The sequence below is a fragment of the Lycorma delicatula genome, chromosome 5, assembly GCF_047948215.1.
Source record: "Lycorma delicatula isolate Av1 chromosome 5, ASM4794821v1, whole genome shotgun sequence".
In the NCBI taxonomy this organism is placed as follows: Eukaryota; Metazoa; Arthropoda; class Insecta; order Hemiptera; family Fulgoridae; genus Lycorma; species Lycorma delicatula.
Window position 1 is genome coordinate 31,283,846 of NC_134459.1, and position 487,587 is coordinate 31,771,432.

Consider the following 487,587-nt stretch of genomic DNA (forward strand, 5'->3'; position numbering starts at 1 on the left):
AATAATATGAATAATTATCAGAAGTTATTAATCAAATAAAATTTTATGTACTTTTTATTTTTAAATAAATGTGTATATGTAATTTAATAGGCGTACAAAAATGTCATGTGACCCCCATATCAGATTTTTAAAATTTACGGAATAATTCAAAAAACCGTTCTACTAATTTATTTAACCTACAATTAAAAGATTTTATTTTAGAGATTCAATATACTCTGTTGATGAATTTTTAAATAATAATAATTATAAAAAGTAAAAACAACTCTGAATTTATGTGCTCAAATAAGTCGCATTAGCTTCTAAATTGTGATTTATTTTTCATATATCATATCATCATGTATGATGATAAGTAATTACTTCATGTGTTTATTATGTATTTATATTTTAAATAATTAACATGATCACTAATTAGAGATGATTATTATTTTATATTTAAGTCTATGTTTTCTGATGCTGCTCTGAACAAACTTTTACATTTTTTTCTCGTGATCCATTAAGGTAAATGGTGGGACTGTACCTTTTTATTTTTATGAAATAGTCTAAATCACTCCTAAAATTATCTAAACAATTTATTTTTATGCACTGATCAGAATGAAAAATTTATTTCTAAATTTGATTAAAATCTAATGCCGTTGTTATTGAACTTGCACGGAATTTTCATTAAGCTTAAAATTTAACTCTCCTCCAATAATAAAATAAAAACTTGCAACTACCCATATGCCCATACACTCATTTACTTATTATTTATTTCCTAAAAATAAAAATAAAATGTAGACTGTGTTGTTAAATAAAAAAAAAAAATTGTACAATTTTAATCCTATCTTAAATGTTTAATTTACTTTGTTTTATGGCACTGCAGAACAACAGAAATGATAAGTTGGAATATTTGAACAGAAAATTAATTTTAATATATTTATGTAACATCAAGCTTTAAGACGAATGACTAAAATTATGTTCACCTTTAACAATTTCTATTAGCAAAAAAGATTTGAGTTAAAAAAATTAAAATTTAATAAATTTTCTAAAAATACAATATTTAAGGAAAAATTTAGAACACTTAATTAAATATTTTTATATAAATCCAAGAGGATCTAAACATTCTCATATCTCTACGTTTTTAAATAGATAATGAAAAATAAAGAAATTCGCATGAAAATTTTAATCAGGAAAGAAGAGAGAAAGTTTGATTATTTTGGTGCATTCTCCATTCCTTTCTATTCCATGCCGATCTTTTAGTTCTTACAAATTTATTCCTCAACTATTTGTTAATTATTTTAATCTTTGCCTCACACTGTTTTACTTTCCAAACTTCATTCTAGAAGCAAAATCTGTAACAGTGGTTATATTTACACATGTTTCATTAACTTTTACCTCCCTTTTAAAAGATTCCGCATTTAAATTCTCTCTTCTCTAATTCGGCTTAAAACCTCTTCTTCATTTTCTTCTCCAACACCTGTATAATTTTTAAAATTTCTACTAAAATTGTGCTGTATACAGTAAGGTCTTTATTCTTTTCCTTTCTACTTATAAATCATTTGTTATACGCTAACAAATAACACATAAAAAAGCAATTTTACAATGCATAAATCTATGATATCCAAATATTAATTTTTAACAATATTTTAATTCATTTTATGCACACAAAAAACACGCACATATAACATATATATATATATATATATATATAAGTACCAGCATTCCCCGTCGCGACTTCGCCCTCTCTATATGATTACTTGCGTTTCCCAACGCGGTCAATTTTTTTTTAATTTTATATTTTTAGCCAAGTAAGTGGAGACAGGTGTAACCAGTCGCGTTGCATATACAGTTACAATGACAGTGGTTGTGTTGTTTCAGCCGTCGCGCTGTACACACTCACACCTCTTGAAAAATCGGTATTCAAAAAACCCAAAATGTTTTTCGAAAGTTTATCTGAAGAGTATTTGCATGTCCAAATCTACTGAATCTATCTCATTTAGTGTAGTCGAGAATGTTTTCAATTATTGTTCATAATATTTTACCTTTCTTCACCTCTTTCAAGGTGGAATTTCAAAAAATCTAAAAATTGCTTTTTAGATATTCACATGAAGATTACATGTACCAAAAATCAAGCTGATATCTACATTTGTTACCGAGAAATTAAAAAAAAAAACAAAAAAAAAACCTAAAACCTATAGTATTTTGTTGAACCCTTTAAACTCGGAAATTCAAAAAATCCTTTCTTACTATGCACTTTTTCTTTTTTTTATTATCTCCATCCCCTGGGCCGGTCCCACAGCAAAGTATAATTCAGCTCAGGGGAGTGTCCTTTGACTCCAACGGACCTTCCCGCCCATCAGCTGTACGTCAGGCAAGACAGGTCGCCCCGCCGGTTGGATCTTGTTTACTATGCCTACTTCTAACTCTCAGCGAGGAGACTCCGGATCCAGCATTGCTGCAACCTTCATCCTCCCCTCGAAGGCTGGTCTCCGTCTTGTTTGCGTCTTATGCCTCAAATGACGGGTCTCCCAAGACTATCTCACACAGAGACTCTGATCTTAACTCCTTCTTATTGGATGTTGGCTTCTGAATATTGTCATCACGACTCCGTACACGTCATATACGGAATCCCCAACTGATCATCGGGGCTGGCACACAAAGGCGTACCAGTCCTCACAGCTAAGAATGTCCAACGCCACCCTCTGCTCCTCATCATCTTTAGCTCGAAGCGCCGTCCGGGAAAAGGTGCTCAACGCATCCCAACGGGCTGCAGAATCAATTATATAAGTCGATAAGGACGCAGTTGTCAAGCCGGGAAACCCTGCAAGAATTCTATGTTCCTCCCATTCAGGGCACTGTAACAAGGTGTAGCCGACAGTGTCGTGCTCTGTGCAGAACATACAGTTGTGGGTGTCACGCCTCCCAATGCGGTGTAGATAGCTTCTAATGTTCCCATGGCCTGCGAACATTTGTGTAGTAGTCGAGGTCACCAAACTTCCTAAAACACCACAGTTGCAGGTTCGGTATCAGATGCCTCTTCATTGCTGTCTGTCTTACGTGCACCATATCGGAAATTCTCGCGGTTTCACGAGAAATTCCGATTTGTCTCGAACATTCTGGAACGGGTCTGCGCGACCGTCTGCGCAAACGTGTATAAATGCTGCATCTCGCTCAAATTCCAGCAGTCTCAGTCGAGTTGTTCCTTCTATCGCTATAGAATCTGTCGTGAATATGTATGTTGTAATTTTCGTGTTAATTGAAATTCACGGTATAAAATATTGACGGCAGTAGATTTATAAAGAATCATGTATAAATTTTTAAGAGAGATAAGCGAGCATTACACGATAGTGAAGCATCAACAAGTTTACAGACGAGCGTGGATCCAAAAATAAAATCAAGAAAATAATCTCAAGAATACTTAAATATTAGGTTTTAGTACTGAAGTAAAGGAAGAAGATAGGCTCCTGTGTGTTATTTGCTCAAATGTTTTGGCAGCAGATAGCATGAAACCTAATAAACTTAATCGAGATTTGGAAACGCTTCATAGTAAGTTAACAAACCCTGAGAATTCTTCGAATTAAAATTAAAATAATATGAAAAGCAAACATCATTTGTAAAAAAAAACTTTGTGAATGAAAAAAGTTTTACTTGCCTCTAACAAAGTTTCATATAAAATAGCCAGATGTAAAAATCCTCACACCATTGATAAAGAGCTTATTTTTCCAACTGCAGTTGAAATTATAGAAACTATGTTTGAGATAATTTTGATAAATAATTCAATCTATACCTCTATCAAATGATACTGTTGCCTATCAAATTGGTGATATAGCTGCAGATGTATAGCATCAGCTTTCTGGGAAATTGCGGGACAAATTGTTTTCAATTCAGCTTGATTGGAATTTGCACTGATGGAACTCGTTCTGTGTCTGGAAGATTCCAAAGTATATAAGCACTTATGAAACAAAAATCCCCACAGTGTGTCACACTGCATGATCCACAGAGAAGCTCTGGCTTTTAAAGAAATGAGTCCTGGTCTGAATATTGTGCTAACTACGGTTGCAACTGTAGTAGATTATATAAAAATGAGACCCCTAAAATCAAGAATCTTTTCTGCACTTTGTAAGACATAGGTGCAGTACATTCAGCGTTACTATTTTATTGCCAAGTAAGATGGTTATCACGTGGGAAATTTTTGTAATACGTTTATGAATTTAGAAATGAAATTGTCATTTTTTTAGATGTGGAAAACCGACCAGAGAAGTTTCGATATGGTTTATTTGTGTTGGAATTGAGCTACTTGGTCAACGTATTTGATAAATTAAATATCCTGAATTTTCAATTCTAAGGAGCAAATGCACATATGTTGGAAACGAGTGATAAAGTTAATGCTTTTTGTAGAAAATTGGAATTTTGGAGCAGAAATTTAACGCAAAAAGATCTAAAAATTTTTACAAATGGGAATGAAGGTGTTAAAACTTACAAGACTGAAGAATAACATGTGAAAGTTGTTTTTGTAACCATTGAAAATCATTTAGCCATGCTGGTAAAGAATTTTAAAAAGTATTTTTTTCCTTACGGCAACTTGGTATCAAGTTAGGGGTTTGGGATCCGTTTTAAGATACTCCCAAAGGGCTCTCAACAGCCGAAGAAGAAATCTCCACGGAATTCACGGGAAATCAAAAGATAATTTACTAATAAATCACTCTTTAAATTTTGGGCAGGGATGGATGATGAGTTTTTTGCACTGAAAACAAGAGAATTTCGTATCTATTACCATTTTTAATACCCTACCTCTGCGAAACCGGATTTTCTGCTATGGGTGCTTTGAAGATAAAATATACATCTCAGCTAAATATAGAAAAAGAACTGAGAGTGTCTAATATTAAACCTTTCTTCGAAAAACTTTGCTGTGTGCAAATTTAATTAACTAATTAGTCACTGCAAGACAGGACCAGAGACTAATAATTCTTAAACTTGTTTTAAATTTAGAATTGATAAGTTAATTATTTATTAACACATTGAGCAGTACTAATAAAATCTTATTTATAACTGTATTATATCGGTGTAAACTTGTATTTTATTATTTATTATGACAAAATGTATTTTGTTTTCCTTTCCTTTCAGTAATTAATACATTTTTTAAAATATTTTTTTCTTTACGATGTGCTCGCGCCCCACATTTAGTGTTTTTTACCGCCCCCCAGGGGGCTGCGCTCCAAAGTTTGAGAAACACGAACCTATACCAAAAGAATACCGTGTATACAAATTTTCATCACTTATCTTCAGTAGGTTTGCTGAGCGTTGATTATGAATGACTCACGTCATGTTATTTTATGTATATATACATATTCGTACCTATATATTTTAATAAAAGTTTCGTGACTTGTGCTTGTTTACATGTAATGTCTTCTTTACTTTACTTCACAGGTAACAAATGTAATGAAATAAAACCACAAAACGGAACATAATGCAAGGATAATGATGAGAAAAATAGCCCCATTATTTATTTATCTTGTCACATTATATATATATATATATATATATATATATATATATATAATGTTCCTTTATGTCGCACATTAATTTAATATGTGGTATAATAACATTTGTTTTATTCCTGTTTACTTCTATATTTAATTTCTAGCTTTCACAATGAATCCAGGCCATACATTAGTTCTTCTCTGTTATTCCTTATGCTAAAATAACAAATATTTAAAGAACAAATATGTTTATTTTGTTGCAGTTTGATTACACGCTAAAAAAAATATTTATGTAACTTTCCTTCAAAATTGTAAACTTTCAAGTAACGATGTAATTGTAACTAAGATGTACCTGTTTTATAATACTACTCAATATACATATTAACTTTTCAATCAGTTTCTCTTTTTTCATCTAGAAAGGTCTATTCAGAAATGAAAAATGATAAAAAAAATATTATTTAGTTGATTAGTGTAAATTCAATGCGGGTGTGGAGTACGTGTACAAGTGCGTGCGTGCGTGTGTATTGTTTTTGTTGTGTGTTCTGTGTGAGTACTCTATAAGCCATTCTTGTTTGAATAAAAATATTCAAGTACAATCAAACGATCAGTGATTTGATAATTTCCTATAAAAAAAGAGAAAAAAACACGCACAATAAAAATACTCTGAAGCAATAACGAACAAAACTCAATAGAAAACAAAAATAAATATTATGAAACATAGATATAAATCTAACTTGTAAAAAAAAAATATATATATATACACACACATATGTATATACTTGAAATTTTCATGAAAATTTGAAACTACATTCATCTCTTATTAATAGAATGTGTATATTTTCAACGCCACAATTTAAATTTAAATTCTCAACTGCATAATAAATTTTGAGAGATACATTTTTGATTTTAAGGTGCTATTTTTTTATTTTATATTTATTTAGTGTAATTATGAATATTAGAATGTAAATTATATTGTAAACTAGTTGGTAAAATTTTTAAATATTATATAATATTAAAACTAATTTCACGTTTTAATCAATACTTAATATCTACCAGTTTTATTCTAATATTATTATAGATTAACCATGCTTTAAATGGCTAAATATATACTGTAAATAATTACTATTGGTTTCTTGTTTTGTTACGCGATGTCAAAGCTATCTGTTTTTAGATTCAAATAACACGACTTTCATTTTTTATACCTGCAGTATTAAAATATGGAAACTTATTTTTCAAAATTAAGGTGTTCTAGGAGACAGAAACAAGTTCGGATCTACATACTCATAAAATACTATTTTTTAATGTTTCCAACATATTAACATTTAGAATTCAAACATTATTTCAACATTTACTGATTAAAGTTTGTTACTAAATATTGTAAAGGTAATAAGAAATAAAAATGTTACTACGGGGAATACGAAAGCATTTATCGAGAAACAGTTTTCCACAATGTTTTTATCGTAATATTTTACATTAAAATCATGTACCACAAGTCTAAAGTTGTATCTAAAAAAAAATTTATTCAACTTTGCGGAGCCAAGATGGCAGATAAAAATTTCAAACACACCGTCAAGTAGTAATTTTATAACTATGTAGATTCGCCCTTGTTTCTACCTTCTAGTAACCCTCAGATTTGAAATATGAAGCTATTTCCATAACTTAATATCACTCTTTTTATTAACCCGTTCATCGTTGAGTGACATTTTGCGAACATTAATGTCAAAGAATATGTCAACCAGCAATTTTCTAAAACATATCTTTATGTAGCAAACTTGTCTTATTTTATATCAGAAAAAAATTTAATTATATTTTTTCTATGTTTGATTTGCAAAATTTAAAACATTTTATGCTTGGTTGTTAGATATTATAACCAAAATTTCGTTATAATAAGTACTTTTTTAATTCACTCTCATATTTTTATAATTAATTATAAATATCAAATTTTTTTACAACGACAAAGTCATTTTTTATACAACTTATTTTGATAATACAGAATTTAATTAGTTAATATACAAAAGAAAAAGCTTTTCTTCTACTACAAATAAAAAATCCATTCTTTAAATAAATTCATGCCTTAATTTATCCATATATGTGGTCATTCGGCTTCAAATAAAATAAAAACAATTATATAAATATTAACAAATATTCCGTTTGAATTTTGAAAATCGGACGATAGTTTGCAGAGATATTATAAGAGCACCCCATTGCATTTCCCAAAATGCGCCCCAAGGACATCCCGTTTTTTACCAGATGAAGGTGATGATTGGTCTAGCTTTGCACGAGGTGCTGGCATTACCTCACCACTCTAGCCTCAAACGGAAATAGCCTCCACGGGAGGCTATTTAATAGCCTCCACGGGAATTCTATTAAATTTTTTAAACAGAAATTTTCATTGGACAGAAAATGTTTTAATTTATTTAATATTATTTTATCTTCTTTAACGTAAATTTAATTCTATTGTTTTTGTAATATTATTCATTCGATTGAATCGAATCATTGCAGTTCAAAACCAGATAAAACAGTGATAGACCTCCGCACAGTTCATTAAAGTTTGTGCTTCAACCGGAAAATCTCCATTACTACACATACATAATTATATATATATAGCTCGGTATATCGGGATCATACAATTAATCGGTTCGTCCGTTGAGCTGTTACGGTGGAACAAACATACATACATAGATACATACACCCTAAATACATTACACTCCTTTTTGGGCAGTCGCGTAAAAAGCCATAAAGCCCACATATGTGGATAAATTATATTTTCAAACGTTAGCAAATAAAGCTTGTGCTAGTACAACACATGACCTTAAAAACTGCATTGGTGTACAGATAAAAATACTACATATCGAGTCGTGTAGAATACTTCGCGAGTTCATTGTAGGGCTAAGTTGTACCGACTGAAAAATGTTTTCCCTGTCATCACCATGTATCGGTTGACGTTTAGATGAAACATGAGCGCTGGGAAGTGTAAATTTCTCAAAGTTCTACAACGGTTTGGAACTACTCGTCTAGGATACCTGCCTCAACCCACCGGGTTGGTCTAGTGGTTAACGCGTCTTCCCAAATCAGTTGATTTGGAAGTCGAGAGTTACAGCGTTCAAGTCCTAGTAAAGCCAGATATATTTACATGGATTTGAATACTAGATCGTGGATGCCGGTGTTCTTTGGTGGTTGGATTTCAATTAACCACACATCTCAGGAATGGTCGAACTGAGAATGTACAAGACTACACTTCATTTACACTCATACATATCATCCTCATTTATCCTCTGAAGAATTATCTAAACGGTAGTTACCGGAGGCTAAACAGGAAAAAGAAAAAGAGGATACCTGCCTCGATAATCTTCCACCGCAGCTGGAGCGCTTCACAATGACATAAGCCGTACGTAATTAGAATATCAGCATATTTTATACGAGTGAAGAGACGCAGCATTTTTTTAAACAAAGAATTAAAAAAAAAAGAATTTCTCTTTTAAATTAGATTAACTTGGGAAATAAAGATTAAATAATTAATATATATTTTTCTCAGAAGATATAATGAAAACGATTTAAAATATGTCGGATGTTGTTTTAATGTTAGCTGGAAAGCAGATAACTTATACTGGTCATGCTATATCTTAACCAATGAGTTTGAAGCTCCTCTCTTTTCAATAAGAGTATATGATATGTTTAAGCGATTACATCGCTACTAAAGAGAGGAAATGACTAACAATCTGATTGTGGACATCAATTCGATTGTGAACAATTGCTCATATAAGACGATGTGTTTCCTAATCATCTGGCCAAAAAAAAATAATATAAATATCACATTCTCATTTTCTAACTTGGATAATTAAAGTTTTTCTTCAGTTTTGCAAAAAAAAAAATTCAGTAAGTTGCATTAATTAAAATAAATTTGATTATTAAATAATATAGTCATCCATTTGGTTTTTATGAAATAGTATGTTGGTAAATGTGTATCTTTGTGAGATGAGTAGTTATTCAATTTTAGGGCATGTAGTTTCACTTTAATTTTATTGTCTGTTATAATTACAATTCAAAATATATTATTATATATCTTAAATATTTTTTACGCATAAAAACTTTTTTCCTTAAGCAAAATGGAAATTCTGTTAATAAGATCACTATTGCTGCTCTATCATTTTCATTTGGAATGTGTAAATAAAAAACCAATATTAACTATTAAACGAACTAATATTTCATTGATTAGACAAGGTTAACGAGCGAAGCGAACATTAGGTTATGTTGATATATCTAAATCAGGTTAGGTTATCTTGGCTAAAATAAATTTTACGCGCACTAAAATATCGACTGTTCATTGATGATTTCTTTTAATTTCTTTAGATGTATGTTTAAATATATTTTGTTTTGTATCCTAGGTAGCGAGAGTGGTAGCATCTCGGCCTTTCATCCAGAGATCCCGAGTTTAAATCCCAGTCGTGGTATTTTTACACGCTAAAAAATTGCCATTTCATCCTATCCATCATATAATGGTGATCCCGAAGCCTAAAAAAGAAGTAGAGTTGTGTTTTATTTTTATTACTGAATTCAATATTTTGCCTAGCAACAAAACGTAAACCAAAAAAATAGAGTATAACAAATAATTTTTTATGAATTTTTATCCTTAACATTAAAATGGAATTCTGCCAATAGGGGCACCTAATTATTACAATTATATATATTAGGTATTAATTAGTTTTACTGTAAAATAATTACAATAAAAACTAATTAATATTAATTATTATACGAACCAATATTTTATTAATCAGACTAGGTTAGCGACGAAGCAAACAATAGTTTATGTTGATATATCTAATTTAGGTTAGGCCTATGTTTGTTATATATTACGTAAACTAAAATATTGAAAAAAAATGATCCTGTGATTGAGTTATATATGTTATTCTAGTTAAGTACTCGTAAGGAAATTACTATTTTTTCCCCTACATCTCTGTGCCGGACATCCAATTAAGTATACTCGGCCCAGAGACGTGTCTTTTGACTCTAAGGCGGTCTTCCCGCCCACCGGTTTTACACCCGGCACGGCAGGTCAGCCGCCCCGGTACTAGATCTTTTCTTGCCTGCCCTCTAATTCCCGCCGACAAGGGCAAAGCCCGGCTATGCCGTTCCCCACCTCCCGTCGACAAAAACCGGGTCTCGGTCTTTATGCCATTTGCCTCAAACTAGCGCGACTAGCACAAGGAGGGCGCGCACCCCCAAAACCAGCCACACCGGCCGGGTGTAGGTCTTTTAATTTTATTCCCGCGAAATCTCCCCGGAATCCCCGTCCCCTCACCAAAACCTGCACGCCAGGGTATACAGGCTCTGAGAGACGGGGCTGTCCACCTATCCCTATTTACGATTGAACCTAACGATTCCTTCGTCGCGCCTCCTCTTCCTTAGTGGGAAGAACCGTACCGGCGAAATTGTTAAAAACGTTCCAGTTCTGCTCCCTCCTTAGCGAACACTCTACTATGTCATTCGCGTTCAGGTTATTGAGTGCTATGAATTGTCTGTATTGTGCCCATCTCCGGCATTCGAACATCGTATACTCTGCGTCGTCCATCTCCTGGCAGTAGTCGCAGTTGGGTGTGTTTCTCTTGCCGAATCTTTTTAAATAGTAACCAAAACATCCATGACCCGACATCATCTGTGTTATGTAAAAGTTCACCTCGCCATGTTGGCGATCCAACCATGCGTCAAAATCACTTATTAACCTTCTGGTCCAGGCCGCAGCGTTAGTCTCTGCCCGTACTTCCTTCCACCACTGTCGGGTCATCGCCTCGGTCTCAGCTCTACTACACCCTTCCGCTCTCACTTTCCTGCTCTTGATCTGAAGTTCTGTCGGCGGGACCGACGCAAGCACACATATAGCTTCATATGACAGGGTACGATACCCTGCCACCACTCCCAACAATGCCGTTCTGTGCATTCTTTGCAGTTTATCCTTGTTTATTTGTATCCTGATGGCTTTTATGGTGAGCCCTTCTTTTTTGCACAGATTTTCTATATGCCCACCAAACTTGAGATTTTTATCTATTGTCACCCCCTATTGTATCCTTGACCTCAGTTATAACCTCTCCAAGGATCACGACCCGAACGCCGCGCAGTCTTCTCCTACCCGTGAAGAGGATACACTTGCTTTTTGCCGGGGACACCTCCATGTAGTTGTTTATTAGCCAGTTGTCTATGAGTTGGAGGGAGCGATTTTCTTTATCCTCTGCATCACCAATTTCCTTTACTTCCACCAATAGTGCAATGTTGTCAGCGTAAGTGACTACGTTGATAAGGCAACCGGAGCACCCGGTCGTAAAGATGTTCCATAGCAAGGGGCCTAACACAGACCCCTGCGGAACTCCACCGAAGACCGGAAATCTCACCACCCCCTCCAAAGTGCGAACCTCCGTCCATCTATCAGACAGTAATTACCATTACTGTAATGGTAATTACCAATAATAATTACCATTACTAATTACTATATTCTATTGTATTATACTAACATATATAGTACATTACCATTAGTATATTAATGGAAATCACATCCATTTAATGGATGAGAGCACCCTGTCGTGAGATATTAGCTTCCCTATAAATGGTATAGTCAACCGAAAGAATAATATATACGCTATGCCAGGGAAAGTAAAAAATGACTTTTTCCTTTTCCTTATTTCCATTTACTGGAAACTATTTCCTTATTTTCAACTTTTTCCTATTTCCTAATTTACTGAGCGGTATATTGCTGTTTTTGAGCAAGCAAAGCCAATCAAAATGCAGGTGTTAATCAACCCTACCAGAGCTAATTTAATTCTTTTAGTTTCAAGGACTTGATATTTTTTAATCACCATTTTTATCAAAGAAAGAAATTCCCATTGGTGTTTTTTGTGTCTCAGGTGCTTACATGCGTTAAAATAATCAAAATAAGATTAACACGATAATAAAAGAACAAACTAATGACATCCAGTCATTCATGAAACAATAGCCCATCAGTATATTGACTTCCATAACAAAATCAGGAAATTGAATAGTAAAAATGAAAAAAATAACATTAGGAATATATTATTACACCATATACTATAAGATTGAGGATTATTTACAAAGGTCAAAAGGTTACAAATTATAAGAGGAGGTAAACTGATCGAATTTGAAACTTATGAGTAGAATAGGAAGGAACAGAAAAATTATTCGACCTAGTGAAGTTACTAAAAAAGAAAAAATTGACATTATGTTAATACACTTTACCTTTAACTATTATAATTATCTAAAAAAAAAAAAAACATTTAATTTTAAAGTCACGTATATATTTAGGAACCATAATAACATCAGTAAAATATGCAACGTTTACAAAGTGTTCAGTTCAGATTTATGATGACAGAGACTATTTCAGTGAAACCGATGAAGATATTTATTTCTTTTTTGTTTTTGTGGAAAACTGTTAAGAAAACTGTGACAAATAGAGAAGGAGATTAGAGTAGAGGGAATTTATTGGATAGTTGCCTTCATTATAAAACTTCAGATGAGATTTTCCCTGCTCCCCAACCAAACATTTCATCAGCTTACCATTCTTACCGACCTCACAGAACAACTTTGCTTCTAGCCTTAATTACGAACCGTACCAGTCTACTTTTATCTCAGTAACTGATTCTTAATTCAATTTAAATAAATTAAACGATCACTTGAAATTAATGCAAATATATTTAAATTTTTAATTATTTTCTGTAATATGTATTTAAGAAAAGTTAGATAATATTACTAACATAAAACTGGTCTGAATATGTTTTATATCCTTACTTTAATTTATCTAAATAACTATGACATTTTTATTTAATATATGTATATATATATATGCATACATACATACGAAGTACTCGTTAAGTCTAATATAACATCATTAAGCTAGAAAGCATAACCCTATTTCTGTATATTTTATATCTTGTCCCCTCTTTCATTTTAAAAATCTTCAATATAGATATTAAATTATGTGCGAAGAAAAATAAAACTAATAAAAATATATAATATATAAATATTTTCATTACTTTTAATTTTTAAATTTAATAATTATTAAAATATTTATTTTTTATTTCTTGGTTATTTATTAGATATTTATATAATTTATTTTTTACTTTTCAGTGCATTTTTATATTAGTTAATATGTTATATTTTTTTGTTTAAAATTCTCATTTGTTTTAATTCTTATTATTTACTTTTTAGAGGGTTTTTCTAATTTGTTTCCTTTTTCTATTAATGTTAATATTAGTTAAATAAAATCTTTTTTAAAAAATAATTTTTTATATGTAATCAAATATATTTTTGTATTTTTTTTTTGTTTTGTATTTTTTACACTTTAAATATTATTCATTTATTTAATTATACTGCTCACCTGTGACGTCACAACGTAACAGTCGACTACAACAGCTGTACATCAGTATCAGAAGGAGCGCTCCTTTTGGTGAGGGGAGTTCTATTGGAGCAGTATACCCGCTTAGCCGCTAGCTTATTTAGATCATTTTTTGGAGTGGGGGTCCAGTTTTGCAATTATTATTTTTTAATTGTTAACAAATGTGCATAAGAAAAGTAAGACCTTAATTAGGCAAAATCTCGAGACACTGAGAGTGACCTTGCTGTATAGCAAGGTCACCCCAGCCTCACCTCCTTAACATTTTATGTTGAAAATTTAATGTCGTAATCTGACCAAGTTTGGTAAAAATTTGTCCAGCAGTTCTGAATATATAAGGAATGCAAGACCGAACACACACGTAGATTCGAAGATCTGGAAAATTTCCATCCGGTTTTTTGGATTCCTTAATTATCAAAACTTCAAAGTCCGGGAAAAACTGCCCAAACTGGACCGATTACAATACTTTCCCTTCTAAAGCTGTAGCTTTGCTATGGCGCTAGTCTGAAAAGTAAAAATATCAACGAAATTGTTCGGTTTGAAAATTAAAATTATATCTATAAATGTGTCATCGCTTAATTTTAGTATAGAATTTATTAATATATTTTATTTAAATTCTTTTAACAGATTTTTAATTATTGTTATTTTTATTTTGATTGTATTACATTTGATTATTCCTTTATCGAATACAGGCAGTGTATATAATGCATTATTTAACATCAGAAAGATAAAGTTAATTTGTTATCTCTTTTGGATTTATACTACAGAAATTTGAGGAACAACAGACACAACGTTTTTTCCTCCAGAGTAATGATGTTTGCTCTACAGGCTGTGCTTATGTTGAAGATACACATTTAGAGCTTAATATTACTAGCACTTTGGTATGATTAACTTGATAAGGAACTGTATATTTTGGTCATTGAAGAAGGAATTGAGTTTTTACCTTATTTTCACTCATTAAGACCTGGGATGGGATCTTTCCAGTTCTGAAAATGGTTTTCTTTTTTTCATACGTAATTTGTGAATATCTTAAGGCTATATTTTTTCAATATTTCAAATTTTTAATTTTAAAATTAATTTAGAAATATTGCAATGACCGTCATTCAAGGATTTGTTTTTAATTTATAAACTAAAATTTACGGATATCAAATAACAAAATTTAAATATATCTTTACTTAAATTTTTTTCTTAAACCTCGCTCTCAATACTTTTACTAATAAAAAAAGACTTAAATTACCCTCCTATATTGTTTTACAAAGAACGTAAAATGAATTTCGGAAGAAAAAAGTACAAGTAAACTTTATTAAAATATTTATGTTGCATCAACAGAAGATAAAAATCTGAAGAAAGTAAAGAAGTTGTTTTTGAGAACACCCCTCTGTTGACTCTTCAATTTAGATAAATATATTAGATAACAATAATTCTACTCTTATCGGCAACATTTTGTTGGGAATGAAGGGGATCAAAGTATCTTTCTAAACTTAGGAGGGATTCTAATGTTTGTTGCAAAGTATTCACGTAAATTCATTTGAATTACTTGACACAAAACTTATTTTAGTATAATAAATGTTAGAAATAAAACACATTTTAGTATATGTTTTTGCTACTCAAATTTTTCTCAATTTTTAAAGCGTTCCAAAAATTATTGTTACCCAAAATAAATAAATAAAATATACACATTTCGAATTCATTTAGTAATCTGATTAATGACATTGATTTTTGAACGAAAAGTATAGCAATTGAATATTTAAAACCCTCCCAGATTAACTTCAAATGTCACTTAATGAATCTTATATTATAACAACAATCATCCAACCTCCATGGCTAAATAAGTAGCGTCTCGATATTTCGTGTGGAGGTCCGGGGTTTGAATACCGGTTAGTCCTGGCATTTTTTCATACTCTATCAATTTTCACCGGACTAATAATAAAAAAATCACTTAGGTTTAAATTTAAATTTTATTACGTAATTTCTTTTTCTGCTTAAAACAATTATGTAAGAAGCGACTTTTATTCAACTTCAGTATGTTAAATTGATATAGCTTATTCATGAGGTTCGGTAATAACCGATTTTTAAGATAAATATAAAATAAAGAACGTACTTTTATTCAAGCTACTTGAAAACCCCTATAAACTAAAAATTAAAATCGTCATATTAGTTGTATTTGAAGTTAATTTTTTGTTTCGTACATCTATTATTATTCTTTTTTTTATGAAATATACCGCAAATTTATAATAACCAGAAAATGTAAAAGATGTAAGAATAAATCAACCAATTTATATAATTAAATTAATGTAATTTAAATTAGCTTGTAAAGGTCAACAAAACATTTAAGAAGATCCCTATTACTGAATTAAATACTGTCAATCACAATACCCACTCCTGACAATTAAATAGACATTTTCAAAAATATTATGGATATTCTACTAAGCTTACCGGGAAGAGTGAGGACTGAATTGGTTTCTCCTTGTCTTCTTCACAGGATCAAATATATAGTTATGTATTAGCATGCTAAGCTCAGCGATATGTTGAGGTGATATTAAGCCCTACAACGGTTACCTTTCATTTTCTTCAATCCAGATAAACATCATTATTCTCAGAGAAAACAACTCTCGACTGGTGCCTCTTGCACTTCAACTGTACAGAAGGTAAAAGAGGTACAACTCCACAAGAAGTTTGTGTCACAGCCATAAGAAAAACAAAGACAAGTAGTGTAAAGTGATAAATTAAAGTATCTTTTTCTTGAGAAACTATAATTTTTCGCTGCTTTAATTTAGTAGAGGAAATATAAACACTAAATTAATTATAATAAATATTTTTACTGAAAATTATTTACGATCATAATTTTGACAATATCTAAAATAACCTTAAACCTTAACCCTAAGCTTAATTAACCTTAACTAAACTAAATATTCGTAATACATTCTTCTAACTATTGTACTTATTTTTAACTTCTCTCACGTTAAAAAATTGCAATTTAATTTTTATAATTATGTAAAATATATTAATGATACAAGAATTTGTATCGTATAATATTTTTTCACGAAAAATATTTGTGAAAAAAATTACATTAATTAATAAGATTGTAGTCGTATGAAAAAGAAATCATCTTTATTAGAGAATTAAAGTAAAAAGTTGTGAAAAAAATTAAAAATGAGAAAAAAATTCAATGTTCAAAAAGGAGGGATTATAAATAGTATAGAGATAAAAAAAAAATTGTAACAGTTGGTCCCGAACAGTTTTAACAATTTGTGTCGATTGCTAGACAAACAAAATACTGAAATGTAGACGTATGTAAGACGAATTTTTGAAATCGAGCAGGGGAAGATAAAAAATTCAAGATTGTAATATAACTGTCAAGAGTATTTTATGATTGTTCTTTCAGGTACCAATTTTAATTACAAGAAGTTACTAGGAAAAAGATATTGTCTAACATAGCAACAAGAATTGCTTCTAGAGAAAAATTAACTTTGGAAGTTAAGATATTTTAATCTCAAAACTACTATTATTTCTGGTAAAATTTGAAAATACGTAACATAGAAAAGAAAGAATAGTAAGATACAATTATTTACAGAAATCCATCTGAACAAAGCCAATCAGAAAGCCCCTGGAAAACAAGAAATTTTACAAACCCCTTCTTGCAGAACGGACCCTAACCGCTTAAGCCGTAAGGGTTATTCTGATCCTCCAAAAATTTTATTAATAACATTAATAAAATGTTATTAATATGAGTATGAAAACCTGCGCACTACCGACTAAACCGTCAGCCCTGGCTACCACCCTTCCTGTTACCGCTAACGAAGCATTCCTTCTGGAAAAGGGGTTACACGCCCACTCACACACTCATACGTCATAGTACAATCGCAACATAATAGGAATATCAAAAAAAAAAAAACACATCAATCACAGCAAAACAAATATTATTTTCATTGGTTCAAGAGTTATAGCCAAATTAAATTTTAATTAATGAAATATTTGGATCTTACAAGCTACATCGGTTCGAATCAGACTTCATCTCCTTTTTTTAAATTTAAATATATTGATTTATTAATAATTATTAACCTCTGGTTATAAAAAGCATTTTACAATAAATAATTATTCAATAATAACAATAAAAAAAAATATGAAAAAATATCAAAATCTATTAATGAAATAAAATTGTATATAATTTTCATTTTAAAAAATGTGTATATGTAATTTAATAGGCGTACAAGGAAGTCTTGTTGTGTCTACATCAGATTTTTTCCAAGTTTTATTCTTAATTTATAGTTTGGGGAAAAATTGCATTCTTATTTATACGTTTTTTTAACCTATTAAATTTCTCAACAAAATATAAACGTACTATAGAAAAATCAATTAAAAAATAAATTTTGAAGACTTTTTTTAGGGATAATTAATATGTAGAACTGATTATGTATTAAAGAAAAAAAGAAAGCCTTTACATCTATTAGATTAATTAAGTGGATGCAAAACACAAAGCAATAAAAATTTTACCTACGTAAAATTACAAATAAGGACAAATTATTCATCACACTTCTAATGTAGTCTTAAATACAACACTCTTATTTATATAACCTATACTATTTTATAACATAATTATTTTACATTTACATTTATAAAAAGCGGTACTATTTAAAATACAGGCTTAGGCAGGCTACTCTGTACTATGCAAATGCTTGCAGTAACGCGTAGATGTTTACGTATAACTTCCTATTAAAATCGACCGTTTATTTTGTGTTACATAAAAGAAATTATTTCATTTTTTATTTTTATATAGATGTTGCGTTTAATTTTAAATTTTACAGAACTGAAGATAATTTTCAAAAGAACGAACTCTTCTGCTGTTTATACCAAAGAAATCCTTTTAAAAAATTTAAAAGGACGAAGTATCTGCATATATCTGTTATATAATATTCTAAAAAAAAAATGAAAAACAAAAAAGCATGCTCTCTGAAATTCACTGTTCTTTTTAAAATCTTCTTATGCTTTTAAAAACCCTCTTTACGCACCAGTGGAGCATTTTCCTATAGAAACTAGCTTAAAAATGTTTCTTTTTCTTCTTTATATATCAGGTAGGCGACCGTATTTTTAATTATATCTTTTATAGCAAACATTTTTTAAAATAATTATTAAAAACCATAATAATGTTATTAAATTTAAAATAATTTCTCTTCATATTAATTAAATTAAAATATCTTTGTTGTTACTTTCTTTGATAGTAAAAGCTGCAAAATATATATATATAATTATAAGTGTACTAGAGTTTTCAGCGTAATGCAGGAATCCCATTTCTTTCTGTAATCTTCCCATTTCTAATTCAAGATAACAATACACCGGAATAAAAATTTGTAGGCTCAACTTAATATTAAGGAAAGGTCAAATATTTTGCAAAAGGAAAGTAAATAAAGAAAATCGATAAAAGAAAAATTGTTTTTTAATCAATAATTAAAAGCCTTTCTAAAACATATACATGTTTACTAAATGAAAAACCTTGCCTTAACAAAATTTGGGCGCCGAAATGCACAAATTACCCGTAAATTGTTTAACTTGCATAGCTGAACAATGCAGTGAATTTTTCATAAATAATTCACAAATGAATTTACCGTAAAAATGAATACAGCTTAAAAAATCAAAAATATAAATAAAATTAAAGTTATAGGGGAAAAATAATGGAAATAAAAAGAAAGAAGTGAGGAGAAAAAGCTAAAATAGTTTTAAAAGGTGTAAAAATGAGAAAGAGAACGAAATACAGCCGTAAACGCATAAGGATACAGTAGTACTATGAGGTAGAACCTAGGTTAATATGAGTTGTTTTAAAGAAGATCCATGTTAAAAGTTAAAGAATAAAGTTCATGTGATGAAGATTAAATGATAACATCAAAAAAGCATTTTATCAAACGAAAACAGTGGAAAAAATTTGTCAACGTCATCGTAAAAGATATTTATCTGGATAAGAGAAATTAAGGAAGCAAAAAGGTGAAAAAAGAGTAAAAATGAAATGAATATTGGGGTAAATTAGTAGCTTGTGTATTATTAATAGATTAGAGGTAAAAATCTTAGAGTAAATATTTTATGGTTATACACTATATCCACTATATTTTTAGTAAACATCATAAATTTTATATAATAAAATCATAAAAATTGCAGCCATTACCTGAAAAATCGATAGTGATGTGTAAAAATACATAAACTCTTTTTTAAAAACTCACCGTGTTTCGAATATTATTTTGTTGGACTTGACCAAAATATTCATTTATTATTTTTTTCTTTTTGGACGTACACATTTTATTATAATTTTTTTTTTCTTTTTATTTGAAACTTAATTCACATTACGAATAAAATTATTATTTAAATTTTGCAGTTTAAATATATTCCACAATAAGGTTCACATCCCTTTAATTAAAAGTATTAAAAATTTCAAACGATCAGTTTAGAAGTACCTTAATTTATTTTATAAAACATATTTCTGCTGAAATGAAACTTTTTTTATACAATTTATAAAAAGGAGATGGAACAAGACAAAAAATATTTGAGTAAAAACTAAGATATTTAAATAATTCACATTATTGTTTTACGTAAAGACTGATTAAATAATTATTATGTAGCTTGGGAGAACGTTATTTAAAATGTAAAACTTAATATTCTACTTTTAAATATTTTTTTCTTTATACTAAAAGTTTCATGACCAGGACTTATATGTAAATATATTAAATAACGTAGAATTAAATACTCATTCATTGAGAAAGTTTTAAATTTCATACTATATTAAATTCGATAACAATAAAAGGAATTTGTTTCCATAAATTTTAGAAAGATTATCAAAAATTTTATTATTCTTAAATCGGTAAAGAAATTTTGAAGTAAAACATATCTTATTTTATATTTTGCCGAAGAGATAGTAAGATTACTTTAGATAGTATTATCTTTATTGTAAAACTAAAAGAAAAGTCTTAATCTAATTCAGGTCACAGTTTTCCAATATGAAAGCCAAACTTATTGAACAATTTTTATTCCGACCAACTTAATGTTAGTTCTTTCCAATCAAGGAACAATTCTAAAAAGTTTAATGGGAATCCTTTTTTCCTTTCCAAAGTTATCGCCCCACACACGTATAAACACGGTAAATGACAGTGTAAAGAATATTGTCAAAGAAAATTCACTAAAGTTATCAACTATTATTTGTTTCATATAAAAACTATTATTATTATTAAGAATTCAGATGAATTATTTTGAATTTTATGCAGAATATGTTTTATTTAAAATGATTTATGAAGAAACTATAATTTTGTTTCTGTTAAAATTATTACACACTGTTTTATATATATATATATATATATATATATATATATATATATATATACAGTTATAGTTATTCTGTGTAGTTATAATACTAATTTTGACCATAATTCATACTCATTTGTTAAAAGACATAAATTGAGTGAACGCTGAAAAGAGATTCTAGGTTAGATTTATGTTTTTTCAACAGACAAGCCTGTTAAAAATATTTTCAAATGAGAATTACTAAAATTAATTATCTACAATTTGCTAAATTGTATCATTCTGCAACTGGACACGCATATTCGTAGTCAACTGCAATGTACGTACGTGTCGCCACAGTGTTGAATATTTCAGGCAAGCATTTATTTCGTCTGCTGGTGTCGATCTAGAAATTACAGGCAATGTTTGCTTAAAATCTCCTGCGAGCAATATCAAAGCATTCCCGAACGGTTGAACGTTTCCACGCAAATCTCGTAACGATCGATAAAGAGCTTTTTTTTTATGTGCCATCGTGCATTCATGCCAAACAATGAGTTTACATTTTTGTAATACTTTTCCCATACAGGATGCTTTGAAAATATTGCACGTGGGAGTCTCGATGATTGCACGTTTAATGGCAACTTCAGAGCTGAATGCGCAGTCCTTCCACCTGGTAACAATGTCGTAGCTATTCCAGACGAAGCAAGAGCTAAGGCAATGTCATTTTTTGATCGAACCGTTGCTAGAATCAATCTAATGAGGAATGTTTTCCCAGTTCCTCCTGGCACATCCAAGACGAAGGTCCCCCCCAATTCCGTCATTTATCATTTGCATTATGCGATCATAAATGCCTTTCTGTTCATGCGTTAATTTAGGAATGTTTGATTGGACATAAGACTGAAGATTACCAATGTTGTAACTCTGTTCACGGCGTAAGTCCACATCAAATGAAGCAATCGCAGCTCGGGTGGGTGCTGGCATTCCCAAATGACTAAGAACTTTATTTGCATTAGCTAAGCACTTATCTTCAATATTTATCAATGCTTCGTTGTAAATGCCTTCTGTAAATTCAGACAAAAGTGAATATTTAACCTAACAAATTATTTTTTGGTCATTATGTAGGGATATTATTTTCTGTGTATTTGGTTATTTTGACTTTTTTTGTTTGCATAGTCTTAAGTCTATCTGGGCTATAAGAAAGTTTGGTGCTTTAATTTATTTACTGTAAGTCATCCTTCTTGGTGGCTTTTCTTTTGGTTTTGGTGTTTTTTTGTTTTTTTTTTTAATAAAATACAGATGTTTTAGCTGTTAAGTATATTTCAAAGAAATTTGTTACTTAATCAGTTGTAATTTTGTTTACATTGGCAACGGCCACACGGGCTCTTTGTGATTGGTCGTTGTGTTTGACAGCGGCCATCTTGCATTGATCTGATTGGTTTTCCTTTGTTTACATTTCCATCTGATTTATTAGCCTCTTATTTATTAAAAAACTGTACAAATTAAAAATAAATAGATAGATTTATTAAAAATAGATGAAAACAATCTTTGATGCGGGTTATATATCGTGCTAAAATTTTTTTATCGTGTTTTTTTAAAAATAAAATACAGATGTTTTAGCTGTTAAATAGTATAATTCAAAGAAATTTGGTCGTTGTGTTTGACAGCGGCCATCTTGCATTGATCTGATTGGTTTTCCTTTGTTTACATTTCCAAATTAAAAATAGATAGATTTATTAAAAATAGATGAAAACAATCTTTGATGCGGGTTATATATATTGCTAAAATTTGAGCTCAATCGGTGCAGAACGTTTTGAGTTTTTGAAGCGTATACAAATGAACTTAACATTTTTATATAAATATATATATATATATATATATATATAGATACATAAAAAAATTATATTATGATTTATCTTTTTTTCTGCTATGAACGTTATAATTTTGTACTGAGTACAATTATCTACCTTTAAAACACACTCTACACGGGGTACAGTAAGTTTTGAAAATGGAGTATATCCGAAACGCATCAACACATGATTTAATTATGACGGAGCAAAAAAGGTAGAAAATCAATACAAAAAAAAAGAAAATTAGTTTTTAAGAAAACACATTCAGAAATCATAAAATATGTTAATACAACAATCTGCATTTCAGTATTTAACATAATATAATGTGATACATTATAAATAGATAACTTGTCAAAAGATATGTTTTATAATGCAATGTACTACGGAATATCTGAACTAAATACATAAGTGAAAGTTGAAAGTGAAATATCTTTTGAGATAAAAGTGTATTAGTCACTATTATAAATAATAATTTAAATTTCCAAATTCTTAAATATAAATTATATTTTAACTGCTAACAAACGACGGAACATTATTCCAAAAAAAAATTAAAATCAATAGGCCTACCGTCTCCATATACAATCATCTTATTAAACTTTGCATTTTATATATATTTTTTATTTTGACATCAGAATAAAGTGTCTATGGATGACAATATTAAAGTTAATTTGATATTAATTATTTAATATTAAATTAATATTAATTAATTATTCAATTAGTTACAAAATTATATCAGTGATTCTGGAGCAGGAAATATTCCATTATCACTACGGAGAAATTCCATATACATTTTCAATATTTCAACTTCGTTAAAGTTCAACAAATTATGTTTTTATGCACTCGTATTGTAGTTTTAAAATAAACATATCTCTTTTTTCTTAAGTAACATTAATTCGGGAAATTTTTTCAAAATTTATCATTTTTCCTGTAGTTTGTTTAATAGTAATTTAGCTTAAAAGAAATTAGTAATTTGTAAATTGAACAAGAATTTCTTCTTTTCTTGTAGTACACTTAATCGTGTTAAAAACACAGAGGTATAAAGAAGAACAAAGTAGTTAAAGAAATAATGTTTCTGGTGGACTATTAAAACCAAAATTATCAAAACTTTTCTTATGTTAATAAAGATGAGTGTGTATTTTTTTAATGATTGTTATTATTATTATTAAATTCTACAACAAATGAATTCGCATGTACTGATAGCATGAATTCAAATAATTAGGAAAGAAATATTTTGAAAAAATCAAAACGTACTACATAATTATTAGTAAAATAAACAGAAGAAAAACATTCTTTAAGTGAAGCGAACAACTGTGTAAAGTAAAAAATAACTTTTAATTATATGTCTGAATACTATTAAAATGTTGAAGTTCAAATTTAAAGTTTTTTAACATTAAATACGAGTAGTTGTAATTTACGAAACGTAATGGTATTATATACCCTATTTGTATACACGGCCAAGATTCGCTGAATAATGTTATGATATTTGTACAACAGGCTTAATATTTTCTATTATCTTCCAGCTTATCTCCTAAAATGTAGTCTGTTGTTAAAAGGGGGATCGACCCTAAAACGATCCTGGGGTAGACAGTCCGATGTTGGCTGCGGTAAAAACTGAACTAACATAAGAGTGTCCCTGGTGGATACTCTACCGACGTCAAATTTAGGGATATTTTACCAAAATATATGAATCCATTTTGAAAGTTTTTTATATATATATATATATATATATATATATGTATATTTTTGCAAGGGAAAGTAGTCTACTTGAATTTAAATAAAATAACTATGGTTTAATATATATATATATATATATATATATAAAATTACATATTTACTTATATGTTGATTTCTTTGAAAAAAGATTGATTAAAATTAATGCAATTTATTATGATAACTGCTAAAATTTAATACTAAATAAATGTTTCGATTTTTAAGTAATCATCATCAGTAGATATAAATAAGATATATATATATATCAAAATACAAATTAAAAAAGTGAAGAAAGAAATAATACTGAACAATAATAATAAATAATTAATTGAAAAGATATTCCTGTTTACGAAAAATTATAAAATGCTAATTCAATTTTTCGTATTTGTCAATTAATATTATTTTATTATTATTAATTTGTCAATTAATATTATTAATAAATTTTAAGAAACATTTCTGTAAACCATTTGAATTAATTCCTCTTTTCTAGTTAAGGTACCAGTATATATTTATATCTCACACACACATAAATAAAGATATTCTTTAACACCTCCCTAGACAAACACACACACACACACACACACACACACACACACACACACACACACACACACACACACACACACACACACACACATATATATATATATCTCTTAACATTATAATTTTAAATCGTTGAACTTTGGTAATAAAATTTGCATGTTGAAGTATTTCACGTTTATAGTTCGAATATTTAGTTTTAAGTGTCGGCACTACGTACGTATCAACATGTAAATATCTATTAGGATTTTAAAGTATTTGTTGAAAGTTTACAGTTACAAATGGTATTTTCATCTTATGATTTTTTTATTTTTATTAAACTATAAAATTATCAAAGAACTGTAATTAACTTAGATTTTTAAAAAATGGATATCAATAGAAACCTAATGATTTAATTAACGATTGGTACGAAGATATTATAATTTATGTCCTTTGCAACAACCTAAACAAAATTAAAGAAAAAAAATCATCATTTAAATAAAACTAGAGCAATATCTATAGAAGTAATATGTTACAGAGAGAGAGAAAGTGAGTGAGAGAATAGAAAAGACAAATCTACTTGAAGACTAAATCCTATTCTCAGAAAATATACATACAAAAATACACATTGTACTTACGTATGAAATGGAAGAGAAAGTATACAAATGTTTTATTATTCTGTTCAATGCACGATAAAATATTTAATAGATCTTTTCAAGAATTGGTAAGTATACTATTTACGCAGCAAAAATAACAACCGATGATGTTGAAAGTGACGTGAAGTTTAATTTGATGACCAAACGAACCGAGAAAATCAAATATTAAAACACATTCTTGTAAAAAATTGAAGTATAGGTAGGTTCGTGAATTCAATTCTTGATTTCATTATCAGTAATTAGTTGTGACATTATTTTATTATATAATAATGAGTAATTACGAGTATTTTCATAATGATGAAAGTAATATTTCTGTTGTCCATAGTGAAAACGTTTTTGACATCTTACTAGGTTTTCGAGGTTTTCTTACCCGACTGATTTCGTTTTCAGTAAGAAAAAATCGTACTCATGTAAAAATATCAATTATAAGTTTGAATATTCAGATCTAAAGTATTATTTCTTGCATTTATTAAAAAACGTCGAAAATTACCTGTAAATAAGATTAATATACATAGATTTTTGATAGTTGAAAGATTATTTTCATGTGCTTACAAATGCCTGAAAAGAGTCGTAGTTATTTATTTTCGAAAAATAACAAACTTATTTGTTTCATACTAGATAACGTTATTTAATTTCTATTTTTAATGAATTCCGATGAAAAATGTCTTCATATCGATCTATGTATTTAAAAATAAATTAAAATAAAATTCCTTTAATAAAAACAATATAAATGACTCAGTTGTTAGCTTTTACCAAAAAATTGTATAAACCTGAATGCCTTGCCCACGTCGTTTAACGTATACATAGATAAGATATGTACCTAAATATTTAACAATTAATGTCCGAAATAATTTTGTTTAGAATTTAGAAATAAACATAAGCTAATACATTAAATATAACATATGAAAACAGTGGCTTATTAAATGATATTTTAACGTCAATAAGATTATAAAAATATTGCAGATTCATACAGGGATTTTTTTTTTTTATTCCCCGTTGAACAGGAAGGTAACATCACATTAGCACTATACGTGAGTAAACAAGAAAAAATAAATCAATATTATATTATCATTATCTAACAAATTATTTTGAATTAACGATACAATGAATTAAATGCGTCTAATGTCGTGTAAAGATTTTATTTTTTATAATATAGACATTCATATATCAGATAAATAGCTGCAAAAGTCACCGAAAAAGAATATGGTTGTTGTTTACAATAAATAAGTACTTTTTTAAAAATGTAGTGGTGTAATGTTTCTAAATAACATTCGATTTTTTTCAAACACGTAAGTTTTCGAATTATCTTATACCATTTTTTTCTGAATTCAATTTTCTACAATTTTTATTTAAAAGTTTTATGTGTTTATTATTCATTTAACGAAGTTATTATACGTCAAACATAAAAATAAGGGATTTTTAACTCGATTTATTGTTTTCACTCCATATTTCTCAAAGGCTACTGTAGACTGGGTTATGAAACCTGTTTTATTCGATTTTTCAGTTCAAAAACTATAAGAAATCACTAATTCTGCCCCTTGATTAACATTCTAAAAATTTCAGTACGATCTCATTTCACCGGCGTTGAAATCTTGGCAAAATCAATCACTAGCTGTAATTCGCAAACGAATCGTTTTAAGACATATGTTCATATGATCTTTTTCTAATATTTTCACGAGTAGAACAGATTATGAGAGTTCTGGGAGAACTTCATGATACATTCTATATACAGAGTGATTCAGGAGGAAAGAGTTCCCAAATTCATGATTGATTCTAGAGCTTCAAGTAATGAAAAAAGTTCAGAAAAACATATGTCAGAAAACGCTTTCTTACTGAGTTACGGCTAGCAAACAATTTCGCCGGATAAAAAGAAGTCATAGGCTTTATATAATTGGTAAATTTGATGATATCTAATATTTTTTTACTTGAAAAATCGAATAAAATAGGTCCCGGAACTGTATCACCATAGTTTTCATAATATTAATTTAAAACAGAAAAATTCGGTAATGAAAAACACGTTTTTTTTAGGTCTGGAATAAAATAAATTTGTTAAATGACTAATAAAAGCATATATTTTATTGCTGAAATTTGTAGATAAATTATATGAAAACAAAAAAAAATGATTATTAAAAACAAAACACAACAATACTTAAAAATGTTATGAATCCTTAAAAAACTGTTGTAGTGCAATAAATTTAGAAGTTTGAAAAATTAAATTACTTAAATAAATACTCACTGCGGTTTATACTGTATTAATTTATAATAAATGTTCGAAAATTCCACCATTGTCATCGACACACTTTTTTACATCTTTTTAATTTCGGCTCGCGAAATGATGTTTTAGTTTATATTAAAGTTATTTTTAATTTTTACAAATTTATAACATTTTTCTGTTAAATGTTGTTTTAGTAATAAATGTTGATATTTTTTTTTTGTCTTTCATAGACTATCACATCAATTTTTGTCAGAAATAAATTCTCTAACGTTTTAATACAACTTATGCATTTATTGGTAATTTGTATCTATACTAAAACAACCTGTTCCTCATCACGGGATTTTTCTGTTTTACGTTGGATATCAAGGCTGTAGACCAAGATCACCTCAGTATCTCGAGATTTCGCCAAATTAAGAGCATATTTTTTTTTTATGCATATATGTTAAAAATTAAAAAATAACAATAGCTGCAACAAAACAAAAACACTGAAAAATCGCACCCCCACTCCCAAAAAATGCCCTAATACTAACTGGGCATACTGCGTCAATAGTACCACCTATCACCACAAGGAACACTAGTGTTCCTGTTCGCCAGCTTCGAATTTTTCTATTTCTCCGTGGGAAATTCCCTTTTCCCTCGTCGTCATGGACCGAGAAATTTGAAACTCCACAGGGCTGACAACTAAATTATTTTTTTTATATTATAAATATTATAGCCAGCCTCCGTGATAGGCGTACGAGTGGTAGCGTCTCCGCCTTTCACTCGGAGATCCTGGGTTCGAATCCCGGTCAGCCATTGCATTTTTCATTCGCTATAAACTTCTGTTTGGGCTAAATGATCATAGCAGTCAATTCCCGCACATCTCATTAATAAAAAATTAATAAAAAAAAGAATTATTTATTTTATTTAATTTACTTAATATTTAAAACGTTGATAGCACGCACTGTTACAGTGTAAAAAAGTAACTCGGTCTGGTTGGGTCTCGAACCCGATCGTCCGCTTGATTCAATACCAAGTGCGTTAAGCCTCGCGGCTACACCAGGTGCCGACCATACAAGCGTAATCTGTTCTATGTAAGTTGTGAAATTACATTAGTTTAGTTATTGCCGACCGTGGCCGCTAATACCGCCACAATCAAATACGGTATGCGCGCGCGCCTGGGTAGAATCATTGAATTAAATAAACAAGAAAATATTATATTTAAATAAAATGAAGTACTTTAAATTATTTTGTGTATTAAGTTGTGCCGGCCTCCATAGCGCGAGTGATAGCATCTCGGCCTTTAATCTGGAGGTCCCGGGTTCGAATTCCGGTCAGACATGGCATTTTCACAGACAATCATCTACAAATCATTCATCTCATCCTCTAAAGCAATACCTACCGGTGGTCCCAGAGGTTAAAAAAAAAACCAAAAAAATTTGTGTATCTAAGTCATGCATCACAAACAACCCACAGTTGTAAAATGGAGTGACGGAATAGTCCTACAACTGTGTTGTCAGTTTTTTGTTTGTTTTTTTTTTAATTAAATAAATAAATACAATTTTTTAAAGAAAAATATTTTTGGAAAAATCAAAATCAACTTAAAATTTCACCTTTTTTCCACAGAGTCAAGAAAATTTCGACTGTTTAGTCTGTGAAAATGAATTTATGGAGGAGAGTCTTATCAAATAAAGAAAAGTGACGGAAGGGAAAGGCAAGGCTCAACATCCAAGGAACGAGTTTTGAAAGAAAACTGCAACAGTAGAAACAGGTCACTCATTCTTGAACTGAATAACGACGTAATTAACTACGTACGAGTATAAACGATGAATTTCTCGGAATTCATAACCTTTCAAAACAATTTAAATTTGTCTAGAACTGTATAAAGGCAGGAGAAGGTCATATCCAGCGTAATTTATAAATGATTTATTCATTATATTTAACTCTTAGCTTATCTGTAAATCTAGTTAAATTGCTATAGTATATTGTTACAATAATTGTTCATTATATATATACATCAATTATTTTTGTAATTATTAGTTTGCAAAATCAAATGTAAAATAACTTTTAAGTGTATGTTTTAGTCGGCCATCGTGGCGCGAGTGATATCGTCTCGGCCTTTCTCCCGGAGGTCCCGGGTTCGAATTCCGGTCAGACTTGGCATTTTCACAGACGCTACAAATCAATCATTTCATCCTCTGAAGCAGAACTTAACTGTAAACCCGGAAGTTATGTTTTATTTATCCCGTTAATTTTGTTCATTAAGGATTATACATTACGATTTTAAAAATAAATTAATTCTGTAATTTCTGATTTAATTCATATTTTTAATTTAATTTAAACATTTTTAAATCTTGAATAACAATTTTATTTGGAAATTGAGAATATTTATTAAATAACTGAAACTAAATTATACTAGTTCATTTAGCCATGTGTAATTGGAAATCATTTTGACAAAAAGTATTTATGAAACGATGTATTTTGAACTTGGTTTAAGTCAAAATACATAAAAAATAATTCTAATACCTAAAAAAAGCATTCTTTTTTGTACATATTTAACCATCTACAGTTTATATACACGTATAGAACGTAATATATTCAAAGTTCTGTTTAAAAAAAAGATTAAAATTTTTTTAAATTTATTTAAAAAAATACTAAATTGTAATTTATTGTAAAACTAAATTTTTAAAAATTAATTTAAAAAAAAATAAATTCAGTTATAGCTAAAATTAAAAACTAATTTTTCAATTCTCATTTTTGATAAACCTAACCGAGTTTTACATCTTGTACACATGTTTATCACTGTTACGTAGGAGTACTCAACAAATTGCTGAAGTTCTTAACTACATCATCTTATACTTGGAGGATACATCTTACTCGGTGAATCGCATTACAATTTAAAATTGAAAGTGAATAGCTTTGTATCTAATCTTTTTGAAATCAACTAGCTTTGATGTTTTTTTAATTAATGCGATCATGCGATTAGAATCTCAAAATTATAAATATCTTCTACTCTAGTATAAATTTTCTTCCTTCCCTTACTTAATTCAGGTGTTTGATTAAAATGTACCAAATAGAAATTTTGATACATGCAATATTTTAGATTTTACCTTTGCACTTGAATCAATGCGGCCATAATATTACGTAGAAAATTACTAATGCAGAAAATATGAAACCTGAAATATTGGAAACAGAAATGTACCAATATAAACATGTAAATAAAGAAAATACATTCGTGAGAAATGTAACATTTCGACAAAATATATCAATGATAAGATAAGAATACCTAAAACACCATAATCCGAGACAGAGATTAAACCTGATTTTAATCTCTAAATGATGTACTAACAGATTAAATGTGAATTAGTTTTTTGATCTCAGCTAAGTTTAAGAATTCTGTCGGTTCTTAGAGTTTGAAAACGGTTTCATGTGTTTCAATATGCCTGTAAATTTTCTAATACCACAGTAAAATAAATTATTGAGAGAAATGATTTCATTTTTTAATTTCTAGTAACATAATATACCACCACGCCACCGAAAGAAATCCTAGATTTTTCCCATACCCTTACATAAATAGGTAGATTAACTTCTTAACCATTTAGTCATTTAAACTAACTAAGTTGGCCACCTTCATGGTAAGCTACTCTAAAGATTTGACCCCAACTGACTTTTTGATGGATCTTAAATATACTTTAGGCCTTATCAGTCTCACTGAGTACAAAGATTGAATTATCACCATAACTACGGTAGTGACGCCGTATATGGTAAATTCAGCATTGCAATGTGTCAATTTCAAATTTAATTTCTGCGTATCCAATCAAAATTACTTTTTTTAAGGTAAATGTGTTCTTTTTTTGGTAGAAATTTTATCACGAACGATCCTTAAATTCAAATTTTTAAATCATGATTTTTGTTAAAACCGTTCAGAAATAAAATCCCTTAGTCTTTTTAATTTCGTTTAGATGACAAGCAATTGTATTGAAGGACAAATGTTAGTTAAAATTTTAAAACTTTATGCTGTAAATGTTCTTATTTTGGGTTGATTTTATTCAATATTATTTAATATCGATATAAATAGTAATTGAGGTATTGATATGATATATATATATATTATACAGATATACGTACCCGAGAAGGCATGCATCTACACGCACGCGCGCGTACCTAACAGACATATTAGTATAGGTAAAATTTATGTTGGGTCCATCTGGTTCTAACTTCTACTTAACCAAAGATTACACAAGGGATTATACAAAGTTATATTGTATAAATACTGTATTATGTTTATACTACCCAGATTATATGAAACAATCCTAAGACTAACAAACTGACATGCATTAATACTATTGTGATGGTTATAAGTGCACTTTAACCAAGTTTTGATATCGATAAACTAATCTAAAAATTAATAACAAACTCAGATACTGTGCATTTATAAACTAGTGTTGTAAAGGTTGAACAATAATAATTGATTTATTAAGCGGTTAATTTTAAAGGTATAATATTGCTGTTGAAAGATTTATCTCAAAACAAAAATTAGTTGATTTTCTTTGACAGATCATGCACCACCATCAGAAATTCCATTGAATGATAATGCCAAAGCATTTTTTTTTTTCACTTTAACTGGGTTCCAGAAACTAATTATTTTGTATTTACTGATAATATTTAAAAAAATGTCATTTAAATGAATACTCTAACTACTCGTTTAACATTTTAACTATTAACGTTAACATAAAAACGACCAATATGTATTGACTAAAGGAAAAAAAAATCATAGATAAAAGTAACACTAAAATTCAATCGGTTATCAAGCAGTAAATTAATCAGTAGTGCAATTATATATTGAAGAAATTAATTAATTATTATTTATTAACCACACAGAACATCAATAATATGCTTAATATTACTGTACCAATACAGGCCCTACAATATATATATATGTGTATTGTACTATTATACATACATTATTACCCAATATTAATTTGATCCTTTATGCCAATGTAAAATATTCGTGTGCATATATGTATATACGCATGTATATATATATATATATATATATAAGTGTAATATTATATTTAATTGGAATGTGTGTGAGAGAATGCGTGAAAAAGGGAGATACTGAACAAGCAACGTATATACTGCCCACAAATGTAAAATTATGTATTCGTAATATATATTCGCAAGCGTAAAAAATATTTCGTTAACGTACTTCAATCTGAAAAGTTTTCTCAAAGATTTGAAAAACAGAAGAATAAGTAACCCAAAAAAAGTCCATGAAAATAAAGAATGTATAAATTCAGTTGTTTGGTCTAGGAAGAAGAGTAACTTATAGATACAGTCTATTCCTACAGGATATTTAAAAAATAATTAGAAAACACTTTTAAAGGAATATTTCATAAAATTAATATTAGGAAAACAAAATTTATGAAAATAGAAAATAACAAGTACACAAATGTCTACAACAAAAGGAGGAATTGTAGAAGCAAAGCAGTTCAAGAAGATAACATGTTAAGATAGCAAAAGTTAAAACGAAATTAAAATACATTTTGCAACCGGTAAACAATAATTAAATATAGAAACAGTTACAACAAAATTCACATTGTTTTAAAGAAATTACTTATAAAGCTAGTTGTATACTACTTACCGACGTGGAAAGTGGAGAATAAGAACAAACTAAAAAACAAAACAAAATAAAACATAAAAATATGGAAATGGAAGAGGAAGAAATTGAAAAAATAAATCGGTCATGCGATACGAATAATAAAAGAATAGAATTTTTTTTAGAATATTTAACATACGCAAACCAATTTGCTAGGACATTTCATAAGAAGATAAGAGTTGATATAAACAATATAAGAAGATCAGAAGAAAGTAAAAACAGGAAGTTGTAAAAGAGTAGAAATTATAGACTGTATAAAACGAAATAACAGCTATCAGAAATAAACTTAAAAATGTAAGACGAAGTAGGGGAAAATGGAAACGGCATGGTGCAAGAGATCTGCCTAAAGGTAAATAAACATATGATGATGACGTGGTTTCACCAAATCACATGATTTATAAAACTTATAATGTTAGTTATTTTTTTAAGTTTATTTACTTTAGGTCACAAAGATATTAATGAATTGTAAGTTATTTAATTACAAACAAAGTTTTGCTTTCCTGATCTTATATGGCATTCAGGAAACTCCTTGAATAACTAAATGAGGTACAAAAGAAGAAATCCATTAGCTGATATCTAGTGTTAAATAATAGTAACGGACCCAGAAATGGTTCGCTATTGCCGAAATATTTACAACAGTTCAAACCTTACCAATCTTATTGCTATATAAGTCATAAAAAAAACGTATAAATAAACAACCTATAAGTTCTTTTACTAAATAGAATGCTTTATATATTTCGAGAAATATCGTCTATACGATGTTTATATCGATCGTTGATCATGTCAAAATCAAACTTCCTCACACAGTTAGTATATCGATTAAATATTACGTTATTAAATTATAATATTACTAAATATTATGGATTTAATGACCTCTGTTCCGGGACAATCAATAATAAATTGTGAAATTTTCAGCGAAATCAGTGAAGTAGTTTTGGAATTTTTAGGGCACACACACACACACACACACACACACACACACACACACAAAACGAAGATTGTCTTTTATTTATATACTAGCAGACCCAGCAATGCTTCGCTATTGCTAGATTTGAATATATATATATATATATATATATGGTGGGTGATCAAACACTTCCCAACGAAAAAGCTGCAAGAGCTTCTTTGATACAGCTGCAGTGTGCGGCCGACGATTGTCATGGAGAAAGACAATGCATGATGACAACATTCCTCTCCGCTTATTCTTATTCACCCACCATACAGCCCGGAATTGCCTCCATCAGACTTTCAACTCTTTGCTCATATGAAACGCTGGCTAGAAGGACAATATTTTGGCACATACATCGAGTTGCAGACCAGCGTAGAAACATGGCTGAAAACACAGGCGGCTCCGTTCTATGACGAGGGTATTGGAAAGTTGGTACCACCCTACGACAAATGTCTAAATCGGAGTGGCACTATGTAGAGAAATAGCGTAAATATGAAAGTACTTGTTACAAATAAAAAAATTTTTATTTTCATTGTGGTTTTAATTTTTTCTGATAATGATAACAAAAACTCTCGCCTTATGATTGGGTAAAACTCAAAGAATACTTTTGGTTAAAATTTTGTGTCCGATAATGATAAGAATTTCTTTCAACTTATGATTGGTTAAAAAACAAAGAATACGATTGGTTGGGATTTTGTGCCTGATAATGATAAAAATTAATCTCACCTTATGATTGGTCAAAAAACAAAGAATACGATTGCTTGGAATTTCGTGCCTGATAATGATCAGAATTTCTTTCAACTTATGATTGGTTAAAAAACAAAGAATACGATTGGTTGGGATTTTGTGCCTGATAATGATAAAAATTACTCTCACCTTATGATTGGTCAAAAAACAACGAATACGATTGCTTGGAATTTCGTGTCCGATAATGATAAGAATTTCTTTCAACTTATGATTGGTTAAAAAACAAAGAATACGATTGGTTGGAATTTTGTGCCCGATAATGATAAGAATTATGCGGGTTATTTTTTTCAAGGTCCAATCGGTGACGAAATTAAAACCACAGTGAAAATAATTTATTTTATTTGTAACAAGTACTTACATAGTTACGCTATTTCTCTACGTAGTCCCCACTCCGATTTAGACATTTGTTGTAGCGTGGTACCAACTTTCCAATACCCTCGTCATAGAATGAAGCCGCCTGTGTTTTCAGCCATGTTTCTACGCTGGTCTGCAGCTTGATATCTGTGCAAAAATGTTGTTCTAGCCAGTGTTTCATGTGAGTAAACAGGTGAAAATCGGATGGAACCAAGTCCGGGCTGTATGGTGGGTGAATAAGAATAATCGGAGTGGAATGTTGTCATCAGGCATTGTGTTTCTCCATGAAAATCGTCGGCCGCACAATGCAGCTGTAACAAAGGAGCTCCTGCAGCGTTTTCGTTGGGAAGTGTTGTTCACCCACTATACAGCCCGCACTTGGCTCCATCCGATTTTCACCTTTTTGATCACATGAAATGCTGGCTAGGAGGACAACATTTTGGCACAGACATCGAGTTGCAGATCAGCGTAGAAACATGGCTGAAAACACAGGCGGCTCCGTTCTATGACGAGGGTATTGGAAAGTTGGTACTACGCTACAAATGTCTAAATCGGAGTGGCGACTATGTAGAGAAATAGCATAACTATGTAAGTACTACTTGTTACAAATAAAAAATCTTTTATTTTTATTTTCACTGTGGTTTTAATTTCGTGACCGACCGGACCTTGAAAAAATAACCCTCGTATATTAAATGAACACAATTGAAAATTTGATTAAAAATTAACAAAATTAACATTACGGAACCTCATAAAATTTAAACTTTCCCTTTTTCCCTTTCTCCTTTTCCCTCCTTTCCCCATGTTCATTTCTACCATATTCCACTCCCTTTCTTTAATCCACTTCCCTTCCGCCATTTCCCTCTTTCCCTTTTCATTTTCAATCCCCTTTTTTATTCTATTATTTCCTTTTCCCCTTCCTCTTTCCATTTTTCTCCTTTCCCCTTTCCCCTTTCCATTTCCTTTTCCCGTTTTTCCTTTTTCCTAATTTCCTCTTTTTTCTATTTTTCATTTTCCCTTCTTCCCTTTTTCGATTCTTTCTTTTTCCGTTTTTCTCTTTCTCCCTTTTTCTCCGCGCGTAAATCGGTCCAGAAGTTTTTTTTAGTTTATAACGGCACATGTATCGGAAACATTGAAATAGTATCGCAAAATATTTAATATAACATGTGTTGCTTTTACGTCCAACAAAGAGCGCTGTTTTTTTTTTTTAAATCATGTTTTTACCTGTCACAGGTGTGACACCTCAGGTATATATATAGTAAGTATATAAAAGCACGTGCGTATTCGAATGCAACGTTGTGTCAAAATTTCAATGCAATCGGTGAAGAACTTTCAGAGATTTAAGATTTTGAACAAACGAACATTTGAATTTTTTTTTTTTTTTTTTAAGTAGATATTAGACGTTTATAGAAGGAAATTTTTCAACACATTTTTTACGGGGAACGAATAATTAACGCGGTAGAAGACACATTTTATATATTTTGATGATTAAATTTTCTTTAAAGAATATAAATTTATTTACAATATAATTTTAATTAATAATATATAATTTTATTGGAAAATTAATGTCATATATATTTTATTTTAAAATAAGAGAAATAAACATAACAATGACTTAAAAATAAAATCAGAATGAAATAAAGTATTACACTGATGTGTATGCTCATTAGTGGAAGGGTCAAGAATACCAGAATTTCAATAAACTATTTCCTTATCTTTTATTTTTAAAGTAATAGGAAAACACGATTTTAAATTAAAAATGCTTCATAGTTTTAATTAAATAGCTACGAATCACATCCTCTTTATTAACTTTTGTAATGGTAAGAAATAGATTGATTTTTGAAAAAACTGAGGTTTTCCGTCTAGGATTCATTTGCTTTACTATATATAAACCTAAATAACTGTGACTGAATGTAAAGAACTACTAAAATTATAATTTTTTCCTTATGTATACGTTGGAATCTGTTAAATTAGTGAATAATAAGCAACCCTTCCCTTACGAACCAGTGAGATGAGGGTATATATGACACGTAAATGTGGTGACCTATAAAATTAACGAGAACATTTTGTATAGTAGGACTCGTAAAAATGACTAATAATCCATAGTTTAAACATTTGTAGAAACCCAAAAAATGGTAGGAATAAAATCCGGTATCTAACTAATTCAACTTCTAATAATTGGTTAAACCCGTCATCGCAAAATCAGCTGATTTTCGAAGTCGAGAGTTCTAAGGTTTAAGTCCTTGTAAAGGCAGTTACTTTTATATGCACTTAAATGCTACATTGTGGGTACCGGTGTTCTTTGGTGGTTGATTTCCAATTATCCACACGTCTCAGGAGTGATTGGCCTGAGTCTGCTCAAGACTACACATTTATCGGTACATTTACAATTACGCCCCAGACTGTGCAAAGATGCCTTTGTATCTCTGCAGAGTACTGGTTAGATCATGTCATTGTGCTGTTACTCTTTAATCTGGTATACATAAATAAATACATTTTAGAGATAACTTAGCAGAATACTGAAATTAGAACTCTGTAAAGAATAATATTCAAAATAATCTGAATAATAATAATAATCAAAAGAAAGGAAATAAGAATTTATGGAATAGAATGAAGATACATGATTTTAATCATCGTTAAATGATGAGAAAATGGTTAAATTGGATATTTCAATATTTGAAATTACTATACCTTGATCTCCTCTCTAAAGTGCATAAAAAAAGCCTAAAACTGGTGATCCTTTTTATTGGACAAACTATATAAAGAAACGTTTTTAAAGCTATAGTTCTTCTTCGTGAAGACTCAATATATAGTTTGTACAAGTAGTCTGATGTGAGAAGTAGTGGGAATTTACTACTGGAAAATGAAATTGTTTTATTTTTAAATTATAAAAATATATTTTTTCAAACAATTTTTTATTTGTTAAGCCAAGCAATGGGTAAAGATATCAAAAATAACAAAAAAAAAGTAATTCAAAAAGCCTTTCAGAATGGGTTGAGTATAACGACCCGATGTACGTGTAATTAAAAATCTATTCAAACAGTTAGATCGAAACATGTGAGATCTTAGATGAGTTAAGTAACTGATAACTAATACACGTAGGGTAACTTAAATATTAATACAAAATTTTCTTATCGGTAGAACATTTTTTGTACATATTAAATAACATTAAAAATATATTAATGTGAAAAATTGCAAGCGTAACACGAATAAACTAACATTTCGGAAAGAGTGTGTGAGATAAAAGTCTATGGAGAGTCACAAAATAAATAAACAAAAAGTATATAAGTGGTTTTTGTATTATTATGTAATATGTAACACATATTATGTAATGTAAGCCAGAAAACTTCTGTCTTTCTTAACATCCGCATCCTTTAAACTTCATATACATTTATATTTGTGTGCATGTATGTTTTGTTTCTTTTAGAGGGAGACAAAGCGGGTAAGAAAACTAAGAGATGGTGGGATCGGTAGAAAAAGGGAAGAGTGAGTTAAGTGAACACTTTCTGACGCTTAAATGTATGATATTGGATTCCGCACCACATGTTTGCCATACGTTATCATCTTACCCCTGCATAAGCGTACAGCAACATACCACATTATTTTATGCATGAGACGGTTTTTTTTTACATTTGCTATTTTAACTTATTTCGATTATGAATGTTATCAATCAGCTTTTATTTTCAGACTATAATGCAAACACACACACACACACACACACACACACACACACACACACACACACACACACACACACACACACACACACACACACACACACACACACACACACACACATATATATATATATATATATATATATATATATACACACACACACACACACACACACACACACACACACACACACACACACACACACAGACACACACACCGTGAGAGGGGGAGAGAGAAAGAAAAATCTTTCATCATTATCAACAGAATCTATTTCCCATTGGTTTTCTCTACACACTTATATTTTAAATCTGTAAATGACTATACTAGGTGCAGATGTAATGAATTAGAATAGAGCAATTCTACATTAAAATAAATAAAAAATCTTATGAGTCACAAAAACCTACTGTGCAGTTCTTTGCAAGAAGAAGACTTTCGTTAATCTAATTTGGTTTTAATATATTTTTTTTTTTTAATTTGGTTTAATATTGCTAACAATAGATTATGCAGATAAAGAAACTATAACATTTAAATTTGCAGAACCATAACAAGTCACGCTTCTAGCTCTCCTCGCTCAAATTTTTTCGATTTTAAACTCAAGAACGACTCAACCAAACTTCATCCAATTTTCACATCCACACTATAGTATAAGTTTCAAAGAAACTGCCCTAGTAATCCGTAGATTTTCGGGCCACAAAATTCTATACATAGGCCTATATATACCAGTAGCTGGGATTTAACTTAGATTCCCCCTAACCATTTTTTATAATTGATATAACTGAGTGTGGTTTGCGGTATTCTTCCTTGAACCGAGAGGCTACTCCAATAAATAAGTATTTTCCGCTTTTTTGATTTTTGACGGCGGTACCAATTTAGAGTGCTTGGCCTTCTATGAAGCGGTGGGCAGGGGCAGCTCGGAAATGTTAATACATGATCATGTGATAGCTTTTTTTAAAGATCTTTACGAGACAAGAAAAATGGTACAATCAAATTAAATTCTGACTATTTAAATCAAAATGGCAACCACAAATGTCATGACGATAATTAAAAAATTATTTATTCGAATTTTTCCAATACTTTTTCTAAAATGAGAATATACTTATATATAATACTTCTTCTATAAAGGAAAGAGAGAATGTTATCAGTTTTCTTTTTTTTTAAATAGATTAGTAAACGTATTATCTGTATGAATTAAAAAATAAAAAATTCTATAAAATATTTGTTGGTATTTATGAAGCTCTCTGTAGCCAATTCTATTCTAAAGAATTCAGAACCGACTGATAAAGTGGCTGTGTCGATAACTAAGCTTTTTTACATATTTATGGATAATTATAGCGTTTGCAGAACTTACATCAAAGTGTCGATACTATAGCAGCATTGCCATAATTAAGTATTGTCGTAATTTTCTAATACGCATGTGCGAACGTAGTCAATAACAAAATGGAAGATATAATTTATGAATTTTAGTGGTGTTCGCTCTTTCTGCCTGCACAATGTACCCTTGGCTACATACCAACATTATTATATTCAACGATATTTTGTATGTATAGTACATTATTTCTTTACAGCTCTAGTCACTGAATAAATCAAATGGTAGAGAGGGAAATAACGCGGGAGTGAAAAATCAAAGTAAGTTAATTTTAGTAAGAGTGGCCGTAAGGCATCGCATTTTTCTATAATGTCTTTGTTAAGCTTTGGAAATATTGATTTATGTTTTCTGTCAAAATAAAGGTTAATATTTTCTTAAATTTTTGCCTTTCAATTATTATTCAGTGACATCAATCAATTTTTAAAATACAAATCGCTCAATATTTAATTTTCAGAAACACAACTTATTAATTTCCACCACACAGTAACGAATCATTAAATGGATTTTAAATTTAAAAACAAACCATTGCAATATTTTTGGTAGGTTTTGGTGTTTAATAATACGAAATTATACATATGTAAAAAGCAATCGTTTTCTATCAACTGGATAAACGGATGGCTTTTTATCTTTATTAAATGCAATTTCTCTGAGAAAGGGGTAAATTAATTTGTTGTTTTACACTACTTTTTTATTTCTTTTGGTTTGGATATTTAACGCATCTGACATATAAGCGACAAAGCAAAAGTAATTATAATTGCTTTTCTGAGATTATAACTTTTTATAGCTGATATTACTAGGAAACAGAGTGAAGGTGATAGACATTTGTGTATAAAATATAATTCGATTGTATGCTGATAGGCAATAATACATTCTGTTCGGTAAAATAAACCATAAGAAACTACTTCACTCCTCAATGTTTTTCAATATTTCTAAGAACAGGTTTTAACAGGTTTTACTCCTATAAATGGAACGATTTGGTTATTAGATTTAATATTTGAGTGCGAGATTTTGTTACTCTTTCCCTTTCCGGAATGATTGATTTTCTTTATGGGTAAATGAGTTTTCTTAAATTAATACTGGGCGATTAAAATTTGGAGCTTATCGTTCTCGAATTTTTAAATTAACTTTAACATGTTATTTGATCACTAATCATTTAACTTGTGTAATCCCACCGTTCTTATTTTAAAAATGTGAGTATAATACTATTTGATTGTATAACCAACGTTTGTAAGATTATAAAAAACCAATATTACAAAACTGTATTATAGAAAATGTTTTTATGGGATTATCTATTAGTTGACTGGTTTGATGGTAATCCCTATTCCTTACTGATCAATGCTAATATTTATATATTTAATATACTTAATATTTTTTCTGTTTGAGTAACTAAAACATTTTAGCTACAGAACAGTTTGTGTCTTTAATTATTATTAAATGACCCTCGTAATATCATTAATATTATCGTAATATCTTTATAGTATATACGTGTTTGAAGTAAAACGATATAAATACGGCACTTGTGATTCAGCATAATTGATAAGACTTCTGAATCATAAATATATATACACATATATATTTTGAATATAAAGTCACATATCTCTAGCGTAAGCTGAAAAAGTGACGAATATTTTTTGCAAAGAGGAAATAACGGGTAAAAACAAAATTATTTATTTTTTTATTTTTATTTTTTTTACCTTGCTCTGAATTTTCCTCTATAAATATAATGTATTTACCAGTAAAAAATATGCTTCTTAATTTTTTTTTATTAAACACGATGTTTTATTTTTTATTTTTTAATGAACTTCTGATAGTGTAGAGAGTAGACTGGAATACATTTATTATTTATCTTATTTATTAAACGGATGTACGAAACAGTTAATTATAAAATAAAAAAAATAAATACAAATTAAAACCAGATACTAGCAAGCCTGTTAAACCAAAGAACTCTCTTCCTATTTACATAATATTAATATTTAAAGTCGATTAAAAAATGTCTATAGATGTCTTAATCTAGCAGTCAGTTAGATTATGCGGGCCGTGTCACGCATTTCTCATGGCCAGATCAGTATTTTCTTCACTAAAATAACTTACAAGAAAGATTGTTTTCATAGATGAATCTTTATAGATGAGAATAAACCTTTATTCTCATACACCTAAAATAATTCAACAATCATAATACATTGTGCATGAAGAAGATTTCTTTGCTATTCATTTTTAACAATAAGGTTTTATATTTGGTTAAGATTATTCGATAACTAATCTGTTGCATTCCTATATGGATTGTAACATAGTTATTAAGTGCTATTCATTATTATAGTATTAAATTGTTTAAAAAATTCCCACGCACAGACACGATTTAGTTTCAGTGAATTAAATAGAATTGAAAATTATAATAATTTACAATTATATATTAAAAAAAGGCTTAAAATAGATTTATGGTTTCTACTTTTTCATGCAAAATTCCATTAAAATAATAATATTTAATATTTTTCCCTGCATCTTATTAACTTAAATAGTTCACAACTTTTTTTCATAACAAAGAGGTAAATCTGTTTTCGTAATGAAATTTTATCTGAATTTATTACTGTTAGAGTTGTAGAACACTTCTAATTTTACTGCAAACTACGAAGTGTTAATAAAATAATATAATTTACGAGGATATTTTTACAAAAATAAGGACAAATAATTAGGAAGGTGGAGCTAACCTTCATTGAATAATGTCAAATAATGGATAGATTATAGTACAGTAATAGTGGTTAAAATAAAATAAAATTACTATTTTTCCATGTAATCAGGTTTCGAAAAAATGAAAAAAGTATCTCGTATACGCACAGTATTGCTTTTTATGTTAATTCATCAAACAAACTCGAAACTCGTAAGAGCGGATATATGAATGAAAATTTTTTAAATATGAAAAATACAACGCCTGACTGGGATTCCAACCCGAGACCATCCGGATGAAATACTAAGACGCTACTATTTGCCCACAGAGATCGGCAAATAAATTTATATGGAATAAATTTATAACGTGTTATATCCTGAAAGCATATTTTCTTCCGAAAAAAAAATTCTTCTATCGATTCAATGCTCGGAACTGTATAAAAAATTGTAAAAATAGCAATTAAAAAAATTTTACGGTAAGGTTTTGTCATAATATAATTTATAAGTTTAATCAAATAATCAAAATTTTCCTGTAAAACTAAATTTATAAAATTTAAATAAATAAATTTGTAGAAAATGCTTTTTTAAAAAAGTTTTCCTACGATTCATATTTCGCGACCATGTTTAAAACTTTTTACTTTTAACTTCTAATTCATAATTGGTACTGTTAGCTTTTTCGTGTCTATTAGTGTTACTATTACATGAGAATGATACTCAATGACGGTAGTAATATCGTCATTATTAATTAAATACATACGCTAAAATTTTGTAATTTTTTTTTTTAAGATAGCCTTCCTTAAATTCAGATATACTACATTGTGCTATCTTTGTTTTTGATTTATTTTCTAGAATATTTTATTGCTTAAATTCTGATATATCTGTTTTACTTACGTGTATTTAATCTATTTTTACAAGCTATTTTTTATCATAATTATCTTACAACTACAACTATATTCCAATAAACATCTTACAACTTTAAATGTAATGGTATAAAACATAAATAAAATTATTTTTTTGTATAAGTAAATTTAAGTTTTAAATACAGTATAATAAGTATTTTCTCTGTATATATTAAAAAAATTACAATTATGAATATTTTATTTAATTTTAAAATTCGTTATGTTTGATGTAAAGAATGTAGAGTAGCACATAAACAATAAATAACACCTTTAATCTTATCACGCACATAAATTACGCAATATAGTTCATCAATAATATTAAGTCTGAAATCTTGAGATAAAAATATATCTTTTGATATAAACAATTTCAGTATTAAATTTAATAAAAGAAACGTCAACATGTAATTATAAATACAAGACAATATATTACATCTAAAACAATAAAGTTGACATAAATCATAAGAAAGAACAAAAATTATTATTACACAATAACAAATACTATCCGCAACTAGGCCTACAACAGTGTTAACTTATTTTAAGTTTCTAGGTGAAATATTCTTACAGGTATTGAAAGTTCAATTATACTACGCCACGAAAAGCATACAGACAAAAATACGAGATGTAGACTTTCTTAGCAGATATATTTTTACACAAACCTAACTAAAAGAATTTCATAAATTCTTCTAATATAACAATAAACTTATTACTAATTTAATTTTACTGCCAAATATTAAATAAATAAAACAGTTAGCTTTCTAGACCTCTCAATTCGTGGAATAAATAATAAAATTAATTTTAAATGACATTGTAACAAGACCGGTAAAACGGACCTGAGTAACGGATTCCTACCAATTAAGAAGAAAGTAGTAGAAAATATAATAACGGGAGAAATCCAGAAAGGGGCTAAAAGGAACCCTTTTGATAAAGGTAACAGGCTCGTTTAACAATCGTATTTTGCAATACTGCCCACTGTATTACAAGCATACTTGCAAGTGGGTTGGGCTCGGACGATTATTCTCACTCTTCGAGTTGGGTCTGGTCCGGCAGGTAAAGAGGATAAGAGTATAAATACTCCGAAGGAGTGAATTTCTATTGCGTAAGACGCGATTAAGGTGACGTCACAAGTAATTCTAGTAACGAAAACAAGAAATGTTCGGTGAGTTACTATAAGATTATAACCTAAAGAGATAGTTTGATTTTTTTTCTTATCTAAACTTTCATTAAAATCTTCCCAAATATAAAATAAATTATTTGGCTTTTAAAATATATCCGTTTTTTTTTTTGTAAACTTTTTTAGTTTCGTAATTCCGAATGAGACTAGTATTATATTAATTCCAGTAATTGAATAAATACACAACAATCTGTTAAGGAAATAATAGGGCACTTAATAAACGTGTTTTTCGCAATGTTTTACACAGAACATACTAATAGTTTTAAACAACAATATTATAGTTGAGAGAGTGCGCAGAAATTTATCATTCATTCATTATTACGTGTTAATTAATAACTATTGTTGTATAATGGGTCTACCAATGATGTAGGAACGATAATTTAATTACGTTTAGTCAATTATGTGATTTAATTAATTAATATGAACATAAAACATATTTTCTAATTAAAGAATACTATAGATATATATGTTACACACACAACACGTGCGCACACGCACGCGCGCACACACACATCACATACAGAGAGTATATATTTGTTTATATATGAAACATAAAGCGATAAATTAATGATTAGTTGAAAACTGATTAATGACTAGTTCATTTAATTTTGATAACTGGCACTATCAATAGAGATCATCTTGTAAACAGGGCAATTCAGTAATAGATATGATTTGATAAATTAGTTTTGTAATTGGATGGTACGATGTTTGTCAATTTGCTTTGATAATAATAGATATATCAGAGATTATACAGATTAATTGAATAGAACTATTAAATCACTATTACGGAGATATATTCCATATTTTCTACTAGAATATCAAAAGACAACCGATCGTAATTTTTTCTGTTGCTTTAAATTAGAAAAATTATGTATCGACAATTTTCTCGTTAAATTTTTATAAACAGATGATGGTAAGTACTACTTATATTAAAACTAAGTAAGTAAATGCTTCTTTAATACATAAATCATGTAAATTCTGTAATTCAGCTTTCCGAAAATCTTACATACAACGGTTTTTGTTTGTTTTTATTCCATCTTCTAATTAATTATTCTATCCGGAATATAAGTCAGAATTAAAAAAGTTAAAAAGGTGATTCAATTTCAAGTAAAAAAAGCTTTCTCTACATAAATCAACATTTGATATTCCATTATAAATATATCAAAATGGCAGTATGAGTAGTCCATCAATTTTATTCCTTTTTTTTTTATATATCATTCACTTTGCTTGTTCTGGTAAATAAAGGTTCAGAATTTCATGATTAACATCTAATTAGAGTGTTTCAATATTATTACTAATTAATTTCATTATTATTTTAATAATTACAATAATATTATTATTTCAATATTATTTTTGAACAAATGGGAGTGAACAACAAATATTACTGTACACCCGATAGTATAAAGATGAGAATTTATACATGTGATATATAAAAACTGTAAAGGAAGTCTTAAACAAACGTTTCAACAACCATAGAAAAATTTAATTTAGCAAGTGCTTTTAACTCATACGGTATGAGACCATTGCCCCAGATTTGAAGCAACCAGTGGGCTCTAACCAAGAAAAATTACTCAAAAATTTTAAATTAAATTCAGGCGGATTTAACCGAAATCATTAAATCTGGTACAGTAACTTGCATAGCAGGAGAATTAATTATAGGATTTTTTTGTTTAAATCGAGATAAAATTGATTGAAATCATACAACCATACGCGTTTTTTTTTCAAGTTTATCAAAAAAATAAGTATTATAATGTTATAAATCACACCAACAAAAACTGTTGAAAAGAATTTTAAACGTTTTTATTTTTGAAAACTGGATTAAAATAATTATTTTTAACTTTGAATTGTTGAAACAGTCCAAACAGTTATTAATCATTTTCGGAAGTTATTAGTTATTTGATTAGATTAATACCTTTTCCATACCTTTCTTTTCCGTGGTATCCTTCTAACCTAATATGTTGATTTACTATATACTCGATTACCTGCCTTATCACCAGTCTTTATCTACTTTTTACAGGTTTTTTTTTACATATATCTTTCTAATAATAATTCAATTATGTAAACCTGATGTCTTAGCATATATTCAACCACATACCTCGTCGTCTCATCACAAATCAATGAGCCCGACTAAAGTGAACTTTTAGTTTTTACCATAATGATGGAATGCGCATTTTGAAAGCGTTTTAAATATTACTTTTTTTTTGTTTTTTTAATATACTCCAAATATTATCAATTAGATTGTTATGCTACCAATATGGTAACATAAATTGAACAAGATTTCAAATGAATAAGTGAAATATTTACTGATGCAGAAATTAATTTGCCCAAAACTTTTATAAGGTTTTACAGATTACAAAAAAAAAAAATCATTCTATAATTTTATTTTTTATTAATCAAAAAAATAAGCTAAGTTCTGACTTAATTCTTGATTTAAGCTTTAGGAAAATTCCGGGGAAATTTACCAACATCATAGTTTACTTTTTAAACAAGATAATATATCAGTGTACGTAATATAAAATGATAATTAAAAAGAAATTAAATTATTCGTATTAGGTTTTAACAGTTGAAATATAATAATCCTTCTGTAATAAAAATTTAATTTGATCCTTTTATCAAGATTAATTAATGTGGGCTTAATTGTATAAGCTACAAATATTTTAAATTACAAATCATATTAATTTATTAAAATATCCTATATTAAAACAGTTCTTTGTATACACCAAATACCAAAATAATTATTACGTAATTAAAATATTAATTTACTATGATTTAAATGTAGAGATAGTATTCGTATAGCAGTTATGAAATAAATGTAATTAAAAATTAATGTGTACAATCATTAAATTAACATTAACTTAGGCAAAATTTAATAGCCAGCCTAATTCAAATAGTAAGGTTTTCATAAATTCAAATTATTTAAAAAATATTAATAATAATTAAACAAGATTAAATAAAGCATTAGCGGTTTTATTACAGGGACTTAATAGTTATAAAAAATATTTCTTATTGTAATAAGTTTGAAAAATAATACTAATAATACTTTACGTAGTAACATCCGCACGCACTACTCGCCGTACTAAAAACATCAAGTAAAATAACCAATCATTACTAGTAAAAACCGCAATGTAACTCGGGAGACAACGATATCTTCGTTGGGGGAACAACGAGCTGAATTAGATTTAAATATTCAACCTTAATATCTGAATAGCTTAACACATTTATAGCTGAATAAAATCTATTATTTATTAAAAACTATAAAAACAACACATTCTATGGATTTATATTAAAATGTATCGATAACGTTTAGTAAATGAAGAATATTTAAAACAGATAGAAAAACAAATGTCTTTTATAACAAAAAAGTAATTGTAGATAATCAATGTTTAGTTTGTGGAATAAGAAAAAATTGTCGAATCATGATCAGTAATAAAGGGAAGTAATAATTTATTTTTGTTTTTTTAATTTTTCGGTTTTTAATTAAACGCTGAAACTTGCTATTAAAATTAATCTTCAGCCGTAACTGTTGAACAGATTGTGTTCGATTGGATGATTTCAAATGTAACACATTTCTGAATATAAGAGAATAGCTTCGTGCATATAAGCCTGAATTTAGACTTTCTACAACAAAGCTACTTATTAGGCTTTCTCAACTAGCTACTTAATAACCAGAGGAAAACAAGTGGTTTGGTGCGATATACATATCTGCACCTGGTGACACTTGAAACACTCCTAGGGCCAGGTTTATTTCTTTATTTTCGTTGTTCATCTCCGATTACTTTTTAACTACTTTTTAAACTGTCCTTTTAATTATCTTTGATCTACTCTTTTCAAGAGATTTGTTTGAGTTTTGACGAGTTTCCCCTGCCTTACCCGTGCTTAGTACGAGAGTTCCTGCAAAGATACTGATATTTTTGTTGCTTTATATGAACGGCTTTGCCAATAAAATGTTCAGTCTCTATTGTGTTCAGCGTAAGAGCTATCCTAGCTGTTTTTTTAGTAGTAATATTTTACTGCCAGGTGTACGATTTTTTTTTGTGCATTACCGCCAGCACATGTGACTCTCTCCGGAAAGGAAAGCCATTAAATCCTCAAAACAATACAGCCTCCAAAAGTAGCATTGCCTTAGAGCCTTCCTGCTAGGCCGGAAGTTTCTAACCACCGAAAGGACTTCAGGAGACGGACTGTAGAGAAATCCTGCCGGTAGAGCAAAACTCATACGCGGCTAGTCTTCCAAGATCAACCCCGGTCAAATAATTTCTACCCGGTCTAAAGGATCAGAACGCAACAAATAATCCCGTCAATAAATAAAACGAAATATAACCGCCATTAAATATAAATACCCGTCTGATAAAAGAATGATATAGCAGCACGGGACTTTTTTCGAGGTTTCTCGGGTGTTTCAATTTTTTAGTCCTCTTCGGTATTTTTATAAAATTTTATCGTCTATCTTGTTTTTGTCAAAGGTAATATAACTTTAAATATAGCTATCAGGTAATTAATTCGTAAATAACTCTATTCAGTCGGCACCGAATTAAAACATCAAACATAAATCAGATCATAAATCAAACCTAAAACATCAAAACAAACAATTTGTACGCGTCGAAACAGTCTAATGTAACGCTACGCGGTTTGTTTGCAACTGGATTGCTCTTAAAGTAAATCGGATATACGACTACTAACCTGATGGTTGTACTAAATCCGACGTGTTGCGGATGTACTCCAAGATAATGGAATCGCGTAACTCAGAATACGTGCCTTAACCGCTAACATTATAGTAACAATCAACAATGTATAACTAAATGCAACATCTTCGCAGTTTATTATTATTTTTTATTTATTTATTAGGATTTGTAACAATCTGTTAATAAATATCATCATCAGTACTTTGTTAAGTTAGTTTGTTTTCTCTCGCCAGTTTTCCAGCAACTTTCGGGTCTGGGTGTTTGAGTATAGATCAGCAATTGTTTTCAACGCTACCGGCTTGCCAGGTCTGACGTAGCTACAGACGTAGTGCAATGTACAGCAAGTGTAAATACACCGGTAAACATGTAATTTTGAACAGACTCAGATCGATCACTCATGATACTTGTTTAATTGAAACTCAACACCAACGAATACCGGTATCTAAGGTTTAGAATTCAAAATCATATAAAAGCAACTGCCTTTACGAACACTGGAAGAACTTTAGAACTTTCAAATCAGTTGAATTTTTGATGACGAGTTTCACCATTAGACTAACCCGGCGGGTATACTTTGGTAAGTAATATTGTATAATATTAAAAGAAACAAGTATTTATTACTCTCGGCTGGATATCTTTAAAAACAAAGAAATAACACTGAATTTTTAAAAAATTCAACAAAAAACATAATTGAAGTTAAAACAGAAAACGGCAAATCACTAAACATATATCTATCTACTTGTAGTCTTCATATTATTACCTGAAAATATTTATTCAGAAATGTTTACAAAGAAAAGCAAAAATTGTTTATAAAGCAAAAATAAATGATTGTATACGTCACATCATAACTGAAAACTCTATTAAATATCTATATGGAATAAGCAGGTCACGTTACTACTATTAGATGATATTCTGTTAACCGAGATAGAAATTTTACAACAAAAAGACAATTAAATCATCTTTTTTTTTTTAATAATACTTTGGCAATAAAAAATATAATTTGAAGTTATATTAGAATGATATATTCATTTTCGTATTTGTGTTTTTTTCAAGACTTATAAAAACCTTTAAAACAAATTTTTCATTATTTTAAATCCATATCGATATTTTAAAATACTAATTCTTTAAACACCAAGGTAGTAGTATGTATGATATCTGTTTAAACAGACTCTTATCATGTCCAGTATTTGAATAGAAAGTTAATTACAGTTAATTCATTGATAAGTTTTTAATTTTTAACAACACGTAAATATTAGTAATGTTTAATTTTTATTATGTAAAAAAATACATGAACTTTGTTTCTAATTGTTAAATCGTAACAGATTTAACTATATTTATATTTTACATTTAGAAAAATGATTTTTCGGTATACGTAGAAATAAATTCAATACTCATAAAATTTCAGTAAAAAATTATTCGGTTAATAACTATCTTCATTTTTTTCTGTTTAGCCTCCGGAACCACTGCAAAGTATTACTTCAGAGGATGATATGTATGAAAGTAAATGAAGCGTAGTCTTGTACAGCCTCAGGTCGACCATTCCTGATATATGTGGTTAATTGGAGTCCAACCCACAAAGAACACCGGTATCCACCCACCTAGTACTCAAATCCCTACAAAATCCCTGCCTTTATTTGTATTTGAACCTTAGAACTCTCGAGTTTGAAATCAGCTAATTCGCGATGCCGAATTCACTACTAGACCAAACCGGTGGGTTATTCCGTTAATAACTGTAGAACAAAAAGTATGAATAGATTTAAAATCGATGATATTATTCCACTAATTTTAGGAATATTTTTTTTTAAATATTCTAGATAATTTTTTTGTTTAGATTTTCTATAGGTGGAAAATTAAGTAAAACTGTAGAAATAGCATGAGATTGACCAATAGTTTACATTGATATTTTTTTTGAAAAAAATTAATTAAAACATCATTCATATAGAAATATACGTAGATGGAAGATGTCGATATATATATATATATATCATATATATATATATATATATATATCGACTCACTCGAGAGATACACAGAGCATTATTATTAATTGTAATAGAGTGAATCATGTAAAAAAAAAGTTCAAAATAATTTAATTTATATTTCTAATCATAAAAACTTATCATTGCGCTATAAAATGAGCAAATATAACAGTAATTTCTTCCATAAATGTCAACAAGTAATGACTTCTCTTATTATCGTTAATTATGAATCTCTATTTTCACATACAAGACTTAAAAGACCAAACAAATTTATTACATTTTAAATATCATCTTCTAAAAATAAATTTAAAGTAATAACATATCTTATTTGCTTAAATATTTTAACGATCTGTAATATCTAAATTTTTAATCGTCGATTATTATTTATTCAGTAACATTTCTATATTCTGTCACTACATCATCATCGACTCATTTAATATTCATTTCACGCATGAATCGAGATGACTTTAATAACTGACGTGCGAATGAATGGGTTGAAACTTAATGTACAGTAAATTAATTGACAGATCTATTGGTTTGTCAACACCAAGGTAGTAATTAGCCTTAATAACTAACTATCTAGAAACTTCATTGATTGTACCTTATTTGGTATAAACCACTTTCTGCTTCACCGGTCCGCACACGCTTATATTTACTAATGAAAACTGTCTTATATGGTATTTACAAAGCGTAAACAATATTTAAAAAAATAACTACCTGTCAAACTAACAACAATAACAATGTTGTTTAAAACATGTTGGCACCAATTATTAATTAAAATAATTCATTAATTGAAACAATAATTCAAGAATAAATTAAAGATAAAGCAGGATGCTTAAGATTAAGAAAACATCTGACAATATGAAAAATCTCCTCGTAGTAGTCATTGTTACAAAATTACAACACATTTATTTTAAATGGAAAAAATTATGAAATAAAAACAACCCAAATTAATTATAATGCGAGGATTCTCTCTAGCTATAAAGTGGCTGCATGAAATTTATAAAGGCTATGGAATATTTAAGGAACTATTTACTGGTATATAATCATGTTCTCAAAAATTATTAGGTAATGGTTTAATTATTAAAAAAAAGAAAAGAAATCAACATATTTTAAATATCCTAAAATCAATATACTTGAGTTACAAAATCTATTCTCACCTTCAGAAAAAAGAGAAAATCTGATGTGGACAACACATGACTTCCTTTTACGTCTATTAAATTTGTTTTAAATTAAAAGTACATAAAATTCTATTTCATTAAAAACTTCTGATATTTTTTCATATTTTCTTTTGTTGTTATTATTGAATTATTATTCATCGTAATATTTTTTTTTTTTTTTACAATGAGACGTTAATAAATTATTAATAAATCAATATATTTAAATTACAAAAAAACATTTAAAAAAAGGAGATGAAGTCTGATTCGAACCGATGTGCCTTCCCCTATGATCATATTTCTTTAATTAAAATTTTATTTGGCTATAACTCTGGAAACAATGAAAATAAGTACCACTTTTGAAATATTTTTGAAAACCTTTCAATGAGGGCTTATTACTGCAGTTAACAAAAAGTCCAAAATCAATTTTTTTTTTGATTTTGGGCATTTATGGACACTTTTGGTTCAGACGATTGAAATAAAAGGGGAGATGCACAACTAGATGTTACACAGTCCTACATTTAAAATTTCAACACCCTACGGCTAATCGTTTTGGACTTATGCGAGATACATACGTACATACATACATATATACTACGTACATACGTACGTACAGACGTCACGCTGAAACTAGTCAAAATGAATTCAGCGATTGTCAACATTTTGGTTCCGTTGAAATCTCGTAACCGAAATTTTACACGATCACAATACTTCCTTTACTTCATACAAGGAAGTTAAAAACAAAGTTTTTAGGTCAATTAGATGTAAAGAAAAAAATGAAATTCTTTTGCATTAAATTTTTTTATTACATCGTGTTACTCATAATTTATGTTTATTACATGAATTTTTTTATCACAATTCGTTTATTTATAATCGGTTCCAAGTAGAAACAAAAAATAAATAAAATTACAATATGCACTTAATAAAGGGTTTTCAAGGAATCTATTCAATAAAACATACATATACAAGTATAAAGCAATAGTTCATATGTATATAAATGCACATACATAGATCTACTCCATTAAAGTACCTAAGTTCGTAAAACTGTAACAAATAACCAAATAACATTACTAGACAAAAGAAAAGAAAAAAAAAACAGTAACGTAATTAGTTTACGAAAGCGAATTAGCCTCCTCATCAACGCATAAGGAAGATACTCACCACTTAATAGATGTCTCCCCAGCCAAAGAGCCATTCAGATTTCCCAGGTCCAGCGCGTGAAGGCATCTAATTCACCAGCTATTCCACTATTGTCTAGGAGAATCAGCGCTAGATAGTTCACGTGGTTATCTAGCCGTTGTTTGTAATGTAAACTGAACCGTGCCATTTCCTCGCGGCATAAGGCAATTCCAGATAGTTATGATTCTCGCCAACTTCTTTTGGAAACGTTGTAAAACCTTAAAATTGCTGCTCTTGCTCGTTGTAAATCAGAGCTAAGTACCATCCGTACAAAATGGGTTTCAGAATGACCTTGTATAACAGAGGTTTTTTTGAGCGACAAATATGAACTCCTGCTTAGCAAGCAATCAGGTTCCTTAAACATGATGTTTAGCTGTTTTCTCTTCTCTTTTATGTAGTTCTTCCATCGACAATCAAGGTGGAGAAGCCCGAGATACCGTACACGGTAAGAGTGCGTGATGAAAACGCCGTCTATGTCAACCTGGGAACAGTCACCCCCTCCTTAACGTAAAAGTGACGTGACTTGATTTATTATAATTTACTTTTGCTAGCCACTCGCCGATAAGGTTTACGGCCGATTAACGTTTCCCCGACGCCAGACAAGGTTCTTCAACAGCCAGGATCACTACGTCATCAGAAAACGTGGCGTTGGTGACATCTTCAGAAGCCGGAAGATCCGCTGTGAGAATTGCGTCCACGACTGGTACCCCGATCTAATGTCAAACAATCCAGATAACTTGTGGTAGCAACTGACCTAGGAAAACGCCCCTCGAGATAGTAGATAAGAAACGTCAATTTTTTTTTATAATTACGTTCACAAATACATCTCTTTAAGTGTTCTAAATTAATGATTTATTTTTCCTGTTTTCGTGTTATACTCAGGCGTTTATTTTTATATATTTTTATTTTTATTCATTCCTTTGTACCTAATGATGATGCTTAACAATCAAAATAAAATAAAATTGAAAGGGCACTCTCAGTTTTATTTTTATTTTTTATTTATTAATTTTTTAAACGATTTATTAACAATTCTTTGATTTAATTTTACATAATTTATAACTTTATTAAATAAAGATATAAATTTTGTTTTTATTGAGCAAATATCTAAACCGAGCTTGATATACCAAAGCATGAGATACACCAAAGCAGTAGTTTTACCTGTGAAAAAGCTTGAATTCAACATATCATATCTCCTTTCAAGAAAAAATCTAACTACGTAATAACACAACATTTTATGGTACTTTTATAATTTTTTCCCCGATATCATTCTGGTTCGTAATAAAGGAATACATGTATTTTATTCTTCATACATATGCGTTACGAATTAATTACTTGAAGAATAGTTACTTCTTTTCCTGCCTATTTTTTTTTTCATTACTAACTCCCTAGTTGCTCTCGCATAAAACTTTTTCGGAATCTTTGTTATTTTTTCAACATAATGAGAAAGATAGGCCTAGTATTGTTTACGAAGAGGTTACGGTATTTTAACTTTCAATCGTTCTTTGCTTTGAAAATAATACTGTTTTTCTATAGCTTAATTTAGTAGATGTATGCATATATTTTTTGAAGTAGAAATAAACCATATTAAAATAAATCTTTCTCGCTAAAGAGAGAGGTAACAAATTTCTGAAAGGGAAATGTTTTTCAATTATAAAGGCAAGTTTTTATTACTTTTATCTACTGCATGGTAAGACCTAAAAGTGATTAAGTAAAAAATATTTATAAAAATAATTTACTTTAAATAGTTCACTTACAGAAAAAGGTATAATAATTAAACTAATATTTCAAAATTTTTTTTTGAATATTATTTACGATAACATTTACAAAAGTAGAATCTTATAATCCTTAAAGTTTGATTTAAATGTTAATAAATATTGAAGTAAGAAATTGTATAATAATAAAAATGATATTTTATTAAAAAGTTTAAAGAACACGGACAGTTTATTACCAAATGACAATTTATAATATACTGTAATATCTTTATATTCTCACAGAGTACGTTAAATTATGTAAGATATTATATTACACTATATTATTCTTTCTTACACACATTTTAATGCAGGTGGTGGTAAGTGCATTTGATATTACATACAGTTCACTATTTCAGAACAGTTGAACACAATCCAACACGAAAAAGCAATAAAGTTGATTTATGGTCTACCGGATATATAAAATACTATACGGCGTTCCATCAAGGGACTCTATAGAAGTGATATATACAATCCCGTACTAGTCTAGTTTGCGGGTTTTCCTATGTGTGAATTCTCTGTTTATGTTCAATTGTAGAGAACCCATCAGGTTTGCTAATATATTGTTTAGTCTGCTGAATACAATGAATAAAAAAACAAATAAATTATAGAATCATATTTTAAATCAATATTCTGGATGCTATGGGATAGATTCGTAAGTAAGAGTATTTGCATAATTCTAATGATAATATTGTCTGAACATTACAGCTTTACCTAAAGAACTATACTTTATTAATTTTAGCTAAAATCCAAATAATCTTCATTGATTTTAAGATATTTAACACAAAGCTATTTCTTACTTTTCATTAATACATAAAATTCATGACAATATATTTTTTTGATTCTGTGCAATTATTTGGTATTTAGGTTATTCTCTACTATTACTACTTACAAACGCATACACAGAAATGTATTTTATTTCACAGAAGGGCGTTTTTGAATAAGGAAGAAAAGATAGATTATTTATATTAATAAATAATTATGTGCCTGTTATGATGACGACGACACAAATATTGTTTAGGCCTAATAAAGAATTAGACTAAGAGATAATTCTTCATTAGTAATTATAAATTAAAATTAATCGTTTGTTTTATTTGAATTTATTTTTGTATAAATACATATTTAGCGTTGAAATGAATTTCAATTCGATATTTTTTTATAGAAAACAACGAAGTCATATTAAAAAAAAAATCACAGATAGAAAGGTAGCAAGCAATACGGTTAAAATTTTCAAAACAGATTAGACAAAAGTTGTTGAAAAAGTGAATTATTTTTGTATGGAACAAAAATCAATCAAGAAAACAACTATAAACTATTTTATAACTCTGATTGTAGGAAAAATTCCGGACTTAAGATTTAAAAAAAATACCGTTAGACAAGAGTTTATCACCATCAACTCTTGTCTAATGGTTTTTTAATATGATTATATAAAATATATTTGATAAAACATAAAATGAGCAAAATAAATGGGGTACACTGTTCCAGCTATACTTATGGAAGGCTTATCATTTATCTAATAATGATAAGTTATAAGTTTCATTTAAGTTAGAATAGTGTATCGTAAATTATATAGTTAGTTACAAATATACAGAACTAAAAGAGAGAGAAAACTTTCATATGTTGTAAAAAAAAATTCGATTGTTGTTGAAAAACTGTAAATGAAAATCTCTAAAACTAGAACATTTCAACGGACACAATCACTTTAATTTTATTAATATAAATATATATATAACTCACCGTAACTTTTTTTTTACGTTATTTGGCTAAACATTATTTTAGTGAGAAAAAGCAAATAGATGAAATGAAATAGAAGAAAAATACTAGAATCTTGCCAGGATTTATGTCCAATTATCGAGTATACTAATAAAAATCTTACCTTATAAAAACATACAATAAAATTCTCAATAAAGATTTTGTATTCTTATCCAGCCTACGGGCACCATCCAGAAGAAATAATATTTCACTTAAGCATTATAAAGGTTTTTTTTTGTAACCGCAGATACAATAAATTAATACAACGGTCGTAAAAACTACACATTTAATAATCCATCACTAAAGAATATCGCACATGTTAGGTACTTTGATATTAATAAATATAAAATCGTGACAAATTTGTTTTACTTTTAATGAAAGAAGAGAATAATATATATCAACACTGGAAGCTGAAGCTGCAGTATAAATATTGTGCATAAATTAAAACGTAACAATTCTTTTTATTTTTAATATCTTTACAACGCAATTATTTGCCGTTAATTACTATTGATGAAATTTGTATTCGTATAGTTAAGAAAATTACTAAGGCGTTAACGTCTCACGAAACCGTAAAAATTACTTCAGTAACTTTTAGTATAACTCAAAATTTAACTTTTTAAAAAAATAGAAATTCATCCATTCTTATTAATCTTTTTTACCATAAGATAAGAAAAAGTCCTTTCAGTAATCATCTAGCGGATACAGCGATAACCAATTTATTACAAAATTGTTAAAAGTATTAACCAGATGTAATATATATAACGAATGGAGTCAAAATATTTGAATGATAAAGTACTGACTATTTAATCCAAAGGTTGTTTGTTGGAATTTGATTAATATAATAATACTGGTTAAGGTTTTTACTTATTGAATAATATCCAGTTAAACCACCAAACGTGTTCCTTTGTATATTAAGACGCGCGCGTGCACACAAACACCAACACACCAGCTAAGTCTTAATAATACGCTACGTCCTAATAATACGTTGTCTTAATAATAATAATAATAATACGCTAAGTCTTAATAATGCACTTAGTGTTAATAATATACTATGTCTAGTAGTACGCTAATAAATAGATATACTGAGTATTAAATATATATATATAAAAAATATATATATTAATTATATTATCTACTAATCTTATCCTATAAAAATCCTGAAGTCATAATCGGCAGGGTCATAATCGGCGAGGTCATTATTGGTCATGATCGGCGAAGTCAAAATCGGCGAGATCATATTTGGCGAGGTCACAATCGGTGAGGTCAGAATCAGTGAATTGTAATCGGTATTATATATAATACCTATTGACCGGAATACAGCCTGAATCGGTGAAGTCATATCTGGGACATAAAATCTTAAGAATAAATTTTCATATTTTATTAACGATATATAATATTATAGAAATATATACTTATTTATCGGACTGTTTGTCCGAGTAAAATGTAAATAAAATACTTTTGTAATTATACTAAATTATTATATAAAATTTCCATTATATAACATTTCCGGATAAAAAACTTTTTTTTCAAATAATTCTATTTATTAAATACTAGCTGACCCGACAATGCTTCGCTATTGCTAGATTTGAGTATATATGAGTATATATTAAATTACACAAATGACGTTTGATAAAACATTAAAAATTACGGAACAATTATTAAAAATTACATGAACATTACGGGACTTCACAAAATTTAAACTTTCACTTTTACCCGAGAACCCTTTTTTCCTATTCCCTATTTCTCTGTTTCCCAGTTCCCTATTTCCCCATTCCCCTCCCTTATTTCCATTAAAAATTTTCTCTTTCCCTTTCCATGACCCCTTTACTATATATATTCCCCTCCCCTTTTATCTTTCATCTATTCCCCTTCCCCCTTTTCCAATTTTCCCGCGCGTAAATCAGTCCAGAAGTTGTCTGGTCTACAGCGGACACACGTTCCAACATTGCCTTTTATATATATAGAAGAAGAAATTCTGTACGTACATTTGTTTGTTTCTTAAATATCTCGACACAGGCGCCACCTACCAGGTATAGTGTTGCAAAACTTTTTCTTTTCACGTAATTAATATATATATATATATATATATATATATATATATCGAATATGAGTCAAATTGGACCATAAATGCAATTTTTCCAAACATCTCAACCCCAGCGCCATCTAGCGGGTCCATTTTTTACAGAGGTTTTTTTTTCCATGTAAATAATACATATTCTAAATATGAGCCAAATCGGACTATAAATACAATTTTTCGTAATAACTCGACCCCAGCACCATCTAGCAGATTCATCTTTTGCAAAATTATACCTTTTCACGTAAAAAATATTTATATACAAATTACTGCAGATAAGAAAAAGTCCAAAATCCAATTTTTTTTTTTTTGATTCTGGGCTTTTTTGGACACTTTTGGTTCAGTCGACTGCATCATTTTACCAAGTTTAAGAAATAAAACATTTTCGGTAAAAAAAACATAAAAGAATACTAATAATTATTACAGGAAAAAATCCTGCATAATATGCTATCTGGGAAATTTTAAAAAGACATTTTTTTATATTTTTACTATTAATATAAATTTTAGCAAACGTATATTTATTCAAGTTTACACAGCATATAAATATAAACATCTGAAGAAACCTGTTTTTAGCATTTATAGTAATATTTTTACATGTAAAATTATTTCATTTTTGTTGTTTCTAGAAGCCTCTTTTTTAGAAATTTCTACAATTTATTTTCATGCAGGTAACAAATTTAAACGGTAGTGAACGTAAATTATAATGATAATCAGTAATCTAATATGTAAACTGCTTTGATTTTATATTATTAAATAGCACAGATGTAAGAAATATAGTACACGTTATTTTTTAGACTTCAATAATTTTGTATAATTTTATTAAACAAATTGAGATTTTATTAAATATGACTATCATCAGTAGTAGCCCGGATGATGTTATTAACTCGATGTTAATGGGTCGATTATTTGTGCCGTAGAACATAGAATAGATATCATAATTTTAAGGACATATATTATAAAAAGTGACAGCTGAAAGAGTTGAAGTAAATTGAATGTGTACAAATGGAAAATCGAACGTCAAAGTTTATACCATAATAAATAACAGTGGCATTGCATTGTTACGAGTGATCTGGTTCACTAGCATGAAAAGACGATTCAAAAAGTGTAATGCCAAATGGTCAGTGTTGCAGAAAAAGAAATGCTTCTAAGGAAACAAGCGTCCACCAAAATAAAATAGTTGTTTCAAAGAAATATCCAGTAGTTTTCTTGATTCTAACGATTTAAATCCTAGAGAAAATTACGATTACAGTTTTAGTAAGTAAAATTATCCTAGTAATGCAAATAAAGATGGAATTTCAAGTCAGTATTCAAATTAATAAAGGATTCAAACAGAAATGCAACTTACCGTCTAATAATGGAAAAAAATACGCAGATATAAAAAATGGCAGTTACATAACACAGACTATATTAATATAGAATTTTAATATTTGTTTGAACAACGTCCCCCTTGGTTTACTATCTCGGTTTGGATTAATTAATCTAAACGATTATTCGCCGATTCAATAAAATAAATAAAATTTGTAATTAGTTTATATTTCATAATATTTTATTATAATCTTTAAATTTCAATTTATACATATGACATTGTTGCATGTTAATTAGTTATACAATGATATTACGTTGAGTCTCTGATGGCTAGTAATAGACTGAACAATAGAGAATTAGATGCATTGTTACAGTATTCATATAAAATATCAGCTGTTAACAGAGCCAACATAGACAAATTCAATTAATTTATAATGAGTAAGAACTAGACAGTTATAGTTTTATTTTATTTGTACAACAAAAAAGGAGGAAAATAGATGTACGAATCTTAACAATATTATTAATTGACGTAATTGATTTTTAGTGTAAAGTCGATGACAAATGAAAAAATGACAATGGAAACTACGATAATTGTTTTCACGGCAGTTTACAAGGTAAGTTATGTATTGCTAATATCGTTTCAATGCAATTCGGTACTATCGAATCAAATTTACTACTGCTCTTAGACACTGATTATACACAGTATGTAATAAACTACTTAAATTCTCTCTCATTAAAACGAAAATTCATACGTATTTAAATAATAATCATCTTATTTATTTGAATAAATGGAATAAATACTAATTAGAATAGACATATACTCATGTGTTACATTATATGACAACGGAGTATTGATTTCATTTAATCTATCGCGGAATTAACCCTCGATATCGAACATACGTAACGTCAAAGGGTAACTAGCGACTGGAACATATATTATCAATTACGTAAAATGTAACTCGCGATCAAACACCAATAACTAATATCAGAAACAAGAACGCATGCAATCACACATACACACATACAAACATTTCAATACCGAATAAATCGATTTCATTTCGAAGTTGTTTAATTATCTGAAGGCACGATTATTAACAAGTGCATGGAGCTTAGCTTTAACAATACCGGCAGTTATTTAGATAGTCGGTTAACTCGCTCTTAATAATAACAGTAATAATAATAATAATAACAATAACCGGAGAAATAATTAATGAAACGAAGCGTCACGGTGCACATTTGCAGCGCATTCAACTCTCAAATATTTTATTTTATTTCAGGTAGGTACCACTAGCAGCTAACAGTTAGCCCTCTTTGTTATTTTATGGTTTCAAACCTTATCACGGCTTCTCCGTTCATTGTAATGTACGGTAGTGTATCACACGCATGGTAACTGAAAACCGCCGAGAGCTTTGTTACTTTCCCCTTTCTATTCTCGTACTTCTATACGCATATACACGCAGAAAAACACACACATACAAAGATTCATTTCACATACGAAATCTCTCTCTCTCTTTTTCTCTTTAACTCTTCACCATTATTCTCCATTACACCGCAATCTGACATTTAATACAATCTGAATCACGCAACTGAAATTAAATAAATGTGAAGTAAGCGAACTCGTTTTCAGAACACATTATATTTTAATATATATTACTATAATAAAAATGAAAATACATACTGTTGTAAAAAAAAAAAAAAAGGTGAAATAATTATTACTAAGTATTTTTACGCTCTAATAAAGGTTCATTATATATATATATATATATATATATATATATATATATATATATATATAAATTTCCTACTAAACAGACAATAAACATAGACTGAAATATTTCAAAATATGTTTTTTTTATTTATTTTTTACTACATTCATGTTATAAGTTTCAAAACAATTTCCTGCCATTTTGATTAATTTTAATAAATATAGAAAGAATATTTAAATACAAATTATTGTGTAATTATAAGTACTTATACGTAATTAAGTACTTAAATATATTATTCATACAATTCATTTACACATATATATATAGCTATGTTTAAACAATATACATTAAAATAAATAATATTTTACCTGCTAAATAAATAGTATCTTGATGCACGTAATATTTTTATGCCTTGTACAGATCATATTCTGTTACATATAACATTTGTTTTAATTAAAGGTTTAAAGAATCATCAAACTTCAAAGAACTTACATGAAATTTTAAACATAATTCAATTCAAATGGCTGAAAAAATATTCAATCTATACATAAAAATAGAATATATAAAATATAAGAGTATATTTACACTATATTTATAATGTACATGTCTTTATTCACATTCATTCAGGCTGCTCTTTAAAAGATTTCTATTTAAATGAAAAAATATATATATATTTAATGAAGAATTTTCAATAATCAATATTAAAAAAAATCATATTTTTACCATGTTGAGATTAAAAAGGTGTAAAAATTAAAGGTTACTTTTTGGATATTTATTCTTATATATATGTACAGGTGAGCGCAGGAAAGCTCACGAATATATGAATAGATATTGCAGGTATACATGGCATTTATTGTCCATAAATTATTATTTGAGGCTAACAAGAAATGATGGTTGTAATAGTTATGAGTATTGTGATGAAGACGTACAAATTTCCGGTATTAAAACATTAAAAGAGAAAAATTAAAATGTTTTATTACTAACTGGATTAAATTTTAATAATGAAATAAAAATTAGCAGACCTTGCTAACTATGATGGTTACGGAAAACTATACTGTAGGCGCATCTGCGCGCACCTACGAATGCACTTACGGCATCATCTGCCTTGTAACTTTTAGAAATCTTTTTAAAACGTTTTTGTTAGTGCAATGAATTATAGTAGTAACGACGAGTAGGCAACGGAAAAAACCCCATAAGAAAATTATGTTATTATATAAAATCTAAAAATTAAACGGTTTGTTAATGCTTTAAATGAAGAGATCTTAAAAGAAATGGAGATTCTTAGGGGTGAAATCTTATGAATTGAGAACTATTTTAACGGAAAAACTAGTAAAAACATCCGGTTTTAGTTGATAACAGAGTAGTTTCTAGAGAGAGTAAAAAATTAAAAGTTCAACGTTTGGAATACCATAAACGGATAATTGAGAATACAGAATATTACATATCGTAAAATTGAAAAAATTAGTACGAAACAAAAAGGAATCGAAATAATACTATCAAATTGTTGAATGGATAATAACTGAAAACATACAATAAACGATTTAAAGGAAAAAAAAATTGTATACAATCGAAAACCTTTTGTATCTTCCAATTATAACATTAAGTGAATTTCTAGATATCCAGAAATTTTAAAATAAAATATGTGGAGGAACATGAAGAACGATTCAAGATTGCAATCCAGAAAAGGAAGATTTCCAAAAACAATTCTTCAAAATAAATTTACTTGAAGTAAAATGATTTAATGCACATAGAGTGTATATATATATATATATATATATATTTATATTGTAATTTAAAAAGTATTTAGCCTTTTGCGTTTGAGATAGCCTAGCGTATTCTGGCTAAAGTCAAGGAAGACCGGTATGTAAGCAGTTTATGACATTGCTAGTGACCTTAACACCCGTCACCAAATAGTGTTAAACTATCTGGAAAAAGCTGGCTGCAAAAAGAAACTCGACATTTGGTTGCCACGTAACCTGACTCAGAAAAATTTACTCGATCGTATTTCTATCTACGAATCTCTACTGTAACGTAACTAAATCGAGTCGCTTCTGAACCGGTTGATCACAAGCGATAAAAAGTGGATAAACTACGACAAAAATATGCGAAAAGGAATCGTGGTTGAAGCGAAGAGAAGCTTCACAATCTGTGGCAAAGCCCACACTGACGCCCAAGAAAGGTTATAATGTGCGTTTGATTGGATTGAAAGGGCATCGTGCATCACGAGCTGCCATTGCCAGGCAGAACGATGGACTCAAACCTGTACTGTCGACAATTAGGTTGCACCTAGTAATTAAAAAGAAACGGCCTGAAACGGTACACAGAAAGGGTGTTGTATACCAAGCTGACAACCCAGACCGAATATCTTTAATAACCCCTCAGAAATTAAGAGAACTTGACTGGGAGATTTTAATGCACTAACCGTGTAGCCCAGACCTGGCACCTTCAAACTATCGTTTATTTTGGTCTCTGCAACTCCCTGAATGGTGTTAGGTTAGTTCCATAAGAGGTCTTTAAAAACGTAATTTTTTTTAAACTGTCTGTTTTTTGATCAGAAACCACAAAAGTTCTACAGCGATGGAATTATAAGTGTTGCCGGAAAAATGGCAGAAGGTCATCGAAGAAAATAGTGCACATATGGGCTCTATTTTTTTATGTAATGTTATTTTTCAATAACAATAAATTTATTTCCAATTTTGCCCTTCAAATGCTTAACACTTTTTACACAATTTATTTTATTGATATAGCCTATATTTTTGTTTTTGATTAAAGAATAGTGTCAAAAAGATAATTCAGCTTTGTTTGTAATCATTCTTAAAAGAATTAAGAATTATACTTTTCGATGTACTTTTGTTATTTATTACTTTATAGTCTTTGTTATTCTTACATTTAGAGAAAAATATTGGTAGAAATAATAAGTACGTAAATTTTGGAAAGGATGGTAAATGGGATCCAAAAATGTGTAATTTGATTTTTTTTTTTAAATTCTTCCACCGATTAAAACAGGTGTAATTAAAAAATTTACGAAACGTGAAGTTTATACAAGTAAATTACGAGTAATAAACACATAATTAAATTTGAGTAAAAAAATACAACGAGCTTAAAATGTTAATATTTATCAGCTTTCTACCATAACTGAACTCTTTTTATAAAATTTAAATATAAAAATAATTCTATAAAAAAAAAAGAAGGTTTAAACTAATGTAAGCTACTTGAAAAGTAAAGCTGTATTTTATTAGATCTTCTTTTAACACACTTAAGGTGTCTTCACTCCTACCAGTAAGCCAAGTTATAATAGTTAGACTTCTTCAGAACTATAACACCCGAGGGCAATATACAATCAAACACAAACCGAGCACGGATTGAAAGACCAAAAGATATCACTGCTGTGAACATCAATAATGTATTCAAGTCGCATTCTTTGCTTTCTAAATGTTACGCCTTAAGAAAGAAACATTTACATAATTCAAGGACCGTTCGAAATTAAGACTAAGTTGAACCTCGGGACTAATTTCCCCTTGAAATTGTGCAAAGTAACCTACAATTAACGTGAAACTTTCAACTTTCAGTTTAGGAAGGGACTCTTTAATTGGCAATTAGCCACTGATTTAAAATGTAAAGTCGCTTACCAATGTGATATAAAGTAGCAAGATACTCCGAATCCGACTTATTTAAGTCATTTAATAAAAGGGGATCAACATTGAAATGAAGGGTTAAAATTTGATTCTATTCAAATTTTATCTTTATATACTAAAGTTTATTTTAATTTATAGTCAAACTTTACAATTTGTAAATAAAAGCACTTCATTACAAGAAAAAACACAGCACAATGAATTAAAAATAAGAAGCCAAGTGAATAATTTTTAATCAAAATCTAAAGTGGAAAGACTTAAAATATATATATATGTGTACTTTAATTTTTAAACAAACCAACCATAAAAAACAGTTAAATTAACTTCAAACATTTAAAAAAAGTATTAATTAATAAATTGACACAAAGAAAAATTAAATATTAAACAAATACTTTATTTAATATGCTCTATATTTTGTTGTTATTCGTTTAATGGAATTAAGAAATTATGTTCTGTATTCTAAACTAGATATAATATATGTACATCCAACATACCCAATTATTTATTTTTTCAAACCTTTTTTTTCCTTTTATAATGAAGCGTAAGACAAAAGGCCTAAGACAGAAATATAATAAACTTATAACAAAAAATTTACCGATATCCACACGAAGTAATTTTTATTTTTATTTTATTTCATTATCATTAATTTCTATTTTTTATTATAAATTATATGACGTAAAAATAATAATCTATGAACCACACAGTATATAGATGTATATGCATATTTTTTGGTTACCAAAATTGAAGGATTGATTCGGGACAAAAGGTTAAATATTCTGTTCTATATTTTATTTATCATATGTACGACATTATATGGTTTCCCGATAAAAAATTATATCTTATAAACGGACTGAAATATTTAAATATAATTAAACGTTTTTTATGCAGCAACACATTTTACAAAATAATAAAACTGGAAAAGTTTACCCACTAAGTTTTCAAAATGGGTTCCATTTGATATATTATAATTATGATATATTATTGATTTAATATAATTAAGATCCGTAAATAGTTTTCCTGCAATTACGCTTTGTTACGTAAAATGTAAGATGTTTTTGTGAAGATAATGACACATTTTCGTTTGTTAAAATGAGTGATAAACAGCCGATATATGGCAGAAGTTGTTAAATTGGAACATCAGTGCGCTTATGAAACTATAATGAGTATGAAAATTATGTCCATGTTTTCAGAAATAATTTTTATTTCAGTTACTGAAGGAAATAAAGCCAGGCACAATATTTAATCATAATAATTTTAGTACTTATTAATTAATAATTTTTAATTATAATTATATATAAATAAGCTAGTAAATTAAATACAATAATTTATAACGGTTTTGTAATTCAATTATACTTTATTTTTCTCAAATATTATGGATTATAGGATGCTGCAAATACATGCAAGAAATTCCCCTATCCACCATCATACGAATGGAACAATATTGGTATAATATGTAATACTTAAAAAAAATGTTAAGACTAAATATTATTTAATGAAACTACTAATTCAATTAATAATCTTAATCATACAATGTCATAGAAAAAAATTTACATAAACATATAAATTAAAAGCTACATAATAAAAATTATAATAATAAAATTACGACATTATTTTTACAAAGGTTAATAAATTAACTAAATGTTTCCAAGGTGCCCAAAATAAAATGAAAGCAAACGAAATTACAAATTACATATAGTCTAAAAAAAAAAATTAACTTAGCTGTTTACGAATTAATAGACGCAAGGGTATAAATTTTGAATAAAATCAATCAAACCAAACTACATTTTCTATATATGTTCTTCAAAACTTTTTTTTACTTCCCTATTATTATTTTTATTACTTAAATTATAATTATTCTGTGAATGTATTTCTTTATAAAGAAATTACAATTTATGGTTTAAATAAATATCACTTACGAAATATAAAAAAAAGTTTAAAAGTCCCTTTTAATCCGCAAAATGATGAAAAACAAGCTAGGATTGTGAAAAGGAAACATCGAAGGGTAATTTAAAAATAAAAGAAAGAGATGAATGGGGGACGCTAAAGCTAAACGTTCTTCGTAGGTGACCGTGAGTCTGCAAAGAAAAACTGCTACACTTTCAAATTTTTACTCTGCAATTCTTTTTCAATCAGATTATAAAAAAAATCAAAATAATTTCAATGTTAAGCTTTAAAATTAAGCTACCCGAACAGAAAAAAAATTATATCCTAAGAATATTTAAAGTATACTCTTTGTTCTACAATACGTGGTAGAACAATCTCATACTTTAATTTTACAAAATTCTAGCAAAAAGTCAGTCATTTTAATATTGTTGAACTTCTTACCAAATCAAAATAAAAAAAATTTAACATTTTTCTACGACATGAAATTTAAAAAGCTTTAATCTGTTTATTTTTATAATCAACCATGATTATTTTCCATAAAATTATTTGTTTAATAAATACGAGTATATTTCCAAGAATTTCTCTTTGATTTGTAAATCATTGTTTACTACTAAAGTTTTTACTGAATGAAAACTCTTGTCTTGTGCAAGGCTGCGTTTGATGTTTATCTTACTCATTCATTCTTTGTCATTTTTTAAGATAACCAGATTGTAAAATTTCTGTAATATTATGTACAGCAACGTTAAAATTTAACTCCACATTTTCCTCCTTTTCTTGTATTTCATTACCAAAAGTTTTATTTTTATTTTTGCTCTCAAATTGAATTCTTCTCACAGCAATGAATCTATAACATTAATTGCTTTATCTAACTAACTTTTAGTTTCAATAGAAATAATATCATCGACCTATGTTTACACGTTTACCTTTTGTCTTTGAATTATTACTACATTTCTTTCTTTTACATCCTTTACTACTAGTTTTTTTTTTTTTTTTTTTTTTTTTTTTTTAAATGCAAGTGGCTAGGTTACACTCTCATCAGATTCATTGTGTGTATTGTGGTTTCCCTTTTTTTGACTTTCTATTGTTATTACAACCTTATTATTTCAATTTAGTTTTCTTAAAATCTTTAAAATTTCGTTACTTTCTATTACATCAAGTGTGTCGTAATTTATGTACTTTGAATACGTCAAAATACACAAACTGGTAATTCTGTGTTACTTAAGCTACTTTCTAAAGATTAATTTGAGATTAAATTTTCTTAAATCACTATCAGTTGATGTAGACACTAAGTATAAATTACTTATTACTACATTAATAGCCCCGTTAATGACTTGTGGATTTAACTGGCGGGACGGTCAGACGTTATGAAAAAAAAGACGTTATAAAAATTTATTATATAAAAAATATAAATATAAATTATAAATCCGCTTACCAACAAATATTTGTGTAAATTTACATCCTACTGCTTTCGTAAGATTATTTCCATCTTCAAGGCGGTATCTTAACTAATTATACATATAATAATAATTCAGATAAATGAGTTAGATAAATAAATAAATATTTGTATAAGTGTAACAATTGTTCGTCAATTGATGTAAAGACGTAATAGCATCTTGTCACTGTGGTAGTCGCAGTTGTTGTTTATTATAAGGAAATCCGTTTAGCCAAAATAAGAATTAATAATTATCGTTGAAAACTTGCCTGAATAAAATATCAAACTTGGTTTGCTCATTTACCAGTTTTTTGTTATTTAATTATATGTGAAATTTTTCTAAAATATTTGTTTTATATATATTGTTGAAGTAATGAAGGATATTAATAAAATTGTTAGGTTCATAATTATGATTTAGATCCACGATGTGTTTAGCAAAGTTAGATTTTTCTATGTATTTTTTTTTATACAACTTATGTGTTCTTTAATTATGATTGAGATGAATCGATTAGTCATAACGAAGTATTTCAAATCGCAGCTTGTACATTCCAAACTGTATGCACCCAGTTTGTCTAGATTAAATTTATGATTGTTTTTGAAGGATTTCTATTATTAATGTAGTGTATTATTTTATTAGTTATGTAAGCAGTTTTTAATCCGAATGATTTAAAAATTTTCTACAATTTATATTATATTCGATATTAACATATTTATTTCCGTTATTATTTTTTAGCTTTATGTTATCTTTTACGTATATTTTATTTCTTATTTTAGTATATAATTTATTTATTAAATTTTCATTATATACATTAGTTGTAGCGATATATTTAATATAATTTAATCCATTGTTTAATTTTATATTATTTTTTTAGATATTTTATTGATCTATAGAAAGTATTAAATGTTGCTATTTCATGATTCCAAGAATGAAAAGATGCGGATTTTTATAAGGATATTTTTATAATTTTTTTTTATTTATCTAACTCATTTAATATCTGAAGTATTATTATTACACGTATAATTAGTTACGATACAACCCTGAAGATGAAAATAATTCTCTGAAAGCGCTAGAGTGTAGATTATACAATTATTTGTTGGTAAGCGAATTTATAATTTATATTTATAATTTTTTATATAATATGTATACCAACGAGCCATGTTGAATAAAATTAATATACTATAAATATACATACATACCTTATTACTGATGTAAGTTAATAACCCCCCCCCCAAAAAAAAAAACATTATCTTCCAGGATTTTCCAAAATTTTATAGAAGAGGATTTATGTAATATAAGTAAATCATATTATTTAAGAATTTCTATAAACAACAAAACAAAACTTAAATAGTAATTAAGTAAATCCAAAAACCAGAATTAATTTAAAAAGTAAAAGGAATAACTTATCTCTAACATTAGTGATATTTTTTAGATGATTTCTTCAGTAAATAAGAATGAACCTTTTCGTTAAAGAGATCCTTTATTAGAGTATTTATAACATAAGAAAAAGTATAAAACCGACCCCATTTTGCACTCAAAACTTTCTCTAATATCAGATAAGATATAAAAACCAATGAACTGAACAACTATAATAAATCTTATAACAACACTACATTATAACTCTTGCATTAAAACATATAATCCATTTTTTATAAAAATATGATCAAATAAAAATATCTTATTAAAATTTCGATAAAAAAACAAAAAAATATATGAGCTGTGTCTATTTATGAGGGATATTGAGATTCAAATAAATCAATCAGCACCAGTGAATGACAGATGAAGAGGAGAAACGATTATGTCAGTGTTCATTAAACCGTTTTATATGATTTCAATCTTTGAAATGTAGGCCTATTGTTTTTATTTATTTCAAGACTATATATGAGGTCTTTTTGTAAAAGAGTGACATTTTAAACCCCGTTTTTTTTATCAGATTAAAAAAAAATTATTGTTTCCATTAATAAGTAGGGATAATAACTAAATATAAATTCATGGAGTAAGTTTTTTACGTCGTAATTTTGATTGTTCGCCGCCTTCGTGGCGCGAGTGGTAGCGTCTCGGCCTTTCATCCGGAATTACCGGGTTCGAATCCCAGTCAGGTATGGCATTTTCATACACGCTACAATCCATTCATCTCATACTCTGAAGCAATATCTAACGGTGGACACGGAGGTTAAAATAAATAAAAAAATTTGATTGTTCAATTCCCTTTAAATCTATATGAAAGTTCTATCCTTTTCGTTTAATACTATTTATTTATATTCCCAAATGAAAGCTTGGAGGTGTAGTTGTCTTTATGTTGAAAAATAAATCGTTTTAAAGTAGGAACATTTGCTAAATTTCATTTTTATGCTGAGCGGCTGAAAAGTTAAGGATTCTCATACTGTATTACAACGGGTAAACAAAACCAGCTCATATACGAGTTTATATATACATATCCTCTTTAAGAATTACAAAATTGTTTACTGAAAGCAAAATAATTTGGTAATTGATTCTAGAGCTTGAAATGAAGTTAAAGAACAATCTGTTATATTATTTAAAAATTTTCTACGGTATAACAACCTACTTATTATTTTGTCTTTATTAATTGATATCTTTGGTAGACGAACTACTATAAAAAGTTTAATTAATTTCATACGTTGTAAAGGTTTTTATGTTTTTAATACTTTTTTTTTTATTTTCACTTAGGCTAAAAGTTGTTTAATAATAATAATTATAATTATTATATCGATAATAAAATAATAGTAAATCATTCCTATGAATGTATTTGCATTAAAAATATATTTATTAACTGAATTCATTAGTATTATTAAAACATTATAAGAACTAAACCACTAGTTAATAATAGGTTAATTATTTTTCATTTAAATACCAGTAAATAAAAAATACAGGTGACAGCTAGTTTTCTTTTTATCAACAAATAAATTTGGTGCAACATCAATCTTATTTTGAACTACACTCTTAATCTTCTTGGGTAACATTTATCTGTACTTTTCCCTCATTAACATTTTCTTTTTACCCTTTTAACCATCTCCTCTTCTATATATATATATATATTTTACACATTATTTCCGTGAAAAGAATATACTGATTTTATTTTAGCTTCAAACGTATTCGATTGTATATACTCATATATAAAATAAAAAGTTAAGAATAGATGATAAAAATTTGGCCTCGTGTAGAAAGAGGATTTCTAGGTGGAAATCTAGAGCGGAATAGATGTCTACAGTTATTAAGTAAATTGCTAGGAAGAGGAAAAGACACATTACATATTACGATCGTAATACTGGAAGCCGAGAGGAATGGAAGATGGGGAACGGTTGTGTGAGGGATGAGACGTTTGAGGGAAGTTTACTTAGAAGTGGGATAGTAGAAAGGAAGGTGTGGGTAGATTCAGATGCATTAAATTTGTTGTGACTGCTTGCGAGTGAGCGACTTTTCTTCTTGTCTGCTCTACTAGTAAAGTATCACTTCCCTTAACTTCCTTTACACGCTTCCTTCCTATTCTGTTGGATGGTAAAATCTGGACGCTTTCCTTATTCTTTACGTTAAAATACCCAGCACGGACGTATAAAATGTTACTTTTTTAAAATACATATTTAAAGGAGAAAAAAAGAAATATATATATATATATATATATATAAAACGGTGGCAGATTTTACAATAAAATTAGTCTGATTCATTAACATTTTCAAAGTTTCCTTTATTATTTGTAATTATTTTTATCACAATCTATCAACAAGGATAAAAACAACTAATCGTTTAATTATACCAATCGAAGAATATTTCTTGGTTATCGTGCTTTATTCAACAGAAACAGTTCCTTAAAATTTCATTTGACTGATTCTTAAACTAATCCTTTCTGAAGTAGTTAACCATTGAAAAGTATTAGTATACGCTCAAATTTAAAACTGTTAAAATATGTTTAATCCTCTATTCAATTAAGTACATTTAACCACGTGTTCAAAATTAATAATATACTAGAAGAATAATTAATACAATTATTCTAATTCAATTATATTGATGTTTCAATAATTACCGAAAATATATTATAATTAATATCAAAAGATATTATACTAATGATTTGTCAACAAATTTAATTGTTGCAGTGCGTCTTATAAAGGAATCATTTATTATTATGATTTCACGATTTCTTTAATCTTTTTCTTTTTAGTCTCCAAGTTCATAATTTAATTGATAACATAACAGCAACAAATTTACTTCTTTTTTTGAGCTTGCAATGAAATTCTTGTGTTATGAGTAAAGTAGAACACTGACGTTACTACTAATCTGTTTTTTTAACATTTTAGAAGGAATTACAAGCTTGCTAATAAGAATTCTCCTAATATTTTAACATTATTGATGTTTACGTTTCTCTGGAAAAGATATTTACAGAAAAAATCGTTGTAAATTTCTACAGTATATACAAAAATTATCTCCTTTTTCATTCCTTACGAAGAAAAATAAACATAAATAAAATGAGTTTACCGTTTCTTGCAAAAAAATTTTTTTTTTTTTAATACTTTCTGAAGAATTGATTGGTTGTTCATGAGAAAGAAAGAAATTAACAAATTTTTGTTGCTTCTGTAGTTCTCCAGTGGGGATCTGCTTTAGAGTTCGTTAACATGATACTTCAATACATAACACAATTTCAAGGATGGGAAAGAGTTTAACACATAGAAGGCTACGTTCCCAGGCGTTGTTTAGTGTCAGTAGAAAGGGTAATTAGTTGTAATATGTATTTAAATTAAGTAATGCGTACTACACCGATTTCCCGATGAATTGTGAGCGGGACAGATGCCTGTCAATTAGAAAAAGATTTTAAGAACTATTTTAGTTTGAGCTATTTTTTCATCACATGTTCTCTCGTAAATAGATGGCATCTTCTCATTAACTAACCGTATTCTGTAACCTAGATCATCTCCTTATCGAGGATGTTCTTCGGTTTGTAGCTGGGAGCCTATTGATTTCGTGATAAAAATGTTGAGACCTGCTGGAATAACAGTGTCCTTCATATTTTTAAGATTAATGCGGATGGCTGTACGTGCCTATCGTCGAGTTTATTTTCTATACTGTGAGCATCCTAATGTTTTCTAATATATTTAGTACTTATACATTCACCTTAGCTTCGGAAAACCCCTAAATACTGATAATTGTAACGTAAAATACCCTACTACTTATGGAATAAGCAAACAAAATTCATTAAGTAGCTATTATTACTTAAACTATTGCACCGGCCTTGAGTGATTCTAAGTGACAGAATAGTTTATTTTTAAATGTAATAATTAAATAAAGTTATGAATATGTAGACACCGGCTTCTATATATGGATCATTGATGCCATTAAATTTTCAACTTAAAAGGTGAAGGATGTCAAGCTGTAGAGCAAGATATCTCTCAGTATCTCTAGATTTCGCCTAATTAAAGTCTGAGTTTTCTTAGGCACATTTGTTAACAATTAAAAAATAATTTTTGCAAAAAAATAACTTTTGCAATATTGTGTCCGCACCCCAAAAAAAAAACCAAGTGGGTATACTGCACGCGGCCGACTGTCGCCTTACACCAATCGGCTACACCAGCATTTTAAATGTGGGTATACTGCGTCAATATTATCATCTGTCAACACAAGAAGCGCTAGTGTGGCACTGACGCGCTAAATTAAGCTGTGCGTGTGTAAGCCGCGTGACGGGAAATTACAACTACAACTACTGTCAATTTTTTTTTTTAATTAATGAATTCATCCTCCTAATATGAAAGTTATCGTATTCAATTTTATGATTGTTGGTTCTATTATTTCTGATATATAAACCGATAATAGAAGTCAACACACACACATACACAAACACGCGCACATACACCCACACAGTAACACACTCGCATTCAAAGATATAGAATTGTAATCTAGATTTTAGTATTTATACCCAAAAGAACGTTGGATTTATGTCTTAAAACGTCGGAAATGCGAAAATCCCTTGGAAGTTCCATTTCGTTTGAAAAAATTGATAAAGTAAGTTATAATTTATCGGAGAATATTTTAAAACTTATTAAAATTCAATATATCAGACAATTTTTTTTCGGACCATTTTTTAAACTCACACGATGAGGAAGGCGTTACCTCAGCCGCACCTATGAGACGTGGCGGTAACAAAAAACCCGCCCTTGGTTATAGCACTTACAGCCCCTCCCCCTCAACGGGATCCCTCTTTGATCACCGGAACATCCTGACCGTCCGCTTTTGGAAGACCCGAAAGTCCTTCCCCAAGAAGGCTATCTTAGATAATCTGATTGTACTTAACCCTTTTACCAACATTACGATAGTTTTTAAATAACTTAATGAAGCAAAAGTCAAAACATTTTTAATTTTACATTATTTCGTCTATAATTTGAATAATTCTTAACATAAAAAAAAATAAATAAATAATAATAATAATTAAATAGATTTTGAACTTTACATTTATTTTGCTAAAGATAAATACATAATTATAAAAAAATTCCAGTAAATTTTCTACGTAATTAGATATGTAATTAGCATTAACTGCAACTCTAGGTTTAAGCTTAGAATAGTCCTTCGTATGCTCGGAAGCTTTATAATATTGAACGAATAAATTAAAGATTAAAGTAAAAAATAAAAATAAAATAAAATATATTTGGGTACAAGGAATCAATATTTACATTATTTGTACTAAATTAGAGTGATTTAACGAAAACTTAATATAAAAATCAATTTCTCTTAATGTTTATATCTGAAAACGTTTACATAAGAAATAAAATAATTTGTAAAACGTTATATGTATTGGAATAATGATGAAATTGATGATTTTTTTCGTTTTCTACTCCAAACGAAAAAAATACAGAAAACTGGTGGTAGTGAAGAAGCGATTTCAAAGAAATCAAACAACCTGATAATGAAATCAAAGACATTTCACCGATTTAAAGTTGAAGAAGATCAAGAATTCAAAAACATGGAAGATGAATTTCTAAATTAATTAAAAGATAATAAAAATGTTAGAAAATAAGATACGAGGAAGTAAGGAAGAAACTATGATATTGCTACAAAATCACATTTTGTAATAAATGAGCGGAATGAAAGCAGGTAAACCGTTAGCACTTCTGAAAAGAGAGATTTGCAGGACCGGTAGATAGGTAGGTAGGTTAGATTTAAAATGAATTTAGAAGTGGTGGATGAAATTGTAATTTTAATTTCTAATTAAAAGAATGTATCTTTAAAGTTTGGACACTGACAAGATAATTTAAAGCTATGGATATATGATCACAATTACCATTATTACAGTAATCTGAATTTAATATTAACTGAAACAATGTTTATGATATACCAACAACAATTCTTTTTTTATCGATATGAAAATAATGGGAGATAAACAGCACATCACTTATACTACCACGGACACTACTAATTCTTTTACGAAATCGTAATCAAATGCATACTATGACAAAAGAATTGAAGAAAATTGTTATGTAATGTCGGATTTAATCTGAGAGAGCAAAATGCGCATATCTCTTGTGCGTCCGCGCGCGTGTGTGCATATGTATATTTTTAAATCACTATATTTGTTCTTCAGTGATGAACTACTACTACGAGTAAAAGCAACTATTAAAATCAGATGTAAAATGTATTAACTATTCTCCATCTTGGTTAAGATTGTTGTGGAGTAATTATTTTATAAATATGAGACTGCGATAAATCTAGTTATTGAATACCCTTTCAATTTATATGCGACAGTTCTATGCTTTCCGTTTAAAATTTTTTACTTATCTCCAAATGGGAGCTTTGAGAGTGGTAGTCTTGAATAAAAAATAAATCATGTTAAAGTAGGAACATTTGCTAAATATCATTTTTATGTTGAACGGTTGAAAAGTTAAAGATGCCCAATTGGCAATTACCGTATAACAATTGGTAAATAATACTAGCTCATATATTTTTATATCCTCTAAGAGGAAATAATTTTTTAACTGATGAAACGCTTTATTATTGAGTTACAGCTAGCAAAAACCTTTCGCAGGATTTCAGTTCCCCCGGTGAAATGAGGTTATACTGAAATTTTTAAGGCGTTATATAAGTGGGGTAAACTTTATAAGTTCTTATGTTTTTTGATCTGAAAAATCGAATAAAATCGGTGCCAGAATTCTATCTCCGTTTTCATGATATATAAGATAAAATACAAATAGTTACAAAATCACATTTTTTTTTAGACACTATTAAAAAACAAGACACCAAATTTAGTGCTTAAATACAGTTGTTTTTAATCCTTAAAAATTATTCTGTTAAGTTTTGTTTTTAATGGCAAAGGTTAATTTTTTTATTTTTCATAAACTTCATTACATAAATTTTCTCAGAATTGAATTCTCTTACTAGTTTTGATAATAAAATTAAGCATTTATTAAACATTATTTAAGTTTTTGTACTTAAAAAAAAAAAGTATTTTATATATATATATAAAAGCACTTTTTTTAAAATATATATACATATAAATTAGTAAGTAATACAAATAAATTACAATTTCAAACAAGCAAATGTTTTATATTAAAATTAATAGGAATCGGTAATTTAAAATAAATTTTAATTGAAGTATGAAAAATTCTTTATGGATTTGAGTTTTCTGTTAAAATTAAATAATAATAATTAATACAGTGGTGAGAATGCTAATTACAAATGAAATAAGAATTTAGATTTGAATATCTATCTTTTTACTATAAAAGATTATGATTTTTTTTTAATTAGATATAAAAATCTTCTTTATCACATCATTTCAATAATTTGAAGAAAAAAAATTTAATAACTATAAATCGTAATTTTATCAATTAAAGTATTTACAAATTCCCTTTGTAGCTATAATTTACTAGATAAATTCACCACATGACTTTCTTATTCCTTTATATAAATATATATATATATATAATAAAAATAATCTATTAACTGTAGGTAAACTTTTCGACATAATTAGTAATAATTAACTGTACGCGGTTTATTCTAGTCGGAATTAATACCAAACAACAATATTATAATTATTAATAAAAAATTTAATTGCATTTTAATGATTTTATTTTATTTTTTAAATAATAATAAAATAAAAGAAGTGCAATAAAAAAAGAATAATTAAATAAATACTTCCTGTATGTCTATTGTCACGCTACATTTAAATTATTCCTACAATTATCTTATGAATGATATTTATGCCTTGAAATAATCAATCGCCATAAAAAAGTCGATAATAACAATAAGTTTTTTATAAATAAAAAAAAAACTTAATTGAGTAAAGTAATGCTAGGTTTTAGGTTTTGAAAATCTTAATAGTAAAATCCTATACTACAATATATGTGATAATTCACAGATCGTGAGGAAGTTCGTAAAGCAGTATAATAAAGTGGAACAACTGTCGTTAAAACAACCCCATAATAGTCCTTACTATATCCCATACACTTATAATAATGTCGCCAAGAATTAAACGATCCTTAGTTAAACGATTCACACAAAATATTATCACTGTAATATTATCTTGTATAAGTCCTAGTCTAAAATATTTACTCTATGCATACAAGCATATAATATAAGGGGCTTCAATATCATTTCGTACGAATAACTAAAATACAGGTCAAAGTGATTATGGAAGTACTTCCCTAGCGACTTGATATGACTATGATAATTCTTAACACATGGAACGTAATTTGTTAAAATTTATAGAAGGTTTTCCAGTTAATAATTTTTCATAATTCTACTAATTTTATGTATGAACAGAATTTTATAAATACCATTATCAGTCTAAGTATTTACTACTATTTTTACAATACAACTGATAGGATTGTGAATTCTACGTCAATTAACAACAACAAATCTAAGAACAATACTTAATTTGACTCAGTAACGGTCCTAGTAGCAACAGTTTATTTTTTCTTCAATATCATAAAACCAAATTCTCAAAACAATAAACCAACGTTATTTAGTTAAAGACATATAATAAAATATAATAAATATTCGAACCTTATCTGATATTGACTTCCTGAACTGGTACGAATTTTTTTATTTTGCTTAATGATATCACCAGATAGGTTTGAAGCTTGTTCATGGAATATGGAAATGGAATTTTGTAGCGTATGGAAAACGCCATGCCTGACAGAGATCCGAATCCGAGACGTTTGGATGAAAGGTCGAGACGCTACCAGTCTACCACAAAAATCAATTTTCAACACTAATGTTTGAAACTTCTTTATATTTAAATTGCCATAATTAACAATCCCATTTAATTAAAAATATATTAAAACTTTTACCTAAACTTTTTTTATATCATTTGTGAATAGAGAAATTATTTTCAGTCGAAAATTTTCACACAATCTCATTTGTAAGTAAAAGTATGAAAATTACTAGGCAAAAAAGCTTATTTATTAATTCCATTAAATTTTCTTAAGTAAAAGAGATGGATTTATGAAATATCTATAAATTTTTGATATCAGTTACAGCTCTAATCACAAAAAGCATACAAAAATTCATGCAATTTTAACAATAAATAAATAAAAAAAGATTTTCCATAATTTTTCAATCATTATATCGTATTAAATTTCTACAGCACAATATTATTTTCAGTAAGAATTTTAAGGTAATTTGAAAGACAAAACCTGTTAATAAATATGGCTGAAAGGAGTGATTTTTCCCCTCTCTGTTAACATAAAATTTTCCATATACAATGGTACAAGTTTAATATTTAAAAAAAAATATATGGCAATATAGTTAGGTAAACTTTCCCCGTCTTTGCCTTAAACTTAAGTTTACCTCTTCATCTTATGATAAAAGGCAAAAACGTTATTTATACTCTCAGGATAAAGAAAGGAAAAATATGATGGATTCATACCGATTACGGTATAAAGATTTATATAGAAAAAAGAAAACACTACTACCTTTAACTACATTATATAAGAAACCTTATTTAATTATAATCCAGCGAATTTGTAAGGTGGTAAATTTGTAATTCAGCTGATTTCGAAGTAGAAGTTCTGAGGTTCAAATCCTGATAAATGTAGTTACTTTTAGTCGGAATTGAATCTTCGATAGTGGATATCGGTGTTTTTTGGTGGTTAGGTTTCAATTAATCACACATCTCAGGATTGATCGACCTGAGTTTTTTCAAAACCGGTACAGTTACATTACTCTGATAAGTCTCTAATGACTTTTAATTGTTGATGCGGCTATAAATAAAAGTTTTTAATAAAGTTTAATAAAAATACATTTAAAATAAAAATATTTTTATTAAACGTTGTTTACCATTAAAAATTTTAAATAGTGTAGAGAGAAATTTAAATACAACCTTAAAAAACGAAAAACTAAAAAAAATATATAATGATTCAGTAAATTATATACCGTAAAATGAAAAATTCATTTACACAAACCCACAGATATAAATAAATACTAATAAAATAAGTAAATAATAAAATGTCGTATTAAGAACTAACTTATGTTAAATAACATAGACATAAAAAAAAGAATAGAAGCGTTACAAAGCTTAGGAAATAAACCTAATTTATCTAACATTGCGAATCGTTTAATTAATAATTAAAAAAATAGTGTAGATAAAACCAGATAAAAAATTCTATAACGAAATTAAAATATATAATTAAAGTAAGATAGGAAAAACAGTTGAGAATAAATTGTTATGTTAAAAAATAAAATTGCTGGAAAATTAATTCACGTAATAATCCAATCTTATGATTATAAGTTTATTATTCAACTGGCAGACTATTAGTTTATTCAAATTGATGTTCAAATAATAAAAAGATAAAAAATTAAACATTTATTTTATTTAATATTATAAATTTTAATAATCAGAATAATCTGTAGGAACTGATTTCATATTTTGTTATTCTGATACATAAATTATTTTATTAATAGACGTGCAACGTTTTATTAAATTTTAAAACCTTTTATTATATACTATACTTTATATATTTCTCATGTAATATTGATAATTAATAAATATGACTGAGAATGTACAATCTTTTTTCCTATCATGAATAACTATGTAAATATGCTCGGCCTTATTAATTGAAATGAACATTTTGATGGCACTGGTATGTAAAAGGCGTATCTAATTGGAATTCCAACAAGATACCTTACAGATGAAACGCTAAGATGTTTACTATTTCAATACTTGGGTAAAATAATGAATGTATTTTCGTATATTTTTAACTTTTTTTTTGAGGTGGAAATGTATTTGCGCACGGAGTGTTGGACTTCTACTGATGATCTTATCCGACCGCCACCAGCAGACTACCGACTTAAACCAACCCGTTTGGAGTAATCCTGCAAACCACGTAACCACCATTAGGCATAACGTCAAGGTACGCAGGCTCCAGACCGGTTCACTCTAGCTTCAACAGAGTTCGAACTAACAACACGACACAACGTCTTAACAAAACGTCACAAAGATACAGCAGTCAAAGATACTGTACTCGGCGGTGTCCACCACCATCGAGCGGTACACACGCTCACGGGTGTCTCTCCTCCCCCTCAAGTAGAGATAAGAATTGAAACACCCGCGTCCGCTGAAGAATTGGGAGAGAAAGTAATCAAGGTCGCCGCAATTCAGGAATTGCGGCGACCCAACCCTTCACGTCGGGCAATAGTCTCATGGTCTAGCCCCGGGGTCGGCAACCTGCGGCTTGCGAGCCACATACGGCTCTTTGGATGTGAAGCTGCGGCTCTTTAGTTCCATACGCAAATATTATTTATTTTATCAAAAAAAAAAACGTTTAAAAATCGATCTGAATCGATTAACGAGGATTAGGCACCGATTCTATCTCTTTGCCACTTGTACTCGCTTTTCACCGCACCCCGCCCCCGCGGTTTTAATTCGCTTTCGACGCAAGACAATTTGACGTTTTCACCAATGCTTTGGCTGTGACGTATAGTTTGTTGTTTCAAGTAAAAGAGTTAGAAGCGAATTATCTTCTCAAAGTTATGTATGTACATATATATAATAACAATAAAAAAACCGAAGTAAAGATAGGTAACATAATAAGTATTATATTTTTAAAATACATATTATACATATTTTTTTCCAAATAAGATACCAAACTACTATTTTGAAGTCAATAAGAATTGTCAAAAAAGAAACAAAGTACTACTGTTCGATATCATCGCGAAAGTGTTTTTATTAAAATATATATTTAATAAATTACCTATTTTATTATTTATCTATTTTATAGCTTTTATTATTTAAACATTATCGTTAAAATAATAATAAGTGTAAGTACCTATAGATTGTTATTTAATAAACCTATTTTCTAAAAAAATTTGTGGCTCTTTCAAAACTTTGAAATAAAATTTTGTGGCTCTTTAAAAACTTTGAAATTTTGTAAATTGTAATTTTCCGACTCAAAAGGTTGCCGATCCTTGGTCTAGCCCCTTTGTTGGAAGTGTCCTACCTCCTCTGCCACCGCCTACGAAGGTTCTCCCTGGCCACACTGTAGGCTAAACCCTCCACTTCCTCTCTCACCGTTCCTTGGCCAACAGATTCCCGCCAAGACCATAACGATCTCGTATGAAACAGTTTTGCAGGAGGAAATGACCCTTAAGGCTCTCCTCCTACGTAACCTCTCCAGAATCCCTTTACCTGGACTATGTATGTTTTAAACTTAGTTTTTCTTTAACGGTTTTGGTTTTTATATTACCTTCCAGAACGAAATTTATTAAACCTGGATGCCTTTTATGATCCAGTAACTTTTTCGGTGATTCAGTCATGAAAATAAAATTAATATACAAATCTTTTCTTCAAGACTCTTCGTTTAGGATTCGAGTGAATGTCCACCAAAAACTCAAACACAAGAGAAAAAATCATGAAATCGACGAACGGAGAGTATTTACAGAAATTTTTAAGCTTGTTTTGAAAACTTGTGACTTTTCATTCACTAAAAGAAACATACAATAACACGATTACCGGTAATATCGCTTTGTTATGCACTTTTTTTTTGTTTACAATCCCGTCTAAATAGCGGTATAGCTATAGAAGGGAAAGTATTGTAATAGGTTCAATTTGGGCATATGCGGTTTTCTCCCGATCTTGAAGTTTTGACACCTAAGGAACCCCAAAAAAAACCGGATGGAAATTTTCCGGATGTTAATTTTCGTTAAGTACGTGTGTATATTCGGTGTTGGCCTCTAAATCACCTTATATATCTCCAGAACTACTAGACCGAGTTTGATCAAACAGGGTCATATTACTTCTATTTATGGGTCATTGAAGCCATTAGATTTTCAACTTAAAAGGTCAAGGAGGTGAGGCTGTAAAACAAGGTCACCCTCAGTATCTCGAGATTTCGTATCCCCCTCCACCAAAACAAAGTGCTGTTGTAATCGACTACTATGTTGTGACGCCATAGGTGAGTGGTAGAATAAAGTAAATGAGTAATATTTAAAGTCTAAAAAAGTAACTCAGTCTTGCTGGGTCTCGAACTCGATCTCCGATTGACTCGGTATCTGGTACGTTAAGTCTCGCAGATACATCAGTCTGCCGCCCATAAAAGCGAAATTTGTTCTATTTAAGTTTTAAAATTACATTAGTTTAGTTAGGTCCAACCGTCGCCGCTAGTACCGCTACACCCGCGCGAATTAAATGCGATATGCGTGCGCACTTACTTAGAATCACTGAATTAAATAAACGAAAAAATATTTAAATAAAATTATAAATATTTTACGTTAAGTTATGTATTTGTAATTTGTTTATTAAAAACAACCCATAGTTTTAGGAATTCTTTGATTCAAACGCAGAGAAAATAATATTTAATAAATTAAGAGTATGTCGTGAAAACTTGAAAAACATTACAAAAAAAAATCCCTTTCGGCACGCTGGAAAGCGGAGGTAGATTTCACCGGTGCTAAGTAGGAGATACAAAATATTTCAACCTTAAAGTTAAGAAAAACTTGAAATTTATTCAATACGACAACGGCTGCATGTGAAAAATTTCATATGTTTAGCATAAGACAAGACCCATCTTCTTACAATTCCATCAATATTTTGGTCATCCCTTACCGTAAGGGTTGATCATATCAAAAATTGTTTTAAACAAAGGTTTTAGGTAATGTTTAGAGAACAAATTACCACTTTAAACCGATTCGATATTGTGCCTATTAAGGGAGATATGATTTATTTTGTCTTCGCAAGCCCATTTTTTCCATCACTCAGCCGATGATTGGCGATATCAAAAAACATTACTTAGGTAAGTTTTAAGCCCTTATTCAAACAATAGTAAGTACTTTAAACGAATTCGATATTTTAATAAATAAGAAAGTTGTAGCGATATCCTTTTTTCGAAAAAGTCTCCCCCATTTCCAGCCCCATGGTACGATTTTGCCTATTAACAAACTCAACCGAGATTTTGGGTCGTTTTATATTATGTATCGATTTGAAAATGTTGGCGCAAAATTACGGCTGTTAACGTGTTCCCAAGAAAGTGATATATATATATATAAATTTTTGAACTGACGGTGGTTTTGGGGTCTGGGGGATATGAAACGCGAAGATATGACGAAATTTTCTGAAGTCGAATCATGGTAACCATTACAATAGGTAGCTTTCCTTTGAAATCTACCTAAAATTCACTGAGCACGAGGCTGTTTCAAAAAAAAAAACAAAAACAACAAACAATTGGTTTAGAAAAAACACAAAGAAAAACAGGCAAGCTACTCAATCGATAAGAGCAACATCTATTTAGAGTAACATTGTTTTTCAGTTTTATTATTTTGTAACTGAAAGATTTATTTATTATTTTCAAATAAGGGGAAAAGGTAAACACTAGCACTTAAGTATTTATAGGAGAATACAAAACAATATTAGTAATGCATCTAACTAAACAAAAGTTCTTTAATTAGCATATACTTTATCCTTCACAGGACAAAGACGAAGGTATCGAGACCTAATGAATATTCAGTAATTTTCTAGTTTTTAATAAAAAAAATCAATATTCAATACATATTTATTACATAGCCGTACGTTATAAATAACTTCTATATTTTCAATAAAGTAAAATCACGATCTCTAAAAATGTCCAGTAGTTCAAATGAAATTCATTGCCATTGCTTCCATGGTATTCCTGAAAAATTATAGTTATTGAAGAAAAAAATTAACTATTTTTACGCACAGGATTACTTTGAAAAAAAAAGAAGTATAACCTACATTAATATATTTGTTTTTCCATCTTAATTAAAACGTTTTTTTTTTCAAATTGTCATTTACTCAAAGTCACTGGTATATTGGAGAGGATTCATATTTTTGTAAGAATATAGTTTTTTAAAATCAGCATTTTTGGAATTACAGTGAGAAAAATAAACATATCATCGCCCAAACAGTTATTCTCCAAACTAAAACTAAAATTTTGATAATAGTATAAGTAAACACTAATTTGAATTAAAATATTAAATATGGTTTTAAATAATAGTATACATTAATTTCACAAAGTCTTTTTTCATTCAGCAAGTAGTAATAAACATTAACCTGATGGAATCGTTTTTTGTTTGTTTTTTTTAAATGAATTACCGGCAGAAAAAGCATTTCTATATACTTTATGCTAATTTTTATTAAAAAAAATTAATTCGTTAAAAAATATTATCGTCTATTGATTTGTCCCGCATTCAATTTAATTCCTGATTGTCTTATACATTTTTCACAGGAAGAGACTGAAATTATTTTTTTCTTACTTTCTCAGCTATGTTAACAGAAGTGAAGTACAGATATGTTTAAAAAATTACCAATCTTGAATAATTTATTATTTGATGTTTCTAAATTCCTTAAAAAAATAACTAAATCCTCAGTTAAAAGTTTTCCCTTTAAACCTTTGTGTGTGTGTGTGTGTGTGTGTGTGTGTTCGCGAGAAAACGTTTGTGTATATATACATATGTGTCTATGCTCACCTTCCTCTGATTTGTCTGGATACTGGCAGGATATATTTGGCATCATATATTACCTGTGGTAAAATACTTTTTATTAAATGAAAAGTCAGTCATACATTTATTTACTTACTTTTTACTTTTTATATTTAGGCCGTAAATCCGGTTCCAGTTTCCTATAATTTTGCGGTTTGGCTGTTTTGTAACTAAAACCTTTCGAAGACTTCTGAAGATTAAGAGACTCAATAATAGAAACATTAGATAATAATTCCTACTAAACAAAAATAGTACTTTCTACTTTAAACCTCACGTTTGAATTCTCTTTGGGATAGTGAAATATAGTTAGTGAAACATTGAATTTCCTACGTCTGAAAAACGTCGTTTTTTAAGTGAAAAATAAAAGTGAGAAAATTATATGACTTAGTGAAGATATTATCGCAAATTTTCGTAAGGTCAATCCTTTCACTCCATTAACCAAGTCAAGGGTTGACTCCCTAGACTAACGCTACCAATCCATGAACTGTCAAAAATTTTCAACTATGATAATTTTTTTTCCTAACAATATGTAACATTTTAAATTTAATGAGAAAATTATATTATCAACTCAGAAATTACATCAAACATTTCATGATTTCAGATTAACACTTCAAAAACTACTACCATTTTGGATCTACTCAAGATATTGCACTAAAATAATTCCAGAATTAGATTTTGATTTTAAAAAAAGGTTAGTTTACAAACTGATGGGGCAAAAAATCAAGTGGATTCTAATTTCAAAATACACTCATAAAAAAACCATCAGTTATGAATATGAAATTGTAACTTTATAAAAAATGTAGGTATGAGACTTGGCATTTTTTCTATGCTATTCAGTTCTCTAAATGAAACTTAGCTGAGAAAAATTACAAAACATTATTTCAAACTACAAAAACGTGGTAGGAGGAGATAAACTACAAAAACGTGACATCCCACTGGTCCCGCAGTGGGATGAATACCGTCTAGCTTATTCGGCGATTACCGGACCGCTCAGCGTGGAGAACATCATCGCCACCATGTTCCGGAGCCCCAAGAGTATTGATACCGTTTCAGGGTTTTTGGCGAGGGTTCTTCAGGAGAAAGATCGGGGGACTCGGGGATGAGAGACAGCCCTCTGCGGAGCTGCCGTTTTTTGCAAGTACGTTCATGCAAGTACGTGCTTGCATGAGTGGACGGTAGCGATGAGGCACAGGGACTCTCGCACCCACGAGCGAAAAAGACCGAGTCCCGGCGGGGATGCACCACTCGAGGTGTCCCCGTTAGAGGCATTGACGTAAAGACCAAGTCCCGGCTCCAAGAGTGGAGACACAGGGACGGCATAGCCGGGTCTGATGGATCCTAGTCTGGTGGTTTGAAAGGGGCGCAAAGTAAGATCCGACCAGCGGGCCAAGACGTGGAGGCCCGTTAGAGTAAAGGACACTCCCCTGGGCTGTGTAATACTTATCTGCAGGATCCGACCCGGGAGAGAAGAAAAAACTACAAAAACAATTTCCCCCTCCAAAATACTGATTGAATTAAACGATTAAATAAAGTACATTATTAAGGACTTCGTGTTAAGTATCTTTCCTTCAAAAATGATTTTTTTTTAATGCATATTCTAATACACGTTTGTCTAATTTTTGTCCTTCACCACACAAACGGGTAATCATATAGAGTATTTATGTTTAAATCTAAAAATATGCATGATTTAACACGAATTAAAAAAAAAAAAAACATGTTATAAACATACATTTAAAAACTCTTAATTTTTCATCTGCCTGTATAAAGATGTGTTTATGTTTAAACAGATGTTTATAACTCGAAAATGGGTCGAAATACTACAATACATATCGATAAATTTAATTTAAAGAATTATTTTTTTATTTTTTTGGTTTTCCAATTATATTTACAATCGGTTTCGTAGATTAGAAACTGTAAATTTTATGACAGTAATAAAGTTATAAAAGAATTTCCTCTGAAACACCTTAATTACATTCTAAACAACATTAAATCAAAGGTAGCATAAGTATTGATGAAGTCCAGCCTGTAATGAACTAGAAAACATAATAATGTCCAGTATTGCGAATAAATCCACAACATAAAAAGAATAATAATAATATAGGAACAAATAACAATAGAAACACAAATCATATTATCATATTAGTATCATATATTAGTATCATATTAAGTTGTTAAGTTCCTAGGTCCAATATATGTATCCGTTTAAATCGCCTTACATTTTCCCCATTTTCTAAGAGATTAGTAGCAAGATAGTTTACGTGGTCGTTAAGTCTTATTTTGTACTTAGTTGCAAATCGACCAACTTCCTCTCGAACACACATAACCCTAAATACTCGTGAATTTTGTTGTTCCGTATGAACCATGGCACCTGTGTAATGAATCTCACAAATTTATTCTGGAAACGTTGAATAATCTCTACCTGGCTGGTACTCACCGTAACCCAGAGTTGGAATTCGTATATCCAGGCCGGTTTTAGAATTACTTTATACTGAAGTAGTTTGTTAGATGGGGATATTTGCGATTTCCTATCTAATGTGCAATATAGCATTTTAAATTTGACATCCATCTGTTTCCTTAATGTGAGACTTCCCTGTCAGATGACAATCTTGGTTAATACCGTAATTTTCAGATCGCGGGATATAACCTTCATCAAAATGGATTTGTGGGCAGTCACTTCTGATTGTAAATGTCATGTGAATCGATTTCGCTTGATTCACCTTTATTTTCCATTTCTTCAACCACGCGGCTAGAAGGTCTAACTCTAGCCGCAGCAACTTAACTAACAAACTTAAACTTAAAACTTTAAACTTAACTTAACTAACTCTTGCAACTTAGTCGCAGCTTGAGTCGGATCATCATCGAACAGCCACGATTGCCATATTGATAGCAAACGATGCAATAGTCGTGTTGTCTGTAACTGGAAGGCCCGCAGTGAAAATGAAGTAGATGATAGGCCCCCGACACTAAGGTACTCATATGAGGAACGCCCGAGTAAGTATCAAGAATGCAGATAACTCCTGCTTTTATTTAATCAGGGAAAAGCGACCGTCCAAATAACTACGTAATATTAAATAAAAACTTTGAGCTACATTAATTTTTAGTTTGTATAGGAGACCAGGAAGCCAAACCTTATTGATTGCTTACTGTATATCCAGAAAGGCAGTTAAACAGAACATTTTCATTGGGTGAAAAATATAATTTTCATTGAAATAAATAAACTTCGAGTTTTTACGTATTAAAATTATAAAATTGACTGCAATTATATTTTTTAATCAATAATAGTAGCTATTAGATTAATCAAATTATCCTATAATAGAAAATCTAAGCGCTCTATTAAAAATAATTATATCAATAATCGTAATTTACTTTTTCACTTAGTAAGATTTAAAAAAAAACAATTTTTTATCAAAATTTGTTATTGTTTGAAATTCCAAAACGAGTAAAAAATTAACCAAAATTTTGAAACAATTTTGTTTCCACGACTTCGAAAAATAAAATAAAATTGATAAAGTAATTTTATTGCACATCGATAAATTTTATTAGAACATTTTATCCATTCTTGAAATAAAAGTTTCTATTAAAAACTAAGAAAACTTATAATGGTAGACAAACATAAAATAATGAGGTATTGAACACGTGTTATATATAATACGTTTTCCTAAATCAGTTTACGAAGTTTATGTAATTTCATGTACAGAATGTATTTTAAGTTGAATTATGCAGCTGATGCATAAAATATGTTCATAAACTAATAAACTACAATAACAATTTTAAGTAGAACTTAGTTTATTATATTTATACGCTTATCCAATTATTTGCAGTTTAAACTTGCGACATAGTTAAAATTGTTATTAAAGTATATAAGATAATCTTAGAAGTTGTAAATTTAATTTGGGGTAGTGGTAACGAAGAGAGTGGTGGTTGCTTAAGGGATTGGGTTGTAAGTGTAGCGGTTGCAATAAGCACTACCAGTGATTTCGGCCGGCGTCCTCTGCCGATTTGCCGGTCAGTTAAGCTGCCTCTGCTATGAACCTAATAGAAAGCTCTCTCTTCTCCACAGAACGGATATTGCCTTCTAACCGAGTCAAAATCTTATATCTATCACGAACCTAAATGTCGTATTTATTGTGTTACACAATTTTCTGTCGAAGGTTACAGAAGCTATTTCTAAAATTCATTACTATAAATATTAAACTTTCTAAATTTTTGTAACTTTATTACAAAATAATAGCCACTAAAAAATTACTATTTTTTAATTATAAAAATAAACTATTTGTTACGTCAATGCTGTCGAAATAATTTCATTGCTGTTACATGTTTTTTGAAATATAAATTAAAATTACTTTGAACTTTTCTCTGATTAGAAATAAGATTGAACTGAAATAAGAAATCTGATGTAGACAACATATGATTTCCTTGTACGCATATTACATTACATTTACACATTTTTTTTTTTTTTTTTTTTTTTTTTAATGAAAAGTAATAAAATTTTATTTCATTAAAAACTTCTGATATATTTTATCTTTATTTTTGTTATTATTGAATTATTATTCATCGTAAAAATTATTTTACGATGAGAGGTTAATAATTATTAATAAATCTTTATATTTAAATTAAAAAAAGGAGATGAAGTCTGATTCGAACCGATGTTCGCCTTGTTAGTTCCAAATATTTCATTAATTAAAATTTTATTTGGCTATAAATCTGGAACCAGTGAAAATAAGTACCACTTACATCGCTGAAAAGCTCTCAATGAGAGCTTATTAATGCAGTTAGGAAAATGTCCCAACATCCAAATTCTTTGGGATTTTGGGTTTTTCTAGACACTTTTGGTTCAGTTGATTACAGTCAAAAGGGAAGGTGCATAACTATATGTTACAATAGTCCTAAATCCAAACTTTCAACATCATACAGCTAATCGTTTTTGAGTTATGCGAAATACATACATACATACGTACGTACAGATGTCACGACGAAACTAGTTAAAATGGGTTCAGTGATGGTCAAAATGGATATTTCCGTTGAAATCTGGAAAGCGAATTATTTGCTTTGATGATGGAAATTTTTCGATTTGATGTGGGAGTGATTTCTTTAAAGCACGTTATAAAAAAAATATTCATTAAAAAACAAAATTTAATTGTTCATGCTTCTATATTTATCGCTAATCTAAAGATTACGAATGGAATTTTAGAAATGATAATTTCGAAGGCATTGTCTCCAAAACTGAAAACAAACCAAGTCAGGATTCTCTGTGTATGTATGTGTGGAGAATGGAATTTAGATAATTCAATATCTCTGAACTCAGTAAACCTATAAAGATGAAATTTTAAAAAGTGACTCGTGTATGTTTACGTACTGAGAAAGCATTTAATTTTTGAAAAAAAAAAGATACATGAAGAAATAATGTCTACCACTCTGCCGATCACCTTGGCGGAATGGTAAAGTCTTGGCCTAATATCCGGAGGTCTCTGGTTTGAATCGCGGTCAGACATATTTTTCTTACGGTAAAAAAATTTCATTTCTATATCCCACGCACAATTTTCAAGCTTATTTGGCGATATTATCAAGAAAAAAAATTGAAATAATATAAATTTTTTGAGAATTTATATCAGTATATTTTTTAACTTATTAGAAATATCATTAATTATTATTTGGAATAATGAATACTGTAGTTTTTTCTTGAAAACAATTGCCATAAAATCAGCTTACCCCTTAATAAATGAATTACTTATAAATTCTTCTTAATTTGTTCTATTACTACCTCGAATTAAAAAACTGACTTGATTTTTACAAAAAAAACTTTATAATAAGAATAGGGATTATCCCTATAGTTTTTTTTTTTGTTGTAAGTAATTATGTTTTTAATGGTGTTAAGTTAGTTTAAATTTTATTCAAAAACTTGTAGAAGGTGGATGCCAGAGTATAACCTCTTATAAAGAAAATAAAAAATCAGTATAACACAAATTATATATAAATTTTAACAGAATATTACTGTGTATCTTACAGTTACATTTTAGGTAACTAACATACAATTTTGAACAAGTGAAAAAAAATGGCTGATCCTTAAGACTGCACCGCCAATATGGATGACAATAAAATATTATTATTTAATATTATAATTGGATGACAATAATTATTATTTAAGTTTTTTATTTAATATTAAAATACTATGTGTGTATGTGTGTGTGTGTGTGTGTGTGTGTGTGTGTGTGTGTGTGTGTGTGTGTGTGTGTGTGTGTATGTGTGTGTGTGTGTATGTGTGTGTGTGTGTGTGTGTGTGTGTGTGTGTGTGTGTGTGTGTGTGTGTGTGTGTGTGTGTGTGTGTGTGTGTGTGTACGGAGTGCAGGAATTAGCTATTTGCATAATTGTATGCTTTGAAATATTATTCTATCGTACTCCATATATATATATATATATATATATATGTATATGTCGTATATATATATATATATATGTATACACGTATATAAGAAATATATAAATTGACTTACACAAGGCGAGCGTTCAGCAGACAATTTTAAGGTACAGTATAACAGCCGAGTTATAGAAATATAGTACAGTCTAGAGCATTTTTGTTGTAGTCTCTGCTACTACACTGTACCTTAAACTTTCTGCTGAGCGCACGCCATTAGTGAATTACTGTTTAACAATATTTTTCAGTATTAGAACGATGATGCACTAAACTTATAACTGAAACATAGGTTAAGCAGTGATACGAGAATTATATATGTATATATATATATATATATATATATATATATATATATATATATATAAAGTGTAAAGAGTACACAAAATTAGCTACTCGCGTAATAAAAAGTATGCTTTAAAACGTTATACTGTTATACTGTTATATATATATATATATATATATATATATATGAAAGTTGAATAAATTTACTTACATACACAATGACTGAACTACTCTTCAATAATATTTTTCAGTATTAGAATGATGTTGGACTAAACTGCACACATTGAAAGATACGTATAATAGTTACAAGAATAATTACACGCACACCAATCAACACTAAACGTATTTAATGTAAGACGAAGCACAGCCAAGGATAGGAAGCCACGCATCAACTGACCTATTCTCCCTCGCTCTGACAACCTCGGCTCTACCGAATATACCCGAACGATCACATACATCATAACAAACCTATTCACTACGCAACAGACTGTCTCCCGCGCTCGGCTACACTCGATTAATCCGTTTCACCACGAAAGAACGTTTCACTGCTGAGTCAGACGGATCAGGTGTCTTAACATACATAAATAATTTAATAAGAAAAGCAAATATATAATTTTAACTAATATCCAGCCTACTGAAAAATTCCTGATTCTTAATGCCAGACTTCTTTTACGAAATGTGAATGTTATTAAATGTAATTTCTTCTTACGTATCGAATTTTATTTAAAATAAAGTTTAGGAAGGACCTCTTTAAAATCGGACCCTGATTAAACTTTATTCCATTTTTCATACATGACACTCCCAATGAGGAACAGAAGCTAAAAATGTCACTTTGAAAAATTACATTTGAATTAAAAAGCAGACAATCTACGACCCAAAAAATATTACAAAAAATAAAAAATGGCAGTTATAACAATGAAATTCTCTTATATTTGACTTCGTGTAATTATTAAATAGTTATGAACTTATTAAAATTTGAAAATAATTACAGTGAGGAGCTTCACCCTTTAAAAGAAATTTAGTCTATTAAGCAGAAGATAGAAAATAATCTTATAGTTAGACTAATATCCATTATTCATTTATCACGTTCTTGACTGACAAGGATAAAGGTTATTTAAATAAATAGGTTTTACAAATATAAATAGTTAGAATGTCATCTATTTCAATACATTTATTTCATGTAACTGTATAAAATGAGGTTATTTTTTTAAGTAATTGTATACTTTTATATAAAAAATATAACAAACTGGTGGTTAGTGAACAGAATTAAATTCCATAGAACTAAAAGGTATGGTACACTTAATATAGTGAGAATTTTACCTGTGTTTAGGAAAGAGTATGATTTTTAGTAGAAAAAAAAATTGAAGAAATACAAAATATGTTAAAAAAAGGAATACATGTGATGTTGAGGTAGAATAGATACAAGACGAAAAAACACAAGCAATTTATATCTATCAGTAGCCAATATAGATATACGATAAAATTAAATATATTGATACAAGTTTATAAAATAAGGATAAAACATTAATTCTAATCAATTTTTTATGTAGTACTTTATATTTTTTCTTATTACTAGCCTTACATTTTTCAGTTGTTTAAGTGAAGCAATAAAAGTTTTATTTTTTTGTTTTATTAGGAGAAAAAAAAATTATTATTATTTCCGATTGTTCCTCTTTAGGAGAGCGGGTGAACTTGAGCCAATTATGGTTTTACCTCCTTTTTTCTTTTCTTTCCAAAACCTCTTCATCCGTTCACTATGTTTCGTCTTCCTCTCCTCCGTCCATCTTCTTCCTATCGTTTATCTTTTTTGTTGTTTTTCAACTTTCTTATTTTCAGTTTCATGCCTAAATTTCCTTTTGCGAAATGAATTTCACAGTTATTTTGCGTGTAGTTTCCAGGGACCCGTCGGGTCGTTGAAAGCACAGGCTAGGAGGTTGTTAGTCAGCAAGATTTTCTCTGAACATCTTGTAGAAATTCCGTGTGTCGTTCTTGGTAAAATTCTGTACTATTTTTTCAACCGATTATTGTCGTAATTGTGTTTTACTCGTCGAATAATTTTGGTTGACTTTTTAGTTATTTCTACGAATTCCTGCCACTATCCTGTTGTGTTACGACTACCCTGTTGAAATTATTCCAGGCCCTAATCCTATCCTCGACAGCTGATGTTCCACCACCTGTGTTTTCTCTTTCTCAACGATTGGCCTAATTTTATGGTTTCTTTCAGTTTCTCTACGAGTTCTGACCAATTCGTGGCCCACCTCATGGAGTTCATCAGTAATCTTCTCCTTGTTGAGGTTTAGTTATTCGGGGTCAGTACGAAAAGTCTGGGTTATTCTTATCCGTTTTCTATTGAGCTAAAATTTAACCTTGATTTGGAGTAGGTGATGGTCAGACTCGAAGAGTCCTTTCCTTGTTTTTACATTGAGCACTTCTTTGATATTTTCCTGGAGATGGCAATGTGGTCAATCTGGAATTCTCCAAGCGTTTTTTATTGGCGAATTTCCACGTCTTTAGTTTATATGGGGGCTTCAGGAATTGTTTCGACACAACTTTAAGACTGAAGTTATAACAGAAGTATAAGATGTTCACCATTTTTAGTGGTTCTGCTGTGGGCAGTGTATGATCCTGTGATTTCCTGTATTTCTTCTCTTTCTCTAATTGCCCGTTAAAAGTCATCAAGGAAACGTCACGTGATGGTTGGGAATTTTGTTCGTGGTTTCTTTCAAACGTTCAAAGAAGTCTTCTATCACCTGTGTGTTTTTCCTATTATAGTCGTTTGTTGGTGCGTGCTCATTAATCAGTGTGTACACCTTGTTTCCTGATTTTAAAGGTGAGATAAAGTCAATGACAGGATCTGTGATTGACTTGTGAACCACAAAACCTGTATCAAATTGTTTGGGTCCTGTGTTTATATGCACTGCCGGTTTTAAACCCTGTAGTTTTCTGATATATATATTTATTTTAACCAACTTCAAGAGTATTGAGAGGCAAAAGTATGAACGTATGTCAGGTTTACTATAGCATTACTCCTAAGAGTTCTATAGTTTAATTTATTATAAGGGTCAAAATTTATACAAATATTCAACAAAAAAATATAATCAAAAACTATTCAATCTAAACAGAAATTTAGTCAGCTCAAAAATTACATTTTCATCTACTCCCCCTTTTCTTGTTATTATTCCACATTTAAATGATATTGTTAATGTATGTTTGGCCTTTTTTTGTTAAAAATACTACAAGAATTTTTTTTTTATTGACTAAAATTGACAACCCATTCGTAACTGAACTCAGTATCATAAATACCTGCTAGAAATCTTAAATAATATTAGCAGCCATAGGTGGGATACAGTTATAAAATTATATTAGATTACTGTAGTAGATCTTTCTATTCCTAAAAATAAAGGCTTGATAATTTTTTTACAGTTTCAACGTATCTTCTTCTAGGGATTTTTATCAGATTTTATAAATGAGATGTTATCAGGATTAAAATAATCGTTTGTGCAAATATTCCATTACTACTTTTATTATTTTATTTTAGAGGGTTCAGCTACGTTTATGAGAATAAGATAGAGTATGTCTACTAAAGATTTTTTTTAATTGGTCTAAAAAATTATGTTATAATTTATTTTTAACATTTCTATTAATTTTCTGTTGATAATGTAATAAATAAATACATTAATAATAAAATAATTAAAGTCACGAAGACTACTACAGTTTTAAAATTTATGAAGGATAGTTATACATGTATAAAAAATAGTTTCCAAATTTATGTTAAGGACTGGTAAAATTGTTTGAAAATGTCTGAAAGAAATGCTACTGGAAATTCATTGCGCGCTGATTGTTTTCGGTATTGTTTATAAACGTAAACCATTTATGCAACCTTTCTATTTTAAAATTTCTTCTTTCCTTAGATTATAGATAAGATATATTTTTGTTTCATTTATAGTGATCTGACTTTAGGGCAGGACACGGCTTCTGCTCTCCACCTTCTTCTATCTTTTGCTAATCTTTTTATTTCCGTATATTTTTCCTTTTCTATAATCCCCTCCATCATTTGAAATCTCTTCTTTTTCTTCCATTCACGAAGCCTTTAGTCGTGTCCACTAATAAACAGTTTGTTCTCATACAATGTCCTAACCGGTTTCTTTTCCTATATTAATCGCATTTAGCCTTTTCTTGTTCCTTCCTTTCTACTTAATATTTCATTTGTTACATGGTCTTGCCATCTGACATTCATCATTCTGTGTCACACCTACATCTCAAAAAACTCGATTCGTTTTCTGCCTGCCTTTCTCATCATCCATTTTTCAACTCCACAGAGCATCGCACTCCATAATATTACATTTTTGCAATGTTTAATAAAAGATGCAAAATAATTAAATAAATCGTGACAACGTTTCGGTAAAAACATCGTCGAATAGTAAGTTACACTGCGTCAGAATAAAATTTTAATGGTTTTATATCTTAAGATAATCTATCTCTAAAAGTGATGTTTCTGTACTTTCCTAAAATTCAGGAACGGAATACTATGAACTCAGGAATAAAAACAAATCGAAAAAATAATGAGCCCTTTATTTTCTGTTTGTTTTTGCGGATATTAACTGACAACTACTGAATCCGGTTTTAATGAAATTTACAGGATAAACCTTATTGTGAATTCGTATTGAATAAATAACTATTTTTTTAACTTTGAATTATTCATAAGATTCGGTTTTCAGTTAAAATATATTTTTTTGTATTTATTCATAAAAGCTACATTTAACCTAAAAATTTAGTAAGTCGTAAATACAGAACAAAAAATTAAAAAAAATCCTTTTCCCTGAAAACATTATTTCTGATATCAAAATGACTGATGTGTATTCTCTTTATATCTGGAATAACCACATCCCCTCATATAAAAAAAATATACATAAGAACAGAACACAAAAAATCAGAATAAAACTTTGCTATTACCTCATAATAACTGAAAACACATATTCATCTTAAAACACATATTCAACGCAAAACATCTTTCGAATTAACACTTTTGAATAACATAAAATCAAAAAAATATATTAAATTTTATAAAACTAATGTATGTTAGTATATATCAATGTTTTGATATATACTACATATATATCAAGTTATATGGAGTTATGCAACTCCATGGATAAAAAAGTAACTAATACCTGCATTTACCTGAACGGATTGAAAGAAACCAAGTTAAAAGATGACCTTCATCAGAAAAGCGTCATAAAATAAGCGGTTAAAATTCCTATTAATTGATAAACATGTTAAATAATAAAAAAATATGTGAAAGAAGCCAAGCTTTTTTTTAGATGCTTACACAGAAGTTTTAACCTTCTAGATAGCTCTATAGCAGAGCTAAAGATCTAGAAGGGAAAGTATTCTAATCGGTTTAATTTGGGCATATGCAATTTTCTCAGGATCTTGACGTTTTGACACCTAAGAACCCAAAATCGGAAAGGAAATTTTCGGGATGTTAATGTTCATATGTACACGCGCGCGCGCGTATGTGTTTGGTGTTGACTTCTAAATCAGCTTACACCTCCCGAACTACTGTACCGATTTTCGGAAAACTTGGTCAGATTACACGTGGGGCATTAATGCCATTAAATTTTCAACTTAAAAGGTCAAGGGTGTGAGGTTGTAGATCACGGTCACCTCAGCATCTCGAGATTTCACCTAATTAAGATCGTATTTTTATTAAGAATATTCGTTAAAAATAAAAAGTAATATCTGCAACAATAAAAAAAATTTCAAAATTGCACCCTCACCCCAAAACATTCTCTACACTAGCGGCTAAGTGGGCATACTGCGTCCATATTACTCCCTGACACCACAAGGAGCATTAGTGTCGCAGTCCGCCATCTTCGAATTTCCCTTTTTCTCTACGGGAAATTCCCTTTTCCTTCATCCTCTTGGACAGGGAAATATGAAATTCCACAGGGTTACCAACCAAATTATTATTTACACTATAAATTGTAATTATTTATTTTATTTAGTCAATATTTCGAAAGTTGATAGCGCTGTTAAAGTCTAAAAAAGTAACAAGGTCTGGCTGGGTCTCAAACCTGATCGCGCGGTTGAGTCGGCAGCTGGTGCGTTAAGCCTCGCGGCTACACCAGTCTTCCGACGTACAAGCGAAATTTGTTCCATGTAAATTGTAAAATTACATTAGTTTAGTTAGTGCCGACCGTTGCCGCTAGTACCGCCACATCCGCTCGAATTAAATACGGTATGCGCGCACGCTTTAGTAAGATCATCGAATTAAATAATCGAAAAAATATTATATTTAAATAAAATGACAAATATTTTAAATTACGTTGTGTGTGTAAGCCGTGTATCAGAAACAAACCGCAGTTGTAGGACTTTCCCGGAATGCGGATATAAATATTTATATTCGCTGATATAAATATATTACGTTTTAAATTAAATTTCTCCCAACTCATCAAAGAGTTATGTTTTTAAATCTGCTTTGGGTTAAAATCTATTCGCTCAGACGAAAAAACACAGAAAATAATTAGACCAGTAGTAAAATCTTTAGAAGATATTTTACACTTTAGTATACTTTTAACTGTATAGAATACTTATCAATGTCAAATTCAGGTCAATAGTTTCGAATTCTATGAAATTCCAACAGACAGATTCACTATAATATGTAGATTTTATCGTATAAATTTCGTGTGTATAGGTGTATATAATTTATACAAGCAGTTAGTTGGAGGAAAATATGATTGAATATTCTAATACTGAAACAGGTAGTTAATATTAATAATATTATCACGTGTTAGATCAGTTAAAATACAAACAATAATAATACGATTACAATAAAGAAGTTTTTTTTTTTTTAAGTGGGTAGGTGCCGAAAAGAATAGTTTTCAAAGGGTCCACCGTGTATAATTTTACCACCTAACATAACACAACCTGACCTCATCTAATGGACGAGAAGATTGTTAAAAAGTTCATAATTGTACTGGTCTACCATTAAAATATTAAATCGGGTGATAACTTTTCAATATGCTAATACAACAAATGATTATTACATAACTCTATTTTTATATTCATGAATTCAAACAAATATTTAGTAGCCCATCTATAAAAGATTGTTTTATTAGTACGAGGGTTAAAGATGCGTGTATAGAGACTTTATCTATATGAAGTCTGTTAAAAAGATTAACATCTTATCTTGCCACCACCTTTAAGAACACAACTCAACCGCTTTCATTTCAACCTGCAATTTTATAACACCAATATATTATATGCGCGTCGATATGCGTGCTTGTATTTCCACGTGTATATGAGAATTGATTACGTCCATGTTAGTCGTAAATAAGTTTATCGATTGAGATGTACTTTTTATTCGTTTAAAACTTTTGATAACAATCTTGAATAATAAATTTAAAGGTACAAATAACTTAATCATTTATCGGTTTTCATCCCCTTTTTTATCTATGCTAATGTGAACAATTATTAGTCTTCATTCCTTTTATTTTTTTAGGGAAGTTTTAAATTTCGGTTACAACACTTTATAACGTATCAAAAGTATTTCTTATGATAATAAATAACTCATCCGGATTATTATATTTCTTATGCTTTAAAGTCCGTTATTTTAAAAACAATTACTACAGAATGTTCTATATTAATTTTGCTCCATATATTTGAACCGGTTTCATACAGATGTAGAAGCAATAAAATTATTGATATACCAGATAGGGATTGCTTCTTTTTTTTTGAGAAATTTATAATACAGGGGAGACCGGGGTATGTTGATGATGGGAGCAAGATAACAAATTGATACTACTAACCTTCCACACTGCTAGACACCAAAAACTCACACAATGAAACCGCTGCCGCCATTTCGCCGCTTGTTACATGATGTTCGTGTATTTTGTTTGACGTGTTGTAATTTTCTAAACCTTCAACTTATGATCTCGTAGACTAACAAGTAAGATATTTGGTTATTCTTTGCCATAATTTAGACAATATGCTTTTCACAATCATAATCTATTTAAATGTTATTTTTGATAATCCTACTACAAAAATCAAAGATTCTTTACACTGCCGATCGGGCCAAGTTGACAGCCTCGTCATCATCTTGCCCCAATTGCTTTTTTTTTCTTGAGCTACATGATTCGTAAACTATTCCATAACATTTTGTAAGGCGTATAAACCTACAGAAAATAATTCAAATTTTAAATATCATCAAAATAATTAAAAATTTAATTTAATTTAAAATTATAATTATCGTAAAATATAATTGAAACTAATTGAAATCTAATACTTTTCTAATCCTTTTAAATTATTTTATTAGTTTCTGGCATATTATGTTTCAGGTTATTTTATCCAAGGAACTAAGAGTGTTTCCTTCCAATATCGTATCAGCACATAGATGAAGAAATGTTACTATTATTTGTTGCATTAATGCTACTAGATATCACCTGCCCCTGTTTTTTTGGTTTTTATAAGAAAATGGATGCCACCTGAACTTGTGGAAAGATGTGTGTGTATTCGCGCGCGGTACACACTATCATAATTTTATAATTATATATATCTTATATATAAATTCAAAAGTTGGTCTATTTCTTTGCAATAGAATCAACCGACTGATTGCTTTCAAATTTTCAGGATGCATTTGAGTTATCCCAAGAAAGGTTTTAAGTTATAAATCGAGGCTCTAGCACCCTTGGGGGTAAAGTGTTGTGAATTAAAGTTATCCGTTAAAGAAACACAAATTAACCCTTTTACTCCATTATATTTCTGTTACCATAACAACAGAAATATAATGAATTAACATGTAAAATTAACTTTTCTTTAATGAATATTAGTAAAATACTTAAAATTCACATTATTATAGTTACTACTCTTCCGTCTTTTGTAATTTAGTTTAAGTAAAGCCTGTATACTTCCTTTTTGACTTTCTTTTCACTTTTGTTCATAACGTCCCCTTTCATTAATCTTTTTTCTTCTTCATCCTTCCACGTAGCTTTTTCAATATTTTTCATTATGTCTTCTAAGAAGAGGTCGAATCTAGGACGATCATAAAGTCCCGCTACGCGAAGCCGGGTTTCACGAGAACAAGAAAACAAAGAGGAAAATTTCCAGTTATAAAGGAAACGAAAATAATGAATTTACTATTTCATTTTAACAGTATTTACCACAGAATAGTTATATATTGATTTTTTCTTGATATCATTTATTAATTTCATTATTTGAGATTCTTTTAATTATCCTTTTATAATGTGACTAATGATAGTAATTTATCACATTTTTTCAATTCACATTATCCATTTTTTTTTTTCAATTGTAGTGACGAAGTCACGGAAATGAAATATTTCAAGTAGAAAAAAAAATTGTAATTATTATAAGGGGATCAATAAAACTTTAATTTAGGATTTTTGTTGATTTGATTTATTTTGTATAATTTAATTTGAATTCAAAGACATTAATGATTTTATTTTATTCAAATGAAGTAATTAAAATAAATGTAAAATATGCAATCAAAATGATCGATAATTAAATTCAGTTTTATAAAAGTAAACTTTAGATATTAATTTTTTTTAAATTAAAATATAAAATTTATTAGTTCATTTTGGTTATAAAATTGAGTTACTTCAAAACAATAATAGCGTAAATATTTTTATTCGTTAATGTTAAAAACAAAAATTGTACATTAAAAATATTTATTGTTATTTCATTCTTATTAATAGCCACTGAGAATTCCGTATTCATTATTTTTGTTCTAAACGAAGATGTATAAAAAATATTATTTTGATTTATTAATTTTTTTTTTTATAGTATCAATTCTAAACTGAAAACAACTGTTTGTTAAATTTATATGTAATAAAATTTTGATATTATTAAATTTATAAAAAAGTAAATCAGAATATTTATATTTTTTGAGGGTGAGTTCCCTTTAAACTCAAAATTCGCTGTTTCCATCTGATTGATTCTGAACCACAATTCTAAGAAATATGCCAATAATAAATTCTAATAAGTTAGCCGAAATAAATCCATTTTTATAGAGTAATATGTTTTGTGCTGAAATGTTTCATATTTTACATTAAAATTTTTAGAATTATAATATCCAAAGATAATGATTAAATCATGTTATTTTGGAGGTTTTGAGTATCTCGTTATAAAATGGAAGTATTTTATAAGCAATTTAACTTAATTTAAACTAAAGACGTACAGCTTATTAGAAGTAAAAACTTCTGAACAGTTATTTATTGTCACTAAATATTTTTTACTAAAACCTTTTTAATAGTCACTAAATAGTTACAGAAATTTTTTGTTGATGAAAAAATAATGTTATTCATTTGAACAACATGTTCTAAATTAATACAGCGTGTTGAAATATTTTGTGTAACAGAATTTTGTGCTGCTGAGTAGGACCTTTTCTATTATACATCACTTGCAATATGGTTTAGCAAGTGAGTTTTCTTTGAGTTTTCCATTCATAAAAATCACCCACTATGTTTGGTTGATATCATAAGATTTAAATAGGAAAATTTTACATTTTCTATATTGAGTCCTGCTTACCATTATAAGCTTCATCCTTTTATCGCTTGTTGACGCGTTTCGGAACCACTCCATTATCAAAACTTAATGGGGTACTTTTAAAACGCGTTAACAAGTGAAAAAAGAATGAAGCCAAGAAAGGTAAGCAGTACTCAACATGGAAACTATAGTGATCTTAGCAGAAAAGATAACAGTAATTATTATCTTAACAACAAACATTTTACATTTGTTATAAGTTAACGAATTTTTAGTACCAATACTGTATGTACGAGTATGTAAATACGCACACAATTTACAGAAACAGTATTATCCTGTAGATGAATTTTTAATTAATGCTATTCAAAACACCCTGAATTTATTTTGTATTCAATGTGCACATATTCTCAAATAGTTTCTATTAACGCATTTTAAACAATGAAATATTTAATAGTAATATTTTTAATTTAGTCTCTTCATTTTATTATTTACCTTAAAATTATTTCACGTGTTTATATTTTAAATAATTAATTTTGATTTTAACTACATCTATTTTTATTTTTTTTAAATTCATTTTGTATTCTTTTTTGAAGCTCCGATCAAGATTTATCTACGCTATTCCTTGATCCTTGTAAATATTGGGGCAGTCCCTTTCTTTATCCGTTGAATAGAACTTCTATCCATTCCTGACTTAATTTGTATGATGTTTTATTATTTATCCATCAGAATAAAATATTTATTTTATTTCGCTTTTTATAAATATATATTTTAATATTATACAAACTGTGAGTTTTCATGTTAGGTTTCATGCAATAGTAAAGAAAACCCTTTTTTGGGGATTTTTCCATCATCATTTAAAAAATCAAAACCGATCTTCTTTTGGTGAATATGTTTTGACTTTAATGCTGAGCATGAATTTACAGAAACAATCTCAAATCATGTAAATAAAATTTAAATAATTTTCCTTCGAAGTTTGATTTTTTTTACTTCTGTAGGACAATTTTTTCCACATTTCCTTAGAAAAAAGTCATTGTTACTATGTTCAATCTGAGATAACGCAATTTATTGGAGCATTAAAGTAATGAAAATTAAATTGAAAAAAAATTTCAAGAAAACCTTTTTTAAAACTTTTCTTTCCCTTTTGTTGTGGAACAAGTTTTCATAAGCTGCTTACTGGAGATAAATTTTTGAAAATGATTTTAAAACAAAATTCCTAAAAATGTTTTCGGGTTTTAGATCAAAACTATCGGAAGGACAAGGTAATTAAGTTCATCACTATAGTTAAATTTCCTGAAATTTCAGCCTGTACATTCAAATTATTAATAATACAATAAATCTTGTATATATGAAACGCCAAACGAGTTTCACCAATAACGCTTGTATATATGAATCGTGTATACATGCTTGTAATTCCTTCCGGAACTTTGTTTTAAAATTTTTTTTTAATTTTTTGCTTGTAAAAATAGCATCAGCAACGAATAAATTAAAAAAGCGTGTTTGCAAAAGATAAAGATTCCTCTGAAATTTTAAAAAGTTTGCTTAAAATAACAAAAGTTTTTAATTTATCCATTGAAATTTTTAATTAAATATATTTCAATCGAGTAAATAATAAAATATCATCTACGATATTGTGAACCCTATGATCTCAACCGCGGTTGGACCCAGTAATGGGTTTGAGAACGCTGGTCCAAAACGGATATGGAACGCTAATCACAAATCCGTCCATAAAATATAACAAAACTTATAAACTTATAAACCCTTGAAACACGCCCGTTTACAGAATCATACAGCAGCAAGGGACACTGTCCAGGCTCTGCGATTCGAAGGGAGAATTTGTGATACTCCCGCCACTTTTGCGTTCCGTTCCGTATGATCTCAAGCTAACAAAAACCGTAAGAAAACGTTTTAAAAGTTTACTGTAATTCGTTTTTATTCATTTAGTTAGTCCTAAGAGCATAAATTAAGAAAAAAACATTGAAAAAACAAATCAAATTCACATTTAAAAATAAATTGCTTTTTACTTCTATTTTACTATGAAATACCTTCATTAATCAAATTTGAAAGTGATTGTTAGTAAAAATAAACTCCAGTAGCATCAGAAAAAAATTCTTTACAAACTGATTCGATAACTTGTTTATTTCGTTAACTTTCTAAATACATATATACATTTTTTGTTTTTCAAAATAATAAAGTAAAATAAATAGTAAAAACAAATTTATTTTTATGCAGTACATCTCCTAACATAAAAAAGAGCATATAAAACAAGTTACGGGGTAAAATGCAGTAGTCGAGTATAACCAAAACCAAACGGACTGTAGTTAAATTCCAGAAGCATCTATTAGGCATTTGGGCGTTCGATGTGTAGGATATCTCATTTATTATTCAATGTGATCATACAATATTAAACGTTTAAGCTTTACACAACACGTAGAGAAGCTGCCTTCTCAATCAAATATGTAGATAACTAAACTACATATGACGTTTATAACAGTCTCCCGTACCAACGTTTCTCATACACTGCTTAAAATAAAATCGAATATTTATAACAACCTTCGGTTTTACAACCCAATTACGTCATTGAATAAATAATATTGTAAAAAAAAAAAATGAATAACTACAAATTTTTTGTTATCAAATATAAAAATGACCGTTCCTAATTATTAATTGAGTTTTATACAACTTCCAGAATAATATTTTACGTATTCTTATTCTATTAACGTTGTTATTATTATTTTAATACAGAAATTACTATTTTCATTTTTAATTTGTAATTTAGAAACTTGTACTGCGATAATATGCCTACGGCTAACAACGTTTTTTGAGCTCTTTAAGATCATTTAAATAAGTAATCATCTGGTAATCGGTTTTATTAAGCTATTTCAAAAGCCGGCATATAACATACGCTTGTGCAGATCATAGTTATTTATAATACGTGTCCTACGCGTTACTTTTTTTTTTTATTAACTGCTGTTTAGTGGAACAGTTATTTTTGAGTGTTGACATCATAAAAAAATGTTGGATAGGAAATTTACCGTTTACAACTTTTATCAGATCTGGACCACTTTTTTTTAAAAATTAATTAAAAATAAAAAAATCATTAATAATAAAAATAAAAGTATAAACTAACGGTAATGTAATTGTAAACGATAAATTCTGAACATCAATTCAGCGTTGTATTTCATAATTATAGTAAGTAAATTAATTAAGTTATTATTTTAAATAATTAAATGAATTTAGACATAACAGATCTTATTTAAATTTAATTTAAATAGTTAGAATGATGAAAATATAAGAGAGATTTAATGTTTTACTGTTGAGATTATCCTGTTTGGTTAGCAGTTTGTATTTTCTAATTTAATTTTCGTTGCTTTGCTTCACTTTGAGAATAAATCCTTCTACTGACTGGTATTAAGTAGAGTCGAGACACACTGGTTGAATTGAAACAGGGATTTCACAAGAAAATACTACGAATCATGAAAAGGGGGTAAGAAAGACGTACGGGGACGGTTCAAAATGATGAAGGTTATTTCACGGCTGCAGAAAGAGCGAGGGGAGTTGCGTAATCATGGAAGTGTCAAAGAGGCAGGAGATAAGAGGATGATGCTTTAATTTGTCAACCGATCTAGTATTACCTTGCACTCTCGACTAATGTAACATACACGCGCACACGTAAACAGAAAATTGTACAGTAGACCTACTATACTGATGTTCTGTTCGGTGTGTTCTAAGACGATGAAGATGAATTTGAGGTTGCCGATGAGAAATGTAGAGATTTTCAACGAGAATGATTACGTAGAGATTCGGTCTCAGATGTACGCTGTTTATTAACATTTGAATTTCTCTTTAATAGAACGATGAAAAACGCCTTTTAGATTTACAAATCATCTTTTGTTATAGAAAAAAATTAAGGTTTTATAATAAATTTTCTACTTTTACGATAATATCTTTGTGTAAGACTAAGTAACTTAATTTAAAGCATAAATGTAGAGTATTAATTTTATAATCTGGAAAATCTATATTAAAATATTATGTAAACAGGGAGTGTATTTCTTGTATTTTTTTTTATAATTGAGACTTTAGTTTAACCCTCTACGTTTAATTTATAACATTAATCCTTACTTCTATATTTCAGGCTTCTAAAACAATTTCAAAATTAAAAAAGAAGACCGAACCTTTGATTTACTTTCGTTTGATAAACTTAGATAAATAAGAAAATGTATAATCACTCCATATTTTATTGCTTTATAACTTCGAGAGGTATAAGCCTGGGTAATCTTGAGTTGCTACAATCTTTAACTCCAGGAGAAGTTGTGTAGTATTATTTTAACTTAATTACAATCTGTTTGATACTACAAAAAAAATTCATTTAACTTAAGATCAACCCTTCCACCCCCCACCACAACCAACGGGCCGGACATACAATTAAGTAAAACTGAGCCCAGGGGAGTGTCCTTTACTTTAAGGGACCTCCCCCCCTACCGTTAGTAAGTCCAGCATGGCAGGACGCCCCCCCCCGTTGGGGGGGGGGGGGCGTCTTGCCATGCTGTCCATAAAGAATGAACTTTTCATTCTTTATTGCCCAATCTAATGGGGGTACTCCATTACTGGATTCCTCCCACCGTCTTTTCGTTTGTATCCTCTAACCTAGTCTCCCTTGGAGTCCTCAATCGATCATCGGAACCGGCACACCTCGGCATGCCGGCTCTCCCGATTGGGGCTGTCCACCCAACCTTACACTAAAACCCTTTTCTTCAACCTTCCGTATCTTTGCGTTGAAGTACCTCCCTCGAATATACCTCCACTTTCTTCCAGTTACTTTGCAACGTCAGCATATATGGGACTATGTCCTCCAGCTCCAGATTTGCAATACCAGCCCGACTACATTGTTTCATCCATTCCTCACACTTTAATATTCGTAGAATATTTAAAAAATACATTTGTTTATGAAGAAATTCCCTCTTTCTGACCAACGGGTTCCAGTCCATTGATTAATGTTTTAATAATTATTACATAATTTAGATGAAAAATACATAAATATTATGTACTTTTAATGTAAAAAAAATAAATCAATCAGTAAATCAATAAATCAATAAATAAATCAGTAATCTTTTACCTCTAAATGATCTCAACTTAACTGAGTATCTGCAACAATCGAACAAATTACTTTTTGAGCGCTTCAGAGATCAATAAACATAAAAAGAATATTTTTTGTACAAATCTATAATACAATAAACAATTAATTTTAAATTAACTAACATATTCTGCTCATGTCTTGAACTGGATTTAGAAATTATTAATGTTAGATGAGTCTTTCAGCAATTACCATGCAATTGATAGAGTAAAATGAAATACATAACCATGTTCTGCAATTTATTCAATGTTTTTTTTTTTTTTTATACTTTAAAGTTCAGTTTAAATCTTTGAAATTCAATAAAATAAAAAAAGTGTAAATGTAACAGGCTTGCTTCAATGGACATAATGCGCTTTATTACTAAACTTCTGATGAATCTAATATGAATCAATATTATGGGACTCATAGCAAGAAACAGATAAATCTATTTATTTCAGAAATATTTTGAAGTGGCAGTTGTTAGTAAGTCCTTGCTTCCCCATGCACAAGGTTGTTAGATTGAGATTGGACCAGACCAATTACATTTTTAATGGTAATGGTTCCTCAAAATCATCAAAGTTATCACTTATTCCTTAAATAATCATCAGCACACCCTAGTTTGGAAATCCACTGATGTAACAAGCTAAAAATACATTCAATGAACAAACAAGAAATGCAACTGCCTATAGGACTTGAATCAACAAAACTGCATCTACATCATATGAATCAATTTATGAGCTAAAAACAGAATAATTTGTTAATTCAAATAATTTTTTTTTTGTATACAATATAGTTTTTATAATTTGTAGTTTTTTTTATAATCAGTTAACTTATCTATTTAGCCATTGAATAATATCATGGAATAGTCCATGATATATCTACAATATCATGGACAGCAAAGGATTTTGAGTCAAATCTTGAACTACACTTGATAATTTATATATTCACCCCACCAGTTAACTGCCATCATTATATTTTATTTACCCTAGCAGTTTAAGTGGGCTATTGTATGCAACAATATACAAGTATCTTGATTAATTTTTGAAATACTAATAATTATTAAAAATTCAATACACTATTCTTAATTAAATATTATTTATTTCTAGTAAGAATACAGGCTAATTTTATTCAAGAATAATAAAATAATATTATTTCTATTGTAGGGAAAAAAGTGAAATCTGATAATTTAAATCATATGTGGAGTAAAAAAAATCACAGTTAAAACAAAAGCTTATGAAATAAAATTATTATTATTTAATATGGATACCTAAGAAGAATGTTGAAATAAATTAAACTTAAATGAAAATTTCTAGACAATATTTTCTTAGTCAATGTTTGGGCCCTACCAGTTTGCATTGTTTAATATTGAATCCACATATTTAAATATACACAGAAAAACCATATGTAAACTAATGTAAATAATAATAATAATTTATTTTTTCCATGAAAACAGGAAAAATATATACTTAATATATATATATATATATATATATTTACAGGTTTATAAAATACAATTGATCAGTTGAGACTATTACTAGAAAATACCAAATTTTGAATAATAATAATTGAATGAAGCTATATAATAATATTAGAAAGCCGATTAAACCAAAGAAAAGTGTTAAAATTTATCTAAATCCTACCTGAAAAAATTTAACATTGCACTCTATCAAATATTAGATCATAATGTACCATGTGATTAAAAATTTAATCTAGAGAACAGGTGATATTATGGAAACATTTTACTTTAAGTAAATTACTTTTTAAATTACCTTTTTTTGTATTCTGAGAAGCAGGGAAGTCTGAAGTTTAAACCGAATAAAAACGGATGAGACTTTAGACCTGTGAGAGATTCCTTCACAATCACTTGAGATCAGAATTATTCATTCATAAGATTGAATCTCCCTTCCTAAAACATTTTTAAATAAGGTAAGTTTACTGTGCATAGTATTCTTATTTGAACTTAAAACATACTATTATTTGAACAAAAAAAAATATTTTTAATTATTTTATAAGTATCATCTCTTAGATGTTGATGGTGGAGACTTGAATGTTTTGCTGATTCTGAGAACTATGTCATTAGTAGCTAAGCTACTTCAAAATTGAGCTGGTTTAAAGGTAAGACCCAAGCTAAAAAATACTTTTGAGTACCCATGCTAGAACCATCTTTAAAATAGAGTTTGTTCTCTATGTTAAGAATAGCTGAGATCAGTGTCTGTTTCTCTCGTCAGCGCTAACTGTTCTATAAGTTGAAAGCAATGAAATGTATTTTTACTCATTGATTCTCCAATTTTTACCGTTATGGTACAGTTTTCTTCTATTAATGCTCATTGATAAAACTCTATGTATTCAGATCTCCAGGGAAAGTAACACAATAAATTATGACAATCAATTGCTAAATGAGGCATCAGAACAAGACTGAAAAATGGTATGAATAGACGAATTGAATTTAAGAACACTTCTGCAAGGAAGCAAATTACAAAATTTAAAAACATGGATGTAAATTTGAATAGACAGAAGTATTACTCAGTACAATGTGTTATTCAGGAAATAAAAATCAGAAAAAGTGGTGAAGAAATCATCCTAATCAAAGAAATAACAAAATTTTTACAAAGAATGATTGTTATTAATGATAGGATAATTGCTATAAGAGTAGGAGAACAAACCCAAGATTTTTTTTTAATGTATGTGTTCATGCCAATTACTCAATTCGAAAATGGTAGAGCTGAAGAAATGTGTGAATAGATTGAAAGAATTATGGAAGAAAAAGATAAAAATTGTAAAAAATAATAATTTGGAGTAGGAATGTTGTGAAATTTGGACGGAATGAAAAATTAATGTAAAGTATAAACTGAGTTCATGCAATAAAAGGGGAGAAGGCTTTCAAAATTTTGGAAGAACAAAAATTTATAAAAAATACATGGTTAGAAATTATAAAAGAAGATGGTACATAAGGAAAGATTAAAACAAATATCAAATAGACTATAATTCGAAAAAAAAAATTAAAAATGTGATAAAAATAGGCTCAAGGGTTGCCAGGAACCAACACTGATTTATGGACAAAGCAAACTTTGTACAAAGGTAGATGACTGAAGAAATTAACTAAATAGTTAATTTCATTGCCAGAAGGCAATAGTGCAAATGATTGAACATGAAAAATACCATAAAAAAGCAGAATACCAGAGAAATTATTGGAAAAATGGAAGACAGAAGAAATTACAACAATAGGAAGGACGACGAAGATAACAGGTATTTCATACTGTGGTGTTTCTCAACCTGTGGAGTGCACCTCTCAAGTAGGCATAAGCATATCAAAAATAAAATATTATAAAAAAAAGAAAATTATTAATTTATTGAAAGGGAAGCAAAACAAAATACATTCTGGCACAATGAATAATAAAATACACATTTACACTGATATAATACACTTATAAATAGGATTGTATCAGTACTGTACAATGTATTTTAATAATTAAATTATCAATATTAAATTACAAATAAGTTTAATAATTATTAGTGATTCCTTTGGGCCTGTCTTTCAGAGCAAAATTTTTTGAAGGAAGGTTTAATATTATAAACAGACACTCTAAGTTCTTTTTCTATATTTACTTGAGATCTATATTTTATCTTCAAAGCAGCCACTGTAGAAAATATGGTTTCACAAAGGTAGGATGTTGAAAACGATAATAGTACAAGAAATGCTCTTGTTTTCAGTGCAGAAAACTCATCAACCACCACTACTGAAAATTCAAAGAGTGATTTATACAAAATTGGCTTTAGATTTCGCCACTTGCTGTGAAATCTATGACGATTCCTTCTTTGGCAGTTGAGAGCCCTTCGGGAATACCTTGAAATGGATCCCTAATCCACTCAACTTCTACAAGTTGTCGTCAGCAAGAAAATACTTTTAAAAATTCTTTGCCAGCATGGCTAAATGATTTTCAATGTCTACAAAAACAAATTTCACATGTTATTCTTCAGCTTTGTGTTTTAACACATTCATTCCCATTTGCAAACATTTCTATGTGTTTTTTTTAAATTTGTGATCCACAATTCAAATTTTCTATAAAAAGCATTAACTTTAACATTGATATCCAACATATGTGTATTTGCTTCTTGGAGTTGAACATTCAAGGTTTCTTGAATTTCTTGAATATGCAACGAAGAAGCTCAATTCCATCACACATAAAGTATCTGAAAACTTCTTGGTTTCCAGTCGCGTTTCCTCTTCTAGAGAAATGGTGATTTTATTTCTAAATTCATAAACGCGTTACAAAAATTTCCCATGTGATAACCATCTTGCCTCGCAATAAAATAGTAACGCTCAATGTACTGCACCCTTTTTTTTTTTTTGTCTTCAGTCATTTGACTGGTTTGATGCAGCTCTCCAAGATTCCCTATCTAGTGCTAGTCGTTTCATTTCAGTATACCCTCTACATCCTACATCCCCAACAATTTGTTTTACATACTCCAAACGTGGCCTGCCTACACAATTTTTCCCTTCTACCTGTCCTTCCAATATTAAAGCGACTATTCCAGGATGCCTTAGTATGTGGCCTATAAGTCTGTCTTTTCTTTTAACTATATTTTTCCAAATGCTTCTTTCTTCATCTATTTGCCGCAATACCTCTTCATTTGTCACTTTATCCACCCATCTGATTTTTAACATTCTCCTATAGCACCACATTTCAAAAGCTTCTAATCTTTTCTTCTCAGATACTCCGATTGTCCAAGTTTCACTTCCATATAAAGCGACACTCCAAACATACACTTTCAAAAATCTTTTCCTGACATTTAAATTAATTTTTGATGTAAACAAATTATATTTCTTACTGAAGGCTCGTTTAGCTTGTGCTATTCGGCATTTTATATCGCTCCTGCTTCGTCCATCTTTAGTAATTTTACTTCCAAAATAACAAAATTCTTCTACCTCCATAATCTTTTCTCCTCCTATTTTCACATTCAGCGGTCCATCTTTGTTATTTCTACTACATTTCATTACTTTTGTTTTGTTCTTGTTTATTTTCATGCGATAGTTCTTGCGTAGGACTTCATCTATGCCATTCATTGTTTCTTCTAAATCCTTTTTACTCTCGGCTAGAATTACTATATCATCAGCAAATCTTAGCATCTTTATCTTTTCACCTTGTACTGTTACTCTGAATCTAAATTGTTCTTTAACATCATTAACTGCTAGTTCCATGTAAAGATTAAAAAGTAATGGAGATAGGGAACATCCTTGTCGGACTCCCTTTCTTATTAGGGCTTCTTTATTATGTTCTTCAATTGTTATTGTTGCTGTTTGGTTCCTGTACATGTTAGCAATTGTTCTTCTATCTCTGTATTTGAACCCTAATTTTTTTAAAATGCTGAACATTTTATTCCAGTCTATGTTATGGAAAGCCTTTTCTAGGTCTATAAACGCCAAGTATGTTGGTTTGTTTTTCTTTAATCTTCCTTCTACTATTAATCTGAGGCCTAAAATTGCTTCCCTTGTCCCTATACTTTTCCTGAAACCAAATTGGTCTTCTCCTAACACTTCTTCCACTATCCTCTCAATTCTTCTGTATAAAATTCTAGTTAAGATTTTTGATGCATGACTAGTTAAACTAATTGTTCTGTATTCTTCACATTTATCTTGCCCCTGCTTTCTTTGGTATCATAACTATAACACTTTTTTTGAAGTCTGATGGAAATTCCCCATTTTCATAAATATTACACACCAGTTTGTATAATCTATCAATTGCTTCCTCACCTGCACTGCGCAGTAATTCTACAGGTATTCCGTCTATTCCAGGAGCCTTTCTGCCATTTAAATCTTTTAATGCTCTCTTAAATTCAGATCTCAGTATTGTTTCTCCCATTTCATCCTGCTCAACTTCCTCTTCTTCCTCTATAACACCATTTTCTAATTCATTTCCTCCGTATAACTCTTCAATATATTCCACCCATCTATCGACTTTACCTTTCGTATTATATATTGGTGTACCATCTTTGTTTAACACATTATTAGATTTTAATTTATGTACCCCAAAATTTTCCTTAACTTTCCTGTATGCTCCGTCTATTTTACCAATGTTCATTTCTCTTTCCACTTCTGAACACTTTTCTTTAATCCACTCTTCTTTCACCAGTTTGCACTTCCTGTTTATAGCATTTCTTAATTTCTGATAGTTCCTTTTACTTTCTTCATCACTAGCATTCTTATATTTTCTACGTTCATCCATCAGCTGCAATATATCGTCTGAAACCCAAGGTTTTCTACCGGTTCTCTTTATTCCGCCTAAGTTTGCTTCTGCTGATTTAAGAATTTCCTTTTTAACATTCTCCCATTCTTCTTCTACATTTTCTACCTTATCTTTTTTACTCAGACCTCTTGCGATGTCCTCCTCAAAAATCTTCTTTACCTCCTCTTCCTCAAGCTTCTCTAAATTCCACCGATTCATCTGACACCTTTTCTTCAGGTTTTTAAACCCCAATCTACATTTCATTATCACCAAATTATGGTCGCTATCAATGTCTGCTCCAGGGTAAGTTTTGCAGTCAACGAGTTGATTTCTAAATCTTTGCTTAACCATGATATAATCTATCTGATACCTTCCAGTATCGCCTGGCTTTTTCCAAGTGTATATTCTTCTATTATGATTTTTAAATTGGGTGTTGGCAATTACTAAATTATACTTCGTGCAAAATTCTATAAGTCGGTCCCCTCTTTCATTCCTTTTGCCCAGCCCGTATTCACCCACTATATTTCCTTCCTTGCCTTTTCCAATGCTTGCATTCCAATCTCCAACTATTATTAAATTTTCATCTCCTTTTACGTGTTTAATTGCTTCATCAATCTCTTCGTATACACACTCTACCTCATCATCATCATGGGCGCTTGTAGGCATATAGACGTTAACAATCGTTGTCGGTTTAGGTTTTGATTTTATCCTTATTACAATGATTCTATCGCTATGCGTTTTGAAATACTCCACTCTCCTCCCTATCTTCTTGTTCATCACGAAACCTACTCCTGCCTGCCCATTATTTGACGCTGAGTTAATTACTCTAAAATCACCTGACCAAAAGTCGCCTTCCTCTTCCCACCGAACCTCACTAATTCCTACTATATCCACATTTGTCCTACCCATTTCCCTTTTTAAATTTTCTAGCCTACCAACCTTTTTCAAGCTTCTAACATTCCACGCTCCGACTCGTAGAATGTTATTTTTTAATTTTCTGGTGACCCCTTCCTTAGTAGTCCCCACCCGGAGATCCGAACGGGGGACTATTTTACCTCCGGAATATTTTACCAAGGAAGGCGCCTCCATTATTGCTATGTGAAAATGCAGAGAGCCACATTTTCTTGGAAAAAAAAGCAGCTGTAGTTTTCCATTGCTTTCAGCTGCGCAGTACTCAGAGGACTGAGTGATGTTGATACGGCCGTTTAAGTCGTCCTGACTCACGCCCCTAACAACTACTGAAAGAGCTGCTGCCCTCTTTCAGGAATCATTCCTTAGTCTGGCTCCCAACAGATACCTCTCCGATATGGTTGCACCTTCGGTCCAGCTACTCTGTATCCCTGAGCACTCAAGCCCCCTCACCAACGGCAAGATCTCATGATTCATAGAGGAGGGTACTGCACCCATGACTTTACAAAGTGCCAATAACATTCTTGATTTCATGAGTCTTATTTTTATATAATTTACTACAGTTATAACCATCCTTAGTGAAATATTCAGACCAGGACTCAATTCTTTAGAAGCCAGAGTTTCTCTGTGGATCATGCATGTGTTCAGATGCACTGTGGAGATTTTTGTTTCACAAGCAGTTGTGTACTTTGGAATCTTTCAGACATTGAACGAGCATTATCAATGCATATTCCGACACAATTTTCCTACTCTGTGTTTGCATCATTTATAAAATCATTAAAGAAAGCAAATAATGCGAGTGCTGTTGCTTTGAGTTGTATTTGTTTGCAGAAAAGTAGTTCTTCTAATGCTGACAAAACAACACAAAATCAAACATAGGAAATGAAATTAGCATCTTTATTGCTATCTGTTGCCTAATGAAGCTGAATTGAAAACAATTTATTATGCAATTTCCTAAAAAGCGATGCTGTACATCTTCAGCAATTTGACAGGCAATTGGATCATTTGAATAATATGGACTCCAATTTTTTGGCAAAATTACCTTCAAGCATAGTTTCTAGAATCTCATTTCAAGCTGACAAAATAAGCTCTTCACTAATGATGTGAGGCCTTTTACATCTGCCTATTTTATATGAAATTTTGTAGGAGGCAAGTAAAACATATCTTTCATCCACTAACAAAGTTTTTTTTAAAAATGATGTTTGCTTTTCATATAATTTTAATTTTAATTCAAAGAATTCTCAGGGTTTGTTAACGTACTATGAAGTATTTCCAAATGTTGTTTAAGTTTATTAATTCATGCTATCTGCTGCCAAAATATTTGAGCAAATGACATACAGGGGCTTTTCTTCTTCATTTACTTCAGTACTGGTAAACCCAAAATTTAAGTATTTTTGAAAATATTTTCTTGATTCTATTTTCGGAACCATGCATCTCTGTACACTTGTTGATACTTCACTATTGTCTAATGCTTGCTTATGCTCACTTAAATATTTATCCATGATTCTTTATAAATTTACTACTGTGAATATCTAATACCATGAACTGAAATCAATTAACACTCAAATTACAACATACACATTCATCATATATTTGATAGCGATAGAAGGATCAACTCAATTGCAACTGGCTGGAATTGAACGGCTGGCATTTAAACACGTTTGCGCAGATAATAGTGCAGACATTCCAGAATGTTTGATGAAGCTATGAGAATGTCCAACGTGGTGGACATAAAACAGAGAGCAATAGAGAGGTATCAATTCTAGTTTTGTCAATGCAGTGGATGGATGTTGCCAAATATCAATAAATTTACTTATTGTTGGTAATTTGTAAGGTTTATAATTAAGGTCATAGTGTAGGGTTAGCATAAAAATAGTCAAAATACATTATTATTGAATACATTGTTATTTTATGAGAGAGGGCATGATGAAAATTATGATTGAAAATTGGGTTGCAAATACTGAAAGGTTGAGAAACGCTGTCATACTGAATTACATGACAAAAAAACAAAAGCAAAATGACTTGCTGATAATTGCTCATACACACACAGGGTTTAAAAACAAAGAAAAATATGAACTAATGTATAGAAAAGCAAAACCAGTAATATGGATAAGTAGAGGAATGTTATAAACCCAAGAAATTATCACTAGAATTGGCAGTGTGTATAAAGAGGAAGATTTTTTAAAAGGGGAAGACACTATAAACCAGTAGGAAAAAATAAATATACCAATAGAATAAAATCCAAATGATCTTCCTGTAGAACATCAGGTTGAAGTAAGTAGAAGATGCTAAAGGTATAATTAGAAATTATTCAAGCAATCAGAACTACAAGTAGAAGTAATTATAAGAAAAATACCTTCTTATAAAAGAAGATATTTTTTAAGATAAGAATCTTTTTTATTGTCTTATGCAGAATATTTACAAGAGACAATGAAACTGTGTAATAAATATACAATAGTGGAATGTTATCAGAAGATTTGGTTATCAGAACAACCATGCTATCAAACTAATCCATGCAATCAAACTAATTGTCATACCAATTAGTTTGATTTAGCATACATGAGGTGAGGAGATTTATTATAGAGAGCTTCAATGGGCGGTTACTTGCATCAGTGTCGATAAAAGCCCCAGCCCAGATGGGGTTCTGAGAAGATTAAATAAAGGGTTGATGATGGCGCACCTGTGGCTTGTTTTAGACGCCATTAATAAAATGTTGGAGAGAGGGAGTTTCCCTGTAAAATGGAAACAGGGAAGACTCATTTTGATACCTAAGCCTATTATGACCTCCCAAGCTCATATCTACAGACCAATAAGTCTGTTACCTTCGATAGACAAATTATATGAAAGACTTATTGTGGTACGAATCTTGATGGAATTGGAGAATTTGGGAGGACTTTCACCTTCACAATAAGAATTCATTAAAGGAAAATCTACAGTTGATGCCTTATGTAAAGTGAAGAAATGGGTGGGCAGGTCTAGGGCAGGCGACCCACCGGGTTGGTCTAGTGGTGAACGCGTCTTCCCAAATCAGCTGATTTGGAAGCCGAGAGTTCCAGCGTTCAAGTCTTAGTAAAGCCAGTTATTTTTACATGGATTTGAATGCTAGATCGTGGATACCGGTGTTCTTTGGTGGTTGGGTTTCAATTAACCACACATCTCAGGATTGATCGAACTGAGAATGTACAAGACTACACTTCATTTACACTCATACATATCATCCTCATTCATCCTCTGAAGTATTATCTAAACAGTAGTTACAGGAGGCTAAACAGGAAAAACAAAGGTCTAGTGCAGGCACCCAGATGAACAGGAAGATTCCCTTACTGGTTCTCCTAGACATACACAATGTTTTTAATAGCATTCCAAGAGTGGTTATAATGGAGGAAACACAAGGATCCATCTTGAGCTCCCTGCTCTGGAATATCACATTTGATAGGATTCTGAGGATAGGTGTAACAGGAAATGAGTCCCTAATGACATATGCAGATGATCTGGCAGTATTGGTTTCAGGGAATTCAGAAGAAGAACTTGAGTCTGATGCAAATACAGTGGTTATCCTGGCTTAGGATAAGAGGATTAGAACTGGCTCCCCAGACGACACAACTTGTGGTGGTAGGCCACAGGAAAATTTGCCAAATAAGTATAAACATTGATGGAGTACGTATTAAGATGATGCCCCACATAAAATATCTGGGAGTATGGAATGCGCAGTCAGGACTGTTCAACAAACATTTGGGAGAAATCTCAGCAAAGGCAGAATGAGCCATTAATTCACTGGGATGCCTCATGGGGTCCAAATGAGGACTGAAGGCTGCAAAGCATAAGCCTCTGACGGCAGCCGCTATGGCTATCATTTTATATGCTATACCAATGTGGTGCAGTGCATTAGTAAAGAAAATGAATGTGAAGTGATTGACCTCACTGCAAAGGAGAACCACATTAATGATAATGACATTATATAGAAGTGTGGTGGCAGCAACGACGAGTGTGTTGGCAGGAGTGCCTCCCATTCATCTTATAGTCCAACACAGGAAAAGAATATACAAGAGTATGATAAGAGAGGACGCTAAAACCCTTATGGCAAGAGTAGCAGGGGGCTTGGGATGCGTCATACACTGGAACATGGACACAGAGAATGATACTGTGATTAGAACCGTGACTGGGGAAAAGTCACAGTGATGTGAGTTATTATGTTGCACAGCTTCTCGCCGGTCAAGGAGAATTTGGTGAATATTTACACTGATTTGGATAGCGAGAGATGTCCAACTGTATATACTGTGGCTTGCTAGATTCACCTTACCATACATTTCATCAATGTGATAGACAGATCGGATGTAAAGAAAGAGCAGGCCTTGGATGGGTAATACCCGTAAACACTGTAAGCTATATAATAAAGAGGTGGTAGACTGGAATGCTATAGATGGTTTGGCCAAGAAAATTCTTCAGAGGAAAGAAATAAAGTTTCGTGACTGGAACAGGGAACAGCCGGTATAAAAAAAAGGAAGAGAAAGACTGAGACCCGGCTACTAGGGAGATCTGGGAATGACATAGCTGGACTTGGTTTCCCTCCTGCCTCAGTGATTTGAGGCAGGTGAATGAAGTGAATAAAAGATCCACCCACCTGGGTTGAGTATTACTTGAATGCCGATCCAACTCGGGGAAGCAAAAAAAAAAAGAAGCATGCATGAATGGTTTTTCTGAAAATTCTGAAAAGAAGACTGAGTAAACTACAGTAATTCTAAAGAACAATATGGATAGTGGAATGAGAGAGGGACAAGAGGTGCAAAAGAGATGCAACTGAGTTAATAAGAACTACTGGTGAGAGATATGTAAATGGATATATAGATAATTTTATTTACTTTAGTGTCACAAAATAAACAAACATCCATCCATTTAATATATTCAAAAAAATTTACCTTGTATTCTATAAAATTCAATCTATCTTTTCTACTCTTTCTTCAATTTGTAATTTAATTATAATATATAATTTATTTATATTAAATTATTATAACTGCTTAATTATACATTTATCAAAAAGGATCTAAGTTTTAGCACTTCAACTATGTAAAAATAAATATCATTTATATTTTCAATAATAACAATATTAAGAAGATATGCAAAATTTTCATCAACATCGTCTAAACATAAATAATTTTATAGGTAAAGATTTCTAAGAGCACTGTAAATTGGGCATTACAATGTAAAATGTTTTAAAACATCTGTTAACAAAATTTGTTGGAATCCAAGGAAATTAAATTACACTTGAATCCATGTCTGAAACAGAGGCTGAATTCCAAATTTGTTCTATATCCATTATGTATCAACATATGCAAATGTTCTAACATTGCTGGCTGGTCACAGCCGACTAACAACTCTGATTTTTCACATGATATTCAACAGACAATTTCAAATTAGATGAAACTTTGACAGATTATGGAAAAAAATTATTGTTATGAAAATTAAAGTAATGAGGATAGGAGGAGAGGATAATGAATATCTGAAAAAAAGGATTGAACAGTAGAACAATGCATGTAGTTATAATGTATAAGATTTACAAATTTCCTGAGTAGAAACAAAATAAAAACAATAACATCAGTGGGTAAGAAAGAATTTAACAGAAAAGATAAACAACTGTTATGCAGGAAATGGAATTAGAGCTAAAGAACTATCTTGTTAAGTTTTATGTGCGTGGATTAGAAGCATTATGGATATGAAGCATAGACACTAAGAAAAAGAGAAGTTAAAGGTTGGAACATTTGAAGTCTGGGTGTGGATGAACTTAGTTAGAGACGTGTAAATAGACAAAATGAAAAATAAAGAAGTAAGAAGGAGTGTGAACAAGGGTAGAAGCTTAATTAGAACAATTCAGAGTATAAAGCTAATTGGCTGGGTCATATAGGAGGAGAAGAACTAATTAAAATATTGCTAAAAGGGTTAGAAGAAAGTGCAAAAAGAGGGTATACAAGACAGTAAAAATTATTGCTGTCTAAGGAACTGGAGGCTATCAGAATCTTAAAAGTTTAGCTGGGAATAAAATGGAGAAACAGTCATGGTGTAAGGGTCCTGCTCAGAGTAAATAAGTGATGATTTTATATACTAGCATACATGTATATACATTGTTATATAAGTAATTAAAACAAACACAGGAGAACAATGAAATAGTTGGTGTGACAGTTTTAAGTACCCTGATAATAAACAATCAGTACAGTTTTTTATTACTAATGAACTATGCTTTCATAAATTTAAATAAAAATTTTAAAAAGCTTGTCTCATCTATTTTTAATTTAATAATATTTATTAATAACTAGCATTCCCCTAGCACAGCTTCACCCGCATTTTTTTTTTATAGGAAACTTATTTATTTATTAATAAATAAAAATTATTCTTTATCAAGAATATTGTTTTTAGGATTTCATTAAATCCTGATAAAAAAGTAATATTTTTATTAAAAATATAAAAGGAATATACAATACACAATGAACTGTTACCCAACAGTTAAATATGTATGGCCCTGACAAGAACTAATTTGCTCTGAGATTTTTTATTTCCAGACTTTCTTATAAACTACAATGGCGGTTTTTTTTGTGGTGCTAAAATGAATAAGCTGCTTTTTCGCGTAATGTCTGTGTATCTCGCTCAACATTTTCTAGAAATTGCCTTGGTAACAGATGACGCTGTCTAATGTTGGTGGTCAGTTACCAGTAGGTCATATGCCTAAAAATGACCAGTGGATAAATTTCTGTTTAGTCTCCAGAACCACCTTATGGTACTACTTCAGGGGATGAATGAGGATGATATATATGAATAAAAATGAAGTGTAGTCTTGTAGGGTCTCAGGTCGACCATTCCTGAGATACGTAGTTAATTGAAACCCAACCACCAAAGAACACCGGTATCCTTGATCTAGTATTCAGATCCATATAAAAGTAACTGCCTTTACTAGGATTTGAATCTAGAACTCTCAACTTTGAAATCAGCTGGTTTGCAATGACAAGTTCACCACTAGACCAACCCGATGGGTTAGGGTGGTCGTAACAAAAGCAGTTTAAAGTTCACCACTGCAATAAACCTTGAATGCAGACGAAAATAATCTACCAGCCACTACCAGCTCACACAATCCACCATAAGGCGAACCTTTACATATCTGAACAAAATATTAATTGCAGCTGGAAGAGTTTTGACCCCAGTTATTTTATAGCATAGTTGAGAATTTCTTCCAATTCTCCAACACATGTGACATAATTATTTCCCACACTTCGGTTGCTAATAGCTGTGTATTGTAAAAGAGATGAAAGGAAGGCAGAAAAAGACACGCACAATCTCCTACAACAGGTATAATTGTATGAGGCAACAATTCTGCATTATAACAAAAAATTCACCTGTTATGTTTAATGCAAGAATCTTTTGCGACTGAATGACAGTTATCTCAACTTAAAGATCGTTTAAATTTTTCTGAATTTCCTTTACAGGGCCTCCAAAGCAATTAATTATTTTATGAGCAGTAAAAAAGGGGCTTTGCCTTATGAAATTACCATTTTGCTTCATGATCACAAGGTAATTAGATCTCAACTCTTCTTGAAGACAGCTTTGTAGGCTTCTTACCGCATGTCAAATTCTTCCTTTAATTCATGACTCTTCTTTTGTTCAACTTCTGGCATCATCGCTGGTTCTATACAAGGGTGTTTGTGAACCCTCTGCCATGGTAAATTGTTCAACCTGAATGATGAGCCTATTCCTTCTGTAGCAAAGCTAGCAGCCGGGATATATCCCACAACAGGGCTATTAACCCTTGACGTCCAGTTCAGAAATTTGGTTGAACCAACAATGTCCTGGTAGAGAGTGGATAGGCAATCTCTGCACCAAATTAAGCCCCCTACTCCCCAAAGTTTACAAGGCTCCATGCACTGACATACATGGAACCTTACTACATACCTGCCATTGCAGAGGAATGTGAACAACAGAATTGTCTTTGTTACATCTGTTATTACCCCGAACTTAGCCATCAAATCACCAGCTGTAGAAATAATGTTAAGTCTACTTCTAAAATCAATTTCAAATGTAGGTAATCTGCAGGTGGTCGAAAATTCAAATCCATTTAGTAACCTGCAGATGTAAATCAGGTCAAAAGAAAGTTAACATATCTGAAGAAAACACTCGAACCCCCATTAATCAGCTACATGTATGTATTATTATAGTTATTCACAGCTTTTACCACTCTCGATATAGAATGTAGATGGTATGTTCAGGATGTGGGGATTATATACATCAGGGAATCAATTTTGTATAAATTTTTTTGTATCTAAAATAAAGCTACTTGAATTACAAAGTTATATGGTGACTCTTGTGAATTTCCTGGAAAGATTTGATGGTGCTGGATTACTACAATTATTAATATCAATTTACTAATTAATTAAGCAGTTTACTATACCCATTCATATTTTTCATTTGTAAAACAAACTGATTTAAATAAGTATAATAAATAATTATAAACATTGTTAATCCTAAATTGGGATATGTTTAAGCAACCTTTTTATGTGTTTTAAACTGCCATTCTAATAAGTGCGTTTTGTGCATTATTATTTTTTTGTTCAATTAAAGCCCTCTTTTTAATTTGTATACTTACTATCCACTGGTCTTTCCATTTCTGCAATAAGTACTTTGGAAATCAGACCAAAGACTACCCTTCCTTTTTAGTTGCTGTTGCACAATAGTACAATTTTTTCATGCTATGTTGCACTGATATATATATATATATATATATATATATATATATCAGTGCAAATAATAACTTAGAATTTAAATGAAAAAGTGACATGGCAAAACAGGACAAATAAAATGATTAAATCCCAAAAATTAACTTGGTCAACATATAACAAAAAATGCCTTTCAACTAAAACAAAACTTAAACATTATAAAACTGTAGTTCAGCCAGAAGTCACCTACGAAAGCGAGACCCTTTTCAAAATCACTCAGAAAAACCGAATTGATAAAATTCTGAAAATAGTGAGGAAAATTGTCAGAACGTGTATCAATAAAAAACACCAAAAAGAAGGCCGATGGTGGATTGTGCCAAATGAGTGATGTATCGAGAAATAGAGCCTGTTACTGATACTATGCAGAAAAAAAGAATCTCTTCCTTTGATCATCTCATAAGGACACTGGAAACAAGACTGTCAAGAAATATGATTGAAAAGCTCTGGTTCCAGAAACTAGAAGTAGGATGGGTCAAAGAAATTAGAGAAGATATGAAAGAATTGGGAATTTCCCTGACTGACCTACAGAATAAAACTGGAAAAATTACAAAGCTAAAAGACAAAAACATTAGATTTAAACAAAAGACAGACAAATTACAAAATACAACGAAGAGGGTGTTTACAGATGAAGAAAGGAAAGCAAGATCTGAATGGATGAAGATATACTAGGCAGCTCAGAAGAGTAAACTAACATGCTTTTCTCAGAAAAGATCTAACTAAAATTGACTTAAGTGGTCCCATATTGGCTGTAAAAGCATAAAATAATATATATACATATGAATTAAACTGTAATTTTTAAAGAAACTTCTATAACAATTAATTAATACAATTTATGCATACTATATCTGTATTAAACAAGATCGTAAGTTTTTTGTAGAACATATTATTTGTTTTTAGAATACAGTTTTCTATTAATTCTATATCTACCTACATGGTTGATGTCAATAATTTCAGTGAATAGAACCAAAACATCATGTCTTGTAACTCGGATGGAAGCAGGAGCAAGGTACATTTGAAGGGAAAACTTCTTAATAACAAAAATGTTAAGGATTAATTGACAACTTAATAGATATATCTAACCTTAAAGCAACCCAGAACAGTATTCCTTGTATTCAGTATGACTTCTCTTTTCATTTCTCTTTTATTTATCTTTACTTTATTTATACTCTATTTACCTTTGCCCATTATTTTCATCAAACTTTTCTTTTTTCTAGACTCGTCTCAACTAATTTCTGTTTAATTCTACTTTTTATTATCAATATTTCTTCAAGAATTAAAAGATCTAACTCCGTGTTATAATTAAAAATAACTCCTAATTTTTCTTCTTTTGTACCTCATTATTTTCCAAAACAATAATTGGAGTCAACGTTTGCTGGAATCACTCTATTGACTCCAGCAAACATTGATTTTCCAACATGACATTATCATAATTTCTCTAAGATGAATAAGAATATGAATTTATTTACTGAATCATCTTTAGTAAATATTTCTATTTTTTGTAAAGGAAAAAATTTAGATTTATATTCAGTGCATTAATATAACAGACAATGGAATCTTTATGAGTGTATTTATTTCTTGTTACATGATCTATATAATTTTTCTTTATGATTGCAGAGTAATTTTTCCATTTAAAAGGCAACATAGAAAAGTAACATTTAAATCATCATAATGATAAAATTTATCCTTGCTTGAATATTTAATACACCAATTTATAGAGAAAAGTTTTTACATCATTTTAATAATAATTAATTTTATTATGATGATAATTCAGTTTTATTAAAAAAAAATACAGAAAATAAATTTGAAAAAAAACTTTTTTTTTAATTTTTACTGCTACTACAAAAACTAAAAATTTGATTAAAATTTGTAGTTTCAGTCAAATTGGAGAATGGATAAATTTACAAAAATACTATGTATTAATTTTTCATGTCCTTTAACCACTTTTTGTAACATTTGAAAATGTTATTTTTAGAAGCATTAATATATAAAATCTAAACTAGATTCTTCTAAAACACTTTTATTATTTACAAAAATTTTAATATTAAGCTCTTACTGGAAAATATCATCTTAGTTTACTTAATCCCAACATTTTTTAATGAAATTGTCTTTTATGAATAGACATAAGAAAAATAAACTGGAAATTTATGTATAAGATTATAGAGTGAAATATCCTAACTTTAATTATTTAAAGTTTTGAAAGAATAGTTCTAAAGTATTTTCTTTTTAAGAGTAAACAAAATAATCATAAACCAATCTTGACTAAAAAGTATTATAATTAAAAAGTATTGATTTATTTCTTAGTAAAAAACTTTTCAACGATATTATATTCTGAGAAACATATTTTGTCTAAAAAGACAGTAAAATTAAAGGCCAATATTTGGCTAGCGGAATATTAAAAACCTAATAAATGCGAGTGATAGGGAAGAATAGGGTAAAAAGTATTGGATGAGCAGAATAGTGTGTAAGAAGTGATTAAATAAAATATTGGAAGTTGAACTGAGTTTATTAGAAGGGAACCCTTGAGATCGAGACCAAACCAATATCTTTTTCCAGTGACCCAGATATTTTAACTTCTTTTATTTGTTAATAATCATATACTTAAATCGGCGCGACAAGAAATAATTGTGAATATCTGATCTAACTTTTATGTAAAAATTTTAATAAAAAATAAACTCAACAAGCTGAAAAAACACACGGATGTATGCGAGTATTCTGTCTCCACTTTCTATCTCGATCATTCTCAAATTAGAGATTCTTAAGGTGCTAAATTCAAAATATTTAACAAAAAATAAATAAAATAGTTATGTACACATATTAATAAAAACAAATTTAATAAGATTTACTATGTAATAAAAATAATGAAAGAGACTTTCATTCATAAAAAGGAATTAAAAGCGCTAAATCTTTCAAACATTTTGTTATTTGACTCGTGCTATTTTAATTGAAAGAATAATAAATTAATATTTATGATTACTTCAATTTATATACTTTGACCAATTCGATTATTTTTACAGAAACACGTGTAGCTGGTGTAATGTGACCCACTAATGTATTTATTTTAACAATAAAAAAGATCATATTTTAGCAAAGTAGAGAGTACTGTCAAAAAGTTTTGTTTGTATGGAAGAAGAAACACCAATGAAGAGCACATTTAATAAATTTGGGTTTATAATATTTATAAAAATCATTAACCTCTTTCCTGTTGGTTAAGTTTACTTTATTACCAAGACATTTATATCCTGTCAGAAATCAAACGATTTGGGGAAAAATTCTAAAAAATATTAAAGACGAATAATTCGTAATTTTCGTAATTTTATTGGTTTTTAAAATCGATGTTTTTCGGGTTCATGGCGAGGGTTCTTCAGGAGAAGGATCGGGGGCTCGGGGATGAGGGTCAGCCCTCTGCGGATCTGCCGTTCACACGTGCTTGCACGAGTGGGCGGTAGCGATGAAGTATTGGGACTCTCGTACCCTCGAGCGAAAAAGACCGAGTCCCGGCGGGGATGCTCCAATTGAGGTGTCCCCGTTAGAGGAATTGGCATAAAGACCGGGAGTAAGGACCCAGGGACGGCATAGCCGGGCCCCTGGTGGATCCTACTCTGGGGTTTTGAGGCGGGCGCAAAGTGAGATCCGACCTACGGGCCGAGACGTGGAAGCCCGTTAAGAGTAAAGGACACTCCGCTGGGCCGTGTAATACTTAACTGCAGGATCAAGCCCGGGGCTGAAGAAAAAAAAACCGTTGTTAAAAAAAAAAAAATTATTACTAGATTTTTATCAGTGAAGATTGTCTGTAAAAAATTTAAAAAAATATAATATATTTCTATAGTAATTTTGAGAGAATGAAAAAATTGATAAAACTCATTCATTGTTTTACTCCTTCAAAAAAATATCTGATGTGGATACCACATGACTTCCTTGTGCACCTATTAAATTACATATATGCAGTGTTTTCTGCACTTCCTATAAACTTATCTCATTTGGAAGTGAGATACGATCCTCCAATTCTTTAATAAAGTGAACAGTTACACAATAACATTGTGGTGGACACTATATTGCATCAGATTTTTTGTGGTGTCTGTATTATCAGCATTTTATATTAGATTATATATTTTGTTTCAAGTCGCTAAAGTAATATGTAGTGTCAGTGAAAACGTGTCGAATCTTGTAAAAAATGTTGGATTAAAATGAAAAGTATATAAAAATCTTGTTTCATTAATAACTTCGATTTTATCTTTTTTTTTGTATTATTATTATTGAATATTATTTATTGTTAATTTACTTTTATAATCAGAGGTTAAGAATTATTAATAAATCAATATATTTAAATTAAACAAAAAATTTTAAAATATATATATATATGTATATAAAGTCGGATTTGAATCGATGTGTCTTCCCCGTACGATCCAAATATTTCATTAATTAAACTTTTATTTGGCTAACTCTGTTGGAACCAATGAAAATAAGTAAAACATTATATATATATATATATATATATATCGGGCTTATTACAGCAGTTAAGTAAAAGTCCAAAATCCAAATTTATTTACAGGTCTGCCTGTATACAAATTTTTGGCCAATTCTATTGCAATCAAAGTGGGAGGAGCACAACTAGATGTTACAACAGATCTAAATACAAAATTTCAACATTCTACGGCTAATCATTTTTGAGTTATGCGAGTTATATAGGTACATAATTAGTACGAACGTGCGTACAGATAGATATCACGCCGAAAGTAGTCAAAACGGATTCAGGGATGATCAAAAAGGATATTTCTGTTGAAAACTGAAAACCGAAATTTTTGCAATTACAATACTTCCTTTACTTCGGACAAGGAAGTAAAAATGACACTTTCTAACAATATTTCTATTCGTTCTTAATTCAAATTTAATATTAATAACTTTTTAATAATTTTTTCCTTAATCAGTTAAAGTTTTTACTGTGACAAATACTATTGTGTTGTTGTAAACCAAACCAGTCTTGATTAATCCCTCCAGAAGTGAAAAAGGGCTCTAAAAATTATTTTTTAATAATGTGATTTTTACACGTCTGTATGATGAGTTACCGTTTTAAATTATATATATTTATGTAATAGTTTTCCAGCTACTACCGGGTTTGGGTATAAGTATATTTAGGCAAACGCAATATTACCGTTACCGGCTTACCAGGTCTGATATAGTTGCAGACATAGTGCAATGTAAGTGTAACTGTACCGGTAAATATGCAGTCTTGAACAGACTCAGGTCGACTAATTCTGAGACGTATAGTTAATTGAAACCCAACAACTAAAGAACATCGATATCCACAATCAGGCCTTCAAAACCACATAAAAGCAACCTTAGAACTTTCGACTTCGAAAAATCAGCTGATTTTGCGATAGTTTAAACCACTTGGCTAACCCGGCGATTTATCTTTTTAAATTATGATTTTTTTCTTTAAAATCAAATTAGAAATGCTTGTTAATTTATTCCACTGTCATCACAGTGGTTTTCGGGGTTCTGACTTCCATTTGTGATTTTGAGTGATCACTAATTACATCAAGATTTTGTTGGTAACTGTGTGAATTAAATAAAAATAAAAAAATGGCCAAATTTTCTTTTAATAGATTGAGACGTATTATCGGCTACAGAAAAGGACTCTTTTCATTCTTATTAAATATAAAGTTTATAACTTTGTTTTATGCAATTAAAAATCAAAATTTAAAAGAGACATTTTTTGCACAGTTCAGAATATAATTTTAAATGTGCTACGTAAATATAATGTAATATTAAAAATAAAATTAGTTGTTTAATATTTTTAATTTTTTCCTCTTTATATAATTAAAATAATTCTATTACAACTTTCAGTATTTTCTCTTTTAATGTAAATTTTACTAGTAGACTTCCTATTAAGAAAAAAATTTAACCTATAACTTTTATATCACAGAGCTAAATGAATTATAATTATTGCACAAAACGTAAAATGAGGAATGGTGGATTATAATATTACGTTAACTTTTATTTTACAAAATTTAATTTTTCTCCTTAAAATGTTTAGAAACATGACAATAAATAGATAAATATCTATTTACTCGTGTAATTAACGCATTTTTTTAACCAAAATTGTTATCTAAAAGTAAATTTTCAGGTGCGTAAATTACGCAAGTAAGTACGAAATATGTTATTTTATTTATGATCTTTTTATTTTACTGACTAGTAGTCCCTAGCTGCTCCACAATGTTATTATTACAAAGTAATGATACATATTTAAAGAAGATAAAAAAGAAATGTTGTTTGATTTTCACAAAACTAATTTAAAATTGACGACAGATGCTTCAGTACACAGTACCTTCCTCAGATGTTACGAACAGAATACTTCTCTTTGTTTTTCCTGTTTACCCTCCGGGAATTTACCGTTCATGTATTACTTCAGAGGATGAATGAAGAAGATATGCATGAATGTAAATGAAGTGTAGTCTTGCACAGTCTCAGTTCGACCAATCCTGAGATGTGTGGTTAATTGAAACCCAACTATCAAAGAACAACGATATCCACGATCTAGTATTCAAATCCTTATAAAAGTAACTGCCATTACTAGGACTTGAACACTGCAATTCTCGACTTCCAAATCAGCTGATTTGGGAAGACGCGTGCACCGCTAGACCAACCCGGTGGATACGAACAGATACTAAAAAAATGTATGGGTTATATATTTTTCATTTTTAAATAAATTTTGCAAAAGTCAAATAATATACTTCGTTTATTTTTTTTTTGTTATGGTGGATTTCTCATAGTTATTTTAAAGGCTAATTATAATAGTTAAAATTAAATTAGTAAATTGTAAAAAAAAAATTGAGGAACTTTTAAACAAAGAAAAGCTCTCATTCAGACACTTGAAATCAAATTACTTAAACTGTTTATTTTTTTTTGAATTTTATTTAAAATTATTTTTTTTTATCATGTTTTGTAGTACTAATCAAAAACAAAATCTGATGTGGACACCACGTAACTTCCTTGTACGCTTATTAAATTAAATACACACAATTTTTTTTTTTTTTAATGAAAAGAAAATAAAATTTCATTTCATTAATAAATTCTGATAATTTTTTTTAATTTTTTATTTTTTTGTTATAATTGAGATATTATTATTCGTCGTAAATTTTTTTTACAATGAGAAGTTAATAATTATTAAAAAATTAATATATTTAAATTTAAAAAAAGGAGAGTCTGATTCGAACCGATGTGCCTTCCCCTTCTAAGATCCAAATATTTCATTAATTAATATTTCATTTGATTATAACTCTGGAACCAATGAAAATAAGTACCACTTATGATATATCGTTGAATAGCACTCAATGAGGACTTATTAGTGCAGTTAGGAAAAAGTCCAAAATCCAAATTTTTATGAGTTTTTTTTACTTTTTTTTGACACTTTTGGTTCAGTCGATTACAATCAAAAAGGGAGGTGCAAAACTAGATGTTACAGCACTACTAAATCCAAAATTTCAACATCCTACGGCTAATCGTTTTTAAGTTATGCGAGATACACACATACGTACTACTGACGTCACGCCGAAACTTTACAAAATGGATTCAGGAATGGTTAAAATGGATATTTCCGTTGATATTTGAAAACAAAAATTTTTCGCGATGACAATACTTCCTTTACTTCGTATAAGGAAGTAAAAATTATCATTTAAACATTTTTATCTATTAAAAGAAAATCTAAAAAAAAAAAATGATATAACATAATAGAATACTACGTAAATACAATTTTGTATTATATTAATAATTAATAAAATTATAAAAATTGAACTTCAAAATATTGTATATACATTGTAAATATTCCTAACGTAAAACACTGTAACGCATAATAAATATTAATACAGTTGATGCTTCACGGATATTTAATTATTTCTCACTTTACCTAACTTCCTATAATGTGAATCATAAGTTTTAATTTTGTTACAGGGTTGTCGAGAGTGTTTTATTTAACTTATATTATTTTAATTTATTTATTACAGTTTTTAAATTGTTATTGTGTTTCCTAGAGCGCATCTGACTGGAAGAGAACCATCTGGTAGCGGATACCTTGCGGTTACTACAGTAGGGTCAGTAATAGTGCGATGGAAACGGGGAGAGTCGTGGTATCGAGCATCGGGGCTGAGAGAGATATGAATCCGACGAACGGATACGAGGAGGTAAAGGGGGAAGCAATATGCTTCAATTCTAAGATGAAATTAACGGACATTGAAGGCAGGCGCAAGCAGGAGGCAGGCAGGCTAATGGTTGGTTGCGTCCATTTCTCTTGCACTACAGCGAAGCTCTAGTCAAGACCCGAGGGAAATTGATATCCACGACCCTTTGTCCTCATCAGTCTTACTTTCCTTCTCTAAACCTCGCTACGTTACTCACTCTCTCTCTCTCTCTCTTTCTCTTTCCCTCTTCTATTATTCATCTCTCTGATTATGCAAAACGGTTCTGATGTTTCGCCCACCCTTTATACGAGAAGAGGAAAAGTTTGTATCGTTTCCAATTGTATTTCGTTGGAAACGGGCAAAGTTAACATCTATACCTCTCATCCCTCATTCTATATTTCCCTCCACTTCGTTCCATCGCTCTGTCTTTTTCCGATACGACCGAATCCATTAATCTATTTTTAATATCGTACCGGATTAAAATTAACATTCATATTTATTCAAAAGTTCAAGAGTTTCTTTAATTATTCCGGCGGAAATATAACTTTGTTAACTTATGCATTAATTAGTGTATAAATTAAACGTTTAAAAAACTGCATATGCAATAACTTATTAATCCGCCGTTTCTTAATCTATAATACGAACTTATTCGCAGATGTAAAACACGCATACATACACTTTCACATCCAAATAAATATTGTTAGCGTAAAGTCTAGAGTTAGTTGCCGAGTTAAAGAATTATATGTTTTTCAGTTAACTAATTTCAGACGATTAAGAAATATATAGAAATAAATCAACCGTATAAAATTATATACTCTCAAAAGAATTTGAACATTAAAACTTATTTAAAAGTATATTTACAGTAAATCTTTCTTTAATATATTTATCGAAAAAAATACACAAACCGAAAGAATTTGTACTAAAACTAGTAATTATTTTTATCAGAAACTTAATAAGGAATAAAATAAAATAGAGGTATAAATAGTATCTTTATTTTTTTGTATTATTATAGGTAAATATACTTTTAAAATATATTTAATGATATTTAGATAACATGATTTTGAATACATGTGGACGTACTCAAAATCAGTTCAGTGGGGAACTGTTGTTTATTGATGAATGTAACTGTTAGCCAATCATAATTATACATTATTAATAATAATAGTTATTTACAAAGTTACACGTGTTAAGACATTGAAACGATATGTAGTGTTATTAATTCCCAGTCTTAGGTAATATAACTCATCGGGTTGCTCTAGTGGTGAATTCGTCATCGCAAATTAGCTGATTTTGAAGTCGACAGTTCTAAGGTTGAAATCCTAAAATAAAGGCATTTACTTTTATACGGATTTGAATACTAGATCGTGGATATCAGTGGTTCTCTGGTGGTTGGGATTCAATTAACCACATATCTCAGGAACGGTCGACCCGAGCACTATACTTCATTTACATTCATACATATCATCAATGATCATTTACATATCATCGTCATTCATTCTATGAAGTAATACCTTATTTCCGGAAGCTAAACAGAAATTGAGGTATAGGTTAATTTAAGAAAAAATTTGTTGCTTTAACTGACTTAAGTAAAACTTTTATTGTTTTAAAATATAGCGGTTTGTTGTGTGTGACAGAAATTATTTTGTTTATGGAAAAGGAGATATGTAGGAACTCAGTCTTTATTAAGATCACAAGATAACGTTCGATGTACGAATGTCAGTTGTAGAAACGAACGGCAGTTCTTCAAATGAAGTAGCCTATAATTTAGACAAGATAATTCACGGTCATCCTAATGGATATACACTGTGGCACTAGAATATGAATTACAACTCAGATTAAAATTCATACACCGAATTTAATACAATTTTCTTTATTAAAAAGAAGACACAACTGTCTACTACCAGAGAACGGTTATTGCAAGCAAGCATTTTTTGGTATTGATTGAAAATTCCTAATCCGTTCAATATAAATACAGTGAATAATTAAATGATGTGATTAAATAAAAAGATTACTTTTACGCACGGCTTTCGTTACCGCACGAAAACACCGCGTTATAAACAAACGTCCGAGCGTTCTGAAAACTGTCGCTCATTAATTTAGCTGAGAGGCTTACTTGTGCCAGTCACAAGCATTCTCCAATTTATGATGAATTAATGCGTTATTTACTTTGTTATCTTTCCAAAACTTTATACATATATAAAATTTCACATCACAGACACAATGATTAATTGAACGAACAGTAAAAACAACTCAAATAATACAAGAACCACTGAAAATACCGCACGTTACAAAAATTGCGTTAAAAAATATAAAAATAAAAACGAACGTAACTTTCTCAAAACCGGAAATTATGATCCACGTTTACATTAGAAGGTAGGAAAACGGTACTAACAACGAATGATAACGAATTGAGATTGAGTTAACGAAACACACTGGTCTTTTTTAGTTAGATTTCATACGAAAGCTACCTATTGTAATGGGTACCATAATCCAACTTCTGGAAAATTTCAACGTATCTTCGCGTTTCATCTCCCTCAGACCCCAAAACTATCGTCAGTTCAAAAGTTTATATATATACATACACACGAGTATATACACATATTTCAGTTTATTGTGGACATAATAACTGCCATAATTTTTCGTCAATCACTTTCAAATTAATACATAAAATATAACGACCAAAAATCTCGCTCGAGTTCGTTAATGGGCAAAATCTGACCATTGGGGTGGAAATGGGGGGGACTTTTTCGAAAAAAGATATCATTATAACTTTCTTATTTAGTAAAAATATCGAATTCGTTTAAAGTTCTTACTATTGTTTGGATAAGGATCTAAAAATTATCTAAGTAATGTTTTTTGATATCACCAACCATTGGCTGAAGGGGTGGAAAAAATGGGGTTTCGAACACAAAAAACATCATACCTCCCTTAATATCGAATCAGTTTAAAATGGTTGTCAGTCCTCTAAACATTACCTGAAGCATTTATCTGAAACAACTTTTGATATGACTAACCCTTACGGCAAGGGATGACCAAACATTTGCTGGAATTGTAAGAAGGTAGGGCTTGTATGCTAAACATATGAATCTTTTTTTCACATATCGTATTGAATAAATTTCAATATTTTCTTAACTTTAAGTTTGAAATCTTTTTTATCTTCTACTTAGCACCTGTGAAATCTACCTCCGCCTTCCGACGTGCCGAAAGGGATTTATTTAGCTGGAGCACAAAACGCCGCGTCTGCGTAAGTAACATGGAATGTAGTTATTACCGTACGAAACTTTGGGAGTCTGGTATTCTCTAGACCACGAAGTTCTTCTTTCATAACACTATCGACGTAATCTTCCTGTACATCGACGTTTTCATATCATCCGGCGTAAGGGTATCCTAACGCCCCATAAAAGAATTTTAAATTATAACAATATTCATTTATAACGCAGTAAAATTATTATGCGTGTTACACGGCATACTGTTCTTAGATCTACGAGAGAGGAGCTTTAACATCTAATTTTAATAAACTACCAAGGATTTAATAAGGATCTCTAAAATCATTCCACTAATTTAAAATCTCTAATTATAAGATTCTGTTTTTCAAAAGAATCTTAAAGGAAATTTTTTTCTTGACGAATCTTTAAATATGACAGTTATCAAATAACCCTGAATTTTCTGGTCATTTGTTTAAAATATACTTCAAACCTTATCAGCATTAAAAAATACATATATAAATCTGTTCACAATCTTATTCATTACTATCAATTGAATCACAATTATTTTTTACGAATTATATAAATTCCATTTTTTTTTTTTTTTAATAAATGGTTGAATCAAGAGTTTTGTGTGGATCTGACATGTCAGTTAATTCTTCAAACTGAGAGCATAATTGAAACTGTAAATTTTTTTTTTACGTTCAGTTGATATATAAAATTTGCAGAACAAGTTAGTAGCTTATGTACGTAGTATGGCAGTGTTAGGAGAATGAAGAATAATATTTGGCTTAAAAAATTATCGCAATATTATTCTGGAAGGCACTGAAAAAAAGGCCATCCTTTGAAAACAGATACAAAGAGTTTTAGACATCCTGGAAGAAAGCCATCTGCAGGACTGTGACTGGAGATAGATATAAAAAACTTTGAATCTTGTTCTAGAATGTTCAAAATTAGCAACTGGTCGTCAGCGACTAGGATTGATTCCAAATAAGGAGTTCCTTAGTCAGGAGTACGGTATCAAGACCATGTTAAAGTTTTTATATAAAAATTAAGTATTCAATTTAGTATCCTTTGTGTTTACATAACACAAAATAACGTTGAAATTATATTTAAATCTGTAGAATAATGTTTAAATCTAAAAATTTTACCATTAACTTGATCTGTTCCAGCTTAAATCTTTCTAACGTGTTTTTTATGACTCTCTTAATAACGATTGTTTAATCTGTATTGCTTATTGATGTTAAACGCATCGTATATCATACTGTGCACGTGTAAACACTGTAACTGTATTAGCCTTTAATGGTTATAAGGGTTTATATTGTTTAAAAATTATATTTAAATATTTTTTTAAAGTAATATTTACTTTAAATGCTACCAATATATACGAATAAAATCGTTCCGATACGAGTATATATAAACAAATAAATAAATAAATACATATATATATATACTAAAATTAAATATGAAAGAGAATTTATTCTAACTTTATTGATTCAATTTTTCTGTGGTTATTTGTTGATGGGAAATCCATTTTTTAGGGTTTTATTAAGCTAAATTACTATATATATTTTTATAGGTTACTATATAATTTATTATATCTTTTGTTCATATATATATATATATATATATATATATATATATATATATATATACACCCAGGCGCGCCCGCGCACACCTATATAAAAAAACTTTAATAAAAATCTGATTACGTTTTAAAGTAAAACTAAAAAAACACGAATATATACATGTAGGCCTATATATTACAATGCGCCATGATACAATAAATACCATCTATTGACACAAGGATTACAAATTACAGATAATTCAAATTTCATAATTTCAGGCAATTAGTAGATGTGCGTATATATGTATAAATTAATTAGGAATGAAAATGACACATAGTTTGTACAAGAAAAAGATATTTTGAAATACATTTTACTTTAATAAAGCTTTACAAAATGCATTTATAAAGAAAAGGTAAACAGAAGGGCGTTGTACTAAAAAAAAGGATAATTAAAAAGCATTAATGATGATATTTAGATTTAAAAAGGATGAGGGCAGATATAAATTGAATAATTATTTGAAAGAGTTTTCAGTTATTCTTTGAGAATAATCTCCGATATTTACCAAATGCGAAGCGGTAACCTTTTGAAAATTTTAGAATTTATATTAACTAGAATATTTTTCAGTTACGCTTACAGTAGAAAAATCAACAAACCGCATTATATAACGTCTTTATTATTTTTTTTCGTAGCCGGGTGAATCCTAATTCCGGTGAAAGTAAATTGAATAAATTATTATTATTATTATTATTATTATTTTTTTTTTTTTATGGAATAGATGTAAAAGGCAGAAAGAGACATTATTTTATATTCTTTAAGAATATCTTAGAGCAACTTCTATCAATATTTTTCGACTGGGATTATTTTGTTACCTATATTTATTCCTAAGACCCTAACTTGATCAACAGAATTTACTTCGTTTCGCAACACTTATTTTTTAATGTCGATTGGAATTAATACTTACATTAAGCTTAAACGATTGTCTATTAAAGTATTAATTTGAATTTAACATATCTTCCTGCATTTTGTTTTTTTTTAAATAATTAAGGTACGTTCACAAATATTACAAAGGTGTCATAAGTGTAGGAGATAATTTTAATATTATATTATTTTTATATATAATTTATATCTAAAGTAAAAAAAAAAGATAAATCAGACTATTTTTCCTCTGACACATTCTGTTTACAAGAATCAAATGCAAACTGAATCCCTAAAAATTATTCAAAAAAAAAAAAAAATATATATATATATATAATTGTACTGAGATTAATATTTTAGATTTTTTAATGTTTCTACATATGTTAAAGTATGTATAATTTTGATAATTATAATACCTCACGTCTAAATTCACTTATTCTATATAATGTATTCCACTAGAGATAAGGGTACATTAAATTAATTTAATGTACCCCTTATCACGTTAGACTTTGACAGTAAAAAACATCAGAAACGATATTTTTGTTCTGCGCAATAAAATTCTATCTTGCACGTAAGATATATCATTAAGTTAATGATTTTTTTTTTTTGTAAATTACAATTATATATTAGTTATTTTTGGGAAAAAAAGATTTTCATTTTTTAAAACAATATATGCTTTCATTAAATATGAAATGATATAAATTATATAAAAAAAAAAATTAAATATAAGTTTCTACATTTACAACCTCGAACAAGAAAAATGAAAACTTTTATCAATGAAAATAGAAAAATAATTATAAATTATTAATAATAATAAATAGCTTTATTTTGATCAATTATGACTTAAAATTTTTAAAACGGTAATCATTATCGTACATAAAGTATTGCAGGATATTTCGTGTCAGAATAAATTTTACTTTTAAAGATACGTATAATTATTTTCTGTTGTATAAAACGTGAGTAATCGTTGGATCGCAGAAAATATTGTAAACGCTATAAATAACTGATAGAGAGCAGTGAATTTGTTAGTGGTGGATGTCGGTAGGGGCTATAAGTAAACGCATCCACTAATGTAAATAGTGCATCGGGTAATAATTCACGTAAATATTAGCCTGGTACAGCATATCCCTGCTGTTGCCTCGGTTGCTAGCAGCTATCTACGGAATATTTAAACGACTGAACCACGAAAATTTGCAACTAAATTTGTCCCTTCTCGTATTCTCCAGATCTTTTTTTTCCAGTAATGCTTTTAGAAAACAGCAGGATATAATCATAACATCTCTTAACAGCTTTCAGAGCCCTTCTTTTAAAAGTACTTTTTTAAATTTAATAAAAAATTTGTTCCACTTCTATAATGTAAGTTACACGGCTTAAATGTTAAAATAAAAAAAGGTTACTAAAATATTTATATTAAGATAAAAGTCCATTTTAAAAACTAAATGAGATAATGAAATTCAGTTATATAAAATGTGCTATTAAAGGAAAATTAATTTATTACTGTTACATTAATTGAAAATAATCCTACCGAAAAATAAGAAAATTTAATATGTATAAAGTCAAAGAAAATAGAGACAGAACTACTTTTATTATTCATACAAATAAATATAAGTTATTACTTAATAAAAACGCATTCATCTCCCTCCTTCTTATAAATGTAACTAAAAAAAAGGTATGAATAAGTGCAATTGCATTAATACTTCAAAGAAAGGAAAATATGATTAGTCTTAAAATCAAATTTCTTTCTAATGTTCTGTGTGTGGATACCATAAAGATCCTTTCTTGATTAAACTACATCCCCATTACATCTTTCTCCAAAAACCAAACCACATAAAAAGATGTAGGTATAAAATATATATATGTATATATATATATATATATATATATATATATATATATATATATGTATATATATATATATATATATATATATATCGCCATGCCTGACCGGGATTCAAACCGGAGAAACTCCGGATGAAAGGCCGAGACGCTACCACTCGCGCCACGGAGGCCGGCATAATATATATTTACCAGTTTACGTGTATATAAATATTAAACAGATTATCCTATGTTTATATATTTGCTTAAAACTTAGGAACTGCTGAGCCGATAAAAACTATTTTATTATCACTCTATTTAATGAACTCTGAGGAAAGTTTTAGTTATAAATACTTAAATGTAAAGATAAATTAAATTACTGGGTAATCAGTAAGGCTTAAAAATATTTTACACATTCATATTTCGTATGGATAAAGGTCTTCATAAAAGAACGGTGAGGTTTCTTTAATTCAGATAAAGGCAGTAGGATAATTTTGAGAAGTTAAGTTGGTAGCCCTGATAGCCTCCAACCAAAATGTTTGTGTAACAGCAGCCAAAACACCTAGATCGTGGATACCGCTGTTCTTTGGTGGTAAGGTTTCAATTAATCACACGTTTCAGAAATCGCCAACCCTGAGACTGTACAAGACTAACTCATCCTCAAGACTATCACCCTCATTCATCCTCTGAAGTAATACCTCTCGGTGGTTCCGGAAGCTAAACAGAAAAATAAAAAGAAAGGCAAACCACCACACCAGTTTTTGTATCGTTGCTGAGGTGTGTTTAGTTCGTTATCTCGTTCACTGTTCAAGAAAAAGCAAAGTGTGTTTTGTGGCAGGCTGAATTAAAGTCTGTAATTTTATTTCAACGTGCATTTCGACATAAATATGGAAAAGAGCCAACTCGTGAAAATAATATACGACGTTGGTTCAATCAGTTTGAAGAAAGTGGATCTGTTCTCATGGAAAAATCAATTGGCAGACTACGAGTTTAAGACGAAACTGTTGGACAAATTAGACAATATGCTATTAGAATCCTAACAAATCAATCTCTCGTCGAAGCCTTGAGTTAGACTTTGTGAAAGTTTTATTGTGTATATTTGGCGAAAAAAAGGATCGCTGAAGAGGTGTGATTTTCCACTTGGACTTTCCTTCTTTGTGTTTATGTTTGGTTTTATTGTTATTTTGTCTTATGGTTTGCTAAACTGTTGCTGTTTGGTTATAGATTTGTTTATTTTTCGTTAGTTATGCTTTAAGTTACTGTTATGTTACATTATTTATTATTATTGTTATGTTTTGTTACTGTTTTTGTGTTGCGTTTTATGATTCGATGTGTGTTGAACTCATTTTTACCTTTCGAATAGTTAAAGTCATTCAGTCTTGTTTGAGACTTGGCTAGATATGTTTTGTTTGGGGTTTATGTTAGTAGTACACCGATGGGAATGCCGCTTCTTGTATTCTCATAGCGATATTCCCATCGGTGGCATCCTGGCCGAGGCTTGACAAAAATATGTCATTACCGAGATACTGATGATGACTTCCGGTAAATCCATTAAGGTCTAGGTACGGAGGGAATGACGTAGCGAACGAAACCCTCACATGGAGGGTGTCTTCCCCTATGGGGTCAAGACGAACTCTTTTAAAGATGTATTTAAATATTTTATTGTTTCACAATTGTTTTTTGATAAATGAAGGCATCATTTTTCATGACGCATTCAGGGTGATGTACATTTAAAACACATTTATACTTAAAAGAAAAGATACTTTTCAAGAATTATGTTGAATAAAACCTTTTTTTTTTAATTATTTCAAAGGTAACTGGTAAAAATTGGAGTTTGAATTAAGAGTGTTTTGTATTTTTGTCAGATTTTAGTTTTTATTAATAAAAACATTGAAATCTGTTCCCTAAATGTCAGAGATTTAATAGAAAATTAAATGTTTTTTTTTTTTTTTCAGTATAACGAAGTATTTCGTAGCGATTGCTACCGATATATTCGATACGGTACTAAACTTTACTCAGTAAATTGCATTTCGTTTTCATGGTCTTTGCCTTTTAAACAAAACTGGAGCAAAAGCACATGATTTAATTTTGTAGCCATTTTTATATTACCCAATTTTTACGAATTACATTTTTTTCTCTATTAATTGTAAACAGTAAAACCTCCGTTAACGAAAGTTTATGAATGAACTTAATAGAATAGACGTCGCAATTTATATGATTGAAATCAACAATATAAGGAAATATATATATATATATATATATATATATATATATATATATATATATAATTCACTTAGAATGCACTTTACAATAAAAAAAAGAAGTAATTATACAAAAACTTTCTCCTGTTTTAGTAAAAAATTTTAATTTAATTTACACACTCAAGATGAGTTCAACAAAAAATGTCAACCTGCTAAAATAACATTTTAAATAATTAATAAAATTTCAAGATATGTCATTTCTTATTTCGAATTTGGGAACTGGGTTCTATTCCTCATCCTGTTGGCAAAACTTCGGGGTTTTTAAAAGTATTATTTATAAATCGAAGATGCATTTATATTATACAAACCATTAAAGTAACCTCTAGAATTTTAAATAGAATTAATTTTTATTTTAATTTGGAATATAAAGGGGGATCCATCCTCTCACTTATTTTGAATACTATAGAAAGAATTATTTAAATCTCAGCGTGAAAATACTTAATTCAGCTAAACATAACTTTTATTGTATTAATTTTTATCAGTTCTATTATATTTTTAATCTTTAATTTTTATTTTTTCTATGTATTTATATATAAACGAATACAATTCATTTTCTTCGATTATACTAATTAAAAAATCTGATATGGACACCACATTACTTGCTTGTACGCCTATTAAATTACATATACACATTTTTTGCTGCACTTCATTTAAACTTATTTCATTTGAAAGTGAGATACGATCCTCCAATTCTTTAATAAAGTGGACAGTTTCACAATTGTATTGTGGTGGACATCGTATTATATCACATTTTTTGTGGTGTCCGTATCAGCGTTTTATATTAATTTATATATTAATATTGTTTCACGTCGCTCAAGTAGTTATGTGGTGTAGGTCAGAACGTGTCGGATCTGTATCCATGGACACATCGGTTCGAATCTGACTTCATATACATATATATTTTTTAAATTTATATATATATTTATTTATTAATAACAATTATTAACCTCTGTAAAAATTCTTGAATTAAAATGAAAAGTACATAAAATTTCACTAATAACTTCGGATTTTTTTTCATATTTCTTTTTTATTGTTATTATAAAATTATTTATTGTATTTTTTTTTTTACAATTAGAGATTAATAATTATTAATAAATCAATATATTTAAATAAAAAAGTTAAAAAATATATATATATGAATATGAAGTCGGATTCAAACCGATATACCTTCTCCCGAGTAAGATCCAAATATTTTATTAATTAAAATTTTATTTGGCTATAACTCTGGAACCAATGAAAATATGTACTACTTATATCATTGAAAAGCTCTCAATGAGGGTTTATTACTGCAGTTAAGAAAAAGTCCAAAATCCAAATGTATTGAATTTTGGGCTTTTTTGGACACTTTGGTCTAGTCGAAAAGAAAAGCTGTACAATTAAATGTTGCAACAGTCCTAAATCCAAAATTTTAACGTTCTACGGCTAATCGTTTTTTAGTAATGCGAGATACATACATACGTAAGTACGTACGTACAGACGTCACGGCGATATTAGTCAAAATGGATTCAGGGATGGTCAAAATGGGCATTTCCGTTGAAATCAGAAAAGCGAAATTTCTCGCGCTCATAATACTTCCTTTACTTTGTACTAGGAAAAAAACAAACGTTTTACTAACAAGACATAACAGTTTTATGGTTTATATTTATTTAATCTCTATGAAAATGTGACAGGAATGTATGACTGTTAATCGATTATGTACAAAGACGCAAAGTTCTATAATCTTACAGCTTTTTTATTTTTTACACCAATGTGAGTTTTTACAAGTGAGTTTTATGTGATTTTTTACATATATTTTTAAAAAAAAAACCTGATGATTTATTTTCAAAATACAGTGAATTCCGGATAATTTGACCACTCTAGATCGGGACCAAATGGCTTTATTAAACGGCTGGCCCTATTAAGATATATTAGCGAAAAATGAGGAGATATACTTAAATACAGACTAATTATTAAATATGATTTAACACCTTATTATTTAGAATTTTATTTCTTATACAGAATTAAACTTACATGAAAAAATTAGTAGATTATAAAACAATTAAATTATTTTTATAGTCTTACGTCATTAATAAAAAAATAAAAAGTTGAAATAATAAAAAAAGAGGTTCGAATCCAAACACTGAATGCTTTTTATAGTCAGTAAAATATAAATATGTAATTTAATGTCCCTTACTTGGTTAAAAAATTCTTCTACTTTGCTTTATCGTCTTTGCCTTTTACCTTTTATCTTTTTTGTCTTTTACCTTTCATTACCTGGCTTTCTAAAATTTTGGCATAGACTCGCAGTTTTGTTAGCGGGTTTCCTTCAGTACTGACTCACATAAAATACTGCCGTCAACGAATTTTTTTGCATCTTGAATAAATACGCGTTTGACTTCGGGTTTTACTTCGACTTCATCCAATTTTTAAGTAATTTTTTCGATTATTCTGTCATCACTACCAGACAACTTAAAAGAATTACGTCTGTGCAGACTAGTACGTACAAAGGTTTCTCCTAGTTTTTAAGTAGAAATAACCTCTCTCTATATAACGTCGAAACAACTTCCATCACTAATAAAATTGTGTTAACTTAACGAATAAAGAGTAAAGAAACACACGAATAATGAGCGGCATTCTGGGACGTTAAACCGGAATAACTTTACATGAATTATAACAATATGTTTCTGTCTTTACAAAGTTACCCCAAAAAAAGTCTACTCCGAATAACCACTGTATAATACTTTAAATAATAAGAACAATGTAGTCACAGTAAATTAATACGGATCAGTTTTATTAATAATAATATTGTAATCATTTATTTTCACGCAAATGAGTTAAGACTAAATAAATATTAATCGTGGTGTTTACATTAAATTGCAGTGTTCACTCAAAGGAAACTCTCAAAACTGGTTGCCTACATCAACCGACTACCTAACTGTATTTACCCTCTGTTTGAAAATACGAGTAGCTTAAATATATGAAAAGGTAAAAAACCTTGTAAACTGATATAGTTTTTTCGAGATATTTAAAAATAAAATAAAATAAATATATCAGGAAACAGTACATTCTATAAATATAATTTAATACGCTGAGATCAAAAGTGTTATAACTGGTTTTTAAAAAAGATTTGATTTTTCATAAGAAGGCAGCTAATTTTTAATAACCGTAATATATATATAAGGTATAAAGTGAGGACGAATTAAGGAAAGAGATATTATAAAAATTAGCAAAGAAACGACAGACAGGCTAATAAAGAATCTACACCTTTTTCTTGTTCTTAAAGTGTATTTCCCTTGATGTTGTTGCCAGAAGAATTAAAGTTAAGCAACTCTATTTTCATCCAGTCTGGAAACTAACTTAAACTTTTCACCCTTCCTTTTATTTTTTAAACAGGTCCTATGCAGCCGACAAACTTTACCTTATATTATTAACAATAAAGTTGCTATTTCTGTGTATGTATCTACAAAGTATGCTGTATTTTTCCTCTTTACGGTGGTGAATTTTTTAGAGGTCTTCTTCATTATCTTTGAAGCTTTCTCATCTTATCTTTGCCTAATTTATAACCTATGATATACTTAAAGCATTCCTGTAATCCTGAAATTTAGTTTTGCTTTTTTATTGGAACTCATAAAAAATGTTTGAATAATAGAACGAAGTACAAAAATCTTCAAGATTTTTCAGTCTATTTAAATTAACGTAGATTATTAAAAAAAAAAAAATACTTTACGTATCCACAGATAACATTTGGAACCCTTCAGAACTCTAAAAAGTGAGTACATGAACTGAGACGAAACAGGCGTAAAAATATTTTGCTGTATAGCTAAAAATGATACTAAAAAAAATATGTTTGTGTGTGTGCGAGCGTGCGCGCGTGTGTGAAAAATATATATATATGGCTACTAAATAACGGCCAGCCCCTTGAAATATAAACAACTCTTACAACGGATAGTCTAAAAAACGAACGACTAAAATAAGTTTGTAAAAATATCCTACAACAAATATTTACAAATAAAATGTGTTGCAATCAAATCGATTAAATTTCTTGTTGATAGTTATTTATGCGGTGGCATTTTTCATTTTTTATCTCCAGTTGACTAAGTATATTTTGTATTGCTGTGAGTCATTATAGTACAGGCAATTTGTCATCAAAATAGGCTTTATTTGAAAATCCTTATCTACCGATTGATCTTTTGTCCATGCGTTAGCGGTGATGAGGGAAGCTTAACTCCAGATTTTTAACATCCCCCTCCCATAGATTTTTGAAAAACTCAAAACGTTTTTGAAATGCGTTTTTCTCTGAATCTATGCATTTTAGAGAAAGGTTTTTCAAACAAAAAATGTAGAGGACATTCTCTTCTACAATTAATGCCTGTAAAGTTATGCCGTATAATTTGAAATTGAAATACTAGGTGACGGTGAAGTTGTAAAAAACGTGTTCTTTCGGTTTTCACCGGAAAAAATTGTTTTTCGTCTGTATTGCAATTGAAAAAGTTGTTAATCTCAAAAAAACAGACAACTTTTATTGAGACAATTTTCTTGTACGAATTAGAATTCCAGAGTTATAGCGGTACAATGGCAACGCAGCGGTCCTGTTGTTACTGTAGCCGGGGAGATCGGCATTGTTCAACACTACCAGACCGTTTCGAACACGTGCCCAATTCACAACATTTTCACACTTTCACAAGCTACAGCTCCAAAACGGTAAGTCGTACAAGAAAATTGTTTAAATAAACGTTGTCTGTTTTTTGAGGTTAACAACTTTTTCAAATGCAATACAGACGAAAAACAATTTTTTCCGGTGAAAACCCGAAAAACACGTTTTTTTACAACTTCAGCGCCACCTAGCACTTCAATTTCAAATTATACGGCATAACATCAAAAGACATTAATTGTAGAGGAGTCCTCTACATTTTTTGTTTGAAAAACTTTTCTCTAAAATGCATAGATTCAGAGAAAAACGCATTTCAAAAACTTTTTGAGTTTTACAAAAATCTATGGGAGGAGGATGTTAAAAATCTGGAGTTAAGCTTCCCTCATCACCCCTAACATATGGAAAAAATATCAATCGGTAGGTAAGGATTTTCAAATAAAAATACAAATTGACTGTACTATTAAACGAATTTACAATTAATTAATTGATTGTTTATTCCACCACAAATGTTCCATTGGCGCTAATTCAATGTTCAGTACTTTTGAATTGCATAAACATAACATGTTTGTTTTTATTAAATTAGTTCATAACATCATCAACTAATTTAAAATTTAAATGTTTTCATGAACAGGTTTTCTTAAAGGCGACGTAATTTCTGATGTAAACATGGTAAAAGACATCTAAATTTATGAATGCAGTATGCTAATATTGATCAATATGCTAATTAAGTTACAACGTAGAAGTTTGTTAACACTGTTGATAAAAAAAATGTTCAATTGTTTCAAATTTTATAATCGACTCTACAAAAAGATGATTTTTCTGGCCACACTATTGCACGGTATTTGGAATTGGTAAGTTTCTATGTATGTAAATTTACCCGTTATTGTTTTTTCTTATTTTGACATCTAGAAGAATAATGTTGGACTTCAACAATTATTTTTAATATTAATAAAAATGCGTTTCTAGCGCTAAAATTATCATTGCATTTATTAAATTTAAAAAAAAGAGAGAAAATATTCATTAAAGTTTATATAACTTATAACCTTTTATTCGTCAGTTAATAAAAATGATTAAAATAATTCGTTATATTAAATATTAAAATTGCTATAATCGTAATATTCTGATTACTTTATAAGATAACATAAATGATAAACATTATCACTTATTTATTATTTTCAAATTATCTTATCAATATATGGGGAGAAACATTGGATAATAATGTATATTTTAATTAATATGATAATATTTAATTGGATACATTTACAAGAAATTAGTGTACGAAACAAAATTATTTTATCAGAGACCGGAGCGTAATAAAAAAAAGTAGTAGTCGTAATTCAGTAATTAATTAATTACGTAATTAAATGAATTACGTAATTCAGAATTATTTGAATAATTTCAACTTTGTTTACTTTATTCTACAAATGTAATCATAGAATTGCCGTTAATTATTCTTAAAATCACATATAATGAAGCTTTTAGAAATAAATTCAATATGTATCTGACAAACAATGAACAGTGACCGAGAAAATATAGGTAGGGTAAATACAATGTAAGGGTGATTCAGGGTTTTGGGGGAATGATGGTGGCAATTTTAGGATGGTCAGTTAAGGGTAGAATTCCCAAGAGAAGCGGCATGACTCATGTTTGCATTGAGATAGCACACAACACTAATGCCGGGAGCCAAAGGATTTTATTGCCGCAGTAGAGCAGAATAGTTGCCGTTAGCGCCCCGTCGCGCTAACATAGATTGCCTCGTTGTATGTTTGCACTATCCTTTGGGGAAAATGTAACCGATGTGATACGAGAATCTCATTTCTCTCAACGTTCTTCATTTTATTAACAATTTTATCTGCTTATTATAATTAATCTCACCATTTAATTATTGAAAGATATTCAAATATTAACAAAGATTTAAAATTTAAATTAAGCAGTTTTGTGTATGTAAATGTTAAAAAACTTAGAGAAAATTTTTAATTAAGAACAACTCTTCTTAATCTTAAAATTAACTTTCCATAGCAGTTGATAATATTATAATTTTGTTAATTATAATGATGAAATTTTGGTAATTAAAAAAATTAACTTATTTTTTAATTTTATAAACATTGCTTGATTATCCTAAATTTATGAAAAATAATTTTACATTTTGGGAAATTCATTTTTGAAACCTAAAAAATAATAACGGTTGTCTTTATCACACAAAAGTAGTAACTACATTTTTAATTAAATATTTGTCTTATATGTAGAATAATGAATAGTGATAAATAAGTTTTACGAGCTGCACAAAACTTTAAGGAAGGCATAATTTAATCGTTTTATTACGATAAAGATAATACGTTAAGTTTACGATCCTATACAGCAAAGATTCAAAGCACATGCGATGACGTGCTCAGATCAACGACACAAAAGCTTATGTCCATCTGAATACATATGTAAATTAGTATAGAACCACATTTTGGAGTTCATAAAATATCCACCACGCTTGTACTAAGTTGCCAACTTACAACAACCGCAGTAGGTACCGGTAACAATGTTTAAACTTACCCTAAAGTTTGTTCTTTGTGTTTAAAAGTTTATGTTGCTAAAGCATTGTGGGTTAAGTTGTGAGCCAGAGAACTAATTTTACAAGTTTTGGTCAAGTCTGAAATCTGATATATTTTCTACAATTCTGTCATTATGTAAATATAGAAATTCTCCCGCTTCGTAATCAATCAAGTATTCACAATTTTTTTTTATTTAATTTTTAAAAATTACATTCATTTGCTTTATTTTTTTCATTGATAAAACAAAAAAGATTTGTTTAAAATTTACCAACTAAATGACTAAAAATCAGAAGTTTTCTCTTCCTAATGAAAAAAAAAAAAACGACAATTCATCTTTCACATACTCATAAACGTTTTTAAATTAACGAAAAATATAAAATATTTCAATACAAAAGAATTTAATGTGCGTAACTCACAAACGTACATATATATTAGTCATGTAGTACCTCACAAAGGCTAAAGTTGTCTTTCGCTAAACGTTTCAAGTCTGGCATATATTTTTTCTTTCCACGGAGGAAGAAAAATCTGCTGTCAGACGCCCAGCAGCCCGTACTACTGGGTGTGTGAAGATTCCCGCCAAAAACTCACTAAGCTGAAACTCACTGAAAATCTTCCTCCTAAAATCAACATGTCCCAGTCCCCGCCATAAAGGCATTACCCGGGAAATGCTGCTTGTCATTACGGGATACAGTAATGGGCCCGCAGAATGGCCAGGTAAGCTCAGACCTTAAAGAGTCCTACACGCCTAATCACCGAATGAACAACCCGCAAGTTCGGGTTATAATAACACTGTCTGTGTAACTTCAAAGCTATTACGCTGATTATTATATACTAGATTTCAGACGATTTGTCTGAAATACTTAAGTAACTCTGAATAAATGACTATCTGAAGGAAAATATAATAGTTAACAGTACATATAAGTTTCTACAAGCCAATATAATTATTTAAAACTATTCATTAAGTAGGCTATGAAATAAACAAAGTTTAAAATCGAATTACATTAAGTTTATAAATAATATAACTACATTTTATAGCATTTCGAATTCCATTAGCAACATTATGTATGTGAATGAGTGTTAAAAGAACATTTTAAAAACAATTTTAATTAAAAATATATTTTATTTGAATTATTGAATCTTTTACCAAAATATTTTCAGACTAGTAATGGAAAAGCAAACAAAAAAACTAAACTTTATAAATTAAATTAATAAAAAATATTTACTTCACATGATTTTTACAAAACAAATTGAAATTATATAGCAATATAGACATTTTAATCTAAACTAATGAAATTTATGAAAAATATTTTTGCGATTGACCTTAATTGCACAAATTAATTTTTCTCAAAATTATTTTTATCTAAAAATTGTATTACAGTGTTTAAAAGAATATTTGTTTACATAGATGCCATTTTTTTATTTAGTTTTGTAGTAATTTTCTAGAAAACAAACTACAGAAAAAAGGCTAGAGAGACAGTTCTAGAAAATAATAGAGATACAATTCTGGACTTTTTATTTTATTTTTCAGATTTTCAAAAAATATATAAAACAACCAAATTTGCTGTTCATTTGGGTTCCAAGAATTTTAATTTGGTTTATTTTATCCTTGGAGCAGGCTGAAATATTTTATTAGCCGTAATTAAAAAACAAAAAATTTCCGGATATATATTTAAAGGAAAACATTTGTTTACATTAATATCCAAAATCAGCGACCAAAATATTAAAATGAAATTTTAAATCACCTATACACATCATATAAGTATGAACAATACAAATTGTAATGAAACTTATATTCCTCTTAATGTTTACTTAAATTACAATTAATGGTATTATTAAAGGACATTACAAAAGTACACTTGAACGAATCATTTTGAATGATTCTAATCCCAATCCTTAAATAAATTGTTAAGCACAATCAAAATTGGGAAAAATATCTCCATTTATGTGGAATCATAACACTTACTTTTTGAATCGTTATCAGCCTTTTTAACGGACTGCATTAACTACGCGGAAGTGGTAATCTTGGGAGCCTGCTTACAGAATCGCTCGGCTCAAACTTGGAGTCAGAAAGAGCTTCTTCCCACTGCTCTCTCTACTCGTTTATGAAACAAAAGCCAAAGAGCCAGAAATCATGGACATCTGCCAATATGAGAAAAATCCTTTCCTAAAATTGTTCACATCATGATAAAATGCTAATACTGGTCTTTTTTTTTTAATGTTGTTTGATATCCTTCTGAGGGTATCCGATCTTCTCAAAGTACAGTTGAGCGATATTCCATAATGCTCGAAGTATTATTTTTATACGTTCAACTTATCCACTGAGTACAGTTATTTTTTAAAAATAATTGAACAAGGAAAATATCACAAACTATAATTCAATAAATTTCGAAGCATGGAATATAATTTGATTTTGAAAATCTTGAAACTTTCTTTGATTACTTCCTTAAAGTATTCTTTAACCTCACCTACTTGTCTTCATGATTTACTTCTTAAGTAATGTTGAATTATCTAGAAAGTTGATAAATGTAACTTCTGACGTGAGTGAAGGTAAAAAAAACTTTTATTAAAGCAATTCAGTAACTTTATATCCGTTGACTTCCGTGACAAAGTACTAGTGTTTTTTAACTTTAATTCTTAAGGTTCTAAGTTCAAATACCAGTCTCACGTTTGGCATTTTTCTTAAGTAACAGATTTCCTAACTTATTATAAAAAAAATCCAAACGTGTAGATATCTGTGATAAGCAGTAAATAAGTTTTTAGATAACAAAATGTGTTATTGTATTAAGTAAACGCAAATATTTTTTCGGAATTAAATTTTCTGATTTATGATTACGGATTATTTAAAATTTTCTGCATGAATATTAATCAATTTCACAGTAGAAGAAAAAAATATATATATGTATATATCAATCAGGTTATAAAGTTCGTTGTCGTTTACTATGATATGAAACGTAGGTGAATATAAAATATTTTATTGCTATCCCAAAAATAAAAATAAAATATCCTGACTGCTCTTTAACATGCACAGATAACTTATTAAAAAAATGCTATTTTGAATATTAAAATAACGAGAAAAGATATACATTTTATTATATCAACAAAAAATTCATAGAACATTGCGCATTAATTAGATAGATATTAATGATTTTTTGTGAAATTCAATATCTATATTACACTCAGCTAAAATCTGAATGAAAATTAATTATGTAATATTTTTATCGATTCCAATCTTATAATGGAAAAAAGATCATTAAACGTATTTTGTAAATAACATGTAACAATTATTTAAATATGTTTTTGTTGCGCATAATTATGGAAAGTGAGTTTCTCTTCTTTGTCTATTTCTTAGCTTTTTTAAATAATTTATAAAAAAATACTTTTATCTAATTATTTGGGTTTCAAAATTGTTTGATAATAATTTTGAACTTGCAACAGATAAGCTCGAAGCTCCATAAACCAAAAAATTCTTATAAATGATGTTTCAAAAAAAAACTCAGTTTTAACTTCTGCAAAAGATTAGTGATGATCAGCATAAATCGTTTATAATTAGACAAGGAAGTTATTTAAAAACCGTGCATTACTCATGCTTTCACTGGATTTTCACAACTTACTGTATCAGTATACCAGAATATGAATAATATTCTGATGTTTTGTAATATGAACATATGAATCATATTTTCATGTTTTATAACTGACGTAACTCGAAGAATATAAAATATTCGTCACGAGAACATTGATTTTGTTTTTCCTTTTTTCTGATCCCCATCCCCAAAAACATCTCTCAAGAAAATCTTTTGATTTTGAGAGAGGTCTGTTTGCAATACTAAACAGAAGAAATCAGATAAAATTTCACTGAAAAATATACAACCAGTAAAAGGTTATCTAAAATTTATATTTTTTTTTGAAATGGGATGAATTATGACGAAATTTAACTGTAATATTATTATTAAAAGTTTAAATAAAATAAAAAAGAAGTTAAAAAAAATCGATAGTTTTAAACTTCGATCGTCTCCCTTATCACCAATATTATACCCGAAGTACTTTTTGTGGGTCGTTTGAACTACTACTATGCCTAGAAATAAATAAAAAAGATTTCGTTGAAAATAAACAATAAATAAAAATATAGCTTTTTTCAATTTTTAGGGATTGGGGAAAATTTGGAGGGAAAATTTAAAAGAAAAATGATAAGGTAAGCTAAACATAAAGTACGGTTATGTTTATAAAATTTTGAAAAACTTGACTCCAAATAAACTATCTACTTCATCTCCGGGAGATAATGGTCTCAAACGTTTACCAAAGATTGTTCCATATTACATGAGTCTGTGTGCAAATTTCATTAAAATTGGCTAATCCTGTCAAAAGTCACTAAGCTTCAAACACGCCAGCACAGTTACGTATGAGTATATATATATACATACGAATGTTACCATCCACTTTTGGGGTCTCTGGGTTATGAAACGTCGAAAAATGAAAAACAAAACCTATACCCCATGTTTTGATTGATTACCTACCATACTACCCCAGCAGAGCTCTAGAGCTTCGATACCAGGAAAGTAAAAAAATTTAACACGTTCGTTTAATTATTCAATTTGGCAATCGATGCAGTTATCTTGTTTTTATGCACAGCATGTGAAGATAAAGAAAGTTTATATTCGTTTAATTAGATTATTAGAAACAAATTTTTGGATACTGTGAAAATAATTATGTTAATACTCGTACAAGGACGAGAATTGTCTTCCTTAAGTTAAGTAAGAAGAATCGTTTCCCTATTATTCTGTTTAAGAGGAAGACAATTATCTTTTTGTCTTCCTTGTTAGCAGACATATAACAGTAAAATGTGTTTTTTTTATGTAAAATTTGTCAAATGTCAATAAATTTCCCAAATATGAAAAAAATAAAAAGTTAGAAATTTTAGAATTCCAACCAGAATGAAACTGAAAAAGGAAGAAGCATTAAAATTCATAACTAAAAAAAATTAATATTTTCGTTTGTTAGGATCTATTGCTGATTATAACTACAGTAAATAATTTAAATACGCAACAAAACCATCCACAAGCCGGGAATATATGTAACAAAAAAACAATATGGTAATCAAGTGACGAAAAACTACGGGAAAGAGATGTTATCTAAATTGATTTACAGCACTTAGATACAACAATTGCAAAGATAAATTGAATTTTAATGCGGTATAATTCCATAAATAACCGGTGATAATAATAAAAAAAAAACTGTCCTACCAAAGTGTCATCAATCATGTTGACTAAATAACAAAATAAATTTTCGTAAATCTTTTTAAATAATGACAACTTTATGCAGCAATAATTGAATCACTTAACTCTGGGATTTAACACAATATTTTATGGCTGAACTAGGCAATTCTACTTGCAAGAAATTCAGGAGAAGAGTATTTTTTTTAAAGATTCCTGGTTTTGTTTTAAAACTGTTCTTAAATTTTTAGAGAAAAATCAATTATTGTGATGGCCTACATAAAATTCAGTGAAAATACGTTGATCAAGAAGGTGTAATTTTGGTCCGGCTTCAAAATATTCTGATCTTCATAGGATGCCTATTTCTTCCGCAGGAATAATAGGGTGCCTATTTCTATGCCTTCCACAGGGGAAGAAAACGTAGGGGGCCGGAGACTCAACCGTAGACCTACCAACACAGCGGTTGGACAGGTCTGCGGCTGAGTGCCTCGGGAGTCTCTGCGAGCGTGTGGAGATCGCCTTGGCGCGGTAAGGCCGTGAACACTCCGCTCCCGGTGCCTCAGGATGTGCTTTCTTCTTCGAACAACGTCAGATGGCCGCTTTGGGTAAGTATGCGAATTGTGTGCATTTCCGCTGGGCGAGTGCGTGTGTATGCGTGTGTGATGTGGTTATTAAGCGTGTCTGAGAGTGCCTTTTGGGCTTGGTCTGTTATATCTCTTTTAGTTTTTATGCGATGTGCTGTCTTTGTATTGGCATGGTTTGTTCTTGAGTATGTACTTACATACGTATGTTTGTAAGAGGTATCTTTGTGCCTGTCCGGTATGGTTGTGCTTGGAATGGTATCTGTTGATATTTTGATCTGTTTTGTTGTGTTTTTTTGTGATCCGCGCGTGATGGTTGGATTTTTATGTTTGCTTGTGGTGACCGATTGTGTGTGTGAGCGTTTACCCCCTCCTGAAATAATTCTCTATTAGTGTTTTCCAGGAGGAGTGGGTTGCCAGGGGTAGAGGTTTAGTCGGTAGTGCGCAGGAATACATATGCAATTAATAACATCTTGAGAAACCTGTTAGCGAGTCCGATACTGCTTCGGCGCCCGTAAATGGGGTACCTCCACCTCGTCAAAAAAAAAAAGCCTATTACCTAATACGAACTTTTAGGTGAATTTTTCTGTAGTTCCTATGACAATGGATTGTCTTTTCACATATTAATTTCTTTTTTTATTCCTGTTTCATTAGATGAAGATCAAACACCTATAGAATAGTTCAGTATTTGGTATAGATAGGAATTGTAGAGCCATATGTCACTAGTGATCAAGAAGAGGACGGCTACCTGTCCAAAGCTTCCGGTTTCTATCGGGTGGCTAGCAGTAGTAATTCTGTTTGTATTCCTGGGATCTGAAATGGCTATTGAATAAAGATTCCTAGCAATTTCTCTTAGAAAACCTAACACAGTACTGATTATAAATAAAAATGCTATGTCTAATGTTAACTGAATAAACTGTTAATTATATGATTTCTTTTGACATATTATCACTAAAAGCAAAACGAAAATTATTACTTTTATGTTCGACAATACGTAGAAGTAAACACTAACATTAATTTTTATATGCTATAAAATCGCTATATTTTTACAGTTATTGTTAGTCATAGATGTTTCCTATGTTATAAGCAATAATATAGAACATTTTTGTAATCGTAAGTCATATTAAATTCATACAAGAATATTTTAATCCTTTTTATCTAGTAGACAACAGATACATATACCCACGCGCATTTGGGTGGTAAACTGTGTGTGTGTTTGTGTGTACTTGCGCGCGAGCGCGAACACACATACAGAGAGAGAGAGAGAGAGAGAGAGAGTGAGAGAGAGATAGAGTGAGAGACGGAGATTTTCAGGATTTTCATTGTGAATAATGAGGCGAATGATTTTGCAGTTATTCTATTCCTAAATTCTTGAAATAATTATAAAACGAACAGAATAAGGACATTCTCCATTTAACCAATATGAAAAAAAATTCATTTTTTTTTTAGGCAAAAAAAATCAAATATAACCTACGATAGGTTAAAAATATGTACACGTATGTGTTGTTCGAAGTTTAATTCATAACTTTATGTCGGGATAGCAGACATTACGACCACAATATAGTACTGTCTGAAACAAACGTTAAATTTTATGTTGATATCTACTCATCTTTCTCTTTCTACTTCATTATCTCTCTCTCTCGCTGTATCTTGCATTTAATATTTTCTGCTCCCCTCACATTCATTCTGTCATCCGCTCAACCCCTCTCTTTTCAGTTTTACTGACACTATAGACTTGAGCAATTTGCTGTACAATCAATAGAAGACTGGCCATTTGCGAAGTCATTTGACCCGGAAAACTGCGAACTGTTCACTTGAGTGGTTAAAATGCTTTTCATACGACCTAACATTGACGTAACTTCCGTACTTCTCTCTATATTAACTGACCAATACGGGTTTATGATCACGAAAATATTTTTTTTTTTATATATATTAAACACACAGGACACACTCCCAATAAACTGACATATTCAGAAGTCAAAAAATTTACAATAGTGTTTAAACAGATATAATTTATAAGTAGATGTTTATAATTAGATTGAATTCAGATTAAGTTAGTGTTTTAATAATATAAAAGCTCCCCCTTTGCAATTAAAACAATTTTAAAAAACCTTTTTTATATTTTACTTCGAATTATGAATCTTCGGATTGGAACATTTCAGGCGGTAGTAAAAATATCAACTTGATTTTTTTCTAATAAATTTACGGTAAAAACAAGATTATAACTAGAATTAATATTTATTTAATCAATATTATTAATATATTATTAACAACGCAGTATTATTTAAAGCAATTTATTAGAGAGGAGATTTTTAAAAATAGTCGATTACTTTTTTAAAATTATCTTACACCTTATAAAATCGATATGCGTTCAGTAGAATTCAATTTTACCGTCAAAATACGTATTTATTTTACTGACAAAAAATCAATGTCTTTATATCTATATCAATATCACTTTATTTTATATACATACCTTCTCTTCCTTTAAAATAAGATAATAATAATTTTTCTGATATTGCTTTGTTCTCGTCTATTACTTTTATATACAGAGACCACAAAAAATTCCACGCCGTGAAAATTCAAAATCTTTAATGGGAATTGAAAACGGGGTCTTCAGCTTAGTAGATAAAATGCTACTGACTGAACGTAAGCAATTACTCTTGCTGCTGCGTGAAGATAATACCTTCACTTGCATTATTATACAATATAGCTCAAAGTAAAATGAAATCGGTGCAAATCAGATGAATTAAGTAAAATTAATTCATATGTTATCATTTTCGTACGTTAAACTATGGATTTGCAGAAGAAAAAAAAAGCCGCTCAGTTCATTAGGTTAAAATTAAATTCTGTTATTAATATCAAAATATTGTAAAGCATAAATAAATAAAAAATGTACATTCTCTATATTCACATCCATTTATCTACTCATTAAATTTTAAATGAGTAGTTTTATGTTACTCACATTTAAATTTAGCCCACCGGGCTGGTCTAGTGGTAACACTTGTCGCAAATCAACCGTTTAAAAGCTGATTTTAGAAGTCGAAAGTGCTCAAGTTCAAATCCTAGTAAAAGGTGGTTTATTTTATAAAGATTTGAATACTAGTTAGTGAATACCGGTTTACTTTGGTAGTCGGGGTTCAATTAACCAGATACCTCAATAATCATCGACCTGAGTCTGTACAAGACTACGCTTCATTTACGTGTCATACTTGTCTTATTGGACCGGGGAGGGGGTGGCTTATTGTTCACTGGTTAAACAGATTGCAACATACACAGGGAAAAAAATTCAAAAAAATATTTTCTATTGAATAGAATCTCTTATATAATCTCTAATATTGATTTCGATTTCCGTCACGGAGTCGTAGCGTCACACCCTTTCTTTCGGAAGGGCCCGAAATTAAACTCGGTCAGCCGTGACATTTATAATATGTTAAAAAATTTCCATTCCATTTGCCCGTATCGTGCCAGAAGTACAAATTTCCAGCTTATGTAGTTAGTGCATCAATCATCAGCCACAAAAAACAAAAAATTGTTTCCTCGTATTTAATTCATGCTGCATATTAACAAAAGATCTCATATTTAGATTCAGTTTTGTTAAGTAAAATTTTCAAATACTTTTTTAACTTTAATTCTATAATTTTAATTCTGTAGACTGTTTTAATATATTTACAAAACGATAAAAATATTTATAACAATAATTATGTCGATCCCATTTATTATTCATACAAATCTCAGTTACTTTGCTGTTGAATGGAGGCAGTGCTTACGTAGCGTTCTTTCTTAAAAAAAGAAATATTATTTTATTGTTTTACTTATCTAATCCTAGTATTTACTTCAAATAGGATTCATGTAACGCATCTGAAGCAAATTCGGAACTTAAAAAATTTTCTTTTACTCAACGTAATGTTATTAATTACAAGGCTACTTTCTACGGTGAAATGAAACGAGTTTTTGTATCACTAGGACTATATTACCTGCATTTTGGCGTTCTTGGTAACGTGATATACAAAAGTATATTTTAATTATTATAGAAAGTAAATTACTTTAAAAATTTCTTAATTTTTCCTTTAAGTTTGGAATAATTTGCTTATTCTACTTGAGGAAAGCTATGTTGTTATTAAGAGTAACTCGCTCTTATCTCAAGTCACGTTTCTTGAAACAGTATCCGTTAAAATTCCAAGTTAAATATCTAAGCTTCTAAAATAAATTTCAGACAAATCACCAATGATAAAGTTTTATTTTAAAGGTTAGTTAAACGGTTTTTACAGATATTTTATAATTTCTTACCAACGTATAATGTATTTTTGAGTTTTATTAGTATTATGGATGTGTCCTACGAAGTATATGCGAGGTATAAACTTCTGATTAATTTTCACTCAACCGTTCCCCCACCGACTCTAATAAAACTTTACAGACCTTACAACGAAGTTTTTAAAAATGTGTGAAAATTTCAACCTTCTAGGATTTAGAGACAATCAAAATGGCGGCTTTCAAAAAACATTTCAAATAAACCAAATTTTTATTTATTACAAAATAGATGATAGGAATCATTAAAACCAGATGATGTATTGTAAAAGAACTGTTCAAATTGAATAAAAAAAGGTAATAATTAGTCATAAACTTGTAAAAAGAATTAGCTGTAAAAATGGGATTTACAACTGAACAAAAAACTTAAATATTGTGCATGGGCCATTGCATTTGACAATCTAGCTGAATTTGAAAACCGCCATTTTCTTTTTATAGATCCTAGATCCCGCTTTATATGGAAGTGAAACTTGGACGATCGGAGTATCCTAGAAGAAAAAATTAGAAGCTTTTGAAATGCGGTGCTATAGGAGAATGTTAAAAATCAGATGGGTGGATAAAGTGACAAATGAAGAGGTATTGCGGCAAATAGATGAAGAAAGAAGCATTTGGAAAAATATAGTTAAAAGAAGAGACAGACTTATAGGCCACATACTAAGGCATCCTGGAATAGTCGCTTTAATATTGGAAGGACAGGTAGAAGGAAAAAATTGTGTAGGCAGGCCACGTTTGGAATATGTAAAACAAATTGTTAGGGATGTAGGATGTAGAGGGTATACCGAAATGAAACGACTAGCACTAGATAGGAAATTTTGGAGAGCTGCATCAAACCAGTCAAATGACTGAAGACAAAAAAAAAGATCCTAGAAGGTTGAAATTTTCACAGAATATTTTTTTAAAACCTTCGTTAAAAGGTCTGTAAAGTTTCAATAGAATTGGTAGGAGAATGGGCAAGTAATACTAAATCAAAAGCGTATACATCGTAGGACATACGGGTTTTATATTTCTCCAATCAGTTTTTTAGCTACTGCTGGGTCTGAGTATGTGTGTGTGTGGGTGTGTGTAGGCATATGCAATTATTATTATCGGCTTGCCAGGCCAGACGTAGCTGCAGATGTAATACAATGTAAGTGTAAATGTACCGGTAAATATGTAGCCTGGAACAGATTCAGGCCGACCACTTCTGAGACGTGTGGTTAATTGAAACCCAACCACCAATTCAAAGTTGCATATAAAAGCAACTGCCTTAACATGAACTGGAACCTTAGAACTCTTGACTTCTAAAATCAGCTGATTTTGCGATGACGAATTTAACCACTAGACTAACGCAGCGGGTTTTATATATATATATATATATATATATATATATATACAATTTAAATTTATGGTTCCAAATGTATTTATGTTCAATTATTAATTATAATATGTATTTTTCTTGACACTTCGTTTTTAAATTAACAAAATTGTTTTAATACTTTGAAAACTTTCAATATTAAACCGGATTATAATTTTGTACTACACATGATCTTAATAATCAAAGTGCATAGATCGCAAGGCAATATACACGGTATTAAAAATACAATACGTTTAGCTTTATAGTTTTACATTTTTTATAGTAAAATTAAAATGAACCTGAAAGTGATTTTAAAAATACAATAAGTTTAGCTTTATAGTTTTACATTTTTTATAGTAAAATTAAAATGAACCTGAAAGTGATTTTAAAAATACAATAAGTTTAGCTTTATAGTTTTACATTTTTTATAGTAAAATTAAAATGAACCTGAAAGTGATTTTAAAAATACAATAAGTTTAGCTTTATAGTTTTACATTTTTTATAGTAAAATTAAAATGAACCTGAAAGTGATTTTAAAAATACAATAAGTTTAGCTTTATAGTTCTACATTTTTTATAGTAAAATTAAAATGAAGCTGAAAGTGATTTTAAAAATACAGAAAACTTAAAAACTAATCCAAATGAAGTTTTTATTTATTAAAATGTGATATTTATGTTTAAAATGTTTCTTTTGTTGAAGAAATGTAAAATTTCCTATACATTAGTTAATACATAAAAGATTGGAAAATCAAAAATATTATTAAATCTTATTACATATTGTTATTAATAATATGTAGAATTTCTCAGCTAATGTAAATTTAAATTTATAATCGCGTATTCTGATAAACGTTTATCTGATAAACATATATAAAATGATAACTTTAATAAGAAATAATGACGTGAACTTAAAAAATAAAGATTCGGTTGTTTTTTAACGTTAGTTTATTTTCGATTTACTCCGTTCAATGTTTCTAGTAAAGATAAGAAATCAATCGGTTAAGTTAATGAGTTAAAATGAGTTTTTACGTACAACAACCGGGTCCATGTTAAAAGTAAGCAAGCCGGGTTACCCTCGAACAGCCAGTTTTAATGGAAGCGTGAGACGTGATAGTAAATTAAGGTGAAGAAAAGTTCAACAGTTCAAAGGGGTTGTAAATCACGTTGAGCCCAACTACCCTATAATTAAACACTATTACCAACACCTTAGACACCAAACATCTGATTCAATTTACACTCTAATACATTCACCGTAATAATTCCCTTTATATAGCACGGTTATATACCGTGTATTTATGTCTTCAGTAACTACTGGTATGATTAGAAACTGAATATATAACCGGTATCATACGACTTGTGCATTCGTGATCGTGAATAATTTATCATTGAAATAGGCCTATATTATACATCCGCGTGTCCATTACACGTGTCTCTTATATCCGATATAAGTTATACGATTGTGTTGCTAGAAAACTGCACTCGTATAAGATCGCGTGCTATTCATATATCCTTCCTTTCAGTGAATTAATTAAAAAGCCGCGGTAGATTTTTATTTCGTGACCGTATCGGTTATTTTTTCTTACTTTTATAAAATTAGTTCTGAGAAATTGTTAGAAGGGACGGTTGAAGTAAGAGAAATACAAGAGAAAGGAAGGCTGTAGGATTTGCATCAGCATGTTAATAACGGCATGCAAATTAGCGTTAACGTTATACTCATTCCCCATCGAGAGAGAGAGAGAGAGCTGTATTTCGCTGTAAGCTACATAGCTCGCTGGATGTACAGTAGAGTTGCGTACTGCGTAGTTCAACGCATTAAACTTGTTCGTTAAACGAAATACTTTGCAAGTAAATCGCTCGCTCCTTTATTAACCAAATTAAGGGCTGCGGCTCTACGGCCGCTGCACTTATCTTGAGTTCGCCGTAGTAACCCCCATTCTTCACGATTTCATGAGTAAACGTATCTTTCGCCAGATCAGTTTCGTCAAAAATTTTATAAAATTCATTTGAAAGTAGAATTCCAAACTGTGAAGCTAAATATAACATTCACGTACATTTGTGATTGAATACGATGCATAAGTTAAAAAATATATATCTTTTGATCTAGGTTTCTTACAGTATAACTAATTTGTTAACTATTAACGTATAACTAACTCTATAATAACATCCAGAGATTATCGTACGTTTTTTTATATCATACAATATAGATTACACACAGCAAAAATATTAAAAGTTAGTTTTTAATCCAAATGAATTAATCAGTCGTAAAACTCCTACTGAAACAACTTTTCTTGTAAAAAATCTATTATAAAAACATAAACATTCCAATAAATTCGAATTACTACACGATTAGTTTAAGTTTTTCCAATATAATTTATAATAGGCAATCTATATAAATAAAAATGTAAATGTTAGTGTGTTCAAAACCTTAAATCTCCGAAAGTTCTTCACCGATTGCTTTGAAATTTTGAGACAACGTTGCATTCGAATACGCGCGTGTTTTTATATACCTAAGATGTCACATCTGTAACAGGTAAAAATATGATTTTTTGAGAAAAAAATAACAGCGCTATATGTTGGACGTAAAAGCAACACACGCTATACTAAATATTTTACGGTTTCATTTCAATATTTCCAATATGTGTGTCCGCTATAGAGTAAAAAGGTACTGGACCGATTTACGTGCGGAGAAAAAGGGATAAAAGGAAAAATCAGGAAAGGGAAAGCGGGAAAAATCGAAAAAGGTAAAATGGAAGAAGAGGAAAATGAAAAATAAAAAGGGGAAAACGGTGGAAAGGAAATGGAAAGGGGGAATGAGAAAGGGGAAAAGGAAATAAAGGAAAGAGAAATGGGAGAGGAAAGGGGAAAGGGAAAGGTAATATGGTAAAAAGGAAAGTGGGAAAAGAAAAGGAAGAAAGGGTAACAGGGAAAGGAAAACAGAAAGGGAAAAGAGAAAAGGGAAAACAGAAAAGGGAAAGGGTAACAGGGAAAATATATATATATATATATATATATATATATATATATATATATATATACACTCAAATCTAGCAATAGCGAAGCATTGCCGGGTCTGCTAGTATTCAAATAATTTCACAATTTGATGCGAGTCACTTTATTTTTTCGTTAATCATACGTATATTCATCTAATCAACAGACTATTCTTGCTACTACTTCAGTTAGTATACTTAAACTTTTTTTCAGCCTCGGAGACCACCGTTAGGTATTTCTTCAGAGGATGAGATGAAATTAAAATTTTGTGGTTTGTGAAAATGCCATGCTTGTTCGGGATTCCAACCCGGGACCTCCTGATGAAAAGCCGAGACGCTATTACTCGCGCCACGATCGCCGGCTCAATTAGCATACTTAATCAGTTTCCGCTCCTTCCAAATCTAATACCAAAACCAGTAGAATAATTACACTGAAACGCCGTTCTGGAAATAAAAACTCATTAAAAAGAACTATTAATAAATATTCTGCAAATCAGTTATAAAATAGATCTAAATAAATGCACAAATACAAATCTGAAAAAGTCATGCTGGGACGTTTAAGTGAATTAGTATCGAGCTTCTGTGAGGAAGTGTTGGTAGCAGTGATAAAATTTTTCATATGACAAGCTTGGCGAGTTGCTTGCCAAGTACATCTTACAATATTTGATGAACAAGTATGTAAATATTATTGGTATTTCCCGGCATGGACAAGCGGCTAAGTTAAAAAAAACAGCATTTTTAACAAAGAAATCTGAAAACGTAAGTAAAAATTCGAACGTAAAACCAATGGAACGGGCTTCCGAGAATACGAAAGGTTCTATCTGAAGTAAATTCAAATATCAATGAAGTTGGTAATTATACTATTGTAAGTGATTGAAGGGAAATTATAGGCTATGATTCTACCCCGTGTACTATCAGTTCTTATGAAATTACAGGGCGCAGTCCCAAAAGCAACTAATACCAAATGAATTTTGTAGAAGTATTTTTTTTTTTTTTTAGAAACAGTCGGTTATTTTCAGAAGAAAAATTTCAGGACACATATTTATAATAAAAGAAGTGAGAAAAGAAAAGAAAAAAAATTTGAACATAAAAATTCAGAATTAAACAAGAACATCAATGAAATCAGAATTTAATAAAAAATATATTCAAATACTTTGTATCTTAGAAAAAAAATGAGTATATCTTGGAAAAAGAGTTAAAATACTTCGAAAAGTATCCAAAGTTAAAAAAAATAAAAAAATAGAACTCTCTGCATTCACAGGCTGGTATAGAAATTCAGAATTAAGTAATTTTGAAATGTTGAATTAAATGGATTTTAATTATTAAGTAAACAAAAAAATTGCAGTAAAATGTTTAAAAAAATGTTTAAAACCAACACCCAAATTTTAAAACAATTTCTTAAAAATTATCGTTTGAAGACTGGATTTTTATTATGCAAGTAATTAGGTACAGAAAATAACATTTCCATTCGTTTATTGTCAAGATATAACTTGTATAACTGCCCTAAAAAATCGAAGGAAATTGAACATTTATGTTACCTCTTTTGAAACAAAAATAAAAAATATTGGGAAAAAATTTACAATAAGATAGATAGCATTAAGTCAAACAAAAGCAGTCTGGAAAAAAATACATTAATTTGTATTGAATTGAATTAATTTGTATTAAACAAACATTTTAATAATGAAACTGAATAACAAAAACCAAATCGATTCAAGCCAAACTTTCGGATCTCGATTTCTTTCAATGTCAAGGAATTAATAAAATTATTAAAACAACGAACTCTTTATAAATTATTTCTGATTTTACTCCATTTTTCTGATCTTAAATTTATTCCTACTACATTTATAATTTCAGATCTTCCGTTATAAATATAATGATGAACTACACATCAGATCGTGATTAACAACAAACACGACTTGAGAACCACATTATAAAGACGGGAGGAAATAGAACATGCTATTGACTAATTGACTATTTTACATTCGAAGTTCAACACCTATCCTGAACTACCAGTACCCAAATCCAAACTGTTACCACTGGCCTTCCAACCTGTAAGTTATTGTTTATGACTTGTACAAAGAAAAAGAAAAATGCGGTGCACATGATAACGCTACAAACTTTATCACTAAAGAGAAAATAACGAAAATTAAATAATGAATTTTTAAAAATGTATAACATTTAAAATACTAACTTAAAAATAAAATAAAAAATTATGACAGTTTTTCCTCTGAATTAACTGAAAGTGATGGCAGTTTATGGAGAGCCACTCGAATAACACTCAAATATATGTTTTTAGGATCTAAATGTAAATAATAACCGACAAATCTTGGGGTCGAACTGACAATCAAAGAGCAGAACCTTTTGCTGGTTGGTTATTTTTCTCTGTTCAAATCACATACAAACAAATCTGATTACAAATTGCCTTATCGATAAACAGCTTAGACTTTCATCTTCATACTTCCTTCCTATCAAATATTTCACAGGACCAGATTTATGTAATAAATAAAATTATACCAATTTATTACTCCTTATTTGGAAATTTTAAACTAATCACTCCAATATAAGGTCTCAACATTAATTGTTTATCCAAAATCTAATGAACCACCAAATAAAACGAATTGGAACAGAACAAATTTTATTCTTTTACTATGCTATGGTAATATCGAAAACGATACCAGACAACATAGTCTGCAACTGTCATTTATGAATCAAATATCATTCAATTTCAGATCCTACCAGTAAACTATTCAAAATTAAAAATAACAGTAAATTACATCGCATCCGGTTTGAAGTATAATTTACAAACGGGAACCTTTGTAATACCTCTTTTGGTATGAATAACTCTTGACTAAATTAAAATAAACGCTTCCGTTCACTTATTTACTTATTTTGAAATCCCTTCTTTTAGCTGAATTGTAATTAATGAAAAGTCTACATGCTCCTCAAATTTCCTAACTGGTGTTCCATTAGGATAAGTAACATTCCTGCCAAGTCACAAATATCTGTTCAAGAGATATATTTGGATAGCATTTTACATTTTACAGTAGTTGTCTAAGACTTTCTAAAAAATGCTTTTGCAAATGATGCAACCCATATTCTAGATGATTATAAAACCTAAATCACTGAAAGGCAAAAAAAAAAAAACTGGAAAAGCCTACTCGATAAAATCTTCATACGTGAATTTTATCTTTTATATGATCCTTGTCTCCTTATTTATTTAATAATATCTCAGTCCCACAATCAGTCATTAAAAAATGTTGGCACTACATCTGAACGGAAACTAACATGGGAACAGCATGTAATTAACACACAAAAATACCGTATCAGAAAAACTTATTTATAAACGTATACGTAGTCCACATTCTTTAACCATATTTAGAAAACTTAATTTTTGAGACCAATCCGAATAAACGGATCAAATCAATGAATCAGTAAAATTTAGACGGATAGTATTAGCCACATTCAGTAATTTCGATCTAAGATTCTAAGAATTATAAAACAGTACAATTATACATACAAAATTACATCATCATCGTTATTATTTATCATTACTTAAAGTACAATAAAACAATTACCCAGTTTTGGTAAAGATTTTTATATAAATTTCCAAAAATATTTCCCGACAAAAAGAAATGTAGACCCTAAAATTGTTCGGTGATGCTTCACGTAGATTGAAACTGCGTTGAAAAAGAAATTCACTGGAATATTTTATGTAAATATATTTCACAAAAATATGCAATAGAGATTTTATTTATTTATTTTTTTAACAAAAAATCACATTTTTGCTATTACGGAAACACTGCTAGAAACTCTGCTTAATGCTGTATACTTGTTTACAGATAAATAATTAACAAATAAATAAATAATAACAACTATAAACTAATAATTTATATATCTTTTACGTTTTGTATAGTACTCAGGAATAAATTAAGAAATTTTTTGTTAAAAAAAATGTTTTAAAACTATGTTAAAATACACCATAAAAAATCCACCTTTTAAATAGCGGTTATTTACAGAATCATTACAACATAAGTTTTTTTAAATAATTGAATTTTATAAGAAAAATTTTAACTATCATAGAAAGTCATAAAATGAAATGTTTTAAAAAATCTGTTTACATTTCTTTAAAATGTTAAAATAAATTATTTAGAATATTAAAATGTATCAGTACACATTTATAACTAATATTAAAGTATTTAAATAAGAATTTAGGAAATATTAGTAGTTTCTTTTTAGAAACACGTAACTTATCGGTAAGAATTCATTAAAAAAAAGTAATTGACGAATAGCTCTTAAAAAAATAGACATTCATCAAATTTTTTACAATTTGATTTGACAGTTCAGTTGATGAATGACTCTTAGTAAGAGCCAATGATTATACTTTTACAGCTATTAATAAAGGATAAAAGATGAAGGATACAGAAGCTGTTTTTCAAACATATTAAATTTCATTGCAAATCAGTAAAATTTAAAATGATATTAAGTATAATCAATGTTTACTTCCAATAATTTGTTTTTTTATAAAATACATCTTGATCATTGAATTCACCTTTAGTAAACACGCTATACTTTCGAAGTAATTCATAATTTCAACAAAAGTACATCATTATTTAAGAGTATGAGACATAAAATTATAATCCTATATACGTACTACCATTTCTTCCTCTTCGTCAAGTCCCTGCTGAATCGGATGTTGGAGGACAAACTTCCTACTCGTCTATCCTTCCACCAGTGTTCTCCAGTAATTTTTACTTCTACACCACTAATAAACGCATGTACATATGTATATTTTTTAAGAACGCTTTTCTATAATAAAATAAAAAATTACTGTGAAGTGAGAATTAGTTGATTATTTTTTTTCATTAAACATGCCCACTAGATTACTGTTTTCCTATATTCGTCGTGTATTAAATTTATGTTTTTTTTCTACATACGCTTATTAAAAAAGTAGGTTAATTCATCATTAAATGATAAAATTATTTTAGTTCATATTATGTTAACAAGGGCAGTTATGTTGTTATATATTACATAGTTTTACTTAAAGTATAATACCGTAAGCTGAATAACGATTATGTAGTCTCTCGTAGTGCATATTGTTAATCGCACTGAAGAATTAATATATTTATTAAATAATTCCCGAAACAAAGTTTATCTGCATCATCTGAATAACTTTTCATCAATTAAAAAATATAACTTATTACAAAATTCATTCACTGGAAAGAATTGTTTTTAAAGTTACATTTTTACGAATGAATTTCTTAGGTTGTAAAGAGTTTATACATTATTTGATCCGCTTCTAATAATTACACAATATGAAAAAATGAGATAAATTTTAGGTTTGGGTAAATTTAAAAATATCTTTCTCGTATTTTGAAATACTTTGTGATTGTTCTCCGTAAAACATATACTTTCTTATCAATGAGTAATTAAGATTTATTTGCTTATTGCTAATGAGATGAATGGTAACTATAGATAGTCAGGTTTGGAATCATGACCGACCGAACAGGTTTAGTGGTTAACTAGACGTCACAAATTAGCTAATTTCGAAGTCGAGAGTTATAAGGTTCAAATCCTAGTAAGGACAGTTACTTTTATATGGATTTGAATACTAGATCGTGGATACCGGTGTTCTTTGGTGGTTGGGTTTCAATTAACCACACATCTCAGGAACGGTTGACCTGAGACTGTACAAACCTACACTTCACTTACACTCATACATATCAACCGCATTCATCCTATGAAGTAATACCTGATGATGGTTCCGGAGGCTAAACGGAAAAAAGAAAGAGAGGTTTGGAATGAAACAAATCACTTTCCTTTACTTAGTAAATTAATTTAAATATACTATGAAAACCTCCGTATCATCTGGATTGTGTCTCCGTTAATATGCCTATCCTGAATTCAGAAAAGCTACAGTGATTATATGGATATATGGGGAGTAGTATAAACATAAAAATTTAATAAGAAAATTTTAGTACCGTAGTTTTAATCTAATCATCTGAATCTAGATAGTCAAATCTCAAAACTTATTTCACCTAAAATAAATTCAATATTTTTATTACATTCAATGTGGAGTACATATATATATATATATATATAAATTATTTATGGTCAAAAATTAATGGTATTTTGGATTAATATTTTCTTCACATTACCTGAAATATTATTTAAAATAATATATCAGTCCTAAAGTCTATTTTCTAGGCTTCTTGCATCAAGAATATATACATGAAGTGTAATATAATCGGTTTAATAGTCATAAATAATTAAACATTCTCGTTTTTTTTTTGCAATGTTTTTTAAATAAATTCTTAAGCGACTTATTTGCAGTAAGAATAAATTAAAAAATTATTTTGCAAAAAAAGATGTAGTCCATTACTTACAATAAGATTAGAAAATTTTAAGTAATCTTAAGATAATTTTAAAGAAAGGATGTTAATTAAAATGGTAATACAAGCCCGGTTATTCGCTCCTTCTTTTGAAGACTTTTACAAAAGAATAACATATCCGTGTAAAAAAATTTTTAAATATAGGTCAGTTTACAATAAAGCTTACACTATCTGTGTAGACACTACTTTTGACCGCAGCGAGTTAATGGAGAGATTGGTAGGTAATTTTAGCAGTGAGAAGCAAGGAGGTACGTTCGTTCCTTGTGTTTACTAGGTGCGCCAGCTGCCATGAAATAATGGAGTTTTTATCTCGGTAAAGCGCCCCGCAAGATTTACGGCTAGGTACTGCATGGTTAAAAGTAGAATGGGAACGAGGAGTAATAGGCGATCTATTGACCGCAGAGGAGTCGTGTTTTTCATTTTGCGCTTATTACAGAGACTAAAGTTACGCGTTCTTTCTCTCTAAAATCTCACTCCCAAATATATATTCCTACTTCACTCTCTCACTTTTCCCCCTCACTCTTTCATTCCATTTAAGAATATTTATTAAATGGTAATAAAATAATTATGAAGACTATTTATTACATATTGTGAATTCTATTATTTTAATTCCATTTTTCTCATATTTTTATTTTGTTTCAGATTCCCACAATTTCTGTTTTTTTACGGAGTTCTGCTTAAAGTATGAAATTCAAAAATAACTACAAAAATTTTAATAATTATTACTATAAAGCATTTAAACTACAAATAATTAACGGCAGAGTGAAAACAGCAGCACTAATCAGTCAATAAGGATAATCACAAAAAAGACTGGAAAAGGTTTTTAAATTAGTTTTATAAAAACATTTTTGATTCTGTCACTGTAAAAGTTAGGTACCAGCATGGATGAAAAAGTACCAAATTAAAAAAAAAAAATTATTTCGTTTATATATCCATTATTTCTGTTTTTAAGTAATATTTATTTTAGGTTGAATCCTAATTTCTACTTGAAATTTTACTACTTTTATTCAAATTTTGGATAATGTATTTATTATGTAAAATTTGAACTGGACTAGAACAGAAAGAACACTGCATTTTATAGAGTAATTGATATTAAAATCCATAAATATAGTTTTTATGAAATTTTTGCAAGACGATCCTTATTATAGAAGGAGAATAAATGTGCAACCGGATAAAATTTATTATAATTTTAAGTAAGGAAAATATTTTATTTTACTTAATGTATTAGAAAATTTCATTTTTGATTGTATTAATGAGAAACATTATACAAATATTCCATGTGCGATTCCATCCCTTTAAGAAATAACTGTAAATTTGTAAAATTGAAGAATCTAAATTCAGGATTAAAAAAAAAATTAACCTAAAAATTTACGACTTGTATACATCGATTAAGAATATAATGTTTTTTCAAACTTCTTAGTATTTCTTTTTTATTTGAATTCATCCACATACTGTTCATTTAAAATCCTTCACTAACTAGATCTTTCAAAAATGATTTTGAAAAGTTTATTTATCGAAACAATTATTTATATATACAATTTCACACTTCTTTTTATTACAAAAAAAGCCCAATTTTATACATATATATATTTTTTTCATCAATTATACGGAAAATTTTATTACGTGCGCAAAATGGTAAATATAATGCAATTAAAAGTAAGAAAATTATAGATTAATAGCGAAGACGCTACTACTGCGTCACCTTTGAGTCCAATGGATTGATCCAGAAGGACAAGCTAAACTTTTAAATAAAATTTTATATCCTTAAATATTGAAATAAAAATCTAACATAACCCACCGGGTTGGTGTAGTAGTAAATTCGTTGTAAATCAGTTGATTTCGAAGTCGTAAGTTTTCAGGTACAAATCCTAATAATCCTAATATTTGCTCTTATTCGGATTTCAATACTAGATCGTGGATACCGGTTTTCTTTGGTGGTTGGGTTTCAATAAACCATACATCTCAGGAATGGTCGGCCTGAGTTTGTTAAAGACTGCACATTTACCGACGATACAGTTAAAGTTCACTGATAAATAACTAATGACTTTAATTGCTGATGCGACTATAAATAAAACTATAAAAAAAAAAAAAATCTAACAAACTGAATAATTTTTACTATGGTTGGTTAGAACTCTAATAAAAAATTGAAAAAATATTTCCATCAACAAATAATGAAATTATATGGGCACAACAGAAGTACGTAGATTGAAAGTTATACAGTTAGATGGAAATTGAGGGCAATTAACATTGTCCTGCTGGAAGTATCAAAAACAGTTCCGATCAAATGTCATAGCCAATTTTATGGGTTTCAATTATTGTTCTCATTTTGGTGAATTTTACGATATGATGAAAATTGCACTACTGAATATTCTGTACCTTTTAACCGCCTAGTTGGTGTAGAGAGGGTTCCTTAACAGGTTTAAAAAATATTACTTGATTTATTTATTAGATTCTATTCACCGAGAATTTTAATTTACATTATTGTTATATGAGTATAATTTATATATTTACATAATATTAGTATCTTTTTGTAACTTCTTTTTATTACACTTGTATAATTTTTATTCTACGAAAATGAATTATCGAGCCAGATCAAATCTTTCTTTTATATGTGAATACTAAACCTGATGTCTGGAGAATCATTGTATAACAAACATTTACTCTGAAATAAATTCAGAGCAAAATGTAAAACCGAATAATTCACACACACCCAATTGAACAAGTTGACACTAAATTTTAGACAAACTAAATTTAGTCTTAATTTAATGATTCTCGATTTTCATTTACAAGTTTGGAAGGCTTTTCTAAAAATGTATAGAATTACAAAAGATGAAAAAAATCGTTAATAACAATACGATATATAACATTTCTAGATAACGACCTCCTCTTTAATTATGGCTTAGGTAAAATGATAAAAATATTTTACTGAAATAAGTGCTGTTGTTTTCATACATAAAAAAAGAGAAGCAAACAGACAAAAGAAACTAAAATTAAATTAAATTAAATTACATTTACATCATGAGAAAACCTAGAAATTCGAAATAAAAACAAAAAAATATATATATATATATTCATTGTACAAACAGATAATATATTTTTTATAAAAATATTATTGATACATCTGCTGTAAATATTTTATTGTAAAAATAATAAAAATAAGATTAAAAAAAAAGTTTAAAATGGAAATCATAAAATTCATATTCCCTGTAGGCTTACATTTAGTATAATGTTTGGCTTATATTTTTCCATTAACATGTAAAAATCAAAACATTTGAAACAGTTTTTTTTAACCGTAACATGGGTTTGGTAATTTTCATAAAAAAATAGGATATATAAACATTGAGCCTATACATACGATGATGCATTTTCCATCTAAAGTATTCAGGTTCATTTCATATGCCTCTTGTATGTTACAATAATAAAAATGAATAAATAAATACATAAATAATACATTTTAATACTGTATATGGTCAGAGTAAAAATCATGTAAAGCCAAGATATGAAGAAAAAAAATAGTATCATTGTTCGAAAATAATACGTATATCTGAAAAAATTTAATTCACACATTTTTACTTTTCCGAATGTTATAGTTGGTAAAATAAAGTATTGCTAGGAGGAAAACATTAAACCCAGTCCGATTGTTGGAATTTTCCATGTACTGGAACAACCTAAGTTTAATCTTGATTAATAACAAAATTGTGTTTATGGAAGTATATTTATCCTTAGGGAAAATTTAATTTCAATTAAGACAATATTTTTAGTAGCTGATGTATTAGAGAAATTGAATATTTTAAAAACATGTTATGGAAATGATAGAGCTCATACACAAAGGAAAGTTGGATTTGAATGAAGATTCACTTTTTTAAGCTCACAGAAATGTAATATCATTTTATATAAAATTTCAGAAACACAACTACTGTATTTTTAAAAACCTTTCTAAAGACCTCTTCCTCATTTAAAAATTAAAATTTTTATTAATTTTTCAACTTATTTTCTAGAATTTTTAAAATTATTTTTATCTTAGAATATGTTATTAGGGTGTGAACAAATCTTAAACCATTTCAAAGGATAGTTAGTAACAACACTTTCCTTCTTCTAAAAGTAGAATTTCTATAAATTTCTCTAAGATTCTTCTTAACTGTTTTTAGTTAAACTTAATTCATTATTATTTTTCTATATGAACAATATCAAGGTGGAACTAATTTTCAACTTTTATCATAAAACTGGAGCATACATTTAAAAACCTTTATAAAAAACAATATTTTTTTCTTTTTCATAATTCTTTAAAGGTAAATAAACATCTTTATTATTATGTTATCTTATGATGCGTATTACTACAGAAGTAAATTGGTAATAATTTTTGAAATTTTTTATTAGTTTATCAAAAGTTTATAAATTTTATAAATATATATATAAACTAGTCGGCCCGTCTAGCCAGTCTAGCCGTCTAGTCTGGGCCTGAACTGCCCAGAGGGCTACATTCCCTGGACACACCGCATTGCATGTTATCCTCAAGGTTCTGAGAATAATTCTGATAAACAATAACTATAGTATTCGGGATTTATAGAAACCTGAAAAATGCTTTAATTGCTACGGTAAATAAAGTACACACACACACACACACACACACACACACACACACACACACACACACACACACACACACACACACACACACGCACGCACACGCACGCACGCACACACACACACACACACACACACATACACCTTTGACGATGACAAATTCATAACTTATTTCTTTTCCATGGTGTGGAAGAAAAATAATAATGATGTAAAAGGATTAATCTATTTTTTCTTAATAAATAACTTTAATTCACAACTTTATCTTCCTTGGGGGCGAAGGAATAATGAATATTTTTAATATCTTAACCTTCAAGAGAGCTAGGGTGGCTTAAAACCTTCCCTGGGATAACACGGATGTATCATGCAAACTTGAAAGCAGTCGGTCGGACGGTTCTTGCATGATGCAATAACAAACTTTTTAAAATAGTTTAGATATATTATTTTGTTTTTATAATAAAATATGTAAAGAAGTTAAAATAATATTACTGTCTCATCTTTTGACGTACATTTCCTACAAGTGTGCATACGAGATGATCAAATCTTCTTTTCTTTTTTATAACTCAGACCGTTCTGTAGATTAAAATAAATGTGCTAGTAGCCAAATGTATTTGTAACCGTTATTATTTATACATATTCAGATATAATTATTACTAGAATACGGGTTTGGAGGTATGAGAATAAGTAGCAGTACTCAAACATCCTTAGCAGGCTAAAAACTAATATCTAAATTACGTGGTATTAATATAATATTCTTAATTACTTTAAGTTATGAAATAGGGTTAATTCCCTTTGTATTAAACAAATAAAATAGGTTAAATTAAACATTTTAAAGTATACAATTAAAATCGGTAATTTTAATGGTTCCAGAAACTTCGCGGTTTCATTTCATATGCGCTAATCTTTAACCGCTAGATATTTTCTCTATCTATATTATTCTCAAATAGTTTTGTTAACATATGTTTATTCTAACCTCTATCTTCTTTGTTTTTTCTTCTACAATTATTGTATTTTTAACAATTATTTAATCTCATCTTACAACGATCTTTGTCAACAACTTGGTTCCTACCTTTACAAGATTTTCCCAAAAGTGTTTTCTAATCCCTCTACAAACCTTTCCATTTTTAAATTTATCATTTAACAATTTGACTGCCATGAGATTCCATTGGGATCTCATTTAGTTTTCATCAGGCCGTCGGAGAGAATATTCCCAATCGTGATAATCATTTTTTAGAACAAAGATTGATATTTTAACACAAAACATTTAACAATTTATCCAGTAAACTACGTAATATCTAGGGTTTAACGACTTAAGACCTCTAATAGGATTTCGTAGATTCATAATGAAAAACAATTTTCAAGTATAACTTTTTTAATTTTAAGAAAACGTATGGGATTTCAAACAAATTAAAAAATAAATAGATTTTAATATGATATAAAACTCTGTAATAATTTGTTTTATTAAACTAATTTTAAAATAAAATTTAAGTTATAGTAAAATATTTATTATAAAATATAAAAAATTGATAATGAGATCAATAATTTTATTCTTTCACTTCATGCTTACTGAAAAACATCTTTGCAATAATAAAATAGCTTGAAAATCTTCTACAAGTATACTATGAACGATTGTTTTACATATAATTGTGCTCGCTACTTAAAAAAAATTGTGGAAAAATTTCAAAAAATCAGTGGACCTTTTGAAGCTTAAACCAAAATCTTTACAGTTAATGCCAGGTTACCCATCAAACGATCATAAAAAATTTGTTTTTTTTGAATGAATCATCAAATAAAACATGTAGTATGTTACGTTAAATAGAACCATATTAAACATTGAAAATAGGCAAATAATAATATCTTGAAAAAGACGCCAAATGAAATCTAGTGCAGAGTAATGCTACCTTTTCAATTTGTCTGAGTGACATTGTAAAAGGGATTTCGTGGTGCCAGTTATTGTAGTTTTATGAACCATAAATAGAATTCATGACCTGAACCGATATACTGAAAAAAAAATCACCATGATAGTCAAGTTAACTTTTAATTTACATCAAACATGACCCTTTACTATTTATCAATAGATTTATTTGCGGTTTTCCTTTAGCCCATATCATTCCGCAAGAAACACTCCACTCAATGCAAATATTTACTTAAAATTAACTTCGTTATGTTTAATATCAGCATAAATTTATCGTTTGCACAAATTTTCTTCAAAACACAAAAAAATACCGTTTTAATCCTCGTTTGATATATTCCTAACTTTGCATTTTCTTTGTAATTTTATTGCTTAAAGAGCAAAATTTTTCTTCTCTGGCATCATAGCTATACAGCTATGCTGTAGGAAGGAAAGTAAGGTAATCAGTCAAAAAAGGGCTATTTTTGCATTTCTCTACGTTTCATGACCAACAGTCTCCGTAAAAAAAAAGTGGAGGGAGGAAGGACATACATGTGTTATTGTGTTGGCGATTTTAAAGCTTGATAACGTTTGATTGGATTAACCGATTTTAATGAAATTTGGCGCAGAGATTCTTGTGTATGAGGCAATTTATGGATAAAAGTTTGGGGTCAATATCTTCAAGGGTGAAGTAGAGATAGTTTCTTTGGGGTCAATTTTCGCAAAATTTTGCAAACTTAACCCCACTTTATATTAAGCTCAGTTCATACGTACATGCCTATCTTACCATTTAAAAAAAAACCTCTAATTCTTCTCTTCCACCAAAAAACCTATATTATATAAAAAAAAGCTATGTTTTTATTTCTTGCACATTTTTTAATCGAATTTTTTTTAATGTTTTCCTAAGCATAGTAGTAGTGGTGCAAGTAGCCCAAAAAAATTCGTGCTGACAATATTAGGGATGTGAGAACCAATCAAAGTTTTAGAATATTGATTTTTTGGATTTTAAAGAATTTTTTTTAAATTGATAAACAATGCTAGGAAAGTATACTTACGTTGTTGTCAGTATTTTTAAACTTCTAACGAAAGTAAAAAGACGAGTACTTCATCAGACGAATTTTAACTTTATTATAATTTATTGTCACATCTTCCTTTCCGACACATTTTATTATTTTCTACGTTTAGTACTGTTACCTCTCTTAGCTTCATTATTTTCTTTTATAATAAAAGAATGAAGCTAAGAAAGGTAAACAATACTCAAAATTGAAAATATAGTGATGTTAGCAAAAAATATAATAGTAATAATTGTATTAACAACATTTTATTATGTTTGTTTGTTATATTTACGTGTTTTCTAAAACAAATTTCCCCTTATCAATTTATTTAAAGTCAATCTTAGTATCTAACAAAAAAAAGAAAGAAATTATTTTATTTCCAACCCTTTTTCTTTTAGGATTTAAATTTTATTATTTTTTTTAATTTAAACTTTATTAATAATAGTAGTACTACTAGTACTACTACTACTACTACTACTACTACTACTAATAATAATAATAATAATAATAATATACTTTAAAATGTTAAAAAACCGTATAATGATACAATAAAACTGGCTAAAATTAATTTCAAAAGTGAAAATATTATCTCCTGCCTCATTAACAAGTTCATTATTGTTATTTTTAAATTATTAATGAGACTCTTAATACATTATAATTATTATGTTACTAATTTATATTTTATGGGAAAAAAATAACAATTTAACTTTTATTTATTTATTTTTTTCACAAAAAATAATAATTATAATTATCATTAATTAACAGTTCATGTTAATAATTGCTGCGGAAAAACAATAACGAATGTTTTTCCTCTAATAGAAAAAAATCTGATCTGAACACCACATGACTTCATTGTACGCCTGTTAAATTACATATACACATGTTTTTTAAATGAAATTTACATCAAATTTTATTTCTTTAATAACTTTTCATATTTTTTTTATTGTTATTATTAAATTATTATTTATTGTAATTTTTTTTACCATCAGAAGTTAATAATTATTAATAAATCAATATAAAAAAATTAAAAAAAGAAAAAGGAAATGAAGTCGGATTCGAACCGATGTGCCTTCCCCCTTATAAGGTTCAAATATTTCATTAATTAAAATTTCATTCGGCTAAAACTCTGGAACCAATTAAAATAAGTACCACTTATCATTTATGGTTGAAAAGCTCTCAAGGAGGGCTTATTACTGCAGTTAAGAAAAAGTCCAAAATCCAATTTTTTGGATTTTGCGCTATTTTGGACACATTTGATCCAGTCGATTGCAATCAAATGGAAGGTGCACAACTAGATATTACAATAGTCATAATTCCAAAATTTCAATATCTTACGGCCTATCGCATTGTGTTATGCGAGATACATAGGTACGTACAGACTTCACACCGAAACTAGTCAAAATGGATATTTCCGTTGAAATCTGAAAACCGTAATTTATCGTGATCACAGTGCTTCCTTTACTTCGTACAAGAAAGTAAAATCTTGTTGACAATTTAATGGCCCAGATTTTTTTTTTTGACGTAATATTTTTTTCGATTGAAAAAGCAATATGCATAAAGCATTGATTATTGTTTTATAAGAAAATAAATTAACTGATCTTTCTACAATATATATATATATATATATATATATATATATATATATATATTTGTTTTAAGTATAATTTATGTATGCATCTAAGATAAAAGAAGCACCAGTTGCTTTTGCTTAATATAATAACTTTTATTATATAGTAAGTCCCACTGTAAACAGAATGAAAAACGTCGCTTAAAATTTAATATCAACTTTATTCAGTAGATTTAATGTGCTGATGTGGACTTTGCGAAGAAGGCAAGGAGATCCACTTGACTATAATAAGCCGGGTATGGAATACTTGCTGTTCTTAAGAATGGATTCACTAATTTTCAGAGTAAAACAAAGCTATTATCAGTAACACATTTTAAACCAAGTGAAGAACCGAACCATCACGATGAAATTTTTTGATGAAAGTTACAACTAATATTTTCAACGTTGAAAATAAAATGCATTTTATTTTCGTCGTAAATGCACTTTTTAAGAGAATTAAAAGAGTATTCTAACGTTTTATACATTTCTACACCAACCAGGTTTCCCAATCATTAACAATTTTAATTTAAAATATAAATAAGATATTTTTATTTTGTCAACTAAATCATTAAATAAACCATTGTCTGATAAAAATACTTCTTTTTTATTATTTATTAAAAAAATTATTTTATTTGTCAAAGAATAATTACAGAATCATTGAACTATTCACGATGAAATTTTTTGCGTATGATATAAGATTCTTCAGAGAATAATATAGGTACTAGTTTGAACTAAATTAATTTTAGCTAAAATGTTTATGTTAAATACACAATTTTTTCTGCCTATGGCAGAAAAAAGAAACGAAGAAGAAAATAAAGAACGAAAAAAAATTTACACACAAGGTAGAAAAAATTTTGTTTCCAATTTAGAATAATTTTTTTACCGAATGCCAAACATAATAGTTTAATATGTTAAATTATCTGTGAGATAGTTTCTAGTCATATGGAATCTTAACCTAACAATTGAACTGATTTTCAGCAATTTTTTATCAATTGTTACGCATAAAGAACATAGATGGCTGTGGCATTGATAATTAAGATTTACCGTCTAATTAAACATATAGAGTGTATCAAAGCGAATGACCTGATTTAAAACAGATATATTTCATAATAAAAGTATTAAAGTTATAACACAAATTACATACTATTAAAAGTTTGTTTAAAATTTTACTTACAAAGATATAAATGATCAATATGGCCTACATCTGCTGTACGGACAGCATCAAGAAGATAGATGAATTTTTCCGCAAAAGGTTGCAAGCAGTCTTCACAAGATTTGGGGTTCTAGAGAGCAAAGTGTTGGGCTCCTGTATTCTGGATAGAGCGTTGAAGCAATGTTTTATTTAGAAACCGACGAACTTGTTTTTTCCAATGTAGTGGGGCCCAATATTGCTGAAAAATGAATTATTAGTCATCATTTATTGTGGAAAAAACCAGTCCTGTAACAACTCAAGAATACCCTGTCATTGTGTTTCCTTCAAGAAAGAAAGAGCCACAATTTTGTAAACGAAATAAAAAAAACATTAACGTTTGGTGGTACACTCTCGTACGGATTCTCAAATCCACATATGCAAACTTTGTAAAGTGAAACTTTACCGATTTAATTAAAGGTTGCTTCATCGCTAAGAATTAACTGCGATAAGAACCTATCGTCTTCCATATCTACTAAATGCATATCACGGAAAGCTTTACGCTTTCTTTTTCACTTACACTAAGAGTTGGTACCATTTGTAATTAGTACAGTTTTTTTGTTTTTGTTTGCGAAAAATGCTTTTGAGTTATCATTGCCCGGAAACGATTAAAAAACTGTTAAAAGTTCACAATTACAAAAATTAATTAAAATCAAATTCATCTATAAAAGCAATGAAAATATATCTTAAAATGAAAAAACCTTCAAACCTATAAAATAAATTATATATTACTCTACGTCTGATAAGATTAAAAAAACATTACCATCTGCTTTACAATAAATGGCATAAATAGCTGAAACACAGGAATTCAAATATAACGGATAATCCTAAGAAATCGTAAAAGTTCGTTTAATCGATAACTTCGTTTTGTTATCCCCTAAAATGGTTCATATGTTAGCCCCTAGGATAAACTTGCGACGCAATGCCGCGTAACAGATACAATCCAGAAGGATGTGGTACACTGTTAGTTGGCAGTCGCAGCGAACTCAAAGGGGGGTGCATCCGTTTGCCTCATCAGATATCCATGAGTAAGCCTAGTGTGCCCTATTCGTAATCGGAACATAATAACCTCCTCTCGACCTGCAATGCCGTACCGTAATCGGTACGGCCTGAAATGCAAGTGTCGTCTTAACGTACGCCAAAGAATCATGGATGGGATATCGTAAGTTCTCGGCTAGCGTGACGAGTGGATATTTAAGGGTTTTCTGAAAGACCTTTTTAATTCGTTGAACATTTTCCTCTGAAATGCGTAGTCGTAAAATAAAAATCCCAATTCTTCAACTGTTTATACCAGCAACGAATGTTCTTAGCCGATGGTAGATCAATCCTGAAACGGACGGCGAATCGTTATTATGAACTATTTCTTGCTATGTTGTACAACAGAAAAGTCTTCTGTTGCATAGATGTTATGTTATCTACCACTGAGATGACTGACTAGGTTTGTATTTAATTTTGGTGCCCGGTATTTGAAACTTGGACGCATACTTTCAAATAGTGAAAATTTAATTCACTGACCGTGCACGGTTGTACAGATGCATGGTTTTGAATTCGGATCATTATCTTTGATAAACGCTGTATATGTAGTTTTGAGAATACTTTTACAAAAATGAATTAAAGTTGTTTTTAAATATACATTTTCAAACCGTGAACTGATTGATCTCCGTAAAATTATAAGTATTATATTTTACTAATTGTTTGAAATATATAATGTTTTTAGTACATAAAGTAATTTTCTGAAATTTTTTTTTGCCGTCCATTGGTCTAACTTCCATTAAAAAAAAATCTGTTGAAGAAACTACCATGTTTTTAAGGTTCCAAGACAAAAGAAGACTTGTTTCTATAGATAGTGGTATCACCTAAAATATCTATACGTCGTTTAAAAATAAAAATTTACTATTTTCTCTCATCTACGAAAATATTTAATGTATTAGATTCTGCTTGATCTTGTTATTTAATATTTTAAGATGAACTGAATTAATTTTACGTAAATGTTTTCCCTCTTGCTACAGTATAAAACTGAGAGAATATAGTGTTATCTATAAAACATGACTCCCTTACCTGTTCCGGTATTTATTAACGCTCTGTAATTCTCTACGTTAAAAAAAAAGAAATAGGAGAATATTATTCTCATAGTTGTTCATATATATAACTCAAAAAATGACCACTGGGATTGAACTTTATGAATCTTTTATCTCTGAATACCTTTTTAGATCATAAAAAACGGTATTTGAAATTCTAACAGAAATAACGAATTTACTTAAAAAAATTAAACCCTTTCTTTTAAATTCAACAGTTTTAATCTTTTATTGTTTACTGTTATGTTGATTGATTCGATATAATTTTATAATCTGTCTGTCGATTCACAAGTGGTTATTAGGAAAATTTTCTATCAAATGGTTAAGGGATAACTGCCACAAATTAAAGTAGGTAAAATGTTTATTTCTCCAACCGATTCGATTGAAAATTAAAAAAAAAAAACTGTATGTTGTAATGATATTTTTTCGCTTTTATTTATTGTATTAATAAATAAAACTATCAAATTAATTGACTTCATAATCGCTTTTTAAATATTTGAAATTTTATTTAATTAATAAATGAATATATAAAAATAAATTTAAAAAATTGTTTACCGTTTAAATGATTAAATATGAGGTGAAAATAGATTTTTAACTTTTTGTCATTTAAATTAATATTTTATAAAAATGTATTCAAAATATTTGCCGAAGTTTTTCATATTTTATACCTTTAAAAAGGGTTTGGATTCAGAGCGGGTTTTAGTGTGTGGTTATTTACAACAAGCTTACAAAACTATCAAGAACTGTTTTAAATTGATCTCTTTCGATACACAAATAAGTAAATCGATAAATAAAATATCTTTTGTAATATTTATATTCAACTTAATAACTAGGAGAAGAATTACACTTTTTAAGCCCTTTGAAATGATGAGAAAATTTAACAAAATATTGGTAAATTTTTTTACAGTTTAGCTAATAATATTATGAAATTTTTTTTAAGCATGCTAAAAATGTTTAATGATCTTCTATATTTGTTTGTGCGAAATAATATACTTAAAACTGAATGGACATAGTTTGGATTCCATAACCTTACAGTTACAAGTGATAAGTGATAAGACACACGAATCATCCATGAAAGTAGCATAAGAATTCCTAGTAATAATAGGCGACCCTGCTGAGCTTACTAGGGAACAAGAGGTATGAAATGATTTCCCATTGCCTTCGCACTAAGCCCGAAAATAATACACAATTACAAATCAGTAAGCCTTGCTTTCTTTTTCCTGTTTAGCCTCCGGGAATTACCGTTCAGGTATTACTTCAGAGAAGAATGAGGATATGTATGAGTGTAAATGAAGTGTAGTCTTGTACAGTCTCAGTTCGATCGCTCCTGAGATGTGTGGTTGATTGAAACCCAACCACCAAAGAACACCGGTATCCATGATCTAGTATTCAAATCCGTATAAAAGTAACTGCCTTTACTAGGACTTGATCGCTGGAACACTCGACTTCCAAATCAGCTGATTTGGAAAGACGCGTTCACCATTAGACCAACCCGGTGGGTCAAATCAGTAAGCCAAGGCCCTCGAAATTCACGTGATATCCACTACTACCGGTGACGTCTTCACTCTGACACAGGAACTTGCTGTTTAATAAACACCGTGATTTTGCTTCCACCTTTTTTTATCCTAAAAATTTAAACGCCATTAAAAGAATTTGCGAAAACAATGCAAAGCAAGAAATTAATGTATCTTATTCCACGGCTTATACCAAGTGTCTCTACTTAGTAAGAGTTATTCTGAGTACTGGCTTCCAATAATCATTCTTTTATACAGAAGAAAATAATAGGTAAGATACATCGTGGGAAATTTCTACTTTTCCAGACGATTTAAGAAAAGTGCAGCATTAAAGAAATTTATAATCTCACTGTATATAATTATTTTTTTAGAATTGTGAGATTTAGTGAAATTATTATTGAATTCGGATTAAATAAATATTTTTATCCTGAGATAACATATTAAAACGTATATATTCATAATTTTAGTCGGCTCTAATTATTATTTAAATCGTTTTCATATTATAATACGGTGACCTTTAATACACACTTAATGAAATTACTACCCTGCAATAAAGATAATTATTATTTTCCTTTTCTTTGTTAATATTATTTTAACACAACAAACAGTTTAATAAGGGAAACAAAAGATATGTGAAAGGGAGAGAGAGATAATGATTTGAAATTGGTAAAGAGGAAAAGAGATTGCTAAAGGCGATGGTGTGGGTAGAGGTGGCGACAATCTGAGGTAGAGAAGAGCAATTTCCTTTATGAACTGCCCGGGGCCGGGTCTGGGTTTGGCTGAGTCTAGTTAATTCACAACTCACTAGAGTTCACCACCGACCGGATATCCTCAGTTTACACCGGGTGCTCTGATTTATAGTTCAATCCACGCAAATGAACGAAATTTCTGAGCCCGAATTAACTTGTCCTCTCCCCTAGTCCGTCAGGGGATATTCCGTTATTCTACTGTATATTTCCTGAACCAATATTTAATTTGGTATTGAATCGACTCAACAGATTGAGCAGCGAACATTGAACCGGCTCTATTTTAAATTAGAAACATATCTTAATTAAATTCTACAGCTCCTGTCATTTTAACAATACTCCACTCCACACCTGGCCGTAGTTCATTAAATATAACTCAGAAATGACGTTAATGCTTTTCCTATTTTAAAATATAATGTACGAGGAGTAAAGCACTAGAAAACTGAAAAGAATGAAATAAAATGTATTGTTTTTCATTAAGTATTTCAATTACAATAGACAAAAGTATTCATCACTGACCGTGATTCCATCAAACCTGTGATTTTTTTTAACCAGCTTAAGTTAAATTGAAAAAATCCATGATTTCATAAAACCACTGTATACATACTTTTAAATGCAATAAACAATTTACTAAGATTAAGTGAAATAAAAATTCATAAAAGATGTAAAATTTTTATTTTGCGTAATCTTTTAATTAAAAATTTAATTCATCTCTTAAAAAAATACCTTCGTATGATTTAATATATAAAGTGATTTGAAAATAATTTCAATAAACCACATATATAGAATAATAGTATAAGTTTTAGTATAAATTACAGTCTTATAATTTAAAAAATGAGTGAAAAAAATAAACAAGTTTAAGAACTGTATCAAAACAATCTGATATAACAAAATATAAAATTCGAGAAACATTTACTTAAAAAAATAATTTGACAGTAGTTTAGAGATGACATTTGAAATAAATATACGAGTATTTCCAAGATGTATGTTGTCCAAAATCTATTTACTGAAAGATAACATCCAACTTTATATCTGAAAAACTTTCAAATTTATAGCTTCAGAAAATGGAAGTTATAAAATTTAAACATCATTATCTGTACTTTTTCTTAACCGAAAACAATTGTTTAACTGATTAAACAATTTTTTTTTTAAGTTTGCAACGGGTTTTCACAGCTGAATCAAGCCAAAATTAATGATAATTATAAAAAATAATTTACTATTGTATGTTTTTTTTTTTGTATTTTTTTAAAAAGATTGAAAAGTCAGGTTTAATTCGATAGATATATCAGTTATTAGATGGTTTATTTTGCAGCTACGGAGCGTCAGATAGGAAACAGTTTCAAAGACAGTGTACACGCTTCCAGTGAATCCTGTCAGAGAAGATTACATCAGGGATGAACTAGCTCTAGAGGTGTTGGCTTAAGCAACATTGAAAAACATAATCGGATCTTCAAATATAAAACAAAATGTGAGTGAGTGGATCAAGAATAATGAAAGGGAGTAAGTAATGAAAAAGGATGAATCACTCAGTAAGCAACCACAGAATGAAACAAACGACTCCCTTACAGGGGCGCTCAACATAACTCTTAACCGAATGGAGAATAGAGATCTCATTCACAATCCATTCGGATCGTCATCAACATTCACCTGTCACAAAAATTTGTATTTCATCCAAAAATTAAAGCTACCCTAGAACTTTAGTAGGGTTCCTAAACCTAAAATCTCGTCTACAAAGACGAAATGCCAAGTTGATTCATATACCAGACAATGGCATAGTGTGACTCATGTATAAACATCCGTTTATTCAAAATCGCTCTACGAAGATTTTTGCTATACCCAGCATTTATTAAACCTTTAAATATTTTTGCGTGTTCGCGGCTCCATCAGGAATTGAGAGATGGAGAATTGAAATTGTTTATATAATTACAATTTATTAGTTTAAGAGCATAAATAAAATAAGACAAATCAACAATAAAATAATGACAAACAGTAATAATAATAATCAGAATAATAATAACAACAGAAAACATTATTATAATAATAATAATGATAAATGTCAACATAAATAAATAATAATCACAACCACAATAACAATAAAACAGTGATTACATACAAAATTTAAAGTAATCGTCAGGATTTATGCACAGATACTTAAATAATGAAAAGCAGAAATCAGTTTCATTGATAAAAAACATTAGCATGACCACTAATCTTGACACTGTTAACAACTAGTCTTGTATTAACGACAATAGTACAATAGATAAGACAAGTATACAGTTCTTTCACTGCAAATACCTTTGCTGTTCCAAAATAAACTACCCTAGCAGTTTACAGATGAAATTTAGTACCTTATCACTTTCACTTACACCCTAACAGTAACTGACCGAACCACATCTTGTTTTCATGTACTGGAATTACTTATGACGTCACCTTAACCGCGTCAAACTTAATTCACTAGAAATTCGCTCCTTCACTGACCTCCTCGCAGAATACTCTCGCTTCAAACTCGCATAATAACTTCTCGCTTAGAAGTTTAACATAGCACACTCTCGCAGAGTCTCCTTTCAGGCTTCATCTCGCAGACTGATATCTCGCAGTATTTATACTCCTATAATATTTACCTGCCGGACCGGACCCAACACAAAGCGTGAGAATGATCGTCCGCCCTCACATATTCCTATGAAATTACTATCCTGGTCCGATAACTCTTTTAACGAAAACATTTGTTTAGGTGTGTCAGTATTGCAAAGCGATCGTTAAATGAACCTGTTACCTTTATTAAAAAGGTCCCTTTTACTCCCTTTCAGGATTTCTCCCATTATTATATTTTTTCTATTTTTTTCTTAATTGGTAGGAATCCGTTAATCAGGTTAGTTATAACGGTCTTGTTGCAATATTTTATTGGATTTTTTTACTTGCAATTGCCACCATAACTAAATCTATAGAATAATGAGAGCCATTTGAGATTATTTTGATTTGGTATTTTATTACGTTATTTATTATCCTTTTATTACATAATTGTATAACTTAGTTCTTTCTTTTCTTTTTACCAAAGGAAATTCAAAGATAGATAAATAAAATTATAATAAATACATTGAAACTTTAACATAAATAGCTTAAGAAACAGCTTTAAAAACCGGAAACAGCTAGTACAGATGCAGCTGAATATTTGAAATTTAACTAATTTTCTTGACCTTCTATTCATTTTTATACGTGTATATATATATAAAATAAAAACATTTATACTCTACAATGTACTGTTTTTTTAAACAACAAAATGATAAATAAAAACTAAGGAAAAATATTTGTTTACATAAGGCAACTTTAATTTTCATATTAATATTTTTTTGCCAAGTTTTGTTCTAGTTTTCGTTTCCGTGCATTTATTACCAGTTAAAACTTTAATATTTAAATCTTATAAAAAAAGATCAAAATTATTTGTAATAAAATTAAAACAATTAAAATAAAAAACAGTTAAAAATAATTTGTGACACCTACAACATGACAACTGTCAGATTAAAGCTAATTTGAATTTTGGATAACCCATAGTGTTAAGTACTTAATTAAAAATCTATAGATTTTTTGGCTGCTGTATTCTTTTTTATAAAATTAATTTGTACGACAAATTTAAACTTTACATCAGAATTATACGGTATCTAAATTTTTAATAAGCTTACAAAATCAAATTTCAAACATTATATTAGGATTAGTTAGAAGAATTTCCTGTTAAAATCGTTTCTGCTTAAACTTATCTTGGTTTCCCGAATGGTTCAAGTACAAGGAAAGCATTATTTGGTGCCTGTATTACAAACCTACTTCATTAGTTATGAGCACGTATTTAACGAAGTGTCATGAAAAGCTGATTAGACTCCTGCAAGAAAAACAAAAACTAGATTCTTATTGCATTCGTTTGATAGGAATCTTGCATTGGAAGTAAATTCTTTTATAACGGTTATAGTATAGATGTATAGGTTATAGGTTAGAGGATGAGCTAATGAGAATGCTAATATCTAAAGAGATATAAAGATACATGATACATATATATACACCTCGCCACAGAAAATAAGTAGTAATTATCACAATAATATGTATATATATATATATTGTGATAATTACTACTTACTTTCTATGCCGAGGCTAACTTGGCTTTTCCCAAAAATAGCATCGAAAAACTTTTTTTATAAAAACGATCTCGTTGAGTGCAAGGTTTTTCAGTCAATAGTAATTAAAATGGTGCTGCGGATTTTGCAAATCTCTATAATTACACAAGTTAGTGCACTCCGCAGGCAACTTACCCAACTTTTAAAGGATGTGTTACATTTCGAAATCCCGACTCTCAACCGGTAAGCACTTATGATAGAAAAAGAAATTAAGATGTGAGTAACACAAAGCCTTTATGCTGAAAATACATTTCCTAATAACAACAATAGATAAATATTAGAAATTTAAAAAAACGACTGTAAAAAACTACGTTGAAGACAAACTCTGCCCTGTATTATAGGATAATTACTAATACACGATAATTAAGAGCGTGCGGGTGAAAACTTTTATATATAATATATTTTTTCAAATATTTCAAACACATATATTTACACACTTATATAGCCTATGATACTCCCGGTAACGTAAGGATTCCAACGCGGGTCATACATCTAAATTGGTTCACTTGTTGAGTTGTTTTGGTGGAGCAAACAAACAAACATACATTCATACATACACCCTAAATATACTACACTCCTTTTTGGGCAGTCGTGTAAAAATTAACTCGTAAAGAAAAATTATTTTAAAACTTCAAATATGTTTTTAAAAATATTTCTATACAGGAGTGAAGCGCTGTAAACTCCTTACGGAAGAATTGACAATTATTCAAAATCATAAATTCTTGAAACGACGAGATCAACGAAATTTTATAAATACAGAATTTTATTTCATAAAAAGTTTATAAAATTCGGTGCAGTTCTAAATTCTATAATTTTAAATAAAAACAAAGAGAGACTATCGAAATATTACGCTTACAGTTAATTTGGTTGACATAATGTTGTATTGAACGGGTTGGTTTTATCGCCAACAGAAAATAAAAACGAAAGCCGATGGCATATTCTTACTAGAAGACGACCTGAGTTGGTAAGGAGCAAAATATTACGTCACTGATAACCTAATAATAAATTATTACTAATAATTTAGTAATGGAACAAAACCTATTATGTCAAAATTACAAACTGTAATAACAGTCAAGTCACTGAAGAAAAAAAATTATTATTACAATTTTTGTGAAATAACTACGGCAAACTTTTGTTAAAATGTATACGTAGTTTTGTAGTTTAATATAGTGCTCTATCCAAATTCCATGTTGTATCAGTATGATGTGGAAGGGTAAGGTATAGAAACGCGTAACTTAACACCAGTACTTGTATTATTCAAATCACAAAAATAATTTAACTTTTGATGAACAGCATTCACACACAGCGCATTTCAATTGATTATTGTGATTAATAGCACACAAGGTGAATAAAATTAGATTATTACTAATTCAAACCTACACTATCAGAACTGCAGTGGCTCATCGCAAACGTTTCCACTTCTCAGAGCTTGGAATAAACCATTTACCGGTTATATTTTTATTTAAACATTAGATAAATAAATTATTTTTAATTTACCTTACTTCAGCAATGAATTGTTATTTATTTATCTGCACAACTCCATGTTCAAGGGTAATTTGGGGTAACCAACCGGGTTGGTAAAGTGCTGAACTCGTCATCATATATCAGTTGATTTCGAAGTCGAGAGTTCATAGGTTCAAATCCTAGTAAAGGCAGATACTTTTATACGGATTTGAATACTACATCCTGGATACAGGTGTTCTTTGGTGGTTGGGTTTCAATTAACCACATATCTCTGAAATGGTCGACCTGAGACTATACAAGATTACACTTCATTTAAATTCACACATATCATCCTCATTCATCCTCTGATCTAATACATTACGATGGTTCCGGAAGCTAAACAGAAAAATAAAAATAAATAATTTAAGGAATAATTAAACATATATACGATTAATTTTTTTAAAATTAATTAATTAATTCGTCTAAACATTACAATATATTTAAAAACAACGCGATTGAAGTATATTACCATAAATAATATTTTTACGTATAAATTACACGACAGTTAATGTATTTTCAAAATAATTTTACTGGTAAGAAATTTCTTGGACAGGGTTTGACTACTTGGGTGGTCTATCCTTGCTCCCTACTCTAAAAGCTTTCTTCTCTAATTTCAGGAAATAATTTGCCCTTTTTTTCTGTCTTTTTCTCTCTCTATTCAAAGAAAACAATCAAAGAAGCCCACGTCACTCTGTCATTTTTACTATTTTTCTGTTCACTGAAAAATACAAGGTTTCCTTTTTTCTCTATCACTTTATACCATAAAAAAACATACGTACATAAAATATAAGTTTACAATATGAATGCATAGTAGTATACAACAGACGATTCATTTAAGGCAATATTAGTAGGTAATATTGCATTAAATATACAATAATATTGCATTAAATATATGCATTATTTATTTTACTGTATTTTCATATTTACTTTGGTTTACTTTAATTTGTCTTCTTTTTATCCACGGATTAAATCTTAAATAAAATTAATTTTATTTGTTAGAATTCATAGATTTTACATTCAATTAATCTCTGATCTTTTATTGTATATAAATTATTTTTTGTAACAGGATTAATGATTTTACAAAGGCTCTACATACACATAATTTTTTTTCCTACATTAGGATAGTTCGATTTTTTTTATCATACTTTTATCCCTTGATCCTTTCGAAATATAGCATATTTATTTATATAGTTTACTCTATAGAAGATCTTTTTTTCTTTGTCTTTCATATAGTTACTGTATCACTTCCTTCAGAAACTCCAGCACTTTTATCATCAAAGCATCCTTACATAATCTCCATTCTGGTTTTTATTCAGCCTGCTTTATATTGCATCTACAATTTTTATTTTATTTTTAGTCATCTTTGTCCACGTATCTTATCGATTTTATGGCACACTTGTCTATTCTTCTTAGATATAAATTTTATGTTTTATTCTCTTTGATAGCAGTCGTATTCCTCACACGTTCTGCTTATCCTAACGTATCGTGTAGAAACTGATATTGTTTTATCTAAATACACATTGATAAAATAAATTGTTTTATCCGGTATATATTGCCGTATGTATTTATATGTAAATGTATTGAAATATTTTTTGTACCTTTGCGCTAATTATTAACTAACAATCAAAATATATACATATACGACAAGAGGTCATATTTCTCTTGATTATTATACTTACGAAAAATTTCATTTTATAGCGAAATTATATATTCTGCTATTAATAAGAATAAGAAGAAATTCGACAGTTATATTTTTCATTAGTTTTAAATCAAATTTCCTTCAGATGAGACAAAAAAATACAATAAATATCGTTTATAGTGACCTCTAAGGGTCCCGATGTTTCGATAGTTTAATGGTAATACTTTAATATGCCATCTACATGGGTATTGTAACGCAGTAAAATAATTTATTTCCGTAATAAAATAATGTAAAAAAACAAAAATATGTAATAATAAATACAAATATCGTAGAGTAAAACAAGGTAGAAAAAATGTGAAAAAATTACTTTTTCTGCAAAAAGCCAGTTATTTTGCTTTGTTTCGAATATTTTGTATTGTAATACAGTTTTTGAAGGTTCTTTTTTAAATCAAAACAAACACTTTGTTTTTCATGAGAAACTTCTGTAAAACTAAGAAACCGGCAAACGGTTTTCATTGCCGTTAAAACTTCTGGAAGATTTGGCGGGTTGATGTCGTCATCGTTACCTTCGTTGCCATTACCTACGTCCCGATCTATTTCTGCTAGTATTGAAGCCACTATATCATCATCTGTTACAGTTTCATGCATTTCTAAATCTTTGCGAACCTCTTGATAATGTTCAAACAATGGATTTCACAACGATTGGTTTTGGAGAGTTATTGCCCCATTTCGCTAAAGATTCATCTCTACATGCACGTCAGTAACTTGACCAGCCTCTGGTCAGAATAGTTATTTGTGTTTCCTTTTTTTAACTAAATCCTGAATCATATGTAAAATTAGGTTTTTTCTGCAGTAGACTTTTACGACTCGATCACGCCTTGATCTAAGAGCTGTTGTTCTAAGTGGTAAGAACAGTACCGTCAAGATACACAGAAGATTTTCGACGTGTGAATGAGCCGATACTTGTCAATGAACAGCAGTATTGTGTCATTTTCAATCTTTAATTCACGGTCCCATTTTCGTAACCGAGACGTAAAGTAATCACTTGTCATCCAAGCTTTCTTGTTACTTTCATACATGACAGGAAGCAATTTGAAACTTTTAAAATATCGGGGTTTAGCACTTTTATCTACAAGTAATTTTTTTTTGTCAGTTCGTCATATTTGTAGCAATTAGTACTGTTAATATTTCTTTTGTAATTTTTCCCCCAAACATGTTTCGCCTTGAAACCGACGGATTCTTTCTGGCTCAATTTTTAAAAAAACCGGATTCATCAGCATTATAATTATTTTCGTCCAAACAGCCCTCTTTTAATTTTGGCCAATTGGTTTCCAGCCATTATTCTGACACACCGGTTGGAATTACAGCGGCCTCGTCGCTTATTCTCCCCGACACAATATTGTGACGCTGACGGAACCTTTGTATCCAAGCTGAAGAAGTTCATATGGTCTAACGAATTTTCAGAAAAATCGTTCGCCTTAGCTTGCAATATAGGGCCGCTAATATGGATATTACTAGTTTTCTGTATTTAAATCATTTTAACAGTGCTTGGTCTACATCATTATGTTGACAAGCCTGTTGTTTTTATTTTATTTCACAGAATTTGTTTCCAACGTTTTCTTAATTTTTTCACGGTTCTTCCATGTCACCGATATTATCGAATGGCCTACGCCTAATTCTTGGGCGATGTTCTTATTAATTTTGCCATTCTCTAACCTGCTGATAATGTGAGCCTTCTCCCCAATCGTGAATGTTTTCGCGAAGTCATTATTAGATCATTAATGAATGAATTACACAGGATATGTAAAATAAAATACTGTACCCGTACGATATGATACGCTCATATCAAAATATTAATAATAACTAAATATACTGCTTTAGTTTACAATAATCTGGTACACGAAGAAGTTTAAAAAAAAAATACTACAGTACATAGGTAAGAAAAAAGGAACCGTCAAAATATTTCTGTAGCTACAATGTAGATATACTATGTAACTGATGAGTCACTTCTGTCCGTCATTATAAATAATAAAATGTTGCATTGCAGTAGGAAAAATAAGTCATAATAACCAATATGTCACTACAACCGATGTAACTATGAACAGTACATATACTGTATTTGTGTATAACAGAATATCAAACCGACCAAGAAACAAGTCTTTGGTCATTATATCTGATTTCTCAATATATCGGATGTCACTATAAATAATACTTACTGTATATACATATATATATATAATTTTTTTTTTCCTAAAATTTTTAATTATTTCATCTATCACTTAAAAGTTTAATATTCCTCTCCAGAGGTAAACAAAGGTACAAAAGTGTATATATATATATATATATATATATATATATATATATATATATATATATAAAGTTTCTTCGTGTCCCACGAAGAAATGAGGAAATTTTCAGGAAACTCTACAAAAATAATGAAAAAAGGCCATATAAACCTAAGTTTGTAAACAATTTATTTTCGAATTACGGCTAGCGGGACAATTCACCCGGATTTCATTTATAATAAAAAGAAGCCCTACTGTATTTTTTGGGAAAGAAAGTAAGGAGTAAAGTTGGTGGTTTCTTATATAATTTGAGTTGAGAAGTAGGATAAAACAGCTCCCAAAACTGTAACTCTAGTAGTTTTTAAGATATTCAATATAAAACACAAAATTCGGTGTCGAAAAACAAGTTTTTTTTTAGGTTTGTAGTACAGTAGCTTTGTTAAATGACTAATAATTGTGAAAGATTTAGTAAAAAACTTGTAGAAAATTTAATTTTGAGAAAATTAATGTAAATACAGCCATTAAAAAGTAAATAAAAATATTTAAAAATCGGTTTTTTATTGAAACAAAAAGAACAAAATAGACAGAATTTCTTATTATATTTTGTGTACCTAATAAAAATTCTTTTTAAGACAAAAACTCTAATTACTGAAAATAATGTTAAAAAAATAAATATTTTTGTTGTGTATATTCAATAATTTACACAGATAAAACGAAACAATGTAAATACTAAACTGAAATTGTAACTTTGTACTTTAGAAACATTTAAAAAAATGTTATTGTATAAGTTGTCAATACTAACAGCTGCCGGCCTCCGTGGCGCGAGTGGTAGCGTCTCGGCCTTTCACCCGGAGGTCCCGGGTTCGAATCCCGGTCAGGCATGGCATTTTTCACACACGTTACAAATCATTCATCTCTCATCCTCTGTACAGAGATGCTTAACTGCGGCCCCGGAGGTTAAAAAAAAAAAAATAATAAAATACTAACAGCTGGACAGCAATGAAAATCGTGTACTTCGTTTGAATCTGTTGTCATAAATGAGGAAGGAATTGTAATTTTATCATACCGTAGTGTAAAAATTTTGTTTCAATTTTGTAATGAGGAATATGCCGATATAATTTTATTTATGGATTTTGTAACGGAAATTCTACAGCTGCTAGACGTAAACATCATGAGAGATTTCTTGGAAGCTGGATTCCAAATACGAAAATGTTTTCTTCTGTATATTACCATTTACGAACGAAAGAGTCATTACCAACACATTCGTTTTTGTGGAACGCCAAGTAAATCATCGTGATACAGCACATTCAGCATAGCTCAGGCAATAGTACAATAGTATCTTTCCGCCTGCCAAAGGTTCAAAATTTGCGGCCAAACTTTACTTGCGATTATAAACTTCATATACAATTAGAGGTTTTACTTTTCCATTTCTTCCTGAAGGCAAATTGATTAATCCAAATTACCTTATTATTTTTTTTTTAATGATTCTACCTAAAAATTTTTGTCTTTTTCAATTCACAGTATAACCTACTACTTCCGAAATTTATCATAAAATACATAATTTATGTTTATTATTTCTTTTTCATAAAATACATAAATATGTGTTTTATATGTGTAAGTCTGACGAAACATAATGTGGATAATTTTCATTCCCTGATGATGCAGATACATTGATGCGGCGAAGCACCTAAGAAAGAATATTCCTATGACAGATTTATGTTAAGACGATAATAAAAATTATATATGTGTTTTTAGTAAAAAATAATTTTTTTTTCACCATATAAAAAAAAATGCTAATCAAAAAGTTAATATACTCGTGTATATATGATATTACTATACTAGATAAATTAATTGTTACATTTCAGTAAAATTATTATAACCTTATAGAAATATTAATTTTGAAAATTATTATTTTTTTAATGAGGAAATATTAATTTTTGTAGTTTAATGTATGTAATAGATTAATAATTTAACGTAGAAAAGAACGTATTGGATGTTAGATTGTCTGTTAAAAGGAGTGTGAGAGGGTGTCAAATAACCACAACTGTTACCGCCTTTAGAAACCAACAGGGATGAGAGAAACTGTACTCTTTCAGATCCGACCAGGGAGAAAATAAGTCGGTCGAGATGCGTCACTCGCTTACAAGGTCCATTTTCACGGCCGAGAAAAAGGATTTAAAGTTTCTCCCTCTATTCTCTCTTTTTCGTTGTATATCTTCTTTGGAAAGCCTTGGGAACGGTATAGGGTGGTGAGCCAGAGACTGCAAGAAGAAGAGGAGGGAGAGAACCGATATCCCCGATACTTCCTTCCGATTCTACTCAAGCTATCCCTACTTCCCTTTAGCCCTTCAGGTCGTTCTTTGCTAAACTTTCAGTTCACACTTGACCCGCCAGATTGGACATTATCCAGGGCTTATTTCCTGTTCTCTTTCTTTCTTCTTGTATATAGGTACCCGTTTATTTTTATAAAACTAACAGTTTTAACCTTTAGACTTTTCCTTTATTTTCAGTCAATACATTTGATATTGATAGCAGGAGGATCCTGGACACAGTATTCAATCCTTTATACGGTTTCCAATTTTTTTTAGAATCATTCACTCTGTTTATCCTTCACGATTTTTTTACTCACTGATAGTTCTTGACTTAAGTCTAGCTCTAGAGTAATTTGAAAAGATATATATAAAAATATAATAAGTATTACGTCTGACTAGAACTAACAGTCATTTAATGTAAAGAAAACTCATTCACTTTTCTAGTAATAATCATATTTCAAATAGCTTTTAAATGTTCCTTTAAATTCTATTATCCAGAAAAGTAAAAATTTTAAACATTAAAGATCGAATAAGTCTCTCTTTGTATCTATGAAAACTTCGAATTATATATTCTACGATCTAACATACGCCTTTAAGTTCAGGATTCTTAAGTATTTCTCTCATACCATTTCATCGACCCTGTCATTTTTAGTTCCCATATTACGTCAGCTTAAATTTGATTACTATCAACGTTCGTGTTATTCATAGCAAGATGCAAAAGAATAAGGGTGTTAAAGAATAAAATATGAATATTATTATTTTTTTTAAATAAATAAACAACTTTCATTGACAATTTTAATATTACAGGTAATAATCCGTAAGCTGCATATATATGTATATACATATAGCTTAAGGATACGATGTCATATATGTAATATATACCGATACGATGTAATATATATATATATATATATATATATATAGAGCTCCAAAATTATGTAATAGTGTAATGACACATTTAATTACTTTAAGTTAGGCAAAATAACAATACCGGACGATGAAAAATGTGTTAACTCTTACGTTAGCTGATGTTGAGAAAATACATACTATTAATTGGCTGTCCGTGAAATATAAAAAAAAAATGAAAATTGTAAAATTTTGAAATTACGACCGAAACATTTAATGAGCATTAGTTTGTGGGAAATCTTTTTTACATAGCTTTCGTCTAAGAAAGAAAAAAGAAAACAACGGTGAAAATAGAAAACAGCTAGTGAATTTGTTTAATTTCGAGGAAAACTAGTTTCGAGTTTCAAAAATATATTTTGTTATGCAAAGGAAATTTAAGAAAAGACAATACTAAAGAAAAACCCGATGAAAACACATTTTTTCATTCAATATCGCAGATTACACTTAAAATACCCGTATTCTTAGATTACTTCATTAACTATCCAATAACAACAGGAAAGCCGATAAGAATTATGCTAATGAAATCACACATTATTCAAGCAGTACCGCAATTTCGATTAAAATGTAACGCTTTCTAAGATTACTTCAATAACTATCCGATAATTATAGGAAAGCCGATAAGAATTAATCTAATAAAAACATACATTTTTCACTTGGTATCGCAGATTATATTTAACACACTTTTTATTTTAAACTATAACATTTATTTAAAATGTTGAATATTTAAAATTCATAGATTTTAGTTGATTGGTATGACAAGTCATATTTCTGTAATCTTTCATGACTAGGCTAATGAGGAATTATCCCTTGTTTACTGATCACAATTATATATGTAATGTCACTTTTTTAAACACAAAAGAAGCTATGGAAAAAATTCATTAAGGGATGGATTATGTGTTCTCTCATAAAAAGAGTTCGGTTGTTAAAAATGCTGAGTTGTGCATTAACAATTAAGGGAGAAAAACGAACGTAATTTACCAGAATAATTTTCAGCCTAATTCATCAAATAAATTTTATTTGGTTTATTTTTTAACACCTGTGTCGTGTAATTTTTAAAAAGTATTTCTCAATATTTCATTTAGTGATGAAATTTACTTCTTGATTAGGACTGAATAACAGGAATTCCATATTTGCCGTGATCTCTCGTGGAATTAAATTGATTAAAAATGAACCTAATATTACATTAAATTAACTTCTATTAATTATAGCATTCCATATTTTATTTTTTTTTTATGCTATATACTAAATTAAATCAAGATCTTTCTGCAACATTCTTGAAACAGTCATTTCTATTTGAAGAAAAAACATTTTATTAGAAATAACAACAGTGTATAAAATATAACACGGTTTGTACTTGTCAATACAGCTGTGAAGTGACTATAAACTTTTCAAATTGACAAAAAATATTACCACTAGTTTAATGGAAATTCTTCATTCCTTTAAACTCTTTTACCATTACCTCACGAACTGATAATTTAAATGTGTGTACAAACAGAAGCGCTATTAAAACTGATAGTTTCATACAGAAAATCTTCCTACCAATGATTTTACAATGTATTTGAAAATTTCCACCGTATTTTAAATGGACAAAAAGATGTAATGCCTCAAAAATAGTTAAAGTTTTGTTCCAAAGTATTTTAAACGCTATCCTATGGAAAGTAATTTGCACTAGCGATAAAACATCCCAAAATGGAGCACTTCTTCCTACAAATTTATTTAAATAATTGAAACTTTTACGAATAATGTAAAAAAGAAAAAAAAAAGTTAAGTTTGACACGAAAGTCTGTTACGGAAAATTATATTATTATAACTATTAACAAAAATGGTGAGAAATTGTTAATTTCTTCCAATATACAAAGAAGAAAAAAAAATTAGGAAACTAAACCAATAGGCTAAAACCCAAATAGAGACATCTTATTTTTACTCCTTGTACGAAATAAAGGAAGTATTGTGATCGTGAAAAATTTCGGTTTTCAGATTATAACGGAAATATACATTTTAACTATTCCTGAATCCATTTTGACTAGTTTCGGCGTGACGTCTGTACGTACGTACGTATTTACCTTGCATAACTCAAAAACGATTAGCCGTAGGATGTTGAAATTTTTGATTTAGGATTGCTGTAAAAGATCTAGTTGTGCCCCTCCCTTTTTCATTGCAATCAACTGAGCCAAAAGTGTCCAAAAAACCCCAAAATCCATTTTGGGTTTCCTTTAACTGCAGTAATAAGCCCTCATAGAGGGATTTTTAACGATATACGAGTGATACTTAGTTTCATTGGTTCCAGAGTTATAGCAAAATAAAATTTTAATTAATGAAATATTTGGATTTCAGGGGAAGGCACATCGGTCCGAATCAGACTTCATTTCCTTTTTTTAAGGTTTTTTTTTTAATTTAAATATATTGATTAATAATTTATTAACCTCAGATTTTAAATAAAAATTTACAGTAAATAATAATTCAATAATAACAATAAAAATATATGAAAAACATCAATAAGATTATTAATGAAATAAACTTTTATGTATTTTTCATTTAAAAAAAAAGTGTATATGTAATTTAATAAACATACCAGAAAGTCATGTAGTGTCCACATCATATTTTTTATAGCTATACAAGTGAGATATTTAGTGCCAGAATCGAATCTTGGCTTGGAATTTTATTGCAAATTTGACTGATCGGATTTTGTAAAATTGGTGAACAGAGAACCCAAGATAAAGAAAAGACATCTCCATAATTTAATTTTACTATTTTTTAAATAAAATAAAATATTATAATACTACAAATTTGTAGACGATGTTGTTTATATTTCCCTGTATTAGAATAGAACTTAAAATTTAATCCCTAATGATGATGTTGAAAATATGAATAAAAAAAACAAAAAAAAAAAAAACAGTCAAATAATTAATATAATATTCATTATAGCCTACCGGGTTGGTCTAGTGGTAAACTCGTCGTAAATAAGCTGATCTTGATTTTGAAGTCGAAGTTTTCAAGATCAAATCTTTATAAAGGTAGTTGCTATTATTCGAATTTGAATATTAAATCGAGGATACCGGTGTTCTTTGGTAGTTGGGTTTCAATTAACCACACGTCTCAGGAATGGTCGGTCTGAGTTTGTTCAAGACTACTGATTTACCGGTACAGTTTCTTTACACTGATATGTCGCTAATGACATTAATTGTTGATGCGACTATAAATAAAAGTATTAAAAAAAAATTCATTATTAATTTAAAATAAAAGTAAAACAGTAGAAAAAACATGAACTTTATACATAACGTCATACACGGCATGCTGCTTTGAAGTTATAATTTTGCAAGATTAAAAACATTATTAATGATAAACAATATTACAAAGGTAAAAAAAATTCTTTAACACCAACTATTTATATTTAATTCATTTTATCTTAGCTGTTTTCTTTATAATTGTAAATGACATAGGAAGTATATATATTTACTCGTATATACATCGGGACATATATATATATATATATATATATAATACTAAGTATCTGAAAAAAACTCCGCAGTTTGAAATTAAATTCAGTTTATTAGATTTAAAATTACAAATGTATGCGTTTTATTACATGAAAGCCCAAAGTCTAAAGGTGTTTTTAGTTCTTAATGTAGAAGTCAACTCGGTAATCCAACTCATTATGCATTCTGGTGAGTATGTCTGCAGGAAGCGCTTTCACAGCTGCCGTTATTATTTGGCGTAGGTGGTCAAGTGTTGGATCTTTTATTGATATACAATGATTTTTACGTAGCCCCAAAATAAGAAATTGATCGGCGTCAAATCGGGACTTCGCAATGGTCAAACGGTACGAGCTTCTCTGACTATCCAGTCACCTGGGAATCTGTCGTTGAGCAAATTCCGGACATCTTTCCATGGTGTAAAGAGCTTCCACCCTGTTGGAAAATTAGGCCCTGCATACTATCAATCTGCGTAAACACAAAGCTCTGTAATATGTCCACATGTACTAAGCCTGTAATAATTTCCTCATGTAAAAATATTTCTAAAAAATTGGGTAATCCTTGTTGCACACCAGACATGAAAAAAAATGGTTCAATATTCGATTATGCATGATACATATTAGACATTCACTTTGGGACGAATTCCACCGAAAGTATTTTTTTATTTATTTATTTATGTTTTATTTTTTTATTACACTTATAGCGATTTTCGACTCCATGGGCATGAAATGTTGCTTCATTAGAAAATAAAATGCACCACAGCTAGTATTCGTCAAGAGAAATGAAGAACAACACTGTCGTTAAAAATTGAACTCTTTGCAGCTTATCGTTATTTTTAATTTCATAGAATAACTAATATTATAAGCACGAACACTTGCGAACAGCATCATGGACTATGTTTTTAGGATTGTTTAGTTGATTAACTTACATTATTGGCATCGCCGGAAAAACAGTTGAATTGTTTCTATGTTTTCGATACTTATTTAAGGCCTGACTGGTGAGTGTCCTTTCAAAACGCTTTCGGTTTTCAAAAACTGTTCACACTACTTACTTATGCTTTTGTCACTCGAAAGAATTTCACTTGGGAGAATTTCTACGATAGACCAGCGTATAATTTGTTTGCAACAGTCAATGATTTTGTTCCTGCAAACCAGTGTATGTATTGTGCTTTCTCTTATAATAATGCCATGATACCGAAGCCGGGCTAATAACAGCTTGGTCTGTGCAGCAGTGTAACACAGCTGCTACTTGACGGAAAATATGTAAACTAAAACTTAATTGTTTTTTCGTTTTAAAATTATGCGGCACTCCTTGGCTGCGTGCATCTCTGAAGATTGAATATTTACCAACAGGAAGCCGTAAATGGGACCCACATAACCGATCTTCTAGGAAACAGTTTAGCAATATGACTAACAAGTAAAATGGTTACAGTAACATCTAGTATGCAGACGCTCTGTCTCAGCCGACGGGTTTGGCTGTTTCACAATACTCCCTGATAACGATAATACATAAGATTAGTGCATATTCCTCTGACTTCTTTTACGAGGCATACGAAATTTACTCTGCCTTTCGAGTTGTCGAGAGCTGTAGTGAAGACAGCTTTCTGATAATAACTGACTCTATGAGTGTACTTGAAAACATGAGCTGTTGACGGTCTGAACTTATAATTCAGAGAATATATCACACCCTCTCAAGAATAAACTAGATTTGAATACTACTTGGTATTCGTATGAGTCCAATGCTATAAAGGATCCGAGAATGCTGCATTGGCCGCTGAGCCATTGGGAACGAACGGGCTGATGAGGCTGCCAAGGGAGCGGCAAAAAATGGCCTCCGATTAAAATTAACATGTGAGGGCGGTTTTTTGAAAACTAGGTATGAGTGAAGCTTTCATGAACTAGGTACTCAGTGGAATAAGTTCTGTCTGCTGGGTCCTCCCACGGCCTTACATGGCATTCGGGAGAACGACTTCGAGAAACTTTTTATTCCAAACAATAGAAGAGACCAAGTCATCCTAACTGGGCTGAGTATTGGGCACACAAAGCCTACCCACCCCCGATCTGTTTCGCTCTCCTCAGCAGAACTGTGAAGTTTATAATGTAAAATGGTCACTTACTCGTAGATTGCCCAATGTTCGGTTCTATTCAACGACAATTAAACCTGGGTTCAGATGTGAATGCTTTACTCAACCGGAAGAATAACGACTACAACAAAATACTATTGCGGTTTCTCTGTGATAATGGGGTGAAGAACTTAATTTAGCGGTTTTGCTTAAGTGAGATCCCTAACGAAATACTATGTGTGCAGTGAAAATAGTGCAGTAGTGATTTATAATTCAAGTTCAGTTTGTTATCCAATGTTTGGTGTTTATTGTGCTAATTAATTACTTATGATCATTTAGTTTTATTTAAATCGCTAGTGACTATTATCGTTGATGCAACTATAAACAAACGAAAGGGAAAAATATTACGCAGAAAACACTATTGAGTACTGCAAAATACTTTTTTCTTTGTTTTTAACCACCAGGTCCGCAGTCAAGCAATTCATTCCGCAGAGGATGAGATGAGTGTTTTGTAGTGTGTATGTAAAATGCGGGATTCAAATCCAGGACCTTCGGGTGAAAGGACGAGACGCTACCACTCGGTATCAAAATAAATATTATATTCTTTTTAGAAACCCGGAGTTCTTTTTCGGACAGCTGTATTTTTTTAGGTTTTGTTTATTAACCCAAGCTGAACGAAAAAATTACTATTTTTGCGCAATAAATATAAACCATTTATTTTACTAAAATTCATGGATAACAAAATTTGTTTTTTAGAACAATTCCGTTAAATTCAGAACAAAAACATTTTTTCCAACAAAATTTCAGTATTTTACGATGTATAAGTTTTAAATTTCCAAAAAAGAACTTTAAAACCCGTAATTTCTACCCATATTTACATTTTTCAAAACGGTTGAAAGTATCAATAAACTTATATAATTTTAGTAGTAAGTATATTCATTATACGAGAATTTTAATATTTTTTTAATATGCACCATATTTTTTTTGTTTTTAATTTTTTTCCCTTTCTATAAACACAAGAAAAAACAATTGTTGTTGCCCAGTCATGACGTAAAGATTCAACTAATTCAAATAATATAATTTCATTTAATAATAGTGTTAAAATAAATAACGCTTTATTTTTGTAATGTAATATCTGAAGAAAACCAGGTTCGTATCACGACTAACTTACTATATATCAAAATCACGATCAAATAATAACATGAATTATAATGGCACTTAATAATTCTATATGATTATTTTACCTATCTTTTATTTATAGATGTTTTATTAGTGTAGAATTAACAATAGTTACCAGATTGATTTCACACGGATAACAAAAGATTAACCTTTCTATATTATGAAAGAGGTTGTTAAATGACGCTAAAATATTTTTTCGTACGTGAATATATCCTCAACACGTAAACTGTAGTTGACTGTTATTATTATGTTTATTTACAAAATTTATAACATCATGTTCTTGAGTGTTTATTAAATTATTTACTATATGTTTAGTTTAAAATGTTATTTACAGAAGTATTTGTTGGATTATCAAAGATTATGATAAAAACTTAAATTTTATTTCAATACAAATTAATTTTCTACACAAATGGAATGTTTGCATGCACACTGTTTTACTTTTAAGTAAATTCGTCTTCTTTTTTTTTTTGTTAGTTGCTTGTAAATTAATTATATAGTAAAAATTTATACTATTAACACTTTTTTCGAGAAATAAAACTTACTTTCAATATACTAAACTTATATTCAATTATATATTAACCTGATTAATAAATAACTGATCTTATGCTACAGTTTTAAGAACATTCAAGCAGGTGTCATTTCTGTGATGCATGTATATGTGTGTGTCCGCACGCGCACGTGTTTACACTATATAAGTCTGTGCTAACATTTTATTGTGTGTGTGAGTGTGTGGTGTGAGCGCTCGCTCGCTCATACCACATGGTAACTTCAAAGACGGTAACGAATAGCTCCATTACGAAAAAAAGGTTATAACAGTATATTACTAGAAGTAGGGATGTAGCTAATCCAATCCCGTTATCTTTCTGCGATCAGTATTTTCAGAGTCCTAACTGCAGTCATTGCTCTGGAGTTTCTTAAATTTCGGTTGGCATTTTTTCCTGACTTTTTAATGCCAATTATAACGCACGCTGTCTCTTATCAAGCTACTTCGTTGGTTTTTTTTTCAACCTTGACGCTATCTGAAAATTTAAAAACTACGGTCACGCCTTTTACATCTTATCTTTGTGTTTTTCTTCAGTGTCAGATCGGAAGGTTAGTTTCCTTTAGTCGTTAAAAATACAAAACTTTCAATCGTAGTTCGGAATAAGCGTTTGACATTCTAAGAATAAAAAGTAAATGCTGCAACAAGTGTCGTTAAATTTGCTAAAAATAAATTATCAAAAGACGATTCAGATAATCTGATAATTTTTTTCACGGATTTGAATACTAGATCGCGGATAAAGGTGTTCTTTGGTGGTTGCGTTTCAATTAATTACACATCTCAGGAATGGTCGACCTGAGACTGTACACGACTACACTTCATTTATACTCATACATCATCTGAAGTATTATCTGAAAGGTAATTACCGGAAGCTAAACAGGAAAAAGAAAGAAAGATAATCTGATAATAAGTTTGTGATTTGCTATAATTAAAGATGGATCGATATATTGTATGGAAAATTTTAGTGAAGGTTATAAAAATACAGGAAGATAAATGTGCTATATGTGTTCAGAAGGAAAAATAAAAGGAAACATAATTAGGAATATAGGAGATTGACATAGATGATTTATCCTAGAATGACAAACAAGAGAAATATATTTTTTAATCTTTATATAATATTATGATTGAAATTATCCCAAAGATTATCGGCTCATTCCGTATAAGATTTTTTTTAACACAAACGATTGTGCTTAATGTAGTAATATTGCGATATATTCATCAGAGTAGGATGTAACGGGAAAGAGAGGGGGAGATTATTAGAACAGTTGGTTGAACTGCTGAGTCGGCTGGCAGAGAATTAAAATCAAGACATATGACTGACATATAAGAAAACCGAATTGTGTATAACGAGAATGCAAAGTTTGTTTATCAAATAAGAAGCATTGCAGAGGAAGCAGAGCGTTTTTTATAGCTGGCAAAATAAATACTTTGTAAAATTAACACATTATTACAGGAAAAGTAGTTATATAATCCCAAATAGACTATCGCACGCAAACACACAAACATACAACCTTATAAAAAACCATATAAAAATTTTTAAAAAACTAAGTGCAGGAAAATAATTTAAAAGACCCTTCACAACAAAACACACACACACACACACACACACACACCCTTATAAATAATAAAATGGGATTTAACTGAAGAATCAATATATAAACAATTTATTGTTAATGGATTGTTAAGTATGAGACCTGATTACAGTGTATTAGATTTTTAGGTCATCTCTTTAACCAGATACTTCTGGTAGAAGAACAAAAGTGACGAATAAAAATTTAAATAGGGAATACATTATTTTGATGGAAGTGTGCAGGACATGAGAGAAACGATTCTGAGTGTATTAAAGAAAGTTAAAAATCCGATGGGCCATATTCAGTAAGTCGAACATGGAATATTCTATTATCCAGATTGGAAGATTTTCAAGATAGAAGGTATTTTTTCAGAGGTAGTAGAAGTCCTCTACAACAATGTAGATATTTGCCAATCACGTTGTAGAGATAAATTACAAATCTAACAACGTTGACTCTCTGCACATGTACACAAAAAGGACTATCAACAACAATCTTGAATATTATGAAATGTAATAAATACACAACGATTTACTAAATAAAATACACAACTGAAATTCAATAATATTTTCGGTAACATTTTTATTACTTACTGGCTAAATTAAAAAACAACTGTCAACAATAACATCAGCTTACCCAGGGTGTGAACAGTAGGCAATAAATATGTTCCACAAGGGCGTATTTTGAAAGTTATAAAAAACTTTTTATTAATATTATTTGGATACGTCTGTCGTTTCAAATGTTTTACACAAGTAACTTTAGGTAATTCTAAATAACCCACCGGGTTGGTCTAGTGGTGAACTCGTCATCGCAAATTAGCTGATTTCGAAGTCAAGAGTCTAAGGTTCAAAACCTAGGAAAGACAGTTACTTTTATACGGAATTGAAAACTTGATCGTGAATACCGGTGTTCTTTGGCGGTTGGATTTTAATAACTACATAACTCAGGAATGGTCGACCTGAGACTGTACAAGACTATACTTCATTTATATTCATACATATCATCCTCTGAAGTAATACTTTACGGTTTTTCCGAAGGCTAAAGAAAAGTAACTTTAAAACTACTGTTTCAAGTAATAGTAAATAATAAGTTATTTTTTTATTCATTGCTTGATTGGTTTGATGGATTTCTCATTTTATACATTTTGGACTATTCTTTCAATTTCAACATGATTGTTACATTCTACATCTTCAGTTATTTTCTTTATGTATAATATTAACTTTATGCATCCATATAAAATACATTTCTTTCCAGGAATAAATTAGTTTCTTCTTCCTCCTTCACTGTTTAAGTTTGATAAGCCTGTTCCGGCACCCATCGACGTCTCTGTCTGTTTACATCTCTTCTTCCATCCGCGTTATAGTATCATGCGCTCATTGACATTTTTTTTTTTTCTACTCCCCTGGGCCGGACCGACTTGATGGTATTACGCCACCCAGGGGAGTGTCCGTTACTCTAATAAGCCCTCCCCGCCTACCGGCTATATACCGGCATGGCAGGTCAGGCCTACCGGTGGCTCTTTTGAGATTTTTATTCTCTATTATGTCCTCTATGGAACCACTCATACCTACAAGTCGTGATGTGACCCCCGGATCTTTCATAATACTCTCTTGTCCCTGCAGCACACCCCAAGCAGTCCTCAGCGGATCATTGAAACCAGCACACCTAAGTATGCTGGCTCTCACCGCTGAGGCTGTCCACCCAACCTAACATACTAGAAACCCATAATTCTTTCATCTTCATTCTTCTGTTTTAGTACTGTCGTTATATAATCAGCGACCTTCCTCCAGTTCTCCTTACTGCTGAGCATGAAATCCACGGTTTCCTTCGGTGTTTTTCCATGAATACCCGCGTCGTGTCTTAGTCTTATCTATTTATTACATACTAAAAACGTATGCTCAGAATCATCGTCCTGTTCGCAGTACATGCACGCGGGTTCATTCCTTCTTCCCACCTTATGGAGATAACCATTGAAACACCCATGTCCCGTCAGGAACTGGGTGATCCAATAGTCAGTTTCTCCATGCCAACCTATGTCGAGGCATTCGTAACAGGTGACTCGTCCAACTTTTTTCGATATCGTCTGATCGTTTCGTTGATTGGTAGTATCTTAATTTTCTTCGCGTATGATCTCTTTCCAAACACAATCCTTTCTGGTATAACACTTCACGCTCCGCAGGAACCGCCGCTTGTATACGGGAATCATTCGATTTGCTCTTGGCGCACACTTCATTACCATATGTAATGAAATATGTAATTAGTTCATTTATTCTCTAAACACTTTTATTTATAGTTTAGTTAAGCTTGGGTCCTGTCAAATTTATTTTAGTAAGAATTTTCCCGAAGTTTTATATTATCTATTATTTAAAAATCAAAATCTATCAATACACCTAATCTTCAACATTCTACTACGATATATAATTTTTTGTATTCTTATCTTTCTTTTGTTTATTAACCCTCTTATAGAGCATTTCAACCGATACAAATTATTTTTTTAAAAAATCATATTTTTTATTTAGTCGGGTAACGGTTATGAAACTTTGTTTAACCTTTTATTTAACCTCCGGGTCCGCAGTCAAGCCATTCTTTCCGCAGAGGATGAGATGAGTTTTTGTAGCGTGTGTGAAAAATGCCATGCTTGACCGGGATTCGAGCTCAGGACCTCCGGGTGAAAGGCCGAGACGCTACCACTCGCGCCACGGAGGCCGGCAATGATTATGAAACTAAAATTATTTTCTACGTAAAGGCTTCTTTATTGGACCTAGCCCTGCTTTTAATGAATTCCTTAGGTCGTCCATCTTTGGTTATTTTATTCGTCAAATAACAAAATCCTTCTGTATATAATCTTCTTTCATATTAATATTTATTACACTATTATCACCCTTTCTATTGCATTTCATTTTGTTTTTGTTATTTATCTTTAAATTTAACTTCTTTATTTATCTGTGATGATTAGTATTCTTTTTTTTTTAGCTTTTATTCAAAGAATATCAACAAATTATAAAATTTATATATATATATATTTTTTTTGTTTTTGGGATAATTACACAGTCTCAAATTTTCTTTTAAATTCTTTATCTCCCGTAATATGGAAATAAACATTAAAGACAACAACGAAATTTGGTTATCTCCTTTCTTCTCTACTGGTACTTGCCTTTCTTGGCCTTCTATTTTAATTACAGTAATCTCATTTGTATAAATACGCGATTACCATAATTGGTTTCTAGTTCTTAAACTTTCTTTCAGTAGAAAATAATTATGTTTTGTTTTTCAAATAATCTACTATTTTCATCGTCCTACGTTAATTTGTTTTCTAAATTCAACTTGTTTTTCCAATACTGTTTCTGTTAAATTCTTCTCAAAAAATTTCTAGATTCAACTGCTTCTGATATATTTTCTGATATATCGGGAAATTTACCTTATTATTCACCTTTAGAAGATTGCATTTATATTCTATTTCTAAAATTTTCATGTATTTACTTTTTGTAATATAATTTTTCTTAACTAAATTTCTAAAAAATCTACCTATTATATTTTTTTATCTGTTTGGTTTTTAAATTTACCATTCACTGAGAATATGGTTCATACAAAACATTTTAGGGTAAGTTTTTAACGTAAAATTCAACTTTATTCATTAATAAATTTGAAATTTTAGTTACTCTTTAAAAAAAAAGTTTGCGGTTTTAAAAAAAATTAAAGCTGTTTTTACAGTTGGATTTTTCTATTAGCATACATCATATAGGTCTATTGGTATTTTTAAAATATTTTTATCATTTTGTATTAACTCTATTCCTAAACTAAGAAAAATTTCAGAAATTTTTTTCTGATTGTATCTTTTCATGTTCTAAATTTTTACATGAAAATACAAAATTAAACCAACGCAGTTTATACTGTGATAGATGTAGATAAACAATTGTTTAATCTAGATAAATCATTACCCAGCAGTTGCTCGAATACAAATTTCTCTGACCTTTAATACTAATTGAAATATTTTATATTTTTATTATTTTTTAATTTAAAATTATTCAATCTTGTTTGAAAATATAGCCTATCTAATACGATCTCCCGTAATGATATTATTAGTGTTAACACAATCATACATTTCCATAAAAAAAGGATGGTGCATAGGTTTGTTTATTGTATATTCTCACACTTTTATTTTAGCTGCTACTGACGCAGAACGTACCAATTGTGGTGCGTCGGGCGGCTGCGCATAGCGCACAAAAGATTCATTTGTTCGAACGATTTATTCTTCTTGATTCGAACGATTTATAAAAAATTATAATTGAATTTTGGGGATAAAAAAGGAAAACATTGGGGTTAGAGCTGTGTTAAAAAATCACAATTCAAGAAACAGCTAAAAACGTTTCAGGATTTTGAAGCTTTCGTTGTAAATTTTTGTTGTTGTTAGTACTCTAAATTCATGAAGGTTATTTAGTTACAATTGGCAAAACATGTTACATAAGAAAATCATGTTTAATTAAATATGAACCATGTAATATTTACGCGGCGGACCGTACGCCGGTCTTTTTTCTAGTAATAATTATAAGAAGTAAAACAGATGAATAAACGAAATTCTATGAACATTTAGGAATAAAAATTAGATTTATTCACTATAATTTCGGTTATCTACTAATACGTCATAATAATTTTATTACTTGTAGATTCATATATATTTTAATGGCGTCATTTTGGTATCATGGGACAAATGTTTCGTCGTTTTTTTCTGGTTGATTCTAGAATAATAAAGCTATGAGCAAAGGATTTATTTTTAATTGCATTACTTGTCTTGTAGATTTTTTAATTTTCACAATAACTATTCAATTAATAAAGTTTCGTTTTTCTGTGCAAACTTAATTTTTTTTTTTATCTACTGCTACTTGAAACACTCTAAATTTTAAATATTTTACAGTTTTTCCAAAAGATTATATCTTTTGTACATATATCTTTTTATTAGAGAGAGGGAGAGAGAGAGAAGAACAATACTCACATGCTTGAAATATTTTTAAAGTAAAAAGTACATCTTAATTTAAAGGTTATAATTCAATTAATTTGTATTGGAGTAGTAATAATTATTTTCTCTTTTAATTTTTAAATAACCACTCTATTGCAATTTTTAGAAGAGGTGTGTAAACGGTATAAAATCTGAAGGAAAGGCCGACTTATCCATCAAACAAATCAGCACTAGATTCCTTCGCCCTTTAAATGTTGTATTCCGTAAAAAAAAAATTTAAATAGGAAATAAGACCTAATTAACTAATTGTTTCCAAACGATTTACTTCATTGGTAGATATATTTTGTATGGTATTTAACTATTAGCGGCTTTCTAGTATTAGTCATAAATATTTTTATCAAAATTCAGTATCAATTGACCATCTATGAAACATATATGTTACACTGAAAAATAAAAAAAATCACTATAAGTGTTCATACTTACACATTGTTTGGGATGATAGACGAAAATGGTAAATAAAGATTTTGTGATATGTCCGATTTCTTTATAAAAATGGTAAATTAAAGTGAATCCAATAATGATCACAAATGTTTAGAAGTGACAATAAATTCGCTAAACATTTTACTAGAACCTTTACTTTAAAAAATTCTATTGATGAATTTTCCTATTTGATTGTTTTTTGATAAATTTGAATTTCCTAATTGATGAAAAATTTTATTGAAAACAGCACTTCTAACGCCAAAAATGTCTAACTTATGCAAGATGATATACCATAATGAAAGTAATGAAAAGCTTTCCTTAATTTATAGTAGATGTCATCAAGTCTTCGGATTTTAAATTCTATAAGTTTAAATTATATCAATAGTGATCAGAAAAATAATAATAATAAAATATTTATTAAATAAACATAATAAAAATAGGCTTTCTTACCACTTCCAGAGAAGTAAGCAAAATTCTTTCTTCTGCATTGCATTGATGACTTCCACTTGAAACTGTCAAATAATAATGTGCAATTAATTCTAACCGATTCATTTGAAATTTGAATAAATTTTAATACAAAAATTACCAAAGTAACTTCATAAAATACTCGTATATAAAATTAACACTTTTATCATAATCTTTAAATACTATATTATTTGATATTTTCTTTATATGAATAAACAATATATTACCTGTAAAAACAATATATTATTTTATTATATAGAACATACGTAGTATATAGTGTATATATTATTTATAAATAAAGAATTTATTCATATATTATTTGTACATAAGAATTTATATAAATTTAAGAATTTAATATATAATTAAAATCTCATTAATACCATCTTCATTTAAAATTTAAATTTAAACAGATATTTAAATTTTGAATTGAAATAAAACACAGACGTTAATTTCCTATAATGAAACATAAAAAAAAATCTGCTGCATACCTCATTAATTCAGTTTATGTGTTTTTTATTAGAATGCAAAATGAAGCTTATTTCATTGTATACTGCTTACAAACCCTTTTAAACCATTATTCATGTTGTATACTCTTAAAACAGAAAAAAAACTTGTGAGAGGAAATTTCACGGTCACCAATTTTATGTTATATTACGTAAGAGAATTTAAAACATTATTAAAGAAGATGTAGTTGTTTACTAAATCGCCATAAAAAGATAAAAAAATACTCATACATTTATTTATACGTCTACAATAAAATCTAACAATACATTTTATTAACACACACAATTATCTTTATTGAAAATAAAGTCGATTAAAACAATTAAATACATAATTATACTACTTAAAAAACAAAATATATGATAATCAAATTCGAAAAATGACTTAAATCTGTTCATAAAATGTAGTATGATGAAGGAACAAAGAAATTTCTCTATCGTTGATAACATATTGGTATAATTAGAATTAATTAAAAAATCAAAGGCTTAAAATTATTCGTAGTTTTATTATTGACTGAGAATTTAAGGCCTTTGACCGCATAACAACCGATGCTATATTCAGAACTTTAAAAAAATATTAAAGTAGAAAACACAGATTCTGATTTAATCAGATCTATGTAAAACAAAATTGATATTTATTTTAAATAAAATAAGAAAAGAAGAGGACACAGAAAGAGGTCTGAGACAATAGAATCGTAAAAAGTTAAAGTGTGTTATTTAAAACAGATTTGTTATAAAACTTAAATTGAAAGGGCAAATTAATAAACATAAATCGAGAAAGGTTGATTACATTAAAATTTTCTTACGACGTTGTTATTAGGAAAATACTGATGAAGAAAGGATATTATAGAAAAAATTATAAGAGGCAGGCAAAATAGTCCTTTAAGTGAATTTAAAAAAGAGCTTAAACGGCAAATAAATTAAAAAAGTAGAAAATAAAAACAGCTTCAACTGTCTAGGGCAGGTGTGTCAAACCCAAATTATGCAACTGGTAAGATTCAAGCGGGCCACATCATAATTTACAAATTTTCTTAAAACTATGTTTTGAAATGAGGATTCAGGAATGTGGGTAGGATATTACCTATATTATAACATATTATGTAATTACGTGAATTTAGGATAATAATGTTGCTATATAATTGCTTTTATTTAAACATTTATTTAATTTAATATATTTATAAAACCAAAAAATTATTATGTTTTTTATTCTAGAAACTTGACAGCACTTTCCTCCTACTAGTATTCCAATATCTGGATTCAAAAGCAAAGAACAGAAAATCTTCATTATGGCACATAGATATTTATCAGTTAATTTTGATCTGAAGGCTGTTTGATTTAATTTCATGTACAAAAATAGTTGCACACACAAGTACTTACTCCCAAAATAGCATAAAAGTTGTGTAGCATCCTTTTTAATTTCGGGTATTTTCACCTAAATAAAAATATATCTTGGGAATAATTACTTTTCGATATTTGTCTTTTAAAACCAAATTATTCTGGAAATAAATTGATTTCAGTTGTATCGAAATGGACATTTTCAAATTCAAAGGAAAAAGACCCAGTAGAGAGAGAAAAACTGTCTTTTAACTCTTTTAAATGATTATAACGTCTATCGAATTCGTTTTTGATTTCCACAATATTGTAAAAATGAGCAATTTTGATTTTGTGCTTCTAACTGTTGATACGTAAGAAAATAAGTCAAAACGTTTTTTTTGTAGATTATTTTTAAACAAACTCAGTTTTTGTACAAAACTTGTTAATGCATCGTACATGTTTGTTATTAATTGATCTTTGCCTTGCAATTTAATATTAATGGTCTTTAATATCTGTTAAAAATACGAGATCTTTTTCCCACAAAGGGTCTTTTATAATCGATATATTTTCGTTTTTTTCAACTTTCATTTCAAGAAATACAATTATTTCCTCTAAAAATAGATAAAAGCTCTTCAGGATTTTTGGCAGAACAAACAACAAACTTTTATGTAATAAGGAAGATCTTTGAATTCGGATTCTAAGTCTTTAAAGAATGAAGTAAATTGGCAATGCTAAGTGCTTTCGGTGGAATAAAGTTGACTGCCTTTGTTACTGTTTTAAGTACGCCCATTTTTAATATTTTTAACAGAAAACTTATTGGTGAATAAGGCAATGAAAATTTCTGAATTTTTCTTTTTTTATCTGGATATTCATCTTGTAATTTTCTTGTCAGACTCAACACAAATCCTTTAGTTCCACCCGTTATCGATTTAGCGCCGTCAGTTGTTACAGAAAAGAGCCTGTCAGGAGAAAGATTAAATTTTCCTAAAATGCTCCATGCAGCTTAAAAACTATCTTTACCAGATATAGTTCCGTAAAGAGGGGTCCTTTCCATAAATTCTTCGGTGATCCTCATATTATCGTAACCACGAAAAAAATCAGAACTTGTGCAACATCTTTCACATCGTGCTTTCATCAATCGCAATTTAAAAGAACTGGACTATTTCCTATAGTTATGAATTAATATTATCTGCCGTTTCAGTAATTTTGTCTATCATCGTATTTTTTGATAATTATATATCTCGAAATGACTGTACCTTTTCTGGACTGACGAATTCGGCAGCTTTTAACATACATTCCTTGATTAAAGAACAATCGGTGAATGATTTTGATTTTTTGCTAATATATAACTTATTTCTGATAATATACAAATGGCTCTTTTACTAATTCATTACTTTTCATGAATATTGTAAGCACTCTTCTGGCTATTAAAAAATAGCCAGAAAAGGACCCGGCTATAAGTCAATTCTTCATCGTTTTTAAATTTTTTCTCTTTTTTTAGTTTTTCCTTGGAAGCACAAAAATTTTTCTTTGTGATTAGTGCTAAAATGCTGCTTAATCTTCTATTATTTAGTAATACCAATTGATTCTTTGCAAATTAAGCACGTAATTTTTTTATTCACTTCCACACAAAAATGGTTCAGCTCCCCAACTTTCCTGAAATTTTTCCCCTCGTCATCAATCTTTAGTTTTTATTTAACGTTGAAAGTGACATTTTCTCTAAAAAAATTAAAGTTTTAATTTTAAAAATTCATATAACTGTAACCACTTATTATTAGTATTTATTTTTTTTTAAATAAGTTATAAAAGAAACACAACTCACAAATCTTAACACGCCGATCGAAAGAAAGAAACTACCGCAAGTGACTTTCGTTAAAAACATCAAAATAATCTAATTGTAAATATTTAAAATTGTTGAACAAAATCTTGAATAAATAAAATAAAAAAATTATTTAACAGTTTTTGACAAAAGTACTTAATTGTAGAGAAAGTATATATGAGATCTATAACCTAACAAAGCAAATGAAAACACAAATATCACCAACATATCAATATACTCAAGAAGCATATAATTCAATGCAAATTTTTAACAAAGTCTTAATATTACATATTATCACTTACCTCTTATCTGTAACTATAACAAAGTAACTAATAAAAAACACAATATTGTGCACAACTGACAAACGTGATGCACTGAATCACTGATGCTCAATCGTAACGGCGTTTCCTCTAAAAATGATAGTTAGCGCTACCGCTAGGTAGCAGCACCATCCAGAGGGCTCTAACTCATTTTTAACATGAAATTGTGTGTACGGTATTGCCTCGGATCTCTCCTAAATGCTTTTTCGTAACATATTGCTCTGCAATATTATTATTTGTCATCTTAGACCAATAAAAATTATCTCGGGGCCTCATGCGGCCAGCGAGCCGTCAGTTTGATACCCGAGGTTTAGAGATAAAATTTTAGAACACGGAAAACATAATGAAATCATTCGAAGAATTAGCTTTGATTGGTCTATGTTTAACAAATTTTTAGTGCTGATACTGAAATGGAAAACAAGACGTAATATGACGGAGAAGATAATAAAGACAAATGAAAAAAGGTACAAAAACAATATAACGATTGTTCAATTTGACAAGGAAGAACAATACAATGAAGAATGGATCGCGACGATACAAACTAAAATATTTCTTCCTTAGAAAGAAAGAAGAATTTGGCTGACCACATAGCCAAATCCAATAATGATAGACCGTCAAAAAAACTTAATAAAATGGTATTCAAAGCAATAAAAAAAAGCAGAGAATGACAGATAACTAGTTATGAAGAGGAATTCAAAATATTTGAAAAACCTATCTGGGAAGTAGTGGAAGGCGAAAATAAAAATGAGAGAGGATGAAGAAGGTGTATAGCTATAAGGTACAGGGTATGAATTAACCGGGTGTGAGTGTTTTGGATTATTTATCATCTTCATCCTTTTGTTTTAATTTTTTGTTTCAAGTTTGACATTTTTATAAGGATATAAATGACGGATAAATGCTCATCGATCCATCTATGCATTTTTAAATAAAAAGGCAATCATTAAGACCAGAAAATTCCTTTTATAATTACAACTATTATAATTATATTTACAAAAATTATAATTATAAATTTGCTTTTGTAATAATTAAGTTAAATAATAATTATCCAAGAAAAAAAAGTGTGGTTTATTTATTTATTTCGTATGTTATAAAATTTAGAAAGTTTTAAAACGTAAATAAAAATATAATCTGTTTAATTAAGTTGGATAAAAATATAAATTGAACACTGATTAAGTAAGTTATAAAACTAATATTGTTTCGCTCTTTATTAATTCGAAAATCAAATTAAAAAATAAAGAATTTTAATTTTTAACTTTAACAACTTAAGTTTATGAATTTGAAACTTTCTTTCCAAATTTATGTAATGTTTCAAAACAGTTATTTCTTACACATTATTATGAAAAAAATGAACTAAAAAAGAGATTTCAAAAATTATTTTCATTGACGAATCAAACATAAAAAATCAGACATAAGTTTATTTTTAAAAGAATTTCGTTAAATTTTGTCCCATACAGTAATTTTTGTAAGATAATACGGTAACATTCATGATTAAAAAAAATAAGGAAATAAGAGGGAGAGAGAGAGAGAAATAGAGAGAGTGAGAGATTCAGAGACAGAGAAATCAGCTGATTTTATAATACGTGAATTTAACCTTTACCATGTTATCTTTTACAATGATTTAAAATTAAAACATTTTTTTTTTAAATAGTGAAATAATAAAAAGATACCGTCATAGCTTTATAAGGGTGAAAATTTCTTTTTTTTTTCTGTAAATATTTTACCGTGAAAAACCGAAATTAGAGAATTCTGATATTCTCCGTTGAATGTTGACATACAATAAATACGTCGTTGAAAGATCAAACTATTTACTTATATTATTAAACATTTGGACCTTCGTCGGTATATGTCGACGAACTCTGTTAAGCTCTGGTGAAGGTCGAAACGATAACTAGAAATTTAAAAAAAAATCACCCAATACCAATCTCTAAGGTACGTACGTAGATTACGAGAAACCCTCGTAAAAAAAGGAAAATTAAATTTAAGCCAAACACAACCTACGGTCGTTAACCACACCTAATTAACGTTAAATATACAAATTACAAATGTTATTCTCTAACATTAGAAATGATTAATCAAACTCACCGCATTTAGAAAAAAAAATTAATAAAATTTTCAGCATTTTATAAACTAAAAGAGCCAATCAGAATATACAGAATATGTTAACTGACAGGAACGATGGATCCAAATAAATGGTCAGATGATTGGCCCTTCGTTCGAATTTTTTTATAAAAATATTTTTATTCAATTTTCACCATCAGTGCATGCTGAATATGGTGAATTTCTATAATCGTCTCCAATATTGAAGAACAATATATATATAATTTGTATATTTATTGTTAATAACACAAGGTTAACACAAAACAATCTTATCCCTTTTTCCATTTTTTGCAAAAATTTAATATAATAAATCTTTCTGACTACCCATCTTCCTACCAAGTTCGAAGTAAGTTGGATTTTGGAGTCCAAAGTTATTAAGCATTAAGCAACACAGCATAATACGTACATAAAATTTCACTTATAAAGGGTTATTTTGGGCATAGGGATAGTTACCAAATAGTTATGGTTTTTCTTCGGGTGAAAAAATTTCTTTTTAAAAGTCTCCTTGGGAAATAATTAAAAAATAAGTGTTTTATTAATAATTTTTTGAAATCGATTACTACACTTTCCTTTCAATAACTGGCTATATCAGCCGGGAAAGTAAAATCTGAAGTTTTTCTATGTATTTATAAATTACGTCCTACGTAAATGTATATTTAATTAAATAATTTTCCTACTTTTTTTTAAAATTTACTAGGACAATTAATTTATATTACGAAAGTATTTAACGGTAATGCATAATATATACTGAACACAGTTCAAGAAATGTCTAATCCTATTTGTACAAAACTATGTGTAAAAGAGAAAAAAATTACTTAAGAGAAGTTTTTTATGATTTAAATCAAAATAAAGACCATTTAAACCGATAAAAATGTGAAAATTGGTAAAAATAAAAATGGAATTGCATGTAAAAAGAAAATTATTACTGCTTTAAGAACAAAGAAAAAAAATTGTGGAATTAGTTCCATCCAATAAAGACAAAAAATAAAAATAAAATAAAATAGAAATATTTAAAAGTTTAGCGTCAGGTGGGAATAAAAGTTGGGATAATAGTTGGCTGTTGTAGATGGTGCAGAGGAAAGGGGTTGAACACTTATCGCCGGTCGTTAGTGGGACGTGACCAAACGCATTCCCTTGGGAACAAATTATTTGTCTGCAATAATAGGCTCGTATTCTCTCTCGCACAATCTCTTTCTCTTTATCTTCCTCTCTTGGTTCAGTCATGTCTCCAAACTTCACTATCAGACATTTCAGTTGTTCGGTTACACACTACCGTCCTTCATCGTACATTTGTGACTACCTAACTAAAGACTACCTGTTGTATGAAGCCCTATGTGTTTATTCTACCTGGTGGATACGTTACATTCCCGTGTTTTAAATTGCAATTCCATTAAATTTACTCTTCAGACTTCACCGATTTTTAAATGTCAACAGAAAATTAAAATTATAAATAAATCCAAATACAGACGATACGTTGTTACAAAACAGTTAAACTGTTTTTTACTCTGCTGAAATGCTAGTTTTCATGCCTGTACATCATTAAATCAAAATAATTAAGTAAAGTAAATTTTATAGATTGGATTACTTATATATATCTATACAAATAAAAATGTAAATTTTCGTTTGTTCAAAATCTTAAATCTCTGAAAGTTCTTCACCGACTGTTTTGAAATTTTACACCGCGTTGCATTCGAATATGCGCGTGTTTTTATATACTACTATTTATAAGATATCAAACTGTGACAGGTAAAAAACGTTTTTTTTTTTTTTTTTTAAATAAAACGGCGCTATCTGTTGGACATAAAAGCAACAACGCTATATTAAATATTTTACGATTCCATTTCAATGTTTCCGATATGTGTGTTGGCTATAAAAAACTTCTGGCCAATTTACGCGCGAGGAAAAAGGGAGAAATGAAAAATCGGAAAAGGGAAGGAGGGAAAAATCGACAAAGATAAAAGGAGAAGAAGGGGAATATGAGGGAAAAGGGAAAACGGAAATGGAACGGGGAAAAGAGAAAACAGAAAAAGGAGAAGATAAATTGGGGAAGGAAGGGGAAATGGAGAAGGAAGTGTTAATATGGGAAAGGGGAAGGAAATGTGGTAAGATGAAAATGGGAAAAGGAAAGGGGAGAAAGAGTGAAAAGGTAAAAGGAAAACGTTAAATTTTGTGATGTTCATTTTGTTAATGCTTTATCAAACGTTCAATTGTGTTCTTTTAATCTTTATATAGTCAAATCTAGAAACAGCGAAGCATTATCAGGTCTGCTAGTAGTGCATAATATATATATAATCTTTTAAATAATGTCTGATATTCCTGTTTGCCAATTTTGCGCACCGATAAGCCCACCATGTTGCTCATGATTCACATAGGAACAATTAATTAATCAAAGAAAAAATATTAAATTTAATAATACGTAGTTTTCGCTGACAACCATCCTAACAGATACTAACGTTCATTAATTCATTCATTCACTCATAGTGTTCTGCCGTTAGGGCAAGTCCTGTCACGGCTGCTGTTCTCCAACTTGTTCTATACTTTACTAACCTCTTTGTTTCCACATATTTTCCCTTTTCCATAATCCCATCCATTATTTGATATTTCTTCCTTGCTCTTCTCTTTCTTTCCTTCCTTCCATTCACCAAGCCTTCTATCGTATCCATTACTAACAACTTCTTCTCTTACAATGACCTAGCCAGTTCCTTTTCCTAAATTCAATCATATTAAGCATTTTCCTCTTCTCTTCGATTCTCCTTAATACTTCTTTATTTGGTACATGATCTTGCCATCTGACATTTATCATTATGGCCATACTCACATCTCAAAAGCCTCAATTCGTTTTCTGTCTGCCTTTCTCATATTCCATGTTCCAACTCCGTAGAGCATCACACTCCAAATAAAGATAATAAGGTAACTTAAAGATATATATATATACTGTAAAAGACCAAAAGACCGACATAACGGACCTGAGTAACGGATTCCTACCAATCAAGATGAAAGTAGTAGAAAATATAATAATGGGTGTATTCCAGAAAGGGGCTAAAAGAAACCCTCTAAGTAATCCGTTTAATAATCGACTTTTGTAACACTGCCCACTGATACATCTAAACAGATGTTGTTCCGTAAGAAGAGTTTCCGGACCAAGGTAGGTATTTCATGGGAATACGTGAGAGCGAACATTCATTTTCACTCTTCGAGTTGAGTACGGTCCGGTAGGTAAAGAGGATAGGAGTATAAAACTCCAGGGAAGACCAGTTGATATCAGTCCTGCGAGATGACAGTCTGCAAGAAGATTCTGCGAGAGAGTATTCTGCGAGGAGAATAGTGAAGGAGTGAATTTCTAGTGCAGGTTCGACACAATTTAAGTAACGTAACGAGTAATACCAGTACACGAAAACAAGAAATGGTTTGGTAAGTTACCGTTAGACTAAAGTGAAAGAGATCATGTACTGAATTTCATTTATAAATGGTAGGGTAGTTTTTGTTTGTGAATAGCAAAGGTATTTGCTGTTAAATAACTTTATACTTGTCTTATCTACTGAACTATTTTTGTTAATACAAGACTAGTTGTTAAAAGTGTTAAGATTAGCGGTTATGTTTTTTGTCAATGGGACTAAATTGTATGTAGCTACCTGTAAATAAATCCTGACGATTACTTTAAATTCTATTTTGTATGTAATCACTGTTTATTTATTATTATTATTATTATAATTATTATTATTATTGTCATTCATTATTATCAATATTCTGATTATTATTGTAAGCTGTTTATTATTGATTTGTCTTGTTTTACTTATGTTTTTAAACCATTAAATTGTAATTATATAAACATTTTCAATTGTCAATTTATATCCTGATCCAACCGCGAACACGTTAAAATATATATAATTCGGATTCTCCAATAAATTTCTGTGACAATATAGCCAAGTAATTTCTTTTCTACAAGATTATTCTTTACTTAGTTAGCTTCTCTTACTTTTTATGTATTTCTGACCACATCGTTTTAGAAAAACTACAATTTAACCGAAACTTATTTTACATATTTTCAACTCTTAAGAGTTAATTAACGGAGAGATAAGCTAATTAAATTTAATGATTTTACACTAACAGAAATAAATCTTCATGATTAAGACAGTGTATGTAAAGTAGAACCAAAATTCGGAGGATCATTAATTAAGAAATATGGAGAAAATTCACCGTAAAAATAATTTTTCAGCTAACTTTTACGTCATATGATCGATCAACACTTACCACAGTAAATTATGTACAGCTGTAGTTACATAAATGTAACTTTGAAAAATATTTAAGTTAATACTAACTTTCATTCTTAATACTAAGAATGAAAGATATAGTTAGTGTTAACTATGAAGCTAATTTACGTTTGAAACACTAAAGAAAAGCCAACTTCTTTCTTCTAATAATAATTTTGTAAAAGTTTTAAAAAACTTTTAAATCTTAACAAACATTTAAAGTTTTAAAAAGATTTTAATTTTTCTTTAAAGCGATAATTAAATATTACATAGAATTAATTAATTAGGTACACAAAAATTGTTTCGAATTTTCAATGTAATACTGATAACATCATAATAGAATTTCTAATCCTCAAAGTCATCGCTTTAGAAAGTTTTCCACTCAAAAGCAATTTTTAAAAAAATTATTTCATGAGGAAGAAAAATCCTTCTCAAACCTGATATTTCTAAATTATTAATTATAAATATGAATATATAAAAAATGAGATAAATTTCAACTGAAATTAATTATTGATACTTAAAGTACTGCTTGTGCTATTAAATAAAATTATCGATACTTGAAAATTAGATTTTGAGTTCTTATCTCTCTAGATTCAGTCCACTAAAAAAAAATTACGATGAAATCTGTTATAAACACTATTTCTATATTTGTTCTTTTTTTAGTTTCCTCAAAAAATGCACCAACCACTGCAAAACAGAAAACGCTTAATAATAAATTTATAATTCTCAATAAACATTAAAGTTAGAAAAAGGTAATTTAACGAATAGAAACGCTAAAAAATCGTATGAAAAGAAGAGCGTTGGTTTAAAGAGCATAAACTTAGTTCTAAATTACGAGAGAAAAATAAGCATAAAATAACTGTTTTTTGATACACGTTTATCCATCTTTGTCTATTGCATCCAGTTTATTTATTCGTATACTATCGTTGTCAATTGATAAAGATCAAAAATATGCAATCATATATTTTATTAAGTGAAGAAGGTAAAGGGAAATAACTTCACGTCTCATTTCACCAGTAAGCCTAGCATGGTGAATTATTATTCTTGAAAATTGACTAGATATTTTAGGGAATGATTAGGTTATATAATGTCATTATATATATATATATATATATATATATATATAACTAAAATGTGGTTATAATTATATTTAGGTATAGGGCTCAGACCCGTAACTGATAAATACAGTTATAAAATGCTGTTACATTAAAATACTTTTAAAATAAAATTCTTCCTCAAATTTCAAAGAATACAGTGATAAAAGGTTCATTCAAACCGGCACAATTGTTCCTAAGATGTGAATAAAATTCTTGCCCTTTATTAATTATATACAAAGTGTATCACGAAGTTCTCCCAGAACCTTTCGTAATCTATTCTACTCGTGAAAATAATGGAAAAAGTTAATATAAAAATATATTCTAAAATGCTTTATTTGCGTGTTACGGCAAGTGAAAAATTTCGCTCGGATTTCAGCTACATCGGTGAAATGAGGTCGTACTGAAATTATTACGACGATAATTAAGGGAAGAATTAATGATTCTTATGGTTTTGACCTGAAAGATAGAATAAAATAGGTCCCAAAACCGTATCTACAATAGTTTTTGATTAATCTGAGGTGAAATCCAATAAATATACGTAATAAATCTTTTTATTTTATGGTTGACGTACAATAAATTAGTTAAATGAAAATACAACAACAAATACTACGAACAAATAAACACACAAAAACGTTAAACAAAACATGTAGAGAATTTATCTCTGAACAAAATAGTGTAAGATAAGTTGAATAAAAACAAGAAAAGTTAGAAATATTCGAATTTTATTTAGAAACAGTGTAGTACACCTAAGTGCATTATACGGAAAGGAACGGAACGCAAGAAAAACGGGAGATTTATGTATCTCCCTACTAACCGCAGTATCTGGAAAAAATCGCAAACCCTTGCGGCTGTATCATTCTTTTAACGGTCAAGTAATTATTCATTTAATAGTGGTAATATTTACTTTGTTTTATTTATGGACGGCATTATACGTATCAGTTTAAAATAGATATTCAAAAAGCCTGGCATTTCAACACATTTTTTTGGCAAGCTTCTGTAATTTTTGTGTTATTCTTTTTAGTTTTTTTAGGGCTGTTCTTAAGTTGTTCAGCTGAATCCATAATGTGGACAATTAATTCCTCACTGTGCGTAGTTTTGTTTTGTACACAACATTTCTCATCCGTCCCCAGACAAAAATTTAAAGATATTAGATCAGGCGATCTTGGTGGCCAGGAATGTGGACCTCCACGACCGATACAGTAATAAATTCAAATCCCGGAGACTTCTTTATATCCTTTATCCTTTTGTAATTATCTGATATTTCAACACTAGAGATCGATCTCACTGGTAGACATAGTATTGGAATCGGACTATCAAGCAACTCAAAAAACTTTTCTTCTAACCCCCCCCCCCCCCCGGATAACGTGAGGTTGGAAGACATTAATTATATTTAAAAAACTATTTATCAGATAAAAATTATGATTTTTTTCTGTGGGTAATAATATGTACTATTTTTCAATCGGTTACATTTTGACAAAACATTCGTTGGTATTATTATGAATAGATCATGTTTTACTGTAACGTTGAAAGCTTTGAAATCGCTAGTTGCAGATAAATTAATTTGGAAATTCTTCATAGAATTGAATAAACTATTTAAAATCGGAAAGAAATGTAACTACTTTAAAATTAAATAATTAAGTTATTACTTTTCACTCAAATTACATTAACAATAATAATAATAACTTAAATTTATTTAAAAGACAGATTTAGTTTTGTTTGGAATTTTTTGACAAAGAATATTAAAATTATAAAAGTAATTTAATCTAGAAAATAAAACAAAAACGCCACTACTAAATAAAAACTTTTCTAAATGGATAATTTTTCTAAAAAAAATCTGATTTGGGCACCACATACTTCCTTGTACGCCTATTAAATTACATACACCCATTTTTTTCTGCACTTCATTTAAACTTATTTCACTTAAAAGTGAGATACGATCCTCCAGTTCTTTAATAAAACGGACAGATACATAATTGCACTGTACTGGACACCACAATGTCCACAATGTGATGCAATGTGATATTGCATCACATTTATTTAAGAAGTCTGTACCAGTACTTTATATTAGTTTACATATTAATTTTGTTTCACGTCTTTCGAGTAGTTATGTGGTATAAGTGAGAACGTATCTGATCCGTAACCGTGCACACATCAGTTTGAATTCGACAGCATATACTTTTATTATTTTTTTAAACTTTTAACATCACATATTTATACAATTATTAATTAAAAAATCTTACGTGAAATATTAGGATAGAGTAAAAGGTCCTTTATTATTCTTTAAATAAATGTATGTTTTATATCGATCTAATTCTATGTTTTTTAAATTATTATGATGTAACAATCAAGAAAACGAATAATCAGATGTTTCACCAAATCTGATGTGGACATCACATGTACGCCTATTTAAATTACTTGTACGCCTATTAAATTACATACACACATTTTTTTTAAAATGAAAAGTACATAAAATTTTATTTCATTAATAGCTTCTGACATTTTTTCTTTTTTTTTTTATTGTTATTATTGATTAATTATTTATCATATTTTTTTTTTGCAATCGGAGGTTAATAATTATTAATGAATCAATATATTTAAATTAAAAAACCAAGTTTAAAAAATGGAAATGAAGTCTGATTTCATCCGATGTGCCTTCCGCTTATAAGATCCGAATATTTCATTAATTAAGATTTAATTTGGCCATAATTCTGGAACCAATAAAAATAAGTACCATTTATGATATATCGTTGAAAACCTCTCAATTAGGGCTTATTACTGCAGTTAAGAAAATTTCAAAAAACAAATTCTTTTGAATTTTGGGCATCTTTGGACACTTTTGGATCAGTCGATTGCAACCAAAAGGGGAATGTCCACAACTAGGTGTTACAACAGTCCTAAATCCAATATTTCAACAGCCTACGGCTAATAGTTTTTGAATTATGCGAGATACATACGTACATACACACGTAAGTACGCCGAGACGTCACGTTGAAACTAGTCAAAATGGATTCAGGAATGGTCAAAATGGATGTTTCCACTGAAATCTGGAAACCGAAATTTTTCGCAATCACAGTAATTTCTTTACTTCGTATGTGGAAGTAAAAAAACCAAAAAAAAATGAATAATTATTTTTAACATAAAAAAAGATTAATTGTACAAGAAAATACAAAATTAAATATTTTTTTGTAATAATTACAGAATTTAAATTAATAAAATATTATAAAAAGGAAATTATAATATAATCACAGACTGAAATCGATTGTATTATTATATTTACGAGTATAAAAAAAAGTAATTTAAATCCGCAAAAAGATTTAAACGAATTCTCTTGTAAAACTCAGTTCTGAATGAAATCCGATTTAAACACAGTTATTTATTGAAAATTAAATTAATTAATTAATGATAGAGAAATAGAAGTGAAATTATTGAACCTTGTATTTAGGTCATATTCAATAACAGCCGCCCAACTCTTACATTTATAACGTAAAAAAAAAATTATTGATTTTATGTAATCCATATCATATTACCAAGCAATTCATTTTAAAAATATACATATAAGAAAAAAATATTGTGTCGGTAGATTAACATGTTATGTATATTAAAAATTAACTGTGAGCAGATAGTTTTTAAGGATAATTTAAAAATCATTAGATCCACTGATGCGCTTTCTGATAGTGTTGATCTGAGGAAAATTTAAATAACATAGTAAATTGTTTTTAAGAATACATTTTTGTTAACATTAAAAATTGCAAATGTATTCAGACTACCAGCTCAAATTCAACATTACTTTTTATCATTTAATTAACAACAAATTAAAATGTATAATGCGAAAATTGATCTTCCGATGTTTCTTTGATTTTCATAAATGAAAATTTGTTAATAAATCATTTAAATAACTTAAAACTTTAACAAAAGAATTATTAGTATAATTTTTTTTAGAGTTTTAGTTGTATTATATATTTATTTGGTCATCTTTTAAATGCAAACCCAATAACTGGAATCGTTTCCTAGAAGTAATAAACATCAGGTTGAAAAAATACAATTTGAAAGAAATTTTTTCCTCAAATTATATAGATTCAATTTACTTATCTTACCGTAATTATTTAATTAGATAAAATTAGCTTTATATAAGTTGTGAGAGCAAACTTTGCAATCTCATTTACGTTTAGTAACTTATGAACATTTTATAATAATTATTCTGTTTCCCTCGCCCGATTATATTTAGCCTATTACTTTTTATTATATACAGTAAGTATAGTTTATAGTGACATCGGATATAATGACATATCGGATAATGACCAAAAACGTGTCCCTTGGTTTGTTTGGTATGCTGTTAATACATAAAAACAGTATATATATATATTTATATATATATATAAATATATATATATATATATATATATATATATAGTTTATAATTACATGGGTTGTAGTGACACTATCGGTTATTATTACTTATATTTCCTACTACAATGTACCATTTTATCTCTTATAATGACGGACGGAGAGGCTTCGTCAGTAACATAGCATATCTACAATGTAGCTACAGAAATATTTAATGATGATTAAAATGAGTCGGATTTTCCTTTTTACCCTCATATGTACTACAGCTCTTGTTTTTCTTATCTTCTTCCTGTACCAGATTATTGTAAACTGAAGCAGCCAAAATTCAGTTGTTATTACTAAGCTAATGATAATAAACATTCATCCCAGCAAATCGCAATTAACACTTAAGTTTCCCCGCCACATGAGATTAGTTTAATACCTAACCAATCACAATACAGTATTTTCCTAACCAATCAAAATTACGAACAAGATTGACTAATCAAAAAGTTACAACTTCAAGCCAATCACAGCTGACACATTATAATGTAGTAATCTCCAACCAATCGATTGGTTTTTAACCAATGATAAGGTGTGAAATAAACGTACCAATGGGAAGAAAACAAATTTCAACCGAAAAATATCAATTGTCCCTGAATGCTCTTTAATCTGCATCATATATAATCAAGAAACTTCACATTTTTTCAGGTACACAGATCGAGAAACATCCGGACAATAAACTAATTTTTCCAAACAGAAGCGTGCAAATTAACATCAGCGTTCTTTTAACCGATAAGCGTATAAAAATATTAGCTAAACAATTCAAATCCATTTACGATTCAATGTTTATATATGAATATTCAGCCCACCGTTTACCTATTTCCTAAGATTTAATTTTAATATGTAAAACAATGTATTTTTACTGCTTTTCTGACATCTAGTAGTGCACTCTTTTTTTTAATGCAATCGACACTTAGAATAATTGAATGTTACGTTGGTAATAACCAACATATATGTGATATTAAATAATAACATATATATAGACACATATACATATTCATCAACATATATATATTTTAACGAACATATATCTGTTTATTTAATATTAATTGAAAATTATAATTTAGAATAGTTCTCGTATTTTTTTTTGGATTTTCTTAGAAAAATCTTCTACAAATTTTAATTTATATTTAAAAAAATCATTTTATTTAATTATTGACAAAACAATAAAGTATAATGTTATGTTTGTACTAACTGTACATTTTTGAATTGTATTCAATTTAAAGTGACTGTCGAAAATTCTTTTATTAATTACCGCTGGCATTTGAATTCAAATATATATATATTTTTTTAAATATTTGTATTTACTAAAATATTATTTTCATTTGTAATAAGAATGATTTGTAAATTATTAATTTCAAAATACTTTATACTCTATCCTTCAAATTTATATTTCTGTTCAATAAAAATGTAAGTATCTTTCAAATGATATCTTTTTCTTTTGTTATGGAGAAGTTATTCTGGACGTAGAAAAAGTATAGTGCATAACTCGATTTGTAACAAACATTACGCAATCTTGAAAATACGTAACTTTTTACACTTGTGCGTAATATGCTTCTTACAACTCTTGTCACGTAATATACTATTCTAGATCAGTATTATTTGTATCTTCGTGAGTTGCTGATTAACAAAAGTTTCAGATTTCTGATGTATCGTATAAATAAAAGTTCGTAACAATTAAATTATTCCATCTAGTGAACTTCTGTATACTGGCTAATTAAAGTTTAACCAAGTTTACATGAAGAGAAGCAAAAAATGTATGTATATTATTTAATAGGCGTACAAGAAAGTCATGTAGTGTCCAAAATCCACAATAGATTTTTTCTGTTCTGTATTAGGCCACTTATTTGGTTTAAGACCTTTTCATATTGTATTTTTCTATGTGAAATTTTTCAGCAGTTTTTTTTTAGGACAGATCTGTCCTAAAAAAACTACCAGTTTTATATTCCACACGCAAATTATATAGTGTCATACAAAAATTAAAGATTAAGTATAATATTTTATTCAGTCATCAGTCATCATCAACCAACAGTATTAATTCAATCATTGCAGAAAGTTAGAAACATAACCCAAATATGAAAAGTTTAAAAATATATAAAATAGAAAGTTTTATGAATAAATAACTTATTTAAACATCGGATAGTGTGATACGTATTTTATTAAGTCATTATTTATAATTAACTGTGGTAGAAGTTATATTTAACTATTATTATACTGTAATTTTTGAGTTAGATGTAATTATATTTAAATAGGAAAAAAAGAGGAAAATAGAATATACAGCAGGAAAAGATAGAGACACCGTTATAGTGAGAGAAATATTGTACTGTTCTCGATGAATAGAAGTAGTAGAACTGTGGACTACAACATGAAGCTCAGTTTTCATGATTTACACCCCAATCGAGCAGCTTTTAATTAAATTCACTCACCCGACATCCCGAGCTACGAGGATGGAGAAAGAGATCGGTGGTGGCATGGCGATGGTGAATTCTGGGTGCAAGGGGATGAGTTAGTTTTCTGCACGGGTCGAAAAGTGAGAGAAGAAGGGCGGTGGTGAGTCTCTGTGGTCGGATGAGATTTGCAGGTCCAACACATTTGCATACTTGGGGGTGTCTTCGACGATGTCTTCAATCACTTGCCTGGCCTGTTCCGTTCCCGTATCTTATCCCCCTTCATCCAAACCAGTCATCGTTCACTGTTACCCTTAGGGGTTTCACTATTGTTCTGCTATCTAGGTAATAATTACTCAAATTATTTCTTCATCGAAAATACTTTACCCTAACTTCTTAACAATTTGATCGTACAATATAACTTTACTCCCTTTATTTAAACTTGTTACAATATATCATATTCTTTATTGTATAGTAACGTTATAATCCGTTTATTTCATAAAGTTTTGTTCGCTTAACGTATTTAAGTCTCTCAACACACATTCTTCATTTTGATAAGTATTTTAAATATGAATATTATTTTGTTATATAAATTACAACAAAATAATCATACGGAGTAATTTATATCGATTAGTTTTTGTAAAAATAAAAAAATAAACTGAAAAAAACGTACGAAAATCCATGAAAACAACATCACTATAAAATAAAATAAAAAATAAATAAATAAGAATGAGTAAAACAGATTAACTAAGTAAATATTTGATGTTCTACAATACGAAAACAGTAATAAACTGGATTAAAGAAGTTAGAAAAGATATAGCTTAACAGAAAAATATATCAATAATAGACACCCTAAAACTAAAATCATGATGTTTGTCTTGATATCTCCAAAAAAAAGACAAGAAAAGAAAATTCGAAAATGAAAGTTCGGAAAAACGTAAAGAAAAAATATATACGAAAGAACAATACGGGGAGAAAATGAGAAGAAGAGAACGGGAAAAAAACAGCAAGGAAGAAAGTGAAAGAGATTGAAACGTGATTCTAAACTGGGTAAAAAGTCAAAAAGACAAATAAAAATCTCAATGTAAAACGCATTAAGTAACTTATAAAAAAATCACAGCTCAGCCATATCGGAGAGTTAGAGTATTTTTAGATAATATTATCTTAGATAATAAAATAACTCGACTATAAACAGTAATTACTGAATTTATTATTTAAATAATCAAAATATTACTGTTAATTAGTCGAGGTTAGCGAGTATAGGTTATGTATAATCTTTTTTTTCTTTTTCCTGTTTAGCCTCCAGAAATTACCGTTCCGGTATTACTTCACAGGATGAATGAAAATGACATGAATGAGTGTAAATGAAATGTAGTCTTGTACAGTTTCAGTTCGACCATTCCTGAGTTATGTGGTTAATTGAAACCAAACCACCAAAGAACACCGGTATCCACGATCTAATATTCAAATCCGTATAAAAGTAACTTTTAATAGGACTTGAACGCTGGAACTCTCGACTTCCAAATCAGCTGATTTTGGAAAGATGCGTTCACCACTAGACCAACCCCGTGGGTTACACTAGGTTATAATCTAATCAAAAATAACCTACGCTCGCTAACTCGGCTTTTTTTCCTGTTTAGCATCCGGGAATTATCGTCAGACATTACTTCACAGGATGAATGAGGATGATATGTATGAGTGTAAATGAAGTGTAGTCTTGTACATTCTCAGTTCGACCATTCCTGAGATGTGTGGTTAATTGAAAACCCAATCACCAAAGAACACCGGTATCCACGATCTAGTAATCAAATCCGTGTAAAAATAACTGGCTTTACTAGGACTTGAACGCTGTAACTCTCGACTTTCCAAATCATCTGATTTGGGAAGACGCGTTAACCACTAGACCAACCCGATGGGTTTCGCTAACTTGGTCTAATTAACGTTAAGTACACAAATTATATATGATATTTTCTCACACAGTGGAAGCGATTAATCTAATTTAACGGTAATTATACATCATCAGTGGATTAATCAAATTTAAGGTAACATATACACCAGATAGAATATTTACGTCATTTAATAAAGTTAGAAGAGATAATTCTATAAAGATAGATGGAAAGGTGTATAAAAGAAATAAAAAATAGAATCTCAAACTTTGATCACATAATAATCTTTTGATAAAGAAATTTCCAACAAATGATAAGTAAATCTAATTTGTAAACACGGCGTACCAAATTAACATTTAACCTGGATTTGATCGGCACAGTTCTGCGATCAACACTAACACATACAGTCCAACCACCTTAACTTCACATTCGGGAAAAATTAACAGCTTGCAACCGAAGTAGATGATTTAACAACCCATATCTCTGTCTTCACCAAAGTACTTAACAATTATTATTAAAATTATTATCAATGAATAATATTTCTACCTTCGTTACGGGTATACGATTTTCCCATATTTAAGGATTTTCCTTGTTTACGGGTTTAAGCACGATAAAAAAATACAAAAATCATTAATACTATCATAACAAGTAGTTTAAAAGAATTTTAGTGCAATAAAGCTATTTTAATAGAGGATTAATTTATTTGTTTCAAATTTGCAAACCTAAGTATGTACAACATTATTTTTAATATTAAAATCACAGAAGTAAGAAAATTACCCTACCAAAAAAATCGTCATATGAGATTTGGGTAAGCAGTTTATAGTTCAGGTGAATAATTTCATATGCCGCACAATTTTGGAGATGAGTGAGTGTTTTCTTTACAAAATCGTAAGATAGTTCGTAAGTGACTCTTTAGTACAAAGAATAGTAATTTTATCAGCAATGTTTGAGATAGAGAGGGCAAAATTGTTGATTAGCAAACTATGTCTCCCGTACTAGGGAAAGACAGACCAATTTCCGAAATATTGTGGTGGTATGAATGTGTTCTGAGAGGATCTGATGGTCTGGATTGGATAATGATTACGAATAAGAAAAAAAAAACAAATAAAACATTATTTGAAGTTTGTTTAATTTATAATTATACTAGAAACACAAGAAGAGAAGACTTAACTGATAATAATTATTACATTCACAAAATAAAAAAATAAAAAACAGGAATTAGACATAATTTTAACTCAGTACGAAAACACATAGCACGACAAGCCTTACCGTGGTCAACATTTCATTTAAAAAAAATAATCTAATTCCAGCTTTAACGATAATATAAAAATAGCCGTGAGCATAAAGTAAAACATTAAATAAAGTCTTTAGAAAACTAAAATCTTGTAAAGAGTTTGACGCGACGATATATTGTCTACAGAAAAACAATGTACACAGCACCGAAGCTACACACCCAACCAACACAGAGAGCAGACTGGCGACAGCTGGTAACGGCATTCGCACGCAAGTCAGAATTGTAATAATAAACAACCTTGGGTTATGTTGTTTATAAGACCATTCACAGATTTGTTGACAAACCCTAGTCCGTTAATGCGAAATCGGCAACACTGTGGTTTCTCGAACAACGTTGTGTCTGCGACCTTGACCAAAAACTGAACAGAATGTCTAATAACAGGAAAATACCTCTTCTATATTTAAAAAGCACTCCTTTTAGTTAGTTAAGGTTGTTTGTCTAGTTTCGTCCTTGTAGGTCAATGTCCCTTTTTCATTAAACATCCTTCCTTTTTTCTTCTACTTGATCCTTCTTCCTGATTGATTTAATCCCTCCTATTTATAGAATTTATTGGAACGATTTTGTCTGTAAGCGTCAGCCTTAGTTTCATTTCTTATACGGTGGGGATTTTGGTTAAAAAAACTTCAACTTGGGTTGAATTGTTTAATATTATAAAGCCAAGCGTTCTATTAGGCTCATTAAAAATGTATTTAAAAATGTCTGTAAAAATCCTCAAAACAGATATTTGGAATTTTGAGTATCCATTATTAAAGAAATAAAATTCCTTGGGTAATTATTTTATAATACCATTTCCTCACCCACAATTTTTCTGGGCTTAGGTGGGACAAATTTTTCAGGATTTGTACATCCTGACTGATGCTTGATGACCGATAACTAAAGAATGCTATAAGAACAGTCATCTATTTATTTACTAATCATGTCCATGGTATTTGACATTGGAAATACTGTAATTTAAGTAATGTGCTCAAATTAAACACGTTTTATGGTTAACGCAAATAAACATACAGTATACGCATTACCGATAAATAACATCACATGGTGTTTTGCTTGCGGCAGGTCCTCTACGACACCGCTGTCCCATCCACTTCCGTCTCAAGCCTTCTCCTTCGGACCCGTATAGCTTTCAATCTTTACCTCACTATTGACTTCATTCTTCTTCTTCCTTGCTTCCTTTCTCCTTCTACTGACCCTTCCAATGTGGTTGTCAAGATTCCATTCCCTTTAATCACATGTTCTAACCGGTTTCCTTTTCTTTTGTGAATTTTCAGCATACGTGCTCTTTCTTCTTCTTTAACCTATTAATTACTTCCTCATTTCTCACTCTATCAGCTAATCTTATTTTCTCCAACCTTCTGCAATTCCATGTCTCAAAAATCGCAATCCAGTTCCTTTCTCTCTTTCTCATTTTCCGTGCTTCACTATCATACAAGTAATTCCAAAAACACCATTTGGCTATATACGTATATAAAATAATAATTAAATATAATATTCTTAATTGTATTCTTTTTTTTTAATTTCTAATGCAAAAGACTCATAAATACATAAAATTGTTTAATATAGTTTTTATATATAATTTTTTTGATATTACTATAAATAAATCATTTAATAAATTTTAACGAAATGCAGTATGTATTAAAATTTAAATCCATATATTTCATTTAAATAGTACAATATATAAAATAAACAATTACATCATTATTACTTTTTGTTCACTTTAAACATTCTATTATACGTAAAGTGAAGGTTTTTTATAATGGAATTTCACGTGTCGTATAAAGTATAAAACAGAAAAATGTAATCTCATTTCACGTCACTTGCAAACATCCTACTGTTTTTAAAAGCCGATAACCTTTGTAGATTCAGATTTACTAAACAGCGATAAAAACAATTTATTTTTATTTACTTATTTATTAATTAATTTAAACTAATCTCACACATTATAACTTAGTTATATTAATATCAGTTTAATGTTATCATTTCACTTCCATTTTGGAGTATTACGCGATAATTAAAAAATAATAATTTTTTTTTGAAATACAAGATTAAGATAAATATCTAATCTGATTTACTTACGTATCATTAAGGAAATATCTGAAAACATTATGATTGTTCCTGCATCATCTATGAATCTGAATTTGTTACTGAAATAACTATTTTTAATTAATTATCGTATAACTTAATTAAACAGTGATAAAAATTAAAATATTTAATATATTTGACGAAAATTACATATGAAAAATAATAATAAAACTGAAAGTGGAAGAGAAAAAAGATTAAGTTTCTATTGGAAGATATAAAAGGGTTTCGAAAAAGGTATTATTTTTTACAAAATAACTGTTATTTACGAGTATAGAATTTACGAAAGAGCTTCCCTTCAGAAAATTAAGAAATTTATAGAGAGAATAAAAATTTAAATCTCTTATGCATTTGCTCAGTTAATATTTTTGTCCTTTAGAATTTGTAAGATTATTTTAATATTAATTAGTTTATTTATTTGTTCAAATGTTTGTGTTATAAACTATTTACGGTAACTGCAAAAAACATGTAAATACTATAGATAAAATAGAAAAAATAGGTAATATTAATCGTAAATAAACTGTTCTAAAAATAAAGTCTTGTACAAAGAGAAAGAGCTCAAGTTAACTCAATATTTTCGAATAAATAGGAGCTCAAATGATATAACTAATAATATATTAAAAAACATTAAAGGCAAGGAAATTATAATTGAAATGATTTATAAATATATTTATGTAAAATTAAATAAAAATATAAATCAATGTTAAACTACAGGCGAAATACATAATTAACCGATATATTCCAACCTAAGGGCACACGAATGTCCTTTTTCCAAACATGAAATCAACTGTAATTCATAAAAAGAATTAAAACTAAGCAATATCGTTGTAAAATCAAGCTGGGTCAAAATACGGAAAACTTTTGAACTTCCCATAATACTACATTTAGAGACAAATTTCAGTTAAACAGATAAAAACTGCTAACATTTTACTAAATTTGTAAAAACATACAGTATGTTCCAGGACGTATTCGCCGAACTTCAGGAACTGACTCAGGACATCAAAATAAGCAAAACTGTTCATATCGACATAAGTCGTACTTTGCTTTGTTTTTTTTCCGGACGCCATTTTGTGATTTTCAACAAACAGATTGTCTCTCAGGAACGGGTAAACCTACTTTACTTAAATTTGGCAAATCTAAGAGTTGCGTCTTATTCTACAAAATAAAAAAAATTTGAAAACGTTACCTTGAAAATTTTGAAAATGAAATCTTAATTTCTTCTTAGTTATTTAATTTTTAATATCTTTGGTTGATGATATTTTTACAAAATTCATTAAGCATTTTATTTTAAACAAAATGACAGCTTATTTGTGAACATCCGTTGACAAACAATCGAATTATTGCAGACAATTAAACCGGTAGTACACTTGCGCAAGGTAATGCAAGCTGATATTTTTTATTAATTTACTATTATTATTACATTTAGTAGAGGAAATGAAAAAATTGTCAAAAAAAGTATAAAAAACAAAGTGTGTTTGAGCTTAATAAATTTTGTAAAATAACAATTTGATCAAACAACTAATTACAAAGATATTGAAGGTTAAAAACTTAAGAAAAAGAGACTAGTCTTAGATTTTCCAAATTTAAATTTAGATTTAATTTAGATTTTCCAGTTCCTGAGAGATAATTGTCTCTGTTGTGATTGAAAATCACAAAATTGCGTCCAGAAGGAACACAAAAATTAGCACTTATATCGATATGAACGTTTTTGCTCGTTTTGGTGTCCTGAATTAGTTCTTGAAGTTTGCGAATACGTTCCAGAACACTCTGTGTATCTTAAGGCTAGCTAATATTTAAAAAATCTGTAAAAGAAAATTAATCTTTTTATTTAGTTTTTTTTTCTTTATAAGGTAATATAATACGGACGTGTAAAATTTTAATATAGTCTAAAGGACATTGAGAGATTACAACCTAATTCATCTTCTACAATATCTTCCAACCGCCTTTATTTTTAAAAATTCAATAGTTCTTTCTCTATTGTACGGAAACAAGAGAACAAAGGCCGAAAACAAGTGCAGATAATTTCCTTGTCCAAAATTAAACAAAAGAAATCAGTAGAGACATTCCTAACATTTTTATTTATTTATTAAAATATTATAGTAGTAATAATAATATAATTATAATATTAATAAAACACAGCCCGTAAAAACTTTACCTTAGGGTTTAAAGATAAAAACTTTACCTTTTAAAGAAAAAGAAACTATGGGAAATAAAAAATTAATTTTTTTTATAACTTTTTAAAATATCCTTATATTATATTAATTACTTTTATTATATTTTTTTTTAATATTAGTCTTAAGATATAAATAAGGTGTGCTCCGGGATTACTAATTATAATATAATAGTATTTAATTATAGTACTATTATTTACGTTATGCTTTATACCGTAATGTGTATATAAATAATGAGAACCCTTTAAAAAACTTTCAATCGCTGAACATAAAAAATTAGTTTCATACATATCTCTACTACTAAACGAACTATTTTTATCAAGAGTACCGCAATCCCAGTCCCGAAAACTCCTCCATCTGAGGAGCAGCTCAAAAATTTTAAATAGAAGGGGGGGAGTATTTTAAAAAACATCTTAACTAAGATTGGAAAACTAAACATTCACGTAAAAACACATACTACAACAGAAAAAAGTAATTTAATCTTATTTTGCATCTAGTTTAAAAAGCGGACTACATTACCTCTTAATTAACTGTACAACAGTGGAACCCTGAAATATTTTTATTATTAATTAAAATTTAACTTACTAAATTCGATTCGAAACAAATTACTTATTCATTTATATATAAAAAGGTAATATTGTGTATTTTCAGTAATTAATAAATATATTTATTAAGTTTTTAAATAACTAAAAAAAAACGCGCGCGCGCGAAACAGGAAGGTAAAAACAAACCAATATTGGCACACAAGCTGTTATATATAATCCATTTAACAAAATTATCCGTTACTTAAAATTCTTTTAAAAATATTATAAAACAATGCCATTATTAAATAAAATTAAAACCGTTAATATATGTCAAGCCTGACCGGTACTTGAACATAGAAGATTTTGGCTAAAAAATAACTGCAACAAAAAAAAAAAAAAAAAAATTACAAAAATATATTTCATTATATATAAAAATTTTTTTTTTTTAAAACAGATTTTATTTAACTAATATTAATAAAAAAAGGAAACAAAATAGAAAAACGCTCTAAAAAGTAAAAAATAAGAATTAAATCAAAATGAGATTTTTAAACAAAAAATGTAATATATTAACAAATATAAAAATGCACTGAAAAGTAAAAAATAAATTATATAAATATCTAATAAATAACCAATAAATAAATGTAATAATTATTAAATTTTAAAATTAAAAGTAATGAAAATAGTTAGTTAAAAAAAAGCGTGGCTCAGTTTTTATAATTTATTTAAAACAACATTTATTTTTACAACAATTAATCTTCATTTTCACTTTCAGTAATGACGCGAAGAGGCGGAAAGGTCTGCTGGAACCTCTCCAGTTGAGAGTGACTAGCTACAAGTAACAATCTGGGAAAATGCATCCACTCGCTTTCTTTGTACGTGTTATCACATAGTTGAAGTTCATCTTCGAATTCTGCTTGTAATCTAAGCCAAATTGAACGCACTATTTCCGCTAAAAATTTCATTTTAATTAATTATGAATTTTATTTAATGAATTCATAATTACGATTACAATTATAATGATGATGCAATTAATAATTTTTCAGGTTATCGTCAAAATGTAATAACTTTGTGCAAGATTTTAAAATTTAATTTTTATTTTTAATCTTAATAACCCTTAAAGGTCATCTCGGTGCAAATTTACCATCAAAGAATTAAAACTTCAGTTATTTTATTACAGATAAATAAAGTATATACATATATTAAACAATCTTATTAAACCAACAATATATTTTAAAATACAGCAAATGTCTATAAATACTTATTCGAAAACATTGTTATAAAAACTGCACCACGCTTTTATTTAACTAAATATTTTCGTTACTTTAGTCAATATTTTAAAATTTAATAATTATCATATTTATTTTTATTTATTTATTGGTTATTTATTATATATTTGTATAATTTATTTATTACTTTTCAGTGCATTTTTATATTTGTTAATATATTATATTTTTTTGTTTAAAATTCTCATTTTGATTTAACTTTTATTTTTTTCCTTTTTAGAGGGTTTTTATAGTTTGTTTCCTTTTTTTATTAATGTTAATATTAATATGTTAAATAAAAGCTTTTTTAAAAAAATAATTTTTTTTATGTAATCAAATATATTTTTGTAATTTTTTTGTATTTTTTTTAAGACTAAAAAAAGGAAAAATATTTATTTTTACACATCGAAATTACATACGTGTACCAAATTTCAATCATTTTTCATAGGATAGTTCATGAGAAATGAAAGTTTTCAACTAAATGCATGAATGGTAAATACCATTCTACCAATACGCATGAATGCGTAATGGTTGCGCATGGGGGCGGGTCATATCAAATTCCGACACCGTAGTGCTGTATTGTCATCGAAGTTACATATGTGTAAAAATTTCATTGATTTTCTTACGATAGATCAAAAGATATAGCAGTTGCAAGATTTGATTATTCCTAAAGCGAGTTAAATTCCTTAAAGCTTTTAGTAAAAAGAAAACAACGATATTATTACACCACTTTTGTGTTATGAGACCAAATATCCCTAATAAGAAGTACCAATTTTTACCGAAAAAAGTTGTAAATCAAACTGAATGCAGGCCTCCGTGGCGCGAATGGTAGCGTCTCGGCCATTCATCCGGGGGTCCCGGGTTTGAATCCCGGTCTGGTATGACACTGACAATGACCGGTCAGGTTATTTTGACACACGATACAAATCGTTCATCTCATTTTCTAAACTAATACCTAACGGTGGGTCCCGGAGGTTAAAAAAAAATCAAATTGGATTAATTATAATTAACAGAAAATAATAAGATATTAACTTGCCGGCTTACGGTATGATTTTTTTTTTAATTTTACTGAAAGTATTTTATACATTTATATTTATTATTGTATATACATAAGAAAATATTAAATAATATTATTTAAATATTGTAAAACATTTTTAAAAAATATTTGTATTTTACAATGCAGAAATAATTTTAAAAATGCGAATAGAAATATAAATGTTCGTGTACGGATAACCAAAAGTAAAGAAAATAACGTGCCTTAATCGTTGGAAATTATAGAAGCCATATAAAAATTAATCTGGGCGAGATAAAAGAGGAATTCTTACTCTAATTTTCCAATTTTTTTTTTAGGACAGATAAAAAAATCAGCATATAAAAAATTAAATACTAAGTATATATTATTCAATATATACCATAAAACTCCCATGTTGACCCTTGGCCACAAGGGTCCACAAGCCATCCTTGGCCACAAGCAATCCTGCTGAAGTCGTTCACGCTTATCAACGTTTTCGACAGCAATCACGTCTTAACATAAAAAAACTGCTGCATCGTAATTCGTAAGTCGGTTAACGAAACTCACGTTTATAGATTAAACATTTCACAAGAAACAGACCAAAATATTTTGCCAAGTAACATCACTATGCATATCTTCAAAATTTTTTAAACCAAGATTTTATAATTCTTTAAACTCCTGGACTCTCTCTTTTTCTTTCGCTATAAAATAAGTTTATTATTTTATATAAGTAAAGATATGTAAACGAATTAACGTTTAAGAATTGAATTGAGTATCGTCTAGTATGTGGAAGTAATAACCAAATTTACTTATACATTAATAATCGCAATATCAGCTACATATTCTCTACAAAGACCTACGTAGAGACAAATTTATGACCTGTTAAAATTAATAGGATCTGAGCAGTATACAATCGGGTTGTGTTGTGTACGTACATGCCATATATTCTGTTACTGCTACAGTCCAATTATTGCCACTACAGACGATGACGGTCGGTCGATTCTCGTTAGTAACGGCTTGGAGTTGTGTTTCAAACTGAAATTTATTAATTGCATTCAATAAAACGAATTTCAGTCCAATATGCAGTCAATGAACGTATGAACAGATCTAAAATAAATAATGAAATAAACTAATTTTGAAATTATTGAACCAGTTTCTTTAACGAATGTGATAAAAAAAGGACAGGATACTTTATAGCCGTCTGCTATGACATTCAAACACTAATTGATATTCAAACATCTAGATTCAAAGCAAATTAAAAAAAAAAATCCTAACGATGTTGTTAGAATTTTCCAGTATTTACATATAACTAAAATTTAATCTTTTTTTCCCTGACAAAATACTGAAAATTATTATTAACACTATATGACTTTATTTATTTATTCGCTTTAAATAATTATTAATATTTTCATTTGGTTTTAATTGATTACACGAGTATATATATTTTTCTCTGAAAATACAATTTAAAGTAAATCTAGATTGAGTTGTTAAACGCGTCAGTAGTTACCACATAATTCAGTCAGGCGATTTTTTAAAGGTGATAAATCTGACAGACTTTTAGGGGGGGATAGGCTTTCCTCAGATCTCTTCAACAGCGTTATGGTAAAAATCATGAAGAATTGGAAAAAGCAGAACAACGAACTCAAAATTGGGAAAAAAATAATATTGAATTGTTTACCATTCAAGATGATTTTGCGTTGCAATAGGAAAGTCAGGAGGAAATCAAAACACAACTAGAAAACCCTCATAAATACAGCAGGAAAAGTCGGATTGAAAATTTTCTAAGAAAAAAATAAGATACTAAAAATCACATCACCCTTAACAACCGACAGTGTTTCTCAAACTGTGGGGCGCGCCTTCCTAGGGGGACGTGATAATACTAAATGTGGGACGGGAGCATATCGAAAATAAAATATTATTGAAAAGATTTATTAACTTACTGAAAGGAAAGCAAAACAAAATACATTCTGACATACTAAATAATAAAATACAAATTTACACTGATGTAATACACTTATTTAATAGGATTGTATCAGTACTGTGCAATAATTAACTTATCAATACTAAATTAAAAACAAGTTTAATAATTATTAGTGACTCCATTGGGCCTGTCTTGCAGAGCAAAGTTTCTTCCTTCGAAGGAAGGTTTAATATTAGAAATGGACACTCTGTGCTCTTTTTCTATATTTAACTGAGATCTATATTTTGTCTTCAAAGCAACCACAGCAGAAAATTTTGTTTCGCGAAGGTCGAAAATAGTAGTAATATACGAATGCTCTTGTTTTCAGTGTGGAAAATTCATCATCTGATTGCAATTTTTCCACTCTATGTTTGCATCATTAATAAAATCTTTTACAATAGCAAATACTGCATAATGCAAGTAGTGTTGCTTCGAGTTCTATTGGTTTGCAGAAAAGTACTTCGTCTACTGCTGACATACCAACACAAAATCGAACATACGCGATGGAATGAGCATCTTTATTGCTATCTGTTGCCTCATTAAGTTGAATTGAAAACAATTTATCACGCAACTTCCCGAAAAGCTGATGATGTACATCTTCAGGTATATAACCAATTCGACGGGCAACTGTATAATTTGATAGAGGTATGAACAGCAATTGTTTGGCAAAATTTTGGCTTATGTTACCAGCTGCAATTAAGATTGTAGAAACATAATTTCTACAATCTTAATTGCAACATAAGCTCTTCACCAAAGGTGCGAGGCTTTTAACATATGGTTATTTTATATGAAACTTTGTAAGACGCAATTAAAGCTTTTTCATTCACAAAGTTTTTTTTTTTTTTAATTATGTTTGCTTTTCATATGATTTTTATTTTCATTCGAAGAATTCTCGGGATTTGTTAACGTACTCATTATGAAGTGTTTCCAAATGTCCTTTAAGTTTATTAGGTTTCATTCTGTCTGTGGCCAAAAGTTTTGAGCAAATGACACACAGGAGCCTTTTTTCTTTTCTTTTTTTTGCTTCAGTACTGGTAAACCCAAAATTTAATTATTCTTGAGAACACTCTTGATTTTATTTTCGGAACCACGCTCGTCTGTGTACTTGTTGGTGCTTCAATATCGTCTAATGCTCGCTTACACCCACTTAAAAATTTATCCATGATTCTGTATAAATCTACTGCCGTGAATATTTAATACCATGAATTGCAATTAACACGCAAATTACAACATTCACGATAGATTCGATAGAGATAGAACGATCGACTCGATGAGACTGGCTGGAACAGAAAGAGGTGCAGCATTTATACACGTTTGCACTGACGGTCACGCAGACGTTCTAGAATGTCTGATACGTTGGACATATAGAAACCAATAGGTTGTAGAAACCAATAGAGAGGCATCAATTCTGGTTTTGTCAGCGCAGCGGGTTGGTGCACAGTGGAGTAATTGGCATCCACAGCTGGCCAAAATTATTTAATTATTCAATCTTTTTCAATGGAGATTGTTTTAAATTGTGTTTTCTACTTTAAACAATCCTGATATGATGATTTACATTTTAAAAACATTTTTGAGAATTTTACGTAGTAAGTTTTTTTTTTACATACCAGTATTTTTTCGTTTGACTTACCGTTTACTTTTCACAATATACTTGTTTGATTAGCAGTGAAGATAGACAGAAAAATATTTCATGAAAAAAGCAATTATATTTAATTATAAATAATTTTATTTCACTATGAACAAATTATTATTTTTTTCTTTAATTCTAAACAAAAATCATAAACACATTTATAAGAGGCCTGCATAAAATTAACTGCAGTAAACAACATAAAATCAAATAAACAAAAATATAAAATAGTTTTCAAAACGTTTGTTTATAAATGAAAGCTTACCTTAGTATAAGTGTATGTTGCAAAAAAATAAAAAATAAAATTACGGTATATATATGCCTCAAAAGTTTAGTGCCCTATACAATGACCCTTGGCATCAGTCTCATTCTCATCTTATTTCAATCCCTTCGCCACTTTCATTCTTATCAACATCATCATCCTCATAATTTATTGCTGTAATTTCTTATGAATGAACAAGGTTTGGGACTCCTAGCAGTAGAAGTTCCATTGTTCCTTTGCTGAACGGCTTGATTCTATTCTACGGAAATTTTCTTGTGCAACTCAAAAAATAGAAACACTATTTAAAATGTCCCTATTATACGTTCCCCTCGAGTCTTTATATTGCCAAAATTGTTTCTCTCTCGCTTCAGCTGTTTCTTCCGACAGTCGACCAATCGGTAATATAATACTTCTAATTACAGCTGATCTGTGACTCAAAATTTTACGGAGGACCGTAAAATGGAGGTCATGGTGTGCCATTTGTACAGTTCACCGTATAATTTTGCTGTAGCGAAGCAAAAACTTGAAATTTCTCGGGGTCTATTTGGTGGCCCATTTAAGATTGCTTCCAAAACAATTTTTAAATTTTTATTAGACGCGCATCTACTCCTGTAACAGGAATAGCCGTTTCTGGGTCAGAAAAAAAACCGCCTTGACGTGATACCGTCATTTGTGTTACCAAATCCTGCTTTGGGATATCAGCCAGAAGACCCATTTCCTCTTTGAAGCTATCTTATCTTGTATTTTTTTTTAAATTTTTATACAATTTCCTTTTATACTTAAGTTTTAGCCTCCCATTTTTGACAGAAATTTTATACGCAAAATACAGCAATGATTCAAAAAATCGGATTCATACGTGTAAAAATTGACAGATCAAATTTCAAATAATCAGGATTTTCTTTGTGAACTGCATGCAATTTATTGAAATCTTCCCACAAATGTAACATCTCATTGTTGGCGACGTGCAAGTGGCTGCATTACAGATTTGCCCGTTTACCGTAGTCGGTGTCAGTACATGTTTTATTTTAATTATAACACAATGACTGGAGAGTTATACGAAAGTTACAATGGCACGAAAGAAGTTTGAAAAATATTACTATCACTCTCACCGCTATCTTGAAAATTTTATTTGAATTGTGTTTTTCGATACACAGCACACACCCACTTAGAAACTAACACGAAAGTTTGTTTATGAACATGCTGAGATTGACGTCAATCCTTTCACATTGAGCTAATTTCTACATTAACCGTTTAATTGACTGTACTATATACTAAATGGTTTTTACAAAATGGCAGCTGTATGCGGAAAATTTTTTTCTTACATAAGTTCTAATAAGACAAGGATCTTTTCAACACAAAAATCATGGGCTGACAAGCACTGACAAGTTTTCAAAAACATTTCCGAAAAGTATGTTAAAAAAGCTATCTAATTTCTTACTTAGTAATAAATATTTAATTTTCTAATTTTTAATTTACAGAATATTCTAAAACTAATTACTACAAATAAATGTACGTACCTTTTAATCCCTCAATGCAAAATTATAAGTCGATCGCTCAACATATATTATCTAAAATAATAACTCAACTTGAAATAACGAAAAATAAAAAATAACTAGCTGCTCGCTCGATACTTTGTCATGACTGAATAAAAAATCAATTAACATTAACTAGAGATGAATTGTGCATCCCAAACTACGACTTTGTGATGCAACAGGCTTTTTAGCTGCTGGAATATGTTAGTTTTGCCGATGTTTTGGCAAGTTTAATTTTTTTAATTTTGGCCAGTTATTTTGTTCAAATACTCCACTGTGCGGTGTTGTTAAATTCCAAGAAATTTACTTATTCTTGGTAATTTTTAAGGCTTGTAATTAAGGTTGTAATGTAGCTTTAGCGTCAAAATACTCAAAACACATTGTTATTGTATACCGGAGGGGGGGCAATGACAATTATGATTGAAAATTGGGTCGAAAATACTGAAAGATTGAGAAACGCTAAGTTAAGACATATTTAAATACCTCGGAGAAAATAATATCAGAAACAAATGTAAAACCAAAAATCCAAAATAAAATCAATAAACTCCGTCTTGTACAGACTAACACGGCCCACATATAAAAGGAAGTAACCTCTCAATAAAGACCAAAATTAGACACTACAGCACTAACATGACCAGAAGTAACCTGTGCATGTGAAACGCTATTCAATCTTAGAAGCAAAAGCAGAACTTCATAAAGTGGAAAGAAGAATTCTAAGACCAATTATTATTAACAAAAAAACATATAGTAGATGGAAAATATCGACTTCTCCCTAATGAAATTGTATATAAAGAGAACCAACCCTTACTGAACATCATGAAGAAAGATGATAAAACTTCTATAGTCATCTACCAAGGCTCCCAGAAGAATGGCTACCCGATAAACTATTAACCTTCCGACAAAAAAATAAAGTTAAAAACAACCGGCTACAAGAAATAGAAGATGACATTAAAATTACAAAAGACAGATTTTTAACAGGGAAGAAAAAATTATCCTTAAAAAACAAAACTCCGAGACAAAGATATTACAATACCATAGAAGGACAGAGATTCCAATGGTTTAAAAAAATGGAATATTATTGGGAAAAGAAGAAAAATTTTCAGAAATGCTCTTACCAACATTAACTAGAATTACTCCAACGCAACCTAAACCTTATAAAAAAGGCGATTTATTCGATACAGTAAAATATAATTTAAAGACACTTGATAATTTTATATTCAGTCAAAAATCATAAATAAGTTTTAATTTTATATGCAATAATAATAATAATAATGAAAAAAAACTGTATAAAGATTAATGGTGGTGGCAGTGGATAGTGAAAGATTTGTTATGGCATTATTTAATGTAATGTATTTCGAATGATATTATTTTTCTTTTTTATAAAGTAAAAATTAAAAAAAACTTAAAATTTAAGTATACTACTCTGATGAGATATATGAACCCGATAAATTTTTTATGCATATTCCATCTTCAAAAAATTACGTGAAATAAATCTTGATAATAATTTGTTTTATGCTAAATCTCATGATTCATGTAATTTTTTTTCTTAAGATAAAAAGACTTAAAGAATCCTAAGAGTATAAAAAAGTACAAAAATCCGGTGGGAGTTCATTTTTCTACTGAGAAGTAATTACTCTCAGCCACTGAGTAAATATAGAAAATACTAATCATTTTATTTCAATGTTAGTCAAACACAGCTTTAACAAAAATACATATTTCTTTAACAACTATATCCATTTATTTATTTTTTTTATTTAAAGAGGTTGTATACATATATAAAATAAAATACATTACTGTGGAAGTGAGTCGGGCCATGAAATAATAAAATCACAAAAGTTTTCTCTAAAACATCCTATAGTTTTGTTTTCTATGTATCTTCTCCTTGTTTTTTTTTTTTTTTTTAACGTAATTCATATTTTAGACAGATACTGATATATTTGTATGAATTCCGGCAGAGATATTATCACAATACTAATTTTTAAATAAATAAATACTTAAATTAAAATAAACTTTCCCTATTTTGCCAACTGATAAATTACTCAGTAAAATTTAACATTTTATTTTAAAAAAAGCCAACAATTTGTTTAAATAAAACTACAAGCAATCGAGTTATGGAAAAAAACCATTATAAATAATTTTCTACCAGTTTTACTTGGTACATACAAGGAGGTATTGTAATTGAGAAAATTTTCGGTTTTCAGATTTCAACGGAAATATCCATTTTGACCATCCCTGAATCCATTTTGAGAAGTAAGGCGTGACGTCTGTACGTACATATGTATATCGTATAACTCAAAAATGATTACTCATAGGATGTTAAAATTTTTAATTTAGGACAGTTGTAACATCTAGTTGTGCACCTTCCTTTTTTATTGCAACCGACGGGACCAAAAGTGTCCATAAAACCCCAAAATTAAAAAATATTGGATTTTGGACGTTTTCTTAAAAGCAGTAAAATCCCTCATCGAGAGATTTTCAACGATATATCAAAAGTGGTACTTGTTTTCATTGGTTACAGAGTTATAGTCAAATAAAAGTTTAATTAATGAAATATTTGAATCTTATAAGGGGAAGGCACATCGGTCCGAATCAACTTCATTTTTTTTTTAATTTAAATATATTGATTTATTAATAATTATTACTTTCTGATAGTAATGAATAATAATTCAGTAACAATAAAATTTTTTTTTTTTAAAAATCAGAAGTTATAATTGAAATCAAATTTTATGAACTTTTCATTAAAAAAAAAATTGTATATGTAATTAATTAGACGTACAAGGAAGTCATGTGATGTCCACATCAGATTTTTTTATAACATAATTCATATTTCAGACGATCTGATATATTTTAATGAATTCCGGCGGAGATATTAATATATTACTCATTGTTACATAAGTAAATTAATATAAATTAGCTCTCTTTTTCCAATCAATAATTTATTCAGTATAATTTAAACCATTTTATTTTGAAAAAAAGCAACCCATTTGATTAAATAAAACTTCTAACAGCCGAACTATGGAAAAAACTATTATAAGTAATTTTATACCGGCTTTTGTTTTTGGATTAAGGAATGTTATATTTTTATTCTTAGCAGTTCATTTTAATATCTGATTACGTTTTTCCTTTAAATACAAATTTATGAAAACCCATAAAATTTCAAATAAACTAGATTTAACACTAATTAACAAACTTTGAATAAATTAATTAAAGTACTTATATTTAAGGATAACAATTTTTTACGTCTGAAAGCTGTAAATAATTGTTATAAAAAATATATCAGAAAAGGAGACAACTAAGACTTAGACGATCGTCGTACAAGTCGTCCTATATAAAGAACGATGGGCGACAATCCTAGTCCAACCAGGTATTACTGTATAATATGATGTGATAAGAATGCCGACTCTTGTGAATGTTTGTTACTCCCGATCGTCTAGTGTTATCCACTCTTTCAACTGGCATACATTTCATTTGTTTGTACTCTTTAACGGCTTAGTTTTAATGAATTTTTAATTAATCTACAGTTGATTAGTTTTAAATCATCTTCCAAAAAATAAATCAATATTTCACTACATCTCTTATCAGGTAACAAAATAATTTTTATTAAAATTTTTTTTTCAATTAAAAAAAATTTAATTAAATTATCACTGAATTTTTTTTCTTTAAATTGGTTTTATATATAAAATTTGTAAATGTTTTATCATTTGTATTTATTTGTAGGAATCTGTGAACTTTATTTTTCTGTTTTCTGCTAGAAGAATATATATATAATCCTACTGAACATTTTACATTTTCTTGTTTTTACTTTTTTTAAGTTTGTTATCAGTGCATTCAAAGTAGGCTCTGATAAAAAGATTGTATTTAATTTTATCAATTAAGGAGCAAAGAAGCTTATTTTATCCTTTTGCTCGTCCCAATTACACTACAATTTTGATGAAACATTATTTTGAATAACATTATAAACATCTATATAGGCTAAAAATTCAGCAGTATCATGTCCTTTGAACAAGAATTCTTTCCTACCATCTAATTTAATGATTAATAAAATGTAGTATTTTAAAGCAGGAACTCCATTAGCAAGTTGACATTGTTTATGAAAAGATATATATATATATATATATATATATATATATATATAAGACGTAAATAGGTATTTGAAGACTAAAGACCCAATTCGATCATATTTATATTATGAAAATGGCATTACTCTGCTAGAGCACAATTAACTGGAAGATTCCTTACTAAAATGTGTTTTGTGTTATAATTTGCGCCTCTAGAATATAAATTTCATGAACTACGGTAAAGTATTTTTGTAAATGATGTTGGTAACATGTATATTAATGTTTTTTTTTTTTTTTTTTTTGTTTTTTTTTAATAGAAATTACATACGGAAAGTTGGACATTATTTTAATAACAGAAAAATACAATTTATCAACTTACAAAGCTATTAAAAAATAAAAGTTAACATTTTCTACAAGTACCATCAACGACTGGTGCAGTATTATAATTTTCTGCATGTGAACTATGAGTATAAAATATATACACATATAACTGGACGTATGAACCAAATGTGGTCATGCCAGAAACATTTCTTAAATTAACAAACAAAATTATTTTTTCTACTAAACTACACCAATACCTGAGCCGGTCGAATAAATGACATTTTGACAAAAAACGTGTGGAGCAACTATGATTTCCATCATTTTCGGGTTGGCTCAAGTGTATATTTCAAATCAAGCGCTGTCATTAAAGTCTTAAATAGAAATATTAACTGTTTGACTTGAATTTAACTTGTTTTATAACTTTTTAGTTTTTATTATATAATTTGTTCATCTTTATTCTAAACACAGATCAGCCAGTTCGATATGCGATTAATAAATTAAAAATATCATTCAATTAAAATAATTATGTTGTCAATCTTTAAAAGAAAGTCGTAATTATTTGCAAATTAAATTAAAACATTTTTAATATATGACGTCGTGTCTTACCGATAAAAAATACAATTTTTCATTTTTTAAATTCCAATGATTTTAAAAATATCCATGAGAAAATAAATTCAAAAACTATTATTACTCAACCTTTACTTTTGACAAAAAATAATAATAGGTAAGTTACCAATCCTGTTACGGTAAGTAAAAATGATCCTGTTTAAGGCGGATGACAATGTTTAACCATAAAATTTAAAACCAATAACTAAAAAAAATTAATTAAAATCTCTGTTAGTAAGAGTATACAAAATTAAAAAGAAAATTCATCCTTGAAAAAAAGGTTTGCCGCGTTAAATGTATTAAAAATAGCACCATTTTGTCCAATCTTTCTCAAAACCATAAAAAATAAGCTTATTTAATTCTTAAATGCTTCACCTTGGGGTAGAATAAATAATAGGTTTTTAATGCGTGTCCACAAATAAAATTTAGTTATCCAAGAAATTGCCTGTATGAACAAAATTAAACATCGACTGTATATAATGAGTAGACAGACATCTTCTCTAACTGGCAACATAAATTATTTTTTTTTAAAAATGAGTAAATTAAAAACTAGTAAATTAAGATTCAACCGTGGATAAAATTCTGCTCAAGAAAGAAGAGAGGTTATTCACTCTAATTAAACCACTACCGACTCGAAACTATTAAAATTGCTGAATTAGGAGGAAAATCAATCCGTAGAAAAAAATAAATATTCAGTAAATAATAAGAATACAACTCTTGGTCATGGACGGTTTTCCAAACATTACCATGATTTATATTCGGTTGTCTCTCTACTTCCCTAGCTGTGGCTTCAGGATGCTGTTCAAATACGTGAAGAATTATATTTATTTAATTTTTATATCCAAATAGTCCAAGGTCTTCATGTATCAACAAATGGTTTAATTAAAAGAGCCCAATTTTTGAATACGTGATGACTCGTAGTATTATGTTTATTTGGGCAGATTCGATGAGAGACAATATCTTTGTAATGACTTAACTTTTCTATTTACAATATCTCTACATTAAATTTATTTTTTTTCAGCAATGACTTTCATATATTTTAAATAAGAAAAAAGTTCATTACTTTAGAAAAAGACAATCTGTAAGGGAAATAAAAATTTACAATACCCATTTTGTCCCTTTCTTTCTTTTTCCTGTTTAGCCTCCGGTAACTACCGTTTAGATAATTCTTCAGAAGATGAATGAGGATGATATGTATGAGTACAAATGAAGTGTAGTCTTGTACATTCTCAGTTCGACCATTCCTGAGATGTGTGGTTAATTGAAAAACCCAACCACCAAAGAACACCGGTATCCACGATCTAGTATTCAAATCCGTGTAAAAATAACTGGCTTTAGTAGGACTTGAACGCTGTTAAATCTCGACTTCCAAATCAGCTGATTTGGGAAGACGCGTTAACCACTAGACCAACCCCGTGGGTTACCAATTTTTTCCCGGGCAAACTAAACTTTCCAGCTAACTTCAGATATTAAAACGTGAAATAATTTATTTCTTCTAGAAATAACTAATAATAATTACGTATCGATTAAAAAATGATTATCATGAGATAATTAGTTAAACTTTTACTAAAAAGAATAGACTTCAAGGGTATTGTACTAGATGGTGTACACCCAACCACACCAGATGGTGGTTTCAATTAACCGCACCTCTCTGGAATTGTCGACCCGAGACTGTACAAGATTATACTTCATTACATTCATACATATTATCCTCATTCATCCTCTGAAGTATTGCTTACGGTGATCCGGAGACTAAACAGAAAGAGAAACCCTTAATTTTATTACCAAACCTTAATTTAAAAAAAAAAGTAAATATTACCCGTAGAAAAAATTTGTTAGACCAAATAACTTCCAAATAAAATTTATTAATTTAAAAAATTATATCCATCTTTGTGAACTTCTTTCTATATGGTATATCTACTTATTTAGAGTAGAGTCCCTCTACGTGGACGACGGTGTGTACAAGTCACGTTTGTGTGTAGGTTTATATGTTGTTGATTGTGTTATGATTTTTTGTGTAAACGTTTGTTTTGTTTTTTCGTTTGTTCGTTTTTCATTTTATCTTGATGCGATGAGGAATTCTAGTGAGTGATTTTCTGAAAATACAACAGAGTTTCGAAACGTGTCAAAAGTTACCACATAGAAAGTTCACGTAGACTGATACAATTTAATAAATTAATTATCAATTGTGACTTGGATACACTGAGATGAATTTCAAAATTAATTCTCTTTAGATTATTTGGTCACTAAAAAATAAGCACTCTTTTAAATCTGTATCCTTTAAATTTTAACGTTACGTTTTGCTAAAATGAATCCTGAAGAAATAAATCACCAAAAACCTTTAGCTGCTGAAAAGAGATTCAAAGCTCTGTTAAAAAGCATCAATTATCAGATTAAATCCAGAATTCAACTTATTTCTAAGGTATATTCCTCCAAAAAATTGTATTTCATAAATTTTAAAGCAAAATGTTTCATTATATCTTTTTATTTCATGTTCAGAATTTATCGAAATAAATATTATTTCTTATTGAAAATATAAATTTATTCAAGCGTGATTAGGGTAAAATCTAATTTTAACATCTTTTTTCTGACCGCTTTTGAGCTAGGATTTTTAATTCACTCCGTTAGAGAACCTAGACAAAGGAGTTGAATTTGTGCCATGTTTTATAGTATTTTCTGGGTTTTATAGATAGATTTCGTCTATTTTTATTATATTAAGAAAACATGAAAAAAAATTAAAAAATCGATTACAAAAATAGTGGACCCCTGCTGCTCTGTAACAGCTATTATTAAAAGTAATTTTATATATTTAAAAAATTCTACTCACTCACAAATCGACTCAAAATACGGCTCACTCCCATCACCCTTGTTTTTTTTTTTTACTTTCCTATCACTGGTTAAATGCTTGCTCAAAACCTATTTTCAGTCCACCCAGAAGTTCTACTGGACGGATCGGACTGATCTGTTTTAATTTGCTCGGAATGGCCAAAAACATGTCACAAAGCATTGACGGATCTTCAAAGTGATTTTCCTGTGAGTATTAATCTCGGAAATTTCCTCATTAAGTAATAAATGAGGACTTTTTGAGGAATCCTCAGAGGAGACTAAAATTTGGGGCTTGATGACGCTTGATGATATAACCTGTTAGTACAGTCAATTTGTATTTTTATTTGAACATCCTTAACTACCGATTGATGTTTTCTCCATATGTTAGGGGTGATGAGGGAAGCTTAACTCCAGATTTTTAACATCCCCCTCCCATAGATTTTTGAAAAACTCAAAAAGTTCTTGAAATGCGTTTTTCTCTGAATCTATGAATTTTAGAGAAACGTTTTACCAACAAAAAATGTAGAGGACATTCTCCTCTACAATTACGACTCACCGACTCACCGTTTTCGAGCTGTAACTTGTGAAAGTGTGAAAATGTTGTGAATTCGGCACGTGTTCGAAACCGGTCAAGTCGGTGAACAATGCCGATCTCCCCGGCTACAGTAACAATAGGACCGCTGCGTTGCCATTGCACCGCTATAACTCTGGAATGCTAAGTCGTACAAGAAAATTGTTTGAATATAAGTTGTGTGTTTTTTTGAGATTAACAACTTTTCCAAATGCAATACTAACGAAAAACAATTTTTACCGGTGAAACACCCGAAAAAACACGTTTTTAAGAATTTCAGCGCCACCTAGTATTTCAATTTAAAATTATACGGCATAACTTTAAAGACATTAATTGTAGAGAAGAATGTCCTCTAAATTTTTTGTTTGAAAAACGTTTCTCTAAAACGCATAGATTCAGAGAAAAACGCAGTTCAAAATCGTTTTGAATTTTTCAATAATCTATAAGAGGGGGGATGTTACAAATCTACAAATCTGAAGTTAAGCTTCCCTCATCATCCCCAAAGCATGGACAAAAAATCAATAGGTAGGTAAGGATTTTCAAATACACCCTATTTTGATGACAATTGCCTGTACTATGTGGGTCATTCCGAGCAGAATAAAAAACAAAAAATCACCCCAATCTATCCAGTAGACCGCCCATACGGATTAGAATTAGATTTTCAGCTGAATTTTTTTTAATACAAAAGATAAATTTAAATAACTATATTTTTTTTAATTTTAACTATATTTTGTGTAAAAGGGTTAAATTTTAAAATCCATTCAAATACCAGAAAATTATAGCAACATTACCAACTATTTTACAACACATAATAATATGTACGGATTACAAACAATCATTTATATATATATATATATATATATATATATATATATATATACTTATATATAAGGTAATTTAATTGCAGTATAGAGGATAAGAGGATAATAATAAGTTGACTAAAACCTATTTATATAATAGGATTAATCCTAACGGAAAGAAGATAAGTGAAGGTCATTCATGTCTGTGTAACAAAAAAAATACTATATCGTCTTTACAGTTGCGCAACGAAAATAAATTGATTTGATGGAATTGATCCAAGACCCCATATTACTTTGTTAATATTGATGTGCTGTAATAAACTAGCGGATGCGTTACAGGTTAACCGTCATCGTTACATCATTAAAATTATACAAAACGTTACATGAAACCGTGAAAATAGTAGTAAAAGTAATAATAATAATACTACTTAGATTCGTTACATTTTCCACTTCCCATCTAGAGAGGCCCCAAAGGGTTTTAATTCAAACAATAATTATTTCTTCAGTCTACTGGATTTGTCTTGTATCAACAACAGCGATTCCTTGATCGTAACTCAGCTAAGTATTATTTCGTTTTAATAATAATAATAAAAGTAGAAATAATAATAATCTTTTTATTTAGCTTTATTGCTTGTCGTGCTTGTTTTAATTCCAGTTTACCTTTACCTTACCACAGTGTTCCAGTTAATTTTCCATTGTCTTTATTTTATACGAGCTCTATAATTATAAGGGAATATCTTTCTCCTCTTTTACTGTAACGTGATCCATTTTAACACTGTTTATTAATAGTAATTGTTTTCTTTGTTATTATAATTTAAAAAAATATTAAAAAATAATAACATTATCTCAATTACATAAGTATTATATAAATATATATATACATATATAATATATATATATATATATAAGGATTAGAAATATATTTTATACAGTAAGGTTAAAATTTATTCAATTTGATTTAGGTCATAGATTGATATCCTTGCATTATTGAAAATTAGATAATTCCTAGAATTAAGAATGGCTGACCTGAAGGAAAAAATTATTTTTTTTTCTGGTTAATTATATAAAATAGTGAAAAATTACATCAGTTAATCAAACAATAATAACCTTCTCTTATATTATTACTAGCTCCCCATCGCAGCTTCGCCCGCGCTGTATCGTTAGTTGCATTTCCTTTTTTAGTCAAGTAACCGGAGACAGGTGCAGCAAGTCAAACACACACACACACACAGAGAGAGAGAGAGAGAGAGAGAGAGAGAGAGAGAGAGAGTGTGAGAGAGAGAGAGAGAGAGAGTAACGGCGTGTGCGCCGTATACCTTCGCACTCGTTAAAAAGTCAGAATTAAAAATAATCCAAAATGATTTTAAAATATTTATCTGAAGAGTATTTGCAAGCTCAATTCTACAGAATATCTCGCTTACTATAGTCGGGATTAGGAAAATTTAAAATCATTGTTCAAATGTTTTTTATATATTATTATTTTACGTCATAATTATTATTAGGTCTATTATTATGAGAAAATTAATACTTAATATGATAATAATTTACAATACTAGAATTAACAATAAATAAAAAAAATATTTAATCGAATAGAACGTAAAGTGTAGGACATAAAAGCAGACACAAAATTACAATAATCTTCAGCCATAACTCGGCTATTTGTGAACTGATTTAAAAAAATAAAATATCATTTTTTTCAAAATAAAAGCCATAATATTTTAACAAATAAATTTTGATAAAATAATATTCATGGAGATATAAAAAATCGAAAAATAAACAATGCCTCCATTTTTTTAATTTGCGAAGGTGTTTAAGTTCTGATTTTTTCCTAATTTTAAAACTTTATTACCAAGACGCTTACCAAATATTAATGTGATTCATATACTCGAACTTGAAATAAAAATTGTATATAAAAATAAAAAAATGGCGGACAGGGGAAGAACGAAGGAGAAATTGCAATTTCCCCTAACGATATTTTTTGTTTAGTTTTACAAGTAGAATCCGTAAAAGTATAGTCAGCAAACCATTTCAATAACATTCAGTATATAATTAATAACATTTATTCCTATAAATGTTAAAAAGATGACATCTGTTTTTTTACTATTATGCAGAATGTCCAACGAAGAAATGGAAAAGCTATCAGTACATGTTCTTCTGGTAAAAATAATGAAAACAATTCACTCAAACAAAGGTTTGGAAACGCTTTGTTTTCGACGAACGGCTAGCGAACTATTTCGCCCGGATTTCAGCTCTTCTAATAAAGCCCTACCGTAATTTTTGGGGCTCAAAATAAAGTACGAGTAAAACAGGTCCCAGAACAGGTCTTTTAGATAAAGATTCCAAAACAGTAACTCCAGTAGTTTTTAAGATACCACGTAAAACAAAATTCGGTGTCGAAAAAAACTTTTTTTTAGGTTTATAGTACAATAACTTTGCTAAATGACTAATCAATGCGGTAGACTTGAAACAAAACTTGTAAAGAATTTAATTCAGAGGAAACTAATGTAAATATAGCCAATGAAAAGTACATGAAAATGATTAAAAATCGGTTTTTTATTGAGCCGTAACTCAAAAACAAAAAGTTTCCAAGCCTTTGTTTAAATGAACTTCTTTCATTATTTTCACCAGTAGAACATGTCTTGAAAATTTCTCCGCTTCTTCGACGGACATTTTGTACTACTTGTCATTCCTCAATCCGAGTTTGGAGGTCCTTTACAGTTTATTTCAGTCTAAAGCTAACCTCCTTACTTTCTCATGTTGTTAACTTTATCTACAAACTGAGCCGCTGGAAGCTGACGATCTTTAAAATGGAAACAAAAATAAAAATAAAAACAAAAACAAAACTTACTTATTTATTTGTTATATAATTACAGCAAATATCTGAAGACGTAACTTTATTTTTTAAAAACCACATCCGTCAAATGTCTTTCATCATTTGTTGTGCAATATTGCAATCTGTCCTGCTGATTTTACATCACTGTTTGCTTAGGTTATAGCAACCTAAGCTGTGTGCCGGCCTCCGTGGCGCGAGTGGTAGCGTCTCGGCCTTTCATCCGGAGGTCCCGGGTTCGAATCCTGGTCAGGCATGGCAATTTTCACACACGCTACAAATCATTCATCTCATCCTCTGAAGAATGCCTAACGGTGGACTCGGAGGTTAAAAAAAAAAACCTAAGCTGTATTGTATTGTATTGTTGTGATTTCTTCTTATATGGAGACCTTGAGTTGATTAATATCAGTAGCATTACTAATGAATACTCTAATCTCACTAAGTAGTTTCGTACCGAGATCTGGAGAACGTGCCAGCTATCGAAACTTTCCTCTTCTGGAAATTACTTTGCTTGGAAATACCCCTCGAACCACCACCGCATTGAGGCTCTAACATGTTAAATTAATATTCAATTCCACTGAAAATTATCAAAGGCCTTTATTAAATCGCAATTAATATTACCAAATTCTGTAAAAGAAAGATCTTAAGAAAATGATAGCCGATGAATCGGTGCATGACCGATGGCGTAAGGTAATTTGTTAGGCTAAAAATCTCTTATTGTTTAAGTCGGTTAAAGAAGTAAGAAATTAATTAGAATTAAAATTTTACGTACTTTTTATATTACATTAGTAATATAATAATGGGGAAATTTTGAACAAAATTTCTAATCCTTTTTGCTATGTTTTCTTAAAATAATGCTCTAAGTTATAGAAATAATTATTTGTTACACAACCCATATTTAGTAAATTAATTAAGAAGTGTGACAAGGAATATAATTAAAATTCGGTTTGCATACTATTTTCTCCTCAAATTCCTACAAACACCTTCTCTTTCACACTCTCTCCTTCTAAATATCGTCCAACCCTCCAACCGCTCTCTTCTGCAGCCAAAAGCCTCATCCTACTTTCATCAAAGAGAAGTATATATTAAACAGTTCCAACGACGATGTATACTACCGCAACAGTTTTTATAACAACGTTACTGTAATATAAACAGATAACGGATTGTAATTATTTCACTCGACTGAATTTCTAAACAATATACATTCAATAAAATAACAAATTAGTGTAATGTTTTGTAATGCAAACGGCGCGTTTACAGAATATACAAACGAGATAAAATGAATTAAGACTGGAGGTATCCTGAGTAGAAAATGTTTATTAATTTCTTGTTTCAATTTTGTGAAACCTTCCTAAGGTTAAAAACCTACAAATTCGCACACGTAGTTCATGCTTACTGATGAACACTGAATACGCCCATTTGAATGAAAAATTATTCCATTATTATTATCATCATAATTATTAATAAAACTTTAGTTAGAATCATAACATAATTTACTTTATTCCCCCATTTTTTTTTTTTCAGTTATTTGTTATGTTTGATATACTATCTCCTAGATCTTACATTTTCAATAAAAATACTTGTCTCTTTCATAAAAAGATTTATCTCTTTCATATCTCATTCAATCTTCAGACTTCTTTACGAATCTTAATGCTTGCTTGATGAATTAATTCGTTTATTTACCACAGAAGTTTTGAAGCTTGTATGTGAGAAAATGCAAATTGATAATTTATAGCGTTTGAAAAATGCCATGCCTGAACGGGATTCGAATTCGGGAACCCTAATACATCTAGATGCTACCACTTCGCCACGGAGATTTTCAAGATTATCTTTTAATATTGAAGAAAATATCTAATACGTCTAAAACCTTCGTAATTTGATACTATTTTGTGTTAAACATACTAAAAGAAAATTCTGTAATTCCACATTTCAAATCATATATTATGTTTTTCTGAGTTTTCCATAAACCCTAAATTCTTAACATACATTTTGATCATCACTCAAATTTTTAAACATATAATTGATATAAAATGATTTCACTTCCTCAAAAATTTTCCTTACATGTGACACCTGTTTCTAATATCTTCTTAATTCCATACATCAAATTAATTTTAGTAAAAATTTTAAATAGATAAAACAAAAATGTTTAACAGTAAACTGGTATGTTAAATTCTGTTATCGTCATATTTAAATTGTTTTAAATCTTTTTTCTATCGTATTTTCATTAGATTTTTTTTTTAATTATAAGATACGGTGCTTCATCGAAATACATCTAGCCTCACTGCTGATTTCTTTATTTATTTATAAACTTTATTATTGATTATCGTAAATGAGTTTTTTTTTTTAATTTATTCAAGGATAAAATAGTTTAAAATGTTAATTTTAATGAAATAATAATTATCAAAATATTCAATTAATAAAATTATGATTAATTTTTTTCTACTACATGGAGTTAAATATTTTCTGAAAATTGAAATTTAGATTCATCTATTTTTCTGATCGATTTTTAAATTGAGGGTATTTGAATGAAAAAAGTTTATATGTTAAAATTTCGATATTACATGATTTGTTACAAAATACTAAAGAAATTCATTTCTATAACCTATTTCTTTATATAGAGTGTCCCACGAAGAAATGGAGAAATTTCAGGACATGTTCTACTGGTAAAAATAATTTAAAATGTTCATAAAAACATAGGTCTGGAAACGCTTTGTTTTCAAGTTAGACTAGCGAAAGATTTCGCCTAGATTTCAGCTCTTCAAGCCAAACTTCGGTTAGAAAACATTAAAAGAAAACAGTATAAACAAAAAAAGGAAGATATAAAAATACGGTGTGGGTAAAAATGCGGTACGTTTCTAGTGATAGTGAAAACATCAACAAGAACAAGTTTGTTCCTTAATAATATTTTTCATATACTTCCTAGTCAAAGTTTAGAGAGCGTAAAATATGCGCAGTAGTTCTAGTCCGGTTGTCTGAAGAGCAAAGTTGGCATTCTAATAGTAACGTAACGTACCGCGAGAAGATGTAGAAGATAACCAGAAGCCAATCATCGGTCCATCCCTACCCTATGAGTTAACTGACCTTTATAAACTTTAACGAGAAATATTTTTACGCTTTACAAATATTAGAGATTGATAACTAAACTTCCTACTTAATGTATTTTTAAAATTTTGAAAATTAATTTTCTATGCTATGACGAGTAGATGGAAAAACTGATTAAACTCATATACATATTGGGGGCGATACAAACTCTTATTTAATAATTCTTTGTTTTTACTTCCTTGTAAGAAGTAAAGGTTTTCAGATATCAACGGAAAAATACATTTTGATCATCCATAAATCCATTTTGACTAGTTTCGGCGTGACGTCTGTACGTACGTATGTATCTCGCAAAACTCAAAAACGATTAGATGTAGGGTGTTGAAATTTTGGATTTAGGACTGTTGTAACATCTAGTTGCACACCTCCCCCTTATGAATGCAGTCTACTGAACCAAAAGTGTCCAAAAAAGCACAATATCCAAAAACAATTTGGATTTCGGACTTTTTCTTAACTTCAGTAATAGCTCTTATTGAGAGGTTTTAAACGATATATTATAAGTGGTACTTATTTTAATTGGTTCTAGAGTTTTTAGGCAAATTAAATTTTAATTAATGAAATATTTGGATCTATAAGGGGAAGGCACATAGGTTCGAATCAGACTTCATCTCGTTTTTTTATTTTTTTACCTTTTTTTGGAATTTATTTTTTTACTTTTAAATTAAATATAGCTATTAACCCGTTATTGTAAACAAATTTTTACAATAAATAATTATTCAATAATAAGTTATTAGTGAAATAAAATTTTATGTACTTTTAATAATGTGTATGTGTAATTTAATAGGCATTATTACATATGTGTATATGTAATACATTTGGTGAAACATCTGATTATTTAATATTAGCTGAAAATTATAATTTAGTATCGTATTATTTTTTAATTTTCTAGTTTAATTTCTGTTTAATTTTATCTACACTAAAATTACACTAGATTACATGAATGACTGAAAAATAGACCCTCACAAGAACAACGTATACCCTGAGACATATATGCCAGATCTTTAATAAATTACAAAAACTTGTTATCTTTTAGTTCATTACTCCTCTGATATTGTCAGACAATATTCCCCTTAAGTCGGAGCTGATCATAATTTCGTTTATTTCTTTTTTGTTGCCAATCATTTAATCGATCTTTGGTTTGATATAATTCTGCTGATCTTAATTTGTGTACATGTTCTCTAGTTTTCAAATTTTCTCTCTCTTCAATTTTTTTTTCTTTCCTTGGTCTTAACGTTTTCTTCCGCTTTATATTTATCATCTTCTATTAATCTGTTTATTCTTTCTTTGGATTTAACATTTTCTTCCTCTTTATATTAACCATCTCCTCTTAATTGTTTTATTCTTTCCTTGTTCTTAACATTTTGTTCCTCTTCATATTCATCTTCTTGTCGTTTTTTTGACATATATTTCTTCACGTTATCTTTCATTTTTGTGTTTGGATTTTTTTTTTCGTTTTTCATTGTTCACCAAATTATCAAATAATAAAAACTGATATTTTACACCGTAAAATCGAAATTAACATTTGTAACATATAGAAGTTTACAAAACGGAATAATTTAATTATCATTAACTTTCTGTTATACGACTCATCAGAAATCTGAAAATTTTGTTAATCAGCAACTCACGAAGATAAGAATAATATTGATCTAGTAATACGAGTAATAAAGATATTTTAACTCTATCCTAACATTTCATGTAAGATTGCTGAATTAATAATTGTATAAATATTTTATGTTAGGAAAAATCAATATTTCAGCAATCTTGTAACTGCCCACCTTATTTAAGAATAGGATGATCGTATCTCACTTTCAAATTAAATAACTTTAAATGAAGTGTAGCAAAAAACGTGTATATGTAATTTAATAGGGTATAAGGAAGTCATGTGGTGTCCACATCAGATTTTTTTATTTATTTAGATAAAAACAAAAAGATGTATATTTTTTACATTTTACAGATCAAATGTTTTCTGTTTCGTATGATTCTAAAAAAAGTTTATGAAAATTTTTATGATTCAGCTTAAAAAAATATTCGCTTAAAAATCTAAAACTAGATGACTATCTTGGTTGATAATTAAACATCATCAGAAAAGAGGAATTAACATTTCAAAAAAATCATATATAAACACTTTACAAATATACAGAAAAAATAGGGGAATTAATCCGGAAAAGAAAATTACACTTTTATGGACATTTAAGCAGGCGAACAAAGACTTACAAAACAAATTTAATTTCCACGTAAACAGAGCCACAAAGACCAACTGGTTTAAAGAAATAGAAACAGATTTAAAAACTCTTAACATTTCTAAGAATCTGTGTAAAGATAAAAATAAATTTAGAAAAGTGTTTCGAGAATGTATGTTTGCAGCCAGAAAGAAAAAGAAGGGTATAAACCTTAATAGATGGATGGAAGAAAAGTGAAAACAACAGAGCAAAAGAATGTAAACATTTTGCGAAACAAGAAAAATTAAATTAAAATGTGATAATGAAAAGAAACCGAAAGTGACAAATAAAAAAAATACGAAATACTACGTAAGATTATAATGAATACTTTATTTAGTATTTCGTAAGCATTATAATTATTTCGTTGTTAATTATTATTAATTTACAATTGCTAGGATTATTTCTATTCAAATTACGGATGAGACGAGAAATGAATAAAGAAATTGCTAACGAGTATTTGCTAAGAATCTTTGTAATGAAAGAAGATGTAATCTTATTTTTACTTCTTAATTTTACTTTTCTAAAAACTAATACTGTTCAAGTCTTTCCACAAAAATCCTTTAATTATCAAAATGGCGTCATCATCATGTTATATAAATTTAATATTGATCATTGGTGACGACAAAACATGAATAATATCTTCATTTTTATGAAATATATAATTATTAATTTTAAAAAAATTTATATTTTAAATAAAAGATCAAATTTCAGCCTTGCTCTAAAAAATAAGAAACCTTTCTACCAAATCAGTCCATTTGTTGAAGAGTCTCTTGAAATTCATAAAAATTAATAATAAAAATTAATTCTACTTTCTTTAATATTGTATACATATTTCACGAAAAAAATATATGTATGGTCTCGGTCGATAAAAATTTTCAAAACTTCTCATATCACATCATTTATAATTAATTTATCGTCATACATAGTTAATTTTTCGGAGAGAAATAAATGGAAAACACAAGATCATGTCTGAAGAGCGAGAACGGAAGTGCTAGCTCTTCATTTTCCTTGTGTCTCTTTTACGTTATTTTGCAACTCTCGAACACTAGAGAAGGAAATTATTTTGCAGTAGAGCTACTTCTTTGAATAACAAATAATATGGTTATCTGTTACAAAGTCTTACTCAAAGTTTTCAGTCAAGAATAGTATTTGGAATTTAATATTCTCTTCCAATAGGCACAAGGAAAAAAGTAATCTATTTATTATCACCGTTACTGTTTTTCTTTTTTTAAAAACTTTGTTTATTTTATTATATTAAGTGAACTTTAGCATTAATTAAGACATATACACGTTTATATATAATTATTTAAAAGGTTTTTTTTTGTTTATCCTCCGGGACCACCGTTAGGCATTGCTTCACAGGATGAGTTGAATGATTTATAGCATGTGTGAGAATGCCATGCCTGACCCGTTCGAACCCGGGACCTCCGGATGAAAGGCCAAGACACTACCACGGAAGCCGGCAATATATAAAAGGTTTTTTTTTATTTTACTCGTCCCCTGGAGCCGGATTCGCAAGTAAACATAAACTCGGCTCTGTGGGGTGCCATAGCCTCTAATTATCTCTTCGAGAACAAAGTTCCCGCCAGGTAGCCGGGACTTGGTCATTTAGGTGCCATGCCTTTGAGGGGACCCCAAAGGATCCTCCCACCGGGACTAGGTCTTAATTTCCCCTCAACGGTACTGCAAGGGAGTCCCCACCCGATCATCGTAAGCGGAAGACCGAGGCCTTCCACCCCGTCCCGAATGGGGCAGTCCCTCATAGACACCATGATGTTCCTACAAAGAAGCGGTTCCAGATACCGATGGAGCCATCTTACATCCCCGACCCCCAGGCGCATGACCATGTGACTTGCAGGAAAAGCACCTAGGGCCCTGCTGGGAGTCCTTGCGTAAATGGCCAGCCTTATCACATGTAAAACGTGACCGCTTTTGTCTGCGGCAGAACAAAACATGGCCCTGGGGCCTGGATTCCAAAATCTGAAGCAAAGGTCGTCGGATGTACATCGCACCACTCGACAGGCCACTCACCCAATCCAAACTCGCCCATCAGACAGTGGTTTGTCCGCCAGGATTGGCGGCACTGCCAATGTAACCATCTGAGTGGAGCCGTAAGTCTGCCGCATTGACAGGACGTCAATAGTGATCGACTCACTTATCGTATTGCGAAGCTCCCGAAGAAACTTATCCTGTCCAAAGGTTAAGGACGTGGAGGGCATCCACGTCCACGTCTTAAACCAGGACGTGGGTTTTTCTGCCGCCCCTGCCAGCCAGGGCCGTAGTAGCACTCTCCACCTTTTTGTCAATTTCCTTGCTGAGTTGGACCGCGTCGCCATTGTCCGCCCGTACCCGTAGATGGAGGTCCTCCCTTTGGCCCTGCCGAACGAAAAAAACCGGGATCCTCCGGAGAGGATCCCGGTTTCCTCTGTTGAAACTGCCCCTTTCACCAAGCGGAGAAGATCTACAAAGGTTCACCCCTCCGCCTTGACCACAACTGTAGTAGTTGGCGGACCCGCGGGTCGCTTCTTACCTGCCAGCATCAATGATTGTGATGCCCGTGTCAGATGAATGAGAAGGCGTATTCCTGCGTACTTCTCCCTGCGTACTCCACGGACCGCCATAATACTTGTCCGACCCGCCCTTGTGGACCACAGAAGCACACCCGCGGATCTTGTCCATTCTCTAACACCCGTGGGATGGACCTGCAAATAACAGAAGCCACCCCACGATCCCCCAACGCAGAATCGATGACCAGAGTAATCGGTCCGCCCTCACAGCTGCTATCCTCTTCGGAGAGGTTCCGAGTAGTTGATTGTAAAAGGAGAACTTGGCCAGGCTTCAACCTGCCAGCAGTGGCCAAGTCCCTACGCCACGGAGCCTTCCAAAGCACCGTCATATGCTGAAAATGCTCAATTACAACCGCCATGTCAACAATCCAGGCGGAGCCGACTCCTTCGTCCAAACTGTCAGTACCCTCAACAAGGGTGAAGGAACGGAAGATGTCCTCGGGTCAGCCCTAAGGACTAGCCTTTTAAGATCAAGGACTCCCATCTTCGACTGCCCGCCGTAGCTCTTCAAGCAACCAAGTCGTAGCTCATCCCAATCCCCATCCGGAGTTTAGTTGCCTCATCAGAGAAAATTTCGTAAGTCTGTATGGCTTCGTCTTTCACACTTAACCGAACATGTTGTTGCTTCTGAAGTTTCTCTTCTAGCCGGCCTAAAACTTCCTCAAAAGACACCAACAAGCGATCGCTGGGGTCCATGTCACCGGAGCACTCCTTAATCTCGATCTTAGTTGTTTGGTTGGATCTTAGTTGTTGGACCAACACATTTAGCTCCCTCATATTACGAAAGAGAGGCCTCATATTGTGGGCAAAACACTTCTGTTCCACAAGAGCCGACTCTGTACATACTACACGCCGTTGTCCTGCAGATTATTCTTCCACCAAAACGAAAATGTCCATCAACGATTCGTATCTCTCCAAGTCAGAGATCTCCTCCACCGAACGTAGGGAACTTCAACTGGCCCGGAATTTCTTCTTCCCCTTTGAGGCCGGAGGAGAACCAAGTAGTTGATGCTTCCCTTCATGCTTAATCGACTCCTGTCATTCTGGTCGTCACCCGACCCTATCGGGAGAGACGGAAAATCTATTTCTTAGTCTCTAGCAGACCAACCAGACGAGCCAACAACCCTCTTCTGACGTCTAACCCGAGCTTTACCAGTCTTCTTCGACTTTTCCGATGGAAAAACTAGAAAGAGTAGCACAGTCTCTCTCACTGCATGTATACGTAGGCAATGCGTAATCATTCTTTATATGACAGATTTTCAAGATAAGTTTAGTAAATAAAATAATTATTCACAACGTAAAATATATATTTATACAATACTGATATATTTTTATGTTATAAGAAATGATACATAATTAATAAAATTTCACTGTAAACTTCAGACAACCATAAAACATAGATAAAATACTTATTTCATGATTGTCATAGTTGGATTATAAATAAGACAGTGAGATTTTAAACCTAAGTTGTTGCAGTTGTAAAATTTGTACATTCAAAAAACAATAAACGTAATTATACGTAATGTAACAAATAGATAGTTTTTCTTGAAATAAAAATGAATATCGTGTTATAAATAAATAATGGCCGAGTGATATTGAAAGAAATTACGCGTAGAAAAATTTTATACGCAAACAGAATATATGTTATACTGTAACATCAGATCTTAAAACTAGATAACTTTCATAAAAAAAAATAAAAATAAAAATAAAAAAAAAACCTATGTTTTTCAGTTAGCTTTGTCAGATGCACACAAGCGTACACCCAAACACACGGATATATTCGAATTATGTTATCTACTGATTTTAGTATTCTTGAACTTAGAAACCCTGAAAACGTAAAAATATTTCAAAATTTCAGATGTGAGGTCTTTTTTTTTAGAATTTATTACTGAAGAATGTGCACACTACATGGCTTTACAGAAGTTCATGTAGTAAATTCATGAATATCTATTCTTACACAAATCCAAACAACAGAACTATTTTTGTGTAACTTAGTAGAATAGTTAAGCGTAAGAGAAAGAGCTTCCGTTACCATCTTTTAATAAATTACCAAATTATTTAAAAGATGCCTGCCCAATTATTCAAAATGCAAATATAAAATAAGTTTTTAGATAATATAATTAAGATAAAGAAAATATCCCTCCATTTTCTGATCTTTGTCAGCATGACCAAATAATGTAGATTCAAAAAATTTTCATTAATGTCTTCTAAGCTGTAATTTAACTTATATACATATTTTATTTATTTTATATTTTCAGATGGTTCATTTATTATTATTATTATTTAATATATTTTATATTTAGTGTATTTTAAGTGTGGATATCTTTTAATTATTTCGTCTAATAATTTATTATAAATTTTGGAACCCTTTTTTACGGTTGGTTTACCACGTTTTTATTTAATACTAATCCATATATACAAATTCAAAGCAGTTCCTTTTCGCCACCCGTGTAATAGTTTACCTACCAATTCATGACGTGACTGTTATGAATATTGTATTGTTATGTATCGATGTGAATAATTTATTTGCTATTACAGCTACAAAAGTAGAAAGTCTCATCCGTCTGTATTGTTAATATTTTTTGTAATATAAAAAAACAATATATTTCAGGGTTCTGATTACTTTTGAGAGATTAACAATATACTATAACACAATTTTAATCAAATATAGTTTGACAGAAAACTCTGATTTATTAAAAAAATAGAGTTTCACTTCCTTTAATAAGTTAAAGTTAGAAAGTTTGCTTTACTATGCATAAAATCCAGTAGGCATGACGTAAGTGTATTAATGGGAAACTTTGAATGGATGTCCGGTACAGTCGTCATCAAGAAACAACTTCTGTTCCATTTACTGAACATATTCTCCCTAAACTATACAGATTTACTCATTCGTAAACCGTATACACTCGACTCAGGCGATTTCTCATTCGTCTACAGCAACAAATGTTAGAATTCTTTCCCCTGTTGATGAAACATTATAACAATTGCATAAAAGTTACAGTAGAGGCTCGTAGCTAAAATTAGTAGGGGTGCTGGTCCAGAACATTTTATTCTAGACCTTTTCAGGGCCATGGTTAAAGTTTTCTGTAAAATAAAAAAAACCGAAAAAAATTGAATCGAATAGATTAGCTGGAGCAGGATAATAATCTAATTTTGTACGCTTATATCACATTCAAGAATATGGTTCACATTGTGTACCATAAAAACCGTACAACACATTGTGCTTAAAAACCGAATAAATAATAAAATGTCAATAAAGATAATATATTTTAGTGTTATTAGTTAGAACTTAATTATAATCCAATGTACTTAATTATATTTCTACGTACACAGAAACAAATGCGTAATTAGTTTTTACTAATTACCTTCTCTTTCGCCCTTCCAGCGTGTTTTTGGACAGAGTTGGCGATCAAAGAGGCCTTGCTTTCCGCCATCTTCTAATCGCTACGGAAAAACAACTAAATTACTTTCATATTCCTTCAAGCCGACTATACTAGAAAAGAGAACGAACGAGGAACGTTCCATACTCACGCGGAGTAAAAAAAAACTACCTTAATTAGCACGCCATGATTGGCACTGCGGGAGCAACAGTGCTCTCCCCTCGCAGACTTGCGTGCAGCTTCCTATGGGCGCATGCGCACAACAGCCAACACCACGGTTCTGGAACTGCGAAGCGCGCAGTTCCAAACAAAGATTTTTGTATCTTTTTCATAAACTGGGGGATGGGTACTGACACTAAGCTTAAGGATTACATATTGTACAAGTATAAAGAAAGAAAAAAGGACTCATTACATTAAATTTTATCGATAATACCATGTGGAGATAGGGGGTGCTGCAGTTTCACAGCGCCTATACGTAATAACAACTCTAAAAGTTGTTATACAGAGTGAATCACAAAGAATGTAATAAACTTTAAAACATATTCTACTGGTGAAAATAAAGAAGAATGTTCATATAAACATAAGATGAAAAGCGCTTATTAAGCGAATGTCGGCTGGCTAATGATTTCACCCTCATTACTGTGCATTTAGTAAATATTAAGCCAGGCTGTAACTCTTCAACCCAAATTAAGGAGTAATTTAGTAGGTTTTGTTTTTAATAATTTTTACAAACAATAAAAAGAAAAAATAGATGAAAAATTACATTCACAACGCATTTATTGAATGTTAAAATAAAATATTTTTAATATAAAATAGAGAAAGAACAAAAAAAAAATGTCACTTACGCAGGATATCTATCCTAGAGATGGCTAAGAATTGAAGAATATTAAATAATATGTTGTAATTAGAAAAAAATTAATTCTCTACTCTTACGTACTCTGAGGTAAGCTCCTCACACCACTCAAATATTTAGGGTTTTGAAAAAGTTAAACATTTTTTTACGAAACCATCCAAATTTATAGAAAATCTGGCCTGTCTTAATTTTTAAACTACTTCAAAGAAAATGATGACAGAGAATTCATATAAAGAACTGAACAACTGGAAAAGCTGTTAAATTTCAGCCCTGTATCTCAAGTACTTTCTGAAAACACGGGTCTTTTATGTCAAAAAATAGGATTTTTCAGGAAACTGGATAAAGAGAAAAGATGAAACTACTCCTTACAATAAATGAAATTTAGATATCTAGAATCCTACAGCCTAGTAATTTTCATTCTTCACTGGATTCTCCTTAAGTAGTTTTTTCATTTGCAGTCCTGGCTTTCTTGGAATCATTTTTCCTATTTATTTCTGCTTTCCTGAAAAGATCCTTGTCGAGCGAGCGTAATGCATCTACACTGTTTTGTCCTGTTTGTTCATACTCCCAAATGTTTCCATCATTGAAAGTCACCACAGCATCGTACACACCAAGTTGTAGGATATATCTTCCAACAAAAATATTTTTCAGAACCCGTGTCCCTACAACATTGTTAAACGACTCGACGTTTATGGAATTTGTGTGAAAACACTTCTTTAGTAATTCAGGTTTATCTAAATACAGGTTTTATAGCCTGCGTAACAAATTCAGGAATAGAATTTTTGTGAGTATACCCATAAAGTTTACCAATTTCTTTGCTCTTCCGATGTTTGCACCGGTAATTGGAACATAAACCATACTGTGGTTTTTCATCACTTGAAACTTTTTGAAAATATACAGCTCTTTTCATATCATCTAAACTACTGGTATTTTCTTTTTTGGCATTATCACAATAATCTTCAAATTCGTCAATCACTGTATCGGTAAGCCGTCCTCTATACTTTACTGTTTTACAGTCTTCCAAATTCTGGTCACCTACATTTTTAGCGTTACGTAGCCTTGTGCCCAAACTAAAATAATTGATTGAACTAACATAATTGATTTATTCTAGTTTTTCAGTAGGTGCTCTACAAAATAAAACTAGCCATAGCCTTCTAGGTTCGCATACGTAAAAAAATTTACCTTGATTGAAGCTATGAGAAAAAAATCGAAATCTTTGTATGCTGTGAAGTAATTTAAAAAAAAAAAAAGTTTAATAATATTTCTGGTCGGAATATCAGCAAACCTTTTGTACCAAATTAAACAGCATAGTCTGGTAGCAAAAAGCGAAAATGTTAGATCGGCGCGATTTCCAACCTCTATTCTTTGCCTTGGAGAAAGAGCTAAAATACATACACAACAATTCAAAATAGGAAAGATAATAGGCTGAAACCTATCAAAAACAGATTTAAAGAGGATTCAGAGGAGAAGGAATAATTAAAAAGAAATGCTAGAAGGATCAATAGGAGGCGCAAAAATATAAGCTGGAGAGCAATAAAAAGTATTGAGGAATTAAATGTTAATAGGAGTTAAAAGAAACGCCAAAAATTCGCTGTGAACAGAAGAAAATGGAGTAGTTGCAAGGTATTCACGTCAAGGTAGATAATCTTATGATCTCCATTTTTTAATTTACAGGTAGTACATTATGTTAATTAAAATATTTCGACATATTTTTTTTAGTATTATTACACTTTACGACTAATATTTATGAAAATTTTATAGAAGTATTACAAAATGTTAAAAAGAAAACATACAAGTGATGTAAAACAAAATCAATAACAAAAAAAGCTTATTTAACCTCTGTTTATCTAAGAGAAAACGAGTTCAGTAGAGTAGACGTTTCTCTGAATATTTATACAAATAAAAACTAAGAATAAATAGAAAAACTCAATCAAACTTTCATAACATATACAGACTAGTAATTTTTCTAAGATTTACAGACAAGTTATTTATAGGAAACATACTTAAAAGGTTCATTTCCTATTAATATTTATGAATATTTTTATTCACTTATTTTTTAGAGGTCTTGTAAATAAAGAACTAACATTATTTCTTCCTTAGAATTATATAAAACCTTATGAATAATTAATTAAATCCATTATAAAAAAGTTTAGTTGTTCTAGTTCTAGAAAATACCTAAAGGAAAACCTATTTCCTAAAGGAAATACGTATTTCTGTAAGCAAATTAGTATAAGTATTTATTAGTACAGTTTTTCAGTAATAAATTAGTATAATTATATTATACTAATACTAGTATATTTTTTAAAATATTATAATATCAGTAACTAAAGTAAAGGATTCATTAAAAAATGTTTTTTTTAAATAAACACAAAATGTAATAAAATTATTATGTTATTCTTCACATTAAAATTATTATTATTGTAACTAGTCATCTCCTTAACTGGTTTCGAAGTTATTTAAACGACAGAAAATTTGTTGTTAAAACAGGGAATAGTTTCAGCGATCTGATGAATTGAAATTTTGGGGTGTTACAAAGAAGTCACCTAGGCTCTATTTGATATTTAATTTATGTTAATAAATTTTACACAATCTATCTCATAGGTTAGCTTTTATGTATGCTGAATATACAGTACTTTTAGTTGTGCAAAAAGACCCTAATGCAGCAAACTCTTTATTGCAGAATTATTTTAATGTGGTGTTACGGTAACCAACTTGTTTTAAACAAAAAAAATAAAACCATGCTCGTACATTTCAAATGTGCTCGTATGAAATTTGATTCTTTTCCCACATTAATTGCGCGCAATTACAATTGTCTCTTCAGACTCAATATCAGTAATAATGAGCCATGTACTTGTTAATAAATTGCCAGTAACCGATGAGGTTAAATACCTGGGTATGATAGTCGACAATAAATTGAAATCGAATCGTCACTTAAATATCCTTTCTTGTAACGTTACAGCTGGTCTGAATAAGTTTTATTACGTAAAAAACGTTCTCCCAATAAAATTAAAGCTCTAATGATAATAAGATTTGGTGTGGAGGTATGGAGTTTGTCAGCTGATTCACATTTAAAAATTATAACTAAGCTTCAAAAAAAGAGCGCTTAAAGTGATTTTAAGCTTTCGTCGAAGCTGGAGGCCACTCATAGGAGGCTGCTTCTGCGAGTGACATGTGCCTACAGGACGGTTTCCTATGACGCGAGCTGCGTCATTGCGGGAACGCCGCCAATAGACCTATTGGTGGAGGAACGATGCTTGCGGTTTGAAGGTGTAAGCAAAGAGAATGCAAGGGCGCAGATCATGGCCATCTGGCAGCAACGGTGGGAGGCGAGCCAGATAGGACGGTGAACTATGCGTCAGATTCCGGACGTGAGTACTTGGGTGGAACGTAAGCATGGTGAAGTTGGATACTGCCTCACTCAACTACTTTCGGGCCATGGGGACTTTGATAGCTATCTATATCGCTTCAAGAGGAGGAGAGAGAATGGCGGGTTGGAGGTACTGTGCGACAGCTGACACAGCCGAACACACCTTGTTCGACTGTGTCAGGTGGGAGAACGAGAGACGTCAGATTCCTGTGGCCGTAACACCAGATAACGTTGTCAGACACATGCTCCAGAGTGAGAATGGATGGAGGGAGGTAGAGAGAGTGGCTCGTCTCGTACTAACAGCGAAGAGCGAGGAGGAACCCCCTTGACGTGTACACGGTCCTCGAAATCATCAGAGGCGTCGAAATCTGTTTTATTTTTGTAGCTGTTAATGTACTTTGTTAGGTTAGGAATTTATGATTGTATTATGTGTCTTTGCTCATGTTGTTGTTGGAATATGCTGCCGGATATACCGATGGACATGGAGTGGGGGGATACTGTGTGCGGTGCTCTACCGCTGACGCCGAGGGAGGCATGGCGCAACAAGTAATGAGGGGTCATGGGAATGCGTGGGGAATCGAGGACAGGTACAAGTCCATCTTGATGCGTGTAGGGGCCAGGGAGGCAGCCTCTATGCCTAGGAGTTCGGGCCTACTCACGCGCAAGAGTGGGTGGGTCGGAGCTCCCCGATGATGGCATGGGGGACCCTCGAGGTGTGCATGGGGGGACGCGTATCTGTGAAGGGCAGACGAAATGTGTGTCTTGATCAGGTATAACAGGGACGGGAACGGTAGCTCTCCTGCGGAGAAACATTCTGATCACCAGAAGAGGTGATTAGTATGTTTTCGAGGAGGCACGGGAGACCCCAAACGGATGTCCGAGTTCGGACGAGCTAGGGAAGGCAGACTGCGCTGCCATGAAAGCTTTTTAGCGTGGGCTGGTCGTCTTGGGGGAGTTTAAAAAAAAAAAGAAGGCTTTTCGTCAAACGACCAAAATTTAAATCTTCATAAGCATTATAATACGTTGACCGCTCTAGGTTACCGTTATCCTCACTTTATAAATTATTTTTCCAAAATAATAATTTTTTTTTTTGTTCAATTATAATTATAACCGGCTCTCCTGCGGAGCAATAAGTAAGTTTCCTGACAAAAGCACATGATAAGGGGGTTTTTAAGGAACCCCCAAAATAAGTAATACACAATAAATGTTTGCAAGTAAACTTTTTCATGCTCAGTCATAAATCACAAACCATTAATTTCAGCACAATAAAGCCCACAAAACAAGCATTAATAACAAATAAAAAGAAAGAAAAGAAACAAGAAATTAGATACGACACCACTAAACTTGACGGTATTAGATTCCAAACTGTTACGCAGAACCTAAGTCGAGTACATGGGCACGTCTCAACCGTCGGACGTCTCTACTGTTGTGCAATCTCACGAACCGACGGGAGCTCCAGATAATCGTGAATCTCATCATTCCGCGTGAACCATGGAGCTTCGGCAATTACCCTCGCTACTTTGTTCTGGAATCGTTGTATAATTTCCACATTACTAGTGCGAGCTGTTCTCCATAATTCTACACCGTAGGTCCAGATTGGGCGCACGATAGCCTTATAAATTAAGATCTTGTTGGATAACGTGAGGCCTGTGTTACTCCGTAGCAGCCAATGAAATTCTCTCTACCTTGCGTTCAGCTTTCTTTTCTTTTTATTTTTCCTGTTTAGCTTCCAGTATATACCTATGAGATAATACTTCAGAGGATGAATGAAGATGATATGTATGAGTGTAAATGAAGTGTAGTCTTGTACAGCCTCAGTTCGATCATTCCTGAGATGTGTGATTAATTGAAACCCAACCACCAATGAATACCGATAGCCACGATCTAATATTCAAAGCCCTGTAAAATAACTGACTTTACTAGGATTTGAAAGCTGGAACTCTCGACTTTCAAATAAGCTGATTTGTGAAGACGCGTTCATCACTAGACCAACCCGGTGGGTTACCTTGCATTCAGCTGTTTTCTCTTCATCCTGTGACACTTCCAAGTCAAACGCCGATCCAGGTAAAGCCCTCTAGATATCGCACAGTCTTCGTTTGCGGGATCATAACACCATCGAAGTACACACCGGGAAAGTCACTTCACCACACGGCAAATGTGACGTGCCTCGACTTACCTTGATTAACCTTAATCCTCAAAATAATAAATACCTAGGAAAACGCAATGTACCCCTTTATTTGCGACATAAGAGAATGTTCATGGTACCAAATCATTTTAATCTCATGGAAGAAGACTTTAAAAATCCAAATTCAAATCCAAATTTTTGATAAATTGACTTCACATATTTTAGAAATAGATAATGTTTGAAAAAGAAGGGTTTTGATTATTTATTAACGGGAATTTCTTGATAGTTATTTTTTTCCTTTTATTATATTTTACTTTTAAAATATTTTTTATACTATGAATTAACTACATTTATACTATGAATTTACTACATTATACTTATATGTAGTATTATGTATATACTATACATAATATTTATTTCAATATAATATTTAATTTTTTTTTTTTTTTTTTTGTATATATATTCGTTATTTTTGTTTGTATTATAAAATGCGTGATCTATATATAATTTATTTTTTTTATTTGACATTATAATATGTAATTGTAATAACAATAACAGTCTACATTTAGATACATACATTTATTAAAAGTTAACCTCTACGTAAACTTTTTTTAAAAATTAATTTAAGCTCAAAATATTATTTTTTTTTTTTTTACTGAAATCTATTTAATATATTTTTTTTAATTAATCACGTATTTAATTAATTTTATCTACTTTATTTCTTTCTGACGCTACCTTGAAAAAATTTTAACTATTTACTAAGGATATAAATATAATTTTCATTGTATTTTTTTTGTGCTGTAATGTGCAAATAACTTGCATTCAAATTATGCTAGTACGGGAACCTGCTGGTCTTAGTGGAACTCTATATTGTACAATTATATGAAAATATATAAATAAAAAATAAAATAAATATTATAAAATTACCCGAATATTTTATATAATTATATTATTATTATTATTATTGTTACTATATTTTATAATTCAAATAAAAAAGTAATATTTTTAATCTAATCTAGTAATTTAGACGATATTATTACATTATTATTATTTTAAAATGAAAGTAGTCGAGTTAAGTAACAAGATAAAACTGTTAAAAGAAATATAATAGTAGAGTTAAGTGAAATTATAAGAGTAATAACGCTGAAGGTAAAATGAAAAACAGCCTCTACAGCCGAGAAAACAGAGTGGGTGGCTTTCCTGAATGACAGCGATTATAGTTATAAGAGGGACTTGCATTAGTGAACCTAACGTTAGAAAATAGGTTATATTATAACCTAACGTGAAACAGAATAATTTAAAGTAATTATAGTGTTATTAAAAGTGTATAGTTATATTTTTTAATACAACATTACGATCTTGTTATATTCTGGACCCTTTCTTTTTTCAAATTACTTCTTAGTGATTATTTAATGGATTAAAGAAATAAAATTAAAAAAAAAAAAAAAGTTTAATAAAAAACAAAATTATACATGTAACAAGGTTAAATGGTAGTTCTATTATCAATTGTTATCGCATTAGGTTTAATATTATACTACATTTACATTTTATTTCTAACAAAATGATAATCATGCAGCCAATAACACAACTGGATCTTATAAATTAAAAAAAAATCCTTTATCTTTTTTATTTTTTTGTAATTTTAAACAATAAGAGGAAGTTTTTTCTCTAACGAGTTATCAGTGATAGAGATTTAATTGTAAGTTACAGAAATTAAATTGTCACAACGATTTATATTATATTACACGATCTACAAATACATTTACAATATTTAAAAAATAATAATAATGAAAAATAAAGACTACATAAAATCAGAACGGTATTCAAAAGTACAATTTAATAAAAAAAATATATATATTCAGATCTTTTCTTAATATTTTCATTCACCTTGGAAACTAAAGAATAACTTTATTTTTAGTGTAATGGAAAACAATAAAACTTGATAGTTGTAATTTGGAAATATATTAGAAATATTACTATTAGGGTCATTCAGTAATTAAATTGTAACAGCGGAAAAAGTATTTAATAGAGTAAACTGTAATTCTCTGACACTCAAGACAGAAAATACCAGTTGTTCGAAAAGATTTCAATTATTATAACTTCCTTTGTTTATTTAAAAATGTCGGCTCCACTTCAAACGTATACAATTGAAGAATTGCGTCCTCTGATAATTTTTTTTTATTTTTAGAAAAATTAAAACCAACCGAAATTCACTCGCGGTTGAAAAAATGTAAGGTAAAAGGTGTATTAATAGTGTAAATTTGTATAAATCGATTCAATCTTTGAATAAAATCATTAATATGATTTTTAAAACTAAAATCGCCTTTACGATTTAATAATATCAATTGTTATCGCATGTGGTTTACTGTAACATTTGGGAAAAACGTAAAATATTCGAAAAATTGAACCTTGTTCGAGATTGGTTCGAGACGGTTAACTCAAAATCACGAAGAGATCTGATTCTCGAACTTAAAAAATAGTTTTTAGTTTTTTAGATCGCATAATACCTTGTGATGAAACTAAAGGCAGTTACTTTTCTACGGATTTGAATACTGGATCGCGGATACCGGTGTTCTTCGGTGGTTGGGTTTCAATTAATCATACAACTCAGAAACGGTCGTCCTGAGACTGTACACGACTACACTTCACTTATAATCATTCATATCATACTCATTCATCCTTTGAAGTAATACGTGACGGTGAATCCCGTCAAACAGGAAAAAAATAAAGGATTCAAACAACCGAGTGCGCCCACCAGGAAATATTTATAACCTACACATAAGACAGTAAATTGATAATAACAGGTGTTTTGGAGTTATAACAGCCGAATTATTGTGATTATTAGAAAGAACAATGAGAAATAAACTGAAAGTACCAATGACATGATAGGAAATAAAGTTGTCATCGCAAATCAGCTGATTTCGAAATAGAGAGTTCTAAGATTGAAATCCGTTAAAGCCGTTACTTTTATACGGATTTTAATATTAAATTGTGGATACCATGTTCTTTGGTGATTAGGTTTTAATTAACCAAATAACTCAGGAATGGTCGACCTGAGACTGTACAAGACTACACTTAATTTACATCCTCATTCATCAGAGGATGAATGCCTTTCAGTGATTCCGGAGACTAAACAAAAAAAATAGAGAGGAAGTAACATTAAACTCGCTAAAAGAAGAAACGTCTAGGTTCATTCTCATCCTCAAAAGACGAAATTCGTCTGCACGGTAACGCTCTTAACAAAAGACAGGGAAAGCTATTGAAAAGCTGGATCAGGAGCTGTTAGCAATATCCACATTATATTCCTGATACCGCATCATCAGTTTTTTTTTTTTGTTTGATCCTCTCATAGGGTTTTTAATTTTGCATCGAATTCCGGTAGATCAAGAATGCAGTACAAGGATGGCTCAGAATGTATCTTTACTAATGGAATAAGAAAGTTCACAGAAAGCCTAAATGTAACTGGAATTATGTGAAAAGTAACGTTACTTCATTTTCATTGAATAAATAGTCTTTTTTTTTTAGTTTTTTAACTTATTTCTTCATCATTTTATTTATTGAACGACCCTCATAATTAATAAACAAAGCGTAATCATGTTTCAGCTCGATATTTCAGCTTTTCTGTATGTTTGTTTGTTGTGTGTGTCTTAACACATTTATAGCCAAACGCGTTAACTGATTTTTTATAAATTCTGTACAGAAATTCCTCGGTATTAAGCGAAAAGACATATGTTTAACGATTTGTTACAATTTTTCACTTTTAAAACTGTGGTTAAATTTTTTTAGATAAGGATATAGAAGCAATATTTCCTCGCCAATCCCTGTATATTGCAGGGGCACTATATAACAAGCGATATTTGGGAGTTGAATGTTATTAATAATCAATAAGTAGTTTCAATTTTAAACACGTGGTCTCCTTTCCGTTCCTCAGACGATCTATTTCTGATGTAACCCAGCATTTCTAGTTTATATTTCAAGAATAACGCTTATAATACTTCATTTCTTCACGTATTATCTCACCTTTTTGCTTAAAGATGCTTCGTTCTGTCATTGGACACCAGTTATTGAACTACACTATTTCTTTCTTACTCATTAATAAATATTTCTTTATTGATTTTTGATAATCTTTATAGTTTTCCTTTCAAATACTTATTTATAATAGAAAGAAAAACATACGTGCTATAGTGGAAGTACACCTACATTCAAATATCTAATTCACAAAAAAAAAAAAATAAACAAACTGGAAATAACACATCAACGGTTATCAATCACTGATATCTGTTGTCCCTGGAAAGAGTGCTTACAGTGTTCCTAATAAAGTATAATTATTTTGTTGTCACCGGCTAAATCTTCAATAATTAATTAATGCTGATAATTCAGTTTTTTATATATTAGCATAGATGTTATTAATTTAATTTCGCTGAAAAACTTAATGCGTTAAACTAATAACAAATGAACGAGGTTTATGATTTACAGAGCTAATAATTCTAAGAGTTATTACGCAAAAATAAATTATCAATTAATTATCATTCATTTTCGAATAATTATAAATTATTATCTGACAACTAATAATTCTCAAATTCTTTTTTTACCTAGAAATAATTCAACTGTAATAAAGACACGAAAAGAAAGTAATGAAAAATAAACTCTTAAAGGAATTTAAAGTCACGAAATGGTTGTACAAAGTTATAATATTAGAATTCTTGTTAATGTTACAAGAAAAGAGGTGGCATCAACTTGTAAAATAACTTTGACCAGGGTCTGAAAACTTGTTTTAATTTAATTACAAAAAACGACTAAATGATAAAAAGTTTGTAAGCTTTAACATCCAAAACTTAAATGAAGAGTATAAAAAAATCGATATAATTGTGATTAAAGTCAGAATTTAATTATAGGATTTCAAAAGGGTGAAATAAAGAGAAAGAGTGAAAAGATAGTAGGAAAAAATGGAAGAAAAGAAAATTGTGTACTCTATATACAATATATAAAATAAACAATAAAATTGTTCCAGTCGACGAATTAACTTTATAATAATAAATATTTAAACCAAATCAAAAATTCTTTTAAAAATTTATATGAAGTAAAATTTACGCTAAATTAAACATTAAAAAAAAGTATTGAAAAGGTAAAAAGGGTAAATGGATGCTCCTTAATGAAGTGTCACTCAGTCCGTCACTAACTGTCAAAAACTGCCACGTCACCTCTCTTTCGCTTGCCAGCCTGGCGGCTGAACCGGCACTGTTTGCAATTCCCTACTTCCCAGATTATACATTTTTAACACGACATGGAATTGGAGTTCCAGTAAACAGTTGACTAGTTCTGATTCAAAAAATCACATAAAGATAAGTAAACGTAATAAACTTGTGAAGAAAATTGACGAATATTATTGCTTTAAAATAAATGACACGTGTAACGAATTAAATGCAATAAAATATTATATATATATAAAAATTTTACTTTTGTTGAATCCTAAGTTTCACCTTAAAAAAATTAAACATAAAAAAATTATTTACACGATTTTAATTTAAATTATAATCATGAACGTTTTCAAAAGCTAACATACTATCAGGTCAGTAGATAATGTTTCCCATCATAATTATTTTTCAATTTCTAATTGTCCTACTATTCGAAAATCATTTTTTTTTTTCAATGAATCGTCAACTAATAGTTCATAGCCTCCATAGTAACGACTTTATTTTTTGATGTGTTTTTGGAAATTAAATCGTAAAATTTGAAATTCGTTAGAGACTACAATGTGTGAATAACAAAAAAAGGTGGGGACCTTTTGGTTTCAGTTTCCATTTTCGAGCGTAATAATAAAAATTTTCATGGCGCCAATATGTTCAAGATCGGCGTACTTAATCTGTACATTACAGCTAAAGCCACATCTATTCTTATGTGACCGTGGTAGCTCTACGATGACATTTGTATCAACTCGTGAGAGGAATTAAACTGCAACTCACGTTGCAAATTTATTGCAGTTCCAGTTTTGACGTAGTGCTCTGGATCAGCAGCTAACAGAGAATTATTATAATTTTATTGTTCTCAAGGAAACAAAAAACGACCAAAAAAATAAAAATATAAAGTAGTTATTATAAAAAACTAAAATAAAAAGGCCATTGATATCTATCTAAAATCATAATCTATGATTATAATTTAATCATAATCTATTTAAAATCATAATAAAAAAAGGCATTAAGACTCATGATAAATAAATATAAAATTAATCCCAATATTCTAGTTTAATGATAAAATTAAAATCAGACTCGAAAAAAATTAAAATATTTTAATTTCGTCAATGTTCTTTTTTAAGAAAGAATATCCTTCAATAAAACATATTGATGCGCAATTTGAGGTGGATATTTTGGATTATTCATCCATAGTTTACTTCTCCTGTAACTTGAATAATCCTTTTAAATGCTTGATGAAATTTCATCACAGGGAAATATTTTATGGTACTTTTAAATTTGAGGGTTCTTCTATTCTGATAGGCCTTTTAAATCCTACTCCTTTTAAATCCTGGTCACTTCAGCTGTTTCAGTGGATAGAGATACTGTCATTCTTTTAGCAGATTTTGAATAATAAGAAAGGTTACTTCTCGTTCTTGAATGCATATTTTTTTTAACTTTTAACAATCCAATATCGACAGACAGAGTAAACAATCGAAACCCATAAAAGTTTGCTAAATATAGTTTGCTAAATTGCAACAATAATAATAATAAAATAAAATGTTAATAATACACTTATAAAATATTAAAAACATTTTCTTTACCATGGTGACAGAAATATAACGAAGTAAAAGGATTAATTTTATACTTTAATATCTTAACTCCATTAGGAATATCGTGATAATTCTAATCGGAGATAATGATCAGGCCTCTAAGATTTAGTTCTGCGAAGATTAATTAAAATCTGTCTAGTTGTTATTACGTGGTGCGCGCACAGGGATGATCATAGGAATATGCGTATATTACGAGATAATAAGCATACTAGGAAATGTTTATAATGTGTGTAGCATACACTATTAAACTTTAAAAATAAGTTTATGAAATGCATACTTAATACATCTATATTTGCCAGTATGATTATTAAAAGAATAAGCTTATGAAATGTATACGTACTTATAAATTTAGATTAGAATGTGGAAGTTATCATTTAATATTTATAATTGTATAAATGATATTAATAATTTAATAGCTATTAAATGGTTACTAGGCAATATAACCAATGACAATTTTACATTATGTCCATACTATTAATATGAATTCCTCCCCAACAATACAACCTACTGTTAAAAAATCTTAATCCTACTTGTTCTACCCACTCTATTTCCTATGTTCCTTCCAAAATTAGTTATTACTATTATTATTCTACACTTTCAAGCCTTTTGCAGGTGACATTCTCTAAACTCGGAGTAATTTATACAAACTAGATTAGGCTTGCTATTGTTGACTAACTGCCTTCCGGGCGACATGGCAGGTGTCAATTATCACGTTCCTTTGCATTAGCACGTGGGTCTTCCACTGGCTCTTCAGTTTTTCAAGATTGTTGTGCAAAGTAATGGTATTTTTCCCTCCACAGATATAATTATTGGGATAATCTTAAAATCTATATATCTAATATATAAATTACAGATTAATAAATATTAATAATAATAATTATAATATATTATTAATAATCTATAGTTATTTATAATTTATACAAATGAAAATAGAAGTAAGTCTATTTAGTGTCTCGTGAACGAACAGAAAGAATTTTAAACCATGTTTAAATCGAGTGAAGATATAGAAAAAAATTCATATAAAAATTGATTTGTTTTGGATTATAGCTTGAGAAAAATTTCGCCGTGAATTCTACTTTAAGGTTAAAATGAATTCATACTGAAATTTTTGGAACTAAATGTGTAAATGTGATAGATTTTGATCTAAAAAGCAGAATAAAACAAACAGATCCAAAAAGTTTAAAATTAAAAACATTACTAAGTAGCTTCGCAAAATATATTTTTTTTAAATTAGGTAAACTAATAAAATCTCTTTAACATTTGTGCATAATTTAATTCTAATAAAATATATTAAATAATGTAAGCTGAACATAAAGAAGTCTTTAAGCAATTTTATTTTTATTTAAAAAAAAAAAAAAAACAGATTGAAACCTGGCAGAAAAATACTTTTTTTTTTTTTTTTTTTGTTTTTTGTGGGCGGAAAACGCCTGGGCGTTATCATCGCCCGGTAGTTATTATTTAAAGGGCAATATAACTCCAAAATAATAAGCTTTACAAGGTGTAAATGTAATATTAATCATATATAAAAATCTACTAAAAAAGGCCAAGAAGGCAAAATAAAACCAAAAACTAATATCACAGACAGACAAAGTTGATAAAATAATAGAATAAAGAAAGTATAAAAACTTACCCAACTCTGATGGGTTGTGCAAAAATCCCCACCCCGGACAGTAAAATTAAAGTAAAAAATCAAATCGAAAATGAAGGTTAAAATTATTTAAAAAATTCTAATTACAGAAAAACATATATAAGTATATTAAATCCTTTGCAGTAACCCAGTACTATGCAAAAAGAGAAACATTCGCTCCAAAACCCTGCCATCATTGCCCAAGACATCACGAATGCTGCTGGGTATATTAAACTGACGACGCAACGTCGCATAACATACGCAGTCCACGAGAATGTGCTGAACAGTCATGCGGCAGTTCCATCGTGTGCACAGGGGTGGGTCTCCTCCTGACATTAGATATTCGTGTGTGATCCTCGTATGCCCCAACCGTAACCGGCAGAGGACCACTTCCTCACGACGAGAGTTCTTGCAAGAGGAACCCCACGGCAACACTGAGTCTTTAATCCGTCGAAGTTTACTACCAACGGCAGCCGTCCAGCTACTTTGCCACCTTGCTCGCAGTGATTGTTTTATATGATTAATAAAATCAACGGAAGTAACTCGGGTAGTGAAAGGAGGCTGAATACACGCATCTTTCGCAGCAGAATCTGCCCTCTCATTACCAAGAATCCCAACGTGGCTAGGGATCCAGCAAAATCCTACCCCCTTGTTTCGTTTTTCCAACTCAGCGATTTTATCATAAATGCCAACGACGACAGGATGTCCGGAATAAAGGTTTTCCAACGCCTGGAAAGCACTGTACGAGTCACTGCAAATAAGGATGTTCCTATATTTAGGGCCAACGATACTTAGAGCCCTATCCACAGCGAGTAGTTCCGCGGTGAACACACTCGTAACACCGGTCAACCAAATCGGTAACACCAAATGGTCAATGGAAGATCTCCCATGTCGGAAACCACACTGTTCCGAAGAAAGAAAGCCATGTTTCTCTAAATACCACGCAAGCCTGCGGTTCACCATCCTCTCCATTACTTTACACAACACGCTTGTTAAAGAAATAGGGCGGTAGCTTAAGGTATCGGTTTTCTCTTTGCCAGACTTTATTACTGGTATAATAAGAAAAATACTGTATTATAATTTTAATCGAAACTATAATCATTTCAATATCAAAAAATGTCTAGAAAAAGTATTAAAAATTCTACTGTTACAAATCTTGTAACTTGAAAATTAGTCTCAACTTATTAATAACAAAAAATATAAATGGAAACTTTGAGCGTTTAGATTACTTTCTTCTTTTTTTGACAAAACTTTGATTTCATTTATCATGAAGAATCTAGTTACACTATTTAGATTATTTAGGGGCGAAAAGCATAATCTATTTGGTAAATTAGAACAAATAAATAAATGTAAGGTTTTTGATCCTTCCTAAGAATTAGCAGCCTAGCTACGGACACAAAGACGCATCAAAGGATAAGAATACGAGAATCACTACCAAATATGGTGATTAGTTGTAAATGGAGATATTCTCAGTAAACAGCAGCGGAGAAGCATCGCCATTTGTAATATCTGAGGAACGGGTGGAGTACTATCAACAAGGTACAATCAGGAGGAGTACTTATTAAATGCCAGACGCTTAAAAGAAGACTGTGACGTGAGAATATAGGCCGCCAGTAAATAACTAGACATATTCCTAACCGAGCACTGGTAAAAAATTAGTCAAGGTAAGTGAACAGAAGTTTAGATAGAAGAAAGTAACACAAATCCATCTCAGTTATTTCCCGAAAGAACCATACTGATGGCAGTTCAATACATATAGTATGATATCGGCTGGAAATTTATCTGGTCGATAACTGCAATTAGCAGATCCGCATATAAAACAGAAGGAGGTGCGCGAGTATCTTTTGCAAATTAACTGTTTAACGATCTTAGTATTTCAAAAAAATGTTAATAGAGTACATCATACTTCTTCATTTATCGAAACTATATCGTTTAATTTTCTTTTTTTAATGCACGAAAATATCGTTACGAGACATTTATAAGAAGTGGCTCAGTAAAAGTAGAACTAAGCGCGAGGTTCGTGCTTCCGCGAACTCGGTTAGCTAGTTCAGAGGGCAACGAATTAGGACATTCAAGATGTCCGGACGAAGCCTTCAGCGAAGGCAAAAGCTGAGTTTAAAAATCACCGATGTAAATGTCTACCGAAACATTTACGCATTATCGAATTCTCTACTTATACCACAGTATACCTACCTCATCATCTTTACCGTAAACAATGTTGTTAACATCAAAGCAGATAATTTCTCTTCATTTCAACCTAATATATTAATCAAATAAGAAAACAGAGTACTTCGTAATGTAAGTTTAAATAAACAATAGCGAAAATAACTAAGAAATTAAAAAAAAAATCACAAAATATGAAAAATGAAGGTAAAAAATAAAAATTATAATAATAAATATTTAAAAAGATTATTTTAGTCTATTATATAAAAAAAAGTTTTTATTATTGAGAAATTCTTAACTTGATAATAATTTGAAAATCATGAATAAATATATAGAGATAGGATTCATACAAGATAAATTGAAAACGTTAATATTTTAAAAGTTGAGCTAAAGAATTTTGTCATTTTGTACGTCTATAAAAATCTATATTGATTGTAAAAAATATTCAAAACGTATTACTTATACATTTTTAAGTTACTCTTTCCTTGACAAATTCAAACTTCTGAAAACTCTTGCGGTACAAAGGAGAAATTTTCAATGAGCTTATTTAAGTATGACTTCAGTATATTAAACAAGAATAGGAGAAGTTGGATCAAGTTTTAAAGGAAGAAAAGAAATTTTTAACAAAGGAAGACCACTTGTGAGAAAATTTTGAATAGCGTTAGTTATATTTTTTAAGAACATTCTAAGAATTTTATTTAAAACATAATACTAAACAGTTATGAATTTAATTAACTTAAATATCTTACAAAAAAGTAATAAATAAAAAAAAGTCATCTGATAATAAGATTTAAAAACTTTTTATTTTCTTTAATTAAACTGTTATTATAAAATGAAACAATTAAATTTTTTACTTTGTAATAAAGTATTTTAACATTATACCTAAATCAACTTAAATTTTTCTGTAAATCATTTTTTATTTGCTTTAAGTAATTTCACATTTTAACCGAACAGAAGACAGTACACTTTTTCCGTTAAAAACATTCTACAGAATAGAAAAAATAATACTTTTATTTTTTTAATACTTGAAAATATGAATGAGTATTGCCTTTTATAACAATAACAACATATACCGGGTCGCTAAAAAGTAACTTAAAACTCCCCATCTTAATGTTTTTTTTTATAAATTAGATAAATGGATGCGGTTTGAGGCATTCATCCTTGTACCGAGGGGCTACATCAATGTATATTTTACTCTTGATCATTGGGCAGCGGGAGGCTGGAAATCAACTGAAAAATTTCTAACGGGACCAATGTTCATTGACAATTATTTTAAAAAACTCGATGATACGAGAAAAAATAAAAAACTAAATTCTGAACGCCCAATCCAAAATGGCAGCCAACAATATGTTGGCCTTTGACGGCGTGTTCCAGTTAAGCTTCCATGGGGATGTTGAGTTGGTGGCCTATGCCGACGACCTGGCTCTCCTGGTCGCCGGCAAAACTGAACCTGGAATTTGAAGAGGCTGCTAATTTAGAGGTCAGGCAAATAGATTTGTGGTTAAAGACAAGGGGTTTGAATCTTGCTCCGGCTAAAATATCAGCGGTTGCACTCGTTAACCGCTGGAGGAGGCGAAACAGAGAAATGTCTGCTAGAATTGGAGATACTAATATATACCCACGTCGAGGTCTGCAAAATAGCTCAGCGTTTGGTTGGAAACGAGTCGCCTATACAATAAACAAGGTCACCGAGTCTGTTGAAGAGACTACTGTTAAGATGAGTCGGCTCATGAGTAATCACCGTGACCGCGTGCATCCAGAAGATGGCTTATTCTGGCGGTGACCTCTTCGATTATATTTTATGCGGCGCCAGCTTGGGAAGAGGCTTTCCAGAAAAAAAATATGGATAAGATATCGGCGATACAGAGGCGTGTGGCGATTAGTGTAGCAGCCTCCTATAGAACAGCGTCTAGGAACGCAATTGAGGCAATTACGGGTATTCCTCGAGTTAAAATGAGGGCCCAGATGCTATCATGTGTATATAATGACATGCCTAAAACTAAGGCTAGTCGTGTGTTACTTGATGAATGGCAAGACGAGTGGAGTGCCTCCCCAATGGGAGAATGAAAGAAGTGAATAATTCCACGGGTACAAGACTGGATGCAGAGAGGCTTTGGCAAGGTGGGATACTACAATCCCAGCTTTTGACTGGACATGGGGATTTTGAGGCCCACCTCAATCGGATTGGTAAGCGAGAATCTCCTGAGTGCAGGGACTGTAGTATGTTAGACACACCTGAACATACTATCTGTCGGTGTAATAGGTAGGACGTTGTATGACAGAGTCTGAGGTTGAGTTGGCTCACCACTGAATTGACTTCTGAGTATATGCATAGTGGAAGGAGACAGTAAGAGTCAGTCGTGAATTGAGCAACTTCTATTTTGTGGATTTAGCATTCTCAAAAAGATCGGGATACTAGGGAGTGGGACTGCGTATGAGTTGTAGGGACTTTGAGGGCAACCTTGCACAAGAGAAGGCAGCTAGTTGTGGTAGGTTACTTTTGAGAAGTGACCTAGGACCAGTCTTGTTCCGGAGACATAAAAGACCGTAGTGCCGGCTGGAGGCTTCTCTCACCAGAAGGCACCAGTTACAGGCAAGGCAATATAAAGATCAGAGCTCTGGCTGGAGCCCTCTCTTAGAGGAAGCTACTTAAAGGACGACCGAGTCCCAGCCAATGGGGTGATCCTCGTTGGGGCACGGCATAACCGGATCTCACGAGGTTGCCCTGGGGGCTAGAAGCCGTGGCACCCGCTGAGGCTGCGCAATGCTCCAGCGCAGAACCAGCTTCATTGGTAAGGGTAGGAAAAAAAGTTTTATTTTACATATTGTTTTTTTTAACTTAGTTAAAAACAAAACCAGGTTTTTAAGTTAGGTGATATTTAAAAAATAATTTTTTTTTAATTTTATTTCTTTAATTTTTTACTTTTACCTTTGTAATTTAAAATTTTTAAAATTACTAATAAAATTACAACTCATCTCAAAAGAATACTAATGCAGTTAGTTACACTACAACATCTGTTAGCTACTTATTACAAAATCAACAATGAATATACATTTAGCAAAATTTAACTTAACTTTGATTTACTGTTGATCAGCTGTTGACTTAATGTATTTTGAGTAAATTAATTATTTAATTATTTTTAAATTAAAGATTGTATCAGAAAAATTGTAATAATTAATTTTTTAAGTTTTTAATTAACGTAATGACATTTGTGGTCACCATTTTGGTTTAAATAAAGATTCTAATTGTTTTGATACCCTTTTGCTAATCTCACAAAGACCTTTAAAACAATTATGATATGGCCCACTTAAAATCTTTCAACCACTCCTGCCCCTTGCCCAATGGAAGGCTGAATACTCTATATTGAAATTATTGAGTTAGCCTCTCTTATCAGAGAAGATTTCCAACAAGAGAATGGAGATACATAAAAAACAAAAAAAATTAATGAGAAGCATACAACCACAGTTCTAGTTTTCTGAAAAAAAAAAACATGTTGACTGTCAGTTTAGATTGGACAGTAAAAATTTAGTTTTAATTGTATCATTTTTCTCATCTCATCAAGCTGTTTAAAATTATATATCAAATGACCACTGGTCCCATTTAAAATTTTTGAGTTATCCCTCAACCACCACCAACCAAAAATGAAAATGTGAAATACACGTTCACTGAAATAGCCCCTCAATACAAGGAAGACTGACATCCATTTATCTTACTCATAAAAAGTTATTTTTCAGCCACCCGGTATATACAAATAATTAGTAATATAAAACAATAATTAACGAAGAAAACGTCAGGTATTCTAGAACATATTTAATTAAGTTTACTTATGTCAATTACTTTCAAAACTGATCAGTGTAAATACAAAATAATTAAATAATGAGTAAATTTACAGGATCTCGTTCTTGATCACACATGGCGATCAACTCTCTACTCTGCCCGAAATACAATTGTAATAATAATCTTAATAACGGGTATGTACAGCAATTCCAGCCGCAGAGCAATTCATTGGTTGTGGTAATAGCATACACTAAGTAACTGCCAAATAAATAACAAAGGAAAGTATACATTTTAATTTTACTTAGTTCACACCATAAAGGAAAGTGAAGTCATAAGTTAATAATTGCATAATAATACTTAAACTCAGCTCGCTCATTTAAAAAATAAGAAAATGACAAGATATGTTTACATTAATCAAGAGTATGAAGAAAACACATGAATCTGAACATACTGCTCATCAAAAAAGAAGTTATCTTTTCTTATAATAACATGAGAATATATAAATATATACTTAGATAAATGTTATACTAATATAAATCATTAATATTATTCAGTAATACAAGATAAAGTGTACTGTTATAATAAAATTGAGCACATTTATTTTACATTTGTTTTATCGATATAATATATAATAGTGATCATAAATCAATGACAATGTATAAGAATAGTAATACAATAAGAATATAAAAAATAATCATTATACTCAAAATATTAATAAATTTATAATAATATACATTAATATATATATATATATATTTATTTTTGCAAACTTGTAACTATAATCTATAGTGACTAGGATTTATTTAAATGTGTTGTTCGTGATGCAGAAGATGTGTCCAATAGTACGAATAACCATGGTGCCATTGGATTTAAAGTGTAAATAATGATGACTTATTGTACAGTTAGTGACTTATTGCATCTAGCATACATACAATGTCTATGGGGGTATGGGTGTGTGTGTGTGTGCACATGTGCGCACATTTATGTTGTCTGTGTTGTCTGCTTATGTGTTAGTGTATAGTATATATATGTAGATGTAAATGTAGTACAATAATTAGTCTGTAGAGTAGAGTGTTAGAAAACCATATGAGTAAGGTGTAAATATACAAAATATTACATTACTAATAATGTGTAACATTTATGAACATAATATAAATCTCAATTTAAAGCACATTAATAAAGTACAATAAATAAGTTACAATAATAAGAATAATATTAGTTAACAAAATTATTTTAACAATATTCTCAATTAGTAACAAGTGTAGTATTTTTTTTATTTTAAATAAATATTCAATTAATTATCAGACAATAGCAGCAAATAACTTACGCACAGGTTTTCGGGGCTGACTATCACCAGTCTAAATCAACAGCTCAAACTAATTGGTCAGGACCTGGATAAACCTTAGTAATAATTCTGAATTTCCATTGCATTGGTAAACAGTTTTCCTTACAGATTTATATTAAGTCTCCAACAGACAGATTATGCGAAGGAAAACTCCATTTATTTCTATGCTGGAGATAATGAAGATAGTTCTTAGACCATCAAGATGAAATGGACATCTTGATGGATTGGACAAATTTTTGGAGTAATTGCCAATGACCTAGGCTGTTAATTTGAATTTCTTTGTAATCGGGTTCAGGTAGACATAACAACCAATAAAAAAGTGTCCAGACAATAGTGGTTCTATGATCAGTAGAAACTGTAAAAATGGCGCGAGAAGTAAGACATGTTTCAACCTATGTTAAAACCATATACAACTCTTCAATGTTCAAGATTGTTTGGCCTACAGCACAATGTAGATGATATTTCACGCTTTTAATTGCGCCCTCCCGTAAGCCACCAAAATGGGTGAAGAGGCTGCAATGAATGACCATGATAAGTTTTATTTGGATGATAAGACTTTATGTTTGATTTTAGATTTTCCAAATTTAAGAATCTAAATAGGTCATACAAAATATTCTTGGCAGAACAGAAGTTGGAACCATTATCAGAAAAGATTTGGGTAGGAATTACTCTTTGTGAAATAAATCTCTTGAGGGTTGCTATGAATTACTGTTAGTCAAATAAGAGACTAATTCTAAATGAATTGCTTAGTACTGAGGCATATAAAAAGTGCGATATAAGATTTATTTATGGCTTTGGACCACTGCCAGCCATGACGAATTGTAAGTGGAACTCTATAGTCTATTGCACAGACATAGAATGGACGTGAAGGTACTACTCTGAATGGTTGTAACTGACCTAATTGTTGCACTTGAATATTTGTGTTACAATGAAAACATTTCAAACATTTATTAATGATTGATGAAATGCTTTATTTAGCATTTATGATCCAGTGTTTCTCGTGTCATGAATGATGCGTCGTTAATTGTATACCAGAATATAAAAGACGTAAATGCTCAGCAATAATAATACTGATAAACATAATTGTTTATTAGGAAACAAAACATTTATTTCCTAACATGCGATACATGATTTTAATTTGTTTTTTGATGCTGAAAACGAATATGAACTCAGAGAATCTTTCTATCACCCACCATCTTTGAAAAAATTTTAAATTTTAATTAAAGAATTTTTTTCATTTTTCAATGCATAGTTAGCATTTTAAGCTCCTATATTGTATTCTGTTAGCTCCTTTTTTATTGTTTAACTTTGTTAATATAATTTGTAAGCTATGAATAAACAATAAAAGATAAAGAATTAAAGCATATCATAATCACATATTATGACATCATATCTAATTCTGAAGAGTGAACCTTTATGGATAAGATTAATCATGTCTGTGCAGGTCAAAACACATAGCTGAAAACACACCTGGGTTTTTTATATTAAGCACTGGATTTAGGAATGAATTAATTTTGTTCAGTCTTATTGTTGTCTTAAGTTTGTTAACAGTGCAGTGTCATAATGCCTTGAAATTGTGTAAATGATGTGGATGCCTTTTGTTATGTATGTGGTGAGTTTACCGTAAAATCAAATAGAAACAAAATTGCACCTTTAATTAAAAAAGTATATTATTTATACTTTCAGTGTAAAATTGGTGATCAGGATAAGATGTGGGGTCATCATATTGTATGCACTAATTGTTCTGTATGTTTAAGAGGATGGCTGAAAAAAGTACATGGAAGGCTTTGCCATTTTTTGTACCTACAGTCTGGTGTGAACCAAAGGATCAGGTATCAGATTGTTACTTTTGTTTACCAAGTGTATCTGGAATTTCTAAAAAATCTAAACATACTCTAAAATATACTTAATTGCAATCTGCAATGAGGTATCTGCAATCTGTACCTCACAGTGAAATTATTCCAGTTCCTGAGCCACCTCTAAATGTATGTTTTGAAAGCAGTGATGAAGAATCAGGCAATACTGAAGAAGACAACAATGATTTTGATTTTGAATTATCTTTCAATAAGCCACATCTTATATCACAAGGTGAATTAAGTGACAGTTAGGGATTTAAATTTATCTAAAAATCAAACTGAACAGTTAGGATCAAGACTGCAAGGTTAGAATTTAATTTTTTTTAAAATACAAAAATTTTGGGTTTCAAAGCCAACAAAAAAAACTTTCTCAGTATTTTATTGATGAAAATAATTTGGTTTATTGCACAAATATTGATGAGCATATTTTGCACTTAGGACAAGTTCATAAACCTGAGGACTGACACCTTTTCATAGATTTGTAGTTTAAAAGTGGTTCTACTACACAATGGTAAGAAATATCCTTCAATATCAATCGCTTATGGTATTAATTTGAAAGAGACGTACGATGAAAGATGTTCTTGAAAAAAATAAATTATAAAAAACACAGCTGGAACATATGTGGTGATTTGAAAGTTATAACTATTTCGTTAGGCATGTAGTTATGCTATACTAAGTACATGTGTTTTCTTTGCAGATGGGACAGCTGAGCTAGGGGTAAACATTATGTTACCAAAGAATGGAAGAAACGAAACAACTTAACTCCAAGTGGAAATAATATTATTTATGAGCCCTTAGTTGAACCCAAAAAAATATTTTTACCCCCTCTGCATATCAAGCTAGGACTAATGAAAAATTTTGTAAAAGCAATCAAGATGGGTACTCTCGGATTTTTGAACATCAGGCACAGATTTTCGAATGTAAGTGAAGGAAAAATTAATGAAGGTATATTTGTTATTCCTCAAATAAGAGAGTGGGTCAAATATGATGTATTTAACTCAACGTTAAATAATGTAGAAAGTGCAGCTTTGACTTCATTTAAAGAAATTTGCAAAAGTTTTCTCAGCAAACAAAATCCGACAACTACCACGATATTGTTAATCAACTTCTTACTTCATGTAGAGCTATGGGATGTAACATATCCTTGAAATACATTTCCTCCACCCACATCTGCATTTTCCCCGGACAACCTCAGAGATCTAAGTGACGAACACTGCGAACATTTCCACCAAGACATCTCAGTGATGGAAAGCTGCTATGAAGGGAAATGGAATATTAACATGTTAACCAATTACTGTTTGACATTAATTCAGGTTGCGCCTGAGGCTATTTATAAAAGAAAATCATCAGTAAAATAATTTTAACATAAATGGCCATGCAAAATTATTATTTTTACAGATTTTAACTATAGTTTCCCTTAATTTTTTTTTGAAGCGTAATTTACTTGAAATGAAAAATGATAGAAAAATTGTATTTACAGATTTGTAATGTACACAAAAAAGCAATTCAACAAATGGTATCACACTTAGAGAAACATTAAAAAATTATTTTTTGTCAGTGTAATTAATTTAGTTATATTTACCTTTGAATATAGGATAATAGGATGTTTAGCTTGATAATATAATAGTGTTGTAAGTTGTAATAGGTATATTACAACTTGTAATATTCCTAAGTCATCCAGAAATGGATCAAATGATTTTACCTTGGTTAGAAATAATTTGATTGTTCTTAAGTTTATTTATTTCATCACTAAAATGTACAGGTTGAGACGGTTTTATGAAAAAGGTAAGGGTTTGATTTAATTCCCTTGTAGTTAAATGACCAGTGATTCGTTCGGTTCGAATTAATTTAAGATTTGAATAAATCAGAAACAATAGCGAATATACGAGTTAGCTTATACAAAGATGAAAACTGTTGAGTGTAGTCAAGTAAAACAGTATGTACTAACGCTGTTTATGTGCCTTTATGTCTTTCTATAAGACATTTCGGATCCTTACTTTAGTTATTATTAAATTTAATATGATTATTTGGTCAATGAGATGAAAATTTTAAGAGCCAAGGAGGACCATGCCACCAAAGCAACATCAATTAATTTACTTGGATTACAACCCCTAGACAATATGTCAGCTGGATTTTCAAAAGACTTAATATAGTGTCATTTAGCATTTGAGGTATCTCTTTGATTTTCAGTAATTCTAAAGCAGACACCTTCCAAGCAGACAGATGTCTATGAATCTAGGACAAAACTATTGTTGAATCTGAATACAAATTTACTTCATCAATATGTATATTTAGAGCATTTATTACATTCACTAATAAATGTGAGAGTAATAAACCAGATAATTCAAGCCTTTATAGTATTATTTGCTTTAAAGGAAAAAGTCTTGATTTGGAACGAAGTAAGGTACATGAAATTGTTTGATTAGAAAATAAAGTTCGAATTTAGATACAACAGTTGTAACCCTTTATGGAAGCCTGAAAATGCATGTATTTGGATTAAGTTAACCTCAGCATCATTGTTGAATTTAATTGGATGACTTATCTTAATTCAATTAAGTGCAACTGATTGTGTAACTTATACCATTGAGATAACATTGTTGTTGGTAATCTAGCATATCAATTAATTATAAGTTGTCATAAAGATTGCATAAAACATTTATGACAGAAAACAATAGGATCAATAAGACCTAATGGGACAAATTCTCCTGCAATAATAGAGAAAACAATTCTTTTTTTTAGTATCAATAAATTGAGCAATTTGAAATGATAATGTGTCTGTAGAATTGTTCCACAAAATGCCTAAGGTGTAACGTAACTCATGTTCCTATGCTAAAAGAATAGAACAATTATGCTCAGGAGTAGCAATATTATGACTGTTAGAGAACCATTGATGAAATGGAAAACCATAATGTTGGAGTGAATTAGAAACATCACTTTTTAGTTGGACAGCTTCATCTAGATGGTCAGAGCCCAAAATAAAATCATCAACATAAAAATCATCTCTTATAACATTACAAGCTAATGGGAGATCTCTTTGGTCTTCATGTGATATTTGGATTAGACATCTAGTGACTAACTATAGAGCAGAAGCGGTTCCATATGTTATGGTTCTAAGTGCAAAATATTGTAGTTGTTGATCTTGAGATTCAAGCTACAAAATGCATCGTAAATTAGTGTCATAAGGTTTAACAGCATTTGACGATACATTTTCACTATGTCAGATGTAATGACACAGTTATGGATTCTAAATCTTTATTATTGAGAATAAATCCTGTTGGACAACAACAGTGTATCTAATAGTGTACTAACTAATAGTGTATCATTAAGAGATAAACCATTACAGGTTTTAGCTGAGCCATCGAAGACAACTCGCATTGTTATTATAAAAACTCACAACAAATATGGTGAATGTTTTGTGGAAACAGTTCCTAAATTTGGAAAATATTTGTAAACAGTTTGGTGATTTCTGAGGAAATTTGAAAAAATGGGTGCTGTTTAAAACATAAAATGATCTAGTCACCCTCACACCATTCTCTTGATGTCATCGAGTCAGTGCACAACAGTGTTGCAGCAAACCCAACAACATCGACCAGCCATAGTTCCCAAGAACTTGGCATAACCAGTAGGACTTTAAAGTAAATTTTAACAAAAATCTGCTTATGCACCATACAAAATATAGTTAACACAACTTAAGCCCAGAGATCATCTTAAGTGCTGAGAGTTGGCAATTTTGTGTTGCAGCGTCAAGTATAAACAGTGATTTTGCAAGCACATTATATTTAGTGATGCAGCACACTTTCAACTTAATGGGTACGTCAACACACAAAATTATCTAATTTGGGGGATAGAGGATCGTCGAGCTCTTCATGAGGTTCAATTACATTCACCAAAAGTCACTGTTTGCTGTGGATTTTGGTCTGGTGGAGTTATTGGACTCGATTGCCGATCTCGTGAGTGGTAGCGTCATGCCTTCAACTGGAGGACCCTGGTGTGAACCAGATTAGATATGGAATTTTTCACACGCTGAAATTTCCATTACTATATTCCCACGTACAACCCTGAAGCTTCTATAGCGAATTAATCCATCAAGCAAATAGGAGTAAATAACTTGTGGTTTCAACAAGACGGTGCAACCTGTCACGCTGCGGGAGAAATAGTCGATTTGTTACGTGAAAAATTTCCAGGCCTAATAATTTCAAACCAAGCAGACCAAACGTGGTCACTGAAATCATGCAATCTGTCGTCATGTGGTTATTTTCTTTGGAGACTTTTTATGTCAAAAGTTGATGAAAACTCTCTACAAAAGGCTCTTGACCTAAAGGGGGGAATTCAACGGGTGACTGTAGTAATCTGGCTAGACCAATGTTTGAAGGTGATGGAAAACTTCAGGAAAACAATAATAATATATCAGCAGAGTCTCGGACATTTGCCTGACATTATCTTCCAGTCAAGCGGACAAAATGTTGTATGAGTGTGTGTAAAAATATTGTTGATTTTTGAATAAATACTACGTGTGTTAAAATTTTAAAACCGGCGTTATTTCTGGTCTACTCTATGTTTAAAAATATTAACTATTTCCAGAATTTAATTATGTTGTTTTTAATGGAAGATCAATGTAGAAATCCATACAAATTTTTGGTGGTTGATATGCAATTATAATCAACAACATAGTGGTGATTGCTCAGACTCTACCCAATCACGGAAATTTTTCCCAGCATCTAAAGAAATTTGGCTTAACGACTGATGAATTTTGTGTCTTTGAGCAATGGTCCAGATTATCCTGCTCTTGTCAGCTAAAGACATTCATATCAGGAACTTCAACATCGAGGGGAAAATAAGGTGAAATAAGCTCGTTATTCATATCAAAGGTTTGTACCGCAAGCTGTACTTCCAGATTGCGGAAGTTCCTTTACAGTAATTGCTTCATTCATCTGTTATCGATTAAGTTTAGAAGCCTCGATTTTTTTTATGAAGGTGGATTTAGTCACCGGCTAAATTTTATTCAAAAACAGTAATATATGTTTAAACATGTTTAAAGTATGTGTATGTTTAATGTATGTCATTAAACATTAAGTGGTCATGTAGCTGAAAATTTCATAGTCGCAAACCACCCTAAATGTTTTAGCTAGGTTTATTTTACTAAATGTAACTACAATTTCAGTTTTTTAGAATGATGTGTAGCTATCGGAACCACAATTATCGACGGCATCAACATCGTTATTATTTTTATTACATATTGTTTGATATAGTGCAAGCTTAACTGCGGAAATGAAATGATATAGAACTATAACAAAACACATGAGTTACTTTTAAACGAATTAGTACAATTAATTAAATAGTTACAAATAATTCAAATAAAAGTAGGAGATAGATAGGCAAACCCACTACACATCCCAACATTTAGTTTTACGGCTGAATTGCTGTAATGTGATACAATAGATTTTATGATAATCACCGAATCGATATTTCTGCTTTTCATTTCAACGTAGTGTTATTTTGATGTAAGGATATGTCATGAAAGAATAATATTTCAAAATAGTGATAAAAATACAATAAAATTTTAACGATTTTATTTTAAATAATGTTTCTCGATTAGGATTTAAAACTTAAGCACGTTACAAAAGAACTGCAAACATTAATCGTGTTCTTATTTTGAGAGAAAAATATGATTTCCATTTCGTATTCATTTAAAAAAATAATAATGATTGGAGCATAATATATTTGGTTTTATATTATCTCTACAAATTGAAAATCGTCAGACTGGAATAAAAACTAAGGTTTTTTTCCTACAGTATCGGTGTTATAAATTGACAAATTTAATAAAATTGAGGAAAGTAACGTTAAATGTTCGGCATTTATTTAAATGAAAATTTTAACAATAAGAAAACACCACTTAACTAATAAATAAACATTATTTTATAAAGCAGCCTTGTTCAATTTAAGTTACAAATAGATATGAGAATATGAGAAAGAGATATGAGAAGTGTAAAATTGTAATAAGTAAAACAAAAGACAATTTTTCTTATGATTTTGTATATAATATGTATTTTGCATTTTTTTAATGCCAAAAAAGAAGAAATTTAAAGTAGTAGGATTGTTCAACTGAAATCTACAAGCGGCGGAAAAATATTTATTAGTGGAAATCAAAGTTACTCTATTGTAAAGAAATAGTTTATACCAAATATTGTTTCATGAAATATAATGTAAATTAATTTGTTACTTACTACTACTGTGAGTTGCTTTTTTAGAAATTAATGATGTTCAACGTGCAGCCAATCCTTGTGATCAGAGAAAGCTGAATAAAAATATTAACCGAGGTCGGTAGACTTAGTATACTGAAGAGAAAAGGCATGTTGGAATCGATGAAGAAGTCAGTGAAAGACCACTTCATTCCTTACTCCTTAGCCAATCTAATAAATAGACAAGTTACTCTTTTCCCATCTCCGTGGCGGAGTAGTAGCATCTCAGCCTTTCATCCGGAGGTTCTGGGTTCGAATCTTGGTCAGGTATGGCATTTTTCATACGCTACAAATTTCAAGTTTTTCTTCAGAAATTCCGTACTATTTTCTGAAGTTTTGGTAGCAAAAAAATAAAATAAAATTTTCATTAGCGATTGTATTAATGTACTATGATCTATAAATGGATTGTTTTTTCTTTTATTATTAAAATTTACTGAATCGGTGTTTTAAGCGTAATTATAAATAATAAATTAATTGTAAGTAACTTTACAATGAAGTTTTTATTAAATTTCAAGGCTACTTTTTGAAACAGCAGTGTTTTAAATTATATTAACGGAGTGATATACATTATTTCTGGTTTATATTTTATGTAGTTACGGGTAAATAGGGAGGATGAGTTTTTAAGAAAAGTAAGTATTTGTTAGTGAGGTAGCGAAGTTGTTTTGATGGTAGGAGGAATAGAAGAAAGCCTGAGGTAAAAGATTGATGACCGTCCCACAGCGACCCTAGACATCTTCATTAAGAACACTCTCATCTCGATTCTTCTTCTACAATTCATTTTTCCTCATTACTGCTCTACAAAAATTCTTTCCTCTAATAACTCAACTACGCAGGTGTTTAAATAAACCTGATACTCGAAAAATTGCAATGTTTCTTAATAATCAGTCGTACAGAGTAATAAAAATTTGACGCGTGACTAATTTTTTATTATTAATGCTAGAATGACGTCATTTTATTTCTATACTTTACTTTTTTTTAATAATGAAGTGGAATCTTTTTAAGAGTATTCTCATATGTAACACAATTATTTAAAATATTATCACGCTAATAATATCATAATAAAAAATAGACGTCATAAAAATTTGACCTACTGAGTGTAAAGAGATTGGTACATTAAAATCGCTCTATAATAATTCAATACGCTATACTTTTGAGTCTTTTTAAATGATGATCTTTCAAATTTGAATAATACTTTATGCAGAAAATCTTTAACGTTTGAGAATTTGTATATTATATATTATATTATATATTATCTCATTCCCCCTATTCGTATTTTCTATATTCTTTATTTTATTTTTATACTTTCTTCTCTATTCTGTGATATTCATTAATTATAACACCCCAGGTATTTAAATTCAATAACCTACTCATAATTTTTTTTATTTTGATTAACGGTTGTAGGATGTGAGCTATGTATATTCGTTGATATATGTATTTCGTATGTCTCTACATAATTATTCTTATTCTACGTTACTATCTTGTCTTCTGAAATGTCTAAGATATCTTCAATAACTGTAATATTATTTCCAACTACCACAATGTCATCCGCATTCGCTAACAACTCAAAATCTTTTTCATTACTTCCTCAAAAATTCATTTCAAATACAACTTTTCCAGAGCTAAGTTAAATATTAAAGGAGAGAAGCTACTTTCTTTTGTTCCATTAAATATCTCAAAGCGTTTTTACAGTTTCCCTTATATCAGTAGCACAGTTATCAATTCAATCATACAAAGTTTTGTCATTTCGATCGGCTTCTTTGGTTCCCCATCTCTATTATGTTAATCCATACTTTAGTAACATTATACTGCCTAGAAGTTTTGAAAATTCATAATTTTTAAATTAGTGTTCCTCTTTTACAAGAGAGGGAGATGTAACAGAAAAACTTAGGTAAAATATTTATTTACAAAAATACTTAATAAAAGTATTATTTATTGTAATTACTTTAACAATCACGAAAAAGGTAAAAAAAACTTTAAGAAATTTGTAACCGAGATTGTTTTTTGCTTGTAAACAACTATTTATTGTCGTTTTAAATTCATAATATTAATTTGTTTGCTTAAATTTAATTTCAAGTTAAATCTTTAGTAACAATTTATTCATACTATTAATAAATGTTTTAAACATTTTCCTTACTTTTTTGATGATTTTTCTTCGTTAATATTTCCTCTTTTATAAACATTCACTTTGCGCTATTATTGAGTTTTATATTTATTTATTTACTTTTCGATTCTAGTATAAAATACTAAGAAAATAAAATAATGAAAGTTGCAAAAATTACTGTTAATTTTAACGATCTATTTAATTCCGTTCCACTACTTGAAAATGAAAACAGGAAACATGTTGCAAAGACAGGAAGTGGTAGAATTTTAATTCGTTATTGGAACAAGTTTTTGTATTGGATTATATCATGCAGGAGAGCAAAGAATATTTTTACCCTAATCTATGATTATAAGTTATTCTTATAGGTTAATGATTTCCGGTTTAGATGTCTATATTGCTTAGATTATTTTTTTTTTAAATTCATGAATATATTTATTAAATTATGTTTCGTACTCTCACGGATGACATTTCAACTATTTTATTCTGAGAAATAAATTCTGATAGTTATTGTGTTATTGTGGATACTATCTGATGAATTAAATATAGCAGACATTCTATTCAGATCGAAACAAAAGTCAGCGTTATATTTAGATTATATAAGGAAATAATACGGGTACAACTGAGACTGTACAAGAGGAGAAATCTTACACGGATAAAAATTGGAATTTCTCAAAAAAGAAATGAATTGTACGCATTCAGTTTACATTTATCTGCTGTTGGATCAAAATATGAAATTTGTAGAAAATGAAACTATTGCTGGGGTCTGATGAAGGCAAGCAGTATTTAAGCATAAATCATTATATATTCTTTTGAAGTTTTATAAATATTATAGAGGAAGAAATCACAAATGATGTAATTTTCGGCTTCGATTCGATTTGGAATTAATTTCACTAAAATTTTCTCGGTTATCATTTTGGTTTTCTGTTGAACCTACTTCTGCATAAGAAAAAAACATCGCATAAGAACGGTTTGTATTTAAAAGTTATTTTGAATTTAATCTTGAGCATAAGCTGATATGTCTCGAATTGATTTCATTTAAAAATTAAATCTGTATACATTATGTAGGGAATAATAAAAGTGCAATATTTGCGTAAGGAAGTCCTGAAGAAAGTAATTGAACTAAACAGAACTTATTTTAACTAACATTAGTTCTTTGTACTAACAAAAAACAAAATCCTCAAGATATACGGTTGTAAAAAAAACATTTACACATTTAATTTTTATTAACAAGAGATAAAGATGAGAAAATTAAAAAACACAATTGCCAAAAAAAAAACCACTGCTGACAAACATTACGCTTTAATACAGCATAATTAAAGAGCAAGTGGGTGACAATTTTTTATATAGTATTTGTATGTATTGTAATTTTTTTCGAATTTTTAAATTTATTTAAACATATAAACATCTAAATCGGATAGCCGTTGGGCTACTACGGTGGAATAAATATACATACGCCCTAAATACGTATATTATACTCCTTTTTGGTCAAAAAATATTTCAAGAACACAAGCAGTTTTACAAATCTGATTAACATAAATGGATATACACAGTTCACATTAATAAATGAAAATCGGAAGATTGATTGCGAAGATATAAAAATATTTCGAAATATTCGTGATCTGTGAGATGGAGAGTGTACCTGATGTATACAAAAGTTAGTCTTCAACCTACTAATAAATACTCCGTTTGAATTTTGAAAATCGGACGATTGTTTGCAGATATATTATAAGATCACCCCATTGCACCTCCCAAAATAGCGCCCCACAGGCACTCAGCTTATTACCAATTGATGGTGATGATTGGTCTCGCCTCGTACGAGGTATTCGCATCACCTTACCACTCTAGTCTAACACGCAGTTCCCACGGGAAGTTCATTAATTATTATTAAACAGAATTTTTTTTTTAAATTTATTTAACGTAAATATAAAAAAACTTTATTTAACGTAAATTTAATTCTATTATTTTTGTAATATTCTTCATTCAAATGATTCGAATCATTGAATTTAAACCTAGCTCACACAGTAATAGTGGAGGCTCACAGTTCACAAATCATTAATTCAATTCATTAAAGCTTCTACCATTAAATCTCTTTACTACATATATATATATATATATATATATTCACGATTATATGTACACGTTTATATAGCCCGTAGCACACTCGGTAACGTAAGAATTCCAACGCGGGATCATCCATTTAAATTGGATCGGCCGTTGAGCTGCTACGGTTAACCAAACAAACATATACACTTTTTTGGACAGTCGTGTAAAACTATATCAGTTCAAATACAAAGAATAATACAACTATTCATTATGAAAGAAAAAGAAGAAAGAAATCATTTAATTAAATTTAATATGATATTCTGGTTTGAAATTGCCTATAATAATAAATTATTTTATTTTGTTAGCTATTAGACAATGTGAATAAGAAAATAAGATTCACTGTTTAATTAGTACATGAAGTTTATTATTGATTAATACACAGTTTAACATTTAAATAATAATAACATGTTTATACTAGTTTATAGCTTATATAATAATGATTATAATAGTTTAAATTGCGTTTAGAAATGGTTCATACTTTAGAATTATTTTCGTTTTAAGTTTAATAGTGCCCTGAGGTAGATAATCCCCACGTCCGGAACACAACATCTATGTTCCACGTCCAGGGCGGCAACAGCTGTACTTTCGTACATTACATATAGCTGGCTAACGGGGTTCCGAGTAAATTCCTCGGTTATGCTTTGTTAAGTTTGACCTGGTTCCAACTTCAGGTCACTAAACGGACTGGATTTTTGGCTACCTGCAGGAAATGGAATAACAAACGATTTTGGAAATGGATTCATACCACTCTTAGAGCTGGCGGTGTGGCAGCCAGGGTCAATGTTATTGCAGGTGTAACGGAGAGCTTTCCGTTGTCCACATGCCCCCTGCGATGGCAAGCATGTAGCAATGGTGCCCATGTATGTCGGTGCATGGGAGCTCTGAAAGCTTCGGTGAGTAGGAGCCTGGAGTCAGTGCAGAGACTGCGCATCCGCTCTCTGCCAGGACATATGCCGGTTCCACCGGAGTACCGGATCGGACCTCCAAGGTTAGTAGCCCTGGAGTGGGGGTGTACCCCGGCGGCTAGCCTTGCTACAGAAGGGATCCACTGTTCATGAATATAACGTGGCAGAGGGTGCACGTAAACACCCTCGTTTAGAAACCTCCGATTCGCCGCAAGCGAAGAGGAAAAAAAGTAAAGAATCTGATAGGATAAAGAAAGATGCTGATAAAATCAGTAAAGAATTAAAGAAAAGTCTATTTGGCTACAGCGCACCAAAGCCAAGATTTTTAATTATTACAAGGGAGAATGGAAACTTTCAAAAAGTTAGTCCATTCCTTATCGCAAGAGAAGTTACAAATTGTGCTGGTGGTCCTGTCAAGGAAATTCGTAAAACTTTTAATGGATTGCATGTCGAAACCATCAACGACATGCAAAGCCAGAAAGTTTTGGCGTTGAAGAAGATCGGTGAATTTGCGGTTTCTGTCCAACCGCATAGCACACTGAACTCATCCAGAGGAGTTGTTGTTTGTCGCGATCTTCTTAATTGTACAGAAGAAGAAATTGTACAAGAAATGTCGAGTCAGGGAGTAACTCAATGTCGCAGACTTACTATGAGAAGAAATGGTGAGATTCTTCCTTCGGCCTCGCATGTTTTGACATTTAATAGGCCGATGAGATGTACGAGCTTTCATCCCGCAGCCGATGAGATGTTTTAAGTGTCAACGATTCGGACACACAGCAGCAAGATGTGAAGCGCAGGAAATATATATATGTGGAGAGAAAACACGTGAGGGTTACCCATGTAAAGACCCTCCAACCTGCGTTAACTGTAAAGGGCATCACAATTGTCGTTCAAGAAACTGCCCTACATATAAATTAGAAACAGCAATTCAGGAAGTTAAAACGCTTCAGAAGGTAAGCTATCCTGAAGCAAAGAAGATTGTTAATAAGCGTACACCACGACCATCGACTTCTTATGCAGAAGCAGCGGCTGCCCCTTCCACATCTAAAATTAATGTGGAGCAGTTGCTTAACACGATGGCACCAAGTCTTGCGACGATGATTGAAAGAATCATTGATTCAAAGATTGAGTCGACTCATCAGAGAAAACAAAGTAAAGATGAGAAGGCTCATCCCCGGACTGACGCCGTTGACATGAGAGACACACCAGCGCCGTTTAAAAAACGAGCTAAATCTGCGATTGTAAAGTCACCAACTTGTGTAAGAATTAAAAATCTTGATTTATCTGACAAAGAGAAACAGACCGCTCCGTCGTGTAGTCGCAAATCTAAAGATATTGTGACAAGAAAACCTGAATCTGCGGAAATGGAGGTGCAAGTTATTATAGAAAAAGCACCAGGCGCAGATGAAATAAAACCTGTACCAATAGAGCCTTCCAAAGCGCAAAGACCAGCTTCGGTGAGAGCATCTATTTCAGCCGGACCCAGTACTGCAGTAGAGATAGAGTCCGGCTCATCCGCCGCGGAGACATCATCGCACATTAATTTAGATTCTTTAGCAAAGATGCTAACAGCGCCGGCGATAGTTTCATCAACTGACGTCAGCCGAAGAACGTCACTGACATCCGAAATAGAGGAAGACGATGCCATGTCTGAGCCTCAGATACGCTGTCATCAGAGGTTGAGGCCGTCAGAAGAATGGAGAAACGTAAAAAAGGATGGCCGAAAGGAAAGCCTAGAAAGTAATTTTATTGGATCAGAAGTTATAAGAAAAGTAAAATTTTGATCATTTTTTTTGACACATGAAAATGTGAAATTATGAACCCTTTTTTTATTTGTTTTTGAAGTGGGATGGGGCTAATGACCAAAGTAGTCGATGCCCCTAAAAACCTCAAAAAAAAAGAAAAAAGAAAAAAAAAAGAAAAGTTTAATAGTTGTATAACATTTATGAGTTTAAATTACTTATACGACTGTAGCAGTTCGCGGTTAAAGCGCGACTGCCTCTCTTCCACTCACTGCAATGAAAGGTAATAAGGGAAGGGGAACACACACACACTAACTCAAACGCTTAACGTATTTAAAATTGCCATAATTAATAAATTACACTTACATTTTTTTTTTCTCTAATATCTAGGTCGCTTGCAAAAATGAAGCAAAGAATTGAAAATTATAATTAAAAAATCATATTTTCTGTTTTGATGTTACACCGCAACTACCATTTAGATTAAGTCTAAAAATTAAATTAAAGTCTAAAAATAGAGAAAAAAAATTCGGAAAAGTCTAACAACTTTAAATAAATATATCAGTTTTTCATATGAGTACAATAATTTCCGTCAAAAAAAAAATACTATCTTTTTTAAAGATATCGTCCATATGGTGTATTGTATGCAATACTGATTAAATAATAACACGTAAAGTAAGTAGTCAGTAACTCTTTAAAGGTGAAATGAAATGTAGGTTAGTGCTTACTTACGTTGGTTGTATGGGCGTTTCTAAACCTGTCATAAAATATTTGTAACGGCTATGTAATATATTTCGTTTATTTCTGCTTATTGATAACCTTTGTTCTACAGCAATTTGCATTTGGAATAGCTAATTTCATTTTAAGTTAAAGATTCATTAAATACATAAAACTAGCTTTATCGATCGAAACTAAACCAAATTTTAAAAGGAATTTTTACCCTCCCCTCTCCTCAAACAGAATTTGAACGAAACTGATACATTGGTTTGGTGCCTAGAACTCAGCAATATTCTGAATAATATTTCTTAATAAACATTATTTAGATACAGATAGATCATAAATAAATTATTTGTACGTTATAATCTAAAACTGAATTTTTCAGAGTAATAATAGTTTCTCCTTTGTATACTTGGTATACACAAATAATACGTATAAGTTAGAGGACTATATATTACTGGATAAACTAAGTTTTATGCTCCATTATAGGTTTATAGATAATAATAAAATATTTTGTTTTAAATTTCAAAGTCGAAAAGAACTTTGATTTTTATCTCGCTAAGTTAAACTCTCGTTAGGAATAAACCAAATAAATATCGGATTTATTGCATCATTACCGATCATGGAATAACAGGTAAAAATATTCGAAATGCATATTTTTTTGCTCTTTAGTCGATCAGTAAATTATAAATTAGTAACAGACGATCAGTTTGTTCACGTCCTACATTTCTTTGTAGGTACTGAATTTTTAAAGCGATTTATTATCGGATACCAAGAAATTAAATGGAATCTTCCTGAAGAATTAAATTTTCAAAGAATCAAGTTTAGAAGATACTGTAATAGATATATAAAGTAAGCAAGGAAGTGTATGTATGTGTATTCACTATATTTATCGTACAACCTGATGTAAGTACTATATATCCTACCTACTACACTAGTGCTGCGCTTTCTTTTTCTTTTGTAACAATTCTCTAAATAAAATTTCAATAAAAAGTTCATTGACCAATAACGACGAGTTTTTACCAATAAAAAAAAAATTATTGAGGAAAAACCAGTTTTAGATAAATTACGATGTGAAACATACAACAAAAAAGCCGCTAACAGTTTGCGTAAATTTCTCGGCCTTGCCCTTAACAAATTTAATTTCAAATAAGCCAAATATTAATGACTATTATCTTTATTTAAAATCGATCAAATTAGTTATGAAATAAAAATATAAAACGATTTTGGAACTCGATTTTAGATGCGGATTTAGTAAACTAATTTAGAAATCGGATTCTACATTGCTCGTAGAGGTTCTAAAAATATTTTTACTACGTGTAGAAGGCACCGAATGTAAGCAACGTTTATCTCATGTAAAATTAAACTTGTATGATTCACTTACAAAGAAATATTTTAATTAATTTTCGCGCTACAATATAAAATCTGTTCGGTGTTAGAGGACACTAATAAATGGTAAATCGGGTCTTACTGGCTTGTGAATAGGGGTGAAGTCTGGAAATTATGTAGTTTGAGAATTTTTTACCTTTTTAATCACGCATAATTTTTATGATCCATTTTTAACAAATTTATTATATTTATAAATCGATTCGAATAAATGAGAACCTTATGTTTATAATAAAAGGTTTAAACTTCTTATGTAATAACACGTAATTTCTCAAAAATAATGCTTGCAGAGCTATTACCGATTAAAAATTTTATTTAAATTAATTATATTTACGATTAAAAAACTCATTTATTTTATACAAAATGTTACTGGGTTTATACACATCAAATTTTGTTAAAACATTTCAATCCGTTCTTAGGAAATACATTTTTATTTAAATAACGCAAAATAGCGGACAGAAGGAAAATGAACAGAGATAAGTTATTTGATATGAACGTTTTGTTTATATTGTTATCCTGAATCCCTAACTCAGGTTTCGAAAATATCTCTCGGGGCAAGGGGAGGGGGAATAAAGAGTACCATCATACTCAATTTTCCGATAGTGTCACAAATTAGACCAGAACTGGGATATATACTGAGTGCATCATGAAATTCTCCCGAGATTTTCATAACCTGTTCTACTCGTGAAAATAATGGAAAACTTCATATAAACATATGTTGTAAAATGCTTCGTTTGCGAGTTACAGTTAATGAGGTTTTCCTCATATTTCAGCTATTACGGTGAAATGAGGTCGTACTGAAATTTTTAGGACGTCAATTTAGGAGAAGAATTAGAAACTTCTTATAGTTTTGGTCTGAAAAATCGAATAAATTAGGTCTCAGAACCGAATCTACATTAGTTTTTAAGAAATCTCGAGTGATAACCCCAGATTTATGTTTGATTATTTGTGATAATAATATATATAAAAGTAAATAAATATAAAACTTTAAAAAAAACTTGTAGAGAATTTAATTCTAAACAAAATAGTGTATGATACGTTGGATTAACCAAAGAAAAATTAAAATTTTATTTAGAAACAGTGTACTACACCAAGGGCTAGTTTACGTACCGGTACAATATGTACCAGTTTACAATAAACGTTCAAAAAAGACCTCGCCATTTTCAACACATTTCTTGACACGCTTCTGTACTGCTTTTGTTACTCTCTTTAGGTCCAGGGTTATCCTTAAGTTGCTAAGACGTATCCATAAAGCGGATAATTAATTCCTCACTAGAATGTACTTTGGTATACAATTTTTTTTCATCCATCCTCAGAAGCAATAATCTAAAGGTGTCAGATCAGGCGATCTTGGTGGCCAAGAATGCAGACCTCCACGACCGATGTATTTCTCAGGGAAATGATGATTTACGTGAGTGGAAATGGCGCAAGAGAATTGGGAGGCGCGCCATAGCGCTGGAAAAAATGAATACCATATCAGTGAATTCCTCTTTTGTAAATAAGTTTGGCATTACTTAAAAGTTAAACCGTCACGTTCAAACTAAAATTCACAGAAAACGTTCTCTAACAACAGCACAGTTCACTGTAGCTGATATAATTAATGTTCCTTACAGAATGATTTAAAAGTAATACAATATTACTAATTTTTGATCTGTTGCTATTTTATTGCCAACTTTGAAATAATAATAATAATTTTTCAAATAATTTATTGAATTTCTCTCAGTAAAAAATTACGTTATAAATAATTTTTATTTATTTATTTAAAAATAAATTTTTAAATAGAAAATTGTGTAATTTTATCGTTTTTTTTTTTAATTTTTTAACAGCTATTTTTAACAGAAAAGTTTGTTTTCACAAATTTTTTCCATCATCAATAAAAAATTTGTTTTTCTTTACATTAAATAAGTATTTTTCTTCAATTTTAATAATGTGCTGTATCTGAATAAAATTATAATTTTTCTAACCTTCTTTTTTTTATTCAACTTATCTTACATCATTTTGTTTAGAATTAAATTGTCTAAAAGTTCTATGTGTTTATTACCTATTTAACAAAATTATTGTACGTAAAAAATAAAGGTCAGGGTTTTTCATCCTAGATTTCTAAAAAAACTACTGCTGATTCGGTTCTTAGACCTATTTTATTCGACTTTTTTCAGATCAAAAACCATAAGATATCACAGATTACTTTAATTATGTTCTAAAATCTTCTTTACCACTTCATTTAATCGGATTAGCTGAAATCCAAGCGATATCTTTCAATAGTCGCAACTCGCAAACAAAGCATTTTACGACATATATTTATGTGACATTTTTCCACTATTTTCAGGAGTAGAATAAGTTATGAAAGTACCGGGGGAACTACGTGTTATACTCTGTATATAAAGCCAAATATTTATGCCAAATTTTAAGCTAATTTAGTAAACGGGTTTTCAAGATATGGAATAAAAACCGTATACAAATAATATTAATTATCCTCCAATCCTTAATCCTAGTGATTTAAAAATTTGGAATTTTAAATAACTTAATAAGTAATTTAATTGTACTAAAGCTTAAAGAGTTTTACGACTACTGTATAAGAAGTAAAAAATTCCAAATGGGGAAGACTACTTCTCCCCGTTTTCAAATTTTGTCCAAAAATAGCCATCATTGCCTTATATATACGAATTTTTTTAGCCGTTTTAGAAGAATTTATGTTGGGTCAGCCCGAAGATGTTAATTAAAATACAAATCAAGAGTTGTACTTTTGTTTGTACATACATATGCATATACTTTAATAAAGTTTGATATACGATAGTGTTTTCATAATTTTTTTTACTCAAAAATGTTATTACCTTAATTTGCATTAACAGCAAGAAAAAACTCTAGATCGTTTACTTTTTTACATTCCTTTGATTTTTTAATACGTTTTAAAAAAATTTCTATTTTTAATCTATTTTTGGTAACAAATCATAAAAATAAATTCTTTTTTGAAAAAATATTTATTGTCACGGCAAAAAGGAAAATATGTAGTGCCAAGAAAATGTAAAATGAATATAAAGATATATGCCAAGTAGTATTGATTGGTAATATACCACAAGCCTGCCAGCCCAAGAAAACAATATTTTAGTTGTCACAGTGGAAAGGTATTGCAATGTCGAAACTGAGTGTTGACAAATTGTATTACGAGGTTAAAGAATGGATGAGCCTCAGTCATCAAACTGTACCTAACAATAAAAAAGGAATACACATTCAACGTAATGTTTATTATAGTTGCAGTCCATAATCGTTTTTATCGTACTTTTTGCAACTTACACATTATATGATTGATTTTCAAATCTCTATTTATTTCCATTCATAATAAGGGATAAAAACGTCTATAAATACTTTGCTTTACTATATGTGCAGAATTAAAATAAATTTTTAGCAATATCATAGAGAGTGGAAATTTTCATTAAAAAAAAGTTAGGATAATTTTCCTACAGAAACAATGTAAATTTCAGTTTAGTCAAAACGATTGATTAGAAATCAAATAGCGTTATTTTCGAAGAAAGTTAGTGGTCTTTAATCACACAAGATGTCATCAACAGAATATTTAAATTTGGCCGCAAACGTAAATTAATTGTTACATTGTTTATAAAAATAATTACTTTTTAATTTCCTGGTATCATAACTCTAGAGCTGTGCTTCAAGAAGGTAAGTATGGTAATGTCAAAAAATGTGGTATTGGTTTTTTTTTGCATTTTTCGACGTTTTATGACCCAGGGACAACAAAAGACAAAAAAAGTGGAGGGGTGTAATGATCGTAAGCACGTATGTACGTGTGTTGGCTTGTTTGAAGAATAATTACTTCTGACTGGATAAACTGATGTTGATGAAATTTAACACACAAACTCGTGTATATGGGGAAATTTATTGATTAAAATTTCGGGTTAATATCTCCAGAGATTGAGGTATATAGTTTCTTTGGGGATCTCAATTTTCTATAAACTTTGCATATAAAACCCCACTTTATAAAAAGCTCAGTACATGCTTGCATGCTTATCTTACCATTTTTAAAAATAATTTGCCCTAAAATTTCTCCTACCCCAAAAGTCGAAAGAAAAAATATTTTTCTATTTACCGCGTATTTTTTAGTTAAATATATTTTTTTATATCTTCTTAAGCATAGAAGTAGTGAAAGTAGCAAAAAAATAAATAAAAATACTTTGGGTGCAATATTGGGGGTAGGGGAGCCAATCAAAGTTTAAAAACATCGATTTTTGGAATTTTTTAAAACATTTTTTAGTTTATTTAAACTTTAGATTATTAAAAAATCTAAAAAAATAAATCAAAAAAAGTAAAATTATTATAAAATAAATAACAAAATAAATGATTAAAAAATAATAATAAAATAAATTTCAACATAATCACCTTCATCTCCAGAAATGAAACCTAGGTAACCTTTTACTGTTTAATCATTTTTCATAATAACTGTAGAAGAGATTAGAAGAAAAAAATTACAGTAAACAGATTAAATTGGGGTATAAAAATTAAATCCTTGGAATCAATTGTCTGATGTTTACAGATGATCTAGAGATTTTTTTCAGATAATGTAGAAACAGCGATTGCATAAAGGAACTTAGTAAAAGAGATTCCAGGAAAAACTAGCTTGTAAATATCCTCCGAGTAAAGTAAATTTAAGACCAATAGAAAAACCTCATTAACAGATTCAAACAAAAAAATCTGGCAGGATCCATATAGTAGAATATTTTAAATATTTAGTGAAAATAATCCAGAAAAATGAACTGGGCACAGATTCTAACAAAATCAGATCATAGAAAAATAGAATTAGCTTACTAGCATTCTAATTAACAAATTATAAGTACACTAATAAAAGAAAGTCTACAAAACCGGAATGGCTACGCGAAGCGAATTGTTTATCCTTATCGAGGAAAGGAAAAATAGAATTGGAAAAGAAAGAAAGAAGAATTCTGAGATTTTCGGACCTAAAAAAAGAAGGATATAAAAAATAAGAAGAGGGATTTAAGAAAAAATAACAAAAGATTTATTTAATAAATGAGAAGTTATCAGATAAAATTAGAAAAAAAAGTAATATATTATGGATATCAAATTTGAATGTATAAGAACAGATTAATTAGAAAATCTTAGAACATTTATATTCTAATCCCGCAACGATCTGTAAATGGATAAAAGAAGTTAAAATGATGCAGAAAAAATGGGTATTTAAAAGGAACAAGTTATAGAAAGAAAAACTTATACAGGAAATTTAAGGGTTTTCAGGAAGTAGAAAAAAAAATCAAAAATATAAAAATAGAAATACAAAAAAAACTCTTGAAATAAAATCCCTGGATGTTTTTTTTACGTACATACGTATGCATCTTGCATAATTCAAAAAGGATTAGCCTTAGTATTTTGAAATTTTGGATTTAGGACTTTTGTAACATCTAGTTGTGCACCTCCAATTTCGATTGCAATTGACTAAACCAAACGTGTCCAAAATTCAAAAAATTGAATTTTTGACTTTTTCTTAACTGCAGTAATAAGCTGTCATTGAGAGTTTTTCAACAATATATCATAAGTGGTACTTATTTTCATTGGTTCCAGAGTTATAGCCCAATAAAGCTATAATTAATGAAATATTTTGATCTTATAAGGAGAAGGCTCATCGGGGAAAATCCGACTAAATTTCCTTTTTTTATTTTTAACTTTTTTTTTAAATTTAAATATATTGATTTATTAATAATTAACCTGTGATTGTAAAAAAAAAATTTCAATAAATAATAATTTTAAAAAATGTAATAAAAAATACATGTAATTAATAGGCGTACAAGGAAGTCATGTGATGTCCACATCAGAATTTTTATTAATATACATATCACGATAAAAAATATTGAGAAATTTGAAAAAGAGTAAATGTAGTTAAGTTATATAGACTGTACGATAGTGGAGAAGTGAATCGGAAGGAAATAATAACCGATTGATAACTGAATTGATATATATATATATATATAAGATTATATCCTTAAATTGGAATAGATTTCAAATTTACCTATATTAAATAAATTTGAATTATTCATATAATTATAGTAGATTATATATTTCACATATAATAATGTATATTATTAATAATATTATCGTAGTATATTATATTGCATATTCCCTTTTCTAAACTATAATACATTACAAAATATGAAATGCACAATGCAAAACTAACTATAGAAATCGTGAATGGATTATCAGGTAAAAAAGTCAACCATTTATAACTTCAAAAATACGTTGTGCGATATTTTATTTTTGCCTTACTTAATTTTACGCTTGCTGTTTCCTATATCTATGCTAATCTTTTTAACTTATTTAAAAATATTTAGAATGACTACATTCTAAATCGTCAGTTATCTGTTTTCTATAATCCAATATTTATCTTTTTTACATAATTTAACTTTTATACAACTCTCTATCATCGAAATAATTAAATCTTAATGTACGTCCGGTCTGTCAATTGTTCTCTTTTCAAGATTTAACACAAAATCTTCCCTTCAATTATTATTAAGACCACACCAGTTCAAACTTTGTCTAACTATTGTTTACTTTTGTAGATTTCCAACACATTTCAAAGATTTCTTTTACTTTCACTTCTTCTTTATCCTCTTGTCCATTCTTAAAAACCATAAAGTTTTCACTTCACATAACTTTTTGGAACAATTTCTTTACAATTATTAGGCACTAGCAGACTTCTTTTTTTCATTAAAGCCGTTCTTGGTGCCAGTTTTCTTTTTATAAATACTTGGACAAATACAAAAGAATTCTCTCCCCTATTTTGGTTTATAGAGTATTCCTATTTTACTATTTAATTTTTTTTTATTACACTTTTTATCACAGTTCATTACATTTATTTTAGTCTTATTTATTACCCAACTGCACAGATAAAAAATAATTCTCTATGTGTTAATGACGTAAAGAATTTCGAATATACTCATATATTGTAATTGTAAAACTAAAATGCTCCTGCACAATAATTTAATAATTAGTCATACTTTTATAAATATAATCAATCAATTAGCTCAGATAATCCATATTAATTACATGTATGACTAAAAGTAAATACTACTTCTAATAAGTAATTATAATTAAATTCTTAATTTTTTAAGTATAAATATTTATGTCGAAATATTCAGAAATACGGTACTATTATAACTTAACGACATTTTTGAGTAGACCGCACCCTAAAGATAAAAATAAAGACAAATGAGAAATAAAACAACAGAAATGCAATTCTTTGAAGAAATCTTTTTTAACCCAAAAATAATATATATATAAAAAAACAAGTAGTTTAATTTACATAAAATAACAGATTAAAAAAAAAAAAATTGGGATTGTTCAAATTTTCGTACAGAATTCAATACGTAAAATAACTTACTATTAGTTATTAGAAAGATCAGATATATATTCATAAGAGCAGTTTGAACCTTGTGGAAGAATTATGAGTAGGATAACTCATCGTTTGAGCTTCTTATTAATATACCATACTAACCTTATATGTAACTAATATATCCTGATATTTTTGTTTTGTACCATTTTCTGTTATGTAACTTAAATTGGTAGAAAATAAACTAAAAATTTTTGTCTAATAAGTTAGACATTTTTACCACATAAGATTGAGTCTTCTTATTTCCGAATCGATAACAAAATAAAACTGTACTTTTAGGAAATGAATTACGTATTCCATAACTTTTCAGAATGTAAAGATATTTTAAATGTTACTTACATTTAAATCGAATAGTGTATCCATTACTAGTGTATACTGCAGTAATAATCTAAATTTGAAGTTCTCATGTCTGGAAATCATCAAAAGCCAACGATTTTCGTTTACCCACAAAGCGTAATAGTCCTCTTGGTTCTCAAAATTTCATTAACAAGATTTCCTGAAATTAAAGTAAAAACATCAGTTGAAGCTCTAATAGAATATATCTATTTTAATTTTTCCTGAGGTAAACACTAAAATAAATATTATTTTGTCTCACAGATTGTGGATTTACAAATAGTTCCGATTAAGGAACCGCAAATAAATTGCATGATAAGAAGCTCGCGAAGAGAGATTTCCAGCGAACACCTCCAAACAAACTTACAAACATAAATAAACTACATATAATAAAAAAAGTCTACATAAATGAACACGTTTGCATTAACTGGGATCACAAAGATTCAATATATCACAATAGAAACAATATATCACTAATGAAAAATTAAATCAAAAAATATTCCAGAACATTATTAAACAGTTGATATTGATAAACGCAATAGTAACATAACGAGTTCACAGAAAGACATAGAAGGGCGCTAGGCTCCTCACTACGGCATTGTAAAAACGTTTATCGCATGTCTGACACCGAACCAGTTCAAGTGTCACTTAGATATCCCAAGTTCAGTATGTGCTGATGTTTCAGTCGCCGGACATCATCACTGCTGTCTAGGAGATTAACCGCTAGAAAGTTCACATGACTGCATAACGCTGTCTGTAACTTAACCCAATGTCATCACGAACATAAGACAATCCAAATAATCGTGAATTTCTTCGTTCCAAGCGAACCACGGTGCCTTTGCAATGGATCTCACAAACTTATTTTGAAAACGTTGTGCAATCTCAACGTTACTTTTGCACGTCGTGCCCCATATATTGTGGCATATGTCCAAACCGGTTTTAGAATAAACTTTTATATCAAAAGTTTGTTGAACGACATTAAGTGTGAGTTTCTATGTTAAACCTCAAACTACCTAAAAACGCTTCCAAATATGCAGAACCTTCGGCTAAATTAATTTTGTATTTAATGTACCTTAATAGTTTACGAGACAAAATACATTTTAATTTAATCTGTAATATATTTTTTATAAATTATTCTAAATCAAGAAAGAATAAATTTATAAATTATATTATGTGTAGAATAATTTTTTTTTTCAGTTTTTTTTTTTGTTTATCCTGTTATTGATTACTAAAGATTAATTTAGGTTCCTTCACTTGATTTCTGTTTTGTTGTTTTAAAATTATCTGAAAAAAATCTTTCTTCACTTAATCTTTGTTAAATTATGAGCCTCCGATTTGCGACTTCTAATGCACAGTTATAATATTAATATGTTTGTTCCAATTTAAATACATTGATAATATTACGTCTATTCCATATTAGTATGATAACAAATAAAAGATTTTGATTTAAAATTGAATGATATGAAATTATTTTTTTTACAGAATGTTTATAAAACTTTGTAGGCGAATGGAGCTGCAAAACTGAAACGAAACAATGTAAGTGTATGCACACGGTTACATTAAGAACGAAATCTGTTGTTTTCTGAATAACGATATTGATATTAAATCAGTTGTTTTGTTCGTGTTATGTTTGTGTTAGGATAATATGAATAAAAATAAGTATATTTTAATGAAATATTCTAAATTATATACTTAAAAACGGATAAAATAAGTTAATAATTAATTACAATGATGGGTATATATTTATAAAATCACGATATACATTTATATTATTAATATACATATAATGTACATTTTAATCAAATTTATAACTGTAAAATTTATTACGGTGCACATCAGCCGTAAGATTAAAAAAAAAATCAAACGTGACGAAATATCGACAACTGCTTGTTACTTGCTTGAACGTGGGATATACCATTAAAGGATAAAGTGTGAACGGGTATGTATGTTCTGTGAGATTTAAGAAGGGGGGAATGAAATAAAGAAGAGAGAAGAGCAGCAGATGCTACCACACAGTACGCCATCTCTTCCAAATCCTTCCATCTGACGGCCGGTCACGACTACAGCCCCTAAGAAAGAGATAGATCCATTCTGGATTAGTGCCAATTTATATAAAGTAATACGGTTTTTACTGTCTAACATCAGTACTTATGAAAAAAAAATTAACATTGCAATTTTACGGATTGGTTTTTTAAAAAAATATTATGAAACATTTACCGCACGTATTGAAAAAAGTATTGAACAATAATTTATATATATATATATATAATATACATATACATTGTTAATAAAATATAGCAACTCGTACGTAATTTTTCAACCGCTAAATATAAAAAATTGAATTTAGCAAATGCTCGCACCTCAAATCAATCTATTTTTCGATATTAGACGACCATACGGTAACCTTCAAGGGCGACTCAATAATTTTAATTGAAAAGAAGATAGTTGTGATACATAATTTTAATGGGAGTTGAAATAATTAACATAAAAACTTTTGGACTATCAAAACCAAAAACCAAACTTGTTGTCATCCGTTCAGTCGTGATCCGCAATTCTATGGACGAGTTTTCTCCATCCGTTTCTGTCACCGACTGCTTCTTTCAGTTGTATGAAACAACTAATGGCCACAGGTATGGCCATGAAGGCCATACCTGTGTGAAATTTGATGGTTTCAAGCCAACGGGTTCTTGGGCAGCCAAGTCTCCTTTTAACGCTTACCATACCAAGCGTTACTGACGCTATCACCCTTGGTTTCAAATAAATTACTCTTCAAAAAAAATTAAGAGAAAATATAATTAAAATCTGTAAAATTTATAATTTTGCATGGCCATACCTGTGTTAGAATAATTTCACTGATGCTTTTCTTTTACTTATTCGGGAATTAGCCTCAGGCACATCCCGAATTAATGTCTTAACAGTTATCGGCTAGCATGTTAGTTTTCCATATCTCTTTATAGCGGCTTTCCATCACCGAAATGTCTTGGTGGAAACGTTGACCGTGTTCGTCGAGGTTGTACGGGAAAAAATCCGGAGGTGAGTGGAACAAAAGTAATTTAAAGAGATAATACATCCTAGTTCTCTATGAACTAAGAAGTTGATTAACAATATCGTGGTTGGATTTTTGTTTCCCGAGAAAGTTTTTTGCAAATGTTTTGAAATGAAGCCCAAGCTGCAATTTCTACATTATTTAACATCTAGTTAAATACATTATCTTTGACCAACTCTCTTTATTGAGGACCAACAAATACTCCTTCTTTAATTTTTCCTTCACTTACATTTGGAAATTTCTGCCTGATGTACAAAAATCCGGGACTATCCTTTTTCATTGCTTTTACAAAATTTTTCATTAGTCCTAGTTTGATAAGGAGAGGGTAAAATTTTTTTTTTGGGTTCAACTAAGGACTCGTGAAAAATATTTTTCCCATTTGGAGTTAAGTTGTCTCGTTTCTTCCACTCCTTGGTAACATAATGTTTATCCCTAGCTCGGCTGTGCCATTCGTAAAGAAAACACTTGTACTGAGTATAGCATGTCTAACAAAATAGCTTTCAAATCATCACATATGTTCCAGATATGTTTTTTATAATTTATTTTTTCAAGAATGTCTTTCATCACATCGTATGTCTCTTTAAAATTAATACCTTAAACGATTGTTATCGAAGGATATTTGTTACCGTTGTGTAGTAGAACCACTTTTAAACTATATTGGATGAATCTACGAAAAGGCGCCAATCCTCAAGTTTATGAACTTGTCCTAAGTGCAACATAAGCTCATCAATATTTGTGCAATAACCCAAATTGTTTTCATCAATAAAGTACTGAGAAAGTTCTTTTTGTCGGCTTCGAAAGCCCGAAATATTTGTATTTTTTTGAAGTAAATTCCAACCTTGCAGTCTTAATCCTAACAGTTCAGCTTGATTTCTTGATAAATTTAAATCCTTAACCGAGTCATTTAATTCACCTTGTGATATAAGATGTGGCTTACTGGAAGATAATTCAGAATCAAAATCATTGTTGTCTTGTACAGTACAGCCTGATTTTCATCGCTGCTTTCGAAACAGATTCACAGGTGGCTCAAGAACTGGAATAATTTTACTGTGAGGTACAAGCCTGATTGCACATTGCAATGAAGGATATTATACAATATGTTTAGATTTTTTAGAAATTCCAGACACACTTGTTAAACAAAAGTAAAAATCAGTTACGTGAGATCGTATGGTTCACGCCAAACAATAGGTACATATGTCATAATATGTGACGATAATATAATTTAATTATTTGTCTTGTATTGTATATTTAAAGCTTACAAATTACGTTAAAGTTAAACAACAAAAAATGTGCTAACAAAATACAATATAGGAGCTTAAAATGCTAACTATACGTTGAAAAATGAAAAAAATTCCTTTAATTAAAACTTAAATATTTTTCAAAAATAATGGGTGAGAAAGATCCTGAGTTCATATTCGTTTTCAGCGTCTGATTCAGGGAGGGTGGCTGGACCTCGTACTTCTAACCGGCGGCTTTACACCCATGTAGTAGTCTCCGTGTTGCTTTACGGAGTCTTGGTATGGCGCAGGACCATGAAGGTTGAGCGTAACCGCCAATTCCTTGAAGGGGTACAACGACGAATTCCTCTGCGGGTGGCGGCGTCTTACAACTCCGTTTCGACCGATGCTGTGTTGGCAATCGCTGGTGTGGTTCCTCTGTAGCAACTGACGGGCCACAGAACAAAGGTGAACAACCAGGGGGAAGAGATTCTTTCGAAACGATGATGGATGAGTGGCAGATGGCGTGGGACATGTCAACAAAAGGCCGGTGGACTCATCGATTGATTGGATAAGTTGTAGGAATTACGCGTTGGTACCACGTATAAAAAAATGACTGTGTTTTTTAAGTATGTTTGGAGTTTTCAGTATTCGTTTGTTTTCAGTGCAGTAAATTTGTAGGTTTAACTAAATCTACATCTTCATTTGCTTAAAAAAAAAATACAGATCTACCTTAGCACTTTACTATTTCATAAATCTTACGAGATTTTTACCTAAAATCCACCGTATTTCTGCAAAACGTCTGTGCTGATGCTAGAAATTTCAATTACAAGAAAAAATAACTGGATCATGAATGAAAAGACCTTCTATTCCTTTTAGAGTAATATTTCTGTTCATACATTTACCAAATATTCATGCAAAAAAATTTAAATTACAGAGGAAAAAAATAAAGAAATATAATCAAAAATCTGCATTAAGCAGAAAGATAGTTTGAATGGACCACTGTCTGACGTCAATATCCGAAAGGAATTTCCGTTTCTTTTATCTTACAGATTTCCGTTCGTTTTATCATTTTTTTGTATTGTTGAAGTACGATTTAGGTACCTTTTCTTTCTTTTTCCTGTTTAGCCTCCGGTAACTACCGTTTAGATAATTCTTCAGAGGATGAATGAGGATGATATGTATGAGTGTAAATGAAGTCTTGTACATTCTCAGTTCGACCATTCCTGAGATGTGTGGTTAATTGAAACCCAATCATCAAAGAACACCGGTATCCACGATCTAGTATTCAAATCCGTGTAAAAATAACTGGCTTTACTAGGACTTGAACGCTAGAACTCTCGACTTCCAAATCAGCTGATTTAGGAAGACGCGTTAACCACTAGACCAACCCGGTGGGTATGTTTTAGGTACCTGAATGTAATTAATTCACCTGGTAAAATAAATTAAAGTTTACGTTTCGATTTCTACAGTATTCATTCCAAGTTCTGTCTTTTTTGTTTTTCGAAGAATTCCTCAGTACATTCAAATGAATAAAAGAGGGAAGGTCAATTGAACAGTTTTTTTTTTTAATATTGTACAGGTAACTACCGTATACCTTCAACACAACGTGCTTTAATAAAATCCTGGTCTCGTTAACGGCATATGCACACATACGCAAATGATCCCACTGCAGTAAACGTGTTTGTAAGATTTCTAAGATGTTTACTCCTATATCTTGGGATGGGATCAAGCTAGAGAGAAAGCTGAAATAGGATATGTTAAAAACAGCATAATTTACTATTTTTAAACCAAATCAAAAACGGTATTAGGTCGTCATCCAAGTGGAAGAATTCACAACTTCATCCCCAAGATATGTACAACTGAAATCTTTTCCTGGGATTAAAGAATGTATCCTAAAAATCTGAAAGCAATCGGTCAGTTGGTTCTCGCGTGATGTTATTGCAAACGGATAGAACCGACAAAATTTTCGTGTTTATGTAGTAAATAGAGAAAAAATCTGCAGAATTTATTTATTAATTTCATTTTGAAATGTTCTATATTTTAAATATAATACATTAAATATACCTTTATTTTTCTTCAAAACCTGATTAAATATAATTACTATTAAATTAATTTAAAATAATTTTAATTATATAATTAAAATAATAATAATATAATATAATAATAAATTATAATAATTTTAATTAGTCATCAACCGAATTTGAAGGCAGGATTTTTATTTTATACTACCAGCAATTTATAGTAGCACCGTAAATTATTAAATAATAGGCTACCTTAATACTTGTTAGGAAACTAATTAAACATGAGTCCAGTGTTCTAATCAGACTTTACCAAGTTAACCTTCGTAAAGTTGTTGGAGAAGTAAAGAGTAATTGGTGTCCGGTTTGCTGCACTAACTTAATTTTAACATTTGAAGATTTTCAGATCCATAGTTAGATGAAACTGAGAGTCAAAGTTGTTAATCGTACGTAATATTAGAAATAAACACGATATTTAAACGTAGGTAAATAGTTACTAAATACTTACTAGTTTAATTGTGAAACTCTGAGGAGGTAATTATGATTTATCTGATTAAACCATCATGTAACACCAATATATAAATGAACTGCAATTAGTGAATCCTTTTTTAATCATCTGCAATCCAACAGGATAATGGAACTCACATTACGATTTAATTTGGAGAATAATGAAAAAAAAATTTGGATATTAAAAATAATTTATAATCTTAACATATAATCCATACGTAACGTAAAATATAATTTATTCAACCGCTTTTAAAAATTTAAGAAAATTACAAAGAATCGTCTAAACTATAAATAAACAGATATGTAATATTGAGAAATCTTACACCGACATTAGATTGGAATTAATTATCTGGTGATAAAAAATATGTTAAACTAATTTAATATTTATGTATTTATTCCGCTTTTATTCTACTTTAAGTTGGAGGTAGCATTTTTACTTCATACTGAAAGCAATTTTTAGTAATATTGTATATCAAATATATAATGTACATCAATATAAAATTACAGGAAAGCAATGGATCCAAATCGATAACTATTTCATTTCATTAAATAATATTAATTATTAAAATTAGCACAATGAAATATTCTCTGGATCATTCGGATTGCTTGAAAGCCATCATCAGGAATTAAAATGTTAAATCAAAGTCTTAAATTAAAAAAATCCCTTTCGGCACGCCGGAAGGCGGAGCTAGCTAGATTTCACCGGTGCTAAGTAGGTGATAAAAAATATTTCAAACTTAAAGTTAAAAAAAATATCAAATATACTCAACACGGCAATGGTTGCATATGAAAAAATGTTTCACACGTTTAGGATACAATTACAGCAATATTTTGGTCATCCCTTGCCGTAAGGGTTGGACATATAAGAAATTGTTTCTGACAAAGGTTTTAGGTAAATTTTAGAGGACTAACGACACTTTAAACAGATTCGATTCTGTACCTATTAAGGGAGGTATGATTTTTTTTGTCTTCGAAACCCCATTTTTTCCACCCCTTGGGCTAATGGTTGGTGATATCAAAAAACTTCATTTATATAAGTTTTAGTCCCTTCTTATCCAAAGAATAGTAGGAACTTTAAACGAATTCGATATTTTACTAAATAAGAAAGCTATAGCGATATTTTATTTTTGATAAAAGGCTCCCCCATTTCCAAACTCATCGTCTGATTTTGCAGGTTGCAATCCTCACAAACTAGACTGTATACGCCTGGTTCTTTGTTTTTGGTAATCAAGGAGTATACAGTCTTGTTTATGAGGATTGCGACATGATATACGTGGGTACGACCAAATTCTCCATGCGTGCAAAAGAGCACACAAATAGTATTAAAAATAACACACCAGAAAACTCTAACCTTGCCAAACATATAATAGAATACGAATACGGTCGTACATACAATCATAATAATTTCATGAGAAACTTAGACATTTCTTATAAATATCAAACGAGGGTAAGTCAATTATTATCCGCAATGTAGTTATAAATTTTATTGAAATACAAATAGGAAATCTACATGTACATTATTTATCAACATAGCCCCCTTGCATTTCAACGCACTTGGTCCATAGTTGCACAAGCTTCCTGATCCCCTCATAAAAGAAGGTTTTCGGTTGAGCTGCGAGCCAGAAATGCTCCTCTTCTTTCACTGTTTCATCCGAGGTAAATCGACGGTCCCTTAATGTCTCTTTGAGTGGACCAAACATGTGGTAATCAGAAGGGGCAAGATCAGGACTATACGGAGGACGAGCCAGTACTTCAAAGTTGAATTTCTAGAGCGTTTCAGCAATGTGGACAGGCATTGTCTTCCAACAACACAACACCTTTCGACAGCAGTCCTCGGCGTTTGCTTCAGCGTTGCAGAATTGCAGGCTTCAGCTTGGCAATAAGCAACTAACTAACGCGCACTGTTTATTTGTCGTGCCCCTTTCCTCATAATGTTCCAGTACTAGACCTTGTGAGTCCCAAAAATCCGTACGAATCAGTTTTCGTGCGGATGGTTGGGTCTTCAATATTATTTTGCAGGGCGAATTTGGATGTTTCTATTACATACTCTGCAATTTACTTTCCGGCTCGTAATGATGGATTCATGTTTCATCAGTGATGATTCTGTCTAAGATGTCCCGTTCATTACCATAGAGATCCAAATGTTTTTGGCAGATGTCCAAGCGCGTTTGTTTATGCAACTGTGTGAGTTGTTTTGGGACCCATCTTGCACAGACTTTATGAAACCCAAGTCTGTTGTGGATGATTACGTAGGCAGGACCGTGACTAATTTGCAGACGATGTGCCACTTCATCGATAGTTACTCGTCTATCTAAAAAAATCGTATCACATTTAATGTTTTAACGCTCAATGTTTTCTCATTTGTGGCGGTAAACGGCCGTCCGGCTCCATCGTCGTGCATAACACTTGTGCAATCCATTCGTAGACACTCCGTTGCGGCAACACACTGTTCCCGTACTGTACCGAAAGTCTTCGATGAATTTCGGTCCCTGGTACACCTTCCGACCACAAAAAACGGATCACTGAACGTTGCTCTTCTTTGGTGCAAACAGAAAGCGGAACAGCCATGGTTAACGGCAGAGCAGCGATAATGGAACTAACTTAGCAGCATCAAACCTGCACAGACATAACAATTAAACCACGCATGCGTCATCTACGCAACACGACAGTACTACCAACATAAACAAAAATATAACTAAATTGCGGATAATAATTGATTTACCCTCGTACTTCTAATTTAGAAAAATATATTTAATGTAATAATAAAAATTTAATTAATGTAAAAAAATGTTTAAATATGATATATTACTTAAAAACATACTAAATATAAATATAAAAAAAAATAATAATTTAATCTAATAATTATCTCCTTGATAAAATAGTTCCGTTTGATTTGATTAATACACCAGAGTACATTTATTTGCCTTCAGTATACTCTTACGACCGGACAGTCATGACTGTTTACATATTTTAACTTACGATGTTTAATTTTTGACTTCGATTTGATATTTTAACTCCTGATGATGGCTTTCAAGTTAGCAGAAAGATCACTGAATATTACAGGCACTACAAATTGAAAATATGCTGTAACTTAAAAAGAAGCAAACTAAATTCAATTCAAGTTAACTTTGTTTAAAAGGTTCCAAAAAATTGGTTATATTTTCTTGCATGGATAACTGTCAAGATTTTGATTAAAGTTAAAAACTTTGAAGTGAAAAAAAATCCATCTTTTACTAAAAAAATTAGTAAATAACAACAAAAAAATTATAATAATTTCTGAAGAAAATGTGTCTATTTTTATTTTTGGTAATCTGGTATTTGTTTCATTATTTAAACTCTCTTTATCAAAATATTTGTTTCCTTCAGCAACAAATAAATTATTTTAAATAAGAAAATATGTATTAATCACAACTATATTCCAAATAGGAAGAATATAATTTTTGCTAACCATACTCAAGGAAAAATAGGTTAGGATTTTTTTTTTCTCTCAGCTCCCCTGTGATTGAAAATTGTTCATTTTTTCCAGTTTCAACATTCACAAGAAAACTAAGATAAAGCTCCAATTAACAGATTGATTTCAATCGATCAGCTGCGATTTCACTTACAAGTATGATCACATAGGGAATTTACCAGAAGTTATATCTCATTATTAGAAAAAAAATTATAAACAAAGAATACCAAGAAGAGTTAATAATAATTAAAATAATATTTTTATGGTATACGAATATATTTCCACCAGTTTAAAGTTGTATACAAGAATAATCGTGGTATAAAAATTATAACCATGTTATAATTAAAATTTCTTGAAGGCAATATAATAAGGTTAGATATCTAGTAGATTTAATAATTTTTATAACAGTACGCAAGTTAAGTACTTCTGTTAGATATTCTTAAATTATTAATTTCCATTCTAACTTTTCTTTTTATAAGTGTTCTTTTCGAAGATAAAACTTTTTTGCAAAGACTAAAGTTAATAAATATTAAATACACTGGAACTGATATTGTTTTTCAAAAGTTTAAAACGTTAAAAATTAGACTGTTATAAATAAAAATTCAATGTAGGTTTTGGACTAGAACTGTGTTTACATTAAAGTACGTTTCTGTTAACAGTACAGAATTAATTAATTTTTTCTGAGGTACTTTATTTGACTTTAAAAAAAAATACAATGCTTGATAATATATTACTTTAGCAATCGAAACAGATTATCGATTAAAAATTTAATTAACAACCGAAAAAGGTTTTCCAGTTTAATATTTACCTCAAATAATGAATAAAAACCCGGAATAAATGCCTAAAGCTTCGTAACAGTAATATTAATAAAATAATAATTATAAATGAAAAATTACAGAACGAATAAAAATAAAACAAACATTCACAAATATGTGTTGGAATAAAACCCGTTGAAATACTGGGTATTCGTTTTAAAACGCAACCCAAGCAAAATAGTTTTTAGAAAAGTTAATAAAATAATTTCGGATGATGAGGTTGGTAGCACTACCTATTGTTGCTGTTTTATATCAGCTGATATAATTTTCTATTCCTTTTTGTGAACAGTCAGTTTTTTTAGTTAGCTGTGTTTTTTATTAAGAAAAAGGATTTTCAACAAGGAAGAAAAGATTTTTATTGTGAAAAATTATTTAACTAACATTTTGTTTTTTGCCATTGCTTTTCCATTGCGTTTCCCGGATAATAATGAATCCAATAAATCTTCAATTCATCGTTTGATAAAGAAATATAGAGAGAGACTGATTCTGGTTGCAATCAGAGACCTTGCCGGAAACGTTAAGAACTTAATGGCGAAACACTGGCTTTTTAAACTTTTAGCTTTTTAAATCACTTAACAAATCATTACGGAAACGTGCACAACAAAAAGGAATATCTTGCCTTTAAAGCTACCCGGTTATTTAAAGTTATACCGAATTCATGTTTCACATGAATTTCATCCAGTTATTTACGCTGCTAGGCTCCACTTCTGTCAGTGGTTTAATCAGTTTGTTCGGGAGGGCATTAAAGTGTTAGATAATATAGTTTTTACAGATGAGGCTTTGTTTCATTCAAGTGACTAAGGTAATTGTCGGAATGATCGCTACTAACCCACCGGGTTGGTCTAGTGGTGAACGCGTCTGCCCAAATCAGCTGATTTGGAAGTCGAGAGTTCCAGCGTTCACGTCCTAGTAAAGTCAGTTATTTTTACATGGATTTGAATACTAGATCGTGGATACCGGTGTTCTTTGGTAGTTGGGTCTCAATTAACCACACATCTCAGGAACGGTCGAACTGAGAATGTACAAGACTACACTTCATTTACACTCATACATATCATCCTCTGAAGTATTATCTAAATGGTAGTTATCGGAGGCTAAACAGAAAAAAAGAAAAGGAATGATCGCTACTGGAGTCCAATAATCTTCACATCATCCATTCACGATCTCTACACCCACAGAAAATTGGTGTGTAGTGTATAATTTCTAGGGGAAGAATAATTGGCTCCAAATTCTTTGAAAAAATTCTTAATGCAGACCACTATCAAGAAATTGTAACGTAATTTATTGCAAATTTAGAGAGATAAATTCGTGGTTTCAACAAAACGGGGCCACATGTTCACGGTAAATGCAATAATGAACCTTTTGAGAAGTTTATTTGGTGAAAAAGTAATATTGACTGGCTTTTGGCCGGCTAGGTCATCTGTTTTTCCTCCTGCAGATTTTTTTTTTCTGGGGATATCTAAAAAAGGTTGGGTATTCAAAAATAATCCACACACCATTGAAGAACTGAAAGCCAACATAATTAAAAAAATAGGAGAAATTGGAAAAGGTACACTTAGAAAGGTTTTTCAACATTTGTTATAAAAAAAGTTTGATCTCAAACTTAAGCACAAATAATTATAATATTTATAACTAATCGCATTAAATATAGTAAATTATTTTTCTTTAAATTGGGTTACATTTTAAAAGAAACACCTGGTATATTTAAATCAAATACGCAAATTAGTTTTTAACTCTTAATTTTAATTTGATTAAGATAAAAATTTTATAAAAATAAAAAATAAAGATATAAAATAGCTACTTTAAATTATTTTTAATATATCTATTCAGTTTCTTGTACTGTTTAATAAAAATCTGAACACATATTTCCCCTTTGCAACATATTATCAAACTTGGTTTATCTTACATTAATTGTATAAAAAGAGTTATACACCGTTACAAAAAAAAAAAAACATTCGAGAATTTAAAGTACACAATTTTAAATTACTTAATTTTCATATTTTTCATTTGCACTTTTTTCTTTGAATGAAAGTTCATGATTATACATTGAAACAAAATATATTACTTGCTAGTAAATAAAACGTGTTCAAGTTTCCCCTTTGAATTTAAATAAATATTCCGCTTAAAAATATCGGCAGTCCTTTGTTTACAATTCAAGTAACGAATTTCGTGATTTCTAAAAAATTCAGGCTATATAGCCAAATACCAATTTAATAATATTTATTTTAGAAAATATGACAAAATATGATAAGGTAAATAATATTTATTTAAGGTACATATCATTCACTATACGCTGGTCAGATTGCAGGATCCAAAATACACCTGTAATTGATTCTTACATTAAACTTTACACCTGTTTCTACTAAGCACCGTAAAAGTTTTTTGAAAAAGTTTTTAGATACGATCTGTATCATCATCAAGTACTTCTACCTTTCACTTCGACTTCAAGACAGACTTTTCTGTAAAACTAACTAAATTTTAAGCGGCATTTCCTTTACACAAAAAAAGAAAACTTGAACGATTTGAATTTGCTAAAAAGCGATACATTCTACTTTAAAATGTAATCATTAAATCCATCACGTTAAGAAAACAATAAAAATGTAAATGTGCAAATTAACTCCTATAATTAATCTGAAAACAAATCTTTTAGTTATTTTTAAACAATTTTTACTTTTATAACGTAAATAAATCTACATAATGTTTAAGTTAGTCCGTTTTAAAGACTAAATTTAATTTTAAAAATTTCAGCACTAGAAACTTTTCAAAAATTTTGAAAATATTTTTTTTAAATAATAAAAAATAATTTGTTCATTTAGGAAGGAATGGTGTAATGTATGTAATCTATGACAAAAAATGTTCATGTATTATAAAAAAATTAAATATTCAGCGCGCGCGCGCGCACAAAGTTTTCCCAAATTGTGAGTAGGTTTCCTTCAACCAGATTTTGAAGTTCATGCGTAATCCCGTATAAACAGAAAAACTGATACGGTTACAGCTAATGGGAACAAATTTAAATAAATAAATCCACTGAACCGAAACCAAAAATCCTTTTGCTTCGATTACAAAAAACATATAACACACTTCATCAAATAAACTTTTATTATATATGGAGTTCTTAAAAGATACGGCAGCTACAAAATATTACATTAATCATCTACGAAAGAAAATCATGAAATTTTGTATTAAATAGTTAATGTCTTGAAAGTATTTTACTTGGTTAAACACAAAATTAAAGTAATAGTAATGTACTTTCTCAAAATTTTACGTACAGGTACTACATATAGGTATCATAACACAGTTTAATAATATGCTATATATTTAAGGTATATTGACAACTTATCTATGAAGGAGACTGGATAGAGTTATTCACATATATTACAATTTCAATAAATGTACCGAGAAAGTAACTTTTCAGGCCCACCAGTGTTTTAATCATTCATTACGTACAATTTTTATATACAAATTAACAAAAATTTTGCGCGTGGTCTCAATTATATAATAGACTTGACATTTGATAAATAATTTTATAGGCATATTTATTAAATGTTTTTGAATATTTAATTATCAAATTTTAATAGTTATTTGAATTATTTTAAACCTTACTTAATTTATAACTTACTGATTCGTTATTAAAAATTTGTATTCTTTATATATTTTACTCTTTTTCTCTCTTTTCTGTTTAGCCTCCGGAACCACCGTAAGGTATTACTTCAGAGGATGATATGTATGAATGTAAATCAAGCGTAGTTTCATACAGCCTCAGATCGACCATTCTGAGATGTGTGATTAATTGAAACCCAACTACCAAAGAACTAGATCCACGATCTAGTATTCAAATCCGTGTAACAGTAGCCACCTACTACTAGGATTTGAACTTTAGAACTCTCGATTTCAAAATCAGGTGATGTAGAGTTCACCACTAGATCAACCCGGTGGGTTCCAAACTTATTTGATGCTGCTATATAATTTAGATTATATAGGAGAAGTGTACCAAATAAGATTTAACAAAAAAATTAGTATATCAATCAAACCCGTTAACTTTCATGCAAACTCTAAAAAAATAAAATTGAGCGTTTTTTTTTTAAATTTTAAAAATAAAACGGATTAAGTTATGCATGTAGATTACCTAACATTTTGATTACTGTAGGTGTAACTAATATAATCAGCAAAGAAAGAGTAACATAAATGTAGAACGGAAAAACAATTGTATGGAAACGTGTTAAAAGATATATCTATTGCACAAAACAATCGGTAAATTGTAACTCGAATGGTGTGGCATTGGGAGATGTGCTAGAAAATCTGATATTCTTTATAAAAACAATCTTTTAAACACAAAACTTTGTTTATATAACAACAAAATTATCAAAACAGAAAATTAATCTAAATTTACGATTAAACTATATTTACTGCTGTTGAAAAGTTAAAAAAAAAAAAATAAATAAATAAATAAACAGATTAAAATTATCAGATTTTGAGGTCCAGAGGTAAGTAAGCGCCACTGACAGATGTACTGCGTCGTCGTAGAGTAAACATCGTTTGGAGTGATTTTTCAATATTTACTTTGATTTCCTACTCACGAATACAAATTTGAAGCCTTAAAAGATGGCATTTTATAGTAAATGTTGCTTTATCTGAAGTGGAAGCTTTGATCGAGGTAGCAGTTTTGTTGGTACAACTGGCAAATATCGTATCAAAATAGTAAAATTATTTGTTATTTATTAATTTAACGTTAAAACATATAATTGATTACATTTATTAATCAATACTGTTTAACTTTTAGTAAATATATTTCTTTATTAAAAAAATATGAGAATATATATTCATAATTCGATTACTCATTAATATTTTTTTTTTCAGATGGATTGATTATCAAACTGCTGATATTAAAAACACATACATATATTTTATATTTCAGTGCATCCTAGAATATTATATAATACAGGATATTTGTAATTAACAATCTGTATAATGAATAGTAATTAAAAGAGAAGCAAGTATTATTGAGATTAAAACTAAAACGCTTAAAACTAGAATCTTTCTGTGTAACACTAAATCAATTAACTGCCACAGAATAATTTTTTTTTTACTAATTTTTAAAATAAAGAATGTTTCAATTTATCTTTTGTATGAATGAATGATTTGCATCATCGTCATTCAAAAGTTATTACTATTCCTTTTTTATGAATAAAATTATTACTATTTGGACATGAATTTACCTTTTTATTTTAATTTTATGGAAGGGAAAATCAACAATAAAATATTTTTGATATCCGAAAATAACTTATAAAATGTCCACATTTTAACCTGTAAAAGTATAAAATATTTTATCTGTAAATACTTCAATAAAATAAACAAAAAATAAACAGAAATGTTTTGTGAGTAACATCTCGTAAAAAAAACACACATCAAAAAGAGTGTGAAGGAACAAAAAAAACTGAAAACAATAAAAAGTTACAGTTAAAGATCCATATGTCGTAATTCCGAAACAGTAAAATTAATTAATGAAGGAAACAACTGCATAACAAACTAAATAAACAATTTTAAAATTCATGAATTCAACTACTTTTTCGTACAATGTGTTTGAAACTTCCGGGTTACGGAAAAAGTGATTTTTTTGAATTGCATTTATTCATTCATCCTTAAAATTTGTTTTATAAATTATAAATTTTTAAGACTATGATTATAACAAAAACCCTCTCCTTCGGTACGTATATAAAAACTGGAAAAATAGACTCTTCAAAAAATGTAAGTTTCCCTTTTAGGATCTAGGATAGAAAAAAGGTTGGTACAATTTAAAAGAAATATTATTTTACAACTTTTATGTACAACAATTTAATCTTTAACGAACTTTTTTGGTTGGACAGAAATAACTGTTTTAATAGTTTATAAAAATTATGGATTTCAAGTTCATTTATTTATGAAAGAACATAAAGTTCATTTATTTATTTACGTGTAATTACGATAAAATTGTACCAGCTAAAGCATAAAATTTTGACAGCATATTGAAAGTACTCCTTGAATAGAAGATTCTCATCAAGGATAACACAAAAAATAGATACTTCTGCAGCGGGACATATCAATTTCGATAACCCACCAATGTGTTAAATAGTTATTTCAGCAATCGAAACGATGTTCAGAAGTAGGAAAAACGCCACCTAAAGGTTGTCCACAGGGTAGTGTTTTAGGACCTCTATACTGTGGGTTGTTGAAATCGACTCTTTAGTACGGTTGAAGTTACCCAGTGGATGCTGCGTCATTGCGTAAGCGGATGATGACTTTTGCTGGTTAAAGACGTTTCGAGGAAAGAGATCGAATTCAGAATAGCCCGGGCTTGCAAGATACTCCAGTTGTGAAGTTTGCAACATAAGATAGTCTTTAGCCAAGATAAAACAACGATGATGTTGCTCAAGGGCAGACTACATGTTACACGATTACTATGTATATCAATGGCGGGTCATCGAAATTGATATGTCACGCTGCAGAAGTATCTAGGTGTTATCCTTGATGAGAATCTTCGATTCAAGGAGTACTTTCAATATGCTGCCAAAAAGGCTTTGGTGTTTGGAGAACAGTTCATTCCGACAGGCAGCTTATTGCAGAACCATGGGTGTTCTATATAAGGGTGTATGCGAAGCTGAAATGCTGTATACTGCACCTGTCTGGGCTCCTCGAATGAGGTACAAAAATGTTATAGGAATATTTGGTTGAGAGCCCAGCGTCTCATGCTGCTATCTGTGATTGGTGTCTATAAGACTGTCTGTCGAGAGGTGATCCTTGTTATTTCTGGTATTAAGCCCATTGATATTCTTGTGACTAAGCGCCAATGACGTTATGATGCTAAAAATGTAGATCAATTTACCTTTGGGTGCATAAACGAAATAAGCGACTAGAGTTTCCATTTACGGCTTGTCAGTTGGACTGAATCAGCCGATGGCCGTTAAAGGCATGGAATTTTTTCTGATGTGAGAAGTATGTGGGTAATTAGGTGGATTTCCCCCAATCGGCATATTATATAGTTTCTTTCTAGACGAGGTGCTTTGCGGGATAGGATGGTTAAATTTGCTTTGATAAATTCAGGCTTGTGTCCGGAGTGAAGGTCCATGATGATGTGCGCCATGTCTTATATGTCTGCCCCAGGTACGAAGCTGAATGAACCAATGTAGCTAGAGAGAGCTTGCATCAATTCTTGTTTTGATCTGCAAGTTAATTTGAAAACCGAAAGGGATTGGAACATAGAATGCTAGGTATATAACCAAAAAAGAGTTCTCTGCTCCAAAAGAGCCTTAAGACGTTTAAAATTGCTGAGCCATTGTCAGCAATAATACGCGTTTTCTACCAGACTAACTAAACAAATTAAGGAGTGAAATAGTTTTCTGTTGCCTTCTTCTTGAACCAAATATTTTATTGCATAACTAAATTTCAGCTCTTCAAGCAAAAGAGCTGATTTTTTATTGTACAATTTCATAATAATTCATGGACAATCCGTTCACTGAGAGTATCAGTAGATGATGTAAATTTTACGTGTATACATACTCGTAAATAACGGGAAATAAAAAATACGTGATGGCTGTTATAAATCGTTAATATAGTTATTATTTTTTAATAAGAATCTTATTTAATGTAATACATATTAAGGAAAAAAAAAGATAATATTTAATACTTAATTTTCTATAATAATCAGTTTAGCTAAGTGATTATAAAATGTGTCACCACTTTCATTTAATTTATAATCAACAAAAAGCGTGGATATAATATGAAATTATATTATATAATTTATAATTAACAATAATAATTTCGACTTTCTTATCTGTAACGTAATTTTGGTTTCTTTAGAATTAAACTTTTCTGAGATTATAGTTTATAGTCATAAGATTTGGTTGATTTAAAATTAAATAAATTTGCTCATAAGGTAAATTTCACGTTACTGAAGAAGTGACACGTATAACTTTAGATGGCCATTTTATTTCCAAATATTACTCCTGATTGAACTTATATATTGAAGTTATAGTATAGTATTAAGCTGATATAATTATAAAATATTACATATGCATCTGTTAATCGTTTATTTTCTAGTAATCACTAATTTCTAGGAATTACTATTGCAACTGTAGCCTATTTAAATATATTTTAGTTAGTTCTATGATGGTTTTCAAACAGTAAAGTTCTACATTAGATCTCATTTAATACACATGTATTTCTAACTTAATAATCATTAGCAGGTAAGCTACATAATTTATAACAACTTAAATAAATATTAAATAGTAATATTTAATAATTGTGATTAAAAGTATATTAATTGTTACATTATTCATCATTAAAAAAAAACGTAACTCGTTAAACAAAATATTTAACTTTATATATATATACATATATATGTGTGTGGTGTGTGTGTGTGTGTGTGTGTGTGTGTGTGTGTATGCGCGCCTAAATTGTGTACACTTTGATAATTCTTATTGCATTGAAAGGAGATCGACAGTTACATCGTATAATATATTGGAATAAAATTTACGTGGTATTTTCTTAGTTACATGTTGTTTTAATATAAGGTTTTAATACTCCTCTTATAAATAAATAAAGCTTTACACGCGTAAGGTTTTTTATATAATATTTGTATAATACACAATAGAGCTATTGATTAAATCTATAGTTTAATTTCGATTCCCTTGAAAACGTAAATTTTCAAGAAGGATTATTCAAGAAGGATTATTACTTATTCAGTTCTTAAAATTACAGATAATGAATATAAAAGTTCAATAATTACTGCTTTAATTAAAAGAGAACAACAAACCCAAGGAATAATGAAATCCTAAGTAGGAAAAATAATAAAAAAACACTTAAATAATATTTTTAATTAGTATAAAATAATTTTCAGAAAATGTCACAGGTTCAAATTTATCGCAGCGATACAACACCATCATTTCATTTAAAATGATAAAGTACACTTAATGTTATCTAAAGTACATTATTCATGAAATAAATATTTGTTTTATTATTAAAATACAAATTTTCCAGTTTATTTATTATTGATAGAAATAGAATTCAGTTATGTTTTTCGACCGTTATTTTTAGTAACATTAGAATGATGAGCTCTTAAGAAAATAATGGATAATACCAGTTATCTGAACTTTAAAATAGGAAAAATTTATTACTCATTTAAATTTATAATAAATTTAAAAAAAACATTCTTGAAGAAAAGAAAACTTGTTCATTAATACTTTTTATCTTCATTTTATATCTTCCCTTATTCAGTTCTTAATTTATAAGTCGTTGTTCTTTTTTTTTCTTTTCAGTTTTATGAATAAACATTAAATATTCAAAAAATACTTCCTCCTAATTCATATTTTAAAAACTGTATAAATTTTTATTAATTTATCAATGAAATGTAAATGAATATCAACTGATTTAGTCAGTTTGTGTAATTAATTAAAAAAAGATTATTTATTCACGTTTAAATCGGCTACAAAAAAGTAACATTCATTTAATAAGTAATATTCATTCTTGTTTAAATGATAATAGATTATCAATTTTATTTTTATTACATTATTTCTGATCATGTCTCTCTCTCTCTCTCACTTTCTCTCTCTCTCTCTCTCTTTCTAAAAAAGTTAATCGTTCAACGTCTCTGATGAAACTTAACATTTGAGTTTTATTTAAATATTTCGTAAAAGTCGGATTGGCAGATTATGATACTGATATGGACAAATTCATTGTTTTATTACACCTACCGACAATCAATCGGAAGCAGATCAATTCCTCCCAAAGTCATTCCAAACGATATACCAATACTTTTCAAAATGTTCATTTATCCACCAAATACGCTAATAATACAATTAGATTTTCTATTAATTACCCTTTAAGATGAGGAGTAACTAAGTACAGCAATCGACAATCGACACTACGTATTGACTTTTATGTACTAGAAATAGAAAAAACTCTGTATTACGTTAAAAAGAAATAAAAAAGATCCTTTTGGCACGCCGGAAGGCGGAGGTAGATTTCACCGGTACTAAGTAGAGGATAAAAAAGATTTCCAACTTAAAGTTAAGAAAAACTTCAAATTTATTCAATATTACCACAATTGTTGCATGTGAAAAAAATGTTCACATTTTTACCATACGTCAAGCGCCATTTTCTTACAATTCCACCAAAGTTTTGGTCATCATACCTTGCCGTAAGGGTTGGTCATATAAAAAATTATTACAGACACAGGTTTTAGGTAATGTATAGAGGATTAAAGATTAAACCGATTCAGTACTGTGCCTACTAAGGGAGGTATGGTATTTTTGTCATCGAAACCCCATTTTTTCCACCCCCTGAGCCAATGGTTGGTGATATCCAAAAACTTTAGTTAGATAAGTTTTAGGCCTTTATCCAAAGAATAGTAGGAACTTTAAACAAATTCGATATTTTACTTAATAAGAGAGTTATAGCGATATTTTTTTTTTTTAAAAAGCTTCCCATTTCCACCCTCATGGTCCAATTTTGTCCATTAAAAAAAACACGACTGAGATTTTGGATCGTTATATTTTGTATCAATTTAAAAGGGATTGACGCAAAATTACGGCAGTTATTGTGTCCACAAGAAAGTGAAATACACACACACTCACATATATATATATATATAAACTTTTGAACTGACGGTGGTTTAAGGATCTAGAGAATGTGATACGCGAAGATATGTCGAAATTTTCTGTAAGTCGAATCATGGTACCATTACAATAATAAGTAGCTTTCTTCTGAAATCTTTCTAATTAGTACTAAAGCAAAAATTAAGTTAAGAATGTAATTCACTAAAAATGGAACGTTATTAAAATAAAAAATGTATACAAAAAAAAAATCAATCGATCTCAAGGAAATTGTCGAAATAAATAATAAAATATATACATCGATGATAAAACAGGGCGTCCATAAAGAAACGGAGAAACTTTCAAAACATGTTCTACTCTGGAAAATAAGAAAAAAAGCTCATATAAACATAGTTCTGGAAACGCTTTATTTTTGAGTTACTGTCAACGAAAGATTTCTCACGGATTTCAGCTCTTCTAATAAAAGGACCGGCCCTACTGTAATTTTTGTGACTCAAGAAGTAATTTTGGCAGTCTCTTATGTAATTTGAGCTGGAAAATAGGATAAAACAGGTCCCAGAACTGTAACTCTAGTAATTTGTAAGATATTTCACGTAAAACACAAAATTCGGTGTCAAAAAAACCGGTTTTTTTAGGTTTGAAGTACACAGGCTTTGTTAAATAACTAATAAATGCGCAAGATTTAGTAACAAAACTTTTAGAGAGATTAATTCTGAAAAAAATTAATGTAAATACAACAAATAAAATTATAATTTAATTTATTTTACTTTTTTTGTTTTGCTATATTAAGAATAAATGTTTATTAGGTACAGAAAGAATAATATGATTTTTTCTGTCTATTTTTCGTCTGTTTTCCTGCAATAAAAAAAACCGATTTTCAAAAGTTTTCATTTAATTTTTGTTGACTGTATTTACAGTAATTTTCTTAGAATTAAATTTTTTACAAGTTTAGTTTTGTTACTAAATCTTCCGCATTTATTAGTCATTTAACAAAGCTGCTGTACTAAAAACCTAACAAAAAAAAAAAAAAAAACTAAAAAAAAACTTGTTTTTCGACATTGAATTATGTGTTTATCATCAGATATCTTAAAAACTACTAGAGATACAGTCCTGGGACCTGTTTTACACTATTTTCCAGCTCAAATTACATAAGAAACCACCGACTTTACTTCTTAATTTTGATCCCAAAAATTACAGTATGGCTTCTTTTTATTAGAAAGCTGAAATCCTGGCTAAATCATTTACTAGCCGTAACTCGAAAACAAGCGTTTCCAGACCTTTGTTTATATGGACATCTTTTTTATTATTTTCACCACTAAAATATGTCCTGAAAGTACCTCCGTTTCTTCGTTGGACATCTGTAAATATAAAAACTAAATAAATTAAATCTGACTTTTATAAAATTTGCTCTTTTAGTGCCGTTGTCTATGTAAATAAAAAAATAAATGTTTTAAACTAGTCAGTAACATAGTATTGTCACGTGTTCGCGGCTCGATCAGGATATAGAGAGATTGACAAATGATAATGTTTATATAATTGCAATTTATTAGTTAACGAACAAAGTAAAACAAGACAAATCAATAATAATAACACAAAATAGAAAAATCTCTGAATAATAATTAGAATAATGGCAACATTAAGTAAACAATAATAATATTAAAAAGACAAGTATAAAGTTCTTTGACTGCAGACACCTTTGCTGTTTACAAAGTAAACTCCCCCACAATTTATGAATGGAATTTAGAACATTGTCTCTTTCACTGAAACTTATAGTTACTCACCGAACAATTTCTTGTTTTCGTCTACTGGAATTACTTGTGACGTCACCTTAGTTGCATCGAACCTGCACTCGAAATTTGCTTCTTAACTTTCCTACTCGCAGAATACTCTCGCTGACTGACGTCTCGCGGACTCACATCTCGCAGACTGACATCGTAACGTCTCAAGAAATTGATCTTAAATGGTCTCCTTGCGGAACTATTTCAAATGATCTTCCCCGGAATATTTATACTCCTATCTTCTTTAGTTGCCGTACCAGATCCCAGCTGAGCGTGAGAGCGATCTATCAAGCCCTTTCATTCCCCTGCATTCCTGGCCTGAGTCCGGTAACTCTTCTCACGGACCAACATTTGTTTAGGGGTGTCTCAATGGACAGTACTACAATAGACGATTGTTAAACGGACCTGTTACCTTTACTAAAAGGGTTCCTTTTAGCCCCTTTCTTGATTCCTCCCATTATTAAATTATCTACTTTCATTCTTTTTTTCTATTTAGCTTCCGGGAATTACCGTTCAGGTATTACTTCAGAAGATGAATGAGGATGTTATATATGAGTGTAGATGAAATGTAGTCTAGTACAATCTCAGTTTGACTATTCCTGAGATGTGTAGTTAATTGAAACCCAAGCAACAAAGAACAGTGGTTCCTACGATCCACTAGAAAATTACATACTAATAGAAAATAACATTTTCTACTACTTTCTCTTAATCGGTAGGAATCCGTTATTCAGGTCCGCTACACCGGTTGTTTTACAATATATTGTAGTTCATGTCAGAGTGGGTAGATATGCTACTTCTCAGAATAAAAAAGAAACTTCCAGTTCCTTCGAGATCAATGTAAAAATGAAATACTTAAAATATAAATACATGATATTAAAGAAAAATATATGAAGATACAAAATTATAAAAAAATCTTCAAAATGAATCACAATTCAAACGGCATTAATGAAAATTATTAGTCAATAATTATTATTAATGAAAATTAGAAGATTACATATTTATGTGTATTTTGTATGGAACATAGAAAATTCAGATTTAAAAAAAATTTAATTAGTATTATTTAAAAATTCATTGGTAGAGTTAATGTAACAATATATATTCTGCAAAAAAAACCTTTTTAAATTTATTTTAAATAAATTTATGGGAAGATATTTTTTTAAACAATTCAGTGATTTATTAGAAACGGTAAGGATAAGTAATATAAGCACCTTTATCGTGAAACGAAAAGTAGTATTTAATTAAACGAAAATAATTTTTTTTATCTGGTGTAACGTTTTTTAATTCAATAAAAACATTTTTGATTATTGCAACCGTTTTAATCCAATGACTAATTCGTTGAACAATCTTAAAAATTGATCTTTTATTTTCAATTATGTAATTAATCGTATAGATAATATACATGTTGTATTATAATATATACATTCTACAGAATAAAATTGAACTAAGTAAAGAATAAATAGGTTTAATGTGGTAACATTTATGTACGAACATTCCGAATTATTTGATGATGAATAAAATGAATCTTCTGAATTAAAGAAATAGAATAAAATACGGAATTAAAACCTCCTGTTTATAAAAATTCAAAACATGTGTTAACACAACGTAGCTGAAACCATCAACGAAGAAACATGATAATATTGATGTTGTAAATGTAACCGTAACGCCGTAGGCGGAACAATAATAACAGGAAAAAAGTTTTAAAAGATTCAAATATATTTTTAAACGTCATTGAAATTTTAAAAAATATTAAATTTTTACTAAAATGATATTGAAACTTAAAAATTACAAAATAAATCTTGCTCAATAAGAAAAATTGTTCCAATGGTTCCAATACACCTCTTTCTTTTTCTGTTTAGCCTCCGAAACAACCGTTAGGTATTTCCTCAGAGGATGAATGAGAATATGTATGTGAATGTAATTGAAGTGTAGTAGTCTTGTACAGTCTCAGGTGGACCATTCCTGGGATGTCTAGTTAATTGAAACACAACCACCAAAGAACACCGGTGTCTAAAATCTACTATTCAAATTCATAAAAAAACTGCTTTTACTAGGATTTGAACCTTAGAACTCTGAACTTTGAAATCAGCTGATTTCTAATAACGAGTTCACCACTAGACCAACCCGGTGGGTTAGCATACACCTCTACATGTTTCTTTTTTAGATTTCTTAAAGCATAAGTTTGAATTAGAGCCAAGACCAAATAAATTTATAGTTTTTATTAAAATGTATCAGCCGTTTAGATTTGATGAGTAAAAAATACTTTAATTTACTCAAGGTCTACTTATTAAAAGTTTCTCTAAAAACTGGTCACTCAGGACTCACTTCGCTCGATCTTTCCATTAGTTAGACGAGAACATAATTAATCCCCACTACATTCATTATCCTCATGCTTGTGAGAATAATACTAATGAATAACAATTAAACCCTATTCAAGTTCTAAAAACCATAATTCTAACGTAATTTCTTTAGCGCAACAGTTCAGTCAACGCAGAACTGGAACCTCAGAGTGATTTGAAGTATATGTGTTAGTGAATAGTCCGCCCATATCTTTAAATTAATAGTTATAGATGGTTATTCGATATGAGATCTTCCTGAAAAATATACCACACATTATTTTTCAATCTTCAGTAGAACCCATTTTCATTTAGAAAAATAAAATACTAATTTGAAAGATACCTAACTTAGAATGAACTACATAGTAAAAACCATTTTCATCTTGAAAAGGAATTACATACGTGTCTGAAATTACTTTACCACATATTTATGTAAATTTAGTACCTAATTTGATCATTTTAAACCTATATTTATATAAAATACGTGTGATTTAAAAAGGACTTCATAAGTGTTAAAAGTATATAAAAACTTACATAGATAATTAACAGGTTTGGTTGAGGTCGAATTCAAAGAAAAACACGTAAACTTTTTCACACAATATTCACTTTGGTTTGATATTTAATGCAACATATATCCCACCTGAATTCCACTTCATTCCAGATTGTAACCGGCAAAAATCGGGTGTTAATTCAAATTCTTAGCTGAACAAAATCAGCAGGTAAAGGTCTGTTAAATAAATTTTTATATTCTTTTAACGTTATCAAAAACCTTATCTTTAATGAAATCTCACAAAATCAATCAATATCAAGAAAAAGTTAATCTGGGGAGTTGGGTGGTCATGGAATTGGGCTTTCATGACTAATCCACCGACCTGGGAATAGATTATCAAGAAAATCTCAGAATTCTTGGCGGTAGTAAGGTGGTTCCCAGACTTGCTGAAAGTAACGGCATCCATCTTCGCTTTGAAGAATGTTCAGATAAACTACACCATTTACCTCCTGGAAGAAGGAAGGGCCGTATAATCTCGGTTTGCATAGGACGAAAAAAACACTGACGTTAAACTTTGAACAAAACTAAGCGCAAAAATGTTGATATTAGAGCTATCACGTAAAGTTTCATTAAAGTTTTTGCCACCCCATATTCAGTAGTTAAGGGTGTTCATCTTGCCACTCATGTGAAATATTGAATCATCACTAAAAATTACAGTGTCTAAAAATGTATCGTCTGCAATTCTATCCATTATTTCTGCACAAATCTGTAGTCGAGCAACTTTGTCGTTATCTGCTAAACCACGGTTTGTTTGTATGGCTTCATGTGCTATCGTTTACGTAATACACGCCTAACAGTAGTTTGTGGAATGCCAGTCTCACGTGACGCACGTCGAGTTGATTTCTTCGGTCTACGTGCAAAGCTTTCTCAGAGTTGTTTCACAGCAGCTTCAAGGATACGCGACAGTCGTGGTGATTTGAGACCTGAACGAAGGTCTAATGCCAAGAGTAAATTATATGCCTATTAGGAGGCTCCCTACCGTATTACCCACAAAAATTACGTTGAACTGCAGTTACTGACTGCAAATCGTGAAACCAAAACGACTGCGAGCACGTTTCGCACTAGTAAATTATCCATTTATAACAAAACTGGTAACAGCGCTGGTGGCCGAATTCGGTATTAATGAACTACGTGAGTCAAAACTGGATGTGTTTTGCTATGAAGTGAGACCCCGAACGAATGTAAGTTATCTAAATAAATTTTTATATGCGTTTAAGTTATCAAACCCTTTTATGATTACCCAATAAATAAAATATTACTGAAGATTATTTAGCATAAACACTTTCAAAAGTAAGCAATTCATTGAACTCAACAATTAATACCTAATAATAATATCAATAATCTATACATAGACTATAATAAAATAACTAGGATCATCCCTGTTTGTGCATCACGAAAAACTACTTGACAGATTTTAATAAAACTTCACAAACTTATACCTTAGATGCTTAATCATTATCTGTATTAGAATTATCACAATATTCCTACTTCGGTTAAAATACTGAAGATATTCATTAAAGAAAAAAAAGAATTCTTTTTCTTTATTATACTTTTGTCACCACATAAAAGAAAAAGATCTATGTGTTCAGTTCTATATACTAATAATCTAACCTAATCTGTGAAGAATTTGATATTCTGGTAGTTTATTATATTATTATCACTATTATAATTAGCTTAAATTAACACAATTAGCGAACTTTTATGGGTTTTGATTGTTTATTTGGTTCTAGATATTGGATTGTCGAAAGTTAAAAAAATAAGCCTTCAAGAAAGTGAATTAAACTTTCTTATTATTTAGCGTTTGCTAAAAGAATAAGAGTATCTCAGTCGTCTGAAACAGTTGAAGTGAGAGATTCTCAGTTATCTGCTGTCCGAGAGCATTACGCCCAAACTCGAGCTGTACTTTCGTCTACAGCAGGAGCGTGTAAGAGCTTCTACATTAAGAACGAGGAAACGTTGGAGGAAAGAGAGCTTTTCAGGCTTTAATCGTCATTTATCAGGATTATTTTCACAACTATGTGGTTAACGAATACAGCGGGGATCCTGGTTTGACGGGAAGGGCGAACGATGCAAGTCTTTGACCGGATAGTTTTAAATAGAAGTGAATATTATTTTTAACAAATACTATATTTAATAATAGTCTGATGTTAAACAGTCTTACGCTTATTACAAAAATCTCAAGAAAAGTCCCAAGAATTAAAACAAGTAACTTAAGAAAAAACATATTTTATTTTAATATAATATAATGCGATATAATATAACATTATCCTTATTATGCAATTTCAAGAAAAATGCAAATAATGCAAAAAACGCAACGGTTTAAAAGTTATGATTGTAGTTTGTAAATAAAAATGTTTGAATCTCATTACAGTTCTGTTTATTTTAAAAATATTTAAATATTATAGAAAATATCTTATCCTGAATTTTTTGAAGCAGATTTAATATTGCAGGAAGCAATTTATTGTAACAAAAAAGGCTATTTGTAAGAAGACTTTTTTTTTGTCTTCAGTCATTTGACTGGTTTGATGCAGCTCTCCAAGATTCCCTATCTAGTGCTAGTCGTTTCATTTCAGTATACCCTCTACATCCTACATCCCTAACAATTTTTTTTTACATATCGCTATGCGTCTTGAAATACTCCACTCTCCTCCCTATCTTCTTGTTCATCACGAAACCTACTCCTGCCTGCCCATTATTTGACGCTGAGTTAATTACTCTAAGGTCACCTGACCTAAAGTCGCCTTCCTCTTCCCACCGAACCTCACTAATTCCTACTATATCCACGTTTACCCTATTCGTTTTCCCTTTTTAAATTTTCTACCCTACCAACCTTTTTTAAGCTTCTAACATTCCACGCTCCGACTCGTAGAATGTTATTTTTTACTTTTCTGGTGACCGCTTCCAGAAAAAAAATAGTCCCGAACAGGGGACTATTTTACCTCCGGATGTAAGAAGACGAAACGCAATAATTAAGGTAAAGGGCGTTCTCGCAGTTCTAAACCACCGCAAAATGGGTTTCCGACAATATTAAATATACCTCTCTTACCAATTCGTTCTTACTCTCTTTGAAGAGATAATTCGCGCACAAGTTCGAATAATTGAGAGAATTAAATTCAGAATTTAATGTTAAATGATATTCTGATTGTTCAAATGTACTGCGACCAACAAAGATCCCGCAGAGGTTTTTCGTTGTTGAGAATATAGAATAGAAGATAGGATACAGAATAGTCTTTCGCACTGTATTGTTGGCTGCTTTTAACCGAAAACCGTGTCGAACAAGTTATTAGCATTAGTACTATTTACTGGAAACCTATTTAATGTAGCTGCTATATATTTTACAAAATATAATAACGGTTCTATTTCGTATTCACTTTGTTTCATTGAAACTGTGACGATTCTGCATTATGAAACACTGTCGATAAGCGAATTACTTACTTAAATTAAAACTTCTATAATAGTGTTAACAACTAAGCAAAAAGTTATATAGAAAAATCTATTTCTTGTATTTAAATTGAACATCTGTGCATCTGTTCAGACAACTCTTCTGAATAATTTATCAGACTATAATGATAATAACAAATTTATGTAATCTTAGTTAAGGTTCAAACATAGGTCCAAAATTAAAAAAAAAAAAAAAAACACGACATTTGACGTCTAAAATTGGAAACAGTTTTTTTCCAATTTCATGACTTAAACAAAAATTTATAAAAAAAAAAAAACATTTTCTCTATAAAATGCTAAAACCATTACAACAGTTGTAACTGATAAAAACAACTACAGAAAATTCCATATATATACCCACCCCTTTGTTTACCTTTTCAGGAAAATTCTGGAAATAATTCCCGGTTATAATTTTTGAGGTGAATATACTGTTACACATTAATATTCCAATCCCGCTGAAATCAACTTACTATTATAAGTTTTACAACTTTACAAGTTACGCCTTTAATCCGTTTACCAGTAACTAAGCAAATACTGAAAATTTGTGAGAAAATGTTTTTAAATAATGCTTATTATACTTTTACTACTTTTACATTCGTCAACGCCGTAAAGAAAACTCTTGTAGAAGTCAAATCTAAAGATGTCTAGGGACACACCTATGTGTAGATATCAGCACAAACATCCACGTGTATATATCACGCAGCGGATCGAATCGGTCTAACCTTTCAGCATATTATATCATCACTGTTAATTTGAGAGTTAATTTAATGAAAAAACACAAGAATTATTAATTAATTATTTACATCATATCTTTATTTTTACACTGCACCTCTCCATTATTTAAAAAAATTTTATTCTTAGATATACCATGAACAATTCATTTTTATAAGTAAAGCGGCAAAATTAACATAATATTAGACATTTGAGAGACACATTCACAACGGGTTGTTAAAAAAGATACGTTATTAATATAAAATTTTTAATTAGGAAAAGAAATTTATTTAAAACTAATACTCTAAACGCACCACCACAAGACGTTTCTGTTTAGTATATCTAGCAAACTAGTCTTTTTCATTCGTTAAGCAAGATGCGTAAAACATACGTGTTATGTTGCAGAAGTACGTGCGCGACGCTGATTCCTTGCAGTAATCTTTTTTTCTATAGTTTATTCGCAGAACGCTTAAGAAATTTTTTATTCCAAGTCTGTACACAGCTTTAAATTTACCATTATTGAAAAAAGTAGTAAAAATATACTGTAAACAGTTTTAATGAATCAAAAAATTAATTAATGAAAAAATTTACTTGAAATGAGAAAATTTAAGTAGAAATTTACTTGAAATGAATGGCAAGAGAAAAGTTTATTATCTTTCTTACGTATTTTTTTTTTTTTAAATTGGTTTATCCTAATAATTAAATTAATTACGTATTATTTATAAAACGTTTAAGCTAAAAAAATTCTAGAATCATTTGTAGTAAAGAACAGACTCTGAAACATTTCAACTACTTAACCTCGAAAAATTACTCATGATCGAAAGAAGTTAACTAAGGAACGTTCATGATCAAAAGATAACAGGGGAATAATACAGATTGAAATCTAAGAAGGAGCTCCACAATAATAAAAAAAACCAAGAAACAGCGGTAAGGAAGGGAAGGTAAATGTTTGGAGGCATATGAACAAGATAGACCTAAATAACAAAATTTTAAATAAGATGTGGAATATAAAAAGCAAATCAAATTACCAGAAACAGATGGAAGAAGACCTCCAAAGGATAGGATTAAAAGAAGGACTGTTGTGGTAGAAAAAAAATATATATATGTATCCTATAAAAACATTTAATATAAACTATTTTTTTTCTTGTTTAACCTCCAGGTCCACCGTTAGGTATTACTTCAGAGGATGTGATGAATGATTTGTAGCGTGTGTTAAAATGCCATGGCTGACCGGGATTCGAACCCGGGACCTCTCGACTACTACTCGCGCCTCGGAGACCGGCATTTAATATTAACCTACCAAAATAAAACTGAACTAATCTAAAAATCTCAACAAACCATCAGAAATAAAATATTCGAACCAACCACAGTCAATTAAACTATATGTTAAATTAGAAAATCGAGAAAACCAAGATAAAAAAAATTACAGAATATTTTAAAAATCATATAGAACTAAAAGAATAAAAAATAATTAAACTGGTACAAAAATATAAATCACTTAAAATATGGAGAGAAAAAATAATAAAAAAAAGGAATTTTACGGTTTGATGATGTTTTTCCGAAGAAAATTTTGCAATATAAAAGTAAAGGAAGGATAAGAAGAAAATGGACAGATGAGAAAAAACGAAGCCACGGTGAAAAAATAAGAAACGCATGGAAGAAGAGAAAAGAAGCTAGAAGAAAGTGATATTTCTTTGATCCTAAGTTGGTCTTTCACACAAAAAAAAGATAGAATTATATAAGTGTAAATTTGTTTTATTATAACATTTTAAATTAATTCAACACCATTTAAACGAATAAATAAAATAAATAAAGTATAATAAATAAAGTATATTAAATAAGAATAAATAAAGTAAATTAATTATTTGTCTTTTAGCTTCTCTAGTTTCCGAATCCGTCTTTCAATATTTATTTAAGCGAACATACTAGATAGAATGAGTGCTACAAAAAAAGGCATTAAAAATATAGAATATCTATTGTGAAAAAAAAGCATCCAATAGAATCCAGCATCTGCACAAATATTCTACAATTTTCCTCAAAGAGCGCAAGAACAGAGTTGGAAATTTTCGTAAAAATAACAATTTGTAACTGCTTTTCCGGATTTTCTCGGCAGGAAATGCATCAATCAAAACACTTAAGGTCTAATTTTACAGATTTTGCATTTTTCTACAACTTTTGTATTAGATGTATTGTCATTGCTTCAACGGTTTTCATTTTATAAGCAAAAAATTAAAAACAAAGTTTTTTTTCAGAAAACATTGTTTAAACAATTGTTACTCCTAGTTGCGAGTTTTCATATACGTTTTCATCTACGAAACATACTTCAAAATATCCCGGTTTTCGGATAACAGTTTTATCACAAACTCAGTACTTTTTGAGCTATATTGGCTGGTTTATTAACAGGTTATTATCTCGTTAGGTAATCCTCATGTTTAACTGTTGAATTGTCATATCAGAATATCAGTAAAAAATCATTTTTTTTTCTTTTCCTTGCGTAATCATTAAAATTTTCAAGGAAATTAAAAAAATTACGGATTTTATTTTTTTGTATTTTTTCAAGTACCTTATTTTTTATATCGTTGATTCTACTTCTATATTATTTTTTTTATTCTAGTAATGCTCAATTACAATACTGTAAATTTTATATTTTAAATTAAAAAATATTTTTTTAGCTGTTCAATACTTAGGTAAAATTAATATTAAATAATATGTATAAATTCATTAGTTGCTAAAACCTCAATGATCACACGTAACTTGACACAAGACAAAGCCACTCCCAACCATTCCACAGCGTCGGTCAAATAAACATACTCGTATTATGTAAAGCTTATTACGGAGAAAGAGAAATGAAGTGATTTCCTATTATCTTTTTCCTTGATCCAACTATACTGGTCGTATCAATATGACAAACCCATAGAAATAAAAGGGTATTTAATTCTACAACTGACTAGTGATTTGTGAATATGCTATACACTGTTCACCACAAAATCTGACAAGATTATCATTATCAGAGATTACAATTCTGATTAATATAACTTGTATCTCAGACGTTTTACATAAGTCACGGTTATAAATAAAGTCTAAAATAACAAATTATTCTGCCTACTTCCTGTGCAAAACATTGTACAATACACACAGTTTCAATTCGAGAAAGTTTAGTAATAATAATTATTATTATTATTATTATAATTATTAAAATCCGTAGAAATAACTTTTTTTTACAATTATTAAATAACGCATGTCTATAATAAACCCACTTCCCTACATTTAACGAATCTTTTTTTCTTTTTTCACTTCAAGAATTATAGCAATAAAAGCCATTGTAAAAAAAGTGACTACCGCAGAAATAAAAATACAAGACATGAAGCCTAAAAAAAATACAAAGGTCTCTTTGATAAAAAATGGGAACTTTTACAAGAAAAAGACAAATGAGGAATAAAAAAAAAATAAATAAATAAATAATAAATAAAAGTAAAAAGAAGGTTTTCACGGCAATTTGAGCAAGAGTTTATAAAAAAAGATAAAAGAATTTATTTGGTTTCTACCTTTTGTTTCATAACAAGAAATACTATTAAGTAACGTCACGCTAGTAGCAATAGCCGATTACATTCCATTTATCCAGGTGTAACGCATAATTATATAATGAAAGTAATATTTCACAGAATAATGAAAAATATCCACATGTAACATTTACAGGTTATTTATTTATTAAAACTGTCTAAACAATTTAAATACATTAATTTGTTACTTTATACATTTTTTTTTTTTTTTTTTGCTTGATCTCATTCATATTGAAGCTTGTGCGTGCGAAATGAAGATGAAATTTTGTAGCATATGAAAAATGCCAAACCAGACCGGGATTCGAAGCCGAGACCTCCGGATGTAAGACCGGAGTTCTTTAATTCTTAATAACAGCTGTGATGCGTACAAAGCAACTGATTTATACACGGCACTAGTAATAATTCCCTTCTTTAAGAGTAATGACCACTAGTAAGCGGATATATATAGTAAATATATACGTTATCACTTGTGGTGCAGTAAATCTGGCATCGAACCGCGGGCGATTTTTTTTATAATTTAAAAGAGTCAAACCTAATTTAAATTTGAGTTTTCAGGGAGGGGGCGCCCCTATTCCGCCACAATCTTCAAAATAAGGGTTTAATCAGTTATTTAGTTTATCTTGAAAATCATAACTCCCACAAAAAGATAGTTCGTAACAATCAGAGGGGAAAAGTACGTAATATCTAAGGTACTTTTTATATGAAAAGTTTTTTTCTACATATAGGTAGATTTATTTACAGACCCGAGCTGCCGCTGAATTTTGATTCCAGCAGAAAATTACTGACTTTTTTTTAAGTGAAGACAAATTGTATAATAAAAGAATGTATTATATTTTAAGTTGAATCTATACTTTCAGACTGTTAGTATTACTTATGTACACACAAATTACGCTTGTTCAGTGTTTTTGAGATGCGCCCTTTTTTGTAGCCGATGAAATTTTACGGAGAATTCTAGGTTTTTTAAAAGCGATAGAGATTTTACAACCGAGTTTAAAAACTATCTAGTTTTTTTAAATATTTTTTAAGAATATGTTTGAGTAAAACCACATTTAATCAATATAAAACGTTCTGTCTTTGTTATAGCGGTTAATTTATTAATTCGTTTATTTTTTTTTATTTTTTTGCTTCAAGAGAATAACTGAAATTAATAGAAGAAATTTCTTTCCATCAGTCTGATAATCCAATTAATCCGGTATTAGCTGATAATTTATTACGCCACATAACTTATTTTTAGTAAACCTGTAATTTTGATGCATCAGTTAAATAAAACAAAACTTTACTCAAAATTGTATTATTTACACGTTATTGAGTTCGGATAATGTAAGTTTTTGTATCGGATTAAATAAAAATAACACAATTGGGAAAAGCTTAAAAGCATGTCTTATTTATTTATTTTTATTTTGCAAAAAAAAAAAGGAACACCGTCTTCTAAGCAGATCGATGCAGCCATGTACTGTACGATCCAGTCACAACTTTATTTATTTCAGTAGAACATCTGCTGTATCTGACATTCACTTTTGCTGTGTTTTCAAACTTGTTAATAAAGTTCTAAGTAAAAGAGGTTGTAAGAAAATTTTCATTACATACCTTGTGTAAAAGTAAAAGATCCAAAATAGGTTTTTCAAGGTTCGAAGTATAATACAAAAGAGAAAGCTGATACCAACGGTTTTAACGTGAATTAAAAGTGGATATATATATATATATATATATTTCCAATTAAAGGAAATTTTTAATGAAAGATTATTATGGTGAATTAATAAAGTTTGATGTTAGAGCCTATAAGGATAAAGTTGAAAGGTATTTTATTTAATTAGTAATACAGATTAATCCTTCATAAACAAATTAAAATACAATTTACTGGAATAGTTTATTTTTTAAATTTAATTATTGTTCCGTATATTCGGATTGCTCTCAGTTCATTCGTATCATTACAGTTTACGTTGAACAAAAATCACGTCTTTTGAATATTAATTTTCAAATGTTAACGATTAAACTAAGAAAAAAAAGACTAAAATTAAATACTGGAGTTTACAGAAAGCGATGTTTTACAATTTTTCATAAACCTGCAGCGAGTTCTTGACCGGTAGGGAACACATAATGGAAGCAATAGAAAAGCACTTGCTGTGCAAACGTAATACATTATTGTCTACAGAAATCATCAATAAATTCACATGCTACATCACAGTTTAACTGACGCTGACTCTCAACGGGTCCATTGTGTTATATATTTTCAGTAGGACGCATTGTAAGTAGCCGATACAGTCTTTCTAAAACAGACGGACTATAGTTTGAGAAACAAAAAAACAAACACACTTTGACTAAGCTAATATAATTTTCTAAAAAATTATTGCTACAAATCATACTGTGTGTCAGTTTTAAAATTAATGTTCTTAGTTATATTATACAGTGTCCCACGAAGAAACAGAGAAACTTTAAGGACATGTTCTACCGGTGAAAATAATGAAAACATTTCACATAAACATAGGTCTGGAAACGTTTTGTTTTCGAGTTACGGCTAGCAAGATTTCACCCGGATTTCAGCTCTTCTAATAAAAATAAACCCTACTGTAATTTTTGAAACCCAAATTAGGAAGTAAAGTTGGTGGTTTCTTAAGTAATTTGAGCTGGAAAATAGGATAAACTAAGTCTCAGAACTGTAAATTCAGTAGTTTTTCAGATATTCGATGTCAAACACAAAATTCGCCGTCAAAAAACAATTTTTTTTTAGGTTAGTAATACAATAGCTTCGTTAAATGACTAATAAATGTTGAAGATATAATAACAAAATTTTCAAGCGCGTGGTGAAACGCACCATTTTTTGTTTTGCTGTTTGAAGAATAGGTTTATTGCGTAAAGAATAAAACGACTTTTTTTAATCAGTTTTTCTTCAATAAAAAAACTGACTTTGAAAAGTTGTTATTTACTCTTATCGGCTGTATTTACATTAATTTCCCTACAAGTTTCGTTACTAAATCTTCTCTATTTATTAGTCATTTGACAAAGCCACTGTACTAGAACCTAAGAATTCGGTGTTTTTAGACACAGAATTTTGTATTTTCAATTATTTTGTTTTACCTATAATCATAATTTTGGTAAAATTATATTTTCTGTGATATTAATCATTTAAAAATTGACACTGGCGCCATTTTAAATTTGTCAACATAAATCTACTATATTTTTGATGTATTAAAACAAAATATTTAAATTTATGTACGAAATCATGTTATCAAATCGTAATTCATTTTTGAAATAAAAACTTTTCCAAAATAAAAACCAGGCAAATAAAAAATATAAAAAAAAAACATTTTCTTTATTTTTACATGAATAATCAATAGACACGTCCCAGAATGACGAAAAAACACGTCTACATATAGTTTTCAGAGATTTAATACGTACACAAATGAACACATTCGCAATGCAGGTTGTTTGTGCTAAAGGTATCCAAAAATAAGGTCTATATTTACAAAACCCCAGTCGTCGTATCTCCTTAAACGTAAGCTCAAACGACAGGACATATGTCCAAGATTTTTTTCTGTACACTCTCAAGGTCAACAGAATATTCATGCGCAGGCGAGCTGACTCACAATGTAATTGTATTCAGTCGAGAAGTAAACCCCACAACAGATTTGTGCGTGCTTTGGTTAGCGAAGTTTCAATCGGTTACTCGTGTTCAAAAGAGTGTACAAACTGAATGGAATATTGATTCTCCTACACCCAAGTCTATTCGTACAGATGGAAACTTCGCTAATCAAAGCACACTCTGAACCTTCTGTTGTGGGTTGCACAACTCGACTGACTATAACTGCATTTTCAGTCGGCTTGCCTGCGCATGCGTATTCCGCTGGCAGAATAATTCTTGAAGATATTTCCTATCGATTGAGCCTACTTTTAAGAAATTAAGACGACTGGTTTTCATACCGCTGGCTTGGACATGATGTATTTAACTGATACTTAATCTTCATTCATTTGGCTGAAATAAAAAAAATATAAAAATAAAAATGAAATATATAAAAAATAATTATGATATCATTTTTTAGTTTACCGACCAAACTGGACTGATCATCTACACAAGCAACATGTCAATAAATATTAGTAATATTCATTATTAATAATAATAATAAATTAATTAATAATTTATTTATTTATTATTAATATTCTGCTCTCCCGCAATATTTTTAACTAAATCCTATTGGTACTCCTCACTCTTATACTCTATTATCGGTTGTTCTCAACTCTTTATTCATATTCAAACTATCTCCTATTTACGTTTATTAGTATTCATTAATAAAAAAAACAATACTACTTAAAAATTATGACTAACCAAAACTTACAATTACAGATTATATCTAGCTATTTTAAAAAGGAATCAAAATTTGAAAGTGACTTTTACAGGAGAAATAAAATAACAACCCCTCTCACCACGAAAAAAAAATTCAGTTTATATATATATTTTGTTTTAGCTTAAATACCTAATTTTTAACAGTACAATTTTTTTGTTTCAAAATTACTAAAGTAAAGAGTAAAGTTTGAAATAGAAGCCCCCTCTTATTGAACTGACCAGTGTAAATATTTACGCTAAAAATAATAAAAACCAAAACAGAGTAAAGATAACGTTTTTAGTTACAGAAACATTTTTTTTTTTTTTTTAATTATATCAGTTGAAAAAGTTACAATATATTTTACATTAATTTTATTAAAAAAAAAAAAAAAAAGACAGTTAAAATGACTTTCAATGATTCGAGAACTATCATGTTATTACAAGTTGTACAATAATTTATTGTCAATGAGATAATGACTAAGTTTCAATATATTATTTATTTCATTTGAAATTCTGACGTTTAACCAAAATTGATAAGCGTATCACAACATTCAGTGTGAAATTTATCTTTTAGCAATTTTAATAAGAACAATATCCATTTCAACTTAAATAAAATAACCGATTGCAAAATTATTCAATCTGTTTCAGTACAAAACTAGACTGAACTGAACTACATTGATATGATGATTAATAACGATACTGAACAAACCAGCTGACATTAATTTAATAACCGAGGTAATAATAGATTTGTAACGTGTCAAAATCAAAGAAAATATTGTGAAGTAATAAAATGATGTAAAAAAAGGAATAATAATTTAAAGAAAAAAAAAACAATTATGTTTTTTTTTTGTACAAAAAATTATTCTCTGTACATCAAATAAATATGTTAGGCGTTTTAAGAAAGATCCAAATAAATCATCTGGGCCAGTCTTAAAACAACCAATACTAGCGTAACTTTTTTCTACTTTGAAATAATATTTAGGGTAGTTTGAAATAATACTTTAAGCACCCACCCAAACTAAAAACTAATAATAAGTAATACGCAGACTAATAAATACCTATAAAAAGTATACTAATAATATGTTTAGTTATCTAAAAATCAATAATAAATAAAAATAAATAAATTCTAGATAATTCTCAGATATAATAAAATTTCGTACAGTTGTTAATTTGTAAAGCAATAAAATATATCCACCGGACTGTTCTAGTGGTGAACGCTTCATACCAAATTAGCTGATTTGTAAGTCTAGAGTTCCAGCGTTCAAGTCCTAGTAATACTATTATACGGATTTGAATACTATATCGTGGATACCGGTGTTCTTTGGTGGTTGGGTTTCAATTAACCACATATCTCAGGAATAATCAGACTGAAACTGAACAAGACTACGCTTCATTTACACTCATACATATCTTTCTCTGAATTAATACCTGAACGGTAATTCCCGGAGGCTAAACAAGATAAAGAAAGAAAGAAAAAAGCAATAAAATGTAAAAATTAATATTTATCATGTACATATTACCACAATTACAAAATCAATGAATATATATTTACTTAATCCCATAATGTTATTTTTAATTTTTCGAAATCAAATTTTTTTTTCCTTTAAGTATTTTGATAAAGCTGTGATTTGATGGTTATGCTTATGCGCGAATAATTTTACTTTTCCGTCTAGCGTTATAGCAGAGCTATAGATATATATGGGGAAGTAGTGTAATCGGTCCAATTTGGGCATATATGGTTTTCACCGGATCTTGACATTTTGACACCAAAGGAACCCAAAAAAACCCAAAAACAGGATGAAAATCTTCCAGATCTTCGTATGTACGTTTGCGTGTTCGGTATCACTCTCTAAATCATCTTATATCTCCAGAACTACTGGACCGATTTTTACCGAACTTAAGTTCTTGTTTTTCTTAGGCATCTTTGTTAACGATTAAAAAATAATATTTGCAAAATTGCACCCCCAAAAAATTCGCTTAATAAACTAGTGGCAAAGCGGGTATACTGCGTCAATAGTACCCCATTCCCACAAGGATCGCTAGTGTAGCATTGATGTACAGCTGCTGTAGTCGTCTACTATGTTGTGTCACAGGTGAGCGGTAGAATTAAATAAATGAATAATATTTAAAGTATAAAAAAGTATTTAAAGTTGACGCTTGTAACGCCACACCGCGCAAATGAAATATGTATGCTTTCGCGCTTTAGTTAGAATCACTGAATTAGAAAAAACAAAAAAATATTATATTTAAATAAAATGATAAATATTTAACATTAAGTTCTGTGCATAGGTGTGTAAGCCGTGCGTCAGAAAAAGGTAGCGTGACGGGAAAGTCCTACAACTGTGTTGTCAGCTTTTTTTTTAATATTGTATGATTTGCCCAAATGTATTTGCCATAGCAACCACACCAACACCATGCATACTGCAAGCTTTACTTAACTGATTGAATTTTTCAGTAGGAGTTATTAGTTTAAAGAATAAAGATTCTAAATTATTTTAATTTTGTTAAACAAAAATAAAATTACTTTTTATGGTTATATAAATCTATTAACAAAATAATTTTCTTTAAAGTAAATTTAAAAACGTTTTCTATTTATCATGTTTTCTATTAGTATTCTTACTATTAGGATTGTATAATTTTTGGTTCCTATACTTTTGTATATTGTCAGCTATCATCCTTTAATAATTATTTAAAAAAATAATTATCTTGATTGTATAAGTAAACTTATGCCTATCTTTTGGATTTTCAAATGATCAAGAAGTTATGTGTAATATAAATATACACAATATACTTATATTGTGTACTTATATATATATATATATATACTTATATATATATATACATATATATGCACAATGAAGTATATATGTATGCACATACATTATGTCTACATATGTTAAAAAATTTGATGTGGGGACCATATGACTTCCTTGTACGCCTATTAAATTACATATACATTTTTTTTTTTTTTTTAAATGAAAAGTACTTATAAAGTTTTATTTCATTAATAACTTCTGAAAAGTTTTTTTTTTAATTTACTATTATTATTATTATTATTGAATTATTATTTATTGTAATTTTTTTATAATCAGTTGTTAATAATAATTACTAATAAATCAATATATTTAAAAAAAAAATTAAAATAGGAGATGAAGTCTGATTCGAACCGTTGTGCCTTCCCCCCTTGTAAGATCAAAATATTTCATTTATTAAAATTTTATTTGGCTACAACTGTGCAACCAATGAAAATAATAAGTACCCCTTATGATATATCGTTGAAAAGTTCTCAATGAAGGCTTATTATTGCAGTTAAGAAAAAGTTTGGATTTTTTAGACATTTTTGGTTCTGTCGATTGCAATCAAAATGGGAGGTGAACAACTAGATGTTACAATATTCCTAAATCCAAAATTTCAACTTCCTACGTCTAATCGTTTATGAGTTATGCGAGATACATACGCCCATACGTACGTACAGACGTCACGCCAAAACTAGTCAAAATGGATTCAGGGATGGTCATAATGGATATTTCCGTTCAAATCTGATAACCGAAATTTTTCGCGATCACAATACTTCCTTTACTTCGTACAAGGAAGAGTAAGTATTGTAAAACAAAATATATAAATTAAGTAACGATTATTAAATATACAGGCAATAGTTTTCTGAATAATTTTTAAAATCGGTTCAACGGAATATAAGTAAGTATATATACAAAAGCAATTCTGCTTATAAATATAAGTAATATTTATATATAAGTTGCTTTAAGCACTTTGGTCCTTATATAAAGCAACCTATTATATTTTATCCTGTACTATATTATTAAAGTCAAAGTATACTACACATTGATTTAACTAAGTTAATCTTAGGTTAATAAGAAATTACAAACTATAAAAATTTATTATGGGGTGTTAAATTTGAATAATTGAAATAATCTTTATTTCTCAAAGGAAGTACTGAATGTGAAACAGTTAAAATTTAATAACATCTACGTAATTATAGTTTTAAGATAGGCGTAATCAAATAATTTCTAAACGATCTAAAACGAACAAAAATCGCGTGACACATAAAAATTCAATTTTAAAATACAAAACGATTTTTTTCTTTTAAGTGAGTGGGTGAAACCAGTTAAATACAGCTTAAGGGAGAAACCAATTCATAAACCGGCTGGAATAGTTTACAAATAATGACGTCACCAATAGTAACTACAGTATTAAAAAGTCTTTTAAAATTAAAAGATAAAAAAGCGATACAAAACTTGACTATTCGTTTAAAAAACGAAAGTATTTGCATAATTATCAATCTTTCTGGAATCTTTCCCCCTCCCGTACTCTCTTGATTCCATCTACTACACCCCGTTCAAACTTCTCGCACTCCAAAACAGAATCTCTTTATTCTTTTCTCCTCATCGCAACTATTTCCCTTCAGGCAGTCAATGAATTCTCCCCAAGTTACTTTCAAATTTCAATTCATTCCTTGTTTCATTTTTCCGCTCGGATGAGTAGCCTAAAGTACATTTAATGAAGCAAATTATACTATACAAAAGAAAACGAATAGCAAATATTAATAATTTATAACAAATTCCTTACTTATAATTTCTTATATTATTTTTAAATTGCATTTATAATTATACTTATTAAATTTTCATCCCATAAATTACTCTGAAAGAATAATCTACAAGCTAAAAAATAAGAAATTACCCCATCTTCACTCTGATTATTAAAAAATTAAATATCAGAACTTACCTGATAATGCACTTTAAATTAATTTTTCCCAATGTATACGTTGCAATCTACTCAACTAGCGAACAATAAGCAACCCTCCCTTCATGACGCATGAGGTTAGCATGATACGTATGACATGTAAATTAGGTGAAAAAAAATATATAGTCTTGTGCAGACTCTGACCGACCATTCCTGAAACCCATGGTTAACTGAACCCCAACCAACAAAGTACATCTATATCTACTATCTAGTATTCAAATCCGTATAAAAGCAACTAAATTTTACTAGGGTTTGAACTTCGGAATCTTCGTTAGATTTCCTATTATAATACGATCTTACAAAGCCTAGCAACATGAGAAAATATTATTTGTATGCAATATTACTGCAGTATTATCGTTAAAGAATCAGTTATTTAATTCAAGAACATAAAATATATTTATCCAAGTTTTAAAAATGTAAAAATTTCAGTTTATTTTTTATTGTATTTATACCTATAATGTGTTATTTTAATTATTTTTTGAATAATTTAAAAAATTCAATAAATCTATCATTGTGGCATAAAAAGAAAAACGTAGGATTCGCTTCATACATTCACGGGGAAGACGTTTTGGTCAAATTGCAAAAAAAGAAAAAAAGTAAATTTATCCCACTTTCTTTTCTTTCATTTTTTTTAGAAAAAAAGTTTGATAAATTTAAAATTACTTTCAAATTTAAAGTATAAAAACTGGAACAAATATTGATTAAGTTAATAAATTCTCTGCAATAATTGTACATTTCTAATAAAAGATTAATGTTAATCATTAAGTAACGTAACAAAAAACAAAAAATCACTCAAGAAGAACCATTCAAAAAATAAAATAAGAAAAATGTATATATTTTTACACAATAATTATCAGCTTTCTTGAATATTACTAAAAGAAAATATATAAAACTGACAGAAAAGTTGACTGACAAAAAAAAAGTATCTGAAAAAAAAGCAAAAAAAAATTTGTTTTTAAATAAAATAAAAACTTTGCCTAAATAATAATACAATTTTCTGTAAGTAGTCCAACTTCAAAGTAAAGGATTTGTTACAGTATAGGCATAATCTACAACACTTAAACGCCCTTTACTCGGACTGATCATAAAGCATTCTTCATCTCCCACTTATATCTAAGTATAGTAACAAATTTTTAATTCAAGAAGAATAACTAAAGAAAATTTTAACTGTTGCAGAAATGTATATTGTAATTCAATTTAGTAAAGGCAAGTATGAAATTTGGAAAATTTCTTACGCACATATAAGTGTACAGTGAGCTCGTTGGTTTTCCATTATTGCACCACTTCATCTACAAAAATATTAAGCAGATTTAGGAAAAATTATAATTTTCACAGGCTGATTACACAATTATGATCTGATTACATTACAGTCTAATTACATACATAAAATCTTTGTTAGTTATTTCCATTTCAATATTCAAAGTAACCTTTAAATGATTTACTAAAGAAATTATATGTTATGGATGCTTTTTATTTCAAAATTACAGTAAATTTTTCAATATCAAATTCAAAATTTTTATTGAACCATTATCAAAAGTATTCTGCAAGACACTGATGCAAAGATGAAAAATGTTTATACATCAGTCTTTTTCATTCATGTTTCAACATAAACATGTTTCAATATGTAAACTATCTATGTTAGTAGTCTTTTCTAATGCAAAGTATTTTTGTTAATCTAACAATCAGCAACTGAATCAGTTCTCTTGTTGGTTATTTTAATATATAAGCTGTATACAAAAATGTATATTTAATAGATTTTACATAAAATCCTTTATTTCTTATAGATATTACAGTAAATTTCAACCAAGACACTAGAATTGTACAATTTTTTCAAATAAATGTTGATGGAGCATCTTAAATCTAGTAATCTATCAGACTTCATTCACTACATTAATGAATGTAAAGGCTTATTTTACAACAAATTCAAGCTAAGGCACTGGAACTTTATTACAATATATTTTTATTAAGCAATAAAACATATTTTATTGAAAAAAAGAAACAATAATTATCACATTATTTATGTTGTAAATTAAAAATATAAATGGACTAAATTTATAAATTTCTGGGTTTTGAATTTAAAAAAAAAAAAGTAAATAAAACAATTAACTGTGAGGACCCAGGAATCAGTTTTAGAATTAGAATCATTTCTTTAGGTCTCATTTTTTTCATGGTTTTGTATCATAATAATAAATTATAATTTAAATAATATACTGATATGATTTAGTAAAAAAGAATACACGAAAAGCTTCACCCTGCATATTAGCTTTTTATTAATTTAAAATCTAACTGAATCATTTTTTCTTGTTCAAAATTAACATATTAATTCTTGCTCACTTCAATTAATTAGGTTAATTGAAGTGAGATGGGTGAATTAAGGTAAACAGCAGTGATGTTACAATGCAGGAGGAAAGATTTCTACAACGGACGATATTTAATAATGGTAGGATAATTGCTATAAGGATAGTAATAAACCCAAAGGATTTGCATTTAATACAACGGTACATGTCAAACAGACTATATGAAAGTTCTATAAACTATATGAAAGTAATGTATGAACAGAGAGAAAAGATTATGAAAGAGGAGGGAAACAACTGTTGTAGAATAATAACGCAAGATTGAAATGCTGTAACGGGAGAAGGAAGAAATATCAAGTAGCTGGGAAGCATGGAATGAGCAAACGGAATTAAGGGAAAATAGGGTTATTGAGTTTTTAAAAGCAATGTAAAATGTTCATAACAAATAAATGGTTTAAAAACTATATTAAAAAGTCTCTGTGCACGGAAATTAAAAAAAAAAAAAAAACAGATATCACAAAGATGATTACATAAATGAGAGAAGAAAACTGAAAATTAAAAAAAAAAATGGCATTTAAATTGCTAGATGTCAACAACAAAAGCAATATGTACCTCAGATTTAATTTTCCAAGCATTTGGTACTGTTGGTATTAATATAATTTATATAAAATACATAATATTTCCACTTACCAACTATTTTTAATGTAAGTATCCAAGCGCTTTCGTTGTTACTTCTCCATCATCAAGGATTATATGAAGTTATTAATTTAATAGTCATGTATATAATTTTTTATGTATAATTATAATTAAACTGAAGTTAAAATTGTTATGTTGATAATAGTCGATTGTCAAATAATAAAATAAGTTATACACATTAACAAAAATGTAACATCATGTCTGTAAAATGTTTATGACTATTATCGACTATTAATTTTAACTTCAATTTAATTGCAATTAGATATAAAAGATTATATACATGAATAATGGAATAATAACTTCATATAATCCCTGATGATGGAGAAGTGACTACAAAAACACTCGCGTACTTACATTAAAAACTGTTAGTTAGTGGAAATATTATTTTATATAAATTATGTTATCTCTTACTGCAGAAATAATCTAGAATTAAAAAAAAAATGAAAAGAGTAAAGAAAGTAAGCAAATGGAGGGTGGAAAGAAATAACAATTGGTAAAGAAGAAAGCACGGGAGAAGTTAGTTCAAGTATTTATAAGAAAAAATACAGATGGTAAAACTGAAAATAATTACGAGTGAATATAAATGATGCCATAAAAACCAACAGAAACAACAATTCGCTGCCAAGAGAACAAACAAACCATGAGCTACCAGAGTGATGACTGAAGAAATGGAAAGCAGATGTACAAGAACAGGATGAATGAAGATTTGAGACTGTGCAGAGAATTTAATAATAAATTAAAACAAAGAGAACATTAAAAAAAAAATTAGAAAGAAAAGAATGGTATGAAAACATGTATAAAAAAATGTAAGACAATATCACGTGATAAATAGAGGTAGAGAACAGTCACTAAACAGATTACCAATAGAATGTCAATGTTTATTTTTATAAATATGAAGATCAAATTAAAATGACGAAGGAATATTTAGTGGAATGAAATTTCATCTCTACAAAAGGCCTTTAGAAAATAACGATAAAATAGACAAGCATAAAGTAAGATCAGAAATCCAGAAATTGGAAGACATACAAGTAATAAATGATATTAATAATGGAAAAGACGTGCAAATGCATAAGCTCCCAGTGGAAGTGATTAAATGAATTACTTGAAAAGGATAACATAGTGCAGTAAAGTATTACAGGACAATTAGTTTGATTCCCACTCAAAAAAGATTCTTCTATGCATGCTGAAAAGAAAACTGAATAAAAATGGAGGAATTAATTACAGAAGAAGAGTATAAATCTACAAATTAAAATAATACAGAAAAGGTAATTAAACAAATAAGAAGTATTGGTTGAATAGTAGCACACAAAAGAGGTAAAATACATCTTTTATTAATATGGAAAAACAATTTGACCATATCAAATAGACCATGTAAACTAATGGAAATATTGAAATTTCTAATAAATTTGAAAAATAGAATATTAATTAAAGAATTGTAACTCGATTCAGAAAATGGTTATGTAAGTAAGAGGTTTACAAATTGAATAGCTTGAATACTTGAGAAGGCAAGTAGAGGAATACCTCAAAAGTCGCAGCTGTAAAGTCAAGGCGCAAGAACAAGAGATATCCTTTAATATGAGCGCCGGAGTACCGCACGGCTCAGTCCTTGGACCACTTTGCCTTTGATGGTGTACTTCGACTAACATTTCCTGAGGGTGTACAAATTATAGCATATGCAGGATCTGGCAATCCTTGTGCAGGCCAGAACGATCGATGAAGTTAAAAACAAGGCAAACGCTGCATTAGAGACAGTTGGTAGATGGCTCATTGATAGGGGATTGCAGCTTTCGACTGAAAAATGTAAATACATTAAATTCACTGGAAAACGTGTATTGCAGCCAGTAGGTATACGAATTGGAGACTATAATATTGAGGAAGTAACAGTATTAAAATATCTTGGAGTCATCTTACAAAAAAACTGCAGATTTACTGAGCAGGTACTAAGTGTCTGTCAGAGTGCGGAGAAACTGACTAAATGCCTAAATATAATTTTATCAAAGCAGAGCGCTCCTCGGGCATCAAAAAGAAGAGTTTTAGCGACAACCGTAGTGTCAACAATGATGTATGCCGTGCCGGCATGGAGTTGTGCTCTCACTATTAGCAGAAATAGAGACAGGTTGAAGAGAGCACACAGGGGGATACTACTGGGAGTAGTATCTGCCTATAGAACTGTTTCTTACGAGGCTCTCTATGTGCTCTCGGGAATGTTACCGATTGACCTTATCGCCAGATATAGAACTGACAGGTTTTTAGGGAGAGCAGAAAATGAAGTCAGGGAAAACTTACATAGAATCTGGCAGGAGCGATGGGCGGAGGCTGGAGTGGCTGGATGGACAAGAACCTTAATTCCAGAATTAACAGGATGGATAAACAGACGGCATGGAGAAACTGACTATTGGATCACCCAGTTCCTGACGGGACATGGGTGTTCCAATGGTTATCTCCATAAGGTGGGAAGAAGGAATGAACCCACGTGCATGTACTGCGAACAGGACGATGATTCTGAGCATACGTTTTTAGTATGTAATAAATGGATAAGACTAAGACACGACGCGGGTATTCATGGAAAAACGCCGAAGGAAACCATGGATTTCATGCTCAGCAGTAAGGAGAACTGGAGGAAGGTCACTGATTATATAACGACAGTACTAAAACAGAAGAATGAAGATGAAAGAAGTATGGGTTTCTAGTATGTTAGGTTGGGTGGACAGCCTCAGCGGTGAGAGCCAGCATGCTTAGGTTTCAATGATCCGCTGAGGACTCCTTGGGGTGTGCTGTAGGGACAAGAGAGTATTATGAAAGATCCGGGGATCACATCACGACTTGTAGGTATGATGTGGTTCCATAGAGGACATAATAGAGAATAAAAAATCTCAAAAGAGCCACCGGTAGGCCTGACCTCCCATGCCGGTATATAGCCGGTAGGCGGGGAGGACCTATTAGAGTAACAGACACTCCCCTGGGTGGCGTAATACCATCAAGTCGGTCCGGCCCAGGGGAGTAGAGAAAAAAAAAAAAATGAATAGCTTGTACCTAGGAAGAGGACTAAGGCCAAGAGTGATGCCTACCCTCAATTTTATTAAATGTGCATGTTGAAGATACGAATTGAAGATACAAATGCTGTACAATAGAATGAAATAATCAATGTCGGAAAAAGGAATAAGATGTATAAAGTAGTTTTATATTGTTATATAGGAGATGGAGAATAAGGTACTGAACATATATTTAAAAATTGTAAAATCTGAGATGCTATGAAAAAAGTGCATGACAGGATATTGTACAAAAATAAATATTAAGAGAAAAAGGCAGTGAGGATAGGACTCAATAAGCCAGTAATGTTATTCACACAAGAAGGAAGAATTGAATAAATGAGTACAGATGTAATGAACAAATTTAAGAAATGATTCCAGTGCCGAAAATGAAATCAAATAAGAAGAGACATCTAATAAAATGGCAATAAGAAATTTAATAAAACAATACAGTTAATCTACTATGTATCTCTATATAAACATAAAACTTTAACACAGATAAAAATTGAGAAGGAAATGAAGGCTGCAGGCAATGATTGTGACCACAAAGAAGATTAAATGAATAAAAACGATGAAATTGAAAAGATGAAATGAATAGAATAAGTAAAAACTAAAAACGTAATGCGGTGAGTGAATGAGAAGAAAAGCTTAATTAGAACAATTCAGAATAGGCAGGCATACTGCATGGGGCATATCATGAGAGGAAACTGCTTAATTAAAACAGCGCTAGAAGGAACAGTAGAAGGTGTGAGAAAGAGGACTCAGAAAAGAGTAAAAATTTTTAAATTTAGCTGAGTAAGGGCTATTCTTCCTTAACTAAGCAAACAGCACAGGGCAGCTGCCTCAGGGAAGACTAAATCATACGACGATGATTGATGATAATGTTGATGTCTATGCCTCTGTATATTGATTTAAATCAATAAAATGCAGAGAAAAATTATTTTTTCCGTAAATTGTGATTGACTATAATTATTATTTATTCATAAAAATAGTTAACTCACACCAAAAATTTGTTGTGATCAGGAATAGATAAATTATTTTGCATATGACAAAAATGACCAAAGAGAACCAAAAATCTTATGGATAAAAGGTAGTAACACAATCTTTTCCTAAACGATACTGTGTATTTTATATTTATTATTAACAAATGAAGATTATATGGAATAAAGCTGATCAGTTTCCGTTAAATTTTAACACTACGGTTTCCTCCAACCTTCATCTTGGTTATTACTATTAGTTATAAGCTTTTAATATAGCTACAATAAATCCTAGCCTACCATGTAACCTAACATGCATCTAAACTACACGAAGTAGGTCCTTAATCAATAAGGGATGCATTTATCTTCTGCAACTAGTTAAATACAGTTTTATCCTCTATTGATTATAATAAACTGAAAAAAAAAAGATTTAATTAAAAGTTTCATTAATAAAATCTATTTCGAATTAAAACTTATTAAAAAAATTAATAAAAAACAATAGTTAGACAAAGAAATTAAGTGGGATATTTTAAAAAAAAAAAGCAATTTTTACTTAGTTCAATAAAAGTAGAGGCATAGGTTGCCTCTAAGCTGAGTGGGTGCACAATAATTTTACAGGTATTGCGATGAATTGCAAACAGAAATTTATTTCCGGCGCATCTGCAATCAGTTATTTTAAAATGTAAGGTATATGCAACGACATGTTTAGTTTTTACAAGAGTTTAAACTACTATACACAATAAAAAAATTCTATTCAGTTACAGGCAGTTCATCACACAAAAAAATTAATATTAATTCAAAAAAAAATGAGAAAAGAAGAATAGGGAAGAAAAATGGGGTAGCAGCAATTCTCAAATGAGAAATTTTATCACATTTAAACTGAACAACACTGCGTGGCGCTGACGGAAAAATTAGGATTAGATGATGCATGAAAAAATGTATTTATTATACAGAATATGAAAAATTTGATAAGAACTGTGTACGCAAATGTTTCACCGATCTGGCATCAAAAAGACAAATTATGAAGAATTAGCTCAAATTTTAGAGCACGATGTTATATCAATTAAGCCATTAAATGGAGTTAGATAGATATCCAGGCCGGCCTCTGTGGCGCGAGTGGTAGCGTCTCGGCCTTTCATCCGGAGATCCCAAGTTCGAAACCCGGTCAGGCATGGCATTTTCACACACGCTACAAATCATTCATCTCCTCCTCTGAAGCAATCCCTAACGGTGGTCCTGAAGGTTAAAAAAAAAAAAAATTGGTTATCCAGGTATTTCATAGTTAGTGGTACTTTAGTACAAAATTACGGTGCATTGAATAATGTAAAAGTCAGACAACAGACTGTAATGACCCAATTTGTAAATATTGTGAAAGAATTGTTATTAACTCACAATATCGGATAGCAATATTTGCTCTAAAATGTGAGAATATTAGACGACCTTACATTATTATGCAAATATCTAGAAAAAAGTGATTTAACAATTATTGAAGCTCATAGGTATGTAAAAATTGCAATTAACAAACAAAAAAAAAATGTTTGTACATGAAATCTTTTGGAGTGACAATGTAACAAAAATATTATCGGAACGTCAAAATAATATCGATACATCAGCTATAATTCAATTTATTTAAACTTTCACTTAAGAAACAGATTTCGAGATGAATTTAAAGATTGGCAACCATTTGATAATGAAATTATTATAAATTCAGAAAACAATTTTAATTTCGGAAAGCAAATTTCCACACAAAAATATCAAGAATTTACGATAATCTGGATAAAATATGAAACGAATATTCATTGAAATTTGCAATTCAGAGAAAACTAAACTAGAATGGTTCAAACTTTTAACGATACATTAACCTTTGTCCAAACGAACCCTGAATTATCTAACCTTTCCTTTCTATAACATTAGGGGAACTTTTCAAGCATCCAGCGCAGACTGCGAACGTGGATTTTCTGTTATGAATTCCATAAAAACAAAATACAGAATCAGACTCAAAAATTAACACTTCAGTGACCTTATGAGAATTAAATTACGTTTAGCCAATGGGTAAGAAGTACATAAGAAGTTTACAAAGAAGGGATTTCTATGCAACACAGAAGACAAAAAGTTTAAAAAGTTAAAAAAAAATGTTAATCTAGAATATAACAAGTTACCTAATTTGTTTTCGTTTAAATATGAATGCATGTATGACGTGTGAATTTATTGTAAAACTGATACATATGTATATAATAACAAAAAAATTTGCAAAAATTGATTTTTGAGTAATTTTTTTGGATACAGTTGATTTTTGTGTGCGCAGCTCTGAAAAAAATTAAAGGATACTTTGGTAAATGGTACCGACATATTAACTACTTATATTGCGTTATATATTTTACTATAAAATCTTTAAAACCGAGATTCCCATAAGGGTTTGTCTAAAATGTATACGTATTTAATATGTATGATGCTTGTATGCAGTAAAAAAAAATATGTATGTAATTTAAGAGATTTTATAATAACAATAATGTGGTTTTACGCACAGTACATTACACAATTAAAGCATTCTGAGGCGCATCGTACAACAACGCGGCTCTAGCGGCGTCATTACGTACTAATAAATAACAATAATCCAACATGTTCCTTGTATGAGATTAAGACTAATATGGCGGGTCCCGCTAAAACCCTTGGTCGACTGTGCAGAGTGTTTAAATGGAGTTTGCATGTTTTCACGAAGAGTAGGGGGGTTGAATAATACAGGGAACCTCTCAACAGAACAAGTGGAAAATTAAGAATTATGACACCTCAACGCGCACGCACTTTAGCGCGTACCTGCCAAAACGGTCGGGTAGTATGAGATTATAGAACCGTGATGCAGAAGGGGAAGAGGAGTTTGCGTATAACGAAATCAACCGTCATAGGCTTCCTGATTAAGACTGTTTTTGTTTAGTTTTATCTCCCTCTTTTTAACTCACCCTTGTGTTTTCCGCTCACTATTTACTGGGTAAATTTGATTTCAAACCAGGAGTAAAAAGTTACTGCTGCTGTTTTTGTCGTTTTGGTCGTTTATTTTCTTTTTCGATTTCTTCATTTTAATACACGAAACAATTCAACTCTTAACTCACCTTTTAATTCCTAAGATAAAAATAATATTTACTGATAAATTACAGAGAAAATATGTAATTTTTATCGTACTTTTTACAGTAGTTTTTTTTTATTTTCCACTCCAGTGTCATCATATTTTAATTATATGAAACAGTCTCGTGAAATTAATAACGTAACTGTTTTTACATTATTACTAAATAAAACAATATTATAACTCGCATACTGATGAAAGAAAAAACAACAAACAAATTACCAGTAGCTGCAATGATAGTTTTCCTGTATTTAGGATCCAGCACAGTTTCATAGAAATGTAAAATGTAGAACGTAAAAAAAAATTAAAATATGCAAGAAAATGTTAAAATATATTAATAAATATTAAAATATTAATATGAACCGTATATATATTGCCCAGTTCTGCGCAAAAAGACCGATCTTTCGTAAATTTAATTTGGTTTTAATATTTCTTTTAATTTTGTTTAATATTGTTAACAACAGATACGACAGACAAAGAAACGTCAACGTTTCAATCTGTAGTTTCATAACCAACCACGGTTCAAACTTATCCCAGTCAAATCTTTTCGACCTTAAATTGAGCGTAACTCAAGAAAAACTAAACCAATCTTCTTCAAATTTTCAGATACACGATTGTCATCGTGTATCTGAAAATTTCAATAAAATTGATAAATATTTTTGGAGATATGCAACCCATAAAATCTTATACATAGGCGCATATATACGAGTACACACATACATATATTCGGTGTCCTAGACCACCCGTCCCCCCTTCTAAAATTGAAGGAAGTGATTTTTCTGGACAATGAAAAATTTTGATAACAAAAAGTCGGGAACGCCCTACCTTTTCATCATATTTTTACCTTCCATTTTAAAATACGGGCTAACTAGACCGGAAGTTCATTTTTCAATTGAGACACACAAGTTTTCACCGGGAATTTGTGTTCTACGGACAGGGATACGTAAGTAAGTCTTGTCTGAACCATTTTTCCACAAAGTGTTATTTTTAACCTCTAAATGACCTTCGAACTCCACAAACAAAAATCTACAATAGTATAGCTTCCGGTTCTTTAATAATAAGTACTACGTTCCATCGAAAGAAAATAGAGGTCCTGTCAAAATAATCTAGTTCCGGTCGAGACTAAGAGTAATGAGCTCACCGTTCGATAGGATGCACGTGGTTTACAATGAAACTGTTTTCTTTTCTTTTTAACATTACAGAGGAGTTGAAAAGATTTTAAAAGAAATTAAGACCAATAAGACTTTAAAGGTCATTTTAGGAACAAAGAAGGTACACTTTTGGAAAAATGTTTCAAAAGATTTACGTATTTTCGTGGGTATAATGCAAAATCGTGGTAAAAAAGTATGTTTCGTTTAGAAAAATGAAGATCCGGTCTCGCTAACCCACTTCCGGCCACAACCAGAAGCTGATATCATCAAATCATCAAACGCGAAAACATATGTGGTTTACTATTGTAAATTTTTGTTTTTTTTTTAATCAAATTTTTGGTGCTTTTTTAGAGTTTTTGAAAGGAATTCAGGAATAGATAAATTTCAAAGGTCATTTAGAGGTTAATAATGGCACTTTATGGAGAAATGTTTCCGACACGACTTACGTACCTTTGTACCTAGAATCCAAATTCCCGGTGAAAATATGTCTCATTTAAAAATTTAACTTCTAGTCTAGTTAATCCACTTCCGGTTGAAACCGGAAGTTGGAAATATGATCAAAAGGTCCTTCCCGACTTGGTCACCAAATTGTTTTGCATTTTCCAGAAAAATCATTTCCTTATCCTTCAATTTCAGAAGGGGTGAACGGGTGGTTAGGACACCCGGTATATATATAGAAACTACGATTTAAGTGAACGGTATTTTCGTACTCTTCATATCTCAAAACGAAAAGAAAATTTATATTCATCCCTCACTCTCACCAAGCGACCAAAAATAATACCGTACCTTTCTACGAAAAATCTGTAAAAAGAATGAAACTCATAATATTATGGTGTTTTTACTAAACAGGACATAATTAATGGTAAATAGAAAGTTAATACGTACATAATTTAAATTTTTTTTTTTTTTTTTTTTAATTAAGTAAGAGAAGAATACGTCAAAAACAAGCAATTTGTTTTTTATACGATGTTATTAACGAAGAATGGGAGGAAATAAATTAAAAAAATTAATCATAATATTTTAATGACAAAGAAATTTGGTATTATAAAATATATATATACCTAAATTTTAAAATAAAAAGGAATGTATCACTTTAATGCAATAGAACAAGGGAATTAGGAACGTAAGAAAGGCAAAAGAATTTTGTAATATAAACTAATTTTAATATTTAAGTTGGCTGATATATTTAGATTTAAAGTTAAATTTAATACAAGGTTCTTAGGAAACAAAACGGAGGTAAATTTTATCAGCAGATAAAACAACTTAGAAAAATAGTATAAGATTCTCAAAGGCAGCTAATTTTACAACGGAAAAAGTGTTGGAAAAGGTCACAACTACAAGATGAGGGTTGAATACATAAAATAATCGAAAACGTAGGATATAAAAAATGTTTTGAAAGGTAAGCTCAATAAAGAGGACTGGAAAAAAGCGTAAGACTCGTTTACTAAATGATTCCGATAAAATGTACGACATAAATAATGGATGGATTATCTTTTTCTGAAGAAGTAAACAAATGATTTATTTTAATATTTTTAGTATAAATCTTTTTAGGTGATCAAAAACACTTATTCACACATCTCAGGAATGGTCGAAATGAGACTGTACAAGACTACACTTCATTTACACTCGCACATCATCCTCATTCATACTCTGAAGTAATACCTGAACGGTAATTCCCGGAAGCTAAACAGAAAAAAGGAAAAGGTGGTTAAAAATAAAATAACTGCAATAAAACATTGAACATTCAGTATATGAAATTGTATACCATGACTGATTAAAAGTTATGTATCATAAACTATTATGTATAACAGCAAATAGTATTTTATAATATTTTGTATAAGAGGAATACGTTTTCTTCCATTTTGTCAAAGAGAACAGACAGAGTGAGTTTTACCGTTTCAAAATTCAGTTCAGTGCCCATTAGGGCAACAGTAAAGTGGCCATAAAACCTTTCTGCATATTTTATATCAAGGGCTAGGCTCTGAAAAAGAAAAGAAGTGTCACGTGTATGTACGTTTGAATATATATATATATATATATGTGTGTGTGTGTGTGTAAACTTATGTGAATGAATGTGTGTATGTATTTAAGTATATATGTGCCACCAGTTGGGCTTCATCCAACTTTATCGTCAGGGGAAAGAAATTCACAACAGAAAGTTCTGAAAACTGAATTTTCCAATTGTTTCGTTTATTGAATTTAATTTAAATATTAAATAAAGTATATTAGTCTATTTTTAAAGTTTTATACACCAGAAAATGAATTATAGGTTTCATGATTATACAACGAAATACCATAGTATAAATATTGAATTTTGTATACAAAATACTAACAGTATTTAATAGAGTATAACTTTTTTCTGGTTGTATTATACGTACAATTCAGTTTATAATTCTAAGTGATATTTTTTAAAAATTAATAAAATTTTCATTTTTTACACATCAGTATGCGTTTGGATAATATACTTCGAAAAAAAAAAAATATAAAAATAAATTTGATTACATATAAAAGATTATTTTTTAAAAAAGCTTTTTTTAACTAATATTAATATTAACATTATTAAAAAAAGGAAACCAATTAGAAAAACCCTCTAAAAAGTAAAAAATAAGAATTAAATCAAATTGAGAATTTTAAACAAAAAAATATAGTAACAAATATAAAAATGCACAGAAAAGTAAAAAATAAATTATATAAATATCTAATAAATATTTATTTATATTTATTTTTAAACATCGAAGTTACATACGTGTACCAAATTTCAATCATTTTCATAGGATAGTTCATGAGAAATGAAAGTTTTCAACTAAATGCATGAATTTAGCGTAATGGTAGCGCATGTGGGTGGGTCATATCAAATTCCGACACCGTAGTGCTGTATTGTCATTGAAGTTACATACGTGTACCAAATTTAATTGATTTTCATAAGATAGATCAAAAGATATAGCAGTTGTAAGATTTAATTTTTCCTAAACCGAGTTAAATAAAAGCTTTTAAAAAATCGTATCCTATTATTTTTTCGATAGAAAAAATTAATGTCAATTTCAAAATATGACTTGAACATAGTTATATAAACTCCAAAGGGTTCCTAATCCAAACTGTTAAAAACATTTGATTTTTCATCACAAAACTTACCGTACTTTGTTTTTGGTTAGATTTTATTATATTAATACAATACATAATTTATCTCTGTACAATCATAAATGGTGTGGAAGGTAATATTGAAAGATTTTTCCCTTAAAGTTGCAAAAAAAATTATACTACAGCATACAAAATTTGTGAAACTAATATTTCTCACCCCTAAATAGTTCCAATTAGAATATCTGTTAATTTAAAAAAAAATGTATATATATATATTCTGACATACACATGTGAAAGTTTGTGCCAGGTTGTGTCTATCTGTTCGTTTGCAACAGTATCACGCGAGAACCAACCGACCGATTACTTTTCAATTTTCAGAATATGTTCTTGTTATCCCAAGGAAGGTTTTAAGCCAATGATCGAGGCCCTACCATTACTCTATCTTTTGTAATTTAGTTTATTTTTTTGGTATTTGTGAAATCTCTATATATTAATCTGTATTATTTTCACAACCATGAGGATAATGAACATAGAGGGAGGCCATGGAGAGGAGCGTCCTGGCTAAACAGGAAGGAGAGAAGCGAGCCCTGACAGGCTAGTTCATATATCTTCTGAATATTTTTTATATATTTTCACAGATATTTTCTGAATATCGGTCTTTTATTGATTTCGCTTCGAAAGAATGTCTAGTGCACGATTGGAATTCGAAATCCAATAAAACTAAACCCACGTAACGAAACAATTTAAAATTTAATCCATCAAATTATAATCATTTAGAGCTAAAAATAACAAAATTTTTGTAAGAGGTAAAATACTGTACATATTTGATAAAGGATAGTAATAATGAAAAATATATTTCCCACATACATTACAATTTAAAAGTTTGATGTAGACATTACATGACTTCCTTGAATGCATATTAAATTACATACACACATATATTTTTTTTTTAAATGACAAGTACATAAAATTTTATTTCATTAACAACTTCTGATATTTTTTCATATTTTTTTTATTGATATTATTAAATTTTTACCTATTGTATATTTTTTTTTAATAACTATTGTATTTTAGGTTAATAACTATTAATAAATCAATATATTTAAATTAAAAAAAAAGGAGATGAAGTCAGATTCGAACCGATGTTCCTTCCCCTTGTAAAGTCCAGATATTTCATTAATTAAAACTTCATTTGGCTATAACTCTGGAACCAATGAAAATAATTACCACTTATGATACATCGTTGAAAAGCTCTCAACCAGGACTTACTACTGCAGTTAAGAAAAAAAATTCCAAAATCCAATTTCTTTGGTATTTTGGGCATTTTTGGTTCAATCGATTGCAATCAAGATGCACAACTAGATGTTACAACAGTCCCAGTCCTAAATTCAAAATTTCAACATCCTATGGCTAATCGTTTTTCAGTTATGCGAGATATGTACGTTCGTACTTACATACATACGTACGGTGTACAGACGTCACACCGAAACTAATCAAAATGAATTCAGGGATGGTCAAAATGGATATTTCCGTTGAGATCTGAAAACCGAAATTCTTCGCAATTGCAATATTTCCCTTACTTTGTACAAGGAAGTAAGGTATATATTTAAATGAAGATACATTTAAGAAATCTAAGTTGCCAAAAAATTCTGCACAAATTCCATTATTTAAAGTTAAGGCAATCAAAAAATAAAAATTTTAGGTGTTTAGAAATTATTACGGAAACACTTTGGTGAAAATATTTTACCAAAATTGGAAGGTCAAACCTTTAATTTTTTTAAAAATTTAAAAGATATTGAAAATAATATTTCATTATGATGTTAAGTATATACATCTAATAATTCATTATACAGATCATGTCAGGAACGAGTAGATATGCTATTTAATAGATGAAAAATGATTCTCCCATCATTTGCCTGGATGGATAAAGGAAAACTGTGATTTCCCAGAGCATCAAGAAAAACACAATTAATTATAGAATAAAAGTAAATGTGAACATAGTCAATATTAATTATTTAGAATATAAACACAAGAAATTATAATAAAGCAAACACGTGATAATAAGTAATATAATAACTAAAAAATAAATAATTTTTTCCGAAGGCTCGACTGATGAACTTAAGATTTATTTGGTACATTATTACCCAGAAGCTGCAATTGAAAAGCTTCTTGGCACAAAAGATTTAGTTATTAAATAATTTTCCACAATAAAAATTATTTCTTCTTTCAAAATAAAAAATAAAAACGGCATTTAAACCATTTCGTTTTAATAAAAAACACAGATAACCAAAAATTACTAACAGTACGCAAAAAAATAAATAGAAAAATACATCAGCTGATTTTAAAACAAAAACAATAGGTAGTGCTGCCAATCTCTTCATCAGAAATTATTGTATTAACTTTTCTGAACTGTATTCTGTTTGAGTTGTGTTATACACAACTGTACTGGTGTTGTATATACACACCAGTATATACAAAATACTCAATACTTTACACAGACACACACACACACACACACACACACACACACACACACACACACACTCTCACACACAAATGGAATAAATTTAAAATACATTTATTGTGAATAAATTACAGTGGATAACGATGTTCATTGGTGGTTAATTTTCAATTAACTACACGACCCAGGAGTGGTCGACCTGAGTCTGTTCCAGACTGTTTACTGGTATATTTACATTTACATAGCACTACATCTAAAGCTACGTCAGGCCTGGCAAACCGTTAGCAGTAATTGCACTAGCCAATACACACAAACACCCACACCCGGCAGTAGCTGGAAAAACGGGTGGAGAAAACAAACAAATTTAAAACAATCTCTTTAACTGTTTTTACAAAATCAGACATGATGAGTTACTTCTTCCCTCAAAGTTACGTAATATCAATCGATTATTGGTGCACGAGTTTGATAAAACATCCTTAAGAATTTTTGGTTAAACCCTGGGAATTAATTTAAAAAAATAACACTTTTTTCCCGGGGTAAGATAAAGAACATCTGGTTATAATATCTTTAAAATTTCCAGAGTTATTTAAAATAAAACATTTTTTTATACTGTTCATATCTTATCTGAATATATGTAAATTATAAATTAATAATTGTACAATAGATAGAGAGAATAAAGTACTTGTATTTAAAATTTTCTATATTTCTCTCCGCGTTCTTAAAAATTGTTTTCCATGATTTAATGAATAAAAACTTTTAAAACATCTTTCCGACACTAGCATTGAGTTTCGTTCAAAATTTTAAAACTTTCTACAAAAATTGCGCCATATTTTACATGATTTAATTATTTATTAAATCAGTTCACCTTGAATTAATAAAACAAAAAAAAAGTTGTTAGAAAGTATCTGTAAAGAATTTTATGAGAGATTAAGATTTCGAAGGTGAAAAAAAAAATTACCCATGATTTTCGTAATGTCGGTTAAGATGAATTTTTAATATCAATACAAACCGATAAAAGAATCATTTGCTTCTGTTTTTACGGCTGATAAGGTAAACTAAACATGCTTTAAAAAATAAACCTAAATTTTATTTATCTTAATATTAAAATTTTATTATATTAATTAAATTTTTTATATATATATATATTTTTTTTTTTATATGTATATATAAAACTGAAAAATTTATTTTTATTATAATAAAAATATATAATTTTAAAATGTGTGTAATATTACAGTATATAATTAAAGTGCTCTGATGTACTTAAACAATTCTTTCAGATGTACGGATAAAATTTACATGGGATTTTTAACTTATGTAGCATACATTGAAAAAAATATATGAAGCAAAGTATGACCTTTATGAAAGAGCTTCCAAAGGTAAAAATAGTAAAAGAGTTCAACAGGGTTTGTGGAAGCCAGAAAAGCAATGCACATGATTAAGGTATACTGTACCGAGCTATTAAATAAAACTCCCCCAACTGCTGCACTCCTTCTTGTTCTGTTTTCAATGCACAGTACGTTTTTGTATAGTTCTTTCTTATTGTTTATTTCAGAAATTAAGTACGGACTACTCGTTAAAAAAAGAAATTTAGGTCTCTTTCTGAATTTTTTTCCCACAAACTCACAGCATTTTTATTTTTAATATTCTCATTTAATAAAACATGTATTATATATTTTTTATCGTGAATTAAAGTGTTAATTTTAAATTATCTTTTATTATTTACAGCGAATAAATAAAATTATTACATTATTTTTGTTAGTATTAGTATTCTTTTATATCACGATTTTTTTATTTATTTATTTAGAAAACAAATGAAATTTTCATATAAAAAAAGCTAATACATTAGTAAAACATATACGATAGTTAATTTTTTTTTTTACTGAATTAAAATCATAGCTTTCACTTAATTTTTCAGGGAAGAGAGTTTCTTTTGTTTTTATTAACAGTTTGTTTTTGTATTAGTTCTATATTTGTTTCTATGTTTCCAAGGTAAAATTGACTTTTTAATGTAATAGGCATTAAACGATTCGTTACAAAGGAAACAGTTGAAAAGCGTGTATGAATAAAAATAGATGGCAGATGTCATTTCTCTTATCAAAATTAAACGAAATTGGTTTCAAAACCACATAGTAAGCATTTTAATAAGTATACAGGTTGACAGAAAACCGTATATTTAAATAAAAATATAATAAAACTAGCGATTATATACAGAGTGATTTTTTAGTCCTGTTAACCAATTGTTAATGTCTGATAATTTTTTTCTTAAGAAAGGGAAATTTTGTTTTGTGACACGAAGTTGATAGTGATACTCAACCGGTATAGATACGGCAGTGCGAGTTGATTCTCCTTGAATCAACTTCAAAAGTGTGTAAACTTTTGTGCCGTTTCCGGTCGTGTAAGGAACAGAATGTGTTTTACCATAGAACAACGAGTTTTCATTCTTGAATAATATTTTGCTACGAAATCGTATGCGAGTGTAAAAGAATAATTTCAAATTAAATTTGTCGGTATTCCTCCGCCAAATAAATGTCAATTTCTAGGCTAGCAACCCGATTTCGAGAGAGAGGTAGTGTTTGTGACAGAAAACGTAGTGGTCGACCAACTCTCTTGACCGATGACGTTTTAGAGAATGTGAAAAAAAGATTGCTCAATTCTCAACGGAAAAGTTTACAAAAACTTTCCACGCAAGTTGGTTTGTCATATTCGACTGTTCAGAAAGCCGCTAAAAAATTGAAATTGTATCCGTATCGCGTACGATTAGTCCAAGAGTTTCAGACTCCAGATTTAAACAAGCGATTGCAATATTGCCGTTGGTTTAGGTCTCTCGTAAACGATAACGGAATTGAATATTTAAACACAGTGTTCTTTAGTGATGAAGCTTGGATCCATCTCGATGGTTATTTGAACAGTCAAAACTGTTGAATTTAATCGGTTGAAAATCCTAACAAGACAAATCTTTGCATCCTGAAAAAATTGGTGTGTGGTGTGCGATATCTCGTCATCGTATAGTCGGACCCATATTCTTCGAACAGACAGTAAATGGCGAAGTATACAGGAATATTTTGTGCCAATTTGTGTCCCTCCTGGAACCTCAAGAACGGTGTTGCTGGTTTCAGCAAGACAGCGCTACATGCCACACGTCTCGAGAAACCATTGACTTTCTGCAACACATTTTTGATGATCGAATATAAGCAAGGGCTTATGGCCTCCAAGGTCCACAGACTTCACATCTCCTGACTTTTTTTTGTGGGGCTTTATTAAGTCCGAGGGCTTCAAAAACAATTTTCATACTATTGATGAACTTAAAGTCAATATTACAGACTTAAACACGAATATTTCCAATGCAACTCTTAAAAAAGGTTTCTGCTAATATGCTGAAAAGAATTCGTCCGTGTATAACCGCAAGGAGTGGGCATTTTGAGCATATTCTATAACAATTATGTAAGTAATAGATTTTCTTTAATCCCTTTTGTAAGTAACAAATACATTTTTTTATTCCACCTAAATTTATCTTTCTAAAATTACATTTAAAATTGGGTAACAGGACTAAAAAATCAGTCTGTATTATGGTTCATTAAGAAATAAGCATAAACAAATCCGATAAAGAAGCATGGTTTGAATATTACTTTTAAAATTTGTGAATTACATGAATAAGGTGTGACTTTTTTATGACCTACAAAATACCCTAGTTAAAAAATAAATCATTTTCAAACATAATTATAAAACCCCGAATTACAGTAATGGTTGTAAGCCCCAACACTCTATTCTGGGTCAGAGAATTATACCCATCAAAAAAGCTTACAATTTTCTTTATTTATAATAAATTTAACCATTTTTTAAATTTACTATAAGTTAAGATTGACTTAAAATCGACATTTTAGTAGCAAATTTTTTTGTTGTAAACATCCTACTTTTTTTATTACATACACCCAGTATTTAATTGTTATTTCACCAGGAAAATTAGCAATATTCAAATTATAATAAAAATTTATAAAAACATATATTTAGTTTTGTTTTTTACTTCCTCGTACGAAGTAAAGAAAGTATTGTGATCGCGAAAAATTTCGGTTTTCAAATTTCAACGGTAATATCCATTTTGACCATTCCTGAATCCATTTTGACTAGTTTCGGCGTGACGTCTGTAGGCACGTAAATATATACGTACAGATGTACACACAGGACTGCTACAACATCTAGTTGTGCACCTCCCCTTTTGACTGCAATCAAGTAGACCAAAAGTGTGCCCAAAAAAAAACCAAAATCCCAAAAATTTCGATTTCGGACTTTTTCTTAACTGCAGTAATAATAAGCCCTCATTGAGACCTATTCAACGATATGTCATAAGTGGTACTTATTTTTACTGATTCCAGGATTATAGCCAAATAAAATTTAGTTAATGAAATATATGGATCTTACAAAGGTAGGCAGGCACATCAGTTCGAATCAAGACTTAATCTTCTATTTTTTTAAACTTTAAAAAAAATTTTTTTTGTAACTATTTTTTTTATTTTTTTTTTAACTTACATATATTGATATATTAACCCACGATTGTAAAAAAATGTTACAATAAATAATAATTATTCAATAACAATAAAAAAATATATATATATGAAAAAAGATCAGAAATTTATTAGTGAAATAAAATTTTGTGTACTTTTGAAGATGTGTATGTAATTTAAAAGGCATTGATGTCTATATTTAATAGATTTGGTGAAACATGTAATTATTTAATATTAATTGAAAATTATCATTTACAATAGTATTTATTATTTTTGGATTTTCTAGTTTAATTTTACTTAATTATTCTTTAATTTCTGTTTAATCTTATCTATATAAAGTTAACTACGGAGTGATTGAAAAATAGACCATCAGAAGAACAACACATACACACTGAGGCATACATGCCCGATCTTTAATAAATTGCAAAATACTGTCTCTGATATTGTCGGACAAAATTCTCTCAAAGTCGTAGTTGGTCACCATTTCGTTTATGTGTTTTTTCTGCCAATCATTTAATCGCTCTTTGTCTTCCTCTCCTAATCATCACCCTCTTTTAACTTTTTTATTCTTTCCTCGGTCTTAAGCTTTTCTTCCTCTTAATATTTTTATTCTTTCTTTGGCGTTAACATTTTCTTCCTCTTTGTATTTATCATCTTCTCTTAATTATTTTTATTCTTCTCTTGTTCTTAAATTTTTTTTCCTCTTCATATTTATCATCTTGTATTTTTTTTAAGATATATTTCTTCATGTTATCTTTCTTTTTCCTGTATTATTGTTTTCATTTTTGGTTATTCACCAGATAATCCAATAATAAAAACTGAATATTTTAGACCATAAAGTCAAAATTAACCTTTGTAACCAGTATACAGGAGTTCACTAAACGGAATAGTTTAATTATTATTAACTTTTTATTTATATGACACACCGAAAATCTGAAACTTTTATTAATCAGCAACTCACGAAGATACGAATATTACTGATACTTATAATTCGAGTAATATAGGGAGGTTTATTCTATCGTAAATATTTCATGCAAGATTGTTGAATTAATAATTGTGTGTGTCGCTGGATGACCGGAGCGATAGTTGATTGGTAAAAGATTCTAATCATAATTTCACGATAGGATATCATGGTCCATCCTATCATGTCGGAAGATATTTCCACCACCCAATTACTCATCCACACAGAAGTAGTCATTCAAGTAATTATCTAAAAATTTAATTCAAATTCATTAATAATTTTGTTTATTAATTTAGATATTCAACAGAAAATCTATTTCAATAGAATCTAGCTGTAAATTCACCATCTTTATCTAAATATAAATATACTTTTTTTTACAGATTACAGGATTACTTTGTTGTAGTCATTTTGGTAAAAGATTTAATTTACATCAAACTTAAATTGTATTTAAATTCTAAAAATTGATTTTTCAAAACTACTGAAGTTGCTCGAATTCATTTTTTTATTTTATTTTTATTTTAAGGTCAAATTATATAAAACCATTTTTTTTTCCTAGAATTTATGACACAGCCGGCCTACGTGGCGCGAGTGTAGCGTCTCTACCTTTCATCCGGAAGTCTTGGTTTAGAATTCCGGTCAGGCATGGCATTTTCACACTCTACAAAATTGCCATTTCATCTCATCTTCAGAAGTAATATCTAACGATAGTTCCGATAACTTAAAAAAAAAAAGACTGTGATGCAACAATCTGTGTGTGCTTGCGCACGCGAGTGCGTGTAGGTATAAAAGATTGTTCAATTGCGTGGTAATATAAAGCGCTTTGGCTGAATAATTTTTCGATAATAATTTTATAAAGAATGACTGTAGGGATTAAGAGATACTGCTACCGGCTTTGCAGGCCTGACGTAGCTGCAATGTTAGTATAAATGAATCGGTAGTGTGGAACAAATTGAGGTCGAAAATTCCTGAGACGTGTATTTAATTATTCCAAGTATAAGATTTCTGTATTACATTCAACACTATAGATATTAAAATATCATAAAAATTGTACTAAATTTTGAGAGATAAAGCTTTGAAATGAAGTTAATATTCTTTTTTATGAAAAAAAAAACAATTATAACATGTAAAGGATTTATGAAAAAAAAATTTCGTACAAAGAATATCTATAAAAAACAGTTTTCAAGAATCTATCAAGCGACTAGGTTTAATTTAATGAATTTAAATAATATTTATCTCTTACAGAAATGATAATTTTTCCAACGACCTGTTTACCTGCTATTTCCAAATAAATAATGAAAAATCATTTTTCGGTTAGTAAATCTATTTCAATTTTTTTCCTATCATATATTATAAAACACTAAATAATTACTTGTTTAGAACTTGTAAAAAATATATTTATTGTTCACCTCAATATCTATCAAAAACATTGAACCAGAAAGTTGAATATTAAGGAGAAGGCTGCAAGATAGAAATAAATTCAGATATTTTTATACACATTTTATGCACGCAAGATTAAATTTTATATTATTGTAAACTTAAACATTTTCGATGACATAATTTACCCGATAACGTATTAAACATACAAAATTTACATGATGCATGCATTAAATAACAACCTTTTCAAAACCCTATTTCTTAAATCATTTTTCTCTTATAATACATGATATTCATTCCATATACGATGTGAACTCTACAAGCAAAAACCCCCTTTTAAAATATACTACGTATAGCTGTTCACAACCGGGTTGTTCAATCTTTTATTTTTTTCTTTTGACTGGCAGCCTCTATGAATCTTAAAGGAGTGATTTGTCGGTTGAAAGTGTATAAATTTACTGTCTGAGGCACTGCCCACTTTAGATGGATATAATCCATCCTCACCGCCCAACGATCCCCTTACCTAATAAAATATCTCATCCATTATTATTGAGCTAACCTCTCCTAACCTATACCGCCATTTTCTAACCGGCCAAGACAAATATGTTATCAATATAAAACTGACATATATAGTCTACTTTTATTTTTATTTCATTTTTTTATCAAAAAGCTTATTACACGCTCGATGAAAACTAGGTGGCACGATTTGAAAGATATATAGAAAGACTATCATACTGTTTTCTTCTAGTTACAGAGCTCAGTTTGTTTGTGTGTATTTGGTACTTGAAAACTATAAGATTATGGAAAAAAAGTAGTATTATTTATGTTGAATGTAATTATTTCTTCAGTTTAATAATATAAATATTCCTTACGTCCCACTCCAAAAGAACAAGAAAAGCATGTACAGATGCATTAGGAGGCCCGAAGTTTGTCCAATATAGTTATAGATTCGATTTTCATACAACCATTAGATAGCAAATAGAATCCCTCGAAACTCTATTATCAAAACCACACTAATATCAGGCATACGGTAGTTCTACATGGCCCAAAATTCTCAGTACGGATAAATGGGTGTCTTATCTAAACCGTACGGAAGCCTAGTGAGTCGGAAAAAAGGAATGGTTAGAAAGAAATTGATATCGGTAAAGTCATCACAAAACGAGACAAACTTTCCTCTTAAAGAAGTACTTCATGAAGGCTTGTACATTCTGCTTATATTTCATCGGAATTTTATTGTATTTAATCTAATATTAGAGCAATAGATTAGTGACACTGTATTGAATAGTACACAAAATGAACTACAAAAAAAAAATTTTCTTCCAAATCCTAAAAACCATCTAAACAAAAGTTTAGACTTTTTTTTTTAAGAAAACCAATCGACCTTAATAATCAGAACTTTGTGGTGTGTTAAAAGTGTATCCATCTGAATTACAAAACCTTTCAACTAGGAAAAAAATGATAAATTAAATTATACAACTTAATTATTACAATTTTTTTATACGAAATGCCTACCTTGGGGCCACGCAAACATCACTTACAACATTTCTTCTCATCTTCCACGCGTTTCTTATTTTTTATTGGCCTGGCTTCATTTTTACTAATCTGTACATTTTCTTCCCGTTCTTATTTCAGTCACAATAACGTTTTTGTTATAAATCCTACTTCGACAGTTACTTCTATCGGAAGAGTCAGTCCTCTTCTTTCAAGTCTATCCTTTGGAGGTCTTCTTCTATCTGCTTTAGGTAATTTTTTTTTTAGTTCTCTGTTCCACAGCTTGTCAATGATTTGTTTATTCAATCTGTTTGAGTCCATCCTAATCATGTCCCCCAAGAAATTTAACATTTTTCTTATCGCTGTTTCTAAGTCGTTTTGATTTTGATTGATCTCCTTCTTAGATTTCAGCGGGTATCCTTTTAAATAATAATAAATAAATTTAATAGATTAGATTGAATTATCCATAAATAATTGTGCTTATCTTAATTATCAATCACTTGATTGGTTTAACAATAAACCAATCATGGTTAAAACACGCTAAATAACAAACCACAATTGATTGTTTAACAGTTTCTTTCTGTTCTATAATTCTCTTTTACCCTCATTATATTTACTGCACCCTACATTCTCAATGAATATTTTTCAGTCTTCCAATACAGATACCTTCATTTCAGATTTTAACAACTCAAATAATTTCCATAACTTCCTGTATCACCACACGTTTAAGGAATTCTACTACTAAATTTTTCTACTAACCGTTCTTCGTTAACATATGTACTATAATTCCAAACTAAGTAAGTAAAAAAAAAAAAAAATAAGAAATAAATAAGAAAGTAAAATAAAATTAGAAAATAATTTTATTTATTTTTTATTTATATTGCATCGTAAATAATAAAGTTATTTTCAGCATAAAGTTCTACTTATCCGTATTAATATGTTCTTTACCTCTCCCTTATTTTATCTATCATATTCAACTTTACTTCCTAAATAACAACATTCAATAACTCGGGATATATTATGTTCAATAATTTTAAAATTTAATTTCTCATTATCGTTCGCTATCCAGTTTTATATTCTTCCTTACTTTCAAACTGAATTTCTCTTCTAGCAATAAATCAATCACATTCGGAATTTGTTCTAACTTGTTATTTGTACTGGTTTTCAACCACTTAAATTATTAATTATTTTTCTCCACACAGTTATATTTTTCTCCTCTCAAAATTGTATATCAATTTTTGAATTGCTTTTTCTATATATAAGTTGAAAAGCCGTGAGGAGAAATAACTAATTTGTCTCAGTCCTTTCGAATCAGAGCTCAGAGTATTTATTATACTTTTCTCAATCCTATGTGATTCTTATACAAATTGTTTTATTCGCTTAGTTTTTAGTCCAATTGTCATTCTCTTAAAATATAAAGATATTTGGTTCTGTTTCATTATCAAATGTCTACTTAAAACTCACAAATAATTATGTGACTTCATTATTCTTAAGTTTGTCTATTAAGATTAGTTTGACAACTAGAATGACCTCTTCTGGACCCATGCTCTTTTTGTAACCGAACTGATCTGTACATTATACAACTTCTACTAAACATATACGCCTGAAAAAATTGATAAAAATTTTTATTATATAAAAATTAAATTTGTATATATAATACAAAAAAGCAGATTGCCTGAAACCAGGAAATCTTTAATTCAAAAGTATGTTAATATCAAACATAAATTTAGGAATAATAAATTAGTCCCTAAAGATAATTAAAAATGATTATATCCTATATAGAGAAATAAAAAAAAAGCCCAAAAATAATACGCTTTTGAAATTTTGTGTCTTACCCAGGAGAATATTACAATTAATAAAACACAGTGCGAATGGGTTTTGAGATGAAAAGGAAACGTAGAGATTTGGGAGTTTCTGTAAAAAAGAAAAAAAAGAAGCGGTTTCCTCTCTATATAATAAAAAATCAGGAGATAGAAAATTTTGTCGAAGAAAGTTAGGATATAAAACTGTAAAAAAGAGAAAAAAATAAAATAAACTACATATTGAGGATGCAGAGTGAAGGAACTATATTAAGGTAAAATGATTAAAGTAAAACGGTTGAAAAGGAAATGAGAAATGAGCCAATCATGTCTTTGACGGATGTCAGAAAAAGTATTCTGTGGTGTATTATTACACATAGTAAACTACGAATAAAAGAGATAACTTCGAAAAGTGATTGGAGTGAAAAATAAGCAAAAATGATCCTATAAATATTTTTCTTAATCGCTTCAGTTTACATTTCCTTTACCATCTTATATATTTACACAGAAATTAAAAATTGAATCAGAATTAAAATTGGACTGAATTATTGTACTAATATTCGATTTTCATATTCAATCACAATTTTTAGAGAATAAATAATGTTCTTTTGTATTTATGTTTTTAAATTTTCACTGCAGTAACCGTTTAAAGTTTTCACTCGACAACCATTACCTCAAAAAATTATTATTTATTAAGTAATGTATGAAGCATAATATCTATATAAAAATTTCATACAATGTATTGAAATACAATTTCCAAGTGTCAACACTTCAGTTTGCCAAAAACGATGAAAAAACAAACTGAATTTTGCGTCAGTTTCCATTAATTCCATTAAAAAAAAGTAATGTTTACTAATAAATGGATCGTTAATACTTATTGCTATAATAAAATAAAACAAAAATATAAAACACAATTGAACTTGGAATGGGGTCTTACGAATGGAGAACGATTATTTTATATGTTTCCGGCTCATAGATCAGAATGAAAACCAAGTTTTATACTAATGTGCATCTCAATCATAAAGAATTTCCCTTTTACGTTCACCCTCGCAAAGAAAATGAATTCATAGACCATCAAAATTTAATTCGTAACTTCTCAACTATTTTTAATTGAAATTCAAACACAAACAGATACACACACATGCACGCACCATTTCATTGAAAGACCATTTCATTGTAAATAAATTTATTCTGAAAACTTTGTATATATTTTTTTTAATTTCTTCTACTACTCTGATAATACTACTTCTATATAACTGCCACATGAATTGAAACATTTATCGTAACGAAACACTAGCATCAATATACCCTCGTCGTATTCTTTTGCCGCACAGTTCATTTAGCCAGTAATTAACAGCATTTTTAAGTTCATCGTCACCCGCGAATTGCTTACCACTCAATTTTTTTTCAATTTTCCACAATAATGGTAATCAGAAGAAGCTATGTCCGGACTATATGGTGGATAATTGTAAATTTCCCATCCAAACGTTCTCTCAGTAAATCACGTGCGGACCCGCAACACGTGGACGTGTTATCGTACAGCAGGACGATACCGTCGGTCAGCCGCCCACGTCGCCGATTTTAAATGGCGCGCTGTAACTTACGTAGTTTCGCGGTAATTCTTTTGCATTTATAGTCGTTCCACGTGGCATAGAATCAATCAGCAATATGTCAAACCGATCCCAAAAGACTGTGGCCATTTGCGTCCAAATGGCAGTGGCTTGATCTTTTTTGGACTAGTTGGTGATTGAGAATGAGGCCATTCATATCACTGCCGTTTTCTCTCTGGCGTGTAATACGAAATCCATGTTTCACGGCCAGTAACAATTGAATTAAGGAACTCATTACCTTTTTTTGTGTAGCGCATCAAAAATTCCAAAGCAGATCCCATTCGAATTTTGTGACGTTTCGATAAGACATGCGGCATCCAACGTGCGTAAACCTTTCTGAAGCCTAGATAGTCATGAATAATCCGACCAATAATATCTCTTGAAACATCAAGAAAAATAAGAGCCAGGTCGGAAATCGTTGAGCGACAATCTTTACTGATTTAATCATGACGCGTTTCAACAAGTCCTCGGTGATTATCGAGGGCCTCCCCGAGCGTTCTTCATCGTCCACATTATTTCTGTTATTTCTAAACCTTTCACACTGTTTTCGGACGTTTCTTTTATTAACTACATTATCACCGTACACAACAACCAACTGCCTATGAATTTCAGCCGGCTTAACGTTTTGATGGTTAAAAAAACATATGACTCCACGTATTTCACAGTCGGCGGTGACATCGATTTTCCTATTCATTTTGTAACGTAATAACTCAACACGTAATCAGATACTATAAAGTGATAACTTATAGACAATGTAAGTAATGTAGTGTATACATTACTAGCGTGGCCATGAACAACACAGGTTCGCCGACCTTAAGGAGAGGAATTTCCCAGTAGTCTTTACTTTAGATATATCCCTCGTATATATATATATATATATATATAGAAAGAAAGATATATAGAGAGAGAGAATGGTTCACAAAAGATGGTGAAAATAAGAAAGTTCAAATTACATAAGCTCATATAAAAACGAAAACGCTTTGTTAGCGAGTTTCGGCTGACGAATACTGAATATTTTGTTTTGTTTCATACCAACAAACAGATTATCTTGTATTATATTTTTATTAATTATTTTAATGCATGCACGCCTTTTCAAATGCGTTGAATTTTAAACTGACGTTGTGAGAGAACATTTTTTAATTACCATTTGTTTTATTTACTATTATGTGGTTGAAATAATGAGGGATTTAACTCAACGTAACTTTCTGACAACCAGTTTTTATACCTGCTAAAATTATTTTTAGCAGGTATAAAAACTCCTTAATATCAGAAGGAGATCTGTCATCTTTGAATATTTATTTATACAGTAGAACTATATAATCGTAACCTATAAATAATAAACGGTTTATGTTTCATTTTTAGAAAAAAATCATTTTAATTTGAAAAAATGATCAATATTATATAATTATGACCTCATCAACTATCCAAATGACTCCGCACATTGAACCCCAGCAGTGTTCATTACCCTCATGGTTCTGAGAATAATAATGATAAATAACGTTAAAGTATTCAAACTTTATAAAAACCTGAAAAAGAAACTAAATTACAAAAGACAGAATACTAGTAACTATGGTAACTAAAGTAGACAGACCTTTGACGAGGAAAACTTTACATCTTTCTGTTGCCATTTTGATAAAAATATAACAATGAAGTTTTTTTTTTCTTTAGTGAATATCTTCAATTGATAATTTCATCCCTTAGGAGACTAGGGCTTCAATCTACGGCTAAAACCCTTCTGTGGGATAACACCAATATATGTGTGTATCTTGAAAATTAAAAATTAAAATTAATCGGCTGCTCGCGTGATGCGAGAACAAACTAACAGGCAAACTTTCGGCAAGATTGTTGTTCATAATTTACTCTTAAAAAACTTTAAAAAATCAAATTCATACACACTATTATAGGTTTTAAATTGGTTAAATGCTTCATTAAAAATATTTTTTTTGTCAAAAATATAATGAAAATTAAAAAAAAATAATAAATATATTAAAAATGAAGAAAATCCAAAAATGGAAAAGAGGAAAAAATTCACTTCAGAGGAATTTAATATTTTTGGAATCTACACATCTCTTTTAATAATTAGAAGATAATTGCAATCAAAATCACTAAATTAAGAAAAAAAATGTGGGACTTTTTTTTTTTACACACCAAAAATATATATATGTAAATAAATAAATAAATAAAGTGAATGATTAAAAATGATTTATTATAGCACAAATAAGAAGGTTAAACAAATTACTACATCGTACAGTAAAAAAAGTATCGTTATATATTAGTTTACTTAAAACAAAAGGAGAATTTTATGTTCAGGGAATAAAAGAACAAGTAAACCATGAAAATGGTAATACAAGCTACGGATTCACCCAGGTCCTGTCTGGACATGGATGTTTTCGAGATTACCTGTACAGGATGGGCAGATGCCATACAAATCGCTGTCACGATTGCGGCGGACTGAACACAGCAGAGCATGTAGTATTTTTTTGCCCTAGATGGCGCAACTTCCGCGTAGAGCTCGAGGGTCAGGGTGTGGAGGGGGCCAACAATATATTCGAGGTAATGCTCAATGGCAATAAGTGGGAGTGTGTCTCGACTACGATCGCATCAATGATACGAGAGAAGGCCAATGAAGAGCGGCGACGGCAGGAAGAGTTGATGCGAATTTATGGAGGCTTGGAGTTCGATGATGGGTGATCAAGGGAGGCCAGCTTCTAGGGGCGGGCGGCGGGGGCTCCTCGGATACTCGTCGATCGCCCCCTGGGGGCGATCGACGAGTATCGGTCACACCGATATCCGTGTGACCGGAGGTCACACGGATTTGGATAGTGGAGTGCCTGGGTGATCATGCAGCGGCTGTACATACCAGATGGCTTAGATCCGGCCCCTGCATGGTAGAAGGGGAGGTTTTTTAGCGGGTGCGAGCCCCGCACTGCCGTCAGTACGGGCCTGACGGCGGCTGGCAGAGCTTTTTCCTCCGCTACGGAAAGAAAAAAAAAAAAAACCATGAAAAGTCAAAAGAAAATGGGAATGAGAAAAGTAAAATTAATACAAAACAATTGTAAAATGACAATTTCATAATAATAATAATAAAGAATGAAACAGCAATAAACAGAACAATTTTGTTCATTAAACTGAATGAAATTCTACTAAAAAATAATATTAATAAATATAACCTTAAACTATATGATTTTTTTTTTTTACAGGTCTGTTTTAAATAGTCTGTTTATAGACAAAAAATAGTTATTTTTAAATTATTAAACTTACTTACAGGTAATGGATAAAACAGTAAATAAAATTTCGACATGAAAATATCATCAAACCTTTTAAATTATCTTTTTGTAAATTAAGATAATTTAGCCTAATAAAGTTTCTTCTTTTGATTCGTCTTTTGTAACTTTCAAAAACCATTACGTCGTTAATAAAATTTTACTGTAATCAACCACAAAAATTTCACTCTACATCAAAACATACTATAAATTAATATCAGATTTACTATTTGCAGATTCACACTACAAATGAAATAGTAAAACTTACAGTTACAATAAAAGATAAAAAAAATTTTTAAGGCAAATCGTAAATATATAAAAAACTATTTCCATACTTTTAATTTATGGATATATAGAAGAATAATTATATTTTCCGAATTCAGTATATCACTAATCAACCTTGTATAAAATGCATGATTCATATTAAAGAATAATTGTTACCATATTAAAAACAAAAATTTTGTTCATATATTGTGAAGATAAATATTGATTTCAAACGCTCATTTCTTAAGAAATAGCCAATGGAAAATTGAGGTAACAAGAACATAGAAAATGCTATTGCTTATAGATGTATTGCAAGCTATGTTATAAGAATGTAAGGAATATTTTCTATACATATACATAAAGGTTTTTATACCACTTAAATAACCAGCTGTTGTTTTATCATAACTATCAAAACAAGAAAGAGAAAACGTTTTTTTGAAAATAACTTTGTGATGTTCAGTGTGTGTGGGTGTGGGTGTGTGTGGGGGGGATACTGGAGGGATAAACGTACAGGCATACGCCTGTACGTATGCACCTCACATAACTCAAAAACGATTAGCCGTAGGATGTTGAAATTTTGAATTTAGGAATGTTGTAACATCTAGTTGTGCATCTCCCTTTTGATTGCATTTGACTGAAATATACCTAATGAAATGCTGCAAGAACTATTAAACATTAAAGTCTTCGTAATAAGCCGATGCCTATAAATGGATTAAAAACTTAAATGTGATTAATATAGATTCGTATTTCTTTAAAGGTAGTGATAGGAATACCGCTACCATTACTTCAGAGCAATATACGGATATTGTTAGGATATTAGCATGATATAGATATTAGCAATATACTCGTATCTCAATGATAGAAGAATATTTGTCCCCTCATTCACAATAGAAATCTAAAATTAGTCCAGAAACGTGGTTTCTACAACGGTGAATCACAAAGTTTTCCAATCAATGAATATATACTGAACGATTGTTTCCAGCCACAGTAATATTCTTTAACTATTTTTGGGGGAGGAGGGAATTCGAAGAGTAAAATACTCAGCGAACTATTTCCCACTAATCACTGAAGAACTAAAAAAAGTCGTTACAAAGTTACCTTAATCCTGAAAATATGTTACGTTTTAAGATGGAAACATAAAACTCGATTTGAAGATGTGTAAATCGAAACAGCGTCCAATTTTGAATGTTGAATATTTTATGGTAGAATTAAATGCTAGCAAATAACTGACCAATTTTTAGTAAAATATAGTTTTTATGCATATACAACAAATTATTAAATTAAATAATTTAATAATTTTTTTTGGCTAACCCATTATTAATACAAATTTTTTAGGGATAAATCGTTTCCTTTAAATCCCTAATTTCGTAACTCTAAATCAGTAAATCCTATTATTTTTCTTAAATCTTTAATTAATGTTAATAAATATATAAAACAATATTTCCAGATTTTTTAGATTAATTTCCTTGGATTTTTATAGATTAGTTTTTCTCTCTCTCTCTCCCTCTCTCTCTCTTTTTTCCTGTTTAGCCTCCGGTAACTACCGTTTAGATAATACTTCAGAGGATGAATGAGGATGATATGTATGAGTGTAAATGAAGTGTAGTCAGTCTTGTACATTCTCAGTTCGACCATTCCTGAGATGTGTGGTTAATTGAAACCCAACCACCAAAGAACACCGGTATCCAGATCTAGTATTCAAATCCGTGTAAAAATATTTGGCTTTACTAGGACTTGAACGCTGGAACTCTCGGCTTCCAAATCAGCTGATTTGGGAAGACGCGTTCACCACTAGACCAACCCGGTGGTTTAGATTAGTTTTTCTGCCTTTTAGTAACCTCACGTTTGATACGATATTAAAGCCGTAAAAAAAAAACCATCATGGCATTAAAAATTTCTTTTTGCGAATATAGCTTCTAAAAATCAATACTTTAAAAATGATAACCAATTGAAAGACTATGCAACTATATTAGATTTTATAAATTTATTTTTTTCTGCTGTTTGTCAAAATACGATATTAAATTTAAAAATATACAAGATAAATTTTGATAAATAAATTTTTATTTTTAATACTTCTTTCCCCATTATATAATGTATAATAAATTTAAAATGTAACCTCAATTACAATTTAATATACTCACCAACAATCAGTTAAAATTACCCTTCCCAACATCAGTCTATGATCGACTATTACTGCTAAACGGCTGTTTCTAAAAGCAGTATTGATTTAACTGGAAATTTTGAGAAATGAATGATGCAAAATTGCTCATATATATATATATATGAGTAGTTTGATATACAGCCAATTGGTTGCGAAAAACATTTCTACTGAATATAATATTTTAATTCAGCATGTGTAAATTGTAATGTTGATTGCTTTTTTTCATGTAACTGAATAAAACGTTTAAAATATTATCTTTAAAATCGTTTAAATAATAAATTAAAAACATATCGGTTTATGTCGTTCATAAATAAATAAGGATTACATTTATATATATGTTTTTTTTAATTATAAGAATAAAACAATTTGAAATATAATAACGAATAAAATAATGAACGTAATAAAATTTAATGATCATATTTTCATCGTAAACTAGTTAGTCGATGCAGAGACAACTTTTCAAGCGAACACCAACGTAAAATATTTATAAAACTCTTCATGTCTTTAATTTTTAAATTTAAAACAACTTTCTAAAATATTGAGTTTATATGAAATATAAAATACATCAGATAAAATCCACAATGCATATTCCATATTCAACCTTTAACCTATTAATTACATTGTAGTTTTTTGAAAAATGTATAATCATTAAAATTGAATGTCACGCAGAAAAAACATTGTTATATAGTAAAACTCAAAAGGAGAATTAGAATTTTATTAGGCTTATATTTTTGAGAGAGTTACTCTATATATCAGCCGACAAAAAACGATTATACGTTGTATAAAAATATTAATTTCAATAATTATAAATTGTATATCTATTGCATTTATACAGAATTAATAATAGTCATTCTCATACTAACTTTCCAACACTTTTTCGCTGCTACCAAATTGAAATTAAGTAGCATGTATTATAGTTAGGCCGAAGCACCAAGAATAACCTTTTTAAAGTTCATATCCAAAAATGCGAAAATGTGTAACGAGCAGCTGATCTACTCGTGATTAGCTCCATATTTTCTAAACAGATATAAGAGCGAGTCAAAAATTACCTACACTTTTCGTTCTACAATTTATTCACAGAAAGATCATATCCCTTGTCGATGCAGTTGGTCCAGCGGTAAGCTTGCGTATTCCTTACGAGGAAAAAATTCTCGGTTGATCGCGAAGGCCAGTTTTGCACCGCTTCCTGTACGTCTTAATCTGTTGAAAATCGACGACCTCACAAAGTATTCCTGAGTAACCCAAACAGATGAAAGTCAGAGGGAACAAGATCTGGTCTGTAGGGAAGGTGATCCAGTACCTGAGAATCCAACTTATTGATGTTTGAACGGTGTGGCGAGCCGTGTGTGGCGGCCTTGTCATGCAACAACACTTCTGTCGATAATAGGCTTTACGGAAGCCGAGCTCATCCTGATGATCTGAAGGGCAGAACCGTGACCGATGTTTTCAAAGAAGATACCTCATCGATGGTAACTCGTCTATTCGTCAGAATCATCTTTTGAGCTTGCTGAATCTTGTCGTTTGTGGTAGAGGTTGACGGGCGTCCTGATTCCTCTTCCTGCATCACACACGTTCCGCCGCTTCTTCTCGATTCACGAAAGAAAACCTTTTACGTGATGAAGTACTTTCCCCCCTATTTTAATAAAAGTCTACGATGAATTTCAGCCACTTTCACACCCTCCTACTAGAGAAATCGGATCACTGCTACTTGTTCTTCGTTGCTGCAAACTGCAGCGGAGCGGACATGTTTACACTGTAATAGCCCGAATGTTAATTACACTATCTGGGTCGTGACCGCATTCATGCCAATTCTACGCACGAATATAAGCAGAAGGCAGTATGACAACCTTAAAAAATGTGTTATGGCGAAAGTGTAAATAATTTTTAACTCACCCTCGTAGAAAACAGAAATAAGACATTTTCATTTACATAAATTATTATTCCAACGGTAGAAGTTTTTACAAGACTCGAATACGATACAATCATTATAAAAATATCTTCATATTTCTACGTAATTAAGTTTATTTGATACTGAAATCCTGCATGGTAGTTATTCTGAACGAGTTAAACAAAACTACTACGTAAACATTATTATTTGTAATAAATACTACTGTACAGTGATTCTAGCTACATAATAATTATCGCAGAATTATCAAAATTTCTCTAAGGTTAGGAAATAAAAATATTGAAAAAACTTCTAATTCCACTTTCGCTGATGGGTATTAAAACGACTGTTTATATTACGATTTTTTCTATTCGTACTCCTGATATTCTAGTAATCCTGCGATCAGAACTAATCGTTTAAATAATGTAAATAAGATCGTTCTGGAATTTTAATAAATGAACCCTTTCAAATGATTATTTTCATATTTTATTTGCATCATAAATCAGTTATGTACTTAAAAATAACTGATAATATCAAATTATAGGTATTATGTTGTAGTACAAACATTAGAAACATGTATACATATTCTAATGTAATAAATATATCTATATATATTGTCTTTAATGAGTTACAGAAACCCTTAAATAACTTTTTCACGGTAAAGTAAAAAATTTGTAGACCACCATAAGCCAAGCAGCAGGGAATCCATGGGGGGGCAGTAACTAAAAAAAAATTAAATAGAAAGCGCACGGTTGCGACAAATAATTTTAAAAAGCAATAAAACTCAAACAATTTGACATAAAAAGCCCTCGAGCTGTGAAACCCCTAATCAAAACAGGGGACATTTTTTCACATCTAGTTTCAGAAAAATCTACAGTTCTTCTTAAATAACTGTTCAATATTGAAACATTAAAAAAAAACTAAATTTACCTAATACTCCTACCTTGATTTGATTTTTGGTATGAGACCTACACTACTTGGGGTGTACTGTAGAACACGTTTAAAACTAGCTGTAAAAAATATATAAAAGCCGCCATTTTAGTTAGAGCTGTTGTAGAACGACAAACGTATAGCGAAAAACTTCGATGTAAAACAGTTGTTTTTCATCGAAGTTTTTCCAACTCTTTAAAAACTATGTGTCACAGTTCTCTACACTTTATATTTAAAATTTTTGAGCTGATATCCTATGGAGGGCCTATAGATGTTTGAGGGTACAAGTTAAGAGCATTTACTAAATTTTCTTTTTCTGCATTTTACATTTAAAAACTTATTTAAGCGTTCCCATATATATATATATATATATTTACATATGAAAAGAAAAATCGTGTTATATTGAAGAGATACGTTTTAATAGAATGTTTTTTTAAAGGGAAAACTGATTTTCTTTAAAGTATATATTTTGAACATAATAACATAAACACGTCGAGGTTGTGCTTCACTAGCAACTGTTTTGTTGCTCAAGATAAATTTATTCATATAAATACATTTTTTGTGTGCATCGATGTATACATAAATAAATAAGTATATATTTATTTATTTTTTATTAACATATCGAACATCAAAGTACCATTTCATAATATATTATAATATCTGTATGTTCAGTAAAAAGAAATTTTATATATAGACATACACACACATTTTCAATTCAATTCATTAATGGATTTTTTTTTTAATTTAAAAAACTGTGTGAAATATATTCAAACTAATGAAAAATAAAATTATAATTATTAAAATGTATAAATACTCGTACATTGAAAGCATGTTGTTATATAAAATAAGCAATAAACTCTAATGACTGTAATGTTCATTAAAAAACGCCGATTATTGGAGAAAGAATTTTCTTCTGCCCTAGACTCAACAATACGGTAAATATATTTTCAATTCATTAGGATCAGACTGAAAATAAAAATGAATTAAGATTTAAAATTAATCGAGGGAAAATAACAATCGGTTACTAACAGGATAATTCCTTGAAATGGATTGTACTACGTAATAAACTAGACAAAATAAAAATTAAGGTTAACTAGTACAATGTAACCGGAAAAAATATTCGTAACATCATCAAATTCATTAATACCATAATTAATTACAAAACAAAAATTTGTCACTAATTCATACATAACAAAGACTTTCTTCTTATAAATTTCAGATATTATTTAATAGTTTTCTTTTTATGTTTAAATCATTATTTTTACTTTCACATCTATAGCGATTATGCTGCTACAGTTATAACGGGAAAATATAAACTAACAGATCGGCCAAAAAAGAGCTAAATATACTGGTATTTTTTAAGTTTTATATCTTGTGGTTACATTAAAAGTGGATTATTATTATTTTTTTTTTAATTTATTTAAATAGGTTATAAATAATCTAAAATTATAAAAAATATTTATTCCAATACTCGCAAGTCAAAAAAATCTATTTTTGTCATACATATGTCATACATACTAGCCTATATTTGGTTTTATAAGTATGGACTCCGTTGACCGATTCTCTTCAAAGTTAGTTGACAGGTACTACCTTAAGGGTTGAAAGAATTTATTAAATTCTTGTAAAAATTGAAAAAAGGGGAAGGGCTTTTGTGGCTGAAATTAATTTTCAAATCTTAGCAAATAACTTTTAATATTCATACCTTCCCAAAAATGTAAATTATTTGATAGCATTTTCTCTTTAATATTTCTGAAAAAAATTTAGCCAAACATTTTCACCCCTTCCTAGAAAATTACAACTTTATCTATTTAGAATTACGGCTGCATCTTTGTATTTTTTAAACAATTTTAAAAAGTTCCTTTCTAGATTTATTAGAAGCCCACCGGGCTGGTCTAGTGGGTAACTCGTCATCGCAAATCAGCTGATTTCAAAGTCGAGAGTTCTAAGGTTCAAATCCTAGTTAAGGCAGTAACTTTTATTTAGATCTGAATACTAGATCGTGGATACCGATGTTTTCTGGTTGTTGGGTTTCAATTAACCACACATCTCAGGAATGGTCGACTTGAGACTGTACAAGACTACACTTCAAATTACATTCATACATATCATCCTCATTCATCCCCTGAAGTAACCTTGCGGTGGTTCCAGATGCTAAATAGAAAAAGATCAAGTAAGTTGAAGGCTAATTATTGCATGCATCAGGTACACTCTCGTATATTCACAACCAATCTTCCGACTTTCAAAATTCAAACGGGGTATTTGCTATAATAGAAACCAACCAGAAAAAAAATTAACTGATAACTCAGAACTGGACCTTATACACATGACTGCCCAAAAAGGAGTGTAATGTATTTAGGGGGTAGGTATGAGTCTGTATGGGTGGACATATATATGTATGTTTGTTCCATGATAGCAGCTCAACAGCTGAACCAATTTAGATGTATGACCCCGTGTTGGAATCCTTTCGTTACCGAGATGTCATAGTCGATATAATATGTATGTATATATATATATTTGGTCTGCTTGGCATCTCTCACGCTACCAACCCATTCGGTCGCCCTAAAGCACAAGACCGAATGTGTTTGCCACAACGGCAACTGAGCCTCGAACAGTTTAGCGATCAGTATCCTAAAATAGCTATTAGACTATAGCGTGAGCGGACTATTGCGCGGTGTCATACACCACCGGTTTACGTGTCCCAACCGATCACTTGTCATACATTACTAAAATGGGTAGATGCACCCCGTCAACTACTAAAAATATATATATATGACATCCATAATAAAATTTATTTCGTCAAGGCACCAATTCGCTGCCACGCCTAGGTCGCTCAATGCCAACAAGTACCTGTCCACCATTTTATAGCGCTTGGAGCCAGTCATATACAGGGTTAACTTCCCACGGAAATGTGGTAAGAGTATTTCCCTTAAGTAAACTACGGATGCCGGTTGAACAAAGCAGCCGCATCTAGGAACTCCCACACGGTCCGACAATGCGGCTCTCGTCACATTGACTCGCCGCCTGTGATTGGCCAATTTTCCTGTTGACCTCTAAGTTTCAGGGTGGCCCGGTCTCTGCCCCCCTCCCCAAAGAGCAGGGGATCAAACATCAGATGTTCATTTGACTGGGCCTCCCTGCAGACGCACAGCTCATCAGCTGCCAGGCGGAACCACAACAGATATTGATTGGTTCAAGTAAGTGTGGGTGGTAAGCAACCGGGCACCCGCTGCCCTTAAAAACGAGCTCGAGGCATCCCATCCCCCAAATCCTGTATAAACTTATACAAGGATCCTCCCTTTGTCTGGTGTTCCATTACAGCTGCCATGCTTCCATCGCAAGGCTCTGCAGCCTCTTCTGCAGGCAGAAGATGGACAACTGAACGAAATTTAGTTCCGGTGCATTGTGATCACCGATCCGCTCCGGTACTGGCCCGCCTCGAAACCGCATCCCAAATACCTCGGCCCCCCGGCCTCTTCGCAATCTGCACATGGCTGCCCGAACTTTCACCACTAAATCGATTGGGAGAACCTTTCCCGAAACGGTGGTAGCCTCGTAGGAGGTTGTTTTAAAAACAGCAGGACATAAAATTAATTCCTCGACGATAGATTGACCGTGATGGACCAATTCCCTGACCACCTCTATCCCCTGTCGTTATGTAAATCGATTTTTTCATTGGGATTTATAAAGGCATGGTGGTGTACGCCACGAAGATTGTCAACATTATTGAACTAAAAAGAAGAATCGACAAGTAATATATGGAATATTCTTCGTAATGTGTGGCGTGAAAGTGAATTTCGTTTAGATATTTTACCAGCCACAAAAGGTGCCATGCGGAAATTGGTTGAGGTTAATAAGTGTTGTAAGCAAAACTAGTTGAAATACCGTATTCAACAATAAAACATGAATGTTAAGTCATTACTTTGTTATTTTTTTATTAACACCTAAATAGCGCTGAATAATTTACCATCACCTGTACATTCTTTGTATTATTTTAAGAATATTGCACAATCTTTGTATACATTTATTCGTTTATTTACGCCACAGCTTTGTACATTTATACGTACGTACATATGTATTTATCTAGAATTAAATTCTTATTATTTTCATTACGTAAATTAGATTATTATGATTATGATTCTTGTTAATAGTGAAGTGAATAATCTATTTTTATAATACATTTAAATTTTATATAATAAAACGCTGAAACGAGTGAAAATAGTATTAAACGAAAACCTAATTGAACCCGCAGTAAAATTACGTTAGTTAGATTATTCAATCTCATCTCTTTGTGCGCCTATGCGTTTGTTTGTATCTAGTCCATTATTTAATGCGCATACTGAATTTGCATGCATTATGACCATATCCTAAGTCTAAATCAGACCGATCTAAATCAGACCTATAGTAGTGATTTGAAGGGCTGTTATATTGTAGTGATAAGGAAACTGGTCTGTGGTTGTGTGGTCAGTTAACCACAGCAAGAGCAGGATGAGATTCGAGCATTTCCATTACCTCCCTTTGATCCCGCTACTCCCTGCCCCCTTACTTTACTCAAACTACCTCCTTCCATCAATTTCAAATTGATTTGATTGTTTATACCATTACAACACTACAATTGTAAAATTGTGTTCCTTCTATTTACTTTAGACGCCAAACAATTATTTTTATACCTAAATGGAATAAATCGTTATACTTTCTATTTTTACAATTATTTTGTTCCATTAATGGGTTAATATAATTGATTAATAATATAATACTTTATTTCATAAACTTTAAAATTATCAAAAGTTAATTTAATTCGCTAAAGAAATGAGTATAGTTTGTTAATAGTCCTTCAATTAAAATTTAATTGGTGAATGAAAAACGGTAATGAAAATTAATGATACATAATTTTCTTAATTGAAGTAATAATAATAACGAATAAGTTAAAGATTTTTCATTATTAAAAAATAATGGAAATTAATTATTAATTAGTACAAATTGTATTAACATTTCATACCATTAGGTCTTAATTACAAATATTTAATTATAAAATAATAAAAAACATGCATTACAATTTTATTCTAAGAATATATAATTAAATAGTTTTAATTTTTTATTTTATTATATTATATTAAAATGAGTAAGCTAATAGTAAAGTTATTCATTACATTCATATACCTAATCGCCTATAGCTTTTAAATTAATAAAAAAACATTCATTTATATACGTAATTGGCTCCTTTATTAAATAATCATAACTGTATACATATTTTACTCATCTCATTAATTTTAAATTACAAAGACTAAAATACAGGTTTAAAATTATAAAACAATTTTTGGGTTAATTAATAACAGCCTATAGCATAAACGCTGTTTCACTGAATCAAATGCCGTTTTATTTTCTAATATTACTAATAATAAAATTTTACTCGGTTTCATAACACGTAAAGTTAAAATCACAATAAATAAAATTAATTTTTCAAAACTTGACGATGTCAGGTTTTACATTTGAAAAATATTTTAAATATTTACTTCTTTGAAAAATATATCGATTACTAATGAGGCAAAGTAAAATTGGTTGTAAATTCTTTTACAAAAATTCCTAGACTAAAAGATACAAAATTAAAATGAATCATAAGCTAATTATGTCGCGTGTTAGATACTTCAGGCAATCACTTTTTTTGAAATCTCTGATTATCAATTTTATTTTTTTTTACCCCACCACATATTTTAATGTATAAGTATCTGTTACGTGTCATTTGATCTTTTAATAATTAGCGATTATTATTTGATATTTTAAGCAGGATTTTTTAGCACCAAGTTCATTGGTAGTTTAAATGTGGATCTATCAGTTTATTATATACATATATAAATATTTATAAATAAGAATCAAGTCGTGAGCGATTCAAAATCAACGCCCAGCAAAAACTACTAACGATAAATTGTTGAAAATTCGTATACAAGTTGCTCTTACGGTGTAAATGCACGTTAAGAAAAACATTTTGAAGTTCCGAGTTTTAAAGAGTTAAAATTGAGTAACAGTGAAATTTGCTACTTTTTAATTTCTCAGTAAAAAAACTAAGATATAAACTTGATCTTTGGTGCGCGTAATCTTCATGTCAATATCTAAAAACCCATTTCTAAAATTTATCGAAATTCGATCTTGAAAGAGGTGAAGAAAGGTAAAAAAAAAAAAAACTAAACAATAATTGCAAATTTTCAATTTTTACTAAAAGAGATATTAAGTAGATTTAGGCTTGCAAATAGTCTTCAGATAAATAACTAAAAATAATTTTCGGGTTTCATGAATTCGATTTTTTAAGGGGTGCGATGGTGTACGGCGTGGCGGCTCGACCAACACGCCTTTGTCCCTGTTTCTGTATGTGTGAAGCGACTGGCTGAACCTTTTTTTTTTTTAGTCTCCGAAACCGACATAAGGTATTACTTCAGAGGATGAATGAGGAGGTCAACCATTTCTGAGATGTGTGGTTAAATGGAACCCAACCGTCAAAAAACACCGGTATCCACGATCTAGTTAGTATTCAAATCCGTATTAAAGTCATCCGTATCAAAGCCTTTACTACGATTTGAACCTTAGAACTCTCGACTTCGAAATCAGACTGGCTGTACCTGAAATCATAAAATTAAAAAATACACTTTTTATTGAAATCCTTTAAATTGTATTCATAACCGATCCACAGACAATCTGAAAAAGCGTGTGTGTACTTATGTACGCACATAAGTAGTTATACGTTTTTAGCGTGAATAAAAAAATTATTTTTTTACGCATTCAGACAAAATTGAACTGTCAAAAGATCAATAGGATAACATTAAATACCACGAATAAAAGTTTGAATAAACAACACTTAAATTAAATAATATTTATTTTATACGGTTTAAAAAGTATTGAAGTATTCGTTGTCATATAAAACAAAGTTCATCGAATATATTTCGATTAGTTTAGTTCCATTTATTCTTCAGAAAACGATTTAATAGGCAGGAGGACTATCAGCAGTTTATGATATGAAAAATATGATACGAGTAGTTTTATTGAAATGTTTTATAAATATCGTGTAATTACGGCATCGATGGTAGTGCTGTTTCGTGTTGTAGAAACCTTACAAACAATACAATTGGATAACTTGGATAACTTCAGACCGAAGAGAAAATAATAATCATAATAATAAAAAAAATAAACTCTCACTAAAAACTAACTTTATGGTGCATTACATCGGCGCGCGCAACTTTTGTACCTTGCTGAAAACACACTTTCATCAGTATCTCCTAACGCGCCAAAATAAGTATAACTTCAGTAGATTTAATCATTACTTTCTATATGAAAAGCTAAAAAAACCAGTTCCAGAAATTTAGCTTCAAAAGTCTTCGAAAAAACTTTTTAAAACTTTAATCGAAAAAGTTGTTTTTTTCTTAAGTTTTTAGTAAATCTACTATCTTACCAAGTTTTACTAAGTAAGTAAAACTTGAAGAAAATATTGTTGAGAATTTTTTTTTGTGAAAATTATTTAATCAGTACAGGTTTGCTTGGCATTTCTCCCGCCACCACCCCATTCCGTCGCCCTAAAGCATAAGACCGAATGTCTGTGTTACAAACGGCTACTAAGCCTCGAAATAGTTTAACGATCAGTGTCCTAACTAGCTCCTAGAGCTAACCTAAAAGCGTGAGCGCGGAATAAGCGTGGTACCATACACCACTCGCTTGCGTATCCCACCGCCCACTTGTCATATATCACTAAAATGGATAGGCGTACCCCGTCAACTACTAAAACATATATGACTATCAATAATTAAATACCCCTTAGGTATACTACTGATGTCGGTTGAACAAAGCAACCGCATCAAGGAACTCCCACACAGTCCGACAATACGGCTCTCGCCACATTGACTCGCCGCTTGTGAGTGGCCAATTTTCCCCTTGACCTCTAAGTTCCCAGGGTGGCCTGATCTAATTAGTAAAATCGTATAAGGTTTTAAAAATCAATTTTTATTGAAAGTATTTTTTCTCATAAGTAACCTCTTATACATTTTAGAATCCATACATGCATATAAAATCGTTACGAATATAATATAATTAGCCTTAAAGAAGTGCATAATACGGGAAATAGAGACACTAATATTAATATTGAACAAAAGATTCAATCACAAACGGAGACTAAATTAATGTAATTATTTCCAAAGAGAGAAAAATATTGCAGAAGCAAACGATGTTTACAGGGCCCCTAAAAATATATAACTACAATATAGTGTATAACTGGAGTTGACACAAATATAATGAATACATATACAATAAAATGAGCAGGTAAATATAAATGGCTGATCGGGCTCGAATCCAGGTCAGAAATTACATTTTTCATACGATAAAAATTTCCACACCATTATCACATTCCCATGGACAAGTTTTGAGCTTTTATGGTGAATTAATCATCCAAAAATCATGTAGATATATACTTAATTAAAAATCCCTACATTATTACATTTATGAATGTGCAGCCTATGTTAAAAAATATCCCTTTCAGCACGCCGGAAGGCGGAGGTAGATTTCACTGGTGCTAAGTAAGAGATAAAAAGAATTTCCACCTTAAAGTTAAAAAAAAACTTCAAATTTACTCGACTCAATACGACAATGGTTGCATGTGAAAAAAGTTTCACGTGTTTAGCGTACGACAAGTCTCATCTTCTTACAATTCCAGCAACATTTAGGTCATCCCTTGCCGTAAGGGTTGATCGTATCAAAACTTGTTACAAATACAAGTTTTAGGTAATGTTTAGAACACTAACGAACACTTTATACAGATTCGATACCGTGCCTATTAAGGGAGGTATGATTCTTTTTTTATTCGAAACCCAATTTTTTCAAACCCCTGGGCCAATGGTTCGTAATATATATAAAAAAACTTACTTAGATAAGTTTTAGGCCCTTATTCCAAGAATAGTAGGAATTTTAAACGATTTCGATATTTTACTTAATAAGAAATTTATAGCGATATTTTGTTTTTTCGAAAAAAGCCGTCCCCCGCCCATTTCCACCCCCAAGTTCCGATTTTGGCCTTTAACGAACTCGACTGAGATTTTGGGAAGAGTTATTTTTAAAGAACAATTTTAAAGTGATTAGCGCAAAATTACGGCAGTTATCATGTCCACAAGAAAGTGAACTATATATATATATACATATATATAAAGCTATAGGTAGCTTTCTTATGAAATCTACCTTACAATATTCACTCATTCCTATAAAATAATAAATCCATCTCTAACAAGTCACATAAGTAAACTACTACTTTTGGTTAAGTCAGTCCAATATTTTTATGTATAAGTAACTCTTATTTTCTTTCTTTTCGTTTTATTTTCAATGAGTTACCGGGTCATTTAAACCTTTTACCTACTAACTTTTCTCAATTCTATTCTACCGGTGAGTTTTTTTTATAATACTATTTAAAAAATTTTTAATTTCTTTAAAATCCTTTAACATGTACGAATAAAATGTTTTCAAATGATTTTGTTTTTTTATATTTTTATTTATGTCTGTTAATATTTTTAATATTACATTAATAGAGATTTTGAAGGTTAATTGAATCGGTTGGTACGCCTGATTCTATCTTAAGATAATCGTTTATAATAAAGTACGGAATTGAATTACCAATACAATCCATGAGTTAATTAGTTAATAAACCTTAAAAAATGTAACTGCACCAATTTTAACCACTAAATAACGCTGCAGTTAACTATATTATTTTTTCGAGAAAACCCCTAGAAGAAAAACCAAAAATTAGTTCCATAGGTTAAATATGACTAAATAAAAGCACAATATTAAAAATAAATACTAGAATATTAAATCTAAGAATACATAAAATTTATTTATAATCTGTTGATCGGTACAGTGAAATGCTTAATAAAATAGCAGCGATGAAAATTTCTAACTAGAAAATCGTAACGGTTCAGTAGGTTTGATATCATCAATTAACCAGTAAAGGTCCATGTGAAATACAAAAATATTCATATTTGTATGAAATTTTATAATGGCAGAGGTTAATGTAAGAATATGTAAAATATTAAAATTCCGGCATACACTGTTTTTTTTTTTTTTTAATGGTGAAATTTGGTGAAAATTTATTTAAATTTGCCCATTCATAACAGTCACCTAACGTGCGTAGAAACAATTAAATATGATCCAAACACGATTCTAATCCTCCCAAACCAAAGCTGATAAAAAATTACTTAATAGTTCGTATACCGTATTTTCCTAACCAATAACAAGTACGAATACGATTGACCACTCAAAATGTCACTACTTCATACGAATCACAACTATAAAAGGAACTGACCTATTATTAGGCAGTAAATCCCAACCAATCACAATCCCTGTTTTTTAACTAATCATAAATTGCGAATAAAACTTACCAATGAATACAAAAATTTTTACCGATAACATATGTCCGTTTCTGAATACTGTTCGCAATAATTCATACTGTCACAAAACGTTACTTTTATCACAAACACCGAGAAACATGGGAACATAATTAGGTTTGACCAAACACCCGAGAGAGAAATATGGCATGGGAAGAGAAATGTTTACAGTCTTGTTAGGGTTTTAAATTGCATGGGGGTGTTCAATAAAGTGTATCAGAAGAGAACGTAGAGCGTATCGCCGTAATATTTCAAAGAACCCCACTTAAATCCCTTTGAAGATCCTTGAGTGAACAGAATATCTTAAAAGCAACTGTCCACAAAGTTGTGTATAAGCGTCTGAAGTTGTACGTGTAAAAATTGCAATTGCTCCAAGCAATCACATCAGAAGATAAGTCGAAGAGTGTGGCTTTTGCAGAAAACATGTTGGAACGCATTGATCATAATTCTAACTTTTTGTCACTGATTATGTTTTCGCACGAAGCCGCATTTCACATGTCAGGACATGTCATTCGTCATAACGTAAGGATCTGGGGAGTCAAAATCTCCTCGTGAAATAACTGTGTTTTAAAGAAATTGTCCTAAACTTAATCTGCGGTGTGGTCTCGTGGAAGATGCATTGATTTCTTCCAATTTGCTGAAGTACTGCAACAGGCATTTCATATCTTCACATGGAGCAGTTTGAGTTCCCATAAATTAACCACAAGCTGCCTAATATGCTCTTTCAGCAAAATGTAGCTCCCTGCACTGGCTCCTTGATGTACGGGAAAGACTGGATGAGACGTTTCCTGGTAGGTGAATTGGAAGAGGTGATTCAAGTCCCTGACCACCCTGATCGCCAGACATATACCCTGTGGACTTCTTTTTGTGGGGTAATGTCAAATACAGGGCGTATACAACAAAAATAGCTAACATCTCTTAGCTGCGCGAGAGCGTTCGGAATGCCATTTCAACTGATACACCAAAAATGCTTCAACGAACATACCAACAATTCGCCTATCGGCTGTATATTTTTCGTGTTATTGGTGGGGCACAAGTGAAAGTGATGTGATGTAACGTGATTTATTGTTATAAGTATATAAGACAGGCTTTAATTTAATTTTTCTCTCATATCGATATGTCTAATATTTTTGGAGAAAGTTAATAAAATATACGGCATTTTAAATAGGACGTCTTTTATATATATATATATATATATATATATATATATATATATATACATTACCCAATGTATAAAATTTGTGGCTTAAAAGCCTCCAAAAACTTGTATATTAATTTCATTGAAATTTAGATATGCTGCAGTAGTATATCTGAAGTATTACATGTGAAAAAAGATTGGTTAAGTCGTTCTTCAAGTGCGTTCAATTTAAGGTCGACAACAGACTTTGTGTTGTATTTTCATACGCGCTTGTGCTGTGTCACAGTGGTGAGCGAGTTTAAACTTGATGTTTGTTTGTAGGTTTTACTCGCTAGTTTTAATTATTTAAAAAACTATGGGTATAATACTTTTACTTTATTAAAAAAAGAAAAAGAAAGAAAATACATTTTAGTATTAAATAAAAAAAATTAAAAAAGTCATACATCTTTTAGTTTTCTCAATTAATTTATATTTTGTGTACTTCTTGCTCAAAAAGTTAAACAGAATTAAATAGCGAAAAGTCGGTCTTCTAGCACAGAACTGAGCAAGAATTTTTTAATTTACTTACTTGTTTACGCTTTTCAATTTGGATGGTTAATCTTTTCAAAAAATTTAATTTTTCTTTTTTTCGTAATTTTTAGAGTCGGTTAAAAGATCGGGTGGTTGCAATATTAGTAGCCATAACATGTTATCTGTTTCAGAGAAACCAAGAACACAATCGAACAAATATTTACAACTGAGGCAAACTCAATTGATGTTCTTATTTAAACTTCATGTTAGTTCTTGAAGTACATTTTTTTGAATGCTCTTGCGGATTTAAAAGATTTATTATTAAAAAACATAAACGGTTTTTTTCTCAAAAATCCGTAACCTTCTTAAATTCAGTAGCCATCATGAAAGCAGGTAATAATATTTTTATTCAGTATACAATTTATTATATCATTTAGATCAGTGATTATCAAACTTATTTCTTTTACCGCCCCCTTTGAAAATCAATTATTTTTCAGCGCCCCCCATTTTTTACACCCCTAAAACTTAAAAACCACAATTTCATTACTTTAATTAATTTAGTTATATTAGTCCGTTCTGATGTTTAAACTTACATTCTAAACTAGAAACTTTTACAAGTGAGAGCAAATAAAACCCAACTTTATAATATTAATAATATATTTTAATCAAATTAAAAGAAACAATATAAATATGTAATCGGTTTTCGTTTTTATACTAATCTAATGAGATGGATGAATTTGATGATATTTAATAAGTTTGTTGATATCAGGTTCGATTTTACTCAAAAACAGTCGTAAGTCGCCGCGTTTGGTAACTTGCAACTGATTTCTCTTTTTAGTAAGCAGCGTTGTCACAGCGCTAAATCCACGTTCACACAAATATGACGATGGGAATGCTATCAAAAATCGTTCAACGATAGACCACAATCCAGGGTACAACTGCGGAATTGACTTTTGTTGCCAAAATTGTTGGTAGCCATTTTTGTATTTGATTTTTATTTCCTCGTTCGTTGTCGGTTCTATAAGTTCTTCTTCCAACCGGGGTGATATTGCTATGTTGACATTTGAAAAAGGATCTAACACCCGGTCTGGTATTTCCAATTTCAAAATGTCCTGGAATCTTTCGATGAAATCACTGTGAAGATTTTCCAAATGTTGGCAGTAGACGAGCAAGTCGTCGTTGTTGCAGGATACTGATGATAAATTGGGAAAATTATGGAACTCACGTCTGCCGATATTCTTCTTGTGTAAGAGCAGCTTGGCTACGAAAGCAGCGATGACATTTTTTGTTTTTATTAAGTTCACGTCATCGCCTTGAAGTTGGAGATTCATATCATTAAGCGATATATAAAGGTCTGTCAGGTATGCGATATCATTCTTTGATGCGATGAGGTTTTCGCGCGATTCTGTGTCTTTGTTTTCAAAGAACTCTATGACAGAGTCAAACAGATTGTAAAAACGAGTCAGACAATTTCCTTTTGATAGCCAACGCACTTCTGTGTGAAAGATCAATCTGTTGAAATCTTCATCATTATCAACACAAAGCTGATTAAATAATCTGTCATTTAAAGAGTTGTTTCGGATTTTATTGACTGCTCTGATGATCATGCAATGATTGATTTAGTCGTTCACTTAAATTTCTAGCAACTAAATGCTGTCGATGTATAACGCAATGTACAGCAAGCACATCAGGAATTTTGTTTTTTAAATACGATATGAAGCCTTTTTGACACCCCGTCATAGCTGGAGCACCATCTGTAGCAGCTGATAAAATATTCTTCAACGGAATTCCTTTTTCATCACAAAACTTTTCCAGTGTTTTAAATACGGTTTCTCCTTTCATGTCTGTCTCTAAATTTCTAGCAAATAAAAGTTCTCGACATATTTTTTCATCTTTAATAAATCTCACGTAAGATAACAACAATGCTTCATTAGTCGGTAAAGTGGACTCGTCCAACTGAATTGAAAATTTACTAGTCTTCAGATGATTGCACAATGACTTTTCAATGTTTTCAGCCGTTTCATCAATTCGTCTTTGGACAGAACTATTGCTCAAAGGAATTTTTCGAATTATATCTGCCGCCGGTTTATGGAGCACAGTAGTTATAACTTCTTTTATCGCCGGCAAAATTAACGTTTCTCCGATGGTGTGTGGTTTACCTGTTTGAGCAATTAACAGAGAGATATTGTATGAAGCTCGAAGTCCGTCATCGTCTTGCTTAGCAGCCATCGAAAAAACTTTCGATACACTTGGCTGAGCATTATGCTTCTTTTCCAGATCTTGAAAATAGGCTACATTTTTATCCTTCTTATCCGGATGCATTTTATTCAAATGATCTTGAAGTCTTCATCGCTTCGTTTGAAAATGTTTTTGAACAAAGAAGGCACAAAGGCAAAGATGGGTTTTTCGAATTTTCTATGAATCCATATTTAATATATTCTACTCTGTATTGCCGTTTCTTCTTTTTTGCTTCCGACATGGCTTTGTTTTCAAAAATATGTAAATAAAGTGTTGAACTTAAATACTTTTTTAAAGATAGCGCGCGAAACCACAAATGAAAATATAAGAAAAATTACGAGCTTTTATATAGGATTTAAATACAGCAAGTAACGACAGGAATAAGAACACACACAAACTCGTTTATCTCTTTCGACGCACAATCGTACTGAGCAAGTATCGATGAACCAGCCGATTTCTACCGGATTGCACCAATCAGAATTACCAAAATACATTACTATTTTATTGTACTAATTTATTAGAACGAAACTATTTTTGTTGAATATCTTTCTCATTTATATAAGATAAGATTCTCATTATAAGATAATTAAAATTTTATATTTCGACTAGTAAATAATACTACTAACAATAATAACTTATTTAACTACGGAAAATAAATTAATATCATTTCGTATTATAGATAAATATGGGTAATTTTTCATAGAATTTTAGTTTATAATTTAGAACTGGTTCAAATAAAAACCGCCGCCTAAGCCAGCGTTTTTATTACTTGTAATATTTAATATTTATAATATATAGAAATAGTAAACGATGTTTACAATAAGTGAACTGTTTAGGCTTACTATACTATTTGACACTGGACGGTAATGGGTCAATTGTAAAAAAAATGTTCTAACACAACTTTTTGAACGATAATTATATACGTATTTCCATTTTATATAAAAATGATGATTCTTACATCAGTAATTTCTTATAAAATGCTAGGAAAATATTGTAATATGCACTTATGTTAAAAACAAGAAAGAAAGTAAAGAAAACTCAATTTATGTTAGTTTACGTATGTATAATATTTTAAAACTCTGCACGATAGTTTTTTCCTAATGTTTAAAATAATTTCTGGTGCAATGTAATTAAGGCAAAATTGCTCTAATTTTTTAACTATCATCGATCATGTTCCTTTATCCGCAGAAACTTGTTACAACTTGATTGCGTACGGTGTGCGGGCTATCCTACGAAATTTATGTTAAGTATTTTAAGTTTTTATAACATCATACAGGGTAGAAATATAAACTAATTATTCGTTATAGTGTGTTAGGTGGGTTTTAATTTTAGTGAAATTTAAAATACTATACAAAGTAAATGAAATTACAAATTATACATCGCCCCCCTAACCCACATCAACGCCCCCCATTTTTTTGGGCCCCTTAACGCCCCCCTCTAGGTTTCAAACGCCCCCAAGGGGGCGTTATCGCCCACTTTGAGAAAGACTGATTTAGATTATAATCAGTTTATTACAATTGCTTCATTATTTTAATATAAAATACAATACGCCGATAAGAAAAACCCGGGATTCTTATTACTCTGAGTTTACGGATTTATATGAACATCTTGTTTTCTTGTAAGCTTATTTTATACAATTGTATAAAAATTTGTTATAGAATATATCCTATACCTTCTTTTCAATTCATCGTCATCTTCTGGTAGATTTGTATCTCTTATTGATTCCATTGTGTGAAAAGGAGTTAAGGCAAGTTGGGCTAACCAAACCACAGACTACATGTATGCCTATATATGTATATATAATATATATATATATATGTGTGTGTGTGTGTGTGTATGTGTGTATGTACAGTCGATCAATCGTTCCGGGATTTGTCCAGTATAATACTAATAATAACACCAATACCAGTACTGGTTTTCTCATCGTCTGTTGATAATAATCCATTGTGCGCCCCGTTATATTGATTCTCTAGCCCCGGATGATAAATCCGTATCCTACCCTGCCTTTGTCCAACATCACGCACACACAATTCCCTGAACAAGTGTTCCCGCCAAATTGCCTTTTTATCAACCTCCTTTCTTCTACTAGAATTTTTTTATTTATTTTTCTTTTATATTATCATTTTATTCCGATTCTTTTATGGTAGATAATCGAAAATGGTTGTATTATTTTATCTAAAATGAAAGATAAAAATATGAATTTTTTTCTTGACAACTTTATAATCTGTCATTTATCGTCATGTGTATTTTTTATTATTAATAAATATTTATTTTAAAATGGTGGTACAATAGAATTAAATAATATTTTAAGCGGGTGAAGAATTTACATTAGAATTTATGAGTACATATAAAACTACTCTTGTAAATTTTCTTAATAATGTTAAGCTTATGTAATCATATAGATTAGTATATTTAATAACAATCGGGTCTATAGTTAGAGAGTTACATGAACAACTAGACTTTTCCTTATTGTGATGATTAAAATTCCTTTTTTATTTTAATAAAGTTTACATCCTCTCAGCGATTATGTCTGTCAAGCCAATATTCAGGTATTTTTCACTAGATAATGATACTAAAATAGTTTTTTTTGTTTTTTTTTTTGTGGGAAAACGGTAATGAAATAAAACTTTTAGTATTCGTTTCGACGTTACATCAAAGTAATTAAGGTTAAATTTTATTCTCTTAGGCAACACCTTCCTTATGCGTAGTCTGATATACTGGTTGACGTGCTAAAACGATTGGAGAATAGTGAGAGTAAAAAGGTAGGGAAGAAGATTTGATATGGTACTGATGGTACTGCAATGGGCATTTCATATCTTGACATGTTTTACCATTTTGCGTTCCGTTAAATTGACCATAGACTACCTAATATTCTCTTCCAGCTACTGATGTGATGTAATGTGATTTTTTATTATAACCTAATAAGACAGGTTAAACAAAGATGGTACACCAATATATAATACGAAAGGTAAAGTCGATAGATGGGTGGAATATATTGAAGAGTTATTCGGAGGAAATGAATTAGAAAATGGTGTTATAGAGGAAGAAGAGGAAGTTGAGGAGGATGAAATGGGAGAAACAATACTGAGATCTGAATTTAAGAGAGCATTAAAAGATTTAAATGGCAGAAAGGCTCCTGGAATAGACGGAATACCTGTAGAATTACTACGCAGTGCAGGTGAGGAAGCGATTGATAGATTATACAAACTGGTGTGTAATATTTATGAAAATGGGGAATTTCCATCAGACTTCAAAAAAAGTGTTATAGTTATGATACCAAAGAAAGCAGGGGCAGATAAATGTGAAGAATACAGAACAATTAGTTTAACTAGTCATGCATCAAAAATCTTAACTAGAATTCTATACAGAAGAATTGAGAGGAGAGTGGAAGAAGTGTTAGGAGAAGACCAATTTGGTTTCAGGAAAAGTATAGGGACAAGGGAAGCAATTTTAGGCCTCAGATTAATAGTAGAAGGAAGATTAAAGAAAAACAAACCAACATACTTGGCGTTTATAGACCTAGAAAAGGCTTTCGATAACGTAGACTGGAATAAAATGTTCAGCATTTAAAAAAAATTAGGGTTCAAATACAGAGATAGAAGAACAATTGCTAACATGTACAGGAACCAAACAGCAACAATAACAATTGAAGAACATAAGAAAGAAGCCCTAATAAGAAAGGGAGTCCGACAAGGATGTTCCGTATCGCCGTTACTTTTTAATCTTTACATGGAACTAGCAGTTAATGATGTTAAAGAACAATTTAGATTCGGAGTAACAGTACAAGGTGAAAAGATAAAGATGCTACGATTTGCTGATGATATAGTAATTCTAGCCGAGAGTAAAAAGGATTTAGAAGAAACAATGAACGGCATAGATGAAGTCCTACGCAAAAACTATCGCATGAAAATAAACAAGAACAAAACAAAAGTAATGAAATGTAGTAGAAATAACAAAGATGGACCGCTGAATGTGAAAATAGGAGGAGAAAAGATTATGGAGGTAGAAGAATTTTGTTATTTGGGAAGTAAAATTACTAAAGATGGACGAAGCAGGAGCGATATAAAATGCCGAATAGCACAAGCTAAACGAGCCTTCAGTAAGAAATATAATTTGTTTACATCAAAATCGAATTTAAATGTCAGGAAAAGATTTTTGAAAGTGTATGTTTGGAGTGTCGCTTTATATGGAAGTGAAACTTGGACAATCGGAGTATCTGTGAAGAAAAAATTAGAAGCTTTTGAAATGTGGTGCTATAGGAGAATGTTAAAAATCAGATGGGTGGATAAAGTGACAAATGAAGAGGTATTGCGGCAAATAGATGAAGAAAGTAGCATTTGGAAAAATATAGTTAAAAGAAGAGACAGACTTATAGGCCACATACTAAGGCATCCTGGAATAGTCGCTTTAATATTGGAAGGACAGGTAGAAGGGAAAAATTGTGTAGGCAGGCCACGTTTGGAGTATGTAAAACAAATTGTTGGGGATGTAGGATGTAGAGGGTATACTGAAATGAAATGACTAGCACTAGATAGGGAATCTTGGAGAGCTGCATCAAACCAGTCAAATGACTGAAGACAAAAAAAAAAAGACAGGTATTAATTTAATTTTTGTTTCATGTCGTTATGTGTAATATTTTGGGAGATATAGTTAAATAAATAAAGAGTATTTCAAATGGGACACTTTATATATAAAGAAATTATATTTTATTTTAACGGTATTTTCGTACTCATGCCGCAAAACATTAAGAAAATTATTTAATTTCACCTGTAATTCCACCGTGCGTCCGAAAGTAATAACGTACTTTTCTTAGAAATTTTTGAAAAAAGTTAATTTATAATAAAAATGTTTAATAAAATAATGCATTGCGGACTGCATATTTCCTTTTGAAAAATTAAAAATGTGGCTAAAAAAGTTTTACTTTTTAAAAAAAAAAACTAAAATTCTGATCGTCAGGTTATTTGTTCATGAGAAATTTAGGTTCAAAATAAATAAATAAATAACTAAAACAGAGGTAAATGATAAAAAAGTGTAATGAACAATTAATTTTTTTTTTTTTAAATATTCAAACGAGCAATGAATATGCGCCTGAATTTTAAGTATTACAAATGTAAAGAATCGGTACAAGCAAGAGTAACCTTTGCACAAAAAATAAATGTGTTTTTATCAAACACTGTTACAAGAGTCAGAAATAAATTATGGAAAATATTTTTTTACATTGTAGTGAATAATAAATACTCATGACACAAATCTCGTACAGATGATCTAGGTGGTGGCCATGTATGATCATGTAAGATATCAAGGTTTAGTTTTTGACATTAAGGTATAGTTAAGAATATTAAAATTTACATAATTTGACAAGCAAGTAAAACCAAAACATGTACAGGAAGATAAAGACTGGAATATAATAAACCGATAATTAAGAATCCAGGATGAATTAAATGTGTTGAATTTAAAAGATTAGCTCAAAGAACAGAAAGAAACTGAAATCAGCAAAATGGAGAATGAAAATTATACAAAAAGCTTAGGCGAACTTATTGATTTCAATGAAATGTTTCTGAAAAAATATTTTTTTACATATATGTTAATTAGATTATATTGAAGACTAGTGCATTAATCGCAATTCAGTAATTTCTAATTCTGTTTCAAAACAAAAACTGACTAGTCCCTCATAAACTGTTTTATGATTTTTTCCCCCCTTAGGCTTCTGTTACTTATGACAGTAAGATAGGATATTTCAAACGGAAAAAAGAAAAATCGGACTTGTTTAATCCATTTTCTAAAGGTATGTAATCAAGAAATTCTCACATATCAAATCAACGCACCTCTTTACCTCCATCTAAGCTTTGTGTGTGCTTAGGGAAGATGGCTGTAGTTATGTTTATCAATTTTTCTGGAAAATACCAGGGACATACAAGATAAAATACAAATACTTTATACTTAGCATACATATTTCTTAACTGTTTTAAAAAAAGAAGTACTAACACACGTTTGTAAAATTTGTGTGCAGGACAACCAGATGAATAAAGGATGAAGTCAGAGGAAGGTAGTATAACTTAAAATTTGGGATAACGTAGCGTGTACGTTATATGTTCATACTCCTAGCGAACACGCAAGAGATACAAATCTTCAGACCTTTTTTAAAGATTAGTATTGTTTACTCTATTTGCAAAAGTCGCTTAACAACTTCGTACATCTTCAAACCTCGTAATTATGACTACATATTTATATATATTTTTAATATTTATTGCAATGAATTATTTTTCTATTTTTTTTTTTTATATTTTAAGTATAAATATTATAAAATTTCTGCTCAACGTTACACTTCTTTTCTTTAATATAATAACAGGTAGATGTGGATCACAAATTAAATTGTGATCCCACAAAATTTAAATATAATAAATATAAAGCAAAATCTATTTTTTCAGACTGCAATGTGCTTTTTGAATAAATTAACTTATACTGTCCGGTAGATTAAAGTAAAATGATATGCGTAACTTTTTTTTTTAACTTACCATGTTTACATAAAACATTACATTAAAAAAATACGTAACAGACATTTAAGTCAAGCTATTGGTAAAGAAAGGAGAAGTAAACATTACGACTGTTTGAACCAACCCACGAAGGGAAACATGAATATCTATAATTACATATCTGTACGTATTCAATACATTAGTTACACTTTCTAATATTATTAATATTACGTTTTTACTTTTTATTTATTTTATGGAAATAAGTTGTTAGGCATTAGCGTTTGGTGCTAAAAATTGGAATAAGTTTTTTATTTTTAATTTAATAATTTGTGATACGTAGAAAATATAAAAAAATTACTACCTCATCAACGTACTTTGAATTTTCAATAGGATTTGAAAAACAAAAGATTATTCTAACAACCTTTCTTAAATAAATTTTTCTTAAAAGAAAAGAGAAAGATAAACATTGTAATAAGACAATTAAAAATTGTAGTAATAAAAATTAAGAATATTTTTGAAAAAAATACAAAAAAAATTACAAAAATATATTTGATTACATGTAAAAAGTTATTTTTTAAAAAAGCTTTTATCTAACTAATATTAATATTAACATTAATAAAAAAAGGAAACAAATTAGAAAAACCCTCTAAAAAGTAAAAAAATAAGAATTAAATCAAATTGAGATTTTTAAACAAAAAAAAATATAATATATATTAACAAATATAAAAATGCACTGAAAAGTAAAAAATAAATTATATAAATATCTAATAAATAACCAATAATTAAAAAATAAGAAAATGCAATAATTATTAAATTTTAAAACTAAAAGTAATGAAAATAGTTAAATAAATGCGTGGCGCAGTTTTTATAATTTATTTAAAACAAAACAAACATTTATTTTTACAACAATTAATCTTCATTTTCATTTTCAATAATGTCGCGAGAAGGCGGAAAGGTCTGCTGGAACCTCTCCAGTTGAGAGTGACTAGCTATAAGTAACAATCTGGAAAAATGCACTCACTCGATTTCTTTGTACGTGTTCTCATATAGTTGAAGTTCATCTTTGAATTCTGCTTGTAATCTAAGCCAAACTGAACGCACTCTTTCCACTAAAAGTTTAATTTTAATTAATTATGAATTTTATTTAATGAATTCATAATTACGATTACAATTATAATAATAATAATAATTAATAATTTTTCACATTACCGTCAAAATGTAATAACTTTGTACAAGATTTCTAAATTTAATTTTTATTTTTAATCTTAATAACCCTTAAAGGTCATCTCAGTGCAAATTTTAACCATCAAAGAATTAAAACTTGAGTTATTTTATTACAGATAAATAAAGTATATACATATACTAAACAACCTCATTAAACAAAAAATATATTTTAAAATACTGCAAATGTCTATAAATACTTATTCGAAAAGATTGTTATAAAAACTGCGCCACGCTTTTATTTAACTAAATATTTTCATTACTTTTAATTTTATAATTTAATAATTATTATATTTATTTATTTTTTATTTATTGGTTACTTATTAGATATTTATGTGCATTTTTATATTTGTTAATATATATATATATATATATTTTTTTTTTTAAATTCTCGATTTGATTTAATTTTTATTTATTACTTTTTAGAGGGTTTTCTAATTTGTTTCCTTTTTTTATTAATGTTAATATTAATATTAGTTAAATAAAAGCTCCTCCTCTATGAATCATGAGACCTTGCCGTTGGTGAGGGGGCTTGAGTGCTCAGGGATACAGAGTAGCTGGACCGAAGGTGCAACCATATCGGAGAGGTATCTGTTTGAGAGCCAGACTAAGGAATGATTCCTGAAAGAGGGCAGCAGCTCTTTCAGTAGTTGTTAGGGGCGTGAGTCAGGACGACTTAAACGGCCGTATCAACATCACTCAGTCCTCTGAGTACTGCGCAGCTGAAAGCAATTGAAAACTACAGCTGCTTTTTTTTTCCAAGAAAATGTGGCTCTGCATTTTCACATAACAATAATGGAGGCGCCTTCCTTGGTAAAATATTCCGGAGGTAAAATAGTCCCCCGTTCGGATCTCCGGGTGGGGACTACTAAGGAAGGGGTCACCAGAAAATTAAAAAATAACATTCTACGAGTCGGAGCGTGGAATGTTAGAAGCTTAAAAAAGGTTGGTAGGCTAGAAAATTTAAAAAGGGAAATGGATAGGGTGAATGTGGATATAGTAGGAATTAGTGAGGTTCGGTGGGAAGAGGAAGGCGACTTTTGGTCAGGTGATTTTAGAGTAATTAACTCAGCGTCAAATAATGGGCAGGCAGGAGTAGGTTTCGTGATGAACAAGAAGATAGGGAGGAGAGTGGAGTATTTCAAAACGCATAGCGATAGAATCATTGTAATAAGGATAAAATCAAAACCTAAACCGACAACGATTGTTAACGTTTATATGCCTACAAGCGCCCATGATGATGATGAGGTAGAGTGTGTATACGAAGAGATTGATGAAGCAATTAAACACGTAAAAGGAGATGAAAATTTAATAATAGTTGGAGATTGGAATGCAAGCATTGGAAAAGGCAAGGAAGGAAATATAGTGGGTGAATACGGGCTGGGCAAAAGGAATGAAAGAGGGGACCGACTTATAGAGTTTTGCACGAAGTATAATTTATTAATTGCCAACACCCAGTTTAAAAATCATAATAGAAGAATATACACTTGGAAAAAGCCAGGCGATACTGCAAGGTATCAGATAGATTATATCATGGTTAAGCAAAGATTTAGAAATCAACTCGTTGACTGCAAAACTTACCCTGGAGCAGACATTGATAGCGACCATAATTTGGTGATAATGAAATGTAGATTGGGGTTTAAAAACCTGAAGAAAAGGTGTCAGATGAATCGGTGGAATTTAGAGAAGCTTGAGGAAGAGGAGGTAAAGAAGATTTTTGAGGAGGACATCGCAAGAGGTCTGAGTAAAAAAGATAAGGTAGAAAATGTAGAAGAAGAATGGGAGAATGTTAAAAAGGAAATTCTTAAATCAGCAGAAGCAAACTTAGGCGGAATAAAGAGAACTGGTAGAAAACCTTGGGTTTCAGACGATATATTGCAGCTGATGGATGAACGTAGAAAATATAAGAATGCTAGTGATGAAGAAAGTAAAAGGAACTATCGGCAATTAAGAAATGCTATAAACAGGAAGTGCAAACTGGCGAAAGAAGAGTGGATTAAAGAAAAGTGTTCAGAAGTGGAAAGAGAAATGAACATTGGTAAAATAGACGGAGCATACAGGAAAGTTAAGGAAAATTTTGGGGTACATAAATTAAAATGTAATAATGTGTTAAACAAAGATGGTACACCAATATATAATACGAAAGGTAAAGTCGATAGATGGGTGGAATATATTGAAGAGTTATATGGAGGAAATGAATTAGAAAATGGTGTTATAGAGGAAGAAGAGGAAGTTGAGGAGGATGAAATGGGAGAAACAATACTGAGATCTGAATTTAAGAGAGCATTAAAAGATTTAAATGGCAGAAAGGCTCCTGGAATAGACGGAATACCTGTAGAATTACTGCGCAGTGCAGGTGAGGAAGCGATTGATAGATTATACAAACTGGTGTGTAATATTTATGAAAATGGGGAATTTCCATCAGACTTCAAAAAAAGTGTTATAGTTATGATACCAAAGAAAGCAGGGGCAGATAAATGTGAAGAATACAGAACAATTAGTTTAACTAGTCATGCATCAAAAATCTTAACTAGAATTTTATACAGAAGAATTGAGAGGAGAGTGGAAGAAGTGTTAGGAGAAGACCAATTTGGTTTCAGGAAAAGTATAGGGACAAGGGAAGCAATTTTAGGCCTCAGATTAATAGTAGAAGGAAGATTAAAGAAAAACAAACCAACATACTTGGCGTTTATAGACCTAGAAAAGGCTTTCGATAACGTAGACTGGAATAAAATGTTCAGCATTTTAAAAAAATTAGGGTTCAAATACAGAGATAGAAGAACAATTGCTAACATGTACAGGAACCAAACAGCAACAATAACAATTGAAGAACATAAGAAAGAAGCCCTAATAAGAAAGGGAGTCCGACAAGGATGTTCCCTATCGCCGTTACTTTTTAATCTTTACATGGAACTAGCAGTTAATGATGTTAAAGAACAATTTAGATTCGGAGTAACAGTATAAGGTGAAAAGATAAAGATGCTACGATTTGCTGATGATATAGTAATTCTAGCCGAGAGTAAAAAGGATTTAGAAGAAACAATGAACGGCATAGATGAAGTCCTACGCAAAAACTATTGCATGAAAATAAACAAGAACAAAACAAAAGTAATGAAATGTAGTAGAAATAACAATGATGGACCACTGAATGTGAAAATAGGAGGAGAAAAGATTATGGAGGTAGAAGAATTTTGTTATTTGGGAAGTAAAATTACTAAAGATGGACGAAGCAGGAGCGATATAAAATGCCGAATAGCACAAGCTAAACGAGCCTTCAGTAAGAAATATAATTTGTTTACATCAAAAATGAATTTAAATGTCAGGAAAAGATTTTTGAAAGTGTATGTTTGGAGTGTCGCTTTATATGGAAGTGAAACTTGGACAATCGGAGTATCTGAGAAGAAAAGATTAGAAGCTTTTGAAATGTGGTGCTATAGGAGAATGTTAAAAATCAGATGGGTGGATAAAGTGACAAATGAAGAGGTATTGCGGCAAATAGATGAAGAAAGTAGCATTTGGAAAAATATAGTTAAAAGAAGAAACAGACTTATAGGCCACATACTAAGGCATCCTGGAATAGTCGCTTTAATATTGGAAGGACAGGTAGAAGGGAAAAATTGTGTAGGCAGGCCACGTTTGGAGTATGTAAAACAAATTGTTGGGGATGTAGGATGTAGAGGGTATACTGAAATGAAACGACTAGCACTAGATAGGGAATCTTGGAGAGCTGCATCAAACCAGTCAAATGACTGAAGACAAAAAAAAAAATAAAAATAAAAGCTATTTTAAAAAAATAATTTTTTATATGTAATTGAATATAATTTTGCGTTTTGTTTTGTTTTTTTTAAGATAAAATATCTAAAAATAGTAAAAATATTTACTAAAAAGAAAGTAAAAATATTTATTTTTACACATTGAAGTTACATACGTGTACCAAATTTCAATCACTTTCATACGACAGTTCATGAGAAATGAAAATTTTCAACTAAATGCATGAATTTAGCGTAGGGGTATCGCATGGGTGCGTAGGGGGGTGTGTCATATCAAATTCTAACACCGTAGTAGCACTACGGTGTTGGTATTGTCATCGAAGTTACATACGTGTACCAAATTTCATTGATTTTCATAGGATAGATCAAAAGATATAGCAGTTAAAAAATATATTTGATTACATGTAAAAAGTTATTTTTTAAAAAAGCTTTTATCTAACTAATATTAATATTAACATTAATAAAAAAAGGAAACAAATTAGAAAAACCCTCTAAAAAGTAAAAAAATAAGAATTAAATCAAATTGAGATTTTTAAACAAAAAAAAATATAATATATATTAACAAATATAAAAATGCACTGAAAAGTAAAAAATAAATTATATAAATATCTAATAAATAACCAATAATTAAAAAATAAGAAAATGCAATAATTATTAAATTTTAAAACTAAAAGTAATGAAAATAGTTAAATAAATGCGTGGCGCAGTTTTTATAATTTATTTAAAACAAAACAAACATTTATTTTTACAACAATTAATCTTCATTTTCATTTTCAATAATGTCGCGAGAAGGCGGAAAGGTCTGCTGGAACCTCTCCAGTTGAGAGTGACTAGCTATAAGTAACAATCTGGAAAAATGCACTCACTCGATTTCTTTGTACGTGTTCTCATATAGTTGAAGTTCATCTTTGAATTCTGCTTGTAATCTAAGCCAAACTGAACGCACTCTTTCCACTAAAAGTTTAATTTTAATTAATTATGAATTTTATTTAATGAATTCATAATTACGATTACAATTATAATAATAATAATAATTAATAATTTTTCACATTACCGTCAAAATGTAATAACTTTGTACAAGATTTCTAAATTTAATTTTTATTTTTAATCTTAATAACCCTTAAAGGTCATCTCAGTGCAAATTTTAACCATCAAAGAATTAAAACTTGAGTTATTTTATTACAGATAAATAAAGTATATACATATACTAAACAACCTCATTAAACAAAAAATATATTTTAAAATACTGCAAATGTCTATAAATACTTATTCGAAAAGATTGTTATAAAAACTGCGCCACGCTTTTATTTAACTAAATATTTTCATTACTTTTAATTTTATAATTTAATAATTATTATATTTATTTATTTTTTATTTATTGGTTACTTATTAGATATTTATGTGCATTTTTATATTTGTTAATATATATATATATATATATATATATATATATATATATATATATATTTTAAATTCTCGATTTGATTTAATTTTTATTTATTACTTTTTAGAGGGTTTTCTAATTTGTTTCCTTTTTTTATTAATGTTAATATTAATATTAGTTAAATAAAAGCTATTTTAAAAAAATAATTTTTTATATGTAATTGAATATAATTTTGCGTTTTGTTTTGTTTTTTTTAAATATAAAATATCTAAAAATAGTAAAAATATTTACTAAAAAGAAAGTAAAAATATTTATTTTTACACATTGAAGTTACATACGTGTACCAAATTTCAATCACTTTCATACGACAGTTCATGAGAAATGAAAATTTTCAACTAAATGCATGAATTTAGCGTAGGGGGGGGGTGTGTCATATCAACACCGTTGATCATCATATAACACCGTAGTAGCACTACGGTGTTGGTATTGTCATCGAAGTTACATACGTGTACCAAATTTCATTGATTTTCATAGGATAGATCAAAAGATATAGCAGTTGCAAGATTTGATTATTCCAAAAGTGAGTTAAATAAAACCTTTTAAAAAAGAAGAGAGAAGATATAAGTACTATCTACAGTATTTTCAATAATAAATAAATCGTACGCTTGGCAAAACCATTTACCGTTATTGTAATTAAACAAATTACGATGTGAAAAATGGTTAAAGGTGTGAAATAAAAGTGTGTAAAAATATGACAGATTTGTAGTTAGGCTACTGTAGTATAAAGTATGAAAAACAGCAACTGTATTACAAAGGGGTGACCTTCAATGAATTAATCGTATTTTTTAAAGTTAGGTTATTGAAAAATCATGTAAACTAATAGATTTCCGATTATTTATAATGATCTCTCCTGTTTTTAATGATCGCCGATCTCCTCCGCTCAGTGAAAGGAGCTGTATCGAAAGGTGAAGTTGGGGTACCCTCTCCGCAAGTAAGGGGCAGGGAGAGGACCTTCATATCCGGGTGCAGATCGGTAATGGTGCAGCTGAACGAATTTGTACGAACATTTTCGCAAAGTTCGAGGGCACCACTACGGCCCTGAGAGGGAGGGATGGCGGAGGGTTTACGTCCTTGTCAAGGACGTAGATGGTCTAACTACTCAGGATGAATTCGTGACGGAACTTCGAAAGGTCACGGGGGAATCAATATTGATGGATGTTCTGTCCATGTGACCGACGTAGGTGGTCACTGTGGCCGTGCCACAGTGACCACCTACGTTTGTCCCATCCTGCGGACAAACTACTGGCCGACGGACGTGTCCGTATTGGATGGGTGGCTTGCAGAGATATGAGGCGCTCAGTTGACGACCTTTGTTTCCGCTGCTCGGGTCGGACCGCAGTGGCCACTGCTTTACCTGTGGCGAGGCCGGTTACCTAACGAACGGCTGCCAGCGGAAGGCTCGATGTCCTTCCTGCAGGTTGCATGGGCATGCACCCAGGAGGCGGGGATGTAAGACTTCACCTGCTCCATAAGCTTGCAGGGTCTGCTTAGCGCTGTTGGGTGTTTGTGGGGGACAGCCCCGTCCAGAAGGGGTGGAAGGCTCCGGCGTCCCACCATAAATGATTGGCCGGGGACTCCTTCGCAGCACTTGCGGGGGGGGGGAAATTTAAGACCGTAGTGAGAGATCCCTTTGGGAGTTCCTCTATAGAGGGCGTAAAGACCGGAGTCCCGGTGAACAGTACCCATTTGGGCCCCCTCATTAGAGGCGTGGCATGCAAATATAGACCGTGACCCGGCTAACTGGGTGGGACTGTTTCTACCTGAATATTTTTTTAATATTAAAATATATTTTTTATTTAAAACAAAATTAAATTATTATAACGGTAATTTAATGAAATAATTTTTAAAAAATATATTTTTTCTTAAATAAAATAAATACGATCTTTAGAATGATTTATTCAAATATTTATGTTTAAATTTTTTTAGTAAATTAACAATCTTCCGATCCTATCTATAGTTAAATACTTATCATAACGTTCTAACCTGCCCCAATGAAATTTTTTCGATTTTAAACTGACGTAACTCAAGAACGATTCAACCAACCTTCATAAAATTTCCACTTGAACAACTTCAGATACACTAGCACAGTACATCTAAATTTCAGTTTCACTGAAATTTAGTACTTTTGGAGATTTTTGAAGTATAAATTTTATATATAGGTATATATATAAACCCTAATTTAAGTGATTGGTAATTTCGTACTATTCATATCTCAAAACGTAAAAAAACTTCATTTTCATTCCCCATTCCCATCATTTAAGAAAAAAAAACAAAATTAATACCGTACTTTTCTTGAAAAGTCGGTAAAATGGAGAACCTATTCAACAGCAATAGTTATAAATAGTAATAAAAATTATTTACTAATAATTACGAAAAATAAAACATATTAGCTTCAATATATCTCTTACATCAAACTAATTTTTTCCCCTTTTTTTACTATTTTTACCATCTACTATTACTTTTAAAACTCAATTAAACTAACCATTTTTTAATAAATTCCACATCAACCTCATTCTTCTTTTTACAAGATTCTTCCGCAAATAATTTCTCTTCTCTGATTCGTCTTAAAGTATTTTCATGTTATAGTCCACCAACCCACATTTAACACTCAATAATTTCATCTAACATTATATTTCAAAGCTTCGGTTAATTGTTTTTTCTAGTTTTCCTATTGTCTACGTTTTGCTCCCGTGAAGTACTAAGGTCCAAAGAAATAAGAATTTCATTTTAATCGTGCCTAAAAGTATAAAAGCTTTATTGTAATAAAAATGCTAGTTTACTTTGTTACTCGTAAACTTACATTATTATTACTATTATTATTATATACATTATTGAACGTTGTATAAAAACAAAAGTAATAGATTGAAGGTTTAATTTTTATTCGTGTGTGTGTGTGTGTGTGTGTGTGCGTGCACACACACACACACACACACACACACTTATTCACTCACTCAACACATAGTTTATTTCAATTAAAGGTTCTTCTTTTTACTTCATTATTTTTTTTTATTACTCGCCTATATGTAATTAAATTCTTGTCAGTATTACTTTACCAACACATCTCGAAGTAATTAATACCCACCCATCCGTTAATTAAATGTTGGTTCAAATCAATAAATATATTGTTGTTGCACACAACATTAAAAAAAAAAAAAAAATTGTAATAAAAAGATATGTATTAAATTTAAGATAATATTCACTTTATTCGTTATTTCTAATTAAAAATACGTGTAAACGAAGAAAAATAATTATTAAAAGAGTATAATCAGAAGCTAAAATATATTTAAGTTATTAAAAATATATTTATACCTAACACAAACATCTACTTTTTTTAATATAAATATCTCATCATTACTTTTTTTAAGTAACAACAAACAAAACCAACGGCTAAGATTTGTTTTCTTATATATAACATTCATAGTTCAAAATTTCCCTCTGATATTATTTCAACTTTCTAGTTCTAAAAAATAAAACAAATTTAATGAATTTTAAGTTTATTAATTTATTTTAATTTTTAATTTTAATTACATTTTCCACACTACTTTCGTAGAAATGTAAATAATAAGCCTACATTTAAAAACAACAAGCATTAAATATTAATTGATAACATCGTCTATTGCTTTAAATTTTAAGGTATTTAAATGGACTAATGTAATTAAAATATAGCAGAAGAATTTTTATATTATATCTGAGCCTTTAATTTTAACTGAAAAATACTATAAACAGAGAGTAATATGTTTAACGGTTAATTTATGAATTGGATGCATTGTTTTTCATAAAACGGATATCAAAATATTTGCTACAATCATTAAACTAATATCATAGTACACCTGCCTATCAGACAAATCCTATAATTTGTTGACGTTATATGTTATGTGGACGACACCACGTGACTTCCTTGTACTCCTATTAAATTACATATACACGTTTTGATGTATTTCATTTAAACTTATTTCATTTGAAAGTGAAATACGATTCTCCAATTTTTTAACAAAAGTAGACACAATCGCTAAAATATTTATTTTTATTAACATAAAATATTTATATAATTAATTAATTCAACAATCTTACCTGAAATATCAGGTTAGAGTAAAAGCCCTTTCTTACTCTTTAAATAAATGTAAGTCTTATAAGTATCTAATAGTATGTTGTTTAAATTATTATGATCTAACCATCAACAAAATTGAAACAAAAACGAAACAGGAAAAGGGTACTAAATTTTATAACGATATTTATTATCAAGTAGACTGAAACAAATGCATAAATAAAAATAATACGATTCTAAATTACAATTTTTAATTAATATTAAATAATCAGCTGTTTCAACAAATTTGATGTGGACACCACATGACACTGGATAGCATAATGGAAAATAGAATTATAACTGTAGGCTTATTATTACTGTGGGCTTATTACTGTAGTTAAGAAAAAGTTGAGATTTTTTGGACACTTTCAGTCCAGCCGATTGCAATCAAAAGGAGAGATGCACAATTAAATGTTACAACAGTCTTATATCCAAAATGTCAACATTCAAAGGCTAATCGTGTTTGAGTTATGCGAGATACGTACGTATGTCTACATTGAAACGTAGATAGGTTTAATTTTTGAAATCGGTTTTGCTGTATGTTTTCCTATATATATATATATATATATATATACTTCGTTTTCGAAAAAAAAACACTCTAATCTAAAGCTCAACTAAATCCATTTCGGATAAAAAAGGCACAATTTCAAGATTAACTGCCCAGCTTTTGCTAATTAAATCGTTCCTTGTGTGAAAACATAAAAACCGCAGCACAACTCGAAATCCTGCAAAGAATCCCAGCTAAATCTGGCCTTCAAAAAGTCTCCTTTCAAAAAAACACAATTCGTTACAAATATTAAAGATTCCTGTTACAAAAATATTCGAATCAACAACGAACAAATCTCTAAATTAACAAATTCAAGTATCTCGGGGAAACCCAAATATCTCTGCAAAAAGTAATGAACGAACGAGCACGCCGACGGGAACTTTCATATCAGCTCAGCCGAAACATCTACAATAATATATGCATCTCTATCAACGCCAAGATCCGCCAATAAAAGACCGTCATCCAACCCGAATGTTTGAATGCAGCAGAACACCTGGAATCACTAACAAAAAGCGACATCCAATCCAAAGAAAGAAAGATCTTTAGCAAAATCATAGGCTGTAGGAAAACCGATGATAACGAAAAATTCAGAATCAACAAGGAACTCTACACACACTGTGTAAAACTCACCAATATAATCTAAAACGTATTCTCAGATTTTATATTACCAAAACGTAACAGAAAAATAGATGAATCGACGATATCCGTAAAGATATGCAAGAAATAAATATTACCGATGAAGAAACACAAGACCACAACACATATCAATCAAGAATTTCAGGTTTCTTAAAAACCTGAAATTCTTTTAGTTCTTGAACTAACGAAACAAGTCGATAAAAACTTGGCGTAGACTCGGAAGAGAAAAAGCTCCATTCACAAAAAGAAATAAAAAGTGGAATGATAAGATCTAAAACCATACGTAAAGTTGTTAACGCAGTAACGCAGTCCATATTTTATATATATATAGCAAATAATATTCAAGAAGCCAAAACACAAATCATGAGCCTTCAAAACCTAGCACAAAAGATAGAGCTTCATATCTCTTTCGAAATAACTGAACTAATGGCCATAGATCCTCTGGTAATAGAGCACATTACGGTAAACAATCAGAAAATTAAAATAGTAAAACAATTTAAATATCTAGGGGAAATAATAACTTATAATTTAAATGAAAAAGTGACATGGCAAAACAGGACAAATAAAATGATTAAATCCCAAAAATTAACTTGGTCAACATATAACAAAAAAATGCCTTTCTGCTAAAACAAAACTTAAACATTATAAAACTGTAGTACAGCCAGAAGTCACCTACGGATGCGAGACCCTTTTCAAAATCACTCAGAAAAACCGAATTGAAACAATTCTGAAAATAGAGAGGAGAATTGTCAGAACGTGTATCAATAAAAAACACCAAAAAGAAGGCCGATGGTGGATTGTGCCAAATGAGATGTTGTATCGAGAAATAGAGCCTGTTACTGATACTATGCGGAAAAAAAGAATCTCTTTCTTCGGTCATCTCATAAGGACACCGCAAACAAGACTGTCAAGAAATATCATTGAAAAGCTCTGGTTCCAAAAGCTAGAAGTAGGATTCATCAAAGAAATTAGAGAAGATATGAAAGAATTGGGAATTTCCCTGATTGACCTACAGAATAAAACTGGAAAAATTACAAAGCTAAAAGATAAGAGCATTAGATTTAAACAAAAGACAGACAAACTACAAAATACAACGAAGAGGGTGTTTACGGGTGAAGAAAAGAAAGCAAGATCTGAACGGATGAAGAAATACTGGGCAGCTCGAAAGAGTAAAATAACACGCTTTTCTCAGAAAAGATCCAACTAAAATTGACTTAAGTGGTCCCATGTTGGCCGTAAAAGCATAATAATAATAATAATAATATATATATATATATATTTGTTTATTTATTTATATATTTATTATTATTACTATTACATAATTATTAAATGGAAAAATAAAGCAATCTGAAGATTTCTTTATTTTAATTATCTGTACGTTTATCAATTATTATTGCAGAATAAAAAATAAATTATTAATGAAGCTCTCTATTTATTCAAATCATTTTAGCTATAATATAACTAACTCAATTATATTTAATATTATAAACTTATTTTTAAAATTAACCTCTTTTTAATTTTTAAGTATTTTTCACCAATTATTTCCATGTATATAAAAATATTTTTTTTTTAGAAATGTTATTTATTTCGTTGAGATATTTTATCTTAAAACATTTTTATTCAAATTTTTTTTTTTTAATTTTTGTTTTGTATGATGTAGATTATAATTCCTTGCTTTCGCTGATAGCTGAAATATGAATTTAAATATTATACCACCGTTACACAAAGAATAAAACAGTAACGGTATTCAGAACTTTTTAAAATATTTTTCCCTCTAAAAATAACTTAAATAAACCCCATTTTTTTACTACAAAAAAAAATCATTTATAATATTTTATTTCAAATTTAAAGTTACTTTTACTACAATAATGTTAATTATAATTAACAATAATACCAAGTTGTTGTGGAGAAAACCGATAGACTGGACATAATAGAAGTTTTTTTTTAAAAACGTAGTAAAGAAATATTTGAACAAACAGTAAAAGTAAAAACGAGATTCTATACTTCAAAGTACAAACGTTGGTTTTATATGTCACATTAATGGTTTTAAAAGAATATTTTTTGAAACGGAAAAGTAAATATAAAAGAAATTCAAGATGCTTCGTAATGTATATCTTCTCTTTTCATTTTCATCTTTTAGGATATGAAATAAAACCCGATTAAACAAATGATATATTTTTATTCTTAAAAAAAAGCCAAAGAATAACTGTGAACTGATTTCTTCTTTCGACAGTGATGTGAAAGACATTTGTTTATTTCCGGAAGCGGGTGTAAAGTGGGAGGAAGCGGAAATTGCAAAGTGAAGAAAACAGTGGGAGGGATAGAAAAAGGGTGAGGTGAATCGCTGATGGAGGGTGGAAAGTAATTATTATTGCGTTTGGTTTGAAGGATGGCTGTAGGGTGTAACAAGAGAGAGAGAGAGAGAGAGAGAGCGAGATAAAGGAAAAGAAGTACTGACATAAGATAGAATTTAAGAAGAAAAGAGATGGAGTGATTGTAAATGAAGGGAGTATCTTGCGGTAAATAGAGGACTTGTTATAGAGTGGTGAACCAAAAGAAGAATGCAATAAAATCAGCGTCGTGTGAAACCGTCGAAATCTTTCGTCCAGTATTGTCCACCAGTTGAATGTTCTTCTGTACTTCAACATGAACTAGGTTCTGGAAAAAACCGATGCTAAGCAGAATGCGTCAGTAATCTAGTTAAATGTTTCAACTTAATTTTATTATAGTATAATAGTAAGGTAATAGTATTTTTTGATAAATTTGTATTTATAATATTAATATTAAAATAATAAATATTTTATTTAAAATATCAAAAAATACAGGTGATTGTAACATACTGCTTCGTTATTAATTAAAATTACCGTAAGTAGTATAAACATCTTTTTGTTATGTAAACGTTTTATTTTTATCTGCCATTCCTAAAAAAAGGCCGAAAATAACGAACTAATTCTCAGAAGTATTCCTCCAGTTTTATTAGTGAGAAGCGAAGTGGTTTCTGAATATACCTAATACACTGCTGCAAATTAATCTTCCTAGCGCAGCGATTTCAACTCTTAAGTGATAATTACACGTGTATATATATATATATATATATATATATATATATATATATATATATATATTGTCGTGGTTCGCGGCACGATCAGGATATTGAGAGATTGACAATTTAGAATGTTTTATAATTACATGTTGAAATTACAATGAATGTTTAAATACATGATTAAAATAAGACCAATCATTAACGATGACAATAATCAAACAATTAATATAAAATATAATAAAATAAAATATTTTCAATCGAAATAAGTCCCCCGAAGTACGTTGCTGAAGCTCAATAACGTTTATTTTATTTTTATGAACACTATTGATGCTTCTTATAAATCGTATTAGTTACTTAAGCGATTCTGTACAAGTTTTGTTTAAAATCGTTATTTTATTTAACAAAGTTATTGTACGTCAAATATAAAAAACAAGGTTTTTTACCCCAATTTATTGGCCTTCACCTCAGGTTTCTCAAAAACCACTGCAGATACGGTTCTAGGACAGATTTCTTTGGTCAAAAATCATAATGAATCACTAATTCTACCCGGTAATTAACTTCCTAAAAATTTCAGTATGACCTCATTTTACCAGGGTAGCTGAAATCCGAGCGAAAACTTTCCCTGGTCAAACCCGCAAACTAAGCATTTTAGGAGATATGTTTTTATGAACTTTTTCCATTTTTTTTCATGAGTAAGTTCCAGAAGAACTTCGTGATGTACCACTATACATATATATATATATATATATATATACACGTTACCATTACAGTGAATTATTTCGTATTCCGTTATAGAAATAAGTTGAGGTAATTTATTAAACATTACTACAATGTGAAATTTAAAATACTGCGAGAATGCTCAAATATCGGTTTACGTGAATAAAAAATCTTTTCCTTAATGCATATATCGACTATCTTTTATCAACAATATTTTTGTTTCTATCAGTAGAATATTACTGTTATCATAACTGGGATAAAAATATGTTTTTTTAACGCAACGGAATTATAAAACAATAAATATTAATTTATTTCTGAAAAGAAAAAGATGATCTAATAATGACTACAACTTACGAGCAGTTTCAGAATGAAAGCAAACTGTAAGCTACAATACATACTTAATACAATTGTCACTTGAACTCCTTTCTAATACTGTATTTTACCGACTTCTATGGTTCATAATACTGACAAAACATTTAAAAACTTTTTCAGTTAATTTCAGTATTTATTCCGTTAAAATTATATTCTTTGCTAAAATTGTATCACTAATTATTTATTTCTCTATTAATATTGTCAGACATTTCAGTTTATCTTCAATTTCGCAAATCAAAGCTCTGAATGAGGTTTCGTTTAGATACGAATGGATAAAATAATTTTTTTGTAACCCGTAATATATCAAAGTATAAACCAATTAATTTTTTTATTTCAAAGGATTAATATCTGTTATTAACAAACTTTCAATTTTATTCAGAACTGAATTAACTAAATAACATTTTGTTTAAAATAAAAATCTATTTTTAAAAAAGGAATAAAAATTGGTCTTATATGAAGAATAACATGTAAACATGTACAGAATATCGATTAAGCATCAGAATAGATTGTGAGTGAATACGGTCGGTTTGCTTTCTAAGTAGTTGTAACATTGTCTTAAGTAATTCAAGGACTTCTGTTAAGTTACCACTACATACAACTTGATAATATTAATTTTGCATTTTCAAAGAAATAGAAGCACTTTTTTTGGAATTTTTAATACAAGTATAAATATTAAACATTTGAATGAGCAGACTGTACGTTTTTTATCTGTAGAAAACATTTGTAATCTATATAGCATACGGGAATTGAAGAATAACAACTGGAACACAAAATACGTTAAATTCCAACAGATTAACAAAACGGTAATCAATTATGATGATTTTTCGACGAGTAAAATTTAGTGTTTTTATTTTAATTTGTAATATAAGATATAAATTAAACAAAGTGCTTCGAAGAGTTTTTGATATTAATATAAACTTAATTTTTAATTTGATAAATTGGAGACTGAAATTTTCAACCAATTAAGAACCATTAATTCCTGAAGAAATTACAAAGTAGAATTTTTTTTTATTAACAAGCAGTTACTTTATTTACCAGTTTCTTATTGTTTGGTTATTTATTATCAAAATAGAATTTCTTTATATTCTGATCTTATTACTTTATTGATAAATCGTGTAGGTGATGTATTTTTAATTTTATGTATTGGTTTATTTGTTAATTTTGGTTCCAGATGAGAAACCTAATTTTTTGAGTCTAATTTTGGTTCAGATGAACCAAATTTTCTTGGTTCATCTACCTTCAGATGAGAAAACATCTGAAGGTAGACGCCATGGGTTTTCGGTAACCCATGACGTCTACCTTCAAGAAAAACTTCGAGAAAACTTCAAGAGTGAGAAATTTACCCTTTTTTCGTTCAGAAGAATAAAAGACTTTCTCGCTTAGTAAATTATGACAATTTTATGTTTCCGACTGATTAGATATTTTACTAAAATGAATCTCTATTAATCGACAGGCATTTCAGTCTATCTTAAGGGAGAAGTTCACAAACTGCGCACTCGCTTAATCGCGTTTTACTTCCAGCTGGATGCACGTATAGAAAACAAAACAGAAAGCGCACCCTGCCTACCAGTGTATTACTTGAAAATATTTATATATTTATTTGTTTCCATAAATACCGAGAAGGACAATGTTTTCACCTAATGAGCCCATTTACGGACCAGTTTTTGTGACGGTTTGTTAAGAAAAATCAACGAACTGCTATTTCACTCACGATTTAATGGAAAGTATAGAAATCCCACCTAAGTTCAAAGAATTATATAATATTCATTTAGAATTTCAAACAGTAAAATTTAAAGTGTACATGAACTTCTTAGAATGAAATATCCTATCACCAGACGTCGAAATAACTTCTTAAAAGTAAAATAAGTAAATATCATGAAATGGTCAGATTGAAAATTGTGAAATGTATGGATTATTTTAATAAATAATAATTTAAAAGGTATTTAAATCAGTATCTTAAATTTTAAAAGTAAAATTGTGATATTTTAATGTAAACACCAATGGGTCTCCCCTTTGTACAGATGAAATTGACGACGCAACCCTTCGACCTAAATCTAGCATGCAGGAGGCACTCTACAGTGGATAAGGATGAAGGCAGAGAAGAAAGGAATTAAACCAGGGAGGTGATGAAAAGAAATCAGAGGAGGTGGTAGTAATACAGTAATTCTGAGGACGAACTGCCCTCAACAGGTCTGCCTGAAAACTTAAGAGGTTGTTGAGGATAGTCAGAAATCAAATATTTATAGACTATGAGAGGCTTATCCCCCAAGGCGGAGGTGAGCATTCGTTGTGGAGGGCTACGAGGAGTTTCAAAAAGCCGGCAATGTCGTCTGCACTTATAAGGTCGCCTAATGGATGGGCTTTCAGCAACAATCCAAAGGCGGAACTGTTTGCCGTAAACCTATAGAATGTGTTCAAGGCACACCATTCGGAGGAAGATGATGAAGGCATCTTTGAGTTCCCGGATATCCTCTATGCTTCCCATTGAGATCCGTTACGGTTGTAGAAGTATTCGCGAGAGATTGGTAGATTGAAGTGCTCGAGGAAGGCCCCAGGATTTGATTTGGTGACTGGTAGAATGTTGTATATGTTACCCTCTTAGGGATTGCTTTAAATAATCCACATGTTCAATGCAATACTCGTATTTCGGACCGCATGGTTCCCTTCAGGATGGAAGGTATCCCAGATTACTAGGCAGCCGTTTATAGACACAAAAACATTAGACATACTAGCTAGCTATCCGATAGGAGGTCGAATCCCCATTCGGGTCCACAGGACCCGAATTCGATTACAGGTTGTTGTACTAGATCCACAACAGTTGTACACTGGATCTTAATATCTACAGCACAGATCTAGTACAGACCAACCTATCTACGATATCATGATTACGGTAAAGTATGTAATAATGAAGATGAACGACTTTACTCATAGATAACTAGAAGAAAACGACAGATACCCCTGTCAAAGGGCAGATTACAGCCTCCTCCAAACATCATTCTCCTATCCCTCTTATTGAGAGTCAAGGAAACCTTAATGCGGATAGAGGTACCATATTATTTATAAATTTTGCGTTGAACCAGCTTAAATTTACGATGCAAAGTTTATTTTTCTCTAGTAATGAACGATCAGGTATATATTGCTAGTAAGAACAATTGGCTCACTACCGAAATTTTGGGTTTGTAAATGTATGAAACAGAATTAAATTTAACTTTCAATGAAAATATTACCTACAGATAAAAAATAACCTACGTTTTTAAATAAAAAAAACATAACGAAATATCGATTACAGTCTATACTAGAAAATTTGTTTTCTTGGTGAAGAAATTGTAAATGACGCTTCAACGTAATTTAAACAAAAATAAGTTTTATCGATTATACATTTATGGTGGAAAATGTAAAAAGAAAGAAAAAACAGCGAAGCTCTTTTATTATTTATAATCTATTATTGTTCTTATTTTAACAATAGTGAAAAGAAGAAGAGCTTATAACGAAGTATGGGTCGATCAGTGAGTGTTGCAGGATGGGTATTCCGAATAAGAGTGTAAGAGCAAGCAAGGGTTCTATGTAGAAAAGCGAGATGTTTTCAATTAAAGAACCCTGGGTTTGGTTTAATTAACATTCCAACGTTCATCCTACGTCGTACTACGTAGTAGTAGTAGTAATAGTCTATAGGCCAAACGTGCAACGTGCGTTCCTCTACTTTCCATGTTATTTATACAATTCCTCAGTGAATTCTCCCGTCGGAAAAACCTCCGAATTAAGCAAGAATTGCATTTTATATATATATATATATATATATATATATGTATATATGTGTGTGTGTGTGTGTGTGTGTGTTTGTAAAAGGATACTAGACTACTACTACTGTATGTTCAAACAGTTTTTTAAATTAAGAGAAATCTCTTTTTATGTTCACTTCTCCTGACCATCTCTTTAAACTCGATGCGCCTGAGGAAATTTTTCTACTTTACACGAGTAAATAATTAAAATAAAGAAAATAAAAAATAATGATAATAATAGTAATAAAACTTCGTGACAACTGGAAATCGTAAAATATGTCATGAAAATACTTCTTGTTTCCTTCTTCTTCCTCTTTATATTTTTTTTATTATTTATTTTTGAAGAACTTTACCGTGTTATTTTATTTTATGTTATTTAGATAAAAATATATTGTTTGCTTTTTATTAGTTTATTAAATTGTCAAAATATTTTTTTGACAAAAAACGTCAAAAAGTTTTTTTTTTATTTATTTCACTTTTTAATCATTTTCAACTCTTCATTTTTTACGCTTTTTGTAACATACAAAAGGACTGTTACATAAAACAAAACTGACGAAAAATTTGTTCTTTCCTGGCATTGATTACTCGTATTTATTCTTATATGGTCGAAAAACTATACATGAAAAAATTGTCTAAAATTTATTTTTTGGGATAAGGAGTAATTTATGATGTTTTATTGTAAAATTATCATTATATGCTCAAATAAACCAAAAAAAGTTTATAAAATTCAAAAATTCTATATTTGTTTTTTCTGCTCCCCCAACTCAAAAATCCCCTTCCAAGAATTTTGTTTTGATTTTGATAAAAATCATACTTTATTTTGCTGTATAATATGTTAAATGTAAGAAACTAAAGAAAAAATTCTACTAAAAAATTTTCAACCAATAAAAAGTTACCTGAGCTATATTTTTGAGGGTAGGATGAATTATGATGAAATGTTATTGCAATAATATTACTAAAATTTCATTATTTAAACTTTAAATAAACCAAAAATATTTTTGGTTTATTATAAATGCAATAAAATTCAAAAATCTATATTTTTTAACTTTGATCGGCTCTCCACACCAATATGTCAAAAAATGTACAAAAAAAACCACACCACATTTTTTTACTGACACCATACTTCTTGCAGTACAGCTCTAGAGCTATGTCTATATGTAATACATAGAAGTATTAAATAAATTTTTTATCCATTAACTAATTTTATAGATTACTTTTCGAAGTATTTAAAAATATACGCAATATTTTTGAAGAAAAATTCAACAAATTGAATATTTTTAGATAACAGTAACAAATACTTATTTAAAGGCGTTTGAATAATAGGATATTTATGCATTTTTAGTTAAGCACTACTCATGTTGTCAATGAAATCAGAAGAGTTCATTAAAAAAAAAAAAAAAAATTAAATCAAAAGAACAGTAGGGATTTACTGAAAAAGAACTATTTCATTAACTTAAATCTATATAGATATTAAAAACATAGAAAAAAAATTATACTGCACCTATAATAAATCATCAAATTCAGTTGTATGTAGTTGATTTTCCCGAATACCGATTCAAAATACGATAGATTTTTTTTTTTGTTTGGCAATAAACGCAGAGTAAAGATAGCTCTCAGAATGGGTTTAGATGGTTGGCTGTCGGTAAGGTGTGACTGAAGGGTGAAAAGAGAGGGATGAGAATAGGTCGTGCAGGTGAAGAATGGATATTATTTTGAGGTTGTGTTCGAGGGGTTCTAAGGTTCATGTATATTTATCGTGCTGGGATTTTGGCACGCTACGACACCCTGCCACCTCCAGCAAGACTTGAGGACTCTACAGCTTAGACCCCTCTTGCGAACCCCTAAACCCCGTCTCTATATCTTCATACTTCTCTCTCTGTTCTCCCTTATATCCTCTGACACGTGATCCACTCACGACCTGCCGTCACATTTGGCACCGTTCCTTTCCACTGCCTCTACACTAGAATTATTGCATAAAGACCCTTCCCTCCTCTTGCATTCTTCTATCTTTGGTTTTCTCATTCCTCTCATACGACCCTCATTCCCTGTCGTTGTGACAATAACATAATTTGCATTATTACTACTATTATTATCATTATAAGACCTACTGTAAAAAAAGGCAAGTAGTTATTGATTTAATTTCTTTTCTTTACTCTTTTATTTGCTACAATTACTATCTGGTGTAATGATCTACCAGTACATTTTTTTTATAGTACGAAATTATAACGTGTATTAGAATTTATTTATGCCAAGAAGTGGCTTGATTCTTACCAATTTTACTATAATGCTCCTTTTTATGTTATTATAAAGCCTTGTTAGCGCTGTCGAGTATGACTCGACAGCGCTAAATTCATGAAGTAAGACAACCAATTTCTCTTTTTATTACAGTAATAAACTGGGGGGAAAAAATGTACGGTTACATAAAGTATAAACGACCACATTTATGTATATTCATCGTAAAATATGTTCATTATATCCAAATAAAAATAAAATTGAAATTATAATTTTTTTTAACATTTATTATGTTTTTTCTATAACATTCTAAATGTAATTTCCTTTGAATCGTATATATTTCAAATCATTTGTTTTATGTATCCCAATCTGTCTCCGCTTGGAGGTTTTACATTCAATTTCTAAATTAATTTACCTACAGGTGTTAACGCACAAACCATGAACTAATTGCTACTCTATATAAAATTTTCCAAAAGGTTTATCTTTTCTAACATTTATCAAAAATCCATTCACTTTTAACTTTACAAACCTTATTTTGCATATTTTATAACAATAATTATTAAAGCAAATATTTATTAGCTTTCCAATTCTACTGTATTTGTCCGTTAAACGCTACAACCGAATATCTGTTGACAAGCTGGCATGATATACTATCCGTCTCCGAAAAATCCAAATAATTTCCAACAATGCGAGAAGTACAGTATTTACCGGTTTAGTTCTCAACAGAAGTGAATATACTGTAGTAAATCAACATTTGAGTATTAAGAATACGTCGGTAATATTCGGTATGAACAAGTTTCACTCTTTATTATAGAAAACAGCAGCATAATTAACATGTTTAGTTTCAAAAAGAGAACAATTAAAATTACTTCAACCTATACCTCCTATAATTTACATATATCTCGGCCAGAAAAGCTATTGAGATAGAATAAAACAACCTAATATACCCCTTTCTTCGGGAAAAAAATGTATTATATACACTGTCATGAGCAGAAGAAAATTGTTTTGTTATAAAAAATACTTTATACGGTTTGAAAGATATATTATTTATAAAATGTTTAAAACTAACTAAAAATTCATTAAAAAATTTACAAAAGTTTAATTCTAATATGTTTGAAATGTAAGTCTAGAATAGTACTACCTCAAGCTTCGGTAGGATGAAGCTATGTAGAAATTTAATCGAGAATAGTAAAAATAAAATAATACTGCAAACCGAGAATGTTTTGCAGTTGGGAAGTTATATATGTACTTGGGACTGGTATTGATAAACGGTGGAATCAATCTGAAAATAAAGTGCAGAATTGAGATGACCAGATCAGATTCTTCAGACTTGATAACTTGCTCTTATTAACAGAAACTTCATAGGGCCTGCGTACAAGAATGCACAGATTCTACGGATTCTCTGTCCTATTGTACGAGTTGGAAACCTGGACACTCACTGATGCATTTATTAAAAAGTTTGAAGGCTTTCCCAAGTGGTCTTAAAAGGCGTTCGACGGACAGGTTAACAAATGAAACGATTCTAAGCAGGATTAAAAAGGAACCAGAGATTATGCGAACAATCATAACCCAGAAGTTTTCCTATTGGCCATATTATGAGACATTCAGAAAAATACTCCGTTACATTAGTTACACCACGAAATATTTCAAGACTAAGGGGTTCAGGTAGGCGGACACCATGACTTAATAATTTGAGACATTGGTTTGGAACATTGAATACATCTCTTTTTAGGACAGGGGTGAATAAAATCAAAACGCCAACATGATAGCCATCGTTCGCTGAGCGGATGAAGCACAAGGAGAAACCTTAATAGAAAAATTATTTAATCTTCAGAATTTATTTTTAACCGTGCCAATAGTTAAAAGCAGGATGAACATCAAAACATCATTCTTCTTGCAGTATTGAATAGCGGACAAGAAAAAGCACGTTAGTAGCTTGATGGAACACAGAATAGAACGGAAATATTTCGGGGATTACAGGGCTTGAACTGCTGTTCCTCGATGTTGAATCTTTCTTACCTTTAAATTGTTTTACGTTTGAAGCGGTTAAGTTTTTACGGTGAAGCGGTTTTACGTTTTACTGACAATTTTTTTAATGGATAGAATTTTGAATTACGTTCCCAACCTACTAGATTATAGATATTTTTAAAAAATTAGAAAGGTAATCTCTACGGGAGTGTTGCTTGTTTTTATCGTTCTCCAGGCGCAGTTCCCTTTTAGTCCATTCTTTGGAAGCCGTTTTGGTAATAGAAAGAAGGAGGATTACGCATGAAAAGCAAGACATCACGAAGATAAAATAGTTTAAAAATTGAATAAAAGCTCTTAAGTGGTTAATTATGAAATCTTAAATTTAAGAAATAACTTTATTTCATTGAGATTGGAGCTCTAGTTTTTGTGGCAAAAGGTCTAGAAAATTGTCTCTTTTTCAATTTCCGATAACATAATTTTTAAAAAGTAGTAAAAATTTACCGTTTAATACCATTAAACAAAGAACAAAATTATCTAAATGGCGGTGCGACTTCTTTTGAAATCAGACTGATAGTTTTGAAGTAATTCGAGAACACATAGTTTCTGTGTAGACAGTAATATTGTCGTGGTGAATCCACTCCGTTCTAAAGGAGAAGTCCTTGACAGAAGAGAAGAATTTCATAAAGGAACGGATCTTTGATACTTAAGTTTAATCCTACTGGTCTTAGTAATTCAAGACAATTTTTGAATTTCAATTAGTATTTTAAATTTCGATTAGTTAATTTGAATTTCAATTAGCGAGAAATAAAAGTAATAAAGGAAGAAAAAAAATAAAAACAAATGAAAATACGAAATTACTCGTATTGTAATGTTATTCATATTTTTTCATTAAAAAAGGAAAATTTTTTTAAAATGTGTAACAAAACAACGCAATTAAACTTAAGTTAAAAAGATAAATTAAATTATAGAAATTTATTACTAAATAAAAAATTATTTCTTAATATAAGTAAATAAGAATCTTTTAGAAATGTGTCTATTTAGTCCGTCTGCAACGAAATAAATTTAACAAATCAAATTATTTAATAAATGGGAAGTTTTTCACATTATATACATTATATCTACTTCTTTACTTAATTTATTTATATATTTTATATTTATATACTTAGATAACGAATTTGTTTACAATAATTTAAATAAACCGGGTAAAGAGAAGTAATAAACGAAATTGATAGCACATAAAATATTTATTTTTGTAAAAGCCAAAATTATTTTTTTCTTGACTAGTGAATGTCAATTCTTTTCAGTACAACTTCCTCCTCGGAATAATCATACACGTTCATTATTTACTATACCTTAAAATAAAATTTAATATATCCGGTTTTAAATTGTATGTCAAAATGGGTTAGGTAGAACGGATTAGATATTAATAATGTTTAACCCTCTTGTTCTGCACACGTGGCACAATTACGTGGAAAATTTCTTTTTCCTCAAAAAAATTTGTCAACTTCTAAAATTAACTTCGTTTTCAGTATAAAACGTAGATGTTGTAAATTTTTAAGTAGATCAGCAAAATTTTTATTTTATGTACACTCGCACCGAAAAATCACAAGGTAAAGAACGTGATAAACGGTCAATAGTACGTCCCTATCAAAACTATAGTCCAGTTCTCAATTGTGTTTAAATCGACCTAACTTGTTTCATCCTGCATAATTAATAAATATTCAAGACATCACTAACTGAAAAAGGGTTTTCATGTAAAAATAGTACAATACCTATATAAAATCACTTAAGTAATCCTAATATGTTTTTCCCGATCGTTTCTTTTAATTTTTAATATTTTCCGTTGACTCATACAGGTTGTATACATATTCGGTAAATGTTTACATGCTACTAAAATTAAATTTATCCTTGTTCATTTTACTACCTCATGGATATTAGCAAAGTTGGTATTATACTTTTATATGATTTCTGAAAAATACCTTTCAAAAAAATGAATTTCAAAGAATTACAATTATCTACAAAAACAATTAATATTATTTTATCCCGTTTTTATAAAATTCAAACCTTTGAGATTGTAAGAAATTATATTCTTAATTTTAAATCCCCATATAGCCCTCCATTAAATTCTTACACTAAATTATTAGCAGAATATTAAACATATTCAATTATCTATATAAAATTTTGATCCTTTTGTTATACATATTTTAGGAACTAACATTATGAATCTCATAATTATAGTTACGGACGAAGAAGTATATTACAAGAAGGAAAATTAAATTCTCAGTATGATTACGGGTATCGCGCCAGGTTTTTAGGGTTGTCTGTTAGACAGTGTGTAACGCCATTGCTCGCTCGAGAGCTGTTGAATATCTAAACCCGACTATTTACCGCTGTGAGAAAAGCGTAAATTCTATCCCATTATTATATGATTAACAAAATTATAATATTAACGTAATGTTAATTCTACCAAATACTCTTCAGCCTGCAGCTTCGACATAAGAACGATGCTCGACATTTCTCTCTCTCTATTGCATTTAATATATGAGTAGTTATTTTACCATTAATTCATTTTTACTCTTTATTTTACAATATTCAAGTACCAAAAATCATAGCATTACTTATGTGGGCATTTCAGTAATCCTTACTCGTTATTCCTGTTTGTTTTCTTTAATATTTTTCGTTGTATTACACAGAATAATTACGTAAGAAGGTTGTTGTTAAATTGTACTACAAGAAATTTAATACATATTACTTTTTGAAAATTATACTTTTTACTGGTTGCGTCCATTGCTTTTAAAAAATAATTGTTAATGTTTATAGAAACTTTATATAATGTTCTTAATCTTCATCCTATAAAATATTACGAAAAAATTGCATCATTTTAATTATTAAAAATGTTCTATTATACAAATATAATCCTGATGAATTTTTATTTATATTTCAGACAAAATTCTCCGTTCAAATTCTCGTTACTAATGGTTCGGGGTGGGCGAAGCGAGGCCTCCTCCTCTTAAGTTAAAACAAAAATTCAAGTACAAGTAAGTACGTAAATTATAATCCAGTCTTCAATTATTTCCTTGTACGATAATTTTGTCCAATGGACACGTTTCTTTTGAATTCCTATAGCTTTTGAAAATGTATTATTATACTAGTTACTCCCTAAAAACATACATGTACTCCATACATGTAGGAATAATATTATTCCTACATGTATGGAGTCATTTTTTTAAATTTTCCTTGCCAGGATGTATTTTTTTAACATTTTTAAGGTTAATTTAGTACTCCGCTAATGTGAGAGGCTGTATGATAATATCGCGGAAAGAACTAACGTTGTTATTAGGGATTAATAACTGCAAACATAATACTACACTCAGACGTACACTAATAACGTTTAATATCCTGCGTCATGCGTCACATTTCCTTTTTAGAAAGCGGGTGGTGAGAAATCTAATAGCCAGCACAATAGCCAGCACAAAATGCAGTGATTATTATTTAGTATACATTATAAACTTCTTCAGTACATAATTTTTATTAAACATTCTCAAATTCTCTAACCGGGTTAGTGGTTTCGTTTATTACTTTCTTTCAGAAATAATAAAATTCAATGTAAAGTTTATAGTCTGCAGTCGAACAAGAAATTTACAGAGCTTACCTATACACCGTCACTTCTGCAATCCTAATTTGTTTTACCTGATCGTTTCATGTAATTTGTTAATAGTTCCGTTGACTTAATCGAGTTGTTTACAAACCCGCGTAATGTGTACATTTTCGTAAAATTATACTGGGAAGTTACCTTATGCTTGTTGTTTATTACATCCTCATTGGTATTAACAAAGTTGAAACTTTACTTTTACATCGTTTCTGAAAAATACCTTTCAATAAAATTTACTTTCTGGAATTACAATATTCCACAAAACATCTAATTCTATTTTATCACGTCTTTATAAAATCCAAAGGTTTGCGCTTATATGAAGCTATATTCTCACTTTTATCCCTCATCCATTGCATTCTTGCAATAAATTATTAAAAGTATTTTAAATATTAATCGCATTCAATTATCAAAATAAAATTTTGATCCTTTTATATTATATATTTCAGAAACTACGAACATGAATCTCAAAATTATAGTTGACAAAAGAACATTTTTTTAAGAAGAAAGGTATTATTTATTAAGTAAATTCGAAGTAAGATTACGGGTATCGCGTAGGTTATCAAAGTTGCCTGTACCGACAATGAGAAGCGTCACCGCCCGCACGAGAGCTGCTGAAAATAACAAACTCGACTATCTACCATTTGAGTAAAGTATAAATTCTATTCTACTAATATATTATTAACAAAATTATGATATTATCGTAGTGTTAAATTCTACCAAATTTTCTGCATCCTGCAGTAGTGATATAATACCTATGCTCGACATTTTTGGCACTCTTTTTTTTTATTTTAATATATAAATAGTTTTCTTAACGTGAATTCATATTTACTAATTATTTTGACAGAATTCAAGTAACAGAAACATAGCATTACTAATTACATCGTCACTTCAGTAACCCTTAACCCTTACTCGTTATTCTGATGGTTTCTTTAATATTTTTCATTGCATTATACGGAATAATTACAAATAAACGTTGTTACATTGAGCTACAAGTGAAATTTAGAATATATTACTTCCTGAAGATTATGCCTTTTCTTAGTTCGTGCTATAATTCTCTTCCTTAGTTTGTTTAATAGTTTGTTTGTACTAATTTCAATAGTTTGTTTTGCATTAAAATTTCATTTCTGATAATCATCTTCCAAAAACTGCAATCTCTAATTTCAGGGGGTTATAGCATTACAAAGTAATATTTAATTCTACTTTACCGGCTTCCTTTAAAAAGCAATCGTTAAGGCTTATAGATACTTAATGCAATGTTTCTATTCTTCATCCTATAAAATAATACATAAAATTATTAGCAGCATTTTAAATATCAAAAGTGTTCTATTACGTAAATATAATTCTGATGAATTTATAATTTATATTTCAGACAAAATTCTCAGTATTGTTACAAATCGTTCGGAGTAGGTGAAGCGAGGTGGGGTGGAGGACCCCCACTTCGAAATTAAAACAAAGTACACATAAGTACATAAATTAAAATTATGTACGTCAATTATTTTCTTATGTAAGTAAATTTTGTCCGATGGATACGTTTTTCTTTTGAGATTCTATCAGCTTTTGCAAATTTATTATTTTAATCCACTCAAACATATATCATTCCTACATGTATGGAGTCTGTTTTTTAAATTTTACTTGCCGGGATGTGTTTCTTTTACATTTTTAAGATTAATTTAGTATTCCAGTAGAGTGAGAGGCCGTACGATAATATTGCGGTATGAACTAATCTAATTAGGGATTAATAAATGCAAACGTAATACTACACTCAGACTTACACTAGCAAGTTTTAATATCCTGTGATCATGCGTCCCTCGTATTTCTTTTTCAGAATGCAACGGTTAGAAATCTAGTAGCTACCACAAAACGCAATAATTATCTATAGTTTAAGCAATCTTTTTTTTATTTTACAGTGAAAAAATAAAACACTACATTCGAATGCGTTATATAACCTTTTCTTTAAAGACAATCGTACGTGAAGCCAACATCCGTTTAAAAGTTTCTTGTGAAAGTCTTTCCGTCCGTTTAATGCAGTCCCATTTAGCCTCATCATTACAATGTTCGGAAATCTTTGGGATGCAACGTCGATGATTACATGATACGTATTTTACATACCGCAACTGTAACTTGTGCCTAATATAAGATGAAAGTTACTCCCAAAATTTGATTAAAAATAAAAAAAACCCGTGGCAGGCTTACTAAGGAAAGCGAAGAGTAAAGTGGTTTTCCCTTCGTTTTTGACTAAAAAAGTGAGCAGCTACTTTAAACGTGGTCATACGTATGTACGACCACGTTTAGACGTTCGGAATGTGCAAAACCGTAGGAATGCCACGGTGATGAACGCTGGGAATACACAAAAACCGCTACGACCGACGAAATAGTCACAAAATCCAGAAAGACGTATTAAATGATAGCCGACTAAACTAACGTGAACTTACTGGAATCTCGATAGTTCGTGTCCACTACATTTTACACATTTTGGGTACCTAAAAATTATTCCCTCAATGAATGCAGTGTTTATTAAGTCAACCAAAAACGCATTTGGTTGGACACCTACCAAGATTGTTTACTTATTTAAACGAGATCCCGCTGATTTTATTCGATGTTTTATACCATTATATGAAACATGGATTTATCACTTTACCCAAGTAACCACACAGCAGTTCAAATATAATGAGTGGGAGTAAATGAAAATGGGAAACGAAAGCGATAAGACTGCGATGTTTTGGAATTATTGTAGTGCGCATATCATCGGCTACGTGGAAAATGAAGGACCGTTACTTGACCGATTGAAGTGGTACTACTCAGACAAAACACATCTAGCAAAAAAGTGTTTTCTTTCACCACGCTAATGCACCTACACATCCGTCTCGTGTTATTGCTGCAAAACTCCACGACCTACGCCCTAAGTGCTTTTAAATGCGCCATTTTCACCGGGTTCGGCTCTCAGAGATTATTTCCTTTTTTGCCAACCTGATGAAATGGCTTAGTAGACGAAGATTTATTTACTTTAAATGGTGAAGTTGAAGTTGAGATAACTTGCTTATTTTGCAGGGTTGGATAAATCGCATTATACTGAGGATATTAAATTTGGAATGTCTAAATTAGTCTAAATTATCAAATTACAGGCGATTACTTAGAGAAAAAAAAATAGAAAAAATAATCTGAAATATTTTGTACTATTTTCTTTGTCACAACGAGAACTTTCCAACACCCCTCGTATGTATATGTAACGAAGTACCTCAAAACATTACAGCACAAACTCTTGCCGCATAAGGATTAAATAAAGTTTTTGCTAAAATCATCAGCATTATCAAATTTTAACTCTACATTTTTCATATTTAGACCTGGTGCGAAATTACGCTTCCTGGAAACCGGATTTGGGAAACGGGAGACTGGTAATTTAGATTTGAATTTTACATTATCTCAAATCAAGATGAAAATATTTTCATTCAGAAAATGACAGAATGTACAAGATCACTGAACGCAATGTAATTTTTTTTAGGAATGTTACTTCACTTTTATCTTGCAGGGTTTGTAACCTATATGCCAATGTTTTATTTGAAGGCGAAAAAAAAATTTGCTTTCGCGTTATCATCGCCAGGAATAAGTAATTTCATAAAAATCCAAAATAACTAGCTAGAAACAATTAAAAATTATATTTACAACTAATATCACGGGTAAAAACGTTTCTTAAAATACATTTAAAACTAATACCACAGCCGCAAACATATAATTAAAAAAAGCGTAAATATAATAAAAAATTTAAAAACAAAATTAAAATATTTAAAACGTAACTAGAAATAAATAGAATTTTACCAACTTCGAGAGGGGTGTAAATGCAAGGCCCCTTCTCAGATAACAGAATAAAAAACAAATACAAAAACATAAAAATTAAAGCAAAAACAGACACGTGAAAAACGTTTCCAATACAAAAACTATACACAACAATATCAAATTTTAGATGTAAATCAACACGATGAAAAAATAGAAACATCTGGTCTAAAATTTCATTATCATTGCTCAAGACTTGACGGATATTTCTGGGCAAATTTAAATTTACGACGCAAGACCGCATACCATATGCAATCCACAAGCGTGGCGCACAGTCAAGCGACAGTTGCATCGTACGCATATTGGTGCATTTACTTTTGATAATAAATAACTATGTGTAACTCTGGTATGGCCAAACCTCAATCGCCAAAGAACTACTACCTCTCGACAGAATTTTCTGAAAGACGAGTTCAATGGCAACTGTTTTTATGTTTATGGCAACTGTTCAATGGCAAATGTTTTTAACGAATCGGAGTTTATTATCCACTGTGGCAATCCAGTGGACTTTGCTCGAAGAACGTGTTTTATACAATTGATAAAATCGCATGTAGTAACACGACAGATGAAAGAAGGTTGACTACGTGCGTCTTTACCAGCGGAATCTGCGCGTTCATTGCCCGCAACTCCTACGTGGCTAGGGATCCAGCAGAAACGCACTTCTGTGGTACGATGGTTCAACTCAGCGATTGCATTATAGATTTCGGTGACACAAAGAATGTCTAGAGTAAACATCTTCTAAAACTTGGAGTGCACTATACGAGTCGCTACAAATTAGAATACGATGGTACTTTGGGTTAACGATATTCAAAGCCTTATTGATGGTGTACAATTCTGCAGTAAATACACTTGTAATATTAGGTAGGCCAAACATATAGATTCTGCTATTAAGAATAAATGCTCATCCAATGGTATCATTCTGTTTCGATCCATTAATGTATACTATGGCGTCTGGGTTTATTTTGGAGAGAATATGGCGAAAACTTTGCTGAAAGACGATAGGTGGTGTTGATTGTTTCTTGTATATGGCAAGATCAAAAATAAAATTTATAAGGTTGATTCTCTGCAGAGGATATGAACAGGGATACGTTGGAAAAATAGAAGGGTACGTTTAAAAGCTGTGAAACGTGGATGGTTTTCATATCTTTGTAAATTAGGATTTGCAAGAACTGCGGTAAAAGCCGGGTGATTTGGTTGCCCTTTAAGACGGGCAATATAAAATGCTGAAAGTTGGTCACATCTATCGCAAAGTGATGGTTCCCCGCACTCAACAAGTATGCTAGGCTTGACCTAAAAGCACCTGTAGCAAGACGGAGAAAAGCGTGATGTACAGCATCTAACATCTTCACCGCAGTATTACGCGCTGAAGAATACAACCAAAAACTAAGCGGGAACGATCTAAGGAATAATAAATCGTATCAGACATGAACGATCGGCTCCCCCAGTTGGTATTGCTAAGCACTCGCAGCATATCTAAAAATTTCGAACATTTTGTTTTTAATTCTTTGATTTGTTTGACCCAAATAAGGCGGCTTTAAAAAAATAAACCTAAAAACCTAATATCAGGAGAGATAGAAATTAGCTCTCTATTGAGAAAAATTTGCGGAATGATAGGGTCCCGCAACCGAAAACAGACTACACATTTTCTTTTCTCAGGTGAAAATGTAAAGCCGGTAACCTTGAACCAAGCTTCAAGGCAAGCTATTGTGTTCTATTGTAGTCTCTCTGCTGTGGCTGTTGAACGGGACGTAATATATATGGCAAAATCATCAACAAATAACGAATCTGAAATAGTCTGTTGCACACTTTCAGTAATGTAATAATGGCTATAGCAAACAAGGTGGTACTTAATACACTTTCTTGAGGTACTCCATTCTCCAAGGTGACGCTACCCGATAAGGAATCTCCGACACGAACACGGAAAGTTTGGTCATTTAAGAAACTCCTGATAAATACAAGCATACATCCCTTGACTCCCCATTATTTAAGAGTGTTAAGAATACCACGTCTCCAGGCCGTGTCGTACGCCTTTTTGATATCAAAGAAGATAGCGACGAGGCACCGGCGGAATAGGAAAGCGTTTTGAATAGCTGCTTCAAAATGGAAGAACGTCCTTGGCGTTAACCCCATTGTTCTAGACATAGAAGGTCAAGTCTCTCTAAGTATCAAGTGAGCCTGCGGTTCACCATTCTCTCCATGACTTTGCACTAAACGCTTGTCAAAGAGAGAGGGAGGTAGCTTGAGGGGTTTGCTTTGTTTTTACCAGGTTTAAGGATCGGTACGACAATGGCTTCTAACTAGGCCGAAGGCAAAACTTGTGAGGAAAATAGACTGTTATACAATTAGGAAGGCGTGAGAGCATACTGAGACGAATGTTGCCGGGTCCAGAGGAGGTGTTAAGTGAGTTTTTAAGTGCGTAAAAAGAAGCGTTTAATTCATCGACCGAATTACCAACGTTTAATGTGTAATACTTCCATCTGTAATTTGTACCTCTAAATTCCATTACTGTATGATGAGGTGAGAGACACCGAACGGAAAGAATCTGCCAAGTTACTTGCCACTGCAGAAAGTGATGTAAAGATTTCTCCTTCATGAATAAGACCGAGAATAGATTGTTTCGGTGATCCGCAAATTGCACGAATCTTCTTCCATAGAGGAGACGTGGACGTAGTGCGTGAGATAGTGTTCACGTATTTCGTCCATGACTTCCTCTTAGCGTCCAAGAATACTCGACGACATACCGCTCTAGCCCTATGGTATAAATTTAGATGTTCAGTTGTACATTATTCTACATTTTTTAAATTGACATTTTTCATGAAAAGTTTAGTAGTTTGATTCAGAAAATTATAGAAGGGAAGTGGTTTCGATAAATTACTTGAATAATAAAACTATTTGGCGATATACAGAATTTGGAAAACGTAATTATCTAAGAAGTGACTTTTCATACTCGCCTTCTAACAACAAAGAATATTTTCTGTAAAAGTTTTATTAAAAAATAATAAATAATCAACACGAAAATATACTTTCTTGTAGAATGTGTCGACAGTGCAATATATGCAGACAACACTAAATTCTTACCCAAACTTAGTTTGATTTTTTTAATTTTTTTCCTTTTTTAAAAAAATTAATGACACATTTTTTGCCAGTGCCATTTCAAACTTTAAAAGTTTCTGGTAACAGCATTTAAATTACGTTTTTATCACAATTTAAAAATTTTGTTTATATCTTAACTGTCAAATGATCTTCAAAATAATTGAATTAAATATATGTTTTTTTATTTTTTTTTGTAGATTTATGCACCTTTTAATAATATTATCGAATCCTGAAATAATTTTATACATTTTTAATCAGTATAACGTGGAAAATAACAACTGATCTTTTTTCAAGAAATGTTATTGCTAATCTATCAGAAATATTTTATTTTCAATTTTTTTTTTTTGTTTTTTTTCTGCTACTCCCTGAGTCGGAGATACAGTGAAGTGAAGTAAAACCCAGGGTAGTGTCCTTCAAACTCAAACGAGCCTCCAGTTCGGCTCGCCGGTTGGATCTTTCGTGATCAACGCTAGCCTCAAATCGTCAGAGAGGGATTAACCAGGCCCGATTACATCATTCCTGCCCATCCCCCCCCCCCCACACAAGGACCGGGACTCGGTCTGTACATTTTCTCGCCTGCCTCTAACTACTAGGGAGTGGGAACTGTGCCTGATTATATTGTTCCCGGGCCCCACCCTGCAGCCGAGACTCGGGTCTTTTGAATCCCCAGCCTACAGACCCCAAGAGTCCCGGCTGATCATCGGAGCCGACACACCTCAGCATGCCGGCCCTCCCAGCCGGGGCAGTCCGCCCTGTTCTAAACTAAAATCCCCTTCGAAGTCCTTCGTCATCTTTTTACCTCAAAATCGTTCTCGCCAAACCGTCGACGGCTCTCCAGTTTGCCGCTGAAGCCAGCATATAATGTACTAGTTCTTCTGGTGTTAGGTCAGCGACTCCCGCCCTGACCCGGGAGTTCTGCCATTTCTGGCAATGTAACACGGTGTGCTCCACTAAATCTTGCTCGAGATAGTACATACACGTTGGCAATTCACTTCTGCCTATTCTACACAGGTACCCCTCGAAATTGCCATGTCCAGACACGACCTGCGTCAGATGGTATTTTAATTCACCGTGTTCCCTAGCGAGCCATTTCGCCAGGTCAGGGATAAGTCTTTTAACAGTAGCCCTCCAGCTCTCACTCCAAAGTTGAATATACAGACAATCTGGCGTCTCTCACTCCCGCAAACCGCTCCGTTTCGGAGAGAACGGAGCGGTTAAGTAGTAAAAACAGAGTCCTTCAGTATTTTCGATGCATATTTTAATGATAAATTTTTAAATTAAATTTTATTTAAAAATTGAAATGTCCGTATTAAAAGATGAGATTAACAATGCCTACTTTCAATATTTTAACGCCCATTTTAAGTATTTTACTAAAATTATAAAGAGATAAACTTTAAAGTTATTAATTCTGATATAAGGCAACTAGTAACTGTTAAACAGAAAAACTGTTTCATGAAAAATAATCATAACAAAATGTTAAAAAAATTGTAATTCAGACATTGGACTTAATTAAAGTAAAAGGAAAAACAACGTGGTTTATGTTGATATCGATAATACAGTTAAACCTTGGTAACTCGACCCGCGTTAACTTGCAAATCTAGGTTGTTTAATTTTGTTATTTTCCTTGAAGAGGAAACTCATCATAAGTATCGTTATATTATACATAAAGAGTTAGACTAGTTATTCGTTTTTCCAAATTTTTTATGTACTTTAATATTAAATTTCATATTTTAAAAGTTATTTGATATTTATTTAATTTAAAGAAAACATAATAGTGTTTACAGGTATTGTAGTAATTTATATAATCTTTCTGTCTTTTTCTGTTTTAGTCTTTGGAACCACCATACAGTATTATTTCAGAGTATGAATGAAGATGATATGTATGAATGTAAATAAAGTGTAAGACTTGTACAGTCTCAGATCGACCGTTCCTGAGATGTGTGGTTAATTGAAACCCAACCATCAAAGAACACCGGAATTCACGATCTAGTATTCAAACCCGTATAAAAGTAACTGCCTTTATCAGGATTTGAACGTTGACTTCGAAATCAACTGATTTCCAATGACAAGTTTACCGCTAGATACTTTTTTTAATTTACTACTATTTGTTTTAATTATTTTATTAGCGTTCTGAATAATTTTTAAAATACTTATCAAGTATTGGCTTATTTTAAAGTGATAATTATAATGTTTTTAAATTATAATAAGCCTTTTTTTTATAAAAAAATAACGGTTATTTCTTTATTTAAAATTTATTTTTTTAAATATAAATATATATTTCGCAAAATTATAATGATTATTTGGTCTGAATTAATATCGAGTCAAGTTATAAAATGTGCGTTTAAAGAAATCCTATTAAAGACAGGTGTAACGCATATTATACAAGGATGAAACTGGGGATGGAGTATTAATGCTTCATTAACATGAAGTTTGGACAAGCGGGAGGGGAGGGTTGTGTTAGTAGTTGGAACGCGAGGAAGGGGTTTATAAGAGAAGCAAGCCGAACGGAGAGCTTGCAGAGGAACGAGCTAAGGAATTCATTAAAAGTTATAGAAGGGGGTAAAACAATCAACCTCCCCACCACCGTCGCTTCACCGTCTATTCGTCATTCTATCCTTCCATCCGCTAATAAATATATTCTCATTTTAGTCATCGTTATTTTAAAACCTCCTGTGGTGGGAGGAATTTTCACTATAACCCCCGTTCAGTTCTGTTCATCTACTCTTAATAGAGATAACCCTGTCTGTCATCTCACCTATCAACTTATTTGACGTCAAATATCTGCATTAACGACATAATTTACCGTTTCATGAATTAATAATTATAAATCTTATAGTTTATTAATCCATAACAAAATGTCCCCTTACTATTATATCATATTAATTAAAACATTTGTATTAATAATAACGGATTAATTTTTAATATTCTTTTCATTCTATTTATAAATACTTGAATTATAGAGATTCATTTTTAATATTCCTCTAATTTTATTTATAAATACTTGGTAAGTCTCTATATCCTTCTATTATTTCTTAAACACCCGCATCGATTTTTAAATAATGGCCACCAAATTTGATCAATTTTAATATCAATCAAACATTATTTTCAGATTTTCTCTCATTACGATCGAAGAAATCGGTAACTACAAAAAACTAGTTAACAGTAGGTTTTGTATAACGGCGCAAAATGTTCAAAGATAAATAATTTATAATTCCACATCGATGAAGATTTAGTAACAAAACCTGTAGAGAAATTAATTCTGAGAAAAATTAATGTAAATTAATACAACCAAAATCGTTTTTTTTTTTTTTATTGAAGCTAAACAGATGAAAAATAGACAGATATTATTCTTTTTGTACCTAATAAACATCCTTTTTAAATATTCTTCGGAGTATCAGTATTTACGAGCGAAAAGGGTCATTTCCAGTTCGTTTTCTGTTGAACGTCAAGTAAATCATCGAGTTAATGATGAATATCGTGTGATTCAGCATATTTAGCGTAGCCCAGGCAATAGTGTAAAGCGAATTTCACGGGTCACTGGTTTGTCAAAAAAAAAAAACGACTGTGACGCATTCTATGGAAAGAGAATTTTTATTCTTCCCGCCTGCATAAGGTTCAAAATTTGCGGCTAACAGATTACTCCCAACGGTTAAACGTATACCATTAGCTTATCGACACCGCTGATTAGGTAAATTAGGTAAATTTTATTTACTGATGAAGCCAGTTTTACGATTCTAAAAATAGTAATTTATGGAGCGAAGATAATCCACATGGTACTGTGGAAACTAGTTCCAACATTGATTTCATATTAATATTTTGTGTGGCATTATTTATGACAAATTTGCCGGCTCTTTTGGAGAATGTTACCTTCACAAACTAGATCGCAAATGATTTTCCAGCACGATGATGCAACGCCAGATTTTTCTTTAATAATATCACTAATTAATAATATCGCTAATTTCTTAAACCGGGTTGGCCACCTGACTTAATGCCGCAACAGAACTTCATATGGAGCCATATGAAAAGATGGGATACCGACAAAAGTTAACACTAAAAAACGGTTACTCATTAAAATACAAAATGCTATTGAATTACGTAATACGAAACGATCCAAGATGATACGGAAAGCCACCGGAAATATTTTACATCGGACAGAATGCTACGTTCGTTGTGAAGGAGGGAATCTCGAACAATTACTGTAACTGAGATTTGCTACACCGTTAACCATTTATAATTTCATGTATTTTATTTTTTTGGTTTGCTATATAAAGAATAATTCTATTAGATACAGAAAGAATAACGATTTTTTTATTATCTTTCGTTTCTTTTCCTTCAATAAGAAACCGATTTTTTAAAGTTTTTATTTACGTTTTACTGGTTGTATTTACATTAATTTTCTTAGAATTAAATTCTCTACAAGTTTTCTTATTGTACTACAAGTTATTTTGTTTTGTTATTCTCTACAAGTTATCGTACTAGAAACCTAAAAAAAACTTGTTTATCGACAATGAATTTTGTGTATTACATCGGCTATCTTAAAAACTACTGGGGTTAAGAGTTCTGGGACCTGTTTTATCCTATTTCCCAGCTAAAATTACAGAAACCACCAAATTTACTCCTTAATTTGGGTCCCAAAAATTACAACAGAGCTTCGTTTTATTAGAATTGAAATCCGACCAAAATCTTTCGCCGACAGTAACTCAAAAACAAAGCGTTTACAAATATGTTTATATGAATTCCATTATTTTCAGCAGTAAAAAATGTCCTGAAATTTTCTCGGTTTCTTCGTGGACACCTGTGTATAACGCTCTCTATTCTTTATAACCGCACTCTCCTCGATTTTTCTATCTCTATTTAAATCAAAGATCTGTATTTAAGTCAATATATTATTTTCTTAATGCATCTCTAATTCATATCTTGAAGAAACGATTGGGATCACCTACGTTTGTTTCTTTCAGTCAGATATTATTTTAACGAGATTTTCCTAAACTGTTTCGGCAATTATGAATAACTAAAAACATAGTCACAATGGTGAAAATTATTATTCCTTTATAGTATTATTTTATTTTCTTATAAAATAAATAACAATAAAAATGGTTCATATGAAGAAAATGTGTTTTTTTTTAATTATCACAAACTTAAATTTATATTTACAATAGTACTATACTCTAAAATATAGTAAAATGCCGTTAAACACAATTTAAATGATAATATATTGATGACATTAATTTTTTTTTCTTGTATTTTTTTTAATCATAATTCAAGAACTTTAAGCAGTCCAATCAGAAAAAATAGAATTTAAAAAGTCAGGTCTCCAAATTGGGACAAGTGATCGGCCACCACATACCCATATGTACATCATTTCCAGGGAACCCAGCTCCACAGCTATATCCCGGAACGAAATAGAAAGAAAAGTGCAAAACTACAACCAACTCAACAGCAGTGCATCATAAGTATTCGGCTGCCCGGAGCGACCAGCGATGCTCCAATACGGCGGCATTGACACATCACTGACCGATTCGCCCTTTGCCCAGCGGGGACCACTACGAGGTGCCTTCAACACCAAGCAGGCAAAGAAAAACTTCCCAGCGGACAACACTCCCCGGAATCAAGAGTAGAAGCCGGCCCTGGACCTTATATGCTGGGGCTAAAAGACCCCGACGACCACCACCCATGTCCGAGAGCAATAAAATAAAACGTTATTAATTTTGGAGTAAAAGACAATAAAACGTAGTTTATTTGTAATATTTTTTTGTTGGACTAAAATACATAACCGGTGGAATTTCTAAAACGTCTATAAAAATAAAAGTTCTTCTTTATAAAAGTCACATATTATGTATAATATTGCATCCAGTAACATAATTAAACCGTAATAATAATTAATAATTAAACCGTATTACCAAATTATCTGGAGTATCTTGGTAGAGGTATAATATTTCTCGTAGTATATTAATTTATAAGGATCCGTTATTACATACTTGACTAAAATTGATGTAGGAATCGGAAAGTTAGGCGTGTACACCAACAACGGCGCAGCTATGCAAATTCTGTACAATACTAATCAATTAAGGCATCCTTGACATGAAATTAATGCGCAGGGCGTATTTAAATTACAGTAATATTTAATAGTAATTGCCGATATGATGTTACTACTAAATCGTAAAAGTAAACTAAGAGATAATATTTATTATTAATTACATTAATTGTAATGAAAACACCTGTAGCTATTTCAATAGAGATCTTTTATGGTACAAAGTTATTTATTTGAAATTCATTTTCAGTCATTCCTTTGACACTTATACGTAGTGCAAACGGAGAAATGATATACGAGTCATTCAGAGTTCTCGGACCGACGAAGAAAATAAAATTCAGAATTTTTATTTACTATTTTTCAACCTAGTTACCTTGCAATTCGTTACAATTAGACCCACTTTTTAATAATTCCAGTATAATTCGATTTGTCCACCTTCACAAAATATGCCGAGTGTTTCAGCTTCGACCTCATCATTTGAAACGAAATTTCGTCCAGCGAGATATTTGAAAAGGAAGTAACTGCTGGGAGTCAAATCTGGCGAATACGGTGCATGTGAAAGCACTTCAAAGCGTAGGTCACAGAGTTTTGCAGCACAACCCGAGACGGGTGTGCACACGCATTATCGTGATGAAAGAGCGCTTTTTTTTTGGCCAGATGTAAACTTTTAGCTTGAATAGCACCTTTTAATCGACAAATTAATGGAATTCAGTGCTCCCCGGTGATGGTCTTACCTTTTAACAGGTAGTCTGAGGGAACCGAACAAAAATAATTTCAAAAACCGTAGCTGCGTCGCTTTTTTCGAACTTTTATCTGCTCCCATGCACTATTTGGACTGCTGTTTGGTTACATCTACTGTTATAAAACGTCGAAGAAATTATCGGAAACACGTTTAAATAAGTCTAAACAGTAATGAACAGTGTTCATCCCAACCCCGTAGGGGAAGACACCCACCTAGTGACTTCCGCTCGATCCCCCCCCCCCCGTGTTCCTTGCTCTGCTCTGTTGGGCTTTAACGGGAGTCGTCTATCGCCCTCTGACTTTTTACATCTCATAGTAATAAGTCTGGCCTCGTTGGGATTCCACCGATGCAAATGCCTCGGTAGACATTTGCATCGGTGATTTAATAACATAGCTTATTGCCTTCGCTGTAGGACTCGTCCGGACATCTTGAATGTCCTACATCGTCACCCTCTGAACTATCTAACCGAGATCGCGGAAGCGCGAGCCCCGCGCCTAGTTCTACTTGTTATGAGCCAATTTCATGAATGTCTCGTAATTCGAGGCAAAATAAACACAACATGCCACCAAACATGTTGATCGCAACAACGAAATTTAGTCCTAGTTCCCTTAGTGAAACTCAGCTTACGCTTTAAAATGAGAAGTGTTCAGTCAAGTAGGTTTTTATCTACTTAACAAACTGCACCCTTCGAGAAAATACTTTTTCATACCTATAACATCCAATTAAAACGTAGCCACCATCTATCGAGATGTATGCGATGTCAGCAAGATCCTGTACCTTCAGTCTAAAACTTTTAAAACGGCATTGTTGATTTTGTCCGACGCAGCTGCTTTTGAGCGTTCCAAGCGCGTACATCGTGTTAACTAGATTAACAACCACGTTTAAACTTACTACCCCAAATTTTAATCGTCAAAAAAGAAGAAGAAGAATCCTTTAAAGTGAAATCTAACACATTTTGTATGTCCGTCGGGGTTTTAAACATTAAAAAAAAATATATATCACAACAGCACAATTTTATCCATTTAACAGACAATTTCAATACTTGTTTACTGGATCGCCACAAACAAGCAACTTTTAATGCACGCGTTTGAAACATCGCAGGACCCCAGCTAAAGGATCAAACTTGACAAATATCATAGTCATTTGGTCGTACTTGTGCCATATCTAGATCAGACCGACAACATTTTTAAAGGCCTTAATACTAATAGTAAATATTGTATACATCTTGAAAAATATTTTTGTTATGTAAATTACAAAAAAGGTTTCTTAAATCGGAACATATTCCGCTGTATAACTCTGCCGATAAATAAATAATACTAGCCGATCAGAAATTTAAATCAAATGCAATTCTCGGATCGTCTGGTTACTTAATATCATAATGCATCTCATTTATGCAAAATTATTTCTTAAAATTTTATATCAGCTTATACCACCAATTCTGTTTTTTTATAATATGTCGTTGCAATTGGTTTATAAAATCAATGTCCCGCTTAGATACTTTTCGAAATTTTGTACATCGTAAAATAGTTTTGATTATTCATATCATTAACTGAAAAATCTGATGTAGACATCACATGACTTCTTTGTACGCCTATTAAATTACATATACACATTTTTTGCTGCACTTCAATTAATCTTTTTTAATTTGAAAGTGAGATACGATCCTCCAATTCTTTAATGAAGTGGACAGTTACACACAATTGCATTATGGTGCACACCACATTGCAATCACATTCTTTTCTGATGTCCATACCAACATTTTATATTAGGTTATATATTAATTTTGTTTCACGTCGCTCAAGCAGATATGTGATGTAAGTGAGAACGTGCGGATCCTTAATCATACACACATCGGTTCGAATCCAACTTCTTATAAATATATCTTTTTTAACTTTTTTCTTTTTGATTTAAATATACTGATTTATTAATCTCGCATTATTAATCACTGATTGTAAAATTTTTGAATTAAAAAAAAAATACATAAAATTTTATTTCATTAATAACTTCCGATTTTTGATTCATTTATTATTTTTTTTGTATTGTTATTGAATTATTATTTACTGTTTAATTTGTTTTCACAATCTGAGGTTAATAAATCAATATATTTAAATTAAAAGAAAAGTTTAAAAAAATACATGTATATGAAGTCGGATTCAAACCGGTGTGCCTTCCCGTTATAAGATCCAAATATTTTATATGTATGCGTTCGCACTTTAGTTAGAATCACTGAATTAAATAAACAAAAAAATATTATATTTAAATAAAATGATAAATATTTTACATTAAGTTCTGTGCCTATGTGTGTAAGCCGTGCGTCAGAAAAAAGTCGCGTGACGGGAAAGTCCTACAACTGTGTTGTCAGCTTTTTTTTAAATAGTGTATGATTTGTCCAAAGGTATTTAACGTAGCAACCACATCATGTATATTGTAAGCTTTATTTAACCGATTGAATTTTTCAGTAGGAGTATTTAGTTTACAGAATAAAGATTCTAAATTATTTTAATTTTGTTAAACAAAAATAATTTTTTTTTTAAGGTTACGGATAACGTATTTATTTTCTTTGTAAAATTAAATACGTTTTCTATATATAATTTTTTCTATTAGTATGTTTATTATTGAAATTGTATAATTTTTGGATCCTATATTTTTGTATATTGTTAGCTATCATCGTTTAATAACTATTTTTAAAAAGAATTATCTTTTTTGTATAAGTAAACTTATGTCCATCTCTTGGATTTTTCAAATGATCAATAATTTATGTGTAATATAAATATACACAATATATATATATATATATGTATGCACATACACTATGTCTACATATGTTAAAAAATTTTATGTGGGGACCATATGACTTCCTTGTACGCCTATTAAATTACATATTTTTTTTTAAAAATTAAACGTACTTATAAAATTTTATTTCATTAATAACTTAAGATATTTTTTTTATTTATTATTATTATTGAATTATTATTTATTGTAATTTTTTTCCAATCAGATGTTAATAATTACTAATAAATCAATATATTTAAAAAAAAATTAAAAAAAGGAGATGAAGTCCGATTCGAACCGATGTTGCCTTCCCCTTGTAAGATCCAAATATTTCATTAATTACAATTTTGTTTGGCTACAACTGTGGAACTATATATCATAAGTACCACTTATGATATATAGTTGAAAAGCTCTCAATGAAAAAATTGGGATTTTTTGGACATTTTTGGTTCATTCGATTGCAATCAAAAGGGGGAGGTGAACAACTAGATGTTACAACAGTCCTAAATACAAAATTTCAACACTTTACGGCTAATCGTTTTTGAGTTATGCGAGGTACACACGTACGCACAGACGTCACGCCGAAACCAGTCAAAATGGATTCAGGAATGGTCAAAATGGAAATTTCTGGTGAAATCTAAAAGCCGAGATTTTTTGCCAATACAATACTTCCTTAATTTCGTATAAGGAAGTAAAAATGAGTAAAATGTATTATGATGTTAAGAGTTTTATTTTCTGATTAAGTGTTTTCTAATTTAATTGATCCTTTGCTTTTATAAAAACTTACAAAATAAGAAATACTATATTACTACTTGATTAGAAGGCTACAATTACAGGCTACGATTATCTTAATCGTAGCCTGTAAATTAAAAGTAGAATGACATAAAAATAAACTAATAGACGAGAAAGAGACCGATCAATATAGACTATATAAGTATGAACGTATGTAGGCCTATGTATAGCAACGATCAATGATGGCGAGTAGTCCATTTATCACCGGGTGATAGATCACCCGTCCTGAATCGGCTAAACACAGAAGGGAAAAAACAAGGGTAATCTTCGCTAACCAACCGGCTACACCTTCCTTCTACCTCTCCCTATTACACCTACTTCGTCCTTCACCCTCTTCGTAACAACAATTATTGGAAAGCAATAAGGAAGAAAACGCTGCTTACAAACGATTGAAAATGAACGCTTCTACTTTATATTACTTTTAAGAGCAATTTTATGCACGGTAAACCCGTTACTTTTATTTTCAATTTGATGTTATAGTTTTCACGCGCTTATCGAATGATCTTCTGCAGTATCAGCTGTATTTATACATATATAAAACTGAATATATCTTTTTGTCTGTCTAATTGAGCGTAATATACTCCGAAATTACACATTTTATTTTGAAGAGTACCTTTGTTTTTAGATTGGATTATTAGCGGGAAGATTTTACTTTAAAATTTATTCAAACATCACAGCCCTGTTTTATTTGAAATTGTAGTTTCCATCCATACTATCTCATCGGCAATTCATTTAAAATAATAGAAGTTTGAAAATATAAAATAATAATACGCTGTAATTTTTGTACAAACGCGCGCGTATATATATATATAAAGAGGAAACGTTTGTTTGTATGTTAGCAAAAGTTTCAAGAACCGCTAAACTAATCGTTACGAAATTTTAACAGTAGCTTTATTATTTAATCCGGAGTTTTATACGCTATATTAAGAAGAAAAATTGTTTACTGAATTCTCATGCTCCTTTCTTCTTGCGAGGGGATTGCTATGGCAAGCCCCTCGCAAGATATTTTTCAATAGAGATATTTTCTATAATTATACACAACACAACACACACACACACACACACACACACACACACACACACACACACACATATATATATATATATATATATATATATATATATATAAATATAAATTATACATTATTGGCTGTTTGTTTGTTCTTACATCACACGAGAACCAACCGACCGATTGTTTTCAAAATTTTCAGGATGCATTCGTATTATTTCAGAGAAGATTTTAATCCATAGACCAAGGCCCTACCTTCCTAGAAGGTTAAGATATTAAAATTCAATATTTCTTCACCCCCAAGGAGGGTAAAGTTATGAATTAGAGATATTTATTAAGGAAAAAAATTAATCTATTTAATTCATTATTATATTTCTGTTACTACGGCAAAGAAATATGTTAAAGACTTATTCGTCGTTAAAGATATGTGTACTTTAGTTATATAGTTACTATTTATTATTCGGTCTTTTGTAATTTCTTTTTCAGATTTCTATAAAGCCTGAATACTTAATTGTTATTTATCAGTATTATTCTCTGATCAAGAGGGTAACCAAAATTTGCACAGGTTTAGGGAACAAAGCCCTCTAGGTAGACAAGAATAGCGACCGAAGCAGAGGGCCTACATTCTGGCTAGACAAACCGGCTAGTTTAAAATACAAATGTTTGCCTGTTTCTTGCAACGCCATACATGAGAACCAACCAATCGATTGCTTTAAAATTTTCAGGATATATTCGCTTCATCCCACGTAAGGTTAAGCCATAGACTCATTGAGGCTCTAGCCCAATGGAGGTTAAAATATTAAAGATATCATTAAAGAAACAAAAATTAATCTCTTTACTTCATTATGTTTCTGACATCATGGCAAAAGAAATATTAAGTAAAATGACTAACCCTTTTTTTTCAATGAATATTCTCACTACCATGAGGATAACGAACATGTCGGGTGTTCAGGGAGCGAAGCCCACTGGCTAAATGGATTACATATATAAGATGGATAATAAATATGTATAATTTTTTCTGGAATATTGTGAATATTACGTCTTAACGGTTTACCAATGTTGGCTGGTTTCTATTAAAATATGCACGTTTTCTACTAGTACAAACTGACAAAAGGAAAGGTTCTTGTGGAAGACTACTGTACAAAAAGATCATCAAAATTTCTTCTTTTTTTGAATTATTAAAATTTTTAACTGTATTTTGTAATTATTTATTACAATTAATTTTGTTAGAATATAATTTTTTAAAACCAATATTTCTATTTAACAATTATTTTGAACTTTATCCTATTAAAATAAAGTTCAAAATCAAAATCATAAAAGTTCTATTATAATAAGTTCTGAATCAAGCTGATCCCAAGTTCAACCAGACAATTTGACCGCACAACAGAACTTTTAAAGTTATGTTTGTGATATTGATAAGAATAGATAAATTTGTGTGCACTTCGAACTAAAAAAAAAAAATATTATTATATCTATTTTAACTACAAATTTTATAAATAGATGCAGATGTATAATCGACTGTTTATTAAAGAAAGATCCACCCCGGTTCAGTTTACAGAATAAATTAATTTTAATTTATTTTTAATATATATAAACAATACTAGAAAAATCGTTTAAACTGTATTTAATGCTAAAAAAACCTACTTAGCTAGCCTATTTGGCAATTATTTTAATAAGCCAAAACAAAATAATTTGCAAAACTACTTCGAAAGGAAGTAAATTAAATATATTTTCTATTATTTAGTAAGTGAATCACAATTAATTCGTTTTTTTTAAACCTCATTTCGCCTCGATCAGAACCCTAAAATAAGCTTATAAAGCCGAGTAGAAAACATTGAAATATAAATAAATATAAGATTATCTTTCACTGGATTCAATTATTATTTCAAGATTAAAACCAAGCAGAAAAATCAATGTTCCGTGTATCCAATCTATCATCACTTCAGCTGATTTAATACTAAATTATTAAGAAGCTAGCGATTAATGAACTAAATTCAAAAATTATATAAGTTACAGAAAATAACACAATAAAATAACTATTAAAAAAACATGTGTTTAGAACATTACATTGTTTATAGCGTATTAAATGATCATTACAATTATTTTTGTGGCAGCACTTCTAATTAATTCTGACGTCGTTTATATATATAGAATACAAACGTTTAACGATATGATATATTTTTATATCTTATTTAAGAAATTCTAGAATTATTTTAATGTATTATTAACATTCTTAATATATTTAAATACTTTTTTGAATTATTAAACTTTTTAACTGTATTTTATCATTATTTATTATAATTAATTTTGTTAGAATATAATTTTTTAAAACAAATATTTCTATTTAACTATTTTGAACGTTTTTCTATTAAAATAAAGTTCAAAATCAAAAACATAAAAGTTGCGTTTATTTTTGTGGAAGCACTTCTAATTAATTCTGGTGTCGTTTATATAATATATATATATATATATATATATATATATAAATATATATATATATATATGTTACATACTATATAAAAAATAACAGAAAAAGAGAGAGAAGAGAGAAAAGGGGGTTGTTTATTTTTTTTATGATGAGGAATTTAGTTTCAATATATTTATTTTTTTCTCTAAATTAGCTTATTTTCATTTTAAACATCTAAAATTTAAGCTTTACTACACAAATAACTAGTTTACTTACTATTATGATAACATATTTATATCAAAATACTATACTTATATATATATATATATATATATATATATATATATATATATAACTAAAATACTATAAATTTTGCATCAATACGTCATACTGTCTACGTTACTTATTGTAATAGGCCAGTATAATGGATTTTTTCCAATCGGAAAGAAGAAAGAAAGAGAAAAAGTAACAAAATGAAGAATCCATAAGGAACTAAAGGGGATCCTTAACTTAAAGTAACAAGTCCTTTTAACAGTCTGTTCTTTATAATAGACATTGGCACCTCCATTGTTGTTCGACCAGAAGAGTTACGGGACCCGAATAAGAATTTATAGAAAAACTTAAGACGGACGATTAAAATTATTACGCTTCAACAATTAAAGGTACTGGTTCTGCAGACCAGGGGATATAAATACTACCAGGGACCGGCGGAGAGTCAGTAGTTCTGCGAGACCGTGTTCGGCGTAGTCGTGATAACAGAATAGTTTCGCAAGCCTGAGTTCGACACGGTTGCGGTGACGGCGATTTCAGTAAACTTATGATAACGGGTGAACAGTACGTCACGAGTATTCCAACATGGACAGTAGGTGAAAGCAGGAGGATAGTCAGTTGGTTATTGGTAAACGGTAGTGAAATGAACAGTATTCTACTCATTCATGAACTGTACGTAGTTCTACTGCAAACAGTAAAAGTAATAATATTTTCGGAAAGTGAACTGTATGAACTTTGGACTATTCTATTATTATCTTGTTGTTAATGCAACATTAGGGTTCTAGAGGTCATTATAATGTTTTTAGTAAACTGGACTGTATTTTTGATTTTTATAATTTAACTGTCATTAAACAAATATTGTCATTTTTATTTGATTTACTATTTTGTATGTTTTATATATATAGGTATTGTCATTATTATTATTATTATTATCTTTATTACTATTAACTTTTTTTATTATTTATTTTGTTTATACGTCTTTAGGGTAATAAATTGTATTTGTAAAGATGTTTAAGTCTGATAGTCCCTTGATATTCTTGTCGAACCGCGAACACGCGATAATATTTTAACTTATATAATTTATTAGCATTATATTATTTTATTGCGGCTCCCTAAATCCGACCCAAGACAAATCATTTTTTTTCAGCATGTTTCCTTGCATTGAATTGCATACTAAACTTCTATTATTTGCCGAGTGAAGAGCGGGTGAATAAATGTATTTAAACGAAAACGGTAGCAGCATTTATGAACGGCAACTGACATTATCGTTTGCGTGATTGAAGAAGCAACTTGACTCTTTTTTATGTAGAAATGTTTCCGGTTTACAGAACAATTCTCATTTTTATTTTTCCTTCCGTCAGTATAATTTTGTACAATATTTTGCAAAAAAAAAAAAAATCACAATTTAATTAATATTTACCTCCTAATGTGTTTGGTACTTATTGGCTATTCGCTTTCTTAAAATTTTCATGTTTTTTAATTCCCATTTTATTTAAATTATTTTAGCGTAAAGCTGGTGGAATTTTACAGCGAGATACCTTCCTAATCTCAACTTGCTAGGTTGAATATGATACTGAGATTTATAACGTGTGTAAAATTCCTGTCCAGGTTTGAACATCGAAGCTTTACTTATGAAAGCAGGAGACTTAAAAAAATATAAATAATAAAAAAAGGATATAAAATTCAAAAAGATTAATTCCAACTATTAAAAACTAAATTTCCGTAATGATTCTAAATATCACATCATAATTCACATTAACAAATGAAAAATAAAACACCTTTCAATGGATAGAAATCAAAAACTAGGTTGGTTTTTTTATTCAAACCGGAGCCAAAATTCCACAGTTTAAAAACATTATTAAAATTTTATTGTATAATTAATTATCGATAACGATTACATTTTAAAATAAGGCTGTAAGAAAACAAAAAATTCATGTTTATTAATTAAATTTTACGAGAATAAATCCTAAAAATTTATAAATTCTGTATAAATGAAACTAAAGGGACGGTTAGAGATATTAAACAACTGTTATTAGCATGAACGGTTTTCAGTCCGACAAAGGAAACAATACCAGCTGAAGCAGAGCTGGTGTTGCATTATTTAGAACGCAAACAACAGAGATAGACATAAGAGACATAGGGTCGACTTTGATTAACTTGGTGCGATTCACTCTCAACATCTCTGTGACCGAGTTCAATATCCAAACAACACAAACAGGCTATATACGCGCCCTCTCCCATATAAGAAAAGCAATACGCTGGCGCTGGTAGAAACGGATTCAAGTGGGAACTGTGAATAACAGTATACGTATCATCGTCGTATCAGCACCCAAGAATCGAGATTCAAAGACTTTGAAGTAATGCAAACCCCTTTGGTTCCATAGATCAAACATTTCTTATAATTCATACAAGAGTAATTACTTCTAAGTAACGTTTGTGTAATCTTTTGAGCTGCACAACATTTACCCAGCAGCATAGCACATCGCATGTAGTGCGCATACGCACACTTTGGAAAGCGCATTTCACATTTGGGCAACTCATTATGTATACTTACAATTCCAAAAGAGATGAAACAATTATTCTCTATTGTACTTTATTTTCGAGAAAAGAGCATTTTCCACAGTCCAGAAAAGAGTAATTTGGCGGACAAATTTTTCTTGAATTAAACTGGCTGGTATTATACAGAATAATTTCTTTTGATACAATGAAGTATTTTCCCCTTGAAATACCCGATTCTTTAAGATCTAAATTATATAAGTTCCAAAATGATCAAACTAAATAAAAATATTACTAACGGATATATTATTAACTCCTAAATCAATTTTTGTCGCTGTTTTCCACTCTTTTCGGACTTGAGTTACCAGAGTAAAACTTTGACTTATTTAATGACATTCTAATATCCAATTTTATATTTTACATATTCCAATGTTTAGCTTTCCCAATAGTTTTTACTCTCTACTGGACCATATACTATGTAATACAAAATCTATGAAAGCTGGATTTCTTAATAGACAACTAACTGAACTAATTTTTGTTTTCTTTTGTTGTTGTAGATGAGTCTGAGAAATGGCATTTACACCCCCCCCCCACCACCAATAAATGGAGGAGTGTCGGACTCGCATGGGTTCGGCTAGAAGTTATTAAATGTATGTACCGTACCCTACCGACTGAAACTCCTCTCACAGTTTCTCCCCCTTCGGGGCTGGTCCTGCAGTTAAGCACTGCGCGGCCCCAGGAGATGCCTTTAGGATCCAGAGTCCCCGTGCTTCATCACCGTCACCCAACCGCACAAGTGCAAATGCACGACGGCTCCACAGGAGGTTGTCCTTCGCCCCTTCACCCTCTGGTCACTTTCTTCGCCTGAGTCTCAGGTCTTTTATACGCAACTCTGATTCCTTGGTGGGTGATCTTCAATCCTCTTACTGATCTGGGTTCTAAATCAGGCTTCATCCCATTCTTTAGCTTCTCTTGCTTTTGTTTTCAGGATACTTGTTGCTAGGTGTACTACCTTGTCCCATTTCGCTTTTCCTGTCAACATGTATGGAACTGTTTCTTCCAGAGAAACCCAGCTTTACTCGAGATCTTATCTGACCACATCCCACCACTGGCATTGGTAGATGGTGTGCTCAATGGTATCTTCAAGATCGTAACTAATTTTCAACAACCTCTACAAAACTACATTTTAAAGACATTAGTGTTCTTTTTCGTTTAAGTTTTTCAATTGTCTGTATTTTACTACCAAATAGCACTTAACTTCATGGAAATATTTTTAAGAATTTTTTTCAATACTTAGATCTATCTATATTTGATAATCAGAGATTTATTTGTTGCATGAAAACACTGCTTGTCTGTGACACACTATTCTTGATACTTACATCCTTTCTAATTTCTTAACATAATAAACAAAATTTTTCCATTTCTTGTACATTCTGTTCACCTATTTTAATATTAAATTCCTCATTATTCTCCTTTGTATTATAGTACCACTGTTACTGTTTTATACCGCTGTTTTAATCATATTTAGTTTAAAGTAAATTTCTTTTCTAGCAATAAGTCCATACCACTCAGTATTTCTTCTAACTTACTAATAGTTGTTGCTGAAAAGACAATTTCATCAGAGAATCTTAATAAATTTTTCTTTTTTTTAGGTTTGTGGAGCATTATTCCTTTCTCAAATTGTCCATCAATACCTAAATTATTTCTTTTAAGTGAAAGTTGAAAAGCAATGAGAGCAGATTAAGTTTTTATTTCTGAATCACAGCTCATCCTTTCTTTATATCCTACTTTTGTAACTGCCAGCTGGTTCTTCTACAGATTGAAAATAAATCTTTTTTTTTTTTATATTAAAGTTCAAATCTTTAAAATATTTTTAATATTTTATTTCAATGCTTTATCCAAATCTAACAGGATGCTTTATTCCTTTTAAATCTGCCTTCTAAATTAATGCGAGAGCTACCTTTTGTCTTTATGACCATAAAAACAAAATAAATCAAATAAGAAGCCACATATAAACTAAAGAAAGGTGCAAAAGCCAACACTAAATAGAAATTTTCAAAACTAAAAAGTACAGTAAAATTACAAAAATCTACATTTGGTAACAGAAAAGGGAGCTTTCTTCTTTTCCTCATTATTTTATTCATATTTTGATATGATGTACATGAAAATGAAATAATAGTTTCACACTATAAAAGTTTTTTCATACTATTACAAAAATAAACTAATACTGTATATTGTAGATAACACTGAAGAAAATAAATAGAGATTTATGAAGTAATATAAGAAACCTATCAGTTTTTGCAATGTTGTGGGTCAACTGGTACTAACCAACCACCATTTAAATTTAAAAAGTAAACATGTTTTCAATTTCTGTCATGGAATTTCTTAGTAGTAAGTAGCAATCAGCAGGCTTTTACAAAAATTCTTTGCATATTCAGTTACAACGCTATAAAAAACCAAACATCGATGAGATTAATTCACTGTATAAACAAGATTTAATCACCTAAGTGGTAGACTAAGATAATGCTACTGAATTTTATTTATGTCTTGCCATTTCACATGTTCCATACCCAGAAACAATAGAATCTAGAGAAACGTATTAAAATATCATGCACAGTCAAATAAAATTTTAAAACAAATTTTTTTTTTTTTTAACCGATATATGATAACCAATTCTAGCCAATTGGCGGTTGAGATAAACTGGCAATTTCTACAACATTAGAATCTGAACATTAATAAAACATTATTATATAATATATAATAAAAAAAAAACTACGTCAAATGTAAATATCCATGGCAGAGTGGTAGCATCTTGGCTTTTCATTCAGAGTTCTCAAGTTTGAATCCCGGTAAGGCGTGGCATTTTTCACAAACCACAAAATTCATTTATCATCTAGTAACTATAAGAGTGCATAAGAACCTGTTATTACTGTGTAATAAAATAAATAAATTATTTAATGAAATGCAATAAATAATAATTTTTTTGTAATTTAATTTTAAACTGAAATAGTCCTAAATAATTCTGCAAGATAGGAATCCAATGTTGGCTAGCTATTTGTATAATTTTACACCATATTTAAAATTGTATGAGGAAGCAGGACTTGTAAGGGCCACAATAGAAACATCTAGTAGAATGTTTGGGACATATTTTATAAATAAAGACAGTAGCAAATGTCTGGCTTTGAAAGATTATTAGCACAGCTCGTAGATCATTAAAATGTAATTACAATTATTAACTGAATAAACTTAAAATAACTCTCATGTAGAGCTATCAGAAATTATCAGATTTCATTACTCTGAAAAGTCTTGCAGTTATTGCGAATAGTGGGACAGCATCCCAACCCCATGGGGGAAGATATTCACCTTGTGACGTTACCGGTTGCCGCACCACCTCCTCTGTTCTGAGCCCCGAAGGGCTTTACCGGAGGTCGTCTTTAGAACCTCTAACTTATTACATCTCACAGTCAACAGCCACGCCTTGGTCAGGATGCAACCAATGTAAATGCCTTGACAGACATTTGCATCAGCAAAATACAAATCAAATTTTGCCTTCACATAGGCCTCAAACAGACACCATATCCAAACTAACATGATTCCCTCAAACTAACTGACCGAAACCGCGGAAGCGCGAATAGTCCAGATTTTACAGCACCGTTCGTGACTGTGAATGCCTCAGAAAACAAACGAGTTGAAAGGTAAATCAGTGCTACTCTCATACCAATCAAAATTATGTCTTATGCAACGTAGAAATTCAGACCTACACCCAAATAAGTCGACCAATTTAGGTCAACTATCAAGGGGAACATAACCTCATTCCAGTCCGCGCAGGAGCCGGGGACAAACCCTGTACCCCCACACAGTGCAATCATGGAGTCTCGCGTGACATTACAAAGTCATAATTAGGGCCGCCACCGGGGGAGGGAAACCACACCCTCGATCGCACGAGCTATTATACCCTGGCGGCGCATTCACCCTACAAGAGGGAGCCCCAAATCGAATCACAAACACCAATATAACCGTGGCACGATGCCAATGCGCCTACCTCCAACCAAGCTTAGGGTTCCGGCTTAGGGTAGCCTAAACCGGAACCCTAGCAACCCAGGATCCAACTCCCTCTGCAGACTTACACACTGCAAAGGCGCCAAGAAAACCAGCCACTATAGACCACTCCTCGCGATCATCCAGTTAATACAGAGATCCAGAAAGAAATGTATTCTCACAAGTTCGCTAACAGCTAGTGAACGTTCGACCTCGTATCGGGGACAGACGTAGAGGACGTGGTCCACCGTATCATCAGTCCACAATCCGAGCATTGACTCGAATCCACCGTACAAAGCCTAGCCAAACTCGTCCGAAAGGTACCATGCCCGGAGAGAAAAGTGTGATATACCGATTAGGGGAGACCCATCCAATCGCACCGACATCAGGCACTATAGGAAATATGCCATGCGTGTAGCGACCTGAGGGGGATTCGTGCCACCTGACTTGCCAAGACGCAAGGCCCCGGTTTTCAATCTCCTGCTTTCGTTCTGACGTCATATTAGATATTTTAATGATGTTGATGATCTTGATTAGTATTATCATGTAGCCGGCCTCTGTTGCGCAAGTGGTAGCATCTCGCCTATCATCCAGAGGTTCCAAGTTCGAATCCCAGTCAAGCATGGCATTTTCACACACACTACAAATCATTCATCTCATCCTCTGAAGCAATACCTAATGGTAGTTCCGGAGGTTAAACAAAAAAAAGAAAAGAAAAAAGTATTATCGTGTAGTGGAAAAGATAAAAAATGGTACAACATTATTCTGTAACTTTAAGCATATCTTCATTCTCATTATAACTCACTATCTGAAATCAAATTTATATGAAAATAACTTTTTTTTTTGAAAATAAGTCATATTTTTTTTATCGCAATAAAAAAACAATTTTAAATTTTATTAAAAAAATTATTAATTCTAAATACAAGCAGTTCTTGAGCTATCGAGGAATGAAAAATTAAAATGGTTGTCATTTTGAAATTTATGGGTATAAAATTTCCATATTTATTTTATAAAGAATATTAATTTATAAGATACAGCGAATTTCATTGAAATAACTGAATGTAGTTGGAATGTAAATATCTACTTAAAGAAGCAAAATGGTAAAACGATAGATAAAAAAAATGTTAAGACTTTATTCTTTAACTTTTTTCTTGTAATGATGTTTGGAAATATTGAATGAACTCTATTTATACACCATGTACAATGCATTGTTTCACAAAATAAAGGGTACATTAATTTATTGGTTTATTCTACCTATTCTACTCCAGTCTTTCTTATAGCACTGTGACTGATGTAAAGCACTTAGTTACCAGATACACTTCAGTCAGAACTGCTTTCTTTGAATGCACATGTGTTTATTATATAGTCAGTGTTTACACTGAACTGGGTGAAAATTTACTCCCAGGCAGAATATTTGCATTTTCATGGGGTTGAAATAGTGTTACATAATTGTATAGTTGGTCCAATAAAAAAGGAAACAGGAAACTGCTTCACCTCTCATTTTTCCTGTCATCAGACATGCTGTTATCAGATGCTTTTTACTTTTGAGATTAGCAGTCATTTTTCAAGAGCGACTTGTAACACACACCAAACTGTACCACTATAGTCATGGCACTTACATAAATAACATCATGAACATGTTCTTGTAATATCCTACATGACAACAAATAGTTCATACCCTGCTAGGACACTCAGAGGCTGTCCTGAGGATTTTGTTTCGCTTAGTAAATTAACACTCATATTACTTATTTTGCTTTTTGCACTGATTTTATTCAACTTTCTTATTTTCTTATTTATTTATTTTTTTAAAAATAATACCATCCTTCGAGATGTTACTCTTACAAGACTTTACCATGGTTTCTCTTATTCCATCCTAATAACTGCTTATGCAATCCCTTTTTTTTTCTACAGAGTAGCACATGCACCTGTTTTTGACAAATAAGTCCTAATCCATAAATGCATTATTATTTATAAAATAAAATGTTTATTTAGTAAAGGAATAAGCAATAAAATACTATGATGAAAAACATACAAAAGCCAATACAAACAGCTCAATTACAACTCATATTTTTCATTTACACATATCATCATGTTCAAATATCATCATTCAGACGCTTAAGAGAGAATTCCTACACTGATTTATAATCTAATAAGAACAAAGTGAACATTTTTTTATACATTCAATTTGTGTATTTAATATACAACAAATACTCAGTAGTAGTAACAATAATATTGTTGACGAGAATGAATTTATTAAAATCTATCACACCCTTGTAAGCTTGGTGAATGGCAGTACATTATTTATTTATTTTGTTTTTTAATCAGCTATATGGTAACTATCCAATTACAACCACGATGAGAGATGACTTTTTGTAGCTTATGAAAAATGCCAAGCCTGACTGTGATTTCAACTCACGACCTGCTAGATGAAGGCACAGATGCTACTACTTCATTAAATGGTTATCAAATATTTTTATATATGTATGTTTATGTGTTATTTTTTTAATATTCAAATAATTCATTAACATATTGACCACAGTGTTCATAAAATTTAATACAGTAGGTTTAACTTATCCAATTACTGTGTTTTGGTGGTTAATGTTTCTTATAAAATATATATAAACAAGTTCTCCCAGGACTTTCATAACCTGTTCTACTCTTGAAAATAATGGAAAAAGAATCATATAAACATATGCCCCAAAATGCTTAGTTTCCATGTTATGGCTAATGAAATATTTTGTTCAGATTTCAGTTACCCAGTGAAATGTCATATTTAAATTTTTATCATGTTAATTAAGGGCCAGAATTGGTGATTTCTTGTGGTTTTTGACCTGAAAAATTGAATAAAATAGGTCTCAGAAGCACATACAGTAGTGAAATTTGGGATGAAAGCCAATAAATTAGAGTAAAAAACCCTGGTTTTTATATTTGACATACAATAACTTTGTAAATAGGTAATGAACATATAAAACTTTTTCAAAAATAAGCCTGCCATTTTCAATACATTTCTTGGCACGCTTCTGTTATACTTTGTTGCTCATTTTAATTCAGGGCCATCCTTAAGTTACTCAGTCGCATCCACAATGCAGACAATTTGTTCCTCATGAGAATGTATTTTTACAATATTTTTCATCCATCCCCAGATGCAAAATTCTAAAGGTGATCAGGTGATCTTGGTGGCCCAGAATATGGATCCCCCACAATCGATCCATTTCTCAAAGACAATAATTTAAATGACTGCAAACAGCACAAGAAAAGTGGGGAGGTGCGCCATCATCTTGCTAGAAGTATACTTTGTATTTCAACGCTAGAGGAACATCTCCAAGCAGCTGTAGCAATCCTCCTTGAAGAAAGTGCAAGTAGAACTCAGCATTTAATGGGCCAGGTAATATAAACGGTTCAAACAGCTGATTGTGAAGAAAGCTGCACCATACATTGACAATAAAATCAATTGAGTATTGTTGATCACCTATTTTGTTATTTTATTGTTAACTTTGAAATAATAATTTTTCAAATAATTCATTGTATTTCTGTCATTAATAAAAAAAAATGTAACTAAATAATTTTTGTTTATTTTAATTTTACTATTGAATAATTTCCAGGTTTTTTAATATTTTTTAACAGTAAACTTTATTTTTACAGATCTTTCAAATCACTAAAAAAGAATTTGGTTTTTGTTTATATTAAATATGTACTTTTCTGGCAAATGTAGTAATATACTGCTACTAAAAAAATTCTAACTTTTCTTTGTTTTCTTCAACCTGTCTCAACCATTTTGTACAGAATTAAACTCTCTACAAGTTCTCTTTAAAATTTTTATGTGTTTATTACCCATTCAATAAAGGTATTGTATGTCAAACACAAAAACAGGGTTTTTTACCTCAATTTATTGGTTTTTACCCCAAATTTCTCAAAAACTACTGCAGGTTCTGGGACCTGCTTTACTCAATTTTTCAGGTCATAAACAATAAGAAATTTTTAATTCTGTCCCTTAATTAATGTCCTAAAAATTTCAGTATGACCTCATTTCACCTGGGTAGCTGAAATTCAAGCGTAATCTTTCACTAGCCATAACCTGCAAATGAAGCATTTTAGGACATACATTTATACAAAGAGACTATCTTTGTTACAATGAAAAGGACACAAATAAACTGAAAAAAAAATCATAAATAAAAGAAACATTTTATTCATTGCAACAATACAGAATACACTATATGATAAATGCATAATAAAAAACATTTGTAACACTTTATATTGTTATTATGCTTTCAAGCTTACATGTCTATTAATTATTATTTAAATGAGTACTTTTTAATTAAATGAAATATTTTTTGTTATTGTATCACCATTTAACAATATATACTATATACAAACATGTCATACATCACATGCATCGATTGAATACAGAGATTTACAGGTCTTCAAATATCGAAAAGAAGCACATGTAGGACACTTTTCGAAGGAGAACAGAAACTTACAAAAGAAGGACTGTTTCCTAAAGGACGACAATTGGTCACCTTAGTTTATATGAACTTTTCCCATTATTTTTATGAGTAGAACAGGATATAAAAGTCCCAGGAGAACTTTGTGATACACCCAGTACAAATAATTTGTTTTTTTTTAACACAATTCAAACTCTGAACAGCAATGCATGCTCATATATTATTTCAAAATAATATTTTATAAAATTATTACGTCTGATGATTTGAACTTATCCAAGAATATTGTTTACTTGTCCAACATATATTTCTCTGTGATCTGATAATTATGAGGTGAAGAATTCATATAAGGGTGCTTATTGTTTGAAAAAAACAAAAAACAGGGTATTGATGAAAACTTCAGGAAAAAGTTTGTAAAAACAGACCTAACAGTTCACGAACTGAACTCAACATAACTGAAGTTACAGTTCAGAAAAAACAATTCATAAGCTAATGTTTGTTCACACAAAAACAGTTAAGCCACTCAATAATATTAGTATTTCATCCTAATATTTTTAGAAGAAAAAAGAAGTAAAGTGGTTTACCATTCCCTTTTATCATGAAACTACTTCATTGACTACTTTTATCCTGGTTACTTCATTCCATCACAGAGACTGGCTGTACAGAAAACATCAATATCATGAAAAAAAAAACTTTATATCTCAGATATTTTGCATGTACCACAGCCAAAAAAAAAGACTAGGAAAGATGGTATAAAGTAAAAATTTAATTTAAACATTTCAGTAATGAAATAATGGATCAATATATTATCTTAAAGTACCGCTACTTTTTTTAAGTTTTGTGGTTGCAGAAATTTCATTAAATTCTATTCACTCATTGTGGCTCCCTTCTAGTAGCTGTTTTTGTTTGCCCCAACTTCTCATGTTCCTTCTCCTGAAGATCCAAATAAGTAATTATTTTACTTCTGTAGCTGTACTGTGAAAGTACAGCTACAGAAAGCAGTATGTAACAAATGCACTGAATTATACTAAAAAATTAGAAGAACTGACATATTGCAAAGTGAATTGGTATCCTTGTGTGTGAAAAATAAATAAAGTAGTTCTGGAAATGGTTAAAAAATACTGATTGCTGTCTTGATCTCTCTAACGGCATAAAAATGTAATAATAATAATAATAATATATATTAATTTCAAAAAGCTTTACATTTAGCACCTTCCCAATTTTAATTATAATTCCCTTTGGGGGCTCTTGTAATCCCTCATAAAGTGGATGCAGTTTTTCTAAGTAGCTTGACATCTGCAAATATTAAAATATGTTACTGTCATTCACTGCAGTTGCCAATGCATCAAATACATATTTTTTTTCAATTTAGTATAAGTTTTACATTTTTTTAAATAAAGATTATAACCTTCAAGTTGGAATATGGGATACAACAAGAATTTGTTTTATAACTGTTATGAATTTGGATTTTGCTTTTCATAAAAAGTTGGACAACAGTAAACATAAATTCATTTAAATTAACTTCATAATCTTTTCTTTAATCTTTAGTCTTAGTTATTTTTTGACTGTTTTTTTATAAGAAAAAATATCTATCCCTTAAATATAATTTAATTACTCTTATTCAAAATATTTTTTAGTTAAATATTCAAGAAGTAAAATAATTACCTATTTGGATCTTCAGGAGAAGCAACATGAGAGGTTGGGGCAAACAAAAACAGCTACTAGAAGGGAGCCACAATGAGTGGATAGAATTTAATGAAATTTCTGCAACCACAAAACTTAGAAAAAGTTAGCAAGGGAGGTAAAAATAAACTGAACAATATAACTACATTAAGTTAAATGAGTTAGAAGGGAAAAGCCGGGGTTAACAATGATGATATGATATAATGTTATTTATTTTATAAGAATTTATAGCAAAAAATGACAACAAAAAATAAGATTATTAAACAAAGAAAAAAGCAAAACATATTCAAAGTATAATTTTTATTAATGATGCCATAATTTCTGTCAGAATAGGAATAAACCCAAATGATTTTCACTTATCCACAAGGGTAACTCACTTTTAAAGTTACTCACTCATTAAATAACTTTTATTATGTCTAAAAAAATGTTATCTTGATTCATCATATTGATCGATTAAAAAGCAATGGTGATTGTTGCAGAGAAGATTGCGAAAGAGGTAAAATATGCACTAGAATGTAGAATGAAAGAGGAAAAAATATCATAAAATTAGCTCCGTCACAGCTTCACCAGTGCTATATGGTTACTTGTGTTTCCCGTAGCAGTCAATCTTTTTATTTTACGTTTTTTAGTCAAGTAACAGAGGCAGGTGCAGTCAGTCACACATAGAGTAACAGTGGCAGTGGCTGTGTTAGTTGAGTCACAGCGCCATATACATTTGCACCCCTTAAAAAATTTTGAATTCATAAAAACCCAAAAATGGTTTTTAAATATTTATCTTAAGAGTATTTGGAAGCCCAAATCTACTGAATATCTCATTTAGTATCGTTGGGATTGGCAAAATTTACAATCATTTTCCACATTTTTTTTTAACTTTCAGATCGAATTTCAAAAATCTAGAATTAGTTTATTCACATGAACATTACATTCATAAAAAATCAGGTTGATTTCTTTATTTGTTAATGAGAAATTAAAATGATAGTATATTTCATTGTTACTCCATTCTACTCTTTTACAATCGGAATTTCAAAAATTCCTTTCTTACTGTGCAGTTACACTGTAAGAACATGTATACAATTTCATCAATTTATCTTCAGTAGTTACTGCTTGGCATTGATTATGAATCACTCATGACATGTTGTCTTCAATTTCAATAATACCTCAAATGAAAATATCTCTCCTGAAAAATATCTTGGGAGCGGCTCACTGTAAGAAAGGAGTATGAGAATTTAGTGGCTCATCATCTAGCAGCCCTAATGAGAAGTGCAGCATAGTAATGGTTTATTTGTTATTTACACGTTTTAATAAATAGTTTTTAATTTCGATAGCATTTGGTCTGATAATATTTCCAAATAACCATGATCTGTTAGATTAAGGGTGTACCTGATGCATGCAAAAGTTATCCTTCAAACCCAGCTTACATAGTGATACGAGACTCATAGTTCACAGTTCATTAATTCAATTCATTCAAGTTTGTTCTTCAACTGGAAAATCTCCACAACTACATATTATATATATATATATATATATATATATATATATATATATATGTCGGAGAATAAAGTACAGTGGAGTATCTTCCGACAAAACGATGAGAATATTCTTTAGAATGTCTGTATTTTTAGTAGTTTTAAGAAATGTATTATTACTAGTAATATTTTGTAAAATAAGGTTTAAATTGTTTTATTGCGGTAGGCTTAGGCTAGGTAGGCACATGGTTGTCAACGTAGTCGGGATCCCAGGACGATAGGGGTATCATAAAATTAATAAGGAAAAGGAAATATGCAGTAGGTATATTATTTGAGAATATGGAGAAAGGGTAGTCTTGCTTTGGAACCCAGATCGAACAGACGTCCTGGTGATCGCGAATTCGTTATTTCCCTGAGCCTCGGTCTATCGCAAGTTGTTTTAATATTATTTGAATTCTAAATTGAATTAATCTTATATTGTAATTCGTGTGCTACTGAGTTATTGATAAGTGATAATTATCATTTGTAATTATTTCATTGTACGAGTTATCTACTCATTTTTATTAATTGAACTTTATTGTAATCTGATATATTCTCCACTTGTAATGGTGGGAATGAGTGAAGCACAAAACGTTGAATCCCTGACAAATCTCCTCGCCTCTCCGACATATATATATATATATATACACACACACACACACATTTTTATTTCATTTATTTTGTTTCAAGTTTAAATATATCTAATAACCTTCTCATGCCACAAAACATGAGTAAACATTTGGTTGAAATTGATCAAGTTGTTTTATTGTTTATCCTGAACATACAAAAACCCTCTTTCTCTTTATATAATAATATAAATGTATAAGAAAACAAACATTTTCATAATAAATACTTCTTGGTTTAAAAACCACAAAACACTTGCTAGGAAGTAATCAAATGAAAATATATGACAGATTTACTATTTAATTGCAGAAAAAGAAAATTTATAAAAATAATAAAAAGGCAAACAGGTTGCTAAAGGTTGACATTAACAGTGATCATATACTTTTAAATCTCAGTTATTTTAATGTAAACTGAAAAAATAATAATGGTGGAAAAGAAATAATAGGGGAAAAGTTAGCTCAAATAATGAATGGAAGAAATATAAAAATAACAGGAAAATAAATTCTGGGTGAAGATGCAGAGCATAAAAATAATGGTGGAACAATCAATGGCTTAATTAGAACATAAAGAATTAGGAACCAACAGATTTTCAAAGATTATTAAAAAACTAGAAGAAAAACAATTAAAGAAAGGAGGAACAAAACACTCTACAGAGAATTGAATAATGAATTACCAAGAGAAACACAAAATGCAAACTAAAAATGGTTTGCAGGTGAATGTTCAGAGATAAAAGATTTATAGAGAAATGGATTGTGATATCAACTAATTTATAAAATAAAAATAAATAGCAAACATAAAAATATAGGATTAATAAAGGAATTCAAGGCACTAAGAAAATGATAAAAAAGACTGTCAGTACAAAAGGCAATTGTCATACAAAGTAAAAGAGATACTTAAAAAAGTCAAGAATGGAGGAACTATGTATCAGTGAAACTGAAATAAAATTCATCTAGCCATACCAACATTACAATTAAATGGAAGAGGATGAAATTTTAGTAGCAATTCTAAAATTGTAAGTTTCATAAGGAATAAAAGATAAAGAATGTATAAGGTAAAGTAATGTGAACAGCCACTAGAAGTGATTAATTCAGAAGGGTAATTGTTAATAATTAATTTTATTGCAGAAGGATTGCAGAGATGGTGAAATTTGTGTAGCGTGATCTACAATAAAGTCAACAGAAGATTTTCTTCAACTAACCATCATTCCAATCCCCTAAAAGTATTGTACTTAAATTATAGGAAATCAATTTAATTTTTCTTTCAACATTATTTTCTTAATTCTGAACGTAAAATTAAGCAAATGTTTACAGAAGAACAATATGGATTCAGCAGAGGAAGATGTACCAGGGATGTAACTTGGCTAAAACTATTGCTGATATCTGTACAGAACGAGATAAAGAAATATGTATGTTTCAGAGATATAAGTATTTAATTAGATCATATGTTATAAGTTAATGAAAATATAAAAAAGTCAAAGTTATAAACATGGATGATTAATTTTTTGCTTTAATCAGAAAATAGCTAAAATATAAAGGATTCCCAAATCCTGGATGTAAGAAAGTGAAGGTTCTGCTGCCTCTCTCTAATCTTGTTTAATATTTATACTGAAAACATGATAAAAATTCTTATAAGAAGTTGAATAGATCAGCAATAAATGAAAAAATAAATTGCATAACATTTTCAAATGACATGGTGGTTTTAAGAAATCAAGTACAAGAATTATATTCTACAGAAAATTCAAAAATTAGACATTATGACAAAATATAGTATGAAAATGAATCTCAAGAAGAAAACGAAATGAAGATAGAGAACAAAACACGAATATGAATATGTTGTAATGAAATAGGAAGTTTGATGGGTTTACAGGTTAAATAAGGATGATCCAGAATTTAAAAAATAATTGATAGTTATGAATCTCATTCGGTAAGAGTCAGTCATGTGTCAATAAATGTACCTACTGAATAAACTTACTCATGATGGTACAGCTAGTTTCACTTATTTATCACAAAAATTAGTAGTCACCTACCAGTGCACATAGAACAGTAATATAAGATCAACTTCAAGAATTCACAAACCACCTAGTTATTGGATTTTTTCAATTATCAGTTGACTAAGTATTCTCATCCACCATAGTTGGTAGGAAATTGAATAAATTCACAAAGGGTGACAGAAATGTATTGCACAATGTAATTTTGTAGGAGAACAAAATTTTAACAAAGCAACTGATGCGGCAGTACCTGTTGCTTTGTTCAAAATGGCAATCTTTGTTCAAGATGGCAATTTTGTAGCTTCATTCCCATACTATTAACATTCAAAATTCAATTTCCCATGCCTTCTCATTTTTCTGTCAGTCACTGCAATGGAGTCAAATACACCTGCTATTACAATGCATCTGATGTACGATGGATAAAGCTAGTATCACTCATTTATCACAAAAATGAATAATCATCTGCATCTGAATGTGCAGTGATAGACTTTACAACAGTGAAAAAAGAGAATACTAGTGACATTCATAGAAATCTAAAAGCTGATGATGGTGATGAAATTGTTCATCCAAGTGCTCTGAGCAAGTGGAGAATAAAACTTTCGGCCACAGAAGCTGGTTAAAGAAATATTGAGGATGAATGTCAGAGTGGTCGACCAGTTTCTGTAAGTGATAAGAAGTACCAAAGGATAGTAGACAGATTTAAAATGACTGTTGCATTACACAGCTACGCATCGCTACCCAAACTGGCATATCAAAAGAATGAATAGGACATATTGCACAACTGGACTACTACACGAGCAATAAGTGTCACACAAACTCATAGAAAACAACAGACAAAAACAAAAGGAAAGTTGTGAGCAGATTCTGAAACATTATTCTGATGAGGAGATGATGACTTTTTCCATTATAGTGATAGGAAGCAAAACTTGGATGTATTATAATCTAGAAGAAAAAAGGCAGAACATGAATACTGACAATATGGTTTACTAAAATCAAAAACATTCAAAACACAGCTCTATGCAAAACAAATTGTCCTGACAGTGTTCTGGGATTCCAAACGCATGTCTGTGACTGACTATTTGAAGTTGGGTTAAGTGTAAATTCTGTGTGATATTCAGATATGTTAAAGCACCTTAGTTGTGCGTGTCATGTTTGACATTCATGAACAAAAAAATTCTGAAAATGCTCATCAACATATGGCATGCGATCACCAACTTTCTTGTGAAGTGAAATTTGAATCGATCCCACACCTCCATACCCACCAGAATTAATATCCTGTGAAACTTACTTTCTTCCCTAATCAAAATGAAATATTAAGGGCATTTATTTTACAACATATGATGAACTGAAGAACAGAGTGAGATTGTGCATTCTTCATTATCAAAGTGGAAAAACTTGCTTACTGTCAGGAGAATGATTGCTGTAAATGGTGACTACAAGGAAAAATGAACTTAAGTTTTTGTAGCAAATAAAATGTACTATTATGCAGTATTTTTTTCATTTGACTACCTCTTTTAATCTGCAAAATTTTAGAGCCTGTGCATTACATTTAGCCACCTATTCTGCATTATATATCATATTTGTTTCACAAGTGCATTCATCCATGTTGACAAGAGTAAATAAATTTTTTTGACATTATTATAACATGGTGGTTGAATAAACACAATTAATTGACATTTGCAAACATACTGAAACAAAAAACAAGCATATCCTAAAAAAATCAAGAAAATCATTCAATATGACAATATAACGATAACACAAGTACTTCAAACCAAAATCTGTTTCCAATCAAAATTTCAAACATAAGAAAAAACACTTTAAACACATACCAATAGCAGAACCAACATAATCACAAACCAAAATCACATTTTAAGAATCATTTCATTTTATTAACATTTTTAGGTTTATTTTTAAGTTACTTTTAGTTTTATTTCCTATTATTCTAAGTTCAGTTATTTTAATGACAGAGTTCTATTTTAATGACCAAATTCAATTTTAATGACAATCATTTTATTCATTATATTTATCTAGGCTTTGTAATACCAATTTTGGTTTGTTAAAATATAATCTATTTTACTTTTAATTATTTTTTTTTTATTGTTTAATCTACCACTTATTCTTTATTTAGAACTGGACTTAAAATTTGTAATTTTTCTTTAGTTTTACATGTAATTGTGTGTTATTTTTCATCTACATTACTTTTTGCACAAATTATTGTACTTTAATGCGTATATTGATGGGTACTTATAAACAATTACAGTGATCAAAAAAATTGAATATTGAAAACTCTAATAATGAGGGTGAGAAAATTTAAGTATAAAAAAATATAACTGGTTTGTAAATTAATTACAATAATTTTTTTAAACATACAAATATTTACTTTGGTTTTATTTATTAGCTTAAATAATAAAAAAGCTATATAAAAAGTTAAGAAATAAAATACTATAATGAATAAATATTGTAATTTTTATTTATATATATATATATATATATATATATATATGTTACAATAAACAAATATTATGTAGCTCTTAATTAATCTAAAATGTAAGTCTAGTTTAAAATTCATTAAATATTCTGCAAGATAAATGCAACATAATCTACAATATTAATAAAGGACTAGTAAAATCAATGAATTCAAAGCCTATGCCATCAATTGATAAGTCAAATTAATGTATTGTAAGCATTTGCTAAGAAATTAAAAAGTAATATACATCATAAAAAATAATAGCCAGTAAGATTATGTTCGAAAAGAAATGTAGATTAAATTATGGTCCAGTTACAATTTATTACCAAAGTAGAGAACAAGTTTGTAATAAAAATTAAAACAATCATGTTTTTGGAATGATCACATTTGAAAATGTGTTAATTTAATCACTTCTCGTATTAATCATTGTTTTGCTAAAAGCTCTTTACATTTTAAGGTTGGACCTAATTTTCAGGAAAAAGACAATGCATCAGTTAATAAAATAACCTCCACACTCATCTTGCTTGTTTCATTTTTTTGAAAGTAATAGACATGTATAGACAACCTTATGTAACATTTCAATATAAATAAGACAATAAAAAAAAGTGTTAAACAAATAAAAAAGGCAATAACAAAAACTGTGTTAAACCAAAAACAAAAAAGGAGGTCAACTACCATTGTTATCATTACTCTTGTGAATACCATCCATTTGGTCTTTAGGGATTTGTTTCGCAATTACTGATATAAACAAGGAACTTCACTACATTTTTTTATTTATTTAAGTGTCTGAAGAACTATAGCAACAAGTACCAGGCTTGTTTTACATTTACCGTATAGGTAATAAAACACAGTTTGTAGTTTGATGTCAACAAATGATCACATAAAATATAAATAGGTATAGGTTGTTTTCAGGATGTTTTAGACTCTTGATTAACTAATAGATTTAAATCAAAATTACAGGTTATGTGTAAATCTTATCATAGTTTGAAAAATAACGAAAGACTAGTATGACATAATTGATTGGAATTATAATGAAAATAACGTGTGATTAGAATAATGGATAGGAAACAGCAATGATACCAAAAATCGTATGCTTTCATTTGTATTTAAAAAAATCGTTTCTACTATAAGGGCGCCAGTACACTATTTACACTTGGTGATAAGAAATTATTAATACATGAAATTTATTTATTTTCCTAATATTAGTATAGAAATATTACGTACTCACGTTTTCAGTTAAAACTCGTTTCGGATAACCAGTATTGCTATATTGTACGTAGGACACATTCAAATGTTTTTAGATAACCTATTAACCGCCGCCACGTTAACTCACTGAACTAGCTTTCAAATAAACGGCCAATTTGATAGTTACGGTTAACAAGCGAAGCGAACGTTCGGTTATATTTGCTGATATCGTACGAAGGTAATTACATCGAATCGTTAGTTTTGGCGCCAGTAGTAATGTTTTTATATGTGACGGATATGATTTCCATATTGAATTTCACAAACAATTGTACACTGTATTACTCAACTAGCAAGAAACAGGAAAAACATAGAGTCATGAATCTTATCTTCTTTGTCATTCTTTTATTTCATTTACGTTTACAAGACAGTTTTATAATACTTAATAATTTAAATGACTGGATATGAGTAAATATAGAAAATTTGTAATAACGCCCGTATAATAGAAAAAAAAAAATACAATATTACTAAATTCGGGAAAATTATGAGATACCTTAACACTGACGGCTTGCATTGCGACGAACATTTAAAGTATATATTAATCAAAGGCTCTATATAAACCTAAAAGAAGGAGAAAATTGTAGAATTAGATGAGCAAATTTGAATGAAGTTTTAGATTCTGTTGATAAAAACACGTTTCATGTTTTTTGTTCCATATCACTTAAAGAATTGCAGTGGGACAGCTGTGCATATT

The 487,587-nt window shown here is 29.9% G+C and overlaps 1 long non-coding RNA gene across 1 annotated transcript; it reads right to left on the minus strand.

Annotated features, from left to right (window-relative positions):
* Nucleotides 1-181,480: 181,480 nt before the first annotated feature.
* Nucleotides 181,481-486,969, minus strand: LOC142325851 (uncharacterized). Its single transcript, XR_012756607.1, has 4 exons — nucleotides 486,880-486,969; nucleotides 317,121-317,277; nucleotides 213,227-213,288; nucleotides 181,481-181,581 (listed from the first exon to the last, which is right to left on the minus strand). It is a non-coding gene; the product is annotated as an uncharacterized LOC142325851 (long non-coding RNA).
* Between the last annotated feature and the right edge of the window lie 618 nt (nucleotides 486,970-487,587).